This window comes from Scyliorhinus torazame, chromosome 10 (genome assembly GCF_047496885.1).
Source record: "Scyliorhinus torazame isolate Kashiwa2021f chromosome 10, sScyTor2.1, whole genome shotgun sequence".
NCBI lineage: Eukaryota > Metazoa > Chordata > Chondrichthyes > Carcharhiniformes > Scyliorhinidae > Scyliorhinus > Scyliorhinus torazame.
This window is the reverse complement of record NC_092716.1, coordinates 245129593-245706308: the sequence shown is the minus strand read 5'-3', so window position 1 is coordinate 245706308 and position 576716 is coordinate 245129593. Positions and strand designations below refer to the sequence as shown.

Below are 576716 nucleotides of genomic sequence, written 5' to 3'. Positions count from 1 at the left end.
AGGAAGTCAGGGCTGTCACCAGAGACTGCCAGGTCTGCGCGGAGTGTGAACCGCACTTCTACCGGCCAGACTGTGCGGGCCTGGTGAAGGCCTCCCGCCCCTTTGAACGCCTCAGTGTGGACTTCAAAGGGCCCCTCCCCTCCACCAACCGCAACACATTCTTTCTTAATATGGTCGACGAATATTCATCATTTCCCTTCACCATCCCATGCCCCGATATGACGTCTGCCACCGTCATCAAAGCCCTCAACACCATCTTCGCTCTGTTCGGTTTCCCCGCCTACATCCACAGTGACTGGGGATCCTCATTTATGAGTGATGAGCTGCGCCAGTACCTGCTCAACAGGGGCATCGCCTCGAGCAGGACGACCAACTACAACCCCCGGGGAAACGGGCAGGTGGAGCGGGAGAATGGGACGGTCTGGAAGGCCGTCCAGCTGGCCCTACTGTCCAGAAATCTCCTGGCCTCCTGCTGGCAGGAGGTCCTCCCCAACGCCCTTCACTCCATTCGGTCGCTCCTGTGCACCGCGACTAACGAAACCCCCCATGAACGTCTCTTTGTCTTCCCCAGGAAGTCCACCTCCGGGGTTTCGCTCCCAACGTGGCTGACAGCTCCAGGACCCGTCCTCCTCCGCAAGCACGTGCGGCTACACAAGGCAGACCCGTTGGTTGAGAGGGTACAGCTACTCCACCCGATCCCGCAGTACGTCTACGTAGCGTATCCCTACGGCCGCCAAGACACAGTCTCCCTCAGGGACATGGCACCAGCTGGGTTCCCCCCCCCTTGCACCGGCGCCACCCTCCCTCCCCCTGGCGCACCCCACCACAGCCCCCGCTCCAGGACGATCCGTCCTCCCCTTGGTCCCACCCGGGGATGAAGATGAAATCGACACGCTCCTGGAGTCACCGATGACGGAACCTACTCCTGAATCGCCACCAGAACTGCGGCGCTCGCAACGACGGATCAAGGCGCCCGACAGTCTGAATTTGTAACCTCTTTCTTAAATTTTAAACAATCTGTATGTAAATAGTTTTCCACCACCCCCGCTGGACTCTTTTTTTAACAGGGGGTGAATGTGGTAGTCACCACTGTTGGATTGGATTTGCTTATTGTCACGAGTACCGAGGTACAGTGAAAAGTATTTTTCGGCGAGCAGCTCAACAGATCATTAAGTACATGAGAAGAAAAGGAAATAAAAGAATATACATAATAGGGCAACACAACATATCATGTTGTGCTATATTGTATATACTGCACTGCATACAAGGGGTATTACGATAAGGCCTCTACTACTGGTACGGGTGAGCACAGTAAGATGTCTTACCAGGTTAAAGTCCAACAGGTTTGTTTCGAATCACTAGCTTTCGTAGCTAGTGGTACGGGGGTAGATCCCTGCCTGCTGGCTCCGCCCAGTAGGCGGAGTATAAATGTGTGGGCTCTCCGAGCTACAGCCATTTCGGCAGCAGGTGCGGGAGGCTACACATCTCTACGTAATAAAGCCTCGATTACTCTCTACTCTCGTCTCGTCGTAATTGATAGTGCATCAGTAAGGCAGTCATCTTTTTGTCAGCCATTAAAATGCAGCGAGGAGTTGGTTGCTGACAGTTCCACCAAATCCATTGAATCAACAGTGCAGTGGTTAGAAAAGCAGACGGTGAACTAGCTGCAAGTCACCAAGCAGCCGAGGTAATAAACAGCAAAACCTGGAAAACAGGAGAGCCCAACAGAGAAGGGGACTCTCCCAACTGGAACTGGGACCTGTTCCAACTTCAAGATCACCTGAGAACCAACCTCCTCAAAATTCGATTACAAGAAACCTCACAGTCTGCTGAGAAATCCCCTGGAGGTCGGCCCCCATGCAGGGTGGCACCCGGGCACCTTGGTATCGCCTGCCTGGCACTCTGGCAGTGCCACCTGCACACCCTGGCAGTGCCACCTGGGTGCCAGCCTAGCATTCCTAGGGTTCCCAGGTGGCACCACCAGGCTGACAGGGGCACTGCTATGCTGGCAGATGGGCAGTGCAAAGGTGCCAAGCTGGCATTGTGCCTGTACCAGGGATCACCCCCGGGGGAGCCCTGCCTGCATATGGTGGGGTGCGGAGGGGCTGAGGACTTCCCAACAGGGGAGTTGGGGCATTGAGGGGGGGTCTGGGAGTTGTGTCGGGGGGGTCATGAGATTGGGGCATCATTTAAAAATGGCGTCCAGATCCCTTCCTGGACCGAGGAGCTCCGCTTGTTGAAGATCCTCAGTGCAGGAAATGCAGCTAAGTGTGGCCTCAAGAGTATTCCATTACACTCCTGATTTGTGGCTTGTAGGTGGTGAACACGCTTTGGGGAGGCAGGAGGTAGTCAAGAAGGCATACAGCATGCTTGCCTTCATTGGCCGGAGCATTGAGTATAAGAATTTGCAAGTCATGCTGCAGCTGTATAGCACCTTTGTTGGGTGTCATTTGGAATATAGTCCAAATTCAATTCTGGTCACCACACTACCAGAAGGATGTGGAGGTTTTGGAGAGGGTACAGAAGAGATTTACCAGGATGCTGCCTGGTATGGAGGGTATTAGCTTTACTCTCACTGGAACGACGGAGGTTGAAGGGCGACCTGATAGAGGTCTACAAAATTATGAGGGGCATAGACAGAGTGGATAGTCAGAAGCTTTTTCCGAGGGTGGAAGAGTCAATTATTAGGGGATATAGGTTTAAGGTGCGAGGGGCAAAGTTTAGAGGAGATGTGCGAGGGAGGTTTTTCACATAGAGGGTAGTGGGTGCCTGGAACTCCAGGCACTGGAGGAGATGGTGGAAGCAGGGACGACCTGACAAATACATGAATAGGCTGGGAATGGAGGGATACGGACCCCGGAGGTGTACAAAGTTTTCGGTTAGACAGGCAGTATGGTTGGCGCAGGCTGGGAGGGCCAAAGGGCCTGTTCCTGTGCTGTACTTTTCTTTGTTCTTTTCTGTGTCAGTTACCCACCGCAGGATTCCCAGCTTCTGACCTGCTCTTGCAGCCATGGTATTAACCTGGTTAATCCAGTTCAGTTTCTGGTCAATGGTAACCCTCAGGACGTTGATAGTGGGGGATTCAGCGATGGTAATGTAAAGGGGCAATGGTCAGATTATCTTTTGTTAGAAATGGCCAATGCCAGGCGTTTATGTGGTGTGAATGTTGTTTGCTACTCATCAGCCCGATCCAGGTCTTGCTACATTTGGACATGGACTACTTCACTACCTGCGGAGTCGTGAATGGTGCTGAACATTGTGCACTCATCCGCGAACATCCCCACTTCTGACCTTATGTTGGAAGGAAAGTCATTGATGAAGCTGCTTAAGATGTTTGGACCTAGGACACCCTGAGGAACTGCTGAAGTGACGTTGTGGAGCAGAGATGATGAACCTCCAACTACTACAACCATCTTCCTTTGTCCCTCCAATGGAAGATTTTCCCACAATTCCCATCGACTCCAGTTTTGACAGGCCTCCTTGATGCCAAACTTGGTTGAATGTTGCCTTTATGTCAGGGGCAGTCACTCTCACCTCACTCTGGAATTCAGCTCTTTGGCCCATGTTTGAACCAAGGTTGTAATCAGGTCAGAAGCTAAGCGACCTTTGTGGAACGCAAACTGGAATTAGGTGAGCAGGTTATTGCTGAGTCAGAGCCGCTTACATCACTTTTCTGATGATCGAGAGTCGACTGATGGTGCGGGTTGGATTTGTCTTGCTTTTTGTGTACAGGTCATATCTGGACAATCTTCTACATTGAGGAGAAGTTTCTTCACTCAAAGAGTTGTGGGTCTTTAAAATTCTCTGCCCCAGAGGGTTAAAGAACAATACTTCACAGGATCAGGCCCTACGGCCCTCCAAGTCTGTACCAGTCATGATATCAACCTTTGCCAAAACCCTCAGCACTTCCTTGTGCCGTATCCCCGATACCCATCCTATCCATGTGTTTGTCAAGATGCCTTTTGAACGCCGTTAATGTATCTGCTTCCACAACCTCCCCTGGCAACGCGTTCCAGGCACTCACTACCCTCTGTTAAAAAACCTGCCTCGACCTCCGGGTGTGGCGATGACCAGCTAAGTCGCATGTTTCGGCACTTCCCGTTTTAACGGACTTTTGGGCTCTTATCGGGAACCCCAACAGCAATTTTCGAAGGCTAAACCCACTGTGAGGCGACATAGAAGGGAGTTCCCCCCGGATGTGAATGGACAGAAGAGATAATAGTGGCCAGATTGCGGAGGATCCTCTGGAGCAGCGGCAAAGAAGGGAAGTGAGAAGCAAGATGGCGGCGGAGGGAGGCCAGTTGGTATGGGGCCTGGAACAGCAGGAGTTCCTCCGGCGATGTGTGGAGGAGCTCAAGAAGGAGGTGCTGGCGCCGATGCTGCAGGCGATTGAGGGGTTAAAGGAGGCGTAGAAGACCCAAGAGATGGAGCTCCGTGGAGTGAAGGCAAAAGCTGCCGAAAATGCGGACGAGATACAGGGCTTGGTGGTGAAGACGGAGACGCACGAGGCACTGCATAAGAGGTGTATGGAGAGACTGGAAGCCCTGGAAAATAGCTCGAGAAGGAAGAACTTAAGAATCTTGGGTCTTCCCGAAGGGGCAGCGGGAGCGGACGTTGGGGCGTATGTGAGCACGATGCTCCATACCTTAATGGGAGCTGAGGCCCCGACGGGCCCCCTGGAAGTGGAGGGAGCGTATCGAGTCCTCGTGAGAAGACCAAAGGCAGGAGAAATACCTCGAGCAATAGTGGTGAGGTTCCACCGCTACAAGGACAGGGAGATGGTCCTGAGATGGGCGAAAAAGACACGGAGCAGCAGGTGGGAGAACGCGGTGATCCGCGTGTATCAGGATTGGAGTGCGGAGGTGGCGAGAAGGAGGGCGAGTTTCAATCGGGCCAAGGCGGTGCTCCACAAGAGGAAAGTGAAGTTCGGAATGTTGCAGCCGGCAAGACTGTAGGTTACACACCAGGGTAAATACCACTACTTCGAGACGGCAGAAGAGGCGTGGCCATTTATTGAAGAGGAGAAGTTGGACTAGATTGGAGAAAGAGTGTTTGAAATGAAGTAGTGAGGTGGTGGCAAGGGACTGTGAATCAGATGGGGGAAAATGTTCTTTCCCCTCGAAGGGGGGGACACACGAAGAAATGTGGGGAAGGGGAGGGGGAAGGAGAGAGGGAGCTGCGCCATCAGGGGCGGGGCCGAGAGGGAAGCGCGGGCTTTGTTTAGGGGAGGGGGCCTCACATGATGTGAGGCTAAGGATAAACGGGGGAAGCCGAGGTCAGCCAGAGTTTGCTGACTTCCGGAAGCAATATGGGGGGGAGCAACTAAGCTAGAGAGGGATCTAGCCGGGGGGGGGGTTAACTGGGTTGCTGCTGCTAAGGGGAAGGGGGAGCTGTTACGGGATGGGATGGTCGGGACGGGAGGGCGCCGTCGGGGGGATAAGCGGGTGCGTGGGAACCGGGTGAGGAGCTGGTCTAAAAAAGGGGATGGCTAGTTGACGAGGGGGGGGGGGGTAAAGAGCCCCCCAACCCGGTTGATCACGTGGAACGTGAGAGGGTTGAATGGGCCGATTAAGAGGGCAAGGGTACTTGCGCACCTAAAGAAGCTAAAGGCAGACGTGGTCATGCTTCAGGAGACGCACCTGAAACTGGCGGATCAGGTCAGATGAAGAAAAGGATGGGTGGGACAGGTATTCCACTCGGGCTTGGATGCGAAAAATAGAGGGGTGGCAATACTGGTGGGGAAACGGGTATTGTTCGAGGCGAAGACCATAAAGGCGGACAGTGGTGAGGCGGTGGTGCTGGTGAATGTATATGCCCCGAACTGGGATGATGCGAACTTTATGAAGCGTATGTTGGGGCGCATCCCGGACCTGGAGATGGGAAAGTTGGTAATGGGGGGGGACTTCAACACGGTGCTGGACCCAGGGCTGGACCGGTCCAGATCTAGGACCGGGAGGAGGCCGGCAGCGGCCAAGGTGCTTAAGGGCTTTATGGAGCAGATGGGAGGAGTGGATCCCTGGAGATTTACTAGGCCAAGGAGTAAAGAGTTTTCCTTCTTCTCCCATGTCCACAAAGTGTACTCCCAGATAGACTTCTTTGTCCTGGGAAGGGCGCTGATCCCGAAGGTGGCAGGAACGGAGTATTCGGCTATAGCCATTTCGGATCATGCCCCACATTGGGTAGATCTGGAAGTAGGAGAGGAGGGGGAACAGCGCCCACTCTGGTGATTGGATATGGGACTGTTGGCGGACGAGGGGGTATGTGTAAGGGTGAGGGGATGTATTGAAAGGTACCTAGAGATTAATGAAGATGGAGAGGTCCAGGTGGGAGTGGTCTGGGAGGCGCTGAAGGCGGTGGTTAGAGGGGAGCTGATCTCCATAAGGGCCCATAAGGGGAAACAAGAGGGTAAAGAAAGGGAGAGATTGTTGAGGGAGATTTTGAGGGTGGATAGGCAATATGCGGAGGCTCCAGATGAAGGGCTATACAGGGAAAGACGGAGATTGCACACGGACTTTGACTTGTTGACCATGGGTAAGGCGGAGGCACAATGGAGGAAGGCACAGGGAGTGCAGTATGAATATGGAGAGAAGGTGAGCCGGCTGCTGGCCCAACAACTTAGGAAGAGGGGGGCGGCGAGAGAGATCGGAGGGGTTAGAGACGAGGAGGGAAAGATGGAACGGGGAGCGGAGAGGGTGAACGGGGTGTTTAAGGTATTTTACGAGAGGCTATATAAGGCTCAACCCCCGGAAGGGAAAGAGGGAATGATGCGTTTCCTAGACCAGCTGGAGTTCCCGAAGGTTGAGGAACAGGAGATGACAGGACTGGGAGCGCAGATTGAGGTGGAGGAGGTGGTAAAAGGAATTGGGAACATGCAGGCAGGGAAGGCCCCGGGACCAGATGGGTTCCCGGTGGAGTTCTATAGGAAATACGTGGACCTGCTGGCCCCACTTCTGACGAGTACCTTTAATGAGGCTAGGGAAAGGGGGACACTAGCCCCGACGATGTCGGAGGAGACGATATCGCTGATCCTGAAAAGAGACAAAGACACACTGCAGTGTGGGTCATACAGGCCTATTTCCCTTTTGAACGTAGATGCCAAGCTTTTGGCCAAGGTGATGGCGACGAGGATAGAGGACTGTGTCCCTGGGGTGGTGCATGATGATCAAACGGGGTTTGTTAAAGGGAGGCAATTGAATGCTAATATACGGAGGCTGCTGGGGGTGATGATGATGTCCCCACCGGAGGGGGAGGTGGAGATAGTGGTGGCGATGGATGCAGAGAAAGCATTTGATAGAGTGGAGTGGGACTACCTGTGGGAAGCACTGAGGAGATTTGGATTTGGAGACGGGTTCATTAGATGGGTTCAGCTCCTGTACAGGGCCCCGGTGGCAAGTGTGATTACAAATAGGCAACGATCTGACCACTTCCGACTATATAGGGGTACAAGACAGGGATGTCCCCTGTCCCCGTTACTGTTTGCGTTGGCAATTGAGCCACTGGCCATAGCGCTGAGGGGCTCTAGGAAGTGGAGGGGGGTACTTAGAGGAGGAGAAGAGCATCGGGTGTCATTATACGCGGATGATATGTTGTTGTATGTCGCGGACCCAGTGGAGGGGATGCCTGAGATAATGCAGACACTCAGGGAGTTTGGAGAATTTTCAGGATATAAATTGAATATGGGGAAGAGTGAACTGTTTGTGATGCACCCCGGGGAACAGGGCAGGGGAATAGACGATTTACCGTTGAGGAGGGTAACAAGGGATTTCCGGTACTTAGGGATCCAGGTGGCCAGGAACTGGGGAACCTTGCATAAGCTTAACTTGGCACGACTGGTAGAGCAGATGGAAGAGGACTTTAGGAGGTGGGACATGGCGCCCCTGTCATTGGCGGGCAGGGTGCAGGCGGTTAAAATGGTGGTCCTTCCGAGGTTTCTTTTTGTGTTCCAGTGCCTCCCTGTACTGATTACAAAGACCTTTTTTAAGAAGGTGGACAAGAGTATTATGAGCTTTGTGTGGGCTGGAAAGACCCCAAGAGTAAAGAGGGGGTTCCTTCAGCGCAGTAGGGACAGAGGGGGACTGGCACTGCCGAGTCTAAGTGATTATTATTGGGCCACCAACGTGTCAATGATATGTAAGTGGATGAGGGAAGGGGAAGGAGTGGCGTGGAAAAGACTGGAGATGGCGTCCTGTAGGGGAACTAGCCTAAAAGCACTGGCGACGGCGCCGTTGCCGTTCTCCCCGAAAAAATACACCACAAACCCAGTGGTGGTGGCAACTCTGAAAATTTGGGTGCAGTGGAGACGACATGAGGGAGTGACGGGTGCCTCAGTGTGGTCCCCGATAAGGAACAACCATAGGTTCGTCCCGGGAAGGATAGATGGGGGATTTAAATCTTGGCAGCGAGCAGGAATTGCGAAATTGAAGGACTTGTTCTTAGACGGGACGTTCGCGAGTCTGGGAGCACTGACAGAAAAATATGGGTTGCCACCTGGGAATGCATTTCGCTATATGCAAGTGAGGGCATTTGTGAGTCAACAGGTGAGGGAATTTCCGCAGCTCCCGGCGCAAGAGATCCAGGACAGAGTGATATCGGGGGCATGGGTGGGTGATGGCAGGGTGTCAGATATATATAGGGAAATGAGAGACGAGGGGGAGACGATGGTAGAGGAGCTGAAGGGAAAATGGGAGGAGGAGCTGGGGGAAGAGATTGAGGAGGGGCTGTGGGCAGATGCCCTAAGTAGGGTAAACTCTTAGTCCTCGTGTGCCAGGCTCAGCCTAATACAATTCAAGGTTCTACACAGGGCGCATATGACTGGAGCAAGGCTGAGTAGATTTTTTGGAGTGGAGGATAGGTGCGGGAGATGCGCGGGAAGCCCGGCGAACCACACCCACATGTTTTGGTCATGTCCGGTATTGCATGGGCTCTGGGTGGGTGTGGCAAAAGTGATTTCAAAGGTGGTGGGGGTCCGGGTCGAACCAGGCTGGGGGTTGGCTATATTTGGGGTTGCAGATGAGCCGGGAGTGCAGGAGGCGAGAGAGGCCGATGTTTTGGCCTTTGCGTCCCTAGTAGCCCGGCGAAGGATTCTACTTATGTGGAAAGAAGCTAAACCCCCGGGTGTGGAGGCCTGGATAAACAACATGGCAGGGTTCATAAAATTGGAGCGGATAAAGTACGCACTAAGAGGTTCGGCTCAAGGGTTCACCAGGCGGTGGCAACCGTTCCTCGACTATCTCGCAGAGCGATAAGGGAAAATAGGAAAGGTAGCAGCAGCAACCCAGGGGGGAGGGGCGGGGGGGGAGTGGGGGGGGGGGGGAGTGGGGGGGAGGGGGGCGGACTCATTTGGGTCCTCAGGGGTTTTTATGTGTGTGTTTATATATTAGTTATTTATATTAGATTTTACGAAGTTACTATTTGAGTTACTATTTCTGTTGTTTCTTATTTTGTTATTGGCAGTTGCCGTTAGTTAGCATATTATTTATTTCAAAAACGATCAATGTATATATTATTACAAAGTTGTAAAATGGGAAATTTTTGTTTTTGTTTGATCGAAAAACTTTAATAAAATATATATTTTTAAAAAACCTGCCTCGTACATTCCTCTAAACTTTGCCCCACGGACCTTAAACCTCTGCCCCCTGGTGACTGACCCACCCACCATGGGAAAGGGTGCCTGCCCATCCACTCTATCCATGCCCCATATAATCTTGTAGACCTCTATCAGGTCACCCTCAATCTCTATCTGTCTAATGAAAACAGTCCGAGTCTATTCAGCCTGTCCACATAGCTAACACCCTCCAGACCAGGCAACATCCTGATAAACCTCCCCTGCACCCTCGCCAAAGCCTCCACATCCTTCTGGTAGTTTGGCGACCAGAATTGTGCGTAATATTCCAAGTGCGGCCTTACCAAGGTTTTATACAACTGCAGCACAACTTGCCAGTTTTTATACTTGGTGCCCGGTCCAATGAAGGCAAGCATTGCGTATGCTTTCTTGGCTACCTTGTCCACTTGTGTTGCCACCTTCAAAGATCTGTGGACCTGTACGCCCAGATCTCTCTGACTTTCTATATTCCTAAGTGTTATAACCTGCCTACTGACGATTGGCTGGGGACTAATGACTATCCCACAATCCTATGGGAGTATGAACTTCCCCAATGAGGGGGGCGGAGAAACTCCTACTATAAATAAGCTGGCCAGTCCAGGAACCAGGAGGAAGGAGAAGGTAGCAAGGGAAGTTACTGCTACGTATATATTGTTATAGTAAATAAACTTTATTATTTTGTATCCTTAAAACTCGTGCTGGATTCTTCGGGGCCCTTACAAAACTGGCGACGAAGGTAAAAGTGAATAGCTGTCTACACTGCTGAAGCCACCTCCCTGGATTTTTGTTGGATACAGGTTGGAAGTTGTTTTCTATTATACCATGCCTCTGTACGGACGTTTGGATGTTTTTGATGCTGCGCTGGAAAGCTGGAACCAGTACACGCAACGGATGCGTTACTATTTCCGGGCAAACAATATCACTGAAAACGAGCGCCAGGTGGTCATATTGCTCACTGCCTGCGGGCCGCATACATTTGGGGTGATTAGGAGCCTTACGTACCCAGCTGCGCCGGACACCAAAACGTTTGACGAACTTGTGAATATAGTGGGGCAACACTTTAACCCAACCCCGTCCACGATAGTCCAGCGTTACCGGTTTAATACCGCTGAGAGGACCCCTGGAGAATCCCTTGCCGATTTTTTATCCAGGCTACGCGGGATTGCGGAATACTGTGACTATGGTGAGACCTTGTCAGAAATGTTACGCGACCGTTTGGTTTGCGGTATTAACAATGCGGCCACCCAGAGAAAGTTGTTAGCGGAGCCAACATTGACTTTTCAACAGGCAATACAAATAGTCTTGTCCCGAGAGAGCGCAGAGCGAGGAGTACAGGAGCTACAGGGAATGGAAGTGCATGCCTTGGGGCGAAACCCTTTCCGCCCAAAAACGTCCCCCCGCACTCCTGCGGTACCTTGGACGAGGCAACGACCAGACCGACGCCAGTGGCCATCGGACATTCCTCCCCGAAGGGAGCCTTCTCCAGAGCCAATGGATGAGGAGCCATGTCCGTGTCAGACTTGTAGGCGCCGACCCCGTCGCGGACGGCGGTCCTGGGGACGCCAGAGGCGCCGTCGTTCCGACCGAAACTGGGACCAGCCCAGGGGCCGTAACTGGGACCAGCCCAGAGGCCGTACCTTCCATGTGGATGAACCTGCGGCAACCACTCCTGAGGACGTGGAGACGGAGGACGACTGCCTGCAGCTGCATTGTGTGGCAGCTCCCCGTGTGGCCCCCATTAAGGTGACAGTACGGGTCAATGGCCACCCGCTGGAGATGGAGTTGGATACTGGCGCAGCGGTTTCCGTGATCGCCCAGAGGACATTCGACCGCATCAAGCAGGGTATACAGACCCTTACACTAACTGACTCACAGGCCAGGTTGGCCACCTACACGGGGGAACCACTGGACATTGCAGGAACTACAATGACCCCTGTTGTCTATGGACGCCAGGAGGGGCGTTTCCCACTTATCGTAGTGCGTGGCCATGGGCCCAGCCTGTTGGGTCGGGACTGGTTGCGCCATTTGCGGTTGCAATGGCAGCACATCCTCCAAACAGTTTCTGGAAGGTTGACTGAGGTGCTAGGACGATACCCAGAGGTATTCCAGCCTGGTCTGGGGAAAATAAAAGGGGCCGTAGCCCGTATCCAAATTGAACCAGGAGCCACACCGCGCTATTTCCGGGCGCGCCCAGTGCCTTACACTTTGCTCGAGAAGGTAGAAGGGGAGCTCACTCGTTTGGAGAGTTTGGGTATTATCAGGCCCGTCCGTTTTGCTGACTGGGCAGCACCAATTGTGCCAGTAATGAAGCCAGATGCCACAGTTCGCTTGTGTGGCGACTATAAACTTACAGTGAATACAGTTTCCCGACTCGACCGATACCCAATGCCTCGCATAGAGGATCTCTACGCGGAACTTGCAGGCGGACTCTCATTCACAAAATTAGATATGAGTCACGCCTACCTGCAGTTGGATCTGGACCCTGCCTCCCGACCATATGTAACAATTAACACACACCGGGGCCTGTATGAATATACACGGTTGCCCTTTGGAGTATCCTCTGCCTGCGCAATTTTTCAACGTGTTATGGAGGGCATTTTGAGAGGTTTACCACGTGTGGCTGTCTACCTAGATGACGTGTTGATTACAGGGACGTCGGAGCAAGAGCATTTGGAAAATCTGGAGGCTGTCCTTAAACACCTTTCGGAGGCTGGAGTCCGTTTACGTCACACAAAGTGCGTATTTCAGGCAAAAGAAGTAGTCTACCTAGGTTATCGGGTGGACCGCGAGGGTCTGCACCCCGTCGCAGAGAAGGTGCGTGCAATTCAACATGCCCCCACCCCGACTGACACTTCGCATCTTCGTTCTTTTCTCGGTCTCGTAAACTATTACGGGAAGTTCCTCCCCAATCTGGCAACTACGCTGGCCCCCTTACACCTGCTGCTAAAGAAAAATCACACCTGGGTTTGGGGTCAGCCGCAAGAAACCGCTTTTCGGCGGGTAAAGCAACAATTGTCGTTGTCTGGGTTACTAACCCACTATGATCCGGGAAAGCCTTTGCTCGTCACATGTGATGCATCCCCGTATGGTATTGGGGCTGTCCTGTCCCACAAGATGGAGAACGGGGCCGAGCGACCGATAGCTTTCGCCTCCCGCACATTGACTGCAGCGGAGAAGAAGTACGCGCAGATCGAGAAGGAGGGCCTGGCAGTGGTTTTCGCGGTGAAACGCTTCCACCAGTATGTGTACGGCCGCCATTTCACTATCGTGACTGATCATAAGCCCCTGCTGGGACTCTTCAAAGAGGATAAGCCGATACCGCCCATTGCTTCTGCACGGATCCAGCGCTGGGCTTTGTTGCTTGCTGCATATGAGTATTCTCTGGAGCACAAACCAGGTACGCAGATAGCAAATGCCGACGCACTGAGCCGATTGCCTTTATCGACCGGCCCCATGTCGACCCCCACGACCGGTGAGGTGGTCGCAACCCTAAATTTTATGGACACCTTGCCTGTCACGGCATCACAGATCCGTGAGTGGACCCAGACGGAGCCAGTCCTGTCAAAGGTTCGGCACATAGTCCTGTATGGTGGGCAGCATAGACAGCTCCCAGGCGAGTTAAGGGCATTTTCCTCCAAGCTGTCAGAGTTCAGCGTGGAAGACGGCATCCTCTTGTGGGGGACGCGTGTGGTTGTCCCGGAAAAAGGCCAGGAGCTGATATTATCAGACTTGCACAATGGGCATCCGGGTGTGACCAAGATGAAAATGTTGGCCCGGAGTTATGTCTGGTGGCCAGGCCTCGACACCGACATTGAGAAGGTGGCCCAAAACTGCTCCATTTGCCAGGAGCATCAGAAGCTTCCAGCCGGCCGCGCCCCTACATCACTGGGAATGGCCAGGGCGGCCTTGGGCACGCTTACATGCAGATTTCGCAGGCCCTTTTCAGGGATCCATGTTCCTTCTACTAATTGACGCCCAGTCCAAATGGCTGGAGGTGCATAAGATGCAGGGGACAACGTCCTGTGCAACAATTGAAAAAATGCGTTTATCATTTAGCACGCATGGCCTCCCCGAGGTGCTGGTCACGGATAATGGCACTCCATTCACGAGTGAGGAGTTTGCTAGGTTTACAAAGATGAACGGCATCCGCCATATCCGCACTGCCCCTTACCACCCGGCTTCAAATGGGTTGGCAGAGCGTGCAGTGCAAACATTCAAAAGAGGCCTAAAGAAGCAGTCTTCCGGATCAATGGACACGAGACTGGCTCGGTTTTTGTTTACGTACAGGACCACACCCCATACAGTGACTGGGGTAGCTCCCGCAGAACTCCTAATGGGCCGGAGACTTCGCACCCGCCTTAGTATGGTCTTCCCGGACATTGGCGCAAAAGTACGCCGCACACAAGAACGGCAGGGACCGGGATTGTCTCAGCATCGTCCGATTCGGCAGTTTGCGCCCGGTGACCCAGTATTCGTGCGGAATTTTGCTGGTGGTGCCCAATGGGTTCCTGGTGTAATCTTTCGCCAAACGGGCCCTATATCGTACCAAGTGCAAGCCCAGGGTCGTCTCCAGCGAAAACATGTAGACCACGTCCGGTCCAGAAGATCATCCCCGCAAAAGATTCCCCGCCCCCGGAGTTCAGTTCAACAGCGGCAAAGACCAGAAACAAGGGAAGGTAGTCCTCCAAATCTTCCACTGGTGCCTCACTCAAAGCCTGCGCAGGTCATGACTGGACCGAATGGGGACAGAGACGCTGACATGACGGAGGCAGCAGACTCTGACTCCGAGATGGAGACACAGGATGAATCAGAGGGGGAATCCTCGGGTCCACAGGCCGTGGATGTACAACCGCGCCGTTCATCACGGAAACGCCGATCTCCGTCTCGTTATACGCCGCCTGATCCAGCGCCGCGTGCAAATGGCGTCCGGCCTGCGGCCAAACGAGTTTGACGCCTTCCTTCGCCAGGGCCTACGGTGGATTCCTTGGACTTTGGGGGGGAGGGATGTTATAACCTGCCTACTGACGATTGGCTGGGGACTAATGACTATCCCACAATCCTATGGGAGTATGAACCTCCCCAATGAGGGGGGCGGAGAAACTCCTACTATAAATAAGCTGGCCAGTCCAGGAACCAGGAGGAAGGAGAAGGTAGCAAGGGAAGTTACTGCTACTGCTATGTATATATTGTTATAGTAAATAAACTTTATTATTTTGTATCCTTAAAACTCGTGCTGGATTCTTCGGGGCCCTTACAAAACTAAGGGTTTTGTCATTTACGGTATATTTCACCTCTATGTTAGACCTACCAAAATGCATTACCTCACATTTTTCCGAATTAAGCTCCATTTGCCAATTCTCTGCCCAAGTTTCCAACCTATCTATGTCCTGCTGTATCTTCTGACAATCCTCAACCCTATCTGCCACTCCACCACCTTGATGTCACCTGCAAACTTACTAATCAGAACGGCTACATTTTCCTCCAAATCGTTTATGTACACCACAAACAACAGAGGCCCCAGCACCGATCCCTGTGGAACGCCACCAGTCACAGCCTTCCATTCAGAAAAACACCTTTCTACTGCTACCCTTTGCCTTCTGTGACCGAGCCAGTTCTGTTTCCATCTTACCACCTCACCTCTGATCCCATGTGACTTCATCTTTTGTACCAGGCTGCCATGAGGCACCTTGTCAAAGGCATAATTGAAGTCCATGTAAACAACATCCACAACCCTCTCCTCATCAATCATAGAACATAGAACTGTACAGCACAGTACAGGCCCTTCGGCCCACGGTGTGGCCTGGCCCGCGATCGGGGCCCACCGATCCGCGGGCAGGCCTGTGCCATGGGGGCACTCTTTCCCTTCCGCCTCCGCCACGGTCTCCACCATGGCCAGGCCACCGTGGAGGCACCCCCCCGGGGCCAGATCGCCCGCGCCCCCCCCAGGACACCGGAGCCCGCCCGCGCCACCTTGTCCCACCGGTAAGGTAGGTGGTTTAATTTACGCCGGCGGGACAGGCATTTTAGCGGCGGGACTTCGGCCCATCCGGGCTGGAGAATCGAGCGGGGGGACCCGCCAACCGGCGCGGCGCGATTCCCGCCCCCGCCGAATCTCTGGTGCCGGAGACTTCGGCAACTGGCGGGGCGGGATTCACGCCAGCCCCCGGCGATTCTCCGACCCGGCGGGTGGTCGGAGAATCTCGCCCCTGATTCCTGATGCTCCTCACATTGAAGTAGACACACTTCAAACCACCTTCATGCCTGCAGGTCCACTCTTGTGACCTTGGTACCTTCCTCAGTACTGCACTACCCTCAACCTCCTGAATTCCAGCAACGCTATCTCCTGGACTACAAATCAGTTTCCCATCCCCCTGCCAAATTAGTTTAAACCCCCCGAAGAGCTGCAGCAAATTTCCCTCCCAAGATATTGGTGCCCCTGTGGTTCAGGTGTAACCCGTCCTGTTTGTACAGGTCCAATCTTCCCCAGAATGTGCTCCAATTATCCAAGTAACTGAAACCCTCCCTCCTACACCATCCCTGTAGCCATGTGTTTAACTGTGCTCTCTCCCTGTTCCTCACCTCGCTAGCATGTGGCACTGGCAGCAAGCCAGAGATGACAAAACGGTCTGTCCTGGCTCTCAGCTTCCACCCTAGCTCCCTGAATTCCTGTTTTACATCCCTGTCCCTTTTCCTACCTATGTCGTTGGTACCGATGTGTACCACGACTTGTGGCTGCGCCCCCTCCCCCTTAAGGATCCTGAAAACACGATCAGAGACGTCACGGACCTTGGCACCCAGAAGGCAACACGTGAGCCTCTATCGTCGCCACAGAACCGCCTATCTGTACCTCTAACTATAGAGTCTCCAATAACTAATGCTCTCCTGCTCTCCCCCCTTCCCTTCTGAGCCACAGGGACAGACTCAGTGCCAGAGACCTGGTCACCGTGGCTTACCTCTGGTAGGTCCCCCCCACCCCCCAATAGTATCCAAAACGGTATACCGTTATCGAGGGGAACAACTGCAGGGGATCCCTGCACTGACTGCTTCTTCCCCCTCCTTTTAAACGTCACCCAGCTACCTTCATTCTTAGGAGTAACTGCATCGCTGTAGCTTCTATCTATAATCGACTCTGCCTCCCGAATGATCCTCAGTTCATCCAGCTCCAGCTCCAGTTCCCTAACACGATCATTGAGGAGCTGGAGATGGGTGCACTCCCCGCAGGTGAACCCAGCAAGACCACTGACGGCGTCCCTCACCTCGAACATCCTGCAGGAGGAGCATTGCACTGCCCTCTCTGCCACCCCTTCCATTCATCCACTTGACAATTACAGAGAGAAAAAAAAAAGCTGACCAGATTTTCACACTCCCCGCAGGTTGGAGGTGGTGGAAGGGTGGAGAGAGGAAAAGGAAAGAAAAGCTTAACTCACCAACTCACCACACAGTCTTTTTTTTTTGGTTACCTCATCTTTGTCACCTCCTCAAAAAACACGATCAAGTTAGCGAGGCACGACCTCCCCTTCACAAAACCATGCTGCCTATCGCTTCTGAGTCCATTTGTTTCCAAATGGGTAGACATCCTGTCCCTGAGAATTCTCTCCAATAATTTACCTACTACCGACGTGAGACTCAGCGGCCTATAGTTTCCAGGATTATCCTTGCTACCTTCCTTAAACAGCGGTACCACATTAGCTATTCCCCAATCCTCTGGAATCTCACCTGTAGCCAATGAGGATACAAAGATGCCACTCAAGGCCCCAGCAATTTCCTCCCTTGCTTCCCTCAGTATTCTGGGATCAATCCTATCTGGCCCTGTCTATCTTAATATCTTTTTAAAGACCCAATACCTCCTCCTTTTCAATGTTAACATGATCCAGACTGTCCACACACCCTACCCAAGAATCATCTTCCACAAAATCCCTTTCTTTAGTCAACACTGATGCAAAGTACTCATTTAGTACCTCACCCATTTCCCCTGGCTCAACACATATATTCTCTCCACTGTCCTTCAGTGGTCCAATCCTTTCCCTGGCCACCCTCTTGCTTTTCACATATGAATAAAAAGGGATTCGCCTGAATCCTACTTGCCAAGGACTTTGTGGATTCTCTATCAGTGAATGCAGTTAAGACTGGGGTAGACAGATGTTTGGTGTCTCAGGGAATCTAGAGATAGGAGAATGGGCGGGAAAGTGGAGTTGAAGCTGAAGACCAGCCTGATCGGATTGAATGGTGGAGTAGGTTTGACTGGTCTTGTCCTGCTTCTATTTCCTTTGCTCTCATGTTATGTTTTTATGAGGTTTACCAGATTGATTCCAGGGATGGAGGTTTACCACATTGATTCCAGGGATGGCGGGACTGTCATATGAGGAGAGATTGACTAGGTTGGGATTGTTCTCGCTGGAGTTCAGAAGAATGAGGGGGGATCTCAGAGAGACTTATACAATTCTAACAGGACTAGACAGGGCAGATGCAGGGAAGATGTTACCAATGATGGGTGTGTCCAGAACCAGGGGTCACAGCCTGAGGATTCAGGGTAAACTATTTCGGACAGAGATAAGGGGACATTTCTCCACACAAAGAGTGGTGAGCCTGTGGAATTCATTGCCACAGGAAGTAGTTGATGCTAAAACTTTGAATATATTGACGAGGCGGCTGGATATAGCACTTGGGGAGAATGGGATCAAAGGCTATGGGGAGGAAGCAGGATTAGGCTTGAAGGGCCAAAGTTGGATGATCAGCCATGATGGTGATGAATGGTGGAGCAGGCTCGAAGGGCCAAAAGACCTCCTCCTGCCCCTATCTGCTATGTATCTATGTACGTATTAACCAGTCTGCTCATCGCTTCTGCCCTATTTCACCATGTACTCAGCTTCTGGCTCTGCATCACAAAGACGGCCTACTTCCAATGCTGTTACCCTGCACTCATCTACCTCTGACACCCTTATCCATGCCTTTGTATCCTCCAGGTGTTACTCATGTTCTCTGGCCACACTGCTTAAATTGCGCCGCTGTAAAACTGGGTTACCTCTATCCCACCCTGCAGCACGTTCTGCTTACCGATCACTCTTATCCTTGTGGATCCATAATGCCTCACGGTTTCACCACACCCTCAAACTTAAAATTCTCATTCACTTGTTTCAATCCATTTGGGACCTGCCGCTCCCTATCTCTGCCGCCTCCTCCAGCCTACGACACTTCCCCCGGTCCATCCATTCACCTGACTCTGACGTCCTAAATGCCCACCCCCCTGTCTCCGTGCCCCTGGGAGCTGTGCCTCCAGCTGTTTAACCCGCACACTCTGAAATCCCACCTATAAATAATTCTGTCTCTCCTCCTTCTTTAAAGTCCTCCTCAAAACCAATGCTTTGACCACAGCTGCGAATATGTCCTTCCGTGTCTCATATGGGTCAGTTGTTGTTGTCACAGAACTGGACTTTGTGGAGGTTGCTGAGGAACGAGGGCTATTTGTGTGGAGTTTGATTGACAACCTTCAGTACCCTCATGGAAGGAGCAACGAGCAGTTTCTCCTGAATTTTGGAAAGTTTTGTTCTTAACCCCCCCACATGTCGTTATCCAAAATGACCTTGTTGAAAGATTGCAAAATCAATCATTCTCCCATCTGTCATAATATCCATGCATGTATATAATGAGATGCAGACATGCAGTGATTGACACACAGGATGACCAGTAAGCACACAGCACAGTGCAGCCAATCACCAGACAGGACACCACCACTATAAAGCCAGAGGGCACTAGGTTTCCCGCTCTCTCGGGACCCAGCCACTGAGACAGTCAGAGTCCACGAGCTAGCACAGTGCAAAGACCATGCGGTAGCTAGTAAGTCTGGTCAGGCTAGTACAAGGTCTCCAGTCAGTTCAGTATAGTATACAGTAAAATATGTATGTTAGTTCTATCGTTCAATAAAACCGAGTTGGATCTTCGACAGTGTTAGAGGTCTGTTTCTCGCATCCCTGCATCAAGTGCAGTCCACACAGAACCGACCTGCCTAACACATCATGGTACTACGGAGTGAAACTGAAAATTGACGGACCTACCTCGAGTGAATCAGCACTGACCAGCAAGCAGCCATCCGGTGACATGGAAAACATCCAGCCTCCTCCGCATCACCGCATCTCCGGCAACCTCGGCGCAAATTGGAAGCTCTTCAAACAAAAGTTCCTCTTGTACATCGAGGCCTCCGACCTCGAAGCAGCATCGGATGCCAGGAAAATTGCGCTCCACCGCGGGGGACCACGCCATCCACATCTACAACTCCCTCATGTTCGCTGACGGCGAAGACAAAACAAAATTCAAAACAGTCCTGCTGAAGTTTGACAGTCACTGCGACATTGAGGTGAATGAGAGCTTTGAACGGTACGTTTTCCAGCAGAGGCTTCAAGGTAAGGATGAACCTTTTCAGTCCTTCTTCCCCCACCTCCGCATCCTCGCGCAGTCACGTAACTATGACTCGACGGCTGATTCCATGATCCGGGATCAGATTGTTTTCGGGGTCCACTCCGACTCCCTTCGGCAGCAGCTCCTGAAAGTTAAACAGTTGACCCTCTCTGTCGCTATCGAGACGTGCGTTGTCCATGAGCATGCTAAGAATTGTTACTCCCATATCAGGGTGGCAGAAACTGCAAAGCTGGCCTCCCACGAGGCGGAACAGGTGCAGGCCATTGCATAAATGCAGGGCCTGAGCATCGAGGAGAGTGGCCGTTTCGCGCACTTTTCCAGGGTCCCTGTGCATGCGCGCCACGACCGAGTGGACGACGAGCCCGACAACCCGACTGCCCAGGTTCGTACGTCGACCGACCGCACTGCACGTGCGCGATGGAGCACGGAATGTGCTGACGTCAGCGTCATGACGTGTCCGAATTGTGGCTCTGCCCACTTAAAATGGCAATGTCCGGCAAAAGGACGCCGGTGTCTAAAGTGTGGCAAGCTTGGCCACTATGCAGACCTTTGCAGATCTGCTCCACCGCTCAGCAGCCAGGGATCCCAGCTGCGGCACAGAGTGTCCGCTCAATACAACAAGGCATGCCAGATTACGGTCCTGACAGCCCAACGGACCCTGATACTGAGTGCCTCAAGTCCCCATACCGGGTGGGCATCATAACTACACATGCACAAGGATCCCCTGCTGCAGCGTGTGATGCAGCACCTCAGCAATGGCTGGCAGAAGGGACAATGTCCCCAGTTCTATAACGTAAAAGACGACCTGACGGTGGTGGAAGGAATCCTTCTGAAACTCGACAGAATCGTAATTCCTCAGAGTATGCGTACTATGGTGCTGGGCCAACTCCATGAGGGTCACCTTGGGGTCGAGAAATGCCGACGCAGAGCTCGGGAGGCGGTCTATTGGCTGACACAGTCCTCAATTGCCCTACCTGTCAGAAGTTTCAGCCAGCTCAACCCAAAGAAACGTTGCAGCAGCACGAGATTGTGACCTCTCCGAGGTCCAAAGTAGGTGTAGACCTTTTCCACGCCAAGGGGCGTGACTATGTACTCCTGGTCGACTACTTCTCCAGTTACCCAGAAGTAGTGAAACTGTCCGATCTCACGTCGAAGGCGGTAATCAAAGAAACGTTCGCCAGGCATGGGATACCGCTCACGGTAATGAGCGACAATTGTCCTTGCTTTTACAGCCAGGAATGACCTGACTTTGCACAGTCCTATAACTTCCGTCATGTTACCTCCAGTCCCCATTACCCGCAGTCAAACGGGAAGGCCGAAAAAGGGGTCCACATTGCGGTTGCTGTGCAAAGCTGCAGATTCAGGCTCCGATTTTTAATGTGGCGATGCTGGCATACAGGGCAACCCCACTGTCCACTGGATTGTCTCCAGCCCAGATGCTCATGAATCGCACTCTGAGGACCACAGATCCAGCCATCCACGTTCCCGACCTTGACCACCTCACGGTCCTACAGAAAGTGCAGCAGTCACGGGCCCAACAGAAAGCCACGTACGATGCCCATGCCACGGATCTGCCCGAGCTGGCCCCAACTGATCATGTTCGCGTACAGTTGCCTGAGGGCGGCTGGTCAGCCACAGCTGCTGTGCTCAAACAAGTGGCCCCAAGATCATTCCTTGTCCGCATGGCTGATGGCTCCCTGCTACGGCGCAACAGACGGCCACTGCGAAGAGCTCCACGCCCGCTACCTGACCGGTGTGCCCCGCCGCCTACGAGGCCTCCTCCGGACGTACCTGACCACGAGGCCACCAATCTACCAGCAATCCTGCCAGTCCACGCGCCCACCGCGATGCCAGCGATCCCGCCTCTCCAAGCGCAGGCGGCTCCTAATCAGCCCTGCAGTGATCAATAAGAATTCATCGCCCACCACAAGGACTAAATCTATAGACTGAGCTTTTGTACATTTTTGTGACTTCACCAATTGGACCTCTGTAAATATCGTTTTGTTTGCCATGTATCTGCGCTATCGCAACCTTCCTATGTATATACGTTCGTTTAGACTCTTTCTGTATATAGTCAGGCACATATATATATATATATATATATATATGTGTGTTTATAAGCATCCACACCTTAGTATTTTTTTTTTAAAAGGGGGAGATGTCATGATATCCATGCATGTATATAATGAAATGCAGACAGGCAGTGATTGACACACAGGATGACCAGTAAGCACACAGCACAGTGCAGCCAATCACCAGACAGGACACCACCACTATAAAGCCAGAGGGCACTAGGTTTCCCACTCTCTCTGGACCCAGCCACTCAGACAGTCAGAGTCCATGACCTAGCACAGTGCAAACACCATGCGGTAGCTAGTAAGTCTGGTCAGGCTACTACAAGGTCTCCAGTCTGTTCAGTATAGTGTCGACCCACAGTTAAATATGTATGTTAGTTCTATCGTTCAATAAAACCGTGCTGGATTTTCTACAGTGTTAGAGGTCTGTTTCTCGCATCCCTGCATCAAGTGCAGTCAACACCGAACCGACCTGCCTAACACATCACCATCCACCCATAATCATCCATAGTCCATGAGAGGCCACTGGTATCTCCCTCTGTACACTGCAGTTCTACGTGTTGCTGTTATTCCTTCCTCTGGCAAGCTTCTGATATTGTCCACCAATCCTGGCCTGCCCTTTCCTGATGTCTCACCTTCTATTGCCCCCAACACCAGACGCTAACCCCTCCTTTTCCACTGGTCGTACTTTCTTAACCTCTACTTCTTCTTCACTTCAGCTGAAAAGCTCATGAGGTGCTGGGACTCTTCGATTTTCTTGCGGACAAATTCAATGTTTCTTTGCTCCGGCTGATTCTGAGGAAAGTCTGAGGACAGTTCTCCCAGATTAATGAAAAAAAGGACCCGGGAGCCTGAGGAGAATTTTTTTCCTCAGGTTAGTCTGTGGATTCTCCTCTTCAGAGAGCAGTGAAGACAGGGTCATGGACTACATTCCAGGCTGAACTAGCTAGATCTTTCTTATGAGGGGGAGGGGGGAAAGGTAGAAAAGTGGGATTAAGGCCATAATCAGATAAACCAATATCTTATTGAATGTCAGGGTGGGCTCGAAGGGCCGAATGGCCTGCTCCTGGTGTGTTCGGCCAGGTTATCAAAGTAAATTTGCCATGTGGGCAGCACATAGCACAGTGGTTAGCACTCTGGCTTCACAGCGCCTGGGTCCCAGGTTCGATTCCCGGCTCGGGTCCCTGTCTGTGCGTAGTCTGCCCATTCTCCGTGTCTGCATGGGTTTCTTCCAGGTGCTCCGGTCTCCGCCGACAAGCCCCGAAAAACGTGCTTGTGGGCAGCACGGTGGCTCAGTGGGTTAGCCCTGCTGCCTCACGGCGCCGAGGTCCCAGGTTCGATCCCGGCTCTGGGTCACTGTCCGTGTGGAGTTTGCACATTCTCCCCGTGTCTGCGTGGGTTTCGCCCCCACAACCCAAAGATGTGCAGGGTAGGTGGATTGGCCACGCTAAATTGCTCCTTAATTGGAAAAAATGAATTGGGTACCCTAAATTTATAGAGAAAAAAACAAAAAACGGCTTGTTAGGTCATTTGGAATTCTGAATTCTACCTCAGTGTACCTGAACAGGTGCCGGAGTGTGGCGACGAGGGGCTTTTCACAGTAACTTCATTGCAGTGTTAATGTAAACCTCCTTGTGCCAATAAAGATTATTATTAGTCCCAGATGACCATGGGCTGCTTTCCCCTTTGAGGGGGGAGAGCTGACTGGTGGCTATTTAACCTGAGGATCACCACACCTCAGGTAAGAGGCAAGGTTGAGAAGGTGTGAACCTTCATGGATAACCTCACTCTGTGCAGGAATGGAACCTGCGCTGTTGGCCTTGTTGTGCATCACGAACCAGCTGTCCAGCGAACTGAGCTAAACCAGGTTATCACAGCCATGGTGGAACTCAAAGAGGATTAACAGTGAAAAATGGATCTTGCAGTGTCAGCTTCAGAATCGAGGAAGGACTACTTGCAATCTTTGCTCATAGTACTGATCAGCAAGATTTCAGTTTCTTCAACATGTTTAAATTATTTGGATTTCTGGAGCATGTAAATTATTCAAAATGGTTAGTTTGCTTCATTATTATTTATTTACATGATTCGCATAGTTTAGGCTTTTAGATGGGATGTTTAGATGTCCTTGGACTCTCCATTGCGGCCTGCATTTCCATGTGCACCGTTGTTATTTAGGATTAACATGCTCTGCACATACCTTTCCCCCATGGCTGGCTGATCGCAGTACCAGAGAATAAGTTCCTGCCGATGGGGGAGACGTGCCAGAACACCTTCTCTGGATGGGAATAAATGTGGATTTAGTAACACGGCCATGCAATCTGGGAGTAGCTTCCTGAAAACACTTGTGCCAATAGTAATAAAATGTTTGTTTCGAAAGACAGGAGTTGGCTTTTCATCATTTCCTATCCCAAAAGATTTTTTTTTTTTTACAGCAAACTAACTGCCTCTGAAGTGAAACAAGTAATCCTGTTTACTTTGAATAATTGCATTTTGAATAAGGATTTCCGCTACATGACGAGCATGTCTCCAACTCATGCAGCAACATTGTCATCTCTGTGCACTGACCCCTCCATGGTGAGCAATGCAATTGTTTGCTCTGTACATCTTTAGGTAATTGGGACGACCGGAGCAAATGAGGCCCTGGGCTTTAAGTGGTATGATTTCAAAACAAAAATCCTGGTTTTGAGAAAGCGCTGCTTCATGAGAAATAGGAGCAGGCGTGGGCCATTTGGCTCCTCGAGCCTTCAACATGATCGTGGCTGACATGATTATGGACTCAACTCCACTTTCCTGCCGACCACAACCCCCCAATACCATTGCCTCCCTTGTCGATCAATAATCTGTTGAAATTAGCCTTGAGTATATTCAATGACCCCAGCCACCCCTGCTTTCTGGGGTAAAGGATTGCAATGGTTATGATACTGTTATGTATCAGAGCAACACCATTGGCTGGTGTAATGTCATGTGTTATGCAGTGAAGTCATTGGACTGTTTCGCGGGATTTTGTGGCATTCACCATTGTGCCTTGTTTGAGCAACATCTTGTAAATAAACCCCTGGCACTATGCTATACAAACTCAGCGTGCGCCACCTCGGAATCTTTCTCTTTGTGGCTACAACAAAGTGTTAGCTTCTGGCTGCTGTTGAGTAAAGAGTCAAGAGTTCTGCTCCTTTCCCAAACACCTTTATTTTCCTTGAACACGCTTTATACAAAACTCTATCACCACACCACAAGGTCCACCTGCAACCGCTTTACATATCAGTGTCAATTATTGGATACTTAACATCAATTTGACATGTAATTGGAATGTCTCTTAACCCATTCCTAACACAAAGAACACATCAAATACCCTCTGAGAGAAGACATTCCTCCTAATTTCCACCTTAAATGGGAGACTGCTTAATGCTAAACTGTGCCCCTGGTTCTAGATTCCTTTTCTTGCAAGACAACCTGTTTGTGCCAGGAATCAATTTAATGACCCCCCTCTGGGATGCCTCAAATGCAATTCCCTCCTTAATTGAGGGGAACAAATCTGTGTGTAATACTCTTAAGTGCGGCCTAACCAATGCGATTTGCATGTGTAGCAAGGTATCTCTACTTTTGTACTCCATCCCTCTTGCAATAAAGGCTAACCTTCCATTTACCTTCCCTAATCACTTGCTGTACTTGCATGCTAACTTTTTGTGATTCATGCACTATGACACCCGGCTCCCTCTGCACCACATCATTCTGCAGTTTCCCTCCACTTAAATAATATTTGGCTTTTCTATTTTACCCGTTAAATGGACATCCTCACATTACCCCACATTGTACTCCATCTGCCAGGTTTTTGGCTGCTTAGAGGCTCTTGGTGTCCTTCTCACAACTTGTTTCCTTACCTGCATTTATGTCATCAGCAAATCTGGCCACAATACACACCGTCTGAGGAAGTAATCATTAAATGGATTGTAAACAGTGGAGGGCCGCAGCACCGATCCCACAAGTAACAGTTTGCCAACCTGAAAATGACCCATATAACAACATTAGCTCTGATCTTGGGCTGCATCTTTATGTGGCACTTTATCAAATTATTTTTGAAAATCCAAATGCACTACATCTACTGGTTGCCCTTTATCCACCTTGTTCATTGTATTCCCAAAAAACTCGAATAAATTTGTCAAACATGATTTCCCTTTCACAAAACCATGGTGACTCTGCCTGATTGTATTATGATTTTCTAAATGTCCTGCTGCTATCTACGCAAAAATGGATTCCAGGATTTTACCAGTGACACATATACAACTCTCTGATCTTATTTATCCTACGTAAATGCGCTCACGGCTTAGGTAGCATAGAATCCATAGAACCCCGACAGTGCAGAAGGAGACCATTCGGCCCATCGAGTTTGCACCGGCCCTCTGAAAGAATACCCGATGCAGGCCCACTCCCCCTCACTATCCCTGTAACCACACCTAACCATTACACAATTGGACACTAAGGGGCAATTTGACTTAGCCAACCCACCTAACCTGCACATCTTTGGACTGTGGGAGGAAACCGGAGCACCCGGAGGAAACCCACGCAGACATGGGGAGAGAAGGTGCAAACTCCACACAGACAGTCATCCAAGGCCCGAATCGAACTCGGGTCCCTGGCCCTGTGATGCAGCAGTGCTAACCATTGTGCGACAGAGATTATTGCCATAGTGATTACCAGCCCATTGGTGGGGGGGTGGGGGGGTGGGGGGGGGGGGGGGCTGCACAACCAGCCTACTGGACAAACATGGTGTACAGCATTTTGATATGCCCGAACATTACCTATTGTTCTCCTCATTGGTTTTGTCCTGTTTTGTCGTGAAGTATTCCTTCCTCAAATTTTAATGAAGTTCCTCAAACTGAAACGTTAACTTGCTCTTGCTTCACACCTTTGTGTGTGAAATGTTTGCCAGGCTGAGTTATATTCCGTTCTTGGGGGGCGGGGATTGAGTACCCGAGAAGATGTGCTGGGGTCCCACGGTGCATCGCTAGCAGGGCAGCCTCTTATTCGTCGACCCAGTCATCATCGTTGAAGCGTGAGGCTCGGACGCCATTTTTAAAGGCTGCCCCAGCAGAGAGTGAGCCCCCCCCCCAACCCGGGGAACTGTCCCCAGCACTGTCCCCTGGCAATGCCACGGGGAGTGTACCCGGATGGTGCCCGGACAGTGCTGTGTCGTTGACGTGGGGGGTTGGGGAGAGGGGGGGGGGGAGGAGGGTGCCTGGGCATGACCCTCTCTCCAGAGCACTGCAGTGGAGAGATCTGCTCACCTGGTGCAGAGGCCCGTCGTGTTTCATGCCGTTTTGCTGTCACGCCGCCATTGGTTGGATTTTTTGACTGGGGTGGTTGGGAAATGATGATTCAGGCATACGGGCCAATAATGAGATGTTAGGGACATCACAGTGGTGCAATGGTTAGCACTGCTGCCACATGGCGCCAAGGTCCCAGGTTCGATCCCGTCTCTGGGTCACTGTCCGTGTGGAGTTTGCACATTCTCCCCATGTTTGCGTGGGTTACGACCCAAAACCCAAAGATGTGCAGGATAGGTGGATTGGCCATGCTGAATTGCCTCTTAATTGGAAAAAATGAATTGCTGGGTTCTCTAATTTTATATTTTAAAAAAATGAGATGTTAATTTATTAAATTACCTCGGCATCGGACCGGTCTCAAACAGGGAGGGGGGACAATCACATCACGCATTTACACTGATATAAAATGTCACTTTGCGCTCCTTACGATATTTTCTGATCCCGTCGCCAAACCCACCAGATGCAAACAGGAACAGAAACATCTGTCTGTGACTTTGGATGGTTCTGACTCTCTGAGCAGGATAGCTACTCAAGAAAAGTTAGAAGAATTAAAACCACTTTTAACGATGGTACTGACCCCTCACAGTCCCCCTCTGGACCCCATGACTCCTCTTTACCACCCAACCTCCCTACCCTCAACCCTCCTTGACACTTGACTGCCATTACCCCCTTGACTGATACCCCCACCCCCATCCACCAACCGTCCCCATCCACCGACTACACCCTGTTGTGTTGGATGTTCTGGTGTACAAACGATCCAACACGGCTGGAGATGGTGTAACTCAATTTTATTAACTACTTAACTGTAACAGCACACTGCTAACTTGGGTACGTGCATTACCAGCTAATCTGTGGACCCTGTCCTATCACTATCTGGGTGAGGCACTCAGCACATGGTGAATGTCTGAGTGGCAGGGTCTGAGCTTGGTGCTCTGAGCTGGCTGCTGCTGGAATGAGCGGGAACTGTAGTGTCCCCTGTGTTTATAGTGCGTGTGCTCTCACTGGTGATTGGCTGCGATGTTGTGTGTGTGTTGGTTGGTCCTACTGCATGTCCGTCAGTGTGTGTGTGATTGCACCATGATATGCTGATCTAAATATCATGACACACCCAACCCCCTCCACGCTGACTATCCTCCCACCTCAACCGCCCCCCCCCCCCCCTCCCCGCAACTACACCCCTGACCATCTGAACACCCCAAGCCCGTCCTACCCACTTACCTCAAAATGGCATTTAACCAAAGGATTAAACTTACTGGTTTATGACCAGCTACTGTCCTAAATAGGGGGTGTGGGTGGCTTCCCTCCCCCCCGACTTTGCTGCCCTTCACAGACAGGACTCCAAGAGCTGCTGTGCTGCTCATGTCTCACTCGGCCCAGGTTGGAAGCTTGGCCGAGAAACATGCAACTCCGATTGGGTAAGTAGAAAGGAACAGAGTGCCCGCCCAATGGTGATTGCCAATCCACGGAAGATTCGGCTCAATATAAATCGCGAGGAATTGTTGTTTGTGGTGAGGGGGGGGGGGGGTGGTGATGATTGAACATATGCACAGTTCTCTTTGAAGTCAGTGGCATGTTACAGATCACTCAGGGAGCGCGGGTTGCTGTGACAACAGGCGCGTTTCTATGTTGTAATCTGGAGCTATGCAGAGTGATGGTCAAGATGTCAACTTTCCATCAGCTTCTGACCAGGAGCCTCTGCTGCACTTACCACCGGCCACCGCGTGTGTCAACCACTCGACCTGTTTGGCCCTGTTATGAACGAGAATTAATAATAGCTTCATTGAGAATTAATAATAGCTTCATTGAGAATTTGGAGGCAGTTTCGCCAACACTTCAGGTTGGGGGCAGGGTCAAGGTAAATGCCGATTTGAGGGAATCACAGATTTCAGCCAGGGAAGTGGGATGGTAATTTTTGGAAATGGGAGGAGAAGGGGATTAAGACACTAAAAGATTTGTTTCTTACGGGTCGGTTTGCAGGATTGAAGGAGCTGGAAGCCAAGTATGGGCTGGAGCAGGGGGAAATGTTTACATACATGCAGGTTCGAGATTTTGCCAGAAAGGAGACACAGAGCTTCCCGGTGGAGCCGGCCTCCACATTGCTGGAGGAGGTGCTGATGACAGGGGGACTGGAGAAGGGGATAGTGTCAGCGGTTTACGGAGCTATTTTGGAGGAGGAGAAGGCACCACTGGAAGGGATCAAAGCAAAGTGGGAGGAAGAGTTGGGAGAGGATATGGAGGAGTGGTTCTGGTGAGAGATGCTCCGGAGAATGAATGCCTCCACCTCGTGCGCGAGGTTGGGGCTGATACAGCTGAAGGTGCATTGAGAGATACTTGGAGGCCAATGATAATGGAGAGGTGCAGGTGGGGGTAGTCTGGGAGGCGTTGAAGGCGGTGGTCAGGGGAGAGTTAATCTCCATTAGGGCCCACAGGGAGAAGAGAGAGGGCAGGGAGAGGGAGAGGTTGGTGCGGGAGATCTTAAGGGTGGACAGGAGATATGCAGAGGCCCCCGAGTAGAGGCTTCTTAGGGAGCGGCGAAGCCTCCAGACGGAGTTTGTCCTGTTAACCACAGGGAAAGTAGAGGCACAGTGGAGAAAAGCACAGGGGGCGACGTATGAGTATGGGGAGAAGGCGAGCCGGATGCTGGCACACCAGCTCCGTAAGAGGGTGGCAGCGAGGGAGATAGGTGGAGTTAAGGATAGCAGGGGGAATACGGTGCGGAGTGCGGAGAGAGTAAATGAGGTATTTAAGGACTTCTGTGAGGAGCTGTACAGATCTGAGCCATCAGCGGGGGAAGAGGGGATGAGATGATTTTTCGATCAACAGAGGTTCCCAAGGGTGGAGGAGCAGGAGGTGGCTGGTTTAGGGGCGCCAATTGGGTTGGAGGAGCTGGTTAAAGGATTGGGGAACATGCAGGCGGGGAAGGCCCCGGGGCCAGATGGGTTCCCGATCGAGTTTTATAGGAAATATGTGGACCTGCTAGGCCCGTTGTTAGTGAGGATTTTCAATGAGGCAAGGGAGGGGGGGGACCCTGCCCCCGACAATGTCCAGGGCGCTGATCTCTCTGATCCTGAAGCGGGATAAGGACCCACTGCAATGTGGGTCGTATAGACTGATCTTGCTTCTCAATGTGGATGCTAAGTTGCTGGCAAAAGTGCTGGCTACGAGAATTGAGGACTGTGTCCCTGGGGTGATTCATGAGGACCAGACGGGATTTGTAAAGGGCAGGCAGCTAAACACTAATGTGCGGAGGCTCCTCAACATGATTATGCTGCCATCGGTGGAGGGAGAGGCGGAGGTAGTGGCAGCTATGGACGCGGAGAAGGCCTTCGGGTGGAGTGGGAGTATCTTTGGGAAGTGTTGCAGAGGTTTGGGTTCAGGGAGGGGTTTATCAGTTGGGTCAGGCTGCTATATAGAGTCCCGGGGGCGAGTGTGGCTACGAATCGGCGGAGGTCGGAGTACTTTCGGCTGTACCGAGGGACGAGGCAGGGGTGCCCCCTGTCCTCCTTGTTGTTTGCATTGGCAATCGAGCCTTTGGCCATGGCACTGAGGGAGTCCAGGAAGTGGAGGGGGGGTGGTCCGAGGGGAAGAGGAGCATCGGGTGTCGCTGTATGCTGACGACCTGTGGCTGTATGTGGCAGATCCAGTGGAGGGGATGGCGGAGGTCATGCGGATCCTAAGGGAGTTTGGAGACTTCTCGGGCTATAAGCTCAACGTAAGAAAAAGTGAGCTCTTTGTGGTGCATCCAGGGGACCAGGGAAGGGGGATAGATGACCTACCTTTGAAGAGGGCGGAAAGGAACTTTCGGTACTTGGGGATCCAGGTGGCTGGGAGTTGGGGGGCCCCGCACAAGCTCAATTTGACGCGGTTGGTGGAGCAGATGGAGGAGGATTTCAAAAGATGGGATGTGCTGCCACTCTCGCTAGCGGGTAGGGTGCAGTCGGTCAAAATGACGGTCCTCCCGAGGTTTCTCTTTGTGTTCCAGTGCCTTCCCATTATGATTACCAAGGCCTTTTTTAAAAGGGTAGGTAGGAGCATCATGGGTTTCGTGTGGGCAAATAAGACCCCGAGGGTGAAGAGTGTTTCTGGAGCGTAGCAGGGACAGGGGGGGGGGCTGGCGCTGCCAAATCTGTGCGGCTACTATTGGGCAGCCAACGTGGCGATGATCCGTAAGTGGGTAATAGAGGGAGAGGGGGTGGCATGGAAGAGGTTGGAGGTGGCGTCCTGCAGGGGCACGAGCCTGAGGGCGCTGGTGACGGCACTGCTGCCGCTCTCGCCGATAAGGTACACCACGAGTCCGGTGGTGGCGGCAACATTGAAGATCTGGGGGCAGTGGAGATGGCATAGGGGCGAGGCGGGAGCCTTGGTTTGGTCTCCGATTCGGGAGAACCATCGGTTCGTCCTGGGAACGATGGATGGGGGGTTTCGGAGCTGGCATCGGGTAGGGATCAGAAGAATGGGGGACCTGTTTATAGATGGGACGTTTGCGAGCCTAGGGGCGCTGGAGGAGAAGTTTGGGTTACCCCGGGAAATGCGTTCAGGTATATGCAAGTGAGGGCGTTTGTGAGGTGGCAGGTGAGGGAATTCCCGTGCTCCCGGCACGTGGGATTCAGGACAGGGTGATTTCGGGTGTATGGGTCGGAGAAGGCAAGGTTTCGGCGATCTATCAAGAGATGAAAGTAGAGGAGGAGGTTTCGGTAGAGGAGCTAAAGGGCAAGTGGGAGGAGGAGCTTGGGAGGAGATTGATGAGGGTCTGTGGGCTGATGCCCTGAGTAGGGTTAACTCCTCTTCCTCTTGCGCCAGGCTCAGCCCAATACAATTCAAGGTTACTCACAGAGCGCATATGACAGGGGCGAGGTTGAGTAGGTTCTTTGGGGTGGAGGACAGATGTGGGAGGTGCTCGGGAAGCCCGGCGAATTGCGTCCACATGTTCTGGTCGTGCCTGGCACTGTAGGGGTTTTGGAGGGGTTTCGCGAGGACTATGTCCAAGGTGAAAGTCCAGGTCAAGCCGAGTTGGGGGTTGGCACTATTTGGGGTAACGGACGAGGCGGGAGTGCAGGAGGAGAAAGAGACCGGTATTCTGGCCTTTGCGTCCCTGGTAGCCCGGCGGAGGATCTTGCTATTATGGAAGGACGCGAAGCCCCCCAGTGTGGAAACCTGGATAAATGACATGGCAGGGTTCATTAAGTTGGAGAGGATAATGTTTGCCTTGAGAGGGTCTGTGCAGGGGTTCTTCAGGCGGTGGCAACCGTTCCTAGACTATCTCGCGGAGCGCTAGGAGGAGGTCAGCAGCAGCAGCAACCCGGTTGGGGGGGGGGGAGGTGTCTCTGTTGGGGGGTTATCTGGGCGGGAGGGGGGTGGGTTCCCCAAGGGTACTTTTGAATGTTATATGGGGGAGGTTAATATATGTGGGAGAAACCCAATGTATAAGTAGTTTATTATTTTTGATTGTGATGTTTGTGTTCTTTCTTCTTTTTGTTATGGGGGGGGTTTGTTTGTTATAAAAATTTTGTTGGAAAAATTTGAATAAACATACTTTAAAAAAAAAGATACAGCTGAAGGTGGTATACAGAGCACACCTCACGAGGGCGAGGATGAGCCGATTCTTTGAACGTTGCGGGGCGGGGGGGGGGGGGTGGTGTGAACATTGCGGGGGGGGTGGGGGGGCAGGCTAATCACGTTCATATGTTTTAGTCCTGTCCAAAGCCAGAGGATTGCTGGAAGGAGGTTTTTAGGGTAATTTCTAAAGTGGTGCACGTGAAACTGGACCCGAGCCCCCGGGAGGCCATATTCGAGGTGTCTGACCATGAATGAATGAATATCATTTATTGTCACAAGTAGGCTTCAAATGAAGTCACTGTGAAAAGCCCCTAGTCGCCACATTCCGGCACCTGTTCGGGGAGGCTGGTACGGGAATTGAACCGTGCTGCTGGCCTGCCTTGGTCTGCTTTCAAAGCCAGCGATTTAGCCCTGTGCTAAACAGCCCCATTCAGGGTTGGAAACGGGTGGAGAGGCAGTGATGCTCGATCAATAACTCCAGAAGCGAGAATGGAGACAATTGAAGGCTTTATGACACTAGATATTTCCCCCAGCAGCGCAGTACAGAAGGCAGCTGCTGGGGAGACACGGGTTCTTATACTCCGCCTTACTGGGCAGAACCAGCAGGCAGACTTAAACAATGAAAACAGTACCTCCTACATCAATGGTCATAACATTACAGGGTACCGTAATACCTCTAATACCGACTACCACAGGCAGATGTTGTAGCCTTCGCCTCATTGATCGCCCAAAGGCAGATCCTGATAGGTTGGAGAGCAACCTCCCCACCCTGTGCCCTGGCGCGGCGGGGGGACCTGTTGGAATTCTTCACTCTTGAGAAGGTTAAGTTTGAACTGAGGGGAAGGATAGAGGGGTTCTACAATTCATGGGCATTATTCATTATGCACTTTAAAAACTGGATAACATCGAACATTAGTTGGGGCGTGTGGGTAGGAGGCTTGGGGGGAGGGGGGCTGTATGTGTTAATGGCGACTATGGGTGATCCCTAATTCCTTTTTGTCATTTGTTTGTGTGAACATGCGGGTTAATGTTTGGGGTTTGGTGGGAGGATGGGATCATTGTTATTGATATGGGGATTGACATATTTGTTACTGATTATTGTTTATTGTTGGTGGGTGTAAATTTGGGAGAAAATGTGAAAAAGGAGGAGAATAAAAAATATTTTGTTTAAAAAATGGGCGAGCCTTCCTTGACCACCAAGTCCTGGAGTGGGACTCGAATCTCTGATCTCCTGGCTCAGCGGCAGGCAGGAATGCTATCCACAGGACCATAAAACTTCCCTCTGAAGAACATAAGAACATAAGAACTAGGAGCAGGAGTAGGCCATCTGGCCCCTCGAGCCTGCTCCGCCATTCAATGAGATCATGGCTGATCTTTTGTGGACTCAGCTCCACTTTCCCGCCCGAACACCATAACCCTTAATCCCTTTTCTCTTCAAAAAACTATCTATCTTTATCTTAAAAACATTTAATGAAGGAGCCTCAATTGCTTCACTGGGCAAGGAATTCCATAGATTCACAACCCTTTGGCTGAAGAAGTTCCTCCTAAGCTCAGTCCTAAATCTACTTCCCCTTATTTTGAGGCTATGCCCCCTAGTTCTGCTTTCACCCGCCAGTGGAAACAACCTGCCTGCATCTATCCTGTCTATTCCCTTCATAATTTTATATGTTTCTATAAGATTTCCCCGCATCCTTCTAAATTCCAACGAGTACAGTCCCAGCCTACTCAACCTCTCCTCGTAATCCAACCCCCTCAACTCTGGGATTAACCTAGTGAATCTCCTCTGCACACCCTCCAGCGCCAGTACGTCCTTTCTCAGGTAAGGAGACCAAAACTGAACACAATACTCCAGGTGTGGCCTCACCAACACCTTATACAATTGCAGCATAACCTCCTTAGTCTTAAACTCCATCCCTCCAGCAATGAAGGACAAAACTCCATTTGAGTTACCACGCACAAAATTGAAACAGAAATTCTCCTGGCTGGCATTCCTGGCATGCCTCTGTAGCTTTAGAACTGCAGCTATTCAAAGTATGAATGATTGAATTGACAGATCGGACAGCCAATTCGGCATTGAGAGCTGGAGGAGGGTCAGAAGGCAAACTTTTGGTTTCCTGTCCAGCCAAGTAAGGACATCAATGTTGTCTATGTCATGATATCCACATCAGCATATCATGGTGCAATCACACACACACTGATGGACAGGTAGTTTGATCAACCAACACACACACAACATCATAGTCAATCACCAGTGAGAGCACATGCACTATAAAACAGGGAACACCACAGTTCCTGCTCATTCTACCAGGAGACAGCTCAGAGCACAGAGCTCACAGCGTGCCACTCAGACATAGACCATGTGCTGAGTGCCTCACCAAGATAGTGATAGGGCTCGGTCCACAGGTTAGCTGGTGAAGCGCGAACCTCAGCCAGCAGTTAGTAGTTGTTATTGTTTAAGACAATAAAACAGAGTTGTACCATCTACAGCCGTGTTGGATCATTTGTGCATTGGAACACCCAACAAAACAGTCTAAAGATTGACGTGAGTTTCTTTGAGAGAAAGGAAAAGCTTAAAATTCAAGCGTGCAGGATAACAATAACTAGTTCACATCACAATGGTATTTTTTATCATTACAATCCTGGGTCATGCTAGTGTTTCACCAGACAAACTAGAGGGGGTTGGGGTGGGGGGAGGGGGGGGGGGTGCAGTGGGAGATGGCAAAGGGAATTTCCTAATTGTCAGGGTCATGTGCTCATAATCATCTAATTCTCCCTCGAACGCCTCGATTGAACCCCCCTCCAACACGGTGGTTCATTCTCGGCCCTAATCACCCGTGAAAACATTTTCTCTCATCTCTTGCTTTGCTACTTTTACCATTTGCCTTAAAATCTCTGCCATCTGATTCTCAATCTTTTTTGTGCCAACCAGAACAGTTTCCCCCGCCCTACTTTGTCCAGGCTGCTCGTGATTTTGAAGCCCTCTGTCTCAGCTTTCTCCAATCAGCCCCAAATTCTCCAATCTGTTTTCTTATTATGGAACAGAACCTTAAACTGGAGAGACGAGCTTGTGTCGACTTCAGATGAGGAACACATGTCCCAGGTAGGAACATAGGAACTGAAGTAGGCCGTCCGGCCCTCAGGCCTGTCCCACCACTCTATTAGATCATGGCTCATCAGTCCCTTCACTTATACGCCTTTGCTCTGTATTACTCAATAAACTGAACTAACAAAGATGCGTTCTGATAATTGACCCAGCAGCTACCGCATTTTGCAAGAGAATGTTCCAGATTTTTAAAGGTCTTTGTGTGATTCCTGATCCCACATCTTAATGACCGCGCTCTCATTAATACGTGCTTTTGTGTGATTTTTCCAGCATTTTCAGATTTGCTGCTATATGCTGAGCGCAGGGAAATGTAATCTATGGCAGGAGAACTGCAAATGGATTTTTAGATCTCATCAATAAATGCCGACTCATAAGTACAAAGGAGGTATCACAATGATGCACACTGCCACTCCGATGTAACATCCTGGCTCTACTACCTTGATGTAAAATTATAATTTGTTGTTGCACACTTGCCACTTCCACCATTGAGAAGTTTGCCATTTATCTTTGACCCGTATGAAAAGGGAATTCAAAATGGCAATGGCTATGTGGGCAATGGCTAAAATGATACCTTCCGAAGAATTGGAAATTCCCCACTTAAGTTTTCTCCATGGGCCCAACAAGAACTGGGTAACTATTAGGATCATATTCCTCCTCAACGTGCTCCTGGCACTAACATGCTTCTTCGCAGTTTACAGCTGGGTAAGAAGCACCTGAATGATGACATTGACTCAGCTGGTACTTGCTCTATATGCATTGTGCATTGTGGACGCTCGTCTTCTGGTCGAAATGGGGTCGCCTTGAAGTGCAGCGGGACCTACAATTTTTCAGTTTTAGAGGTAGCCGCTCATCCATAGATCTTTGCTTGGCCATTATGAATAATTCATCTACTTTTCTGTCATTTAGTTATTTTAAGGAAAACCGGAGCCCTTTAATTACTGTTCCTTCCGCAGAATTTTACAGAAACGTACAGCACACAAGGAGGCAGTTCTCACAGCCCAGTCCATCACGTGTGTACAAGACTCTGTCTACACCTCCTTTGCCTTGGGAAAGCGGGCAGCATAATCAAAGACCCCTCCCACCCGGATTATTCTCTCTTCCAATCTCTTCCATCGGGCAGGAGATACAAAAGTCTGAGAACGGGCACTGACAGATTCAAAAACAGCTTCTTCCCCGCTGATAACAGACTCCTGAATGACTCTCTTATGGTCTGATCTGATCTCTTCACACATCTTCTCTACTGAGTAGTACTACACTCCTGTCTGCTTCACCCGATGCCAGTGTCTATGTATTTACATTGTGTATTTATGTATGTTTTCTTTCCATGTATGGAACGATCTGTACAGATTGTATGCAGAACAATACTTTTCACTGTACTTCGATACACGTGACAATAAATAAATAAAATAAAATCAGTCAGGTGTTTTACAGGCCAAACTCTCTGGGCAGGTTTTACCTGTGCAGTTAGCCAATTTGATACAGAAGCTGGGACTGTGTAAATTGCCATCTGCAGCCTTCTAAATTATGGACATTTGAGCTTCTGCAGACTGGGTCAACCCAACCCATTTTTTTCAGGGTCACAAAATCAAAGCAGCAATGGCTTACAACTCAGTGCTAACATCATAGAAATCAGAGAGAACATAAAGCATTTAGCCCACTGTGTGACAAAGAGCTATCTAGCCCCCCCCCCCCCCCCCACCCCCCAACCCACTTGGTTCATTGGCCTGCAGGTCATCCCCTCTTGAGTAGACATTTTATAAAGAGATTCACCTTTTTCCTGATTAGGCAGGGAGCAGGATTGCAAGGCTGCTGCTGGGAAGAAGAGCGATGCAAAAGGGTCTCTGAATGTCCTGAATGAGTGGAAATATGAAAGAATAGTTTTAACCACTATTCCTAACTTGGGGGAGGGTGGATTGAACTATAGTTTAAGTTGAGTCTGGCACGATTCCGTATCTTACTAACATGGTGGTTTTAACTTCCAATTTAGGCATCTCTGAATTACTCTTGTAATTGTTCCTTTCGGCTTTGGGACTTTGACTAGTGTTTTCACAATGTTGGCTTGTGTTCAGGCTGGTGATGCATGTTCCCCCGCGATAGAGACAAATAACTTTAAAAATGAAATTTAAACTTTCAGCTAATGACTGACAGAATGACACAATTTTCCATTTTAAGACATTTACTGTAACAAGAAAACTAGGAACAACGGGCATGGAATCCCTTCAATGCAGAAGGAAGCCATTCAGCCCATTAAGTCTGCACCAAACTTCCAAAGAACACTCTACCTTGGCCCACTCCCATGCATTGAACATGGCCAATCCACCTAACCGGCACATCTTTGGACAGTGGGAGGAAATCGTTGCACTCGGAGGAAACGCCCTCAGACACGGGAAACATACAAACTCCACACACAGACAGTGATCCAAGGCCGGAATTGAACCCAGGTCCCTGGGGCAGTGAGGCAGCAGTGCTAACCACCGTGCTGTCCTAAACACTATTTGTGCAGGCAATTTATGCTTTAAACTACAGAACAAAACTTTCCCTTTCAACTTTCAACACAACTGAAAATCCTGCTTCACAATTATACTTTACACTGTCCTTTAGGCAGTCATTCAATTCTCCCAGAATCATCCCAAAGTGATACTTAGCTCTGAAGAGTTTATGCCTATTCTTTTCCTTTTCCAACCTGGCAATTTTAAATCTCAGAACTGTCTTTTAGGGTGAAGTTTTTTCCTGGAAATTCTCCCTCCAGCACAAGCTAGGTGAATCTTCCAGCCTTGTTTTAAATCCTCAAAAATGCTTTTTTTTTTTCAATCTGAGTCTGGGCTCCCACCTGCAGACCTGCATGGTGAACCAGAGAGACCTTTGGCCTCAAGCTCCTCTCTCACTTTGGGATGCTGTCTGAGTAATTAGGGATAGCTTTCTCTCCCAAAACCAATCTCCATGGCAATATGAATCACGTAGGTATCCAGCTAGAAATGTTGATTATCGATCCTTGAGACCCCAATTTCTTTTATCTTGGAAGTGAATGGACAGTTTAAAACAGAACTGTTTACAACCCGACGTTCCCAACATCCTCCTGAGACTTTGGAGACTGGCAGTCTAATCATTATTAGTACAGATGCCGCCGCCATTGTCTCCAAGTATGAACTGCTCACGTTTAATTCCTGCAGAACAACCCCGGCCTCCTTTTAATCTTTAACAACCACGTCACCCAGGCTTGTTGTTAGGCAGACTCCAGAACAGGTCACATGGCCCACTTCATTTTATCCTAAATTAAAGACACAGTCCTGAAACATAGCAGCCTTATAGACTGCACAGTTGTGAGATACTGCACAGAATAATGTTATAACATTTAAGGGAGATGTACCCAGGCAAAAGCCTTAACCCGACAAAAAGCATTGTTTAAGAACGGAACAGAACTACTGGATACTCAGCAAGTTCTAGCTCTTTTGCTTACTCTCAGCAAGATTAGCCACTGGTATGTGAATTGAAATGGAAATATTTTAAATACCTTATTTCGGATGCCAAGTAGCATATTCTAACCCAGCACAAAGGTGTCTGAACATTTTCATGACCTGTTGGAGAACAATCCCTGCAAAATTTACAGAGAGGTCACTTATTCAGTGGTGACATTAAGGTACTGTGCATCATTCAAAGCTCGCAAAGTACAGGCTGACTGATGATTTAATCTACATCTATTATATACAATGCAAAAGGTAGCTGAACATGCCAAGGGAAATAATACATTGACTGCCAAGTTTTTGAGCGCAGTTTAAAATGTGCTTTTTCCAGACTACCAAAAAGTTTGGTTTGTTATTGTAACCCACTGATAAATGCATGTGGACCCAGCTTGTAAAACTGTCCAAATAAAATACATCTGTTTTCAGATGCTGCCACCAGATTCCTGGCGCTGCTATTGCAATCTTACTTAGGTTTTCAAACCTCACTTGCAAAACACTAACAGACACATTGCTGATTTGCTAAACTACTGTTCCTTCCCTAAATCTCTCTGCCTCTCTGCCCCTTTCCTCTTAAGATGCCCCGTAAAATCTACCTCTTTGACCCCCCCCCCCCCCCCCCCCCCCTCTTTCCATGATTACTGCTTTTCATTAAATGTAAATGGATAGTCTGGGAAACTGTAGAGTTTAAGAGCGGGGAGGTTATGCTGGAACTGTATAAAACTTTGGTTAGGCCACAGCTAGAGTATTGTGTGCAGTTCTGGAATCCACATAATAGCAGGGATGTGATAACACTGGAAAGGGTGCAGAGGAGATTTACCAGCACGTTGCCTGGGCTGGTGACTGAGGGGAGTCATGATTGAGATGTATAAAATTATGAGGGGCATAGATAGAGTGGACAGGAAGAAACCTTTCCCCTTGGTGGAGGGGTCAGTGACCAGGGGCATAGATTTACTGTAAGGGGCAGGAGATTCAGAGGGGATGTGAGGAAAATGTTTTCACTCAGAGGGTGGTGGGAGTTTGGAACTCGCTGCCTGAAAGTTGGAGGGTGGAGGCAGAGCCCCTCCCCCCCATAACATTTAAGACAAACTTAGGTGTGCACTAGCGATGCCAAGGCATACAAGGCTTTGGGCCAAGTGCTGGGAAATGGGATTAGAATACTGAGGTGGCTGTTTTTTACCGGCGCACTCACGATGTGCCGAAGGGCCTTTTCCATGCTGTTGACCTGTATGACTCTATGTCTAAAGGATACCTGCTGAGGTTATGGATGATGAAGCCAGTGCGGAGGGCTCGGACTGAGGCGGATTCCCAATACAATGAGGCTCACGTTGGCACTGATGCTGTAACTGAGCGGTGCGTTGGGCTGTTCAAAATGCGTTTCCGTTGCCTGGACCGCTCAAGCCGTGCGTTGCAGCACATCCCCCAGAGGGTCTCCCGCTTTGTGGTGGTCTGCTGTGCCCTCCACAATCTGGAACAGCAGCAGAGAATGGAGGACAGGCGGCAAGAGTCCGACATGCCAGGAGGCCCAGGGAGACCCTCATAACCTCCAGCATGACAGGAGGCTGTGTGTCCATCAGCTCATCACCTCCATTAGCGGTGGTCCTCAGTGACTGGGCCGTGCTCTGGAGTGCCTCAGCAATGCCCACCTATGTCTGGGACATGTTGCTCAGCGAATGAGATATGATGTCAATCCCCTTAGCCATGGGCGTCACAGACAGAGCTATGCCTTGGGCACCACCACTCATGCCTTGGATATCGTGTCCAGGCTTTCCACTGCAGTGTTGGCCTGGATGCCACACATTGTTGGCCCCATCTCTTGTGCCTGAAGTCTATGGGACTCCTCCAATTGGCCTTGCAGTTGCAGGAATGTTGCTGACTCCCCCTCCGGAATCTCACGGCCCTGGCTTACCATCTCTAGCAGCTCAGGGAGAGCCTTGTTGAGAGGCTCAGCATCTGGCCGGGGCTGAGTCCTGGGATCCAGCAGACTTCTGATTGCTGGCTCTCTTGGAAGGTCCTGCCTCCATCTGAGGTGCATCAGCACCTGTGTGGTGCTCACCATTTGGTGACCCAGAACTCTGTTTGCCAATCCTGCCCTCCGAGGTGTGTGTCTCTGCGATGGTGGGAGGTGCCACTGATAGCTGTGATACATTGTCGCCGTTCCCCTCAAATCTATCCTCCGTGGTGGGCTCTTGCGTGGCAGGGGGACCTCGACTCCGGGTGGCCCGGCCTCGTCAGATGGTGATCCTGGAAGACAATGGACATGGGTTCAGTGAAAGGGAAGGACAAGGGTCTAGGACATCAACAACTCACTTGAGACATGTCAACTGGATGATGATGCAGTGGATCCTCACTTCCCTGGCACAGGCCCGTCTTCTCCCTTTCCTGCTTATTATGGGCTATCATCCTGTGAGGACAAAGGCTTGAGGCATTGTGAGCCGCACACCTGATGGGTCAGGGTGTTTATAGCAGGTGGCATGTGTGGGCGCCGCACCTAGACATTAAGGGATTGTGATGGTGGGTGCCAGGGGGGTTTTGAGGAACAGCCTGGAATCCATGTGTAGAGGGTGTGAGGTGTCAGCCTGCGGTTTGGAAAGGGGGTTTGGGAATTGAAGGGTGACAGGCAGGACTGATGCTAGGAGGAGAGAGGTGGTCACTTACGCTTGCAGCTGGTAGACCGTTGCCAGCAGTCTTCCTTGTCACGCTGCTGGCACTCACTGCAACTTCCGCTGCTTCCCAAGTGGGATTTATCACACTGCTTTGGGGTACAATATGTGTGTCCTTCAGAAGCCGGGCCAGGCCTGAGTCCAGGAATCGAGGAGGAGGTCCCCACATTGCCAACCTCCTGGCTTGACCAGGACCCAGTGCTGAGGGAGCGTTTAAATGCTGCTCCCCCTTGTTAACTGTGAACAGCTGAGCCCCGAATCGGGCGAATCGCACGCTTGGGGACTCCGGCTCGGCCAGTTTCACTTGGGGGCTCGATTTTTGCACTTAGTGTGACTAAATTGTGATCTGGATCGCGTCCATCCATCCGGTGGAAATAACCCTGCGATTCCGGCCCAAAAATCATTTCTCGTTAGAATCCCGCCCAATAGCTTTTACTGTTCACAGATTGAGATTGTTCCAGTGACTGCAGCCCAAGTATAGAGGCACAGCAGCAATGACCCAGTGATGGTGAAGGTGCTGGAAATGGTATTAAAGGGGAGGATAGCAGGAAAGCATCCTGAATTAAAACCGTATACTTCCAGGAGACTGGAATTAACAACATAGGGCGGATGTCTGTTGTGGAGGATGAGAGTAATTGTTCCACCAAATTTATGACAAAATGTTTCAGAGCAGTTGCATGAAGAACAATCAGGTGTAGTGAGAATGAGAGAACTGGCCCAAATAGATGAAAAAGCAGGACTGTGCCAGTCATGTGCGTGGGTAAGGGACGCACCACCTTTGCCCCAATTGCATCCATGGAAGTTTGGCTAAAATGCCGTGGCAATGTCTGCACGTTGACATCGCTGGTCCAGTTGAGGGGCACATGTTGGGGGCGGCATGGTAGCACAGTGGTTATCACTGTTGCTTCGCAGCTCCAGGGACCCAGGTTCGATTCCCGGCTGGGTCACTGTCTGTGCGGAGTCTGCACGTTCTCCCCGTGTCTGCGTGGGTTTCCTCCGGGTGCTCCGGTTTCCTCCCACAGTCCAAAGATGTGCGGGTTAGGTGGATTGGCCATGCTAAATTGCCCTTAGTGTCCAAAAAATGTTAAGTGGGGATTCCTGGGTTACGGGGATAGGGTAGATACGTGGGCTTCAGTAGGGTGCTCTTTGTAAGGGCCGGTGTAGACTCGATGGGCTGAATGGCCTCCTTCTGCACTGTAAATTCTATGATTCTATGTTCATGGTCACTGTGGACGCTCACTCAAAGTGACATGAGGTGGTCATAATGAAGTCAACTACTGCAGGACAGACCATTGAGAAACTCAATCAGTTCTTTACGAGAGTCGGAAAAGCAGAGCAGATTGTGAGCGGCAATGGGCCACAGTGTACAGGCCAAGAGTTCGAACACTACTTGAAGATGTGCAGAGTTCAACATGTCCAGTCAGCACCTTATCATCCATCCACGAATGTTTTAGTTGAAAGGTTTCTCCAGTCCTTGAAACAAGCACTGAAGGTTTCAAAAGACCAAGGTTCACTTCAACGCCGTGCCAACATGTTTCCAGCAAGATACCGAAATACGACATGAGCAACCACATACAAATCACCAGCTTTACTATTGATGAAAAGGAAGCTGAGGACTACATTTAATTTACTCTTGCCAGAAGAGGCACCTGAGATAATAGAGTTAAACCAACAGTCACAGATCTTCAGACGAGAAAGTAACTCCAGGAAGCCCTTGTTTCAACAAGGAGAGCGGGTGTTAGTGAGCAGCGACACCACTCGTGAGACGTGGGTCACCACGAGTGTGTTGGCTCAGATTGGTTCAATACCCTACACGGTCCAAACGACAGATTAACTCATGTGGATCAATTATTGTCAACACGTGTTTGTGTGCCACTAGTTTATCTTTACCGAGTCTGACAGCAATGGGATCTTCCCCGAGGGTGGGATTCTCCAAAAACGGAGCTATGTCCCCACGCCTGCGGGAAAAACTGATGCCAATGACTCCGGCGTCACCGGCCCCCCAAAGTGAGGAATTCCACCTTTCTAGGGGGCTAGGTTGCCGCCGGAGTTGTCCCCGCTGCTCCAGCCGGCGTGAGTCTGCGCATGCACAGAATGGCCGGCGTATTTCCGCACATGCACGGGGGTTCCCTTCTCCACACCGGCCCCCGGGCAATATGGCGGAGCCCTACAGGGCCCGGCACGGAGGAAAGAAGGCCCCCCACGGAACCAGCCCGCTCGCAGATCGGTAGGCCCCGATCACGTGCCAGGCTACCGTGGGGGCTCCCCCTGGGGTCCGATCACCCCGCCACCCCCCTCAGGACCGCCCCCACACACTTACCTGCCAAGTCCCGCCGTGTGTGAGGTGAGTAATTCACGCCGGCGGGACTGGGCAAAACTTTACGGCTACTCGGCCCATCGGGGCCCGGAGAATCGCCGGGGGGGGGGGGGCAGCTGTCAATGGATCCAACAAGGGTGGCAGGAATCCCGCCGGCCCCCGACAAACGGCACCGGAGAATAGGGAAGCCGGCGTCGGGTCGGGATTCGCGCCTCTCCCCGGGGATTCTCTGACCGGGTGCAGGGTCGGAGATTCTAGGCCCTGATTACCGTGAAAAAGGCAGCATTGCTAACTCCATCCATCCTACACTCCTCCCATCTCTGTGGGTCACTGAACAGCGAAAAAAATCCAGTGGACACAAGCCGAACCTTTGCAACCTTTCCTCAGAAGACAACCTGCCCATTCCTGGAATTCGTCTAGTAAACCTTCTCTGAACGGCTTCAAATGCATTTACATCTTTCCTTAGATCAGGTGACCAATATTGTACAGTTCTCAGATGTGCTCTCACCAATGCCCTGTACAACTGAAGCATAACCTCCCTATTTTTGTATTCAATTCCCCTCACAATAAATTATAACATTCTATTAACTTTCCTAATTACTTGCTCTATCTGTATATTAGCCTTCTGTGATTCTTGCATGAGGACAACCACATCCCTCTACCTCAGCGGCTGGATTCTCAGTTTCAGGGACTTTGTTCCCACACCGTCGTGAAAACTGTGGTATTTTTTGACAGAAAACTGGCGTCAAAAGGCCTCAGATTCACAGCCCTGCAGGGGACTAACAGGCAGCCGTCGTGAAGCTCCCAGCTCCAGCTGCAGTTATGACCTCTTGTATTTCCGGGTCAGAGGCCACGCATTCGCATGGCGGGGGCCTCCAGCGGCCGTGCCGTGCTCCATGGCGGACTCAGACCGTGGAGCTGGATCGCAGAAATAGTGTTCCCGATCGGCCGCGCGCCCGACCCGAACTGCCCACACAATAAAGGCACAGTACTCCCCCGCCCTCCGATTGGCCCGACCCCGAACATGGCGGCTGCGGACTGGTGGGTACGGCTGGTACCACGTTAGAAATATGGCATCGGGGCTTCGGCTGGTCGGTGGCGGAGAATAGTAGGGCAGGCCTCAAGCAATGGGTGCAGATGGGGGATACGCGGCGTACTTCCCGGGTACGCCGCTTTTTGGGGGCTGGAGAATCGAGGAACCGCCGTCGGTCCCAATTCTATTTGTGGAAATTAATTCTCCACCCCGGCGCCGGAAGTGATTTCGGCCTGGAGATACGGAAAATCCATCCCCAGAGCTCTGCAAACTCTCACCATTTAGATAATCATTCTTCCTGCTCACTCACTTAACCCTTTGTAGCCTCCTTACGCCCTCTTCACAATTTACTTTCCTACCAATCTTTGTGTCATCAACGTATTTCTCAATCATACCTTCAGTCCCTTCGTCTGAGTCATTTATATAAATTGTAAAAAGTCGAGGCCCCAGCACTGAATCCTGTGGCACACCACCCATCACACCCTGTCAACCAGAAAGATATCCATTGATGGCAAAGCTCTGTTTCCTGTTATCTAGCCAATCTTCAACCCATGCCAATATGTTACCCCCCATAGCATGAGCTTTTATTTTCCATAATAACCTTTGAAGTGGCACCTTATCAAATGCATTCTGGAAATCTAAGTAGACCACATCCACTGGTTCCCCATTATCCGCAGCATGTGGCTCTTTCCAAGAACTCCAATAAATTGGCTAAACATGATTTCCCTTTCACAAAACCATGTTGACTCTGCCCTGCTATAAAATCTTTAATAATGACTTCTAACATTTTCCTTGGCCTCCGGTTTCCTGCTTTCTGCCTCCTTCCCTTTTGGAATAAGGCAGCTACATTCCACCAGGTTGGCACTTCATTTTTTGGTATGTCTGTTGCTGCTTCTGGCACGTCCTCCTGCACTCTTTGTTGAACCAGGGTAGGTCCCTGGCTTGGTGATAATGGTAGAATGGTGATATACTGATTGGGGTTGCTGCTGATGGCACATCACCTCATGGATGCCCAACTTGAATTGCCAGATCTGTTCATAGTCTATCTCATTTAGCATGGTGGTGGTGCCACACACCAGGATGGAGGGTGTCCTCAATGTGAAGATAGGACTTTGTCTCCCTGAAGATTGTGCAGTAGTCACTAATCTATCATGGGAAGATACATCGGCAGCAGACAGGTTGGTGAGGATGAGGTCAAGTATGCTATTCCTTGTTGGTTCCCTCACCACCTGCCACAGGCCCAGTCTAGGAGCCATGTCCTTTAGGACCTGGCCAGCTCGGTCTTTGGTGGTGCTACTGAGCCAATCTTAGTGATGGGCATTGACGTCCCCCACCCAGAGTACATTTGTTGCCCTTGTACCCTTTGTGCTTCCTTCAAATGGTGTTCAACATGGAGGAGTACTGATACATCGTCTGAGTGGGTGGGGACGGTGGGGGGGGGGGGGGGGGGGGGGGGACAGTATGTGGTGAGCAGCAGGAGGTATCTTTGCCCACACTTAACCTGATGCCATGTGGCTTCATAGGGTCAAAAGCCAATTTTGAGGGCTCCCAGGGTAACTACCAACTGTACAACACTCTGCCGCCGACACTCCTGCTGGTCCTGTCCTGCTGGTCGGACAGGACATACCCAGGGATGGTGATGGTGGCTGGGGGCATTATCTGTAAGGTAAGGTATGATACCGGCAAGAAATAGAATTTTGGCCGCACTCCGAATTTTCCGGTTCAACCTGCCTCTTGCAGGAGAGGAATATCCCATCCAGTGTTTAGTCAATGGTGCTTTTAGACTTTTGTTACAGTGAATGTCTGAACATGTGAAATCTTTCAGCTGTCAACTGGAAGTTCAGTGAGGATTCTTCAGTCTGATTGGTTGAATGGCCATGCTATTCCCTCCCTTACTCGCAGGTGCCTTGTCGATGGGGCCACGACGCGCCTGACAGTCAATGCCAGTGCCTGCTTAAAATCTTCCAGAACATCTGTGAACAGCCATCAGTATAGTAAACCTAGTTCCCCCACTGCTGACCTACAAAATCCAGCACATTATCTACCCCACCATAAAGTACCATTCCATTCTGGTAGAGGGAGCTCAACTTACTCATTGACGCATTTAAAAAAAAAAGATAACCCATGATAATTCTATATTGTAATTCCAGGTATATTGTGGTTTTCGTAGATTAGCGACATATGGTTATTGGTGCAAAGGACTTTCCTCATCTTCTCAGAGCTCTTTAAACTGCCTATCTGCAACAACTACTTGCATTCGTATAGTGGTTTTGAAGCACTGAGGCGTTTCACTCAGCTTTAACATTGAATAGACCCGCTTATCCGCACATTGAGTGACACCTGCATATCTCTTTACTTCATTCATGAAATAAACCTGGGCAGCACGGTGGCGCAGTGGTTAGCAATGCTGCCTTAGAGGCGCCGAGGTCCCAGGTTCGATCCCGGCTCCGGGTCACTGTCCGTGTGGAGTTTGCACATTCTCCCCGTGTTTGCGTGGGTTTCGCTCCCTCAACCCAAAGATGTGCAGGGTAGGTGGATTGGCCACGCTAAATTGCCCCTTTGTTGGGAAAAAACTAATTGGGTACTCTAAAATAAAAAAATAAAAAATCATGAAATAAACCTGATTTCATACCACGCATCTGATCCAATGGCTCGGGTATTCCAACGTACAGGATTCAGGTTTGATTGTGAAAGCGGAGCCACGTGAAACGCAGCAGGGCCGCTCAGTGTTATTTAAGCCCTTTCTCTGGGATCATATTTCGGCTGCAATAAAACAATGGCCGTGATTACAGGTGGGGAGTGAATTGGTGCGCACCTGTGTCTACAGAAATTCCTGGGTCCATGAAAGAGTGTCGCGGTCAACTGTTTGAAGCCAGTGTAATTGAGCCGGTGCAAGACTTTTAAAGACAATTGCCGGATATGAAAGTAGGGAACCAGTAGTAGGCCATAAATGTTGGCGGGAGCGCTGGTATTCTTGGCATTAGACCCTGCTGTGATATTAGTTGAAGGCTATTTTAGTTGTAACTAGGCATTTTCAAATGCAGCAGCGGATTTCAAACTTCTCCGCAAATATTGACACGCCCAAAGGCTCTCGTGCCTTAACAGCCCAAAGATGATGAAGGTGGCCAAAGTAAAATAATGTTGCCGCAGCAACAATTGTTTCAGTTAGTATGAATAAAGACAAAAACATACATATAAATAATCAAATGCACAAATCCTCCCAGGATTTCCCTCACCTCCTTTTCAAACGCATATCAGAGATTTTGTTTTGTCTAAAGGCCAGAGGATCATGGAAATGAAAGAATGGAACGGGCCATTTGGCCCATCATGGCTATGCTAGCCGAAAAAGAACCTCAAACCTAATCCTACTCTCCAGCCCTTGGTCTGTGGCCCTGGACGTTACGGAAAGGGAGGTGGGTTTAGCTCAGTTGGCTGGGTGGCCGGTGTGTAGATGTGGAACAAGGCCAACAGAGCGGGTTGAATTCCTGCACTGGCCGAGGTTATCCACGCAGGCCCCGCCTTCTCAGGCCCCTCCCATCCCCCGCCTGAGGTGCGGTGACCCTCGGGTTCAATCACCACCAATCAGCTCTCTCTCAAAAGGGGAGCAGAGCCTCTGTCCCTCAGGGACTATGGCAACTTGCATTTCAGGTTATGGCAATTCCATATCCAAGCACCTTTTAAATTAGTTTTTGGCTTCTGCCTCTACCATCGTTTCAAACCAGCACCCTCCCCACACCTTCTGAATGAAGCAATATCTACTCGGATCCCTCTAACACTTTTACCAGTTACTAAAATATATGCCCGTGGATATTGACCATTCTGCGAAGAGAAATATGCCAATCCTGTCCACATTATCCAAATCCCTGGCAATTTTATACACATTAACAAATCTCCCCTCATCTTCTTTTCCATTAAAATCAAACAAACCTGGCCTATCCGATATTTTCTTGTGGATAAAATGATCCAGACCAGGCAATCCTTGCCAATCTCCCATGTATCTTCCCCAGTACAATCATATCGTTCTCGCAATGTGCCCAGGCTGTACTCGGTATTCCAACTGTGGTCTGTGTTTAACATAGTTCGAGAATAACATCCCTCACTGTTTTATTGTGTTAGTGTGTGAGGATAGGTCAGTGTGTGTTAGTGTGTGTTGGTGTGTGAGGATAGGTCAGTGTGGGGTGTGTGTTAGTGTGTGAGGATAGGTCAGTGTGGGGTGTGTGAGAGTGTGTGTTAGTGTGTGAGGATAGGTCAGTGTGGGGTGTGTGTTAGTGTGTGAGGATAGGTCAGTGTGGAGTGTGTGAGAGTGTGTGTTAGTGTGTAAGGATAGGTCAGTATGGAGTGTGTTTTAGTGTGTGAGGATAGGTCAGTGTGGAGTGTGTTTGACTGTGTGTTAGTGTGCAAGGATAGGTCAGTGTGGAGTGTGTTTGAGTGTGTGAGGATAGGTCAGTGTGGAGTGTGTGGGAGTGTGTGTTAGTGTGTGAGGATAGGTCAGTGTGGAGTGTGTTTGACTGTGTGTTAGTGTGTAAGATAGGTCAGTGTGTGGTGTGTTTGAGTGTGTGTTAGTGTGTAAGGATAGGTCAGTGTGGGTTGTGTGTGTGTGAGTGTGTAAGGATGGGTCAGCGTGGTGTGTGTGTGTGTTAGTGAGTAAGAAAGGTCAGTGTGGGGTGTGTTTGAGTGTGTAAGGATCTGTTAGTGTGGGGTATGTTTGAGTGAGTGTTAGTGTGTAGATATAGGTCAGTGTTGGGTGTGTTTGAGTGTGTGTTAGAGTGTGAGGATAGGTCAGTGTGGAGTGTGTTTGACTGTGTATTAGTGTGTAAGGATAGGTCAGTGTGGAGTGTGTTTGAGTGTGTGTTAGTGTGTAAGGATAGGTCAGTGCAGGGTGTGTGTTAGTGTGTAAGGATGGGTCAGCATGGTGTGTGTGTGTGTGTGTTAGTGAGTAAGAAAGGTCAGTGTGGGGTGTGTTTGAGTGTGTGTTAGTGTGTAAGGATAGGTCAGTGCGGGGTGTGTGTTAGTGTGTAAGGATAGGGCAGTGTGTGATGTGTGTGTGTTAGTGTGTGTTAGTGTGTAAGGATGGGTCAGCGTGGTGTGTGTGTTAGTGTGTAAGGATAGGTCAGTGTGGGGTGTGTGTTATTGTGTAAGGATGGGTCAGCATGGGGTGTGTGTGTGTGTTAGTGTGTAAGGATAGGTCAGTGTGAGGTGTGTTTGAGTGTAATTTAGTGTGTAAGGATAGGTCAGTGTGAGGCGTGTGTGAGTGTGTTTTAGTGTGTAAGCATAGGTCAGTGATGGCTGTGTTTGAATGTGTGTTAGTGTGTAAGGAAAGTGCAGTGTGGGGTGTGTTTGAGTGTGTGTTAGTGTGTAAGGATAGTGCTGTGTGGGATGTGTTTGAGTGTGCATTAGTGTGTATGAATAGGTCGGCGTGGGGTATGTTTGAGCGTGTGTTGGTGTGTAAGGATATCTCAGTGTGTGATGTGTTTGAGTGTGTGTTAGTGTGTATGAATAGGTCGGTGTGGGGTGTGTTTGAGTGTGTGTTAGCGTGTAAGGATAGTGCAGTGTGGGGTGTGTTTGTGTGTATGTTAGTGTTTAAGGATAGTGCTGTGTGGGATATGTTTGAGTGTGTGTTAGTGTGTAAGAATGGGTCAGTGTGGGATGTATTTGAGCGTGTGTTAGTGTGTTAGGATAAATCAGTGTGGGGTGAGTTTGAGTGTGTGTTAGTGTGTAAGAATAGGTCAGTATGGGGTATGGTTGAGTGTGTGGTGGTGTGTACGAATATGTCAGTGTGGGGTATGTTTGAGTTTGGGTTAGTGTGTAAGAATAGTGCAGTGTGGGGTGTATTTGAGTGTGTGTTAGTGTGTAAGAATAGGTCGGTGTGGGGTGTGTTTGAGTGTGTGTTGGTGTGTAAGGATATGTCACTGTGGGTTGTGTTTGAGTGTGTGTTAGTGTGTAAGGATATGTCAGTGTGGGGTATGTTTGAGGTGGTGTTGGTGTGTACGGATATGTCAGTGTGAGGTGTGTTTGAGTGTGTGTTAGTGTGTAAGGATATGTCAGTGTGGGGTATGTTTGAGTGTGTGTTGGTGTGTAAGGATATGTCAGTGTGGGGTGTGTTTGAGTGTGTTAGTGTGTAAGGATATGTCAGTGTGGGGTGTGTTTGAGTGTGTGTTAGGATATGTTCATGTGGGGTGTGTTTGAGTGTGTGTTCGTGTGTAAGGATAGTGCAGTGTGGGGTGTGTTTGAGTGTTTGTTGGTGTGTAAGGCTAGTGCTGTGTGGGGTGTGTTTGAGTGTGTGTTGGTGTGTACGTATAGTGTTATGTGGTGTGTGTTTGAGTGTGCATTGGTGTGTAAGGATATGTCAGTCTGGGGTGTGTTTGAGTGTGTGTTGGTGTGTAAGGATATGTCAGTCTGGGGCGTGTTTGAGTGTGTGTTGGTGTGTAAGGATATGTCAGTCTGGGTGTGTTTGAGTGTGTGTTGGTGTGTAAGGATATGTCAGTGTGGGGTGTGTTTGAGTGTGTGTTGGTGTGTAAGGATATGTAATTATTGGGTGTGACAGACAAGGGACCGGAACACATTCCTCAATCAGATCTGCCATGATCTTCCTGCCTGTCACACCAGGCGTGATGGGCTGAATGTCCTTCGCCTGTTCCTATTTGTTATGATCTTATGGTCCCGTGACACTTCATTAAAACCAGGAAGCAACGTACAGTCAAAAGGTGAAATGCACCTGGCAAGAGAAAACTGGCAAACTGGGAAAAGAAAGGCAAGCAGAGAAGAGCAAACGACACAAATAGAGAGACTCCTGCAAAATACAGTAGGCCTGTCAGTCACAACGAGAAAAAAAAAAGTTGTTCCCAAATATTAACAATTAATGTTATATAATTAAAATCATAGTCTTGTCCTGTATCGGAACAATAAATATTTGACAACAATTGGGATAATGTCAGGTTAATCTGTTTTATATTGTGGTCTTAGAACAGTTAAATAGTCTGAATATTAATAATATAAGTTTAGTTATTCCATATGTGATTGGTTCTCTTGCTTTGTGGTTTTATACCCCCATGCAATCAGCTTCCTCAAATTGGCACAAATTTCGGGGAAATTCAAACAAGTTCATAAGTTCACTTGCACTCTGTGAAAGAATCACTGTGTTCAAAATGGTGATTAATTAGACCCAGGCTGCTTACTTTTCTGCTCTTTTGGGAACCAAACGCAAACGATGTTAACACGGAGATGAACAGAGAATCATTTTGCGGTCCAACATGGATGAATACGCGCACAAGGAATTGACACCTTAAAGTGTGCTGCGTCCCCATTAAAGCTGCAATTTAATTTTGCGGGAAAAAAAACCCACAGGCCAACTCGATCACTCAATGTCTGCTTGAGATGATTGGAAGGGATCATCAGAAGAAAGTACACATTTTGCAATAAAATAGAAATCAAGTTTTAAAATAAAAACATTTACGTTACGAACTTTAAACAACAAGTGGTCTTTTCAGCATAAACATTAGATACCAAGAAAAATGAGCTGATGTTTGTTTTCTCATAGTTACACACAGAACGTACTTTCACAAAGATTCAGTCTAGGTCATGCTCTGTATCCTGTATGGTGAGCAATCTGTAGCTTTCCATTAATACACCATAGTCTTAATGGCAGTAACAGATTTTATTTGGCAACCTTACAATTTGGGACTTTACCCAACTATTTTTTCTTGTTCTGACTTAAAGGACGGTATTTAAAGCAAGAGATGGAGGGTCTCACCTACCATCTGCAGAGTCAGAGAGTGAGCACAGTTTTGTCTCCTTTGAGGCAGGCCAACTGAATAACGTGCCTTTAGGTCAGCAGGGGGCCTTCTCTGGGGATGAACACCATGTGGGTAGAAAGCCTGCCCCTCAGACTGCTTTCCGTTCATTTCCCTTCACATTTGAGTGACTTTGAAGTGGTCAGCTGTGACACGAACAGCACTTAACTCTGTTTGAAGTGGTCCAGGAGGTGTCGATCAAAGATTGATGTTTAGCAACATTGGGGTTTGTTTCACAGCTGACCACTCCAAAGCTACTCTAACATGAAGGGAGATGAATGGAACAATGCTGGCATCTGAGGGAGGGGATGTGGAAGCTGCCACTCACAGCCTAGTAAAATCAATAACAAGGAGGAGTGAATGAATGAATTGCAGATCAAAGATCTGAGGGGGTTTAAACCCAGCTGACTGGTTTTCTCTTTCCAGGAATTGACGGATGTTGCTTCTTCTGCCTGAGCCAGCAGGAGTATTGCACAGCTGAGTGTTAAAGCAGTGATTTTGTTTCCAGTCCCTCTGTCTGGACTGCTCTCTAGCTTCCAGACAGGGATCTTTCTTCTGGGGTGCTTTCTGACAGGGGTCTCTTTTGCGGGGTCAGTGGAGGGATCTCTTTAATGAGGGAGTCTCTGTGGGGGTCTCTTTATTTAAGGGGTCTCTGGGGTGGGGGTCTCTTTAATTATTGGATCTCTTATGGGAAGTCGTGGGGGGGGGGGGGTCTGGGGGGGGGGGGTGGGCAGGTCTTGTATTGTGGGGGTAGGGTGACCTCCGTGGTGTTTGGAGACAAATCCTTTAAAAATAAACCCCCTTGCCCCCCCCCCCCCCCCCACGAGGTCCACCGCATCAGTACACGCTCGTCAAATCTGCACCATTCTCGCCCACCTGATTCCCAGCCCAGAGGTCCAGAGAATCACAAAGTCCCAGAATAAATGATGCCAGGCCCATTAAGACCCATTTTCATCCTCCCACGGGCACGGGGCATGAACCTCGATCCCGATGCCAGCGGGGTACAGGAGCATTGGAAACGGGTGCTGATCCTGCTTTTCTCCCCACGCATCGGGACCTCCGCTACCGGCGACAGAGAATCCAGCCCCATGTCTTCATGCTGTGAGTAGGATAGTTTCAAAAATAACTTCTGAATTCTAGCACAATACTCTGAACAATTTGTATTGATGTGAATCTTGTGTGTGATGTGCTCCTGAATTTTTTCCAAAAGGCCAATACGTTCAGGCTAAAATGAAGATTCAGATTTATTTCCAACTAAGACAGATAGAAGGAGTTCATGTAAACAATGAAGGTAGAGTTGGTCAGTCAGCATGGCAGTGAAATCCTGGAAGGGATCTAACTCTGATGCAATCCCCGAAGATATACAATAGATGGTTTAAATTATGTTGCTGGGAGAAGTTTAGCAAGAAACCTACAGGGCCCCTGATAATAATAATCATCTTTATTAGTGCCACAAGTAGGCTTACATTAACTATGAAAATTCCCTATCTTTGTGTAAAAATATAATTCATTTCTTGATAAGAGTCATGAATGAAGCACTTTTCACCATTCAAAAGTAAATGGAATTGGAATGAACCCAATCAAAGACCCCTGGGGACACAAGTGGGTGAAGGATACAATGGAGAGCCTTTGGTGGTGGAATGACTTGAACAGATGTTCTTGCGTTCTAAAGGTCGTGTGTATTTAATAATGCTTCGGCCATGTATGATTAGATTAGAACAAAGCCCCTGCTACTTTAGCAATTAAAGCATTTGGCCTAACCCCATCAAAGTTGGTAAGAGAAGTCAGCTTCCATCTTGGTTTAAACTATTTTAAAAATTGCCTGATCTAATATAGAGACATTTTCCCTTTGATGCAAGATGGAACCTATTATTTATAACATATATGTCTTCTGAACTAAGTTATTAGTGAAACTGTTTTCTTGTCGTCATTGCGTTTTGAAAGCATGGTAGCACAGTGGTTAGCACTGTTGCTTCACAGCTCCAGGGTCCCAGGTTCGATTCCCGCTTGGGTCGCTGTCTGTGTGGAGTCTGCACGTTCTCCCCAGATCTGCGTGGGCTTCCTCCAGGTGCTCCGGTTTCCTCCCACAAGTCCCGAAAGACGTGCTGCTAGGTAATTTTTATGCTCTGGATATTTTTAGCTCTGTGTAGCCAGGCTAGCCAGCACTATGATGCCACGCTCCAGCAGAGTGATGGCACTAAACACCCCCAGTAATTTATTTTCTGATGAAATATCAGAAGATCAAAACAAAGGCCGTCATGGTGGCACAGTGGTTAGCACTGCTGCCTCACAGCGCCAGCGATCCGGGTTCAAGTCTGGCCTTGGGTCACTGTCTGTGCGTAGTGTGCACGTTCTCCCCCTGTCTGCGTGGGTTTCCTCCGGGTGCTCCGGTTTCCTCTCACAGTCCAAAAATGTGCAGGTTAGGTGGATTGGCCATGATCGGAGATAGGCTGGGGGGAGTGGGTCTAAGTAGGGTGCTCTTTTGGAGGGTGAGTACAGACTCGATGGTCCGAATGGCCTCCTCCTGCACTGTGAGGATTCTATGATCCTGTGGGAAAACCTAGTTTGTTTTCCATACAAGTGTCTGAACCTGGCATTTGTATGGAAAATCCCGCCCAGACTTTCAGAATACAAACATCAATATTTTTTCTTCATAGAAATTAATTTTTATAGGAAGATTTAAAAAATATATGTTTACACTAAATTCCGGGACAAAGAAAACATTTCAAAGACAGCCTGAAGCAGCATTGACATTAATGACTTTGAGGAATCTGGTACCAATTGTTCAGAATGGTGGTGACTTGTCGATCAAGATTTCAGTCACTATGTCTCGATGATGAGACAGCGAGGCAGCAGAGAAGGGAAGCAAATCCTGCTCTCCGTTATGCTTCTTCATGTAGCATAAGCTGCTTCCTTGATGTACACTCTGACAAAGGAAGGTTCAGACTTGGAGATAGGTTTAACACATTTATTGAACAGTTAACAATTCTCCTACTTGAGTTCGACTCTCCTGCTAATCTTGCTATAGTAACTCAATCTAATTAACCAGTCTGCTCTAAGCCATGCGGTGGGTGTGATGCTTCCGATCTGCCCCGTCCTTCTCTCTTGGTGTCGCCTGTGAAAAAGAGAAAGAGCATGTGTTCCCTGTCCTTTTATATGGGTTGCCCCCTTGTGGTAGTGTCACCTCTGGATGTATTGACTGCCCATTGGTCGTGTCCTATCGTACTGACCTATTGGTTGAATGTCTGTGTGTCATGATGTCTCTGGTGCTCCCTCTAGTGTTTACTTAGTCTTAGTGTATTTACATTAACCCCTTGTGTATTTACAGTGTATTTACATATCACCACATCCCCCTTTTTTCGTGTTACATATTTTCTGTACAGTGTTAAAGAAAATTGAACAAATTAGGTAGATAAGTGATGACATGTACAAATCATGATGACAGTGATGATTATACAATACCAAATAATATGTATGAGTCCAAAGTTCATGAATTCATATGGTCGAGTGGATTTCTTGTTTTGCTGTTGAAGTGTCGACGTTGATGTTGTCATTTGCTTGTGAACGCCGTCAGTGTCCCTGTGCGTAAGGAACCAAGAAGTCATCAGGATGTGTGCAAATGGTCAGATCACTTCATTGTCTGATTTGGACTCTTTTTTTTTTCTATGCTTGTGGTAGCGATGCAGTATGTCATCTACCTTGAAAATTGGTTTGCTTGTTTGTAGTGGAGCAAACTTGAATCAGTGAGTTTTGCTGTCATGCCATGGTATGGCTGTACTCTTGCCAGTGTTAGGAGCTGTGCTGTTACATTGTCTGCATTTGCAGAGTTGCACCATGTCATACCAGTCGTTGTTCCAGTGTTGTTGTTTTTGTCATGCTTGTTGTTGACATTGGTGCCTTTGGTACGCTTCTTGTTGTTGTCTTTGGTGTTGTTTTCGTAGGTCTTGTTGTTGTGTTTGTGGCGCTCACTGACCACACCGAGTGGAGAATTCGAGTCCTTCACAAAGTTACTTGTGTCAGTCTCCTTTGTGGCATCTGCTGTTTCATTGAGCGTGCCGTCTCTGATTCCTCGGTGCTCCCTGTCTGGAGTCATGTCCGGTTCACTTGAATCATCCTTGGCTTGTTGATGCTCCCAGTCTGGAGTCCTTTCTGGTTCACCTGAATCAGCTTTGGTTTTTTGACACTCCCCGTCCGGAATCATTGGTGCTCCCTCTAGTGTTTACTTAGTCTTAGTGTATTTACATTAACCCCTTGTGTATTTACAGTGATGCACATCACCACAACTACCTCATGGACCATCCTGCCTCGAGAGCCCAGAGATCTGTGGGCCACGAATTGGCCTGCTCAATCACATGAAGGCCCATGGGAGAAGGTCACCACCCAGGATGGGCATCACCCTGAAATCGAGGTCAGCCGATAATGATTGACTTCTACAGTAGTTCCACAACATTGTCCTCAAAAAGTGTTGCTTTTAATTAGTAAGCTTGATTGTTTATGTCACATACATACAACAATGTTTCATGGGGTTGATGAGGGTGGTGGGCGAGGCCAAAATTTATTGCCCACCTCAATTGCCCTCCAGAACGTAGTGGTGAACTGCTTTCACATGGAGCATGAGTTAACAGGGAAGTGCAAAGACCATGCAAGATGTATATTTATGTTGGAAAATGATAGCAGACCAAGGTATTCGAGCTCTGAATTTAACCAGGTTTTCAGGGAAGTGAGGTCACCTGTCACAGACAAATGCGGGCCTACAAATGTTACAATGCTGGGGCCCAGTGACATAATTCAGACTACATATAAGATTGCGGCTGTGTCACCTAATCATGAAGCTGGCGAGGACAGTTTAGGGAAGACAGGATTAAGGGCCTGCAGATGACCAGGCCATTTATTTTAAATGTTGTCCCCCTCTGGACCCATCCAGGAATGCTTTGGCCTCCTTTGATTTGGGTGTCCCTCCCTTTCCCTTGGCAATTGGAAACCAAGCCAGATGATGAAGTATAAAACTAAACACAAATCCTTTTCTTGATAGTTGGTTTATTTACAGGATGCAGCATTGCACATGTGCCTAACACCCGGTGCCCCAGAAGTCTTTCTTTATTCTCTTATGAGTAAAACCCTGGAACAGGAATAAACTAATTAACAAATGAACTAACTAAATGGAGAGCCCTTAAAGGGGAAAGTCTTTCTTTATATGTGCTCAAGTCACTTAATCAATTAATGGCTTTCACCTGTGTATGCGTAAACTTGATAATACATTAACATGCTATTAATATTTCTGTTGCAGTGATCACCTCAAACAGTCCCCTTATAGTTTACCTTCGATACACATCAGCAGCCTGGAGCTGTGAGGATTCCTATTCCCTCCCAGTGAGCAACGTGCCTATCCCACAGACTTCAACTGAGAGTCCAAGTCTTTCTGATATTTAAATGTGGACTAGCCTCATATTGCTGCCATTATGGGTACTTCCCTACCCCCCCCCCCTCTCTCCCGCTCCCCCCCCCCCCCTCCTGCACACCGCACTCCTTGCCCCAGCTTAAGATCGGGGCTTCTGACAAACTAGTCTTTTACATTGACACGTGTTTCCTTCTACGCAGCAATGCCCATAGTTAAAACCATCTTTTCCTCACTTTATTGAGATTGGCAGTCATAGTAGTTTCAAAGTTGCACGTTCAATAAGGATTAACAGCATCAGCGCGCAATGAGTGCAATTTCTGCCAAGAGCGAATACAGTTTGGCGTTTCACAAAAACTGGAAACATCTATAGCTTAAAGATGTTTTGGCGCAGATCCAATTTCATGAACTGTCACACAAATATGATAATTACTCACCGCTCCCCAGATAAGTCATCACTCGGTACCGGCACAAGGTTTTTCTACTCTCTAGTGGGGCTGAATTACGATAGTTATAAAATATCCATACAAATGATATTTGGGGACATGATGTTAATGACAGACAACTGGGTGGAGTTTATTTGGCCTAGACATGCAGCTATTTGAAAAGGTTTGCACAGATGGTTAATTACCTCTTAAGTCAGTCAGTGTTCTAATGTAGTTCCAACAAATTTTTGATGATAGATCGTTTTAACTTTAACTTTCAGCTTGTTAACAATATTTCACAAGACTGAAAAAATATTCCAACATTCACATGGCAGATAATGTGCTGTCGGATCAGATTGGATATACGTTGATGGCAATGAGGGCGATGGGAAAGGAATGGGAATGGGAATAGTTTGTTCCCATTGTCATCTGGCGGAGAATTGGCTTTGGGTGAAGTCAGGTGCCAGCCGGCGAGGCTCGAATGTTGGGAATCCGACAGGCCGAGGAGGAGATGCCATGGAGGCATTTGCATACCATCGGCGCCTGTCCTTTGAGGAGGTGCCGGACCGCTTGCGCCGCCAAAGAATTTGGTGAACCAGGCAGACCATGTGCCAGCTGCACGTCTGTGCCCGGTACTAAGGCAGCGCACATGATACTTATATCCTGACAAACTGGGGAGTTGCTGGCATCTTCAGGTGCTCCTTCGGGCAACAAGGGTTGACTAATTATAATGACGCCTGTCCGGAGGCCCCAGACCAACGCAGAGACTCGTTATAACGACGCCAACCAGGCTCATTGAATGGTGCATTGGCATCCTCAAGATGCGTTTCCGATGTCTGGACTGCTCTGGTGGGGTGCTCAAACATAGCCCCAGGAGGATCTCTAACCATGTGCAGGCCTGCTGCATCCTGCACGAAATCGCACAGCAGAGGGGAGGAACATGTTGGAGGAGGAGGAAGAATGGCAGGCCTCATCTGACGAGGAGGATGAGCAGGAACAGACAGGCATGGTGCCCGGGCTGGCATGGCAGGCTGCCCAACGTGTCCTCTGGGGACGTCGCACAATGGACACCCTCATCACCGATCTTCCAACTAGGAAGCCTGGCCATCAACAGCGCGACCATCCTGCTTATCTCTCCAACCATCCTCCTTCCAAATATAGCCCCATTCTCTGTAGCTGCTCATCTCCTCCCCCGTCCCTCCTCATTCACTCCACCTTCCCCTGTCCCTCCTCATACACTCCACCTTCCCCGTCCCTCCTCATTCACTCCACCTTCCCTGTCCCTCCTCATACACTCCACCTTCCCCGTCCCTCCTCATTCACTCCACCTTCCCCGTCCCTCCTCATTCACTCCACCTTCCCCTGTCCCTCCTCATACACTCCACCTTCCCCGTCCCTCCTCATACACTCCACCTTCCCCGTCCCTCCTCATTCACTCCACCTTCCCCGTCCCTCCTCATTCACTCCACCTTCCCTGTCCCTCCTCATTCACTCCACCTTCCCTGTCCCTCCTCATACACTCCACCTTCCCTGTCCCTCCTCCCTTCACCTTCCCTGTCCCTCCTCATTCACTCCACCTTCCCTGTCCCTCCTCATACACTCCACCTTCCCTGTCCCTCCTCCCTTCACCTTCCCTGTCCCTCCTCATACACTCCACCTTCCCCGTCCCTCCTCATACACTCCACCTTCCCTGTCCCTCCTCCCTTCACCTTCCCCGTCCCTCCTCATACACTCCACCTACCCTGTCCCTCCTCATACACTCGACCTTCCCTGTCCCTCCTCCCTTCACCTTCCCCTGTCCCTCCTCATTCACTCCACCTTCCCCGTCCCTCCTCATACACTCGACCTTCCCTGTCCCTCCTCCCTTCACCTTCCCCGTCCCTCCTCATTCACTCCACCTCCCCTGTCCCTCCTCCCTTCACCTTCCCCGTCCCTCCTCATTCACTCCACCTCCCCGTCCCTCCTCATACACTCCACCTCCCCGTCCCTCCTCATACACTCCACCTTCCCCGTCCCTCCTCATACACTCCACCTCCCCGTCCCTCCTCATACACTCCACCTCCCCGTCCCTCCTCATACACTCCACCTTCCCTGTCCCTCCTCATACACTCCACCTTCCCCGTCCCTCCTCATTCACTCCACCTTCCCCGTCCCTCCTCATACACTCCACCTCCCCGTCCCTCCTCATACACTCCACCTCCCCGTCCCTCCTCATACACTCCACCTTCCCTGTCCCTCCTCATACACTCCACCTTCCCCGTCCCTCCTCATTCACTCCACCTTCCCCGTCCCTCCTCATTCACTCCACCTTCCCTGTCCCTCCTCATTCACTCCACCTTCCCTGTCCCTCCTCCCTTCACCTTCTCTGTCCCTCCTCATTCACTCCATCTTCCCTCACCCTCCTCATACACTCCACCTACCCTGTCCCTCCTCATACACTCGACCTTCCCTGTCCCTCCTCCCTTCACCTTCCCCTGTCCCTCCTCATTCACTCCACCTTCCCTGTCCCTCCTCATTCACTCCACCTTCCCCGTCCCTCCTCATTCACTCCACCTTCCCCATCCCTCCTCATTCACTCCACCTTCCCTGTCCCTCCTCATTCACTCCACCTTCCCCGTCCCTCCTCATTCACTCCACCTTCCCCATCCCTCCTCATTCACTCCACCTTCCCCTGTCCCTCCTCATTCACTCCACCTTCCCTGTCCCTCCTCATTCACTCCACCTTCCCCGTCCCTCCTCATTCACTCCACCTTCCCCTGTCCCTCCTCATACACTCCACCTTCCCTGTCCCTCCTCATTCACTCCACCTTCCCCATCCCTCCTCATTCACTCCACCTTCCCCTGTCCCTCCTCATTCACTCCACCTTCCCCTGTCCCTCCTCATACATTCCACCTTCCCCATCCCTCCTCATTCACTCCACCTTCCCCGTCCCTCCTCATACACTCCACCTTCCCCTGTCCCTCCTCATTCACTCCACCTTCCCTGTCCCTCCTCATTCACTCCACCTTCCCCGTCCCTCCTCATTCACTTCACCTTCCCTGTCCCTCCTCATTCACTCCACCTTCCCTGTCCCTCCTCCCTTCACCTTCCCCGTCCCTCCTCATTCACTCCACCTTCCCCTGTCCCTCCTTACTTCACTCCACCTTCCCCGTCCCTCCTCATTCACTTCATCTCCCCTGTCCCTCCTCCCTTCACCTTCCCCTGTCCCTCCTCATTCACTCCACCTTCCCTGTCCCTCCTCATTCACTCCACCTCCCCCGTCCCTCCTCATTCACTCCACCTTCCCCGTCCCTCCTCATTCACTCCACCTCCCCCGTCCCTCCTCCCTTCACCTTCCCCTGTCCCTTCTCATTCACTCCACCTTCCCTGTCCCTTCTCATTCACTCCACCTTCCCTGTCCCTCCACATTCACTCCACCTTCCCTGTCCCTCCTCATTCACTCCACCTTCCCTGTCCCTCCTCATTCACTCCACCTTCCCCGTCCCTCCTCATTCACTTCATCTCCCCTGTCCCTCCTCCCTTCACCTTCCCCTGTCCCTCCTCATTCACTCCACCTTCCCCTGTCCCTCCTCATTCACTCCACCTTCCCTGTCCCTCCTCATTCACTCCACCTTCCCCGTCCCTCCTCATACACTCCACCTTCCCTGTCCCTCCTCCCTTCACCTTCCCCTGTCCCTCCTCATTCACTCCACCTTCCCCGACCCTCCTCATTCACTCCACCTTCCCTGTCCCTCCTCATTCACTCCATCTCCCCTGTCCCTCCTCATTCACTCCACCTTCCCTGTCCCTCCTCATACACTCCACCTTCCCTGTCCCTCCTCATTCACTCCACCTTCCCTGTCCCTCCTCCCTTCACCTTCCCCTGTCCCTCCTCATTCACTCCACCTTCCCCGTCCCTCCTCATACACTCCACCTTCCCTGTCCCTCCTCCCTTCACCTTCCCCTGTCCCTCCTCATACACTCCACCTTCCCTGTCCCTCCTCCCTTCACCTTCCCCATCCCTCCTCATTCACTCCACCTTCCCCTGTCCCTCCTCATTCACTCCACCTTCCCCGACCCTCCTCATTCACTCCACCTTCCCCGTCCCTCCTCATACACTCTACCTTCCCTGTCCCTCCTCATACACTCCACCTTCCCCGACCCTCCTCATTCACTCCACCTTCCCCGTCCCTCCTCCCTTCACCTTCCCCTGTCCCTCCTCATTCACTCCACCTTCCCCGACCCTCCTCATTCACTCCACCTTCCCTGTCCCTCCTCATACACTCCACCTTCCCTGTCCCTCTTCCCTTCACCTTCCCCTGTCCCTCCTCATTCACTCCACCTTCCCCGTCCCTCCTCATTCACTCCACCATCCCTGTCCCTCCTCATTCACTCCACCTTCCCCGTCCCTCCTCATTCACTCCACCTTCCCCGTCCCTCCTCATTCACTCCACCTTCCCTGTCCCTCCTCATTCACTCCACCTTCCCTGTCCCTCCTCCCGTCACCTTCCCCTGTCCCTCCTCATTCACTCCACCTTCCCCTGTCCCTCCTCATTCACTCCACCTTCCCTGTCCCTCCTCATTCACTTCACCTTCCCCATCCCTCCTCATTCACTCCACCTTCCCTGTCCCTCCTCATTCACTCCACCATCCCCGTCCCTCCTCATTCACTCCACCTTCCCTGTCCCTCCTCATTCACTTCACCTTCCCCATCCCTCCTCATTCACTCCACCTTCCCCTGTCCCTCTTCATTCACTCCACCTTCCCTGTCCCTCCTCATTCACTCCACCTTCCCCGTCCCTCCTCATTCACTCCACCTTCCCTGTCCCTCCTCCCTTCACCTTCCCCATCCCTCCTCATTCACTCCACCTTCCCCTGTCCCTCCTCATTCACTCCACCTTTCCCTGTCCCTCCTCATTCACTCCACCTTCCCCTGTCCCTCCTCATTCACTCCACCTTCCCCTGTCCCTCCTCATTCACTCCACCTTCCCTGTCCCTCCTCATTCACTCCACCATCCCCGTCCCTCCTCATTCACTCCACCTTCCCTGTCCCTCCTCATTCACTTCACCTTCCCCATCCCTCCTCATTCACTCCACCTTCCCTGTCCCTCCTCATTCACTCCACCTTCCCCGTCCCTCCTCATTCACTCCACCTTCCCTGTCCCTCCTCCCTTCACCTTCCCCATCCCTCCTCATTCACTCCACCTTCCCCTGTCCCTCCTCATTCACTCCACCTTTCCCTGTCCCTCCACATTCACTCCACCTTCCCCTGTCCCTCCTCATTCACTCCACCTTCCCCTGTCCCTCCTCATTCACTCCACCTTCCCTGTCCCTCCTCATTCACTCCACCTTCCCTGTCCCTCCTCACTTCACTCCACCTTCCCTGTCCCTCCTCCCTGCCCTCCATTCTACCACCCCAGCTCCCCCACCCTTCTCCAAGTGTCCTACCAGCATCATTCCAAGTTGTTGGCCCTGAACAGGCAGTATTAGCGGGTCTTGTCCATGGGATGCAGGATGATGACGACTCACTGTGAGATGAGCTCTGGTGCTCCTCATCGTTTGACAATGTCTGACCCTGAAATGTTGTTGAAAAGTTGTTTAACCGTGACTAAATGGAATTGTTGTGCCCTGACCCCTACCTCTAAATTATGTGCTTCACCCGTGCCAACTTAACTGGTGTTTACTTTTCTTATCTTACACCCTGTACCGCTCTTTCTTGGTGTAACCCAGACAACACATCAGATGTGGAGGCGGCCTGCTGCGTATTTCGCCCTCTGACCTGAGGTGCCTTTGGTGACCGTTCTCTGGAGGGCCTGGACCTGGATGTGCCTGGCAAACCTTTGAGTGTCAGAGGTGATGAGGTGAAACCCTGGCCAGCCCGCTGTCCATCAGATGTGCCAGTGTCAGATGGGGAGTTTTCAGAAGCACTGAGGTGTTCCAGCACCTCCCCGACGGGAGGCATCGGCATGGACCCCACCACGTCCTCCTCCCTCGGGGTGATCGATGGCCCCTTGGCAACTCCATGGGAAGGAGCTGAGGCTGAAGTGAGCTCCAGAGGCTCCACCGTCACCTGGTGCTGCCAGTCCTGGAGGCCCGATCTCGGCTGTACCAGGGTCTCGATGCCCTCAACCATGGAGCACTGAGACTGACCCACGTCCCTCAGCGAGTGAGTCGTGTCCCTCACTGCCTCACCAGTCCCTCTGGCACTGCGATGCCCCTCTGGAACTATGCCACATCCCACTGTGATTGGCCCAGGTCAGTCAACACCCAGCCATTGGTCTCAACGCCCTCAGCCTTGACCCTTTGTGAATGGGTCAAACTCCAGAGCACCACAGTAATGTCCATGTGGGCCCCATACATGGCTGCTTGTGGCTGGGCCCCTTGTCCTGTGCCTCAGAAATCGACCTCACAGTGTGCTCCAAGCCTTGGACGTCTTGACCCATGACTCTGATGTTTTGACTCATAGCTTCCACCACGGACGCCACCCGTTCAGTGTTGGTCTGGGTACCTCGCATTGTCGTCACCATCTCCTTCACATTAATGTGGTTGGGCTCCGCCGGCTGCAGGCTTTGGAAAGTCGCTGACACCTCCTCCTGTAAACACTGGCTCTGCGTCTTCACCCCCAGCAGTGGCGGGAAAATTCTTTCCAGAAGCACGATACCTGTCCGGACTACAGGTGTTTCCTAGGATCGGGCAGCCCTCCAACTTTCCCCTCCCTTGGGTGTCGCTGCTTTCACCTGATGTGCTGCAGCATTTTGTGACGTGGGCACCAGAAGGTGACCCAAGAGCCTCCTCACTAAAATGCCCCACCGAGGTGGTAGTCTCTGCGGTGGTGGAGGGTGCTGGTGAAAGCAGTGACGGGAAATCGGTGTCATCCACGGGCTGGTCCTCCGGGGTGGCCTGGAGATCTGGGTGGGGCCGGCATGGTTTGATGGTGGTCCTGCAAAACAAGAGCCGGTGAGATCGTGGGAAGGAGTGGTGTGTGGGAGCGGGGTGACTCATTTTCCATATAGACATCATTTTGCATTGGGAGCTCACTTGGTCGTCGGACACGTACCTCCACCTCGGCCGTCTCCGACACCATCCCGGCTAACTCCAACACCCCCCTACCCCCGGGGGTGAGAGCCCTGAGGTCCTGGACACCCTCTCTGGTCTTCTCCCATTCTCGCCTATTATGGGCTGCCTTTTCCTGGAAGGCAAATAAAGGAAATGGTGAGATGCATGGGGGAAAATGACACAGCCGGGGGGAGGGGGAGCGGAGGGGGGGATCTGTAGCTGGTAGCATGTGTCTGCAAGGCACCTGGCCAAAGAGGATAATATAGGTGTTGGGATGTGAGGGAGATGCAGGCAGGTGGGTTTTGATTAGCCTCTTGGAGTGGGGTGATGGGAGGAGTGAGGGACAGGAGTGATGCCCGGGGCACAGAGGTGGTGACTCGCCCGAGCTGCTCTAAGGAGGTCTTCCTCCGGCATTGTGTGCCGGCCATCCTGGTGTGCCTGGCAGCACTGGCCGCCTGGGACACCTCCACCCAGGCCTGGTTAATCGCGGGCTGGAAGAGGGGCATCCCGCCTCTCCTCCGCTGCACCCAGCACTCTCTCAAGGTCCGGGTCCAGGAACTGGAGCTTGGTCTCCCAGCACCAATTCCGGCCTCAGCGAATCAGGCGTTGGCTGGACTGAGAATTGTCCTAGAGTCACGTGGACAGAGTGCTGTTCATGACCTCGCTCTGAATTGCACCACAAATAGCGCCCCCAATGGGAACGTGGACTGCACGCAATTCAGTCCATGTGTCAACACATTTAGGGTGGGATTCTCCATCCCGAAATGCCGGATCGCATTCCCCAATGGAATGGAGAATCGGGCATCAGGGGAAAATCGGGATCTGCGCCAGCTGTCGATCTTAACGTGATGCTCTGACGCACACCCCGCTGGCAGCGTGAACAAGGTCCACGATGTGCGCCAGACCCGTTAAATAGATGCAAATGGGTCATTACGAACCAGCTGCATTTATTTACACCCCCATGCTGGCGCACATCATGGACCTCGCTCACCCTGCCAGCGGGGAAGTAAATAAAGGCAAATGGATCATTTGCATCTATTTAGCGGGCCCGGCATCCTCTGTTCCGGCATCGCTTGACTCTCCAGTCCCCCGCAATCTGTTTTTTGTGATGTTGATTGAGGGATAAATATTGTCCGGAACCCCAGGAAGAAATAACTCCCCTTCTCTTCTTCGAAATGGCGCCATGGGATATTTTACATTCGCCCGAGCAACCAGAGGAGACCTCGGTTTAACACCTCTTCCAGAAGACAGCACCTCCAACAGTGCAGTGTTCCCTCGGTGCTGCATTGGAGCATCAGCTTGACCTTTCCCTCAAGCTCTGGAGTGGGATTAAACCTTGCGATTCAGAGATGAAAGTGCTGCCAACTGAGCTCGAGCTGACACAGAAGCATATCCAAAGAAAATATTAAAGATGTCAATGGTGCACGGGCAATGGATTTAATACGAGTTGCAAAACATGATGCTCGCAAAGGTTCTAGTATTACAATGTCGAACAGGGTAATTGGGAATGTAACTCAAGCCCTAAGGAAGAAATATTTCCAACTGGTGACTTCCCATTGCAGAACTTCGACCTGAAACGTCGGGTGGGGTTTTCCAGCCTGGCGCTGGGATTGTCTGGTCTCGCCTCCTGGCCGCTTCTCACTCCACCGGGGCTGCCAGAGCTGCTGAGCATTTCCAGCATTTTCATCTCAAACTAATCTCTGTCTGGCCCTTCTGAACAATTTTAAACAGAAGTGACTGAGCTCAGATTCCGACATCAGCCTCGTTCCACTGCAACGCTGCGCGGTTCACCTTTTAAAAACAAAGTCTCTTTGTTGACATTTTCAAAATTGTGGACATTGCCGTTTGTTTTCTTTTATTGCGCAGTGTAAAAAAGGCTTTTGTCTTAAGTTTCTTTATTTTCAAATTATTACCGTCTAGTTTGGCGTGTTCCCCCCCCCCCCCCCCCCCCCCCAGCCCCCCTTTCTCTAATCCCTCCCCCTCTCCCCCGCCCATCCCCCTTGATGTCCTCCCTGGTAGATCTGGGGGGGTGCTCCCTCTTCTCCTTGTCCCCCCCCCCGCCCCCCCCACTTTCCTTTCTCCCTTCGTTGGCTTTGTGGTAATACCAGGTATTGCAGTACCTGAGAGTGGATGACCATTGGCTAGACCTAGGAGTCTACCATTGGCTAATGTGCATAGCTCCGCCCTGAGAGGCGGGGTATAAGAACCAATGCCGTTCCAGCAGCCTTCACTTTCTGTATCAAAGCTGCTGGGTACAGTTCTAGCTGATTAAAGCCTATTAGTTATGACTCACCTTGTCTCGAGAGTAATTGATTGTGCATCAGGCTTCAGCCGTGTTCTTTTTGTGGATGGAGGGGTGGTTGTCCCCCTCCCCCTCCACCTTCCTCCCCCAGTGTTGTCCCTCTTCATCCGTCTCAGACCTCCTGCCTCCTTCCCCCACTCCCTCCCCCCTCGGTTGTGGGTCCCTGGCGTCCCTCCTTGTCTTTTGTTCTTTCCTTTCCCTTTCTAATGCACTTCACCTTGTACAGGCTGGAGGTTGGAATGATTCAAGTTGATGCAGTGTATGATTGGGGTCAACTTGCGTATGTTCCTTTTTATACTTGATTGGTCAGATATTCAAACTCCACGAAGCTCCAGTCACCTGTTTCCAGCGTTTCAACTTGGAGCCTTGTTGGAATTAAGGAAGTGGTTCTTTTAAAGAAACAGTTCAGGGTGTAATAGACTCTTACAGTCATCGGAAATTCGGAAAGAAGGAACATTAAATATTTGAAAGTTATTCTTAAAGCAATAACTAGCTCCTGGAGTTCCAACTTTGAAGGTTTTTCAGATAATCAATGTAATAGTTGCAGAAAATCTTCATGATAACAACTAATATCATTGCTCCATATTTACAGCAGAAAGTGTATTGGACGCTTCAAGTAAACAAAACAATTAAATAACTAGGGGAGCCAGCAGATATTGCTAAACAACACGGTTTGGACACAGATTAAGCAAATGATTCCATTGTGAAACAGCAGCCAATTTGCACACAGCAACACATCACAAATTAAGACAAATTACTAGATCACCTTAAGGTTCGGAGACCAGGACACTGGGAGAAATCCATGCTTTTAATAATGTCAAGTATTTTTATGCATTCACCTGAGCATTCAGGTCGAACCTCGATTTAACACCCACAGGACAGCACCTCCTGAGGCTGTAGCCTCCCCTCAGTCATTCACTGACGTATCAGATGGATTGGGTGCCTACGTTTTTGGGATTGGCGTTGAATCCACGCCCTTCGGAATTCGGAGCAGTAACCCGAGAGCCTTATACCTGAACTGCAACAAACAACGAAGCGATTTTGAATAAACAGATTGGTTTTAAAACCTAACACATTGTTAATTTCAATTCAACAGTGTGCAAACCGAACGGCGCCATCAAGTGTGCATGTCACAGTTTGAAGTTTTGAGTTGTCATTATGTGCAGAGCAAATTCCATTGACTTAACTAAGTTCAAAGGAAATGTATAGGGTCAATGATCCAACAACGAGTGTTTACATTGTGCCTTTAATGTGATAGAACATTGCAAGGCACTGTTCTGAAGGCAGCTTTTGTGAGTGATGCTGACACAGGGAACATTGCCCATTGGCTGTATGTACCAATAAACCACAATTTGTCAGTATGTACAACCACCAGACGAGCTTCCCTGCTATTAGCATGTGCTCAGAACATTGGCCCTCTGGTGTCATTTATAACTCCGAGACTGAAGCCAAAGATTTACATCTAGTCAGACTCCACAGGCGGACTGGAGCTCCAGTGTGATGCCAGTGGGGATATATCCTCGTTAGCAGCACAGAAGGATCAGGGCAATAGCTTAGGAACTACACTGAGCAACTGGCATTTGTTCAGGCATTAAACACCCTCAGCCTCCATTATGGTGGGAAAGGAAAGTACGCTCATTCTGTGCTTGAACTGCGTTAGGTCCTGTAAATTATCTTGGAATGGTTTACTGAGATAAGGGCACTATATAAGTGTAAGTTTTTGTTGTATCACAGACAATGGCGTCAGCCAATTCTCAGGTTTATGCTCCTGGTCTCTATTGCTGACCGCTGCATCCTCAGCAGTTTCCCCTCACAAATAGTGGGAGAAATGTAAAACACACGGTTTCCAAATGCACATTGATGACACCCAACTCCATCGCACCACCCCCTCTCCCAACACTCGCGCTGTTGATCTGAAAAGTTACTGAGCCACATCCTGAGATCGACAATCAGGGCCCTGTACTGTCACACGCACCACGCCCTCTACCTCTGCCTTCAATAATACTGACGGACCCCATTTCGAAGTTGTGATGGTCCGTGGTTTCATTCCATCCTTCGACTCATCCGTGCTTTAAGAATAGACGTTTTTTTCCCCTACTTTTGGTTTCTCATCTTGTGTTTGATCAGGTATCTACCAAAAGTCACTTTCACAGAGACATCTCCTTCCGAAGCAATTCTCTCTCGCTCCAACTTATTCCACATGGATCCCAACTGAAATTCTGTCCTCCATCTTTCAGATCTATTGACGATTGCAGATACCTCCAAGATATTAAGCGTCCCTCGAACCACTGCTCTCGCCTTCATCCTTTTAACGCAATTAAAAAATACATTTTTCTTTCTTTCAGGAGTCAAGGATCACCAGCTTCATCAACTCATTGATTCCAATTCCCCAATGGATCCTTCTCGCCCCGCTTCACTTTCCTCCGAGCCACCGAGATACCGGCCTTGTTCTAATGTTGGCCTCTTGAGTATCCTGATGTTAACTGTTCCGCCAATGGTGGCCGTGCTGTCAATTGTCAGGGTCCATGATCTGGAATTTCCTCCCTAAACCCCTTGACCCCATTATGGGCGCGATTCTCCGAGCCCCGCGCGGGGCCAGAGAATCGCCGCAACCGCGCCACGACGCCCCGACGCTGGCGCGCGATTCTCCGAGGTGCGGAGAATCGGTGCCATTTGTGGCGGCGCGTTTGACGATTCAGGTCGCCGATTCTCCGCCGTTCACCCCTGGTCGCTGCCGGCGGGAACTCTGCGCGAAGGTTCGGGGGGGGCGGCCTGTGGGGTGGGGAAAAGCGCTCCTTCTCCGGGGGGGGGGGGGCCTCCGATGGGGGTCTGGCCCCCGCGCATGCGCGGATTGGCGCGGCGCCCATTTGGCGCCGGGAAGGGAGGCTGGAGCGGCGTGAACCGCTCCAGCGCCGTGCTGGCCCCCTGTGGGGGACAGAATCGGTCGTCCCCGTGCCCACGACGGCGCGAACACTTTGTCTCCATTTTGGTGAATCGCTTTCCTCTTTCAAGACTCCTCCTTAAAACCTATGTTTTGGTCTTCTGCTCGAAGATCGACCATGCGCTCCAGTGGCGAAACATGCTGCATAACGCTCTTGTGAATCACTTTGAGGTGTTCCTTTATATTAAAGGCAGTACATAACTAAACCTGTTGTTCTTGCCATAATCCAGAATTCAGTCAACCACAAAGGGCATTATGTTCAATGTTGTTTGAATTGAGGAGTGTACACTTTTACTAAGAATCTGTAATCTGGTGGATTATTTTCCATATCTTTCTTTCTCTGAAGTTTGGAAATAAGTATGAATTTCCTCAGCATTGTTCCATACAGCACGTTCTCCCTTGTTTGAACATGCAATCTACTGGCTTCTAATATCCATCCCAATTTAATTTGGTTGTCAAGCCCAGCGCTTCATCACATTCTCACAATTCCTTTCAGTTGAGCGGCAGCTCCTACATTTCGCTACACTCCTAAATGTCAAAAAGTGTTTAAAACCAATTGCTGCTTCAATCACATCTCCAGCTGCTAATTTAATCCTGTTGTTGAGACAACCCAATTGCATGTCATTTGGGTATTCACCTCAAGGATGTCGAATCATTTATGACTTCCCACCTGGCATGGTACTAGAACTCGCAGACGTGGCTGAACCATTCTACAGGTATACATCACTGAAGCCTAACGACGTATTCAGGCAACCTCTGTGCGATGTCCATTTATTATCCGGATTTTCTACAAGCCCAAGGCATGCAGTGAGGATCGTTCACTGAAGGAGACCATTCAGCCCCTTGAGCCTGTGCTGTGTCTCTCTGCAAGTGACAATTTACTGGACTGTTTTTCCCCTGCCCTCCAATCGGGTGCTTCCTTTTTGAAAGACATGATTGACTTTGCCTCCATCAGCCTTTTAACTCCTTCTCACTCAGGAGTGAGTATCCAGCTCTCTCAATCCTTAGTCAGAATTTTACATTGTCCCCTAACATTTTTTTAAAAATGTCTTTGCTCAGGGGATAAGAACATAAGAACTAGGAGCAGGAGTAGGCCATCTGGCCCCTCGAGCCTGCTCCGCCATTCAATGAGATCATGGCTGATCTTTTTTGTACTCAGCTCCACTTTCCGGCCCGAACACCATAACCCTTAATCCCTCTATTCTTCAAAAAACTATCTATCTTTATCTTGAAAACATTTAATGAAGGAGCCTCAATTGCTTCACTGGGCAGGGAATTCCATAGATTCACAACCCTTTGGGTGAAGAGGTTCCTCCTAAACTCAGTCCTAAATCTACTTCCCCTTATTTTGAGGCTATGCCCCCTAGTTCTGATTTCACCCGCCAGTGGAAACAACCTGCCCGCATCTATCCTATCTATTCCCTTCATAATTTTATATGTTTCTATAAGATCCCCCCCCGCATCCTTCTAAATTCCAATGAGTACAGTCCCAGTCTACTCAACCTCTCCTCGTAATCCAACCCCTTCAGCTCTGGGATTAACCTAGTGAATCTCCTCTGCACACCCTCCAGCGCCAGTACGTCCTTTCTCAGGTAAGGAGACCAAAACTGAACACAGTCCTCCAGGTGTGGCCTCACTAACAGGGATGTGGGACCAGCATTTATTGCCCAGCCCTGAGGGCATTTTCAGTGTCAATCTGGAGTCACATGTAGGCCAGACCAGGTAAGGATGGCAGATTTCCTTCCCTAAAGGACATTAGCGAACCAAATGTTTTTTTTTACAACAATTGACAATGGTTTCATGGTCATCCTTTGACTTTTCATTCCAGATTTCTATTGAATTCAAACTTCACCTGGTGTGGTGGGATTCGAACCAGGGTCCCCAGAGCATTACCCTTGGTCTTTGTATTACTAGTCCAGCGACAATACCACTAAACCACTGCCTCCTCTGTCATCTCTAATTTTTAAATAGGCATTTGTGAGATATGATTGTTGGTGTCCACAAAAGTGGATGACATTTTAGTCTATGGAGCACAATCCTGTCCATGACTCAATTAAACAGCAACAACTTTCCTGCATTTAAAACTGTCAAGAGTTGCATGTCGAGGCATGAGTTTAAAGGCAGGTAGCTGCCCTGGAGATATTTGTTTGTTCATAATATTTTATTTTTGTGGACTTGCATGACGGACCACTGGCTGTGTTTTATACTCAAGTTAATCATTTGCTTTTTGTTTTTACTGCACACAGTGTGTTAACTTGATTTCATTGTCTTTCCTTGCTGTTTCCTGATGGTTTATTGTGAATTTTACTGTAAACACAGAATATAACTGGTCAGGATCTTCAAAGTAAGGACCTCCACATTAGACAGGAAATAATATATTGCTAGACTGTTAATTATGCACAGCACTGGAACACATTACTTAGCCTATAGACTATTTTGTATGTTATACTCTGCAATGAATCACTATTAACTCATGATGAATTATTTTGCATACTCTGTATACTGTTTCTGTAACAGTTTTGTTTTTAACATTCCAAATAAATAGTTTGGTACCAGATTGTGCACATACACTTGAATCGTATTTATATAAACGTGTTTACTCTGTTTTATAAACCTGACTCCCATCAACCTCGCATACATTACACTCCTAACCCTATCCAACATTATAATGGAAGCCATATTGGAAAATTAACCATGATGCAAAATGCAATCAATTTAATGAAGGCCCTAACTCTACATGAGCACAGAAAGTCAGCCACTGTTTTGGCATAGAGCGCTCCAAGGTCAGGTCAACAGCAGGTAATCAGTCACTCAGTGTAAGACAGGTAAAGAGCAACTCCCTGCTTTGTTTCATCAACTGGCCAAAGAAGCTTACCACCTTCATTTATCGAAGTCTCTTACACATTCTCAAATTCCTTCCAGTCGAATCCACATCACCCCATCAGCCAAAAGAAAGCTCTTCACCTTAAGCCACAAAGTGTCTGCACCAACTATTCACACAATGTTAAGTCTGGTCTTGGTAGGCTAACCTTGCTTAATTTTACATTGGCAACTGCAATGTGGTGAAGTAATCCTCCGGCGGGCAGCTTCCAGGGAGGTGTGGAACTTGAGTGAAGTTGTCATCCTCCCACTTCTTGACTTGCCTTCATTCATTTACAAGCCAAGCCAGAACATGAACTTTAATCCAAAGGAGAAGATTACCAAAAGGGATTTTTCCACGAGGTACTAGATGGGGAATCAGTTTCCTCGGGTTGGGGGGGGGGGTAAGGATGGAAATGTTAGTTCTTCACAAACCAATGAACTACTTTCATGTACTTTAACATTGATAGAGCCTAACTGTGACCACAGGAATGTCTTGTTGAAGTCTGATTACACTGTATGAACAAGCTCAAAATGGTATCCCTGGATATTTAGCAAGAACAGCTTCCAAGTCAAAGGGTTTCTTTTTACACAAAGTGCTGAGTGTTTAGTGTCGGGTCACTGCAAATCCCATTTAGCAGAAAGCTATCCGAAAACAAATGTACCAACCAGAGATCTGAAATCATTGGACCCGATTAATAACTGCAAGAAGGAAAAATATTGGCACGACGACAAAGATATTATTTCAAAGTTAAGTTCCTACATCTCTTTTTTTTTTAGGCCATTTGACATTTCAGCAATCAAAGCTGAGAGAAATGGCAACAAATAAAATTCCTGGCTGACAAAGCTTCAGGCAGAACTAACGATAGTTACTGCTTTTAATATCAAATCTGAGACAGCAGAATGTCTAAGAGTATTACAGAATGGGTGGCCGTTTCGTAACTTCATAAGCAATGCCTCCAGGTCTCTAAACGTTTTAGAGGTTGGTCAAGCAATTTTGAAAAGGCTGCGTCTCAGTTGACTCACTTGGAAGCTGAACTCAAAGACAAACTGTGTGCCAGTGTAAGATGGTGGATTCTCTACATATGACAATGAACCCCTCACTCCAGACCATTGACGTTAATCTTGACGTCACTAGCTTTCGGAGCGCTGCTCCTTCCTCAGGTGAATGAAGGGGTATGTTCCAGAAACATATATATCGACAGATTCAAAGATGCCAGACAATGCTTGGAATGCGAGCATTAGCAGGTGATTAAATCTTTACAGATCCATAGATGGGGTAACCCCAGGTTAAAGAGGTGTGAATTGTGTCAAGCCAGGACAGTTGGTAGGATTTCGCAGGCCAGATGGTGGGGGATGAATGTAATGCAACATGAATCCCAGGTCCCGGTTGAGGCCGCACTCATGTGTGCGGAACTTGGCTATAAGCTTCTGCTCAGTCTCAGATGGCAGAAATTGGGGTTCATCATAGAATCATAGAATTTACAGTGCAGAAGAAGGCCATTTGGGCCATCGAGTCTGTACCGGCCCTTGGAAAGACCTTGACAGACCTCTTCATTCACCTGAGGAAGGGGCAGCGTTCCGAAAGCTAGTGACATCGAAACAAACCTGTTGGACTTTAACCTGGCGTTGTAAGACTTCTTACTGTGCTCACCCCAGTCCAACGCCGGCATCTCCACATCATGGTTAATCTTGACGGAATTAGAAGTTTAAAGCTACTACATCCGCTGATTTCTAAAGAAAACTGAGTGCCAGGCAATGGAGACAATTTGAATTGCATACCTTAGTCATTTGCCTTACATTTTAATGTTGCTGCCAAGTCAAGCATTTCAAACACCATCAAACAGATCCAGTGTCAGGATGCTGATCGCTCGTCTTACGCTTGCCAAGTCTGTTCCAATGTGCCAACTATTTCCACATCTGTTTCCAAGCCCTACAGATACTGCAGAAATAACTCATTCGAGAAAACGTGTAGTGCCAGAGGACTGGCAGATAGCTAACGCAATTCCTATATTTAAGAAAGGGGGCATCAAACAATGTCCAGGAAATTAGAGACCAGTCAGCTCAACAACAGTGGCGGGAAAAGTGATGAAACCCTTACTGAAGGAGAACCTCTCGAAATGAGAAATATAATAATGAATAGTCAGCATGTGTTTCAAAAGGGAATAACTTGCTTGAACATTATTATTTTTGGGAATGTAAGAGTGAGGGTAAACAATAGTAAGGGAGTAGTTGTAATTTATCTGGATCTTCAAAAGGCTTTTGATAGAGGGCTCCATAATCGAGCACCGAATAATTTCAGAGAATATGAAGCCAGGGGACTGGATTGCCAACTGGTTCAAGACACAATGCCGAGAGCGGGAGTAGAGGGTAGAGGGAGCCACACTGTGGCAAAGTAGTTGGCGTTGCTGCCTCACAGCGTCAGAGACCCGGGTTTGATTCCCACCTTGGGTGACTGTGTGGAGTTTGCACATTCTCCCTGTTTCTGCTTGGGTTTCCTCCAGGTGCTTTAAAGATGTGCAGGTTAGGCAGATTGGCCGTGCTAAATTGTCCCTTAGTGTCCAAAGGTTAGGTGGGGTTATGGGGCTAGGGCGGGGGAGTGGGTCTAGGCGGGATGCTCTTTCGGAGGGTCAGGGCAGACTCGAAAGGATAATGGCCTTCATGTGTACTGTAGCAATTCTACGATTCTATGATTCAGAATGTCAGAGGGTGGGAAATGGTGTACCACAGGGATCAGTGCTGGGGCTACGACTGTGTACTATTTCCATTAATGATTTGGACTTTGGCATTCAATGCACAAGTTTTAAATTTGCAGATGGCAGAAATTGGGGTTCATCATAGAATCATAGAATTTACAGTGCAGAAGAAGGCCATTTGGCCCACTGTGTCTACACCGGCCCTTGGATAAAGCACCCCACCCAAGTTCACACCTCCACCCTATCCCCACACCTTCACCCCATCCCCGTAAACCCACGCAACCTTTTTGGACACTAAGGGCAATTTAGTATAGCCAATCCACCTAACCTGCACATCTTTGGACTGTGGGAGGAAACCGGAGTACCCGGAGGAAACCCACGCAGACACGGGGAGAACGTGCAGACTCGGCACAGACAGTGACCCAGCCGGGAATCGAACCTGGGAACCTGGTGCTGTGAAGCAACTGTACTAACCACTGTACCACTGTGCTACCGTGCTGCCCAAATAAACTTATATAAAGGGCAAATAATTAACAAATGAAGTTCAACACAGATAAATGTGAGGTTATACATTTTGGTAGGAATAATAAGCAGGTCAGTTATTGCTTAGATTTAGATTTACATTTATTGTCACGTGTACTGAGGTACAGTGAAAAGTATTGTTCTGCGTACAGTCCAGGCAGATCGTTCCATACGTGAAAAACATAGGACAGATATAAATACACAATGTAAATGCTTGCCATAGACATCGGGTGAAGCATACAAGTGTCGTGCTACAACAGTAGAGAAGATGCGTAGAGAGATCAGTTCAGTCCATAAGAGGGTCATTCAGGAATCTGGTAACAGTGGGGAAGAAGCTGTTTTTGTGTCTGTTCGTGCGTGTTCTCAGACTTCTGTATCTCCTGCCCGATGGAAGAAGTTGGAAGAGAGAATAACCCGGGTGGGAGGGATCTTTGATTATGCTGCCCACTTTCCCCAGGCAGCGGGAGGTGTAGATGGAGTCAACGGATGGGAGGCGGGTTTGTGTGATGGACTAGGCTGTGTTCACGACTCTCTGTAGTTTCTTACGGGTTTGGGCCGAGCAGTTGCCGTACCAGGCTGTGATGCAGCCAGGTAGGATGTTTTCGATGGTGATTCTGTAAAAACTGCTAAGAGTCGTGCTGAATTTCTTCAGTTTCCTGAGGACAGATAGGCACTGTTGTGCTTTCTTGGTGGTAGCGTCGACGTGGGTGGACCAGGACAGATTGTTGGCGATGTGCACACCTAGGAATTTGAAGCTGTCAACCATCTCCACCTCGGCCCCATTGATGCAGACAGGGGTGTGTACGATACTTCACTTCCTGAAATCTGTGGGAGGTGCAAAGCTAGGTGGAACAGAGGAACAAAAGGTTCTTGGAGTACAAATATGTCAATTGCTAAAAGTTGCACGGTAGGTTAGCAAGGGCATTGTAAAGCATACCAAACGCTAGTTTTTATTTGCAGAGGGATAGAATTGAAAAATCGGGAAATCATGCTAAATCTGAATCGAACATTGGTTAGACCAGACGTAGAGTACATTACACAGTTCCAGTCACCATATTATAAAAAGGACATAGAGGCACTGGAGAGCCTGCAGAGATTTACCAGGATGTTACCAGAAATGCATGGGTATTGTTAAAAATCAGTTAACATTTTTGTTAAAGTAGACAATCTTTGAAATTCCAGGTACTTACTAAAAGAAAGAAGCCAGAAGATTTCATTGCTTGAAACAATCAGTAGAAACTTTGCTATACAAGAATTAACAAAGCAAACAGTCAATACAATCTATCCTGTACTGTTAACAAATCAAACATGAATTAACAGGAAAACTCTGGTTGAACACAAACAACAGGTTGCACACCAAAGGGCAGACAAAATGAAGGCAAATCCCAGAAAGCTTCCCATTAGGTATCGGTGATCACTGAGTATTGAATAAGAGCAAACAATGTGAAGTTAGGCGATAAATGACAGAATGGATTACCAGCTAGCTTCAAGTCACACAAGGGCTTCAGCTCCTCTCCTTTGAGGATTTAGCTTCTCCTTTCCCTTCAACAGCAACTCCAAATTAACCTGGAGGCCACCTTGCTTCTTCTAACAGCAATGAATTCCCAGGCAACAGGAATCCAGCTCTAATTGCCCCACTGATTGATCACCTCCAAGTTACTCAATCTCTTCTCCTGAGACTGTGTCCCATTATGTTTACAAAGCCGCACCTCGGCATCTACTCACCGGTCACAGCTCCTTACCAATGATGGGTGTGTCCAGAGCCAGGGGTCACAGTTTGAGGATTCAGGGTAAACCATGTTGGATAGAGATAAGGAGACATTTCTTCACCCCAAGAATGATGAGTCTGTGGAATTCATTACCACATTACGGTAAAATGATATAGTGTAGATTTATTTGTTCTTAAGGGCAGCACGGTAGCATTGTGGATAGCACAATTGCTTCACAGCTCCAGGGTCCCAGGTTCGATTCCGGCTTGGGTCACTGTCTGTGCGGAGTCTGCACATCCTCCCCGTGTCTGCGTGGGTTTCCTCCGGGTGCTCCGGTTTCCTCCCACAGTCCAAAGATGTGCAAGTTAGGTGGATTGGCCATGATAAATTGCCCTTAGTGTCCCAAATTGCCCTTACTGTTGGGTGGGGTTGCTGGGTTATGGGGATAGGGTGGAGGTGTTGACTTTGGGTAGGGTGCTCTTTCCAAGAGCCGGTACAGACTCAATGGGCCGAATGGCCTCCTTCTGCACTGTAAATTCAATGATAATCTATGATTAATCTAGGACAAATGTTCGGCACAACATCGTGGGCCGAAGGGCCTGTTCTGTGCTGTATTTTTCTATGTTCTATGTTTTTTCTATGTTCTATGTACCACAGGACATAGTTGATGCTAAAACTTTGAATATATTCAACAGGTGGCTCGCTATAGAACTTGGGGAGAATAGGATCAAAGGCTATGGGGAGAAAGCAGGATTAGGCTATTGAGTTGGATGATCAGCCATGATCGTGATGTATGGCGGAGCAGGCTCGAAGGGCCAAAAGGCCTCCTCCTACTCCTATCTTCTATGTATCTACGCATGTATCTTTTACAACCTCTTAATTACAGCCTTAGCAGACACAGAGTCGGGATATCTATTTTAAAATAAATATTTTTATTCCCCTCCTTTTTCACATTTACATCCAAATTTTGAATGTGGTACACGTGAGGCTTAAGGGCAAAGAGGTGAGGTGCTGACCTTGGGTCGGGTGCTCTTTCTAAGAGCCGGTGCAGACTCGATGGGCCGAATGGCCTCCTTCTGCACTGTAAATTCTATGATAATCTATGAAATTTAACAAATACAATGTCAATCCCCTGACCAACAATTCCTCCCTCCCACCAGCCCCAAACAACCCTCAACATTTTAAATACAAACACCAAAGAAAAGGATTCAGGAAACCTCCCATACATAGTCACCAACAGCATCCACAGTCCAACTGCCTCCCCCCCCCCAACCCACCCCACCACCCCAACACCCCCCTAATGTTCGATGTCATCCAATTCTTGAAAGTGGGTAATAAACAAAGCCCATGAATTATAGAAGCCTCCCATCCCTCCTCTCAACTCAAACGTCACCTTCTCGAGTGTTAAAAACTCCAACAGTTCCCCCCGCCACGCCAGGGCACAGGGTGGAGAAACTGCCTTCCACCCCAACAGGGTCCGCCTTCGGGCGATCAGCGAGGTGAAGGCTAAAACATCTGCCCCCCGCAGCCGCTTCCAACCCCGGCCAATCCAACCCCGAATATGGCCTCAGAGACTCAAGCCTCACGTGTACCACGTTCAAAATTACCTTGAACGCCTCCCTCCAATCCCCCCTCCAGCTTTGGACAGGACCAAAACATATGAATGTAGTTGCGGGGCCTCTTCCGCAATGTTCACAAACATCCCCTACCCCCTCAAAGAGTTGGCTCATCCTCGCCTTTGTGAGGTGCGCCCTATACACCACCTTCAGCTGTATCAGCCCCAACCTTGCGCGCAAAGTTGAGGCATTTATCCTCCGGAGCACCTCACACTACAACCCCATCTCCATGCCCTCTCCCAACTCTTCCTCCCACCTTGCCTTAATTCCCTCCAGCGGTGCGTTCTCTTCTCCCAGAATGGCCCCAGAAATCGCCGACACCACCCCCTTCTCCATTCCCCCTGTCAGAGTCTGGATATCTTAGCCTAGGTTCTTTAATAACATTACTGCAACAGATATATATAATATGTAATAAAAATTTCCTACATTCATCACAGTACCCACAATGCTCAGTATTCTGGTCTCCGTCGCTATGAGAGATACCCTCAAAAAATGAAATCCTGCACCATCAGCTTGTTTTACATAGGGCCTGTGTATACTTTTCCATTAATATCAGGTGAAGCCTGAAAGAAATTGTCACCAAGCTATCAGTATTTTATGTAATCATTCAAAATGAATTTTGCCCTTGTGACATCACGTGTCTGTGTGGTAGTCACCACTGTTGTATTATATTGTATATATGGGTATTACGGTAAGGCCCCTGTACTACATGTACGGGGGTAGATCCCTGCCTGCTGGCTCCGCCCAGTAGGCGGAGCATAAATGTGTGCGCTCTCCGAACAGCAGCCATTTCGGCAGCAGCTATAGGAGGCTACACATCTCTGTGTAATAAAGCCTCGATTACTCTCTACTCTCGTCTCGTCGTAATTGATAGTGCATCAATTTATTACACAAAGATTTTACAAAGGTGGATCTCCGCCTCAAGCCGGATCGCCTGCAGCTGCATCCTCAAGCAGACAACGCCAAAAGGACTTTGCACATTGGCTAGCTTGCTTTGAAGCATACATCAGATCTGCGACAGACCCAATCGCAGAAGCACAGAAGCTCTAGATTCTGTACACTCGGCTGAGCTCCGATGTCTTTCCTCTCATCCAGGATGCGCCTACCTACGCAGAGGCCATGGTGCTACTGAAGGAGAATTACGCTCAGCAGACCAACAAGATCTACGCCAGGCACCTCCTGTCCACGCGGCACCAACTTCCCGGTGAGTCTGTGGAAGATTTCTGGCGTGCCCTGCTCGCCCTGGTGAGAGACTGTGATTGCCAGGCCATTTCGGCCACTAAACATTCTAAAGTGCTAATGAGAGACGCGTTTATTGCGGGCATAGGGCTGGCCTACATCCGCCAGCGCCTCTTAGAAGGGGTTACGCTTGACCTCGCGGTGACCAAGAAACTAGCGCTCTCACTCACAGTCGCCTCATGCAATGTACAGGCGTATGCCCCCGACCGCACGGCCCACCCCTCCTGGGCATCGTGGACCCCGCCAGCGGCCACCCCATCGTGGACCCCATCAGCGACTGCCCCCAACCAACCCCACGCCTGCGCCGTACGGCAGCCAACCAACCCCGGGGGACCCAAGTGCTATTTCTGCGGACAGACAAAACACCCCCGGCAGCGCTGCCCGGCGTGGAGTGCGCTCAGCAAGGCCTGCAGTGTGCCACGCCCCCTCAATCGCCGCTATTGTCCCTGCACCCCCAGCGTGCGGCCAGTGGGCGCCGCCATTTTCCTCGCCTCAGACCACGTGTGGCCCGTGGGCGCCGCCATCTTGCTCCCCTTACAATACATGCGGCTCGTGGGCGCCGCCATCTTGTCTGCCCCAGGACACGTGCGGCCCATGAGCGCCGCCATCTTCCCCGCCTCAGGACCCCTGCCCGTCAGGCACCTCATCGGGCCGCTCATCGCCTGCAACCGCCGACGACCAGCCGCGTCTCCCCTCTGTCACGATCGACCAGTCCCGACCGCACAACCTCGCGACCGCGCCAACAAAGGTGAAGGTCGACGGGCATGCGATATCCTGCCTTCTGGACTCCGGGAGCACTGAGAGCTTCATCCATCCCGATACGGTAAGGCGCTACTCCCTCGCGGTATACCCCATGAACCAAAGAATCTCCCTGGGCTCCGGATCCCACTCCGTGGCGATCTGGGGGTACTGCATCGCCACCCTCACCATCCAGGGCGTAGAGTTCAGCAGCTTCCGGCTCTACACCTTCCCCAACCTCTGCGTTGCCTTGCTACTCAGCCTGGACTTCCAGTGCAACCTCCAGGGCCTAACCCTGAAATTTGGCGGGCCCCTACCACCCCTTACTGTATGCGGCCTCACGACCCTTAAAGTCGACCCGCCTTCTCTGTTTGAAAACCTCACCCCGGATTGCAAACCCGTCGCCACCAGCAGCAGACTATACAGCGCCCAGGACTTGACCTTCATCAGGTCTGAGGTCCAGCGGCTGCTACGGGACGGTATCATCGAGGCCAGCAACAGCCCCTGGAGAGCCCAAATGGTAGTGGTGAAAACGGGGGAGAAAAACAGGATGGTCGTTGACTACAGTCAGACCATCAATCGGTACACGCAGCTCGACGCCTACCCCCTCCCACGCATATCTGATATGGTCAATCAGATTGCACAGTACCAGGTCTTCTCGACAGTGGACCTGAAATCTGCCTACCACCAGCTCCCCATTCACAAGGCGGACCACCCATACACTGTGTTTGAAGAAGACGGTAGCCTATATCACTTCCTTAGGATTCCCTTCGGCGTCACTAACGGGGTCTCGGTCTTCCAACAGGAGATGGACAGAATGGTTGACCAGTACGGACTGCGGGCCACTTTCCCGTACCTAGATAATGTCACCATCTGCGGCCATGACCAGCAGGACCACAACGCTAACCTTTCAAAATTTCTCCACACCGCCAAACTCCTCAACCTAACCAACAACAAGGAGAAGTGTGTGTTCAGCACAAACCGATTAACCATCCTCGGCTATGTGATTCAGAACGGAGTTCTAGGGCCCGACCCCAATCGCATGCGCCCCCTCATGGATCTCCCCCTTCTCCACTGTCCCAAGGCCATCAAAGGATGCCTGGGGTTCTTTTTGTACTACGCCCAGTGGGTCCCTAACTACGCGGACAAGGCCCGCCCACTCATCCACTCCACCGGTTTCCCACTGACGGCCGAGGCTCACCAGACCTTCGACCGTATCAAGGACGACATCGCCAAGGCCGCGATGCACGCGGTCGACGAGACGCTCCACTTCCAAGTTGAGAGCGATACATCAGACGTCACTCTGGCCGCCACCCTCAACCAGGCAGGCAGGCCTGTGGCATTCTTTTCCTGCATCCTCCATGCCTCCGAAATCCGGCACTCCTCCGTCGAAAGGAGGCCCAAGCTATCGTTGAAGCTGTGAGATATTGGAGACATTACCTGGCCGGCAGGAGATTCACTCTCCTCACAGACCAACGGTCGGTTCCCTTCATGTTTAACAACACACAGCGGGGCAAGATCAAAAATGATAAGATCTGGAGGTGGAGGATCGAGCTCTCCACCTACGTTACGAGATTTTGAATCGCCCCGGTAAGCTCAACGAGCCGCCCGATGCCCTGTCCCGAGGTACAAGTGCCAGCGCACAAGTGGACCGACTCCGGACCCTGCACAACGATCTCTGTCACCCAGGGGTCACCCGTTTTTATCACTTCATTAAGGCCCACAATCTGCCCTACTCCATCGAGGAAGTCAGGGCTGTCACCAGAGACTGCCAGGTCTGCGCGGAGTGTGAACCGCACTTCTACCGGCCAGACCACGCGCGCCTGGTGAAGGCCACCCGCCCCTTTGAACGCTTCAGCGTGGACTTCAAAGGGCCCCTCCCCTCCACCAACCGCAACACGTATTTTCTCAATGTGGTTGCCAAATATTCCAGATTCCCCTTCGCCATCCCATGCCCCGATATGACGTCTGCCACCGTCATCAAGGCCCTCAACACCATCTTCGCTCTGTTCGGTTTCCCCGCCTACATCCACAGCGACCGGGGATCCTCATTTATGAGCGATGAGCTGCGCCAGTACCTGCTCAACAGGGGCATTGCCTCGAGCAGGACGACCAACTACAACCCCCGGGGAAACGGGCAGGTGGAGCGGGAGAATGGGACGGTCTGGAAGGCCGTCCAGCTGGCCCTACGGTCCAGAAATCTCCCGGCCTCCCGCTGGGAGGAGGTCCTCGACGCACTTCACTCCATTCGGTCGCTTCTGTGCACGGCGACTAATGAAACCCCCCAAGAACGTCTCTTTACCTTCCCCAGGAAGTCCACCTCCGGGGTTTCGCTCCCAACGTGGCTGGCAGCTCCAGGACCCGTCCTCCTCCGCAAGCACGTGCAGCTCCACAAGGCGGACCCGTTGGTTGAGAGGGTACAGCTACTCCACGCAAATCCGCAGTACGCCTACGTAGCGTACCCCCATGGCCGCCAAGACACAGTCTCCCTCAGGGACCTGGCACCAGCTGGGTGCCCCCCCACCACCCCCACCCCCCCCCGCCCCGGTCCCACCCTCCTTTCCTCCAGCGCACCCCACCACAGCTCCCGCTCCAGGACAGTCCATCCTCCCCTTGGTCCCACCCGGGGATGATGAGGATGTCGACATGCTCCCGGAGTCACCGACGACCGAGCCGACGCCTGACTCGCCACCAGCACTGCGGCGCTCGCAACGGCGGATCAAGGCGCCCGACCGTCTAAATTTGTAACCTTCTCTGAAATTTTAATGAATGAATGTATGTAAATAGTTTTCCACCCGCCCCCCCCCCCCCCCCCCCCCCAGACATCTGTCCTATATCTATCTCCCCTCAATTTAAAGCTATGTCTCCTCGTGCGAGACATCACCATCCGAGGAAAAAGGCTCTCACTGTCCACCCTATCCAATCCTTATATACAGGGACTGAAATTCAGAGCTGAATTTTACGTAGAAACTTCCATCTCCACTGGCCCCGGAAGGCAGGATGCAACTTTGAGTCGCTCAGGCAGTTGATTGCAGGCGGGAGGCTATTTCCCCAGTGGCAGCAGTGCTGTCGGAGATGGTGGCCGTCGCTGGGACTGCGCTCTATCTGTGAGCCGCGGTGTCACTGGGGGCTGGGGTTTGAGATAATTGGGGTCCTTACCAGGGCCCACTCAGGCAGGCTCTGGTGAAGGGTTCAGGGAGGGAGGCGATCGGGAAGCCGGGGGAGGGCGTTCAAATGGTGTCAACCACTCTGTGGAACAGAGGGTGCCAAAATATCTCTGTGCCTGATGGCGGGTCGCCTGTGTATACCTGCAGATGGTGTGTTAATGCCACCCCGCTGCAGCTAGAATGCCAGCAGCAGTGGGAGGAGGCCATTAAATGGCCGTTACCTGTTCATTTAAGCACCTCAATTGGGCCAAGGGCAGGCTGATGGTCCAACACCCACCCCACTGCAGGTAAAGTACCAGCAGAGGGTGTGCAGGCATTGGATTGACTCCCCCCCAGCGCCCACCTGGCCCAATTTCATGCCTCCTAACATTTGGGTTGTTGTGCGAAATTCCAGTCACAATGTGGAACTAAAAGAGTAGAAATTAAATATTTGCCTTTATAAATTTGTGTGTTGAACGGTATTATGTTTTCAGCTATCTGCGAGTGTGGTGCGACTTTGATTGTTTAGGCCTTGTGTGTGTATGTGTGTGTGGCCTTAGCAGATGTGTAAATATTCTGAGGGGTTAATCAGCATGGAGACGGGCAGCAATCTGATTGACTGCACGATGGACCTGCTGTCCTTCCCAGTTTGACCAGGAGAACTCCAGTGCTCGGAATACACACACATGCCAAACAGCTGCACACTGACAATTCTCAGGGGCACTGTCTAATTTGTTGAATTACAGAGGTTGTGCTTGGCAATAAGGAAGGCCTATTATAGCAGCCCATGTTGAAAATTATGAGACTGATGCGTTCCACATGTTGTTTTTGCTTCAGTTCACCCTGTCTACACAACTGAACTTGTAGCTCTGCCAAAAAGTATGAGATGGGGAGATGGGGGTGGGTGGGTGGGAGGGGTGGGGGGGGGGGGGGGGGGGGGGGGTTACCTGAAGCTCCCTGATTAGTTTATTTTTAGTGAGAAATGTGGAAGTGATTGGTGCCAGTATGGGTCAGAGTGGCAGGGAAGCCAGGCAGCGTCGTCTAAATCAGGAGCTATACTTCGGAAATATCACCGGCTGGGTTACATAGAAGTTGAGTATTGACTGGGTGGTCAGATTAAAAGCTGAATTTGGGTGGTGACAAAAAAAAAAAAAACAGTCCACGTTAGACTTTGCGTTTGCGCTATTTCACAGATTAAACTCGGAGCAACCTTCCATATCCTACATGTGTACTGTGTCCGTTCCCTTGGCAGCAGAAATATACTTTTCACTGTACTTCGGTACATGTGACAAGAAATCAAAATCAAATCAAAACAAATCAAATCAAACCTCAGGTTTTATGCCAGCCACGCATGGCTGCCCCTTGATTGGTAGGTGACATTTCACCAGCAGTCAAAGCAACTCCAAAATGTACGGCAGACTTGAAACGGCCTTTTATTTCCGACTGGAGACAGCTGTTTAACGAGTGAAAGCCCGTCACCTTTTTAGAAGTCTCCAAGTTGCTGAGAGAGCTGTATCAGTGCTTTCCATTTGCCTAATGGGGTGCGCACACTGTCTCCCTGCAAGATTTCACCCCGATGATTGAGAACGTGGGCATAGAATTGGCAAGGGCCAAGACTTTGGGACAGTCAAGCGCACGGCGAGCCGAAAGTGCGTAGTTAACCCCGGAGGTTTTCAGAATTATTGTCAAGTTAGTTCTCCTTTTGAAGTCGCAGATGTCCTTCCTGACTTCCGCAATGGGAGCCAACAATAAGAGCCATTGAAGAGTGGCTGCCAAAGAGAAACAAAGGAGCAGAGGCTGAGCCAGAGAAGCGAAAGAAAAGAGTGAAACAAAGGCAACAAAAAAAAGGAGAAATGAAGGGCAGCCAGCCGGCGGCGGTTTTGGTGGTGGGTGGGTGGGCGCGGGTGAACCTCGCAGGAGCCAAAATGTCGGACACCCATCGGTGTGAAATCCCGTTGCAATTCTCCCAATGGCAGGTCAATGGCAGATCAAAGACAGGTCAATGGTGGGTCAATGGCAGATCAAAGACAGGTCAATGGCGGGTCAATGGTAGGTCAATGGCAGGTCAATGGTAGGTCAATGGCGGGTCAGTGGTGGGTCAACGGTAGGTCAATGGCAGGTCAATGGTGGGTCAATGGCAGGTTAATGATGGGTCAATATCAGGTCAATGGCGGGTCAACGGGAGGTCAATGGCAAGTCAATGAAGGGTCAATGGCAGGTCAGTGGCCGGTCAATGGAGGGTCAATGGCAGGTCAATGCTGGGTCAATGGCGGGTCAATGATGGGTCAATGGCAGGTCAATGGCGGGTCAATGGAGGGTCAATGGCAGGTCAATGCTGGGTCAATGGCGGGTCAATGATGGGTCAATGGCAGGTCAATGCGGGTCAATGGCAGATCAATGGCAGGTCGGCCATCCTGCTGGCAGGTGACACAACCATTATTTCCATTCAAGAGTTTGCATTAAAATGGCTGCCCGCTGGCAGCCTGGCAGGTCTTTCAATCCAGTATCAGGCCAGCAGGAATTTGCATCGGCATCAAACCCGATTGTTAATGAGTGGCATGCACAAGGCAGTCCTCGCTCCTGCCTCCATCTCCGAGTGGGTCTTCCTGGACAGCACCATACTGCTCGATCCATGGACCCTCCTGTGTGACTGAGTCGGATCAGTACAGTGCCTGGAGTTGGGGAGTACAGGGGTCTCCTGGCCCCTGGAGTCAAACAGCAGTGTGTATCTGGACCGCATTGTGCTGCAGGAATCAGGCTGCCACCAGAACAACGGTCTGAAATTCCACCAGGGACGGAGTGCGGGGTGGGCCAAATTGGGGGAGGGTTGGCCGAATGAAGACAAGGGGGGAAATGTGGAAAGGGGTTGTGGAAGGGGGGGGGAATGGGCAAGGGATCATGAGGCAGACAGAGGGGCAAGGAAATGGATGAAGAAGATGAACAATGGAAGGCAGAGGGCAGACTGAGGGGAGAGGGTCTGGACGCTGACATCGTTGCATGAAAACCTCACAAACCAGGGGATGTCAATGGCATACCAGATCATCTAGTGGACAGGGATGCACAAATACTCCAGATGTGGTGGGTAGAGGTCCCAATGGGCCAAGGGAGCCATTGCAGGGGGGGGATGGTTGAATCAAGGGACAGAATTCTTCTTGAGGCTGCTGGCTCCTGACATCCTGAAGGGTCTGGGGAAGAGAGGTGAGTTGGAGAGAGTGATGTGAGTGGACTGGACTGCTAACTATGGCACAGGGAACTTCGAACCTGTCAGCTGAGGGTGGGCGTACTAATCAGATTCTGTCCTGCCGGCAGTCGGAGGGGAAGCCGCCTGGACATAATTAATGAGCTTGCAAGCCCAGAATCTGGTGCGGGATCCTGCCACTCTGGTCAGTGGGACAGGCATCGCCGGATCCTCAAAATGGATAAATCCTGCCCAAAGAGAGAATAGAGAGGAGGAGGGAGGGAAAAGAACAAAGGAGAAGACACGATGCAGCAGAGAAAAAGGGAAGAAAGAGAAACAGGAGACGAGTGAGAAAGTCAACAATGTAAGTTTCAGTGAGATTTCTTGCAGGCTTTCCGCATTCATAGCTGGTTGTGTGGGACAGGAGATGAGGACTGTTCTTGATAGAGCCCGGGCCAAAAATGGTTGAGGTGGTGAAGCCAATGACATTGAATTGTCCGTGTGCGATAGGGATTTGCCGAGGCCAATGGGAGGAATCCCAGTCCCAGGTTCTCTTAATAAGCCAATCAGTCAAGCATAAACACCGGCCGAGAGTTCTGGGAACCTAGCTTGTTCAAATAACTCTTCACAGGGGATTAGTGTGAAATCGCACAGAGAAAATTCCCTCTGTGTTCCCACCAGTCCCAACCTGGTAGCGATCTTAACTGGGGCGGGCAGGGCCTTTAGAGGAGAAGCCTTGTTCCAGAGAAGGTCGTTAAGTGGCCACTTAATGGCCAGTTACGTGCCTTTTCCCGCCCAGCCTCAATTTTTAGGGAGGCAGGATAGAGCTCGGGAAGAAAACGTATAAATTAACATAGTTAGATCTCAGATGGGAAGCATTCCCTACGCTCCCCACTCTGGGACTGTAAGCCAAGTGATCACATGAGAATGTGATGACATGACTAGAAAAGAGATCACATGGTGGGACTGCCGGAGTTATCCCTAGGGAGCACAGGCAGAGCACAAGTGTTGTTTATAGCTTTTACCAACTTATTCCATCGGGCAGGAGATACAAAAGTCTGGGAACACGCACAAACTGAGTCAAAAACAGCTTCTTCCCCGCCGTTACCAGACTACTAAACGACCCTCTTATGGATTGACCTGATTAACACTGCACCCCTATGTGCTTCATCCGATGCCGTGTTTATGTAGTTACATTGTGTACCTTGTGTTGCCCTATTATGTATTTTCTTTTATTTCCTTTTCTTTTCATGTACTTAATGATCTGTTAAGCTGCTCGCAGAAACATACTTTTCACTGTACCTCGGTACACGTGCCAATAAACAAAATCCAATCCAATTCATTGTTGGAAGTCCTTGTTGTCCGTGATTTAGGGAACCCACAGCTTTTTATAGGACAGGACTACCTGTCCTCCGGTTCCTGTGACTTAGTGCCAGGCAGCTCTTTACAGTTCCTCTTCCGGCCACTGCAGTGCTGTTGCTGGAGGGACTGGAAAATTGCCAGCCAATCGGATTGGTCTCCAAGGCGGGATTTATTCCTGAGTGGGGGGTGGAAGAAGTCCCACATAAAATGACATTGGGACTGCTGGAGTCGGCGAGGCAAAGTCCAATCCTTCCTGAACATTCAAGCCCATGTGTTTTTCTCTGGCTAATTGTATTGACTTTCCACAACTTTACATATCATCAACAAACATTTTTGAGCAGCAATTCTATCTTTTCCTGTTGAGACTGATGGACAGGCACCAGAAAATGGTTGAAGGGGATAAATCAACCATGGTTAACCAAGGAAGTGTAGGATAGCCTTAGACGGAAAGAAAAAAAACATATAATGTGGCAAATGTTAGTGGTAAGCCGGAGGATTGGGAATGTTTTAAAAAAACAACAAAAAATGACCAAAAAAAAGATGGAGAAGGGTAAACTGGCAAGTGATTTAATAATGGACCACAAGAGTTAATTTAAATATATAAAAAGGAAGAGAGAAAGGCCAAAGTGAACTTAGGCCCCTTAGAGAATGAGACTGGGGAAATAATAATGGGGAACCAGGAAATGTCAGAGGAGTGAAGCAAATACTTTGTGTCAGTCTTCATGGTAGAAGACAATGATAACATCCGCTAAACATTAAAGAATCAAGGGGCAGGAGGGGGTGAAGAAATAAATACAATAACAATTACTAGGGAAAAAGTACTTGGGAAACAAATGGGGCTCATGGCCGATAGAGCCCCTGGATCTGATGGGCTGCATTCTAGGATATTAAAGGAAGCAGCCACAGAGATAGTGGATGCATCTAGTCTTCCTAGAATCCTTAAATTTTGGAAAAGTTCCAGAGGATTGGAAAACTGCCAATGCAACACCTCTATTCAAACAAGGAGGGAGACAGAAATCAGTAACTGTAGGCCAGTTAGCCTAACATCTGTCATTGGGAAAATGTTAGAGTACATTATAAAGGATGTAATAGCACGGTACAGTAGCACAGTGGTTAGTGCTGTTGCATCACAGTGCCAGGGTCCCAGGTTCGATTCCCGGCTTGGGTCACTGGCTGTGTGTAGTCTGCATGTTCCCCCCGTGTCTGCGTGGGTTTCCTCCGGGTGCTCCGCTTTCCTCCCACAAGTCCCGAAAGACGGGCTGTTAGGTAATTTGGACATTCTGAATTCTCCCTCCGTGTACCCGAACAGGCGCTGGAATGTGGCGACTGGGAAATTTTCACAGTAACTTCATTGCAGTCTTAATGTAAGCCCACTTGTGACAATAAAGATTATTATTATAGTAGAGCATTTAGAAATGGATAATATAGTCAAGTAGAGTCAGCATGGCTTCATGAAGGGGAAATCATGCCTGACGCATTTATTAGAATTCTTTAAGGTTGTAATGAGCAGGATAGATAAAGGGAAACCAGTAGATGTACAAACTTGGATTTCTAAAAAGCATTTGATGAGGTACCACACAAAAAGCTATTTAATACGATAAAAGAGTCCATGGTGTTAGGTCGAGTATATTAACTTGCATAGAGGATTGGCTAACTGCTAGAAGACAGAGAATTGGGATAAGAAGGGCATTTTCAGGAGGGCAATCTATAACAAGTGCAGTGCCACAGGGAACAGTGCTGGGGCCACAATTATTTGCAATACATGTTAATGTCTTAGGCGAGGTAAGTGAATGCACTATTGTCAAATTTACGGATGACACAAAAATAGTTGGGAAGGCAAGAGCCGAAGATGATGCAAAGAGTCGACAGAGGGATACGGACGGGTTAAGTGAGTGGGCAGATGGAATATAAAGTAGGAAAATATGAAGTTATGCACTTTGGTAGGAAGAATAAAGGAGCTGAATATTACTTAAATAGCGAAAAGGCTGCAGAAAACTGCAGCACAGAAGGATTTTTGGGTCCTCGTGCATAAATCGCAAAAGCTAGCCTGCAAGTTCAGTAGATAATAGTGAAGGCAAATGGAATGTTGGCCTTTATTTCAAAGTGAATGAATATAAAGATAGGGGAATCCTGCTAAAACTACATAAGGCACTAGTTAGACCATGGGGAGGCAATGGTGAAATGATATTGTCACTGGACGAGTAACCCAGAGACCCAGGGTAATGCCTCTGCATTTCAATCTTGCCAGTGTAGATGGCGAAATTTGAATCCAATAAAAATCTGGAATTAAAAATCCAATGATGACCATGTTACCTTTGCCGACTGTCGTCAAAATCCACTTGGTTCACTAATGTGCTTACCCAGCCTGGCCTACACGTGACTCCAGACCCACACAGCGATGCGGTTGACTCTTAACTACCCCCCTCCGAAATTGTCTAGCAAGCCACTCGGTTCAAGGGCAATTAGGGATGGGGATCAAATGCGGACCCAGCCCAGCGACGCCCACATCCCAAGAACGAATTTTAAAAAAACACCTGGAATACTGTCAACAGTTTTGTTCCGTTTTTCTCAGGAATGATAGATGGACATTGAGGTAGTCCAGAGAAGGATTCACTAGGTTGATCCTGGATATGAGGAGAGATTGAATAGATTGGGCCTGTACTCATTGGGGTTTAGAAGAATAAGAGCTTATTGAGACTTATAGGCTTCTCAGAGCGTTTGACAGGGTAGATGCTGAGAGGATGTTTTCTCTTGTGGGAGAGTCTAGGACCAGAGGGCATAATCAAAGAGTAAGGGGGTCGCCCATTTAATATGGAGATTAGGAGGAGTTTCTTCTGTCAGAGGGTAGTGAATCTGTGGAATTCTTTACCACAGAGGGCTGTAGAGGCTGGGTCGTTAAGTATGTTCAAGGCTGCGATAGGCAGATTTTTAATCAGTGAGAGAATCGAGGGTCATGGAGATAAGGCGGGAAAGTGGTGGTGAGGGTTATATCAGATCAGCCATGATCTCATTGAATGGTGGAGCAGACTCGATGGGCTGAATGGCCTACTTCTGCTCCTGCGTCTTATATTTCAACAAGGTTATTCAGCTGGGTAACTGAGCCAGTGAGGCAGAAAAGGACTCAGTTTGGGGCGGCACGGTGGCACAGTGGTTAGCACTGCTGCCTCACAACTCCAGATGTGCAGGTTAGGTAGATTGACCATGATAAATTGCCCTTAGTGTCCAAAAAGGTTAGGTGGAGTTACTGAGTTACGGGGACAGGGTGGCGGCGTGAGGCTCTCTCTAAGGTCCGGTGCAGACTTGATGGGCTGAATGGCCTCCTCCTGCACTGTAAATTCTATGTTTCTATGATCCTCAATCTGCTCTCATGAACACAATAGTAGGGATGTTAAAAACTGGTTTGAAGAGCTGTGAGTTAAGTTGATGGAAAGCATTAAAGTTGTCCTTCTTCAAATTGATATCTGGTGTCCGCTGTGGGAAGCACTTGAATGTCGTTGGTAGAAGAGAATAGGATATTGGATGGGAGTTACGCCCCAATGGTTGAATAACCTCCATCTCCACCCATTATGAAAGTCCACCGATCAAAAGCTGAAGGTGGACAATTATCAGGAGTTACAGCCTGTAACTATGACATAGAAAGACTGACAATTCAGTTTGGGGATGTTTATTTCCCTGAGCTGACCCATTTTTATTGGATATTATGCTTCAAAGTTGCACATTTGCAAGAGCGAGTCAGTGGATCCCGTGGCTTTGATCTCGCAAAATGTCGGCATTGAGACAATGGGCTGAAAGGCCTCCTTCTGTCTTCTATGATTCAGTCTAGAATCATAGAATTTACATTGCAGAAGGAGGCCATTCAGCCCATCGAGTCTGCACCGGCTCTTGGAAAGAGCACCCTACCCAAGTCCACACCTCCACCCTATCCCCATAACCCAGCAACCCCACCCAACACTAAGGACAAATTTGGACACTAAGGGCAATTTATCATGGCCAATCCACCTAACCTGCACATCTTTGGACTGTGGGAGGAAACCGGAGCACCCGGAGGAAACACACGCACACACGGGGAGAACGTGCAGACTCCGCACAGACAGTGGGCCAAGCCGGGAATCGAACCTGGGACCCTGGAGCTGTGAAGCAATTGTGCTAACCACTATGCTGCCGTGCTGCCCTATGATCATTATGATTTAAATAACGTGATAATTTCATATAAGGGGCTGGTTAAGCACAGTGGGCTAAACAGCTGGCTTGTAACGTAGAACAAGACCAGCAGCGCGGGTTTAATTCCCATGCCGGCCTCCCCGAACAGGCGCCGGAATGTGGCGACTAGGGGCTTTTCACAGTAACTTCATTTGAAGCCTACTTGTGACAATAAGCAATTTTAGGGGCTGTTTAGCACAGGGCTAAATCGCTGGCTTTGAAAGCAGACCAAGGCAGGCCAACAGCACGGTTCGATTCCTGTAACAGGCGCCGGAATGTGGCGACTAGGGGCTTTTCGCAGTAACTTAATTGAAGCCTACTTGTGACAATAAGCTATTATTATTATTATATTGCAAGTGGGGCAGCAGGGAAGCGTTTGGCTACTTCACAGAAATGTTCTGAGATAAATTGAACTGACCCCTAAAACAACTAAAATAAGCATAATATTTAAAAATTGGGATTTTTTTATAATTGAGGTGTATTACAAAAATATATTTGATTGTGCACAAATAGTCTGACTGCTCCTTGAAATTGAAGAGGTTTGGTAAGGTATTAATGACAATCTTTGAAATTATAGAACTTCGGCCCATTTGAATTGGCAAGAGCAATAATAAAATGTTGCTCACGATGATTGCTCTGAATGGAAATGTGAAATAGTGAAATCTCTTTTAGTCTGCGGTAATTACTAATTCAAACCAATGGGTTTCTATCAAACACTTCCTCTGATGAGTTGAAATATCCTCTGGAGGTTTTCCTAGTTTGGGAATCACCAGGGATGGGGGGGGGTCTTCCGATATATGTTTCCAATCATATTACCCAGACTGTCTTTGTTTTGCTTCAGCGCCGCAACAAGGGGCAAAATACATCCCAGGAACGATAGCTTTATTTTGTCAAGCAAGTAGCATCATTATGGACGCGATTCAGCGACCGCTTTGCGCCTGCCGCTGGTCGGGACGGATTGCAGGAGAGGGCAGGTGCACGATCAATGACCACTAAAGCGAGGTTGTAGTCCAACTGAAGGCTTTAATAAGCTAGATGTTTCCCCCAGCAGCTCAGGTACAGAAAGAAGGCTGCTGGGGCGGCACATGCTCTTATACCCCGCCTTGCAGGGTGGAGCTACCATGCAGTTTGACCAATAGGAAACATACAATATCTACCAATGGTGTTCCAGCATTATCAGGTACCGTAATACCTCTACACAGACTACCACAAGGGCAAAATCGATTTTGCGGTCGTGAAAGTCCACACATGCTGCGCTGGTGTCAACACCTAGTTTCCCAAATGGAGAATCCAGCCCCATGTGCCGCAGAAGACAAGAATTCAGCAGAGAACCAGTGCAGTACCTGTGCCATGAACGTGACACCCCTGGAGGAGGAGGAGGTAGTGGGTGCCTGGAACTCACTACCGGAGGAGGTAGTGGAGGCAGGGACGATAGGGACATTTAAGGGGCATCTTGACAAATATATGAATAGGATGGGAATAGAAGGATACGGACCCAGGAAGTGTAGAAGATTGTAGTTTAGTCGGGCAGTATGGTCGGCACGGGCTTGGAGGGCCGAAGGGCCTGTTCCTGTGCTGTACATTTCTTTGTTCTTTGTTGTTCTTTGACACCTGCTCCTGGTGGCCGTGAAGGTCACTGCCGTTCTCAATCTCTGTGCCACCGGGTCATTCCAGGGCTCGAGCGGGAACCTGTGTGGCATATCCCAATCTCCCACCCACAGGTGCATCCGGGAGGTGACGGACGCTCTGCATGCCTGGGCATCAGACTATCACACCTTTGAGCAGGACCAGATCCACCAAGATGCCCGGGCTGCAGGGTTTGCTGCCATCGCCGGGGTGTCCCAGGTCCAGGGGGCAATTGATGACATGCATGTTGCCCTGCGAGTACTGGGGCATCAAGGAGTGCCCTATATTAACAGGAAGGGTTTCCACTCCCTGAATGTTCACATCATGTGCGACCACCACCTCAGAATCATGCACCTGTGTTCCTGCTACCCTGGGTGATTGCATGATGGCGACATCCTGGGGCACTGCGGGGGGCGGGGGGGGCCTGAGACCGAGGTGGAGATCTGAAACAATGATTCCAAGTTGCCACCCGTGCTGCCGCTGAGTGGTGCATCGGACTGCTGAAAATGCGGTACGAAGTCGGACTCCTGTCATTCTGCTCACAGCGCGCTCACATCCGTCCTCTGAATGGGGTCTGCATCGTGGGCTCTTGATCTTGGACCACTGTGTCCGGGAGGTGGGGAGAACAGGGGGTGGGTGTGCAGACAGGCCCACTGTGAAGATTAATGTGACAGAGACTTCACATGAATAAGGTGTGACATGTTTCAATAGTGAACATTTTGCTCTGACAGATTTCCATTCCCCCTGGCGATGGACAGTGACCACACCAGTGCCCACTCAGTGCTCCTCACTCTTCTTGATCTATCCTGATCTAGGTGTGTCCCCAGGGTGCACATCAGAGGTGGAAGCAGCCTGCTTTCTGCACCCTGTATCCTTTGATGCCCTTGGCGGACGTCTTCTGGCGGGCCAGGAATCCGGAGCCCTGGCCGACGTACCGATTTGACTGGCCTCACCATGCCGCCCTGTTCTGCCCGCTTGCATTTGAGATGTGTCAGGATGGGGCAAATCGGGAGAACTGGAGACTCCTGTAATCTCCTTGGTGGCATGCCCCAGGTTGGCCTCCAGCGCTTCCTCCTCCCTGACGGTGCCCTTAGGGCCCTGAGGGTCTCCATGGGATGGAGGGGCAGCTGGAGTGAGCTCCGGGGGCCTCTGAGTCATCTGCCGCTGCCAGTCCTGGAGGCTCCCCATTGTCAGCGATGGTCCTCAGTGACTGGGCCATGCTCTGCAGTGCCTCGGCAATGTCCACCTGTGTCTGGGCCACATCCCTCAGTGACTGGAGAATGATGTTGTGGCCCTCAGCCATGGTGGTCACAGACTGAGCGATGCCTTGGACACCACCACTCAAAACACAGACGTCGTGCACCAGGCTCTCCACTGTGGTCGCCACCCCAGCAGTGTTGGCCTCAGTGCCACATATTGTCGGCAACATCTTCTGCACCTGAAGCCTTTGGGACTCCTCCAATCAGCCTTGCAGTCGCTGCGATGGCGTTGACATCCCCTCCTGAATCTCACGGCTGTGCCCTGTCATCTGCATCAACTCTGGGAGAACCTTGCCCAGAGGCTCGGCATCGGACTGGGACCCAGCTGGGTCCTGGGATCCAGCAGACCTCCGACTGCCGACTCCTTTGGGTGTTCCTGCCTCCACCTGTTGTGCATTAGCAACTGTGCGGTGCTCACCAGATTGTGCCCCAGAAGCTTGTCCACTAATGTTGTCCATTGGAGTGTGTGTCTCTGCGCTGGTGGAAGGTGGGCGTGAGAGCTGTGATGCCTTGGCAGTGTTCTCTTCTGAGCTCTCCTCCAAGGTGCTCTCTTGGGTGGCAGGTGGATGGCCCGGCCTGATCAGATGGAGATCCTGTGAGACAATGGACATGTGGTCAGTGAGAGGGAAGGATAATTTTGTCTGACATGAAGACAAAATTGAGACGGGTGAACTGGGTGAAGGGGCAGTGGGTCCGCACCTCTGTGGCACAGGCCGACCTCACTGTCAGTGACTGCTCTCTTCTCAAGCACAATTTCCAGGGCCCATTCCTCATAGCGGGTGAGGACTCGAATATCTGGTCTTCGCCATTTCCTGTTTATTATGGGCTGTCTTCTCTGCAGAGACAAAGAGAGGGCGTAGTCGCACACCTGAGGAGTCAGGGAGTCTATGGCAGGTGGCATGTGTGGGCACCGCACCTGGACATGAAGGGGTTATGTTGGTGGGTGCCAGGGGGTTCTGAGGAACAGGCACAAAGAAGGCGATGGGGGAAGAGTGTGACATGTCTGTTAGCTGATGGAGTGGGGAGGAGGGGGTTTTGGGAATTTGACAAGTGGCAGGCGGAACCGATGGCAGGACAGAGGTGGTAATTTACCCTTGCAGCTCGGTAGAGATCGTTGGCCTTCTTCCAACATTGGATGGCAGTCCTGGCCATGTTTTCCACACTGACTGCCGCTGCCACTGACCCCCAGGCGGCATTGCCCACCCTGCTGTTGGTCCTCCGACCCCTTCAGAGGAGCAGAGTGCCCTGCCTCTCATCCACAGCGTCGAGAAGCCTTGTGAGGTCGCCACCCCCAAAGTGAGGAGCAGGTCTGTGCACGGCCATGCTCGTGCGTTGAGTGAATGCTGAGGCAGCGTTTAACAGCAGCTCCCCCTTGTTGGTGGCGAGCAGCTGAGGAATCAGACTGCGAGACAGCCAGTAATGGTGAGAATCCCGTGGGGGCTCATTTGTGGCACTGAATATGGGCCGTGATCTCGCCAACGCAGCTATCGCGAAACACCTCGCCAATCACGGCCAAAACCGGACTTTAACTTTGGTCCGCTGAATTGCTGAGTCAGAAGTGTACACCTATACACTACAATATTGTTAGTTGGCCTGTTCTTCTTATGGATTGCTTCGCCTGATATCTCACCGGATGAATGGATTTGACACTTTGCAGTGTGTGGGCTGAAGGGGTTTTCATTATTCAACAGCCACAGAATGATTGCTATGCACAGATCCCCTGGAATTGTTGTGAATATTCTTCATTGAGATACTGTTTCGACTCTGGTGCTCAGGCACAATCCCTTGAAATTGCCCTTGAAGTGAGTGGCTTGGTCGGCCACTGCAGAGGGTCTTCAAGAGTCAACCACTTTGCTGTGGGTCTGGAGTCACATGTAGGGCTAACCAGGAGGGAAGGCAAATTTCCTTCCCTCAGGGAAAGGAAATTCGTCACCCAGATGGGTTTTTACATCAATCGCGTCATCATTACCCTTTCAATTCCAGATTATTAATCTAATCCAAATTCCGCCATCTGCCATGGTGGGATTTAAACCGGTCCCCAGATAATGACCCGAGGCCTCTGTATTACTAGTCCAGTGACAATACCACCGCACCCTATGTTCAAGGCATTCATTTTCATTGACGCGTTATGGTTGAGTGCTATACAGAGTTTATGGAAATTGGCAAATGCCGAATCTCGATCAGCACAGACAGGTCACATGATATACTCAAATCCAAATTTCCGATGTGCATAGTTAGACCTGTTTCAGAAGGACCACACTCGATATACAGTGGACTGGGTGGAGGAACAAAAATTGTTCACATTAAACGCTCCTGGTTGTATCTGAATTCAGTCATAGACATGCTACTTTGTTACATCAGTTCACACCATGGAACTTGTTATCAGCCAATATCTTCAAACCTGTCTCAAATCTCACATAATGGTGAGATTTTCCCAGCCCCTCCTGTCAATGGGATCTTCGGGTCCCACCATTGCCAATGCACATTTGAATGGCTCATCGCACCCCCCCCACCCACCACCGCCCCCCCGCCCCCCCCCCCCCCCCCCCCCCCCCACACTCACACACACACACACAACACGGTGGAGCTGGAGAATCCTGCACAATATTCTCATCGTACCTGGTCATGTGAGAGAGAGGAAACACAACTCAGGAGTAGAATCCCTACCGTGCCGAAGGAGGCCATTCGGCCCATCAAGTCAGCACCGACCCTCTGAAAGAGCTCCCTCCCCCACCCTACCCCTGTAACCCCATTACCTCCACCTAACCTGTGGGAGGAAACCGGAGCACCCGGAGGAAACCCACGCAGGCACGGGGAGAAGCTGGAGCTGAATCCGGCTCCCTGGCGCTGTGAGGCAGCAGTGCTAACCACTGTGCCACCAGGACTGAGTTGGCCCTGAGAGCCGCCATTCAAACTAGTAAGATAGCTCCTGTAAAAATGATTTCCTTGGCCGAGCCTCACAATCCATGACAATGCTAATGGTTAGTCGGATTGCTGTTTGCTGGTTAAAGCAGTCGAACCATTTTTCTGCCATTTTGGTGCTCTTACTTAAAATCTAAAACCCATTCCTTTTTCATCAAGGCTTACAATAGAACAACATTTTGAAACAAACACTGATTGAAAACCAATTTACCTTCGTACAGAATGTGCTAGATTCTCAATTGCTCAATGTGGTATTTGAGGCCATGCCAATTAAATTAGAGGCACAGGAAGGCACGCGAGAAATGCTAAACAATTTGACAGCCAAGCACCTCGATTTTAACAAGCAGCAGAAGGTTTAGTGTGTGCATTCAGAATTATTAGACCTACGTTAAAGAAACATAGACAAGTTAAAACATATGTGAATATATCTGATGGGTCAGCGTGATACTTTTCCATTGTTACCATTGAAAATAGTGTGATTTTTATAAAGGCAGGCCAATTGTGTACAGGTTATTGCCTCGATAGTGCAGGCAAAATCTCTCTCAATATATCCTGTGGGCTTGGGCTCACCAAATGAATGGCATACTGAGGACAAACTAACTAATGAAGGTTTTGTGTGAACACAGGAACAGGAGCAGGCCATTCAACCCCTCGAGCCTGTCCCACCGTTCAATGAGATCATGGCTGATCTGTGACCTAACTCCACATACCTGCCTTGGGCCCATATCCCTTAATACATAGAACATACGGTGCAGAAGGAGGCCATTCGGCCCATCAAGTCTGCACCGACACACTTAAGCTCTCACTTCCACCCTATCCCCGTAACCCAATAACCCCTCCTAACCTTTTTGGACACTAAGGGCAATTTATCATGGCCAATCCACCTAACCTGCACGTCTTTGGACTGTGGGAGCAAACCGGAGCACCTGGACGAAACCCACGCAGACAGGGGGAGAACGTGCAGACTCCGCACAGACAGTGACCCAAGCCGGGAATCGAACCTGGGACCCTGGAGCTATGAAGCCACAGTGCTATCCACTTGTGCTACCGTGCTACCTTTGCTTAACAAAAATCTATCTGTCTCAGATTTAAAATTAACTGTTCCGGCTTCAATTGCTGTTTGTGGAAGAAAGTTCCAAACCTCACTGCCCTCTGAGTGAAGAGGTACTTACTAACATCTCTCCTGAACTGTTTAACCCCTACTTTTTAGACTATGCCCCCTAATTTTAGAATCTCCAACCAATGGAAATAGTTTATCTTTCTCTACCCTGTCTTTCCCTGTTAATATCTTGAAGACTTCGATCAGATCACCCCTTAACTGTCTAAATTCTAGTGAAAACAGGTCTAATTTGTGTCATCTCTCCTCGTAACTCAACCCCTCTAGTCCAGGTATCATTTTTGTAAACCCACGTTGCACTCCCTCCAAGGCCAAAATATCCTTCCTAAGGTGTGGTGCCCAGAACTGCTCACAGTGACTCCAGTGGGATCTAACCAGGGATATTGCTGGTCCACGGCTCACTGACGTAACTGGATGGCATGGAAGAGGCGGAGGAGACCTGTGCGATCCCGGTTTTAGGAGCAATGTTAGAATATTTTAACTTCCTGTTTTCACTCCTACCAATGCTGCTTATTGCTGCTGAACAACCTCGAGCTCAGGCACCCCGTCAGAGTGACCTCCCTTCACAGGCAGGCTTGTTGACCGCGTGACGCATGGCAAATGCGGACCGTTCCACTTCTAAGGGGTCTGTGCGCAGGGAGCCCTGGCTTATTTTCTTCTCTGTTCCTTGTCAGGAGTTGATGAAACCAGTTTGGCATCTCTGTCACCAAAAGCAGCTGAGATCACGCATGCAACTCTTTTATAAAATAAGATTTATACACTCCTTTGTTCTCTTGTGAGAAAAATCTGAGATCAATTTGGTGATTTCACAGAATACGTGCGAGAACAAATTGCAGGTACTAACGATATTTTCATCCGCAATTTGGCAAATACAATTGAAATGTCTGCCAGCACTTCATTCTCCCCACCCTCCTATCACTCTCCTCTCCTTGCCCTGGTATTTTAATATGGATTTACAGCAGGGCGTGTCAAGATTCAATAAAACTTGCCATAACCGGTCTGTCAGACATTTTGCGATTGCCATGACTGTATAAGCCCTTAATTATAGCCTGCTGCACAATGCAATCCAAAAAGAAAATAAAACAACAGCATTACATGCGAGATAACAACATTTGTGCTTAATCACTGCTGTTAAAATGGTCGTAAGTTGCTTTGAAAGGACGGTGTGGCTAACAGCAGAGAGAGGCTCGAAAGCTGAACCAGGTTACTTTTATTCTGAGGCATGTGCGAAGCTAGATGATGAAGAACTGATTCTCACTTCACAAGTGCCAAGAGACATGACTCAAGAGCAAGTCGTGATTGTAGAACCTTCACTTGAATCCAGAGGACCTGAATGCTCGCCCAAACAGAGCCTGGGATCGTAAGCAGTCGTTTGTCAATGGTGGTGCGAGATTTTGGCAGCTATATAATCTATCATGTTCAATCAGTTATATGAGGTCACTCTCTTTTTTTTTCCCTCACTACAATGAACTTTAGAGGTTTACAGCACAGAAGGAAACCATCTGGCTTTTTGCTTGAGCAATCCAAAACTAACCTCAATGCCTCATGCTCCCACCGTAGTCTATAACCCTCTGCTGCAGATGCTTATCCGACTTTCCTTTGAAGGATACAAATGGCCCCTGCTAAAAAACGCTCCTCGCTCCCACAGCTCCTGCATTAAGGCTCTTCCTCAAAACTTTCTTCCCAATCTCCGAGTGAACATTTTAAATTAATGGCCCTCGTTTCTGAATCAGAAAGTTGCCACTTTCTAGTTAAATGAAGGAAGTGTTTGGGCTCGCTGAATGGGAGCAAATTGTGGAAGGTTTGTAAAACTGAAAATTAAGGGTTTATATTAACCACTTCAACATTGTGACAAAGCAGCTTCAGGTGCACATTGACATAAAGGTGGAACTACAATTTGGCAGGTTAGGTGTGATTTAACCACCGCATTGCGCCCGGCGTGAATCTGGGCCTGTCGGTTAAATAGCGGGAAAGATCAAAGTCGAGATTCACGCAGGGAGGGGGGGGAATCAGTTTATCCAACCGGCCCGCTCCTGATGGCAAGTTCCAGATCACACCCAAATATGACGAGCATATAATTCATCCAAATTTGCCTTAGTTTCCATCTCATTAGCGAGATTGAACTGGAATGTAACGGCCTCCTGGGAATTAACCGGATCCCCAGCGAGAAATCACGTGGGCATCATTCCGTCCTCCTTTTTAAAACGTGAAGCTGGTGCAATGGCGGACGCAGCTCAAGGGACCGGAGCCGCAGGCCCAGTGCTCAGGAGCGGGGGAGCCATTAGGAGGGTTGTGCTTAGTTGGGGGACTGAAGCGTTCCAGGGGGGTGAGCTGCAGCCTGTCTGTCCTACCAAACACTTCCAGGACAGAGCCCTGTTCTTGGTTCTATGCTGAAGGTCACTTTAACTCCCTTTGACTGTGAACTGCCTCCAGCTTCACAGCTGAAGGCTATTACTCATAAGGTATTGACCTTGTTAGTTGTAAGAGCAGTTGCAGGTTGTGTTTGCTGCTTGCTCCTGCTGGTGGCTGCTAATGCCTGGAGGCTGCTGTCGCTGTTTCCTTCCTTTTCTGTAGTGAGAAAGAAGAACAGTTTTTCTAAGATTCCTGGGTCCTGGAATACCGGGCTCAGCGTCCAGAAGGCAATTTTGTTCGAAGCAAGAAGACGCTGCGGGACCTGGTGTGCAACATTGATCCAAATGGGCCACCTGCTAACGCTGTTGAAGAAATGCTTTTGCAGATTGCTGATGCTTTTGTTGCTGGTGTGGTGAGTGCTGCGTGTAACTGGCACGTCACCGCGGGTTAAACACGCTGGAAGTCAAGGATGTTCAACTGCACCTTGAGCGCCTCAGAAATATATGGATGCCAGGATTTGATTCCGGTGAGATTGAGCCGTGTGGGAATGGCCTGCCCACCCGCGGCTCCTGGACAGAGAATGGCATTGATACGTGGAACAAGTAACACATTGATGAACCGATAATTTCTACGACAAAGTTCTGGACATGATAACACATTCTTAGGCTTATCCTCCATTTCAGGTGAGGAACCTGTGAGGGGTGAGGCTGTGTGTTTGTTTTTTTGTGTGAAATGAGCTGATATAGCTTTGTACTGGCACCAATATGGAATGGTGACGTTTCCTTTTTAAAAAAAATATTTCTTTATTCTCCTTTTTCACATTTTCTCCCAAATTTACACCCACCAACAATAAACAATAATCAGTAACACATATGTCAATCCCCATATCAATAACAACGATCCCATCCTCCCACCAAACCCCAAACATTCGCCCGCATGTTCACACAAACAAATGACACAAAGGAATTAGGAATCACCCATAGTCGTCTTTAACACACACAGCCCCCCTCCCCCCAATCCTCCCACCCACCCCCCCCCAACTAATGTTCGATGTTATCCAGTTCTTGAAAGTGCATAATGAATAATGCCCATGAATTGTAGAACCCTTCTGTCCTTCCCCTCAGTTCAAACTTAACCTTCTCAAGAGTCAAGAATTCCAACAGGTCCCCCCCGCTACGCCAGGGCACAGGGTGGAGAGGCTGCTCTCCAACCCATCAGGATCCACCTTCGGGCGATCAACGAGGCGAAGGCTACAACATCTGCCTCCGCACCCGTTTCCAACCCTGGCTGGTCCGACACCCCGAATATGGCCTCCCGGGGGCCTGGGTCCAGTTTCACGTGCACCACTTTAGAAATTACCCTAAAAACCTCCTTCCAGTAATCCTCCAGCTTCGGACAGGACCAAAACGTATGAACGTGATTGGCCGGGCCTTCCCCGCAACGTTCACACACATCTTCTACTCCTTCAAAGAATCGGCTCATCCTCGCCCTCGTGAGGTGTGCTCTGTATACCATCTTCAGCTGTATCAGCCCCAACCTCGCACACGAGGTGGAGGCATTCACTCTCCGGAGCACCTCACACCAGAACCCCTCCTCCATATCCTCTCCCAACTCTTCCTCCCACTTTGCTTTGATCCCTTCCAGCGGTGCCTTCTCCTCCTCCAAAATAGCTCCGTAAACCGCTGACACTATCCCCTTCTCCAGTCCCCCTGTCGTCAGCACCTCCTCCAACAATGTGGAGGCCGGCTCCACTGGGAAGCTCTATCTCCTTTCTGGCAAAATCTCGAACCTGCATGTATCTAAATATTTTCCCCTGCTCCAGCCCATACTTCGCTTCCAGCTCCTTTAATCCTGCAAACCAACCCCTAAGAAACAAATCTTTTAGTGTCTTAATCCCCTTCTCCTCCCATTTCTGAAAATTTCCATCCCACCTCCCTGGCTCAAATCTGTGGTTCCCCCGAATCGGCATTTCCCTTGACCCTGCCCCCAACCGGAAGTGTTTGCGAAACTGCCTGAGTACTTCCCCGGGGCTATCGGGAGCGGCGCTGTTGCTAGTGCTTTCAATCCTGACCCCCTGCACAAACTCTCCTCCATTCTGACCCACTGGGAATCAACCCCTCTGACCCAGCTCCGCACCTTCTCCACATTCGCCGCCCAGCAGTAATACATCAGGTTCGGAAGACCCAAACCACCTGCCTGCCTTCCCCTCTGTAGCAGCACCTTTCTAACTCAGGCCACCTTCCCTCCCCATTTGAACGATGTAATCCTTCCCTCAATCTCTCTGAAAAAAGCCTTTGGCAGGAAAATCGGCAGGCATTGAAAAATAAACAGAAATCGCGGCAACATTTTAATCGCCTGTACCCGACCCGCCAGTGACAGAGGGAGACTATCCCACCTTGCCAGATCAGCTTTCACTCTCCCCACCAAACTAGAAATGTTGTACCTGCGGAGCACCCCGCCCTACTCCTGGGCAACCTGCATCCCCAGGTACCTAAAGTGAGTCCCTGCCCTACGGAATGGCAGCCCCCCCACCCCTGCCCCCACACCCGGCCAAGATACCACAAAATACTCACTCTTGTCTAGATTTAGTTTGTACCCCGAGAAAGACCCAAACACTCGAAGCAGCTCCAATATTCCCCCTATCGACACACTCGGTTCAGACATGTATAACAGCAAATCATCGGCATATAAGAATACCCTGTGCTCTATGTTCCCCCACACTATTCCTTTCCATACCCCCGAACCTCTTAATGCGATGGCCAACGGCTCAATCGTGAGTGCGAACAGCAGGGGGGACATTGGACATCCCTGCCTAGTCCCACAGTGGAGAGAAACATATCTCGAGCTGATGTTGTTTGTGCGGACACTCGCCCTCGGCTCCTTACATAGAAGCTTTACCCAGTTCACAAATCTTGGTCCAATCCCAAACCGCTCCAGAACTGCCATCAGGTACCCCCATTCTACCCGGTCGAACACCTTCTCAGCGTCCAATGCCACAAACATCTCTGTTTCCTTCCCCTCTGCCGGTGCCATAACGACATTCAATACCCTGCTAATGTTTGTAAAGAGCTGCCTCCCTTTCATGAACCCCGTCTGATCTTCACCTATCACCTTCGGGAGGCACTCCTCCAGCCTACCCGCCAGTACCTTCGTCAACACTTTTGCGTCCACATTCAGAAGTGATATGGGCCTATACGACCCACACTCCGTTGGATCCTTATCTTTTTTTAGCAACAGGGAAATCGATGCCTGCCCCAAAGTTTGTGGAACACCCCTTCCCTATCGCCTCTTCAAACATCCCCACCATCAGGGGTGCCAGCTTATCCTTGAATTTTTTATAATATTCCACCGGAAACCCATCCGGCCCTGCCACCTTCCCCGACTGCATCCTCCCAATCACATCCTTTATCTCCTGCTCCACTATCGCTCCTTCTAATGTAGCCCTGTCCCCCTCCCCTAACCTCGGGTACTCCAACCCATCTAGAAATTCCTGCATCTCACGGTTTCCCCCAGGTGGCTCTGATCTGTACAACCTCATAAAATTCCTCAAAAACCTTGTTAATCAGATCCGGAGCCACCACCAACTTCCCTGCCCTATCCTTCACCTGAAGAATTTCCCTTGCCGCTGCCTCCCTCCGGAGCTGACCTTCTAACATGCCCCACCTTATCTCCATGTTCTTAAACTGCACCCCTTGCTCGTCTCAGTTGACGCACCACCTTCCTGGTAGCTAGTCGGTCGAAGCTCGCCTGCCTTTTCCTTCCTCTTTTCCAACTTTGCTGGGTCCCCATCGTCTGCATACCTCCTATCTACCTCCAACATCTCATCTATTACCCTCTGCCGCTCCAACCTCTCCTCTTTGTCCACCCTGGCCTTAAACAAAATCACCTCCCCCCTCGCCACCGCCTTTAGAGCCTCCCAGACAACTGCCTTCAACACCTCACCCGTACAGTTGAAACCTACATATTCCTTAATTACCTTTTCAATTTTGTCACAGAACACTTGGTCCCACAAAAGTCCCACATCTAATTTCCACCCCGGCCTCTGCGCTACCCCCTTCTCCAGCACCATATCCACACAATGTGGAGCATGATCTGACACTGCAATTGCCGAGTATTCCGACCCCTTAACCCCAGCCAGCAAAGCCTTCCCCACCACGAAAAGGTCGATCCGCCAGTATACCTTATGGACTGCTGAGAAAAACGAGTACTCCCGCTCCCTCGGGTGCAGAAGCCTCCAAGGATCCACCCCTCCCATTTCCACCATTAGCCCCCCCCTGATGGGACCAGCGAGCGCGGCCGTGACCTGTCCAACCTTGGCTCTTGCACCAAGTTCCAATCCCCCCCCATAATCAGTTCGTGTGTGTCCAAGTCGGGGATGGCCCCAAACACCTTCCTTGCGAATCCCACATCGTCCCAATTGGGGCCGTATACACTTAACAGCACCACTAATCTCCTCTCCAGCGCCCCTGTCACAATCACATATCTACTCCCCGATCTGCCACCACCTTCTCCATCTGGAAGCGTACTCTTTTGCTGACCATTACTGCTGCCCCTCGAGCCCTTCTGTAAAGTCCAGAGTGAAACACCTGACTAACCCAGCCCTTTTTAAGTCTCACCTAGTCCTTCACCCTCAAGTGAGTCTACTGCAGCATTGCTACATCGGCTTTCAAACTTTAAGATGCGCAAGCACCCTTGACCGGACCTCCTAAACCCCTCACGTTCCACGTGACTATCCTAACTGGGGGTCTCTCACCCTCCCCACCCTTCTTATCCACCATCATCATACCACTGGGTCCTGCCCCATGAGCCTGACCCGCCCCCATTCATTATTAACATCGAACACCTTCCCTCCCAAAACCCCCCACTACATTTCCTCTCGGAAAAACATCTCCCAGCATCAATCCCCCCCCCCCCTCGCTTGCTTCGTAGGCCCATCGAAACCTGTTAACCAGGCTCCAATGTCCGCAGCCCTCCTCTCACCTCACCTCCGTTCACTAGCCGACTTTAGTTAGCTAGCGCGGACGGCTCCCTCCGCCAAGATATATCATCCCCTCCCACCCAGTCCCAGAGAAAGAAAAAACAAAAACAACAATCCAACCCATACAATTCACTAAACTAAGATATAACCGTCGCAACACAGAATGCCAATCAACCCAACTAATAACTTGAAGAGAAGTAAATTACAATACATGTCAGAAAAAAGAAAGTTATCGCATTTATACATTTTCCAGTTCCCCAATCACAGTCCACAGTCTCTCTTCCAGCTTCGCTCCTCACGTCTCTCCCAAGCCTTCTGCCCTCACGAACGCCTCAGCCGCCTCCGCTTTCTCGAAATAAAAGTCTTTGGCATCATGCGTCACCCTCAGCTTCGCCGGGTAGACCATACCAAATCGCACCCCCTTTTTGTACAGTGCCGCCTTCACTCGCCCGAACGCCGCTCGTCTTTTTGCCAACTCCACCGTCAAGTCCTGGTAGGTCCGAACTCCAGCACCATCCCACTGCACCTCGCGCTTCTACTTCGCCCAGCTTAACACCTTCTCCTTCATGCAGTACTTATGGAAGCAGATGATTACTGCTCTTGGCGGCTCATTCACTTTGGGCTTCGGCCTTAACGACCGATGTGCTCGGTCCAGCTCATACCAGGAGCGGTTCTCCCCCTCCCCCACCAACTCCGCCAACCTCTTAGTGAAGTACTCTGTTGGCCTTGGACCCTCTATCCCTTCGGGCAAGCCCACAATTCTCAGATTGTGCCGCCTCGAGCGGTTCTCCAAGTCCTCGAGCTTTGCTCGGATTCCTCTGTTGACCTTCACCACCCTCCGCAGCTCGTCCCCCATCGAGGTAAGCTGGTCGCTGTGCTGCGACACGGCCTCCTCCACTTCCTTCATCTTCTCGCCCTGCTTTCCCACCGCGGCCGATGTCTTTGCCACAGCTACTCTCACCGGGGCGATTGCCTCCTCCACCAATGACTTCAATGCGACCGCCCTCTCCTTCCTCAAAGCCTCTGTGTGCCTCGCAAACTGTTTTTCCAGCTCCACCGCCATCACCTCGGTCATCTTCTCCACCGTAAGTAGTGCGGCCTCACCATGCAGTCCGGCTTCCGCCATCTTGTCAGCAGTTTTGCTCGTCCTCTCATTCAACAGCGAGCCCGCGTTTCCTCGACGCTGCTTTTCGTATCCTTTAACGACTTACTATTTTCCCTTTCTCTCACCCTCAATCTCAAATTTCTTCAAAACTTTTTTCTCTTCTTTTTTTTTGTATACCTCCAGAATTTCCCTGGGACCGGGCTTCAGTCTTCTTACCACATTCTAGGCGGGAGCCACACGATGTGGGACATCTCACCTACTTCTTCCAAAAAATCAGCGGGGATACCCCCCGAAAAAGACCGCGATATCGCGGACCGGCGGGAGCTTCTCCTAAACGGGGCCGCTCCGCTCGCGGACGCCACCAGAAGTCATGGTGACGTTTCCTTATTGTCTAATGGTGAACGTGATATGTGGAAGGTGCGTAGTTGATTTTCTAGTCGTTGTTACTGTTGACCGTTTAATAGACAAAATATTCACAAGTGGCTTCTTGTGTGTAAACATGCCATGTCTCAGACAATGATTATTGGATCGCATTTCAATCAAACTTTGAAGCCTGAATAGTTTGCCTGAATGTTGTGGATGGCACTCTGAGAGAAGGTGGGACACATAAGGGTGGGGGAGACTTGGGGGATTTGAGGGTTACGGAGTGGGAGCCCTAACTGACTGTTGGTCTATCTCTTTCTCCAATTCCTTACAGATACCAAAATAGATGGTGGCGTCAATGCAGGCTTGAACCAGCACCCCATGTGCAGGGGGCTGCCGCACACCCTGAAGACCCAACCGCCCATTAGGTCAAGGATGAACCCAGAGGAGATGCCCCAAGATGGGCAGGGCGTCATTGGTCTTTCGAGGGGATTACGGGCAGCAGGTGCCGCAGGAGACTCCTTCGCAACAAAGGGACAGGGCGGCACCTGTACCATGTCCACTTGGCACCCCGTGGAGGAGGAAGATGCCCGCTCCTGGTGGCTGTGAAGTCCACCGCAGCCCTGAACCTTTATCCACCGGTTCACGCCGAGCCGGAGAATCCCGACCGTAGAAATTGTTCGGTAAAATCGCACCCGTAGTGACCGACTTTCCGAGCATACTAAACTCAGGAGGTGTGTGACAGACTATCTTAGGTAGGATTGACGTAGTCTTTGCTTCACATCTTACTGTGCAAACACCAATCAGAAGTTCACAGTGAAATGTAATGAGTCGTTATTGCATTCTTCAACTCTCTTTGAAAATTAAAGACAAACAATTTTCTATTGCTATTAGTTACTCTTTTCAACCATGAATTATTAATCTGATTGGAAGTCAAGTCTAATTATTAGATGAAGTGGAGGATCAAACTTGTGAATATTGGAATTTGGCATCCAACTTTACCACTGCAATTATTGGATTAGACTCATCAATTATAATAAGCAGACTTTAATGAGTGCTTTTAACTGTTTAAAGTGTGTATTTTCTTTGCAGGTCTATATTCATTTAAACAAAGGGCTTAATTAAACAAGTAAAATGTATCATTTACAAGTTTCACAACTACTTGTTCCAGTTTAAAAGATCCTATCAAACTCCCAAGGCAAAAAGTAACATTTTTACAGAAGAGTTAGGCTGAATTGTCTGTACCTGTGCTGTAAGTTCAGCCTCGTGTGCAACTATGTGCTGTCATTAATGATTCAAGGATCTTAACTGGGGATGTTAAGGGACCTTTTGGTAGTAAACATGTTTGCTGGAGGGCCATGATAATATTTTCCTCATGGTAGATTATCACTGATGATAAACCAAGGCAGCAGATCAGAGTAAAGTTTCACTCATTGTTTGAAGCAGCTGCAATGCTATTGCTAGAAAGAATAGGGATTCCAGCTGTTTATTGAGCATGTGGGCATGCTGGTAAGGGCATTACTAGTGAGACTGAATTGCCACACACCTTGCTGCTCAGTCAAGTCACTTTTAATTAGCTCTCAGCCTGTGTATCTTCTGTAACGGATGAATTCTTATCTTTCTTCTTACTGTTGCTTTGATGTGATCAAAATGAAGCGTTAACTCAGAAAACTTTTCAGCCCTCTCAGATGTAGAAAAGCCAGTGAGATCTGAACAATGGAATGTAACCTTACTTTATCTGTAATAGAAAATGCCACTTGGGGCTTGGTGTCCTTTAATGTACAAGTTTACAACCGAGAGGTTTATAGGATTGCTGCGTTTTGGGACTCTGTCTCTAATTTAAGGGAAAGTGAGGGGGGTCATGTGACCTGTTCTGAAGTCTGCCTGTCAGCAAGCCTGGGTGAATTAATTGTTGGAGATTAAAGGGAGCCCAGATTGTTTTACTGGAAAGAAGGTGCAAGGTTTTTACCCTTGGAGACAATGGCAGCAGCCTGTGTCCTACTTAAAGGACAGTGTAACATATACCTGTACAGTATGTTTTCTTGGTTGCACTAAAATAAAAAGGTCTATTCTGTTCTGTGGTTTAAAGTATAAATTGCCTACAAAGGTAGTGTTTAGTCATTTGTGCCTTTAGTCTTTTGGTGCAGTGAACATCTTAAAACACTAAAGCTTTGGTCCATGTTTAGACAAAGGCTGTAATGAGGTCAGGAGCTGAGTGGCCCTGACAGAACCCAAACCAAGCATCAGTGAGTAGGTTATTGCTGAGTAAGTGCCATTTGACAGCGCTGTTGATGACACCTTCCATCACTTTGCTGATGATGGAAAGTAGGCTGAATGTTGGGAAAATCACATGCTGGGAAATGCATACAGCAGTAATCAAGTTGTTTGTATTAACACTTGGGACCAGTGATGATTCCAAAACACTCAACTTGCAAGTTGCTCCATTCCGCACATCAATTTCAAGAGAATTTTCCCTTCCGTAACAATGACCTGACCAATGTAGAACCTTGAATATCGCAAGCAGATTTAAGGAGGTTCAGGAAGACTCCGAACTGAGTCTGTCAGGGTTTGTGATCAGGGGCGAAATTCTCCCCCAACGGCGGGATGTCCGCCGACTGGCGCCAAAGCCGGCGCCAATCAGACAGGCATCGCGCCGGCCCAAAGGTGCGGAATGCTCCGCATCTTTGGCGGCCTAGCCCCAACATTGAGGGGCTAGGCCGACGCTGGAGGGATTTCCGCCCTGCCAGCTGGCGGAAATGGCGTTTGTTTCCCCGCCAGCTGGCGCGGAAATGCGGCGCATGCGCGGGAGCGTCAGCGGCCGCTGTCAGTTTCCCGCGCATGCGCAGTGGGGAGAGTCTCTTCCGCCTCCGCCATGGTGGAGGCGGAAGGGAAAGAGTGCCCCCACGGCACAGGCCCGCCCGCGGATCGGTGGGCCCCGATCACGGGCCAGGCCACCGTGGGGGCACCCCCCGGGGTCAGATCGCCCCGCGCCCCCCCCAGGACCCCGGAGCCCGCCCACGCCGCCTGGTCCCGCCGGTAAATACCAGGTTTGATTTACGTCGGCGGGACAGGCAATTTCTGGGCGGGACTTCGGCCCATCCGGGCCGGAGAATCCAGCGGGGGGTCCCGCCAACCGGCGCGGCTGGATTCCCGCCCCCGCCCAATCTCCGGGAGCGGAGACTCCGGCGGGGGCGGGATTCACGGCGGCCAACGGCCATTCTCCGACCCGGCGGGGGGTCGGAGAATGACGCCCAAGAAGTCTGACAACACCAGGTTAAAGCCCAACAGGTTTATTTGGAATCACTAGCTTTCGGAGCGCAGCTCCTTCATCAGGTGAGTGATTGAGGTCAAATAAACCTGCGGGACTTTAACCTGGTGTCGTAAGACTTTCTTACTGTACCCATCCCAGTCCAACGCCGGCATCTCCACATCGAGGTTTCTTGATGTCTGTGCTCTGCCAGTTGCACCGTTTGGCGTCTTCTGTCGTGAACTTGAGGAGCACCTGCCGTGGGAGAAAGAAAATGGAAGCTGGCTTCTCCGTCTCTCTCCACAGTGAACAAAAGTTCTGGATTTTGAAAGTCGCGCACATGCATTCCTGGTGCCATCAACACACCCGTGCGCAATGATGCCATCGGCGCACTCGCAAAGTGATCCTGGCACATTGCGCGCAGCACAGTGACAACACTGGATTCGTACACATGCGTGGAGCTGTGCGCCTGCACAGAGGTGTTGTCAGAGGCCACCGTGCGATTTATTTCGAGTCGGAGGAGGTGAAGACAAAAGGTGGGCCAGGAAGCCTTTTCAACGGAGGAATAGGAATTTTAAATCTGAGGCATTGGGAGAGTGGAAGCTAATGTTGGTCAACGAGGACAGGGATAGTGAGCGGGGCCTGTCGCAGGATAGAACACAGGTGGGGTTTTGGAGAACTGAAGCTTAAGGAAGGGACAATTGGGAAACAGGCCAGGAAAGCTTGGGAATAGTGATGTCTGGAGCGAATAAGAGGGGCTTGAGATAGGGGCAGGTACTGATAATGTTTTGGAGGTGAAAGTAGACATTCTTTGTGACAGAGAAGCTAGCAGATCAGGAGGCCAGTTCAAGATTAGGTAGGACACTGATGTTGCCAGCAGTCTGGTTTGGCCTGCTGTAGGGGCTGGGAAGGGAAATTGAATCGTTGACAAGGACATTGTGTATCTGGCAGGAATTCAGTCTTCTCGCAATCTTGTGGGGAAAATTATAGCTCTTTCCAGAGAGGTGGTGGAGACAGAGTGGTGGATATAATCAGTGTATATGTTGAAGCTAACCCGATGCTACAGGTAAAATTACCAAGGGGTAACATTTGACGCTGGCCAGCCATCCCCCTCTGAAATGACGTCATCACCTCGCACGCCGTTGGAACGGCGTTGCCGCATCATCGACAGGCCCTCCCACGATGCTCCGCCCTGATGGGCCGAGTTCCCGACAGCGCGGGCCACGTGTGGTCTTAGCGGGGGGGGGGGGAACCCGGTGTGGCGGCTGCGGACTGTGTCCAGCGCCACCAAACTCAGCCAAGATCCGTGCCGTTGGCCGGTGGGGGGGGGGGGGGCTCCGTGAAGGCTGGGGGATTGGTGGGGGTGGCCAAGGGGTGGGGGTCACAGATGGCGGGTCGGGTCTGCGCACGGCCGGCGCCACGTTGGGTGGCGCGACCGCGTGCCCGGCCACGGACCCGGCCATTCTCCGGCCGTTTTTGGCCCGGGAGCCGGGAATCTCACCCGGCGCCACTGCTAGCCTCTCACTGGTCCCGGAATCGGTGAGGGCTCGTGCCGATTTGTTCCGTCGTAGAACTCCCGCGAATTCTCCGTTTGAGCCGGCCAAGGCCGCCGAAATGGAGAATCCAGTCCAGGGTTTTTGTGGGCGAGATGGGAAAAATTGGGAGGTGACAATTTACTCCAGGACATAAATCTATCGTCCATTGGGCACGCACGAGGCAGGCCTGGGAGCGGGTACAAAACGCACTTGCGGCTGCAGTCAGCCGCAGAACGTGCTATCACACTGTCTGGCCGATAAACAGGCAGCCAGTGTGAAACACGCACTGGGGAAGGGTCAGCACTGACAGGGAGGGCGGGGATAGGCCGGGCGCCAAGGGGATGGTGCGGGCTGGCGCTGCTGATGTGCCCCCTCAGGGGCACGGCCGCTGCGTAGCTGTCACAGTGAGCTGCAGGCCCGTTAAAAACTAAATAGCAATGGAAAAGCTGCACAAATTGTGTGTAGGCTACGCATTCAAACACAAACCTTTTAAAATTTGATCTCAGCCCAGACAGTTCACCCTGCCCTGGACCGAGGTCGCAGTTGAAGGATAAAAGCTGGCTGACCAATCGGCATGCTCGGTAATCGTAAAAACCGACAGGCCGTGTAAAATTGCATCCAATTGGTCCCTCGATTGTCGGTGAGCGTGCCTCCGACTCCCCCGGGTGCCCGCCGATCAAAATATTGCGAGAGGTGATGTCGGGACGTCATCATCTGCTCCTGGGTCAGGTGCCCACCCGCCTGAACAAAGTAAAATTCGGGCCCAGGACTTTGGAGGGATAAGTGGCTGATGATAGGGTGACAGTTCACGAGGATAGCAACACATTACCCTTACCCTGTCTGCCCAGCTGAAACCTGATGGATGAGCTGTTACCATTCCCTTTGGGATTTGTCTGTGGATGTCCTATTGTCCTCTTGCAGGTCGTGTTTTTGAGGAGGGCGCCTGTCAGGAAACTGTGGGGTCCATTCTTAAGTATCAGACTCCGAAGATGCTGTCCGACTGCTATTTTAACCTGAGGCCGGAGCAGGGAAGTGCAAGTGCTTCCAGGGACCCCGCAAAGAACATTTAGACCTTCCTGCTCAGGACTCTCCACATACCCCTCCGCTCCCGTGACTGAACTGAAATATGTCGGCCATTCCTCCAGCCTCTTGTCACTCAATAGAGATAGTGGTAATGTCACTGGGCTAGTTATGAGGCCCAGGCTAATGCTGTGGAGATATGGGGTTCAAATCCCACCATGGCAGCTCGTTGAATTTAAATCCAATTGAAGTTAATCCGTGTATTGGTGACCATGGAGCTATCATCGATGGTTATAAAAACTAATCTTCTTCCCTCATGCCATTTAGGGAAGGAAATCTGCCATCCTGACCTGGTCTGGCCTATGTGTGACTTTAGGCCCACAGCCTCTGAAAAGGCCGAGCAAGTCCCTCACATCAAGGTCAATTAGGGATGGGCAACAATTCTGGACCTGCCAGTGATGCCCACGTCCCATCGAACGGCGGAGCAGACTCGATGGGCCAAGTGGCCTAATTCTGCTCCTACATTTTACATTCGGCTCGTCCCGTTGATTTTCGGCAGGGAGCTGACTCTTGGGATTGCCGAAGTCAGGATTGTTTGCAATCTCCTCCTTGGGCCCCACTTGCTGAACTCTCAACTTGGGGCGATTTTCCATACTGAGGCTGGTCTGCCTTACATGGCTTAGCCTGGATGAGGGCGGCCATTTCTCGCGCTTTTCACGGCCTCCCCGCGCTTGTACGCGCCAAACGAGGGGACGGTGACATGGAGGAACGTGATGCGCAGGCGCGCACCACGCAGGACCGCACCGCGCATGCGCGGTGGCGCAACGAGTGTACTGACGTCACGACGTGCGGCAACTGTGGCTCCGCCCATTTAAAGCGGCAAAGTCCTGCAAAATCGCGACAATGCCTACGGTGTGGCAGACTTGGCCACTATGCTGCCTGCTGTCGAGCAGCTCAGCCTGCCAATTCGCATCACTTCAGCCAGCCTCGCAGGACCGTTCGGGCAATTCAACCCACGTTCACCGAGTCCGATTCCGACTTCCCCACAGACCAGTGACACCGAGGACCCGAGGGAGCCTTTTCGAGTCGCTGTTGTAACAAAGAACAGGTTGTCCCCGAATCAAAACCACCAGCCGCTGTCGGTGCACAGCATTGATCCAGACGATGAGTGGTGTGCCACCCTGACGGTCAACCGATCCCAGATACGATTCTGCCTGGACACTGGTGCTTCCGCTAATCTCCTAGCGTGGTCAGCCTTTCAGACCCTTGGGGTTAAACCAACCATTCTTCCGTCGACCTGACAACTAGTGAACTACAATGGCAACGTCATTACTGCTACCGGTTCATACCAACTCCTTGGCAGGACTGCGCAAGGATGCGGAGGTGTGTTAAAAAGGATTGGAAAGGCTCGTCCTTACCCTGCAGGCGCTGCTGGAACAGGTATCTTTTGAAGCTTTCATTGACCTCTATGCTGAAGTGGGTATCGAATTTGAGGAGAACCGTCTTGTACTTTGTCTTGTCCTCGTCGTCTGCGAATGTGAGGGAGTTGAAGATGTGGATGGCATGTTGCCCGGCAGTGGAGAGGAGCAGAGCAATCTTCCTGGTGTCCGAGGCATTCTCCCTGTCCGTGGCTTCGAGGAAGAGTTGGAAGCGCTGTTTAAAAATCTTCCAATTGACCTCGGGATTGCCGGCGATGCGCAGCGGCGGCGGCGGGTTGATGTTCTCCATACGTCAGGATGCCGGAATGCTGATTAGTTGCAGGTAGGTCTCAGAAGTGCTAGTATGCAACCACTCCTGGTACCATGATGTGTTGGGTGTTCTGGATCACAAACAGGTCACCAACACTGGAAGTAGTGCAACTCTATTTTATTATAATGTTAACTATATTAACATACTTTAACTGTGGGTAAATGCAATACCAGCTTTAACTGTCGACCCTTGCCTAATCCTAACCAGGTGATGCACTCAGCACATGGTGAATGTCTGTGTTGCAGGCTGTGAGCTCTGTGCTCCGAGCTGGCTGCTACTAGAATGAGCGGGAACTCTCCCGTCCCCTGTCTTTATAGTGCGTGTGCTCTCACTGGTGATTGGCTGCGGAGTTGTGTATGCTGATTGGTCCCACTGCATGTCCATCAGTGTGTGTGTGTGTGTGTCTGCACCATGATATACTGGTGTATATTATGACATAACCTTTAGCATGGGAAGGCCATTGGCCCCCTGTCGAATTATTTAGTGGTATAAAAATGGCATCAAATTATTTGAACCAGTTTATTGGAATATCTGACACGAAAAACTTTCAATTTGGACTTTTGTTTGACGTGGATTAGCCTTGCTGTCAAAACAATCGCACATTTGTCTTATCCATCGTTTCTGACAGTGAAAAAGGGCCACGGGTGTCAGTGCCCGATGATCACAACTGACCCGAATGTTCAATCTTTCCTAAGCTTCACCAGAGTAGAACATTTGCACAAATACTTTTAAACTTTGTCAGTTGTGACTCTGTTGAAGTTTAAAAAAAATAATTTTTATTCAAAATCTTTCAGATTATCACAACAGAAAAATAGAACCCCCCCTTTACACAAACAATAAAACAATAAGAACAAAATTGCATAAATAAACAAATAAACGTTAAACAGAGAACATTAGTGCATCCCCTACCAGACACAAACTTACCCCCGCCCCCCCCCCGGGTTGCTGCTGCTGCTGACCATCTCCGAACGCTCCGCTAGGAAGTCTAGGAACGGCTGCCACCGCCTGAAGAACCCTTGCACAGATCCCCTTCAGGCAAATTTTACCTTCTCCAATGTAATAAACCCTGCCATGACGTTAATCCAGGATTCCACATTTGGGGGCCTCGCATCCTTCCACTGAAGAAGAATCCTCCGCCGGGCTACCAGGGACGCAAAGGCCAGAATACCGGCCTCTTTCGCCTCCTGCACTCCCGGCTCGTCCGACACCCCAAATTCTGCGAGTCCCCAGCTAGGCCTAACCCTGGATTTCACTACCCTTGACACCGTCCTCGCTACGCCCCTCCAGAACTCCTCCAATGCTGGACACGCTCAGAACATGTGGGTGTGGTTTGCTGGGCTCCCCGAACACCTCGCACATCTGTCCTCACTCCCAAAAAACCGGCTTAGCCTTGCCCTGGTCATGTGCGACTTTGTTGAAGTTAGCTCACGTTTGGACCTCGTCTGTGTTTGTCCTGTGCTGTTGAATGTATCAGATTTTCACGGAGGGATATTTCATTCAGTTGCTCCAATAGAGCAAATTCCAAATTGAAAGTTAAATAAACCATCACCACAACCAATTTTATGAACCCCATTCATGTCAGGAAACATCCCATGGCACTTTACCGAAGTGTTGTCAAACAAGATTCATAACTGAACCACGTGAGGGGATGACTGGGGTAAGAGAACCAAAAACCCGGTCAAAGGGATGCACTTTAAGGACTTAAAGGTAAGAGCGACAGGGGCAGAGAGGTTTAGGAAGGGGGCCCAGAGATTAGGGCCGAGAGAAGGCACGCAGGGCAGTGGTGGAATGATTAAAATCCGGGAAGAGACCAGGATTGAAGGAGCACAGAGGGGTGAGAAGGTTGTAGGAGGAGGTTACAGAGATAGGGTGGGGTGAGACCACGGAGGGATTTGCAAACCGGGACGTGAATTTTAAAAATGCCCCGGGGCGTTGGGCAGGAAACCGAAGGGTAGCTGGCCGGCCACATTAGCGAGTTGTTCCACCATATTTGTAAACTGATGGGCAAAAGGAATTGTCAGGGGGGGGTTCCCACGACATCATGCGGATCAGGATTTGGTAGCACGGTAGCATAGTGGTTAGCACAATTGCTTCACAGCTCCAGGGTCCCAGGTTCGATTCCCCGCTGTCTGTGCGGAGTCTGCACGCCCTCCCCGTGTGTGCGTGGGTTTCCTCCGGGTGCTCCGGTTTCCTCCCACAGTCCAAAGACGTGAAGGTTAGGTGAATTGGCCATGCTAAATTGCCCTTAGTGTCCAAAATTGCCCTTCGTGTTGGTTGAGTGGGGTTATTGGGTTATGGGGATAGCGTGGTGTGGGCTTGGGTAGGGTGCTCTTTCCAAGAGCCGGTGCAGACTCAATGGGCCGAATGGCCTCCTTCTGCACTGTAAATTCTATGGGAAGCTGCCCTCCCAGCACCTTAGGTTTAGGGAAGAAGGCTGCCCTGAATATAAATTGAACCCCCCCTCCCACCCCACTCCATGCACCTCTCCTCCCCCTCCCACTATAGAACTCTTCCCCCACCATGGAACCCCCACCCCTCCCCCACCTCGGAAAACTCCGCCGCGCCGGGGCTGGAATTTCCCAGCTAAAAATTCCTTATTGTCTCCATCTTAAAAGGGAGACCTCATATCTTGAAACTGTTTCCCACAATTCTAGACCCCCCCTCCCGAGACGAAACGTCCTCCCAGCATCCACCCTGTCAAGTCCCCTCGCAACACGGCGGCCCCGCGCAACATGGCGGACACACATAGCGGGGACCCTGGCGCTGTGAAGCAATAGTACTAACCGCTATGTTACCGTGCCGCCCAATGGTGGGGGGGTGGCTGGGAGAATTGTTGCCTCCAGCTTTCCGCCGCCACCCTCCGACGACTCCTATCCTGCCCTCCTTCCCCTGTGGCCTGGGTCCCTCAGCAACCCTGGATCCATCCCTGTGCGGTCACTGAATCATAATCTAGCCAATAGGTCCTCGCTCTGCCTAAGATTTACACTCATTTTGAGCCAATTATAAGAAAGCTTGGTTGCACAGCTTTCTAGCTTTGGGGGTGGTATAGGAATGTAAATAAAGGCGTTCCAGATGACCATAGGCTGCTTTTCCTTTTGAGGGGTGGAGAGCTGACTGGTGGTGCTTCAACCTGAGGGTCACCACACCTCAGGCGAGGTGAAAGGGTGAGAAGGCAGAATAACCTCGGCTGGTACAGGAACTGAACCCGCGCTGCCGGCCTTGTCCTGCTTCAATAAACCAGCCAACTCAGCTAAACTGAGCTAAACTGAGCTAAACTTGTAACGGACCAAAATGAAGGCCAGGCATTGATAGAGGGCCACACAGGGGTGAGGAAATGACACGAGTCAGGTACTTACACCCGAGATTCCTCAAGCTTGTTAACAGGTGTTGACTTTATGTCCTGATGGCCTATGTCTCTGATCGGGAGCCCGCAGGGAATTCTACCCCACATATGTCGAAGCAGTACTCAAATAGGTACAAACAGGGCAAGAAGGCAGAAAGTTGAAACCACCCGTTCTTGGCGCTAATTATATGGGCTCAACATTTAGTCGAACTTTAACCTTCTAAGACAAATGGAGACGACAAATAAACCTAATCCATCCAGCCTCCCAATATAGATTCAGTTACATGCAGACATTTAGGTTACAGTTTATTTAGATTAACTTTCCCATTCTTTTCTTGTGGTATTTTCCCTTAACAAAGAAAGCAGTTGTTTAGAATTCCAGATGGATTAGTCTTCCGCCAATCTTACGCATGCACATAGGTTGTGTGGTAAATTAGAATTAATTGTGTTAAGGCTCCAGTCTTGGTATTTGTTGGAAATTAAATTTAAGTACTTAAATTCTCTTTAAGGGAGAAGACTAGTGCAGCTGGCAAAATATAGTATCATTAAACAAAATTTAATGTGAGTTCTAAACAATGCCCATAGGCTTAGAGAAAGAACAAAGCTATTAACATGATAAAGAACCCTAGAATTCACAACAAATGAAAGCTCGGCGAACAAATTAGTCCACGCTTGATGCCAAATTACAAAACAAACTAAATGACAGTTTCTTAACATGAAGATTATTGGCCTCAGGTGTATATGTGTAAAAGACCAGGCAAGAGTAAAAAAAGCAAAGGTTCTAAGGGGAGTTTATTCAATTTTAGAGCAGAAGAATTTGTAGCAGTACGTCTAATTATGTCACCAAGGCGCATAAGGATCTCTCGAGAAATAGGCCCATGACAAGAGGATCGAGATAAGATTCTCTTTTACTAATACACGCTGACACACACTTTTATTTTGCTGTTGGATTCCACAGCATACCCAATGGCTTCAAAGTTAAGATCTCGTTTTGTGTGCTGTGCGTTGTTCAAAGAGACTTGGTGGCAGAACATGCTGGTATAACATAGGAACATAGGAATTAGGAGCAGGAGTCGGCAATTCAGCCCTTGGAGCCTGCTTCACCATTCAATCAGATCATGGCTGATCTCTTCCTGGTCTCAAAGCCACCTCCCTACCTGTTCCTCATATCCCTTTAACCCGTTTTTAAAATCAGAAATATATCTATCTCCCTTGTGAAACCATTTAATGATTCGGACTCCACCGCACTATGCGGCAGCAAGTTCCACAAATACACCACCCTCTGCGAGAAGTAGTGCCTCCCTATCCCAGTTTTAAATCTACCGCCTCTCAACCTATATCTGTGACCTCTTGTCCTAGATTGCCCCACAAGGGGGAACATTTGGTGTACATTTACTTTATCAATCCCTTTTACTATTTTATATACCTCGATCAGACCCTCTCTCATCCTCCAGTGAGATAAGCCCAAACTGTTTAATCTCTCCTCATATGTCAAGCCCTTCATCCACGGAATTAATCTGGCAAATTTCCTCTGAACTGCCTCCAATGCCACCACATCCTTCCTCAGACAAGGAGACCAAAACTGGACACAATACTCCAGAAGTGGTCTCACCAACACCCTATACAATTACAACAACTCTACTTTAATACTCCAGTCCTTTTGTAATAAATGCTAACATTCCATTTGCCTTTCTTAATATATTTTGTACCTGCATATCGACTTTCTGTGATTCATGGACAAAGACACGCAGATCCCTCTGCCCAGATACATTTTGAATCTGCTTTCCATTTAGATAATAATTTGCCTGAATATTGTTTTCAGCCAAAATGGATAACCTCACACTTATCCACATTAAACTCCATCTGCCAAATTTTGGTCCAATCTCCTAGCCTATCTATATCCGTTTGTAAAATCTGTATCTCCTCTTCATTGCCTGCTTTCCCACCTCTTTTAGTATCATCTGCACATTTTGCTACGTTATACTCTGTCCCTGCTTGCAGATCATTTATATAGATTGTAAACAGTTGAACTCTGAGGACTGACTCCTGCGGCACCCTATTTGTTACAGTTCACTGGCCAGAGAAGGAACCATTTATCCCGACCCTCTGCTTTCTGTCAGTCAGCCAATCCTCAATCCAATCTAGTATTCTACCCCCCAACCCTCTGCGTTCTCACCTTCTGGCTCAATTTTTTATGTGGCACCCTGTCAAATGCCTTCTGGAAGTCTAGATATACCACATCCACAGGTTCCCCATTATCCACCTTGCTGGTTACGCCCTCAAAGAACTCAAGCAAGTTTGTCAAGCATGACTTACCCTTTATAAAACCAAGCTGACAATGGTGGATCGAGCTTTGTCTTTCCAAATGTTCAGTCATCTCCTCCTTAATGATTGATTCCAGAAAATTCCCCATCACAGAGATCAAGCTAACCGGTCTATAGTTTCCGACTTTTTGCCTCTCTCCCTTTTTGAATAGATTACATTAGCATCCTTCCAATCCACCGGGACCTTTTCAGAATCCAGGGAATTTTGAAATGTCATAACCAACGCATCCACTATCCATTGCCACCTCCCTTCTTAATACCCTGGGATGGAGGCCATCAGGTCCCAGAGACTTATCTGCCTTTAGTCCCATTAATTTATTCAATACCTTCTCTCTCAGGTTCCTCTGCATTAACTGCAGCTCTTGGAAAAAAATTATTATCCTCTATCGTGAAGACAGAGGCAAAATATTGGATGCCTCTGCCATCTCTCTGTTCCCCATTATGACCTCACCCGTATCGTCCTCTAAAGGGCAAACATTTACTTTATCTATCCTCCTCCTTGTTTTATCCTTACAGAAGCTCTTGGTATCATGTTTTATGTTTTCTGCTCGTGCCCGCATTGGTCTTATGGGGTAGGGGTGATTAACGACCTCGTGCATCATGCAGAATATGAGCTCCCCTGATAATGGGGGCGGGGAACTGTTAACAATCTTTGGTGATGTATAAATAGAGTCGTCCAGTCAGGCCCCGATTAGCGAAGACCCAGTCGGGAACTATTGTATTTAATAGTTATTGTAAAATAAAGTAAGTTTTTGTTATGACAAACTCGGTGAGGATTCTTTGTGCTCATTACAAAAATGCCTTTAGTTGAATTGGTTACTGATTATCTCCCCCTTTTGAAAGTGCAAATAAGTGTTACCTAATAGTCTATGGTTGCTGTTGTAGATTTATGGTTTAGAGATGAGGATACAACCCTATCAAAGGGAGCAGCACAGGAACAGGAGTAGTCCATTCAGCCCATCAAGCCTCCTGCGCCATAGAATTTACCATGGCTGATCATCTCCCTCAATGTCACGTTCCTGCACTATCTCCATACCCCTCGATGTCATTCATTTCCAGAAATCTATCGATTCCTGTTTTCAACATACTCAATGAAAACTCCTGGAAAATCCTGCCTAAAGAGTACACAATTCTACTAAAGGCATGTTCTGCATCAGCGAAACATAGTTCACTTCGTACTAAGGAAAATGAACTTTGTTCAATTGATTGTGCTGTCATTGTTTAATTCTTGTGTTGTTTGAATCTTGCTGTTGTATCCTTGTTCATTTGAATTATGTGAAAATAAAGCAACGGATGTGATCCAGGACTGTCACTTTCTGCATCACATACAAATGCAATGTAGTTTTAAATCAGTTCATTTGACGCAGCAAAATATATCTATGCTCCTCATCAAGAGGAAACATCGGAATAAACAATGTGTTCCTATAACTTCTCATTGCCAAAACTTCCTGATTGCTTGTGTCAACCTACGAAAAATGTGAAGTAAGTATTTGTGCCAGAGGTAGAGAGGGGGGACATGTTGAGTTCTGTTCGTCAATAAAAGCACAGTTCATACGTCAGAATGTGATTTCACAGACTGAAGGTATCACATTTTAAGGACAGCCTTTGAAGTATATTTTAGCAAACTTGTTATTGTTCCCCAGAGAAACTGGGTCCTAAGTGAATCCATTACCTCCTTTTTGCAAGCGGTGTCTGGATGTCGGGATTATTTTGGTACTTTTTGATCAATTTAATCAGGCAATTATACTTCCACCTTTGATTTAGGAATCGTTTTCTGATCTATGGTTGTCGGTCTCTGTCTCTACCTGCTAATGGTATTTCCACAGAGCTGGCTGGCACTTTTAACAGCCCTGTGAGCACTTTGCGAGAGACCGAATTCCTTCAGATTGTAGTTTTAGATTAATACCTCTCGTGCAGTGAGGCAGTTGTTTCACGGTACGCTCGCTGACCTGCTGGCGGGGCTACATTGGGCTATCGTGATTACTTTTCTATCCAACATTCATTGTGGGGGTGAGCAGTACATCTGCAGGCTCCGGCGGCACTAATATTTGCATCTGTTGGAAACAGCTTCCTGCAATAACTCCTGAGTGAGCATTGGCAGTAGATATGCATGTGGTAATAACAGGGGATGAGACAGCAGGAGAAATTTACTGACTGAAGCTGGTGGCTGTGAAAAGATTTAAGTCTAAAGTAGAAGTTGATGGCTGCAAGTCGGTTTCCAGAAAGAAAAATTCTACCTTTGTGGGGATGTGGAAACTGGAATGAACATTTGAAGTGAACAGACTTCAGCGCATACTGTCAGACAGACAAGAATTCTGTCTGAAAAGCACCAGGCTGCCTTTCGCCTGAGGAGCTGCATGTGCAGGCAAAACATCCCGTGAGGTTTAAAGGCACCACTCCTCAATTTGTGTACAAAACCGCACTTAAAGGCTTAATTACTGAATCTAGTAGGTTGTGAAGTACTCAAGCCTCTTATTCCTTCACATTTTCTGAATTTGCCATAGTTGCTCACGTGGAGTGAGTGCTGATTATATTCTGGACTGTTAACAGTTGGAATGCGCCCCAGCCTTTGATGCCCCCGACTCACCACTCCGAGGTACAGACTGGTGAATTCCTCCTGGTTGAGACTGTGATAACATTGAGAAATTGGAGGTTGACAGTGAGCTGCGGGAATGTGAATTTCAATGAGTTATAATCCAGGATGATGTAAACATCGGTATCTAGAATTTGTTTGGAAGGAACCGCCCAGTCCATCACACGAACCTGCCTCCCATCATTGACTCCATCTACACCTCCCGCTGCCTGGGGAAAGCGGGCAGCATAATCAAAGATCCCTCCCACCCGGCTTACTCACTCTTCCAACTTCTTCCATCGGGCAGGAGATACAGAAGTCTGAGAACACGCACGGACAGACTCAAAAACAGCTTCTTCCCCGCTGTTACCAGACTCCTAAACGACCCTCTTATGGACTGACCTGATTAACACTACACCCCTGTATGCTTCACCCGATGCCGGTGTTATGTAGTTACATTGTGTACCTTGTGTTGCCCTATTATGTATTTTCTTTCATTTCCTTTTCATGTACTTAATGAGCGGGGCTGGTTTAGCACACTGGGCTAAATCGCTGGCTTTGAAAGCAGACCAAGCAGGCCAGCAGCACGGTTCAATTCCCGTACCAGCCTCCCCAAACAGGCGCCGGAATGTGGCGACTAGGGGCTTTTCACAGTAACTTCATTTGAAGCCTACTTGTGACAATAAGCGATTTTCATTTCATTTCATTTCATCTGTTGAGCTGCTCGCAGAAAAATACTTTTCCCTGTACCTCGATACGGGACGCGGGGGGAGGGGGGAACAGGGACCCATCCGATCCATGGCACTAGGTTCACAGTGGGCATTCAGCGGCGTAGAATCACGCTCCTGATTTTCGTTCTTAATTAAGCAACTTATTTGACCCAGAAAAAGCAATTATTTCCAATAATTAATCCAAGATTTCTCTCTCTAGGTGGCATGCTGATGGTTTGGTCGTTTTTCACCCGACCCATTGGCCAGTGAGATACTCTTTCCCTCACCTGATGTAAAACAGCCAAATGGGTCACCGGCAGTCGTGTAGTATGTCCAACCTTCACACAGACAGGTGATGCCCAGTCGGAATAATCAGTTTGGACCAGTATATCTCGCCCTCGCAGTGGAGAATCCGGCCTCTCTTTCTCCTGATCAGTGAAGAGCCCTTTTGTTGTGCAGTTTTTAACCTAAAACAAAGTCTGTGTGATATATTTTAGGAACATTGGGGGATAAGGAAATGATGGTGGCAGCTTTAAAGGGCCCGCACAGGCAGCTATTATTAAACTGTTCTCGGCCATTTATTTCCCCCTTGCTGTAGTTCAGCAGTTTCTCTATTTTTATCTGCCATGGGACTCCGCTTTTCTCTCTCTCTGCCTCCAACACAAAGGGGCCATGGGTCTTCACATTGAGACAATCCTTTTGTATCTTTGGAGAAAGAGGACGAACACCACGGGAAGGGCAGGCTGGGGGCTAACGCAAGAGGCACCAGCTCCCACCTACGTTATTCCAGGGCGCGATGCACTGTTGAAGGTTGGCCCCGTGCAGATCTGCACTTCATAACAAAGACATCAATAAATTCTGACACTTGCAAATACAGCAAACCTCCAGTGAAAACACTGGTGCACTGGATAATCTCAGTCTGCCACTGAGATCAGTAACATTAGGTTATTGGCGATGCACAGACGCATAAGTAAGTCGCACACACTGGGCTTGATTCTCCGGAAAGGTTTCTGAGTGTGCTAGTGAGAGGGAGCTGCCGTCAGCTTCCCGGCAATCGGCCCAATGAGGCCAGGGACGCTATTCAATGTTAATTGGTCCACTTAACGAGAACCCATGCCGTCCATGCCACAAATGAAGGCTCGCCAGCCGATTCGCCGGGCCCGGACTCACCAACCCCTCCCCCCCCCACGTCGCTGAGAAGACCAGCTACAAGGTTTGGAGGTGCGGACCTGCAGAGTTTCCTAGACGCAGTTGAGGACAGGAGAGATGTCCTGTTCCCCTGAGGGTCCCAGAGGGTGAGCCACAGGACAACCGGTGCCACCTGGGACCGGTCTTCAGTGCTGCAAGAAGGCGACACGGCAGCACAGTGGGTTAGCACCACCGCTTCACAGCCCCGGGGTCCCAGGTTCGATTCCCGGCTGGGTCACTGTCTGTGCGGAGTCTTACGTTCTCCCCGTGTGTGCGTGGGTTTCCTCCGGGTGCTCCGGTTTCCTCCCACAGTCCAAAGATGTGCGGGTTGTGTGGATTAGGATAAATTGGGTTTACGAGGGTATGGGGATAGTGTGGAGGCGTGGGCTTAAATAGGGTGCTCTTTCCAAGGGCTGGTGCAGACTCGATGGGTCGAATGGCCTCCTTCTGCACTGTAAATTTTATGATTCTATGATCCACACTGGGAAGTTTGGATGAGTTGACAACAACGCGCAACCCCCCCCCCCCCCCCCCCCCCCCCCCCCCCACCCCCAAGACCTTTCCGCCCCCGGGCAAGCATCCACCCAAACCCTCCATGTGGCCCAACCCTCCCCAAGCCCAACTCTCTTCAGCCACCCCTCAACACTTCCTCCACCCCCCCCCCCACCCCACCACCACTGTGAAGCCCGCATGCGGCTAATGCTGCCCTCTCTGTGTCTCCACAGGAGGAGATCTCCCACAATCGCCTGGGGACAGCCTATACTGTGGAGTGGTATCAGACATAAGAATCCTCATGACCTTCGAGGAATGGGCCTTGGAGGGGATGGAGTTGGCCAAGGACAGAGTGGTCACCAATGCGGACGTTGGCGCAAGCCGCAGAGGTGAGGATCCACCGGGCCCCACCTGGAGGACCTGTCACACGTGAGTTGTTATTGCCTCACTGACTGACCCATCCCTCCCACTGACCATATATCCATACTCTTGCAGATCCTCTAGCCGACAGGGCCGACCCTTCCCAGGTGGCTCCCAGTCCAGCCTCCCAGCAGACAGGTGGAGAGCTCTGAGGATGCTACGATCGATGCGTCACATCTATCATCCCCACCCTCCACCAACGAAGGGACACACGCCTCGGTGGGCAACTTTAGTGGTCGGGCTTCTGGGGCACAATCTGGTGAGCACCTCACTGCTAATGATACACATCAGGTGGAGGCAGGAACTCCCAGGCGAGACAGCAGGCGGCGGGGTTGCTGGATCCCAGGACGCAGCTGGGTCCCAGCCTGATGCTGAGCCTGTGGAACAGAGTTACCCGGAGCTGATGGAGTTGATAGGGAGCGGCCAGGACATTCAGAGGGGATGTCAGTGTCACTCCAGCACGTCCATACTCGATTGGAGGATTGCCAGAGGCTATGGGCACAGGCAATATCGGCAGCAATGCATGAGGCCAACACTGCTAGGGTGGCGACCACAGTGGAGAGCTTGGTGCGCGACGTCGGCACCATCTGTGAAGGTGTCCGAGGCGTCGCGCAGTCGGTGACGGCCATGGCTGAGGGTCTCGGCAGAATGTCCGACTCACTGGGGACATGACCCAGTACCAGGCTGACCTTGATGAGGTTCTGCGGGATATGTCCCGCTCTCAGACGGGAATGGCCGTGGCGCTGCAGGGCACGTCCCAGTCACTGGGCGATGTGTCCCAGTCACTGAGCAGCATCGCTAAGGGCATCGACACGATGGTGCAGACATCAGGGAGCCACCAGGGCTGGCAGAGCCAGATGATGCTGGGGCAGCCGGGGCTCAAACCAGCTGCCCCTCCGCCCCTAGGTGAACCCCAGGGCCCTGTGGGCAATGAGCGGGATGAGAGGGCTCTGCCAACCGAGGCCCCTCTGATGAGGCCGCGTCTCACAGCCAGCGCATGGTTCAGGACGGCACAGCTGTTCTTGTGCCACGCAAAGAGCGCTGGTGTCCCTCTGGCCCCAGTCCCCCCCCCACAGGGCACCCGCCAGGGGCATTGACGGCCACGGGACGTGGTAAGCAGCTGCTGCCTCCGCCTCTGATGGACATCCTGTGGACACACCTAGACGTAGCATTAGAGCTAGGAAATCGAAGCAGGTTGAGGATCACTGAGAGCATCGGGGGAGGGGAGGGTAAAGAGGAGGGTAGGTAGGGGGTGAGGGGGGCTGAGGGGGTGATGGGGAGAGTGGGGCAGCACCATCGGGAGAGTGGGGCATTGTTGGGCACCTGTGAAACACCACAACCAGTATGACCCCCCTGTCACTTTCCTCCGGAGCGCGGGGCGACCGTGAGGAGTTCGATGCCACCGTTCAATGACAGCCAGCGTGGCCACATGGGCCTCATTGTATCGGGTCTCCTCTGCGGCCTCCAGTTCACATACTGGTGGCATTAGCCAGGTCCTCAGCGGATACTCCCTCTCCCCCAAGATCCAGCCGCACATACTGGGGTGGTCCTCAAGAGGCCGGGCATGTCGGACTGCCCCAGGATGTGCCTGTTGTGCACACCCTTTGGGTGTCTGTCATTTGTTCAAAGGACCAGCGAATCCTGTACATCCGGGCCGTCGCGGGACTCCCCCTCTGGGTCCCTTCCTGGCCTGATGGATGGGCGGGTCTTCAGGGAATGGGGTGGGGTCCAGCACATGGCCTGCCGGCTCGGGCCTCTGCCGTCGTCTCTGCCGCCCGGCTGCCCAGTCTACCTGCAGCACTACTATGGCCTGTACTGCGGGGTCCAAAATACTGTCCATACCGTTCAATATCTGTTAGGAATTGGGAGAGGGTGTCAGACTGACAAACAGCAGTGACTCCCACCCTGGGACCCTCCATTTCCCCATTGGTCCCCCACCCCACCTTCCCTCGCCCCTACCCGTAAATCCCTGGCCATGCACTTCCGGCCGCAACGGTCCCCCCTCAATGGACCCCAGATCCAGTACCCCAGACACCTGCACATAACTTCAGCTGGACCGGGCTCTGGGCCCCTCCCTCCCCATGGTGCTTACCCACCCTCCGGCCATTGACATGTCCCCGTAGCTGTGTCCCATCCCCTGGACGTTCAGCTGCTGCTTGTGTGGAGTTGCCTCCCGCAGTGGTCAAGCACAGTGGCCAGGCATCAAGGTGTGAATGGGATGCTAGGCAATGACTATGGGTGCACTGCAATATCTACGTGTGCACTGCACTTTCTATCAGGCACTGCAATTTCTATGGGGCACTGCGATCTCAATGGTGCACTGCAATCTCTATGTGTGCACAGCAATATTTATTTGTACACTGCAATATTTATGTGTGCACTACAATATCTACGTGTGCACTGGAATCTGTATATGAGCACTACAATATCCATGTGCGCGCTGCAATATCTATGTGTGCACTGCAATATCTATGTGCGCACTGCAATATCTATGTGCGCACTGCAATATCTATGGGTCACTGCAATATCTATGTGCGCACTGCAATATCTATGGGTGCACTGCAATATCTATGGGTCACTGCAATATCTATGTGTGCACTGCAATATCTATGTGTGCACTGCAATATCTATGTGTGCACTGCAATATCTATGTGCGCACTGCAATATCTATGTGCGCACTGCAATATCTATGTGTGCACTGAAATATCTATGTGCGCACTGCAATATCTATGGGTCACTGCAATATCTATGTGCGCACTGCAATATCTATGTGTGCACTGCAATATCTATGTGCGCACTGCAATATCTATGGGTCACTGCAATATCTATGGGTCACTGCAATATCTATGTGTGCACTGCAATATCTATGGGTCACTGCAATATCTATGGGTCACTGCAATATCTATGTGCGCACTGCAATATCTATGGGTCACTGCAATATCTATGTGCGCACTGCAATATCTATGGGTCACTGCAATATCTATGTGCGCACTGCAATATCTATGTGTGCACTGCAATATCTATGTGCGCACTGCAATATCTATGGGTCACTGCAATATCTATGTGCGCACTGCAATATCTATGTGCGCACTGCAATATCTATGTGTGCACTGCAATATCTATGTGCGCACTGCAATATCTATGTGCGCACTGCAATATCTGTGGGTCACTGCAATATCTATGAGTGCACTGCAATATCTATGTGTGCACTGCAATATCTATGTGTGCACTGCAATATCTATGTGTGCACTGCAATATCCATGGGTGCACTGCAATATCTATGTGCGCACTGCAATATCTATGGGTGCACTGCAATATCTATGTGCGCACTGCAATATCTATGTGTGCACTGCAATATCTATGGGTCACTGCAATATCTATGGGTGCACTGCAATATCTATGTGTGCACTGCAATATCTATGTGTGCACTGGAATCTGTATATGCGCACTGCAATACCGATGTGCACTGCAATATCTATGTGTGCACTGCAATATCTATGGGTCACTGCAATATCTATGTGTGCACTGCAATATCTATGTGTGCACTGGAATCTGTATATGCGCACTGCAATACCGATGTGCACTGCAATATCGATGTGCACTGCAATATCTATGGATGCACTGCAATATCTATGTGCGCACTGCAATATCTATGGGTCACTGCAATATCTATGTGCGCACTGCAATATCTATGGGTGCACTGCAATATCTATGGGTCACTGCAATATCTATGTGTGCACTGCAATATCTATGTGTGCACTGCAATATCTATGTGTGCACTGCAATATCTATGTGCGCACTGCAATATCTATGTGCGCACTGCAATATCTATGTGTGCACTGAAATATCTATGTGCGCACTGCAATATCTATGGGTCACTGCAATATCTATGTGCGCACTGCAATATCTATGTGTGCACTGCAATATCTATGTGCGCACTGCAATATCTATGGGTCACTGCAATATCTATGGGTCACTGCAATATCTATGTGTGCACTGCAATATCTATGGGTCACTGCAATATCTATGGGTCACTGCAATATCTATGTGCGCACTGCAATATCTATGGGTCACTGCAATATCTATGTGCGCACTGCAATATCTATGGGTCACTGCAATATCTATGTGCGCACTGCAATATCTATGTGTGCACTGCAATATCTATGTGCGCACTGCAATATCTATGGGTCACTGCAATATCTATGTGCGCACTGCAATATCTATGTGCGCACTGCAATATCTATGTGTGCACTGCAATATCTATGTGCGCACTGCAATATCTATGTGCGCACTGCAATATCTGTGGGTCACTGCAATATCTATGAGTGCACTGCAATATCTATGTGTGCACTGCAATATCTATGTGTGCACTGCAATATCTATGTGTGCACTGCAATATCCATGGGTGCACTGCAATATCTATGTGCGCACTGCAATATCTATGGGTGCACTGCAATATCTATGTGCGCACTGCAATATCTATGTGTGCACTGCAATATCTATGGGTCACTGCAATATCTATGGGTGCACTGCAATATCTATGTGTGCACTGCAATATCTATGTGTGCACTGGAATCTGTATATGCGCACTGCAATACCGATGTGCACTGCAATATCTATGTGTGCACTGCAATATCTATGGGTCACTGCAATATCTATGTGTGCACTGCAATATCTATGTGTGCACTGGAATCTGTATATGCGCACTGCAATACCGATGTGCACTGCAATATCGATGTGCACTGCAATATCTATGGATGCACTGCAATATCTATGTGCGCACTGCAATATCTATGGGTCACTGCAATATCTATGTGCGCACTGCAATATCTATGGGTGCACTGCAATATCTATGGGTCACTGCAATATCTATGTGTGCACTGCAATATCTATGTGTGCACTGCAATATCTATGTGTGCACTGCAATATCTATGTGCGCACTGCAATATCTATGTGCGCACTGCAATATCTATGTGTGCACTGAAATATCTATGTGCGCACTGCAATATCTATGGGTCACTGCAATATCTATGTGCGCACTGCAATATCTATGTGTGCACTGCAATATCTATGTGCGCACTGCAATATCTATGGGTCACTGCAATATCTATGGGTCACTGCAATATCTATGTGTGCACTGCAATATCTATGGGTCACTGCAATATCTATGGGTCACTGCAATATCTATGTGCGCACTGCAATATCTATGGGTCACTGCAATATCTATGTGCGCACTGCAATATCTATGGGTCACTGCAATATCTATGTGCGCACTGCAATATCTATGTGTGCACTGCAATATCTATGTGCGCACTGCAATATCTATGGGTCACTGCAATATCTATGTGCGCACTGCAATATCTATGTGCGCACTGCAATATCTATGTGTGCACTGCAATATCTATGTGCGCACTGCAATATCTATGTGCGCACTGCAATATCTGTGGGTCACTGCAATATCTATGAGTGCACTGCAATATCTATGTGTGCACTGCAATATCTATGTGTGCACTGCAATATCTATGTGTGCACTGCAATATCCATGGGTGCACTGCAATATCTATGTGCGCACTGCAATATCTATGGGTGCACTGCAATATCTATGTGCGCACTGCAATATCTATGTGTGCACTGCAATATCTATGGGTCACTGCAATATCTATGGGTGCACTGCAATATCTATGTGTGCACTGCAATATCTATGTGTGCACTGGAATCTGTATATGCGCACTGCAATACCGATGTGCACTGCAATATCTATGTGTGCACTGCAATATCTATGGGTCACTGCAATATCTATGTGTGCACTGCAATATCTATGTGTGCACTGGAATCTGTATATGCGCACTGCAATACCGATGTGCACTGCAATATCGATGTGCACTGCAATATCTATGGATGCACTGCAATATCTATGGATGCACTGCAATATCTATGTGTGCACTGCAATATCTATGTGTGCACTCCAATATCTATGTGTGCACTGTGATCTCTATGTGTGCACTGCAATATCGATGTGCACTGCAATATCTATGTGTGCACTGCAATATCTGTGGATGCACTGTGATCTCTATGGGTGCACTGCAATATCTATGGGTGCACTGCGATATCTATGGGTGCACTGCAATATCTATGTGTGCACTGCAATATCTATGGGTGCACTGTGATCTCTATGGGTGCACTTTGATCTCGATGTGTGCACTGCAATCTCTTTTTTTATTCTAAAAGCATTTTATTCAAACTTGTATCAAAGTAGGTTACAGCAAATAAACACACCGGGAAACATTCTTCCCAACAGTCAACTATACAGTTTGTACAGATCTTTCTCCTTTTTCACCCCCCTCCCCATCCCCCTTCCCCCCCCACCCCTCCTGCGACAAACAGCTCCTCAAACACGGTCACAAACATCCCCCACCTTTTCTCAAACTCCCCTGCTGAGCCCTTAACTCATACTTATCTTCTCTAACCGCAGGAAGTCATACAGATCACCCAACCACGCTGCTACCCCCGGTGGCGATGCTGACCGCCACTCCAGCAAAATTTGTCGCCGTGCAATCAGAGAGGCGAAGGCCAAGGCATCGGCCTTCCTCCTCTCCATGAGCTCCGGCTTCTCTGAAACCCTAAATATCGCCACCAAAGGGTCCGGGTCCACTCCCTCCTCCACTACCCTGGCTAAGACTGGGAACACTCCTGCCCAGAATCTTACCAATTTTTCACAACCCCAAAACATGTGCGCATGATTCGCTGGCCCCCGCCCACACCTCTCACACTCATCTGCTACCCCCTGAAAGAACCCACTCATTCTCGCCCGAGTCATATGCACCCTGTGCACCACCTTCAACTGTACCAGGCTCATCCTTGCACAAGAGGAGGTCCCGTTTACCCTTCGCAGTGCCTCACTGCATACTCCCCAATTGATCTCCATTCCCAACTCTGCTTACCATTTCTCCTTGATCTTCACCACCCGCTCGCCTCCCTGCTCCCCCAGCCACTTATATATATCCCCAATTCTTCTCTCCCCTTCCACATCCTGAAGCAGCAGCCGCTCCAGCAGGGTGTATCCCAGCAATCTAGGGAACCCCTTTTGTGCAAAGTCCCTAACCTGTAGATACCTGAACTCACTACCCGTCGGCATCTCTACCCTCCCCCTTAGCTCCTCCAGACTAGCGAACCCTTCCTCCAAATACAAATCCCTCACCTTGACCAGCCCCACTTCCCTCCACCTCCTCTATACACTATCCACCCCCCCGGCTCAAACCCATGATTTGCATTGATAATAAATCCACACGTAGCGTATACTTGAATGGAAGTGCCCCTGGCACGCGCTGCATATTTAACACCCTGCGTCCCCTGGGTTAACCTGCTCCTTCTTAACCAGCAGCTCAGGTACAGAATGAGGGCTGCTGGGATGGCACTGATTCTTATACCCCGCCTATCAGGGCGGAGCTACATACTATACAGCCAATGGTAAAACCCCAGGTTTAACCAATGGAACATCAGCCTCTCGGGTACTGCAATACCTGATAATACCACATTCACCCCCTGTTAAAAAGGAGTCCGGCGGGGGTGGTGGCCAGCGGCAACAACTGTATTCAACATGGTATGATCAGATATGGAGGTACCGTGATACCTCCTTACAGTGTTTAGAGGATATTTACAGTCATGGCAGATATATACAGTCAGTGTTTATTATTTACAGTTACAGATCGGTTAAAATGAAACAATCTGTCGGTCGGGTGCCCTGGTCGTCCTCTGGGATCGTCTGAGCCTCGGTGGTGATCCGGTCGGGGGGTCCAGGCGTCTGCGACTCTGGGAGCGTGGCTTCGACCTCCATGGCAGCTTCGTCACCCCTAGACGGCGCTGGTGGGGAAAGCGGTTGGCCTGGGAGGGGGCGCCTGTAGGGGGCGTCAGTGGGTGGGAGGGCCCAGGCAGGGGCGGCGGAGGACTGACCCTCCTGTGAGGTGCTGTGGGGAGGGGGGGGGGGGGGGGGGGGGGTGGTGGGGGGGGTTGGGGTGCGCGTGAGGTTCCAGCGGGGGTTGTAATTGGTCGTCCTGCTGGAGGCGATGCCCTTGCTGAGCAGGAATTGACGCAGTTTGTTGCTCATAAAAGAGGACCCCTTATCACTGTGTATGTAAGCGGGGAATCCGAACAGTGCAAAGATACCATGGAGGGCCTTGATGACGGTGGTTGCGGTCATGTCGGGGCAGGGGATGACGAATGGGAACCGGGAATACTCGTCAATCACGTTCAGGAAGTACGTGTTGCGGTCGGTGGAGGGGAGGGGGCCTTTGAAGTCCATGCTGAGGCGTTCAAAGGGACGGGAAGCCTTTATCAGGTGCGCCCTCTCTGGCCGGTAGAAGTGCGGTTTGCACTCCGCGCAGATGTGGCTGAAGGCCTGGCGGGCCTCCATCGACAGGGGGAAGGTTGTGGACTGGATCAGGGGACGGGCTTTGTCTGCGTAGTTAGGGACCCACTGGGCGTAGTAGCTAAAAAACCCGAGGCAGCGCTTCAAGGCCTTAGGGCAGTGAGGGAGGGGGAAATCCATGAGGGGGCGCATGCGTTCAGGGTCGGGGCCTATAACTCCATTTCGCACTACGTAGCCAAGAATGGCTAGACGGTCGGTGCTAAACACGCATTTATCCTCATTGTACGTTAAGTTAAGGATTTTAGCGGTCTGGAGAAATTTTCGGAGATCGGTGTCGTTGTCCTGCTGGTCATGGCCGCAGATGGTGACGTTATCGAGATACAGAAACGTTGCGCGTAAGCCGTACCGGTTAACCATTCGGTCCATCTTGCGTTGGAAGACCGAGACCCCGTTAGTGACACTGAACGGAACCCTTAAAAAATGATAGAGCCACCCATCTGCTTCGAAGGCAGTGTATTTGCGGTCACTAGAGCGGAGGGGTAGCTGGTGGTAGGCGGACTTGAGAACCACCGTGGAGGAGACCTTATAATGCGTGATCCTGTTTACCAGATCGGATATGCAGGGGAGAGGGTACGCATCCAGCTGCGTAAACCTGTTGATGGTCTGACTGTAGTCGATGACCATCCTATGTTTCTCCCCAGTCTTTACCACCACTACTTGAGCTCTCCAGGGACTGTTGCTAGCTTCAATGCCTCCTTCCCTCAGTAGCCTTTGGACCTCCGACCTAATGAAGGTCCGGTCCTGGGCACTGTACCGTCTGCTCCTGGTGGCGACGGGTTTGCAATCCGGGGTGAGGTTCGCAAACAGGGAAGACGGGTCGACCTTAAGGGTCGCAAGGCCGCAGACAGTAAGGGGGAGTATAGGGCCACCGAATTGGAAGGTCAGACTTTGCAGGTTACACTGGCATTCCAACCCCAGGAGTGTGGCCGCACAGAGGTGCGACAGGACATAAAGGCGGAAATTGTTGAATTTCCTTCCTTGGACTGTGAGGTTTGCGAGGCAGAACCCCTTTATCTCCACTGAGTGGGAGGCCAGGGAGATTCTTTGATTTACAGGGTGGGTAAAAAGTGAACAGCGCCTTGCCGTGTCGGGGCGTATAAAGCTCTCCGTGCTCCCAGAGTCGATCAGGCAGGACGTCTCGTGGCCGTTGATGTAGACCGTCGTCGTTGCTGTTGAGAGTGTTCAATGTCGAGTTTGGTCCAGTCACCGAGGCCAAACGCAGTTGTTGTGAATTTTGATCGGGCAGTGTGTAGTCGGCCGGGCTGGGGTCCTGGGGCCCCATCCAAGATGGTGTCTCCCATGGGTCGCACATGGTGGTCGTAGATGGATAAAATGGCGGCGCCTATCCGTCCAGCGCGGTGTCCGGGGAACAAGATGGCGGCGCCCGTGGCCCTAGAATACAGGGGTGGTGGTGACTGCTGGCCGCCTGGGGCCCGAGGAGAAGTTCGCTGTGGCAGTCCGGAGTCGCCGCTGGAGATCGCGGCCACCGCTCGTGCCTGGCAGAACGAGGCCAGACGCAGTAGTTGTGAATTTTGATCGGGCAGTGTGTAGTCGGCCGGGCTGGGGTCCTGGGGCCCCATCCAAGATGGCGTCTCCCGTGGGTCGCACATGGTGGTCGGAGATGGACAAAATGGCGGCGCCCATCCGTCCAGCGCGGTGTCCGGGGAACAAGATGGCGGCGCCCGTGGCCCTAGGATACGGGGGTGGCGGTGACTGCTGGCCGCCTGGGGCCCGAGGAGAAGTTCGCCGTGGCAGTCCAGAGTCGCTGCTGGAGACCGCGGCCACCGCTCGTGCCTGGCAGACCCCCACAAAATGGCCCTTCTTGCCGCACCCTTTGCAGGTGGATGTGCGGGCCGGGCAGCGCTGGCGGGGGTGCTTTTCCTGCCCGCAGAAGAAACAGCGGGGCCCATCGGAGTTGCCGGGCTGCCTTACAGCGCAGGTCTGCGGGGACACGGCGAAGGTCTGTGGGGCTGCCACTGCGGGATTCCACGCTGCCCAGGGGGCCGCTGCGCGGTCGGGCACGTAGGATTGTGCGTTCCTGGAGGCAACGTCCATGGACCCTGCCAGGGCCCGTGCCTCCCTAAGTCCCAGGGTGTCTTTCTCTAAATGACGCTGGCGGATCTCGGAGGAGCTCATACCTGCTACAAAGGCATCCCGGACTAGGAGTTCCGTGTGGTCGCTCGCCGAAACTTGCGAGCAGCCACAGTTTCTGCCCAGCACCAGTGGCGCGCGGTAGAACCCCTCCAACGATTCCCCGGGGCTTTGTCGTCTCATTGCAAGCAGGTGACGTGCGTAGACCTGGTTTACTTGGCGGATATAATGTCCTTTTAATAGTTCGATTGCTGCATCAAAGTCTTCTGCCTCCTCGATGAGGGTGTAGATCCCAGGGCTTACCCTTGAGTGCAGGAGATGCAGGTTCTGCTCCCCCGAGGGTGTGCCTGCAGCCATCTCAAGGTAGCCTTTGAAACACGCCAGCCAGTGCTTGAAAATCGCCGCTGAGTTCTCCGCGTGGGGACTGAGTTGCAAACACTCCGGCTTGATTTGGAGCTCCATCCTTTCTACTTAAGTTCTAGTCTATTAAATGGATGCACGATCAATAACTACTAAAACGAGGTTGTCGCACAACTGAAGGCTTTAATAGGCTAGAACTGTTCTCCAGCAGCTCAGGTAGAGAATGAGGGCTGCTGGGATGGCACTGATTCTTATACCCCGCCTATCAGGACGGAGCTACATACTATACACCCAATGGTAAACCCCCAGGTTTAACCAATGGAACTTCAGCCTCTCGGGTACTGCAATACCTGATAATACCACAAACAGGAAACTGCCCAAATAAATGATTGACAAACCTGGGCAGATGTGACTGTAAATCTCACAAAACTAGTTGAAAAGACTGTACTTAGTGTTATTTTTGAATTGAATTTTATATCATGACTTTATTTTACAAGCTCAAATAGATTGTCTTTCCTTCTCAATAACCTGATTTTATACACATGAGCCTGGATTTTATGGCCTCCCAGCGTGTGTTCCATCTGCGTTAGGGGGCAAAAGGCAATGGTTGGCTGTCCCGCCACATTGCCACCCACCTCTGAGCAGTCCCCTCAGCGGCCCACCCACCATATATGTCAATAAATAATTAAGGATTAATGGCCTTGTAAAGAAGCTCGATATTATAATGCTGCCCACACCATGACGTGGTTGGCAAAAGCAGGTGGGCAGGAGTGGGCAGCCTGTTCCTTTCAAAAAGGTTTTTAATAGGGGGGGTTACTACCTGTGTGACCTTCGCGCATAAGTACCACCACCTCCCTTCTCTCCACCCTGCCTGCACTTTAGCCCACTCACTTCCCTGAAGTGCCTGGTCCCATCCCGTCTTGCCTTCCTGAGTCCGAGATCATTTGGGATTCTTCCCCCTGGGCCTGCTTGCAATGCTGGCAGCTCCCACTACTGAACTCTGGGACTGAAAGAGATGCTGGACCCTCACGCCGATGGCGTCTTCCAGTCCCACCAAAATTAGTGGCCGTTTGAATGTCTCTGCCCACGGCGGGGCTGGATGATTCCGACCTCGGTGACGCCGCCCACCCTGAGTTATTGCTGTGGGCCAGACTTTTATTGTTGGTTAAGTCGGTATGCACCACTCACTCTCTCCCCCCCTCCCACCGCCAGCCCTCCCGCCCCCCCCCCCCCCGCCACCCTTTCAAGTTCCAGCCCAACACGTTTAAATAAAGGACCCCAACAAAGCATGGCCTTTGAGGAATTTTACAATGAGATTGTAGATGTGGGTGACAGCCGCAGAAACCAGCCACAATGAACTGAGCTGAACTAGGGGGACTTTTCACGCAACATTTGTTTTTAATGTTTGGTAAAACAATGCATTGATTTGGGGCTGTTGTCCATGAGAGATAATGGGCCCTCAGCAAGCGATTCATTTTGGTGGCGCACCTCCATGTGCTGCGGGAACAGGCACGCCCTGTCCTGGGTTCCGCACGTGAAACTGGCCACGCGATGTTGTGGGCTATTGTTTACGCCGTTGGTGCTGGTTGCTGAGCTGCGGTAGCCACCGGTCGTGGTGGTGCTATCGGTGCACCAGGAAGTGTCGCCATTTTCCTCCTTCGCCAGCCAGTGGCTCCCAGCTGTGGCAATCAACGCTTCGGGCCTTCAAATCCCGTTTTCTTGTCAGAGGATTATGTTACATGGTCAGTCGGAGGGCACACTGCACATTGCATCGCATAAAACAACACATCATCAGGACAATCTAATTAATGGTAGTTCGGTAAATCAAATTGCGTTTTTATTCAGAATATTATGAAGTCTTTGATAGTTTTGGCTTCAATGAGTTTTGCATCTGTTTGTGCAGACAATGTAAATTGGAGATTTTCACTTGTATTACCCTGGCTATGAAACTAACTTTGTGAATTAGTTGCTAGCGGTAGGAAGGCTCCCACACCCACAGTTTCCACTTTCATAAAAGGCAGTTAATCAGCAATGCTAGTTTTGTGTACGATATGTAAGAAAACCAACCCCTTAGTTTCCTTGGCTACCGTGAAAAGCTAAAACAAAACCACATTTGTTTAAACAGTAACTTCAGTTTACAGCAGGAGGAGTAATGGCAATATCCCGCTGAGCGGGAGATGGTGGTTTGGTAATAGTCACTGGCCTAGCAATCCAGAAGACTTGGCTAACGTTCTGGGGGACATGACAGCCGGTGGAGTTTAACGTCAAATTGAAAAACAAAATCTTGAATTGAAAAGCTGGTCTCGGTAATGGTGACAATGAAATCATTCTCGCTCGTCGTAAAAACCCATCTGGTTCACTAATGCCCTGTAGGGAAGGAAATCTGCCGTCCTTACCTAGTCTGGCCTACATGTAACTCCAGACCCACAGCAATGTGGTTGACTCTTAGCTGCCCCTCTGGAATGGTCTAGCAAGCCACTCAGTTCAAGGGCAATTAGGGATGGGCAATAAATGCTGGCCTTGCCAGTGCAACCCACACCCCATGAATGACTGAGTAAAAGAACTGCAGCCTTTGCGGTACATGTCGCTGAAGAGCTAGGATTCAATGGATTTTATGAATCGTTAGGGAAGGTGGTGATTGATGAGCTGATCGCTGGTGGGAACGTAACGAGGGACGGAGAGAGTTTATGGATGAGGGATCACTGGGAGGAGGACAAGCGGTGGTTTTTCGGGGAGAGCTACAATGGAGCTGGGAGGGATTCCAGATTGCGGGAGCATTAGCAGAGAGCTGGTTGCAATACGCTGGAGTTTAACCTGGGATCTAGCAGAATTTGAAATTGCTCAGTGTGCTGCCTGAGATACTGGATCGGCTGGAGAATGATCCCAGTGTTTCTTTCAGCTGTTTAGATTTTTGTTAAAAACTATAATAAAAAATAGCAATAGAAAAACTGCAAAAAATAGCCGCAAGTCAGGCCTCACTAATTGGTTTATAATATGACAGAACAGATCGATTTTATTGTGACTCTCTAATAACGCTGCTAATGATAGTTGAAATATAAACTATTTTAAAATGTCAGGAATATTCAACAACATTATCTAAAGGAGCACATTATGCTGCTGAAAGCTAAAATTCTGCCCCATTTTATACACAGAAATAATTCCCTGGAAAATATTTCACTAAAAACACAACCCCTGACACTTTGTGGCAATGTTATGCTACTGCAAGTAACATGTCAAAATGCAATTTACAAGAAATAATTCTAAAAGCAGCTGTTGAATTGGCAGTATAAATTATATTAAGTGAACTTCCAAATTGCTCCTACATAATTGCATATTAGCCAATGTTGTTCACGGTTCCCTCTCTTCAGGGTTGTCCGTTTGAATCTGCTGTTGTAGGCTAACGCCAGGAAGCATGACTGGGGCATGCCAGATCACATGATTGAGAAGAAAGGATGATTTGGAACAAGAAGCTCCACACCTGTGGAGAAGTCCAATTGTTTAAACACTTGCAGTAAATAAGGGGTGGTGGTTTTCAGATGCGACGGACCCCAACAACATACTCTTGGGAAGATAGACAATCCCCATATTCCGTGTATAAGACTCCGACTGCACAATAAAATATTGTGGCAGCGAGCAGGGGAGCCAGTGAATCTTTAAAAAAACAGGGCTGGCAGGATCCTTGAAGGAAGGACAACTTCCAGAAAGAGATTAGGGAGATTAGTAAATTCATTAGTTCATTAAAACGACGGAGGTTGAGGGGTGACCTGATAGAATGTCTACAAGATTATGAGGGGCATGGATAGAGTGGATGGGCAGGCACTCTTTCCCAGGGTGGAGGGGTCAGTCACCAGGGGGCAGAGGTTTAAGGTCCGTGGGGCAAAGTTTAGAGGGGATGTGCGAGGCAGGTGTTTTTACGCAGAGGGTGGTGAGTACCTGGAACGCGTTACCAGGGGAGGTTGTGGAAGCAGATACATTAACGGCGTTCAAAAGGCATCTTGACAAACACATGGATAGGACGGGTATAGAGGGATACGGCACAAGGGAGTGCTGAGAGTTTTGGCTAAGGTTGGTATCATGACCGGTACAGGTTTGGAGGGCCGAAGGGCCTGATCCTGTGCTGTATTGTTCTTTGTTCACCTCAGGCTAACTGCGAAATCTGAGATTTTGTGGGGAGATGTGGGAGGATATAAATTAGGAGAGGGATAAAGAGTTGAGTAGGGAGGGGACGAAATGTAGAGTGACATATTAACATTAGAAGCATACATGATATGATGTAATAATATCTGGTCACATGATTGAGAATTAAGAGATCTAAAATGAGAAATTCCAACCTTGGGTTAAGTGTGATAACTTGCTGTTAATAAAGAATATTGGTTCTAAGAAACTAGACTCAAGCAGCATACTTTGGGAGTGTGGTATTATAGGTATTACGGTACCTGTTAGGCTGGAGCACCATTGGTGGAAACTGTATGCTTTCTATTGGTTAGGATGTATGGTAGCTCCGCCCTGCTAGGTGGGGTATAAGAGCCCGTGCTGCCCCAGCAGCCTTCATTCTGTACCTGAGCTGCTGGGGGAAACATCTAGCTTATTAAAGCCTTCAGTTGGACTACAACCTCGCTTTAGTGGTCATTGATCGTGCATCAATTTAATCAGCTAGATTTAAAAGGATGGAGCTCCGAATCAAGCCGGAGTGTCTGCAACTCAGCCCCCACGCAGCGAACTCAGCGGCAATCTTCAAGCACTGGCTGGCGTGCTTTAAAGGGCATCTCTGGACGGCCGAAAACACACCCACGGGAGACAGAAAATGCAAGTCTTGCACTCAAGGGTGAGCCCGGAGATTTACACCCTCATCGAGGAAGCGGAAGACTTTGATGCAGCAATAGAGCTGCTAAAAGGACACTATATTCTCCTGGTAAACCAGGTCTACACCCGGCACCTGCTTGCAACAAGGCGACAAACCCCTGGGGGTTTGGAAGAATTCTAGCGTGCACTCCTGGTGTTGGGGAGAAGCTGCAGCTGCCCGCAAGTTTCGACGAGCGAACACACTGAACTCTTAGTCCGGGACGCTTTCGTGGCAGGTATGCTATCTTCACAAATCCGCCATAGACTATTAGAAAAAGACACTCTGGGTCTCAGGGAGGCACGGGCCCGTGCAGGCTCCCTGGACGTGGCCTCCAGGAACGCCCGCGCTTACATTCCCGACCGCGCGGCAGCCCCCTGGGCAGCGTGGAACCCCTCCATGGCCGACCTCGAGACTTCCCCCATCCCCCACAGGCATGCGCTGCAAGACGGCCTGGCAACTCCGGGTGGCCCCGCTGTTAATTTTGCGGGCAGGCCAAGCACCCCCTACAGCGCTGCCCAGCCCGCGCATCCACCTGCAAGGGCTGCGGCAAAAAGGGCCATTTCGTGGGGGGTATGTCAGGCCTGTGCGTTTGCCGCGGTCTCCGGTGGTGAATGCGGACCGCAACCACAAACTTCTCCATGGTCCCCATGCGGCCAGCGGTCGCCACCATCTTCCCATTCCAGGGCCACGTGCGGACCCCGGGCGCCGCCATCTTGTACCGGGGACACCACGTTGGAGGGATGGGCGCCGCCATTTTGTGCACCTCCAGCGATGTGCGACCAATGGGAGCTGCCATCTTGCATGAACCCCCAGGACCCCAGATCGGCTGACCACGCACTGCCCGAAGAGAACTCTCAAGCTGTGATTAGCCTCGGTGACCCTGGATCAGTCCTGGCCTCTCAACTGCTACAACGACCGTATTCATCAACGGGCATGAGACGTCCTGCCTAATCGACTCTGGGAGCACGGAGAGCTTCATACACCCCGACACGGTAAGGCACTGTTCTCTCCTCATCCACCCCGCTAATCAAAATATCTCCCTGGCCTCCGGTTCACCCTCAGTGGAGATAAAGGGGTTTTGTGTAGCATACCTCACAGTCCAGGGAAGGGAGTTCAAAAATTTCCATCTCTACGTCCTTCCCCACCTCTGCGCGGCTACACTCCTGGGTTTAGACTTCCAGTGTAACCTCCTAAGTCTAACCTTCAAATTTGGCGGCCCTGTACCCCCCCTTACTGTCTGCGGCCTCGCGACCCTTAAGGTCGACCCGCCTTCCCTGTTTGCGAACCTCACCCCGGATTGCAAACCCCTCGCCACCAGGGGCAGACGTTACAGTGCCCAGGACCGGATCTTTATTAGATCAGAGGTCCAAAGGCTACTGAGGGAAGGGGTCATTGAAGCCAGTAACAGCCCCTAGAGAGCTCACGTAGTGGTGGTAAAGACCGGGGAGAAGCATAGGATGGTCATCGACTACAGTCAGACCATCAACAGGTTTACGCAGCTGGACGCGTACCCTCTCCCCGCATATCCGACCTGGTAAACAGGATTGCGCATTATAAGGTCTTTTCCACGGTGGATCTCAAGTCTGCCTACCACCAGCTCCCCATTCACACTAGTGACCGCAAATACACTGCCTTCGAGGCACTACCACTTCTTAAGAGTTCCCTTCGGTGTCACCAACGGGGTCTCGGTCTTCCAGCGCGAGATGGACTGAATGGTTGACCGGTACGGTTTACGGGCAACATTCCCGTATCTCGATAATGTCACCATCTGCGGCCATGACCAGCAGGACCACGACACCAACCTCCGAAAATTCCTGCAGACCGCAAACATCCTTAACCTTACATACAACAAGGATAAATACGTGTTTAGCACAGACCGCCTAGCCATCCTCGGCTACGTAGTGCAAAATGGAGTTATCGGCCCCGACCCTGAGCGCATGCGCCCCCTTATGAAGTTCCCTCTCCCTCACTGCTCCAAGGCCCTGAAGCGTTGCCTCGGGGTTTTCAGCTACTACGCCCAGTGGGTCCCCAACTATGCGGGCAAGGCCCGTCCCCTGATCCAATCCACAGATTTTCCCCTGTCGATAGAGGCCCGCCAGGCCTTCCGCCGCATCAAAGCAGACATTGCAAAGGCCACGATGCGTGCCATTGACGAGTCCCTCCCCTTCCAGGTCGAGAGCGATGCGTCCGACGTAGCTCTGGCGGCCACCCTCAACCAAGCGGACAGACCGGTGGCCTTCTTCTCTCGTACCCCCCATGCTTCCGAAATCCGCCACTCCTCAGTCGAAAAGGAGGCCCAGGCCATAGTAGAAGCTGTGCGACATTGGAAGCATTACCTGGCCGACATAAGATTCACTCTCCTCACGGACCAACGGTCGGTGGCTTTCATGTTTGATAATGCGCAGTGGGGCAAGATAAAAAAACGACAAGACCTTGCGGTGGAGGATCGAACTCTCTACCTACAACTACGAGATCTTGTATCGTCCCGGGAAGCTAAACGAGCCTCCTGGCGCCCTGTCCCACGGCACATGTGCCACTGCACAAATGGACCGCCTCTGAGCCCTCCACGAGGACCTCTGCCACCTGGGGGTCACTCGCTTTTTCTACTTTATCAAGACACGCAACCTGCCCTACTCCATCGAGGAGGTCAGGCCAGCCACCAGGGACTGCCAAATCTGCGCAGAGTGCAAACCGCACTTCTCCCAACCAGAGAAAGCGCATCTGATAAAGTCTTCCCGTCCCTTTGAACGCCTCAGCATGGACTTCAAAGGCCCCCTCCCCTCCACCGACCGCAATACGTACTTCCTTAAAGTGATTGATGAGTACTCCCGGTTCCCATTCGCCATCCCCTGCCCCGACATTACCGCAACCTCCGTCATCAAGACCCGGCATAGCATCTTTGCACTATTCGGTTTCCCCGCTAACATACACAGTGATAGGGGGTCCTCTTTTATGAGCGATGAACTGCGTCAATTCCTGCTCAGCAAGGGCATCGCCTTGAGCAGGACGACCAGTTACAACCCCCGGGATAACGGACAGGTAGAGAGGGAGAACGGAACGGTCTGGAAGACCGTCCTACTGGCCCTACGGTCCAGCAACCTCCCAGTCTCCCGCTGGCAGGAAGTCCTCCCGGATGCCCTCCACTCCATCCGGTCACTGCTTTGTACGACCACCAACCAGACACCTCACGAACGTCTCCTTGTCTTCCCCAGGAAGTTCTCCTCTGGGACCGCGCTCCCGACCTGGCTGGCAGCATCCGAACCTATCCTGTTCCGAAAACACGTACGGGTGCACAAGTCGGACCCGTTGGTCGAGAGGGTCCATCTGCTCCATGCTAACCCCCAGTATGCCTACGTGGCGTACCCCGACGGCCGACAAGATACGGTCTCCCTACGGGACCTGGCGCCCGCCGGAACCCCCGCACACCCCAGCCACCAGTCCCACCCTCCCCTCCACCGGGGCACCTTACTGGAGAATCGGTCCTTCTGCCGGCCTCATCTAGGCCCCCCCACCCACGGACGCTCCCCGCAGGCGCTCCCTTCCAAGGGCAACCGTTTTCCCCACCAGCACCGCCTAGGGCTGCTGAAGCTGCCATGGAGATCAAAGCCACGCTCCCGGAGTCACAGACGCCCGAGCCTCCACCGGAGTCACCACCGAAGCTCCGACGATCACAGAGGACGACCAGGGCCCCCGATCGACTGATTGCTTCATTTTAAATTGTAGACTGTAAACTGTAAACTGTTTGCTCCACTTTGAATTATAAACTGTAAACTGTTAATGTAAATCATCAAATGTACATAGCTATCAGAATTGTAAATAGTTACAAAACGCTGTACGGAGGTATTACGGTACCTCCATAACTAATTCTACCACGTTGCCATGTTTGTGGTATCAGGCCACCACCTCCGCCGGACTCTTTTTTAACAGGGGGTGAATGTGGTATTATAGGTATTACGGTACCTGATAGGCAGGAGCACCATTGGTGGAAACTGTATGCTTTCTATTGGTTTGGATGTATGGTAGCTCCGCCCTGCTAGGCGGGGTATAAGAGCCCGTGCCGCCCCAGCAGCCTTCATTCCGTACCTGAGCTGCTGGTGGAAACATCTAGCTTATTAAAGCCTTCAGTTGGACTACAACCTCGCTTTAGTGGTCACTGATCGTGCATCAGGGAGCATAAACATACCCCCAAAATACCCATCTCGATCTACCCATCACAACCAAACTGCTGTCATCACATAACCCAACCCTTACACTAGAGTCCCACCACTAACCTTCCTTTCCAGAGGATGTAATGTGCTGTCAGCTTCTGAATAAGTGGGCACCTTTCCATGTTTTAATGCCTCTATGCAACAAGTACCTGTCCCTGCCACGGTATTGAAATGGCTCACTCTTATCAAAGTCGCAAATAACAGCCTATCTGACTGCACCACAGAATCTCAGAATTGTTACAGCGCCGAAGGAGGCCACTTTGGCCCATCATGTCTGCACCAGCTCTCCAAACGAGCATTATCACTTAGTGCCATTCCTCCTGCACATTGCTTCTATTCAAATAATCATCTATTGCCCTCGTGAATGCCTCGATTGAGCCTGCCTCCATCACACCTCCTGGCAGGGCATTCCAGGCCCCAACCACTCGTTGTGTGAAACAGCTTTCTTCTTACATCGCATTTGCTTCTTTTGCAAATCACTCTAACTCTGTGCCCTCTCATTCTTGATCCTTTTACGAGTGGGAGCAGCTTCTCCCTGTCTACTCTGTCCGGCCCCCACATGATCCTTTTCGCCTTCTTCGCAATCTCTCCAATCTATCCACATAACTGAAGTTTCTCATCCCAGGAACCATTCCTGTCAACCTCTTCTGCACTTTCTCCAAAGCGTTCACATCCTTCCTATAGTGTGACGCCCAGAACTGTATACAGGTACCAATGTAGGTCAACGAGCACAGGGTGACGGGTACCATTCCCGTACCAGCCTCCCCGAACAGGCGCCGGAATGTGGCGACTAGGGGCTTTTCACAACTTCATTGAAGCCTACTCGTGACAATAAGCGATTTTCATTCATTTCAGTAACTGTGACAAAGGTAAACCATCCTTCTTTATCTTTTTCAGCCTCCCTGCAGACTTTGACACAATTCACCCCACCTACCACATCCAAAGCCTCCCCACTGTCATCCAGCCAGGTGGATCTGCTCGCCTTGGGTTAATTCTCATAGCTAGAGTATCACTTGCAATGTCTTCTTTTCCTGCTCCCCCACCATTGCCTGCGGTCTACTCCAAGGATCTAACTTTCCGGCTCCTCCTATCACACATTTACGCAACGCCCCTTGTTGACAACAGTTGTCACAGACCTTTAGTTTTCATGTTTACATTGATGACACCCAGCTCTACCTCACCGCCACCTCTTCCGACTCCTCCGATGTCTCTAGGTTAACAGACTGTTTATCTGACTCCAGTGCCGGGTAAGGAGGAACGTCCTCTAATTTACTATCGGGAATACTGAAGCCATTATTTGTGGCTCCTGCTCCAAATGTCCTCTCCGCCCCCACCCCCACCCCACCATTTACCACCAACTCCATTCCATTCCCTGGCAACAGACCGTATACTTGCACCATCACTAAGACTATTTCCACCTCTGTAAATCAGCCTGACTTCACCCTTGTCTTATTTGGTGCATTTGTGTCTCCTGAAGCGATGGCCTCTTGGCTGATCTCCCACACTCTACTCTCTGGGAAATTGTGCTCCCCCCCCCCCCACCCCCCCCCCCCGTCTCTCTCTCTCTCTTCCAGGTCACAACACACAGACATCTGCGCTCTTCCAATTCTGGCCTAATGATCATCCTCAATTATTAATTATTCTACCATTGGTGGCTGCACCTTCAGTTAGGCCTCGAGCTTTAAAACTCCCGCCCTCTGTATCTCCCTTTCCTTCCTGTTAAGGGGCTACTGATCATCTGTCTCCTTGACCAACATTTTGGTCATCTGGCCTAATATCATTAATGTAACACAGTGTCAAAGTTTTATGATGCTTCTGCGAAGCACCTCAGGACATTTTATTACGTTAAAGGTACTATATAAAGATAAGTTGTTGTTGGATGAAGAATGGCATGCCTAAGGCACCTTGTATCGTGAATCGCACTCATAATATTTTATTCTTTTGCATTATACGGCTTTGTTTTATTAACAAAGAAATATGGGAATGCACATAATAGAAGTCTGGCTGTTGGAAGGGGAAATATTATTGGGGTATGGAATGACTGAGCATGAAATAATTCCCCAGGCTACATCAGTTGTCAGTCTGGCTAATGAGGAGGATCAGGTTTCCTCTCCGGATTGGGGTGGAACATACTGAACATTTCAGAAGGCAGGTTTCGACCAACTTTGAAGCCAAACTGACCTCCATAAACAAATATAATGGAGGCAGCAGACTCATAAATATATTGGTTTTACGTTCTGCTGGGTATGTCAGCACAGACTGGATGGAGTCAAACAGGCTCGGACTGGATTCATTCATCCCTAACCTGCTCACAGCTCACAGGCACCAACTTTATCTTGCATCATCTTGCTTGGATAAGTAATTGGTTAATGTGTGTCGGTGGGGAGGTAGTCGCTTACTTTCAACCTAATTGTAAGACGGCTTATCGAAATAAAGTGGATTTGCTCCACCAGATATTTTGTATAATGTCTTAACCACACGTTATCTTTTTCTAACAAAGCGCAGGCCTGTAGTTTTCATTCTCTGAAAGCTGAATATATGTGGGAACGATGACTTCATATTGTGATAAGGCAATTGTAAAGAATCTAATCAAGAGTTAGTAAACTGAGGTCATCGTTTTAGAGCAAATGTAAGTTTTTATATTTAATACACAGAGATTTCATGATAAAATATCTTTTATGATTTACAGTCATAAGTTCAATGAAGGTCAATAAAAAGCCCTACATTTTTATTCTTCAACAAGAAATGAAAATGAAATGAAAATCACTTATTGTCACAAGTAGGCTTCAAATGAAGTTACTGTGAAAAGCCCCTAGTCGCCGCATTCCAGCACCTGTTCGGGGAGGCTGTACGCGCTGCTGGCCTTGGTCTGCTTTACAAGCCAGCTATTTAGCTCAGAGTGCTAAACCCATTCTATTTGCAAAAATATACTTTGGGCAGAATCTTACCATGGGCGGGATTCTCCACTCCCGCGCTGAAGTGCCCACGCCATCGTGAACGCCGTCGAGGTTCACGACAGCGCGAAACGGCCCCGATCCCGACCGATTCAGGCCCTGACAATGGGCTAGGATCGGAGCCGCGTCATCTACACGCGCCAGGCCTTGTCGCCCGCGTAAAGGTGCCGCCGCATAGATGACGCGGCCAGCGCCGCATTACTGACGTAATCCGCGCATGCGTGGGTTGGCCGGCACCAACCCACGCATGCGTGGTTGCCGTCCTCTCTAAGTCCGCCCCGCAAGAAGATGGCGGACAGATCTTGTGGGGCCGCGGAAGGAAGGAGGTCCTCCTTCAGAGAGGACGGCCCGACGATCGGTGGGCACCGATCGCGGGCCACCCCACATTTCAGGTACCCCCCGGTGCAGGATCCCCCCTCGCCCCCCCGCAGGCCGCCCCTCCAGCGTTCACGAACCGTTCACGACGGCAGCGACCAGGTGTGGACGGCGCCGGGGGGAACCCGCCATTTTGGCCTGGCCGCTCGGCCCATCCAGGCCTGAGAATAGCTGGGGGGCCGGAGAATCGCCATTTTGGGTGTCTCCGGCGATTCTCCGGCCTGCGGCCCGCGGAACCCGACCGGGCCGTTCCCGCCACTTGGGAGAATCGCGGGAGGGCGTCGGACCGGAGTCCCGGGACATTTTGGCAGCCCAGACAATTCTCCCAACCGGCGCGGGAGTGGGGAATCTCGCCCCATGTCTTTTCAAAGTGTTTGTTCCGGTGAGAAAACCGAGGAGAATCCCTGGGATGGCTGCCAGAAAGAATTCACCATGTTTTACAGAGGGAGCCCTCAGCAAACCTCCGGACGGGGCCAGGCAGAGGCAGAAAACCCTCCCCTCGATCGGGCAGACGTCCATCCAGCAAAGTGACCAACCCCGCCTGGGAGGCTGTGGCCGTGATTGACGGCGCCGGCTCACTCCAAAAGAGTATGGGGCTGCAACGTCGTTAGAAGAGGGACTGTAGCACCGTCAATATGACGCGAGGCAGGTTGAGGTAATGTCAATTGAAGGCTTTATTAAGCAGAACTTTATCCCCAGCAGCGTGGTTACAGAATGCAACTGCTGAGGGAAATGGAGGGAAAAACTGGGTTCTTATACCGGCATTTCTGGGTGGAGTCCAGTGGGTGGCAGATCCTATCAGGACCTGGCATCCCTCCACCAATAGCCTGTCGACACGTGGTGTACCGTATTACCCCTAATACATACCACCACAGGGACGCCCTTCTTCATGCAGCCAGGGTAAGTCCACCTCCTCGTGTCTCCCTCAGCACATAACACCCGTAACACATCCCTCACACCTCCATGGTGATCTCACACCCACCCATCTCACGGGGTCACAGAACTTGCCATGCACCGTATTACGATCCCAACAATGGCTAGGATACGAAACCGGAACCCCAATATTTTAGCTAATTTTAAGACTGTGCAGAAACAATGATTCGCTCCCGAAGGGTCATGTGAGAAAGGCTGCCATTGGCTGAAAATCTGAGCGCCTTTCCACCTTGTTAAGAGATGGAGGAAAACGCTGGGACTCCTGATCTCGGAGGAGGCAGTAGCAGGTGAAAAGTGTCATTCAGCCTTTCTGAGCCCCAAGATCACCCCGTTCAGTGACAGGTCACGTTCAGCTCTCTGGCAGGCAGGGGTCAGGCATTGCACAGAGGTTAAGAGGAGCATCGCTGCAAAGTCATCATCAGTCTCCTGCAGCGTCTGGTCAATCATTTTAGCGCCCTGCCCATGAATGAAGCGATCATATCGACAACCTCCTGCAGGCCCCACAGTAGTGAGAAGAAGTGAGACCCCAGAAGTGAGACCCCATTTTGGGAGAGGTCTTCACACCCTAATCCTGGTTGTCACTAAAGCGAGAGTCAATGAGTGCAACCCTAGCCCTCTGCCCCAAGTGAGCCCTGGCAATCGCCCAAGGCCTTCCTCCCCCTCCTCCAAGGATCTCTCATCGCCACCCTCCTCGATCCTGAGAGACAGGATCCACAAGCATTTAGAGAGGCAAGGACTGATTCGGGGCAGTCAGCATGGCTTTGTGCGTGGAAAATCATGTCTCACAAATTTGATTGAGTTTTTTGAGGGGGTGACCAAGAAGGTAGATGAGGGCAGTGCAGTAGACGTTGTCTACATGGACTTTAGCAAAGCCTTTGACAAGGTACCGCATGGTAGGTTGTTGCAGAAGGTTAAAGCTCACGGGATCCAGGGTGAGGTTGCCAATTGGATTCAAAATTGGCTGGACGACAGAAGGCAGAGGGTGGTTGTAGAGGGTTGTTTTTCAAATTGGAGGCCTGTGACCAGTGGTGTGCCTCAGGGATCGGTGCTGGGTCCACTGTTATTTGTGATTTATATTAATGATTTGGATGAGAATTTAGGAGGCATGGTTAGTAAATTTGCAGATGACACCAAGATTGGTGGCACAGTGGATAGTGAAGAAGGTTATCTAGGATTGCAATGGGATCTTGATCAATTAGGCCAGTGGGCCGACGAATGGCAGATGGAGTTTAATTTAGATAAATGTGAGGTGATGCATTTTGGCAGATCGAATCAGGCCAGGACCTACTCAGTTAATGGTATGGCGTTGGGGAGAGTTATAGAACAAAGAGATCTGGGAGTACAGGTTCATAGCTCCTTGAAGGTGGAGTCGCAGGTGGACAGGGTGGTGAAGAAGGCATTCGGCATGCTTGGTTTCATTGGTCAGAACATTGAATACAGGAGTTGGGACGTCTTGTTGAAGTTGTACAAGACATTGGTACGGCCACACTTGGAATACTGTGTGCAGTTCTGGTCACCCTATTATAGAAAGGATATTATTAAACTAGAAAGAGTGCAGAAAAGATTTACTAGGATGTTGCCGGGACTTGATGGTTTGAGTTATAAGGAGAGGCTGGATAGACTGGGACTTTTTTCCCTGGAGCGTAGGAGGCTTAGGGGTGATCTTATAGAGGTCTATAAAATAATGAGGGGCATAGATAAGGTAGATAGTCAACATCTTTTCCCAAAGGTAGGGGAGTCTAAAACTAGAGGGCATAGGTTTAAGGTGAGAGGGGAGAGATTCAGAAGGGCCCAGAGGGGCAATTTCTTCACTCAGAGGGTAGTGAGTGTCTGGAATGGGCTGCCAGAGGTAGTAGTAGAAGCGGGTACAATTGTGTCTTTTAAAAAGCATTTAGGTAGTTACATGGGTATAGAGGGTTATGGGCCAAGTGCGGGCAACTGGGACTAGCTTAATGGTAAAAACTGGGCGGCATGGACTGGTTGGGCCGAAGGGCCTGTTTCCATGCTGTAAACTTCTATGATTCTTCTATGATTCTATGATAGGGTAAATGCGAGGATGTTTCCCCCTTATAGGAGAGTCTAGGAGCAGAGGGCACAGTCTCAGAATAAAGGGGTGTCTGAGATGTGGGTTGTAGATCTTTGGAACTCCTTGCCACAGAGAGCTGTAGGGGGGAGTCCTTGTATGTATTTCAGGCTGAGTTGGATTCTTAATCAGCGAGGGAATCAAGGATTACGGGAAAAGGACAGGAAAATGGATGTGAGGAATATCAGATTAGCCATGATCCTATTGAATTGCGAAGCAGGCTCGAGGGGGCCGACACCTTACTCCTGTTCCTATTTCTTGTGGCATTATGGTCTTAAGAGGTGAGTTTAATCTGGAGAGATAGGATTTGGGCAACACGGTAGCACAAATGGCTAGCACTGTGGCTTCACAGCGTCAGGGTCCCAGGTTCAATTCCCCGCTGGGTCACTGTGTGTGAGGAGTCTGCACATTCTCCCCATGTCTGCGTGGGTTTCCACCGGGTGCTCCGATTTCCTCCCAGTCGGAAGACGTGCAGGTTAGGTGGATTGGCCATGATAAATTGCCCTTAGTGTCCAAAAAGGTTAGGAGGGGTTATTGGGTTACGGGGATAGAGTGGAAGTGAGGGCTTAAGTGGGTCGGTGCAGACTCAATGGGCCGAATGGCCTCCTTCTGCGCTGTATGTTCTATGTTAATATAATTTGTACCTATTTGCTAAAAGCCTGGTCCGTGGTGTTATTGGGATAGCATAACATCAAAGGGAAATACTGGCTCAGGTCTTTCTTGTTGTGTGTGTTTGTTTTAAGTGAATAAATATTCCTTATTAATTGGTTACAACACGAGTGGGATGTTCCCCTCTGGTTTGCATATCTCTCAGTCTACCAAATTGAAAATATACACCACTGAGAACCAGTGTTCCAAGTTACTATTTGTATAAACCTGAATGGCCTACTCCTGGCCAAAACCTCGTCTCACTGTTGATTGGACATGGTTTCAGCTGTGTTACATCACGTTGATGTTCGAGCTGGCCGGTGTTAACCGTTGTCAATCGGGACTGCTTGCTGTACTGTGTAGTGTGCCTCTTTCCGCTGTGTAGAGTCGATTCTGGGATTGGACCATCTGCAACCATCTGCATCTAGCACGAGATCAGCGGCTGGATTTTGAGGCTATGCCCGAAGAATATGCCTAGTCTTACGATGAAAACGTCGGCGCCGCCGCCGCACCGATGCTCCGCCGGTGAGGGGCTAGCAGCAATAAAACCCTCCGCAATCCCGACAGAAACCGCCAGAGAATTAGCAGGTCCGTAGTCGCGCATGCGCACGGCGACGACCATACTACATGGCGTTGGCCACGTGCGGACCCGGCCTGCCAGATAGTGCCGCCCTGTAAACCCCCTCGCCACACCCGGACCACCCCCCGCCAGTATCCCCAGCCCCCGCCAAAGCCCCCCCCCCTCCCGGTCAGCGGAACGGCCCCCTTCCTCCCCCGACTCTGGCGGCGCTGAACACAATCCGCATCCGCCACACGAGGTTGACGAAAACTAAGGCACAAGCGATCCACGTCATCGGGAAACTGGCCCACCTGGGATGGAGCATCGAGGGAGGGCCTTCAGGTGATGCCCTGAGGCCGACCCAACGGCGTGCGGTGTACTCACCGATGACGCCATTTTGGAGGGGGTGGAGCATCCGAAAGCAGGCGCCGGCTCCGCTGCCGTGGGGCCAATCTCGCAGGAATGTGGGGGGGGGGGGGGGGGGAGGGGGGGGGGGGGGCGAGAGTTGGAAAAACAGAGTAAGGTTACTGACTTTGACTAACCTGTCCAGGTTCAGGAAAAGTATTTATTTTGTTTATAAGACAGTAATGGAGTGCCGCTATTCTAACCGCGGCCCACCTAGCGAAGCTGAGGTGCCGGTGAACGATGATCACAGATTCCGTACTGGACTACCTGCTCCTGTCTGCAGGCCAGCTGCTGTTGTCTCCAGCTTCAGCAAATCAGCCGCGAGAGTTAAATTCAGATTAGCTGAAGTCTATTTGGAGCAGGCCAGTAGATTTATGAGACTTCCGAAACCAGGCTGACAGTTCTTTCAGGTAGGATCTCATAAAATGTTCCTGAACACTTTCCTCTTTTCTAAGTCTACTTTTGAATAACATGATTTCAGCTAAAGCACAGATCTTGCATTTAGAGAGCTCCAAAAATTACCACCCATGAAATCAATCTTGTTCTTTATGGATTCTATAGTGTATGCCATCTGCTCCAAATAAGTCTGTTTTTCATACTGTTATGGACAGGAGTGGAAGGAATCTTAAACAGCCCCGATGTCTCCTCTCTCTACTCATCCATAAACAAAGGCCTTTTTTGTTTTTTTGATTTCTTGCCCCTTTACAAGTGGTGGTGTATTCTCCCCAACCCTTAACTGTGGAGCGTTTCCAATCCGCTGTGAATAATTTGCATACCAAACTCGAAATAAAAGTAAAGGGGTTGGTTTATTTCACACGCACACAAAACATGGAAAGGGATTCTGCAATCTCTTCCCCTCTTGCACTCAGGCTGTAGAAAGAGGGGTCAGAGTGATGCACGATCAATGACCACTAAAGCGAGGTTGTAGTCCAACTGAAGACTTTAATAAGCTAGATGCTTCCCCCAGCAGCTCAGGTACAGAATGAAGGCTGCAGGGGCAGCACGGGCTCTTATACCCCGCCTTGCAGGGCGGAGCTGCCATACAGCTTGACCAATAGGAAGCATACAATTTCTACCAATGGTGTTCCATCATTACCAGGTACCGTAATACCTCTACTACCACATTCACCCCCTGTTAAAAAAGAGTCCGGTGGGGGTGGTGGCCTGATACTGCAAACATGGCAACATGGTAGAATTAGTTATGGAGGTACCGTAATACCTCCGTACAGCGTTTTGTAACTATTTACAATTCTAGTAACTATTTACAATTTATGATTTAAATTTACAATTTAAAACGAAGCAATCAGCCAATCGGGGGCCCTGGTCGTCCTCTGTGATCGTCGGAGCTTCGGTGGTGACTCTGGTGGAGGCTCGGGCGTCTGTGACTCCGGGAGCGTGGCCTCAATCTCTGTGGCAGCTTCGACATCCCTAGACGGCGCTGGTGGGGAAAACGGTTGACCAGGGAAGGGAGCGCCTGCGGGGTGCGTCGGTGGGTGGGGGGGCCTAGACGGGGCCGGCGGAAGGACCGATCCTCCTGTAAGGTGCCCTGGTGGAGGGGAGGGTGGGACTGGTGGCTGGGGTGTGCGTGGGGCTCCGGCGGGCGCCAGGTCTAGTAGGGAGACCGTATCTTGTCGGCCGTCGGGGTATGCCACGTAGGTGTACTGGGGGTTAGCGTGGAGAAGATGGACCCTCTCGACCAACGAGTCTGACTTGTGCGCCCGCACGTGTTTTCGGAGCAGAATGGGTCTGGGAGCTGCCAGCCAGGTCGGGTGCGAGGTCCCAGAGGAGGACTTCCTGGGGAAGACAAGGAGACGTTCGTGAGGTGTCTGGTTGGTGGTCGTATAAAGCAGTGACCGGATGGAGTGGAGGGCATCCGGGAGGACTTCCTGCCAGCGGGAGACTGGAAGATTCCTGGACCTTAGGACCCGTAGGACGGTCTTCCAGACCGTTCCGTTCTCCCTCTCCACCTGTCCGTTACCCCGGGGGTTGTAACTGGTCGTCCTGCTCGAGGCGATGCCCTTGCTGAACAGGAATTGACGCAGTTCGTCGCTCATAAAGGAGGACCCCCTATCACTGTGTATGTAAGCGGGGAACCCGAACAGTGCAAAGATGCTATGGAGGGCCTTGATGACGGTGGTTGCGGTCATGTCGGGGCAGGGGATGGCGAATGGGAACCAGGAGTACTCGTCAACCACGTTCAGGAAATACGTGTTGCGGTCGGTGGAGGGGAGGGGGCCTTTGAAGTCCATGCTGCGGCGTTCAAAGGGACGGGAAGCCTTTATCAGATGCGCTTTCTCTGGCCGGTAGAAGTGCGGTTTGCACTCCATGCAGATTTGGCAGTCCCTGGTGGCTGTCCTGACCTCCTCGATGGAGTAGGGCAGGTTGCGGGTCTTGATAAAGTAGAAAAAGCGAGTGACCCCCGGGTGGCAGAGGTCCTCGTGGAGGGATCGGAGGCGGTCCACTTGTGCGGTGGCACATGTGCCGTGGGACAGGGCATAAGGAGGTTCGTTTAGCTTCCCGGGACGATACAAGATCTCGTAGTTGTAGGTGGAGAGTTCTATCCTCCACCGCAAGATCTTATCGTTTTTTATCTTGCCCCGCTGTGCATTATCGAACATGAAAGCAACCGACCATTGGTCAGTGAGGTGAGTGAATATCCTGCCGGCCAGGTAATGCCTCCAATGTTGCACAGCTTCTACTATGGCCTGGGCCTCCTTTTCGACTGAGGAGTGGCGAATTTCGGAAGCATGGAGGGTACGGGAGAAGAAGGCCACGGGTCTGCCCGCTGGTTGAGGGTGGCTGCCAGAGCTATGTCAGACACGTCGTTCTCGACCTGGAAGGGGAGGGACTCGTAGATGGCATGCATCGCGGCCTTTGCAATGTCCGTTTTGATGCGGCTGAAGGCCTGGCGGGCCTCTATCGACAGGGGAGTAGCTGTGGATTGGATCAGGGGACAGGTCTTGCCCGCATAGTTGGGGACCTGTGGTATTATCAGGTATTGCAGTACCTAAGAGGCTGATGACCATTGGTTAAACCTAGGAGTTTACCATTGGCTGTTGATATGTAGCTCCACCCTGACAGGCGGAGTATAAGAACCGGTGCCGTCCCAGCAGCCTTCACTTTCTGTACCGAAGCTGCTGGGGAACAAGTTCTAGTCGATTAAAGCCTTCAGTTATGAAATCACTTAGTCTTGTGTGTAATTGATCGTGCATCAATTTAATCGACTAGATTTAAGCTGGAAGGATGGATCTCCGAATCAAACTGGAGTGCCTTCAACTCAGCCCCCACGCGGAGAACTCAGCGGCGATATTTAAAGACTACCTCGAGACGGCCGGAGGCACCCTCTCAGAAGGACAGAAAATGCATCTCCTGCGTTCAAGGGTCAGCCCTGGGATCTATACCCTTATCGAGGAGGCGGAGGACTATGATGCCGCGATCAAACTGTTAAAATGACATTATATCCGCCCTGTAAATCAGGTCTATGCACGTCACCTGCTTGCAACTTGACGGCAAAGCCCCGGGGAATCGTTGGAGGCTTTATACCGAGCGGTACTGGTGCTGGGCCGAAACTGTGGCTGCTCGCAAGTTTCGGGGAGCGAGCACACGGAACTTTTAATCAGGGATGCCTTCGTAGCAGGTATGAGCTCCTAAGTGATCCGCCAAAGACTCCTAGAAAAGGACACCCTGGGACTTAGAGAGGCACGGGCCCTGGCAGGGTCCATGGACGTAGCCTCCCAAAACGCGCAGTCCTATGCGCCCGACCGCGCGGCGGCCCCCTGGGCTGCGTGGTACCCCGCAGCGGCAGCCCCACAGGCCTTCCCCCTGACCCCGCAGGCCTGCGCGGCGAGATGGCCCGCTAATGCCGCCGGACCCCGCTGTTTCTTCTGCGGGCAGGCAAATCATCCCCGCCCGCGCTGCCCAGCCCGCACCGCCACCTGCAAAGGGTGCGACAAGAAGGACCACTTTGTGGGGGTTTGCCAGGCCTGTGCCATGGCTGCGGTCTCCAGCGACTCCGGACCGCTGCGGCAACCCCGCCGTTAGGCCCCGACCGACCAGCGCTCACCCCCACCCCCTTATCCTAGGGCCACGTGCGACCCATGGGCGTGGCCATCTTGCCCCCCCCCGGACACCACGCTGGACTGGTGGGCGCCGCCATTTTGTCCATCCCCGCCGCAATCTTATCCATCCCCGGCCACTATGTGCGACCCATGGGAGGCGCCATCTTGGATGGAGCCCCAGACCCCCAGCACCAGGTCGGATATGCGGGGGAGAGGGTACGCGTCCAGCTGCGTAAGCCTGTTGATGGTCTGGCTGTGGTTGATGACCATCCTATGCTTCTCCCCCGTCTTTACCACCACTACCTGAGCTCTCCAGGGGCTGTTACTGGCTTCAATGACTCCTTCCCTCAGTCGCCTTTGGACCTCTGACCCGATGAAGGTCCGGTCCTGGGCACTATACCGTCTGCTCCTGGTGGCGACGGGTTTGCAATCCGGGGTGAGGTTCGCAAACAGGGAAGGCGGGTCGACCTTAAGGGTTGCGAGGCCGCAGACAGTGAGGGGGGGTATAGGGTCGCCGAATTTGAAAGTTAGACTTTGGAGATTACACTAGAAGTCTAAACCTAGGAGTGTGGCCGCGCAGAGGTGGGGAAGGACGTAGAGCCGGTAATTTTTAAACTCCCTTCCCTGGACTGTGAGGTTTGCTACACAAAACCCCTTCATCTCCACTGAGTGGGAACCGGAGGCCAGGGAGATTTTTTGATTCACGGGGTGGACGGGGAGAGAACAGCGCCTTACCATGTCGGGATGTATGAAGCTCTCCGTGCTCCCAGAGTCGATTAGGCAGGACGTCTCGTGCCCGTTGATGCATACAGTCGCTGTAGCAGTTGAGAGTGTTCGAGGCCGGGACTGATCCAGATCACCGAGGCTAATTGCAGCAGTTAAGTGTTCTCTTCGGGCAGTGTGTGGTCAGCCGAGCTGGGGTCCTGGGGGTCCATCCAAGATGGCAGCTCCCATTAGTCGCACATGGCTGGGGGTGCACAAAATTGCGGCGCCCATCCATCTATAGTGGCGTCCGCGGGACAAGATGGCGGCGCCCGGGCGCCGCACATGGCCCTGGAGTAGGAAGATGGCGGCACCCGCTGGCCGCACGGGGACCGTGGAGAGATTTGTGGTGGCGGTCCGCATTCGCCGCCAGAGACCGTGGCAACCGCACGGGCCTGACCATACCATCACGAAATGGCCCTTTTTACCGCATCCCTTGCAGGTGGATGCGCGGGCCGGGCAGCGCTGGCGGGGGTGCTTGGCCTGCCCGCAAAAGTAGCAGCGGGGTCCCCCGGGTTTGCCAGGCCGCCTTGCAGCACAAGCTTGTGGGAGGATGGGGGATGTCTCGGGGTAGGCTGCGGAGGGGTTCAACGCTGCCCAGGGGGCTGCCGCGCAGTCTGGAACGAAAGCGTGGGCGTTTCTGGAGGCCACACCAAGGGAGCCTGCAAGGGCCCGTGCCTCCTTGAGACCTAGAGTGTCGTTTTCCAGCAATCGCTGGCGGATTTGGGAGGACAGCATACCTGCCACGAAAGCGTCCCGGACCAAGAGTTCAGTGTGTTCGCTTGCCGAAACTTGCGGGCAGCTGCAGTTTCTCCCCAACACCAGGAGTGCACGCTAGAATCTTTCAGCGATTCCCCAGGGATTTGTCGCCTCGTTGCTAGCAGATGTCGGGCGTAGACCTGGTTTACCGGGCGAATATAATGTCCTTTTAGCAGCTCCATTGCTGCATCGAAGTCTTCCGCTTCCTCGATGAGGGTGTAGATTTCCGGGCTCACCCTCGAGTGCAGGACTTGCATTTTCTGTTCTCCTGTGGGTGTGTTTTCGGCCTTCCCGAGATATCCTTTAAAACACGCCAGCCAGTGCTTGAAGATCGCTGCTGAGTTCGCCGCGTGGGGGCTGAGTTGCAAACACTCCGGCTTGATTCGGAGCTCCATCCTTTTAAATCTAGCTTATTAAATTGATGCACGATCAATGACCACTAAAGCGAGGTTGTAGTCCAACTGAAGGCTTTAATAAGCTAGATGTTTCCCCCAGCAGCTCAGGTACAGAATGAAGGCTGCGGGGGCGGCACGGGCTCTTATACCCCGCCTAGCAGGGCGGAGCTACCATACAGCTTGACCAATAGGAAGCATACCATTTCTAGCAATGGTGTCCCAGCATTACCAGGTACCGTAATACCTCTACTACCACACAGAGCAAGACCACAGTAAAAATACAAGCTAGGGTTTTGCCTGCATTGAGATTCTGGAGTAAAAAGCTTAACATCCCTTCAGAGAGCAAGTTGACTGTTGCAGGTTGATCCGTCTCTCCAGAAGCGAGACCAGAAGTGATGGGAAAAGGCACACAGAGCTGGGATAGTCTTGAAGGTACAAGTTGCAATGGTCCAATAGTTCCCAGTGTGGATGAGGTACAGAGTTCTTTCAGCTGTCACCTGCTTCGTGGTCAGGTGGTAGACAGTGACGGACTGATGGCCTGGAGTTACTGTTCTTTTCAGAGGTCAAGCAGAAAGCTGCCTGCGTTCTGGTCCACAGGGCACTATTACAGTTTCTAGCGACTTGGGGGAGGTCATCTGACAGCATCATTTCAGGTAACTAATGAGGCCTCCTGGTTGACACCCATTGTTTAGGAGCAGGTAATGTTTGGGCCAGTAACACCATGTTGGGATATTAGGAGTCACAATTAGCTGCCTTTGTCCATAGCTGGCCAGGGCAGACATGCCAACTCAAGATCTGGAACTCTGTGTTGGAAATGCAAAAATCTTTGATGTATTTCTCTGGAATTTGATTGTCAGCGGTTACAGAGGGCATTAGCACCTCCTTACAGGTATAGGGCGCGATTCAGCGGCCTCGTCTTGTTGTCGGGACAAGACTGTTGAATCTCGTGAGAGAGGCCACTGGAGAGATTTGCGACGCTTGAAATATTGAATTAAATATGCGCTCACCCAATTCAACCGGGGGCTGGGATTCACCAGCCCCGCCAGCGAGACCTCAATCAGGTGCCGTTTAGTACTGGTTCACAAAGCCGTAAACCAGTCACGATGGCACCTGGGGGGGGGGGTGGGGGTCTTGTTGGGGAATTGAGGTCCCCGGGTAGTCAGGCACTGGGCAGAGTGGTACCCTGGCATTCCCATGGCAGCTGGGCACTGCCATTCTGGTACTCTGGCAGTGCCACCCTAACATTGACAGGGTGCCCAGGTGGCACTGCCAGACCAGAGGGGGGCGCCGCCAGGGTGCCAAGGTACCCAAGTGTCAAATAGCCCGTGCCAGGGCTTGGACCCGCGGGGGCCTTGGCCATAAGAGGTGGGGTGAGGGGAGGGCTCAAGGACCCCGGAAGAGGTAAGTTGGGTGAAGTGGGAGGGGTCGGAGGCTGCGGTGGAGGTCGAAAGATCGGGGCTGCCTTTAAAAATGGCGCCCCGATCTGCGAATAGTCTTCCTGCATCGGTGAGCTAGACTCGCAATGCAGCAAATGACTTTAAAAAAAACATTTTGAGTACTCAATTCATTTTTCCAATTAAGGGGCAATTTAGGGTGGCCAATCCACCTCACCTACACATCTTTGGCTTGTGGGAGTGACACCCACGCAGACACGGGGAGAATGTGCATACTCCACTCGGACCAAGTGACCAAGGGCCGGGATCGAACCTGGGACCTTGGCGCTGTGAGGCAGCAGTGCTAACCACTGTGCAGCAAATGACTTAAAGAGTGGCCTTGACGGAGAGTTTCTCACTGAGGCCAAAAAAACTGGCAAAGTGCCGTTGAATACGGGGCCGTTCTCGGAGGGGCCGAGAAACGCCCTCCTAAACGTGCCGTTTAGCGGACTTTATCTACTGTCCGTTGAATCGCGCCCATTGAGTCTGTGATGGTTTTAATTCCTGCGCTGTGAGTCATGGCTCGCCGTTGAGCCCTGTACATTTAAAACAAAAATAGAAATGATAACTTTTTACAAAGTAGTCCAGGTGACGTAGGTATGTATTTATTTTCAGTCCTGTCCCAGCCAGGACAATACCAACAGTGGTTATGTTGATAAAAGATTTGTGGCCCAGATTGACTTAATCTGAAATGTATCTTTAGTCTTTCCTCACAAAACTATTGGAAAAAAATGATAGATTTATTGTACATAACGTTTTTACTTTGTGTATCCTCTGCCCGTCATATAAAAATAATGAGGGCCTGTGTGAGAAACAGATAGTGAGAGGGAACGTGTTTTTTCTGCCATTGGGGCTGATTTAAAAGAGTTCAATTAATCTGTTACTCTCGACCTAATCCAATCGCAGCTGGTGTCGCTGAGTTTCCATATGTCAGCTCTCGGATGACACAAGAAACTAAAGAATTTTGAGCCCCTCAGCATATAGATCTTGGATTAATCATGAGTCTAGGCGTGTGTTGGTGATTCTGTCGGTGGAAGGAGAAAGAGGACCACGGCTATCACGAAGGTCCTTCTCTTCATGGGTAAATCTCGGTGAAATTCAGAAAATCTGTTTTCCTGACCATGACTGTGAGGGGTCCTGAATCTTAGTAAGTTCAATACATCTTTGAGGCTTGTGGTCTCTGCCTACAGAATCCCACCAACACATCAGGGATCAGATGGATTTGTCAAAGAATTTGACTTTCAAAGGTTTGGGACACTGTTGCTGTTGAGTCAGACAGCAGCGGTGATGATGTTGTCCTTGCAACCATGAAAGTAGGGAGGGCGGGCATTGGAAGATGTTACCCTGAGCAAGGTATGTGTTGACCAGCTGCTATCAACTCATTGTTTTTCATTGCTGTAGTTAGCATCGTATTCTGAAAGGCCTGCCGAATGTACCTCATTGCAAATAGTGCACAGAACTTGTAAAGTTGAAGTAAAGTCACCATAGCCCCAGATGACTGTAGGCTGCTTTCCTACAGGGGGAGAGCTGACTGGTGGTGATTTAACCTGAGGATCACCACATCTCAGGCAAGAGGTCTTCATCACAGCTCATGAATAACCTCAGCCGATACAGGAATTGAATCGGCTGTCCAGCTAACTGAGCTAAACCACAACCTGTATAGTTGGTGATATCATCAATTCCAGCAAACTTTTTAATATCTCAATTTTCCTTTCCTGAGAAAGGAGCAGTCTGCCCGTACACAGACCAGCTGACTAGAGTGGCTGAATGCTACCATGGACAGATGGCTGACAGGAATGCTGGCAATCAAACTGATGAGAAGGGCGGACACACCTGTCGTGTTGGGTGCTCTGCTACACAGACGAACCAACACAGTTGCGGAAGGTACAACTCAGTTTTATTACTAACAATTATTAACATTTGTAAACTGGTTGCTGTGGTTTGTTCATTACCCTCTAATCTGTGGATCCAGCCCTAACACTATCTTGGAGAGGCACGCAGTACATGGTGAATGTCTGAGTGGCTTGCTGTGAGCTATGTGCCCTGAGCTGTCTCCTGCTGGAATGAATCGGAAGTGTCGTGTTCCCCGTTTTATAGTGTGTCTGCTCTTGCTTGTGATTGGCTGTGATGTTGCATGTGTATTGATTGGTCCGTTGATCTGTCCATCAGTGTGTATGTGTGTTTCCACCATGATGTTTATCTGAACATCATGACATCCCCCTTTTTTTACAAGAATATGTGCCTATGTGGTAATAAATATAGATGTGTACTGAGTGCAGCTGAATGTGTGTGTGTGCAATATCTACAACATGTACACGAGGCTAAACTGTATACATAGGAAGGTGTCAGGTGCAACGTAGCAACGAGGTTGTACCAGCAACAAAACAAGTGTAAACATCAAGCATCAAAACAAACTCCTGTAACGACAAAAGAGAAACTTATTAACATAGCGGCATAAAACTTTTAGTTAGTCCAATGTTCAAACAGGCTCATAAGTCCAGCCTAGTAGGTGTGTGACGAATTCGGGTTGACCGCCTCAAGGGTGGGTGAGGAACCATCGGCTGAGGAATGGGCCTGGCCACAGGCAGCAGAGGAATGGGCATGGTGGCAGGAAGCTCCACGATGGGCAGCACGGTAGCATAGTGGATAGCACAATTGCTTCACAGCTCCAGGGTCCCAGGTTCGATTCCTGGCTTGGGTCACTGTCTGTGCGGAGTCTGCACGTCCTCCCCGTGTATGCGTGGGTTTCCTCCGGGTGCTCCGGTTTCCTCCCACAGTCCAAAGATGTGCAGGTTAGGTGGATTGGTCATGTTAAATTGTCCTTAGTGTCCAAAATTGCCCTTAGTGTTGGGTGGGGTTACTGGGTTAAGGGGTTATGGGGATAGGGTGGCGGTGTGGGCTTCGGTAGGGTGCTCTTTCCAAGAGCCGGTGCAGACTCGATGGGCCGAATGGCCTCCTTCTGCACTGTAAATTCTATGAAATTCTATGAATTTGACATCAGGAACAACTGGAGGGCGTGGCACCGGCGTATGATCACATAGTGAGCGCGGAAGCAGGTGAAGAGCCGGCGAATGGAGCCATCAGGCATGCGAACCAGGAACGAGCGGGGAGCCACGCGTCGGAGAACTTCGGCAGTTGCCGACCAGCCACCCTCTGGTAGGTGAGACGTTGTCTCCAGGCGCCAAGGCAGGAAGATCAGTTGCCTGAGTATCATGTGCCACCTTCTGCTGAGCACGCTGCTGTCGCAACCTTTGCAGTACTGGAATGTGGTCGAGTGTAGGGACAAGAATGGATGGCACAGTGGTCATGAGGGCGCGACCCATCAACAGCTGGGCTGGTGAGAGACCAGTGGCTAGTGGGGCCAAGCGATAGGCCAGCAGGGCTAAGCATAAATCCGATCCGGCATCAGCAGCCTTGCAGAGGAGCCGCTTGACGATATGAACGCCCTTTTCCGCCTTGCCATTTGACTGGGGATGCAGAGGGCTGGACGTCACGTGTGTGAAGCCATACGAAGCAGCAAAAGAAGACCATTCTTGGCTTGCAAAACAGGGCCCATTGTCCGACATGACAGTAATCGGAATGCCATGTCGAGCGAAGTTGTCTTTGCAGGCCCTTATGACAGCGGACAATGTTAAATCGTGCAGGCGTATGACCTCTGGATAATTTGAAAAGTAATGTATGATGATTACGTAGTCCCTGCCAAGCGCATGAAAAGAGGTCGACACCCACCTTCGCCCAGGGGGACGTCACCAGCTCATGGGGCCGAAGCGTCTCAGGAGGTTGCGCCGACTGAAACCTTTGGCAGGTGGGGCAGTTGAGCACCATATTGGCGATGTCATCACTGATGCCCGGCCAGTATACAGCTTCTCGGGCCCTCCTTCTGCACTTCTCGACCCCCAGATGGTCGAGGACCAGCTTGTGCATGCAGTGCGGAATCACAATTCGGTCCAGCTTTAGGAGGACACCGTCAATGACGGCCAAGTCGTCCCGGACATCGTAGAACTGCGGGCACTGTCCTTTAACCCACCCTCCCGTCATGTGGTGCATCACACGTTGTAGAAGGGGGTCAGCCGCAGTCTCCCGGCGAATACGGGCCAGACTTGAATCGTCAGTTGGCAGATTGGCCGATGTGAAGGCCACATGCGCTTCGACTTGACAGACGAACCCCTCCGAATCGGGCAGTGTGCTCACTGCTCTGGATAGGGCATCCGCGATGATGAGGTCCTTTCCCAAGGTGTAGACCAGTTGGAAGTCGTACCTCCGGAGCTTGAGCAGGATGTGCTGGAGGTGAGGGGTCATCTCGTTCAGGTCTTTATGTATAATGCTGACCAGGGGAAGATGGTCGGTTTCCACGGTAAACTGGGGGAGACCGTACACGTAATCGTGGAACTTATCTATTCCGGTCAACAAACCCAGGCACTCCTTCTCGATCTGCACATAGCGCTGTTCTGTGGGGGTCATGGCCTGCGAGGCATAGGCGACCGGGGCCCATGATACAGTGTCGTCCCGTTGCAGGAGTACCGCCCCAATGCCGGACTGGCTGGCATCAGTCGAGATCTTCGTATCCCGAGAGGTGTCGAAGAACGCCAATACCGGGGCTGTGGTGAGCTTAATTTTGAGCTCTTCCCATTCCTTCTGGTGTGCGGGCAGCCACTGGAACTCCATGGACTTCTTAACTAGGTGGCGAAGAGCCGTTGTGTGGGAGGCAAGGTGGGGAATGAACTTCCCCAGGAAGTTGACCATGCCTAGGAAGCATAGCGCTGCTTTCTTGTCTGCCGGCTGCGGCATGGCTGTAATGGCGCTCACTTTGTCTGCATCTGGACGCACTCCCGACCGGAATATATGGTCCCCCAGAAACTTTAGCTCAGTTTGGCCAAAGGAGCACTTTGCTCGATTGAGGCGCAGGCTGTGTTCCCGTATCTGCGCGAAGACACGCTGGAGACGACTGATGAGCTCCTGTGGTGTGGTGGACCAGATGATGACGTCGTCAACATAGACGCGTACCCCTTCGATGCCCTCCATCATCTGTTCCATGATTCTGTGGAATACCTCGGATGCCGAGATGATGCCAAACGGCATTCTGTTGTAGCAATACCTGCCGAAAGGAGTGTTGAAGGTGCACAGCTTCCTGCTGGACTGATCCAGTTGGATCTGCCAAAAACCCTTTGAGGCATCAAGCTTTGTGAAAATTTTAGCCTGGGCCATTTCGCTCGTGATCGCCTCCCGTTTGGGTATGGGGTCGTGTTCCCTCATGATGTTGTTGTTCTGGTCTTTTGGGTCGATGCAGATCCGGAGTTCGCCAGAGGGCTTTTTAACGCACACCATGGAGCTGACCCATGGCGTGGGCTCCGTGACCCGGGATAGCACCCCTTGGCCCTGGAGATCCTGCAGCTGCTGCTTGAGGCGGTCTTTGGATGGTGCTGGGACTCTACGAGGTGCGTGAATGACCGGGGTGGCATCCGGTTTGAGCCGTATTCTGTAAGTGTAGGGCAGTGTGCCCATGCCCTCGGAAGCCTCCTGGTTGTGAGCGAGGAGCGAGTGGAGCTGTGCCCTAAATTCAGCATCCGGGAAGTCTGACGTGCCTTCTGGAGACAGAGCGTGTACCAGCTGAACGAGGTGGAGAACCTTGCATGCCTGTGCGCCTAGCAGGGAGTCCTTTGATGAACCAACAATCTCGAAGGACAGTGTGGCCTTATACACATTGTGCGTCACCTGGAGCTGGCAGGATCCCATGGCCGGTATAACGTTTCCGTTATAGTCGACCATCTTACAACGGGATGGCTGAATTGGTGGTCTGACCTTCAAGATGTAGAAGGCTGACCATGCTACCAGGTTGGCGGAGGTACCAGTGTCCAGACGGAATGTGATTGGTGATCGGTTGACCATTAGGGTGGCACACCATTCATCAACCGGATTGACACTGTTCACTGGCATCGGCTGGTGGGTCCTGCTTGGAGACATCCGGTTCCTGTTGATGACCGCAACGCGGAAGGCTTCCCGGTCGTCTGTATCGCCGGTCTGTATAGCGTCCGGGTATGATTCGGAGTATGGAGGCTGAATGGTCCGCACGTCCCTGCGAGGCTGTCGGAATTGGGGAGCGTTGGCAGGTTGAGCTGCTCGACAGCAGGCAGCGTAGTGGCCCATCTTGCCACAGCGGAGGCATTGTTGATTCTTTGCTGGACATTGCCGCTTTAAATGTGCGGATCCACAGTTGCCGCATGTCGTGACATCATGGCGTTCGTTGCGCCATCGCGCATGCGCAGTTCGGTCCTGCGTAGAGCACGCCTGCGCGTCACGTGCCTCTGCGTCGACGTCTCTTTTGGTGCATTCAAGCGCGGGAGGCCGCGGAAAGTGCGCGAAATGGCCGCCCTCGTCCGGGCCGCAGGCCGGGAGGAACTCGATGGACTGGACCCGCTCGGCCTCGTAGGACCCTTGTCCTGCCGATTCGGCCGCTTGGAATTGGGAGTAGCGGCTGGTCGCGTTTTCATGGAGGACGCAGGCTTCGATGGCGGTGGCTAGGGTGAGACTTTTTATCTTGAAGAGCTGCTGGCGTAGGGTGCCCGAGGTGACCCCAAAAACTATCTGGTCCCGAATCATGGAATCGGAGGTGGCCTCGTAAGCGCAGGACTGCGCGAGGATACGGAGGTGTGTTAGGAAAGATTGAAAAGGCTCATCCTTATCCTGCAGGCACTGCTGGAAGAGGTACCTCTCGAAGCTCTCGTTCACCTCGACGCTGAAGTGTTGCTCAAGTTTGAGAAGGACTGTCTTGTACTTCGTCTTGTCCTCATCTTCCGCGAACACCAGGGAGTTGTAGATGTGGATGGCGTGTTGCCCTGCCGTGGAGAGGAGGAGGGCGATCCTCCTGGTGTCTGAAGCAGTCTCCCTTTCTGTGGCTTCTAGGAAGAACTGGAAGCGCTGTTTGAACAACTTCCAGATAACGCCGAGGTTTCCAGCGATTTGGAGCGGCTGCGGCGGGCTGATGGTGTCCATGGCGCAGGATGGCGGATTCCTTAAGATGCGTAGGTAGGTCTCACAGGTACTGGGTTCCAAACCTGGTACTATGTCGTGTTGGGTGCTCTGCTACACAGACGAACCGACACGGTTGCGGAAGGTACAACTCAGTTTTATTACTAACAATTATTAACATTTGTAAACTGGTTGCTGTGGTTCGTTCATTACCCTCTAACCTGTGGACCCAGCCCTAACACTATCTTGGAGAGGCACTCAGCACATGGTGAATGTCTGAGTGACATGCTGTGAGCTCTATGCCCTGAGCTGTCTCCTGCTGGAATGAATCGGAAGTGTCGTGTTCCCCGTTTTATAGTGTGTCTGCTCTTGCTTGTGATTGGCTGTGATGTTGCATGTGTATTGATTGGTCCGTTGATCTGTCCATCAGTGTGTATGTGTGTTTGCACCATGATGTTTATCTGAATATCATGACAACACCCTTGGTTCACATGCAGCTGAAGCCATTGCATTTCACCGTAGGGCGGCACGGTGGCACAGTGGTTAGCACTGTTGCCTCACAGCTCCAGAGTCCCAGGTTCAATTCTGGCCTCGGGTGACTGTCTGTGTGGAGTTTGCACTTTTTCCCCATGTCTGCGTGGGTTCCTCTGGGTGCTCTGGTTTCCTCCCATAGTCCAAAGATGTGCAGGTTAGGGCCAGGGCAGACTCGATGGGCCAAATTGCCTCCTTCTGCACTGCAAATGTTATGGTTCCATGATTCAGAGCCTCCGTCTCCTCAATACCTCAATGGAAATCGCGGAGCACCTCACGTTCCTCAAGACAGGTGGTGGACCCTGCCCAATACCAGGAACAGCAGCTGGGTAAAAATGAAAGGTTGAAGGCAGGCAAGCCTGCGCTCCAGGAGAAGGTATAGTCCAACCCTAACTGCCCCCCATTTCAGTGGGCATTTGAGAGTCAATTGCTGTGAGTCTGTGGGCCAGACCAAGTAAGAAAGGCAGATTTCCTTCCCTAAAGGACATTAGTGAACCAGACAGTTTTCACGACAAGGTCCTCATTAGATTTTAATTGCAGATGTTTCTGAATTCAAATCTCACCATCTGCCGTGGCGGGATTTGAACCCAGGTCCCCAGATCTTGCCCTGGGTCTCTGGATTACTAGCCTAATGACCAGTGTGTCATCCCCAAAGATAAGTGGGAGTAAAGAAGTATTGTAATATAGCCAAAGTTTTCATGTTTAATAAATATTTTTTCTTGTTGCTGTGGTCCTGTGACTTTGTTCCTCAATGTTTTATTGGAAAAAAGTGAAAGTTCCGTCTTTTGAGCCAGAGTTCCAGTCTGGGATCTTCCTGTCCAGTTATAATACCAACTGGGATTATAATGCCGGATATAGATGTTCTTCCCTACATGGCGTGATCGAGATCACCGAGTAGCAGCGTACCTCTCACTGACCAGTGGACTCAATGGTTATTTTTCAAGTCCCTGTATGGGGGTGCGCTGGTCAGGGACAGCTGCATCTATGGGAAAATGTATTGATGCTTCATGAAGGACAATAATAATAATCGCTTATTGTCACAAGTAGGCTTCAATGAAGTTACTGTGAAAAGCCCCTAGTCGCCACATTCCGGCGCCTGTTCGGGGAGGCCGGTAAGGGAAATGAACCCATGCTGCTGGCCTTGTTTTGCATGATAAGCCAGCTGTTTAGCCCACTGTGCTAAACCAGCTCCGAGAGTATAAACTCTCAGGGCAAAACCCCCACCCTCACCGAGGAATCTCAAAGGTCACCCATGACAGCACTATTTTAAAAAATGCATTCACTTTAGACATTCTAGCCGGATTTTCCGACCCAGCGCAGGGTCGGAGAAGCCCCGGAGGGACGCGAGAATCGGGCCCTGATACCAGCTTACCAATTCTCCGGCACCGATTCTCGGGCACCCACGGGATCGCTGCCGTGTTGGTCGGGGGCCGTTGAAAGCGGTCCCTCCGGCGATTCTCCGGGCCCCGGCGGGCCGAGTGGGACGAGTTCGGCCGAGTCCCACCGGCGTGCGTTACTCAGGTAACGGGGGCCATCCTGGAGGGGGGGGGAATGGGGGATGTGACCCCAGGGGGTCTCCATGGTGGCCTGGCCCGCGATCGGGGCCTACCAATCGGCGGGCAGGCTGGTTCCGTGGGGGCCTATGTTCCTCCGAGCCGGGCCCTGTAGTGCTCCGCCATATTGCCCGGGGGCCGGCGCGGAGACTGGCACCCACGCGCATGCGCGGAATCATGCCGGCCGTAGCGCGTATGCACGAACTCGCGACGACCGTTCCGCGCCGGCTGGAGCTGCGGGGACCACTCCGGCGCCGACCTGGCCCCCTAGGAAGGGGAGCATTCCTGATTATCGGGGACCGTTGATGCCGGAGAGATTGGCGCGCTTTTCATGCCGGCGTCAGAACTTGGCCGCGGGATTGGAGAATCCCGGCCTTTGTTTTCTTCATCACATTTTTTGTTTAAATCTTTCCATCTTCGATGTCTCCTACCTATTAGTTGTGACTTTAGTTGCAACTTTAAAAGGTTCAATCAGTAGCTGCTTATCTTTCTTCACTCTTCTCTCCCCATTTGCAGCATGTTTCAACCATCAACCCCACCCACGGGGGCTGAGCAAGGAAGCCGTCTTCAAACAGCTAACGAGGCTGGACAATTATATAAAAGAAAAGATCAGGAACCTAAACAAAATATCAAAAGCCACTCAAAATCGATTGCAAGCAGTGCAAATAGTGGCCGGAATTCTCCGGCCATTGGGATTCTCTAGTCCCGCTGGCAGCGCACACTCGCCCGCGGGAATTCCCATTGATAATCAGCGGGAGTAGACAATCCTGCTGCAAGAAACTGGCGTGGCGCTGAGAGACACAAGGCTGGGGGACCGGAGAATTCCACCCTTTGTGTTAATTATGTGTTTGTCCCCCATTTTCTATGATTGAAATTTGCACAGCAAACATTAGTCTTGAGTGTTTTCTCTTATATTAACGACAAGCAGTGTGAAGTGTCTGGATTTTAGATGTGTCTTTGGCTCTTTTTTATTCTCCACAAACCTTGCACAGCCTTTACTGAAACTTTTTTCTGTGTATTTTGTTTGGACATATGAAGATGTCGGGCGGGGCTTTCTGACCATTCAAGTTGGCAGGATCTTACGGTCCCACCGGAGGTACGCACCCCCCCTCCGCCATGGGTTTCACGGCGGCGAGGGGTGCATTCAATGCTAAACTCCGTTGACAACGGTCAGACCAGAAGATCCTGCCGCTGGCAAGCTTCCCTCCACCGGTGCCCCCCCACCCCGCAGAGAGGGGGAGAAGAAAATCTCCTCCGTAACCCGGAATTCTGCTTTTTAATTCACGGCACCTTCACACAAGGGTGCACACATACCTGCCAACACAGTTTCAGTTAATTATTGACATCAGTTGATCCTCATTCAAGCCTGAAGTGCAGCAATAAATTCAGCTCGTGACTGGGAAAATTCACCGACTCAAATCAGCTCTACTGGCACCGACGCCTGGGCCAATACAACTGGCAATATCTCCAGCTTTACTGGAACGCTGTATGGTGCCCTCAATTCAGAACTGGATCAACCTCCATTTGGGCATGAAGCACAGGATGAACTGTCGATTCAGCTCAAGGTCAGTCTTTGCACTTCTTGGAGATGCTTTAATGCTTGAAGGGGCCATTGGAAGTTTCCCCCTCGGCCTAAACATTTTACATAAATGTGTATTTCACCAGTTCATCACATGTTTCATTTGGTTGAATCAGCTACTGATCTTTCAAATATTAAATTTGACTTCTGCAAACAGATTGGAAAATAAGAGCATTTTTTATTCATAGGTTTGTGATTTCTTTTTCATTTTCAACAGATGTTTGATTCCGTATTCCTATTTATTGTCACACATAATTCTGTATTTTTCCTATGCAGCCTTGTCACCATTTACAGCATTTAGAAAAAGTACTTTCATTTTACATTGTGCTTTAGTTACCATAGATTGCAGTGTATACCTTGACTTCTTTAGCCCCTAAATATCGGCATATGAGTGAAACCACCCCCCTCCAACATGCTATACTCTCATTCATAGTGATCAATTTTTCATTCCACAAATGGATGCTTTATGTACTGGTACCTTATAACTGGGTGCAAGGGATCAAGAAGGTGATACGGCTATTGTCACAAAGATACGCGGGGGTTTAAGACACACCCATACAGAGTAGAACCCACAGAGTGAATGACAAAGGTGAAAACCATCCACACCAGCAGTTCACATTTACTGTGGGCCCTGGTTTTTGGCGTGATTTATTGAGGTTTCTCAAGTCGACTTACTATATATCCTGAACCGCTTCACACAGTGGAGTACAGCACTGTTGTGTAAAACAATATCACAGCCATCCTACATTACAATAAGGTAAATAACCAATTAATCTGTTGATCTGGAAAGATGCCCAATGTTCTCCAAATAGCAGTTCACATTGCAGTTTTCCAAACTGGTTCAGTGAACTAACCAATAATCAAGTGTTAAAACATTCCTCTGAGAATTATCAAAATAGGAATGCTTGGCCCCAATATTCCCTACAATGTTCTTCCATCCATGTGTGGAATAAATGTTGTGGTTGCACCAATATCAAAACAATGAGTGGATATGAAGTTAAGTCGGCATAGTCCAGGTGACCATCGGCTGCTTTCCCCATTGAGGGGGTGAGCTGACTGGTGGTGTTTTAACCAAAGGACCACCTGAGGTGAGGGGCGAGGTTGAGAAGGTTCATGAATAACCTCAGCCGGTACGGATTGAACCTGTGCTGCTGGCCTTGTTCTGCATCATGCACCAGCTGTCCAGCCAACTGAGCTAAACTGGCTTCCAAATGTGTGGATATACGCCAGCAGTAGAAACAAACAAATGCCATATATTAATCTTTAAAAAATGATACTAATCTTTGAAAATGTACCATAGGTATGAAAGAGTGTCACTCGGCTTGCGAGTTACCAGATTTACTTCATACATTTTAAATTTACCATGGTGGCATCTGAAGTCATGACTTCCAAGTCCTAAGTTCAGTATCATAAATATGACATTACCATACATGGAGGAGGCATTTGTTTGGCTTTTTAAAAACATTTGTCACAGTATTACAATTATTTGATGGAACAAAAGGTGAATTGGTAGCAATGGCTCAAGATCAGACAAGAATCTTCTGTTTCAATGAGCCAAGCTCAAAATAGGAAGAGTTAAGGAGACTTGCCTTTTTAAATGATAGAAAATGTGCAAATTGGCAATTTTTATTTTATCAGCTTATTGAGTGTTTCCTTTTCTTAGAGCTGCTATGAATAGCAAGGGAAATAGTTTTCCCTTTTTGAAGTAACTATCTCTCATAGTGCATTCAAAAGTGAATTTATTATTTGGAAAAATGCAGTTTAAAATGTCCCATGAAATAACCTCTCAAGATCCTTTGCATTATTAGTTGGATGGCTATGAATCTAAAATGTTTTTTGGCAAACTCCCTAGACTGCCCTTGTGTTTTTAGTTTGCTGAATGTCTTTTGGGTCAATCTCCCTTTAATAATTCTGCAAAACTAGCTGCAGCAAAATGAGTAGATTAGCAGTATAACAAGCCCCAAAAATCCTTTAAATACCTTACAATATGTGGGATTATATGGTCCTGCTGAAGTCAATGGGATTTTGAATTGTTCCCTGCATTTTACCACCCCACCCCCGTCGCGATGGGGCGAGAAGTTTATGCCCAATTTACCCCAGCTCGACACCTCTCCTGAATGGTCATTTCCTGAATTGCTACCTCCCTCCCGCTCATCCTCTCCCAACCCTCGCTGTGAGCAAAGGCACAAGAGAGGGAGGGAGATAGGGAGGCCACAAGCTGTACGGTTGGGCAGGAGGGAAGTGGTGGGCAGAGGAGTCAGCGCACAGGTTGCAGAAAAGGCAAGTGCTGACATAGTGGCCTCCAAGAACTGACAGGAGTGAATTTTAACTGTTAATTCCACCCTGATTAAGCACATCAAGCTTGGCTCTTGTCCATTGATCACCAATCGTGAGGCAGTCTACCAGTTATTTGCTCTATGGGATAAAGTGGGAATAAACTTTACTTAACTATCAGGATGTGCACGGCAGTAAGAATCAATGTGCGACATTTGATGGACTGTTGTTTTGCTGTGCAGGTGTGCATCTTAAAGGGAAAAAACACTGCTCAGCACCTACTTCCCAGTCATATCCCACTCCCAGTCAAATGCTAGAATTTCCTTGCTCCTGGTGGCAAATAACTATTAACCCAAAAATCATGTTTCTCCCATATCTGTGGCATGTGTTCGCAAGAATTACTGTTTAATGCTGAAAATCACTTTCCTATTACCGATCAACAGGCAGTTCTGTTAAAACCTCTTTAACATCTAAAGTACTTATTCGTTGCCATACAGTGCTTGCTCTAGACAACGAAGCCTTGACATAGCCTCATCCCAGTCTGCATATGCCCCTTCCAGATGACGAGCAGAACCAGCAGCAGAAATATAGGCCCGACGACCATGTAATATCCTCCAGTTATCGAAGGTTAGTATATCACCTGGAATCATAAAACAGAGCTTTGTTTCTTTAAGTGCAAACCTATATAGGAAGATTCTAGTTCCTAATCTGTTGGTCAACGTACAAAAACAATCCAGGCTTCAAGATTCTTTTTCATCCCCCCCCCCCTCATCCCATGTATAAAACACCACCTTCACCTCAACTTGAGTATTATTTCCAATTCTGGGAGCCGGCATCAGGAGGGATGTGAAGACATTACAGAGTATGCAGAGAGAATGTTTCCAGGGATGAGGGACTTCAGTTGCATTGCCAGGTTGGAGGAGCTGGGGCTGTTCTCCCCAGAAGAGAAGGATGAGTGGCAATTTGACAGACATGTTCAAAATCATGAGTGATCGAGAAGAGCAGATGGAGAGAAACAGTTCCTATCGGTGGAAGGATCGATAACCACAGGACACCGATTTAAAGCAATTGGCAAACAAACCAAAGGCGAATGAGGAAAATGGGTGACATATTCATAGAAAAGTACTTTGCTGTTTGCAAACACACTCACAAAAACACATCAGTTGAAGCAATTCATTGTTCATCTCACAAATAATGCAGACTGAAATATAGGTGGCTCTCCTCTTTAGTCAAAAGTTTAGGTTAAATGGTTTTGAGTGAAGAGGTGTTATTCATAGTAGTATTTTAGTAAAAGGGGTAAAATAACATATCAAAGAGTAATAGGACGAGTTGCTGACAGAAGAGGTGATATTTCAGCAGAAATATGGGTAACAGGTCGCTGCTCTGTCTGGCAGTTCAATGTGTCCAAGGCTACTCTCAGGTCCTGTGAACTGAGCTCATGTTGAAGAAGTGATCTCTTTGGACATGGTGTGATCTCCAGTACCAAAAGGAGGGAGTGACTATGGCATCTAGTTCCAAGAAGAGTGGGTTACCCCTGGTGCCCTAGCTAATATCTATCCCTGAACAAACATCATTAAAACAGATTTTATCTGTTCATTATCACATTGTTTGCGGCATCTTGCTTTGCACAAATCTGTTGCTCTATTTTCTACCTTACAACAGTGGCACTTACAATACTTCAGGGGATCGACGTCACATGCAGAGCAGTCCAGATACTGGTGGCATGAGTTAGCCAGCTCTGGCAGATTTCATGGGCACTCTCTGGGGATATTCAACTAATGACTACATCTGAATTCAATTCACAACTTCCAATCGTGGTGTTTGAACTCTGACCTCTGCACAAGTCTGTGGCTCATGAGTGATCACAAACATGAGTGATCGAGAAGAGTAGATGGAGAGATACTGTTCCCATTGCTGGAAGGATCGAGAACCAGAGGACACTGATTTAACGCGATTGGCAGAAGAATCAGGGGCGGGATTCTCCCATCCCTGGGCCGGGCAAGAGAATCCCCGCGAACGGGTCACAGAGCGGAGAATTGGCGCCGGCGTGGTTGGCACGGCGCTGGTCACGGGCCGCTCTGCACTGCTGGCCCGCCGATTCTCTGGCCCGGATGGGCTGAGCGGCTGTAGGAAAAGAGCCAAGTCCCAGCAGTGCCGTTCTAACCTGCTCTAGGCCGGCGGGACCTCGGCGTGAAAGGGTCGGGTGGCAGCCTTTGGGGGGGGGGGGGGGGGGGGGGGGGTCCGACCCCGGGGGGGGGGGGGGGCTCCGGTGTGGCCTGGCCCGCAATCGGGGCTCACCAATCGGCGGGCCGTCCTCTGTGGCTGGGGGCCTCCTATCCTACGCGCCGGCCCCTGTAGTCCTGCGCCATGTTGCGTCGGGGCCGGCGCGTTGAAGGAGGCCCTGTAGTCCTGCGCCATGTTGGCGCCGGCACCACTGCGCATGTCCTCGTTGGCGCTGGCGCAACTGCGCATGCGCGGATCTCACAGCGCACAGTTCCTGCCGGGATCGGCAGCTGGAGCGGCGCGAACCGCTCCAGCGCCGTGCTGGCCCCCTGTAGGGGCCAGAATTAGTCGTGGGAGCAGCCCGTTCACGCCATCGTAAAACACAATGGCGTTTACGACAGCGTGGACACTCTGCCGCGAGATCGGAGAATCCCGCCCCCGATGTGAGATAAGGAAAATGGATGACATATTCATAGAAATGTACTTTGCAGACAGGCATGCAGAAACACAGTTGAAGCAATTTCATACTAAAATATAGATGGCTCTCCTCTTTAGTAAATGATTTGAGGTTAAATGAAGAGGAGTTAAATGAAGAGGAGTTAAGTGAAGAGGTGTTACGCAGAGGAGTAAGCCACTTCGTTACAATACTCCTTGATAAAAACAGAAAATGCTGGATAAACTCAGCAGGTTTGGAAGCACCTGTGGAGAGAAACAGAGTCAACATTTCGGATCTTGGGCGGCACGGTGGCACAGTGGTTAGCACTGCTGCTCATGGCGCCGTGGACCCGTGTTCGATCCTAGCTCCGGGTCACTGTCTGTGTGGAGTTTGCACATTCTCCCCGTGTCTGCGTGGGTTTCACCCCCACAACCCAAAAAGATGTGCAGGTTAGGTGGATTGGCCACGCTAAATTGCCCCTTAATTGGAAAGAAAAAGAATTGGGTACTAAAAATTAAAAAAAAAACATTTCGGACCTTATTGACCCTTCGTTGTAGAAGGATCATTTGGGCTCAAAACGTTAACTCTGTTTTTATCTCCATAGATGCTGCCAGACCTGCTGAATCTATCCAGCATTTTCTGTTTTTATTACACTTGTCCATTGTCCGCAGTATTCTGCTTTTACAATAAGCATTAAAGCTGTCTCTGTCTACAGTTGATCCTATTGTGTAAAGGTGTCTCTGCATCAGATCTTATTTGAAACGGGGAGATTAATGAGAGGGTTGCATCGTTGAGTGGAAGGCCCCAGATGAAGGTGCAGCTGCAGGTTCAGAACTAAGTGAGGTCTGGCTGACTTTAAATATCTGGAAATTCTCCCAACCAGTAGTTCGGGCCAGCGGGTATGACGGAGGGCTGGGGCAGGAGGGGTCCAAGGATTAGAGCTTTGTGATCCAGCAGAGCTTTCCTGCTCCTCACATTCCCTCAAGGTATTCACCAGAGGAATTTAAATAAAAGTTTCCTTTGGCATCTTGTTTTATTTATTCAAGGATGTGGGCTTCACTGGCTAGGCAACGAAGGATGGACAATAAATGCAGGCCCAGCCAGTGATGACCAAATCCTGTAAATACATTTTTAAAAATGTATTGTCCATTCCTATTTGCCCTTGGGAAGGTGGTGGTGAGCTGCCTTCTTGAACAGATGCAGGCCATGTGGTGTATGTACATCCACAGTGCTATTAGGGAGGGAATTCCAGGATTTTGACTCAGCGACAGTGAAGGAACGGCGATTTATTTCCAAGTCAGGATGGTGAGTGACTCGGAGGGAACTTTCAGGTGGTGGTGTTCCCAGGTATCTGCTGCCCTTGTCCTGCTAGAAGGTAGTGATCGTTTGTTTGGAAGGCGCTATCTGAGGAGCCTTGGTGAGTTCCTGCAGTGCATCTTGTAGATGGTACACACGGCTGCCACTGTTTGTCAGTGTGGAGGGAGTGAATGTTTGTGGATGGAATGCCAATCAAGTGGGCAGCTTTGTCCTGGATGGTGTCGAGCTTCTTGAGTGATGTTGGAGCTGTGCTCATCCAGGCAAATGCAGAGAATTCCATCACACTCCTGACCTGTGCCTTGTAGATTGTGGACACGATTTGAAGAGTCAGGAGGTGAGTTACTCGCTGCAGGATTCCTTTTTTAAAAATAAATTTAGAATATCCAATTCATTTTTTCCAATTAAGGGGCAATTTAGCATGGTCAATCCACCTACCCTGCACATCTTTTGGGTTGTGGGGGCGAAACCCACGCAAACACGGGGAGAATGTGCAAATTCCACACGGACAGTGACCCAGAGCCGGGATCGAACTACTTGCGCCACCGTGCTGCCCTTGCTGCAGGATTCCTAGCCTTTGACCTGCTCTTGTAGCCACAGCACTAGTCCAGTTAAGTTTCCGATCAATGGTAACCCCGAGTATGTTGATAGATTTCAGTGATGGTAATGCATTTGAATGTCAAAGGGCGATGGTTTGATTATTTCTTGTTGGAGATGGTTATTGCCTGGCACTTGTGTGGAGTGAATGGGCAGCACGGTAGCATAGTGGTTAGCACAATTGCTTCACAGCTGCAGGGTCCCAGGTTCGATTCCGGCTTGGGTCACTGTCTGTGCGGAGTCTGCATGTCCTCCCCGTGTGTGCGTGGGTTTCCTCCGGGTGCTCCGGTTTCCTCCCACAGTCCAAAGATGTGCAAGTTAGGTGGACTGGCCGTGATAAATTGCCCTTAGTGTCCAAAATTGCCCTTATTGTTGGGTGGGGTTGCTGGGTTGTGGGGATAGGGTGGAGGTGTTGACCTTGGGTAGAATGCTCTTTCCAAGAGCTGGTGCAGACTCGATGGGCCGAATGGGCTCCTTCTGCACTGTAAATTCTATGATAATCTATGAAGAATGTTACTTGACACTTGTCAGCCACAGACTGGATATTGTCCAGGTCTTGCTGCATTTGGGGTTGGACTGCTTCAGTATCTGAGGAGTCGTGAATGGTGCTGAACACTGTGCAATCATCTGTGAACATCCCCACATCTGATCTTATGATGGAAGGAAGGTCATTGATGAAGCAGTTGAAAATGTGCAGGTTAGGCGAATTGACCATGCCAAAATTGCCCCTTAGTGTCCAAAGATGTGAAGGTTAGGTGGGATTATAGGGTAGGGCAGGGGAGTGGGTCTAGGTAGGGTGCTCTTGCAGTTGGTCGGTGCAGACCAAATGGGCCAAATCGCCTTCTTCTGTGCTGTAGGGATTCTATGGTTGGTCCTAGGACACTACCTGAGGAACTCCTGCAGTGATGTCATGGAGTTGTGATGACTGACCTCCGACAACCACTACCACCTTTCTTTGTGCCAGGTATGACTTCAACCAATGGATCCCCATTGACTCCAGTTGAGCTGGGGCTCCTTGACCCCATACTCGATCGAGCACCACCTTGATATCTTCAAATTATTCTACTGTTCCAGCTCGGTTTGATAATGTGCAAACTCCGAAAAGGGTTTGTTCAATTCCTGTTACGCCGTCAATGATCTCAAAGGGCCTTGAGTTTTAGATTTAGGTTTGATGCGGAGATGCCGGCGTTGGACTGGGGTGGGCACAGTAAGAAGTCTTATAACACCAGGTTAAAGTCCGACAGGTTTATTTGGAATCACCAGCTTTTGGACCGTTGTTCCTTCATCACTCACCTGATGAAGGAGCTGCGCTCTGAAAGCTAGTGATTCCAAATAAACCTGTTGGACTTTAACCTGGTGTTGGAAGACTTCTTTCTAGATTTAGGTTCACATCTTTGACAACAGCAGGAACCTTGGACAACTTCAAAGTCTGTGAAGATCAAATACTAATCCCGCTATGTAGGATTAGCGTGACATTTTCTGTGGGCAAGGCGTTAAAATTGACTGTCATGTTTCTCCAAAGAAACTGCAATTCTTCAACTGTGCCCTGCAGCTAAATTGTTGTTAACATTTTTCAAAATTGTGATTAAATATTGGAATCCATGCAAACAACAGGGTTGTGTGCTTCATGGTTTGAAGGCACTGCTCTTGAGGGGCATATGTATTGCTTATTGAACAGTATGCTGGACATACAGCATTGATATTAAAGATTGCAGCACTTAAAATGATACCGTCCGGGTAAACTCACCTGCTTCCATCTTGAAGCTAACTATGTTTTCGGGCTTGTACATAAGATCCACGTAGTCCTTGAGAGCAGAAAGGAATGGGTGCACCAGCTCCACAGGGATATCAAAGACTGAGTCCCGAGTAGCATTGTTAAAGTTAATTTGAACAACCTTTCCATTATGATCCAGACTGTACAAAGAGGGGGGAAAAGAACGTTTTAGAACCGCTGCACTGGAATCTCTTCAAATACACCATTTCATTTTACTTTTGTGAACTACGTTCTTAGCCCATAATTCTGGAGTTGTCTGTTAACATTTTGCCACAGAAATGAAATGAAAATCGCTTATTGTCACAAGTAGGCTTCAAATGAAGTTACTGTGAAAAGCCCCTAGTCGCCACATTCCAGCGCCTGTTCGGGGAGGCTGGTACAGGAATTGAACCGTGCTGCTGGCCTGCCTTGGTCTGCTTTACAAGCCAGCTATTTAGCCCACTGTGCTAAACCAGCCCCAGGCATAAGCACACTCAGTTTAGACAAAGTATTAATGGCCCAAGTGTGAAACAGCTCGAGGATGAAACGGGGCAACATCTAAAGTAAATTTAGTTCTATTTTCTTGAGAGATTTAAACGAGTGTTTACTGATTATGGTAAATTCTTATCATTGAAGTAAGACTGGATATCTGAAATAAATATTTAATTCACATATACCGATAGATTGACCTGCCAATTACAGCATCAGCATTTTACTCCAAGAGCAAAACTTTGATGGCACGACTGTAGATAGTGGACGGGATTATCCAGTTCCCCAGCTGCCGGTGGTGTGCTGTCCGCTGGCAGTGGGATTCTATCTTCTGACCGCTTGTCAATGGGATTTCCCATTTTAACCGCGCCGCTGACGGGAACCTCTGGGGCCGGGGGGGGGATGCACATGCGGGCGGGAAAAGCAAATTCCAATGAACGGAGAATTCCGGCCAATCTTTTTTAAATCCTGAAGAATAATTTTGCTACTTTTTCTTTTGAGAATGTAGTTATAAAGGTAACACATGTTGCAAAATGAGATAAACAATGCAACAGTAGACTAATTAAAGAACACCGCTTGAAATGGAGTTGTGTTCACTTGAGTTTAGAAGATTGAGATGCGTAACCCTTGGGCAATTGAGTTGTTTAAAAGGATAAAAGGAATCTGATAGCGTGACGATGTATTCCTGGAGGCTTCTTAAGTTGAACAAACTACCTTTATTTCTAAGGTTGTTTCAATAGCTGCATGCTTCGAGCTAGCCCATAGCACAGTCTTTTTAACGAGGAAAACCCCTCCCCTTAGAGAGATTTCTCACGTTAGGTGTTGACTGGTGGTTCACACCACGTGACCCTTAATCAGTCGGGCTGGACTTAAAGTGACAATCACCACAGGCGAGGATGTACCGAGAAACTTTTTCTTCTCACCGAGGAATCCAGAACAAGAGGACATGGTCTTAAAATTAGAGCTAGACCATTTCAGGGGTGAAATCGGGAAGCACCTTTGCATACAAAGGGTAGTGAAAGTCTTTAATGTCTTGTGGGAAGATGGTGGTGATGTCACTGGATGAATCATTCAAAGATCAAGGCTGATATTTTGGGGATATGGGTTTATATCCCACCAAGATAGTTGTCAGAATTTTAATTAAAATATGGAAGTGACAGCAAGTCTCTGTAATGATGACCATGAAAATATCATCGATTGTCATAAAAACCCAACTAATGTCCTTGACGGAAGGAAATCTACCATCTTTACCTGGCCTACATGTGACTCCAGACTGTTAACTGCCTTCTGAAATGGCCTAATATATCACTCAGTTCAATTCGGGATGGGCAACAAATGCTGTCCTTATCAGCTACATCCACAACATGAAACATAGAAGATAGGAGCAGGAGGAGGCCATTCGGCCCTTCGAGCCTGCTCCGCCATTCATCACGATCATGGCTGATCGTCCAACTCAATAGCCTAATCCTGCTTTCCCCCATAACCCTTGATCCCATTCACCTCAAGTGCCATATCTAGCCACCTCTTGAATGTATTCAATGTCTTAGCCTCAACTGCTTCCTGTGGTAATGAATTCCACCAGCTCACCACTCTTTGGATGAAGAGATGTCTCCTCATCTCTATCCTAAATGGTCTACTCCGAATCCTCAGGCTTTGACCCCTGGTTTTGGACACACCCACCATCGGGAACATCCTCCCTGCATCAACCTTACCTATCTAGGCCTGTTAGAATTTTATCAGTCTCTATAAAATCCCCCCTCATTCATCTGATCTCCTGCGAATACAATCCTAACCTCGTCAATCTCTCCTCAGACATCAGTCCCAGCAGCCCCGGAATTGGCCTGGGAAACCTTTGCTGCACACTCTTGAGAGCAAGAACATCGTTCCTCAGAAAAGGAGACCAGAACTGCACACAATATTCTAGGTGTGGCCTCACCTCGGCCCTCTATAATTGCAACAACACATCCCTGCTCCTGTACTCACAACCTGTCGCAATGAAAGTCAACATTCCATTTGCCTTCTTTACCGCCTGCTGCACCTGCCCGCTTAAAGATTTAAAAAAACTTAAACTTCAATCAAATCACCCCTTAAGTTAATACAACTGATGTGTTATATATGTTGGATTAACACGGACTGCAACTCGATGCAATATCACTTGAAAACAGGCTTCCAACGCTGTAGATGATTCAACACTGCTTTATTGAACTTGCCAAGAAATGTACACAGTTCGCTGAGGGTCGACTCTATTAATCTAAGCTTGCTCACCTTGGTGTGGCTAGCCCAGACTTGCTCTGTGCCATGTGTAGTAGGTGCTGACTGTACATTGCACCCTGACTGTTGCTACAGCTATCACCAGTACGAAGAGGCCGAGCCTTCCTGCCACGTGTGTTTTATACTGGTTATGTACCCTGTAGTGTCCTGCCTGGTGATTGGTTGTTCTGTATTCTGTGTGGTGATTGGTTCCTGTGTGTGTCCATCATTGCCTGTCTGTATCTCATTATGAACATGAGTGCATGTTATGACATCTCCCCTTTTAAAATAAATTTTGGATGCTTGTGGCTGTGTGCTTGTATTTACATGTGTGACTATGTGCAAAATGGTGAGTGAGTGAACATATATACATGGGAAGGTGTCTAGCGTGCATATACAGAACAAGGTGATCAAAATTAACACAGTTAAGGTCTATAAGTCCAGTCTTTGTGGTGGGCGACGGATTCTTGTCGACCGCCTCAGAGGTAGCGGGGGGGGGGGGCCGCCGGCGTCTCGACAGGTGGGATTGCTGCCAGATTGGCGGGCTCATGGTTTGAAATGTCCAGAGGAGGCGCCTCGACATGCGGAGAAGTGCGGCCAGGCGGTGGGCAGGCAACTTTGCGCAGTGCCCTTCTGTTGCGCCTGAGAATGGAGCCGTCAGCCATGCGAACAACGAAAGACCTGGGGGCAGCCTGTCGTACAACAACAGCTGGGGCTGACCAACCACCCTCAGGCAGCTTGATGTGAACAACATCTTCTGGAGCCAGCACAGGCAAATCAGTGGCATGAGCATCATACGTGATCTTCTGCTGGTCCCTGAGGCGCTGCACTTTTCTTAGCACCGTGAGGTGATCAAGGTCTGGAACGTGGATGGCTGGAACAGTTGTCCGCAGGTTGCGATTCATGAGTAGTTGAGCCGGAGACAGACCAGTCGACAGAGGGGTTGCCCTGTATGCCAACAGTGCAAGGTTAAAATCAGATGCAGAGTCTACAGCCTTGCAGAGCAGCTGCTTGACAATGTGGACCCCTTTTTCCACCTTCCTGTTTGACTGCGGGTAATGGGGACTGGATGTGACATGTTTGAAGTGGTAGGATTGTGCAAAGTTGGACCACTCTTGGCTGTAGAAACATGGACCGTTGTCGCTCATCACTGTGAGTGGTATACCGTGCCTGGCAAATGTCTCCTTGCAGGCCTTGATGACTGATTTTGACGTGAGGTCCGACAGCTTCACAACTTCTGGGTAGTTCAAAAAGTAATCGATCAGAAGTACATAGTCACGCCCATTTGCATGAAAGAGGTCTGTTCCCACCTTGGACCACGGACAGGTCACGAGCTCATGTTGTTGGAACGTCTCCTTGGGCTGAGATGGCTGGAATCTCTGGGATGTGGTGCAATTGAGGACCATGTCGGAGATGTCCTGGCTGATCCCAGGCCAGTAAACTGCCTGTCGAGCTCTGCGTCGACATTTCTCGACTCCAAGGTGACCCTCATGGATCTGCTTGAGCGCCATGGCCTGCATGCTGTGGGGGATAGCAAATCGATCCAGTTTCAGAATGATCTCTTCAACAACCGTCAAATCATCCTTGACATTAAAAAACTGGGGGCATTGCCCCTTGCGCCACCCATTTGCGAGGTGGTGCATTAACCTTTGCAGCAGAGGGTCTTTGGCAGCTTCTGCTCGTATCTGGACGACACGTAAATCAGTGACCGGGAGGTTGCTGGCGCACATCTGCACCTGTGCGTCAATTTGGCGAATGAAGTCTACATGTTCGCAGGGCATGGTGATGGATCTGGATAGGGCACCGCGATTATCAGCTCCTTGCTCGGTGTGTAGACGAGGTCGAAATCATATCGGCGGAGTCGCAGAAGAATGTGCTATAGCCGGGGCGTCATGTCATTTAAACCCTTCTGGATGATGTGGACTATGGGTCTGTGGTCATTTTCCACCGTGAACTTTGGTGGACTGTATACGTAATCGTGGAATTTAACGATTCCTGTTAAGAGACCCAGGCACTCCTTTTCAATCTGTGCGTACCTTTGCTCGGTCGGCGTCACGGCCCTGGATGCGTATGCCACTGGAGCCCAGGACGAGGAGTCATCTTTCTGGAGGAGCACCGCACAAATGCCGTCCTGGCTTGCGTCCGTGGATATTTTTGTTTCCATAGTTGGGTCAAAGAACGCCAGGACTGGGGCCGTGGTGAGCTTTGCCTTGAGCTCCATCCACTCCGCTTGATGTGTTGATGTCCACTGGAATACTGTGGTCTTTTTTATTAGATGCCGGAGGGCTGTGGTGTGGGATGCCATGTTAGGAATGAATTTTCCCAGAAAATTCACCATCCCCAGGAAGTGTAGTACTGCCTTTTTGTCCTCTGGGGTCTTCATGGCATTGATTGCCATTACTTTTTCGGAATCAGGTTGCACACCCTGCTGGGATATTTGGTCACCCAGAAATTTGATTGATGACAGACCAAATGAGCATTTGGCCCTGTTTAGCTTGAGGCCATTCGCGTGGACCCTTTTAAAGACCTGTTTGAGCCAATCTATGTGCTCCTCGGGGGTCGTGGACCAGGTTATCACGTCATCCACATAGACTCGCACACCCTCGATGCCCTCCATCATTTGCTCCATTATGCGGTGAAAGACTTCGGAGGCTGAAATGATACCGAAAGGCATGCGGTTGTAACTGTACCTGCCGAGCGGAGTGTTAAACGTGCAGAGCTTCCTACTGGAGTCGTCCAGTTGTATCTGCCAGAAACCACGTGAGGCGTCCAGCTTGGTGAAGAATTTGGCGTGTGCCATCTCAGAGGTTAATTCTTCCCGCTTCGGGATCGGGTAGTGCTCCCTCGTGATGTTGCAATTGAGGTCTTTGGGATCGATACAGATTCGTATTTCGCCTGAGGGCTTCTTCACGCAGACCATGGAGCTGACCCAGTCTGTTGGTTCCGTGGCCCTTGAAATGATGCCCTGGCTTTGGAGCTCTTGCAGCTGCGCTTTTAAACGATCCTTCAGAGGAGCCGGCACCCGGCGTGGTGCATGAATGACTGGGGTGGCATCCGGCTTGAGTAGTATTTTGTAGCGATACGGGAGGGTGCCCATCCCATCGAACACATCGGGATATTGCGTGAGGATGTCGTCTATGTCAGCCTGTCGATTCACATGAGATGAGGCAGTCGGAGGGCAGAGGACATGGCATGGATTCGCTGTACCAGATTAAGGAGTTTACATGCACGGGCACCGAGCAGGGATGCCTTGTCAGGCCTGACAATCTCGAATCAAAACGTCGCCATAATTGCCTTGTGGGATACAACTAGATGACACGATCCACTAGCAGCTATGGCATTGCCATTGTAATCACGGAGCTGGCAGGCTGGTGGAAGAATTTTGGGTTGGTCTCGGATGCTGTCGAGGTCTGCCCGGGATATGAGGTTTGCAGACGCGCCAGTGTCCAGTTTGAATGAATTCTGCACTGATTCACTTTAACGACAGCGCACCATTCATCACCAGAATCCACACTTAGGATTGAGAGGCGCTTTGCATGAGTGGAGGAGACATTCTCACGTGTGGTGATAATGCCCACCTGATATGGAGACTCGAGGCAGTCACCGTTTGGGTCCGTTGGGCTTTCGGGATCGGAATCCTGCATGCCTTGCTGTATGCAGTGGACAGGTCTACGTTGCAGCTGGGATCGCTGGCTTTTGACCGGTGGAGCGGACCTGCATAAGGCCACATAATGCCCAGGCTTTCCACATTGTAGATATCACCTTCCTTTGGATGTGCATTTTTTGCACGTCATGACGCTGACGTCAGTGCGTTCTGTGCGCCTTCGCGCCTGCGCAGTGCGGTCGGCCGACGTTCGCACATGCGCAGTAGTGTTTTTGGCCGCATTGTCCTCCCAGTCGCGGTGCGCCTGCGCGGGGCCCCGTGGAAAGCCCGCGAAACGGCCACTGAAACCCACGAAACGGCCACTCTCCTCAATGCTCAGGCCCTGCAGCCTAGCGATGGCCTGTACACTTTCTGCCTCGTGGGAGGCTAGTTTTGCCGTTTCTGCCGCCTTGATGTGGGAGTAGCGATTTCTGGCATGTTTATGGGCAACGCACGTTTCGATGGCGATCGGGAGGGTCATATGTTTGATTTTAAGGAGCTGCTCCCGCAGGGAGTCGGAATGGACCCCGAAAACGATCTGATCCCGTATCATGGAATCAGCAGTCGAGTCATAATTACATGACTGCGCTAAGATGCGGAGATGGGTCAAAAAGGAGTGAAAAGATTCGTCCTTACCCTGAAGCCTCTGTTGGAAGATGTACCGTTCAAAGCTCTCATTTAGCTCGACTTCACAGTGGCTGCCGAATTTTTGCAGAATGGTCTGGAACTTTGCTTTATCGTCTCCTTGGGCAAACATGAGCGAGTTAAAGATGTGGATGGCGTGATCGCCCGCCATCGACAGGAGCAGCGCGGTTTTCCTGCCATCTGATGCTTCCTCGAGGTCGGATGCCGCGAGGTGTAGGAGGAAGTTCTGTCTGAAGACCCTCCAGTTGTCGCCGAGGTTGCCGGAGATCCGGAGCTGCAGAGGGGCCTGGATCCTTTCCATACCGCTGGCTGTTTGCTACTTGCTTTCTGGTCGTTTCAGATTTACTCGAGTTAGGTCCGTTAGAGTTAATAGATTCCTGGTACCATGATGTGTTACATATGTTGGATTAACACGGACTGCAACTCGATGCAGCATCACTTGAAAACAGGCTTCCAACGCTGTAGATGATTCAACACTGCTTTATTGAACTTGCCAAGAAATGTACACAGTTCGCTGAGGGTCGACACTCTATTAATCTAAGCTTTCTAACCTTGGTGTGGCTTGCCCAGACTTGCTCTGTGCCATGTGTAGTAGGTGCTGACTGTACATTGCACCCTGACTGTTGCTACAGCTATCACCAGTACGAAGAGGCCGAGCCTTCCTGCCTCGTGTGTTTTATACTGGTAATGTACCCTGTAGTGTCCTGCCTGGTGATTGGTTGTTCTGTATTCTGTGTGGTGATTGGTTCCTGTGTGTGTCCATCACTGCCTGTCTGGATCTCATTATGAACATGAGTGCATGTTATGACAACAACCACAGCTGATGTAATCCGTTCTCATAACTTATCTTTTGGAGTCCATGTCACATTCTGGTAAATCTACGTGCCTCCCCATCCAAGGTTAATATATGCTTCCTAAGGTATGCTGCCCAGGACTGTTCACAGTAAGACCATCCAAGGCTCTGTTCCTGTGTAGCACATCATAACCCATTTATCTTGTAGTAAGTCACTGTGCACATCGTTTTTCTCTTCTACGAGGATAAATATGAAAATGGAAGCTAATCCACACTGGCCACTCCCTAACTTATTATACCATTAGTATATTTGCATTTCTCTGCTCCAGTAAATCACAATGAAACCACCAAAAGCTAAGTGCACGTCCAGAAGCTGCTGCTTTCCTATTAAGAAATCTATTTTTCCTCAGAGGTACTCACAGCTGAAACCAGAGTATGTATATTGTGGTGATGCGTTGCTTTGTAATCAAAGGCATAGACAAAAGAACAAAGAACAAAGAAAAGTACAGCACAGGAACAGGCCCTTTGGCCCTCCAAGCCTGTGCCGACCATGCTGCCCGTCTAAACTAAAATCTTCAACACCTCCGGGGTCCGTATCCCTCTATTCCCATTTTATTCATGTATTTGTCAAGATGCCCCTTAAATGTCCCTGCTTCCACCACCTCCTCCGGCAGCGAGTTCCAGGCACCCACTACCCTCTGCGTAAAAAACCTGCCTCGTACATCTACTCTAAACCTTGCCCCTCTCACCTTAAACCTATGCCCCCTAGTAATTGACCCCTCTACCCTGGGGAAAAGTCTCTGACTATCCACCCTGTCTATGCCCCTCATAATTCTGTAGACCTCTATCAGGTCGCCCCTAAACCTCCATCTTAAAATGTGGGGTGTGATTTAGCGGGACAAAAACAGAGTCCCATTTTGGGCACATCTAGCCTGCAGCGCCAAGAACAATACCTTTATTTAATGGTACTTAGCCGTTTATTTTTGGCCTCGGAGTGTCCCGTCAAGGACGCACTTACAATAATTTCCTGCACTGGCAAGCTTAGCTCATGTGGTTGTGCGTCTTCTCCACTTCTGAATGGGAATATTTGGGAGAGTGTCATTGCATATTATTTGTGTCGAGTCAAAGTTGCATTGTTCCTTGTGGTCCAGTAATACAGTAAATTTAAAGCTTCTTTATTGGGGCTTCATCAACTGTGCTGCTCGCTCTGCTTGGTTGAAATCCAAGTCGTATGTGTGTGCCAGGCCACACCTTTCATCATAGAATCATAGAATCTCTACAGAGCAGAAGGAGGCCATTCAGCCGACTGAACCTGCACTGACCCTCTGAAGGAGCACCCAGGCAACCCCTATCCCTGTAACCTCACCTAATCTTTGGACACGAAGGGACAATTTACCGTGGCCAATTCACCTAACCTACACATCTTTGGACTGTGGGAGGAAACCGGAACATCCGGAGGAAACCCACGCAGACACAGCGGAGAACGTGCAAACTCCACACAGGCAGTCACCCAAGGCTGGAATTGAACCCGGGTTCTTGGCGCTATGCGGCACCAGTGCTAACCACTGTGCCACCCTGCCGCCCCCTTTAAAGGGCTTAATGGTTGATAGTAAGTTTTTTGAGAAAGACAGCAGCCTGGGGAGTGGAGTAAAATGCGCTGTGAGCCATTAGGCGGCACGGTAGCACAGTGGTTAGCACTGTTGCTTCACATCGCCAGGGACCCAGGCTCGATTCCCGGATTGAGTCACTGTCTGTGCAGACTCCGGTTTCCTCCCACAAGTCCCAAAAAATGTGCTTGTTAGTTGAATTGGACATTCTGAATTCTCCCTCAGTGTACCCGAACAGGCGCCAGAGTGTGGCGACTAGGGGACTTTCACAGTAACTTAATTGCAGTGTTAATGTAAACCTACTTGTGACATTAATAAAGGTAATTTTTTTACATCAAGCGTCCCCAATTAAAATCAGCTGCACTGTCTCACCTCTACCACTAGGTGGCAATAATAAGTGCCATATTTGCAGTAATACGTTATACCAATAGATGGCAGAAACACTGAATTTTTGAAGGTCTCAGTGCCTCAATTGACAGTTGGATACTTTTCTGATCACTATGTCATTTACCAGTCTTTCATGCAACTTTAGCCCCTTTCCTCGTATACTATATGAGTTTATTTCAAACTAGAATGAATTGTCTGAATTTTGTAAATGGTTGATTGAGGAAAATGTGACAGTGCTGAACCTGAAGGATTATACTCTCCATATATTAATTCATAGATTTTATAGAATTTACAGTGCAGAAGGAGACCATTCGGCCCACCGAGTCTGCACCAGCTCTTGGAAAGTCAACTCCTCCACCCTATCCCCGTAACTCTAGCTAACCTTTTTTGGACACTAAGGACAACTTATCATGGCCGATCCACCTAACCTGCACATCTTTGGACTGTGGGAGGAAACTGGAGCACCCGGAGGAAACCCACACACACACGGGGAGAACGTGCAGACTCCGCACAGACAGTGACCCAAGCCGGGAATTGAACCTGGGACCCTGGAGCTGTGAGGCAATTGTGCTATCCACAATGCTACCATGTTGCCCTGTCCACATATTAACACTTGCATCTATTCCATTACGGGAACTACAAGGAGATCATGAAACTTTCCAACACTGAACTGATTTTTTAAATCATAAAACAGCTATCAAAATAATTTAAACCATACCTAGGAAAACATTTTTGAAGTTTAATGGCACAACTGTATGGACCTACAACAACCTGCATTTAGATAACACCTTCACTGTAATGAAATGCCCAAGATGCTTCACAGGAGAATAATGAAACAAAAATGTCACGGAGCCATGAAGTAGATAGTAGGGAAAATTACCAAAAGCTTGGCTTCAAGCAATGTCTTAAAGGAAGGGAGGTCTAGTGTTGTAAAGATTTAGGGAGAGAATTGGGCAGTGTGCTACCCTTGCACTCCCGCTGACAGAGTGCCCATGAGGCAATGAAAGGCTGGCAAAGGCACTGTCAGGGCGCCAGGCTTGGAGGGCCGAAGGGCCTGTTCCTGTGCTGTACTTTGTTCTTTGTCTGTTCAGGCTGGTGGTGCCAAGGTGCCTGGGGGCTAGGTTAGCTGTGCCATGGATGGGGCCTGGGGTTGTCTTGTCCTTAAGAGGTGGGGTGAGAGGGGTCTCGAGGACCATGTAAGAGGTAAGTTGGGGGAGAGTGGAGGGGGGGGGGGGGGCCGGAGGCCACGGTGGGGTGTCTGAGGGGGGGTTGAAAGATCGGGGTGGCATTTACAAATGACGTCCCGATCCACGAATGCTCTTCCTGCACTGGTGAGCTAAGCTGGCCAGTGCAGGAAATTATTGTAAGTGCGGCCTTGGCGGGACGCTCCAAGGCCAAAAATAACCGGCTAAGTATCATTAAATAGTGGTGTTGTTCTTGGCGCTGGAGGCGAGACGTGCCCAAAATGGGACTCTGTTTCTGTCCTGCTAAATCAGACCCCACATTTTAAGATTTTTACTGTCACAAACTAAAATCAACATTAATTGAACATTATTTAGTAGGAAACTAATACAATGAACTATAGAAAAAGTACTTTCCCCATGAACTAATTAAAACAATCGAGATACAATTTCAGATCAAAACCACTGCTGTCATTTTCTCAGAGAGCAAGTTGTTTTTTATATATTTATTTGTTCGTGGTATGTGTACTTCATTGGCTTGGCCAGCATTTATTGCTCATCCCTAATTGTCCATGAGGAGGTGGTGGTGAGCTGTCTTCTTGAACTGTTGCAGTCCATGTGGTGTAGGTATACTCACAGTGCTATTAGGGAAGGAGTTCCAAGATTTTGACCCAGCAATAGTGAAGGAACTGCAATATAGTGCCGAGTCAGGATAGCGTGTGGCTTCTTTCAGCAACCGCTCCCTTTCCCTACCCTCCTGCTTTCCTTTATGTGCCCTAATAGATATCAGCTCCCCTCTAACCACTGCCTTCAACGCCTCCCAGACCACTCCCACCTGAACCTCCCCAGAAGAGGTGGTGGTGTTCATATTCATTTGCTGCCCTTGTCCTCAGGTTTGGAAAGTGCTATTGAAGGATCTTGTACCTTAGTGAGTTCCAGCAGTGCATCTTGTCGATGGTAAACATGGCTGTCATTGTGTGCCAATGGTGGAGGAGGTGAATGTTGAAAGTGGTGAATTTGGTAACAATCAATGCCAGTCAAGAGCTGTTAATTTAAAAGCAAATTACTGTGGATGCTGGAATCTGAAACATAAACAGAAAATGCTGGAAAATCTCAGCAGGTCTGACAGCATGTGTGGAGAGAGAACAGAGTTAACGTTTCGAGTCTGGATGACAATTCGTCCGACGAGTTATCCAGACTCGAAACGTTAGCTCTGTTCTCTCTCCACAGATGTTGTCAGAAGTGATCTCAATTGTCCGTCTGTTGCCATGTTCATGTTTCCTTTGGTTTTATCTTTTGTTTCCTTATTGTCCTAATACCTCTTTTTGCCTTGTACTGCTATTCCTTTAGTCATTTAATCAGCTCTTACACCATTCCCCGCACCCCCCCACTCTATCATGGGCTTTCCCTGTTGTTGTGTAATCCTATCGACTCCACCACCAACTGCCCCACCACCATGCACCAGGTTTCAGGCTCTTGACGGAACACAGGAAATTGGAACAAGAGAAGGACATTTTGCCCCTTGAGCCTGCTCTGCTTTTCAATTACATCATGGCCAAACTATTTCTCCGCACTATTCCCATATCTCTTGATATCTTTAATATGTAGAAATATGTTGAACTCTTTCTTAAATATACTCAATGACTGAGCCTCCACACTGCTCTGGCAAAGATCCATCACCTTCTGAGTGAAGAAATTCCTCCTCATCTCTGCCCTAAATGACCTGCCCTTATTCTGACACTGTGTCCCCTGTTTCTCGATCCCCAGACAGGGGAAGCACCCTTCCGCCACCGACCTGTCAAGCCCTGGAAGAATGTTATATGCCTCAATGAGATCACATCTCATTCTTCTAAACTCTGGAGACTAAAGGCCCAGTTTCCAATCTGTCCTAGTTTATAGGACAATCATGCCATCCCAGGCATTATTCTGGTGAACCTCATTGCACTCCTTCTATGGAAAGTATATCCTTCCTCTGGTAAGGAGACCAAAACTCGACACAAGACTCCAGGTGTAGTCTCACTAAGGTTCTGTACAATTGCAGCAAGACCTTTTTATTCCTGCACTCAAATCCTCTTGTAATAAAGTACTAATTTATACATTGTTAAACCTCTAACTTCTCCCCGTTCGAATAAAAGGACATTGACTTGAAACATTAAGTTTGATTCTCCACAGATGCTGCCTGATGTGCTTGAGTGTTTCCAGTATTTTGTTTCTAAATGTCATTAATGTTATGCTGAGCTGTGTATTCTCGTGTCACAGTTCTTTCCCTGTCCCATCTTGCAATTTCTGAAGGCTTATGACACACTCTCCAACCTGAACAGGACAAGATGAGAAATGATTCCCAGAAAATGCACAAACAAATTTCAAGAACACTTTTGAAAGCGCTTTTGCCAATAACATATCCCTCGAGATGTTTGTGTTTGAATATAATAGCTTGACTCTTCCCTTGTAAAATTGGCTGAAGCAAAGTAACTTTATGCTGCCACAGAAATATTAGAGGTTTGACACAGGCATGTTTTTTTTCCCTCAGTGATGTTGGTTTTTATCTACATTAAGAGTTTTAAGAAGCCAAATCCAGGCTAGATCTTAGAAAAAAATGCTACATTTTCATCATGATTAGTTGACACGGCAGTGCAAAAGTCTCAATGTCCTCTCACCAGCCACTGAGTAGGGGTGAGTTTGGAAAGAGGATGAAACAAAGAAGTCACTTTTTCTCGAAGCTTTTTCTTCAGGATAAATATTGTTAACACCAGCCTTTTGAACCACAGGTACAACAAATTAAAGAAATCCTTATTTACCTGTCCTCTTCTGGCCCATGAGCTCCTTCCTGCCAGACTTACCCTGACAGGGAAACTGTCGTTGCCGAGACCTCCAACAAAATCTGCATATTTAACCAAGACCCCGCCAACATGGATCCAGTATCCGGCCTACGAAGCCAGCCGGATCACAAGGGAAAGTTGCTGTCCTCGTTTTAAAACCCCCTGATTTGATTTTCCATCAGACAGAGTTGAAATCAAGGTCCGTGCCTGCATTTCAGCAAATTATAATAGTACATCGCCACTGCTGAACTTTGGTCTAGACACATTCCTTCCCCACTCCCCTGGAAGCGAGACGTTCTACTACCACAAGACATAGAAACTGGGAGGTGAGCCAAAAAGAAGGAAACCTCAGCACATTAGCTGAACTTGGCAGGTTTGCTGAGCAGACAGCCCTGCTGTCTGATTTATCAATGGAATATTTTTATTTATGCTGCCTGGTTAGGAGAGAGATAGTGGCTCATATTTCCTTCCAGGCTACAGCCAACTGGTGTCACGACATAAGAAAGAGCATAAGAAGTAGCAGCAGGAGGGGACCATTTTGCCCCTCGAGTCTGCTCCCCCATTAATGTGATCATGGCTTATCTGATTGTGGCCTTAACTTCAGTTTCCCGCCTGCCTCCCATAACCATCGACTCCCTTGTACATTAAAAATCTGTCCCACTCAGCGTTGAATATATTCAGTGATGCAGTCTCCACTGCTCGCTGCGATAGCAAATTTCACAGATTAATGACTCTATGAGGGAAGGGTCCTTCCCGTTGATTCCCTTATTTCCTCTTTCTTTATTTTTTTGCTGTTACCATTTTGATCCATGGATGTTTAATGGACATGTATCTTTAAGTCAAGCAGCAGAGAGAATGAGGAATTCAAGAACTTTCAACATAGTCTCTGATGCTAGAGTTCGAACAGCAGAACTCAGACTTTGTGGCACCCGAGAGATGGGGTGGGACTCGGTTCGATTGGTTGGTTGATGGCCAATGAATTGATCAAAAGGCCGGTGTGATTGGATCCTGCCTGAGTGGGATGATTTCCAGCGATCTAAGGAAAGCAGAAACGGGTCCCTGGACTCTCAGGGAAAGGACCTGCTCTTTCTTTCGCATATTTTCTCCAGAAAAGATGCTTTATTTCTGAAATTGCAGAGACCTGAAGGAATCTACAGTGAAAACCTTTACAGATTGTAAAGCAGAAATATCGCCCTGAAAGTCTGGTTTGGAAGAAGGTGTGCTAGAAACGACCATCTGAAACAAAGACTCTTATCTCTACTTTTGCATATTAATTTACCCCTCTCATTCCCTCTGTGTTTGTTTGTCTTGTGTGTGTGTAGACGGTGGGAGGCAAGTTAAAGTGGGGGATAATAGTTAGCCAGTTATACTTGCTGCATATTTTAGTTCAGTTCTTGTTATGAATAAAAAGTAACTGGATTCTCCGTAGCCCTTCATCTAAATCGCGATCGGCGACGGGAGGAAAATGGATTCAAACGCGCCATTTCAACGCTGTTGACGTGTCATCGGTCGGCCCACCTGCGTTGCTCCACCCCCGATGTGCCGAGTGTGGTCAGGCGTGTCGGCTGCGGACAAATTCCAGCGCCGCCACACTCAGCTGGGATCTATGCCGCTAGCTGGGGAGGCTTCTGCTAGGGCGGGGTGACTGGTGGTGGGTGGCCAGGGGATGGGCTGTGTGGTCGGGGTTGGCGGGTTAGGGTTCGAGCACAGTCAGCGCCATGTTTTTCAGCGTGACTGGTGCAGGTCATCAGCCCTGTGCATGAACAGCCTGATACCCGGCCATTCTCCGCCCATTTGCGGCACGATCCGTGGGAGTTTCACACGGTGCCGGTGCTAGCCCCTCACTGGTATTGGAATCGGTACCAATTTTCCTGTCATGAACCACTTAGTCTCAAAAAACGGAGGATCCAGCCCATTGTGTTTACATTTACAAACCTGGTGACTGTAATTATTGGGCATTTAAGGGTCAAAGACTTTGGGTATTTGCTCTCAGAATTATTGGTTAATTCAATTGTGTTATGCTTCCGGGTCAAGGGGGGGGGGGCTGGAATCTACCACACTGTAGCCCAGGATGTTGTGACATCATTTGGGGGTGCGGGTCCGTGCTCTTTGAAATGGTAGATGGCGACGTTTGGGTTACAGTATAAAGTAAAAAGAGAACCAGGTTTATAGCAATATAACAGGATGGCTCTGGAAGCTGCAAAGGTTTTTCTTCAGATTTGTGACATCTTTGGTTTATTTAAAATGGCGTTGAAAAGACAAGTTAGTTGAACTGGCAGGTGAATTAAAAATAGAGGTACCAGCTAAAGCTAGGAAGGTAGAGATAACTGAAGCGATTGCGCAGCATTTAAATTTGAAAGAAATACCAGAAACGCAGCCTGGGTCATGGCAACCATCAGTGGAATGAGCTAAAATCTAGTTACGAATGAAACAATGAAAGATGCAGCAAAAAGAAAGAGAAATGGAAGAGGCAGCAAAAAGAAGAAGCTTTTCAATTGGAAATTAAAATGAGATGGTTGGGATTAGAGAGAGAGAGAGGAAAAAAACAATAGAGAGACGGGAAAAAGTAAAAGGGAGAGAGTTCCAGCTTAAGGCCCAGGAAATTAGAGGGGAGCTGCCAGGAACTGGAGGGGAGCTTCATCTTAGAACGGAACCCAGCGGTGATATATTTATATTGGCCCTCTGAAAATTCAAAGGAAAGGAGGTGGAAACTCTTTAAGGCTTTTGAAAAAATGGCAACTCAAATAGAGCAGCCAAAAGGAAAGTGGACATTACCCATCCAAAGTAAATTGACGAGATGGCGGGGGGGGGGGTCACGTTTATACTTCCCTGTTAGTAGGTGTCTAAGAATTATGATGAGGTTAAAAAAAAACTAATGTAATTTTGTTTAGGGAAAGAAGGTTCCCTGGGGAGTAGCTAATTGGCGACATTGTGTTTCGCCTTAGTGAAATCATAAACCAGTTAGTGGGATCGAGATGATGTAGTTAATGGGAGGAGCCAGAGGATCAAGCAGTCATAGAATCACAGAATCCGACCGTACGAAGCCCAATCCCCCACCCTTTCCCCATAACCCCACCCAGGGGCTGTTTAGCACAGGGCTAAATTGCTGGCTTTGAAAGCAGAGGGGCTGGTTTAGCACATTGGGCTAAATCGCTGGCTTTTAAAGCAGACCACGGCAGGCCAGCAGCACGGTTCAATTCCCGTACCAGCCTCCCCGAACAGGCGCCGGAATGTGGCGACTAGGGGCTTTTCGCAGTAACTTCATTTGAAGCCTACTTGTGACAATAAGCAATTTTCATTTTCATAACATTCTGGACACACTTAGGGGCAATTTATCATGGCCAATCCACCTAACTTGCACATTTTTGGACCTGTTGGAGGAAGCCGGAGCACCCGGGGGAAACCCATCCAGACATGGGGAGAAAGTGCAAACTCCACACAGACAGTCATCCAAACCTGGATCCCTGGCGCTGTGAGGCAGCAGTGCTAACCACTGTGCCACCGTGCCGCCTGTCAGGTGTTGAGTGTTCAGTTTAGATTTTGCTGTGAACAGAACAGGAGCTTTTTGCCAAATACTGGGAAGTTAAGTAATAGTTTGATCAGGCAAGAATCTGCAGGCTGCATCCTGAAGGATCTCTGTAAGTGCGGCCTTGGCGGGGCGCTCCGAGGCCAAAGATAACCGGCTAAGTACCATTAAATAGAGGTGTCGATCTTGGCGCTGCAGGCGAGACGTGTCCTGAAGGATCCAAGACATCTCTATGCAGCAAGGATCTTTGGGTATGGTAATTGTACTTAAAAGTAGGGTTTGAGTGGAGATGAGTTTGCTTGATTGGATATACAGAAATAACAGTTAGGAGTTTCCTTTTGTTATTAAGCATTTGGCAAAATTCTCCGTTTGGGAGGCTAAGTGCTGACGCTGGGACTGAATTGCATGTGGTTCACGTTCCCATTGGGGTGCTATTTGTGGAGCAATTCAGGAAATGCTAATTGGCCAGTACTCTGCCCAGAATCTAGAGCAATTCTTATTCCCGTCGGCATTGAGGCTCTCGGCCCTAATGTGGCAGCTTTTAATATTATTCCTTCCCACCCAGTACAGTAATGTAAATAAATATTGGCAATTATTTAATGGCTGGTCTGCACCTTGAGGTATTGCTGCCAATTCTATGCTGCCGTAGTACCAGACTTGTCTCTTCTGTGGTCCCTCAACCACAGAGGCTGTCTCCTTACAGATGGCCCCAACTGCACTAGGATCTGGCTGTGAATATTTAATTGATGTGCGTCAAGGTCTTGGCAGGTGGACATGTTAGGTCTGACACCTCTTCAGCAGTGAACTAGCTGAGGATAAAAACGACTAATTCTAACCTCGGCCTTTTTACTTTTTGCAGAAACATTGGCACCCTCGAAATCTGGGTGCAATTATGTCATCTGCATCTCTTTTGTACTCACTCGATAATTCTTTGCTTGGATTGAAGTGAGAAATCGTAGCTGTCAACTCCCATGTCTGTATAATCGACCAAAACTGAGGTGAGGAGTCGGAAAGCTTCGGGATTCACTTGTCTGAGTTGATTGGCAACATGGAATCCATCCACTATTATTGTTTCACCTCCAACGTCTGCCGGTTTTATGCAGTGAAGGAGCTGAAGCTTGAACAAAAGAGGCAAGTAAATGTTTACCATCATGGCACATTTAAGTGAGAACACATTTATATTGCCATAGTTCACTTTGGATTTAAATAATGGCATGTTGGATATTTTGCTTGCATATAATTTGCAGGAATAAAAGGTGGGACATGCTCCCGCTATCTTTAGCGGGGAAGGTGCAGACCGTTAAGATGACGGTTCTCCCCAGATTCCTGTTCGTCTTCCAGTGCCTTCCCATCTTCATCCCTAAGTCCTTCTTTAAGCGGGTGAACAAGATCATCTCAGGATTTGTATGCGCAAATAAGACCCCGTGAGTAAAGAGACTGTACTGAGAGCGCAGTCTGGTGGGGGGGGGGGGGGGGGGGGGGGGCTGGCGCTGCCGAACGTTTGCAGCTACTATTGGGCGGTTAACATAGCCATGATTAGGAAATGGGTATGGGAGGGGGGGGGGTTGGCGTGGGATTGGTTAGAGGCGGCCTCAAGCAAAGGTACCAGCCTAGGGGCACTTGTAACGGCACCTCTGCCGTTCTCGTCGGCCCGCTACTCCTACAATCCGGTGGTGGCGGCGGCATTAACGATCTGGGGTCAGTGGAGAAGGCACGGGGGGTGGAGGGAGCCTCAGTTTGGACCCCGATACGCAATCACAGATTTGTCCCGGGCAAGATAGACGGAGGGTTTCAAAGCTGGCATAGGGCAGGCATTAAAAGGATGGGGGACCTGTTCATAGACGGGACCTTCCCCAGCCTGAAAGCGCTGGAGGAGAAATTCAGTTTGCCCCCTGGAGATGCTTTCAGATACCTTCGAGTATGCGCCTTTCTCAAAAAACAGGTGGTATCATTTCTGCTGCTACCACCACGCAGGATACAGGATAGGGTGGTCTCAGGCACCTGGGTAGGGAAGGGGAGGGTGTCGGACATTTACCAGGAACTTCAGGAGGCAGAGGAATCCCCAGTGGAGGAACTTAAGGGCAGATGGGAAGAGGAGCTAGGCGGGGAGCTGGATGCGGGCCTGTGGGTGGACGCCCTCAACAGGGTCAATTCCTCTTCATCATGTGCCAGGCTTAGCTTAATCCAGTTTAAGGTGGTCCACCGGGCACACATGACGGCAACCAGAATGAGCAAGCTCTTTGGGGTTGAGGATAAATGTGCGAGGTGTGCCGGAAGTCCTGCAAATCATGTCCATATGTTTTGGGCATGCCCGGCTCTTAAGGGATTTTGGCCGGGATTTGCTCAGGCAATGTCCAAGATTTTAGACACGCGGGTGGTGCCGAGTCCAGAGATAGCGCTCTTTGGTGTGTCAGACGATCCGGGAGTTCAGGAAGCGAAAGAGGCCGACGTATTGGCCTTTGCCTCCCTGGTAGCCCGGAGACGGATCCTTTTAATGTGGAGGGACTCAAAGCCCCCGAGTGTGGAGACCTGGGTTAGTGACATGGCTGGGTTTCTCAGTCTCGAGAAAATAAAGTTTGTCTTGAGAGGGTCCATGACGGGGTTCTCTCGGCAGTCGTTGGCAGTTGGCAGCCATTCGGCGACTTTCTAGGAGAGCAGTAAAGGTCAGCAGCAGCATCCCCGGGGGGGGGAGGGGGGAGGGGGGGGAGAATTGTTACGTAGCATTGTTCTTTTCTCTGTATATATGGTTAACATTTGTTTTGTAATGTTGATTGTTGCGAACGGTTATGCAAACATTACTTTTTATAAAAAAATATAATTTGCAGGAATGTAAAAGGCAATAAAATATCCCAGTGTAGTAGTTCAACATGCTTCAGATCATAGAACACAGAACAGTATAGCACAGAACAGGCCCTTTGGCCCTTGATGTTGTGCCGAGCCATGATCAGGAAGCTGAGTTAGAGGTGGCCTTAGGGAGGTGGGTGAAAGGCAATAATAATAATCTTTATTAGTGTCACAAATCAGCTCACATTAACACTGCAATGAAGTTACTGTGAAAATCGCCTAGTCGCCACATTCCGGCGCCTGTTCGGGCACACTGAGGGAGAATTCAGAATGTCTCATTCACCTAACAAGCACATCTTTCGGGACTTGTGGGAGGAATCTGGACTGCCCTGAGGAAGCCCACATAGACACGGGGAGCAGGGAGAACGTGCAGACTCCGCACAGACAGTGACCCGAGCCGGGAATCGAACCCGGGTCCTTGGCACTGTGAAGCATCAGTGCTACCGTGCCACCCCTGTTTATGGATAATTAATTTCTTGAAAGGTTACCTTCTTGCATAAAACTATTGATAGCACTTAAAATGAGTAGGTTCACGGGACGGAGATGAGCACTCCTGCCTAGGAAATTTAAAAGAAAACATTTTTTACATGCTTCTGAGCCTAGCTCCTGTTACTGGCAGTTGAACTGGCAGAGACGGCAACAGCCCTCCCACTTTTGGGCTTAGTTAAAATAGTAGACTGATCCCTGACTGTGGACCGGTGGCCTTGCCTCCTCAGCTCAAACTATGGTGTCTCAGATTGGGGTGGGAAAAGAGCGTGTGAGATAACCCCCCGATTCCCGCCTTCGTTTTTCAATTGCACGTTTGTCTGGTTTCTACCAGGTAGGGGGGGGATAAAATCAACCTTTGTGGCAACAGCTCCCAATGTGCTACCGTGCCGCCTAATGGCTCACAGCGCATTTTACATCACTCCCCAGGCTGCTGTCTTTCTCAAAAAGCTTTCTACCAAGCACAGGCCTGTTTCAACCATTAAGCCCTTTAAAGGGGGCGGCAGGGTGGCACAGTGGTTAGCGCTGGTGCCGCATAGCGCCAGGGACTCGGGTTCAATTCCAGCCTTGGGTGACTGCCTATCAAATATCCAGCAGCCCGAGATATGCTGAAGGAATTTTGGTTAGACAAAATTGTGAATTTTAACAAAGTCAGATACTATGTGCTTCCAGGAGAATCACAGGCAAAAGTCTCATAATTTGTCCTTAACTAAAGCTTAACTAAGTTCTCCTGATACACTTAGTTGAAGTTGTATTGTCCCCATGTGCATGAGTTCATTTTTTTGTTAATGATTTAAAAAAAAGCAAATCTCATGCATAAAAAGTTACCAATTTTAACAGATTAATAATATTATTTTAATGCTCTCATTAGTAATTATTCAAGGCATGGCACATCTTTTATAAATTTGGCGCAATGCAAGTTGTGTTGCAACATCATTTGAAAAATTACAAATTATTGCTTTTTTAAAACCCTAGTCCCAATATTTTGATGATACTCCTCCAGTTTACGTATTGGGTACAGTACTATGCATAGAGTGCTGCCAGCATAAACCAAAATATGCGGTGCGCTATGTAGTATCACAAGTGGATTCAGAATGGACGTTTTCATTAGATGGCAGGCTGGAGTTCAATGTGGGACAAGGGATGCATTAGAAATTTATTTGGAGGTTAAATATCAGGGGTATTTTTGTAATGTTAGGAATGCTTGTATAGATGTACAAGGACAGTACACAGTGGCAGAAAAGATCTTTCAGGAAGCGAAGGTTTTACATACTTCAACAAATGTAAACAGCTAATATTTTTTGATTTATTTTTTAACACGTTTTTATGACCTGTTAGATTTTCCTTATTGCAACAGTTTGCCGCCAAGCTTCCTCCTCTTTACCTAGGAGAGTTAGACTGTCTGGGCCACAACATTTTCTGGCTGGTGTCACTGCCGCTCTGTAATAGACCAATTATTTTTTTGGGGGGTAGCTAGGTGTCTGGCATGTATGGAAACCTATCAACATACTTAAAAGACTCTAAACCAAACCAGGAAGGAATAAACAAGTAGAGTTTCCATTTGTCTGATACAAACACTCATCTGATGGAAGACAACCTATTTACCCAAGCCCATAAAAGAAAGGTGCAGGTTACGAACACCAGAGGCTGAGGTAACCCATATACTTCAGGAGTTTAACCTAAGACTGCTAAAGTGGCCAAATCTACCCATTGGAGAATTGGCTTTCACAACCATCTTGAGTTGAATAGCATGAATGCCAGTCCTCTATCAGCAATACTCTTACAAATCTCATTAATGAACCTGTTTTGTTGGTCAACCACCAACTTTTAGCTTTGATTGGTTCAGATATCTAACTAGCAAGATTGCTATTGGGGATGGGTGGCACGGTGGCACAGTGGTTAGCACTGCAGCCTCACAGCTCCAGGGTCCCAAGTTCAATTCCGGTCTCAGGTGACTACCTACCTGGAGTTTGCACTTCCTCCCCCTGTCTGCGTGGGTTTCCTCCGGGTGCTCCGGTTTCCTCCCACAATCCAAAGTTGTGTAGGTTAGATGGATTGGCCATGCTAAATTATCTCTTAGTGTCCAAATATGTGCAGGCTAGGTGGGGTTACGGGGATAGTGCAGGTGAGATGACCTAGGTAGGGTGCTCTTTCAGAGAGTCGGTGCAGCCTTGATGGGCTGGTTTAGCACAGTGGGCTAAACAGCTGGGTTGTAATGCAGAACAAGACCAGCAGCGCGGGTTCAATTCCCGTATCGGCCTCCCCGAACTGGCGCCGGATTTTGGCGACTAGTTACTTTTCACAGTAACTTCATTGAAACCTACTTGTGACAATAAGCGATTATTATTATTATTAATGGCCTCTTTCTGCACTGTAGGAATTCTATGGTTCTAATCCTCAGAGAAGGGTTACCCAGCCTAGCTCAAAGTGATCACTGTCACAGAAAAGATATCCAGAGCAACAACCCGACCACCGCAATAGCCCTTGGGAGGAACACCAACAGATACCCAAACAATGGACAGGAAAAATTCAACCGCGAGAAAGAGACAGAAGGAACCCAGTCCTCCCCAGGATACAAACTCTGCCCAGGCCATGGATTCTTAACCCGAAATATATTTGAAAATCCTGAAATGGAGTAGCTGTAACGGAGGGGGAAAGAGTAAAACTGTGCACAAATCACACTTCCCATAATTGACTCAGAATAATAACAGAATAAGGATAATCAACGGCACAAATTCACACTCCCCTACAGGAAAAAAGGCAGCAATAAAAAGTCAACAACATTATCAACAGGGAGTATCGATCAAGATTATCGAAGAAGCGCAGGGTAAATTGCAGGATGAAGACGTCTTCCACGTCACACGAGAAGGCAAAGCATAAGGCAGGATCAATAAGTACTTTCCAAAAACTCTCAAGGATTCTATCAATCGATGCACGAGACACTATCTCTTCCTCCACACCGTCTCTGTGAGGCACAAACGGCCCACAACCTCAGCCCCAGGAGCAGACGGTACAGTGCCCAGGACCGGACTTTCATTAGGTCGGACGTCCAACGGTTACTAAAGGAAGGCATTATCGAGGCCAGCAACAGCCCCTGAAGAGCTCAGGTGGTGGTTGTAAAGACCGAGGAGAAACATAGGATGGTCATAGACTACAGTCAGACCATCAACAGCTCGACGCGTACCCTCTCTCCCGCATATCTGAAATGGTCAACCAGATAGTGCAATACAAGGTTTTCTCCACAGTAGACCTTAAATCAGCCTACCACCAGCTCCCCATTCGCCCGGACGACCGCAAGTACACTGCATTCGAAGCAGATGGGGGGCTCTACCACTTTCTAAAGGTTCCCTTTGGTGTCACAAATGGGGTCTCGGTCTTCCAACGGGAGATGGACCGAATGGTTGACCGAATGGAGAGGTTACTGATCGAGGTGTTAAGATTCAAAACAGAGGTAAAAAAGCCAACATAAGTGTACTTTACCTGAATGCTCGTAGTATTCGGAATAAGGTAAATGAGTTGATGTCGCAAATCATCGTGAATGACTTTGATTTAGTAGCCATTACTGAAACATGGTTAAAGGATGGTCACGACTGGGAGTTAAATATCCGAGGGTACCAAACTATTCAGAAGGACAGAGTGGATGTTAGGAGAGGTGGTGTAGCTCTGTTATTTAAGGATGACAACCGGGCAATAGTAAGGGATGACATCAATGCTATGGAGGATAAGGTTGAATCCATTTGGGTGGAAATCAGGAATAGTAAGGCGAAAAAGTCACTGATAGGAGTAGTCTATAGGCCACCAAATAGTAACATTATGGTGTGGCAGGCAATAAACAAAGAAATAACGGATGCATGTAGAAATGGTACAGCAGTTATCATGGGGGATTTTAATCTAGATGTCGATTGCTTTAACCAGGTCGGTCAAGGCAGCCTTGAGGAGGAGTTTATAGAATGTATCCGCGATAGTTTCCTAGAACAGTATGTAATGGAACCTACGAGGGAACAAGCGGTCCTAGATCTGGTCCTGTGTAATAAGACGGGATTGATTCATGATCTCATAGTTCAGGATCCTCTCGGAAGGAGCGATCACAATATGGTGGAATTTAAAATACAGATGGAGGGTGAGAAGGTAAAATCGAACAGTAGTGTTTTGTGCTTAAACAAAGGAGATTACAATGGGATGAGAGAAGAACTAGCTAAGGTAGACTGGGAGCAAAGACTTTATGGTGAAACAGTTGAGGAACAGTGGAGAACCTTCCAAGCGATTTTTCAGTGCTCAGCAAAGGTTTATACCAACAAAAAGGAAGGAGGGTAGAAAGAGGGAAAATCGACCGTGGATATCTAAGGAAATAAGGGAAAGTATCAACAAACAAAGAACAAAGAACAAAGAAATGTACAGCACAGGAACAGGCCCTTCGGCCCTCCAAGCCCGTGCCGACCATACTGCCCGACTAAACTACAATCTTCTACACTTCCTGGGTCCGTATCCTTCTATTCCCATCCTATTCATATATTTGTCAAGATGCCCCTTAAATGTCCCTATCGTCCCTGCCTCCACTACCTCCTCCGGTAGTGAGTTCCAGGCACCCACTACCCTCTGCGTAAAAAACTTGCCTCGTACATCTACTCTAAACTTTGCCCCTCTCACCTTAAACCTATGCCCCCTAGTAATTGACCCCTCTACCCTGGGGAAAAGCCTCTGACTATCCACTCTGTCTATGCCCCTCATAATTTTGTATACCTCTATCAGGTCGCCCCTCAACCTCCTTCGTTCCAGTGAGAACAAACCGAGTTTATTCAATCGCTCCTCATAGCTTATGCCCTCCATACCAGGCAACATTCTGGTAAATCTCTTCTGCACCCTCTCTAAAGCCTCCACATCCTTCTGGTAGTGTGGCGACCAGAATTGAACACTATACTCCAAGTGTGGCCTAACTAAGGTTCTATACAGCTGCAACATGACTTGCCAATTCTTATACTCAAATTGAAGGAAAAAGCATACAAAGTGGCAAAAATTAGTGGGAGACTAGAGGACTGGGAAATCTTTAGGGGGCAACAGAAAGCTACTAAAAAAGCTATAAAGAACAGTAAGATAGATTATGAGAGTAAACTTGCTCAGAATATAAAAACAGATAGTAAAAGTTTCTACAAATATATAAAACAAAAAAGAGTGGCTAAGGTAAATATTGGTCCTTTAGAGACTGAGAAGGGAGATTTAATAATGGGAGATGAGGAAATGGCTGAGGAACTGAACAAGGGTTAGATAGGGTGGACAGTGAGAGCCTTCTCCCGCGGATGGAAATGGCTAGCACGAGGGGACATAGCCTTAAACTGAGGGGTAATAGATATAGGACAGAGGTCAGGGGTAGGTTCTTTACGCAAAGAGTAGTGAGGCCGTGGAATGCCCTACCTGCTACAGTAGTGAACTCGCCAACATTGAGGGCATTTAAAAGTTTATTGGATAAACATATGGATGATAATGGTATAGTGTAGGTTAGATGGCTTTTGTTTCGGTGCAACATCGTGGGCCGAAGGGCCTGTACTGCGCTGTATTGTTCTATGTTCTATGTCCTAAGTATTTTGGGTCGGTCTTCACAGTGGAAGACACAAATAACATGCCAGTGACTGATAGAAATGAGGCTATGACAGGTGAGGACCTTGTCAGGATTGTTATCACTAAGAAGGTAGTGATGGGCAAGCTAATGGGGCTAAAGGTAGACAAGTCTCCTGGCCCTGATGGAATGCATCCCAGAGTGCTAAAAGAGATGGCTAGGGAAATTGCAAATGCACTAGTGATAATTTACCAAAATTCACTAAACTCTGGGGTGGTCCCGGCGGATTGGAAATTAGCAAATGTGACACCACTGTTTTAAAAAGGAGGTAGGCAGAAAGCGGTTAATTATAGGCCAGTGAGCTTAACTTCGGTAGTAGGGAAGATGCTGGAATCTATCATCAAGGAAGAAATAATGAGGCATCTGGATGGAAATTGTCCCATTGGGCAGACGCAGCATGAGTTCATAAAGTGCAGGTCGTGCCTAACTAATTTAGTGGAATTGTTTGAGGACATTACCAGTGCAGTAGATAACGGGGAGCCAATGGATGTGGTATATCTGGATTTCCAGAAAGCCTTTGACAAGGTGCCACACAAAAGGTTGCTGCATAAGATAAAGATGCATGGCATTAAGGGGAAAGTAGTAGCATGGATACAGGATTGGTTAATTAATAGAAAGCAAAGAGTGGGGATTAATGGGTGTTTCTCTACTTGGCAATCAGTAGCTAGTGGTGTCCCTCAGGGATCAGTGATGGGCCCACAATTGTTCACAATTTACATAGATGATTTGGAGTTTGGGACCAAGGGCAATGTGTCCAAGTTTGCAGACGACACTAAGATGAGTGGTAAAGCAAAAAGTGCAGAGGATACTGGAAGTCTGCGGAGGGATTTGGATAGGCTAAGTGAATGGGCTAGGGTCTGGCAGATGGAATACAATGTTGACAAATGTGAGGTTATCCATTTTGGTAGGAATAACAGCAAAAGGGATTATTATTTAAATGATAAAATATTAAAACATGCTGCTGTGCAGAGAGACCTGGGTGTGCTAGTGCATGAGTCGCAAAAAGTTGGTTTACAGGTGCAACAGGTGATTAAGAAGGCGAATGGAATTTTGTCCTTTTTGTCCTTCATTGCTAGAGGGATGGTGTTTAAGACGAGGGAGGTTATGCTGCAATTGTATAAGGTGTTAGGTGAGGCCACACCTGGAGTATTGTGTTCAGTTTTGGTCTCCTTACTTGAGAAAGGACGTACTGGCACTGGAGGGTGTGCAGAGGAGATTCACTTGGTTAATCCCAGAGCTGAAGGGGTTGGAATACGAGGAGAGGTTGAGTAGACTGGGACTGTACTCGTTGGGATTTAGAACGATGAGGGGGGATCTTATAGAAACATACAAAATTATGAAGGAATAGATAGGATAGATCCGGGCAGGTTGCTTCCACTGGCGGGTGAAAGCAGAACTAGGGGGCCTAGCCTCAAAATAAGGGGAAGTAGATTTAGGACTGAGTTTAGGAGGAACTTCTTCACCCAAAGGGTTGTGAATCTATGGAATTCCTTGCCCAGTGAAGCAGTAGAGGCTCCTTCATTAAATGTTTTTAAGATAAAGATAGATAGTTTTTTGAAGAATAAAGGGATTAAGGGTTATGGTGTTCGGGCCAGAAAGTGGAGCTGAGTCCACAAAAGATCAGCCATGATCTCATTGAATGACAGAGCAGGCTCGAGGGGCCAGATGGCCTACTCCTGCTCCTAGTTCTTATGTTCTTTTCGTCGAAGCTGTGCAGCATTGGAGACATTAGCTGGCCGGCAGGAGATTCACTCTCCTCACTGACCAACAGTCGGTAGCCTTTCATGTTTGACAATGCACAGCGGGGCAAAATTAAAAATGATAAGATCTTATGGTGGAGGATCGAGCTCTCCACCTATAATTACGAGATCTTGTATCGTCCCGGTAAGCTCAACGAGCCTCCTGATGCCCTGTCCTGCGGCACTTGTGCCAGTGTACAAGTAGACCGACTCCGGACCCTCCACGACAACCTCTGCCACCCGGGGGTCACCCATTTCTTCCACTTGGTTAAAACCCGCAATCTGCCCTACTCCATCGAGGAGGTCAGGGCCGTGACCAGAAACTGCCAAATCTGCGCGGAGTGCAAGCCTCACTTCTACAGGCCAGAGAAAGCACACCTGGTGAAGGCGTCCTGCCCCTTTGAACGCCTCAGCATGGATTTCAAAGGGCCCCTTCCCTCCACCAACCGCAACACGTATTTCTTAAACGTGATTGATGAGTACTCCCGGTTCCCTTTCGCCATCCCCAATCCCGACATGACGGCTGCTACCGTCATTAAAGCCCTCCACAGCATCTTTACCCTGTTCGGTTTCCCCGTCTACATCCATAGCGAGAGGGGGTCCTCCTTCATGAGTGATGAGCTGAGTCAATTCCTGCTCAGCAAGGGCATTGCCTCCAGCAGGACGACCAGTTACAACCCCTGGTGAACCGGCAGGTAGAGAGGGAGAACGGGACAGTTTGGAAGGCTGTCCTACTGGCCCTACAGTCCAAGAATCTCCCAGTGTCCCGATGGCAGGAGGTCCCCCCCGATGCACTTCACTCCATCCGATCACTACTGTGCACTACTACCAACAAAACACCTCATGAACGTCTCCTTGCCTTCCCTAGGAAGTCCTCCTTGGGGACTTCGCTCCCAACATGGTTGGCAGCCCCCAGACCCGTCCTACTCCGCAAACACGTACGGGCCCACAAGTCGGATCCACTGGTCAAGAGGGTACATCTCCTCCATGCTAACCCCCAGTATGCCTATGTGGCGCACCTCAATGGCCGACAAGACACGGTCTCCCTCCGGAATCTGGCCCCTTCTGGATCCCCCCCCCTCCCCCCCCACCCCACCAACCCCAATCATTTTTTCACCGGCGCACATCACCGCAGCCCCCTTCCCAGGAGGATCCGTCCTCCCTCTGGCCCCATCTGGATGCGATGAAGCTGAAGATGACATGCTCCCAGAGCCATGGATGCCCAAGCCGACGCCAGCATCACCGCCGGGACTGCGACGATCGCAGAGGACGACCAGGGCCTCCGACCGGCTGATAGTTTCATTGTAAAATGAACTTGTAAATAATTGTCGGTAAATATGTGTCTTGCATGTAAAGGCACCGAAGGGTACCGCTATAACCTCTACCACTGTAAAAGCAAGGCCACCACCCCCGCCGGACTCTTTTTTAAACAGGGGGTGAATGTGGTAGGCTTTATTAGGGGTATCGCGGTACCTAGGTGGGATGTACCTTATACTGTAGTATGAGTGGTGGAACCTGCCTGCTGGTTCCGCCCAGCAGACAGAGCATAAGAGTGTGTGTTTCACCCACAGCAGTCATTCTGTACCGGAGCTGCTGGGGTAACTACTTGTTCATTAAAGCCTTCAATTGGACTACAATCTCGCTACAGTAGTCATTGATCGTGCATCACCCGCCATCCCTCGAAGTGAGCTCTAACGACCTGCACTGTCGAGCAAAATTCTCAGTCAAAGCAACATCTTCGCCTGGGGCCATTATCTGATGCACACAACACTGCCAAAAGTGTTGTCAAAAGTGAAGGATAATGTTACATCGGTCTCTGAAACCATTAGAATCACTTAACCTCTGATCAACGTTGTACCTGTTTTAACGCACAACATTCTGTTCCTTTCCAGTGAAAATACCAGACTGTCCCTGCACTCCTGAAACAACTCTCTTCCTCTCTTGTCGAAGAGTGCTTAAAGCATAACAGAAATGCCCAGTGTCTCAGTGCATTTTCACAAAACGTTAGCTCAGATAGTTGGGTGACTGACTGGTTCACGATGCGGAATAATGCCAATCTCGTGGGTTCAATTCCCGGATCGGCTGAGGTTATTCATGAAGGCCCCGCCTTCTCAACCTCGCCCCTTACCTGAAATGTGGTAACCCTCAGGTTAAATCACCACCAGTTAGCTCTCTCAAAGGGGAGAGCAGCCTCTGGGACTGAGGTGCCATTTACATGTCACAAATACTCGATGGCCGCACCTTGGTTATTTTTTTCTTTCCAACAATTGTGACCTTTGTGTGAGAAGATATATGTTCTGCAAAACAGTCACGTTAGACAATGCATATGCAACAGTGGACAAATGTTTTTAATTAAATCAAACATGGACTTGAATCCAATCCACTCAATTTTTTTTTGCTTTATGTTTTATTTTCTTGGGGTTTTTTTGGAAGGAAAAAGCAGTTTAATGGGTTTTAGGCAAGAGCAAGTCATCTTACCCCAGGGGGATGTTGCAGTGCAGAGTAGTCGGTATGAAAGCTCAGCTTCCCAGATGTGTAAGCAACATTGCTAGCATCAATCTTATCCTCCACTTGCCAAGTAAGCCTTTTAAAAAGAAGACAGGCAGATAAAATGAAGTTAGGCTGTAACATGCTCTTGCTAAACAAACTCTGAAATTTATTTGTGTTACTTCATTTGGACAAGAATAATATGATTAAACTTGTATACTTTGTTCCTTGCCTTTAGCAGTTTAACTGATTTCCATTGGTATTATGTAAAAGTGTTTTTAAAAATCTTGATACATTAATATACATCCATCTACAGCATATGAATTCATGATGACTTACTACTGGGCCCAGGTATTATTGAAAAGGAGACCACATCACTGAGGACCAGGTGACTATTTGTTTAATTAATAGTTTTACAATTTTTCAACACTGCTGTGAAGTTTATGGGCATGATCTAATGGCCGCATCGCGCCCGACAAGGGACGCAACTCAGCCAATAAATCTCATGAGAGGCCTCCCCTTAAGTGGTCCTGCCCTTATGAGGTGGGGTGCAGGGGGCTTGAGGACCCCCCAACAGGTAGGTTGGGGCGTTGGGGGAATCTGTGGGTCGTGCTGGGGATCACGTGATTGGGGCGCCATTTTATCTCTTTCTGCACTGACGAGTGATGCTCCTCAGTGCAGGAAATGAAGGTAAGGGCAGCCTTGGCAGGTCTTCCCCACCAAAGCCTGAAAAAATAACAGCGTCCCATTCGATAGCAGGGCCGTTCCCGGTGGTTTTTCCTAAACCAGCCCACGACGGACTCTGTTTTTTTTGTTAAATTGTGCCCTATATTACTTGAAATTGTTGGCAAAAAATATTGGGCCAGAAAGCGGGGGTGGGGGGGGGGGGTGGGAAGGGGGTGGGAAGGGGGGGGGGAGATGACTGAATGGGCCGGTTTGAAGGTCGCAGGTGTTCACGCACCTCAAAAGCTTGAAAGCAATTCCGGATTTGGCCACGTACCAGTTGATCATGGGAGGAGATTTTAACTGTGTCCTGGAGCCGAGGGTGGATAGATCAAGCTCCAGGTCGATGGTTAGGGTACGAATGGCAAGGGAGCTGGGGGGGTTTATGGAGAGGATGGGTATGGTGGATCCATGGCACTTTCAGAACCCAGGGGGAAGGGAGTATCCCTTCTTTTCACATGTCTATAAGGTATATTCGAGGATTGATTACTTTGTAGTGAGTCAGGAGATTTTGATTGGGGTGGAGGGGGCAGAGTATGCGGGGATAGTTATCTCGGACCATGCACCCCACTGGCTGGATATTCGGTTCAGTACGGGACGAGAGCAGAGGCCGGGGTGGAGGTTTGACTCGGGGTTGTTGGCGGATGGAGGTTTTTGTGTAAGGTGCGGTTGGAGGTTAGGGATTATGTGGAGATCAATCAGAATGGGGAGGTATCGGTGGGGATTTTTTGGGAAGCACTGAAGGCTGTGGTCCGGGGAGAAATGATCTAATTTGCGGTTTGTGCGAATAAGGAAAAGAGGGCGGAACATGACCGTCTAGTGAGCGAGATAGTGGAGGTGGACAGGGAATATTCGAGGGTGCCCACCGTGGAGGGATTGGCGAGGAGGAAAAAGTTGCAGGGGCAATTTGACAGGCTGACAACGAGGAGGGCGGTAGGGCAACTGCATAAGGCAAGAGGGGTGCAATACGAGGATGGGGAGAAGGCGAGCCGCATGCTGGCGCACCAGCTGCGGAGGCAGGCTGCGTCCAGGGAAATATTAAAGATCCGGACTGGGGTGGGGATGTGGTGTCAGAGCCAGGGAAGATAAATAAGGCATTCAGAGAGTATTACCAAGGACTTTATGAGGCAGACCCAGTAGGAGAGGAGGGGGACATGGGGTGGTTTCTGGACAAGCTGGAATTTCCCCAGGTGGAGGAAGCAAAGAGGCCCCTGGGGCTGAGGGAGCTGCCGGATAGTATCAGGGGTATGAAGTCGGGGAAGGCCCCTGGGCCGGATGGGTACCCGACAGAATTTTATAAGGAATTTGCGGCAGACCTGGCACCACATCTGTTGGGGGCGTTTCATGAAGCACTGGAGAAGGGGGAGTTGCCGGAGACGATGAAGCAGGCAGTAATCACACTAATCCCCAAAAAAGGCAAGATCCGGTGGAATGAGGGTTATATAGATCCATATCGCTATTGAACACGGATGTGAAAGTATTGGCTAAGTTTTTAGAACATAGAACAGTACAGCACAGAACAGGCCCTTCGGCCCTCGATGTTGTGCCGAGCATTGTAAGAGCACTGTTGGCGGGGAGGATGGAGGATTGTGTCCCGGGGGTGGTTGCAGAAGATCAAACAGGCTTCGTGAAGGGCAGGCAGCTCGCGAGTAATATAAGACGGCTGTTGAATGTGGTGATTAATCCGTCGAGAGCTCTGGTACCGGAGGTGGTGGTGTCCATGGACGCGGATGGAGTGGGGTACTTGTTCGAAATTTTGGGAAGGTTTGGGTTTGGGACGAGATTTGTGGCATGGGTGCGGTTGCTGTATGTGGCGCCAAGAGCGAGGGTGAGGACGAATGATATGAGCTCACGAAGCTTTGACATACACAGGGGTACGAGGCAGGGGTGCCCGCTGTCGCCGCTGCTGTTTGTACTGGCCATACAGCCATTGGCGATGGCTCTCAGGGGGTCGGCAGAGTGGCAGGGGATAATGAGGGGGCAGAGGGAGCATCAGATGTCGCTATATGCCGATGACCTCTTGCTGTATGTTTCGGATCCGTTGGAGAGTATGGGAAGGATTATGGGCATGTTGCGGAGGTTTGGAGGGTTCTCGGGATACAAGCTGAATGTAGGGAAAAGCGAGGTATTCCCGGTGAATGAGCTAGCATAGCGGGCTAGTTTAGGGGGGTTGCCATTTACGGTAGCGAGGGATAGGTTTAGGTACTTGGGGATTCAGGTAGCAAGGGAATGGACGGGGCTCCATAAGTGGAACTTAATGAAGCTGGTGGAGGAGGCCAGGGAGGATCTTAAGAGGTGGGATACACTGCACTTAACGTTGGCGGGGAGGGTCCAAGTGGTGAAAATGAATATTATGCCGAGGTTCTTGTTTATCTTTCAGGCTCTCCCGATCTTTATACCAAGGCAGCAGAGGTGGTTGGCGTTGCCAAACTTGCTTCATTATTATTGGGCAGCGAATGTGGACAAGGTGCGGCGGTGGTGGGAAGGAGAAGGGGTAGAGTGGGTTAGGGTGGAGGGGGAATCTTGTAAGGGGTCTAGTCTGAGGGCTATGGTGACGGCAGCATTGCCAATGGTTCCGAGTAGGTATTCAGGGAGCCCAGTGGTGCAGTCCACGGTGAAGATATGGAATCAGCTGAGGAGGCATTTAAGGGTGGAAGGGATGTCGGTGCTAACACCGCTGTGCGAGAATCATGGGTTTGAGCCAGGTGGGGATGGATAGTGTATACAGGAGGTGGAGGGAAGTGGGGCTGGTGAGGGATTTGTATTTGGAGGAAGGGTTTGTCAGTCTGGAGGAGCTAAGGGAAAGGGTAGAGCTGCCGAGGGGTAGTGAGTTCAGGTATCTACAGGTTAGGGACTTTGCACGAAAGGTCTGGAAGGGGTTACCTAGATTGCCGGGATACACCCTGCTGGAGCGACTGCTGCTTCCGGATGTGGAAGGGGAGGGAAGAATTGGGGATATATATAAGTGGCTGGGGGAGCAGGGAGGCGAGCGGGTGGTGAAGATCAAGGAGGAATGGGAAGTGGAGTCGGGAATGGAGATCAATTGGGGAGTATGGAGTGAGGCACTGCGAAGGGTAAACAGGACCTCCTCTTGTGCAAGGATGAGCCTGATACAGCTTAAGGCGGTGCACAGGGTGCATATGACTCAGGCGAGAATGAGTGGGTTCTTTCAGGGGGCAGCAGATGAGTGTGAGAGGTGTGGGCGGGGGTCAGTGAATCATGCGCACATGTTTTGGGGTTGTGAAAAATTGGGAAGATTCTGGGCGGGAGTGTTCACGGTCTTAGCCAGGGTAGTGGAGGAGGGAGTGGACCGGACCCTTTGGTGGCGATATTTGGGGTTTCAGAGAAGCCGGAGTTCATGGAGAGGAGGAAGGCCGATGTCTTGGCCTTCGCCTCTCTGATTGCATGGCGACAAATTTTGCTGGAGTGGCGGTCGGCATCGCCACCGGGGGTAGCAGCGTGGTTGGGTGACCTGTATGACTTCCTGCGGTTAGAGAAGATAAAGTATGAGTTAAGGGGCTCAGCAGGGGAGTTTGAGAAAAGGTGGGGGATGTTTGTGACCGTGTTTGAGGAGCTGTTCGTCGCAGGGGTGGGTGGGGGTGGTGGTGGGGGGGGGGGGGGGGGGGGGGGTGATGGGGAGGGGGCTGAAAAAGGAGAAAAATCTGTACAAACTGTAGAGTTGATTGTTGGGAAGAATGTTTCCCGGGGTGTTTATTTGCTGTAACCTACTTTGATACAAGTTTGAATAAAATGCGTTTAAAAAAAAAAATATTGGGCCAGAACCTACTGCAAAAATAAGTGATACCAACTGCACTCTTGCTATTTATGCATAAATTAGACAGCAACTTCACGTGAATGCAGATGTGCTGTTAAACATGAAAACCTGAATATTTCTGTCATGGATGGATGAAGAGGATATCTCGCTGATTGGCTCTCCATTCAAATGTGCTGAACAGCATGAAATTCCATGATGGTAGAAATGGATTAAAATCACCAAAGAACCTTAGAAGTTGTCCATTTCAGACAAAACACCTTTGTTAATGGAATTATAAGTCTTAATTACTTCCAATCGCCATTTTGGCACTGAAAATTAACTTTCACAAGTGCGGAGCCTCATAACTTCAGACTTTAATTCATGTTGGGAGATGCAAAATTTTAAAACTATTTTTCCTTTTAACATTTTCCTTGGCTTTTTCCATTAATTTTCTTTGGCTTTTTCTCTCTCAATCCAATCTCTCCCTCGCTTTATTTTGCTTTCTCTATCTGTCTTGACATTGACTTCACCGTTGTAACACATCCTGGTTTTGAATGACCTGTTCATCAGCAATTCTTTAAATTTGTTTTGCTTAAGGAGACACAAAGTTGCCTGCACCATTCCATTCACTAGGTCCCAGGTGCCATGTCGAAGATGCCATGCGTTTGAATCTAAAACTTGCAGAAATTTCCCCCAGAGGGAAATATGGAGGCGGGTGGGAGGGGGTTGGGGGGGGTGGGGGTGGGGAGCATTTGTTCGTACAGGAGGGGGTGGGTCGGGAGCCTGCTACTTCCCTGTCACTTTCTGATTCAGCCAGGAGATCTTGTCAGTGTGGATGTCACCAGTGTTTGTGGCAGAAGTGAGGCCCCGCCACATCCCTCATTAAATTCCTCCCTTCCAGTGTAAAAAGGTTGTAGATTAGCAAGATTACTAAACAGCAAACGCTATGCGTTCAGCAACCACTATAACAAGAACAATAACTTGAAATTATACTTATACAGTAAAGTAAAGCTAAGGGCTATGGTTAGTTCTGTCTCATTATTTAACCTTCCATAGCCTTGTGTTTTCATGCTGGTCTGTTTTTACCTTTCCCATAAATGTGTGGTAATTCAAGGAAATCTACTTTCATTTTTGTTTTCTGACCGTCTCTTTCCAGTTGCTAATCTATACGTTTTCAACTTTGCTCAGCAGAGGGCACTACACAACTATAACTGTAAGATGGAAAGCAACAGAGTTTAATGTCAGGGCTACAACTTCTAACTGTATAGTTAGTAATCCGCCAACATTTAATCACAAAATAAATAATTTATAAGTTGATTCTGTATAAATTATATTTCATTGCCTATGCTGAGTCAACTAAACTGGGCAACTGTAAGCTGAATTATTACCAGAAAACAGACATTTTCCAAATATATACATTTTCACTGGGTTCCTCCAATGCGATTCCCACCATTCGTAGTTCATTGGCTTGAGGGTTTTTTGGTGAATTAGACTACGTGGAAACACAAATTGATGCACTGAGAGTAGGGCACAGAATCTAATCAATGGCAATATAAAGATTGATGTGGAGAAGCCGGCGTTGGACTGGGGTGAGCACAGTAAGAAGTCTTACAACACCCCTCCTTCCCCCCAGCCAGGTGGCATGGATCGCATGGGTCCAACTGTTGGAGGCTGGCACCTGGCCAGGTGGACCAACTCACTTGTCCCCCCATCCCCCTCCCCGGCACGGCCCCCCCCCCCATCCTCCTCCCCGGCACGGACCCCCCCTCCATCCTCCTCCCCGGCACGGACCCCCCATCCCCTCCCCGGCACGGACCCCCCATCCCCCTCCCCGGCACGGACCCCCATCCTCCTCCCCGGCACGGACCCCCCATCCTCCTCCCCGGCACGGACCCCCCATCCTCCTCCCCGGCACGGACCCCCCATCCCCCTCCCCGGCACGGACCCCCCATCCCCCTCCCCGGCACGGGCCCCCCCCATCCCACCCCCCCCATCCCCCTCCCCGGCATGGACCCCCCATCCTCCTCCCCAGCACGGACCCCCCATCCCCCTCCCCGGCACGGACCCCCCATCCCCCTCCCCGGCACGGGCCCCCCCCATCCTCCTCCCCGGCACGGGCCCCCCCCCATCCTCCTCCCTGGCACGGACCCCCATCCCACTCCCCGGCACGGACCCCCCATCCCCCTCCCCGGCACGGGCCCCCCCCCCCATCCCCCTCACGTGCCCCCCATCCCCCTCCCCGGCACGGGCCCCCCCCCCAACCTCCTCCCCGGCACGGGCCTCCATCCCCCTCCCCGGCACAGGCCCCCCCCCCATCCCCCCCCCCATCCCCCTCCCCGGCACGGACCCCCCATCCCCCTCCCCGGCACGGACCCCCCATCCTCCTCCCCGGCACGGACCCCCCTCCCGGCACTCCCCCGGAGCACAGCCCACTCTAACCACCTCCCCCGCCGCACACACACACACACAACCCGAGACACACCTCTCCCCACACATTCAGACTGCGGCCACGCCATCGCCTGCCCAGCGGCCAACCCCCCAGGCCGTCACTCACCTCCACGCTGGTCGGCGTGAACCTGGAGCACAGGGTCACGCCGATGAAAAGGAGGTTTGATTTACGTCGATGTGACCGGTCATCACGTCGACGGGACTTCGGCCCATCCGGAAGGCAGAATATCGGTAGGCCCAAAATCGGCTGCCTTGCGCAGACCGGTGCCATTCTCCGACGTCTGCGGCGCCATTAACGCCCAGCCGACTTTTCTCCCTTTGGAGACTTCGGCAACCGGCGGGGGCGGGATTCACGGCGGCCAACGGCCATTCTCCGACCCGCTGGGGGGTCGGAGAATGACGCCCAAGGTAGCAATTAAGGTATCAAGGGAAGGAAGCCACGTTGTGCTTTCTCGATGGCATCAGCCCACTGAAGCTCACCATCATCAACTTTTTCTGGATCCTGGATCCTTGTAGCGCACAAAGACTTCATGAGACGAATAGAGTGAAGTCGATGAGGCTTTATTAAGCGTGTCTGTTCCCCCGCAGCTCGATAGTAAACTGGCCTGCGGGGGAAGACTCCGGCTTCTTATACTCCGCCTTCAGGGCAGAGCTAGAGGTCGACGGCCAACCAGGACCCGGGATCTGTCAGCCAATGACATTAGGGCTTCCAGTCCCACATGACCCCCAATACATACTACCACATTCACCCCTTGTCAAAAATGAACCCGGCGGGGTGATGCTTCGAATGGTGGTAAGGGTTTACGGGGCTGGTCCTGGGAGGAAAAAACATTCACAAGGCAATACAGTATTGTACAATTTTGTCCTGTTGCAACTATTTACAGAGGGTATGGGAAGAAAAGCAAAATGTTCTTGCGAAAAGTCCATATTTAGTTTTAGATCGACGCCACGAGTCGGTCGGGTGGTCTGGTCGTCCGTGTCGATCGCCTCGGCCCCGGTGGTGGTGGTGCTTGTACCAGTGTTGTCGCCTCCAGGAGCCTTACGGTTTCAGCTTGGGCTTTATTCTTGGTCGGTGCTGAGGGGAGGGGAACCGATCCTCCTGGGAAGGGGGCGGTCGCGGGGTGCGGCGGTGGCAGGAAGGGGGGGGTTGGGTTGATGGTGTCGGGGGGGTGTGCGTGTTGCCGGCGGGCGCCAGATCCCGCAGGGAGACTGTGTCCTGTCGGCCGTCGGGGTACTCCACGTAGGCGTACTGGGGGTTTGCGTGGAGGAGGTGAACCCTTTCGACCAACGGGTCTGCCTAATGTGCCTGCACATGCTTTCGGAGCAGGATGGGTCCTGGGGCCGCCAGCCAGGTCGGCAGCGACGTTTCAGAGGAGGACCTCCTAGGGAAAACAAGGAGACGCTCATGAGGCGTTTGATTAGTGCTCGTACATAATAACGACCGGATGGAGTGGAGAGCGTCCGGGAGGACCTCCTGCCACCATGAAACTGGGAGGTCCCTGGACCGTAGGGCCAGTAGGACGGCCTTCCAGACCGTGCCGTTCTCCCTCTCTACTTGCCCGTTCCCCCGGGGGTTGTAGCTGGTCGTCCTGCTTGAGGCTATGCCCTTGCTGAGCAGGAACTGGCGCAGCTCGTCACTCATGAAAGAGGACCCCCTGTCGCTGTGGACGTATGCGGGGTAACCGAACAGTGTGAAGATGCTGTTCAGGGCTTTAATGACTGTGGCCGCGGTCATGTCAGAACAGGAAATGGCAAAAGGGAAGCGGGAGTATTCGTCCACCACATTAAGAAAATATGCGTTGCGGTCGGTGGAGGGGAGGGGCCCTTTGAAATCGAGACTGAGGCGTTCAAAGGGGCGGGAAGCCTTAATCAGGTGCGCTCCATCCGGCCTGAAAAAATGCGGCTTGCATTCCGCGCAGATGTGGCAGTCCCTTGTGACTGTACGGACCTCCTCTAAAGAGTATGGGAGAGTGCGGGACTTGATAAAGTGGTAAAACCGAGTGACCCCCGGGTGGCAGAGGTCCTCGTGGAGGGTTTGGAGGCGGTTAATTTGTGCGTTGGCACATGTGCCGCGGGATAGGGCATCGGACGGCTCGTTCAGCTTTCCGGGACGATACAAAATCTCATAGTTGAAGGTGGAGAGCTCGATCCTCCACCTTAAGATCTTGTCGTTTTTAATTTTGCCCCGCTGTGCATTATCGAACATGAAGGCTACCGACCGTTGGTCCGTGAGGAGAGTGAATCTCCTGCCGGCCAGGTAATGCCTCCAATGTTGCACAGCTTCCACTATGGCTTGGACTTCCTTTTCTACTGAAGAGTGGCGGATTTCTGAGGCGTGGAGGGTCCGGGAGAAAAAGGCCACGGGTCTGCCCGCTTGGTTAAGGGTGGCCGCTAGAGCTACGTCGGAGGCGTCGCTCTCGACCTGGAAGGGGAGGGACTCGTCGATGGCGCGCATCGTGGCCTTTGCGATATCCGCTTTGATGCGGCTGAAGGCCTGGCAAGCCTCTGTCGACAGAGGGAAGGTCGTGGTCTGTATTAGGGGGCGGGCCTTGTCTGCGTACTGGGGGACCCACTGGGCGTAGTATGAAAAGAACCCCAGGCAGCGTTTCAGGGCTTTTGGGCAGTGCGGGAGGAGAAATTCCATGAGTGCGCGCATACGTTCGGGGTCGGGGCCTATTATCCCATTGCGCACTACGTAGCCCAGAATGGCTAGCCGATCGGTGCTAAAAACGCACTTGTCCTCGTTGTACGTGAGGTTCAAGGCTTTGGCGGTCTGGAGGAACTTTTGGAGGTTGGCGTCGTGGTCCTGCTGATCGTGGCCGCAGATGGTTACATTGTCGAGATACGGGAACGTGGCCCGCAACCCATGTTGATCAACCATTTGGTCCATCTCCCGTTGGAAGACCGAGACCCCGTTTGTGACGCCAAAAGGGACCCGTAGGAAATGGTATAATCGCCCGTCTGCCTCGAAGGCTGTGTACTTGCGGTCACTTGGGCGGATGGGGAGCTGATGGTAGGCGGACTTGAGGTCCACGGTGGAGAAGACTTTATATTGGGCAATCCGGTTGACCATGTCGGATATGCTGGGGCGAGGGTACGCGTCTAGTTGTGTGTACCTGTTGATGGTCTGGCTATAGTCAATGACCATCCTTTGTTTCTCCCCTGTCTTCACTACTACCACCTGCACTCTCCAGGGACTACTGCTGGCCTGGATTATGCCCTCCTTTAGTAGCCGCTGGACTTCGGACCGAATGAAGGTCCGGTCCTGGGCGCTGTACCGTCTGCTCCTAGTGGCGACGGGTTTGCAATCCGGGGTGAGGTTCGCAAACAAGGACGGGGGTTGCACCTTGAGGGTTGCGAGGCCGCAGATAGTGAGTGGGGGTATTGGGCCGCCGAATTTGAACGTAAGGCTCTGTAGATTGCATTGGAAATCTAATCCCAGCAAGGTGGGGGCACAGAGTTGGGGAAGGACATTTAGTTTGTAGTTTTTGAACTCCCTCCCCAACACCGTTAGGGTAACTATGCAGAATCCCTGGATCTGTACGGAGTGGGATCCTGCAGCTAGGGAAATCTTTTGTGCGCTGGGATAGGAGTCAAGGAACAGCGTCTTACCGTGTCGGGGTGTATAAAGCTCTCCGTGCTCCCGGAGTCGACTAGGCATGGCGTCTCGTGGCCGTTTATTAGCACCGTTGTCGTCGTCGTCTGGAGTGTCCGGGGCCGAGCTTGATCGAGCGTAATTGAAGCGAGACGTGGTTGTAGTAGTGAGTGGGGTCCGTTGTTGCCGTCCAAGATGGCGTCGGGGATGGACAAAATGGCCGCCCCCATACATCGCACGTGGCTGGGGGGTCACAAGATGGCGGCGGGGGTGGACAAAATGGCCGCCCCCACGCGTCGTACAGGTCTGGGCGGTCCAAGATGGCGGCGCCCCTCCTCCCCTCGTGGTGGCCGGGACCCAAAATGGCGGCGTCTGCGGGTCGCACATGGTGAGCTGGGGGGGCTGGGGAGCGCTAGGACCGCGAGCGCTAGGACCGCGAGCGCTAGGACCGCGCGGAGCTCCCTCACCGGGGACAGCGGTGGTCGGGGCCCAAGTAGGTGGCGCCGGCGGGTCAGGCGTGGGGCGCGGGGTGGGGGTTAGGGGGGCGTTAGGGACGCGCAAAACTCCCTCCTCTCCATGGAGAGTGTTGGCCGGGACCCAAAGCGGTAGCGCCGGCGGCGAGTCATACATGGGCTGCGGGGAGGGGGGTTGGGGAGCGTAAGCGGCGTGCAGGGCTCCCTGTTCTCCCGGGACCGCGGTGGTCGGGACCCAGAGCGGCTGCGCCTGCGGGTCGTACATTGCGTGCTGGGGGGGTTGGGGCGCGTAAACAGCTTGCAGGGCTCCCTGTTCTCCCGGGACAGCGGCGACCTCGCGGGACCGGCACACAACCGCATAATGGCCCTTTTTCCCGCAGCTTTTGCAGATAGCTGCGCGGGCCGGGCAGCGCTGTCGGGGGTGTTTCGCCTGGCCGCAGAAATAACAGCGGACGCCCCCGGTGCGACTCGGCGTTTGGACCGCGCAAGCCTGTGGGGTGTCCGGGGGGGAGGTAGGGGGTTTGCCGCGACGGGTACATACGGGGCCCAATGGGCTGCCGCGCGGTCGTGGCCGTAGGCGCGGGTATTACGCGCGGCCACGTCTAGGGAGGCTGCTAGGGCCCGTGCCTCTGAGAGTCCTAGCGACTCTTTTTCTAGAAGTCTTTGGCGGATTTGGGAGGATTGCATACCTGCCACAAAAGCATCGCGCATTAACATGTCCGTGTGTTTGTTTGCGTTCACCGACGGGCAGCTGCAGGCTCGTCCCAAAATCAGCAGCGCGGCGTAGAATTTGTCCATCGATTCTCCGGGAGCTTGCCGTCTCGTCGCGAGGTGGTAGCAAGCGTAGATTTGGTTAACTGGGCGGACATAGAGACTTTTCAGTGCTGCGAACGCCGTCTGGAAATCCTCCGCGTCTTCGATGAGGGAGAAAATCTCCGTGCTCACCCTCGAGTGCAGGACCTGCAGTTTTTGGTCTTCTGTGACCCGGCCGGTGGTCGTTCTGAGGTAGGCCTCAAAGCAAGTCTGCCAGTGCTTGAAGGCTGCTGCCGCGTTCACTGCGTGGGGGCTGATCCTCAGGCATTCCGGAATGATCCTGAGCTCCATAGTCCTTTTTAGGCACGCTTAATAAATTGTAGCGCACAAAGACTCCGTGAGACGAATAGAGTGAAGTCGATGAGGCTTTATTAAGCGTGTCTGTTCCCCCGCAGCTCGATAGTAAACTGGCCTGCGGGGGAAGACTCCGGCTTCTTATACTCCGCCTTCAGGGCGGAGCTAGAGGTCAACGGCCAACCAGGACCCGGGATCTGTCAGCCAATGACATTAGGGCTTCCAGTCCCACATGACCCTCAATACATACTACCACAGTCCTATGACATGCTTAAGGTTTCATTAATGTCCCATGACTTGCTTAAGCCCAGTTTATGATATTAACAGTTGCCTGCATTCCCAAATTTTACATTCTTATGTGTTAATATTAAAATGCAGCATCTGCGATGTTAAACTAATGACTCTTCCTCTTTAACAGCGAGACACAAGGCATAAATTCCAACGGCTAACTTCTTAAGGAAGTGTCCTTCCTTTCTCTTTCTCCGACACCATTTGAATCTTGCAGCACTGACATGTTAGTCGGTGTCCCTGAAAGGGCCCTTTAGTGCGCTCCTCCCATGCTGTCTCAGACTCCTCCCATGCAGGTTTGCTTCTATTTTCGATTTGTATCTGCACCATGAGTTCTATAGTGCAAAATGGTGGTCCACTATTACCTTGAGGCCAGCTTTGATGCTCCCTCTCTCACTGCCCACATCCCAGATATTCACCTGGAACTTTAAGGTGTGAAGTTAGAGCTCCTTCCTGTTATTCTCCAGCCTACCCAGTGTTACCAGGGACGAGATTCTCCGCCCCTCCCCCGCTGGGTTGGAGAATCGCCGGGGGCTGGCGTGAATCCCGCCCCCATCGGTTGCCGAATTCTCCGGCACCGGAGATTCGGCGGGGGCGGGAATCGCGCCGCGCCGGTTGGCGGGCCCCCCCCCCGCGATTCTCCGGCCCGGATGGGCCGAAGTCCCGCTGCTAGAATGCCTGTCCTGCCGGCGTGGATTAAACCACCTCTCTTACCGGCGGGACAAGGCGGCGCGGGCGGGCTCCGGGGTCCTGGGGGGGGCGCGGGGCGATCTGGCCCCGGGGGATGCCCCCACGATGGCCTGGCCCGCGATTGGGGCCCACCGATCCGCGGGCGGGCCTGTGTCGTGGGGACACTCTTCCTTCCGTCTTCGCCACGGTCTCCACCATGGCGGAGGTGGAAGAGACTTCCTCCACTGCGCATGCGCGGGGATGCCGTGAGCGGCCGCTGACGCTCCTGCGCATGCGTCACCCGGCAATGTCATTTCCGCGCCAGCTGGCGGGGCGCCAAAGGCCTTTCCCGCCAGCTGGCGGGGCGGAAATCAGTCTGGCGCGGGCCTAGCCCCTCAACGTTAGAGCTCGGCCGGTCAAGATGCGGAGGATTCCGCACCTTTGAGGCGGCGCGATGCCGGACTGATTTGCGCCGTTTTTGGCGCCGGTCGGCGGACATTGCGCTGATTACGGAGAATTTCGCCCCAGATCTCATTGTTGTTGTGGACAACATTTCCATCCTCTCCTGTGAGCCCATCACTGTTGATATCCCCAGGCCTCATATGGACCTCTACCCACCCCAACTAGAACCGGGCGGCACGGTAGCACAGTGGTTAGCACTGTTGTTTCACAGCGCCAGGGACCCGGGTTCAATTCCTGGCTTAGGTCACTGTCTGTGCGGAGTCTGCACTTTCTCCCTGTGTCTGGTTGGGTTTCCTGCGGGTGCTCCGGTGTCCTCGGTGGATTGGTCATGCTAAATTGCCCCGTAGTGTCCAAAACGTTAGGTGGGGTTGCTGGGTTACGGGGAAAGGATGGAGGTGTGGGCTTAAGTGAGGTGCTCTTTCAGGGGCCGGTGTAGCCCCAATGGGCCAAATGGCCTTCTTCTGCATAGTAAACTCTATGATTCTATGAGTAATGCATAAGGAAATGAACCTTTCGAAGGGAGCCTGCGTTATTTGTGGGAGAAAGAAAAAATGATTCTATAATTCTGTATGCATGGTTACCTATGGAGGAGACCTCCCCAAGAAAGCCCCTTTTTTATCCATTCAATAGATGTGGGCATTGTTGGCTAGATCAGCATTTATTGCCCATCCCTAATTGCCCTTGCGAAGATAGTGATGACCTGCCTTCTTGAACTGCGGCAATCCATGTGGTGCAGGTACAGCTGTGGCGATATGCCTGTAAGCAATATCATAAATGGCAGGTGGTGCGACCTCCAACCAGCAAGTGGCGGTACAGGTACACCCTGTGGTCTCAAGGCAGTGGTCATGTGACAAGGCATGCCAATATAAATGGAGCACATCCGGCCATCGTCAGATGGTTATAAGACGTACATGAGGACAGATGTGAACTTGGGGTGGTTCCAGAGGGGTACAAAGAAACGCCATGATAACTTGCTCTGTAACAGATCATTATCTTACCACGTGTAATTTAGTGAAGATCCTGGTTTGGACAAGTCACAAGTCGTTTGGTAGATTCCTTGCGAGGCATCGAACACCAAACACGACAGCCACGTAGGAGTTCAGGATTTTGACCCAGTGACAGTGAACAAACAATGATCTATTTCCAAGTCACCACCCAGTAACAACTTAACAGGCTGGGCAGCGCCAACCCTCCTGTCTGCCTATCCCTCTCCAAAATCACCCTCCTAACCCACGGTGCCTTATCCGCGCAGATAAGCTCTGAAATCATCCTATTCATCCTTCCAAAGAAAGACTTGGGCACAAATATTGGGAGATTCTGGAAAATAAACAGAAATTTCAGCAGAACTGTCATCTTTCCTGTCTGGACTCTTCCAGCCAGCGAAAGCGATAGCACATTCCTCCTCTTGAAATCCTCTTTCACCCCCTCCACCAAGTTCGCCAAATTCAACTTATGCAATTGGGCCCTCCAATGTGCCATCTTTATACCCAAATATCGAAAACTCAACTTGACCAGCCAAAACAGCAACTTCTTCAACCCCTCCCCTGCATCTGAGCATTTAGCGGGAACACTTTGCTGTTTCTCACACTGAGCTTATATCCCGGACAAGACTCAAACTCCATCAATATCCCCATAATCCTATACATATATGCTCCACCGGATCCGTGACGTACAACAGATCGTCCACCTACAGATCTGGTGCTCCATCACCCACCTCTCAAAAGCCCTCCACCCCCTCAAAGCCGGAAGCACCATTGCCAAAGGCAAAAAGCAACGGACATCCCCGGTGCAGCTGGAAATACCCAGAGCTAACATTATTCATGCAAACACTCACCATGGGGGCTCAGTACAACAACCAAATCCAATCCACAAATCCAAACTGTCCCAGCACCTCAAACAAATGATCCCACTCAGCCCGGTCAAATGCCCTCTCCATATCCATAGACACTATCACCTCTGACTCCTGACCCACCGACAGCACCATGAGCACATTTAACAACCTTCTAATGTTAGCTGACAGCTGCCGCTCCTTCGCAAACCCCGTTTGGTCCTCATCTATCACCCCCGGCACACAGTCCTCCATACACATTGCCAGCACCTTAGCCAATAGCTTCTCAACCATATTCAACAACGATATCAGACCATACGATCGAGACACCTCTGCATCCTCACCCGTCTTCAAAATGAGTGAAATTGATACCTGTATCAATATGGGTGGAAGCTCCCCCTTACCAACACCTCCACTAAAAGGGGCCCCAATTCTGTGGCATACTTTTATAGATTTCTGCTGGGAACCCATCCAGACCTGGGGCCTTTCCAGACTGCACCAAAGCCACGCAACCCATCTCTTCCCCAGCCCAATCTGGGCGTACAACGCATGCACCCACCCCTCCTCCGCCACCGGAAAGTCCAGGCCATTCAAGAACCGCCCCATGTCCACGGGGGGTCGACCTGTACAGCCCCCTGATAGAAAGCCTCAAATACCCCATTCACCTTCCCTGACTCAGTGACCACGCAACCCCCCTGAGTCCTCCGTCCGCCCAATCTCCCTCGCCACTGCCTGCCACCTGAACTGGTGCATAGACAACCTGCTGGCCTTCTCCCCATACTCATACAATGCCCCCCTAGCCTGACGCAGCTGCCCCGCCGCCTTTCCCATTGACATAAATTTGAATGCCACCGAGAACTTCTTCCTCTCCTTCAATGACCCTTCCTCAAGAGCTGGCGAATATCTCTGATCCACCGCCGGAATGGCCTTCACCAATCTCTGCCTCTCCAAACGTTCCACCTTATACCTATGTGCTGAATGGAAATAAACTCCCCCCTAATCACCCCCTTCAACACCTCCCATAGCATGGTGGCAGAGACCTCCTCAATTTTATTGAGCTCTTAATAAGTGCATATAGCCACCTCTACATTCTCACAAATCTCCTTATCGGCCAACAACCCAACATACAACGGCCGCTGTGTACCCCTCCTCTTCACACACGGGTCCACAAGATGTGGCGCATGGTCCAACACCACAATCGCCGTGGACTCCATCCTAATCACCCCCGCCAACAACTTCTTGTCCGTGACAAAAAAATCAATCCGCGAATACACCCGATGAACATGAGAAAAGAACGAAAATGTCTTCACCTTCGGCCTACCAAACTGCCATGAGCCCTCTCCCCCATTCGCTCAGAAACCCCAACAATTCCTTCTCCATTGCCGATACCTTAAAGGACTAGGGACACGACCGATCCAGCCTAGGATCCAGAACAGTATTAAAATCTATCCCCCATAATCAACCGGAGCCTATCAAGGTCGGGAGCCTTCACAAACACCCTCTTCATAAAATCTGCATCATCCCAGTTGGGGGCATAGATGTTCACCAACACCACCGGCGTCCCCTCCAGCCTCCCACTCATCATCACATACCTAACCCCATCCCCAGGATCACTCACTATACTGCTAGCCGAAAAGGCCATCTTCTTACTAATCAGAACCCATCATCCCCTCTGGTTCATATCTAACCCTTAATGAAACACCTGTCCTACCCACCCTTTCCTCAATCGCATCTGATCCTCAACCATCAGCTAAGACTTTTGCAGAAACACCACATCTGCCTTCAAACTCTTTAAGTGGGCAAAATCACAAAACCTCTTGATTGGCCCATCCAGTCTCCTGATGTTCCAAGAGACCAGTCTGGTCAGAGGGCTCCACGCCCACCTTGATCAACCATATCCAGATTTCAATGGACTCCTCCAGGCCCATGTCCCACCCACCGCCAGTGTAGCCTCAAGATAGCCACCATCATCCCCACTAGCCAACTGCTCCAGCACAATCACTGCATCGTCAGCAACTCACCCCTACCCCCCAACCCCCTCTCATCCCAAACACAAAAATTCCCACCTCCCCAGGCCCACCTACGACTCTTCCCCGCACAACATGTCTATTAACTAGACTAGTTCCTCGCCAGATGGCCCCACCCGAGGCAAAAGGCGAACTTCCTTTGTGTCAACGGGTCCTTTCATACCCCCCCACCCCACCCAATCCTCACGCCGCACCAAGCCCCTCCACTTTCACCCTTCCATAGAAACATAGACAATAGGTGCAGGAGCCTGCACCACCATTCAATATGATCATGGCTGATCATGCAAATTCAGTATCCCACTCCCACTTTCTCTCCATAACCCTTGATCCCTTTAGTCCTCATCTCAGTCCTGAATGGCTTACCCCTTATTCTTAGGCTATGACCCCTAGTTCTGGACGTCCCCAACATTGGGAACATTCTTCCCACATCGAGTCTGTCCAATCCCATCAGGATTTTATATGTTTCTATGAGATCCCCTCTCATTCTTCTAAATTCCACTGAGTACAAGCCCAGTCGATCCAGTCTTTCTCCATATGTCAGTCCTGCCATCCCGAGAATTAGTCTGGCGAACCTTCTCTAGACACCCTCAACAGCAAGAATGTCTTTCCTCAAACTAGGAGACCAAAACGGCACACAATATTCAAGGTGTGGCCTCACTAAAGCTCTGTATGACTGCAGCAAGACATCCCTACTCCTGTACTCAAATCCTCTTGCTATGAAGGCCAGTATGCCATTAGCTTTCCTCACCGCCTGCTGTACCTGCATGCCAACCTTCAGTGACTATTCCACCATGATATCCAGTTATCGATGCACTTCCCCTTTTCCTAAACTGCCACCATTCAGATAATAATCTGCCTTCCTGTTTTTGCCACCAAAGTGGATAACCTCACATTTACCCACATTATATTGCATTTGTCAAGTATTTGCCCACTCAGTCAGCCTGTCCACCTCACCCTGCAGCCTCTTTGCATCCTCCTCACAGCACACACTGCCATCCAGCTTAGTGTCGTCTGCAAATTTGGAGATATTGCATGCAATTCCTTCGTCCAAATTATTAATGTATATTGTGAACAGCTGTGGTCCCAGCATTGAACCCTTCGGTACCTCACTAGTCACTGCCTGCCACTCTGAAAAGGACCTGTTTATTGCCACTCTTTCCAGCCAGTTCTCTATCCACGTCAATCCATTACCCCTAATACCATGAGCTTTAATTTTGCTCACTAATCTCTTGTGTGGGACCTTGTCAAAAGCCTTTTGAAAATCCAGATACACAACATCCACTGGTTCACCCTTGTCCACTCTACTGGTCACATCCTCAAAAATGTCCACAAGATTTGTCAAGCATGACTTCCCTTTAGTGAATCCATGCTGACTTGCACCTATCCTGACCCCACTTTCCAAATGCTCAGTTATTTCATTCTTAATAATTGATTCCAGCATTTTCCCCACCCACTGATGTCAGGCGAACCGGTCTATAATTCCCCGTTTTCTCTCGTCCTCCTGTTTTAAAAAGTGGGGTTACATTAGCTACTCTCCAATCCATGAGAACTCTTCCAGAGTCTAGAGAATGCTGGGAAATGATCACCAATGCATCTACTATTTCTAGGGCCATTTCCTTAAGTACTCTGGGATGCAGAGCATCAGGCCTTGGGGACTTATCGGGTTTTAATCCTATCAATTTCCTCAACTAATTTCCTGACTAATGAGGTTTTCCTTCAGTTCCTCCTTCATGCTAGACCCTCGGCCCCCTAGTATTTCCGGAAGGTTATTTGTGTCCTCCTTAGTGAAGACAGATCCAAAGTAATTATTCAACTGGTCTGCCATCTCTTTGTTGCCCATTATGAATTCACCCGATTCTAACTATTGTCTTCACCAGTCTTTTTCTCTTCACATATCTATAGAAGCTCCTACGGTCAGTTTTTATGTGTGTTTTCTGCAATCTTACTCTCATATTCTATTTTCCCTTCCAAATTAAACCCTTTGACCTCCTCTGCTGAATTTTACATTTCGCCCAGTCCTCAGGCGTGCTGCTGTTTCTGGCCAATTTATAGGCCTCCTCTTTGGCTTTAACACAAGCCATGATTTTCCTTGTTAGCCATGGTTCTCCGTCTTACCCTTGTGCCAGACAGGGATATCGCGTGTTGTTCAGCAAGCCCCACACATTGTTATATTACAAAAATCACTATCCCCAACATGGGGAGGCAAAAAAGTTACAAAACTCTACACTCACACAATTAATTATGCGGAGTGGGTTGTAAAAACACAGCCAAACTTGGCAACTCTGTCCGAATACGTACAGATCTCCCCCTCCCTGAGTTCAATGCCTCCAGTCCATTACGCAGGTGAACCCAACCAAAATCCAATATTCTCAAACGTGCCCCAATCCATGGTCTCTTAAAGGTTTGCACGCTCCTCCAGTGTGTCGAAATAATGTTCCTGCCCCCATAAATGACCCACAGACGAGCAGGGTGCAGCATCCCAAATCACACCTTATTCCTGAATCGGGCCGCCTTGACCCTATTGGCCAGCTCCGCTCCCAGGTCTTGGTAGGTACGGACCATGTAGCCTTCCCAAATCTACTCATGCGTCTCCTTCGTCCACTTCAGAATCCTCTCCTTATCCAAGTACCGATGTAGCCTCACAGTGACAGCCCTCGGCCACTCTCCCGCTTTTGACTTCCTCAATTACCTATATGCCCGATCCACTTCAGAAAGACGGTTGACGATCCCCTCCCCCACCAGGTGCTCAAGTCTTGGCCCCATACTTCATGGCCTGCATTCCCTCGATCCCTTCAGGCAGCCCCACGATCCTCAGGCTCTGCCTCCTCGAACAATTCTCCAGGTCGTCAGCCTTCTCCCTCAACTTTTTCTGGCCCGCCGACATTATCAATGTTTCAGCATCCAAACAAGGCAATACGATCCTCATGGTCAGCCACCACCTCCTCCACCTCCTGGATCGACGCACTTTGCGCCTCCAGCTTCTGCTTCACTCCCTCCAGGGCAGCCTGAATTGGCTCTGCCACCTTGGCCAAATCCTCTGAAGCCATCTTCCTTTACTGCATAAACTCAGTCGCCAGGAATTCCACCAACTGCTCTGTTGACCATTTTGCGGCCAACGGCAACAGAGGTCCCTCCACCATTTCTTCCCCTGTTGCGCCACGCAAGTCCTCCTGATCCAAATGATGCTCCTTATTCATCACACTCCTTTTTGGTAATTCTTCAACATTACCCACCTAAGGTGAATACCTTGGTCTTTGGTATTTGCACCTTTTCCATCTGCCAGAGCCCAGCAAAACGAGCCAAAAGGGCCAAAGAATCCGGCCTCAGGCAGGAGCCACTTTATGTGCAGCCACTCACTCCATGGCCACCACCGGAAGTCCAGTGCACCTTGTTGATGGTACACATGGCTTCTACTGTGTGTTGGTGGTGGAGGGAGTGAATGTTTGTGGATGGGGTGCCAATCAAGTGGCTGTTTTGTCCTGGATGGTGTCAAGCTTCTTGAGTGTTGTCTGTGTGGCACTCATCCATGCAAGGGAAAAATATCCCATCACACTCCTGTCTTGTGCTTTGGAGATAGATGGTGGACAGGCTTTGGGGAGTCAGGAGGTGAGTTAGTCAACGCAGGGTTCCCAGCCTCTGATCTGCTGTAGCAGCTACAGTATTTATATGGTTAGTCCAGTTTGTCTCTGGTCAATGGTAACATCCAGGATGTTGATTGTGGGGGATTCAGCGATGGTAATGCCACTGAATGTCAAAGGGCGATGGTTTGGTTCTCTCTTGTTGGAGAAGGTCATTGCCTTGCACTTGTGTGGCACGAATGTTACTTGCCACTTGTCAGCACAAGCCTGGATATTGTCCAGATTTTGCTGCCTTTGGACAAGGACTGCTTCAGTATCTGAGGAGTCATGAATGCTGCTGAACATTGTGCAGTCATTAGCAAACATGCCCACTTCTGACCCTTTTGATAGAAAGAATGTCATTCATGAAGCAGCTGAAGATGGTTGGGTCTAGGACACTTCCCTGAGGAACTCCTGCAATGGCAATGATGTCCTGGAGCTGAGATGATGGACCTCCAATCACCACAAACATCCTCCTTCGTGCCAGATATGAATCCAACCTGATTCTCATTGACTGCAGTTTTGCTAGGGCTACTTTGATGCCATTCTCGGTCAAATGCTGCCTTGATGTCAAGGGCAGTCACCCTCAGCTCATCTCTGGAATTGAGATATTTTTTCTATGTTTGAACCAAAGCTGTAATGAAGTCAGAAGCTGAGAATCCCTGAGGGAACCCGAACTGAGCATCAGTGAGTAGCTATTGCTAAGCAAGTGCCCCGTGCTTGCACTGTTGACACGCCCTTCCATCACTTTACTGATGATCGAGAGTAGACTGATCGGGCGGTAATTGGCTGGGTTGGATTTGTCCTGCTTTTTTGTGTTCAGGTCATACCTGGGCCATTTTTTACATTGGCAGGTAGATGCCAGTGTTGTAGAGGTACTGTTGCAGCTTGGATAGAGGCGTGGCAAGTTCTGGAGCACAAATCTTCAGTAATATTGTCGGAGTATTGTCAGTGTCCATAGCCTTTGCAGTATCCAGTGCCTTGAGTCATTTCTTGATATCACTTGGAGTTAATTGACTTGGCTGAAGACTGACATCTGTGATTCAGGGAACCTCTGGAGGAGACCGAGATGTATCATCCACTCGGCATTTCTGGCTGAATGCTTTCTTGCAGGCTCCAGATGTCTCCCATAACTTTTGTCATCCCATCCACAGATCACTCTTAACTTGAGGTCCACATACTCACGGAGAATCTGTGCTCTTTCAGTCCTGACTGTGACTCCAAAAACAGTCTGTACTCTCTGACTGCTAACTGTGTGCCTAAGGACTGTCTGTACTCTGTCACGCCTGACTGTGAGACTCTCTGATTCTTACTTGTTGGCCCCAGATCAAGGACTTTGTCTGTCAACGAGCTCCCCACTGCCCTCATGACGTAACACTGCAGTCTCCCTCTCAACTCCTTCCCCCTCATGAGCCTCAGTGCGGCCCATTCCTCGTGTGCCACACTAACAGACCACCTCCCACCCCTTTTCCTGTTCTGCAGTCTGTATGTATCACCCCCTGCATTCATACTACTTATTGTCTCCCATCTATTCCTTTGTTTGTCAGTGTCTCAGTTTCCCTTGTTGGGCTCCAGCTTCCCACCCCTCTGCCTTTCCTCTGCCTTCCATTGTTCTCCCTCCTCCTCTGCCTCTTTAAAATGTCCTCCTGCTCCACCACCTTCCATTGTTCCCCCTTCATCAACCCCTTTCAATGCCTTTCAGCCCCTTTGCTCCTCCTGCGTCCATTATCCTTTTCTACAGACACCCCCCCCCCCCCCCCCACCCCCTCCCCGGTCTCTGTTTTAATGTTTACCCCTGTCTGAGATTGTAACAGCGCTGTCCATCTGGACTACGGAGGCACCCACCAGGAGCAGACTAACCTTATACCCCAAGAAGTGTGACTTTCTACTGACCTTGCAACGAGATTCAGACCGGTGTGCTTTCCCGTCGGTGTGATGTAAGATTGGAAAGCAACATGTGATTCCAGCAAGCATCTGGTTTAATGAGCATTCACGAGATGGTAATGAATTCAAATGGCAGTCACACCACTAGTCAGAGAGTTACCTGACCCACCATTAACCTACCAGCCGGAGAATTGCAAACTGTTTCATGCTGCCGGAATTCAGATTACTTTGGCTCCAGCTAGACTCCCCACTCCCACCCGCCATGGAACCCGTCACGGGCAGAATGGGAAAATTCTACCAAAAGGCTGGGCATTTCGACAATTTTGAACAATTTGAACAAGAGCACAAATTTATAAGGGATTAGTCATGTCTTCTAATAAACCTAACTACAGAGGGGAAGCGATGGTGCAGTGGACTAGTAATCCAGAGACCCAGGGTGATGCTCGTGGCAGGTATTGAAAATTCAATCCAATAAAAAATAAATCTGGAATTACAAGTCTAATAATAACTAATGATCAACATAAAAACTCATCTGGTACACTAATGCCCTTGAGGGAAGGAAATCTGTTGTCCTTACCTGCTCTGGCCTACATGCGACTCCAGGTCCAGAGCAAAGTGGTTGGCTCTTAAATGCCCTCTAATTGCTCCCTTAAATGGCCTACCACAGTTCAAAGGCAATTAGGGATAGGTAACAAGTGTTGGGTAGCCATCGATGCCTACATCCCATGATCGAATAAAAAAGAACATTTTTTTGAGGAAGTACTAGAGTAGTAGACTGGAACTACTACTGTCTACAGATGTAGTTTATGTGGACTTCAGGAAGGCATTTGGATAAAAGGCAGCTCGCTAAAATTGAAGCTCATGGCATTGGAGGTAAATTATTGGCCTGGCTAGGCAGTGGAAGACAGAGTAGGGATAATCAGTATGTACTCTAATTGGAAAGAAGGGACTAGTTTTTCACAAGGACACCACTATTCACTATATTCATTGATTATTCAGTTCACATAATGGAGAGCCAAAAATCCAATTCACCAATGTGGCACAATAAATAGTTTAAACGGGAGCATAAAATTACAAAGCGGTATTGATAGATTAGAGCTGGAATTCTCCGGCTGTTGGGATTCCCTGTTCCTGCTGGCAGCGCACTTCGCCCACGGCTTTCCCGGCAGCATGGGGTGGCTTCAATGGGAAACCCCAATGAGAAGCAGTGGGAGTAGAGAATCCCGCCGCAAACTAACCGCGTGCCACCGAGAAACACAAGGCTGGGGGACCGGGGAATCCAGTTCCGAGTGGGAAAAACTGTGGCTGATGGATTTCAAAGCAATTAAGTGTGAGTTTATTCATTTTCAACCAAATGAAATATAGATCTAAGTATTTTGTAAATGGTGAAAAGCTGGAAATAGTAGGGTTCCGAAGAGGTTTAGGCTCCTTGTTCACTGATGGTTGAAATAGTGGTCAGATCGAAACAAAAATCAATTGTATCTCGCAATCGTTACATTCCCAACATATTATTTTGTATATGAATCTTTCAAGTAAGCACATTTAATTAAAATTAAGTGCAGTTTGTAATTTATGAAAGAAAACATTTGAATTCTGACATGCAATTTGAATTATATGAAAATAATCTCAAAGTGAACAGAAATAACTAGGAGGGATGCATGCATCTCAGCTCTGAGCCAGAACATCAGGGTTCCAGCCCAATTTTAGAGTTTGGTATATAATCTACAATGACACTTTAGTGCAATGCTTGGCTGAGGGAAACTGGAGTGTCAAGATGCCAACTTTCAAAGGGTTGTTAAATGGAACTTCTCTCTGCCCACATTAGGTGGATCAAAAGAGGAGGGAAATTATCTTAGAGTGCTGTGGCCAACAGTTACTCCTTAACCACCATCACAAAACATTCAGAGAGCCAGTGAAGACACAGTGGGCTGAATTGTCTTCTTCTGCTCTGCAGTAACTCTGTGATTCTGTGAAAAACTGATTATCAGCTGTTTATTTCACTGTGGGATTTTGCTCTGTGTAAATAGACTGTTAGGTTTCCCAAAATATAATAGTAGCCACACTTCAAAAGTTCTTCAATGACTGGAAAGTGCTTTGGGACATCTTAAGGTCATGAAAGGCGCAACATAAAAGCAATGTTGTCCATTCATTTTTGCCAACAGAATTTTATCTGTATCAGATCAGATCTACCAAATTAAATTATTTCATTATATATTTATAAACAAAGTATGCACATCTTCCATACTATTATGTCCATCACTTCATTCTATGATGAATATGTCTTCAAGTAATGAGAATAAGGCTGAGATTTTCCATCGATCCTGCCAGGAGGAGGGGCTGGAAAATCTAGCCAGTATATTTTTTTAATGCACTTAAATAGAAAGAAAGGAAAGACCGGCATTTATATAGTGACTTAAACAAAGTGCTTTGCCACCAGTGAAGTACCTTAAAAAAAAAAGACTGTGTGGTGAGTTGGTGAGGAAAGCTTTTCTTTCCTTTTCCTCTCTCCACCCTTCCACCACCTCCAACCTGCAGGGAGTGTGAAAATCAGGTAAGCTTTTTTTTTTCTCTCTGTAATTGTCAAGTGGATAAATGGAAGGGATGGCAGAGAGGGCAGTGCAATGTTCCTCCTGCAGGATGTTCGAGGTGAGGGACACAGTGGCCCTGCTGAGTTCATCAGTGGGAAGTGCACCCATCTCCAGCTCTTCAAAGACCGTGTTAGGGAAATGGAGCTGGAGCTGGATGAACTGAGGATCATTCAGGAGGCAGAGTCGGTTATAGATAGAAGCTACAGGGATGTAGTTACTCCTAAGAATGAGATAGCTGGGTGATGTTTAAAAGGAGGGGGAAGAAGAAGTCAGTGCAGGGATCCCCTGCGGTTGTTCCCCTCAATAACAGGTATACCGTTTTGGATACTGTTGGGGGGAGGACCTACCAGAGGTAAGCCATGGTGACCAGGGGCGAAATTCTCCTACCCGCCCCGCCACATTTCTGCGCCGACCGGCCGGCGGGAGTCTCCGTAACACCGGCCGGTCAATGGGGTTTCCCATTATGGGGCACCCCCACGCCGTCGGGAAACCCCCGAGCGCCGGCAGAACGGAGACTCCCGCCGGCGGAGAATGACGCCCATGATCTCTGGCACTGAGTCTGTCCCTGTGGCTCAGAAGGGAAGGGGGGAGAGCAGGAGAGCATTAGTTATTGGAGACTCTATAGTTAGAGGTACAGATAGGCGGTTCTGTGGTAACGATAGAGGCTCACGGTTGGTGTATTGCCTCCTGGGTGTCAAGGTCCGTGATGTCTCGGATCGTGTTTTCAGGATCCTTAAGGGGGAGGGGGAGCAGCCACAAGTCGTGGTACACATCAGTACCAATGACATAGGTAGGAAAAGGGACGGGGATGTAAAACAGGAATTCAGGGAGCTAGGGTGGAAGCTGAGAGCCAGGACAGACCGTTTTGTCATCTCTGGCTTGCTGCCAGTGCCACGTGCTAGCGAGGTGAGGAACAGGGAGAGAGTGCAGTTAAACACATGGCTACAGGGATGGTGTAGGAGGGAGGGTTTCAGTTAGTTGGATAATTGGAGCACATTCTGGGGAAGGTGGGACCTGTACAAACAGGACGGGTTACACCTGAACCAGAGGGGCACCAATATCTTGGGAGGGAAATTTGCTACAGCTCTTCGGGGGGTTTAAACTAATTTGGCAGGGAGATGGGAAACTGATTTGTAGTCCAGGAGATAGTGTTGCTGGAGTTCATGAAGTTGAGGGTAGTGCAGTACTGAGGAAGGTACCAAGGTCACAAGAGTGGACCTGCAGGCATGAAGGTGGTTTGAAGTGTGTCTACTTCAATGTGAGGAGCATCAGGAATAAGGTTGGTGAGATTGAAGCATGGATTGGTACCTGGGACTTCGATGTTGTGGTCATTACGGAGATGTGGATAGAACAGGGGCAGGAGGTTCCGGGGTTTAGATGTTTCAGTAAGATTAGGGAAGGTTGTAAAAGAGGTGGAGGAGTAGCATTGTTAATCAAGGATAGTATAATGGCTGCAGAAAGGCAGTTTGAGGATGATCTGTCTACTGAGGTAGTGTGGGCTGAAGTTAGAAATAGGAAAGGAGCGGTCACTTTGTTAGGAGTTTTCTATAGGCCCCCAAACAGTAACAGAGATGTGGAGGAAAAGATTGCAATGCAGATTTTGGATAGGTGTGGTAGTCACAGGGTAGTTGTCATGGGTGACTTTAACTTTCCAAATATTGATTGGAACCTCTATAATTTGAATAGTTTGGATGGGGCTGTTTTTATCCAGTGTGTGCAGGAGGGTTTCCTCACAAAATATGTGGATAGACCGACAAGAGGCGGAGCCACATTGGATTTGGTACTGGGTAATGAACTAAGCCAAGTGTTAGATTTGGTTGTGGGATAGCACTTTGGAGATAGTGACCACAATTCGGTGACTTTCACCATAGCAATGGAGAGGGATAGGAACATACGGCAGGGCAAGGTTTATAACTGGGGGCAGGGTAATTACGATGCGATTAGGCAAGAATTGGGGAGCATAAGATGGAAACAGGAACTGTCAGGGATAGGCACAATTGAGATGTGGAGCTTGTTCAAGGAGCAAATACTGCGTGTCCTTGACATGTATGTTACTGTCAGGCAGGGAGGAAATGGTCGAGTGAGGGAACCATGGTTTACAAAAGAGGTTGAATGTCTTGTCGAGAGGAAAAAGGAGGCTTATGTAAGGATGAGAAAACAAGGTTCAGTTAGGGCACTTGAGGGATACAAGATAGCTAGGAAGGAGCTCAAAAAAGGGCTTAGGAGAGCTAGGAGGGGGCATGAGAAGTCCTTGGCGGGTAGGATCAAGGAAAACCCCAAGGCTTTTTACACTTATGTGAGGAATAAAAGAATGACCAAGGTGAAGTTAGGGCCGGTCAAGGACAGTAGTGGGAACATGTGCATGGAGTCTGAAGATATAGGAGAGGCCCTAAATGAATACCTTTCTTCAGTGCTCACAAAGGAGAGGGGCCATGTTGTTGAGGAGGATAGTGTGATACAGGCTGGTAGGCTGGAGGAGGTAGATATTTGGAAGGAAGATGTGTTAGAAATTTTGAGAAGCCTGAGGATAGATAGGTCCCCTGGGCCTGATGGGATACATCCTAGGATTCTTTGGGAGGCGAGGGATGAGATTGCAGAGCCTTTGGTTTTGATCTTTATGTCCTCACTGTCTACAGGAATAGTGCCAGAAGACTGGAGAAAGGCGAATGTTGTCCCCTTGTTCAAGAAAGGGAATAGATATAACCCTGGTAATTATAGGCTGGTTAGTCTCACTTCAGTCATAGGTAAATTATTGGAAAGGCTCCTGAGGGATCGGATTTATGATCATTTGGAAAGATACAGCTTAATCCAGGATAGTCAGCACGGATTTGTGAGGGGTAAGTCTTGCCTCACAAGTTTGATTGTATTCTTTGAGGAGGTAACTAAGTACACAGATGAAGGTAGAGCAGTTGATACCGTATACATGGATTTTAGTAAGGCGTTTGATAAGGTGCCGCATGGTCGGTTCATGCAGAAAGTAAGGAGGCATGGCATAGAGGGAAATTTGGCCGATTGGATCAGTAACTGGCTATCACATAGAAGACAGAGGGTGGTGGTAGATGGTAAATTTTTATCCTGGGACCCAGTCATCAGCGGTGTACCACAGGGATCAGTGCTGGGTCCTCTGCTATTTGTGATTTTTATCAATGACTTGGATGATGGAGTTGAAGGTTGGGTTAGTAAATTTGCTGATGACACCAAGATTGGTGGAATAGTGGATAATGTGGAGGGCTGTTGTAGGCTGCAAAGAGACATTGATAGGATGCAGAGCTGGGCTGAAAAGTGGCAGATGGAGTTAAACCCTGATAAGTGTGAGGTTGTCCATTTTGGTCGGACAAATTTGAATGCGGATTACAGGGTTAACGGCAGGATTCTGAAGAATGTGGAGGAGCAGAGAGATCTCGGAGTTCATGTCTATAGATCTCTGAAAGTTGCCACCCAAGTGAATAGAGCCGTGAAGAAAGCCTATAGTGTGTTAGCATTTATTAACAGGGGGATTGAGTTTAAGAGCCGTGAGGTTATGCTGCAACTGTACAAGACCTTGGTTAGACCACATTTGGAGTATTGTGTGCAGTTCTGGTCACCTCATTATAGAAAGGATGTGGAAGCATTGGAAAGGGTGCAAAGGAGATTTACTAGGATGCTGCCTGGATTGGAGGGTAGGTCTTATCAGTAAAGGTTGAGGGAGCTAGGGCTTTTCTCATTGGAGCGAAAGAGGATGAGAGGTGACTTAATTGAGGTGTATAAGATGGTGAGAGGGACAGATAAAGTGGACGTTCAGTGACTTTTTCCTCGGGTGGATGTAGCTGTTACAAGGGGGCATAACTATAAGGTTCATGGTGGAAGATATAGGAGGGATGTTAGAGGTAGGTTCTTTACTCAGAGAGTGGTTGGGGCATGGAACGCACTCCCAGCTATGGTAGTGGAGTCGGACACTTTAGGAACTTTCAAGCAGTTATTGGATAAGCATATGGAGTGGACTAGAATGATTAGGACTAGGTTGATTTGATTTTAGTTTCAGACTAGTTTGGCACAACATTGTGGGCCGAAAGGGGGAGGGTAGAGCTGCCGACGGGGAGTGAGTTCAGGTATCTACAGGTTAGGGACTTTGCACAAAAGGGGTTCCCTGGATTGTCGGGGTACACCCTGCTGGAGCGACTGCTGCTTCCAGATGTGGAAGGGGAGGGAAGAATTGGGGAGATATATAAGTGGCTGGGGGGGCAGGGTGGCGAGCGGGTGGTGAAGATCAAGGAGAAATGGGAAGCAGAGTTGGGAATGGAGATCAATTGGGGAGTATGGAGTGAGGCACTGCAAAGGGTAAACAGGACCTCCTCTTGTGCAAGGATGAGCCTGATACAGTTTAAGGTGGTGCATAGGGTGCATGTGACTCGGGCGAGAATGAGTGGGTTCTTTCAGTGGGTAGCAGATGAGTGTGTGAGGTGTGGCCGCCGGGGGCCAGCAAATCACACGCACATGTTTTGGGGTTGTTAAAAATTGGGAAGATTCTGGGCGGAGGTGTTCGCGGTCTTAGCCAGGATAGTGGAGGAGGGAGTGGATCCGGATCCTTTGGTGGCGATATTTGGGGTTTCAGAGAAGCTGGAGCTCATGGAGAGGAGGAAGGCCGATGTCTTGGCCTTCGCCTCTCTGATTGCACGGCGACAAATTTTGCTGGAGTGGCGGTCGGCATCGCCACCGGGGGTAGCAGCATGGTTGGGGACCTGTACGGCTTCCTGCGGTTAGAGAAGATAAAGTATGAGTTAAGGGGCTCAGCAGGGGAGTTTTAGAAAAGGTGGGGGATGTTTGTGACCGTGTTTGAGGAGCTGTTCCTCGCGGGTGGGGGGGGGGGGTGAAAAAAGAGGAAAATCTGTACAAACTGTACAGTTGATTGTTGGGAAGAATGTTTCCCGGCGTGTTTATTTGCTGTAACCTACTTTGATACAAGCTTGAATAAAATGCGTTTTAAAAAAAAACCATCATGGGCCGAAGGGCCTGTACTATGCAGTACAGTTCTATGTTCTTACCTTTGAAGTGTAGTCACTTTGTAATTTAGGAAACACGGTAGATAGTTTGCACAGCAAGGCTTAGCAAACAGTAATGTGATGACAGGCTGGTTTAGCACAGTGGGCTAAATAGCTGGCTTGTAATGCAGAATAATGCCAGCTGCGCGGGTTCAATTCCTGTACCGGCCTCCCTGAACAGGTGCTGGAATGTGGTGACTAGGGGCTTTTCACAGTAACTTCATTGAAGCCTACTTGTGACAATAAGCGATTATTATTATGACCAGATCATCTGTTTTGAAAGATAAATATCGGTCAGGACACCTTGGGCAACTCAAAATTCTAAGAAAGGATTACTGCTGGAAATCTGGAATAAAAACAGAAAATGTTGGAAACATTCAGCAGGTTTGGCAGCATCAGTGCTGGGAGAAACTGAGTTAATGTTTCAGGTCTGTGACCCTTCCTCAGGGATGACTCTTCAGCTCTTCAAAATACTGCTGTGAGACATTTTCCATCCATCTGAGAAGGCAGACTTGATTTTGAAAGACGGCACTTCTGCCACTATCGCACTCCTCAGTACTGCACTGGGCCTAGACTCTTGTGCTCAAGTCTCACAACCTCTGGTTCAGGCAAGAGTGATACCAGCTGACAGGCTGAAATGAGTTAATGCATTGTTCTGAATGATACTGAAGTATCAGTTTGCTTCCTGAGATCCAAACTGTTTTTTTTACACATCAGCATATTTTTTCAATCAATGCCATATTTGGCATATCAACTGTATTACACAAGTAAAACTGGCTCATTTGCTGACAAATGTGGCATACTGTATTAAGACTAGAAGCCTCCATTTCTACGTACTAAGCTGGAAAGAATGCATTCTTGCGCCAAAACTTTGTATTTTCTTAAGCAATAGACAAAAAAAAGGGTTATTATTGTCCATATAATGAACTTTTTAAATGAAGTGCCATAGTAAATCAGCCTGTTTAAACAAATTATCTCCGGCATAAAAGTGCAGTGACAAAAGTTTAGTCGTGGTGGTCCAAGAAGTTTTGATTCCACAGCCTGGAATACATCACTCATCACACAGAAGGCTTTATTCAAACAAAGGAAATCCAGTGGAGAAGACAGGAGGAAAGTTCCAACTTTTTGACCTGCTGAAAAAACTTTATGCTACATTGTGTTGCCAATGTCCAAAGCTCCAAAGGAAACTTATGGTTCGTAAAGAATGGATTGTAATCAAGGCTTGAGGAAAGAAAATTATCAACAGCACCCTCCTAAAAAATTGAAGCAATACAAAAATAAAGTTATTCATTTTAAACTGCTTGTCTTTTTCTGAGGCTCCTCTTTTAATATTTGATATGGGTTGCAAATTATGAGCACTGATCAAATAGTTGAGGAACTGACTGAGGGGTTTCAGGTTATTGATGGCATCAAAGAGCAACATTTCCGAGGACAGTAAGATCTGCATTCATGCATTTCTGCCCTGTTCAGAAACTTCTTGCAGCCTGCGGCTGTAAAGCTATCTGTAATAATTGTGCAGAAGGGAAGAAGTTCCACACTTCATTTCAAAATACTGTACTTATTCCTAGATACACTTGAAGAATCTGTGCAAATAAGTATAATCCATTCCTAAAAATAATATTTTTTAGGAATTTAGCCATTAATTATGTTGACATGCCCTTGCGACAGGAGTCAAGGGAGACACCCCTAACCCCCCTCCCCCCCACCACCTTTCCTTCCCAGCCACAGTGGAAACAGTTCACATCCCAGCACTGGCGTCAGTATGTTTGGATTGGTTCCAAGTCTTTTTTTTCAAACTTTGCCTCTGCCAAGTGTTTGCTATGACTTAGTTCACTTTTTGCGAATGTGCAATAAGACTGGAAAAAAAAAGCCAATCTTTCTCTTGCAAGCAGAAGGCTGCTACTGGCTTTGAGCAATATAGTCGAAAAATATTCTCTCAAGTCTGCCAACTCAATCAGTCTTTGATTTTAAAACAAGATGCAAGCCTACTTATGGTTCACAGGTTGAACTTGGAAAATGTGGATAACATTTTATTGTTGCATTCTGACTCCATTTATGTCTCCACTTCAGTTAATTCCACCAGGGGCTGGTTTAGCACACTGGGCTAAATCACTGGCTTTTAAAGCAGACCAAGGCAGGCCAGCAGCATGGTTCAATTCCCGTACCAGCCTCCCCGAACAGGTGCCGGAATGTGGCGACTAGGGGCTTTTCACAGGAACTTCATTGAAGCCTACTCGTGACAATAAGTGATTTTCATTTCATTTTCATATATTTTTATCTCTTCCGTCCATTAGTACCTCTGGCGTATTGTCAAGTGGCTGTTTCAGTGTAATTTTACTTTTGGTGCACTTCGTTTAATGCAAGTATTTTATTTTCGAACATCAGGCACGGTAAAACAATTTTCTTTTTACAACTTAATCACCGCAGCCTGCATTTCAGAGTGCCTTAAAAGACAGCAAGGTGCCTCACAGAGATAACTGAAGTCTGAGGAGTAGGAGGAAATGACAAAAAATAAGCACAAGAAATTTTGTAACGAAGCGACTTTTAAAGGCAGGGAGGGCAGTAACAAGGCAATGGGATTTAGTGAGGGAGTTCCAGGCTTTTCAGACCATCATAACTTACTGCATAACATGTGTTTTCACATGTTACAGTCCCTTTTGCCACGAGAAACAATCTCCTATTTACTCAAACGGAACCTTCGGTAATTATAAATGATTTGCTGGGTGCATGGAAGGGTGATGTCCTTAAACATTCAAAATTCGACATCTCGACAGACAACACTGGATAAACTGGGGTCCCTGATCCTCCATTAGGTGCAGGAAACTCTAACTAAGTAATCGCCCATTCGAGGAACCTTTCTCCTTGGAAATCGGTAGTTTACTTTTGCTATCCAATATATAGATATGCAATAGAAGGTCAGTGTCTGCACATATAGTGGTAAAATATCACAGAATATAATAGAGGGGCTTGTTTGCAAGGGAAACGAAGAGATGGGTTCAACAGAACACAAGAGCAATGTGAGATAAACTGCAAAAAGGAACAGGAAGGAGGCTGGGAATGTGGGTTGGACAGTATATGCAACAGCAGAGGAGAAAGCTGGTAATGATCGAAATGCTGCTTTAGGAGATCCGGTGGGGGACACCACCATGTGTAATTGCTGGTTCAGAGCAGATGGAAGCCATGGGGATTTTCCAGCAGTAACTTCAGCCTGGGACTTCGGCAGAAAAGGAGATTAGCAAATGTGGTGCAGTGAATGGTCAAGGGAATGAAATAGTAAGATACTGGAGCTTTTCTTTTCCCCTGTATAAGAATAATTAACAGCGTGCCTGGATAGTGGGTGCAGATCTGGGGCTGGATTTTCCAGTTCCCCAGCAGCTTGTTTCTCGGTGACACGTCGTTCGTTGGTGCTGGGATTCTGTACTCCCCTTGCTTGTCAATGGGAAGCCACCCCAGACGCTGGGAAACCAGCAGGGGTGCGCTGCCGGCGGGAGAGGTGAATTGCAACAGCCGGAGAATTTCAGCCCTGATCACCTCCCCTGCTTACAAATTCTTAGTTACAGTGGCATCAACTGGTAATTTAAGTAGTCTGAACATATTAATTTTATGGGACTTCATGCTCGCTGCCCTGTATCTACTTGTGGTGTAGCATAACCCAGGTATCAGGAGTGATGTGTTGGGTGCTCTGGATCCGTGGAACACATGCAGGCCACCAACACTTAAAATAGTGCAACACTATTTTATTAAGTTAGAAACTGTTGAACATACTTTCACTGTGGGTTAACACAATGTTAAATTAAACTAAAGACCCATGCCTGTCCAAACCAGTCTATGCACTCAGCACATGGTGAGGATGTGTGCTGTAAGCTGCAAGCTCTGTCCTTGTAGGAGGCTGCATCCCGAATGAGCGGGAACTCTGATGCCCCCTGTCTTTATAGTGAGTGTGCTCTCACTGGTGGTTGGCTGCGGTGTTGTGTGTGTCGATTGGTCTTGCTGTGTGTCCATCAGTGTGTGTGTATCTGCACCATGATATACTGGTGTATATTATGACAATGAGCATACCCATGTGATCTAGACCATATACTTTGCATGTATATTTTTACAATCTTTCCAAAGATGGACTGAATGGAACACTTGGCGAAACAATACATGATATTGATTAACTGAAGAAAGAAAAAACGTCACTTATTTAATGGCTTTTATTACTCAAGAATGTCCTGAAGTAAATAAAGAACAAAGAAAAATTACAGCACAGGAACAGGCCCTTCGGCCCTCCAAGCCTGCACTGATCCAGATGTGTATTTTGATGTGTATTCATGCCTGTGATATAGAGATTGTAAAGTTTGTTGCTTTATTTCCCAAAAGGCAAGCAAAACGATTCACTGTTTCAATAACTTGCATTTATATAGCACCCTTAACATAATAAAAAGCCACAAGGTGCTTTATAGGAGCATTTCAGAATAATATTTGACACCAAGTCACATACGGAGATATTAGGGAAAGTGACCAAAGCTTTTAAATAAATAGGTTTTAAGTAAATCATTCCGGAGTTTAGAGCCTAGGCATCTGAAGGCACTGCCATCAATGATGGAATAATTAAAATTGTGAATGCTCAAGATTTTGACCATTATAGCTGTCCTTATATAATAGTATAAAACAAATAAAGATCCTATGCTCTCCCACTTTATTGGGATATCCAGCTTGACTTAAAATTGGTTTTCTAACTCCTCCCTTGTATTCCGAATTTCTCTCAGTCCTTTGTTGCTTGCACGATGTCCCACTTCCAAATCCCAGCCTGCGCTTAATGGTGTCAGGGTCTATGGCCGGGATTCTTGGTTCGGACCTCTAAGTGCTCTCGCTATCGGACAATCGCGTGATGTTTGCGCTGCCGCTGGGAGTGGCACCCAGGTGCCAGTCTCGCTCCTAAACCATGCAAGTATATGCACGGTGGAGAGCTATTCAGATTGGGCAGCACGGTAGCATAGTGGTTAACTCAGTTGCTTCACAGCTCCAGGGCCCCAGGTTCGATTCCCAGTTTGGGTCACTGTCTGTGTGGAGTCTGCATGTTCTCCCCGTGTGTGCATGGGTTTCCTCCGGGTGCTCCAGTTTCCTCCCACAGTCCAAAGATGTGTAGGTTAGGTGGATTGGCCATGCTAAATTGCCCTTAGTGTCCAAAAGGATAGGTGGGGTTACTGGGTTATGGGGATAAATGCGATAGGATGGAGGTGTGGGGCTTGGGTGGGGTGCTCTTTCCCAGGGCCGGTGCAGACTCGATGGGCTGAATGGCCTCATAGAATTCTGTAAATTTTATGATTCTATGATTCCCTCAGAATCCAGTATCTGGCCGCCATTTTGAGACCGATCACGAACTCCACCGCCAGGCCCTCCTCCACCCTGCAACACAAATCTGCCCCTCCCTCATCAGCACCCTCATCAGCCACCCCATCAAGCACCCCCCCATCAGCACCCCCATCAACCATCCTATCAGCTCCTCCCATCAGTCACCCCATCAGCCACTGCCCTCATCAGTCCCCCTTTGGTCAGCCATCCACTTCAGTCCGCACCCACTGGCATTGCCGATGCTGCACTGTCTCCTGGCACCATGGCACCTACACCCTAGCAGTGAAATCCATGCTTGGCATGATGGACCCCAAAGGGATCAGGACATTGATACTTTGCCCCTCTGCTGCTGTAATGCTGCAGAGGGAGGAGGGTTGACCCAAGATTCCTGAGGGTGTGCTCGGACTGAGGTTGAGAGGTTGGCCCCTGCACCACCCCCACCCCAGGATTGGGTGTCCCATGTCTAGTCTACCCTTCCAGCCTTGGGCAACCTGAGGATCACCCTTGGCATGATGATCTGAGGGAGCCCTCTGTTGAACAGCATCATTCTGGTCTGACTGGCGAGGCTGTGGCGCAGTGGTATTGTCACTGGACTAGTAATTAACCCAGGGTAATACTCTGGGGACCCAGGCTCGAATCCCACCACTGCAGATGGTGAAATTTGAATTCAAAAAAATCTGGAATTAAAAGTCTAATGATGATCATGAAACCATTGCTAATTGTCATTAAAACCTATCTGGTTCATTAATGTCCTTTAGGGAAGGAAATCTGCCATCCTTACCCAGTCTGGCCTACATGGGACTCCAGACCTACAGCAATGTGATTGACTCTTAACTACCCCCCTCAAGGGAAATTATGGATGGGCAATAAATGCTGGCCCAACCAGCGATGCCCATGTTCCATGAACGAATTTTTTAAAATCTAAAGAGGTCTCTCAGCCTGAACTGCTCATTTGCTGCCTGGAACTCATAGCTAGAGTGCTTATAAACATTGTGGTTAACCTCAAAGCAGAGTACTTGAGATGCATTCAAGCATGAAGGGAAAGATCAATGAACAATACATCAGCTGTGGCTGACCCATTAAATCATCAGCGGCAGGGCAACAGAGCATGGGAACAGGTCTGGCTCCCGGTGCCATACCCGATTTTCTGGGGACGCTCAGAATCCCAATCTATGGGCAGCATTCTCCCGTCCCGCCCGCCAAGAATGCCATGGGTGAGCCACATACAATGGAGAATTCTACTGACCTTGGGCAGGATTCGCGGGTCGTCGGGCAGACGCGGCCGGAGAATCCCAACCCTTCCCTATGTGTCTGATTTTAACTCTACGAGTGAATGAGCTTTGAAAAAACTAGGCAGCTAAGAACTAAGCATGGGATACCCAGGCGAGTTCAGGAGAATATCTGAGCTACCAACAAATCCCAGTATGCTCAGCAGCTGGTCAGCACAGTGGCACTGTTACCTTACAACACCAGAGACCTGGGTTCAATTCCGGCCTTGGGTGACTGTCTGTGTGGAGTCTGCACAATCTCTCCGAATCTGCATGGGTTTCCTCCGGATGCTCCGCTTTCCTCCCAAGTCCAAAGATGTGCAAGTTAGGTGGATTGGCCAAGATAAAAATACCCCTTAGAGTCCAAAGATGAGCTGGTTAGGTGGGGTTACATGGACAGAGCAGAAGCGTGGGTCTATTTGAACTTAAGTTGGATCCGAGTTAAGAATGAATGACCGTTGTCAAGAGTCATTGTATCAAGGTGGTCTGGACGGCCAAAGTGCAGTCTTGTGACTGAAACTGCTTTCTGGGGCAGCAACTCTGGAGGAGAAATATCTGAAACAACTGAACTATCATAGCTGAAAGTCTAATGCAGTCAAAGTACGGTATTTGTTCCTGATTTCAAGTCCACCTGTGAACCAATCTCTTGGCTATTCATCTACAAGGGGCCTCACAGATTCATGAGAATCCTTTGTTTCTAACCTTCACCCCAACTGAAGTAACAACTCAATTAAGAAGGCACGATGAGGCTTGCATTGTTATAGAGACTGAGTTATAAATTCCATTTTTATAATCATGGCTTTAACTTTATTATTATCTAATCTTTGCACATGTGATAGTGTGAGTGAAACGAGTGAATGAGGCGTTACATTTTAAACATCTGAGGCAAGTGTACGATGATAAATAACTTTATGTATTTTTAAAATCACCAAAAACCCAGCTGTTGGAATTAATTTAAATTAGGAAGAATTTTATTTTTATTCGTTCGTGGGAGTTGCTGGCTGGGCCAGCTGGACATATTTCCTTCTCTAACTGACTTTAGTGAGCAGGTGGGTTTTTATGTCAATCAACAATCAACAGTCATCATTAGACTTTTAATTCCAGATTTTTATTGAATTCAAATTTCCTCATCTGCCGTGGTGGGATTCAAACCTGGGTCCCCAGAGTATGACTTTGAGTCACTGGATTACTGGTCCAGCAATAATACCACTGCCTCCCCATCACTCTGTGGCTAAGGAAATGGAAAGACCTTACATACAAGCATCCTGATTATGGACCGGCAGGGACGACATGTGTCCAGAACCGAACATCCGTACTAAGCCAATGCAAAACATTGGAGCTTATCCATTCCAGTATAAGTATCCTCTTAACGGTATTATAAGTCTTAAGTTCTGCCGAAAAACCTCTATGCCACTAAAGATTTGGAGTCTCATTCATTCAGATTTTAATTATTGTTGGAGATTTGTAAAGGTTTGATTTTAACATTTCTTCCTGCCTCTTTTTACTCTCTCTCTTTCTCTTAACCCCATCTTCCTTTCCCTCTTAATTTTTCTTTCTCTGCCTGAGTTGACATTGGATTCTAATATATTCTAACTGACACATCCTGGTTCAGACTCTGCACATATCATGAACAATTCTTCAAATCTAACTGATTAAAGAGTTACACAGTTGCTTGCCCTGTTCACACACGGCCCAGATGTTCTGTCGATGGACCAACTACTTACAAAGTTGGTTGACCGTACCTTCTAGTGCAACAGGCCATAGAAGGTTAGATGTTATAACCCTACAGGAGGCCCAGTGATCTGCAACAGCAGAGTTCCTGAGGTCTCACCTGAATATGATCTACCCAGATGAGGGGGCAGGGTAACCCCTCTGTTCAAAGGATTGCTGGGATATAAAGGCCCCTGCCCAGATGAGAGAGACCTTTGGGTAGTAGGAGAAGTGTATAGTAACCTGAATAAAACCAATTTCTTTTGCTGCAGACATCGCTTCCGAGTGGTCGCGTGCCTGAGACTTTACACCAATGTCCTTAGGGAAGGAAATCTCCTTTCCTTGCCTATGTGACTCCAGACCTACAGCAATATGATTGATTCTTAACTGCCCTCTGAAATGGGCCTAGTAGATCCACTCAGTTACCTCAAACTGCTGCAGAAAAGTTGAAGAATAAAACTGGATGAAACTCGGCACCACCCGGCACCAGTAACGACAACGGCACAGACTGCCCAGTCAATCGTACAAAGGTCTCTGCACTAACCACTTATGCTGAAATTGGGAGAGCTGTGCTACAGTCTCAAGCAGCAATATGACACAGACATACTCATTGAAACATATTTTACAGCTAATTTCCCAGACTCCCTCATCACCAGCCATGTATTTAAGGTCCCACTAGCAGGGAAAACTCACCAGCGATGGCAGCGCATGATTCACAGTCAGCGGGTAGTGGTAGAGATTCCTCAATATTGAACATGCGCATCATGAAGCCTCACGCCTTCATGTCAAACATGAGAAAGGAAATTGCCTGCTGATTATCACCCACTACCCTCTCTTAGCTGATGAATTGGTGCTCTTCCACGTTGAGCACAATAAGAAGTCTTACAACACCAGGTTAAAGTCCAACAGGTTTGTTTCAAATCACTAGCTTTCAGAGCACTGCTCCTTCCTCAGGCGAACGAAGAGGTAGGTTCCAGAAACATATATATAGACAAAGTCAAAGATGCAAGATGATATTTTGAATGCAAGTCTTTGCAGGTAATTAAGTCTTTACAGGACCTGTAAGGGAGGCAGAGAGCAGGTTACACCTCCTGAACATTGACATCACGTGCTTTGGGCGCGATTGCGATTCCTCCATTTTGTCAGCAGCAAACAAGGTAAGAGAAAATGGTGGGTCGCAAAGGTCAGCCGGCGTGGGCCACAAAGGTCGGCCGGTGTGGGTCGCGAATGCCGGCCGCCGTGGGTCGCGAACGTCGGCCGCCGTGGGTTGTGAAGGTCGACTGGGTTGGGTCCCGAAGGTTGGCCAGTTGGTAAAAATGGGTCCCCGGAAACAAAGTTTGAAAAACACTGGGCTAGTGGGCAAGTGTAATGTGAAAATCGTGCCATGCGTTTAAGTCGGGAAAATCACAGGCCCGGAATTTCCAGTCCTGTCATGGGGCGGCACGGTGGCATAATGTTTAGCACTGCTGCCTCACAGCACCAGGGTTCAATTCTGGCCTTGAGGACTGTCTGTGTGGAGTTGGCACTTTCTTCTTGTGTCTCCGTGGATTTCCTCCGGGTGCTCTGGTTTCCTCCCACAGTCCAAAGATACATACATACATAGATACATAGAAGATAGGAGCAGGAGGAGGCCTTTTGGCCCTTCGAGCCTGCCCCGCCATTCATCACGATCATGGCTGATCATCCAACTCAAAAGCCTAATCCTGCTTTCTCCCTATAGCCTTTGATCCCATTCTCCCCAAGTGCTATATCTAGCCGCCTCTTGAATATATTCAATGTTTTAGCATCAACTACTTCCTCTGGTAATGAATTCCACAGGCTCACCACTCTTTGTGGTGAAGAAATGTCTCCTTATATCTTTCCGAAATGGTTTACCCTGAATCCTCAGACTGTGACCCTTGGTTCTGGACAGACCCATCATTAGTAACATCTTACCTGCATCTACCCTGTCTAGTCCCATTAAAATTTTCTAAGTCTTTATGACATTCCACCCTCATTCTTCTGAACTCCAGCGAGAACAATCCCAACCTAGTCAATCTCTCCTCATATGACAGTCCCGCCCCATTCCTGGAATCCACCTGGTAAACCTTTGCTGCACTCCCTCGAGAGAAAGAACATTCTTCCTCAGAGAAGGAGACCAAAACTGAACACAATACTCCAGGTGTGGCCTCACCAAGGCCCTGTATAATTGCAGCAACACATCTCTGCTTCTATACTCAAAACCTCTCGCAATGAAGGCCAACATACCATTACCCTTCTTTACCATCTGCTGCACCTGCATACGTACCTTCAGCGGCTAGTGCACAAAGACACCCAGGTCCCGCTGCACACTCCCCTCTCCCAATTTACAACCATTCACGTTGTAGTCTGCCTCCCTGTTCTTGCTTCCAAAGTGAATAACCTCACACTTATCTAAATTATACTGCATTTGTCATTGCTTTGCCCACTTGCCCAGCCTGTCCAGCTCATGCTGTAGGATCCTTGCATCCTCGTCACATTTCAGCCTCCCACCTAACTTGGTATTTTTCAAACTTTGAGATGTTACATTTTGTACCCTCATCCAAATCATTAATATATATTATGAATAGTTTGGGTCCCAGCACCGATCCCTGTGTTACCCCACTTGTTACTGCCTGCCAATCTGAAAAGGACTCATTAATCCCTACTCTTTGTTTCCTCTCTGCCAACCAGTTTTATATCCACCTCAGTACATTTCCCCCAATCCCATGCGCTTTAATTTTGCACAATAATCTCTTACGCGGGACTTTGTCAAACGGTCTTCTGAAAGTCCAAATGTACCACCTCGACTGGCTCCCCCTTGTCAACTGTACTGGTTACATCTTCAAAGAATTCCAACAGATTTGTCAAGCGTGATTTTCCTTTCATAAATCCATGCTGACTCTGACTGATCCTGCCACTGCTTTCTAAATGTTCCGTTATAAAGTCCTTGATAATGGATTCAAGCATTTTCCCCACTACCGATGTTAGGCTTACTGGTCTATAATTCCCTGCTTTCTCTCTACCTCCCTTTTTGAATATCGGAGTGACGTGAGCTACCCTCCAATCTGCAGGGACAGTTCCAGAGTCTATAGAATCCCGGAAGATGACCACCAATACATCCACTATTTCCAGAGCCACCTCCTTAAGCACTCTGGGATGCAGATTCTCAGGCCCTGGGGATTTATCTGCCTTCAATCCCAACAATTTTCCCAGCACTATTTCTCTACTAATGTTGATCTCCCTCAGTTCTTTGCTCTCACTAAACCTTTCATTCTCCAACATTTCCGGGATCTGATTTGTGTCCTCTGTTGTGAAGACAGAACCAAAGTATGTATTCAATTGCTCAGCCATTTTGTTGTACCATATTATGCATTCTCCTGTTACTGTCTATAGGGGGCCTATATTTCTCTTTACCAATCTCTTTCTCTTCACATATCTATAAAAACTCTTAGCGTCAGTCTTTATGTTACCTGCAAGCTTCCTTTGGTACTGTACTTTCCCCTTCTTAATCAATCCCTTTGTCCTTCTTTGCTGAATTCTAAACTGCTCCCAATCCTCAGACCTATTATTTTTCTTGGCCAATATATATGCTTCTTCCTTGGATCGGATACTATTTCAAATTTCCTTTGTGAGCCATGGATTGGCCCGCTTACCCCCTTTGCTTTTGTGCCGGACAGGAATGAACAGTTGCTGTAGTTCCTCCATGCATTCCTTGAATGTTTGCCATTGTCTATCCACTGTCATCCCTTTAAGTAACTCTCCCCAATCTATCAAGGCCAACTCACGCCTCATATCCTCTTAGTTTCCTTTATTAAGGTTCAGCACCCTAGTCTCCGAATCAATTACTTCACTCTCCAGCTTGATAAAAAATTCTACCATGTTCTGGTTGCTCATCCCCAAGGGGTCTCGTACAGCCAGATTGGCAATGATTCCCTTCTCATTACACAGTACCTAGACTAAGATGGCCTGCTCTCTAGTTGGTTCCTCCACATATTGGTCAAGAAAACTATCCCGTATACACTCCAGGAATTCCTCCCCGACAGCACTGTGGCTAATTTGATTTGCCCAATCTATATGAAGATTAAAATCGCCCATGATCACCGATATTCCCTTATTACATGTATGGTAGTCACCACTGTTGTATAATATTGTGTATATGGGTATTACGGTAAGGCCCCTGTACTACAGGTATGGGGGTAGATCCCTGCCTACTGGCTCCGCCCAGTAGGCGGAGTATAAATGTGTGTGCTCTCCGAACAGCAACCATTTCATAAGCTGCTGTAGGAGGCCACACATCTCTGTGTAATAAAGTCTCGATTACATTCTATTCTCGTCTCGTCGTAATTGATAGTGCATCAACATGCATCTCTAATTTTGTGTTTAATATCATTCCCAATGTCACCACTGCAGTTTGGGGTCTATATATGACACCACTAATGTTTTTGCCCCTTGGTATTTCTCAACTCTAGCCATACAGATTCCACATTGTCAGAGCTAATATCCTTTCTCACTACTGTGTTAATTTCCTTTTTAACCAGCAGTGCCACGCCACCACTTCTTCTTTTATGCCTGTCCTTCCTAAATACTGAGAACCCTGGGACGTTCAGTTCCCATCCCAGGTGCCATGACTCTGTAATCCCAATTATATCATACCCATTTATATCTATCTGCGCAATTAGTTCATCAAGATGTGCTGGTTCGGTAGATTGGTTATGCTAAATCGCCCCTAGGTGGAGTTACAGGGATAGTGTGGGGTTTGGGCCTAGGCAGGGTGCTCTTTCAGAGGGGCGGTGTTGACTTGATGGGCCGAATGGCTTCCTTCTGCATTGTCGGGATTCTATGATTCTATTCATTGTGGGACCCACCGGAGGAAATTGTCGGCCCAGCTAAAAGTCCATTGACTTTTGGCAGATCGGATGATCCCGATGGCAGAAAATCCCACAACCAGTCTTTTGTTTTTTAAGTTTATTACAGTTTAAGTTTTCAGCTACAGTTACAGATGATAGCAGATGCTGAGAAAATACTGCAGTCTTGACATTCATTCAAGTGCTTCTTGGAAAATAGAAATAATCGTTTATTTTTTGTCGAGAGAATGACAGTTTTTAGAAACTTTTCAAAATAACCTGGTGCAGTCACCTTAATTAAAACCTAGTGCCTAAATTAAGAAAGGGGTACACATTTACAGAAAGCTAGTTAACATATATCAGTGTGGTGATAGCTATAGGGCTATAGAGCAATAGAACATTCATGTAACTAATTGTACAGTAGATCTAAAAATGTATTGCATGGCATCAATTTTATGGTGCAAAAATTGAGTTGTTATCCTGACTTTTGATAGATTAACCTAATTTAATTGGAAATCTCATATGTGCTGAACTATTAAATGTGTGGCTCCATCAATTTGACGAGCTTGAGAGATCTAAATATCAAATTGTTATGTTTAGGTTATTTTAACAATGTGAATGCAGCAGTCAAGGATGTATATTCCTGTTAGGTTTCATACATTTGCTAGCAATTTGGTGGCTGTCATGCACAGATGTTTATTCTCTACATTGTGGTTAACTTCTCATTTCAAGAACGACCAGTGATTGCATCACTGCATGAAGACATAAATAGAATTGGAAAAATGGTCATTTCAGCATTTGAAGTGAAATCAGTATCTTGGCAAACAATGCAGCATCTTTCCTTGATATTATATTCATCTATTTTCAACTGTAGTCATTCAGATTCCTGAGTTGGTAATTGCACCCAAATTATGCTGGAGAAAAAAGACCGATAAAGGTGGAGAAAAATCAGGAAAAAGTAGAATCTGTCACGAAAGAATACTTGGCCTACTTGATACAGTCCGCAACTGCAGTGTTACTGCAAAAGCTGTCTTCTCAGGAGTGCGTTACTGTGGCTTTCTTTGGTAGGCTGGGGAGAAAACCCAGGATTCCGCAGGAGACAATATGGTCCAAATCAATTAACACTTGAATGTGTAAGACTGTTGTGTGCCAAAAAATGATTTTTTTTTTTACAACCTTTGAGAATTGTTGTCAGTCTGTCATATTTGCACAAGATTATGACCAAATAACTCCTTGTCTGCGTTCGGGATGTCCATATTCATACCAGCTGCAGCTGAAAATTCTGTGTCAATACAAAACATCTGCTCACTACATTAATGGCGGAGCATCGCACACTATTTTGCTAATGGAATTTTGCTCCATACAGCATTTTCCCTTGGAATTCTTTCCATTTTTCACAAAGTTCAGATGCACACTTAATCAGCACCCACTGAACTTGAACAGGTGGAGCGTGCACAAGGCCCAAGAAAGTTTAAGAATACTTATCTCCTGTAAGCTTAGCACTCGCACAATTTCTCCAGTAACCTTAGTGCCCGTCTGGGTCAATACCATCAGGGATCTAACTTTTCCAAAGCTATGTCCAGTTGTTACACTAATACAGTGTCGTCAATACACAGTACCTATTATAGCCAACTGTTGTAAGAAACTTTACGTTTCGAACTTAACACCATAATTATTTGTCAAAATAATGATGAGATTATTCACTGTTAGTGATGTAGCAAAAGCTACAACAGCATCAGGCAAATGGCAGATTCATTGTTAAATAGGATTATCCAATTGTTGCTATCCAAGATGCTATGCAAAAATGACATCTTGATATCTACCTCAGCACTGAAGTCTATTGAATGGCATGAATTTGTATTTGCCATATTTGTGCATGAGGTGTAAACTAAACTCACCACAGAAAGTCAAGTCTTAGCTATTTCAGCCTGAGACTCTTCAACAATGTAACAAATAATAATTACTACCAGTCAACCTTTCTGGCAGGTAAAATGTACCATGAGTGTGGAGTCTCATTCCCTCAGGTTTTAATTGTTGTTGGAGATTTAAATTGTTTAACTCTTTCTTTTCTGTTTCTTTTAAAAAATATATTTTTTATTCTCCTTTTACACATTTTCTTCAAAACTTGCACCCACCAACAAACAGTAAATGGTAGCGAATACAATGTCAATTCCCTTATTAACAACAACGATCCCATCCTCCCACCAACCCCCAAACAACATAAACATCGAATAAAAAACAAAAAGCAATCAGGAATCGCCCATAGTCTTCATTAATATATATAGTCCCCCCCCCCACCCCCCTGCTAATATTCAAGACCACCCAATCCCCAAAAGTGTACAATGAATGACACCCATGAATTATAGAACCACCACCCCCCCCAGACTCCTCCCCTCCACTTCCTCTCGAAAACACCTCACCCAGTATCGGTCCCCTCTCCCAACTTTTCACCCCTCCTAGGCTCATCGAAACCTGTTCTACCAGGCTCTGATGACCGCAGTCCCTCCCCCCACCACACTCCTGTTCACTGGCCAGCTTAAAGCAGCCAGTGTGGAAGCCCCGGCCCCGGCCTCACTCCCCTCCAAACCCCTTCCCCCTGCCCGGTCCCAGGAAAACAAAGAAATCCCCTTTAACACACAGCTCCAGTGTAAACACATAAACCCCAAAGAACCATCATTGCAAAAGAAAATCTCAACTCTTACCTTGTCCAAATAGACAATGTCGACTGATTTAGCACATATACCAACATGCAGTGAAAAAATAAAGCTACACCCTCTACCCTCAGTACAAGACTAATCCTCAGTCCCATTTCTCAATTCTGCCCCAGTCCTTTTGCCTTCACAAACACCTCCGCTGCTTCCACCATCTCAAAATAAGAGTCTTTGGATTTGTAGGTCACCCTCAACTTAGCTGGGTACACTATGCCGCACCGCACCCTGCTGTTATACGCTACCGTCTTCACTCAGCCGAAGGCCGCCCGCCTCCTCGCCAACTCCACAGTAAAGTCCTGGTATACGTATACCAGCTCCAGCCCACTGCACCTCTCGCTTCTGCTTTGCCCAACACAGGACCGTCTCCTTCGCGCGGTACCTACGGAAACAAATAGTCACTGCTCTTGGCGGCTCATTCACCTTTGCTATAGGCCTCCACGTCCTATGAGCCCAATCCAGTTTGTACCGAGAGGGATCTTCCCCCTCCCCCAACAGCTCCGCCAACAACTTGGCAAAATACTCCGTCGGCCTCGGGCCCTCTACCATTTCGGGCAGACCCACGATCCTCAGATTTTGCCGCCTAGATCTGTTTTGCAAGTCCTCCATTTTGGCTCGCAGACCCTTGTTGGCCTCCACCACCTTCTGCAGCTCCTGACCCATCGAGGTGAGTTGATCACCTGTTGCGACAATGCCTCTTCCACTTCCTTCAGTGTCTCACCCTGCTCCTGCACCTCGGCCGATGCTCTCGATACCGCCGCCCTCACCGAGGCAATCACCTCCTCCACCAGCACCTTCAATACCACCACCATCTCCTTCCTCATCATCTCCATGTGCTTTGTGAACTGTTTTGTCAAGTTCCACGACCATTACCTCGGTCATCTTTTCTGCCGTGAGCAGTGCGTCCTCACCCGGCAACCCAGCCTCCGCCTTCCTTCCAGTTCCTGAGCTTACCCTTCCACTCGACAGTGAATCTTCATTAGCCCCCTTCTTCACGGCCGTTTTCCTTTGGGTTTTGGACATCTTTCTTCCTTATGTCTTCCTGCACTTATTCAACCAAAAATTGCCCCTGAGACCAGGCATTAAATTCTAAAAAATGAAGACTCGAGCAGGAGCCCTCCAATGTGCAACCTCCTCGTACATGCCGCCACCGGAAGTCCCTCTTTTTTCTTTCTTCACACAATCTTCTTTGCCCCCTCTTTCTGTACCTGATTTATTCACTCACACTAATTAACACTGCCTTGTTAGTCTTTGTGCTGTTAATTTCATGATCCTTTAACCTGAGTGGTTGGTTAAGGAGATACACAATTGATTACATTGTTCAGTCAGAATCCCGGGGCGAGATTCTCCACTCCCGCGCCAGTTGTGAGAATCGCCTGGGCCGCCAAAATTTCCCGGGACGCTGGTCCGACGCCCTCCCGCGATTCTCCCAAGCGGCGGGAATGGCCCCGTCGAGTTCCGCGGGCCGCAGGCCGGAGAATCGCCGGAGACACCCAAAATGGCGATTCTCCGGCACCCCCGCTATTCTCAGGCCCGGATGGGCCGAGCGGCCAGGCCAAAATGGTGGGTTCCCCCCGGTGCCGTCCACACCTGGTCGCTGCCGTCGGGAACAGCGCGGGAACGCTGGGGGGGGGGGGGGGCGGCCTGTGGGGGGGGGGAGGGGGGATCCTGCACCGGGGGGTACCTCAAATGTGGCATGGCCCGCAATCGGTGCCCACCGATCGTCGGGCTGTCCTTTCTGAAGGAGGACCTCCTTCCTTCCGCGGCCCCGCAAGATCCATCCGCCATCTTCTTGCGGGGAGGACCTAGAGAGGACGGCAACCACGCATGCGCGGGTGATGCCAGTTATGCGGCGTCGGCCGCGCCATCTAAGCGGCGCCGCCTTTACGCGGCGACAAGGCCTGGCGCATGTAGGTGACGCGGCCCCGATCCTAGCCCATTGTCGGGGCCTGAATCGGTCGGGATAGAGGCCGTTTTGCGGCGTTGTGAACCTCGACGGCGTTCACGACGGCGTGGGCACTTCGGCGCGGGAGTGGAGAATCCCGCCCCCGATGCCTAAAAATAGAAACTTAGAAAAGAGCAGGAGTAGGCCAATCGGCCTCTTGAGCTTGCTCCACCATTCAATATGACCATGGTGATTCATTACTCCCAACGCCATACTCCCGCTCACTCCCCAGATTCCTTTAGTGTCTAGAAATTGATCCATTTCCTTCTTAAACATATTCAGTGACTTGGTGTCCACAGCCTTCTGTTGCAGAGAATTCCACGAGTTTACCATCCTCGGAATGAAGACATTTCCGCAGTCCTAAATAGCCTATCCCGTGTCCTGAGACTGTGATCACCTGTTCCAGCCAGGGGAAACATCATTTCTGCATCCAGTCTGTTCAGCTCTGTCAAAACTTTATACATTTCAATTAGATCCCATCTCCTTCTTCTAAAAAACCAGTGAAGATAGGCCTAGTTGACTCAATCTCTTCTCATTCACCAAACCTGCCATCCAAGGATTCAGTCTGGTGAAAATGAAGTGAAATGAAAATCACTTATTGTCACAAGTAGTCTTCAAATGAAGTTCCTGTGAAAAGCCCATAGTCGCCACATTCCAGCACCTGTTCAGGGAGGCTGGTACAGGAATCGAACCGTGCTGCTGGCCTGCCTTGGTCTGCTTTAAAAGCCAGCGATTTAGCCCAGTGTGCTAAACCAGCCCCTAACATTCACTGCACTCCCTCTGTGGCAAGTGTGTCCTTTGTTAGGTGAGGAGACCAAAACTGCACACAATACTCCAGGTGTGGTCTCACCAAGGGCCTGTACAGCTGCAGAAAGACATTCTAACTCCTGTACTCAAATTATCTTGCCATTTGCCTTCCTAACTGCTTGATATACCTGTATGCTTGCTTCCAATGACTGGTGTACAAGGACACCCAGGCTTTCCTCTCTGCAATTCTATCAGCTCATATCTTCAGCAACTTGCCAAGCAAACAAATTTTAAAACTTAAACATACAAAGACAAATTTATTAATCGTAGGTGCTGATAGATGTTCTGCTGCAGCAAACTCTGGCACATTTTTTGATGGAAATTCTCTGCTATGTTAGGCTACTTGCCTTGATCTATACAGATATTCAAAACAGACTGTATTTATAATATTGAAACCATATTTCTAAGCAATAATCACCACAGGAAGGTTATTTCTAACAAATTCCTATGAAAAATCTGCAAAAATACTTTTGAAACTACTTGTGAGCTGATGAAGTGTGAAATGAAGTCATTTTTATTATTACTCCCAAAAGATTTAATGGTGTGGGCAAGGACTCTTGTTAATATATTCCCCATATTAATATATATTTATATTAGAACAGTTATTGAATAAGAAATCATAGAATCATAGACTCCCTACGGTGCAGAAGGAGGCCATTCAGCCCAATGAATCTGCAGCGATCCTTGGAAAGAGCACCCTGACTAGGCCCATGCCCCCACACTGTCTCTGTTACCCCACCTAACATACAAGGGGCAAATTAGCATGTACAATCTGCCTAATCTGCACATTTTTGGATTGTGGGAGGAAACCGGAGTACCCGGAAGAATCTCACACAGACAAGGGGAGAAAGTGCAAACCCCACACAGCCACCTGAGGCTGGATCCGTGGCGCTGTGAGGCAGCAGTGCTAACCTCTCTGCCACAGTGCAGAATCATTTCCCATATTTGTTCAATAACGATGATAAAAGAAAACATTTGTTGCTATATGCTATATTTAAAACATAACCAATAGGATTTTAAGAAAAGAAGAACATATGAGTTTCATGGGATTTCCATGAAATTCACTCTGGAATTTAAATGGAGATAGGTTGCAGAACTATGTGGTACAGAGGGATCTGGGTGTCCTGGTACGCAAATCAGATAGTATGCAGGTACTGCAAGTAATTAGGAAGGAAAATGGAATGTAATTTGTTACGAGGGGAATGGAATATAAAAGCAGGGATTTTGGTTGTTCATGGAATGTGGCTGGCTAGCCATGCATTTATTACCAAACTCCAATTGGCCATGAGAAAGGTGGTGGTGAACTGCCTTCTAGAACTGTTGTAGTCCCTGTGGTGTAGGTGCACCCACAGTGCTGTGAGGGACAGAGTTCCAGGATTTTGACACTGCGACAGCCACAATTGTACAGGGTGATGGTGAGACCACATCTAGTGTTTTGGTCTCCTCATTTAAGAAAGGATCTAAAGGAGCAATTCAGAGAAAGTTCAGTAGACTGATAACTGCGATGGAGGGTCTGTTATTTTACGAGGAAAAGTTGGGCAAGCTGGGCCTGTATCCATTGGCATTTAGAAGATTGAAAGCTGATGTTATTGAAACATATGAGATCCTGAGGGAACCTAACAGGGTGCATGCTGAAAGGACTTGTGGGAGAGACTAGAACTAGGGGACCCAGTTTAAATATAAGGTGCCGGATTCTCTGTCCCACCAGCCCCTTTTTCCGGTGCGGAATAAATTCCACATCATATAATTCTCTAAATCTGAAAATTCAAGTTACACCTGAATGTCATTCATGCATAATTAGCACATGTGCAATCATGGCAGCTTTTCGATTTATTACTGTTACAATGAAAATGGATTCACAGAAATAGAAGAAGATACAGAATGCGTTTTAAGTGAGCGTACAGTTTAAAAGAAGAATCACTCAATACATTCCCAATAAACACAGTTCTGCACCTAACTTTGTGGTCAAGTTTACACCAGATTTGAATCAGCATAATTGCAGGAAATTTAGACTGGGGGATGGAGCCAACATGAGTTGAGATGTGTTTGGGAACGATTATGAAAGAGTCAGGTGGGCGTGTGTTACTCATAGGGGGCAGCACGGTAGCACAGTGGATAGCACAGTTGCTTCACAGCTCCAGGGTCCAGGTTCGATTCCCGGCTTGGGGTCACTGTCTGTGCGGAGTCTGCATGTTCTCCCCGTGTGTGCGTGGGTTTCCTCCGGGTGCTCCGGTTTCCTCCCACAGTCCAAAGATGTGCAAGTTAGGTGGATTGACCATTCTAAATTGCCCTTAGTGTCCAAAAGGTTTGGGTGGGGTTACTGGGTTGTGGTGATAGGGTGGAGATGTGGGTTTGGGTAGGCCGCTCTTTCCAAGGGCCGGTGCAGACTCGATGGGCCGAATGGCCCCCTTCTGCACTGTATATTCTATGATATCTATGATTTGTACCTGATTTTTAAAATCTTTTATGCCAGATATTTGCCTAATGCTTTGATTACACATGTGTCCACAACAACAACATATATAGAGTTAGGTGTCGTCAGTGTACACGTGGAAACTAACACAGCGCTCTGGGAGCGAATGCACAGGAAATTCCACCTCTGTGAATTTTCTGCATTTTTAATTTTGTAATTACAAGATTGAAGGCTTTTTTGTGCTTAGTTGGAAGACAAAAGCTGCCTGTGGTAAATTGGCAGTGGAATTAGTCAAAAACTGGCAAATGCCAACAGGGAATGCAGCCAGAGTCAGGAACACCCTTGGCCAGAGTTTCTGCTTCCCTGGCTCGCCAGGGACTTTGCATTGTTCTGGAGATTAAAGCCAAAGGAGGTGAGATGTACAGCCGTCCCGATGGAAGGAGCAATTAAAATAAAAATAAATTGTAACCTCCTTACATGGGCTGGTTGGGAAGTTTACTGGGATGAAGGTGGGCAGAAAGGTATGCTTGAACACTGAGGGAGGCAATACCACACATGCAGCAGCCAACATCCGAACACCCAGGGGATGGGGACATGTCCACGGCCGGAGGGTGGGTGAGTGCCACGAGGAGGGGGGGATGCCAGGAGAGATGGGCCAAGGGTTCGGAAGTCAGCCCGCATTGAGGAAGAAAGTGACAGAGGCATCATACTGGTTGTGCACAAGGGCGTTTATTGTGTGTAACAACTCTCACGATGGTGGCACCCCTCCCAACCCCCCCTCACCCTCTACCTACCCCCCCTCACCCTCTACCTACCTGTCCCCCCTCCGCCGGTGCCCTCGGTGATCCTCGATGTGCTTGGCCCTCCTAGCTCTACCACTACGTTTGGGTGTGTGCCCAGGATGCACATCTGATGTGGAGGCAGCCAAGCTGCTTACCATGTCCCGTGGTCTTCGATGTCCCTGGCGGGTGTCCTCTGAGGACTCCGAGGTCAGAGGGTCCCAGCTCACTTGTCAGCGGCACATACACAGCCGTGCCACCCTGTTCCTTTCGCTGGCTGTGAGACGCGGCCTCATCAGAGGGGTGGAACTCGGGGAAGCTGGTGGAAACTGTCACCCCTCCATAGGACAGGTCCGGGTTGGCACCCAGTGCCCTCTCCTCCCACTCAGTGTCCATAGGGCCCTGGGATTCACCTTGGAACGAGGTCAACTGATTCGAGCCCCGGCTGCCCCTGCATCATCCGGCTCTGCCAGCCCTGGTGGTTCCCCGATGTCTGCATCATCGTGTTGATGCTCTCGGCAATGCTCCTCAATGACTGGGCCATGCTCTGCAGTGCCTCGGCAATGCCCACCTGCGACTGGGACAAACTCTGCAGCGCTCAGCCATTCCCCATCTGAGAGCGGGACATGTCCTGCAGAATCTCAACAAGATCAGCCTGTTACTGGGTCAATTCCCCCATCGAGTCAGACAGCTATGACGTCACCGACTTCACCACGCCATGGACACCTTCACTAATGGTGCCAACGTCGTGCACCAGGCCCTCCCCTTGTCCGGCACCCTAGCAGTGTTGGCCTCAGTGCCACGCATTGCCGGTGACATCCCTCTGCGCTCATAGCCTGTGGGATTCCTCCAAGTGGCTATGGACCTGCTAGATTGTCACTGACATCTCCCTCGGGATGTCCCAGCCGCTCCCTAACATCTCCATCAGCTGCAGGATAGCCTGTTCCACAGCTCATCATCAGACTGCGACACAGCTGGATCCTGGGATCCAGCAGACATCTGACTGCTGTCTTGCCTGGTGGTTCCTGCCTCCATCTGCTGTACATCAACAGCAGTATGCGGTTCACCAGATTATTCCCCAGAAGCCTGACCACTAACATTTCCCACCAAGGTGCGTGTACCTGCGCTGGAGGAGGATGGGGATGACAGCTGTGACGCCTCAATCGCGTCTTCCTCGGAGCTCCCCTCCAAGGTAGTCTCCTGGGAGGCTGGAGAAGGTGCCACCTGGGATGGAGCAGCACCATCAGCTGGAGTACCTGCGGGAGAATGGACATGTGGTCAGTGGGAGGGATGGGTCATTCAAGTAAGGCAATAACAACTCACGTTTGACAGGTCCTGTGGGTGGGGCCCAGTGGTTCCTCATCTCTGAGGCGTCCACCAGCCTCCACGTTGGTGACCACTCTGTCCTCGGCCACCCCTGTCACCTCCAGGGCAAGCTCCTCGAAGGAGGTGAGGATTCTTATGTCCGGCTCACCACCGCCAGTCTGGGCCTCTCCCAAAGGTTGTGGGAGAGCTTTTACTGAGAAGACACTGAGAGGGCATCATTAGCCACACACGTGGTTCACAGTGGTGGAAGGGAGTGTGAGAAGGAAGAATTGCGGGGGTGAAGGGAGAGGGAGGGTGGAGGGAGGGTTTGGGGTTGGAGAGGAGGGTGTGTGTGGGGGGGTTGGAGGTCTCGTGGGGGAGGAAGGACTCGGTGGTTCGGGGGTCGGGGGGGGGGGGGGGGGGGGGGGGTTGGTGTCTAACTCACCTGTGATACCCGGTGTAGATCGTTGACCTTTTCCCAGCACTGCAGGCTAGTCCTCCAGGTTACACTCCAGGCGTTGACAGCTGCCGCCACTAGGCAGCACTGGCTGCTCTATGGCTGACCCTCCAGAGCTCTCGGGGGGGAACAGGACACCCCTGCTGGATGCCACTGTATCCAGGAGCCTCCGCAGGTCTGCAACCCCGAATCTTGGGACCAGTCTCCTGGGCGCCATTGTTGCGAGCTGGCTGTGGTTGGCTCGGCAAATGCTTCTCGACCTTGTTAGCAGAGGGCTGGCGAGCACGGTGCCGGTGAATCAGCTGGAGAGCATTCATTTGCGGCGAAAAACACATGGGGCTTCATTAAATGGACCGATTAACGTTGAATAGCGCTGCCGGCCTCACTGGGCCGAGCGCTGGGAAGCACACAGCACTTCCGGCTGGGAAGCACACGGCAGCTCCTACACCGTACAAACCTGAGACGATGTAATATGGAGAATGTTTGCAGATTAACTTTTGGCAACAAGAACCAATCCACCAGAGGCAGAACCGACGGAGAATCCAAATCCAGCTGGGCCAAGAGACAAACTGGACCATCCCGAGAACCTAACATGAAGCGAACCAATTGGGGAATACAGCACCTCAACTGTGAATCAAACACCCGAGTCAACCTCAGGTCACTACGTCGACTCTGGTTAAGATAAGCACTGACGACGCTCACACCAAGCCAAAGACACCAGAGGTTGCCGCCAGTACTGGAAACGGGGGCGAGATTCTCCGACCCCCCGCCGGGTCGGAGAATCGCCGGGGGCTGGCGTGAATTCCGCCCCCGCCGGTTGTCAAATTCTCTGGCACCGGATATTCGGTTGGCGGGCCCCACCCCGCAATTCTCCGGCCCGGATGGGCCGAAGTCCCGCTGCTAGGATGCCTGTCCCGCCGGCGTGGATTAAACCACCTCTCTTACCGGCGGGACAAGGCGGCGCAGGTGGGCTCCGGGGTCCTGGGGGGGGCGGGGGGTGATCTGGCCCCGGGGGGTGCCCCCACGGTGGCCTGGCCCGCGATCGGGGCCCACCGATCCGCGGGCGGGCCTGTGCCGTGGGGGCACTCTTTTCCTTCCGCCTTCGCCACGGTCTCCACCATGGCGGAGGCGGAAGAGACTCCCTCCACTGCGCATGCGCGGGGTGCCGTGAGCGGCTGCTAACGCTCCCGCGCATGCGCCACCCGGCAATGTGATTTCCGCGCCAGCTGGCGGGGCACTTCCGCCAGCTGGCAGGGTGGAAATCAGTCCGGCGCGGGCCTAGCCCCGTTAGGGCTCAGCCCCCAAGATGCAGAGGATTCCGCACCTTTGGGGTGGCGCGATGCCCGACTGATTTGCGCCATTTTTGGCACCTGTCGGCGGACATCGCGCCGATAGCGGAGAATTGCGCCCCAGATTCCTAAACAGAAATCAGAGAAAATTATGACCTCCGAAACATCTGACGTACTGAGTGATGTTGTTGATTGATTGTTCATGTTGCTAATTGATTGTTAACGTTATACCGTTTATTGTGTCTGGGACCTTTGATTTAAAGGGGGTGGACATGTTGTGTATTCACAATGTTTTAATGTTTCCTCACAAGCTGCCTTGTAGCTGAACAGCAGCACCATAAGAGAACGATTGTGTGATGTCATCATCATTGGCCGTTTGGACGGTTAATCGGGCAGTCTAACATCACAGCCTGTCGTGTTAATATCTTCTAAATAAAGCTCTATGTTTTGGCTGAACCTCCAAGGCCTTCAGACTCAATCTTGAATCCACCACAGTGCCAATGGTACAAATGGTAGGCAATGTTTCACTCATCAGATAATGGCAGAACAATTTGTTCTACATGTCTAACTATTATAAGACAAAATCAGGCTTCCCAGTACACCTGAGATTGTAGTATCCTGGTACAGAGTGAATAAAACCACGAATCATATAGCAGCCAGAGAAAGTTGCATTTCCAGATTAAGGGTAATTTTATTTCAACTGGAAGAACAAAAATATTCATGTGTTTTCCAACGTAATAACTGCTGGTATCAGGATATACTATTTTCATTGTTGCTATGGTAAACAAGTTTTATTTACTGTCAATATCGCAATGAATTGCTCTTTAGTCAAGCAATCTAAAAGGATTACTCCAGCATACAGGCAAAAGTTTTACCGTGTAGTTTTATGTTTGTATTTATGCAACTCAAAAAATAACAGTTTCTCAGAATTTCATAGTCATCTAGCAAGTGTCTGGAAACGTAATGAAAGCCTGGGTCTTGTGAATAACATTTTTTTTCTTCATAAAGAAAACATGGATACCTGACCAGTTGTCAAATACGAGTAGGCAGTCATTTTCAAGGAATCTCTAATTTGGGGCTTCAACTGAGAAGTAGCTTTTCAGTACATTTTAGTTACTGTAATAAACTCTGATGCAGCTGGCTGAGATGATACCATGTACAGAATGCAAGTAGTAAGTACAGTGGGGATCAGGGACAAAGGATATCCTAGATGGTGATCCTAACCACTGTGCCTCAAAGCGCCAGGGACCCGAGATCGATTCCAGCCTTGGGTCCCTGTCTGTGTGGAGTTTGCACATTCTCCCCATGTCTGTCTGAGTGGGTTTCCTCCGGGTACTCCGGTTTCCTCCCATGGTCCAAAGATATGGAGGTTATGTGGGGTTATGCTAAATTGTCCCTTAGTGACCAAATATGTATAGGTTAGGTGGGGTTACAGGGATAGGGCGGAGGATTGGGCCTCAGTCATGTGCTTGTGCAGAGGGTTTGGTGCAGACTTGATGGGCCGAATGGCCTCCTTCTGCACTGTAGGGATTATATGGTTGTGAAAAAAGATACTGGCTCAGATTTTACTGTCAAAATAGCATTGAGGCTAATGAAGCTCATGGTTATTAATGGCCATTAGCAGACCTGTGATATTAGTGTGGTTCAATAGAAACAACCTTCATTCCAACAACAAAGGGTATATTGAAGTCAGAGGGTGAATCAACTCTTTAGTGAATAACACCATTAACACATTCCAAGGTTTTCATCACCAGATTCATAATTGAGCAAGCTCAGGACAAAATAGCCACTAGGGACTGCTGTTGGATACAAACCATGTTGAACACAACTGCTTGTTCCTCTGGAAATGTCGTGGCACAGAAATTAATATGTGCATATGTGGGGCTGCGGGAAAGAGAGGTTGTGGAATTGCAGGCACCTCGTACAAATAGAGCTTATTTCTTTGACCATATTCTAAAATGGAGTGGCCGTGGCTCTTTTATATGACATCGAACTGCAAAAATCCATCATTTTTGTTCAGTACAAAATTGTTTATTCCAAAAAACAATTTACACCTTTTTAGCTTACTCTTAAAAATTATTTTCAATATTGCTGAGTAGCCTTTTGCCTTGCTCTAAAAAGGAAACACTGGCAAGAATACCAAATCTCAAAGGGAAAAATAATATATACTGCATGAAGAAGGTGCTGATTGGTTGGCAAGTGGAGGCATTACCACGGAGAATGCACCAGGAACAGTTAACTGCCAAGCTTTTGTTTAAATAAGCAAAATATTGCGGATGCTGGAATCTGAAACAGGACCAGAGGCTACTGGAAAAACTCAGCAGGTCTGCCAGCATCTATCAGGAGAGAGACAGAGTTAACATTTTGATTCCATAGACCCTTAGTCGGAACTGAAAGGAGGGAGAATGTTACAGCTACAGAACTGCAACACAAAGTAGCAACTTCAAGAACAAACTGCAGGTGGCTTGGTTTGAGAGTGTGTGTGTGTGTGTGGGGGGGGGTTGCGGTTGCATTGTATGAGATATTAAGAAAAAAGAGACGGAAGGGGGGGTTTAAGATCGAGGGGAAAGGTCAAACTCTAAAGTTCCTGAACTCATTGTTGAGTCCCGAGGGCTGCAACATGCCCAACCGGAGGATGAAATGATGCTCTGAATGGAACCATGCAACAGTTCACCTCCAGTTGAGAAGTGAGCCAATTAGGATGTATGGCCAGGTCAGGAGGGGTATAGGATGACCTATGGGAATCGTGTATGTGAAACTTGATGCCATTTCAATGTGATGGTGAGATTTCTTTGTTCTACAGAATCACTCGATTCTGGAGAGCTAGGAGACTAGTTGTGTCCTGGGTTTTTGTGAAACGAGTCAGACTTGCAAGTCGAATAAAAATAACTAATGCTATGCCTACAAATCCATCTCGAGTTTTATTGAGGCCAGATGACGGGTAAAGAATTTAGGAATTCTCACAGTCATGGTTTCTATTCCCTCACCTGCAATATCCATTTCTATGACTCTTCAGGATCCATCCTTGTCTTCCTTACCATGGCCCATTGTGTCTTCACTCTAACTGAACAAATCGCCTAGTCCCACTCCCTTCTCCCCGTATCCCTGCACATTATTCCTTTTCAGATAACAGTTCAGTTCCTATTTGAATGCCTCAATTAAACCTACTTCCGCCACACTCTCAGTCTATTCTAAACCCCAATCACTCGCTGTGTAAACACATTTCTCCTCATATCATTTTTCTTCCTTTACTAATTGCTTTCAATCTAAGCCCTCTCATTCGTCAAGCTTTCATGAGTGGAATGGTTTCTCCCTATGTTCTCATCCAGCCCCCTCATGATTTTGAAAACCTCTATCCAATCTCCTCCCAGCCTTCTTTTCTCCAAGGAAAACAGTCCGAGCTTCTCCAATCTGTCTCCATAACTGAAGTTTCTCAGTCATGTAACAATTCTCATGAATCCTTTCTACATCCTTTCTGATGCCCTCACATCCTTTCTAAAGAGCTGCTCCCAGAATTGGACAAAATGGGTGGAATTTTCCCAAATTTTGGCCATGTCACTTTAAGTGCAAAAACCAGAGCAAATCCTGCTGGCTCTAAAGGAACAGTCTGGACCGCTATTGCTAGGAAATTTGATGGAAAAAAATTGCCCACATGAAAAGTGCTGCGCAGACTGTCTGATTCACCTGTTCTGGGGGCTATCTGAGCACTTCAATCAAGGGACTGCTGCATTTAAACGGCTTCACAACAATTGCTCTCATTCAATCCAGGAGGTTGGCATTGAGGAAGCCAGCTCCACATTTTACGGCGAGGACCCTAGCTGGAGCTTTGCATGCTGTGGAGGAAAGGGGAACAATCTACCCTCAAGCTGTAGGAGACCCTCCAGCAAGATCACTAACCTCGCCTGGGAGATGGTGGCAGCACGGGTGAGTGCCAGCGCCTTCCACAAGGGGACGGTGTGGCAATGCCACAAAAAGATGAATGACCTCCTCCACTCTGCCGAGGTCAGTGTTCCCTGTATCCTCTCTACACTCCATCTTGCTGTCACCCCTCGGAATGCGACCTTGACGCCACCTGCTGCCACCTAGAAGGGACTCCCGAACTGCCAAAAGCTTCCTCACACCGCCTGGTAGTTCTTTCCTCACAGCCCCTCCCTGCTCAGGCGCCGGACCCACACATGCTGGGTTTCATCAACATCTGACCCACTAGGCGGCCAGCTAATGTCATCCCCATTTATTTCCCTGCAGGATAAGCTTGCTCACAACCGCGGTGACCGAGCGAAGACATCTGGTGGGATTCCGGAATTGAGATCCTGACTGTATTTGAGGAGGGAGCCCCTGGAGCTCGCAGCAGATGAGCAGGAGCGGGCCTGTGCTGAGAGCAAGGTGGGCCTGCGGGGAAAAAGTGAGGAATCTCTGCACATTCTTCCAGATGGCCAAACTCAAGTAACTTGTAAAAATTCAAAATAACCTCCTTACTCTTGTTCTCTATGACCCTAGGAATGAAGTCCAGGATTCGGTATGATGTCTCAAACTGTCACTTCCAGGTTTTCAATACCCACCACTCTTGCTAACCACATTCTTGAGATGAATCACAAACTCAAAATCTTGCGGGCCATTTTAACATAACGCTGTGGCTTAAATTCCACATCTTATCAAGGCTGTTTGTGTTAGATTCTCCCTTAGGGAGACTAAAGGCACGATTCTCCGCCTCGTTAATAATAATAATCTTTATTGTCACAAGTAGGCTTACATTAACACTGCAATGAAGTTACTATGAAAAGCCCCTAGTCGCCACATTCTGCCACCCGTTCGGGGCAGCACAGTAGCACAATGGTTAGCACGGTTGCGTCACAGCTCCAGGGTCCCAGGTTTGATTCCCAACTTGGGCCACTGTCTGTGAGGAGTCTGCACGTTCTCCCCGTGTCTTCGTGGGTTTCCTCCGGGTGTTCCGGTTTCCTCCCACAGTCCAAAGATGTGCAGGTTAGGTGGATTGGCCAAGATAAATTGCCCTTAGTGTACAAAAGGTTAGGTGGGGTTACTGGGTTAGTGGGGTAAGGTGGAGACGTGGGCTTAAGTAGGGTGCTCTTTCCAAGAGCCGGTGCAGACTCGATGGGTTGAATGGCCTCCTTCTGTACTGTGGATTCTATGATTCTATACACAGAGGGAGAATACAGAATGTCCAATTCACCTAACAGCACATCTTTCGGGACTTGCGGAAGGAAACCGGAGCATCCGGATGCAACCGGTCCGCCCCTGTAGGTGAAATCGGGATCTCGCCGTCGCGTGACGAGAAACTAATTCTCACCACTTAAACCCCAGTTGCATACAGTTAACGGGAGCCACCCATATCCAACGGCCCCCAGTTATTCATCGGCCTCCCCAGCAAGTGGTCACGCTGGCGCCGATTAGTAGTCCTTTTTAAAAACGTGAACCTGGCGGAAAAGATTCAGTGGGGAGCTGAGGAGGTGAGTAGCCATCATTGTTCACAGGCAAAGAGCCGGGGGGAGCTGGGCCTGCCGCCCCATTGCTCAGCGGGGGGTGGCGGACCCTTGGCTGGGGGGGGTGCAGGGAGGGAGAGACAGCGCCGGCTGGGGTGGGCCGCCATGGGGGAGGATGGGGGGAGAGGCGCTGTGGGGGCAACTGGGGGGCAACTGCTCGCAACACCACCATGCCAGCCCCTGGATTGTGTTTACCCGTTCCTGCGCAATCCTTGTCCCGCCTGTCTGCCCCACCGACCACCCATAACCCCCACCGACTGCCAGGCATCTGCCCCGCGGCTGAAGGCTATTGTTAATAGGGAATTGGCAACCGTGGTTCAGTTAATACTTCACACAACCCAAGTGGATTCCTGTGGGTGGGCAAGCCATGTAGCATGTGGGAGTCATTGCCTAGCATCCCAATCAAACCGTGATGCCTGGACACTGTACCTGAACGCTGCAGGAGGCAAAACCACACACGCAGCAGCCAACATCAGAACACCCAGGGGATGGGAAACAGCTCCGGGGACATGTCCACAGCTGGAGGGTGGTTGAATGGCATGTGGAGGGGACCAGCGCCTGGTCCAGGTGACGTTGTGAGCGGGTGTCCGAGGTAGAGGGTCTGGGATCCCGTGAGGTGGCCTGCTGTGGCCTGGTGTGCGAGGGCAGGACATTCTGGGTTGGGCAGGGGGAGTGGATAAATGGGGGAATGGGGTGGAAGCCACCATTGTTTGTCAGTCTTTCCCAATTCCTTAAAGATATTGAACGCTATGGCAGGCAGATGGGACCCAGAGCTTGCCCCAGTTATGCTGTTGGTAATCTATGCGGCCAGATGCCAAAGATGGCAGTAGCAGCAGTGTCTGCGGATGCTCCAGGGGGCGGCCCATGTGCTGGACCCCACCCTACATCCTGAGGGGGAGGAAGAGGACAGGATGATGAGGTGGCACCGGACTAGCAGTGGCTGGAGGACGAGGCCAGGGAGGAACCTGAGGACCAGGAGGAGGGGTAGGACAGGCGGCAGCGGCGAGGGACCGGCAAGCTCGGAGGGCGAGGCAACATTCTGTCGAGACCCTCAGCCATGACCGTCACTGACCGTGCACGCCTTGGACACCCTCATGAATAGTACAACCGACGTCACCACCCTAGCACTGTTGGCCTCAGTGCCACACCTTGCCGCCGACATGTCCAGCACCTGTTGCATCTGGGACTCCTCCAAGCGGCAATGGACCTGCTGGAATGTCGCTGACATCTCCCTGGCTGCATCCTAATGTCTCCATCAGCTCCGGGAATACCTCTTCCACTGGCTCAGCATCAGGCTGGGACCCAGTTGGGTCCTGGGATCCAGCAGCCCTCCCACTGATGTCTACCTTGGGGTTCCTGCCTCCACCTGATGTGCATCATCAGCAGTGTGGTGCTCACCAGATTGTGCCCCAGAAACCTGACCACTAATATTTCCCACCGAGGTGTATGTATCTGCGCTGGTGGAGGGTGGGGACGATGGCTGTGACGTGACTATTACGGTGGCAGCCTTGGAGTTTTCCTCTGAGGTGGTCTCATGGGAGACTGGAGAGAGTGCCACCCGGGATGGGCCAGCTCCGTCGGGAGACCTATGGGAGAATGGACATACCGGGCGACACGGTAGCACAGTGGTTAGCACTGTTGCTTCACAACGCCAGGGTCCCAGGTTTGATTCACGGATTGGGTCACTGTCTGTGCGGAGTCTGCACGTTCTCCCCGTGTCTGCATGGGTTTCCTCCGGGTGTTCCGGTTTCCTCCCACAGTCCAAAGATGTGCAGGTTAGGTGGATTGGATATGCTAAATTACCCTTAGTGTCCAAAAAAGGATGGGTGGGGTTACTGGGTTATGGGGATAGGGTGGAGGTGTGGGCTTAAGTGGGGTGCTCTTTCCAAGGGCCGGTGCAGACTCGATGGGCCGAAGGGCCTCCTTCAGCACTCTACATTCTACACAAGAATCATAGAATTTACAGTGCAAAAGGAGGCCATTCGGCCCATCGAGTCTGCACCGGCTCTTTGCAAGAGCACCCTACCCAAGCCCACACCTCCACCCTATCCCCATAACCCAGCAACCCCACCCAACACTAAGGGCAATTTTGGACACTAAGGGCAATTTAGCATGGCCAATCCACCTAACCTGCACATCTTTGGACTGTGGGAGGAAACCGGAGCACCTGGAGGAAACCCACACAGACACGGGGAGAACGGGCAGGCTCCACACAGACAGTGACCCAAGCCGGGAATCGAACCTGGGACCCTGGAGCTGTGAAGCAATTGTGCTAACCACAATGCTGCCATGCTCTTTCCAAGGGCCGGTGCAGACTGGATGGCCGAACGGCCTCCTTCAGCACTATAAATTCTACACAAGACTCTATACAAGAATCCTTAACGACAAGACTATTTATCAACCCTTGCCAATTTTATTAAACCAGTCAATATGCATATTAAAATGACCCATGATTACCGTTAGGCCCTTCTCACAAACCCTCATTATTTCTTGGTTTATACTATCCTCCACATTGGAAGTAAATACAATGGACTAAACTGAAAGACTTTTCTCTCCAGCCTAATGTCCCTCTTAAACATTCTGCACCACTGTTCATGATCTCTTTGATCCATCATTACTTTACAGATGTGAATAACTATTCATTGATTGCAGGATATGTTTGAATGGATTCACAGTTGTATATTCATGATAAGCAGGAGAACGGCATTTTGTTGCAACATTTTATAATAGTTTGAATTATTTGTTTTACCTACCCGTAAAATGTCAACCTCAGGTAGCCAATCCTCTTTCCCAGCTTGGCCACTTGTCCTTTCTCTGCGGGAGCGTGCTTTAGTCGCACAATTCCTGTTTGACGGAGATTTCTCAGCCATTGATAGGCAACTTCATCATTGTCCAGCACCTCCTCAAAGTTGACAGTAGGGATCTGAAGCTGTGAGCCCCAATTCTGTTGATCTGTTTTAAGGAAAATTTAGAATCATTGTTCGGAGTTGTATTCACAAAAATGGTTTACAGTAAACAGTTGTACAAGGGGCTGGTTTAGCACAGGGCTAAATCGCTGGCTTTTAAAGCAGACCCAGGCAGGCCAGCAGCACGGTTCAACCAGCCTCCCCGAACAGGCGCTGGAGTGTGGCGACTAGGGGCTTTTCAGAGAAACTTCTTTTGAAGCTTACTTGTGACAATACGCGATTTTCATTTCATTTCAAGGTGGAAGACCATGAACAATAAAATGCTGTTAAAAGGATCAGTTGAATTTATCATCACACTTTTTCACGTCCCACAGAATGTTCTAAACCACTACTTAATCTCCTAATTACTGTAGGTACTGTTACTTTAGGAAGAAATCATGACAACCAGATTGCACACAGCAAGATTTTGAAACAACATATGACATAAACAGCAAGTCATTTGTGCGATATTGCGAATGAAGGAATGTTGGCCAGGAAACCAGGAGAAGCTTTGGGTCGGAATCTTCAGGTCACATCAGCAGTGGGAATCGTGGCCCGAAAAATTCAAACTGTTAGAATTTTGTTCTCCTGACTTTGATGGAGGACTAAAGTTGGATTGAGCTTTCCAGTGAACAATGTTAGGAACCATATTTGCATTCATTAGCATCTCATGCATGCTTATTAAAAGGCCAACTGACAAGAATTTAGTTTGCCCTCCAAATCAAGTTGCCCATTATTGAGAATTTAGAATGTTCAGTTTTACGATTGTCTTTAAGTGGCATCCGCCTGACGAGCTTCACTTCTTCCAAGACTTTGAGGCCAGTAAATTCTGATTGTGGCTTTACTCATATCGAGTGCTGGTTCAGAAGCTGCACCAAGGCTGGACATAGGAGGTGGGCTATGCGGGAGAATGTGGCTGGGGTGCGGGGGGTGGGGGGGGGTGGGAAGAGTGTCCAGGGCAGGGTGGGTGGGTGAATGGCTAGAGAAAGGGTGGGGAGAGTATCCGGGGAAGTGTGGGGGTAGTGTATCCGGAGAAGGGGGGAAAGTGTGCCTGGAAAAATGGGTGGAGAGAATGTCTATGGAAGAGGAGGGAGAGAGTGTCTTAGAGAGTGGGGTCAATGGTGTCACTGGTGGGGTCCTGTGGGGGTGATCAGCCATGATCTGATAAAATGGCGGTGCAGGCTCGAAGGGTTGAATGGTCTCCTCCTGCTCATATTTCTTATGCTCTCATAGTGAACTCAGGGTACTGATGCAAAGAGAGAAATGCCACAATCAGAGGAAGCGGAGTGGGATGTGGTAGAATGGCAGGGGCAGGATGAGATTTTGGTACATGAAGGTCTCGCGGGGAGGGTGGCAAGAAGGTGCTCGGGAAACAGGAGGGGCTGGTTCAGGGTCAGGATGGGCATAGGGACGGTAAAGGGTGTTGGCTCGGAGGGGAAGGAAGGAATGTGGACGTGGATTATAATCGGGTCCAGGACATTGGGAGAGAGGAAAGGAGGTATTGAATGGGTCAAAGGTGATGTCGGGAGGTCAATCACAGAGAGAGGTGATTGGAGCTGGGGCTGGTTTAGCACACTGGGCTAAATCGCTGGCTTTTAAAGCAGACCAAGGCAGGCCAGCAGCACGGTTCAATTCCCGTACCAGCCTCCCCGAACAGGCGCCGGAATGTGGCGACTAGGGGCTTTTCACAGTAACTTCATTTGAAGCCTACTTGTGACAATAAGCAATTTTCATTTCATTTTCATTTCATTTCATTTCATTTCATTTTCAGAGGTGGTGGAGCAAGAGTAGAATATTATGCAGACCATTTGTCAAATCTGACCATGCAGTTAGTCAGTAAGTGTGATCCTTTGAAGTGAGTGGAGGGTGTTTTTGGGTGGGTGGAGTTTAAGATCAGCACAATTGGTCGACAAAAGGGACACCCTGATAATTATGAGGCAACTGGTTGATAACGATGCTCAATAGTCTTCTCATCTGTTATGGTAAAGCTCACACAGAAGCAGGATTGTTCCCCTCATGGCTCTCATAACATTGAGATCCCAGCAAGTGTGGATCTGCTGTTCATTATGTATCATTTGCCATCTGTAGTAAGAGGCAGGGATGGAGCAAGGGAGTTGGATGCCTCAAAGGGTCACGGCTGGTGGGTGGCAGCCATGGTTGATAAGGGCTCATGCAGTTAGTCTTTCTGTTCTGCCAAGGCAATATAGCCTTTCGTTTTTTTATAAATTTAAAGTACCCAATTAATTTTTTTCAATTAAGTGTCAATTTAGCGTGGCCAATCCACCTAACCTGCACATCTTTAGGTTGTGGGGGTGAAACCCACGCAGACATGGGGAGAATGTGCAAACTCCACACGGACAGTGACCCAGGGCCGGGATCCGAACCCGGGTGCTCAGCGCCACAGTCCCAGTGCTAACCACTGCGCCACATTCACCCCTGGCAATGGCCTTTCTATTGAATCTGCAGAATGTTATGATTCCAGTTGGTGTGATTGCAGAATGGAACCATGGCTCAAAAGACCGTAACTTTGACTTTGCTTAAAAAATGTGGATATACAGTCACAGGACTGCCAATTAGCTTTTAACAACAGAAAAAAAACATATTAAACATGAAAAGTTTGACCATAATACAATATTCCTTCACTCCCACTTATCTTTACAAATATTTCAAATCTTCAGTCTCTGCATCTCTGGAACTAACTCATACGCACTTAGGATAGCTTTCCTTACTACATCCTAATCTACAGATACCTCTTCTGACAACGACGCATACACCTCACTAGCCCTACCTACCAGTTTACTTTGCAAAAGTAATGGCCAAATTTATTTTGGTCATTGTTCAGCTACCTTTTCAAAAAAAGTAAAGAATGCTTCCAAGTCCTTTCCTCAAATTTTGGAAGAGCTTGCATAAATTTTAACATTTCCCCACTGGGTAGGTATCTAGAAATAAGTCCTTCCTGACATCTCTATTTTGACGGCCAGCTGTTTAAACTACAATTCTCTACCTCTCTCCTTTTCTCTTTCTGCCATTGCTAATTTCTCAATTTCAATTCCCTTTCCTGTCTTCTTTCTTTCTCCTGCATTTTAGGTTTCTTTGTTTCTGTTTCCTTTTGAAAAGCTCTCTCTTTTTCTTTTTTCATAGTATGAATAGAAACCCTACAGTGCACCAATCGTCCTAGAGCCACACCCCTACCCGATCCCACCAGTCCCACATATTGATCATGGCCAATCTACCTAACCTGCGCATCTTTGGACTGTGGGAGGAAACTGGAGCACCCGGAGGAAACATACACAGACATGGGAAGAAAGTTCAAACGCCACACAGACAGGCTGCTGTCCGACCAGGGTCCCTCATTCCAATTCTGCCGCCAATGGTACACTGAGGCTGTTTAGCACAGGGCTAAATCGCTGGCTTTGAAAGCAGACCAAGGCTGGCCAGCAGCACGGTTCAATTCCCGTACCAGCCTCCCCGAACAGGCGCTGGAATGTGGCGACTAGGGGCTTTTCACAGTAACTTCATTTGAAGCCTACTTATGACAATAAGCGATTTTCATTTTTTTTCATGCATTCAATTCAAGTTTTTTCATTTGTAATTTAGTTTTTGTCAATTTAATTGCCTCACCTTTCAGGTATACCCTGCAATGTTAAATGCTGAGGTATACTTTCAATTATGTCAGCTTTCCTTACCTGTCTGGATAATCCCAATTGCAATTTGTCTGTTAGTTCAGTTAACTGACTCTTGATTGCTTTTTATAAACCAGTCAGAGTTACATCTCCTACCTTTAGAAAAGTCTTAGAATTTTCCGATGCAATTTTGGATTCCAACCTCACAGCAACTCCAATTCTTATTTCCAGTACCTTCACTTAAATTTTTCTTAAAAGATTCACAGATTCCACCTTTTAACAATAAATCCCAAATTAAATTTATTATTCTGCATCCAAAAGCCCTTTCTCTTTCTCGCACTTCATTTGTTCTGCTCTTACTGGACAGCGAGGTCCCAGGCTGGAATCCTGGCTCAAAAGACTTATGTAGAAAACATGGATAAACAGTCACAGGAATGCCAATTAGCTTTTAACAACATTGACTTAATATGAAAAATTTGACGGTAACACAATACTCTTTTACTCCCACTTATCTTCACAAATATACACATATTTTAAAGATAATACAGTCTACAACATATATCTTACACTATAGTGTTCTCAGTAAATACACAGCCCCTGTGATCAGACACACCCCACCCTTAAACCAAGTGGCAGATGCCACCCAATTGATGTTCTATGGATTTCTCCTTAGCAATCTGGCCCGGATGATTATTATACCGGGGGCCAACTGACCTCACTCCACTCTGGCTCTCACATGTGCTTCAAAACTCCACTCTCGAAAAGATACACCTTGGAATCTTATTTCAAACAATGCTTTCCTTCAGCTGTTTTCAGCATGTATCCGCTTCCAGGTCTTCCAACTCTCCTTTCAGTATTCCTTTGCCTTGAGTAGCCATGTGCATTCAAACTTCCATAAATTGCTCAGGTATACAGCCACCAATTGCATGCCAATTGCTTTGCATCTGTAGTAAGATATCACAAACGTTTGGCTGGATTCTCCATCTCTGAGACTAAGTGCTGACGCCAGGACAGGTTTTGTGGACTTCTACGACAGCAAAACTGGCACCACCTGGACTGATTCAGCGAGCGTTGAGGGGCTAGCACCAGCGCCGCGTGGAACACCATTGATTCCAATGAGAAGCATTGCCGGATTCACCGGATTCACAATTGGCACTCAGGAGGCTGACTAGCTGCAGCCGCGTATACACACTTCACTCCCCACACACACCATCCCAGCCAACAAGGTGGCAGTGAGGAGGGCGGCATTCCGTTTCACCGACGCCAAGCTGGAGACCCTCCTGGACGCGGTGGAGAGAGGTGGGCCACCCTGTACCCCGGCCCAGGAAGGAGGCTGCCGACCCCCGCCGTACGCCGTGCCTGAACGCAGGTGGCAGAGGCCATCAGCACCACCAGCAATACCATCCGGACCGGCTTGCAGTGCCGTAAAATACTACAAGACCTCCTCAGGGCAGCTAGGGTGAGTAGGCAACACTGTGCCTCTGGCACCAACCCTTGTCCCACACCCATAACCCTAACCCCCCCCCCCCCACCCGGAGGGCGGCCAAACCCTCACTCTGAACCATATGTTGGCACCCATACCGTTCGCCATGGCCGGGTACCCTGACCACTGAAGCCACCAGCTGCCCACCCCCCAGGAGCTGCTGCTGAACATGCATGCCACCCACACCAACACCACACGGGTGGCATCCCTGGTAAAGGCATTCGGGACAAGGGTTTGGGCTATGGATCAGCACGTTCAAGGCCTGGGGCATTCTGTACAGGTGCTGGCTGAGGCCCAGAACAGGATTGCCTCCTCACAGGCAGCCATAAGCGAGAGCCACCTGGAAATTGCAGTGGCGCTCCTGAGCGGAGCCCAGTCACAGCGGGACATGGCTGAGAATGTCGGTGTCATTGCCCAAGCGCTGGCCAACATGCCGCAGACACAGTGGGAGGTGGTCCAGTCCCAGATGGAATTGGCACAGTCACTGGCTGATGTGTCACAGATCCAGAAGGTGATGGCACTATCAATGGGTGATGTGGCGTAGTCCCAGGCGGAGATAGTCCACTCCCTGTGCTCCATGGCCACGAGCATGCAGACCCTGGGCGAGACCAGAGTGGGCCTCCAGGACTGACAGAGCCAGATGGCAGGGGGGCCTCAGGGGCTAGCTTCGCTTGCACCCCTGTCCCATGGAGTAGCCCGGAGGCCACGGGGCACCCCGAGGGAGGAGGTGATGACTCCCGCAGGGGAGGTGCCAGAACACTGCAGCACCTCGGATTACCCCCTCCTGTCCCTGGCGCATCTGTGAGTAGCGGCCAAAACAGGGCAGTGCTACGCCACCTGGGACACCTGAGCAGCAGCCGGGCCAATTCAGGCCCGGTCGCCCCAGAAGACGGCCGCCAACCGGGACCCAGGTCGCAGGGCGGGAATCACGGCAGGCCACCTCCATTCCTGATGTACTGTCTGGGGATCCACCTCGACATAGCGTTAGGGCCCATAGGCCAGGAAGTTAGTTAAGTCGGCACGGGTGCAGGGCACAGTTTAGATATAGGGGCTAGGGCACGAATCTGTAAATATTTGTGCACATTAAACACCAGTAAACACTGTGGCAACCTGCCTCGGTGCTCTGTCAGATGGATTTGAGGGATGGCTGGTCTGGGCTAGCCAGAGAGGGGGGAGGAGAATGGGTGGATGTTATGGGTGATCTGGGCTCACCACCCTCCTCCACCCAACTGTCCCCACCACTGTCAACCCATGGATCTGATGCAGTGTCCGTGCTGGCCAGTCTGCCCCTCGTCCGGCCCCCATCCTCTGCCGACCCTCCAGTCGGTGGTTGAAGGTGTCGTGCAGACTGCCCGAGTATCGGGTGCAGACGTGCATGATGCGCATCTGATGGTCAAATATCGGCTGCACATTTATCGAGTGGAACCTCTTTTTTTTGTACAGAGCGGCCTATCATTTAGAGCTGCTCATGGGGCAACATGCATCCCGTCGACCACTCCCTGGACTCGGGGCATCCTGTCGATGGCGACGAACCCCGCTGCCCGGGCATCCTGGTGGGCTTGGTTCACATTGAAATGGATGTATTGTGCCTACTCGGCATATGGGGCAACCGTGGCGGCGCGGATGCACCTGTGCATCGAGCTCTGTGAGATCCCGGATAGGTTCCACCTGGTGCCTGGAAGAAGCCCGTGGCGCAAAGGTTCAGGCGACCGTCGCTCCACTCCCCCGTGGTGCTAGGTGTGCCATGAGCTGGCAGGTATGTTGCACTATCTCCCTGAAAAGCCGGAATCTTCTACGGCATGCTCGGTCTGGCAGGTCCTCCAACAGCAGGCATTCGGTACACACGAGGCCTCATGCAACGTCTCCTATGAACCTCCTCCTCCTCGGCCTCCTGAGCGGCTGTCTCCTGTTCCTCTGGAGAAGGCTCCGCTGCTGCAGCTTCCTCCTCCTCGAGCAGCGCCCGCTCGGACAGATGCAGGGCATCCCCAAAGGCTGCGGCGACTAGCAGGAAGGGCATCATTGCTGATTGTATTCAACTATCCATTGTCTGCGCGGGATGAAAAGCTGACATGTTAGCTTGGTGCGTACCGCCATGCCCACCCACGTCTACAGGGCTACATGGTGGCCCCGGGCGGCACTGGGGCTCTGCCCCGCATGACTCCCTCCCCTATCCACGCACCCTTGGCCCTGCCAGTGCCGGCACCGTGGACATTAATACTAAATATTTTGTTGTCTGTGAAGCATTTTGAATGGTGAAAGGTGCGAAATAACTGCAAGTTCTTATTTAACAGGCTGCCATTTTGCAAATCTCTTGAAGTGGGATGAAGTACAACATTTATGAGACTTTTGCAGGCAATGATTACTGCAACTTCCCCAGTGAATTAGAGAGCCAATATGAACAATTAATTGGTAACTTGATATAAACATTAAAAAAGAATTCAGCTGCTGCTTTAGATTTGCTCTTTGCTCCTGAAAAATCTCTTATGCAATTTCTTCCCCATACAATAGGCGATAAATACACTATGACTGCCCTAATGCACTTACCTGTGCTGATTTTATGGCAGTTATGGTGAGGTAGACCTGTCTCTAGGTCAGGTGTATGTAATCATAATAACAAGTGTAAGGAACCTCTTGTTAAATCCTTGCGTCCCTTTCAAGTATTGTTTTGCTCGCTGCTGCAACATTGCAGATTCTGTTTTTAATACTACAGACTTTTGGTTTGACCTGAACACCCTCTCCGGTTCACAGAGATCGGACGGTGCCCCCATCTCAAATTTAATTTAAAGACCCTCCACAGACATTAATCCAGATCTCGGGATCATTAGTACAGCAACATAATCAGTATGATCATTTTAAAAGAGACGTCACTTGTAACTAACATGTCATAATCAAACCAATAATCAATTGACAGTTCTCAAGGTGCTGTGCTTGATAAAGTTCCCTTTGAACAAAATCTGACATGTCTCAGCAAAATTTTGTCTTTTATTCCTTAAAAGTATACTTCTATTTTAAAATTTCACATGGACCTGTAACATCAATATTTATGGTGGGCAATAGCTAGTGCCAAGCAAGGATGATCTGTGGCTCTCAAAATTTGGATTTTGGATTTGTTTTATTGTCACCTGTTCCGAGGTACAGTGAAACGTATTGTTCTGCGTACAGTCCAGGCAGATCATTCCATACATGAAAAAAAAACATCGGGCATATTTAATATACAAAAAAAACATAGGGCATACATAATATACAAAAAAACATAGGGCATACATAAATACACAATGTAAATACATAGACACATGCATTGGGTGAAGCATATGGGAGTGCAGTACTACTCAGTAGGGAGGTTGTGTGAAGAGATCAGTTCAGTCCATAAGATGGTCATTCAGGAGTCTGGTAACAGCAGGGAAGAAGCTGTTTTTGAATCTGTTAGCGGGTGTTCTCAGACTTTTGTATCTTCTGCACATGGAAGAAGTTGGAAGAGTGAATAACGTGGGTGAGAAGGGTCTTTCATTATGCTGCCCGCTTTCCCAAAGCAGCGGGAGGTGTAGACAGAGGAAACGCTATAGTTCGAGTATTTTAGATGGGTCCGTTTTTGTCCAATGTGTGCAGGAGGGTTTCCTGACACAGTATGTAGATAGGCCATATTGGATACGAGAGGCAAGGCCATATTGGATTTGGTACTGGGTAATGAACCAGGGCAGGTGTTAGATTTGGAGGTAGGTGAGCACTTTGGTGATAGTGACCACAAATCGATTACGTTTACTTTAGTGATGGAAAGGAATAGGTATATACCGCAGGGCAAGAGTTATATCTGGGGGAAAGGCAATTATGATGCGATGAAGCAAGACTTAGGATGCATCGGATGGAGAGGAAAACTGCAGGGGATGGGCACAATGGAAATGTGGAGCTTGTTGAAGGAACAGCTACTGCATGTCCTTGATAAGTATGTACCTGTTAGGCAGGGGGGAAGTGGTCGAGCAAGGGAACTGTGGTTTACTAAAGCAGTCGAAACACTTGTCAAGAGGAAGAAGGAGGCTTATGTAAAGATGAGATATGAAGGTTCAGTTAGGGCGCTCGAGAGTTACAAGTTAGCTTGGAAGGACCTAAAGAGAGAGCTAAAAAGAGCCAGGAGGGGACATGAGAAGTCTTTGGCAGGTAGGATCAAGGATAACCATAAAGCTTTCTATAGATATGTCAGGAATAAAAGAATGACTAGGGTAAGAGTAGGGCCAGTCAAGGACAGTAGTGGGAAGTTGTGCGTGGAGTCCGAGGACATAGGAGAGGTGCTAACTGAATATTTTTCGTCAGTATTCACACAGGAAAAAGACAATATTGTCGAGGAGAATACTGAGATTCAGGCTACTAGACTAGAAGGGCTTGAGGTTCATAAGGAGGAGGTGTTAGCAATTCTGGAAAGTGTGAAAATAGATAAGTCCCCTGGGCCGGATGGGATTTATCCTAGGATTTTCTGGGAAGCTAGGGAGGAGATTGCTGAGCCTTTGGCTTTGATCTTTAAGTCATCTTTGTCTACAGGAATAGTGCCAGAAGACTGGAGGATAGCAAATGTTGTCCCCTTGTTCAAGAAGGGGAGTAGAGACAACCCCAGTAACTATAGACCAGTGAGCCTTACGTCTGTTGTGGGCAAAGTCTTGGAAAGGTTTATAAGAGATAGGATATATAATCATCTGGAAAGGAAACATTTGATTAGAGATAGTCAACACGGTTTTGTGAAGGGTAGGTCATGCCTCACAAACCTTATTGAGTTATTTGAGAAGGTGACCAAACAGGTGGATGAGGGTAAAGCAGTTGATGTGGTGTATATGGATTTCAGCAAAGCGTTTGATAAGGTTCCCCACGGTAGGCTACTGCAGAAAATACGGAGGCATGGAATTCAGGGCGATTTAGCAGTTTGGATCAGAAATTGGCCAGCTGGAAGAAGACAAAGGGTGGTGCTTGATGGGAAATGTTCAGGCTGGAGTCCAATTACTAGTGGTGTACCACAAGGATCTGTTTTGGGGCCACTGCTGTTTGTCATTTTTATAAATGACCTGGAGGAGGGCGTAGAAGGATGGGTGAGTAAATTTGCAGATGACACTGAAGTCAGTGGAGTTGTGGACAGTGCGAAAGGATGTGACAAGTTACAGAGGGACATAGATAAGCTGCAGTGCTGGGCTGAGAGGTGGCAAATGGAGTTTAATGCAGAAAAGTGTGAGGTGATTCATTTTGGAAGAAATAGCAGGAAGACAGAGTACTGGGCTGATGGTAAGATTCTTGGTAGTGTGGATGAGCAGAGAGATCTCGGTGTCCATGTACATAGATCCCTGAAAGTTGCCACCCAGGTTGAGAGGGTTGTTAAGAAGGCGTACAGTGTGTTAACTTTTATTGGTAGAGGGATTGAGTTTCGGAGCCATGAGGTCATGTTGCAGCTGTACAAAACTCTGGTGCTGCCGCATTTGGAGTATTGCGTGCAATTCTGGTCGCCGCATTATAGGAAGGATGTGGAAGCATTGGAAAGGGTGCAGACGAGATTTACCAGAATGTTGCCTGGTATGGAGGGAAGATCTTATGAGGGAAGGCTGAGGGACTTAAGGCTGTTTTCGTTAGAGAGAAGAAAGTTAAGAGGTGACTTAATTGAGGCATGCACGATGATCAGAGGATTAGATAGGGTGGACAGTGAGAGCCTTTTTCCTTGGATGGTGATGTCTAGCACGAGGGGACATAACTTTAAATTGAGGGGAGATAGATATAGGACAGATGTCAGAGGTAGGTTCTTTACTCAGAGAGTAATAAGGGCGTGGAATGCCCTGCCTGCAACAATAGTGGACTCGCCAACACTAAGGGCATTCAAATGGTCATTGGATAGACATATGGACGATAAGGGAATAGTGTAGATGGGCTTTAGAGTGGTTTCACAGGTCGGCGCAACATCGCGGGTGGAAGGGCCTGTACTGCGCTGTAATGTTCTATGTTCTATGTTCTAGAGACAATGGATGGGAGATGAGTTTGCGTGATGGACTAGGCTTTGTTCATGACTGTGTTGTTTCTTGTGGTCTTGGGCTGAGAAGTTGCCATACCAGGCTGTGATGCAGCCAGATAGGATGTTTTCTGTGGTGCATCTGTAAAAATTGATAAGAGTCAAAGTGGACATGCCGAATTTCCTTAGTTTCCTGAGAAACTATAGGCTCCGTTGTGCTTTCTTGGTCGTAGCGTCGACATGGGTGGACCAGGGCAGATTGTTGGTGATGTGCACACCTAGGAGTTTGAAGCTGTCAACCATCTCCACCTCAGACCCATTGATGCAGACAGGGGTGTGTACGATACTTTGCTTCCTGAAGTCAATGACCAGCTCTTTAGTTTTGCTGACTTTGAAGGAAAGATTGTTGTCGTTACACCATGCCACTATGTTCTCTATCTCTCTCCTGTACTCTGACTCATCGTTGTTCGAGATCCAACCCACTACAGTCTTGCGATCATCAAACTTGTGGATGGAGTTGGAGCCAAATTTTGCCACACAGTCGTGTGAGTATGGGGAGTATAAGAACATAAGAACTAGGAACAGGAGTAGGCCATCTGGCCCCTCGAGCCTGCTCCCCCATTCAATGAGATCATGGCTGATCTTTTGTGGACTCCGCTCCACTTTCCGGCCCGAACACCATAACCCTTAATCCCTTTATTCTTCAAAGAACTATCTATCTTTATCTTAAAAACATTTAATGAAGGAGCCTCTACTGCTTCACTGGGCAAGGAATTCCATAGATTCACAACCCTTTGGGTGAAGAAGTTCCTCTTAAACTCAGTCCTAAATCTACTTCCCCTTATTTTGAGGCTATGCCCCCTAGTTCTGCTTTCACCCGCCAGTGGAAACAACCTGCCCGCATCTATCCTATCTATTCCCTTCATAATCTTATATGTTTGTATAAGATCCCCCCTCATCCTTCTAAATTCCAACGAGTACAGTCCCAGTCTACTCAACCTCTCCTCGTAATCCAACCCCCTCAGCTCTGGGATTAACCCTCTGCACACCCTCCAGTGCCAGTACATCCTTTCTCAAGTAAGGAGACCAAAACTGAACACAATACTCCAGGTGTGGCCTCACTAACACCTTATACAATTGCAGCATAACCTCCCTAGTCTTAAACTCCATCCCTCTAGCAATGAACGACAAAATTCAATTTGCCTTCTTAATCACCTGTTGCACCTGTAAACCAACGTTTTGCGACTCATGCACTAGCACACCCAGGTCTCTCTGCACAGCAGCATGTTTTAATATTTTATCATTTAAATAATAATCCCTTTTGCTGTTATTCCTACCAAAATGGATAATCTCACATTTGTCAACATTGTATTCCATCTGCCAGACCCTAGCCCATTCACTTTGCCTATCCAAATCCCTCTGCAGACTTCCAGTATCCTCTGCACTTTTTACTTTATAGTCGGGGATTAAGTACGCAGTCTCGCGGGGCTCCGGTATTGAGGACTATCGTGGAGGAGGTGTTGTTGTTTATCCTTACTGATTGTGGTCTATGGGTCAGGAAGTCGAGGATCCAGTTGCAGAGGGAGGAACCAAGTCCTCAGTTTTGTTATAACAAGGCCACAGAAAGTGTCACAATTGTATTTACTGTGTTGGTCGAAAGTATTCTTCTTGAAATGAAAATCGCTTATTGTCACAAGTAGGCTTCAAATGAAGTTACTGTGAAAAGCCCCTAGTCGCCACATTCCGGCGCCTGTTCGGGGTGGCTGTTACGGGAATCGAACCATGCTGCTGGCCTGCCTTGGTCTGCTTTCAAAGCAGCGATTTTATGTCCATTTTAGTTACAATACTTCCATCATTTATTTTGATCTACAAGTAAGACGAATTATGTCCTGTAACTCAGGGTTAATTGAATGGCTTTGACTTTGAACAAGAGGAGCTTGACTCAGGGATTGTACCTTACTGTTTTGGTATCAATTCAGCAATGTTTTGTTTGTTCTCGAGAGCCAAAGAAAATATTATTAGGGACCAAAACTGGCTGCACATCTCCAGTTCGTTCACTCAAGAAGGTATGTTTCACATTCGGAAGGTACAAGGTTAAATGGGATTCTGTGTTTTGCAAAAATTGCAGTGTGCCTGACAGTAGAAGACACAAAGACCATTTATCATCTTGCATAATCGAGCAGCATGTCCAAGACGTGGGATTTTCCGTATCCCTCAGCTGCATTTCCAAACACTGCCTCAAGCCAAAGCAATACACACAGTTAAAAGAGCCAAGTTTGGAAGAAAGGAAGAAGCGTTGACCAATTCAGCCCCTCAATTAGATCATGGCTGTTCTGTGCCTCAACCTCATTTACCTGCCTTTCACCCATATAGTTTATAGAACTTTACTTAACAAAAATCATCAATCTCAAGAGCTCCAAAAGCCACGTTTTGGAAACTGGCCTCATAATATAATACTTTAAACTGGTATTATTCTTGTCAGTGTGTTCAGTGCTATGTTGAAGACCAATATATCTTTAGAGATGCAGTACCCAGGTATAACCAACAGAAGCACATCTTCCTCCCCATTGAACTTGAGTCCCATTAAAATAAAATATATCATTCTCTTTGCCTTTTTGACATTTCATACTTTGCGTACATGGACGTCCAAATTACTTTCCTCCTCCACAATTTCAGTAATTATAAATTATTTTCTCCTGGAGGAAGATTGAGTATTTTAATTTTCTATACACTCTGCAAATCTTTCTCTTTATTTATCATCAACATTCAAATATTGCAAGGGATTTGATAATACCAGTAGCTATATGAGAGCTCTAAATTGAAGATTACATTTTACAAAATAAGCCTACTTGGGAGGGAAGTTAATTGGAGGGATCCAGGTGATAGGCAAACTGCAACTGGAAAGTTATTGATTAATGTGACACCCCCAAATGGCAGATTCTTGACAATTCAGACAAGGGGAGTTTTTTTTCTCACTGTGCCTTTCTGCCAGGCAGGTCCCTTTGTTGACCTTTGTCAGATCATTAAACTCTGATATTGGAGGGGCATCCTTTGGTTCGAGAGGCCCCGCTCAATGCCAACACTACTCCTTCTCATATTACATGAGCTTCAGAGGTCTTTCCCACTTATCCAAACAATTACATCTAACCTCCCAGTTAAGAGAAGCTTCAGGTCACTTCCAGTGAAATTCTCTGCTCTTCCCCCTCCTCTTGTTTTCATGCCTGATGCTATCTCCATTTCCTTTTTAATGTTAAATCCCTTCTGAAGTACATTCTGCCTTTGAACGCTGTACGTTTTGTTCACACTCTCCAACCTCCACCATTTGGTTTTCCGGGTATAACGTCTATATAGGTTTCTTGCCTTTAGCTGGTGGGACTCCAATCACTGACTTGCCCCAAATTGTGCAAAGTAGCTGAAGATGGGACTTCTGACAATGACAACCAACTGTTTTGAATGTGGCGACTAGGGAGACATAGGAGCAGAATTAGGCCACTCGGCCCATCAAGTCTGCTCCGCCATTCAATCATGGCTGATATTTTCTCATCCCCTTCTCCTGCCTTCTCCCCATAACCCCTGATACCCTTATTAATCAAGAACCTATCTATCCCTGTCTTAAAGACACTCAGTGATTTAGCCTCCACAGCCTTCTGCGGCAAAGATTTCCACAGATTCACCGCCCTCTGGCTAAAGAAATTCCTCCTCATCTCTGTTTTAAAGGATCGTCCCTTTAGTCTGAGATTGTGTCCTCTGCTTCTAGTTTCTCCTACAAGTGGAAACATCCTCTCCACATCCACTCTACCCAGGCCTCGCAGTATCCTGTAAGTTTCAATAAGTTTCAAACGAAGGAGATTATCATCGACTTCAGGAAGCGTAGTGGAGAACATGCCCCTGTCTACAGCAATGGGAACGAAGTAGAAAAGGTCGAGAGCTTCAAATTTTTAGGTGTACAGATCACCAACAGCCTGTCTTGGTCCCCCCATGCCGACACTATAGTTAAGAAAGCCCACCAACGACTCTACTTTCTCAGAAGACTGAGGAAATTTGACATGTCAGCTACGACCCTCACCAACTTCTACAGATGCTCCATAGAAAGCATTCTTTCTGGTTGTATCACAGCTTGGTATGGAGCCTGCTCTGCCCAAGACCGCAGGAAACTACAAAAGGTCGTGAATGTAGCCCAGTCCATCACGCAAACCAGCCTCCCATCCACTGACTCTGTCTATAATTCCCGCTGCCTCAGAAAGGCAGCCAGCATAATTAAGGACCCCACGCACCCTGGATATACTCTCTTCCACCTCCTTCCGTCAGGAAAAAGATACCAAAGTTTGAGGTCACGTACCAACCAACTCAAGAACAGCTTCTTCCCTACTGCCATCAGACTTTTGAATGGACCTACTTCGTATTAAGTTGATCTTTTCTCTACACCTTGCTATAACTGTAACATTATATTCTGCAGTCTCTCCTTCCTTCCTTATGTACGGTATGCATTGTTTGTCCAGCATGCAAGAAACAATACTTTTCACTGTATACTAATACATGTGACAATAATAAATCAAATCAAATCAAAAAGATCTCCCTCATCCTTCTAAACTCCAATGAGTACAGACCCAGAGTCCTCAACCGTTCCTCATATGACAAGTTCTTCATTCCATGGAACGTTCTTGTGAACCTCGTCTGGACCCTTTCCAAGGCCAGCACATCCTTCCTAGATACGGGGCCCAAAACTGCTCACATTACTTCAAATGGGGTCTGACCAGCACTATTAATACTATTAACACAATTTCTTCACTCACCCTGACCATGGTGGTAAAGTTTATATCCAATGCTAATTTATCTTGCTTTGCTTTGCTTTTTTTCCTGGAGACTCATGATTTCATTGCTTCTCCGTCAGGTTTACATTTAGACTACCTATTCTGAGTTTAGTCACTTTTTCAGCTCCCCTTCAGGCTTTCCTCTTCAGCCATTTATGTCTATTGGATAGTAACATTTCTCACAGAGTTGGCTTAGGGACCGCCCACATCATTTGTTTGGTGAGCCCTAATTTGGTGTCATTTCCATTTATATTAGCCATGATCTTCTTGCTGCTAACCATCCTAATTTATTAAGGCTTGAGACCAGCGCTGGTACACAGCAGATTGCACCAGCAGCTCTGAGAGTCATTAAATGACTTAAAACGCAGGCGTACAAATTAACTCAAGTCTACAGATCTCAGATAAGTACTTCTAATTACCATGTTTTTAAACACATATAATTACTTTAAATGTCATAAATTGTAGTTTCTGATATTCAGCCAACAAATAAATCTGATATTTGTATGCTCTGCATCATTCAGACTGACTAAATGCATACAATATCCAATATAAACCCAGCATATAGCCACCAACTGTATTTTATTATAGAAAACTTGTGTCAGAACACACTTCCATTGTAAATGTCAAATTGTAATGTATAAACATGTGCATTGCAATTGCCTACCCATTCCCACTCCTGCCCAAGTTGTAATGCCCTCCTAGCACCTTGGGTTTGGTCACAACACAGAATTACAACACAGAAACAGGTGGTCTGGCCTCGTCAGTCAGTTCTTTTACTTCCCCTTCATATGAGATCTAGTCCTAATCTAGTCTGCCTGCTAAACTCCTCGTCCCTCTATGTGCTTTTTCTTCAACCATCATTCACACTGCCAATTCCTCAGCCTGCACTGCCAGAAACCCCTGTTGCTCCAACTATCTTTACTTCTTTACATCAAATTGGTGTCAGTTTTACAATTGAAGTGTAAGGAATATGAAATCAAGTTGTTCCATAATGATAAAGGACTGGTTTCTATCTTGTGTGCTGTCCGTCGCCTGGTTGCAAATTGCAAAATTGCACTGATTTTGAAAAGTATTTCTTCCTCAGATTTCCACTCAAGCTCATTTGCATGTTACCAAATGTGAAATCCATCATGAGCCAGCAGAACCAGGCAGTGCTTACAATGGAACTTCTTTTACAAAACGTTTGCTCCTTTTAAATAATCTTTGATATGTTTGACCTGGTTCAGTTTTATTAATACAGCTTTATCTCTAAAACATAGCACCCTCCCACTCATTAGCTATATTAATGAGCCTCCGACTCCTCACTGGACCTAAAACTACACCCCCTGACTACCAAACTACCATCCTCACCCTCTGGAGTGCCACACCCACCCCCCCATTATGAAAATCTGACTATACCCCCAACCACCAAGCCATTCTTTGATTAACACCTGACCCCCAACTTCACCCCCCTCTCCGCCGAACTGATTACCATACGCTGACCACCCGGTTTTAAACTCAACAATTTACAATTGTCTACATTTTAAGATATTTTTGACTAAATTATTTTATTGTTTTATGATTTTCACTGTATGTAATAATGAATAAAAGAAAAATTCCCATTTGTATAGGTCTGTTTAAGACCATCGGACATCTCAAATTCTTAACAGCCAATGAAGAACTTCTGAAGTGTTGTACAGCTTGGAATGTAGGAAATGCAGGAACCAAGTTTCACGCAGCAAGCTCTCACAAATAGCAATGTGTTAACTACTAGATAATCTGGTTTTGTGATATTAATTGAGGGATAAATATTGGCCTGGGACCAGGGATAACTCCCCTTCACTGCTTTGAAATTAGTGCCACAGGATCTTTAACATCCATCCAAGGAGTCAAATGGGGCCTTAGTTTGACATCTCATCTGAGAAATGGTGCATCTGACTGTACAGCACTCCCTCAGTATTACACTGGAATGTCAGTCTTGATTATCATGTTCAAGCCTTGCAGAGTATGACTTGAACCAAGAACTGTCCCCTGTCTTTGTAGCGCTTGTGCTCTCACTGGTGATTGGCTGTGGTGTTACGTATGCTGGTTGGTCCGACTGCATGTCCATCAATGTGTGTATGTGATTGCACCATAATGTACTGATGTATATTATGACAATTGCATGGAGAAATAGGGCCTGGGTTATTTTAAAACAAAACTTTATAACTACAATCTTAAACTTTTTAACTTAAAACCCGAAACGAACCGCTTACACGTACACCTTAAAACTATTCAATTTCCCATTAACCAACAAGAAAATACATTTACAGCTCTTAATCTATCTTAAATAAGCAACGCCTAAAGTGATACATGCATTACAGTACAGATTCCGTCTCTGAGTACCCTTTCTTACTCTATCTGAAGGTCTTAAATAGCTGCTTCACTTGATTTGTTTCAGTCTTTCCCTTGTCTTCAGACAAGGCTGCTCTGCCTTTAAAATAGTATCACTTTGTAAACTACCTTTCTTGGAAACGAATTGTGGACTCAGGCAGGCAGATTCTCTTTCTCTCACGGTAGCACAGTGGTTAGCACTGTGGCTTCATAGCGCCAGGGTCCCAGGTTCGATTCCTGGCTTGGGTCACTGTCTGTGCGGAGTCTGCACGTTCTCCCCGTGTCTGCGTGGGTTTCCTCCGGGTGCTCCGGTTTCCTCCCACAAGTCCCGAAAGACGTGCTGTTAGTTAATTTGGACATTCTGAATTCTCCCTCTGTGTACCCGAACAGGCGCCGGAATGTGGCGACGAGGGGCTTTTCACAGTAACTTCATTGCTGTGTTAATGTAAGCCTACTTGTGACAATAAAGATTATTATGAAATTATCATCAAAACTTCTCCATATTCTCTGCCTCTCTGCTTTTACTTGTGGTCTCAATAAAAACAAGGGTTGCCAGATCAGGGACGAAATTCTCCGTTATCGGCGGAAAGTCCGCCGATCGGCGCAAAAAACGGCGCAAATCCCACTTGCGTCACGTCATAAAAATGGGCCGATAGTCTCCAGCCCGAAATGCGACGTGACGGGATCCGCGCTTGCGCAGTGGTTCACGCCGTGCAGCGTCATACGCGCTGCACGGCGTACCGGCTCATAAGACCGCGCAGCTCCCCCCCACCCGACCGCAACACCCGACCGCAACACCCGACTGGATGGCTGGCCGTCGCTCAGCCCCGAGGTTCGAGTCACGCGATGTGGAGGCGCTCCTGGACGCGGTGGAGCAGAGGAGGGACGCCCTGTATCCTGGGCACGGCCGCAGAGTTGCCCCACGCCACAGCCGGCGTCTGTGGAGGGAAGTGGCAGAGGCCGTCACCGCTGTGGCCCTAACACCACGGACAGGCACCCAGTGCCACAAGAAGGTGAACGACCTCGTCAGAGCAGGCAGGGTGAGCCTCCCCATATCCCCCATATCCCCCCCCTCCCCATATCCCCCTCCCCCATATCCCCCATATCCCCCCCTCCCCCATATCCCCCCTCCCCCATATCCCCCATATCTCCCCCTCCCCCATATCCCCCCTCCCCCATATCCCCCCCTCCCCCATATCCCCCCTCCCCCATATCCCCCATATCCCGCCTCCCCCATATCCCCCCTCCCCCATATCCCCCCCTCCCCCATATCCCCCCTCCCCCATATCCCCCATATCCCCCCTCCCCCATATCCCCTCATCCCCCATATCCCCCTCCCCCATATCCCCCATATCTCCCCTTCCCCATATCCCCCCTCCCCCATATCCCCCCTCCCCCATATCCCCCTCCCCATATCCCCCTCCCCCATATCCCCCCTCCCCCATATCCCCCCTCCCCCATACCCCCTCCCCATATCCCCCCTCCCCCATATCCCCCATATCCCCCCCTCCCCCATATCCCCCATATCCCCCCTCCCCCATACCCCCTCCCCCATATCCCCCCTCCCCCATATCCCCCCTCCCCCATATCCCCATATCCCCCCTCCCCCATATCCCCCCTCCCCCATATCCCCCCTCCCCCATATCCCCCATATCCCCCCTCCCCATATCCCCCATATCTCCCCCTCCCCCATATCCCCCCTCCCCCATATCCCCCCTCCCCCATATCCCCATATCCCCCCTCCCCCATATCCCCCCTCCCCCATATCCCCCCTCCCCCATATCCCCCATATCTCCCCCTCCCCCATATCCCCCCTCCCCCATATCCCCCATATCCCCCCTCCCCCATATCCCCCCTCCCCCATATCCCCCCTCCCCCATACCCCCCTCCCCCATATCCCCCCTCCCCCATATCCCCCTCCCCCATATCCCCCATATCCCCCCTCCCCCATATCCCCCCTCCCCCATATCCCCCCCTCCCCCATATCCCCCCTCCCCCATATCCCCCATATCCCCCCTCCCCCATATCCCCCCCTCCCCCATATCCCCCCTCCCCCATATCCCCCTGTTATAACCTGCCTACTGACGATTGGCTGGGGACTAATGATTATCCCACAATCCTATGGGAGTATGAACTTCCCCAATGAGGGGGGCGGAGAAGCTCCTACTATAAATAAGCTGGCCAGTCCAGGAACCAGGCGGAAGGAGAAGGTAGCAAGGGAAGTTACTGCTACTGCTATGTATATATTGTTATAGTAAATAAACGTTATTATTTTGTATCCTTAAAACTCATGCTGGATTCTTCGGGGCCCTTACAAAACTGGCGACGAAGGTAAAAGTGAATAGCTGTCTACACTGCTGAAGCCACCTCCCTGGATTTTTGTTGGATACAGGTTGGAAGTTGTTTTCTATTGTACCATGCCTCTGTACGGACGTTTGGATGTTTTTGATTCTGCACTGGAAAGCTGGAACCAGTACACGCAACGGATGCGTTACTATTTCCGGGCAAACAATATCACTGAAAACGAGCGCCAGGTGGTCATATTGCTCACCGCCTGCGGACCGCATACGTTTGGGGTGATTAGGAGCCTTACGTACCCAGCTGTGCCGGACACCAAAACGTTTGACGAACTTGTGAATATAGTGGGGCAACACTTTAACCCAACCCCGTCCACGATAGTCCAGCGTTACCGGTTTAATACCGCTGAGAGGACCCCTGGAGAATCCCTTGCTGATTTTTTATCCAGGCTACGCGGGATTGCGGAATACTGTGACTATGGTGAGGTGGTCGCAACCCTAAATTTTATGGACACCTTGCCTGTCACGGCATCACAGATCCGTGAGTGGACCCAGACGGAGCCAGTCCTGTCAAAGGTTCGGCACATAGTCCTGTATGGTGGGCAGCATAGACAGCTCCCAGGCGAGTTACGGGCATTTTCCTCCAAGCTGTCAGAGTTCAGCGTGGAAGACGGCATCCTCTTGTGGGGGACGCGTGTGGTTGTCCCGGAAAAAGACCAGGAGCTGATATTATCAGACTTGCACAATGGGCACCCGGGCGTGACCAAGATGAAAATGTTGGCCCGGAGTTATGTCTGGTGGCCAGGCCTTGACACCGACATTGAGAAGGTGGCCCAAAACTGCTCCATTTGCCAGGAGCATCAGAAGCTTCCGCCGGCCGCGCCCCTACATCACTGGGAATAGCCAGGGCGGCCTTGGGCACGCTTACATGCGGTTTTTGCAGGCCCTTTTCAGGGATCCATGTTCCTTCTACTAATTGACGCCCAGTCCAAATGGCTGGAGGTGCATAAGATGCAGGGGACAACGTCCTGCGCAACAATTGAAAAAATGCGTTTATCATTTAGCACGCATGGCCTCCCCGAGGTGCTGGTCACGGATAATGGCACTCCATTCACGAGTGAGGAGTTTGCTAGGTTTACAAAGATGAACGGCATCCGCCATATCCGCACTGCCCCTTACCACCCTGCTTCAAATGGGTTGGCAGAGCGTGCAGTGCAAACATTCAAAAGAGGCCTAAAGAAGCAGTCTTCCGGATCAATGGACACGAGACTGGCTCGGTTTTTGCTTACGTACAGGACCACCCCCCATACAGTGACTGGGGTAGCTCCCGCAGAACTCCTAATGGGCCGGAGACTTCGCACCCGCCTTAGTATGGTCTTCCCGGACATTGGCGCAAAAGTACGCCGCACACAAGAACGGCAGGGACCGGGATTGTCTCAGCATCGTCCGATTCGGCAGTTTGCGCCCGGTGACCCAGTATTCATGCGGAATTTTGCTGGTGGTGCCCAATGGGTTCCTGGGGTAATCTTTCGCCAAACGGGCCCTATATCGTACCAAGTGCAAGCCCAGGGTCGTCTCCAGCGAAAACATGTAGACCACGTCCGGTCCAGAAGATCATCCCCGCAAAAGATTCCCCGCCCCCGGAGCTCAGTTCAACAGCGGCAAAGACCAGAAACAAGGGAAGGTAGTCCTCCAAATCTTCCACTGGTGCCTCACTCAAAGCCTGCGCAGGTCATGACTGGACCGAATGGGGACAGAGACGCTGACATGACGGAGGCAGCAGACTCTGACTCCGAGATGGAGACACAGGATGAATCAGAGGGGGAATCCTCGGGTCCACAGGCCGTGGGTGTACAACCGCGCCGTTCATCACGGAAGCGCCGGTCTCCGTCTCGTTATACGCCGCCTGATCCAGCGCCGCGTGCAAATGGCGTTCGGCCTGCGGCCAAACGAGTTCGACACCTCCCTTCGCCAGGGCCTACGGTGGATTCCTTGGACTTTGGGGGGGAGGGATGTTATAACCTGCCTACTGACGATTGGCTGGGGACTAATGATTATCCCACAATCCTATGGGAGTATGAACTTCCCCAATGAGGGGGGCGGAGAAGCTCCTACTATAAATAAGCTGGCCAGTCCAGGAACCAGGCGGAAGGAGAAGGTAGCAAGGGAAGTTACTGCTACTGCTATGTATATATTGTTATAGTAAATAAACTTTATTATTTTGTATCCTTAAAACTCGTGCTGGATTCTTCGGGGCCCTTACAAAACCCCCATATCCCCCCCTCCCCCATATCCCCAAGTGAATCCAGCCCTAACCTTAACCTCTGCAATGCACGCGCAACCGATGGCGTGCATTCATATACCTGCCTAACACTGTTGCCTTTTACCCTTGCCACCACCCCCCCCCCCCCCCCCCCCCACAGGAGAAGCGCGCACACAACAATAGGGAGCATGTGAGGACTGGAGGAGGGCCCGCTGATGAGAGGCCACTGACCGTACACGAGGAAAGGGCCCTGGAACTGGCTGGCAGACCTGAGGACCGGGAGGTTGCTGATGCAGAGGTCGGGGCCCCACGAGCAAGTGAGCCACCAACAGCCCGTCCCCATATCCCCCCTCCCCTATATCCCCCTCCCCCGTATCACCTGATCACTGCCTAATGTCTAACCATGCATGCTTCATTGTGTATCGCAGGACCAAACGTCCAGGCACCCATCCCCGCAGATGCACACCGCCCGCAGGATGCCCCTCGGAGACCACAGGAGACGGAGAGACCCGCACCCTCCAGCATGCGACGCCCGCAGGATGCCCCTCGGAGACCACGGGAGACGGAGAGACCCGGACCCTCCAGCATGCGACGCCCGCAGGATGCCCCTCGGAGACCACGGGAGACGGAGAGACCCGGACCCTCCAGCATGCGACGCCCGCAGGATGCCCCTCGGAGACCACGGGAGACGGAGAGACCCGGACCCTCCAGCATGCGACGCCCGCAGGATGCCCCTCGCACACCACGGGAGACGGAGAGACCTGGAGCAACAGGGAGATGACACCCCCGTCACGTGCGGGAGCGACCACCCAGCGATGAGGGGGGCAGCCATAGGCCCCCGTCACATCCGAGCCGGGACAGCACTACCCGGGACAGCACTACCCGGGACAGCACTACCCGGGACAGCACTACCCGGGACAGCACTACCCGGGACAGCATTACCCGGGACAGCACTACCCAGGACACCCCTACCCGGGAAGACGAAATACCGGACGGTGACTCAGAGTGGATGGGTGGAGACGAACCCCCACCCCAAAGTGCCATGGACTCAGAGTGGGACGAAGAGCACGACACAACGCCACTGCTGTCACCAACACCCTCCACCATCGCAGAAACACTCACCACGGTTGGGCACTTTAGTGATGAGGTGTCTGGTACACTCACTGGTGCACACAACACAGCCGTCCCGGTACAGCAGGTGGAGGTAGGAGCAGCAGAGGGACCGGGCGGTCGGAGGGCAGCCCAGGCCAAGCGAACATCTGCCGCCCAGATGGATCCCGGGTTCCTGCAGTTACCACACCCACACATAGATCCAATGCAACCACCGACACGGAGACGAGCGAATAGGGTGACGGGTGGCTTGCGGCGGCTGCGGTCGCAGGTGGAGGAGTCCACCCGCGTCCAGGAGCTGGGAGTGGTCCCGGTCATGCGTGCCACCCAGGCTGACACCGCACGGGTGGCGTCCGCGGTGGAGGCAATGGGTGCGACGGTGTCAGACATGGGGAACGGTTTGCGAGGCCTGGGGCCTTCCGTGCAGGCGGCGTCTGTGGCCCAGGAAATGGCTGCCCTCTCACAGGAGGCCATGAGCCAGTGCCAGCGCCAGATGGCAGAGGCGCTCAACGCCATAGCCCAGTCTCAGCAGGCCATGGCCCAGTCTCAGCAGGCCATAGCCCAGTCTCTGCAGGCCATGGCCCAGTCTCTGCAGGCCATGGCCCAGTCTCTGCAGGCCATGGCCCAGTCAAGCAGGCCATGGCCCAGTCTCTGCAGGCCATGGCCCAGTCTCTGCAGGCCATGGCCCAGTCTCAGCAGGCCATCGCTGAGGGCATCGGCGCCAGTGGCCATGTGCGAGCCGGCGTCGCACTGTCACAGACAGGGTTCGACAACCCCCTGGGCTCCATGGCTGCAAACCTGCAGACCCCTGTCGATACCAGCACGGGCCTCCAGGACTGGCAGCACCAGATGTCGGGGGCGCGTCGGATGGCCAGTCCGTTCGCATCCCCCACCCATGTAGAGGCCTGGGGGCCATCGGGCACCCCGAGGGAGGAGGAGGTGGTGTGGTCCGTCCCGGCTCCCTCTGTAGGGGAGGTCCCGGTACACCGCGACACCTCGGACTCCCCCCCCCTTCCGTCCCAGGTGCATCGGGTGGGCAACGGGCAGGACAGGCTGGCAGCTCGCCATCCCAGTCGCCCGGGCCGCAGCCTGGCCCATCTAGGCCAGGACGCCCCAGGAAACGGCCGCCAAAGGGATCCAGTGTCAGAGGGCAGGAATCACAGGAGTCCACCTCCAGTTCTGCTGTACCGTCTGGGGAACCACGTAGATGTAGTCAAAGGGCCCGTAAGGCCAAACAATTAGACACTGAGTAAGTTGGCACGGGTGCAGGGCACAGATGAGTTTTAGGGGCTAGGGCACGTGCATGAACTCCTTTCGTTATTAAAGTCAATGTTACACCTACCGAAGCTGCCTTTGTGCTCTGTCCAAAGTGTGCGGGCGTGTCATGTACGTTGAGCGCAAGTGTATGTGTGACGGGTGGTCTTACCTCAGCCCCAGGTGAGTCTGCCCCCTTCCCCCTGGGCCGCCATCAACATCCCCCCGGGCAGAGGATGGTGTCCTGGGTAGTGGTTTCGTGGCTCGGCTGTGACAGGGGCCTGTGGCTGCCCCTCTCGTCGCTGGGTGGCACACGCCTGCGTCGTCACACCCGCACGAGACAGGGGCTTCGTCTCCCTGTTGCTCCAGGTCTCTCCATCTCCAGTGGTCTCCGAGGGACATCGTGCGGGCGTCGCATGCCAGAGGGTCCGGGTCTCGCCACCTCCAGTGGTCTCCAAGGGGCATCCTGCGGGCGTCGCATGCCAGAGGGTCCGGGTCTCTCCAGCCCCCGTGGTCTCCGAGGGGCATCATGCGGACAGTCTGCATCTGCGGGGATGGGTGCCTCGACGTTTGCTCCTGCGATACAAAATGAAGCATGCATGGTTAGACACGCAGGCAGTGATCAGGTGATATGGGGAGGGGGATATAGGGGAGGGGGGATATGGGGGAGGGGGATATGGGGGAGGGGGGATATGGGGATGGGCTGTTGGTGGCTCACTTGCTGGTGGGCCCCCGACCTCTGCATCAGCAACCTCCCGGTCCTCAGGTCCGCCAGCCAGTTCCAGGGCCCTTCCCTCATGTTCGGTCAGTGGCCTCTCATCAGCGGGGCCTCCTCCAGTCCTCACATGCTCCCTGGTGTTGTGTGCGCGTTTCTCCTGTGGGGGGGGGGGGGGGGTGGTGGCAGGGGTAAAAGGCAACAGTGTTAGACAGGTATATGAATGCACGCCATTGGTTGCGCGTGTATTGCAGAGGTTAAGGTTAGGGCTGGATTCACTTGGGGAAATGGGGGAAGGCGGATATGGGGGAGGGGGGATATGGGGGATATGGGGGATGGGGGATATGGGGGAGGGGGCATATGGGGGAGGGGGCATATGGGGGAGGGGGCATATGGGGGAGGGGGCATATGGGGGAGGGGGAAATGGGGGAGGGGAAATGGGGTGGAGGGGGGTATGGGGGGATATGGGGGAGGGGGGTATGGGGGATATGGGGAGGGGGATATGGGTGAGGGGGGATATGGGGAGGAGGGATATGGGGGATATGGATATCGGGCAGGGCGGGAGGCTCACCCTGGCTGCTCTGACAAGGTCGTTCACCTTCTTGTGGCACTGGGTGCCTGTCCGTGGTGTCAGGGCCACAGCGGTGACGGCCTCTGCCACCTCCCTCCACAGACGCCGGCTGTGGCGTGGGGCAACTCTGCGGCCGTGCCCGGGATACAGGGCCTCCCTCCTCTGCTCCACTGCGTCCAGGAGCGCCTCAATGTCACGAGACTGGAACCTCGGGGCTGAGCGGCGGGCGGCCATCCGGTCGGGTGTTCTGGTCAGGTGGGGGGGAGCAGCGCGTCCTTAATGAGCCGTCACGCCGCACGGCGTGAACCACGTGAGCCAGCGCGGATAGCGTCACATCGCTGCTAGCCCATTCCGGGCCGGAGACTTTGCGACGTTTTTGGCGGCGTGATGCAGGTGGGATTTGCGCCGTTTTTGCCACCGGTCGGCAGACTTTGCGCCGATAACGGAGAATTTCGCCCCAGAGACTCCTATCTATACAGGAACTTTACACCTCTCCCCTGTAAACTGAAGTTGATACCACTGTTGTACTTTGTTACCCTTTGGAGCATATTATCATTTTATATTATGCAATGTGGAGGTGATGAATACATTTTCAGACAAACATGTGAGAGGAAAAGATTCTGTTTGTTCCTTTCTTTGTAGCAAAAAGATAAAATGTGTTCCTTAGACTCTGATACAAGATTTTTCTCCAAATAATGGATCAGAGATATTTTGCCATACATTGCTGTTTTCATGCCAAATGAAATACATATGCACAGAAATAGATGTGTATACTTACACATTATTTTAACGGCAGTTTTCCAAATTGTGAAGCAATTTTTATCTTTTTCCAATTTCTTTCAACTTTGCTACAAATAATTGATATCATGTGATTCATTAAAAGAACCATAATTTCAATCTAAAAATTATTCTAAACTTACCCAATTAAGCTTTCCATACACTGAAAATTTTCTGACCTGTTGCAATTTTAATGTATGGCACATGTTATTTATATTGCTAGACCAATTCAGCTGCTGAATCTTTTACTCTTAACTTAGCTTGGGGAGAAGCGGGATCTTTTTATAGTTTTGAAACTTTTATTAAAAATACAAAAGTAATTGCAGTTCCTATCAGATAGCAAGAAAGTTTAGGAGTCCTTTTAAACTACCTAAGTATCTGACCTGCATTTCAATATAACCTGTTCTGAAAATAGGTAGTGCCAAGGTCTCTGAATGGAAGTATCCATTCACTTCTGTTATTGCTACTTTCTGTACGCTTAACTATTGTCAATGGGTCCGCTTCTTCCTTAATTACAAGGTACATGGATTCACCCTGCTCCCAGCCTATTTTCGAAACACTATCCCTTAATGTACTGAACATTTGGAGCCTTTGAAGGGCTTTTAGACATTTGGCTGCTGACTTCAAGGATTCATGTTGCTGAGCATGAGTGCAAATGCAGGGCATTTTTGCAGGAACTTTAAACCAGTTTGTTGACAGATTATTTGCACTGACAAGTATAAATACTAACAGACAGGGCAGCACGGTGGCGCAGTGGGTTAGCCCTGCTGCCTCAAGGCGCCGAGGTCCCAGGTTCGATCCTGGCTCTGGGTCACTGTCCATATGGAGTTTGCACATTCTCCCCGTGTTTGCGTGGGTTTTGCCCCCACAACCCAAAGATGTGCAGGGTAGGTGGATTGGCCACTCTAAATTGAACCTTAATTGGAAAAAATGAATTGGGTACTCTAAAAAAATTTTTTTTAAATAAAATAAATACTAACAGATCATAGTATAAAATAGAATGCACAGTCTCTAAATCTCAATAATATAAAGGTACAATCAAAAAACTATAGTCTAAAATGAAGTCTTAATTGCTTAATCCAATCATTGGCAGGAATCGGCCTTCATCAGTTTTTTAGACAGTGCCATTTAAAACAGCAGCAATATGCCGTGAACAGAATTTGATTTAAATACATTTAACATTCTCATGGGGGTACAATGCAGGAAGTACTCTGAGGTGAAGCGTACAAAACAGTTGACTAAATAAAAGACCTCATTGAGGAAAATGTTGTCTTCGAAGTTAAAAGCAGGAGAAACAGCACTCCATGTGTTTCAGTAAGAAAGGTTTAATTTACGGAACGTTGCCTTAATGGGTCTAAAAATAATAAACCTTGGTTAAACAAACTGCCCAGGTTAACACATCAAAATGCTTCTGAGGAGAGTGTTGCCGTTCCTCAAATTATCAAGTAAATTGGCTTTATTCCTGCAATGTATTTTATGTGTATGAAATGGCAGTAAGTGCAGATCCAGTTTTAGATATAATTTGACACAGAATTAGATAATTTAGGTAACAATAATGCCAGCTGCTATTAGCATTACAGCAACAAAAATAAAACAATAACATGCAATATATAATAGAATAGAATAATTGTTCAAAACTTGGAGTCTTTTTCACTTGAATTATCTTATTTTTCCACTTCAGAGTGGCACAGTGGGGCATGTGCTACATGCGAGTGAGGCCGGGGCCCAGCAGCCCCAGGGCCCCCAGAGGACACTCGCCAAGGGCTTCGAAGGCCAAAGGAAGCGGCAGGCATAAGGCTGCCTCCACCTCTGATGCTGGGGATGCTGGTCACCGGACCCCACACCCTGTACCCCAGACCACCACATGTAACATTACCTAGGCCGGCGCTGGTCCCCTCACCAGGCACACACCCGCTTCTGGTGTGAGTCGCTAGGCCTCTCAGAGCAGCCTCCCTAGACGTGGCCACGCGTAATACCCGCGCCTACGGCCCCGACCGCGCGGCAACCCATTGGGCCCGTACGTACCCGTCGCGGAAAACCCCCTACCCCCCCCCCCGGACACCCCACAGGCTTGCGCGGTCCAAACGCCGAGTCGCACCGTGGTCGCCCGCTGTTATTTCTGCGGCCAGGCGAAACACCCCCGACAGCGCTGCCCGGCCCGCGCAGCTATCTGCAAAAGCTGCGGGAAAAAGGGCCATTATGCGGTTGTGTGCCGGTCCCGCGAGGTCGCCGCCGTCCCGGGAGCACAGGGAGACCTGCAAGCAGTTTACGCGCCCCAACCCCCCCAGCACGCCATGTACGACCCGCAGGCGCAGCCGCTCTGGGTCCCGACCACCGCGGTCCCGGGAGAACTGGGAGCCCTGCACGCCGCCTACGCTCCCCAACCCCCCTCCCCGCAGCCCATGTATGACCCGCCGCCGGCGCTACCGCTTTGGGTCCCGGCCAACACTCTCCACGGAGAGGAGGGAGTTTTCCGCGTCCCTAACGCCACCCTAACCCCCACCCCGCGCCCCACGCCTGACCCGCCGGCGCCACCTACTTGGGCCCCGACCACCGCTGTCCCCGGTGAGGGAGCTCCGCGCGGTCCTAGCGCTCGCGGTCCTAGCGCTCGCGGTCCTAGCGCTCCCCAGCACCCCCAGCACACCATGTGCGACCCGCAGACGCCGCCATTTTGGGTCCCGGCCACCACGAGGGTAGGAGGGGCGCCGATGTGCGATCCGCAGACGCCGCCATTTTGGGTCCCGGCCACCACGAGGGGAGGAGGGGCGCCGCCATCTTGGACCGCCCCAGACCTGTACGACGCATGGGGGCAGCCATTTTGTCCACCCCGCCGCCATCTTGTGACCCCCCAGCCACGTGCGATGTATGGGGGTGGCCATTTTGTTCATCCCCGACGCCATCTTGGACGGCAACAACGGACCCCACTCCACTACTACAACCACGGCTCGCTTCGATTACGCTCGATCAAGCTCGGCCCCGGACACTCCAGACGACGACGACAACGGTACTAATAAACGGCCACGAGACGCCATGCCTAGTCGACTCCGGGAGCACGGAAAGCTTTATACACCCCGACACAGTAAGACGCTGTTCCTTGACCACCTATCCCAGCGCACAAAAGATTTGCCTAGCTTCAGGATCCCACTCCGTACAGATCCAGGGATTCTGCATAGTTACCCTAACGGTGCAGGGGAGGGAGGTCAAAAACTACAAACTAAACGTCCTTCCCCAACTCTGTGCCCCCACCTTGCTGGGATTAGATTTCCAATGCAATCTACAGAGCCTTACGTTCAAATTCGGCGGCCCCATACCCCCACTCACTATCTGCGGCCTCGCAACCCTCAAGGTGCAACCCCCGTCCTTGTTTGCGAACCTCACCCCGGATTGCAAACCCGTCGCCACTAGGAGCAGACGGTACAGCGCCCAGGACCGGACCTTCATTCGGTCCGAAGTCCAGCGGCTACTAAAGGAGGGCATAATCAAGGCCAGCAATAGTCCCTGGAGAGCGCAGGTGGTAGTAGTGAAGACAGGGGAGAAACAAAGGATGGTCATTGACTATAGCCAGACCATCAACAGGTACACACAACTAGACGCGTACCCTCTCCCCCGCATATCCGACATGGTCAATCGGATTGCCCAATATAAAGTCTTCTCCACCGTGGACCTCAAGTCCGCCTACCATCAGCTCCCCATCCGCCCAAGTGACCGCAAGTACACAGCCTTCGAGGCAGACGGGCGATTATACCATTTCCTACGGGTCCCTTTTGGCGTCACAAACGGGGTCTCGGTCTTCCAACGGGAGATGGACCGAATGGTTGATCAACATGGGTTGCGGGCCACGTTCCCGTATCTCGACAATGTAACCATCTGCGGCCACGATCAGCAGGACCACGACGCCAACCTCCAAAAATTCCTCCAGACCGCCAAAGCCTTGAACCTCACGTACAACGAGGACAAGTGCGTTTTTAGCACCGACCGGCTAGCCATTCTGGGCTACGTAGTGCGCAATGGGATAATAGGCCCCGACCCCGAACGTATGCGCGCACTCATGGAATTTCCCCTCCCGCACTGCCCAAAAGCCCAGAAACGCTGCTTGGGGTTCTTTTCGTACTACGCCCAGTGGGTCCCCCAGTACGCAGACAAGGCCCGCCCCCTAATACAGACCACGACCTTCCCCCTGTCGACAGAGGCTCGCCAGGCCTTCAGCCGCATCAAACCGGATACCGCAAAGGCCACGATGCGCGCCATCGACGAGTCCCTCTCCTTCCAGGTCGAGAGCGATGCCTCCGACGTAGCTCTAGCGGCCACCCTTAACCAAGCGGGCAGACCCGTGGCCTTTTTCTCCCGGACCCTCCACGACTCAGAAAACCGCCACTCTTCAGTAGAAAAGGAAGCCCAAGCCATAGTGGAAGCTGTGCGACATTGGAGGCATTACCTGGCCGGCAGGAGATTCACTCTCCTCACGGACCAACGGTCGGTAGCCTTCATGTTCGATAGTGCACAGTGGGGCAAAATCAAAAACGACAAAATCTTAAGGTGGAGGATCGAGCTCTCCACCTTCAACTATGAGATTTTGTTTCGTCCCGGAAAGCTGAACGAGCCGTCCGATGCCCAACCCGCGGCACATGTGCCAACGCACAAATTAACCGCCTCCAAACCCTCCACGAGGACCTCTGCCACCCGGGGGTCACTCGGTTTTACCACTTCATCAAGTCCCGCAACCTCCCATACTCCTTAGAGGAGGTCCGTACAGTCACTAGGGACTGCCACATCTGAGCGGAATGCAAGCCGCATTTTTTCAGGCCAGATGGAGCGCACCTGATTAAGGCTTCCCGCCCCTTTGAACACCTCAGTCTCGATTTCAAAGGGCCCCTCCCCTCCACCGACCGCAACGCATATTTTCTTATTGTAGTGGACGAATACTCCCGCTTCCCTTTTGCCATTCCCTGTTCTGACATGACCGCGGCCACAGTCATTAAAGCCCTGAACAGCATCTTCACACTGTTCGATTACCCCGCATACGTCCACAGCGACAATGGGTCCTCTTTCATGAGTGACGAGCTGCGCCAGTTCCTGCTCAGCAAGGGCATAGCCTCAAGCAGGACGACCAGCTACAACCCCCGGGGGAACGGGCAAGTAGAAAGGGAGAACGGCACGGTCTGGAAGGCCGTTCTACTGGCCCTACGGTCCAGGGACCTCCCAGTTTCACGGTGGCAGGAGGTCCTCCCGGACGCTCTCCATTCCATCCGGTCGTTATTATGTACGAGCACTAATCAAACGCCTCATGAGCGTCTCCATGTCTTCCCTAGGAGGTCCTCCTCTGGAACGTCGCTGCCGACCTGGCTGGCGGCCCCAGGACCCATCCTGCTCCGAAAGCATGTGCGGGCACATAAGGCGGACCCGTTGGTCGAAAGGGTTCACCTCCTCCACGCGAACCCCCAGTACGCCTACGTGGAGTACCCCGACAGCCGACAGGACACGGTCTCCCTGCGGGATCTGGCGCCCGCCGGCAACACGCACACACCCCCGACACCATCAACCCAACCCCCCCCCCTTCCTGCCACCGCCGCACCCCGCGACCGCCCCCTTCCCAGGAGGATCGGTTCCCCTCCCCTCAGCACCGACCAAGAATCAAGCCCGAGCTGAAACCGTACGGCTCCTGGAGGCGACAACACTGGTACAAGCACCACCGCCGGGGCCGAGGCGATCGACACGGACGACCAGACCGCCCGACCGACTCGTGGCGTCGATGTAAAACAAATATGGACTGTTTACAAGAACATTTTGCTTTTCTTCCTATACCCTCTGTAAACAGTTGCAACAGGACGAAATTGTCCAATACTGTATTGCCATGTGAATGTTTTGTCCTCCCAGGACCAGCCCTGTAAATCCTTACCACCATACGAAGCATCACCCCGCCAGGTTCATTTTTGACAAGGGGTGAATGTGGTAGTATGTATTGGGGGTCATGTGGGACTGGAAGCCCTAATGTCATTGGCTGACAGATCCCGGGTCCTGGTTGGCCGTTGACCTCAAGCTCCGCCCTGAAGGCGGAGTATAAGAAGCCGGAGTCTTCCCCCGCAGGCCAGTTTACTATCGAGCTGCGGGGGAACAGACACGCTTAATAAAGCCTCATCGACTTCACTCTATTCGTCTCACGGAGTCTTTGTGCGCTACAATTTATTAAGCGTGCCTAAAAAAAAAAGGACTATGGAGCTCAGGATCATTCTGGAATGCCTGAGGATCAGCCCCCACGCAGTGAACACGGCAGCAGCCTTCAAGCACTGGCAGACTTGCTTCGAGGCCTCGTAACGACCACCGGCCGAGTCTCAGAAGACCAAAAACTGCAGGTCCTGCACTCGAGGGTGAGCACGGAGATTTTCTCCCTCATCGAAGACTCGGACGATTTCCAGACGGCGTTCGCAGCACTGAAAAGTCTCTATGTCCGCCCTGTTAACCAAATCTACGCTCGCTACCAGCTCGCGACGAGACGGCAAGCTCCCGGAGAATCGATGGACGAGTTCGACGCCGCGCTGCTGATTTTGGGACGAGCCTGCAGCAGCCCGTCGGTGAACGCAAACGAACACACGGACAAGTTAATGCGCGATGCTTTTGTGGCAGGTATGCAATCCTCCCAAATCCGCCAAAGACTTCTAGAAAAAGAGTCGCTAGGACTCTCAGAGGTATGGGCCCTAGCAGCCTCCCTAGACGTGGCCACGCGTAATACCCGCGCCTACGGCCCCAACCGCGCGGCAACCCATTGGGCCCGTATGTACCCGTCGCGGCAAACCCCCTACCCCCCCCCGGACACCCCACAGGCTTGCGTGGTTCAAACGCCGAGTCGCACCGTGGTCGCCCGCTGTTATTTCTGCGGCCAGGCGAAACACCCCCGACAGCGCTGCCCGGCCCGCGCAGCTATCTGCAAAAGCTGCGGGAAAAAGGGCCATTATGCGGTTGTGTGCCGGTCCCGCGAGGTCGCCGCCGTCCCGGGAGCACAGGGAGCCCTGCAAGCAGTTTACGCGCCCCAACCCCCCCAGCACGCCATGTACGACCCGCAGGCGCAGCCGCTCTGGGTCCCGACCACCGCGGTCCCGGGAGAACTGGGAGCCCTGCACGCCGCCTACGCTCCCCAACCCCCCTCCCCGCAGCCCATGTATGACCAATCGCCCGACCGACTCGTGGCGTCGATGTAAAACAAATATGGACTGTTCACAAGAACATTTTGCTTTTCTTCCTATACCCTCTGTAAACAGTTGCAACAGGACAAAATTGTCCAATACTGTATTGCCATGTGAATGTTTTGTCCTCCCAGGACCAGCCCTGTAAATCTTTACCACCATACGAAGCATCACCCCGCCGGGTTCATTTTTGACAAGGGGTGAATGTGGTAGTATGTATTGGGGGTCATGTGGGACTGGAAGCCCTAATGTCATTGGCTGACAGATCCCGGGTCCTGGTTGGCCGTTGACCTCAAGCTCCGCCCTGAAGGCGGAGTGTAAGAAGCCGGAGTCTTCCCCCGCAGGCCAGTTTACTATCGAGCTGCGGGGGAACAGACACGCTTAATAAAGCCTCATCGACTTCACTCCATTCATCTCACGGAGTCTTTGTGCGCTACACGGTGTCAGTGACCGGAGAACCCTGCCCTAAGTATTGACGCCGGGCAGGCTTCGTGGACTTTCATGATAGCAAAATTGAGGCTGAACCTGGACCGATTCAGCGATTGTGGAGGGGCTGGCACCAGCGCCACGTGGAACACAATCGATCCCAATGAAATATGGTGCGGGGTTCGCTGGATCCGTGCTTGACACTTGGGAGGCTGACACACTGTAGCCGCATATACACATTACAATCTCCACACACACTCATCCCAGCCAACAAGGTGGCACTGGTTGTGCTGGTGCGCGCCCATATTGCTGATAGGTCAACTCGGGCCAGAGGGCAGCTAGGGGTGTGCCTGTGGGGGGGGACATCTATACGACCTGTGGCTTTACGTTCACGCTGGGCTGTCAGTGGCGTGGGCAGCTGTATGGCTGCCTTGTTGGCTGCAGCAACGGTATTCCACCCCGACCCCACAGCCCAGTCCTGGCCACCCCCCCCGCTACTCCCCCCAGCCCTGGCAGAAGCCCCCCGGCCAGCGGTGCAACTGTCAGCAAACTATGGCGATGTTGGACATTTCCCATGCCCTGCCTCTCTCTCCCTCGGCAGCCACGATGTCGGTTTCACACTTTTAAAAAGCACAAGTGAACCGCGCCATTGGGAACTTGCCATCGTAGGCAGAGAATCGCGGCAGCTCCGGAGAATACCGGGTCAGGACCGCTAATGACATGCAAACGGTGTTTACTCGACTTCTGTTCCGGACCGCATTGATGCCGCTGTCGAGGGGATGGAAAATTGCGATTTGCCGTCAAATCGGCACTCACCACGATTTTGGCATCGGAACCTAATCTCCGCCCAATCGCGTTTCCCAATTTCGGCATCAGCCAATGGAGAATCCCGCCCAATCAGTTTTGATGGCTCTCCTTTTGTTATAGTCCAGGCTAGGGAGACGGGTTTTCTGCTGGTCCATGGTTTCGTTGACTATAATAATTATAATAATCTTTATTGTCACAAGTAGGCTTACATTAACACTGCAATGATGGTACTGTGAAAAGCCCCCAATCGTCACATTTTGGCGCCTGTTAGGGTACACGGAGGGCGAATTCAGAATGTCCAAATTACTGACAGCATGGGCGTCATTCTCCGCCGGCGGGAGTCTCCGTTTTGCCGGCGCCCGGTGGTTTCCCGACGGCGTGGGGCTGCCCCACAATGGGAAACCCCATTGACCGACCGGTGTTACGGAGACTCCCGCCGGCCGGTCGGGGCAGAAATGTGGCGGGGCGGGTAGGAGAATTTCGCCCCATGTCTTTCGGGACTTATTAGGTAATAATGTGGCCTCACAATGAGAGGTGCGATTTCACAAGGGTGAGGGTTCAGTTTTTTGTCCTGTAACTGCTGTTCGGGAATTTTCAGAAACTGCAGCCAACTTGTAACCTGTAGCAGCCATCTATTTGGTTCAGCAAAATCCACTTTTGAAATAACAAAAAGGGAAGATTTGATTTAAGTTTATGCTTATCTTTCTTATCTTCAGGACATGACATTGTTTATATTTTTGAGTATTGTTGATTGAATTATGAATGCTATTATCATAGAGCGAACCTAGAACCAGCACCATCTTGGAAACCTGAAAAAGCAAGTGAGCAGTAGTACCCCTTAGTTAATGACTATCTGCACTGACACAAACTGAAATATTTTACACTGTTTCTTGCCTCCAACATTGATGAAAATGTCACAGCATAGGTCAAGACAATAATTTATAAATTATTCACGCTAATTCATCAAATAAATTCTTAATTCCTGTCACGTTTAGCAAAATTGCTTCTCTAATGAAGCAATCAGTTGACAAACAGTAACTATTTCTGAACAGTCTAGACCACTTACATAAATTGTAGACAAGCGTGTTATCTTTAAAGTGTTTTATACCAAAGTAGAGAATCTTTTTAATAACAGTAGGTTCAGAAACTAAGCACGTTTGTCTGAAATTCCTCTTCTGTTCCTTTGGCAGTGAAGTGTGGCCATTTGTTTGAAACAACTGAGTTATTTTGCTGAAAGAAGAGAGTATTTTGGAATGAATTAGTTAAGCAATCAAAACACCATGGGCGGAATTTTGCGATTCTTTTTCGAAATGTTGTCTCCAGCAGGAAAAGCGGTGGGTAGCCCACAAGCTGCCTTGACTGTTGATCTGGAAGCCACTGGCCATCACCGAACAAGCAGACCAAGTCTCTGAATATCAACCTCATCTCACTGCATCACCATCAGCTTTCAAGGAATTCTGCATTCAGTCAGGAAACTGTCTGAACTGAAACTTCTCCGTGGGGGAACCCATTTGATCTGGACTCTCTGGACTCTGGCAATCACATGAACTGACACCCATTCATGTGATTACTTTTTCTGTTAAGTTATTCATCGTTGTAAAACCCCTCTTTCCTATCCTCTTACAGTCTACTTGTATGTGTCTGAAGTTACCCTCATCCCCCAGGTTGATTTGTGAATAAACTGAAGTTCCAAATTTTGATATCTCACTTCAAAAATTGACTACACAAAGAGTTTTTGGAATAAGTGTCACAGTCTTTTCAAAAGACAGTTCTGCATATGGGCAGACGGTGAGGGAAAAGCATTCAGTTTTGCCTCTCTCCTGTCTATAACAGTCTCTCTGAACCTAATAAACTTACAAACACGGTCTATGTCAAAAACAACAGATTCAAATGCTAAATGAAAACATAGTAAACCTGTAAATCCATGAAAACTCTATTTGCTCACAACTTACAAAGACCCTGAACTTGCAAAACGTCAAGGTTTTGCATTGAAAAGGCTTGGATTGAGCTCTGGAAAAACTCCATCGGCATTTTCTGTTTAGTGTGCTGTTTTCAGATATGGGACATACAGTCCTTCTTGTCTTCAATGTGCTGCATCATCCACCTCCACGTAAGTTTCCATGCTTGTCTGCTGGAATTTCCATGTCGGTAGCCCACAGCCAAGCAGAAACGTCCTCATCCTCGGCATGGTTGGCCTCGCCCCGCTCCTCATCATTCTTGATGTCTTGTTTGAACCTGGTTGAACTCAGGGTGGTGGCAGCAACTGGCTTCTGTTACCATCTTCCATGCCTTTTTCATCATGAACATGGCCTCCAGTACAGTTGAGTTATACTCCTGCTTCTTAGCAATGACTGCGACAACCTGCGAGATCAGCTGCCGCTGGGAGTGGGATTTCAGGTTCTTCGCCATCCTCTGGTCCATTGGTTGGAGCTTGCCGATGTTTGAGACAAGAACAACATTTTCATGTTATTCAGCCTGGGGTGCATGGGGCAATAGTCCAGAATAATGATAATCCTTTGGTTTTTTATTGTTGATACAATTAATTGTCCACTTCCCTGATGCATGCCACAAAATTGCTGGACATCATCCAGGTAGGTTTTTTAGCCTCTTACTGCATGGGTAGTATCTTGAAATTTGCAAAGCAGTTTGGCTTCTTGGACTTTCCTATCACAAGCAGCAGCGGTCGGTGCCATCCATATTGGCACAGACCATAGCAGTGATACATTCCTTGCTCCGCTATCCATCATCACATGTTTCACCAAGATCAAAACAGCGATCTGGCAAAAGACAGTAAAACAAACATGTTTCGTCATGTAAAAAATGTCTCGTGGGGCAAACTTGCTCAAGTCGTGGGTGAGACCACATTGGAGTCAATTACCTGTCTTGCTGCCGTAGCTGCCGCAACTTCACTGCTTACAGGACAGAAGATAATGTCATGCCATATCTTGAATTGGTTCAGCCATACATTGCTGCAGGTGAACTCCATGTGGCCCAGCTACTTTGTCAGGGCGACTCTCCTTTCCTGCTCGATTGGGATGGAGATGGGAACATTCTCTACTCGGGCTGCCATGATCTATGTTAGCCGAGTTTCTTCAACGTCGGGATAGGCAGTTATTCTCATTCTTTGCCTTGCTGGAAAGAATGTCTCTTGCTGAACTGTTCCAAGAAGTTCACCTTGGGCGGGATTTTCTGATCCTGAGGCTAAGTGTTGACGCCGTCGTAAACGCTGTTGCGTTTCTCGACGGCGTCAACATGGCCTCAGGAGCAGCGATTCTGACCCTCACAGGGGGCCAGCATGGCACTGGAGCGACCCACACCGCTCCAGCTGCCGATCCCCAGCGTCAGATGGACGCCGCGGGTCTGCGTATGCGCAGTGGGACCGGCGCCAATGTGCGCATGCACAGTGGGACCGGCGCCAATGTGCGCATGCACAGTGGGACTGGCGCCAATGCGTGCATGCACAGTGGGACCGGCACCAATGCGCGCATGCACAGTGGGACTGGCGCCAATGCGTGCATGAATGCCCTCCCCTGATGCTCCACCCCCGATGGGCCAAGTTCCCGAGCGCGCGGTTGACTCATGGTCTCAGCGGTCAGGAACCCGGCGTGGCAGCTGCAGACTGTGTCCAGCGCTGCAACAGTCAGGCGGGAGCCGTGCTGCTGGCCGGGGGGGGGGCTTCCGCGAGGGCTAGGGGGACTGGTGGCGGTGGCGAGGGGGTGTCCAGGGGGGCACTATCTGTCAGGTCGGGTCCACCCTTGGCCGGCGCCATGTTGTACGGTGCGACTGCTGCAGGTCATCGGCATATGCATGTGTGGCCCGGACCCGGCGATTCTCAAGCCATTTTTGTCGTAGAGGCCGGGCGTTTTACGTGGCGCGGCTGTTAGCCCCTCACCAGTCAGAGGATCGGTGCTGGGGTGCCCCCGATGCTTTTGACGTAAAATGCCACAGATCCTCTGGACATAGCCTGAAAATTGGAGAATCCAACCCAGGGAATTCAGAAGCATCTTCTTTCTCTAAAGAGTGGTGAGCATGTGGAATTTCCTACCATAGGGGTTGTTGAGGAAAATACTGTAGATTCATTTAAAGCGAAGCTATACAAATATATGAGGGATATGAGAATGCAGGGTTACATTGATAGTGTTAGGTGAGGAAGTACAGGAGGAGTCACGAGTGGAGCATATATGTTTGCATGGACTGGTTGGACCAAAAGGCCTTTTGTGGTCTATATATCCAACTAATTCTATGTTAATCATTAAATTTTATTGAAAGATTAGTTGAAGAGATGTGTCTTCAATAAGGCTTTTAAAACAAGGACGGGAAATGGAGAGGAGGGGGGGATGGGGGTTTCAAGGAATAGTGCCAAGCAATTGAAGACTGTGCCACCAAAGGTGGAGAAGAAAGGGTGGGGAGGTGCTGTATAGCAGGCCAAATTTAAAGGGCCAAAAGCCATGGCAGAGTATAAAGCTGCAGAGGGACAGTGGGGACCGGCCATGGAGAGATCTATAGTGATGTTAAGTTAATCTCTGATTTATATGGTCATGGTAATTTTGTGCAGTGACCATAAGTGAACAGGGCTGATGAGCAAGCAGATCATGGTGCACAAAAGGATATGGAATAATCCCAATTAAAGTTTTAGTTGAGGTCTTGAGTCTAGTTTGGCTGATGTCATGATAAATATAATCGTTTAAGCACAGCTTCAATATTTCCACAATTACATCAACCATCCTGATCTTTAAACCCATGGTTTAATGAAAGCCCTTCTGTTTGATTTTGGACACAGGAGTATAAGTGAATATTTTAACAGCAGTGCCCATAACCATTAAAATTAACTTTCCCAGTAAAAGAATGCTGTGTAATGTTAGTACGTGGCTGGATCACACTTCTGTGGAAGAATATATCCTTAAAATCTTTAAATGACATCTATCTTTTTTAATCTCAATGCAATCAAAGGCTTGTTTAATGTTAGTGCTTTGCTGGGTGTCTTTATAAAAACACATTAATTCTTGGAAAGTGGGCATTTCTGGCAAGGCTGGTACTTATCATACATCCTTATTTGCCTTGAGAAGTTGGTGGATGGCATTCTGCTTGAGCGCTGCAGTTCATGTGCTGAAGGGACAATGCATTTAGGTGTGGACTTCATGTTCATCATTTGGATCTTTTTGAATCTGTTCAAAACAGCAGGACTTTTCACCGTTCTTTAAATGTGAAATACTCTCTTAAATATAGAGTTAAAATAATTTCTCTACTGCAAAGTATTATGGGCCAGGGTTTGAGAACACCAAGGTATATCATGGAGTTCACCCTACCCACTACTTTTAATAGATTTTGGTTATGGGGAGCACAAGGGCCCACTTTACAGGTGTGATGCAACAGAGATCTAAAGTATTTTTAAACAAAAACAATGTTTATTCTATATATCCAGTTAACATTTTATAAACAAACATCTTATCAACGACCAACACTGATACCCCCCTCCCCCAAAGATGCAGTACTTTATAGGTAACTTTCCTAACAACATCCATAAGTCAAAGACCCTTTTTAACAAAGACAGTAGGTTTGCATTCCTTACAGAAACAGGTGTTACTTTGAAATCATTAGGTGATCTGGAGACATTCTTTAGCATGCAGAGAGAGAGAGGCCAAAATACACCTCCTTAGTTTGAACGCAGCTCTCCAACTGAAAACGAAACTAAAACTCAGAGCCAAAAATAGCTTCGAACTCAAAACAAAAGTAAAACACAGAGCCAGTGCCCAGCTCCACCCACACACTGACATCACTGCAGCCACTTGAGAAGACAAACAATTCTTAAAGTGACATTCCCATGACAAAAGCTACAATGGAAAATTCTTCCTAATGCAAAGAGAGATAAGGAGAATTGGTGAATCCAACCTTGCTCAGGGACAAACACATTGGAAGGAGCTTTTACAAAGATTGTGGAAAATCTAACACCAGAACTAATACAGTACAGGTGATGCTCCAACATTCGAAGAATTCAGCATCCAATAAAATTAATATGGTCATGACAAGTCAGGGAGTTATGATCTGATATGCAATGAATTAAAGGGTGATGGAAGCAGATTCATTAGTAACATTCAAAAGCAAACTGGATGTATTGTGAGTTAGACATATTTTTGATCTACAATGGAGTCAAATGCGGCTCGGTGGTTAGCACTGCTGCCTTACAGCTTCAGGGACCCAGCTCGGATAACTGTGTGGAGTTTGTACTTTCTCCCTAATTTCCTCCGGGTGCTCCGGTTTCCTCCCACAGTCCAAAGATGTGCAGGTCAGGTGGATTGGTCATGCTAAATTGCCCCTTAGTGTCCAAAAGATTAGGTGGGGATAGGTTGGGAGTGTGGGCCTAGGTAGGGTGCTATTTTCAAGGATCGGTGCAGACTCGATGGGGCGAATGTCCTCTTTTGCACTGTAGAGATTCTACGATTCTAAAGGTTACGGTGGGCAGGCAGGAAAATGAAGCTAAGGCCAGAAACAGATCGACAGGTCTTATTGAATGACGGCTCAAAGAGGTGAACAGCCTCCAACTGCTCCTATTTCTTTTGATCGTATTAGTGAAAAATAGCATGTGGGTGACTTGAGCCCACAAGCATTGAACTCTAATTCCCCAATACAAGGCATTATGGTGGATTCGCTCAGCAGTCACCCCGTTCAAGGGATGATGGGGGCAGCATCTTGTTTCCCCATGAGGTTAGACACAATTGAATGCGCTCAACTGCCCTCACTCCTCATACATGGGGGGGCACACAGTCCACTGAGGCCCTCAAGGGTTGTTGTGCTTAATTCAGGTGGAGTCGAAAGGGGCAACTGTGGGGAATTGGCTATTGTGTGACAGAGGAGGAAATGAGGCTCACTGGAATGGAGCTCACAGAGGGGGATGTGCATGGTTGGATGTCCCAGATCCTGAGTGGGTTGAGGGTAAAAACATTGTCAGGAATCCTCATCGTTCACTTTGATGTTCCCTTCATTTTAGTTTTTGAACCTAGAGATTCATGGAGACAGTCAAGTTGCCAATTCTTTAGATAGCGATCATCCAGCAGCAGCGACACCGATGTGCCACTGTATGTGGCCAGGACCAGTGCCCTGCAGAGGAGGGGGGAGACAGACCTGTTGCTCCTCCAGGAGCACAGCAACAGGTGGCGCAGCCTCAGCGAAGACACTACCAGCCACGGGTGTTCTGGCGTAGAACCTCCTACCTTCAGGTGTTAGTGGTCCAGTGCCAGAGAAGATTGCATCTGTCTGGCGGGACGGTGGACCAGATGCGACATTTCCAAGTCAGCAGCGCACAAATGCATAAGGGGGGTCACAGGTGCACTATTTGCGAGGGCCCATATGCATATCAAATTGGACCGAGACCTGGCAAGCCCGAACACCACGGGCATGAACTTCCTCCACATAGCAGGCCTGCCCCAGATTAGACGACTTCTGGTGGCAGCTATGGAGTGAGTGGTCGCACACAAGGGAGCTCCAGCTCAATGGAGATGATTTGAGCAGTTTTTACCCAAAAGTGGGGGAATTTCAACAGGAAAGTGCAGCTGAAGGAGAAGTTCCCCTCGGAAGTAGCAAGTCTGCTGGTTATCAGACCCAGCAGAAGAAGGTTAAAGCTAGTCAGAGTAGGAATGGCAGGATAGACAGGGTGAATGCGTGACTTGAGAGATGGTGCAGAAGGGAGGGATTCACATTTTTGTGACATTGGAACCGGTTCCGGGGGAGGTGGGAATATTACAAATCGGACGGTCTACACCTGGGCAGGACTGGAACCAATGTCCTAGGGGGGTTGTTTGCTAGCACTGTTGGGGAGGTTTTAAACTAAAGTGGCAGGGGGATGGGAACCAATGCAGGAAGTCGGAGGGTAATAAAGAGGGGATAGAAACAATACTCAGGAAGGAGGAAAGTGGAAGGCAGAGAACAGGATTGAACTGTGTTTATTTCATTGCAAGAGGCCTAATGGACAAGGCAGATGAACTCAGGGCATGGATAGGTACATGGGACTGGGATATTATAGCTATTACTGAAACTTGGCTAAAGGAGGGGCAGGACTGGCAGCTCAATGTTCCGGGATACAGATGTTATAGGAAAGATATGATGTGGAGATGCCGGCGTTGGACTGGGGTGAGCACAGTACGAAGTCTTACAACACCAGGTTAAAGTCCAACAGGTTTGTTTCGATGTCACTAGCTTTCGGAGCGCTGCTCCTTCCTCAGGTGAATGAAGAGGTCTGTTCCAGAAACACATATATAGACAAATTCAAAGATGCCAAACAATGCTTGGAATGCGAGCATTAGCAGGTGATTAAATCTTTACAGATCCAGAGATGGGGTAACCCCAGGTTAAAGAGGTGTGAATTGTACCAAGCCAGGACAGTTGGTAGGATTTCGCAGGCCAGATGGTGGGGGATGAATGTAATGCGACATGAATCCCAGGTCCCGGTTGAGGCCGCACTCATGTGTGCGGAACTTGGCTATAAGTTTCTGCTCGGCGATTCTGCGTTGTCGCGGATCCTGAAGGCCGCCTTGGAGAACGCTTACCCGGAGATCAGAGGCTGAATGCCCTTGACTGCTGAAGTGTTCCCCGACTGGAAGGGAACATTCCTGCCTGGTGATTGTTGCGCGATGTCCGTTCATTCGTTGTCGCAGCGTCTGCATGGTCTCGCCAATGTACCACGCTTCGGGACATCCTTTCCTGCAGCGTATGAGGTAGACAACGTTGGCCGAGTCGCACGAGTATGTACCGCGTACCTGGTGGGTGGTGTTCTCACGTGTAATAGTGGTATCCATGTCGATGATCTGGCACGTCTTGCAGAGATTGCCATGACAGGGTTGTGTGGTGTCGTGGTCACTGTTCTGAAGACTGGGTAGTTTGCTGCAAACAATGGTTCGTTTGAGGTTGCGCGGTTGTTTGAAGGCAAGTAGTGGGGGTGTGGGGATGACCTTGGCAAGATGTTCATCATCATCAATGACGTGTTGAAGGCTGTGAAGAAGATGACGTAGTTTCTCCGCTCCGGGGAAGTACTGGACGACGAAGGGTATTCTGTCGGTTGTGTCCCATGTTTGTCTTCTGAGGAGGTCGGTCCGGTTTTTCGCTGTGGCGCGTTGGAACTGTCGATCGATGAGTCGAGTGCCATATCCCGTTCGTACGAGGGCATCTTTCAACGTCTGTAGATATTTAATCACCTGCTAATGCTCGCATTCCAAGCATTGTTTGGCATCTTTGAATTTGTCTATATATGTGTTTCTGGAACAGACCTCTTCATTCACCTGAGGAAGGAGCAGCGCTCCGAAAGCTAGTGACATCGAAACAAACCTGTTGGACTTTAACCTGGTGTTGTAAGACTTCGTACATAGGAAAGATAGACCAGGAGATAGGAGAGGAGGGGGAGTTGCGTTTTTGATTAGGGACAGTGTCACGGCAGTACAGAGAGAGGATATATCCGAGGATTCGTCCACTGAGTCTATATGGGTAGAACTGAAAAATAAGAAGGGTGAGATCACTTTGATAGGACTGTACTCTAGGCCCCCAAATAGTCAACGGGATATTGAGGAGCAAATATGTAAAGAGATTAGAGATAACTGTCGTAAAAATAGGGTGGTGATAGTTGGGGACCTTAACTTTCCCAACATTAACTGGGACAGCCATAGCAATAGGGGTTTGGATGGAGAGACATTTGTCGAGTGTATTCAGGAAGAATTCCTCATTCAATATGTGGATGGCCCGACCAGAGAGGGGGCAAAAGTTGACCTCCTCTTGGGGAATAAGGAAGGGCAGGTGACGGAAGTGTTAGTGAGGGATCACTTTGGGACCAGTGACCATAATTCCATTAGTTTTAAGATAGCCATGGAGAATGACAGGTCTGGCCCAAAAGTTGAAATTTTAAATTGGGGCAAGGCCAATTTCGAGGGTATTAGGCGGGAACATTCAAAAGTTGATTGGGGGTGCCTATTTGCAGGCAAGGGGACAGCTGGTAAGTGGGAATCTTTCAAAAGGGTGTTAATTAGGGTTCAGGGTGAGCACATTCCTCTTAGAGTGAAGGGTAAGGCTCGTAGAAGGAGGGAACCCTGGATGACTTGGGATATTGAGGCCATGGTCAAAAGGAAGAAGGAGGCATATGACCTGCATACGCAGCTGGGATCAAATGGATCCCTTGAAGAGTATAGGGCTTGTCAGAGTAGAGTTAAGTGAAAAATCAGGAGGGCAAAAAGGGGACATGAGATTGTCTTGGCAGATAAGACAAAGGAAAATCCAAAAAGCTTTTATAGATACATAAAGCGTAAAAGGATGACTAGGGAGAGGGTAGGGCCTCTTAAGGATAAACAAGGTTATCTATGTGCAGATCCGCAAGGGATGGGAGAGGTCCTAAATGAATATTTCTTGTCAGTATTCACTGTTAAGAAATGCAGGAATGTTAGGGAAATTGTGGAAATAAAAGTGTACCTATTACAGAGAAGGAGGTGCTGGAGGTATTAAAACACAGCAAGGTAGATAAATCCCCGGGACCTGATGAAATGTATCCCAGGACGTTGTGGGAGGCTAGGGAGGAAATTACCAAAACCCAAGCTGAGATATTTGAATCATTGACAGTGACAGAAGAGGTACCTGAAGATTGGGAGGTAGCAAATGTTGTACCCTTGATTAAGAAGGGCTGTAGGGATAAGCCTGGGAACTACAGACCGGTTAGCCGGACTTCTGTAGTGGGTAAATTGTTAGAAGGTATTCTGAGGGACAGGGTCAACAGGCATTTAGACAGGCAAGGGCTAATTAGGGAAAGTCAACATTGTTTTGTAAGGGGAAAGTCATGTCTCACGAATTTGATTGAGTTTTTTGAAGGGGTACCAAGAGGGTAGATGAGGGCAATGCAGTTGTCTGCATGGACCTTAGCAAGGCCTTTGACAAGGCACCGTATGGTAGATTGTTGCAAAAAGTTAAACCTCACAGAATCCGGGATGAGGTAACCAATTGGATAGAAAATTGGCTTGGCGACCGAAGCCAAAGGGTGGTTGTGGAGGATTGTTTTTCAAACTGGAGGCCTGTGACCAGCGGTGTGCCTCAGGGATCGGTGCTGGATCCACTGTTATTTGTGATATATATTGATGATTTGGATGAGAATGTAGGAGGCATGATCAGTATGTTTGCAGATGACACCAAGATTGGTGGCATAGTGGACAGTGAAGAAGGTTATATAAGATTGCAACAGGATCTTGACCAATTGGGCCAGTGGGCCGATGAATGGCAGATGGAGTTTAATTTGGATTAATGTGAGGTGATGCATTTTGGCAGATGAAATCAGGGCAGGACCTACTCAGTTAATGGTAGGGAGTTGGGAAGGGTTACAGATCAAAGAGATCTAAGGGTACAGGTTCATAGCTCCTTGGAGGTGGAGTCGCAGGTGGACAGTGTGATGAAGAAGACATTCAGCATGCTAGGTTTTATTGGTCGGAATATTGAAGACAGGAGTTGGGACGTCTTGTTGAAGTTGTACAAGACATTAGTAAGACCACACATGGAATACTATGTTCAGTTCTGGTCACCCTATTATAGGAAGGATATTGTTAAACTAGAAAGAGTGCAGAAGAGATTTATGAGGATTCTACCAGGGCTTGATGGTCTGAGCTACAAGGAGAGGCTGGGTCTTTTTTCTCCTGGAGCGTAGGAGGCTTCGGGGTAGTCTTATAGAGGTCTATAAAATAATGAGAGGCATAGATAAGGTAGATAGTCAACATCTTTTCCCAAAGGTTGAGGAGTCTAGAACTAGAGGCCATAGGTTTAAGGTGAGAGGGGAGAGATACAGAAGAGACCAGAGGGGAAATTTCTTCACACAGAGGGTGTTGAGCATCTGGAACGGGCTGCCAGAGGCAGTGGTAGAGGCGAGTACAATTTTTTCCTTTAAAAAGCAGTTAGACAGTTACATGGGCAGGGTGGGTATAGAGGATATGGGCCAAATGCGGGTAAGTGGGACTAGCTTAGTGATAGAAACTGGGCGGCATGGACAAGCTGGGCCGAAGGGCCTGTTTCCATGCTGTAAACATCTATGACTCTATGACCTGACCAAGGAACTAGAGGAGACTTGTGGCACAGCAGCGTTTGGAAAGATGACAGAGGGGGAAGGGTTGTCGCAAGTTGGAAAACTCCAGACGGAGTGAGATGCAGGGAGAATGGTCGAAGGCCATCGAAGGAGAGGTAGCATCCTTGAAAGGATCGATGGAGAGAGCCGAGAAGTGCCTGGTGGCACAGGGGTCACAGATCCGGGGGATGGAGAAGCTGATGTCCGACCACAGTGATCAGGTGGTGGCACTGGAGGCGGAGTTGGGGCTCCTGGGGGACCTTTGCAAGTCGCTAAGGGCAAAGATAGAGGAGCAGGAGAACAGATCCAGAAGGAAGAACCTGCGTTTCGTTGGCTTGCCTGAGGGTGTGGAAAGCACGAGTGCAACGGGATATGTCAGGGTGGTGGCAGAGAGGGTGCTAGGCAAGGCCCCGGAGGTGGATAGGGCGCACATGTCCTTAAGCCAAGAGCTGGGGAGAACCACGGGCGGTGATTCTGAGGCTCCATATGTTTGTGGAGTAGGAGAAGATCCTGCGGAAGGCCAGGGAGAAGTGAACTGCGAATGGGAGGAGAACAGGGTTCGAATCTATCAGGACATTGGAATGGAGTTGGCGAAAAGCCTCACCGGGTTCAACAAGGCCAAAGTGGTTCTATACCGAAGGCTGATCCAGTTTGGGGGTACTGTACCCAGCGGAAATCTGGGTGACTTTTGAAGGCCGGGAGTAATATTTTGAAACCCCAGAGGAAACCCTGACTGCATCAGAGACCATAAAGTGGGGGAAGAACTGAACATTGATGGGAGACGGAGCAGCTGGAACAACAGAGTTCGGAATATGCGGGTAGTGTGGGCTGGAGGGTGGGTTTTTTTTCTTCTCGGGTGGGGTGATTTTGTTGTTGTGATTGTTTGCTAAGGGGGCAACTGTCCCCCCACCTCCCTCCTGCCGTTTGTGGTGTTTTTGGTGGCGACCTGTGGTTTTGGATGTGCCTTTGATTGTGAGGGGGAGGGTGGGGTCCACAAGGAGCCATTTGCATAGGCCAAGGAGGAAAAGTGGAAGGAGGGGTGGATAGGAGGAACTTTCGGGCAAGAGTTGCCACGCTGGTGGGGACACACACGCAACGTGGCAGTGCTGGAGTAGGAGCGGGGTCATGGATAAGAGTTGCCACGCGGGTGGGGGGGGCGGGGGTGGGGGTGGGGGGTGGGAGGGGTAGCAGGGAGGTGGGATGCAACGTGGCAGTGCTGGAGTAGGAGCGGGGTCATGGACAGAGCTATGGACCATCTTGGTTTGGCCCAGTTTAGGGCAAAACTAAAGGGGGTAAAATTGGAAGGGGAGGGTGGGAATGGAGATATAAGCCTCCGGTAAGGTTCGTACCATGGGATGTACAGGGACTGAACAGGCCGGTGAAGAGATTTTGGGTCTTCGCACACTTGAAGGCGGGGTGGTCTTTCTGCAGGAGACGCATCTCCGGGTGAAGGATCAGGTTAGGTTAAGAAAAGGATGGGTGGGTCAGGTATTTTGGGTTTGATTCAAAGTCGCGGGGGATGGCCATCCTGCTGAGCAAAAGGTCGGGTTTGTAGATGCCAAGAAATTGCAGGACCCGGTGGGGGAGATAGTGATAGTGAGCGGGGTGTTGGAGGGGACGCCGGTGGTGCTAGTGAACATTGATGCGCCAAATTGGGACAACGTGTGTTTGTGACGGGGTTGCTGGGTATGATTCCAGACCTGGACACTCTTCAGTTGATTATGGGGGGTGATTTCAATTGCGTGCTGGAACCGAGGGTGGACAGGCTGAGCCCTAAATCAATGGGAAGGTTGAGGATGGCGAAGGAGCTGGGTGGGTTTATGGAAAGGATGGGAATGGTGGACCCATGGATGTTTAGGAACCCTGCCGGGAGATGGTGTACTCCTACTCGCACGTATACTCCAGAATTGACTTTATTGTAGTGAGCCGAGTGGTGTCGGTGGGGGAATCGTGATCTGACGATGCACCGCCCTGGTTGGAGGTTTGACTTAGCTCGAGGCAGGAGCAGAGGCCGGGAAGGAGGTTAGACTCAGGGCTTCTAGCGGACAAGGGGTTCTGTGAGAAGATGCGGTCGGTGATCAGAGACAATGTGGGGTTGACTCAGAATGGCGAGGTATCAGCCACCATGTCTTGGCAGGCTTGAAGGCAGTGGTTCAGGGGAGGTTACCTCGTTCAAGGCACACAGAGATAGGAGGACGTGGGAGGAGTATGGACAGTTGTTGGACAGTTAGTTGTCAGGTGGACAATAAATATTCAAGTGCCCCCACCAAGGATGAGTTGGAGGGGAGAAAGAAGTTACAGGGGCAGTTCGATAGGTGAGGACGGGGGCGGCAGTGAGGCAGCTATGCAGGGCGAGGGGGGTGCAGTGTAAATATGGAGAAAATGCGAGCCGTATGCTAGCCCATCAGCTATGGAAGCCGGTTGCATCTAGGGAAATCCTGAGAGTACGGACAAGGAAAGGGGAGGTATTGTGGGAGCCAGGGAAGATTAACAAAGCGTTCAGGGAGTACTATGAAAAGTTATATAGGGTCGACCAGGGTGATGAGGAAGAGGACATGGGGCGGGTGTTGGACGAGCTGGAATTCCCAAGGCTAGATGAAGAGAGGAGACAGGCGCTGGAGGAGCCATTTTAGTTGAGAGAGGTGATGGATAGCATAAAAGCGATGAAGTCGGGGAAGGCCCCAGGGCCGGACGGATACCCAGTGGAGTTCTGCATGGAATTTGCGACGGAGCTGGCACCACATCTATTGGGGATGCTTAGCAAGGCGCTGGAGAAGGGGGAGCTTCCGGAGACACTGACCCAGGCTAACCCCGAAGAAGGGGAAGGTCCCGTTGGAGTGTGGGTCATACAGGCCCGCATCATTGTAAAATACGGATGTGAAAGTGTTGGCTACGTTAATAGTGGGGAGGATGGAAGGGTACATTCCGGGGGTGGTTGCAGAGGACCAACTGGGTTTCGTGAAGGGCAGACAACTTTCCATTAATATTAGGTGGTTATTAAATGTGATCATGATCCCGAAGGGACGGGGAACCGGAGGTAGTCGGCTCTATTGACGCAGAGAGGCTTTCGACTGGGTGGAGTGGCGGTACCAGTTTGAGATTTTGGGAAGGTTTATGTTTGGGCCGAAGTTTGTGGAGTGGGTGTGTCTGCTGTACATGGCCCCGGTGGCGAGGGTATGGACAAACGAGATGAGTTCACGGAGCATCGGGCTGCATAGGGGAACGAGGCAGGAGTGTCTGCTGTCGCCGCTGCTGTTCGTGTTGGCGATAGAGCCCTTGGCGACGGGCCTTAGGGAATCAGTAGAGTGGCAGGGGATTGTGAGGGGGAGTAGGGAACACCAGATGTTGCTGTACGTAGACGACTTACTGCTGTTCGTATCGGACCCATTGGAGTGTATGGAGAGAATTATAGGCATATTCGAGAGGTTCGGGACCTTCTCCGACTACAAGCTGAATGTCGGAAAGAGTGAGGTGTTTCCGGTGAAAGCGACGGGTCAGGGAGCCAATCTGGGGGTGTTGCCATTTGGGGTTGCCAGGGACAGGTTCAGGTATTTGGAGGTTCAGGTGGCGGGGAGTGGGCGATGATGCACAAATGGAACCTAACAAAGTTGGAAGAAAAGGTTAAGGAAGAGTTTAGGAGATGGGATACGTTACACCTGACACTGGCGGGGAAGGTCCAGGTGGCAAAAATGAATGTTCTGCCAAGGTTCCTGTTTGTATTCCAGACCCTTCCGATCTTCATTCCGAAGGCCTTTTTCCGGAAACTGGATGCAGCGATTTCGGAATTTATATGGGCGGGGAAGGTCAAGAGGGCCCTGCTACAGAGGCAGAGGCAAAAAGCGGGGTTGGCGTTACCAAATCTGCTGCACTACTATTGGGCGGGGAACTTGGAGAAGGTGAGGCGGTGGTGGGAAGGAGAGGAATTAGAATGGGTTAGGATGGAGGAGGAGTCCTGTAGGGAGTCCAGCCTGAGGGCCATGGTGACGGCGCCGCTTCCGCTGACACGGAGAGCCTGGTGGTACAGTCCGAGATTAGGGTGTGGAACCAGTTGAGGAGACACTTTAGGATGGAGGGGATGTCGGTGTTCACACCGCTGTATGGGAACCACAGGTATAAGCTGGGGGAGACGGATGGCATGTCTCGGAGATGGAGAGGTGGGGCTGGTGAGGGCGAGGGATCTATATCTGGAGGAGATGTTTGCAAGTCTGAAGAGCTGCGAGGGAGGGTAGAACTTCCAAAGGGAAGCAAATTCAGGTGAGGGACTTTGCGCGGAAGAAATGGAAAGGGTTTCCCAAGCTGCCGGAGTATACCTTATTGGAATGGTTGCTGCTCCCGGATGTGGAAGGGGAGGGTAGGATTGGGGATATATACAGGTGGCTGAGGAGCAGGGGGGAACGCAAGTGGTGAGGATTAAGAAGAAATGGGAGGAGGAGCTCGGGGGAAGATAAATGTGCGCAAGGACCAACAAGTCATGCAGACATGTTCTGGGGCTATGAGAAGTTGGAGAGGTACTGGGAGGGGGTGTTTGCAACCTTATCGAAGATTGTGGGGCTAGAGGTCGGGCCGGACCCTATGGTGACGATTTTTGGGGTATTTGAAATGCCGGGATTGATGAGAGGGAGGAAGGCCGACATTGTGGACTTCGCCTCTCTAATTGCCCAGCGAAGGATTCTGCTGGGCTAATGTCTGCTCAGGAGGTGGCTGATGATGCCAGTGCGGAGGCCACTGACACCTGTTGAGAGTCGCTACTACGAGGCTCATGTGTCAATGTGTGCACTGGTCAGGCAGGTGATTGCAATGCTAAAGACCGATTCTGGTACCTTGCCCGGTCAGAGAGAGCCCTCCAATACAGCCCCCTGCATTATAGTGTTCTCCAGCTAGCTGTGCCTGCTGATGCCTGTTGTGATTGGGTTTGTCCTGCAGTGAGACAGATGAGAAGAGTGCAGGGGGTAGTTGTACCATGTCAGATGGGGACGAAGTGTGGGATGGGTGGGAGTGGGCATTTGCGAGGCACCAGAGATACTGGGCGATTATGGAGGGACGGTGGAACATGACAAATGTTGTGAGGAGTGGGAGTGAGATCACTGTGGAGGTGTGATAGCTGTGCTAAGGAGTGTTGCAGGAGACATGAGGAGATGGACTAAGAAGATAATTTATCTTCTTACGCCACCATAGCCCTGCCCTCTTTGGAGTGAGCTGGCACTGACAATCGTAGCCTACCAGGAGCAGTTGGTCACTTTGCTGGATGGATGTCTGCCCGATCATGGGTACAGGGTTTTCCAACTTTGCTTGGCCCCAAAGAACAAAGAACAAAGAACAAAGAAAAGTATAGCACAGGAACAGGCTCTTCGGCCCTCCAAGCCTGTGCCGACCATTCTTCCCATCTAAACTAAAATGTTCTACACTTCCTGGGGCCCTATCCCTCTATTTCCAACCTATTCATGTATTTGTCAAGATGCCCCTTAAATGTCACTATCGTCCCTGCTTCCACCACCTCCTCCGGCAGCAAGTTCCAGGCACCCACTACCCTCTGTGTAAAAAACTTGCCTCGTACATCTCCTCTAAACTTTGCCCCTCTCACCTTAAACCTATGCCCCCTAGTAATTGACCCCTCTACCCTGGGAAAAAGCCTCTGACTATCCACTCTGTCTATGCCCCTCATAATTTTGTAGACCTCTATCAGGTCGCCCCTCAACCTCCGTCATTCCAGTGAGAACAAACAAGTTTATTCAACCTCCCCTCATAGCTAATGCCCTCCATACCAGGCAACATTCTGGTAAATCTCTTCTGCACCCTCTCGAAAGCCTCCACATCCTTCTGGTAATGTGGCAACCAGAATTGAACACTATACTCCAAGTGTGGCCTAACTAAGGTTCTATACAGCTGCAACGTGATTTGCCAATTCTTATTCTCAATGCCCCGGCCAATGAAGGCAAGCATGCCGTATGCCTTCTTGACTACCTTCTCCACCTGTGTTGCCCCTTTCAGTGACCTGTGGACCTGTACACCTAGATGTCTCTGACTGTCAATACTCTTGAGGGTTCTACCATTCATTGTATATTCCCTACCTGCATTAGACCTTCCAAAATGCATCACCTCACATTTGTCCGGATGAAACTCCATCTGCCATCTCTCCGCCCAAGTCTCCAAACAATCTAAATCCTGCTGTATCCTCTGACAGTTCTCATCGCTATCTGCAATTCCACCAACCTTTGTGCCGTCTCCAAACTTACTAATCAGACCAGTTACATTTTCCTCCAAAACATTTATATATACTATGAATAGCAAAGGTCCCAGCACTGATCCCTGCGGAACACCACTAGTCACAGCCCTCCAATCAGAAAAGCACCCTTCCATTGCTACTCTCTGCCTTCTATGACCTAGCCAGTTCTGTATCCATCTTGCCAGCTCACCCCTGATCCCGTGTGACTTCACCTTTTGTCCCAGTCTGCCATGAGGGACCTTGTCAAAGGCCGTACTGAAGTCCAGATAGACAACATCCACTGCCCTACCTGCATCAATCATCTTTGTGACCTCTTCGAAAAACTCTATCAAGTTAGTGAGACACGACCTCCCCTTCACAAAACCGTGCTGCCTCTCGCTAATACGTCCATTTGCTTCCAAATGGGAGTAGATCTTGTCTTGAAGAATTCTCTCCAGTAATTTCCCTACCACTGACGTAAGGCTCACTGGCCTGTAGTTCCCTGGATTATCCTTGCTACCCTTCTTAAACAAAGGAACAACATTGGCTATTCTCCAGTCCTGCGGGACATCACCTGAAGACAGTGAGGATCCAAAGATTTCTGTGAAGGCCTCAGCAATTTCCTCTCTAGCCTCCTTCAGTATTCTGGGGTAGATCCCATCAGGCCCTGCGGACTTATCTACCTTAATATTTTTCAAGACGCCCAACACCTCGTCTTTTTGGATCTTAATGTGACCCAGGCTATCTGCACACCCTTCTCCAGACTCAACATCCACCAATTCCTTCTCTTTGGTGAATACTGATGCAAAATATTCATTTAGTACCTCGTCCATTTCCTCTGGCTCCACACATAGATTCCCTTGCCTGTCCTTCAGTGGACCAACCCTTTCCCTGGCTACCCTCTTGCTTTTTATGTGCGTGTAAAAAGCCTTGGGATTTTCCTTAACCCTATTTGCCAATGACTTTTCGTGACCCCTTCTAGCCCTCTTGACTCCGTGCTTAAGTTCCTTCCTACTTTCCTTATATTCCACACAGGCTTCGTCTGTTCCCAGCCTTCTAGCCCTGACAAATGCCTCCTTTTTCTTTTTGATGAGGCCTACAATATCTCTCGTTTTCCAACGTTCCTGAAATTTCCGTATTTATCCTCCTTCCGCACAGGAACATGCCGGTCCTGAATTCCTTTCAGCTGTCATTTGAAAGCCTCCCACATGTCAGATGTTGATTTACCCTCAAACATCCGCCCGCAATCTAGGTTCTCCAGTTCCCACCTAATATTGTTATAATTAGCCTTCCCGCAATTTAGCACATTCACCATTGGACCACTCTTATCCTTGTCCGCCAGCACTTTAAAACTTACTGAATTGTGGTCACTGTTCCCGAAATGCTCCCCTACTGAAACTTCTACCACCTGACCGGGCTCATTCCCCAATACCAGGTCCAGTACAGCCCCTTCCCTAGTTGGACTATCTAAATATTGTTTTAAGAAGCCCTCCTAGATGCTCCTTACAAACTCTGCCCCGTCTAAGCTCCTAGCACTAAGTGGGTCCCAGTCAATAGTGGGGAAGTTGAAGTCTCCCATCACAACAACCCTGTTGCTTTTACTCCTTTCCAAAATCTGTCTATCTACCTGCTTCTCTATCTCCGGCTGGCTGTTGGGAGGCCTGTAGTAAACCCCCAACATTGTGACTGCACCCTTCTTATTCCTGATCTCTACCCATATAGCCTCGTTGCACTCTGAGGTGTCCTCCCGTAGTACAGCTGTGATATTCTCCCTAACCAATAGCGCAACTCCGCCACCCCTTTTACAATCCCGTCTAACCCGCCTGATACATCTAAATCCTGGAACGTTTAGCTGCCAATCCTGTCCTTCCCTCAACCAGGTCTCTGTAATGGCAACAACATCATAGTTCCAAATACTAATCCAAGCTCTAAGTTCCTCTGCCTTACCCGTTATACTTCTTGCATTAAAACATATGCGCTTCAGGCCACCAGACCTGCTGTTTTCAGCATCATCTCCCTGTCTGCTCTTCCTCAGAGCCATACTGGCCCTATTCCCTAGTCCTCCCTCAATGTTTTCACCTTCTGACCTATTGCTCCGGTATCCACCCCCCTGCCATACTAGTTTAAACCCTCCCGTGTGACACTAGCAAACCTCACGGCCAGGATATTTATGCCTCTCCAGTTTAGATGCAACCCGTCCTTCTTATACAGGTCATACCTGCCCCGGAAGAGCTCCCAGTGGTCCAGATAATGGAAACCCTCCCTCCTACACCAGCTGTTTAGCCACGTGTTCAGCTGCTCTATCTTCCTATTTCTAGCCTCACTGGCACGTGGCACAGGGAGTAATCCCGAGATTACAACTCCAGAGGTCCTGTTTTTTAACTTTCTGCCTAGCTCCCTGAGCTCCTGCTGCAGGACCTCATGCCCCTTCCTGCCTATGTCATTAGTACCAATATGTACAACGACCTCTGCCTGTTTGCCCTCCCCCTTCAGGATGCCCGCTACCGATTCTGAGACATCCTGGACCCTGGCACCAGGAAGGCAACATACCATCCTGGAGTCTCTTTCGCATCCACAGAAGCGCCTATCTGTGCCCCTGACTATAGAGTCCCCTATGACTATTGCTCTTCTGCGCTTTGACCCTCCCTGCTGAACATCAGAGCATTATACAGTGAATGGTAGAACCCTCAAGAGTATTGAAAGTCAAAGAGATCTAGGAGTACAGGTCCACAGGTCATTGAAAGGGGCAACACAGGTGGAGAAGGTAGTCAAGAAGGCATACGGCATGCTTGCCTTCATTGGACGGGGCATTGAGTATAAGAATTGGCAAGTCATGTTGCAGCTGTATAGAACCTTAGTTAGGCCACACTTGGAGTATAGTGTTCAATTCTGGTCGCCACACTACCAGAAGGATGTGGAGGCTTTAGAGAGGGTGCAGAAGAGATTTACCAGAATGTTGCCTGGTATGGAGGGCATAAGCTATGAGGAGCGATTGAATAAACTCGGTTTGTTCTCTCTGGAACGAAGGAGGTTGAGGGGCGACCTGATAGAGGTCTACAAAATTATGAGGGGCATAGACAGAGTGGATAGTCAGAGGCTTTTCCCCAGGGTAGAGGGGTCAAATACTAGGGGGCATAGGTTTAAGGTGAGAGGGGCAAGGTTTAGAGTAGATGTACGAGGCAAGTTTTTTACGCAGAGGGTAGTGGGTGCCTGGAACTCGCTACCGGAGGAGGTAGTGGAAGCAGGGACGATAGGGACATTTAAGGGGCATCTTGACAAATATATGAATAGGATGGGAATAGAAGGATACGGACCCAGGAAGTGTAGAAGATTGTAGTTTAGTCGGGCAGTATGGTCGGCGCGGGCTTGGAGGGCCGAAGGGCCTGTTCCTGTGCTGTACATTTCTTTGTTCTTTGTTCTTTGAGCCGTGGTGCCACTGCTCTGGCTGCTGCTGTTTTCCCCTGATAGGCTATCCCCCCTGACAGTATCCAAAGTGGCATACCTGTTCGAGAGGGGGACAACCACAGGGGATTCCTGCAGTGAGAAGTTTGCTGAGGGCTCCCTCGGTGAAGTGTGGTGCAGTCTTTCTGACAGCCATTCCCCCCCGATGGACTTGGAACAAGTGCTGGGGAAATGTTTAAAAGAAGCGCCCCACTGATTAGAGAGATTAAGTTTTCCTGGGACAAGCATATCAGAGGCAAGCCGCCATGAGCACGGCGTGATTCACATGGAGAAATAAAAGTTTGTTAAAGAGGCTGAAGATAAGGTGAATTTTCCCACCCGCAGCGGCCAGCGGAATTCTCCCCGGTTTTCTCACTGGAACCGACACTTTGGCAAAAAATGTGGTAAGATTCCACCCACAGTGTTTTGCATGTGATAGTCTCACTCCCATCTCTTGACTTACACAAAGTCCGCTTCCATCTGCCGCTCACTCAGTTATTCCTGAAAACGGTGCTTTAGGTGGTCACATTGGCCTCCCATTCGGCTGGCCCTCCTCAGTAAGTGCTCAGTAAGCACTTTCACATAATTTTGCAGACCCCCTGGAGTGTCCATGGACTCAGTTTGAGAACCACTGTTTATTGGGCAACTAGGTTGTTTGTTCCCCTCCTTTTTGGAAATTGAACCTTATTGTAACAAAAGCTTTCCACCAGCTGCTTTAACGCTAAATCTGATAGCATTCATCCTCAGTGTTGTCAAGAAATGGTTTAAGTCAGAAGTAGTCCTTGATTCTAATATTGACTGAGAAGAACAATTACAGTACTCACCTGAGCCACAAGGGAATAACAAAATTAGATGAAGTCACAAGTAGGCTATCTAACTGTGATGCGCTTATCACAGTTGCGCTTCTTTGACCATGCAGATGTTTCTGTCACCGGGACACAACTCATGCAAGTGCCTGACTCATGACTGAAAATCTGACATTTAGGATTTATCTAGTTTACAATCAGAGCGATGCTGACAAATTACAGCAACAACTTGCATTGATCTAGTTATTTTAGTGTAGTTAAAAAGCCATAAGTTGCTTCAGAGGTGTCTTGTTAAACAACATATGATTCTGTGCCATACAAGGAGATATTAGGAGAGCTGTAAATAAAGCTTGGTCAAAGTGGTAAGTTTTAAAAGAAAGACTTGTATTTCTATAGTGCCTTTCATGATCAGCAGATGTCAAAAAGTGCTTTGCAGCCAGTGAAGTACTTTTTGCCACATAGTCACTATTGTATTGGCAGCCAATTTGTGCATAGCAAGCTCCGACACGCAACAATTTAATAATGGCCAGATAATGTTTTTGTGATGATGATTGAGGGATAAATTGGCTTGGATACAAAGGACAACAATCCTACTCTTCTTCGTTGGTTGACTCTTAACTGCCCTCGGTACTGGCCTAAGAAGCTACTCCGTTCAAGGGCCATTGGGGATGGACAACAAATGCTGGCTTTGCCCGTCGGCCCATCGAGTCTGCACCGACAATAACTACCCCTAATCTTGGGCTAATCCCACTTACCAGCACTTGTCCCATATCCTTGAATGTGATGGTATTTAAAGTGCACATCCAAGTGCTTTTTAAAGGTTGTGAGGTTTCCTGCCTCCACTACCTTCCCAGGCCGTGCAGTCCAGTGTGACATTTCCAGCCTCCACTACCTTCCCAGGCAGTGCAGTCCAGTGTGACATTTCCAGCCTCCACTACCTTCCCAGGCCGTGCAGTCCAGTGTGACGTTTCCAGCCTCCACTACCTTCCCAGGCAGTGCAGTCCAGTGTGACGTATCCAGCCTCCACTACCTTCCCAGGCAGTGCAGTCCAGTGTGACGTTTCCAGCCTCCACTACCTTCCCAGGCCGTGCAGTCCAGTGTGACATTTCCAGCCTCCACTACCTTCCCAGGCAGTGCAGTCCAGTGTGACGTTTCCAGCCTCCACTACCTTCCCAGGCAGTGCAGTCCAGTGTGACGTTTCCAGCCTCCACTACCTTCCCAGGCCGTGCAGTCCAGTGTGACGTTTCCAGCCTCCACTACCTTCCCAGGCAGTGCAGTCCAGTGTGACGTTTCCAGCCTCCACTACCTTCCCAGGCCGTGCAGTCCAGTGTGACGTTTCCAGCCTCCACTACCTTCCCAGGCAGTGCAGTCCAGGTTCTCACCACTGTCTGAGTGAATTTTTTTCCTCAAATCCCCTCAGAATCTTCTGCCACTCACCCTAAAACGATGTCCCCTTGTGATTGACCCCACAACCAAGGGGAACAGATGGTTCCTATTTACCCTGTCTAAACACCTCATAATCTTGTACACCTCAATCATATCCCCACTCAGCCTTCTTGGAGCCAGCGTGAGCACTTGCTGGGGAGGCCGGTGAATGACAGGAGGCCAATGGATGATGGGTGGCTCTCGTTAATTGCACAGAAATGGCCTTAAGTGGTGATAACTGGTTTCTCGCCATGCTACAGCGCGATTCCGAAGTCGCCTACGGGAGCGGGCCAGTTGCATTGCAAACAGTTTGCCGCCTGGCACGGTTCCCGTTTTTGGCCTCTCCCGCTATTCACCAGCCTTGTTACACTTGAGCGAGAGTGTAACGAAGCCGGAAGATTGCGTCCCCTGTCTACGTATTGGTATTCACAAATTTTAATTTTACCATTTTTCACTTTTTTTGACATTTTATTTTCAGTGTGGACAACAAGATAATCAGTTATAATCAGAAATTCACCAACGATACCAGAAAACCCAGGTTCAGTGCAGTGTGTCCTTCGGCTGAATTGATACACTATGGGCTTGAAAAACAGGCGCAACACATGCTAATTTCCACCAAAATATACTTCAATTTTATTACAATATATATTCAAACATCATAGTCTTTGATAAAGGTTGAAACTTTATTACGAGTTAAATTTTAATTGACATTCAGACTTTGAACCTTTGCCCATTACCTAAGTGTCTCAATTTATTTAGTTCCTGGCCAGAATTTAAACCAGAAGCACACTTCTTTCTCCCAGCTGATGAATTTCTATTCTGTACAAATACTGACTTAGAATAAGTCCTAAGTTCCACGAATATGTTGTTTGTGTCAGGAAATGCCAGTACGGTGACAAATAGTGTGTTGGATTAAAAGGCTCTGGACCGTTCTTTGTACAGAGTGCTTGCAGAGCCATATTTTACAGGTTTCAGGACTGGTGCTCTGAAAACTCAGTGGACCATGTCCCATAAAAAGAACAAAGTTGAGTACAGTACCAAGAAAAGTGGTTATATGATACTTAGAAACATTTACAGCAACTAAAAGCTTAGCATTGTAGTATTCCGCTGGCTATTTAATTGCTTAGAATGTGTTCCAGCTGCTTTTACTCCTCTAGTTAAGAGATCTATGTGATCTTAAAGCTGCTCTATTTTCGAGAACTAGAGCTAATAACAGTGGCCCTGCTGCCTCAAGAGGTGCCAGGATTCTCCTGATCTTGCTTTTGAAGGAGAGATGTCATCGCAACATATATAAATGCTGTTACTCCCACAGGAGGCTGCCATCTTTTTTAACCACAGATAGATCGAGCATATAGCCTGTTATATGTGGGCAACAATTTGGTTTCACAATCACCAGAAATAACCACAAACCATTGCTTTCAAACAATTGCACATGAAAATGGATGTAATGTGTATAGAATTCTATAAATTATTTGAATTCGAAAAATATAATTTCATTAAACAAACGTGTAATTACTTTTTTATGATAGTCTGTGTATAGTCAAACTGTTCTTTGTTACAAATAATAGAATCATAGATTCACTACACTGCAGAAGGAGGCCATTCAGCCCATCAGGTCTGCACCAACCCTCTGCAAGAGCACCCTACCTAGACCCACACCCCTCCCCTATCCCCGTAACCCCACCTAAACCTTTGGACAATAAGGGGCTAGTTAGCATGGCCAATCTAACCTAACCTGCACATCCTTGGACTGTGGGAAGAATCCGGAGCACCTGGAGGAAATCCACGCAGACTTGGGTAGAACGTACAAACTCCACACAGACAGTGACCCAAGGCTAGAATTGAACCTGGGTCCCTGGTGTTGTGAGGCCGCAGTGCTAATTGAGTTGGGTAATTCTTCAAAGACGATGTCTTAATAATTAATGGCACATTTCAGGGATTTTAAAACTCTAGACCAGAAATTTTCCATTTTGCAAAATCTGTGCATTGCAATTTCCTAACAGTTGCATATGACTCAAGTCATAATGTTATTTTATTGCAGCTGATAGGAAGGACTGGTATTTCAGAGACAGCTGCCTTTAGTTAAGCGTAAGCCAACAAAACCAGTGGCTCATTTTGTAAGCTGACTACAGTCCCTTTCTTTAAAAAAAATTGGAACCTAAACTCAAAATTACAATAAAAATAATAAAAATAGCTATCAGACATATTAATCATAAACTAAATATTGTTTCATGACAAAGTTAATATAAACCAGGCAAATGCCCAATGTGCTTTCTCAACAGTAAATGCTTATGTAATTCAGCCAACCACAAATATTCCCACAAACACCAAATAACTTGGCCATTCATCGCTTCGTAAAAAAGAACAATGATGGAAACAATCTCGCAATTACAGTGACTAAAGTTGGACAAATTTATCTTTTGGCACTTTCAGAAGATTGACACCAAACAGATTATTAGACTCATGCAACAAAAATGACAAATGGTAAGGTACAAGAAATAACCATGAACAAACTAACATACAAATCCACAGGGGGTTTACAGATTCAAAACAACTGCTCAAAACCGATGTCACATAGATTTTTACAGAGGATGAGATTCAACCGAAAAAAGTCTCTGTCCAGTTTTGGGTGCGTTTAGCGGGATGTTTCCCTGTGGCTGCAGCACCGCGAAACACTCCGCTATTAAATAGCACATTGCATTTATTTTGGCTTCGGGGAGTTTCTCTTCACCGAGGCCTCACTTAGAGTGATTTCCTGCTGACGCTTGCCAGCAAGAAAGGCTCCTCACAGATCGGAGCACCATTATGGAAGGCTGCCCCGATTTCCACCCCCCCCCCCACCCCCCCGCCCCTTTCAGCGCCCCCCCCCCCCCCCCCTCCTCCATTTACGATTCTCCTCCCACAATCTTGGTAGGCCCTCAGGAACACCCCCTCCACCTGTTTTGCCACATGCTTCCTGAGCCATCGATTTAGAGATCCTCACATTGCATCAGTCGTATCAGGAAGTTTATAGACGAATCTTACTAAACCTTTACTTCCTTTATGGTTCCTTAACTCTTTTCTCCACTGCTTGATCATCCTTACTGAAATGCTTCCACCCTACTGTGGTAAGGTTGTGTCTTTTACAAATATTTGGGCACTTTGGCACTGCCGAGCTGGCACCTTAGCGCTGCCACCCTGGCCCTGCCAAGGTGCCTGGATGGCATTGCCAAGCCAGCAGGAGCACTGACTGGGTGCCAGTGCAACGGTGTCCGAGTGGCATTGCCAAGGGCCGGGGGGCCATGCACATGAAATGAGGGTGGAGGTGGAATTTGAAGGGTGGGGAAGTGCCATGCAGTTAAGTAGGGGCTTCCGGGAGGTTGGGTGGGTGATACGTGGGGGTCCTAGAAGGGAAGGGGTTGTGTAAGGGGGCTTGGGAGGGCCTGAAGAGGGGGATCCCCAGGGACCCAATAGCAGGGTGTCCTCACTTGGGGGCTGTGGAGTCGTGTCCATGTCGGTGGGGGATAATTATGTCCATTAAGGAGAATTGGTTTGGCTGCTGAAGACCTGCAATAACTGGGAAGAACCTGCAACATGCAAGCTCTGCCTAGTGGATGGTCAATTTTAATCGGGATTCTACGACCAGCAAAAGGCACTGACTTGTCTGCAATGAGTGCCTCATGCCTGTTTCAATTCACCAGCCACTTCTTGGGCACAGCAGGACCAAGAGCCATTGACTTGAAATTCATCCAAAAACGGGGCGAAAAAATTTGGGATTTCTCCCATTGCTTTCCAAACCCCTAATTTGTACAGTACACACTACATGCACAATGTGTGCTTTGTATTGGAACGGCATGTTTTTTGAAGAAAATAAATCTATCCTCATAACAAAAAGCCACGTTTGATTCCAGGAACAGCGCAGAATGTTAAAAACAAGTTTCCCACAAAGCTGAATTTCAGAGCCATTAAGCCAAGTTATTTCACATACCCTTGAATTATTATATTTTATGGGAACAAAGAGAGGGAAGAAGTCTATTTCATCCAAGTATTCATTAGCCTGATCTATGTAATTAATTAGTTTAAATTTAAAATTTCCTGTGAAGTTATTGTTATTCTCAGCGAGTGCAAAGTAAACACCGTGGGGGCGATTCTCCAATATGGAGACCAAGTGTTCGCGCCGTTGTGAACGCCGTCGCGTTTCACGACGGCGCGAACCGGGCCCGGGTACGCCGGATTCTGGCCAACACAGGCTCGGAGAATCGCCCCCTATATTATCATGGGATTTTCCATGCAACCTGCCACATGTTTTGCGATGGTTGAGGGCGGCCCACCATTGGCCGATGGCGGGATGTTCTGGTCCTGCCATTGCAAATGGGGTTTCCCGTTAAACGCACCCCTTGCTACCATTAAACCCGCAACACGGGTGCATCATCGGCGGCGCGTGAATGGCTGGAAGGTCCTGGCCTCAATCTTGAAAATGTTTATAAAAAAGAACAGTTTTCTGTCTAATCATAATACCAATGCAAGTCTCTGAGCAGCATTTGATAACATTCCTGAATCAAACTGTTCCAATGTAAATTACAGACTTACCTCAGTGACAAGCTTAAATTGATATGATTTATACTGTGGTGACATCTTGTTTTTATGCTACAGAATGGAAAAGGACTGGAACAAAGTGATTAATATTCCAACATAAACATTTCCAAAAATAATTCTCTGCATCTACTGCAGATGTTAAAAACTTTAAAACTGTTAAACATAGCTAATTATTTTTCCAATATTAAACCAAATATGCTCCCTGACCACTTTAGCTATTAATTACGGTGATATGTGTCTAAGCAATCAAAAACATTTTTTAAAAAATGAAATGAACCCTTTTGACTCGAACTATAATTACAAAGTACACTTTCCACCACATCATCTGAGATAATATTTTCTTTGATATTGTGAAATGTAGGAAATTGTTATATATTTTAGTGTAATGTTATCAAAAACCCTGGGTTGTATTTTACATAGCTGTGATTAAGGCATTGTAAAGGTGAGGAAATCTTTGATTTTAGTCGTTTACTTTTTTACAGGGAGATGGCTTTTGAAACATTGTTTTGATTTTGGCGGTTCCTGAGGTGTAGGGGCATCTTAGTGAGAGGAGACTAGGAGAATGCCTTGTGCTTGGGATACAGAAGATGTAATTAATGGGAGGGGGCAAGTCTGTCTGTAGTTATGCAGTCTGCTATATGAAATGTCTGACAAGACAGAAGGATTTTCAGGTTGTTCCTGAAAGTGTCTCTCTCCAAATGTCTGCTCAGAGAAGCAAGTAACCCTAACTGTTAACTTTATTTATAAGTGGCATTTGAATGGTGTTGAGTTGCTTAATTGCAATTACAGTGGTAGGTGTAGATACTGAGTTCTAATTTTTTAACCTTTTATTTAATAACTGTTCCAACTGTTAATTGTTAAGCTATTTCTTTGTTACTAATGTGGTTAATTCTGTGTTTAGATTCCAGTTTGTTTTACCCGAAAAGAAGTCTATTGGTCAGTGTTTCACTCCTTTGGTTTAGTAGCATTCCCTCACAGTCTTGCAAATTTCAAATTGTTGTGATTCCCGTACAGTGCAACCAATATGTGTCGTTTAACCCTTTGCCCATCAAAATTCTTCTTTAATTTCATAATAAGGTTGCTTTTTCTGTTAAATATCTTTAAAGTTTCAATTTAAGTCTATCTTAATTTGTAAAAATGTTTATATTTTCTGGAGTTTTTATGGGGAGGTTATGTTATATATTACACTGAGTCAAGGAGCATTTCCAAATTGTATTATACTTGAAATAAAATTGAAAAATTGGAACTAGTTATATTTTATATTGCTGCTGTGCCAAAGAATTATATAACATAACCTCCACATAAAAATCTCAGAAAAGATAAACACTTTTACACCAGATCATATCCATAAGGCCATAAGGTGTGGGAGCAGAAGTAGGCCATTCAGCTCATCTCACCTACTCCTCCATTCAATGAGATCATGACTGATCTGATGTCATAATCCTCAACTCAATTTCCCCATTTTATCTCAATAAACTTTGATTACCTTACTGATTAAAAATCGGTCTATCTCAACTTACATAGAACATACATAGAACATAGAACATACAGTGCAGAAGGAGACCATTCGGCCCATCGAGTCTGCACCAACCCACTTAAGCCCTCACTTTCACCCTAGCCCCGTAACCCAATAACCCCTTCTAACCTTGTTTCGGTCATGATGCACGATCAATGACTACTAAAGCGAGGTTGTAGTCCAACTGAAGGCTTCAATAAGCTAGATGTTTCCCCCAGCAGCTCAGGTACAGAAAGAAGGCTGCTGGGGTGGCACGGGCTCTTATACCCCGCCTTGCAGGGCGGAGCTACCATACAGCTTGACCAATGGGAAACATACAATATCTACCAATGGTGTTCCAGCATTACTAGGTACCGTAATACCTCTACATAGACTACCACATTCACCCCCTGTTAAAAATGAGTCCGGCAGGGGTGGTGGCTTGGTATTACAACATGGTAACGTGGTAAAAGTTATAGTTATGGAGGTACCGTAATACCTCCGTACAGCGTTTTGTCTTATTGTTGTAACTATTTACAATTTCACAATTAACTATATCCACTTTAAGATGAAGCAATCAGTCGATCGGGGGCCCTGGTCATCCTCTGTGATCGTCGAAGCTTTGGTGGTGACGCTGGTGGAGGCTCGGGCGTCTGTGACTCCGGGAGTGTGGCCTCGATCTCTGTGGCAGCTTCAACACCCCTAGGCGGTGCTGGTGGGGAAGCTGACTGACCTGGGAAGGGAGCGTCTGTGGGGTGCGTCGGTGGGCGGAGGGGTCTAGACGGGGCCGGCGGAAGAACCGATCCTCCTGGGAAGGGGGCTGCTGTAAGGTGCACCGGTGGGAGGGAGGGTGGGACTGGTGGCTGGGGTGTGCTTGGGGATCCAGCGGGCACCAGGTCTCGTAGGGAGACCGTATCTTGTCGGCCGTCGGGGTACACCACGTAGGCGTACTGGGGGTTAGCGTGGAGAAGATGGACCCTCTCGACCAATGGGTCCGACTTGTGTGCCCGCACGTGTTTTCGGAGCAGGATGGGTCCCGGAGCTGCCAGCCAGGTCGGGAGCGAGGTCCCAGAGGAGGACTTCCTGGGGAAGACAAGGAGACGTTCGGGAGGTGTTTGGTTGGTCGTGGTACAAAGCAGTGACCGGATGGAGTGGAGGGCATCCGGGAGGACTTCCTGCCAGCGGGAGACAAGGAGATTCATGGACCATAGGGCCAGTAGGACGGTCTTCCAGACCGTTCTGTTCTCCCTCTCTACCTGTCCGTTACCCCGGGGGTTGTAACTGGTCATCCTGCTCGAGGCAATGCCCTTGCTGAGCAGGAATTGACGCAGTTCGTCGCTCATAAAGGAGGATCCCCTATCACTATGTATGTAAGCAGGGAACCCGAACAGCGTAAAGATGCTATGGAGGGCCTTGATGGCGGTGGTTGCGGTCATGTCGGGGCAGGGGATGGCGAATGGGAACCGGGAGTACTCGTCAATCACATTCAGGAATTACGTGTTGCGGTCGGTGGAGGGGAGGGGGCCTTTGAAGTCCATACTGAGGCGTTCAAAGGGACGGGAAGCCTTTATCAGATGCGCTTTCTCTGGCCTGTAGAAGTGCGGTTTGCACTCCGCGCAGATTTGGCAGTCCCTGGTGGCTGTCCGGACCTCCTCGATGGAGTAGGGCAGGTTGCGGGTCTTGATAAAGTGGAAGAAGCGAGTGACCCCCGGGTGGCAGAGGTCCTCGTGGAGGGCTCGGAGCCGGTCCACTTGTGCGTTGGCACATGTGCCGTGGGACAGGGCATCAGGAGGCTCGTTTAGCTTCCCGGGACGATACAAGATCTCGTAGTTATTGGTGGCGAGTTCGATCCTCCACCATAAGATCTTATCGTTTTTTATCTTGCCCCGCTGTGCATTATCGAACATGAAGGAGACTGACTGTTGGTCAGTGAGGAGAATGAATCTCCTACCGGCCAGGTAATGCCTCCAATGTCGCACATTGCTTCTACTATGGCCTGGGCCTCCTTTTCGATGAGGAGTGGCGGTTTTCGGAAGCATGGAGCGAGAAGAAGGCCACGGGTCTACCCGCTTGGCTGAGGGTGGCCGACAGAGCCACGTCGGATGCTTCGCTCTCGACCTGGAAGGGGAGGGCCTCATCGATGGCATGCATCGTGGCCTTTGCAATGTCTGCTTTGATGTGGCTGAAGGCCTGGCGGGCCTCTATCGACAGGGGAAAAACTGTGGATTGGATCAGGGGATGGGCTTTGTCCGCATAGTTGGGGACTCACTGGGCATCGTAAGAAAGAAAGCCTAGGCAGCGCTTCAGGGCCTTGGAGCAGTGAGGGAGGGGGAACTCCATAAGGGGGCGCATGCGTTCAGGGTCGGGGCCTATAACTCCATTTCGCAGTACGTAGCCGAGGATGGCTAGGCGGTCAGTGCTAAATACGCATTTATGCATGTTTTGCGGTTTGGAGGAATTTTCGGAGGTTGGTGTCATGGTCCTGCTGGTCGTGGCCACAGATGGTGACATTATCGAGATACGGGAATGTTGCCCGTAAATCGGTCAACCATTCGGTCCTTCTCACGCTGGAAGACCGAGACCCCGTTAGTGACACCGAAGCAAACCCTTAAGAAGTGGTAGAGGCACTCGAAGGCAGTGTACTTGCGGTCACTAGTGCGGATGGGGAGCTGGTGGTAGGCTAACTTAAGATCCACCGTGAAGAAGACCTTGTAATGCGCGATCCTGTTTACCAGGTCGGATATGCGGGGGAGAAGGTACGCGTCCAGCTGCGTAAATCTGTTGATGGTCTGACTGTAGTCGATGACCATCCTATGCTTCTCCCCGGTCTTTACCACCACTACTTGAGCTCTCCAGGGACTGTTACTGGCTTCAATGACTCCTTCCCTCAGTAGCCGTTGGACCTCTGACCTAATAAAGATCCGATCCTGCGCACTGTACCGTCTGCTCCTGGTGGCGACGGGTTTGCAATCCGGAGTGAGGTTCACAAACAGGGAAGGGTCGCGAGGCTGCAGACAGTGAGAGGGCCGCCGAATTTGAAAGTTAGACTTTGGAGGTTGCACTGGAAGTGCACCCTAGGAGTGTGGCCACGCAGAGGTGGGGAATAACGTAGAGCCGGTAATTTTTAAACTCCCTTCCCTGGACCGTGAGGTTTGCTACATAAAATCCCTTTATCTCTACTGAGTGGGAACCGGAGGCCAGGGAGATTTTTTGATTCACGGGGTGGACGGGGAGAGAACAGCGCCTTACCGTGTCGGGGTGCATGAAGCTCTCCGTGCTCCCAGAGTTGATTAAGCAGGACGTCTCGTGCCCGTTGATTAGTACTGTTGTTGTAGCAGTTGAGAGTGTTCGAGGCCGGGACTGGTCCGGGGTCACCGAGGCTAATCGCGGTAGCAGTTGAATGTTCTCTTCAGGCGGTGTGTGGTCAGCCGAGCTGGGGTCCTGGGAGACCATCCAAGATGGCGGCACCCATTGGTCGCACATGGCTGGGGGTGCACAAAATGGCGGCACCCATCCATTGTATGTGGCGTCCGCGGGACAAGATGGCGGCGCCCGGAGGAGGCACGTGGCCCTGGAGGAGGAAGATGGCGGTGCCCGCTGGCCACACGGGGACCATGGAGAGGATTGTGGTGGCGGTCCGCATTCGCCACCGGAGACCGCAGCGACTGCCCGGGTCTGGCATACCACCACGAAGTGGCCCTTTTTACCGCATCCCTTGCATGTGGATACACGGGCCGGACAGCGCTGTCAGGGATGCTTGGCCTGCCCGCAAAAATAGCAGCGGGGCCTCCCGGGCTTGCCAGGCCATCTTGCAGCACAAGCTTGTAGGGGGGTGGGAGATGTCTCGGGGTCGGCCGCGGGGGGGGGGGGGTTCCACGCTGTCCAGGGGGCTGCCGCGCGGTCGGGGGTGTAAGCACGGGCATTTCGGGAGGCCACCTCGGGGCCACGGGGGGCTGTTTAGCACAGGGCTAAATTGCTGGCTTTGAAAGCAGACCAAGGCAGGCCAGCAGCACGGTTCGATTCCCGTAACAGCCTCCCCGAACAGGCGCCGGAATATGGCGGCTAGGGGCTTTTCACAGTAACTTCATTTGAAGCCTACTTGTGACAATAAGCGATTTTCATTTTCATTTCATTTCACATCCAGGGAACCGGCAAGGGCCCGTGCCTCCTTGAGGCCTAGGGTGTCTTTCTCCCGCAACCGCTGGCGGATTTGGGAGGACAGCATACCTGCAACGAAAGCGTCCCGGTTCAAAAGTTCTGTGTGGTCGCTCGCCAAAACTTGCGGGCAGCTGCAGTTTCTCCCCAACACCAGGAGCGCACGGTAGAATTCTTCCAGCGATTCCCCAGGGATTTGTTGCCTCGTCGCTAGCATATGTCGGGCATAGACCTGGTTTACCGGGTGAATATAATGTCCTTTTAGCAGCTCCATTGCTGCATCGAAGTCATCCGCGTCCTCGATGAGGGTGTAGATTTCTGGGCTCACCCTCGAGTGCAGGAATTGCAATTTCTGTTCTCCCGTGGGTGTGTTTTCAGCCGTTCCGAGATATCCGTTAAAACACGCCAGCCAGTGCTTGAAGGTTGCCGTTGAGTTTGCTGCGTGGGGGCTGAGTTGCAGACACTCCAGCTTGATTCAGAACTCCACCCTTTTAAATCTAGCTTATTAAATTGATGCACAGTCAATGACTACTAAAGCGAGGTTGTAGTCCAGCTGAAGGCTTTAATAAGCTAGGTGTTTCCCCCAGCAGCTCAGGTACAGAAAGAAGGCTGCTGGGGTGACACGGGCTCTTATACCCCGCCTTGCAGGGCGGAGCTACCATACAGCTTGACCAATGGGAAACATACAATATTTGCCAATGGTATTCCAGCATTACTAGGTACCGTAATACCTCTACACAGACTACCACAGGTCACTAAGGACAATTTTTCATGGCCAATCCACCTAACCTGCACGTCTTTGGGCTGTGGGAGGGAACCGGAGCACCTGGAGGAAACCCACGCAGACACGGGGAGAACGTGCAGACTCCGCACAGACAGTTCTCCCGTGGATGTGGGACCTTGGCGCTGTGAAGCCACAGTGCTATCCATTTGCGCTACCGTGCTGCCCCAAACGTCTACAGCAATGGTGGGCAGCCTGCATCTGGGGGTGCAGCATGGTGGCACAGTGGTTAGCACTGTTGCTTCACAGTCCCAATGTCCCAGGTTCGATTCCTGGCTTGGATCACTGTCTGTGTGGAGTCTGCACGTCTTCCCTGTGTCTCCGTGGGTTTCCTACGGGTGGTCCAGTTTCCACGCACAATTTGCGAAAGATGTACTGTTAGGGGAATTGGATATTCTGAATTCTCCCTCTGTGTACCTGAACAGGCGCTGGACTGTGGCCACTAGGGGCTTTTCATAGTAACTTTGTTGCAGTGTTAATGTAAGACTATTTGTGAGAATAAAGATTATTTAAAAAAAGAGGGACCACTCATGCGGCCCACTTACTAGCCAAGGTGTCCAATACTGCTGCTGTAAAGCCCTCTGCGGTAAAGAATTCCACAGATTCACTACCCGTTGAGGAAATTCCATTAATAATATGAATATGACACTGTGTACCTTGTGTTGCCCTTTTACATGTTTTCTTTTCATCTAATAAATGATCTGTTTGAGCTGCACTCAGAAAAATACTTTTCACTGTACCTTGATACACGTGACAATAAACAAATTCAAATCCAAGAAATTCCTCCTCATCTCTGATTTGAATGGGCGACCCCTTACTCTCAGGTTATGTGCTCTGGTCCTGGACATTTCCACAGGGAGAAACAACCTCTTATCATTGACTATGTCAAGCCCCCTGAGAATCCTATATGTCTAAATAAGGTTGATTCTCATTCCTTCTAAATTCCAGTGGGTACAAGCCTAACTTACTCAACCTCTCCTCATAAGAAGATCCCTCCGTATCCGGGATCAACCTAGTGAACCTTCTGTGAACTACCTCCAAATCCAATATATCTTTCTTTAGAAAAAGGGACCAAAACTGTTCCCTTACATATTCCAGAAGAATGAATCAACAAGTTTTGTGGTTCAGATTTGTGTTGAGCTGGAACAATTTCCAAATTGGAATATTTTCTACTGGTTATATATATTTTTGAAAATGTGAGTCGCTTAACATAGGAACAGTTTGCCCATGTTAATGAAACCAGCGTGTTTTATGTTTCGATGTCACTGCAAACAGATGTTTACCTAAGGCAAGTTGGTAACAATGGGGGACAGAACATGAAGTGCTTCGAATAAGGTGTCAAAAGTTCAAAGGGTCATAAAGTGTACTTTGCAATTACACTCTAAAAGCTAGATTCAACAAACGAGGGTAATTATCATAGAATTTACAGTGCAGAAGGAAGCCATTTGGCCCATCAAGTCTTCACCGGCCCTTGGAAAGAGCACCCTACTTAAGCCTATACCTCCATCCTATCCCCATAACCCAGTAGCCACACCTAACCTTTTTGAGGACTAAGGGCAATTCAGCATGGCCAATCCACCTAGCCTGCACACCTTTGGACTGTGGGAAGAAACAGGAGCACCCTGAGGAAACCCACGGACGACACAGGGAGAATGTGCAGACCCTGCACAGACAGTGACCCAAGCCGGGAATCGAACCAGGAATCCTGGAGCTGTGATGCTAACCACTGTGCAACCGTGCCACCCAAGCTTTGACTTCTGAAGAAGTTAACTTAGATAAGGGAAGATTAAAGGGAAAAACTGTATATAAGTGTATTAAACCTATGCAAGGGAGCTGCTTAGAGACCTCAGTTAACAGCAGGACTAGCTGTTTACTGCCAGCAAGCAGTGTTTTTAAGAAAGTCTGTCTTGAAAAGCCAGCTGTTTGTTCTGTTGCTAACTTTGCCTTAGTTCAATTGCTCTGTTTTATTACCTTTGCCCTTGAGTCGCCAGGTATCTTTATGATACCGCCACGTGGTTCAAGTCCAGGTAATGATCAATAGTCCAATACACCGCTTAGTAAGATTTAAATCAAAGCACATTTATTATCCACAGTAATCACTACTCATGCACAAATTCTACGTTTAAGCTACTTCTACAACAGGCCTATACTTAACTTGGAACTGGCCCACCAGGTCAGGGAAACAAATGGCCTTTTGTTCGGGTTCTGAGCCTGCGGGATTCGAAGTTGGTACAGATTGGTAGCTAGGAGCGCCTATCTCGTAGCGAGCGTTGAAGTAAGACTTACAGTTTCGACCAGCTGCTGAAGAGTGAAGAGCTGGAGAAGCGGTGGAGAAGAGAGCGATTTGAACTTGGGGCTCAATTTTTATAGTTCCCAGGGGATTCCCGCCTTTCGGGGCGGACCCTGTACCTGGTCCCAAGTGATTGAGCTTTGTCCCAATCACTTGGTTCGATTTTCTCCAGTGCTGGAGCGGTTCCCTGATCGATGGGCGGTCTTGAGGTGCTCGTTCATCTCTTTTTGTGTAGGCTCCTGCTGGCGCCGAAGAGTCTGGTTTTGCTTTATGTGTCTAAATGTTGCTTATTGTTCCCGGGGATTGCTCATTAGTATGCAGATGGCTGGTGTTTTGTTATGCTGATGGTTGCTGGTATCGATCTTGTCTGGCCTTTCCAGAGGTAAATACACAGCCAACCTGCAGCTGCTCGTTTTTGTCTTGTTGGCTGACTTTCCCATCAGCCTTTGCCGTTCGCCATTTTGAATCGGGAGTTGGCCATTTTAAGTGGCTACAGTTCTACCTCAGAAGCAACCCCAAAGAGTTATGACTGCCTAATATGGTACCTGGTCGCTGGATTATTATAGTTTTCAAAATCTATAAGATGTTGATCTATAAGATCGAAAGATCCATAAGAAACCTTTGAGGAGAGTTAACTCTGGAGGTAATGAAGTACAGATTATTTGGAACAGTATAAAATGAGTGATACTGTGTCTTAGTTAAGTACACAACAAGTTTATTTTATTGCTGTTCATGTTATTGCTTAATAAACATTTATGTTATTTAAAACCATCACAAATATCTGAGACATCATCCTCTAGATTTCAATCTTTCCTCACACCATCACAAAAATATTCTGGGATTTGGAATAACATGGCATTTACCATCAGCTATGTCCTTAACAAAATGGCAAGTATGGAACTGTTGAGAGAGAAAAAAACACTCTCAATTCTTCTGAAAAAACCCACTGCTTCGTCAGCCGTATAAATGTGTTAATGAGACAAACCATTAAAGCATCAATAACAGAAGCTTCAGGCACTTCACACCTCTTAATCTTGTCCAAATAAACATTGAGACGTGGAAAAAAGAGATCACAGAAAAACTTCTAATAACCTCCCAAAGATATCAATCCAGAAATGTCAACGATTCACGTCTCTTGTTAAATCAGAACCCCCGACTCAGCTAATGCATTTATTGGTCTGAGCTCACAGCTGAAGAGGAATGAAGGTATAGTTATATCAACTGATTTTTAAATTTTTTTAAGTTTAAGGCTTGACCGGGGTCTATAAAATAGGAATATTAGAGCTGAAGTGGAGTTTGAATAGGTATGCGCAACTTACCACCCTGGTTTCTTCCCAGGCCCCCGCCTGAATTGGTGGGAGCCTCATTATTGGTGGAAAATTGGGGCCCTAAGATGCTACATTGAGTATTTCTGCAACTTAGGGGGACAATTAGATGCAGTGTGCAATTTGCATTCTTCTTCAAATTGAACTGCGTGATGAAGGAAGAGGCTCCAAACGTATAAGTAAATAATTATTTTTGGGAGGTTAGAATAAGCAGGCATGCTCAACGCCACTGGTCCCCAGGCTGCCCCGACCTCCCAAATCTACCTTGGTGCAAATCAGGTCAGCCTCCTCTGCTGTCTTGTTATTGTCAAGCTCCAGTATCGACACCCAGTCAATACGTGTAACTGGACGACAGCATGACAATAAGGACTAGCCTCGAAATTGACCAGGTGTCACACCAGCAGGAAAAGGTAGGAATCCTGCTGCCCATTTCATTTTGAACTCAAAATGTACATGAACCATCTCTCATCTATTAACAATAATAACAAGCTCCCTTTGGCCTAGGCAGAGAATTTACTCCAAATATGGGCCTCTTGCTCTCATTTTCCTTCCAAAGTGATTAGCTTGTCCGGCTGCTGCTATGCATCAGCTTTTAAAGCCCCTTATGATTGTTACAAATTCAGCGATAGTGAAGGAGACAAAAATGAAAATGTGTGTAACGTGAATTGAATAAAGAACTTTTAAACTTGTTAAATAATAATGAACAGAGGGAATGTTGTAATTCAATAGTTGTTATCTATCTACTCTAGTTTATGAGCAAGTTCATAAAAGGTTCAGTCCTTAAAGCCACCATTCACATCCTTTGTCTTATGTCCGTGACATCTTTTTCAAATAAGGCTCACTTCAAAACTTATTTTAAAGTACAACACTAATGTTCCATGGCTATTTCTCCAGATTGGTTGTGAACTTAGCAGAAGCAGGAAAAGTTAGCTTCTTTCGGGTGCATTTGCATTTCCATCATTATCGAAGTTCTAGATAGATAAAGAAACAAAATTGAATATGAAGTAAAAAGAGAAAATGCAGTTGTTTCGGGCGAAGTCACCTGAAACACCTGTAACCTCTTCTGCATCTGATAGGTCTACGATGCTTCCAGCATTTGCCCTTATGTCATTTTCAATATTAAAGTTAATCTTTTATTAATTTTCCTCAAAAGTATTGGCTTGCCTTGTGCAGCACGAATACTGCTGAAACGATCACTATTCCCCATTATTAAGGAGTAAAACGAAGAACAACTTTTGGTATCTGCTCATGCGTGGCTAAACATCAAGAGGTTGCTTTCTCTCATCTTCCGCAATCTTTGCTTGGACAGTTCCTCACCAAGAGACTAAAGTGCATATGCAGAAGAACATGAATTTGTAGTACCTGGCTCCTCGATGGGAGGGGATTTTCTAGCGACCCCCCCCCCCCCCCCCCCCCCCCCCGCATGCTTTCCAGCACCTATTGTCTACCGGTGAGTACTTCCGGTCTCACTGATGTCTACGACAGTTTGCATGGCTCAGCCGACGCTGAAATAACTGCCGCACAGTGTGGGGGGAATGTGCTGGCACCTTTGGTGGGGCCTGAAGATCTTGCCGGCAGGAAGAATTGGAAAATCCTGCCCATTTCAAATAAACGTGCCAAAACACTGAAAACTTGAAAATTCAAATGTAAATGATTTTTTAATGCATATTAAGTTTTAATTACGAACGAAAGATCTCTTTGGCACCAGAAATTTGTACTTTTGCAAGTGTTGAATCTATCTCAACCCATCAGATTTTAATTATTGTTGGAGATTTGCACTGGTGCCTCACGGTGCCGAGTTCCCAGGTTCGATCCCGGCTCTGGGTCACTGAAATGTGTGTGAGTTTGCACATTCTCCCCGTGTTTACACGGGTTTCGCTCCCACAACCCAAAGATGTGCAGGCTGGGTGGATTGGCCACGCTAAATTGCCCCTTAATTGGAAAAAATGAATTGGGTACGCTAAATTTATTTAAAAAAGAACAAAGAACAAAGAACAAAGAAATGTACAGCACAGGAACAGGCCCTTCGGCCCTCCAAGCCCGTGCCGACCATACTGCCCGACTAAACTACAATCTTCTACACTTCCTGAAAGAACAAAGAAAAAATTCAAACTTCCCCATCTGCTGTGGTGGGGTTTGAACCTGGGACCCCAGAGCAGTACCCAGGGCCTCTGGATTACTGGCTCAGTGACTATACCGCTGTGCCATCCCCTCCCCCAAACAATTTTATCACATTTGCCTCTTTTGCAAATCACTTTAAATCTGTGCCCCCTCGTTCTTGATCCTTTTAGGAATGGGAGCAGTTTCTCCCCATATACTCTGGCCAGCCCCTTCATGATCTTGAACATCTCTATTAAATTTCCTCTTAGCCTTCTCCTCTCCTGTCCCAACCTCTGCAATCCATCCTCATAACTGAAGCCTCTCATATAATAATCACTTATTGTCGCAAGTAGGCTTCAATGAAGTTACTGTGAAAAGCCCCTGGTCGCCACATTCCGGCGCCTGTTCGGGGAGGTTGGTACGGGAATTGAACCCGCACTGCTGGCCTTGTTCTGCATTGCAAGCCAGCTATTTAGCCCGTGCTCCCCCTGTCTCCTCATTATCCCCTGCCACTCTGCCGACCCCCTGAGAGCCATCGCCAATGGCTCTATGGCCAGCGCAAACAGCAGCGGCGACAGCGGGCACCCCTGCCTCGTACCCATGTGTCCGTCAAAGCTTTGTGAGCTCATATCATTCGTCCTCACCCTCACTCTTGGCGCCACATACAGCAACTGCACTCATTTACCAGGATGTTGCCTGGAATGGAGAGTAGGTCTTACGAGGAAAGGTTGAGGGTGCTAGGCCTTTTCTCATTAGAGCGGAGAAGGATGAGGGGCGACTTGATAGAGGTTTATAAGATGATCAGGGGAATAGATAGAGTAGACAGTCAGAGACTTTTTCCCCGGGTGGAACACACCATTACAAGGGGACATAAATTTAAGGTGAAAGGTGGAAGATATAGGAGGGATATCAGAGGTAGGTTCTTTACCCAGAGAGTAGTGGGGGCATGGAATGCACTGCCTGTGGAAGTAGTTGAGTCGGAAACATTAGGGACCTTCAAGCAGCTATTGGATAGGCACATGGATGACGGTAAAATGATATAGTGTAGATTTATTTGTTCTTAAGGGCAGCACGGTAGCATTGTGGATAGCGCAATTGCTTCACAGCTCCATGGTCCCAAGTTCGATTCCGGCTTGGGTCATTGTCTGTGCGGAGTCTGCACGTCCTCCCCGTGTCTGCGTGGGTTTCCTCCGGGTGCTCCGGTTTCCTCCCACAGTCCAAAGATGTGCGGGTTAGGTGAATTGGCCATGATAAATTGCCCTTAATGTCCAAATTGCCCTTGGTGTTGGGTGGAGGTGTTGAGTTTGGGTATGGTGCTCTTTCCAAGAGCCGGTGCAGACTCAAAGGGCCGAATGGCCTCCTTCTGCACTGTAAATTCAATGATAATCTATGATTAATCTAGGACAAAGGTTCGGCACAACATCGTGGGCCGAAGGGCCTGTTCTGTGCTGTATTTTTCTATGTTCTATGTTCTATGTTCTATGCCACAAATCTCAGCCCAAACCCAAACCTTCCCAAAACTTCGAATAAGTCCCGCCACTCCACCCGATCAAATGCTTTCTCCGTGACCATGGACACCACCACCTCCGGTACCAGAGCTCTCGACGGATTCATCACCACATTCAACAGCCGTCTTATATTACTCGCGAGCTGCCTGCCCTTCACGAAGCCTGTTTGATCTTCTGCAACCACCCCTGGGACACAATCCTCTATCCTTCCCGCCAACAACTTAGCCAATACTTTCACATCCGTGTTCAATGGTGATATGGGTCTATACGACCCACATTCCACCGGATCCTTCTCTTTGTTTGGGATTAGTGTGATTACTGCCTGCTTCATCGTCTCTGGCAACTCCCCCTTCTCCAGTGCTCCATTAAATGCCCCAACAGATGTGGTGCCAGATCTGCCGCAAATTCCTTATAAAATTCTCCCGGGCACCCATCCGGCCCAGGAGCCTTCCCCAACTTCATACCCCTGATACTATCCATGACAAAATAATCCTTAACTGCTATCTTTACTTTCATTCAAACGGCAGAACCATCTCAGGTCAACATCCACTGTTACATACAGTCAGCTTACATTAACAGTGGCGTTTTACGCCAGAAAAAACGGCACAAAAGCTGCACTGATCCTCCGGATCAACTGGTGGGGGGGCAAGCAGGCATGCAGCGTAACAACACCAGCTTTACCTACGGAAACGGCCAGAGAATTGCTGGGTCCGTGGCCGCGCATGCAACACGACACCGGCCGCACACAGACCCAGCCTGCCACATACAGTCCCCCAGTAACCCCCCTCGCCACCCCCGGACCAACCCCACCTGTGCTTCCAGCCCCCACCAAAGCACTCCTGCCCGCGGAACGGCTCTCCCCCGACTGTGGCGGCGCTGGACTCAATCCACAGCCGCCATGCTAGGTTGACGAAAAATAATAGTGACCCACGCCGTCAGGAATTAGGCCCAACGGGTGCGGAGCATTGGGGGAGGGCCTTAGGTGACGTCCTGAGGCCACCCCGACCGCGTGCGGCATACTCAAAGAGTACGCCATTTTTGAGGGAGCGGAGCATCGCAAAAGCGGCGCCGCCCCCGATTTCGTCGCAAACGGGGATTCTCCGGCTGATCGGCGAACGTGGAAGTATTCAGAAACTGTCTTCATGGTTTGACTTCCAGGAACCAACTGATTCTCTGAACTGTTTGGAAAGAAACTGCTAATCTGTCGACAGACAGATTTTTAACTGAACTCCACCGAGAGCAGATGCTTGATTTCTGTTCACATCACAATCTAAAACTAAACTGCTTTTCTGCAAAATATCTGGTACTCTAGCTCATCCCATTAGTTACATAATCTTACCAAGCTGAAACCACAATGGGCGAAAGTCTCCATTTGGGAGACTAGGGCGCAATTTACCGGCTGTGTTTTGCCGGAATCGGAGCAGGATGCGGTCGGCAGCTCCTAGGAGAGGCCTTCACAGAATTCCCGAAGGAAATGGGCGGGGCAAATGGGGGCCAGGCGTACTTGCACTTGGGGGTATCTCCCAGTTGATAGGAGGCCCCCTGGGGTTGACATCCGGGCAGGGTGGCACCTTGGCACTGCCAGCCTGGCACCATGGCAGTACCACCCTGATTTCTTTTCATTTAGATCGTGCCCTAAGCATTGACTCCGGGACTGAAATGAGTGCGATTCGCATTCTCATTGGGGGCGCTATTCGGTCAGCGAATCCGGACATGCAAATGATCCAGCACTCTGCAGGCACGGATTCCGAGCAATTCCCAGCAGGCGTCCTAACTATTGGGGTTGGAGTTAGTGCCAAAGAGCTGGCAGCTGGAGCTGTTTTCAAGTACTCCACTTATCACACACTCACTGCAGCCACCAAGATGGCTCAGAGAAGACCTGCCCCGTTCCCCCCTCCCTCCCCCTGAGGTCAGGAGTCCGAGGTAGACACATACCTCCATGCCAGTGAGGAACGGTGGGACACCCATGGGCCGCAGACTCAAGTCTGCCCATCTGAACACTGCATGGGAGGTAGTGGCAGAGGCAGTCACCAGGGCCAGTCTCACCAGGTGGAGACAGCTGGTGATCCGGAGGGATGGAGGTCATTGGTGAGTCCTCTGTCCTGAGAGGGTCAGAGAACAAGCAGTGTTCCAAAGGCCGCGGTGCAGGTGCCCTTTGCTTGGGGTGAGCTCTGCTGATCCCAAACTTCCTGTGCAATGGAGCAGCATTTCTGAGGAGGGCCAATGCTGGTGGGCTCCTGATTGACCTTGGCCCTTGATGATACAGCTGGGGTATGAGGGTGTCCTTAGGGACAGCCTGGGTGGGTTCCCAGATAACCAGAAGCTTTGTGAGTATTTTGTGAGCAGCCAGAAACCTGTAAGTAGCACCAAACGGGTTTGCTTAAAAGACAGACTACAGCAATGGGGGTCTAAACCAGGCCACCCCAATCCCAAGGGGGACATCCTAAGTCCACAGACTTGGCTCCAAGTCACTATCTGCTACTGCCCCTACAGCCATTCCCCAGCAAGTCCAACAGTTTTTAATGGTTTATCAGTGTATTTTTTAGCCTGCTGTTCGCTTTCTGTAGCCATGGCGCCGAGTCCACATTTGTAAAGTGCAGTAATTCACGCCCGTGAGAGTTCCGCCTGAGAGGAGCAGAGCATCGCAGGATTGGATTGGATTGGATTTGTTTATTGTCACGTGTACCGAGGTACAGTGAAAAGAATTTTTCTGCGAGCAGCTCAACAGATCATTAAGTACATGAGAAGAAAAGGGAATAAAAGAAAATACATAATAGGGCAACACAACATATACAATGTAACTACATAAGCACTGGCATCGGATGAAGCATACAGGGTGTAGTGTTAATGAGGTCAGTCCATAAGAGGGTCATTTAGGAGTCTGGTGACAGTGGGGAAGAAGTTGTTTTTGAGTCTGTTCGTGCGTGTTCTCAGACTTCTGTACCTCCTGCCCGATGGAAGAAGTTGGAAGAGTGAGTAAGCCGGGTGGGAGGGATCTTTGATTATGCTGCCCACTTTCCCCAGGCAGCGGAAGGTGTAGATGGAGTCAATGGATGGGAGGCAGGTTTGTGTGATGGACTGGGCGGTGTTCACGACTCTCTGAAGTTTCTTGCGGCCCTGGGCCGAGCAGTTGCCATACCAGGCTGCGATGCAGCCCTATAGGATGCTTTCTGTGGTGCATCTGTAAAAGTTGGTAAGGGTCAATGTGGACATGCCGAATTTCCTTAGTTTCCTGAGGAAGTATGGGCGCTGTTGTGCTTTCTTGGTGGTAGCGTCGACGTGGGTGGACCAGGACAGATTTTTTGAGATGTGCACCCCTCGGAATCTGAAACTGCTAACATTCTCCACCTCGGCCCCGTTGATGCTGACGGGTGTGTACAGTACTTTGCTTCCTGAAGTCAATTACCAGCTCTTTAGTTTTGCTGGCATTGAGGGAAAGATTGTTGTCGCTACACCACTCCACTAGATTCTCTATCTCTCTCCTGTATTCGGACTCGGCGTTATTCGAGATCCGGCCCACTATGGTCGTATCGTCATCAAACTTGTAGATGGAGTTGGAACCAAGTTTTGCCACGCAGTCGTGTGTGTAGAGGGAGTAGAGTAGGGGGCTAGGTACGCAGCCTTGCGGGGCGCCGGTGTTGAGGACTATTGTGGAGGAGGTGTTGTTGTTCATTCTTACTGATTGTGGTCTGTGGGTCAGAAAATCGAGGATCCAGTTGCAGAGTGGGGAGCCAAGTCCTAGGTTTTGGAGCTTTGATATGAGCTTGGCTGGGATTATGGTGTTGAAAGCAGAGCAGTAGTCAATAAATAGGAGTTTAATGTAGGAGTCCTTGTTTTCGAGATGCTCTAGGGATGAGTGTAGGGCTCATAGGGATGGTGTCTGATGTGGACCGGTTGCAGCGGTATGCAAATTGCAGTGGATCAAGGCGTTCTGGGAGTATGGAGGTGATGCGCTTCATGATCAACCTCTCGAAGCACTTCATTACGACTGAAGTCAGGGCCACTGGTCGGTAGTCATTGAGGCACGTTGCCTGGTTCTTCCTTGACCGGTATGATGGTGGTCTTCTTGAAGCAGGTGGGGACCTCGGAGTGGAGTAGGGACAGGTTAAAGATCTCCGCGAATACCTCTGCCAGCTGGTCCGCGCAGGCTCAGAGTGCACGACCAGGGATCCCGTCCAGGTCCGTCGCCTTCCGAGGGTTCACTTTCAGGAAGGCCAATCTGACTTCGGAAGCTGTGATGGTGGGTATGGGTGAATTATGGGCTGCTGGGGCACTCGACAGCGGATTGTTGGTTACCTGCTCGAACCAAGCATAGAATGCATTGAGTTCATCGGGGAGGGGTGCGCTGCTGCCAGAGATACTGTTCGGCTTCGCTTTGTAGCCCGTTATGTTGTTTAGTCCTTGCCACAACCGCCGAGAGTCTGTCTGTGACTCTAGCTTGGTTTGATATTCTCTCTTGGCATCTCTGATGGCTTTGCGGAGGTCGTACCTGGATTTCTTGTATAGGTCAGGGTTGTCTGCCTTGAACGCCTCAGATCTGTCCTTCAGTAGGGAGTCAATCTCGCGATTGAGCCATGGTTTCCGGTTGGGGAACGTACGTACTGCTTTCTTTGGCATGCCGTCGTCCACACATTTGCTGATGAAGTCTGTGACGGTGGTGGCATACTCATTTAAGTTAGTCGCTGAGTGCGGAGCATACTGTGTCCAACTCGCAACTCACATTTAAATTCATGCAAATGCCAGTTTTGCATGTCCCAACCAGCGCGGAGCACAAACTCCATTTTCGCCACCAGCATGGCGCCCGAATTGGCGTCGGGCATAGACCTCGATTCGGATTTTCTGTCCAATCGCGATTCACATTTTCTGCGAGGTGGAGAATTCAGTCCAATGTCTCTAATTAAATACTCCACAGGGAACCCTCTCAATCCAAACAAAAATCCATTAGCCCAAACCTTTATGATGCTTTAATTGCACCTCTGACTCCCAAAAGGTCTAGCTGTCTTGCAAACCAGGGTTTTTAAAAACACTACTGCAGGGGTCAGATACACACTAACTCAGATTTTTTAACCCTCACTGCATCAAATTGATATAATACAATATATCTGAAATTCCTACATTCATCACACAGAGAGACGCTATTCAGTCCATTATGTCTGCTGCGGATAAAAATAAATTAGCTGCCCATTCTAATCCCACCTTCCAGCACCCAGTCCTATGTAGGTTATAGCACTTCAGGTATGGATCCAGGTACCTTTTAAATGAGTTCAGGATTTCTGCCTCAAATACCAATGCAGCAGCAAATTCCAGATTCCTACTGCCCTTTGGGTGGAAAAGCTTTTCTTAATATCCTTCTACTAATCAACTAAACCAGTGCCCCCTGGTTATTGACTTCTCCCCTTAGTCTTCCCTGTCTACTCTGTCGAGGTCCCTCATAGTTCTATGCACCTCAATCAAGTCAGCCCTTGGCCTCCTCTGCTTTAAGGGAAACAACTCTAGCCTACACATTCCTTACTCATTGTTGTAATTTTCCAGCTCTGGTCACATTCTCTTCTATACTCTCTCCAGCGCAATTATGTCATTCCTGTAATGGGGTGACTAAAACTATCGGCAAAATGCCAGCTGTGGCCTAACCAGTGTTTTATACAGTTCCAGCATTACATTCCTGCTTTTGTGATTGTAGAATCCCTGCAGTGAGAAGGGCCCATTCGACCCAATGAGAGGAGATGCATTTCTCGACCTAGTCTTGGGGAACAAAGAAGGGCAAGTGGGTGAAATGACATTTGGCAACCTTATCGGGGATAATGATCACAATTCAGTTCGATTCAGTATTGCTATGGAAAAGGACCAAGATAAAGCAGGAGTAAAAATTTTGAACTGGGTGGAAGGCACATTTTGTAGAAATGAGAAGGGACTTGGCTTAGGTGGACCAGGATACATCAGTGGAAAACCATTGGGAAGCACTAAAAGGGGAGATTCTAAAGGTGCAAAATAGACATGTCCCCTCCAAAAATAAGAGTGGGCCTGCCAAATCTTTCAACCCCCTGGTTGTCTAGAGGAATACAGGGGAAGATCAAACAGAAAAAGAAAGCATACGATCGGCATAAAGAACTAAACACTGCAGATAGCCTGGACGAGTATAGAAAATGCAGAGACAAAGTCAAAAAGGAAATAAGGAAATCAAAGAAAGGGTAGGAATAAAGCTTAGCTAGTAAAGTTAAAGAAAACTCAAAGATATTTTACCAATATATTAATGGTAAAAGGTTAGTTAAGTGGGACCTATCAGGGACGAAGAGAAGACCTTGCATTTAGATGCAGAGGCTGTGGGAAGGGTTTTAAATTAATATTTTGTCTCCGTGTTTACAAAAGAAATGGATGATGCAAATATAGTAGTCCAGGAGGAACATTGTGAGATACTGGATGGGATAATCATAAAGAGAGAGGAAGTACGCAAAGGATTGAAATCCTTGAAAGTTGATACGTCGCCAGGGCCAGATGGATTGTTTCCGAGGCTACTAAACGAGGTCAGGGAGGAGATAGCAGATGCTCTGAGGATGTTTTTCCAATCCTCATTATACACAGGGGAGGTACCGGAGTACTGGAAAAATGCACACGTGGTTCCATTGTTTAAAAAGGGATCAAAATAAATGCCAGTTTACTTATAGACCAGTTAGTCTTATGTCAGTGGTGGGCAAATTTGTATAATCAGTCCTGAGAGATAGGATTAACTGTCACATAGAAAGGCATGGACTCATCAGGGATAGTCAGCATGGATTTGTTAAAGGAAGGTCTTGCCTCACAAATTTGATTGAATTCTTTGAGAAAGTGACAAGAAGGGTTGATGGAGGTAGTGCAGTGGATGTTGTGTACATGGATTTTAGCAAGGCATTTGACAAAGTCCCACCTGGCAGATTGATTAAGAAAACAGGATAAAAAGTTGGATTAGTACTGGGAACAAAGGGTTATGGTTGATGGCTGGCCTTGCAATTGGAAAGTTGTTTCAAGTGCTGTTCTACAGGGCTCGGTGTTGGGACCGTTACTGTTTGTGTTATAGATTGACGATTTGGACGAGAACTTGGGGAGCATGATTGGGAAATTTTCAGATGACACAAAAATTGGCCAAGTAGTGGACACTGTAGAGGATAGCTATAACTTTAAAAACAATATTGATAGATTGGTGGAATGGGCGATGAAGTGACAGATGGAATTTAACACAGAGAAGTGTAAGGTCATGCAATTAGGGAAGTCGAACAGTTGCAGGGAAAGTTCACAATAAATGGGAATATACTAAGAGAGGAAGATGAAGTGTGAGATCCTGGCGTAAAGGTACACAGGTCCCTAAAGGCAACAGTTCAAATATCATAGAATTTACAGTGCAGAAGGAGGCCATTCGGCCCACCGAGTCTGCACCAGCTCTTGGTAAGAGCACCCTACCCAAGATCCACCCTATCCCCATAACCCAGTAACCCCACCCAACACTAAGGGCAATTTTGGACACTAAGGGCAATTTATCATGGCCAATCCACCTAACCTGCACATCTTTGGACTGTGGGAGGAAACCGGAGCACCCGGAGGAAACCCACGCACACACGGGGAGGATGTGCAGACTCCGCACAGACAGTGACCCAGCGGGGAATTGAACCTGGGACCCTGGAGCTGTGAAGCAATTGTGCTATCCACAATGCTACCGTGCTGCCCAGGGTTAGCAGACATGAGGGAGAACTTATTTATGCGGAGGATAGTGGGAGTCTGGAATTCATTGCTCGAGTTGGTGGTGGAGGCAGAGACCTGAAACTCTTTTAAAAGGTACCCGGACCTGCACCTTAAATGCTCGAAGCTAAAGGGCCATGGACCGGGTGCAGTAAGATGGGGTTAGAAAGGGCACCTTAACTGTATGAGACCTCCTCATGGGAGTGGTCGTATTATGCCTCGCTTTACACCATGTGCACGTGATTCTAATACAATGAGAACTTGGGTTTAAAAACCCTCGTTGAACCTCTTAGATACCAAGGGCAGCACGGTAGCACAAGGGCAGCACGGTAGCACAAGGGCAGCACGGTAGCATTGTGGATAGCACAATTGCTTCACAGCTCCAGGGTCCCAGGTTCGATTCCGGCTTGGGTCACTGACTGTGCGGAGTCTGCACGTCCTCCCCGTGTCTGCGTGGGTTTCCTCCGGGTGCTCCGGTTTCCTCCCACAATCCAAAGATGTGCGGGTTAGGTGAATTGGCCAATGATAAATTGCCCTTAATGTCCAAATTGCCCTGGTGTTGGGTGAAGGTGTTGAGTTTGGGTAGGGTGCTCTTTCCAAGAGCCGGTGCAGACTCAAAGGGCCGAATGGCCTCCTTCTGCACTGTAAATTCAATGATAATCTATGATTAATCTAGGACAAAGGTTCGGCACAAAATCGTGGGCCGAAGGGCCTGTTCTGTGCTGTATTTTCTATGTTCTATGTTCTATGATACTTTAATTAGAAGAATGTTAGAGTCTCACAGTTCAGAAACAGGCCTTTCAGCCCACCATGTCTATGCCGACCATCAATACCAATCTATACTAATTTACCAGCACTTGGTCCATAGCCCACTATGCCTTGTGCTCCTCGAGATGCTTCGTAAATGTTGCAGGAGGGCCGATCGCCACCACCCTCTCAAGCAGCGTGTTCCATATTTCCACCACACTCAGGGTGAAAAAAATGTTTCCTCAGGTCCCCTTATTATGATCCCCAACCAGACCCCAACAGTGGCTAGGATACTGGACCGAAAACCCAATACTTTTCTTAAGACTGTGTGGAAAGATCGATTCACACCAGGGGTGATTGCTGTCCGGTTGGGTGTTCTGGTTCACAAACAAGCCAACAATGCTGGAAGTGGTGTAACGCTATTTTATTAACTGTTCAACTATGCTAACATACTGTAAACATGGGTATAAGCAATACCAGCTTAACTGTGGACCCTCTCCTATCACTAGCTATGGTGAGGCACTCAGCACATGGTGAATGTCTGTGTTGCAGGCTGTGAGCCCTGTGCTCTGAGCTGGCTGCTGCTAGAATGAGCGGGAACTCTCCTGTCCCCTGTCTTTATAGTGCTTGTGCTCTCACTGGTGATTGGCTGCGGTGTTATGTATGCTGGTTGGTCCTACTGCATGTCCATCAGTGTGTGTATGTGATTGCACCATAATGTACTGATGTATATTATGACATCCCCCTTTTTTACAAAGAACATGTGCCTATGTGAGAATAAATAACGTGTAATGAGTGTATCTGACCATGTGCGTGCAGTATTTACATAACTATGTACATGAGGCTAGTCTATATGCACGGGAAGGTGCCTGCGGCAGAGAAAAGAAAAACAAGGTGTTACACCAACAACAAAACTAATAACGAATGCTATAAACAAACTAGTGAAATGCTGAAACAGGATGAAAGAACAAAGCATTGAGTCCAACATTGTAAGGCTCATAAATCAAGTCTCTGAGGTGGGCGACAAATTTGGGTTGACCGTTAGGGTGGCACACCACTCGTCGTCCGGATCAATGCTGTGCACCAACAGCGGCTGGTGCTTTTGATTCGGGGACAGTCTGTTCTTGGTTATGACAGCGACTCGAAAAGGCTCCCTGTCCTCGCTGTCACTGGTCTGCATGAAGTCAGGATCGGACTCGGTGAAGGTGGGTTGGACTGCCCGAACATTCCTGCGAGGTTGGTTAAATCGTTGCGAGTTGGCAGGCTGGGCTGCTCGACAGCAGGCAGCATAGTGGCCAAGCTTGCGTAGGCACTGTCACAATTTTGCAGGGCATTGCTGCTTTAAGTGGGCAGAGCCACAGTTGCCGCACATCGTGACGTCAGTGCATTCTTTGCGCCACCGCGCATGCGCGGTATGGTCTTGCGTGGTGCGGGCCTGCGTATCGCGTTCCTCCACGTCACCGTCCCCTTGTTTGGTGCGTACAAGTGCGGGAGGCCTCGGAAAGCGCGTGAAATGGCCGCCCTCCTCCAGACTGCGGCCCGGGAGGTGTTCGATCATTTGGACCCGTTCCGCCTCATGGGGCCCTTACCGCGCTGTTCAGCTGCCTGTATGTAGGAGTACCGGCTGGTGGCATTCTCATGCAGGACGCAGGTCTCGATGGCAGTCGCTAGGGTTAGTTGCTTAACTTTAAGGAGCTGCTGACGCAGGGTGTCCGACATGACCCCAAAAACAATCTGGTCACGTATCATGGAGTCGGAGGTGGGCCCGTAGCCGCAGGATTGCACGAGGATGCGGAGGTGTGTTAAATAGGATTGGAAAGGCTCGTCCTTACCCTGCAAGGGCTGCTGGAACAGGGACGTTTCAAAGCTTTCGTTGACTTCAACACTGAAGTGTGTGTCGAATTTGAAGAGCATCATCTTGTACTTGGTCTTGTCCTCGTCGTCCGCGAATGTCAGGGAGTTAAAGATGTGGATGGCATGTTGCCCAGCCGTGGAGAGAAGAAGGGCCATCTTCCTGGTGTCCGATGCAGTCTCCCTGTCGGTGGCCTCGAGGAAGAGCTGGAAGTGCTGTTTAAATATCTTCCAATTTATCCCGAGATTGCCAGCGATGCGGAGCGGCAGCGGCGGGTTGATGTTCTCCATGCTGTAGGATGCCGGAATGCTGAGACGTTGCAGGTGGGTCTCACAAGTTCTAGATTGCGGCCACTCCTTGTACCATGTCGTGTTGGGTGTTCTGGTTCACAAACAAGCCAACAATGCTGGAAGTGGTGTAACGCTATTTTGTTAACTGTTCAACTATGCTAACATACTGTAAACGTGGGTATAACTGTGGACTTAACTGTGGACCCTTTCCTATCACTAGCTATGCTGAGGCACTCAGAACATGGTGAATGTCTGTGATGCAGGCTGTGAGCTCTGTGCTTTGAGCTGGCTGCTGCTAGAATGAGCGGGAACTCTCCTGTCCCCTGTCTTTATAGTGCTTGTGCTCTCACTGGTGATTGGCTGCGGTGTTATGTATGCTGGTTGGTCCTACAGTGTGGCATGTCCATCAATGTGTGTATGTGATTGCACCATAATGTATTGATGTATATTATGACAATTGCATGGAGAAATAGAGCTTGAGTTATTTTAAAACAAAACTTTATAACTACAATCTTAAACTTTTTAAACTTAAAACCCGAAAAGAACCGCTTACACGTACACCTTAAAACTATTCAATTTCCCATTAAACAACAAGAAAATACATTTACAGCTCTCAATCTATCTTAAACAAGCAACGCCTAAAGTGATACATGCATTACAATTCAGATTCCGGCTCTGAGTACCCTTTCTTACTCTATCTGAAGGTCTTAAATAGCTGCTTCACTTGATTTGTTTCAGTCTTTCCCTTGTCTTTAGACAAGGCTGCTCTGCCTTTAAAATAGTATCACTTTGTAAACTACCTTTCTTGGAAACGAATTGTGGACTCAGGCAGGCAGATTCTCTTTCTCTCACGAGAGCACAGTGGTTAGCACTGTAGCTTCATAGCGCCAGGGTCCCAGGTTCGATTCCCGGCTTGGGTCACTGTCTGTGCGGAGTCTGCACGTTCTCCCCGTGTCTGCGTGGGTTTCCTCCGAGTGCTCCGGTTTCCTCCCACAAGTCCCGAAAGACGTGCTGTTAGTTAATTTGAACATTCTGAATTCTCCCTCCGTGTGGCCGAACAGGTGCCGGAATGTGGCGACTAGGGGCTTTTCACAGTAACTTAATTGCTGTGTTAATGTAAGCCTACTTGTGACAATAAAGATTATTATGAAATTATCATCAAAGCTTCTCCATATTCTCTGCCTCTCTGCTTTTACTTGAGGTCTCAATAAAAACAAGGGTTGCCAGATCAGGGACGAAATTCTCCGTTATCGGCGGAAAGTCCGCCGATCGGCGCAAAAAACGGCGCAAATCCCACTTGCGTCACGTCATAAAAATGGGCCAATAGTCTGCGGCCCGAAATGGGCTAGCAGCGACGTAACGGGATCCGCGCTTGCGCAGTGGTTCACGCCGTGCAGCGTCATACGCGCTGCACGGCGTGACGGCTCATAAGGCCGCGCAGCTCCCCCCCACCCGACCGGAACACCCGACCGCAACACCCGACTGGATGGCTGGCCGTCGCTCAGCCCCGAGGTTCGAGACACGCGATGTGGAGGCGCTCCTGGACGCGGTGGAGCAGAGGAGGGACGCCCTGTATCCCGGGCACGGCCGCAGAGTTGCCCCACACCACAGCCGGCGTCAGTGGAGGGAGGCGGCAGAGGCCGTCACCGCTGCGGCCCTAACACCACGGACAGGTACCCAGTGCCACAAGAAGGTGAACGACCTCGTCAGAGCAGGCAGGGTGAGCCTCCCCCATATCCCCCATATCCCCCCTCCCCATATCCCCCCTCCCCCATATCCCCTCTCCCCCATATCCCCCATATCCCCCCTCCCCCATATCCCCCCTCCCCCATATCCCCCCTCCCCCATAGCCCCCATATCCCCCCTCCCCCATATCCCCCATATCCCCCCTCCCCCATATCCCCCCTCCCCCATATCCCCCATATTCCCCCTCCCCCATATCCCCCCTCCCCCATATCCCCCATATCCCCCCTCCCCCATATACCCCCTCCCCCATATCCCCCCTCCCCCATACCCCCCTCCCCCATATCCCCCTCCCCCATATCCCCCCCTCCCCCATATCCCCCCTCCCCCATATCCCCCCTCCCCATATCCCCCCTCCCCCATATCCCCCCTCCCCATATCCCCCATACCCCCCTCCCCATATCCCCCCTCCGCCATATCCCCCCTCCCCCATATCCCCCATATCCCCCTCCCCCATATCCCCCCTCCCCCATATCCCCCATATCCCCCCTCCCCCATATCCCCCCTCCCCCCCATATCCCCCATATCCCCCCTCCCCCATATCCCCCCTCCCCCATATCCCCCATATTCCCCCCTCCCCCATATCCCCCCTCCCCCATATCCCCCCTCCCCCATATCCCCCCTCCCCCATATCCCCCATATCCCCCCTCCCCCATATCCCCCATCCACCATATCCCCCCTCCCCCATATCCCCCCTCCCCCATATCCCCCATATCCCCCCTCCCCCATATCCCCTCTCCCCCATATCCCCCCTCCCCCATATCCCCCCCTCCCCCATATCCCCCCTCCCCCATATCCCCCATATCCCCAAGTGAATCCAGCCCTAACCTTAACCTCTGCAATGCACGCGCAACCGATGGCGTGCATTCATATACCTGCCTAACACTGTTGCCTTTTACCCCTGCCACCACCCCCCCCCCCACAGGAGAAGCGCGCACACAACAATAGGGAGCATGTCAGGACTGGAGGAGGGCCCGCTGATGAGAGGCCACTGACCGTACACGAGGAAAGGGCCCTGGAACTGGCTGGCGGACCTGAGGACCGGGAGGTTGCTGATGCAGAGGTCGGGGCCCCACGAGCAAGTGAGCCACCAACAGCCCGTCCCCATATCCCCCCTCCCCTATATCCCCCTCCCCCGTATCACCTGATCACTGCCTGATGTCTAACCATGCATGCTTCATTGTGTATCGCAGGACCAAACGTCCAGGCACCCATCCCCGCAGATGCAGACCGCCCGCAGTATGCCCCTCGGAGACCACAGGAGACGGAGAGACCCGCACCCTCCAGCATGCGACGCCCGCAGGATGTCCCTCGGAGACCACGGGAGACGGAGAGACCCGCACCCTCCAGCATGCGACGCCCGCAGGATGCCCCTCGGAGACCACAGGAGACGGAGAGACCCGCACCCTCCAGCATGCGACGCCCGCAGGATGCCCCTCGGACACCACGGGAGACGGAGAGATCTGGAGCAACAGGGAGACGACACCCCCGTCACGTGCGGGAGCGACCACCCAGTGATGAGGGGGGGCAGCCACAGGCCCCCGTCACATCCGAGCCAGGACACCACTACCCAGGACACCACTATCCAGGACACCCCTACCCGGGACACCACTACCCAGGACACCCCTACCCGGGACACCCCTACCCGGGACAGCACTACCCGGGACAGCACTACCCAGGACACCCTACCCGGGAAGACGAAATACCGGACAGTGACTCAGAGTGGATGGGTGGAGACGAACCCCCACCCCAAAGTGCCATGGACTCAGAGTGGGACGAAGAGCACGACACAACGCCACTGCTGTCACCAACACCCTCCACCATCGCAGAAACACTCACCACGGTTGGGCACTTTAGTGATGAGGCATCTGGTACACTCACTGGTGCGCACAACACAGCCGTCCCGGTACAGCAGGTGGAGGTAGGAGCAGCAGAGGGACCGGGCGGTCGGAGGGCAGCCCAGGCCAAGCGAACATCTGCCGCCCAGATGGATCCCGGGTTCCTGCAGTTACCACACCCACACATAGATCCGATGCAACCACCGACACGGAGACGAGCGAATAGGGTGACGGGTGGCTTGCGGCGGCTGCGGTCGCAGGTGGAGGAGTCCACCCGCGTCCAGGAGCTGGGAGTGGTCCCGGTCATGCGTGCCACCCAGGCTGACACCGCACGGGTGGCGTCCGCGGTGGAGGCAATGGGTGCGACGGTGTCAGACATGGGGAACGGTTTGCGAGGCCTGGGGCCTTCCGTGCAGGCGGCGTCTGTGGCCCAGGAAATGGCTGCCCTCTCACAGGAGGCCATGAGCCAGTGCCAGCGCCAGATGGCAGAGGCGCTCAACGCCATAGCCCAGTCTCAGCAGGCCATGGCCCAGTCTCAGCAGGCCATGGCCCAGTCTCAGCAGGCCATAGCCCAGTCTCTGCAGGCCATGGCCCAGTCTCTGCAGGCCATGGCCCAGTCTCAGCAGGCCATCACTGAGGGCATCGGCGCCAGTGGCCATGTGCGAGCTGGCGTCGCACTGTCGCAGACAGGGTTCGACAACCCCCTGGGCTCCATGGCTGCAAACCTGCAGACCCCTGTCGATACCAGCACGGGCCTCCAGGACTGGCAGCGCCAGATGTCGGGGGCGCGTCGGATGGCCAGTCCGTTCGCATCCCCCACCTATGTAGAGGCCTGGGGGCCATCGGGCACCCCGAGGGAGGAGGAGGTGGTGTGGTCCGTCCCGGCTCCCTCTGTAGGGGAGGTCCCGGTACACCGCGACACCTCGGACTCCCCCCCTTCCGTCCCAGGTGCATCGGGTGGGCAACGGGCAGGACAGGCTGGCAGCTCGCCATCCCAGTCGCCCGGGCCGCAGCCTGGCCCATCTAGGCCAGGACGCCTCAGGAAACGGCCGCCAAAGGGATCCGGTGTCAGAGGGCAGGAATCACAGGAGTCCACCTCCAGTTCTGCTGTACCGTCTGGGGAACCACGTAGACGTAGTCAAAGGGCCCGTAAGGCCAAACAATTAGACACTGAGTAAGTTGGCACGGGTGCAGGGCACAGATGAGTTTTAGGGGCTAGGGCACGTGCATGAACTCCTTTGGTTATTAAAGTCAATGTTACACCTACCGAAGCTGCCTTTGTGCTCTGTCCAAAGTGTGCGGGCGTGTCATGTACGTTGAGCGCAAGTGTGTGTGTGACGGGTGGTCTTACCTCAGCCCCAGGTGAGTCTGCCCCCTTCCCCCTGGGCTGCCATCAACATCCCCCGGGCAGAGGACGGGACCGTGCGCTGCAGTGTCACAGCCGCATGCAGGGATGGTCCGGGTGGATGGTGGTACTGTGGCCATGGGTCAGACATAGTCCAACGATGTAGAGCCAGGAGCTCATCGGAGGCGGGTTGTCATCATCCTCCATGGCCTGCGATAGACACGCGTCCACCCGCAACTGGGTGAGCCCGGCCCGTTGTGCCGCCGGTGGATCGGCAATTGGGGGTGGGGGGGTGGTGTGCATGCGGGTGGGGTGTGTGGGGTTGGGGAGGGGGGTGAGGGTGCTGGGTGGGTGGATGGGTGGGGGGTGTGGGTGGTCGGCTGTTGTCATGGTGTGCGGTCTGTGGCCATACTACCCGATTCCCACGCCCATCTAGTCAGTGAAGCGGGCGTCTATCAGTCTGTCCCGTGCCCGCTGGGCCAGCCGGTAACGGTGGACAGCCACCCGCCTGTGTCTACCCCGTCTGCCCTGACCATTGCCCCCATCCCCCTCATCTGGGGAGGACTGGGCCTCTTCCTGCTGCTCCTCCACTCCGCCCTCCTCTGCCTGCGGCACATCGCCCCTCTGCTGGGCTATGTTGTGCAGGACGCAGCACACCACAATGATGCGGCCGACCCTATCTGACCGATACTGGAGGGCGCCCCCAGAGAGGTCCAGGCACCTGAAACGCATCTTCAGCACGCCAAAGCACCTCTCGATCACTCCCCTTGTCGCTACATGGGCATCATTGTAGCGGTTCTCCGCCTCATTGCGTGGCCTCCGTATAGGCGTCATCAGCCACGATCGCAATGGGTAGCCCCTGTCGCCCAGCAACCAGCCCCTCAGCCGGGGATGGCGTCCCTCGTACATGCCGGGGATGGATGACCGCGACAACACGAATGAGTCGTGTACACTGCCTGGGTGACGGGCGCAGACGTGCAGGATCATCATGCGGTGGTCGCAGACCACCTGTACGTTCATCGAATAGGTCCCCTTCCTATTAGTGAACACGGCCCTGTTCTCTGCAGGTGGCCGCATGGCGACGTGCATCCCATCGATCGCGCCCTGGACCATGGGGAACCCGGCAACGGCAGAGAAGCCCACGGCCCGGGCATCTTGGCTGGCCCGGTCCACGGGGAAGCGGATGTAGCGGTGCGCCATGGCATAAAGGGCATCTGTCACTGCCCGGATGCACCGATGCACCGATGTCTGCGATATGCCGGACAGGTCCCCACTCGGTGCCTGGAATGACCCCGTTGCATAAAAGTTCAGGGCCACCGTAACCTTGACGGACACGGGGAGAGGGTGTCCCCCGCCAGTGCCACGCGGTGACAGGTGTGTCAGCAGGTGGCAGATGTGTGCCACGGTTTCCCGGCTCATCCGGAGTCTCCTCCTGCATTCCCGGTCCGTGAGGTCCTGGTATGACTGCCGGGGCCGGTACACACGGGGCGCCCTCGGGTGCCTCCGTTGCCGTGGGGCCACGACGTCCTCCTCCCCCTCCTCGTCCTGTCGGTCAGGTGTCCCTCCAGCCTGGGCGGCTGCCGCCTGCCCCTCTGCGGCAGCCTGCGCCGCCTCTCTGGCACGCTCCTCCTCCTCCTCCTCATCCAGGGCAACATAGACATGAGCGGCTGCCACCACGGCGGCCAACATCGCTGGATGGTCTGAAAACATGACGGCCTGGTGGGGGGGAGGGGAACGACGACATGTCATCATTGCCCATATCCCCTCCTCCCCCCAGCCAGGTGGCATGGACCGCATGGGTCCAACTGTTGGAGGCTGGCACCTGGCCAGGTGGACCAACTCATTTGCCCTCCCATCACCCACCCCGGCACGGACCCCCTCCCCAACCCCCAACCTCCACCCCAGCACGGACCCCCCCCCCAACCTCCACCCCGGCACGGACCCCCTCCCCAACCCCCAACCTCCACCCCAGCACGGACCCCCCCCCAACCTCCACCCCGGCACGGACCCCCTCCCCAACCTCCACCCCGGCACGGACCCCCCCCCCAACCTCCACCCCGGCACGGACCCCCTCCCCAACCCCCAACCTCCACCCCAGCACGGACCCCCCCCCCAACCTCCACCCCGGCACGGATCCCCTCCCCAACCTCCACCCCGGCACGGACCCCCTCCCCAACCTCCACCCCAGCACGGACCCCCCCCCCCCAACCTCCACCCCGGCACGGACCCCCTCCCCAACCTCCACCCCAGCACGGACCCCCCCCCCAACCTCCACCCCGGCACGGACCCCCTCCCGGCACTCCCCCGGAGCCCAGCCTACTCTAACCACCCCCCCCCCCCCCCGCCGCACACACACACAAGCCGAGACACACCTCTCCTCACGCAATCAGTCTGCGGCCACGCCATTTCCTGCCCAGAGCCAACCCCCCAGGCCGTCACTCACCTCCTCGCTGGTCGGCGTGAGCCTGGAGCACCGGGTCACGCCGATGAAAAGGAGGTTTGATTGACGTCGACGTGAACGGTCATCACGTCGACGGGACTTCGGCCCATCCGGAAGGGAGAATATCGGCAGGCCGAAAATCGGCTGCCTTGCGCAGACCCGTGACATTCTCCGCGGCAGCGGCGCCATTAACGCCCCACCGACCTTTCTCCCTTCGGAGACTTCGGCGGGGGCGGGATTCACGGCGGCCAACGGCCATTCTCCGACCCGGCGGGGGGTCGGAGAATGACGCCCCAGAGATCTGCAGCAAAATTCTCCTACACGCCCCGCCACATTTCTGCCCCGACCGGCCGGCGGGAGTCTCCGTAACACCGGCCGGTCAATGGGGTTTCCCATTGTGGGGCAGCCCCACGCCGTCGGGAAACCCCCGGGCGCCGGCAAAACGGAGACTCCCGCCGGCGGAGAATGACGCCCCAGACTTCACTCCCAAAAGCCTTTCTCCAAAACCCTGTCTCTCTAACAGTTTTCTCCAAACTGCTTCTCTCCACAGCTTCTCACAAAATGACCCTGTGTCTCTCTGAGCTCTGCCCAGCACTGACATCACCTCTTCAAGATAAAAAAAGCAGTACATCTCTGCAGGCAGGCTGGAAATCATTAACTCTGCAGGGACTTTACCCAGTCAAACTGCATTAGCCCCAGGTTTATAACCCTTAAATTGCCCACTCATTTATAATCCAATTTCCCCAAATCCTCCAGCCGTCACACCCTCTAAACCACTTATTCCTCACCTTAAGCCTATGCCCTCTGGTCTTAGACACCTCTACCATGGGGAAAGGATTCTTATGAACAAGCCTATTTATGCCTCCTATAATTTTGTATACCACTATCAGATCTCCCCTCAGCTCCTATGCTCCAGGAAAAAGAAACCCAGCCGATCCAGTCTCTCCTCATGGCTGAAACTTTCCATCCCAAGCAGCATTCTGGGGAATCTCCACTTCGGAGCAATCGCATCCTTCCAACGGTGTTGTGATCAGAACTCCACACAATATTCCATCTGTGGCCTAAAAAATGTTTTCTAAAGTTGTACCAAGATCTCCCTATTCCTCTATTCTATTCCCAGGCTAATGAAGGCAAGCATTCCATATGCCTTCTACACCACCCTGTCCACCTTCAAGGAGCCATGGACTTGTACACCAAGGTCCCTTTGTTTTCAATATTCCCTTGGGACCTACTACTCATTGTCTGTATCCTACCCTTATTAGATCTCCCAAAATGCACGTTCAAAAGATATTTTTGCAAAAGCATGTGGTCTGATTGATGCCTTCAGAATATTATCTTTTTTACTGACTGGCCAGCTAGGTTCTCTGTGTTTGTTATCCCACATATCCAACAGAACCAACAAAAGCAATGGCAAAAAGCTAAGAGGCTCTGTACAAAGACTAGCCAAATCCAACGCAGAACCACCAATTACAGGCATTATCCATAGAATCCCTACAGTACAGAAGGAGGCTATTCGACCCAGAGGGTCTGCGCCGACCCTCCAAAAGAGCACCCTACGTAGGCCCACTCCCCCGCCGTATCCTCGTAGCCCACCTAACCTTCACATCTTTGAACACTAAGGGGCAATTTAGCATGGTTACTCCACCTAACGTACACATCTTTGGACTGTGGGAGGAAACCGTGCACCCGAAGGAAACGGACATGGGGAGAATGTACAAACTTCACAGTCACCCAAGGCCGCTATCTAAACCAGGTCCCTGGTGCTATGAGGCAGCAGTGCTAACCACTGTGCCACCATGCCGCTCCGTGTATGTTAATCTCAAGGGAAAATGATCAATAGAAGTCTTATAGTCTAATTAATATCCATTAACCTATAACATATGTACAATAAAGCAGATGTCATGGTTCTGGCATGAGCATGAACACATTACACAGGAATGTTAATGTGATGTTGGAGACTATTAAATGCTTATCTGAATCCAGCAGTTTTATTGAATTCTAGCAGAGATCTGACAAAATGACTCAAAGGAGTAAATCAAAACATTTTGAAAGTAGGAGTACTAAAAATAATAATAATTTTTATTAGTGTCCCAAATAGCTTACATTAACACTGCAATTAAGTTATTGTGAAAATCCCCAAGTCGCCACAGTCTGGCACCTGTTCGGGTACACTGAGGGAGAATTTAGAATGCCCAATTCACCTAACAGCACGTCCTTCGGGACTTGCAAGGACAACACAGAAATTAAATGGAAAATGACTGCAGAATTCCGAGGTGCAGAGGGATCTAGGTGTTCTCATGCATGAGTCACAAAAAGTTAATATGCAGATGCAGCCAGCAATTAAGAAGGATAATGGAATGCTACCCTTTATTACAAGAGGAACTAAACATAAAAGTAAGGATGTTATGCTTCAGTTTTACAGAGCATTGGTAAGACCGCCTTTCAAATACTATTTGCAGTTTTAATCTTTTTAATTAATGAAGGATGTAAATGCATTGGAGATAGTTCAGAAGAGGTTTACCAGATTAATATCTGGAATGAGGAGGTTGTCTTAAGAGGGTAGGTTGGACAGATTGGGCTTGTAGAGTTTAAAATAGTGACGAGTGATTTGATTGAAGTACGTAAGATACTGAACTGTATTGACAAGGTGGAGGTTGAAAGGACATTACCTCCTGTGGATGAGTCCAGAATTAGGGGGCACTTTTTTGAAATTAGGGGTCACTTTTATAGGACAGAGATGAGGAGAATTTATTTCTCTCAGAGGGCTGTGCAACTTTGGAATTCTCTGCGTCAGAAAGTGGCGGAAGCCGGATAACTGAATATTTGTCAAATAAATTTTGAGTACCCAATTATTCTTTCTTCCAATTAAGGGGCAATTTAGCGTGGCCGATCCACCTAACCTGCACATCTTTGGGTTGTGGGCGTGAAACCCACGCAGAGACTGGGAGGATGTGCAAATAACTGAATATTTTTAAGGTGGAGGTAGGTAGATTCTTCTTAGGTCGGGGAATCAAAGGTTATTGGAGGTAGATGGGAATGTGGAACTCATTGCAAATAGATCAGCCATGATCTTAATGAATGACGGAGCAAGTTCGCTGGGCAGAAAGGCCTACTTCTGCTCCTATTTTGTATCTACATTTGTGGGTAAAATAAAATATCTTTTAAGTGTGGATTATAAATTAGATTCTCTATCTTTCTCTTCTGGTGGCTATGGGTGTGATTAAATGGGCATGTAGCGCTTAAACGAGAGTGCGGCGAGGTCGCTGGATCACGGGCGGCCAAAAACATGAACCGTGTCGATCGGGGGCCAATCGGTTTGCAATCTAACCGGCCCGCTCCCTTTGGTGAAATCAGCAACCTGCCGTAACTTGGCGAGGATCCAATAATCACCACTTAAGGCATTCAATTAATGGAAGCAACCCCCTATCTAATGATTTATCGCCTCCCCAGCAAGTGGTCAAGTGGCCGCCAGTTAGTACACCTTTATAAAAACTTGATCTGCCGAAAGAGCTGCTGTGGGGTCCCGAAGAGGTGAGTAGTCTTTTTCGCTCCTGGGCAATGTGCTCGGAAGAACTGGGGTTGCTGCCCTGGTGCTCGGGGGGGGGGGTGGGCGGGGGCTGGTCTCGGTCGGGGTGTACCGCCATTGGAATTCGGATGTGTGCGGAGCTGGGGGGGGGACGATGGGGAAGTGCACACCCATGGCCTGGGAGGTGGAAGATGAGTGTCTCAGCACCCGCAGAACCGCCATGGTGGACCCTGTGTTCCCATTCCGGGGGCAACACCAGCCTCTGCCTATCTAGCCCACCAACCACCCACAACTCACACTGACCGCGGAAGTCTCTGACCACGCGGCACAAGGCTATTGCTAATAGAGAATTGGCAATCGTAGCTGAGTGATCTCTTCACAGCTTCCAAGTGGATTCCCATGGGTAGACGTGCCATGTAGCAGGTGGGAATTATTGCCTAACTTCTCATTCGGACCATGATACCTGGACACTGTGCCTGAACACTGCAGGAGGCAACCCCACAGATGCAGCAGCCAACATATGAACACCCATGAGCTGGGCCTCTGCACCGTGGACATCTTGGTGACTAGAGGGTGGGTGTGTGCACCGGGGAGGGAACCATTGCCAGGTCCTCGTCACATTATGTGCGGGTGTCTGGGGTACAGAGTCCGAGGTTTGGTGACCAGGCGCCCCCGCTACGGACGGGGGGTGCACGGGCTGGGCATGTCGGGTGGCAGGGGGTGGGAGGGGGAGGGGCTGGGTGGGCAGGGGAAGGGGGGTAATGAAGGAATGGAGGGTCCCAGGGTGGAAGATGCTGCTGTTTGTCAGTCTCACACCCTCTCCTAATGCTAACGGATATTACACAGAATGGATGATGCCTTGAAACCTGCGGAAGCTGCCCTCGTGGTGCTGCTGACAGGCCAGGCGGCCAGATGCCAGAGAGGACGGCGGCAGCAGTATTGACAGTCTCGATGCGGTGACCCATGTTCAGGGGCCTGCCCAATATCCTGATGGCCTGGTCACTCATCAGCTCAGGGAGGGACCCAGAGGTGGAGGCCAGTGTCAGCCCAAAGCGTTGATGGTCTTTTGAACAGATGACAGACAGCATGTGCCACAGGAGGCTCCACCTGCTGCTCTCCCCTGTTAACAGGGGGAATGTGAGCGCAGTCCTGGCGAATCAGTCGGCGGGTCAGTTGTTTGTGACGTGAAGCCCGTGGGGCCTCGTCAACTGGACCAATTAACGGTTTAAAGCAGTGATGGCCTCTCTGAGCCATAGAACATAGAACATAGAACATTACAGCGCAGTACAGGCCCTTCGGCCCCCGATGTTGCGCCGACCTGTGAAACCACTCTAAAGACACTATTCCCTTATTGTCCATATGTCTATCCAATGACCATTTGAATGCCCTTAGTGTTGACGAGTCCACTACTGTTGCAGGCAGGGCACTCCACGCCCTTACTACTCTCTGAGTAAAGAACCTACCTCTGACATCTGTCTTATATCTATCTCCCCTCAATTTAAAGGTATGTCCCCTCGTGCTAGACATCACCATCCGAGGAAAAAGGCTCTCACTGTCCACCCTATCCAATCCTCTGATCACCTTGTATGCCAAGCGTCAGGAAGCTAATAGCAGTTCCCACTCGTTACCACAGTTAGAAACTTTTTTCATTAAATCGTGCCCTATTTTTGTGATGAAGTGAGGGATGTAGCAGTTAACTGACTCCTGATTATAATCCAAACCCAGTGTGTTATTGGTTATCTGGACCATATCCACAATGAACAAACATAAGCTGCAGATAAGTGTCTCCTTATCTGACTGCTCATTCTATTGCTTCCATCAGTTGGCCTGTTGAAGAAGATGATGTTACAGCCTCGCTTGAAAAAAAGTTGCATCGATTATCTGCCCATGAATAGGTCCTTAAAATTGGCTGGAAACTGGAAGATATTTTCACATAGAGTCTGTGATCTAAAATTTATAAATAGACTTGGACACGTATTTCTTGGGAATAAATGCCTGCTGCTTTCAATAGAGATCCTCCACTACTTTGCTGATGGTAGCACAGTGGTTAGCTGTAGCTTCACAGCGCCAGGGTCCCAGGTTCGATTCCCGGCTTGGGTCACTGTCTGTGCGGAGACTGCACGTTCTCCCCGTGTCTGCGTGGGTTTCCTCCGGGTGCTCTGGTTTCCTCCCACAAGTCCCGAAAGACATGCTGTTGAATTGGACACTCTGAATTCTCCCTCTGTGTACCCGAACAGGCGCCAGAATGTGGCGACTAGGAGCTTTTCACAGTAACTTCATTCAGTGTTAATGTAAGCCTACTTGTGACAATAAAGATTTTTTTAAAAAGAAAGGTTTGAGCAGAGGCTTACAAGTCCCAAGATAGAAATATTTTTGTGTCACAACATGGGAGAGTGTTTCAGAGGTAGTCTCCTCATCCTAGCATCCCATTTGAACCTTGAGCTCATTTCCCATATTTCTGTTAGTGTAAATTCAAATGGAGAACTGTGTCCAATTTTTTCTTGTTGGTTCATCGAGCTAAAGTTCACTTTTCATGTCCTAATCCAGTGTGCAAGCACTGGTCTCTGTCTGAGTGAAATCAGGTAGTTCTGGAATCCTTCACCACCACTTATTTTGCATCTGGCATATGCATGCTGTGTCCCAATTGCTCAAGGCAGGTGAGACATGGGCAGTTTTCTCTGTAGTATTAACAGCACTAAATCAGTCTCTGTTCTAACAAAGGAAGCTGAACAAAACTTTCCACAGAAGTAAGCTAAAATCATTTGCTTAAGGAAAACTTTCAGCTCAGACTTTCTATTAAATATACTAAGTGCTTTGGCACATGGTGCATCATTCTATATTCAACTGTGTGGTATGTATTTTTGTAACTGGCCATGGTATATTAGACATGATTAATGCATTAAAACCCTCAAGTGTTTGCAGTTCTAACATGAAACGAATCACAATTCAGGATTCAATTATCTTCCCTAAGTAGGGTCATGTGTACATCTTGACAGAGAAATTTTCTGAGAAACATAATCAAGTCTCATCCTATCCTCTTCCAAACACGCATTTTCAGCAGAGATAACTGGATAGTGATCAAGAGCAGAAAATTGGTGGCCAGTTTTTAACTCTTTAATAGTCGGTTCCAGAGAATGTAGACTTCAGAGTCTGTATGTGGCATGAATTTCCCAAACCAAACAGCTGAGATGGTTGTTGCAATGATACAAAATCCCATACTCCACGATTTGTAAATTAAGCTGTTCCAGGACATTCACTTCAATTGACAACACCGGGTAGTAGGGTGGCACGGATGTACAGTGGTCAGCATTACTGCCTCAGCACCAGAGACCCGGGTTCAATTCTGGTCTTGGGTGACTGTCTGTGTGGAGTTTGCACTTTCTCCCCCCTTGCAACGATGAATGTCCTCTTGAAGGTTAAGCTGTTTAGAGTGTACATGACATTTTCAATCTTACTAATGATTTAAAAGGCTTGAATAACTGTTTTCAACAGATATTTAAATGCATTCCTTGCGATCAACATTGACCAGATACAGATAATAGGTGTTATCAACACGTATGTTTTTCCATTTTCAAACAGAAAGCTCAATGACCTGAAATATTGGGCGCGATTCAACTAAAACATTCCGACGCTCAGACTGGTGAGGCCGTCGCTGCTATAAAACATTAATTGGCCCACTTAACTAGGCCTCGCAGGCTTCACGCCTCAAATGATGGTCCGCTGGCTGATTCGCCAGGACCATGCTCGCCAGCCCCTCACTAACAAAGGAGAGCAGCATTTAAACCGATCCTGCACAGCCAAGCCCAATCAACGCACAGCCATGCCTCTGAGAAGACTAGCACCATGATTCCCACGATGATGCCGACCTAGGCAGATTATTGGACGGGTTCGAGGCCAGACGGTATGCCCTGTTACCATGATGGACGGTCAGCCACAGGGCAGCCAGTCCCGCCCGGGAGGAAGTGGCAGCGGCCATCAGCTTGGGGAGTGTGACCAGGAGGACGGGCACCCAGTGCCGGAAGAAGGTCAATTACCTCCACCCGGCCACACGGGTGAATTGGCACTGGGCCCCAGGCACTCCCACCCCCACCACGAGTTTGCAACTGGCACAGCCCCTGCCCAGTATCGTTCCGTGTCCCGACCCACCCATGTCCAGTAGTGCCGTCCACATCACTGCCCCCCCCCACACATATTACCCTCTTTCTAACCCCCCCTCATTAGAGGCCGTCTGCCCAAATCCCCCCCTCCCTTCCATTCAGATTCAGTAGATTCATATCTACTAGTGTGACAAGAAAATTGTAAAGTGTTTAAAAATGCATAATTTTGTTCCCTGCACACTTTTGAATCTTCCCTTTATCCATACTTGCTAAGCCACTGGAAATTCCATTTGAGCTATGTGCTATGACAGAGTACTCATTATCTTGGAAATCATGACTATGAACCTGTATTCAATCACTAACTAGCACATGTGTGCCAGTGAGTTATTCATAAAGACTTTGCAGTTTTTAATGAGGTTAAATAGCAGAGAACAGTTGATCTGTTCTATCCTGGGCAGATACATCGATCTTTGTCTTACTAACGCTTTCGTCAGCTTTGCCAACATAAAGCAATTCTATGTTATCCACTGCAAAATTAAGTCAATTAATACAGAAACTTACATTTAAATTGCATCTTTATTGTACTAAAACATCACAGGAGTGCTTCACAGGAGGAATATAAAACAAAATATGCCACCAAGCCCCATAAGAGGTATGATGCCAGGGCCGCATTGTCTGTTAGCCGACGCCGAAATCGGCAAAGACTATTGGGCAGAGAATCGATTCCGACACCAAAATCGCAGCAGGCGCCGATTTGATGCCACATCGCAATGCTCCAGCACTCCGACAGCGGCATCAATGCGTTCTGGAACACATGCACAGGAGACACCGTTTGCATATTATTAGCGGCTCCGACCCGGTGTTCTCCAGGGCATTCTCGATTCTCCGCCTCCGATGGGCCGAGTTCCCGACGGCGCGGTTCACTTGTGCTTTTAAAACCCGTAAAACCAGTGTGGCGGCTGCTGAGGGAGAGAGAGGGGGCATGGGAAGTGTCCAACATCGCCATAGTTTGCAGACAGTTGTGCCGCTGGCCGGGGGCTTCTGCCAGGGCTGGGGGGAGTAGTGTGGGGTGGCCAGGAGGTGGGCTGGGGGTCGTGGTAGACGGGCACGGAACACCATTGCCGCAGCCGGCAAGGCAGCCATGCAGCTGCGCACACCGCTAACAGCCCACTTTCAACTTAATGCCACGGGTCGTATCGGTGTCCCCCCCAGGGCATTCCCCCGAGGTGCCCTCTGGCCCCGGCCGACCCATGAGCTGTATGGGTGTGCTCCAGCACAACCAGTGCCAGCTTGTTGGCTGGGTTGATGTGTGTGGGGAATTAAGTGTGTTTGTGCGGCTGCAGCTTGTCAGCCTCCCGAGTGTCAATCGCGGACCCGGCAAATCCCGTACTGTTTTTCATTGGAATCGATTGTGTTCCACACGGCACCGGTGCCATCCCCTCGATAGTAGCGGAATCCGTCAGGCTCGGCACCTATTTTTCTGTCGTGAACGTCCACGAGTTCTGCTTTGGCGTCAACACTTAGTCTCAGAAATGGAGAATCCCGCCCGTAGACTTTAAGGAATGTCGTAGAGGATAAAGCCAGGTAGAGAGGCAGAGAAGTGTAGCGAGTGAATTCCGGAGCTTTGGGCCTGGGCAACTGAAGACACAGCCACCAATGGTGGAGCGATTAAAATCAGGGATGCTCAAGAAACCAGTATTGGATGAGCGCAAATATCTCAGAGATTTGAGAGGCTGGAGGAGGTTATTAAATTGGAGAAACAACTACGGGCACGATTCATCGAAAAAAAGAGACCCATCGTGGGCGGGTTTAGCGGGCCTACAAGCGCCGGGAACGACCCCCCTATCGAATGGGACTGTTATCTTTTCAGCTCCGAGGCTGCACTTATCTTAATTTCCTGTTCTGAGGAGCCCTGATATCGCAACCCTCTAATGTGACCCTTGGACATCCAAATGCACCAACGTACCTGTTGGGGGGGTCCTCGAGCTCCTCCACTTCATAAGGGCAGGTCCCTCCTCGGCCTGATCCCTGGTGCAGGAAAGATGCCACCTTGGCACCATGGTACTGCCAGCTTGGCAGTTCTACCTAGACACCCTGGCGGTGCCAGACTAGCACCTGAGTGGCACTGCCAAGGTGTCAAGCAAGAAGTGTCAAGTTGCCCAGGTGGCATCAGTGCCAGGGTGCCACCCTGCCCAGATGCTGACCACCCGGGACCTCCAATCGCCTGGTAGACTCCCCAAGTGCCATTCTGCCCTGCCCCCGTTTGTGGAGACCAGTGCTAAAAGACTCCTGGCTGGGGTCTCCTCGGGGAGGAGATTTGATCACAGGCACTGGTTAGATCCGGCGACTGCATAGCCAACTTTGCCTAATTGCCCATTTAATATGCAAATTTTGGTCTTGCCCATTGTGGCCGGGATGCAGATCGCAACGTCTTGCAAGATCTAACGGAATGTTGTGAGACGTCTCAAGCCGGATAAATCTCACAAGAGGCCTCTCAGGAGATTTACCGGTCGGGTCTAGACCCGAGTCGGGCGCGATGCAGCTATTAAAGCTGCATCGCGGGATTGACCAAGGAACCCGCCGCATATTTTTCAGCCGTGGAAGCAGCCCGCCAGTAGGATCTTCTGGTCCCACCCTTGTCAATGATATTACCCGTTGATTGCACCCCTTGTCTCAGGATACCCGAAATGGGGGTACACCGTCGGTGGGACCAGAGGATCCCGCCGGCGTGAATAGCGGTAAGTTCCAGCCTAGATCTTTACAAGAAAAAGTGACAATAAGTGTCATCAGCATTATCGGCGTTTTCTTTTCTAAAAGCTGCTGCCTAACTCACTCCACCTCAGATATAACGGGGTAAGAGAGAATATTGATGAACTTCTCCTTTCAACTGTTTACAATGTATGGCATATAAGGAAAGTAGGAAGGAACTTAAGCAGGGAGTCAGGAGGGCTAGAAGGGGTCATGAAAAGTCATTGGCAAATAGGGTTAAGGAAAATCCCAAGGCTTTTTACACTTACATAAAAAGCAAGAGGGTAGCCAGGGAAAGGGTTGGCCCACTGAAGGATAGGCAAGGGAATCTATGTGTGGAGCCAGAGGAAATGGGCGAGGTACTAAATGAATACTTTGCATCAGTATTCACCAAAGAGAAGGAATTGGTAGATGTTGAGTCTGGAGAAGGGGGTGTAGATAGCCTGGGTCACATTGTGATCCAAAAAGACGAGGTGTTGGGTGTCTTAAAAAATATTAAGGTAGATAAGTCCCCAGGGCCGGATGGGATCTACCCCAGAATACTGAAGGAGGCTGGAGAGGAAATTGCTGAGGCCTTGACAGAAATCTTTGGATCCTCGCTGTCTTCAGGGGATGTCCCGGAGGACTGGAGAATAGCCAATGTTGTTCCTCTGTTTAAGAAGGGTGGCAGGGATAATCCCGGGAACTACAGGCCGGTGAGCCTTACTTCAGTGGTAGGGAAATTACTGGAGAGAATTCTTCGAGACAGGATCTACTCCCATTTGGAAGCAAATGGACGTATTAGTGAGAGGCAGCACGGTTTTGTGAAGGGGAGGTCGTGTCTCACTAACTTGATAGAGTTTTTCGAGGAGGTCACTAAGATGATTGATGCAGGTAGGGCAGTAGATGTTGTCTATATGGACTTCAGTAAGGCCTTTGACAAGGTCCCTCATGGTAGACTAGTACAAAAGGTGAAGTCACACGGGATCAGGGGTGAACTGGCAAGGTGGATACAGAACTGGCTAGGCCATAGAAGGCAGAGGGTAGCAATGGAGGGATGCTTTTCTAATTGGAGGGCTGTGACCAGTGGTGTTCCACAGGGATCAGTGCTGGGACCTTTGCTCTTTGTAGTATATATAAATGATTTGGAGGAAAATGTAACTGGTCTGATTAGTAAGTTTGCAGACGACACAAAGGTTGGTGGAATTGCGGATAGCGATGAGGACTGTCTGAGGATACAGCAGGATTTAGATTGTCTGGAGACTTGGGCGGAGAGATGGCAGATGGAGTTTAACCTGGACAAATGTGAGGTAATGCATTTTGGAAGGGCTAATGCAGGTAGGGAATATACAGTGAATGGTAGAACCCTCAAGAGTATTGAAAGTCAAAGAGATCTAGGAGTACAGGTCCACAGATCACTGAAAGGGGCTACACAGGTGGAGAAGGTAGTCAAGAAGGCATACGGCATGCTTGCCTTCATTGGCCGGGGCATTGAGTATAAGAATTGGCAAGTCATGTTGCAGCTGTATAGAACCTTAGTTAGGCCACACTTGGAGTATAGTGTTCAATTCTGGTCGCCACACTACCAGAAGGATGTGGAGGCTTTAGAGAGGGTGCAGAAGAGATTTACCAGAATGTTGCCTGGTATGGAGGGCATAAGCTATGAGGAGCGATTGAATAAACTCGGTTTGTTCTCACTGGAACGAAGGAGGTTGAGGGGCGACCTGATAGAGGTATACAAAATTATGAGGGGCATAGACAGAGTGGATAGTCAGAGGCTTTTCCCCAGGGTAGAGGGGTCAATTACTAGGGGGCATAGGTTTAAGGTGAGAGGGGCAAAGTTTAGAGTAGATGTACGAGGCAAGTTTTTTACGCAGAGGGTAGTGGGTGCCTGGAACTCACTACCGGAGGAGGTAGTGGAGGCAGGGACGATAGGGACATTTAAGGGGCATCTTGACAAATATATGAATAGGATGGGAATAGAAGGATACGGACCCAGGAAGTGTAGAAGATTGTAGTTTAGTCGGGCAGTATGGTCGGCACGGGCTTGGAGGGCCGAAGGGCCTGTTCCTGTGCTGTACATTTCTTTGTTCTTTGTTCTTTGTATTACTGTTAAATTTGTACTTACTCGCTCCAGTTCTGTGCCGATGGTCCAAGTTAAATAATACGCTGCATTTTTGCATTTCATCCAGTTTCCATGATAATATGAAGCTACAAAACCACAACCTTCCTTAAAAAAATGTTTGACTCCGTTTAACTAGTGCATTACTTGTCCAATTTTACTTTGCAAAATTAACTTGATTTCACCAAATATACTTTTACCAACAGCAATTTGAAAAATTGTCTATAATAATAATAAAATGAAATTGAACATTTCTAATAATTTTCCGAACAGTTGACTATGGTTTCGGAGTTTTCCCAGCAGCTGTCTGTATTTCAATTCATGTACTTTGCTAAATCCAAGGTACCTTCTCCTGTATTTGTTGATTTAAGTTAAACTGTACAAGCTTTTCATTTCAACATTATCGAAAATAGGTCCTTCAAACCGTTCCAGATTTAGCTTTTAATTTGTTTGAACAAATCCAACAGTACATAAATGCTGTTTACCTTTTGACCCAATTTAGCTTCACTTACAGAACTTTTCATTTTCAGTTTTAACTGAAGTTCACTTGATAAAACAGAGAGAAAAAATCCCTTCTGTTTACTTGTTCAGTTTAATTTCCAGTAATCTTTCTGGATGTCCCATTGGTTTTTACAGGAAAGGTTGGCAACGAGAAAAGGGTTTGGGCAGGAGGGTTTAATATTTATTGAAAATTGGTCCATATAGCTACCTTGCAGATATCCTTATCAGAGGCTATTTTACGGTATTCAAAGGAGGTGATGTTGACACAGCAGAATGCCTCTGGTTTTTAACTCCACAAAACACGTACAACTACCTTTGTTGTTGGCTCCCATGTTCTCTGTGGGAGATCACCTCGTGGCAGAAAAACAGAGTGGCAGGGGAGAGAGGGAGAGTGAAAGGTCATCGGGGGTTAGAGTGGAGGTCATCGATCACAGCAGGGATTACAGATCGGCTATGATCACCTGAAGGCGAGCTGAAAGTTTCCTTGCAGAATGATGTGGGGGTGTAGTGGAGCAGGGGCAGCTCTTCCTGGCCCACAAGGGCGTTTATAAGGGCCAGCGCCTCCTGCCTCCATTTCCCTGCTGGATTTCCCAAGTCTTGGGAGAAACCTGTGTGCAGCACTTAAACTTGAATGAGGCTTTTAATTGCGCTGCGATAGCCTGATTTCAATCCTGATTTAAATCTGTTAAGGAATGTCCCACCTCTCCAAGACAGGACATTGCAACTTTGATACTAATGTCTCCTCTAAATTATATCCATCATACATGGCCTGTTCATTTCCGCGTGCAGCATTCATCATAGCTTGCAAACAGCCCGAATGGTATCTTCTGGGATGCTGCATGGCTGCACATTTACACAGCTTACAGGGATCATTGTTCACTACCCACTGTCATAATATTGGCAATGTGTGCATATGTGTCAGATTGGGATAGCGTCTCTCAATTTTTAGGGTTTAATTTTCCTGACTTATTCTCACCTACTTTGGGGTATTAATATCAAGACTATTATCTCTCTTTGAACTATATGGCTGGATTTGATATCCCCCTCTGTTCCCATGCCATAATATGGTTGGCATGGGCAGAACAGAGGAAATGGGAAAGCCGTTCTTTGAACACAAGTTGTTAAAAGGTGGGAAGGAAGGGGATACAGCCCTTTGCTCATCAGGCACCCCCCCCCCCCAAGGTGTTACATCCTCCTTTGTTCCTTCCCACCTGGCCTCCAAAACTAGCGTCCACCCCCTTGCCCCCTCCCTAGACTGCCTGATCCCCCTCCCCCCCCACTAAAAGCCCAGCACTTACCTCTCTCCGGGATCCACAGCTGGGAGTCAAGGACGGGGATTCCTCCCACTGAGGGTAGGAAGTCCTACTCTCTGCCCGTTTAACCTGCCAATGTGGAGATGACGGTGTTGGCACAGTAAGAAGTCTTACGACAACCAGGTTAAAGTCCTAACCTGCCAGCGGTTTGCTGTGGCTTTATTCAGGTGCGATGACTGCAAGCTGAACTTCCTTCTGGGTGGGTGAAGGTGAGCAGTCCACCCCAGCTCAAAGAGTATGATTATAGCAGAAAGGAAGTATTTCAGCCCGTTCTGCACATGCTGGATCTTTGCAATTGCAATTCCGCTAGACTCGCATCCCTGCCCTTTCCTTGCGTCCAGAAAATATTTTCTCTTCTGGTGTATTGGGTTTCTCTAAAATTCTGTTTTTCTTTAAAAAGAATGCTGTAAGATGAAATCAATTGGCATGCATTAATTGGTTACAATATAACTAAATGCGCAGTTCCAGGAAACTTACCTTGCGTTATTTTTCTCTTTCAAGTGTCAATTGACTTGCTGAATATTCCATGTATATCTGTTCTTATATTAATGTAAACAGGATTTTGGGGCATTCTGTAACTTGGAACCACTATAAGCTTTCTACCTAGATTCTTTAATATTGCAAGATGATTATCTTTTCAAACACCATTGGCGGGATTCTCCGACCCCGCAGAGCGGCGCCGCGCCGACCACGCCGGCCCCAATGGCGCCAATTCTCACGTCCCGGCATTGGGGTGGTGTGGCGCGACTCACGTGGCCCCCCCGGCGATTCTCCGACCCGGCGCGAGGTTGGAGAATCCCGCCCCATGTTTCGAAACCAGACTATGACTGAAATTCTGAAAAACTTTGCAACATTGCTGTTTTTCTGTAGTCGTCCTGCCATTATACTAACTGCCTTCATCTCCAACGTTTCCAACAATCCTGCTGCCTCAAAACATATGTTTCAATAGATGCTTTTCCAACCTTTCCTCTACTCGCACTCATTTCCAATGAAGTGCACTGCTGTTATGAAGTATGTCATTTATTGGCTGACTAAGAATTAAGAAATACATCTATTTGAATGTAGCAACACTGGAATAGCTGTCACAATAGACTCTGAATAGCAGTGTAACATCAGAACTCTCGTAATTGCTGTGCCATATCATATTAAGCAATTTAAAAACAAAATCTACCAGCACACACATAAATAAAAACTGCTTAGTTCAAAGTTTGCATCGATCCTTTATGGCTTGATAGATAAGTAGAATAATTTCAGACAGCAATTGGCATTTCTTTGCATGTAAATAGAACTATTTGACTTATGGGAGTTATTTCACAGAATATGGCCATCCTGATTTAACACGCACAGGCAAAGTACAAAAATGTCTGTAATGTCTGTAAAATATGAGGTCCAAAAATTTGTAATTTAACAATGTTGCCAGGCACCATGGTCTAGGATTTGTCACTTCGTTCATCAACAGTAGCTGAGTCAGAACCATAAGTTGTTGCAATTGGTAAATGACAACTTCAACTTGAATTTCACAAACACGAGACATCTTAAAATGCTTTACATTGAGGGAAAAAACTATGAGAAAAAGCAAAAAAGAAAAGAGCCTTAACAGCGATGGTTGAGGACTGAAGGCACAGCCCAAGAGAAAGATCCGAGGAGGTTTTTGAAAGCAGGAGAGGAGGAATTAATGATGTCCAGTAACCTGCATAGGCAATTCCATTTTGAGGCCATGGAGAGGATAGAGGTTAGAGGATATGTTAATGGCTCGCAATAGTTTGAGTTGGAGAGGTGACAATGAATATAGCATGCAATGATCCAGTTTGAATGAGTAGTGAACACAAAGGCCTGGTGTTCAAGCCTAGATTCATGGATTTATCAATGGAGAGATGGTTGTTGCCCAGGGTGGGAGTGGATAGCAACCTGGGATTTGAAGGGAGGAAATACATCAAAAGTAGGAATGAGACAACCGTTGAAGAAATCAATTTCATTGCAACTGTTTCGTAGAGAGGGGACAGGTTTGATTGGGAATTTGAGGAGCAGTCAGAGGGAAGACATCATCTAGCTTCTGATTTTTCCAAGTTTAGAGACTGAATTTTAAAGAGTTTGGAGCATGGAGAGGGATGTGCAGAAGAATAGAAATGAGGAATTGGATAAAGGGTTTTGTCACCAATAGAACTGTGGAATCCCGAGAGTGCAGAAGGAGGCTATTCGGCCCTCCGAGTCCTCACCAACTCTTCGAAAGACCACCCTACCTAGGCCCTATTCCCCACCCGAGTCCTGTAGCCCCTCCGTAAGGGGCAATGTAGCATGGCCGATCCACCTAAACTGCACATCTTTGGATTGTTGGCCATGCGAAATTGCCCTTGGTGTCCAAAATTGCCCTTAGTGTTGGGTGGGGTTACTGGGTTATGGGGATAGGGTGGAGGTGTGGGCTTGGGTAGGGTGCTCTTTCCAAGGGCCAATGTTGACTCGATGGGCCAAATGGCCTCCTTCTGCACTGTAAATTCTATGAATTCTATGATCTATGATTTCTCACACAAGGCGAAACCAGCATCCTCCCAGCATCCACTCTGTCAATTCGCCTCAGGATCTTATATGTTTATGTTACAACCCTTGGCCAGACCCCACGTTCGGAACCAATAACGTTTTGGACAAAGTAGACAAGATGAAATTCAAAACACCTGCTGCTAGAAAAAGGCCACAAAATTCCCAGGGATTTGAACAAACATAATTAAACTTTACAAGTTCAGAAAGATAAACACTTTACAATGCGGGTGGGGGGGTGGGGGGGGGGGGGGGTGAATTTTCTAGCCATTCTAGCCAGTGGGATCTTCCGGTCCTGCCAACGGCACACCCCTGCCATGGGTCCCCCAGCGGCGGGGAGGGCAGGGGGGCTGAAATCCCATTGACAGTCGCCAGACCAGAAGATCCCGCCACCGCCCAATGGCGGGCCACCTCCCGCTGCTGAGAAACGCGCCATGGCGGTATGGAAAATGTATCTATTTTATAGTGCAACATTCCACACAATCTACAGGAACTATATTCTTGTGTTAATACTTTTGATTTATTTGCTAAAAGATAATGTTACCCATATAAAAGGCATTTTTGCAACATTTTATGCTATATTAGAAATTAACTCCATGCCAATAATTCAAAATGTAATGCTTTTTAATGTAATAAACCTCTCAGACGCACTCAATTCACATAATTTCCTTGTCTGGGTGCAATGACACGAGGTTTAAGGAATAATGTTCTTACCTCTTAAGAAAAGCTGTTCTTGTTTTTCCTTTCTTGCTGATTGGGCAAAACGTCTTATTTTCAACCAATTAGAATCAAATTCACTAAGGTGCTGGTCAGGCCACACAACAGAAATCTAGAGGAAGACATTGATAATTATAGAATGGAATTTGAAAGCAAATCAGCACTGTTATCGATCATTGTATTAAGATCTGTACCAATAGCACTTAATGTTTAAATTATTGAGACCATAAGACAGAGGTGCAAAAGTAGGCTATTTGGCCCATCGACTCTGTTCCGTCATTCAACGAGATAATGACTGATCTGATATGATAATCCTCAGCTCTACTTTCCTGCTTATCCCCAGAATACCCGATTCCCTTACTGATTAAAAATCTGTCCATCTGTCTTGAACATACATAATGACCCAGCCTCCACAGCTCTTTGTGGTAAGGAATTCCACAAATTCACTACCTTCTGAGAGAAATTCCTCCTCATCTCTGTCTTAAATGAGCGACCCCTTACTCTGAGATTATGCCCTCTGATCCTGTACTCTCCCACAGGGGGAAACATCCTCTCATCATCCACCCTGTCAAGCCCCCTGAGAATCTTATATGTCTCAATAAGGTCACCCTCTCATTCTTCCAATCTCCAATGACTACATCCCCAACCTACTCAATCTCTCCTCATACCCGGGATCAAGCTTGTAAACCTTCTCTGGACTGGCTCCAATGTCAGTATATCTTTTATCAGATAAGGGGACGCAATCTGTATTCTAGCTGTGATCTAACTGGTGCCCTTGTATAGTTTTAGCGAGAATTCCTTATTTTTATACTCTACTCCCTTTGAAATGAAGGCCACCATTCCATTTGTCTTCCCTGTTACCTGCTGAATTTGCATGCTAGCTTTTAATGATTTTTGCACAAGGACCCTCGAGTCCCTCTGTGCTGCAGCTGAGAGCAATCTTTCTCTTCCTTTATTCTGGCTACCATAGTGCATGACTGCACATGTTCCTACATTATATTCCATCTGCCATGTTTTTGCCTGCTCACTTAACCTGTTTATATCCCTCTGTAGACTCTTCTGTCATCCTCACCCCTTACCCTCCCACCTATTTTTTGTGTCATCCACAAATTTGGCATTAGTATATTCACTTCCCTTGTCCAAGTCATTAATATATTTTGTAAATAATTGTGACCCCAGCACTGATCCATGTGACACTCCACTAGTCACAGGTTGCCATCCTGAAAATGCCCCTCTCATCCCAACTCTGTCTTCTATTTGTCAGCCAATCCTCTATCCATGTTAATACACAGCCCCAAACACCATGGACTCTTATCTTATTAAGGAGCCTTTTTTGCAGTAATTTATTGAACACTTTTTGGAAATCCAAGCATATTGGGCTGGATTCTCTATTTCTGAGACTAAGTGTTGACGCCGGCGGAGGATTTGTGGAGTTCCACAACAGCAAAACCGCCGCCCCACCTGGGCCGAATCAGCTACAGTTAAGGGGCTAGCACCTGTGCCAAATGGAACATGATCGATTCCAGAGAGAAACTGTGCGGGACTCGCCAGTTTCGCGATTGACACCCAGAAGCCTGATAGGCTGCAGCCGCATATACACACTTCTATCCCCAAACACACCATCCCAGCCAACACAATGGCAGCAAGATGCGTGGCACCACGTTTCACCGACGCCGAGCTGGAGACCTTCCTGGACACAGTGGAGGAGAGGTAGGCCACCCTGTACCACAGCCCGGGAAGGAGGCTGCCAGCTGTCACCATTCGTTGTGCCTGGGTGCAGGTGGCAGAGGCGGTCAGCGCCACCAATTACACTGTCCGAACCAGCCAGTAGTGTCAGAAAAAACTGCATGACCTCCTCAGGGTGGCCAGGGTGAGTAGGCAGCACTGTGCCCTTGGTACTACAGCGTCCCACACACAGGTAACCCCACACACCCACTCCCCCACCCCCAACAACCCGGAGGGTGGCCGAACCACATGCCGGCACCTATTCCAGTAGCCATGGCCGGGTGCCCTGGCCACTGAGGCCTCCAGCTACCCACCCCCTATTTTGCATGCGTCGGACTGTCTAACAGCGTTGTTTTCTGTTTGCACCTCCCCAGCAGAAGGCTGCCCATAACTGTCCGGTGCGGGAAAAAACTGGAGAGGGGCCGCCGGACCTGCGGCCCCTAACTGTGGCAGAGCAAAGGGCCCTGGACTTGGTCGGCGACCCGGAGGAAAGGGAGGTCACTGGGGTGGATTTGGCTGCGGGCAAGGAAGTGAGACCTTGCTGAGTTGCGGTTCCCCGTGACACGTATGCCAACACCACCCTGCGGTCTAATCATGCGTCTCCAGCTGGAGATGGGGTGGCATGCCCAGCCACCAGTGCCACAGCCGGAGACCCCCTGTGAGCCGAGCATTGATGACGAGAGCAACTCAGACGACAGCCCTCGATCTGAGACGCAGGACACCCCGGAGCTCTGAGAATGTCACAGATTTCCCATCAATGCTGTCTCCAACACCCTCCACCATCCCAGAGACACTCACATCAGTTGGACACTTTAGTGAAAAGGCTTCTGAGACACTATCTGGTGCGCACCACACAGCTGATCCGGTACATCAGGTGGAGGTAGGAATACCCAAGGTAGCGGACGGTTGGAAAGCAGCCGCCCCAGGAACTAGCTGCAATCCAGGTGGGTTTCAGGCTTCTGGAACAGACATTCCCATTGATTGTGGCGATGCAGTCGCAGAGCCAAGGACTGCATGAGGAGTTGTCGGCGAGCATTCAGTGCCTGCAGGCACATTTGGAGAAATCCAACCACGTGCAGGAGCAGGAGGTGGTGCCGACCACGTGTGCCACCCAGGCCGACGCCGCACGGGTGGCGTCCACAATGGAGGCATTGGGTGCGGCAGTTTTGGCTATGGATTAGCATGTCCAAGATCTGGGGCATTCTGTGCAGGCTCTGGCCGAGGCCAAGGACAGGGTTTCCGCCTCACAGGTAACCATGTGTGAGATCCACCTGGACATCGCAGCGGCACTTCTGAGCATGGCGCAGTCACAGCGGGCCATGGCTGGGAACATCGGCGGCATTGACCAGGCACTGGCTGACATGGCACAGACACAGAGGGAGGTGGCCCAGTCCCAGAAGGAGATGGCGCAGTCAATGGGTGATGTGGTGCAATCCCAGATGGACATGATGCACTCCCTGTGTTCCATGGCTGCGTGCATGCAGATTCCTGGTCCAGCCCAGAGCAGGCCTCCAGGACTCCCAACGCCAGGTGGCAGGGGAGCCTGAGGGAATAGCTCTGCCTGCACCATTGTCCCACGGAGTAGCCCTGGAGCCATTGGGCACCCCAAGGGAGGAGGAGGTGCAGGGGCCCATGCGGGGGAGTCCCGCGGGGGAGGTGCCGGAACACCGCAGCACCTAGGACTCCCCCCCACTCCTGTCCCTGACGCATCAGGTTGGCAGCGGGCAGAACAGGGCAGCACCACGCCACCTGGGACACCTGAGCAGCAGCCACGCCCATTCAGGCCCGTTCGCCAAGAAGATGGCCGCCAACGGAGACCCAGGTCGCAGGGCGGGAATCACAGCATGCCACCTCTATTCCGTCTGTACCATCTGGGGATACACCAAGACGTAGCATTAGGGCCCGTTAGGACAGAAAGTTAGACACCAGTTAGTTGGCAAGGGTGCAGGGCACATTTTAGATACAGGGACGAGGGCACAAATCTGTATATACGTTTTCACATTAAACACCAGGGGCGGGAATCGGCGGTGTGGGCAACTCCGGCGTGAAGGAGTGGCATGAACCACTCCGGCGTCGGGCCGCCCCAAAGGTGTGGAATCCTCTGCACCTTCAGGGGCTAGGCCGGCGCCGGATTGGTTTGCGCCGCGCTGGCCGGCGGGGAAGGGGTTTGGCCCAAAGTTTTTATACTACTTGCTAGTTTATCCTCATAGTTAATTTTTATTGAGAAAATAGAAAATGAAAAAAAATATGTGATGCATGTTGCACTGGTGTATCAATGGCTTGCCGCATTGATTTGGAAGATGTGAGCAAATGGAAATTATAATAATCTTTATTGTCACAAGTAGGCTTGCATTAATACTGCAATGAAGTTACTGTGAAAAGCCCCTCGTCACCACATTCCGGCACCTGTTAAGGACAGTTAGGGAGAATTCAGAATGTCCAAATTAACAAACAGCACATCTTTTGGGACTTGTGGGAGGAAACCGGAGCACCCGGAGGAAACCCACGCAGACACGGGGAGAACGTGCTGACTCCACACAAGACAGTGACCCAGCGGGGAATCGAACCTGGGACCCTGGTGCTGTGAAGTGACAGTGCTAACCACTGTGCTACCGTGCTGCCCGGTAACTAAACCTCTTTGTAAAGGGCTTCAATGGAGGAAAACTGAATCTAGAAAAGGGAATCACGCCTGATGTTTTGGATAAGAATTTTATTGGTGAACACTTGGGAGTAGGTTATGTGATCTGCTAACTCAGGAAACACTGCGCGGTATAAGAAGTCTTAAGAGGATAAGCAATTAAAAATTGAATAGGGTAATGAATATGGAATGAATATACTAATGAAATAGAGCAGACAGAATTTATTGCCATCCACTGTTATGTGTTTAATTATGCATGGCATTAAATCCGGTGGGTGGGTGGCCACCATGCCTTGACACTGTAGAATACCAGAGGCATTGCTTGGGGGCAGTGCCAAGTGGCAGTGCCGGGGCTGGTTCCTATGGTGAGTTCCAGAGGGTGTATGTTCCCCATGTCCATGGCGGGGGGGGGGGGGGGGGGAGGGGGCGGGTGTTCCTGGTGTCTGTGGAGGTTGGGGGGCCGGGGGGAAGATTCTCACTGTTTGTGTGTGGGGGGGGGGGGGGGGGGGGGGGGGGGGGGGGGGGGATTTCCCCATGTCTATGGGAGGAGTTCTGAATGTTGATTTTTATTGTTGGGGATCAGGGTACCCTTTAAAAATGGTGCTCTGGGGCGGGATTCTACAACCCCTGCCGGGTCGGGGAATCGCTGGGGGTCGGCGTGAATCCCGTCCCCACCGTCCTCCAAATTCTCCGGCCCCCCAAAAATCGCCCTGGCGTGAATCGCGCCGTCTGCCTCGGAGAATGGCGGGGACCGGCGCAACTCAATGGACCCCAGGGCCGCCTGAATTCTCCGGCCAGCGATGGGCTGAAGTCCCGCCCGTTTTTTGCCAGTCCCACCGGCGTAAATTTGAGTAGGTCCTTACTAGCGGGACCTGGCGGCGCGGGCGGCCTCCGGGGTTCTTGGGGGGTGTGGGGGGATCTGGCCCTGGGAGGTGCCCCCACGGTGGCCTGGCCCGCAAGGGGGGCCTGACGCCGGAGTGGTTCACGCCACTCCTCGGCGCCGGGACCCCCCGCCCCGCCGGGTAGGTGAGAATCCCGCCTTTGATCTCTGGAAATCTGACGTTCTTTTGTCTAAGTGTTGGAAAATATGGCGAGGAAAGCCTGCTGCGCATCCAGCTTCCTGCAACACCGCTTTTCTCACCTGAACCAGCACTTTGTCAAGAAAACATCAACCCATGGTTCTAATGGTGAAAAAAAATAATACTTATACAACAGTGTGCAAGGGCTTCAGCAGATAAATCTCATGGTGCCAACAAGCCTCAAGGAAAGGAAGTAAGTTATACAGTGTCCAGCTGGATTGTACTTTCTGCAGTTGTTGAGTACCTTGACCTTAAAAAATCTGCTGTTGGCTAGTTAGATTTGATGGAGGTTTGAGATAAACTTGAAAACAAAGAAGGATGGTGGGGTACTGAAGACTGATACTGGAACAGATTATCTACCTTTATTTGGACAAACTCATCAAAAACGTTACATGGCAAGCAACAGGTTGACAAATGCCAACTAAAAGAGTATTGAAACGTATCAGCGTTTTAAGACATATCTTCTGCTGAGAAGCCCAAAGTGCCCAGAATTGTTCCCATTCTCCAGTATTAATATTTATATCCTGAGCGGGATTCTCTCAGCCCGGGGCCGGGCCAGAGAATCCCCGCGACCGGCGCCAATCGCGCCACGCCACCTCGGCGCCGGCACGTGATTCTCCGCAGAACGGGGCCCTCCCGCCGATTCTTGGCCCGGGATGGGACGAGCGGCCGTCGTAAAAAACCCGAGTCCACACCCGCTCTCAGCCGGCGGGAACTCGGGGCCAGAATTGCTGATCCTGAGGCCGTGTCGACGCCATCGAGAAACGCGACGGCGTTTCCGATGGCGTCAACACTTAGCCTCAGGATCACAGAATCCCACCAGTATCTTCCAGGACAGAGCCTCACTGTGACTTCTCTCCTTAAAGTCAGTTTCACCCCCTTTGACTGTGAGCAGCATCTAGCTTGATAGATGAAGGCTATATCAAATAATTGGATTGGATTGGATTGGATTTGTTTATTGTCACGTGTACCGAGGTACAGTGAAAAGTATTTTTCTGTGAGCAGCTCAACAGATCATTAAGTACATGGGAAGAAAAGGGAATAAAAGAAAATACATAATCGGGCAACACAACATATACAATGTAACTACATAAGCACTGGCATCGGATGAAACATACAGGGTGTAGTGTTAATGAAGTCAGTCCATAAGAGGGTCATTTAGGAGTCTGGTAACAGCGGGGAAGAAGCTGTTTTTGAGTCTGTTCGTGCGTGTTCTCAGACTTCTGTATCTCCTGCCCGATGGAAGAAGTTGGAAGAGTGAGTAAGCCGGGTGGGAGGGATCTTTGATTATGCTGCCCGCTTTCCCCAGGCAGCGGGAGGTGTAGATGGAGTCAATGGATGGGATGGGAGGCAGGTTCGTGTGATGGACTGGGCGGTGTTCACGACTCTCTGAAGTTTCTTGCGGTCCTGGGCCGAGCAGTTGCCATACCAGGCTGTGATGCAGCCCAATAGGATGCTTTCTATGGTACATCTGTAAAAGTTGGCAAGAGTCAATGTGGACATGCCGAATTTCCTTAGTTTCCTGAGGAAGTAGAGGCACTGTTGTGCTTTCTTGGTGGTAGCGTCGACGTGGGTGGACCAGGACAGATTTTTGGAGATGTCCACCCCACGAATTAACCTTGTTAGCTGTGAGAGAGGTACATGCTCCTGAACTATCAAGTGCCTCCTCGAAGGCACAGGTGCCATGTCTCAGAGAATGATTAGCACACAGCATGTCTAGCAATCTTTGATGCCGTACTCCAGTCTGCGCATGCGCGGAACCATGCCAGCATTACCGCGCATGCGAGAGATCACTCCGGCCCTTCGGCGCATATGCGAACTCGCGCCGTCCCTTCGCCGCCGGCTGGAGCGGCACCAACCCCTTCGGCGTCCACCTAGCCCCGAAAGTGCAGAGAATTCCACACTGTCGGGGGCTGTTGACGCCGGAGTGGTTGGCGCCAGTTCTCCCGCCGGCGTGGGGACTTGGTCCCCAGAAGGGAGAATCCCGCTGCAGGAGTGTAAGCACCATTGTGGCAGCTGGCAACAATCATAAGACCATAAGACGTAGAGGCAGAATTAGGCCATTCGGCCCATCGAGTCTGCTCTGCCATTCAATCATTGCTGATATGTTTCTCATCCCCATTCTCCTGCCTTCTCCCTACCCATGATCCCTTATTAATCAAGAACCTATCTACCTCCGTCTTAAAGACACTCAGTGATTTGGCCTTCTCAGCATTATGTGGCAAAGCGTTCCACAGATTCACCACCCTCTGGCTGAAGAGATTCCTCCTCATCTCAGTTTTAAAGGATCATCCATGCAGCCTGCGGCTGTGCCCTCGGGTTCTAGCTTTTCCTACTAGTGGAAACATCTCCGTCAACTGCATCTGAGCCTTTCAGTATCCTGTGCCATAGAAGGCAGCAGCGACAATGCAGACTGGAAATGGCCATCTACAGATGGCCGCTGCACACCCTGAAAACCTTGCCGCCCATCTGGCTGGGGAGGGATCCAGAAGGGGAGCTAACAATGGCCAAAACGTGTTATTGGTCATTCAATGAGCTGATGGACACCATGTGCCGCAGAAGATTGCATCTCAGCAGAGAGACAGTGTGGCACCTGTGCCACATCCTCACAGAGAGGGTACTCTGTGTAGGAGGAGGGAACCCCTCCTGGTAGTCATGAAGGTCACTGTAGACCCAAACTTTTACACCGCTGGAGAATTCCAGGGCTTGAGCAAGGAACTGTGTGGCATATCCCAATCTTCCACTCGCAGGTGCATCCAGGAGGTGACAGATGCCCTGTATGCCCGGGCATCAGACTATTATCACCTGTGAGCAGGACCAGGCCCACCAAGATGCCCGGGCTGCAAGATTTGCTGCCATTGCTGGGATTCCCCAGGCGCAGCGGGCGGCAGATACCATGCATGTCGCCTTATGAGCACCGGGGCATCAAGGGGTGCCCTTTATTAATAAGAAAGGGTTCCACTCCCTGAATGTTCGGATCGTGTGTAACCACTGCCTCAGAATCATGCACGTGTTCATAAGATATAGGAGCAGAGTTAGACCATTAAACCCATTGAGTCTGCTCTGCCATTCGATCATGGCTGTAATGTTCCTCATCTGTTACCTACAATGCTACCGACCAAGAACTGGATCGTGAAATCAGCCAATAGCATCTCCTCTCTAGAGCACATGAACTAGGAGCAGGAAAAGGCAATTTAGCCTCCTGAGCCTAACTCCGTCAAAGTGATCATGGCTGATCCCATCATGGCCTCAACTTCACTGTCCTGCCCATTCTCCATAATCCTTCAACCCATTACCAATTCAAAATCTGTACAACTCCTCCTTAAATTGACTCACTGTCCCAGCATCCACCGCCCTCTGGGGTAGCGATTTCCACATTTACAATATTTGGGAGAAGTAGTTTCTCCTCAAATCTGGTTTAAATTTGCTGCCTCTTATTCTAAGATAATGATCTCTTGTTTTAGAATGCCCCACAAGAGGAAGCACCTGCCCCATGTCTACTTTATCCATGCTGTCATGTGAGGGTACCTTTAAGACATGGATGTTTAAGCAATGTACCTTTAAGAAAACAGTGATGTCAGAGAGTGGGTGGAGCTGAAGTCAGGTCAGCCATTTTGCAGTTTAGTTTTGCAGGTTTAGTTTTAACAACAGCTTGTGTGTGTCTGTGTTTGCAGTGAGCTGTGATGTCTGCCATGAAAGACTATCTCTGGATCATTTGGGCGATTTAAACTCATAATAGTAAAGCCTTTAACCTGATGTGATTCTGTTTAAAGGTGTTAAGTCTCTTGGAAGTTTGAAGGAACATTTTGAGGAATTATTTACTGTTGCAATATTTTCTGAGTTATCTTTGAAGTAAGGGGTGTTAAGAGAGCCAATGTTTATTTAAGATGTTAAGTTGAGTTCATGGAATAAACATTGTTTTGTGTTTAAAAACCCACGTGTCCATAATTGTAATCCCACACCTAGGGAACAAGCCGTGTGCTAGGAAAAGCAACAAATCCATTAAAGGGATTCCATGATACATTTTGGGGTTCTGAAAACACCTTGCTCATAACAATACCTTTTAACATCTTGTATACCTCAATTTGATCTCCCCTCATTCTTCTAAACTCTCGAGAACCTCGGCCTAAACTGTTCAATCTCTCCTCATATGACAAACACGTCATCTCAGCTATCAATCCAGTGAACCTCCTCTGAACTGCCTCCAATGCCACTACATCCTTTCTCAAATAAGGGGACCAAAACTGTGCACAATACTCCAGATGCAGTTTCACCAATGCCTTGTGTAGTTGCAACACAACTTGCTTACCTTTATACTCAATTCCTTTTGCTACAAATGCCAATATGACATTTGTTTTCCTTATTACCTGCTGTACCTGCATGCTAGTTTCCTGTGTTTCATGCACAAGGACACCCAGATCCCTCTGCATCGGAATACCCTGAAGTCTGTCCCCATTGAGATGATGGGCGGGATTCTCCAACCCCCCGCCGGGTCGGAGAATCCCGGGGGGGCGGCACGAATCCTGCCCCGCCGCCCCGCCGCCGGCTGCCGTATTCTCCGGCGCTGTTTTTTGGGCGGGGCCGAGGTTCACACCACGCCGGTCGGGGGACCTTGGCAGCGGCCCCCCCACAATTCTTCGGGCCCCGATGGGCCGATCGGCCATCTGTTTTTGGCCAGTCCCGCCTGCGTCGGTTAAGCATGGTCCCACACGGCTGAACCTGGCAGGTAAGTTGGCTTTGTGGGTCCTCGGGGGGGTGCGGGGGGATCCAGCCCCGGGGGGGGGGACCCCACGGTGGCCTGGCCTTCGATCGGGGCCCACCGATCTGTGAGCAGGCCTGTACCGTGGGGGCGCTCCTTTCTTCCGCACCGGCCACTGTAGGGCTCCGCCATGGCTGGCGCGGAGAAGAGAACCCCCCGTGTATGCACCAAAACACGGCGGCAGTTCCATGCATGCACGGGATCACACCGACCCTTTGGCGCATGCGAGAACTCGCTGGAGCGGCGCCAACCCCTCCGGCGTCCACCTAACCACCGAAGGTGAGGAAAATTCCTCACCTTGGGGGCCCGTTGACGCCGGAGTCATTGGCACTGGTTTTCCCCCCGGAAAGGTGAATCGCATCAAATAAGTTGCCTTCTCATTATTTCAACCAAAATGCGTGGCCTTACACTTACCCATGTTAACATTTTGGCCCACTCTCCGAACCTATCTATATCCATTTGGAAGGTTCTTATTTCCTCATTGCTGTCCCATCTATTTTTGTGTCATCTGCGAATTTGGTTATAAAAGCTTCTATACCTTCTGTCCAAGTCATTAATATAGATTCTAAATAGCTGGGGCTCCATACCAAACCCTGTGGCACCCCACTAGTTACTTCTTGTCATCCAGAAATTACCCATTTATCACTTCCACCCAAGCTAATAAATTACTCCTAATCCCATGTGATCTTGCCTTGTGAATTAACCTTCTGTCTGGCACCTTATCAAACGCCTTCCGGAAGTCCAGATACACAGGATTCCCATTGTTCACTTTGTTTGTTACATCTTCGAAGAACTCTAGCAAATTCGTCAAACATGATTTGTCCTTCATAAAACCATGCTGATTCTGATGGATAGTGCTTTAGCTTTCCAAATGTTCTGATATTACGTCCTTGATAATTGATTCTAACAATTTTCCAACAACAGATGTTAAACTAACTGGTCTGTAATTTCTGACATTCTGCCTCCCTCCCTTTTTGAATAAGGGCGTTACGCTAGCTTTTTTCCAACTCACTGGAACTTTTCCCTTTTCCAGGGAATTTTGGAATATTATAACCAATGGATCCACTTTCTCCACTGCCACTTATTTTAACACGCTAGGATGTAGGCCATCAGGCCTGGGGGACTTGACTGTCCTCAATCCCAAGAGTTTGTTGAGCACCGTTTGCCTATTGATGCTGATTGTTCCAAGTTCCTTTCTATTACCTCTGAATTGCCCATTCCGATAAGAATGGTACTAGTGTCCTCCACCATGAAAACTAAGGCAAAGTATTGATTTAGCAACTTTTCCATTTCCGTGTTCCCCACTATTAACTCACCTGTTTCATCTTCCAAGGGACCAATATTCACCTTATCGATTCTCTTCCCTTTTATGTACCTGTAGAAGTTTTTGTTACCCTTTCTGATATTCTGCGCTAGTTTTATTCGTAATTTACTTTAGCTCTTTTTATTACTTTTTAGCATCCCTTTTGAAAGTTTCCTAATCTTCCAGCCTGCCACTGACATTTGCAATATGATAAAGCTTAGTTTTTGTCTTTACAATGTCCTTGACATCCTTGTTTAGCGATGGATGATTTTTATTCCTCTTACTGTCTTTCTTCCTCACTGGAATATATTTTAGTTGTGAGACCAGACGACATAGAAGCAGATTTAGGCCACTTGGCCCATCGAGTCTGCTCCGTCATTCAATCATGGCTGATATTTTTCTCATCCCCATTCTCCTGCCTTCTCCCCATAACCCCTGCTCCCCTTATTAATCAAGAATAGAGTATCTGCTTAAACAACTGCCATTGCTCATCAGCTGTCCTAACTTTCAGCCTTCCTGCCCACTCTACTAGGGCCAAATCTGTCCTCATGCCTATGTAATTACCTTTGTTTAATTCCAGAACACTAGTGTGCAACTCCACTTTCTTGCCCAAACTGAATTTTGAATTCTACCATACTCTGTGTGGTAGTCGGTATTAGGGGTATTACGGTGCACAGGTTGATGCTGTAAGACCATTGGTGTGGGAGGTACCTGAGACGGCAATATCATTGGTGAAGCCTGCCTGCTGGTTCCGCCCAGTAAGGCAGAGTATAAGAGCCTAGTCCAATAAAGCCTTCAATTGTCATCCAATCTCGCTTCTGGAGTTATTGATCGAGCATCAATTTATAGGACTAGATTTTAAAGAATGGAGCTCTGAATCAAGCCGGAGTGTCTGCAACTCAGCCCCCACATGGCAAACTCAGCGGCAACCTTCATACACTGGCTGGCGTGCTTCAAAGGGTACCTCAGGACGGCCACGACTGCACCTACGGAGGACCAGAAACTGCAAGTTCTCCACTCGAGGGTGAGCCCAGAGATCTACACCCTCAATCGAGGATGCAGACGATTTTGAGGCCGCAATGACCCTGCTGAAAGGACACTATATTCGCCCAGTAAACCAGGTCTACGCCCGACATCTGCTCGTGACGAGGCGACAAATCCCCGGGGAATCGCTGGAGGAATTCTACCGTGCGCTCCTGGTGTTAGGTAGAAACTGTGACTGCCCACAAGTTTCAGCCAGCGACCACACAGAACTTGTGATCCGGGACGCATTCGTTGCAGGGATGCTGTCCTCCCAAATCGGCCAGCGGCTGCTAGAAAAAGAGACACTAGGCCTCAAGGAGGCACGGGCCCTTGCTAACTCCCTGGATGTGGCCTCCCGAAACGCCCGTGCTTACGTACCCGACCGCGCGGCAGCCCCTTGGGCAGTGTGGAACCCCCCCGCAGCCGACTCCAATGCATCCTCCATCCCCCCACAAGCTTGTGCTGCGAGACTACCAGGCAACCCCGGGGGGCACCGCTGCTATTTTTGCGGGCAAGCCAAGCACACCCGGCAGCGCTGCCTGGCCCGCTCCGCCACGTGCAAAGGGTGCGGCAAAAAGGGCCATTTCGTGGTGGTATGCCAGGCCCAGGCGGTTGCCGCGGTGTCCAGGGGCGAACCAGGACCGCCACCCCAACTCTCTCCACGAGCCACGTGCGACCAGCGGGCGCTGCCATCTTCCTGTTCCAGAGCCACGTGCGGGCCCAGGGCGCCGCCATCTTGTTCCCCAGGGACCACGTGCGACGGATGGGTGCCGCCATCTTGCACACCCCCAGCCATGTGCGACCAGTGGGCACCGCCATCTTGGCTGGAGTCTTAGGACCCCGATTCGGATGACCACACACCGCCCGAGGAAAACCTCCAACTTTTGCCATGACTTGTCTCGGTGACCCTGGACCAGTCTCGGCCCTGAACGCTCTTGACCGCGACAACGACCGTGCTCATCAATGGACACAAAACATCCAGCCTGATCGACTCCGGGAACACAGAGAGCTTCATACACCCCAACATGGTAAGGCGCTGTTCTCTTCCCATCCACCCAGTTAATCAAAAAATCTCCCTGGCCTCTGGGTCTCACTCTGTAGAGATCAAAGGTTTCTGCGTAGTGAACCTCACGGTCCAGGCAAGGGAATTAAAAAATTTCCGCCTCTACGTCCTTGTGGTGAATGTATAATTACTGATAATTCACCAGTGCACTGTGTTATGTTATTAACCCTGTGGGCTCTACCTATGGGCCATTGGGTGGCTTCACCCGCAGGGGATATGTTGGGGCATGTACGGGCTCCGCCCATGGCTCCACCCCCTTTACAGGAAGTATAAGAGTTGCTGACCTGCGGGGCCGCCTTCAGTGTTGTACCGGTCACAGGCAGGCTCAGTTCTAAGCTGATTAAAACCACGGTTTACTTCTCCACGTGTCTTCGAGCGAATTGATGGTTGCATCAGTCCTCCCTCACCTCTGCGCTGCCACGCTCCTCGGATTAGATTTCCAATGTAAACTCCAGAGTTTAACTTTTAAATTTGGCGGCCCTATACCTCCCCTCACTGTCTGCAGCTTTGCGACCCTCAAGGTCGATCCGCCTTCCCATTTTGCAAACCTCACCCCGGATTGCAAACCCGTCGCCACCAGGAGCAGACGGTACAGTGCCCAGGACCGGACCTTCATTAGGTCGGAAGTCCAGTGGTTACTGAAGGAAGGTATTATTGAGGCTAGCAACAGTCCCTGGAGAGCTCAAGTAGTGGTTGTAAAGACCGGGGAGAAGCATAGGATGGTCATCGATTATAGTCAGACCATCAACAGGTATACGCTGCTCGACGCGTACCCTCTCCCCCGCATATCTGATCTGGTCAATCAGATTGCACAATATAAGGTCTTTTCCACGGTGGATCGAAAATCCGCCTACCACCAGCTCCCCATCCGCCCTAGCGACCGCAAATACACTGCATTTGAAGCAGATGGGCGGCTCTACCACTTCCTAAGGGTTCCCTTCGGTGTCAGAAATAGAGTCTCGGTCTTCCAACGGGAGATGGACCGAATGGTTGACCAGTACGGTTTGCAGGCCACGTTTCCGTACCTCGATAACGTCACCATCTGCGGCCACGACCAGCAGGACCACGACACCAACCTCCGGAAATTCCTCCATACCGCAAAAATCCTCAATCTAACCGACAACAAGGACAAATGCGTGTTCAGCACCGAACGTCTAGCCATCCTCGGCTACGTAGTGTATGATGGAGTTATAGGCCCAGATACCGAACGCATGCGCCCCCTCATGGAGTTTCCCCTCCCCCACTGCTCCAAGGCCCTGAAACGCTGCCTGGGATTTTTTTCATATTATGCCCAGTGGGTCCCCAACTATGCGGACAAGGCTCACCCACTAATTCAATCCACGTTTTTTCACCTGTCGGCAGAGACCCGCCAGGCCTTCAGCCGCATCAAAGCGGACATTGCAAAGGCCACGATGCGCGCAATCAATGAATCCCTTCCCTTCGAAGTCGAGAGCGAAGTGTCCGACGTAGCTCTGGCGGCCACCCTCAACCAAGTGGGCAGACCCGTGGCCTTCTTCTCACACACCCTCCACGCTTCAGAAATCCACCATTCCTCAGTTGAAAAGGAGGCCCAGGCCATAGTAGAAGCTGTGCAGCACTGGAGGCATTACCTGGCCGGCAGGAGATTCACTCTCCTCACTGACCAACGGTCGGTTGCTTTCATGTTCGATAATGCACAGCGGGGCAAAATAAAGAACGATAAGATCTTACGGTAGAGGATTGAGCTCTCCACCTTCAACTATGAGGTTAGAAATAGGAAGATAGAGCAGATAAACACGTGGCTAAACAGCTCTCCACCTACAACTATGAGGCTAGAAATAGGAAGATAGAGCAGATAAACACGTGGCTAAACAGCTGGTGTAGGAGGGAGGGTTTCCATTATCTGGACCACTGGGAGCTCTTCCGGGGCAGGTGTGACCTGTATAAGAAGGACGGGTTGCATCTAAACCGGAGAGGCATAAATATCCTGGCCGCGAGGTTTGCTAGTGTCACACGGGAGGGTTTAAACTAGTATGGCAGGGGGGTGGGCATGGGAGCAATAGGTCAGAAGGTGAGAGCATTGAGGGAGAACTAGGGAATAGGGACAGTGTGGCTCTGAGGCAGAGCAGACAGGGAGAAGTTGCTGAACACAGCGGGTCTGGTGGCCTGAAGTGCATATGTTTTAATGCAAGGAGCATTACGGGTAAGGCAGATGAACTTAGAGCTTGGATTAGTACTTGGAACTATGATGTTGTTGCCATTACAGAGACCTGGTTGAGGGAAGGGCAGGATTGGCAGCTAAACGTTCCAGGATTTAGATGTTTCAGGTGGGATAGAGGGGGATGTAAAAGGGGAGGTGGAGTTGCGCTACTTGTTCGGGAGAATATCACAGCTGTACTGCGAGAGGACACCTCAGAGGGCAGTGAGGCGATATGGGTAGAGATCAGGAATAAGAAGGGTGCAGTCACAATGTTGGGGGTATACTACAGGCCTCCCAACAGCCAGCGGGAGATAGAGGAGCAGATAGGTAGACAGATTTTGGAAAAGAGTAAAAACAACAGGGTTGTGGTGATGGGAGACTTCAACTTCCCCAATATTGACTGGGACTCACTTAGTGCCAGGGGCTTAGACGGGGCGGAGTTTGTAAGGAGCATCCAGGAGGGCTTCTTAAAACAATATGTAGACAGTCCAACTAGGGAAGGGGCGGTACTGGACCTGGTATTGGGGAATGAGCCCGGCCAGGTGGTAGATGTTTCAGTAGGGGAGCATTTCGGTAACAGTGACCACAATTCAGTAAGTTTTAAAGTACTGGTGGACAAGGATAAGAGTGGTCCGAGGATGAATGTGCTAAATTGGGGGAAGGCTAATTATAACAATATTAGGCGGGAACTGAAGAACATAGATTGGGGGCGGATGTTTGAGGGCAAATCAACATCTGACATGTGGGAGGCTTTCAAGTGGCAGTTGAAAGGAATACAGGACCGGCATGTTCCTGTGAGGAAGAAAGATAAATACGGCAATTTTCGGGAACCTTGGATGACGAGTGATATTGTAGGCCTCGTCAAAAAGAAAAAGGAGGCATTTGTCAGGGCTACAAGGCTGGGAACAGACGAAGCCTGCGTGGAATATAAGGAAAGTAAGAAGGAACTTAAGCAAGGAGTCAGGAGGGCTAGAAGGGGTCACGAAAAGTCATTGGCAAATAGGGTTAAGGAAAATCCCAAGGCTTTTTACACGTACATAAAAAGCAAGAGGGTAGCCAGGGAAAGGGTTAGCCCACTGAAGGCTAGGCAAGGGAATCTATGTGTGGAGCCAGAGGAAATGGGCGAGGTACTAAATGAATACTTTGCATCAGTATTCACCAAAGAGAAGGAATTGGTAGATGTTGAGTCTGGAGAAGGGGGTGTAGATAGCCTGGGTCACATTGTGATCCAAAAAGACGAGGTGTTGGGTGTCTTAAAAAATATTAAGGTAGATAAGTCCCCAGGGCCTGATGGTATCTACCCCAGAATACTGAAGGAGGCTGGAGAGGAAATTGCTGAGGCCTTGACAGAAATCTTTGGATCCTTGCTGTCTTCAGGGGATGTCCCGGAGGACTGGAGAATGGCCAATGTTGTTCCTCTGTTTAAGAAGGGTGGCAGGGATAATCCCGGGAACTACAGGCCGGTGAGCCTTACTTCAGTGGTAGGGAAATTACTGGAGAGAATTCTTCGAGACAGGATCTACTCCCATTTGGAAGCAAATGGACGTATTAGTGAGAGGCAGCACGGTTTTGTGAAGGGGAGGTCGTGTCTCACTAACTTGATAGAGTTTTTCGAGGAGGTCACTAAGATGATTGATGCAGGTAGGGCAGTAGATGTTGTCTATATGGACTTCAGTAAGGCCTTTGACAAGGTCCATCATGGTAGACTAGTACAAAAGGTGAAGTTACACGGGATCAGGGGTGAGCTGGCAAGGTGGATACAGAACTGGCTAGGCCATAGAAGGCAGAGAGTAGCAATGGAGGGATGCTTTTCTAATTGGAGGGCTGTGACCAGTGGTGTTCCACAGGGATCAGTGCTGGGACCTTTGCTCTTTGTAGTATATATAAATGATTTGGAGGAAAATGTAACTGGTCTGATTAGTAAGTTTGCAGACGACACAAAGGTTGGTGGAATTGCGGATAGCGATGAGGACTGTCGGAGGATACAGCAGGATTTGGATTGTCTGGAGACTTGGGCGGAGAGATGGCAGATGGAGTTTAATCCGGACAAATGTGAGGTAATGCATTTTGGAAGGTCTAATGCAGGTAGGGAATATACAGTGAATGGTAGAACCCTCAAGAGTATTGAAAGTCAAAGAGATCTAGGAGTACAGGTCCACAGGTGGAGAAGGTAGTCAAGAAGGCATACGGCATGCTTGCCTTCATTGGCCGGGGCATTGAGTATAAGAATTGGCAAGTCATGTTGCAGCTGTATAGAACCTTAGTTAGGCCACACTTGGAGTATAGTGTTCAATTCTGGTCGCCACACTACCAGAAGGATGTGGAGGCTTTAGAGAGGGTGCAGAAGAGATTTACCAGAATGTTGCCTGGTATGGAGGGCATTAGCTATGAGGAGCGGTTGAATAAACTCGGTTTGTTCTCACTGGAACGAAGGAGGTTGAGGGGAGACCTGATAGAGGTATACAAAATTATGAGGGGCATAGACAGAGTGGATAGTCAGAGGCTTTTCCCCAGGGTAGAGGGGTCAATTACTAGGGGGCATAGGTTTAAGGTGAGAGGGGCAAGGTTTAGAGTAGATGTACGAGGCAAGTTTTTTACGCAGAGGGTAGTGGGTGCCTGGAACTCGCTACCGGAGGAGGTAGTGGAAGCAGGGACGATAGGGACATTTAAGGGGCATCTTGACAAATATATGAATAGGATGGGAATAGAAGGATACGGACCCAGGAAGTGTAGAAGATTGTAGTTTAGTCGGGCAGCATGGTCGGCACGGGCTTGGAGGGCCGAAGGGCCTGTTCCTGTGCTGTACATTTCTTTGTTCTTTGTTCTTTGTATGAGATCTGTATCGTCCCGGGAAGCTAAACGAGCCTCCTGATGCCCGATCCCGTGCCACATGAGCCAACGCACAAGTGGACCGACTCCGGGCCCTCCACGAGGACCTCTGCCTCCCGGGGGTCACTCGATTCTTCCATTTCATTAAGACCCACAACCTGCCCTACTCCATCGAGGAGGTCAGGACCGCCACCAGGAACTGCCAAATCTGCGCGGAGTGCAAGCCACACCTCTACAGGCCAGAGAAAGCTCACCTGATAAAGGCTTCCCGTCCCTTTGAACGCCTCAGTATGGACTTCAAAGGGACCCTTCCCTTCACCGACCGTAACACATATTTCCTGAACGTGATTGAAGAGTACTCCCGGTTCCCATTCGCCATACCCTGCCCAGACATGACCGCAACCACCGTCATCAAGGCCCTCCATGGTATCTTTGCACTATTCGGTTTCCCCGCTTACATACACAGTGATAGGGAGTCCTCCTTTATGATCGACGAACTGCGTCAATTCCTGCTCAGCAAGGGCATTGCCTCGAGCAGGACGACCAGTTATAACCCCCGGGGAAACGGACAGGTAGAGAGGGAGAACAGAACGGTCTGGAAGACCGTTCTACTGGCCCTATGGTCCAGGAATCTCCCAGTCTCCCGCTGGCAGGAGGTCCTTCGGGATGCTCTCCACTCCATCCGATCACTGCTGTGTACCACGACCAACCAGATACCTCACAAATGTCTCCTTGTCTTCCCTAGGAAGTCCTCCTCCGGGACCTCGCTCCCGACCTGGCTGGCAGTTCCTGGACCCATCCTGCTCCGCAAACACGTGCGTACGCACAAGTCGGACCCATTGGTCGAGAGGGTCCACCTCCTTCGCGCTAACCCTCAATACGCCTACGTGGTGTACCCCGATGGCCGACAGGATACGGTCTCCCTACGGGACCTGGCGCCCGGTGGGTCCCCACCCACCCCCACCACCAACCCCACCCTCCCTCCCACCGGCGCACCCCACAGCCACCCCCTTCCCAGGTGGATCGGTTTTCCCACTCGTCCCATCTAGGGGTGATAAAGCTGCCGAAGAAGCCGACGCCACGCTCCCAGAGCCACGGATGCCCGAGCCGGCGCCTGCATCATTGCCGAAACTGTGACGATCGCAGAAGACAACCAGAGCCCCCGACCGACTAATTGCTTCATTTTGAACGTAAATAAATACAGTAAATAGTTGCGACATGTAACGAGGCAAAACACTGTACTAATGTATACCGGGTACCACCATAACCTCAACCTCTACCACTATATAACACGAGACCACCACCCCCGCCGGACTCTTTTTTAACAGGGGGTGAATGTGGTAGTCGGTATTAGGGGTATTACGGTACCTAGGTTGATGCTGTAAGACCATTGGTGTGGGAAGTACCTGAGACAGCAATATCATTGGTGAAGCCTGCCTGCAGGTTCCGCCCAGTAAGACGGAGTATAAGAGCCTGTGTCTCCCTAGCAGCTGCATTCTGTACCTGCCCTGCTGGGGGAAACATCTAGTCCAATAAAGCCTTCAATTGTCATCCAATCTCGCTTCTGGAGTTATTGATCGAGCATCACTATGTTCACTAATCCCTAGTGAATCCATAACTGTGAGGTCATTAATTAATCCCTCTTCATTACTCAATACCAAATCCAGATCAGCCTGCTCTCTGGTTAGTTGCCCAAAATACTTTTCCAGGAAACAATCTCTAATGCATTCAATGAATTCTGCCTCCAGGCTACCCTTGCCAATTTGATTCCTCCAGTCTATGTGCATATTTAAAATTGCCCATTATTATTGCCGTACCTTTCTTGCAAGCCCCCAGTATTTCCTGGTTTATACTGTGCCCCACTGTGGAACTACTAATTGGGGACCGATAGATTACTCTTACCAAGGAGTTCTTCCCTTTGTTATTTCTTATTTCTACCCAGACTGATTCCACATCTTGATCTCCAGTGTTTATGTTATTTCTCAGTACAGCACTGATTTCTTTCCTCATCAGCAGGGCTATTAAACCTCCTTTTCCTTTTAGCCTATCTTTCTGAAATACTGCGTATACTTGGATATTCAATACCCAGACCTGGGGCGGGATTCTACGGGAATCGGCGGGGCGGGCAACTCCGGCGCGAAGGAGTGATGTGAACCACACCGGTGTCGGGCCGCCCCAAAGGTGTGGAATGCTCTGCACCTTCAGGGGCTTGGCCGGCGCTGGAGTGGTTTGCCCCGCGCCAGCCGGCGCGGAATGGGCTTGGCGCCACGCCAACCAGCGCCGAAGGGCGTCCGCGAGTTGGCGCATGCACGGGAGCGCCAGCGTGTGCGGGCGTCATCCCAGCGCACGCGCAGGGGGGGCTCATCTCTGCGTCGGCCATCGCGGAGGCCCACAGCAGCCGACACGGAAGAACAGAGTGCCCCCACGGCACAGACTCGCCCACGGATCAGTTTGCGCCCCGCCGGCCGGTGGGAAAGGGGCTTGGCGCCACGTCAAATGGCGCCAAAGGGCCTCTGCCGGCCGGTGCTAGTTGGCGCATGCACGGGAGCGCCAGCGTGTGCTGGTGTCATCCCCGCACATGCGCAGGTGGCTTCGTTTCCGCACCGGCAATGGCGGCCGCTACAGCCGCCGGTGCGGATGAATAGAGTGCCCCCATGGCACAGGCCTGCCCGCAGATTGGTGGGCCCCGATCACGGGCCAGGCTACCTTGGGGGCACCTCCTGGGGCCAGATACCCCCGCGCCCCCCCGAGGACCCCGGAGGCCGCCCGCGCCGCCAGGTCCCGCCGGTAAGTACCTGTTGTAATTTATGCCGACGGGACCGGCCTAAAACAGGCAGCCACTTGGCCCATCGCGGGTCGGAGAATTGCCAGGGGGCCCCTGCCAATGACCCCTGGCCGGCTCGGAGTGAATCACGCCCCCGCCAAATCCCCGGCGCCGGAGAATTCGGCAGCCGGTGGGGCGTGATTCATGCCACCTCCCGGCGATTCTCCGACCCGGCGGGGGGTCGGAGAATCCCGCCCCTAGTCTCCCTGTAACCACGTTTCAGTCATTCCCCACCAAATCGTCACCTTTTGTTTCTATTTGCGCCATTAACTCATTATGGTTGTTACAAATGCTTCTTGCATTTAGATATAAAGTTTTAAAATTTGTTTTAATGCTAAATTTCCGTACTCTTCCATAATTCCTTGGTGCATATGTTGGGGAAAAATATGGTGGGGAACTAACCAGGGAGGAGGCTAATCTGGATTTGGCACTGAGACTGGCTCTGTGGCTAGAAGGAAAGGGGGGAGAATAGAAAAGCGATAGTGATAGAACACTCAATGGTTAGGGGAACAGATAGGAGATTCTGTGGTCGCAAAGGTATGTTGCCTCCCGGGTGCCAGGGTCAGAGATGTCATGGATCGAGTCTACAAGATTCTTAATGGGGAGGGGGAACTACTAGATGTCGTGGTGCACCAACGATATAGCTCAGAAAAGGGACGAGGATCTAATAAGTGATTTTAGGGAGTTAGGTTGGAAGCTAAAGAACAGGACAAGCAGAGTAGTAATCTCAGGATTGCTACCGGAGCAATGTGCTAGTGAGGCAAGAAACAGAGAGCGAGTGCAGCTGAACACGTGGCTGTAGGGCTGGTGCAGGAGGGAAGGCTTCAGATATGTAGATTATTGGGATACCTTCTGGGGAAGGTGGGACCTGTACATGAAGGATGGGTTGCACCTAAACAGGAAGGGCATCAATATCCTGGGTGGGAGGTTTTCTGGAGCTCTTCGGGAGGGTTTAAACTAGTTTGGTAAGGGGATGAGAACCAGAGCTACGGATCAGAGGATAGGGTAGCCGTTGAACAGGCAAAAATATTATGCAGCGAGTCTGTAAGGAAGCATAGACAGTTGATAGGGCAAAGTTGCACTCAGTGGGATGGGTTAAAGTGTGTCTGTTTCAATGCAAGGAGTATCAGGAATAAGGGAGATGAACTTAGAGCATTAATCAGTTCTTGGAACTATGATGTTATGGCCAATACAGCTACATCCTGGGGCACTCGGAGATCCCTGGTGTCTTCAAGGACCACTCCAAGATGGCGAGTTGACTCGTGTGGACAAGGGATACCCACTGAGGTCAGTGGCGGACCTACACTTTTGGGGCCCTGAAGCTTGAACTGTTATGGGGGCCCCTTCGCAACCAGCAACGAGGTCTGGGTAACCACTGTTATCTTCTTCTCTGGGGTCGTTCCACGACAGATCACCACAAATTTTTTTTAAATTTAACCACTACATCTCAGATTTTGATTAAAATTGCTGTACTGGATTATCTCACATGTCACTAGTGTGAATAAGAATCTTCGTGGAGATCCAGAAAAGAAAATATACAGCTCCTGCAAAATGCCAAAATAGTCAACAACTTCAGGTACAGTAGACACTGCCTTTTCTCCAACAAGGTTAAGTGAATAGGCTGCACATGGTACATAGTCTGCGTACCTGTTAATGTTTTTAATAAACATTTCAGCCCTATCTCCGAGCCCTTCTGTTAGATGCATTATCTAGGTATACTTTCTGAGAAAGTGTTTTTTTAAAAACCCCTTCTCAGAAAGTAAAGCGCCATTCTTTAAGATTTATAATAAATAAGCTAAATAGGCTAAACTAGGCTATGTTCAAGCTAGCCGACGCTAGGCTAGACTAAGTTAGGCAAGACTAGGCTAAGGTAATGTAACATAATTTTACCATTATTTGAACATTTTTCATAATAAACACCTGCAATTTAACACAAATTCACCCTTTTATTACTTTTTCATAAATACTTGTAATAAGTATTAGCCTAGGCTATGCGGTCGTAGCCTACCTTCAATTCACCTCTTCATAAAAACAATAGGCTTAGGCTAATCTAACACTATTTCACCTTTATTACTTACCTTACTTTTCTAAATATAACATTTATTTTTGAGTAGGGGTAATTAAAATATTGTATCCTTATGAGCACTTTATTGAAAAAAATTCTTGTCTAGATCGCTATCGCGAGTGCTATCACGTTGAAAATTCACGTTCGCATTGTGATTGCCTTTTCAACGGCTCCCCTTTTTTGTTACAACACGTCAGCTACTGTTTGTATTTCTGTCATAAATGTTAATAGTGTTTGAAATTATTTATAATTATTTTATATTAAATATATTTAGAATGAAACATCCTTAATTTGAACGTTTTTTTGTTTACGGCTAGCCTACATGACACTTTAATAACCATTTAGTTTTTATTTTAACTATTATTTTGTATTGAATTACACTATATTATTAATATATATATTTTTTTAAACCCCTTCTCATACTGTAGACCCCAAATTTTTAAGCAATGTGGATTAAAGTCGCTTCTGGGGCCCTCCGGGATTAGGGGTCCTGAAGCTTAAGCTTCATTAGTTTCATAGAAGATCTGCCTCTGACTGAGGTCATGGCTGATGATGCCGGTGCAGATGTCTGAGACGGAGGTAACGACTCATTATAATGAGGCCAACATTGCTGTGCCCTCCACAATCTGGCACAGCAGCGGTGCAACATGCTGGAGGAGGATGAGGAGCAGGAGGAGGAGGCAGCCTCACCTGAGGAGGAAGATGAGGCTGTCCAGGAGGGGCTGGATGACGAGCTCATGGAGGAGCCAGACGATGGAGGACAGGCGACATGCCAGAAAGATCAGGAATTCTCATAAATCATGATCTCCAGATTCTCCTAGGACAAGGCTGTGTCCATTAGTTCAAGCCTTCCACCATTTTCCTCCTTCCCCCCCCCCATTTTCTGCCCTCCCCCAAATCACCCCCTTTCCCCCCATTTTGCTCCCTCTCCCCATTCCCCTCCCCCCTATTTCTTTGCCCTCCATTCCGACCACCCTGTTTTCCCATCCAAGGGCCTGTGTAACATCAATCCAACGTGAAGGGCCTGTGTCGGCTCTGTCAGTGGGTCATCAGACTGGGCAGGAGAGTGATGACAAGTCATTGTGAGGAAAGCTCTGGTGCACCTCAGTTTCTGCTAAGTCTGACTCCTGTCTTTCTGCTAACAGCGTACTCAAAGCCATCTTCTGAACAAGGTCTGCATCGGGAGCTTTGGATTTTGGACCACTGTGCCTGTGGAGCTGGGCTGGAGGGAGCGGAGGGCAACAGGAGGCAGGGGTGCGGGCAGGCTCATTGTGAAAATTGATATGTCAGAGGCTTCACATGTATGAGGTGTGACATGTTTTAATAGTGAACATTTCATTGTGACAGATTTCAATTTCCTCCAGTTACAGATAGCGACTCCACCCTCCCACTCCCACCCCCACCCCAATCCGGTACCTACTCAGTGCTCCTCACTCTACTGATCTTCCGTGGTCTAGTGCTACGTCTAGATGTATCCCCAGGATGTACATTAGAGGTGGAGGCAATCTGCTGCTCTTCGTACCCTGCGGTATTGAATTTCCTTGGCGGACGTCCTCTGGAGGGCATGGAGCCGGTCGCCAACTTACCAGTGCCATTGGCGTCGTCGTGCCACCCTTTTCTGCCCACTTACTTGGGGTGCACTGGTGTCAGGAGGGGGAGGGGGATTCGGAAGAAATGGACACCGCCGTAGTCTCCTTGGTGGCAAGTCCCGTGTTGGCCTCCAGTACTTCCTCCTGCCTGGCAGTGCCTGTTGGGCCCTGGGGATTCCATGGGATGGAGAGGCAGCTGGAGTGAGCTCCGGAGGCCTCTGAGTCATCCGGCATCTGGAGGCTCCCCATTGTCTGCACCATGGCGCCGACGCCCTCAGCAATGCTCCTCAGTGACTGGGCCACGCTCTGCAGTGTCCACCTGTGTCTGGGACACATCCCACAGCGAATGAGGAATGATGTCGTGGCCCTCAACTATGGTCATCACAGATTTAGCGATGCCTTGGACACCGCCACTCCATACGCGGACATCGTGCTCCCGTTTTTCCACCGCAGTTATCATGCTCCAGATTTTCCACTGCGGTCGCCAGCTTTGCAGTTTTGGCCTCGGTGCCATGCATTATCAGCACCATTAATCCAGGATAAAAGTATTAATCAGCATATTAATTCAGGATAAAAGTATTGAAATTTTGTAAAATAATCTCCCTTCCCCTTGGGAAAATTCTAAGCATACCCACTGTTTGGCATCCAAGGGCAGGAGAGATTTTCCACAGGTAGAGCTACCATCAGTCCTGTTAGAGGAACTGTTTCAGCTTACCGGTTAAGAAAATTGACAGGCAGATCAGTGGGAAACGTAGACTGCAATTTGTAAATAAGCCTAAGTATAATTGCACCTTTTTTTTCTTTTATATCCAATTTAGCAGTCAATGATTTGCAGCAAAACAACTTCAAGGGACACCTATATTAACACATTTCCTGGAGTCAATCACTATTTTAAAGAAGTTCAAACATCAAAACAACTTTGTTTCTCACTGCCTTCAAATTTTAGCTTGTAGCAGGGCTTAGAAATCATTCCTGCTGTAAAATTGTGAAAAATATAGTGCAAAAAAGATTATATGGACTACCTAAAATTATAGTTTACTCTATTCTACTTTATGGGGAAGAATGTGAATGAACCAGAGTTTGATGATAAGGCAGAACAAAAACAAGTGCTAATGGCATTGTGAGCTAACAGACAAATAATGGGGAAAATAAATAGCTGTAATTTGCTACTCAATAGTTTGGCTTCAAGAATTATCATCTTAAATGCTTGAACCATATACTTAAGCGAACCAGTTTCTACAAAAATAAATAGCGAGCCGCTTGTTTCTCAGACCATTAAACACTTAAGTGTAATGTACACATGAGGTGCCTTGTAGCTACCACATTATAATTTTCGAAAATCAGTAAATGAGACCAAAGTTTAAATCTTAGTCACAAATTCCATCAATGTAAATGGCCCTGATGTCCCTGCAATTAGGGCTGGTTTTATATCCTTGCTCAGTTCTTGCCAATTATTATGGTCTGAGAAAGATTTATGATTTTCTGCCTTTATTTTTGAAAACTTCAAAATATGCACACAATGCTCCTTTTTAAAAGGTATGGGTGGGATTCTCCATTGCCCAACGCCAATATCGTAATTGGCGATCGGGCGGAGAATCCCTTTTGATGCCGAAATCGGGGGCAGTGCCTGTTTTCGGACGCTCCGCCCCCTCCAAAATGGCACCATCGGGGACTACTCCGCACGCCGTTGGGACAGCCTCAGGACGTCACCTGAAGGCCCTCCCTTGATGCTCCACCCCTGATGGGCCGACTTCCCAACGGCGCGGGGCACGTGCGCTCTGAGTATTTGTCAACCTCGCATTACGGCTGCGGACTGTGTCCAGCGCCGCCACAGTTGGGGGAGAGCCGTTCCGCTGGCCGGGGGGGCTTGGGCGAGGGCTGGGGGTCTGGTGGTGGGGTGGTCCGAGGGTGGCGAGGGGGGGTACAAGTGGGCACTATCTGGCAGGTCGTCGCCGTGCACATGCGTGGCCACAGACCCGGCCATTCTCCGGCTGTTGTTTTACCTGGGAGTTTTACCTGGTGCCGCTGCTAGTCCCTCACTGGTACTGGAATCAGTGAGGGTTCAGCGTCGATTTTGGCGCAGAAAAACGGCAGTTTCCACGCTGGCGTCGGCACTTAGCCGCAAATCGAAGAATCCAGCCCTAAGTGTTGATGCCAGCACAGAATTCGTTGAGTTCCACAATAGCAAAACCGGTGCCGCACCTGGACCGATTCTGTTACTGGCATCACATGGAACTCAATTGATTTTAATGAGAAATGGTGCTGGATTCGCCGGTCGCGGTTGACATTCAGGAGGCTGACAAGCTGCAGCCGCATATACACACTGCACTCCCCACACCATCCCAGTCAACAAGATGGCATCAAGATGCGCAGCGCCACACTTCACAGATGCCAAGCTGGTGACCCTCCTGGACATGGTGGAGGAGAGGTGGATGAGCCTGTACCCTGGCCCGGGAAGGAGGCTGCCAGCTGCCGCCATTCACCACGCCTGGGCGAAGGTGGCAGAGGCAGTCAGCGCCGTGGGTAACACCATCCGGACCGGACATCTGTGCTGTGAAAAACTGCCCGATTTCCTCAGGGCGGCCAGGGTGAGTCCCCACACCGGTAACCCTACCCCCCAACCCGGAGTGCAGCAGAGCCCCCACCCTGCACCACATGCAGCCACCCATACCGGCCACCATGGCCGGGTGCCCTGGCCACTGAGGCCACCAGCTACCCACCCCCTGGTCTGCACACGTCTGACTATCTAACACTGTCCTTTTCTGTTTGCGTCGCCCCAGGAGAAGGCCGCCCACAACTGCCAGGTGCGGGTGAAGACTGGACGGGCATCGCATGACTTGCAGCCCCTCACCATGGAAGAACAGAGGGCCTGGATATGGTCGGTGAAACAGAGGAAAGGGAGGTTGCCAGGGTGGAGCACGACCGCTGGCGAGAAAGTGAGACCCTGCTGAGCTGTGGTTCCCTGTGACACGTGTGTCAACATCACCCTCCCCCCAACACCATCCCCACATCACCCTCACCATCATTCCCACCCTCATCCCCACACCACCCTCACCCCCACCAACCGCACTTCCCCCCCCACCAGCACGCAGTCTAATCATGCGTCTTCTCGTGTGTCTTACAGGACTTGCTGGAGATGGGGCAGGTCCATCTGGTGTCCCCCGCCCCGGCCAGGGTCACAGCCGGCGCCCCACCATGAGCTGAGCACTGATGCTGAGAGCAGCTCGGACGCCAGCCCTCCACCCGGGATGCAGGACACCTCAGAGCTCGAGTCTGAGGATGACACTGACTTCCCATCACAGCTGTCTCCAACACCCTCCACCATCCCAGGCGCTGACCGATGTGGCACAGAGTCACAGGGAGATGGCCCAATCCCAGAGGGAGATGGCACAGTCACTGGCTGAGGTAACACAAACCCAGAAGGCGGTGCCACAATCAATGGGTGATGTGGCGCAATCCCAGAAGGAGATGGTCCACTCCCTGTGCTCCATGGCCGCGAGTGTGCAGACCCTGGTCGAGACCAGAGCAGGTCTCCAGGATTGGCAGCGCCAGATGGTGAAGGAGTCTCAGTGGATGGCTCCACTCGCACTCCCGTCCCATGGTTTAGGCTGGAGGCCATTGGGCACCCCGAGGGAGGGGGAGGTGATGGGGCCCGTGCCAGTGATTCCCGCAGGGGAGGTGCCCGAACACTGCAGCACATCAGACTCCCCCCCTCTTGCCCTGTTGCATCTGGTGGGCAGCTGGCAGAACAGGCCGGCAACACGCCACCTGGGACACTCGCGCAGCAGCTGGGCCTATCCAGGCCCGGGCGCCCCAGAAGACGGGTACCAGCGGGGACGCAGGTCGCAGGGCGGGAACCAGAGCAGGCCCGCTTCCACTCCTGACTTACCATCTGGGGAACCACCAAGACGTATCGTTAGGGCCCATAAGGCCAGAAAGTTAGACACCAGTTAAGTTGGCATGAGTACAGGGCACAATTTGTTATAGGGGGCACAAATCTGTATGTATTTTGCCACATTAAACACCAGTTAACATTGTTACAACCTGCCTCGGTGCTCTGTCAGATGTGTGTGAGGGGTGGGCTGGTCAGGGGTGGCCAGGGAGCACCCCTGGTGCGTCCCCACCACAGTCACCCCAGGAATTTGATGGGACTGTGTGATGGAATGACCAGTTCGCATGCAGGGATCACCCGAGGATTCAGACGTTTCCAAACAATGTGGAACACTAAAGGTCATCGCAGAGCTGGTTGTCATCATCCTTCATCCCATTGACCAGACCCGGTGTTACTGCCACACTCAGTAGTGCGGCAGGTATGTATCACAGAGGGGGTTGCAGAGAAGGATGTGGTCGGGGGGCCGGCGGGTGGGTGGGGGGGGTGCGTCCCGAACATGTCAGGAACCGTCGAGTGTGCCAGGATGAAGGCATCATGCCCACTGCCCGGGTATCGGGCACAGACATGCATGATGCACATCTGATGGTCACTTATCAGCTGCACGCTGAGTGGAACACCTTTGGGTTGGCGTAGAGCGGCCTGTCACCTGCAGGTGCTCATAAGGAGACGTACATCCCGCCAATCACCCCCTGGGCCCGGGACATCCTGTCGATGGCGGCGAACCCCGCTGCTCAGGCATCCTGGTGGGCTCGGTCCACATTGAAGTCGATGTGTTGTGTCACCTAGGCATACAGGGCATCCGTGGATGCATCAGACAGGTCCCCACGTAGCGTCTGAAAGGACCCCGTGGCGTAAAGATTCAGGGAGACCGTCACCTTGACAGCCACTGGAGGTGGGTGTCCTCCCCCATACCCCCACGGTGCCATGTGTGCCATGATCTGGCAGGTCGCACTGTCTCCCTGCTCAGCCGGAGTCTTCATTGGCATGTCTGGTCCGGCAGGTCCCTGAATGACAGGCGCTGCCGGTACACAAGAGGCTCATGCGGTGCCTCCTTGGCACCTCCTCCTCCTCAGCCTGTTGGGCAGCTGCCTTTCCATCCTGGGCGGCTGCCTCCTGTCCCTCTGCTCCCTGCTGCGCTGCTGTAGCTTCCTCTTTCTCCTCAAGCAGCTCCAGCTCGTACCGCCGCAGGGCATCCCCGAGGGCTGCGGCGACTAGCAGGAAGGCCACCATTGCTGTTGAATCGCAATATCCATTGCCTGCAGGGGTGAAAGGCCGAATTTTTTTTTTTTAATTCTCACCTCGGGATACTTTCCAATCCCACGTGCCATAAAGCCCGCTGCTTTATTATTTAATATTGTCACGTGAGAGTACCTTTAAGAAATGGGTGTTTAAGAAATGTACCTTTAAGAAATAGATCATAGAATTTACAATGCAGGAGGCCATTCGGCCCGTCGAGTCTGCACCGGCTCTTGGGGAGCGCACCCTACCCAAGGTCAACACCCCCACCCTATCCCCATAACCCAGTAACCCCACCCAACACTAAGGGCAATTTTGGACACTAAGAGCAATTTATCATAGCCAATCCACCTAACCTGCACATCTTTGGACTGTGGGAGGAAACCGGAGCACCCGGAGGAAACCTACGCACACACGGGGAGGATGTGCAGACTCCACACAGACAGTGACCCAAGCCGGAATTGAACCTGGGACCCTGGAGCTGTGAAGCAATTGTGCTATCCACAATGCTACCGTGCTGCCTGTAAAATGGAGCTGCTCATGTTACTGGAGTGATGTCAGTGTGTGTGTGGAGCTGAACTCTCCTTCTGCTTGTTAGTTCCAGTTTGTGAAAAAGCTTGGGTGTGTCTGTGTTTTTCAGTGAGCTGTACTGTTGATCTCTGCCACCCAAAGACTATCTATGGATCATTTGGTGAACCCAGAATTGTAAAAGGTCTCAATATTGAATGTAAACCTAATGTGCTCCTGTTTGAAGGTTTGTTAAGTCTTTTGGATGTTAAAAGGACAGCTTAGGGTTGTAGTCTTTGGGGTTGTATTTGAATTAATGGTTGCTTAGACGTTCACTGTTTGTTTTAAAAAAGGTTAACTTGCGTGCATAGAATAAACATTGTTTTGTTTTTAAAAATACTTGTCCTTTTCTGCTGTACCACACCTGTAGAGTGAGCCGTGTGCTCCCCATACCATAATCTCTTAAAAGTTGTGGGTCAGGTGAACTCCAAGATACACTTTGAGGTTCTCTAAACCCTGACCCATAACAATATGGTTACAAAGTACTTCACAGTAAGAAAAAATAAAAATAGAGAACGGCAGAAAAAGTCAGCTGGCCTGGCAGGATATGGAGGGAGAAATAACTGAGCCAATATTTCAAGTCCAAATGGTTCTTCTTCAGAGCTTAAATGGGGGAGAAATGTGTTGGATTATTTACTGTGTAAGAGAGGGTGGAAAAGGTGGAATCGAGTAGAAGGTCAGTGATTCGTGAGAGCCAGGAGAGATTGCAATAAAGATGTGGCGAAACGTAAGAACACGTGACCAATGGCCCACTGGAGGAGGAGGGAGGATTTTTGTATGGGGACAAAAAATATTTGGGTATTAAAAAAAAGGTGAGGATGGAGGAGAACATTCACAGTTTAAATCTGTTGAACTCAATGTTGAATCCTGAGGGCTGTAATGTGCCTAATTGGAAGATTAGCACCTCCAGTTTGGGTTGGACTTCACTGAAGCATTGCAGCAGACCAAGGACAGGGACGTGGGTATGAAGAGCAAGATGTTGATTTGAAATAGCAGAAGGTTTCAGACTGCGCAAAGGTGTTCCAAAAAGAGGTCACCTATTCTGCATTTAGTTTCCCCAACATAGAGGAGAGTGCATTGGGTGCAACAAATATAGTAAACCAAATTGGAGGAGGTACAAGTGAAATGTTGCTTAACCTGAAAGGAGTGGTTGAGGGCTTGGACAGTGAGGAGGAAGGAGGTAAAGGGGCAGATGTTGCACCTTCTGCGATTGCAAGGGATGGTGCCATGGGAAGGGATGAGGGGTTACGGGTGATGGATGAGTGGACCAGGGTGTTACGGAGTGGGCAGTCCCTGAGGAATGCTGACAAGCGGGGTGAAGGGAAGATGTGTTTTGTGGCTGCATCGTGCTGGAGTTGGTGCAAATGGCGGAGGATGATCCTATGAATGCAGAGGCTGGTAGGGTGGAAAGTGAAGACAAGAGGGACCTTATCAGTTTTCTGGGAGGGAGGGGAAGGGGTGTGGACAGAGGTGCAGGAAATAGGTCAAACCCAGTTGAGTGCCCTGTCGACCACAGGGTTGGGGAAACTTCAGTTCAGGAAAAAGGCAGGCATGTCAGAAGTGCTATTTTCGAAGGTGGCATCATCAGAACAAATGCAACGCAGGGGGAGAAACTGGGAGAATGGGATTAGAGTCCTCACAGGGAGCAGGGTGTGAGGAGCTGTAGTCAAGGTACCTTACAGGGGGCAGGGTGTGAGTCAAGGTAAAGCGTGACAGTAAAAAGGGATGGGTACAGCTCAGTAGTCTTTTGCAGCACACTAAATGGTTTCAAATGAATATATAGACACAATTTAATATATGGTTGTATACACTCACTGTATTGATATTTTTTAGAATTAATACCTTTGAATCAGTCAAAGTGACTTTCTCTGCATAAATGTTGACATCCAAATCTTCTATGGATAACTTTCTTGCTTTAGCTGAAGACAAGAAGCACTGGGGGCATTGGCAGTTATCCCGTAACCAGACGTAAGGATATTGGCTGTGGCTTCCATCCTCCCAGTGTACAGTGATGCATCGCTGTTTATCAAAGGCCTCTACTTTTTGGATAGCTCGAATTGGCACACTTATATTAAAAGCTGCAGGTGTGTGTTGTCTATAATCTTGAAAAGGAACAACTTGTTTGGGATGGCACAGAGTGTTCCGTCCAGCCAGTAGTATTTTTATTCCATTTCGATTCATTCTGTTATTGAGCAAATATTTTTTAATTGAATGCCACATTTTCGTTTTCAAAGTGTTTCAGAAGATGACAGCTGCCTCTCACCCTGAATCTTCACTCCAAATGCTTAAAGCAGGATTCTCGCCGTCCACTCAAAATTCAGTGATGCTTCTATAAATCCAAACACAATCAAGAGAAGTAAATTGACATTGTTGTTAATGCTAAAGTAGTTCAGACACATTCATAAACTACAGAATTACTATGTGGTCAGAAAAGACATTTTAATTCTGGGGAATTATTCCGAATGAATACAAAGATCCCTGTAGAGAGAGAGACTTTGAAGAATAATATAATTATAGAAAACATCATTACTGACTATCATTACGCTGCGTTAAATATTCTTGTTAAAAATACAACTTTTCTATGAGTTACCAAGAATGAGAAATTAAAATCCACGTTTCTTTTCAAATTCAGAATTAATCACAGCAACCAACTGTAATGACTTATATTTTAAGAATCTATTTGAAATCATGACAAATTGCGCAGATATAACCAGGATTCAAAAATACCCAAATAATGTTCGCACCATATAGGGATTGGATGTTTTACAGGGGTCCAAAACATCCCCCACCTACTATTGGGCCAATAGCTGTCCTTCCACCATCCTCCTGGGATTTAGCAGAAGTTGCTTGTTTGTATTTCAGATTTCCAGTAGTTACAATATTTTTCTTTTAAGTTCTTAGACTAGATTGTTATGGAATATTCAAATCGGAAAGCGACAAAGTCTTGTGCATGTTATTAAAGATTTATCTTTTATATGATGAAAAGTCTTTGGACCTTTGTGATGGAGCGTGTACATTATTTTTTATTTGGTTGCTTGGCCACTTATCTGCACAGTGGGACTGCTGCCCTCTCTTCAGCAAGACAGCGGCAGGCTCCGTTATGGCTGCCATCTGCCTTTGCCGGTTGTGGTCTGCAGGCAGCTACTGTTTCCTGGAAACGCTCAATGTGAGTAATTGGGCACTGAGCTCACCACTGCACCAATTATGGAATTTGAAATGTGAATATTGTGTCGCAAAAGCAGCGTAGTTGCGATGCAGATTCAGGACATGGAAACTATCCAGGTGTTGGTCTACATGTACATAAGTCAATGAAGGTGACAAGGCATGTTGAGAAAGCAGTTAATAAAGCATAGTGTCTTAGGCTTCATTAATTCAAGAATAAGGAGGTCCTGTTGAACTTTATAAGACACTAGTTAGGCCTCATCTGGAGTGCTACATTCAGATCTAGATGCCATGCTTGAGGAAGGATGTGAAACTGTAGCTCTGAGGATAAATTGGAGAGGTTGAATTAGTTTTCCTTGAAGAAAAGAGGCTGATGGGAGACTAGTAGAGATATTCAAGATCCTGAGGGATCTGGACAGAGTATGAACGGTTTTGTTCCCAACATCAAGAATTAGAGGGCAAAGCTTCAAAATAAATGGCAAAATGAGTAAAACATGATGTGAGGAAAACTCTCACTGAGGGCCACCCTTGCCCTTCATGCCAACAAACCCTCCCCCTCCCCATGACTCCCACTCTGCAGACCCCTTCCTGTCATTATTATCCTCCTGTGTCTAGGTCCCTCAGCAACCTGGGGCCTCAGGTGGATGTCATACCTCTACCTCTCCAGTTGTGCTGCTAACTACATGATTGGCTAGCAGCTCAAAGTAGGCACAACTCCGTCACCCTTCCCCACCTCTCCCCAACCCAGGGCCTTGATCCCGCAAGTGCCTGAGTGGCACAAAATGCGGTGGGCCTTCCCGAAAAATGGTGACACAAGACTCTGACAAGCTCTCCACCCAGCAGCCAAAACTCCCATCTCCTCAAAAAGATTTCATCTGCAATCCCGAGCCAAGAACAAATGAGTGCATTGTAGTCTGTTTAAGCCCCTGATCAAACAATAATTAAGGACCAACAACCTGATCATCTATTTACTTAAAAACATTTACAGCAAAACGTTTGGATCAATCACACAATGGTTCGGACACTCCCGGTGCCGTTTGGTGTTCAGAATGGTGACAAAATTATGCACAAGCAGACTTTTGGACAGGCTCCGCAGGATGTCATGCTGGTGATGACTTAGTGAGCAGCGCAGATCATGATATCAATCAGTGTGCACAGCTGATTTGATGCCTGCAATTACATTTTGGAGCGCCATACTCCAAGTGACACCCTCTCTTAATCTTGTACTGTTGAACACATGTTCACGAGCAGGAAAGACCCCACCCTAACCCCCACCAATACTATTTTAAGGGGCCATCAACTGCTGACAGGTTAGTTTTTGATTGATTTCTTCTGGCTGTTGCTTCAAATCTACAAGTGTTTGGTCTTTAAAGTTACCGGCATCCACAGGAAATGGTGCTGAAGGGTTTTTTGCTGACTTCGGGGTTTCTGCACAAAGCAGTTACTCCCAGACAAGGGTACACTATTAGGCACCCTCTTGGAGTACAGTATGGTTTGGAGAATGAACAGAGGCCATGCAGAGTAGGACAAGCTGTAGGAAGAGATAGAAGAAGAAGGGGGAAGAAGAGAAAAGGTAAAGGAACCTTAGCAGGAAGTGATACCAATCCAAGATGTTCAGGGAACAGTTTCCCTCCTGAATCTCAGCGAGGACCAAATGTGTGATACATCTATGCACCGATATGGTGACTGAAATCAGCCACTTACGACAGTCACAGCTACAACTTCAGCGCAGAGCAAGACCAAATTGCCAGTGGATGTTAAGGCGTTTGCAGTGATAAACTTCTGTGCGTTCCTGGCTGGACCTGAAGATAGTTGGAACATCAGCAAGTTTGCCACACACTGTTGCTTGATTGAGATCACCGATGTTCTCTATTCATTGACAGCCACCAGTATTTCATTCCTTCTTGTCAGATATATGCAGATGGGTGAAGACATAGCTTTGCTAGGTTTGCAGGCTTACCCTATGTGCAGGGTGCTGTTGACTTCTATACCATGACCACCTGGGATTTCACTCCCTCTATTTCCAGCTGGCCTGTATTATACGCAGAAATACATGCATGAGGTCAATGATAAGTATCCAGATGACAGTCATTCTGTAGCAGTCTGTTATATTAGCTGTATTTCAACACCACAGTAAACCAAACTGGTAAGGGCAGTAAGGGCTATCCACTGACAACATGGCATTGCCTTATGTGCTCAACTAATGTACATGTGAGAGTGAAGCAACCCTTCCAGTACCTGGAATGCTTCAAAGGAGCCTTGCAATACTCTGCAGAGAGGGTATCAGATTTGTAATGGGCTGCTGCATACTGCACAACCATGTCATCATGATAGGACAGCTCATAGCACCAGCTACCATGATGAGTAGTTCAGGAGCAGGAGGGGAAAGAGAGCAAGGAGACAACCTAAACCCTGTTCCAGTTGAGTTGTCCATGATGAGCTCTTCCAAGTGCGATATAAGTAACTGCAACCCCAATTCCCCTTTCACCATCAGTCCCGCCTCTTTGCTAGTCACAGATCACATTCACTTGCCCACCACAATATAAACATTCCAAACTAAATTTAGAAATCAAACCAATCCATGCTGCATATGAAAATCAACTGAGCCCCTGTAAGCATTCCCTTAATGCTTAATCCCTTAAAAGGGGCTGGTTTAGCACAGGGCTAAATAGCTGGCTTTTAAAGCAGACCAAGGCAGGCCAGCAGCACCGTTCAATTCCCGTACCAGCCTCCCCGAACAGGCGCCAGAATGTGGCGACTAGGGGCTTTTCACAGTAACTTCATTTGAAGCCTACTTGTGACAATAAGCAATTTTCATTTCATTTCATTTCATGCTTGACTTCCATTTCTCTTTATCGCTCCAGTGGCTTGTGGAGGGCTGCTGACTTTCAGTGAAGGGAACTGTAGGAGGATAACATTGAACAGATTTGGGTCTAGAAGGCCCAGCTGAGGACAGCATCATTTTAATCTGCGCAGCAATCTGGGCTGGGTGACGGATAGTGGGAAAGGCACTAGCAGAGTGCCACAGATGCTAGGGGGAAAACTTTCTTCCTATGTGAGGGAAGCAAGGCTGTGTTCCATGGAGTCAATGCCAATTCCCAATTTGCAGGGCCTCAGCAATCTTAGTTACCTGTTGGAGGTCAGATTGCTGGACTGCTGTGACATCCTGAAAGCTCCTTTGCACTGTAATCCAGTCATGATGGTAGCAGTTCAAGCTTGCATGGTAGAAAGCTGACTTTGCATGACTTCAGTCTGAGCTTGCACTGCAGAGTTCTGGTGGAAGCTGCTTATGGTGCAATAGAGGCTGAGCCATCGGCTATCAGACAGTATTATAGTTGGATATAAATTGTTTTGGTCGAATTGGCCATAATTCCATGTTTGGAAGGATGGGCTCCAAGCTCTGTGAAAAGCCATGTGCCAAGTTGGTACTTGACAATAACCACATATTTTCTGGCATGCTTCCAAATATGCCAAGAATTCTTCTGTGCATTTCCATCTATCTTCTTTCGAATGCAGTAAGAAGTCTTACATCACCAGGTTAAAGTCCAACAAGTTTGTTTCGAATCACTAGCTTTTGGAGTGCAGCTCCTTACTCAGGTGAATGAAGAGGCCGGTTCCATAACCACATATATAGACAAATTCAATGATGCAAGATGATACTTTGAATGTGAGTCTTTGCAGGTAATTAAGTCTTTACAGGTCCAGACGGAACGACTGGAGAGAGGAATAATCACAGGTTAAAAAGGTAACTTTAACCTGGTGTTGTAAGACATCTTACTGTGCTCATCCCAGTCCAACGCCGGCATCCCTACAACATTCTTTTGAACGGTACTTCATACCATCTGAATGCAAAATCTGGGGCAAAATTCTCCCCCAACGGCACGATGTCCGCCGACTGGCGCCCAAAACAGCGCCAATCAGATGGGCATCGCGCCGCCCCAAAGGTGCGGAATGCCCCAACATTGAGGGGCTAGGCCGGCGCCGGAGGGATTTCCGCCCCGCCAGCTGGCGTGGAAATGACATCCCCGGGCGGCGCATGCGCGGGAGTGTCAGCGGCCGCTGACAGTTTCCCGCGCATGCGCAGTGGGGAGAGTCTCTTCTGCCTCTGCCAAGGTGGAGGCCGTTGCGGAGGCGGAAGGGAAAGAGTGCCCCCACGGCACAGGCCCGCCCGCGGATCGGTGGGCCCCGATCGCGGGCCAGGCCACCGTGGGGGCACCCCCGCGGGGTCAGATCGCCCCGCGCCCCCCCCCAGGACCCCGGAGCCCACCCACGCCGCCTTGTCCCGCCGGTAAATACCTATTTTAATTTACGCCGGCGCGACAGGCAATTTCTCGGCGGGACTGCCGGATAATTGAGCGGGGGGTCCCGCCAACCGGCGCGGCCCGATTCCCGCCCCCGCCCAATCTCCGGTACCGGAGACTTCGGCAACCGGCGGGGGCGGGATTCACGGCGGCCAACGGCCATTCTCCGACCTGGCGGGGGGGTCGGAGAATGACGCCCCTGGTGTGTCGTTCCAGTTTTGAGCAATGATAATGGATATTCACTCGTATTAACAAAACTCAATGGCCTGTCACAAATTTTAAAGTTATTCAACTCAGTGTTGTTCATTACAAATTCACCACTCTGGACTTCCGGTGGCGGCTATGAGGGAGTAAGTCGCATATTTGGTGGCTCTCGCTCCGGTCGGACGTTTGGACCTTTTCCCCGACTTTTTTGTACTTTTGAGCCATGGATCTGAAGGCATAGGCACTCAGGCACTGACTCCCGATTTAGGTGTGTGGAATTAAGAAGTAGAAAGAATCGTAAACAGTTGAAGAAGTGGACAAACAAGGGCGGTGTAGAAACTGAGGACAATATGGCTGATGTCCGGACCCCAGTGCAGACAGCACAGCCAACAACGGAGCATCTGCTGAAGGTCATCCAAGAGAGCCAGTTTAGACTCATTTCAGAAATCATTCGAACACCTGGAGTTTAGGCTGGATGCCCAGGATCGGTCGATCCAGAAGCTGGAGAAGGCGCTGGAGGAGCAGGTGGATCACCAAACGATGATGGAGGTGGAGATGGGGAGGTTGAAAGACCAACAAAAAAGGCTTCTGGAAAAGGTGGAGGACCTGGAAAATAGGTCCCGTCGGCAGAATTTAAGAATCGTTGGTCTCCCGGAGGGGACTGAGGGAGTGGTTGCCGCCACATATGTGGCAGACATGTTCCAGAAGCTGTTGGGGAATGATGCCTTCCCTCGCCCGTTGGAGGTGGACAGGGCGCACAGAGCGCTGGCGAGGCAGCCGCGAGCGCCCCCCCCTCCCCCGAGCGATGGTGGTCCGGTTCCACAGGTTCCTGGACAAGGAGCGGGTGCTACAGTGAGCCAAGCGCATGCGGAGCTGCAATTGGAACAACAGTGTCTTGCGCATCTACCAGGACCTGAGTATGGAGGTAGCCAGAAGGAGGGCAGGCTTCAGACATGTCAAAGAGATTTTGTGAAAGAAGCAGGTGAATTTTGGGCTGCTATACCCGGCGCACCTTTGGGTCACGCATGAGGGACAGCACCATTACTTTGAGGAGCCCGAGGACACGATGGACTTCGCCAAGAGAGAAGGGCTGGTGCCGAACTGAGGACTTTTGGACTTAAGTTAAAAAGTTACTAAACGGAGACGTCCAGTTGCGGCTATGCGGAGCTAAGTCGCACATTCGGCGGCTCCCGCAAAAACTGACTTTTGGGCTCTTTTCAGGGCCCCCAACGGCACTTTTTCAACCTACTCAACCTCGCCCCTGTCATATGCGCTCTGTGAACAACTTTGAACTGTATTAGGCTGAGCCTGGCGCAAGAGGAGGAAGAATTAACCCTACTCAGGGCATCAGCCCCCAGACCCTCATCTATCTCCTCCTCAAGCTTCTCCTCCCACTTGCCCTTTAACTCCACCACCGAGGCCTCCTCCTCTTCCTGCAGCTCCTGGTAAATCGCCGAAACCTTGCCTTCTCCAACCCATACACCCAAAATCACTCTGTCCTGAATACTACGTGCTGGAAGCAGCGGTAATTCCCTCACCTGTCGCCTCACGAACGCCCTCACTTGCATGTACCTGAAAGCGTTTCCCGGGGGTAGCCCAAATTTCTCCTCCAGCCCCCCTAGGCTCGCAAACGTCCCATCGATGAACAGGTCCCCCATTCTTTTAATCCCTGCCCGATGCCAGCTCCGAAACCCCCCATCCATCCTTCCCGGGATGAACCGATGATTCTCCCGAATCGGGGACCAAACCGAGGCTCCCACCTCGCCCCTGTGTTGCCTCCACTACCCCCAGATCTTCAGCGTCACCACTACCACCAGACTCGTGGTGTACCTTGTCGGCGGGAGCGGCAACGGTGCTGTCACCAGCGCCCTCAGGCTCGTGCCCACACAGGACGCCATCTCTAGCCTCTTCCACGCCACCCCCTCTCCCTCCATTACCCACTTATGGATCATCGCCACATTGGCTGCCCAATAATAGCCACATAGATTCGGCAGCGCCAGCCTCCCCTGTCCCTGCTACGCTCCAGAAACACCCTCTTCACCCTCAGGGTCTTATTCGCCCACACAAATCCCATGATGTTCCTGCTTACCCGTTTGAAAAAGGCCTTGATGATCAAAATGGGAAGGCACTGGAACACAAAGAGAAACCTCGGAAGGACCGTCATTTTGATCGACTGCACCCTACCCGCTAGTGAGAGTGGCAGCATATCCCATCTTTTAAAATCCTCTTCCATCTGCTCCACCAACTGCGTCAAATTGAGCTTGTGCAGGTCCCCCCAACTCCTAGCTACCTGGATCCCCAGGTACCGAAAGCTCCTTTCCACCCTCTTCAGCGGTAGTTCGTCTATCCCCCTTTCCTGGTCCCCTGGATGCACCACAAAGAGCTCACTCTTCCCTACATTTAATTTATACCCCAAAAAGTCCCCAAACTCCCTAAGGATCCGCATGACCTCCGCCATCCCCTCCACTGGGTCCGGAACATCCAACAACAGGTCATTGGCATACAACGACACCCGGTGTTCCTCTCCCCCTCCCCGAACCAATCCCCTCCATTTCCTGGACTCCCACAGTGCCATGGCCAGCGGCTCAATTGCCATTGCAAACAACAAGGGGGATAAGGGACACCCTGCCTCGTCCCCCAGTACAGCCAAAAGTACTCCGACCTCCGCCGGTTCGTAGCCACTCTCGCCACAGGGGCTCTATATAGTAGCCTGACCCAACTTATGAACCCCTCCCCGAACCCAAACCTCCGTAACACTTCCCAAAGATACTCCCACTCCACCCGATCAAAGGCCTTCTCCACGTCCATAGCTGCCACCACCTCCGCGTCCCCCTCCACCGGGGGCATCATAATCACATTGAGGAGCCTCCGCACATTAGTATTCAGCTGCCTCCCCTTCACAAATCCCCTCTGGCCCTCATGAATCACCCCGGGACACAGTCTCCAATTCTGGTAGCCAGAACCTTCGCCAGCAACTTAGCGTCAACATTGAGGAGTGAGATCGGTCTATATGACCTACATTGCAATGGATCCTTGTCCCCCTTCAAAATCAAAGAAAACAGCGCCCTGGACATTGTCGGGGGCAAGGTCCCCTCCTCCCTCATCTCATTAAAAGTTCTCACTAGCAACGAGCCCAGCAGGTCCACGTATTTCCTGTAAAATTCAACCGGGAACCCATCCGGCCCCGGGGCCTTCCCCGCCTGCATGCTCCCCAATCCTTTAACCAGCTCCTCCAGCCCAATCGGCGCCCCCAGCCCAACCACCTGCTCCTCCTCCACCCTCGGGAACCTAAGCTGATCTAGGAATCGTCGCATCCCCTCCTCCCCCGCCGGGGGCTCAGACCTGTACAGATTCCCATAGAAGTCCCTGAATGCCTCGTTTATTCTCACCGCACTCTGCACCGTATTCCTCCCTCTATCCCTAACTCCACCAATCTCCCTCGCTGCCTCCCTCTTACGAAGCTGATGTGCCAGCATCCGACTCGCCTTCTCCTCATACTCATACGCCGCCCCTTGCGCTTTCCTCCACTGTGCCTCTGCTTTCCCCGTCGTCATCAGGTCAAATTCCGTCTGGAGGTTCCGTCGCTCCCTAAGTAGCCCCTCCTCGGAGGCCTCTGCATAGCTCCTGTCCACCCTTAAAATCTCCCCCATCAACCACCAACCTCTCCCTCTTCCTCCTCTCTCTCTTCTCCCTAATGGAGATTAGCTCTGGTTAGGGTTTATAATGAGGCACGAGACAGAGGGGTTTGCCCCCGACGATGTCACAGGCCACCATCTCCCTGATATTAAAACGGGACAAAGACCCGGAGGCATGTGGGTCCTATAGGCCGATCTCTCTGCTCAATGTAGATGCAAAATTACTGGCCAAGCTCTTGGCTGCTAGGATTGAGGACCGAGTGCCGGATGTTATTTTGGAAGACCAAACTGGGTTTGTCAAGGGCAGGCAGTTGGTGGCCAACCTAAGAAGGCTGCTGAATGTGATCATGGTGCCCCCGGAGAGTAGGGAGGTAGAGGTAGTCATGGCAATGGATGCCGAAAAGGCTTTCGACCGGGTTGGGTGGGACTACTTATGGGAGGTGCTGGGACTATTTGGGTTCGGGGAGGGCTTTATCAACTGGGTTAGGCTGCTGTACCAGGCTCTGGTGGCTCGTGTAAGGACGAATAGGACAACATCTGACTATTTTAGACTGTACTGAGGGACAAGGCACGGGTGCCCCCTCTCCCCACTGCTGTTTGCGCTCGCAATAGAGCCACTGACAATTGCCCTGACAGCTGTTAGGGGCTGGAAGGGGCTGGTACGGGGGGGGGGGGGGGGGGGGGGGGGGGGGGACAGAGTTTTGTTGTACGCTGACGACCTGCTCTTATACATCACAGATCCAGTGGCTGGGATGGACAAAATCATGGGAATCCTGAGGGAATTCGGCCAGTTCTCGGGGTATAAACTGAACATGGCAAAACGTGAGTTGTTTGTAGTCCAGGCGGGGGGTCAGGAGGGTCAGCTGAGGGGGCTGCCGTTTAGGTTAGATGGGGACAGTTTTAGATACTTAGGGATACAGGTGGCGCGGGAATGGGGTCGGTTGCACAAGTTGAACTTATCTCGGTTGGTGGAGCAAATGAGCGTTGAGTTCCGGAGGTGGGATGCGCTCCCACTGACACTAGCGGGGAGTGCAGACGGTTAAAATGACGATCCTCCCGAGATTCCTGTTCGTATTCCAGTGTCTCCCATTTTCATTCCGCGGTCCTTTTTTAAGAAGGTCAATAGATTATGGGGTTTGTGTGGTCGGGAAAGTCCCCGTGGGTGAGGAGATTGGTGCTCGAGAGGAACCGAGGGGACGGGAGCTGCCGCTGCCAAACTTTAGTAATTACTGCTGGGCGGCCAACATAGCTATGATAAGGAAGTGGATGCGGGGTCGGTTTGGGGGTGGATGGAGGCCGCTTCGTGCAGGGGCACTAGCTTGGCAGCCCTGGTTACGGCGCCCCTTCCGCTCCCACTGGCACGGTACTCCCCCAGCCCTATAGTGGTGCGACTTTGCGGATCTGGGGCTAATGGAGAAGGCACGTGGGGAAAGTGAGAGCATCGGTTTGGTCCTCAATCTGCGACAATCACCGGTTTGCCCCGGGGAATATGGACGGTGGGTTTCGAGCATGGCGGAGGGCTGGGATTGAGAGGATGGGGGATCTGTTCTTAGACGGGAGCTTCCCGAGCATGGAGGAGAAATTTGGGCTAGCGAGAGGGAATGATTTCAAGTACTTGCAGGTGCGGGATTTTCTACGCAGACAGATTCCATCCTTCCCACGCCTGCCACTTAGGGGGAACAAGGACAGGGTAGTATCCAGTGGATGGGTAGGGGAGGGGAGGGTCTCGGATATATAGAAAGAACTTATGAGGGCTAAGCAGTCGCAGACCGAGGAACTGAAGCTTAAGTGGGAAGAGGAGCTTGGAGGTGAGATAGAAGAAGGCTTATGAGAGGAGGCGTGAGAAGGATAAACGCGACCGCAACATGCGCTAGGCTCAGCCTGATCCAATTCAAAGTCGTCCACCGGGTCCACATGACAGCGGCCCGGATGAGTAAATTCTTTGCACTGGAGGACAGGTGCGCCCTATGTGCGGGAGGACCAGCGAACCATGTCCACATGTTCTGGGCATGTCCAAAACTCAGGGGGTACTGGCAGGGATTCGCGGACGTTATGCCCCGGGTACTGAAAACAAGGGTGGCGATGAGTCCAGAGGTGGCAATTTTGGGGGTTTCGGAGGACCCAGGAGTCCTGGAGGAGAGAGAGGCTGACGTTTTGGCCTTTGCTTCCCTGGTAGCCCGGCGACAAATTCTGCTGGCGTGGAGGGACTCAATGCCTCCGAAGTCGGAGGCCTGACTGTCCGACATGGCGAACTTCCACGGGACAGAGATAATTAAGTTCGCTCAGTCACTGTCAGGGTTCGCCCGGCGGTGGCAACCATTTAGCGATTTCTTCGCGGAAAAATAATCGTCAGCCGGGGCGGGGGGAAGCGGGAGGAGGGTTAGGGTAACGTGAGATAGACTAGGGGGTTAGTTAGGCGGGTCCTTGTGGGAGAAGAGTTGTTTTTTTGCACTATGTTGATTGTTCTTTGCACACTGTTTTGAATTATTGTTGTCTGTTATGCCAAAATGCCTCAATAAAATTGTTTATCCAAAAAAACAAATTCACCACTCTGACCCTGCAATTCAATGCAGTGAGTTATACTAGCTTGTACCAATGCTACTGAATTGTGGCCACTGCTGCTCTACAAAATTAAATGCCAAAATTTCATGTGTCATGTTAATTGCCTGCACATTTGATGATCGTCAGCACAATCCTTATCCTGTCCTATAATCATGGGGCTAATTGGATAGCTCTTTCAAAGAATTGGCAGTAATATGATGGACCAAAAGGCTTTCTTCTGTGCTGTTCAATTTTACTGACAAATTAGAATGCATCCTTTATAAAGCCAGCTCTTGATGGAGGTCGCAACAGGAGGCTGAGGGGGCAGCTGGTCAGTTGGAGAGTGATTTGCTAGCTGGGTTCACTGTCAGGTGGTTGCACTAAATGGATTGCTTGTGAATGTGTCCTCATTTTCAGGAATGTTTTCACTGCAGAATCTGGCACAGAAAATGAAGGGGCAAAAGCATTGCAAGGGAGAACAAAGTAGCTCAACTTTAGTGAGATAAACCTCTAAATCAGCCTTGAGGATTGTGATCAAGAGAGAGAAAGGGACAAGGCCTTGATTTTACTGTGGCCTGTGCTCAGGATAGGTGGAGATGTGGGCAAGAGGAAAATCCCTAAAGAGAGCATGTGATCCGGATCATTTTAACTGACAGACCACATTAAAATATTCCAGAATTGTCCCCTGCCTAGAACCAGCACAGATGGTGTTAATTGAAATTGAGAGTCTTAGGATCCAGGAATGGTCTTAGGCATAACCTGAGTTGCAAGTAGCTGATATCAGTGGACTGGGGAAACAAAGTCAGGGCATAGGGTTCCAAGTCTCCTTCAACGGCAACGGCTATTGAAAGGCTTTCTCTTTTCATTTGCCTAATTCAGTTAACGTCTGACCACATTCTAATATGTGTGGAGAGTATTTAAAATGGAAATATGTCATCAATGTTCCTTTCTATGAACATAATAATTAGAGGCAGGAGTAGGCCCTTTGGACCATCGAGCCTGCTCTGCCATATAATAAGATCATGGCTGATCTGATAGTAACTCAAACTTGCATCCCGTCTACGCCTCGATAACCCATCACCCCCTTGCTTACCAAGAAGATATCCACCGCTGCCTTAAAAATATTCAAAGAATCTGCTTCCACCACCTTTTCAGGAAGAGTTTCAAAGACTCAAGACAACCCTCTGTAAGAAAAAATCCACCTAATCTCACTTTTAAATGGGGGATGCCTTATTTGTTAATAATGACCCCCTTGTTCTAGATTCTCTCACAAGAGGAAACATCCTCTCTGCATTCACCCTGTCAAGACCCCTCAGGATCTTATATGCTTCAATTAAGTTGCCTCTTGTAGCGCACAATGACTTACGAGAGAGACGAGTAGTGATGAAGTCGATGAGGCTTTATTAAGCGAGACTTGTCCCCAGCAGTTCAGCAACAGAATGAAGCGGCGGGGAGAAGCTCGGGTTCTTATACTCCGCCTTCAGGGCGGAGCCAGGAGTCAACAGCCAACCAGGACCCAGGATCTGTCAGCCAATAGCATCACGGCTTCACAGTCCCACATGACCCCTAATACATACCACCACATTCACCCCTTGTTAAAAAGGAACCCGGCGGGGTGGTGGTTCGCATGGTGGTAGGGGTTTACAAGGCTGGTCCTGGGAGGAAGATTTCTGGCATGTTACTACAGTTTTAGCCCTACACTGGGCTATGTACAAAGTTTGTGAAACTATTTACAATATTAGTAAGAGAAAAAAAAAATTTTTTGTTACAATCCAACAACATTCTTGGTGTCACGCCGATGCCACGAGTCGAGCGGGCGGTCTGGTCTTCCTCGTCGATCGCCTCAGCCCTGGTGGTGGTGCAGGTGCTTGTTCAGGCGTTGTCGTCTCCGGGAGCGTTTCGGTGTTCGTTCCTGTTTCACTCCTGGGCGGGCACGGGAGGAGGACCGATCCTCCCAGGAAGGGGGCGGTCGCGGGGTGCGCCGGTGGTAGGGAGGGGATGATCGGTGTCGGGGGGGGGGGTGTGTTGCCGGCGGGCGCCAGGTCCCGCAGGGAGACCGTGTCCTGTCGGCCGTCGGGGTACGCCACGTAGGCGTACTGTGGGTTCGCGTGGAGAAGGTGAACCCTCTCGACCAACGGGTCCGATTTGTGCGCTCGCACATGTTTCTGGAGCAAGATGGGTCCTGGGGCCGCCAGCCAGGTCGGCAGTGATGTTCCGGAGGAGGACTTCCTGGGGAAGACAAGGAGGCGCTCATGAGGCTTTTGGTTAGTGGTGGTACACAGCAGCGACCGGATGGAGTGGAGAGTGGAGATGGAGCATCCGGGAGTACCTCCTGCCACCGGGAAACTGGGAGATCCCTGGACCGTAGGGCCAGCAGGACGGTCTTCCAGACCGTGCCGTTCTCCCTCTCTACTTGCCCGTTCCCCCGGGGGTTGTAGCTGGTCGTCCTGCTCGAGGCTATGCCCTTGCTGAGCAGGAACTGGCGCAGCTCGTCACTCATGAAGGAGGACCCCCTGTCGCTATGGATATATGCGGGGCAACCGAACAGTGTGAATATGGTGCCAAGGGCTTTAATGACTGTGGCCGCTGTCATGTCGGGGCAGGGGATGGCGAAGGGGAAACGAGAGTACTCGTCCACCACGTTCAGGAAGTATGCGTTGCGGTCGGTGGAGGGGAGGGGCCCTTTGAAATCCAAACTGAGGCGTTCAAAGGGGCGGGAAGCCTTGATCAGGTGCGCTCTATCCGGCCTGAAAAAGTGCGGTTTGCACTCTGCGCAGATGTGGCAGTTCCTGGTGACTGTACGGACCTCCTCCACAGAGTAGGGGAGTTTGCGGGACTTTATGAAATGGTAGAACCGAGTGACCCCCGGGTGGCAGAGGTCCTCGTGGAGGGCTTGGAGACGGTCTATTTGTGCGTTGGCACATGTGCCGCGGGATAGGGCATCGGACGGCTCGTTCAGCTTTCAGGGACGGTACAAGATCTCATAGTTGAAGGTGGAGAGCTCGATCCTCCACCTTAAGATCTTGTCATTTTTAATTTTGCCCCGCTGTGCATTATCGAACATGAAGGCTACCGACCGTTGGTCGGTGAGGAGAGTGAATCTCCTGCCGGCCAGGTAATGCCTCCAATGTCGCACAGCTTCCACTATAACTTGGGCTTCCTTTTCCACTGAGGAGTGGCGGATTTCTGAGGCGTGGAGGGTTCGGGAGAAAAAGGCCACGGGTCTGCCCGCTTGGTTAAGGGTGGCCGCCAGAGCTACGTCGGATGCGTCGCTCTCGACCTGGAAGGGGAGGGACTCGTCGATGGTGCGCATCGTGGCCTTTGCGATATCCGCTTTGATGCGGCTGAAGGCCTGGCGAGCCACTGTCGTCAGGGGGAAGGTAGTGGTCTGTATTAGCGGGCGGGCCTTGTCTGCATACTGGGGGACCCACTGGGCGTAATATGAAAAGAACCCCAGGCAACGTTTCAGGGCTTTGGAGCAGTGGGGGAGGGGAAATTCCATAAGGGGACGCATGCGTTCGGGGTCGGGGCCTATTATCCCATTGCGCGCTACGTATCCCAGGATGGCCAACCGGTTTGTGCTAAAAACGCACTTTTCCTCGTTGTATGTGAGGTTCAAGGCGTTAGCGGTCTGGAGGAATTTTTGGAGGTTGGCGTTGTGGTCCTGCTGATCGTGGCCGCAGATGGTTACGTTGTTGAGATACGGGAACGTGGCCTGCAACCCGTGCTGGTCAACCATTCGGTCCATCTCCCGTTGGAAGACCGAGACCCCGTTCGTGACACCAAATGGGACCCTTAGGAAGTGGTATAGACGCCCGTCTGCCTCGAAGGCTGTGTACTTGCGGTCACCTGGGCGGATGGGGAGCTGGTGGTAGGCGGACTTGAGGTCCACGGTGGAGAAAACCTTATACTGGGCAATCCGATTTACCATGTCGGATATGCGGGGGAGAGGGTACGCATCTAGCTGTGTGTACCTGTTGATGGTCTGGCTATAGTCTATGACCATCCTTTGCTTCTCCCCGGTCTTTACTACTACCACCTGGGCTCTCCAGGGACTATTGCTGGCCTGGATTATGCCTTCCTTCAGCAACCGCTGGACTTCAGACCGAATAAATATCCGGTCCTGGGCGCTGTACCGTCTGCTCCTAGTGGCGACGGGTTTGCAATCCGGGGTGAGGTTTGCAAACAAGGACGGCGGTTCAACCTTGAGAGTTGCGAGGCCGCAGATAGTGAGTGGGGGTATTGGGCCGCCGAATTGAAATGTTAGGCTCTGCAAGTTACACTGGAAATCTAATCCCAGTAATGTGGGCGCGCAGAGTTGGGGAAGGACGTAGAGCCTGTAGTTTATAAACTCCCTCCCTTGCACCGTTAGGTTCGCAATGCAGAACCCTTTGATCTCTACGGAGTGGGATCCTGCAGCTAGGGAAATCTTTTGCGTACTTGGATGGATGGTCAGAAAACAGCGTCTTACCGTGTCTGGGTGAATGAAACTTTCGGTGCTCCCGGAGTCGATCAAGCATGATGTCTCGTGTCCGTTGATCAGCACCATTGTTGTCGTCGTCTGGAGCGTCCGGGGCCGTGATTGATCCAGAGTCACCGAAGCCAGTCGTGGTCGTATTGTCGCGGCGTCTTCTTCGGACCCTGTGGAGCCGTCGATGCTGGGGTCCTTTGTTGTCATCCAAGATGGCAGCGTCCATGAATCGCACGCGTCCGGGGGTGGACAAAATGGCCGCCCCCATGGATCGCACGTGGTCGGGGGTGGACAAAATGGCCGCCCCCATGAATCGTGGCTGGGGGGTCACAGATGGCGGCGCCCATCCTCCCCTCGTGGTGCCCGGGACCCAAAATGGCGGCGCCCGCGGTTCGCACATGGGGCGCTGGGGGGGGTTGGGGAGCGTTTGGGCTATGCTGGGCTCGTTCTTTTCCGGGGATTGCGGCGACCCCCGGGACCGGCACACAGCCGCGTAATGGCCCTTCTTGCCGCTTAATAAATTGTAGCGCACAATGACTTACGAGAGAGACGAGTAGTGATGAAGTCGATGAGGCTTTATTAAGCGAGACTTGTCCCCAGCAGTTCAGCAACAGAATGAAGCGGCGGGGAGAAGCTCGGGTTCTTATACTCCGCCTTCAGGGCGGAGCCAGGAGTCAATAGCCAACCAGGACCCGGGATCTGTCAGCCAATAGCATCACGGCTTCACAGTCCCACATGACCCCTAATACATACCACCACACCTCTTACTCTTCTAAATTACAGCAAATACAAACCCAGCCTGTCCAATCTTTCCTCATTAGACCCATTCCATGTATTAATCTGATAAACCTTCTCTGACCTGCTTCCAACGCATTTACATCCTTCCTTAAATAAGGTGACCAATATCGTACAGTTCTCCAAATTTATTTTATTTTATTTTTTTTTAAATGTGGTCTCACTGGTGCCCTGTACAACTGACGCATAACCTCCCTACTCTTGTATTCAATTCCCCTCACAATAAACGATAACATTCTATTAGCTTTCCTAATTACTTGCTGTACCTCCCTACTAGCATTCTGTGATTCTACTAGCCTTTTGTGATTCATTTGGTACATTGATAGGTTTATTGTGCACAGTCAGAAAAGGGAGACCAGAGTCCCTGAATATTTCTCTTAGTGACAGCGACGGGCAGAATGCAGAAGACGGCGTGGCACAAAATAATCACGCTACTCCAGCCTGTGGTTCCTACCAATAACATTAGTCCCGATGTAGCCATCTGGGATGGCCACTCACAAAGTAAACATGGATACTTGCAAAGATTCAAGGGAAATATGGCCAATACAGGATTCAGGCAAACTCAGAGCCTGAATATATATTTGTTGACAGAAAACCAGACAGTATCGAAACCCCGAGCCGATTTGCATTCTAATGACCCATTTCCCCAGGACAAAGGACTGGTACTCAGGTATCCGATACAATTCCAGACACATTGGCGCCACTCCCTTCACCCAGGAAGCCCAAACAGCCAAGGTCAATGACCGCTCAGGACACGCCCAGCCATCAAGGCACCCGCCCCTTTATTGGCTCAAATCGAAGGCAGTGATCGAAGCCTGCCGAATTATTGGGTCCAAAGCTCAGGACCGCCCAAAAGAGCACGAAACCCCAAAGGATTAAGAGAGACACTGCCATGTGTTCGATCTCTTTTGGTCCTGGCACACCGGCACTTTTTGGCCCGGCCTATACCTGAAACCAACTGCAGCACCACGACCAGAAGCAAGTTCAAGATCAACGATCGCTACCAGACGGATGAGCCCAGCAGAACCGAAGTTACTTCTCCAGACCCAGCCACTCCAGATCCGAACAATGGCCTTGTTCCTCTGCCAAAGCCGGGTGCCTGAAGTTAAGTACAGGTTGTTGTAGTGTTAGGTATTATTTAGCTTGTAGTGTTTTATGTTGCATGTGTGAGTTAATCTTGTGTGTAAATAAACCATTATTGAACTTGAACTAACTGACTGGTCGTTGGGTCTTTGATCAATATCCGTTTGAACCTTGTGGTGGTATCATCTGATACCTGGCGACTCTGAAAAGCAATCTTACTCAATATTAAGAAAGTCAACATTATTGCCGCCTCCGGTGCAGAATTGGCAACAGTTATTAGTGACGCTAGTGGGATAGTATGCCACTCATCAAAGTCGGCAACAGTAATTGGTGACATCTGACGGGACTCCACCTGGAAGTGATGTTGTCACTCCGAGAGAACCCACAAAACTTTGAATGAGAAACCCAATTGGAAAAGTGAAAGAAACCACAAATGTAAGACCCGTATTGATCAAACCTCCAAGATTCGGAAGTGTGTAGTAATTTGCATGCGTACTAACAGGGTTATAAGGTAAACCCGTTGGATTTTGTTGCGTAAAACTATCGGGAGTTTTGTGAACCGGAAAATAGCTTAGGCCATACCCGCTGTTTGCATCGCTGCCCTATTCCCCCCTGTCCCAAATTTAAGTAGGAAAAGAGATAATAGTAGAAATGGCAGCAAAGGCAATGTAACGTCTTATGAACCCGCAGGAACCCGAGGTTGCAGCGACCAACAGAGCAGAGCAGTGTCCCATATGGGAAGAAGAGTTGAGGAAATACTTAAAGGGGAAAGGATGGCCCCTTTGGTCTGAGTTTTGTGCGAATGAAGAGTCAGGTCCTGGTAGTACAGGACCAACTTGGTGGGACAATCTAACCGAGGTACACAAGAAGAATTTAGGGAAAGTTCGTAAGCCGATGGCAATCGTGTCCTGTGTGGCACAATTGTGAGGCACAGAGGAGGTCGTGAGGACGCTCCGCAGACAGCTTGTAGAGAAAGAGATGAGTGAGGGAAACGTTAGCAAGTATGAAAAGGATAATGAGCAACTCCGAGAGCAGCGAGCAGCAAAAGACAAGGAGATGGCTGATGTCAAACGGGCACACCAATCTTGTCTAGTTCACCTAAGCAGCTTTCAGACACAATATGATAAGGCCTACCAAGATACACAATGCGCAGTCGTGGTAAGAGAAGAGACGGAACAACAGGTAGAACAGTTAAAGAAGCAATACGCAGACTTAAAGGCAGCTTTACGAGCACTCCACAGTTCCACAACGGAGGAAAGGCAGAGTTCGGTAGACCATGCCAAATGCAGGCAGCAAATTTCACGGTTAGAGTCACTGCTCTCAGTGCAAAATGGTTTCAGAGACACCTTTGGACCAAATTTAGACCAGGAAGATGACCCCGATTGGCAGGAACTCAATGTAACTGCCTATAGGTACGTAGAAGATACCGAAAATCAGAATAGAGCCCCCCCAGGCCCCGAAAAGGAAAGCACCCGCACCACCGTCTGCACCCGCACCACCGACTGCACAGGCAGCACACAACCCCATGAATCCAGTCACCACGCAGCGCAAGTCACCGATTGACCACGAACCCGATTTCGTGTACACCACCCATTATCCATCACACAATTGAAAGATGCCTGCGCCAAAGTTGAACCATTCCAACACACAGCAGACCCATCAGCGAGTAAGACAACAGACAGTCATGTACGGTCTGGACGAACCGGAGGAAGTGAAACTTATAGTGATGAGCCTTGACCCATCCGTTAGTTCCGCACTACCCGATCCACAGAATGTAGGAGGAGGAAGCCTCCAGGAGATGAAGGCAGCTATTTAGATGCAATTGGATATAATAGAGGAGATCCCGTAGAAGGTCTAAATCGCTGCAGACAAAAGAAAAGAGAGCATCCGACTGCATATGCAGGTCGCCTTTGGATCCATTTTAAAGCGGTATTTGGAGATTTAGTCCGCGCACACTTAAATGTCAAAAACACAACTAAATGGACCCGTATTTTAGTCTTCCACGCCACAGACGCAGGACAAAAAGCATGTGCCAATTATGACCCTCAGACCCTGGACACAATGAAGTGTGGGTTCTGAAGAGACTCTCTAGAGCTTGGGAACAATCCCTACATAAAAAGGCAGAGCAGGAGACAGTAGATGCAAACATGAATCCAGTAAGGACGCATCAAGACCCCGCATGGGTAAACAAGGGTAGACATGACGGACAGCACCACACAGCACAGGGATGCTATAATTGCGGACAAAAGGGACATTACGCCCGCGAATGCAACGGCCCCCGAACCAGCAACGGAATCAGCAAGCGAACACCCAACATAGGAACAATGCCAGGCCTATACACAGTATTAGTGCCCGCTCAGACAATTCTGCCATAAATAGCACAGATTGACGGTGTTCGGACTCCCCAATGTGGCTCTGCGACACACTCTGAGACGAGTCAGGTAGACCAGTAGTCACAGGCACAGTCCGGGGACACCCTGTGGAGTTCCTTTGGGACACAGGAGGGTCCCGCACCACTTTAAACTCCTCCGCAATGTTTCACCGAGATAAATGGCCCACTACAGACACTATCACTCTTAGCGGTTTTACAGGACATATCCAGTAGGGATATATTACGGCCCCCGTCGATATCCAAATCGGAAACGTTAATGCCATGCACCCAGTTGTTTTAGTAGATTTGCCCCGAACAGCAGAACACATTTTAGGGATCAACTTCTTGAGTTCACACAACCTTTCCTTTGACCCCGTGAATAAGTGTGTGTGGAAAATGGCTAGAACAGCGAGAGCCCCCGCCACGCTCACAGTAGGAGACTACGAACACAGAATCTGCTCAGTCAGCGACTATTGGTTTGATCCGCAAGCCATTAGTACAGATAGGACAATTAGAGAGGTCCGAAGGAAACACAAAGTATCTTTCGCCAACACAAGCACGACTGTGGAAAAATTCCGGGAACAGTCGCCATTACAGGTCCCCATCCCAAGCCCCAGAAACAATACGGCTTCCCACAGCAAGCCGAGGGAGAAATTGCAAAGGTAATTCAAAGTTTTCTAGTCCAAGGTGTAATTCGGCCCGTAGCCTCAACAAAAAATGCCCCAATTTGGCCCGTAAGAAAACCAGACGGTTCATGGAGACTGACGATCGATTACAGGGAACTCAATAAAATAACTCCATTAGCAGCCCCCACCGTTGCCACGAGTCCCGAGACAATGCGAAAGCAGGGACTACAGTCACGGTATATTATGGTACAGGACATTAGCAATGGCTTCTAGTCCATTCCATTAGAAACAAATTGCCAGTATAAATTCGCCTTCATGTTCTAAGGACAGCAATATACGTGGAAATGCCTTCCGCAAGGTTTCCACAACTCCCCCTCCATTTTCCACCGACAATTGGCAAATGGATTATCCAAATTTTCCCGCCCCGAATGCCTCATTCAGTATGTGGACGACTTGCTCCTACAAACTGATACCAAGGAAGAGCACATTTCGCTTCTTTCCGAACTATTAGGTCTCTTACACTCAATTGGATGTAAAGTCAACCCAAAAAGGGCTCAAATCCTAAAAGAAAAGGTTTTTGATTTAGGCAGTCATCACGCACGGAAAAAGAGAGATAGAGCAAAAATGAATTGATTCGATTGTTAAATTGCCCTTGCCCCATAATGTCACTGCACTCCGGTCATTTTTAGGACTGGTTGGTTATGCAGGAACCATATAGACAGTTTTGCCACCAAAGCAGCCCCACTTTCCGAGCTCCTGAAAAAGAACGCCCCTTGGGAATGGCTTCCCGTGTAGCTTGCCGAGGAGGGGGCATGGCTAGTCGGCGGGGGAAGGGGGCGGATAGCCTCCTGATCCGGCTGATAACCTGGAATGTAAGGGGACTGAATGGGCCGGTTAAGCGAGCCCGCGTGTTCGCGCACCTGAAGGGGCTCAAGGCGGATGTGGTTATGCTCCAGGAGACACACCTGAAGGTGGCAGACCAGGTAAGACTGAGGAAAGGGTGGGTAGGTCAGGTGTTTCACTCGGGGCTAGATGCCAAAAATCGAGGGGTGGCGATCTTGGTGGGAAAGAAGGTGTCATTCGAGGCGTTGAGCATTGTGGCAGATAATGGCGGTCGGTACATAATGGTAAGTGGTAAGTTGCAGGGAGAGAGGGTGGTACTGGTCAATGTGTATGCTCCGAACTGGGACGATGCGGGCTTTATGCGGCGTATGTTGGGTTGGATCCCAGACTTGGAAGTGGGGGGCCTGATAATGGGGGAGACTTTAACACGGTGTTGGACCCGGCACTGGATCGCTCCAGGTCTAGGATGGGTAGGAAGCCGGTGGCGGCTAGAGTGTTGAGGGAATTTATGGACCAAATGGGAGGGGTGGACCCTTGGAGATTTGCAAGTCCGGGGTCTAGGGAATTTTCATTCTTCTCACATGTCCAAAAGGCTTATTCTCAAATCGACTTTTTCATTTTGAGTAGGGCGCTGATAGCGAGAGTAGAGGATACTGAGTATTCGGCAATAGCCATTTCGGACCACGCCCTGCATTGGGTGGACTTGGAGATGGGGGAGGAGAGGGACCAGCGCCTGTTGTGGCGCTTGGAGGTGGGGCTGTTGGCAAACGAGGAGGTGAGCGAGCGGGTCCGAGGAAGTATAGAGAGGTACTTGGAGACCAACGACAATGGTGAGGTCCGAGTGGGGATGGTATGGGAGGCACTGAAGGCGGTGGTGAGGGGAGAGCTGATCTCCATTAGGGCCCACAAGGAGCAGAGAGAGCGGGTGGAGAGGGAGAGGCTGGTGGGGGAGATGGTGAGGGTAGACAGGAGGTATGCGGAAGAGCCTGAGGAAGGATTGTTGAGGAAGAGGCACAGCCTCCAGGCCGAATTCGACCTGGTGACCACCAGGAAGGCGGAGGTGCAGTGGAGGAAGGCCCAGGGGGCGGTCTACGAGTATGGGGAAAAGGCAAGCCGGATGCTGGTGCATCAGCTTCGGAAGCGGGACGCAGCTAGGGCGATCGGGGGAGTTAAGGACAGGGGAGGGAGCGTGGTGCGGAGTGGGGTTGGCATCGATGGGGTCTTCAGGGACTTCTCCGAGGAATTGTACTGATCTGATCCCCCACGGGAGAAGGGAGGGATGGGCCGTTTCCTGGACCAATTGAGGTTTGCAAAGGTGGAAGAGGGACTGGTGGCGGGACTGGGGGCCCCGATTGGGCTGGAGGAGCTAATCAAAGGGATAGGAAGCATGCAGGCAGGGAAGGCACCGGGGCCGGACGGTTTCCCGGTCGAGTTCTATAAAAAATATATGGACCTGTTGGGCCCGCTGTTAGTTAGAGCCTTTAATGAGGCAAGGGAGGGGGGGGCTTTACCCCCGACGATGTCCCGGGCACTGATCTCTTTGATCCTGAAGCGGGACAAGGATCCCCTGCAATGTGGGTCTTACAGACCGATTTCCTTGCTAAATGTAGATGACAAAGTGCTGGCAAAGATTTTAGCCACGAGGATTGAGGATTGTGTGCCGCAGATCATCCATGAAGACCAGACGGGGTTTGTGAAGGGGAGACAGTTGAACGCGAATGTGCGGAGGCTTTTGAACGTTATCATGATGCCGGCGAGGGAGGGAGAGGCAGAGATAGTGGTGGCGATGGATGCTGAGAAAGCCTTCAATTGGGTAGAATGGGGGTACCTGTGGGAGGTGCTGAAGAGGTTCGGGTTTGGGGAGGGGTTTGTCAGGTGGGTTAGGCTGTTGTATGAGGTCCCGATGGCGAGTGTGGCCACAAATAGGAGGAGGTCCGAGTACTTTTGGTTGCACCGAGGGACGATACAGGGGTCCCCCCTGCTCTTCGCACTGGCGAATGAACCGTTGGCTATGGCACTGAGAGAGTCGAGGAACTGGAGGGGGTTGGTGTGGGGTGGGGAGGAGCATAGGGTGTCGCTTTATGCGGACAACCTGCTGCTGTATGTGGCGGACACGGTGGGAGGAATGCCAGAGGTAATGAGGATCCTTAGGGAATTCGGGGACTTTTCGGGGTACAAGCTCAATATGGGGAAGAGCGAGCTGTTCGTAGTTCAGCTAGGGGACCAGGAGAGGGGGATTGGCGAGCTCCCACTAAAAAGGGCGGAGAGGAGCTTCAGATATTTGGGGGTCCAGGTGGCCAGGAGCTGGGGAGCCCTGCATAGGCTTAACTTTACAAGGCTGGTGGAGCAAATGGAGGAGGAGTTCAAGAGGTGGGACGTGTTGCCGCTGTCCCTGGCGGGTAGGGTGCAGTCAATCAAAATGACGGTGCTCCCAAGGTTTTTGTTCCTGTTCCAGTGCCTCCCCGTGTTTATCCCGAAGGCTTTTTTCAGGCGGGTTAACAGGAGTATAATGGGGTTTGTGTGGGCCCGAGGGACTCTGAGGGTGAGAAGGGTGTTCCTGGAGCGGAGTAGAGATGGGGGGGGGGGGCTGGCGCTGCCCAACCTCTGTGGGTACTACTGGGCCGCCAATGCGACAATGGTGCGCAAGTGGGTGATGGAGGGGGAGGGGGCTGCATGGATGAGGCTGGAGACGGCGTCCTGTGTGGGTACGAGTCTGGGGGCGCTGGCAACGGCACTCCTGCCTCTCCCTCCAAGGAGGTATACCACGAGCCCGATGGTGGTGGCATCCCTCAAAATTTGGGGGCAGTGGAGGCGGCATAGGGGGGAAGTTGGGGCCTCGGCGTGGACCCCATTACGGGGGAACCACCGGTTCGCCCCAGAAAGAACAGGTGGAGGGTTTTCGGGGTGGCACAGGGCAGGGATACGAAAGTTGGGGGACCTGTTTGTATACGGGAAGTTCGCGAGCTTGGGTGAGCTGGAGGAGAAATACGGGCTCCCCCCCGGGGAACACCTTCAGGTACTTACAGGTAAGGGCGTTTGCCAGACGGCAGGTGGTGGAATTCCCGTGGCTACTGCCACACACAGTCCAGGACAGGGTGCTCTCGGGGGGGTGGGTGGGGGTGGGGAAGATCTCGGAAACTTACCTGGTGATGCAGGAATGAAAATGAAATGAAAATCGCTTATTGTCACAAGTAGGCTTCAATGAAGTTACTGTGAAAAGCCCCTAGTCGCCACATTCCGGCGCCTGTTCGGGGAGGCTGTTACGGGAATTGAACCGTGCTGCTGGCCTGCCTTGGTCTGCTTTCAATGCCAGCGATTTAGCCCTGTGCTAAACAGCTCCAGTAGGAGGAGGAGGTCTCGGTGGTGGAGGTAAAAGGTAAGTGGGAGGAGGAGTTGGGAGAGGAAATTGAGGAAGGGACGTGGGCAGATGCCCTGGGGAGGGTAAACTCTTCCTCATCATGCGCGAGGCTCAGCCTCATACAGTTTAACGTGCTGCACAGGGCACACATGACCGGGACAAGGATGAGCTGGTTCTTTGGGGGTGAGGACAGGTATGTTAGGTGCTCAGGGAGCCCAGCAAATCACACCCATATGTTCTGGGCATGCCCAGCGCTGCAGGAATTTTGGAAGGGCGTAGCGAGGACGATGTCGAGGGTGGTAGGATCCAGGGTCAGACCGGGCTGGGGGCTCACAATATTTGGGATGGCAGAGGAGCCGGGAGTGCAGGAGGCAAAAGAGGCCGGAATTCTGGCCTTTGCGTCCCTGGTAGCCCGGCGAAGGATTCTCCTTCAGTGGAAAGATGCGAGGCCCCCAAGCGTGGAATCCTGGATCAGCGATATGGCAGGGTTCATTAAATTGGAGAGGGTGAAATTCGCCTTGAGAGGGTCGGTACAAGGGTTCTTTAGGCGGTGGCAACCGTTCTTAGACTTTCTGGCAGAACGATAGACATTGGTCAATGGCAGCAGCAGCTCGGGGGGCGGGAGGGTTTACTTTATTTTTGTTTATGTTATTTACACTGGAGGGTCTGAGGGGGTGTATATACTTGTCTTAAGTCAGGGTGTTAATGTTAATTTATTATTTATGTACAGGGGGGAGGGGTTGCTTTTTTAGATTGTGTTTTGTACTTAACCCTGTTGGGTTATTTTTTCTTTCTCATTTTGTTATTGATATTTTATGAAAACCTTTAATAAAAATTATTTTTTAAAAAAGGGAATGGCTTCCACAGCATACGGATGCCATTGATACATTAAAACGCGCCCTGGGTACTGCCCCCGCTTTGCAGGTACCAGACTCCCACTCCCAAAATGCCATCAGTAGCGACCACCGACCAAACCCGACCAGCTGTACTACTCCAAGAAAGACACGATCGTTTAGGACCCGTAGCCTATGCCTCACGAGTTTTGGACCCCGTGGAGCAAGGATTTTCAGCCTGCGAAAGGCATTTGCTCGCAGTTTTTTTGGCTGTTCAGTACTTCGCATACATCACAGGCCTCAACCCCATAACGATTCTAACTGAGCACATCCAACGCTACTATTTGATGGTAGGTTAAAGGACGGTTCAGTTACTCAGATTAGAGCAGCGCGCTGGACCCTACTCTTACATGGACATGGACATGGATAGAGCAGGGACAGGAATGGATGTTGCAGGTTCCGGGGTTTAGGTGTTTTAGTAAGCTCAGAGAAGGAGGCAAAAGAGGGGGAGGTGTGGCGCTGCTCGTCAAGAGCAGTATTACGGTGGCGGAGAGGATGCTAGATGGGGACTCATCTTCCGAGGTAGTATGGGCTGAGGTTAGAAACATGAAAGGAGAGGTCACACTGTTGGGAGTCTTCTATAGGCCTCCAAATAGTTCTAGGGATGTAGAGGAAAGGATGGCGAGGATGATCCTGGATAAGAGCGAAAGTAACAGGGTAGTTATTATGGGAGACTTTAACTTTCCAAATATTGACTGGAAAAGATATAGTCCGAGTACATTAGATGGGTCGTTTTTTGTACAGTGTGTGCAGGAGGGTTTCCTGACACAATATGTTGACAGGCCAACAAGAAGCGAGGCCACGTTGGATTTGGTTTTGGGTAATGAACCAGGCCAGGTGTTGGATTTGGAGGTAGGAGAGCACTTTGGGGACAGTGACCACAATTCGGTGACGTTTACGTTAATGATGGAAAGGGATAAGTATACACCGCAGGGCAAGAGTTATAGCTGGGGGAAGGGCAATTATGATGCCATTAGACGTGACTTGGGGGGGATAAGGTGGAGAAGTAGGCTGCAAGTGTTGGGCACACTGGATAAGTGGAGCTTGTTCAAGGATCAGCTACTGCGTGTTCTTGATAAGTATGTACCGGTCAGGCAGGGAGGAAGGCGTCGAGCGAGGGAACCGTGGTTTACCAAAGAAGTGGAATCTCTTGTTAAAAGGAAGAAGGAGGCCTATGTGAAGATGAGGTGTGAAGTTTCAGTTGGGGCGATGGATAGTTACAAGGTAGCGAGGAAGGATCTAAAGAGAGAGCTAAGACGAGCAAGGAGGGGACATGAGAAGTATTTGGCAGGTAGGGTCAAGGAAAACCCAAAAGCTTTCTATAGGTATGTCAGGAATAAGCGAATGACTAGGGAAAGAGTAGGACCAGTCAAGGACAGGGATGGGAAGTTGTGTGTGGAGTCTGAAGAGATAGGCGAGATACTAAATGAATATTTTTCGTCAGTATTCACTCAGGAAAAAGATAATGTTGTGGAGGAGAATGCTGAGACCCAGGCTAATAGAATAGATGGCATTGAGGTACATAGGGAAGAGGTGTTGGCAATTCTGGACAGGCTGAAAATAGATAAGTCCCCGGGGCCTGATGGGATTTATCCTAGGATTCTCTGGGAGGCCAGGGAAGAGATTGCTGGACCTTTGGCTTTGATTTTTATGTCATCATTGGCTACAGGAATAGTGCCAGAGGACTGGAGGATAGCAAATGTGGTCCCTTTGTTCAAAAAGGGGAGCAGAGACAACCCCGGCAACTATAGACCGGTGAGCCTCACGTCTGTAGTGGGTAAAGTCTTGGAGGGGATTATAAGAGACAAGATTTATAATCATCTAGATAGGAATAATATGATCAGGGATAGTCAGCATGGCTTTGTGAAGGGTAGGTCATGCCTCACAAACCTTATCGAGTTCTTTGAGAAGGTGACTGAACAGGTAGACGAGGGTAGAGCAGTTGATGTGGTGTATATGGATTTCAGCAAAGCGTTTGATAAGGTTCCCCACGGTAGGCTATTGCAGAAAATACGGAGGCTGGGGATTGAGGGTGATTTAGAGATGTGGATCAGAAATTGGCTAGCTGAAAGAAGACAGAGGGTGGTGGTTGATGGGAAATGTTCAGAATGGAGTTCAGTTACAAGTGGAGTACCACAAGGATCTGTTCTGGGGCCGTTGCTGTTTGTCATTTTTATCAATGACCTAGAGGAAGGCGCAGAAGGGTGGGTGAGTAAATTTGCAGACGATACTAAAGTCGGTGGTGTTGTCGATAGTGTGGAAGGATGGAGCAGGTTACAGAGGGATATAGATAAGCTGCAGAGCTGGGCTGAGAGGTGGCAAATGGAGTTTAATGCAGAGAAGTGTGAGGTGATTCACTTTGGAAGGAATAACAGGAATGTGGAATATTTGGCTAATGGTAAAGTTCTTGGAAGTGTGGATGAGCAGAGGGATCTAGGTGTCCATGTACATAGATCCCTGAAAGTTGCCACCCAGGTTGACAGGGTTGTGAAGAAGGCCTATGGAGTGTTGGCCTTTATTGGTAGAGGGATTGAGTTCCGGAGTCAGGAGGTCATGTTGCAGCTGTACAGAACTCTGGTACGGCCGCATTTGGAGTATTGCGTACAGTTCTGGTCACCGCATTATAGGAAGGACGTGGAGGCTTTGGAGCGGGTGCAGAGGAGATTTACCAGGATGTTGCCTGGTATGGAGGGAAAATCTTATGAGGAAAGGCTGATGGACTTGAGGTTGTTTTCGTTGGAGAGAAGAAGGTTAAGAGGAGACTTAATAGAGGCATACAAAATGATCAGGGGGTTGGATAGGGTGGACAGTGAGAGCCTTCTCCCGCGGATGGAAATGGCTGGTACGAGGGGACATAGCTTTAAACTGAGGGGTAATAGATATACAAAGAACAACAAAGAACAAAGAAATGTACAGCACAGGAACAGGCCCTTCGGCCCTCCAAGCCCGTGCCGACCATACTGCCCGACTAAACTACAATCTTCTACACTTCCTGGGTCCGTATCCTTCTATTCCCATCCTATTCATATATTTGTCAAGATGCCCCTTGAATGTCCCTATCGTCCCTGCTTCCACTACCTCCTCCGGTAGCGAGTTCCAGGCACCCACTACCCTCTGCGTAAAAAACTTGCCTCGTACATCTACTCTAAACCTTGCCCCTCTCACCTTAAACCTATGCCCCCTAGTAATTGACCCCTCTACCCTGGGGAAAAGCCTCTGACTATCCACTCTGTCTATGCCCTTCATAATTTTGTATACCTCTATCAGGTCGCCCCTCAACCTCCTTCGTTCCAGTGAGAACAAACCGAGTTTATTCAATCGCTCCTCATAGCTTATGCCCTCCATACCAGGCAACATTCTGGTAAATCTCTTCTGCACCCTCTCTAAAGCCTCCACATCCTTCTGGTAGTGTGGCGACCAGAATTGAACACTATACTCCAAGTGTGGCCTAACTAAGGTTCTATACAGCTGCAACATGACTTGCCAATTCTTATACTCAATGCCCCGGCCAATGAAGGCAAGCATGCCGTATGCCTTCTTGACTACCTTCTCCACCTGTGTTGCCCCTTTCAATGACCTGTGGACCTGTACTCCTAGATCTCTTTGACTTTCAATACTCTTGAGGGTTCTACCATTCACTGTATATTCCCTACCTGCATTAGCCCTTCCAAAATGCATTACCTCACCTTTGTCCGGATTAAACTCCATCTGCCATCTCTCCGCCCAAGTCTCCAGACAATCTAAATCCTGCTGTATCCTCCGACAGTCCTCATCGCTATCCGCAATTCCACCAACCTTTGTGTCGTCTGCAAACTTACTAATCAGACCAGTTACATTTTCCTCCAAATCATTTATATATACTACAAAGAGCAAAGGTCCCAGCACTGATCCCTGTGGAACACCACTGGTCACAGCCCTCCAATTAGAAAAGCATCCCTCCATTGCTACCCTCTGCCTTCTATGGCCTAGCCAGTTCTGTATCCACCTTGCCAGTTCACCCCTGATCCCGTGTGACTTCACCTTTTGTACTAGTCTACCATGAGGGACCTTGTCAAAGGCCTTACTGAAGTCCATATAGACAACATCTACTGCCCTACCTGCATCAATCATCTTAGTGACCTCCTCGAAAAACTCTATCAAGTTAGTGAGACACGACCTCCCCTTCACAAAACCGTGCTGCCTCTCACTAATACGTCCATTTGCTTCCAAATGGGAGTAGATCCTGTCTCGAAGAATTCTCTCCAGTAATTTCCCTACCACTGAAGTAAGGCTCACCGGCCTGTAGTTCCCGGGATTATCCTTGCTACCCTTCTTAAACAGAGGAACAACATTGGCTATTCTCCAGTCCTCCGGGACATCCCCTGAAGACAGCGAGGATCCAAAGATTTCTGTCAAGGCCTCAGCAATTTCCTCTCCAGCCTCCTTCAGTATTCTGGGGTAGATCCCATCAGGCCCTGGGGACTTATCTACCTTAATATTTTTTAAGACACCCAACACCTCGTCTTTTTGGATCACAATGTGACCCAGGCTATCTACACCCCCTTCTCCAGACTCAACATCTACCAATTCCTTCTCTTTGGTGAATACTGATGCAAAGTATTCATTTAGTACCTCGCCCATTTCCTCTGGCTCCACACATAGATTCCCTTGCCTATCCTTCAGTGGGCCAACCCTTTCCCTGGCTACCCTCTTGCTTTTTATGTACGTGTAAAAAGCCTTGGGATTTTCCTTAACCCTATTTGCCAATGACTTTTCATGACCCCTTCTAGCCCTCCTGACTCCTTGCTTAAGTTCCTTCCTACTTTCCTTATATGCCACACAGGCTTCGTCTGTTCCCAACCTTTTAGCCCTGACAAATGCCTCCTTTTTCTTTTTGACGAGGCCTACAATATCACTCGTCATCCAAGGTTCCCGAAAATTGCCGTATTTATCTTTCTTCCTCACAGGAACATGCCTGTCCTGTATTCCTTTCAACTGACACTTGAAAGCCTCCCACATGTCAGATGTTGATTTGCCCTCAAACATCCACCCCCAATCTATGTTCTTCAGTTCCCGCCTAATATTGTTATAATTAGCCTTCCCCCAATTTAGCACATTCATCCTCGGACCACTCTTATCCTTGTCCACCAGTACTTTAAAACTTACTGAATTGTGGTCACTGTTACCAAAATGCTCCCCTACTGAAACATCTACCACCTGGCCGGGCTCATTCCCCAATACCAGGTCCAGTACCGCCCCTTCCCTAGTTGGACTGTTTACATATTGTTTTAAGAAGCCCTCCTGGATGCTCCTTACAAACTCCGCCCCGTCTAAGCCCCTGGCACTAAGTGAGTCCCAGTCAATATTGGGGAAGTTGAAGTCTCCCATCACCACAACCCTGTTGTTTTTACTCTTTTCCAAAATCTGTCTACCTATCTGCTCCTCTATCTCCCGCTGGCTGTTGGGAGGCCTGTAGTATACCCCCAACATTGTGACTGCACCCTTCTTATTCCTGATCTCTACCCATATAGTCTCACTGCCCTCTGAGGTGTCCTCTCGCAGTATAGCTGTGATATTCTCCCGAACAAGTAGCGCAAATCCGCCTCCCCTTTTACATCCCCCTCTATCCCGCCTGAAACATCTAAATCCTGGAACGTTTAGCTGCCAATCCTGCCCTTCCCTCAACCAGGTCTCTGTAATGGCAACAACATCATAGTTCCAAGTAGTAATCCAAGCTCTAAGTTCATCTGCCTTACCCGTAATGCTCCTTGCATTAAAACATATGCACTTCAGGCCACCATACCCGCTGTGTTCAGCAACTTCTCCCCGTCTGCTCTGCCTCAGAGCCACACTGTCCCTATTCCCTAGTTCTCCCTCAATGCTCTCACCTTCTGACCTATTGCTCCCGTGCCCACCCCCCTGCCATACTAGTTTAAACCCTCCCTATAGGACAGAGGTCAGAGGTAGGTTCTTTACGCAAAGAGTAGTGAGGCCGTGGAATGCCCTACCTGCTACAGTAGTGAACTCGCCAACATTGAGGGCATTTAAAAGTTTATTGGATAAACATATGGATGATAATGGCATAGTGTAGGTTAGATGGCTTTTGTTTCGGTGCAACATCGTGGGCCGAAGGGCCTGTACTGCGCTGTATCGTTCTATGTTCTATGTTCTTACAAGGAAGGGACATCACAGTAAAAAGGACAAAGACACACACATTCTTAGCAGATAATTTGCAGTATGCAGGAACCCCACACGAGTGTGAAATCATCGCAGCCAGGCGCAATATCAGACCCTTTATTCCTAAATCGCCAGCCACAAAAGCAGGCATCGGACCGCAGAGAACCCAGCCCACGTATAAATCTTTAAAAATTTATGTAGATGGCTCCTCCACCGTTGATAATGGAAAAAGGATTACAGGATGTGGCATATATGTGGAAGACGCGCAGGGGCGCGCATTAGAGGAGATATCACTAAAGTTACCAGGACATTTAGGATCACAGGCAGCCGAGTTAGCAGCCATCACCTTACATAGTGCAGCACCCAGATTCTTTCCCGGCCCCCGCAGATATATATTCGGACAGTTAATATGTCTGTAACAGTTTGACGGAATTCCTGCCCCTGTGGGAATTTAGAGGATTCATATCCGCCGACGATAAAACCCTACGCTCAGCGCCATTACTGAAGCACATTCTGGAAACAGCTAAAGACCGCAAATATGGCATAATAAAGGTTAGAAGCCATCATCGTTCGTCCCCACCCGGTAACGTAAAAGCAGACGCCCTAGCAAAAGCAGGATCACAACACGGTCACTTTTGGCAACCCCCCCGAGAGTGCCCCAGTACACGCAGTCCAGGTCTCAAAGATGAATATCCAAGATTTAGCACAAGCCCAAAATGCAGACTACACTCTTCAACAAATTTTAAACGGTAACTTCCCAGCCCTCGACGACAAATTCAAGGACACACTGATGGTACAGGACGGAATTGTATTAAAGAATGGAATTTAGGTGATCCCCACCCAGGACAGGAACCAGATTATTTGTCAATTTCATGATGGACACGGACAACAGGGGATAGAAACCATCATTGCCCACTTAAGACTTTTGTGCTGGTGGCCCGATTTAAAAGCAGACGTCATCCATTACATTGAAAACTGGTTAATTTGCGCTCAGAACAACCCAGACAGATACGCCAGGAAAGGTCAGCTAAGACACACTCGCCCTGTTAATGGCCCGTGGACGAATTTACAGCTAGACTATATTGCCCCCCTCCCCCCGCAGAAATGGTTTTAAATATGTGTTGGTGGTGATCGACACCTTCACAAAATGGGTGGAAGCATTTCCCTCCAGGACAAACACAGCTAAGGCAACAGCCAAGATTTTAACACAGCAAATATTTACACACTGCGGACTCCCCCGCAGCATTGAATCGGACCAAGGTTCGCATTTTACAGGAAGAGCGATGCAGAATGTTTTGACAATTTTGGGGATAAAACAAAACTTCCATATTGCCTATCACCCCCAATCCAGTGGCATTGTGGAACGTATGAACAGAACCCTAAAAGCGACTATCAGGAAAATGGTGCAACAGCACAACACTACATGGGACACAGTTCTCCCATTTGCACTTATGTTTATTAGGAACACGGTATCAAGTTCCACAGGTTTCACCCACTGATATGCCATCAATAAACACACGACGAGTGAGGAATGTAACTGAGCCTTTAATACATTAAACAGCAAGCCTCCTGGCCTCTGACCCGAACTGGGTCGGAGGCGGAGACTTGCCACCTTTATACATGAGCCCGAGGGGAGGAGCCACAGGCGGAGCCAGCCTGGACAAGCCCAGGCATGTACAACACAACACAATGCAATACAATGCAATACCGTGGTTTACCACACCCCCACACCCTTATGACCGGATGACCCATGAAAGGAACTGAATATTTATTTGGACTTGATTTGACAGCCCCACAGTCACAGCCCTCACCCACGAAAAAGCAGTCCAACAGGTAATGGAAAATGTTAAAGCAGCCCAGCTCGCTGCAGCTGTCTGACTAGGCGCTAGGAAAAAGCAGATTAAGGCCTGCTTTGATAAAACGGTACACCCAATAGAGTATACAGTCGGTCAGCAGGTGATGATTTCCCTATGTAACCCCAGTTCATTCCTCTCCCCTAAATTTGCAGGACCATACTCGATCTCAGATAAAGTAAGCCCCTCGGTATATAAAATAACGTATCCAAATGGAAAGTCAGGATGGTTTCATATCAACCAACTTAAGGTTTATGGAACCCAATGCAGCTACTCACACCACGTCTCCCTGGCAATAGCAGACGACTATGCCCCGCCCACTGACAACCTATCCCGACCCTCCTCCAGCCAGGACAGCACGTCCACAGACCCGACCTTGTCCCCGCCCCCAGGACCGACTTTCCACCTTAAACTTGATCCGGACAATAGCAACAGCGCTCCAGACCTGTTTGAAATCAATGACCAATGGCACAACCGCCCAGGCCCCAGTCGCTCCAGCCCCAGGAACCCCGACCAAGATATGTTTGGCCCCTCATACCCCCTTTCATTGCCACAACCAGAGTCACCGCCATGGCCCGACGATAGAAATTTGCCCTTTGCAGCTACCGCCCCACAGGACAAGAAACAATGGCACCGCGATAACTCTTGTCGATTGACAATGAATGATGATTTGGAACCCACGACGGCCCACGCGGCCACAGCACGAAAACGCCAGACACGAGTTTGGCAACCGGGAGATGGTGATGACTCAGATTCTGACTCCCGTTATGGTAACTCCTTTTCGACCCTTTTTGAAACGGAACCCTGAGGTGGCCAGTGATGAGGAAAATGTACCGATTGAGATTTACTGTGTCCTATTTTCTGATGGAGCCTGAGCGCCTTCATTTTCTTGAATTTCTTGATACAGTTTCTTCTTTCGGTCTCAGATCTTTTACTTAATGTCACCCTTCCGCTAAATTTCTTGCTGCAGTCATGATTACTCGTCTGCACATTCTCGAAGTCCATGGGCGGGATTCTCCACTCTCGCGCCGAAGTGGCCGCGCCGTCGTGAACGCCATCGAGGTTCACGACGGCGCGAAATGGCCCCGTTCCCGAACGATTCAGGCCCCGACAATGGGCTAGGATCGGGGCCGCGTCATCTACACGCGCCAGGTCTTGTCGCCGCTTAACGGCGGCGCCGTATAGATGACGCGGCCGGCGCCGCATAATTGGCATCACCCGCGCATGCGCGGTTGCCGTCCTCTCTAAGTCCGCCCCGCAAGAAGATGGCGGACGGATCTTGCGGGGCCGCGGAAGGAAGGAGGTCCTTCTTCAGAGAGGACGGCCTGACGATCGGTGGGCACCGATCGCAGGCCACCCCACATTTGTGGTACCCCCCGGTGCAGGATCCCCCCTCGCGCTGTTCCCGACGGCAGCGACCAGCTGTGGACGGCGCCAGGGGGAACCCGCCGTTTTGGCCTGGCCGCTCGGCCCATCCGGGCCTGAGAATAGCGGGGGGTGGCGGAGAATCGCCATTTTGGGTGTCTCTGGCGATTCTCCGGCCTGCGGCCCGCGGAACTCGACCGGGCCGTTCCCGCCGCTTGGGAGAATCGCGGGAGGGCGTCCGACCGGCGTCCCGGGAAATTTTGACGGCCCAGGCGATTCTCCCAACCGGCGCGGGAGTGGAGAATCTCGCCCCATATTTTACAAACTCTTCCCGCTCGTGTAAGGTCAACCAGGCAGTGGAGTAACAGCACTAATCCCCGCCCTGTCTGAGGACCTCCTTTTTTTTTGGTCAGCCAAGCTCGGGTAGTGGAGCAATGGCACTGGTCACCGCCCTACCCGGGGGTCCCACCCATTCTTGCCCTGCTGCGGTTCATACGCACCCCATGTTCCCATCACTGATTTGGAAACGTTTTTTGAAACTCTTTACTGTCTCTGGCAGGTCTTTGTTCCTCCTGACCTGTTCTTTTTCTGCGTGTTGTTTAAAGAATGCTCTTTGCCACAGTCCCTGCACCCAACTTTGGATTCCGGTGACCCTTCGGTCGCTAACCCAAACACACTTGGTTGAAACAAAGTTTGCTGGTATTACACAGCGCATCGACCACAAGCTGCATTTGAACAGAATGTTCTTTTCGGATGTGTTGTCTCCAAAATGGTTGGTTTAAAAAAAGAAAATGAGGGAGTCACACATGGTGATTATTCTAATGGGAAATTGATATTATGGAGAAACGGACAGACAAACGAGATATTAAACAAAGGTAATAACAGATATTAGCTTGCACCCCCAGGAATATACGAGGATACAAAGAACAAAAGATAAGATGAAGACAGAACTGATGACCTCCATCATGATCATCGTTGGATCACTACAGTTGCGCACGTCGACGGCCCCTGTAACCCACACCACACTGGCTCCAAACACAACCACACCACACGATGCCGCTAGCCCGGACACCTCACCTCACATTGAAATAAACATTGATACCCCCACATGGTGCGATAATATCGTAACATGGTATTCCCTCTCATACACGGTAGAAGCCCGATTAGTTATTGCAATACTCTGAGACTTCGGAAACGGCAAAGGAGAGCCTCCCACTCCCCGATATATACACTCCGAGCCCCCTTTGTTGGACTTCAACAGACCCCACACTCTTTCTGAACTCTTTCTGATGAATAAATTTTGCGTTTTCGGTAAATGTAATAAGTTAAGTAGGAATGTGATGCTGCTATCGTTTAAAATTTTTGTACTGTAATATATGTTCTTTTTGGTTATTAGCTAGCAGCATAAGTGTAGTTTAGGTAAGGACAGTTAGAGGTTCCCCTTTGTGTAAATAAGTTAAATGTGTCATGATTAGATGTTTGATAGTGCCCCTTTAGAATTTATGAATGTGTGACGTAAAAACTTAGGTAAATGCTCCAATATATAGGACAGATTAGTATAAAACCTGTCCTTGACCAAGGGTACCTGGCACCCCAAAGAACAGATGAAGGATCAGTATTGTGATCCACCACGCTTCGCGTTTAGGATCAAGAGGATGAACTGTAGCCATCTGGGATGGCCACTTACAAAGTAAACATGGATACTTGCAAAGATTCAAGGGAAAAATGGCCAATACAGGATTCAGGCAAAAATATATATTTGCTGACAGAAAACCAGACAGTATCGAAACCCCTAGCTAATTTGCATTCTAATGACCCATTTCCCCAGGACAAAGGACTGGTACTCAGGTATCTGATACAATTCCAGACACATCGGCGCCACTCCCTTCACCCAGGAAGCCCAAACAGCCAAGGTCAATGACAGCTAAGGACACGCCCAGCCATCAAGGCACCAGCCCCTTTATTGGCTCAAATCAAAGGCAGTGATTGAAGCCTGCCGAATTATTGGGTCCAAAGCTAAGGACCGCCCAAAAGAGCGCGAAACCCCAAAGGATTAAGAGAGACACTGCCATGTGTTCGATCTCTTTTGGCCCTGGCACACCGGCACTCTTCGGTCCGGCCTATACCTGAAACCAACTGCAGCACCACGACCAGAAGCAAGTTCAAGATCAACGATCGCTACCAGACGGATGAGCCCAGCAGAACCGAACTTACTTCTCCAGACCCAGCCACTCCAGATCCGAACAATGGCCTTGTTCCTCTGCCAAAGCCGGGTGCCTGAAAGTTAAGTACAGGTTGTTGTAGTGTTAAGTGTAGTTTAGCTTGTAATGGTTTTGTGTTGCATGTGTGAGTTAATCTTGTGTGTAAATAAACCATTATTGAACTTGAACTAACTGACTGGTCGTTGGATCTTTGATCAATATCCGGTTGAACCTTGTGGTGGTATCATCTGATACCTGGCGACTCTGAAAAGCAATCTTACTCAATATTAATTGGTCAACATTATTAGCGCCTCCGGTGCAAAACTGGCAACAGTTATTAGTGACGCTAGTGAGATAGTATTCCACTCTTCAAAATCGGCAACACCGAGACAAGGGGAAGGAGCAGATAATGGACAGATAGAATGATGATTCAGGATTGTTTCCTTCTATTTACACCATCTAATCTTTGTAATAGAATCTATGTAGATTTTTGTCACACAGTTAGAATCGTAGAGCCATTGAAAAGTCACAGCACAGGAGGCCATTCAACCCATCTTGTCCATGCCAGCCCTAGGACACCTAAGTGCCCTTTCTAATCCCACTTTCCTGCACCCAGTCCATAGCCCTGTAGCTTAGAGCACTTAAGGTGCAGATCCAGGTAGTTTTTTAAAGAGTTTAGGCTCTCTGCCTCCACCACCAACTCGTGCACACTCCCACACCCCTCTGCGTAAAAAGATTCTTCCTCATATCCCCCGTTACACCTTCTGCCACTTGTCTTGAATCTATGTCCCCTGGTTCTAGAATTCTCCACCAAGAGAAACAACTTTATCCTGTCCACTCTATCTCTTCCCCTTATAATTTTGTACTCCACAATTAAGTCACTCCTCGGCCTTTTTTATTCCAAGGAAAATAACCCAAATAACCTCTCTAAGAGAAATAATACATCATTTTGCTGGATGCAAATCAGGGAGATTTCGATGAATTGATATGAAGACAATTTGGGAATATGATTAAGTAATTAAAGGAATTGCATAAAGAAATAAATTAGCAGATATTATATCAGAAGGAGAGTCTCTGATTTTAATAAAGGAACTGGCAGAACAATATGGGCAAGTTAAGGATAAGGCTTATACTGCAATCTTTTGTAAATAGCAAAGGCTGTAAAGGACAACTGATCTCAAAGGCACGTGGTTTAATCCATAAAGTGTTGCGTGTTATAGAAATAAATAAATCTCAAATTTTTTATGACACAGAAAAATGAGAATCTGTAAGTCAGATAAAAAGGCACATTGGTGTAAGGGGTGCAAATATGAATCAGTGTACTGTGATTGGTAATCTTGCAAGCAGAGTGACACTGGGCTGAATGTTCACTCTCCAGGTGGGAGTGCAGTCAGGAAAATTTCTGAATCCACAAACTAGACCAGGGAGAAAGTGTCCCAGATATTCTATTCTCATTTTCATTTTGGGGAGGGTAGGTGGAGATGTTATCGGAAGGTAGGCCGTTCCTCTCGAGAAATAGTTTGGAGGCAGCCACAAGCCTGCCAGATGCATAAGGCCAGCCTCAGTGCATGGGATTTGTAAAGGAAATAATAAAACAAAAACGCGAGCCCTCACCCCCACATGTTCCCAGTGCCCCGTCTAAGCCAACTTGTACCTCCCCACCCACATTCTCTGCCTCTCATACCCCCCATGCCAATGTGGGTCATACCACCCGATTTTGCTGTTGAATGTAGATGCAAAGCTGTTGCCGAAGGTACTGGCGACGTGGATAGAGGATTGTGTGCCGGGCGGGATAGGCGAGGACCAGCCTGGATTTGTGAAGGGATGGCAGCTGTCGACTAATGTCCAAGGTTACTGGATGTAATTATGATGTCCTCGGAGGGCCGAAAGGTGGAAGTGGATGTGGCGATGGACGTGGAGAAAACTTTCGATCGGGTTGAATGGGCGTACTTATTCGAGGTTCTGGGGTGGTTTGGGTTTGGGCAGGGATTTGTGGGCTGGGTTCGGCTGTTGTATAAGACACCTGGGCAGCATGGTGGAGCAAGTGGTTAGCACAGTTGCCTCACGGCGCTGAGGTCCCAGGTTCGATCCCAACTCTGGGTCACTGTCCGTGTTGAGTTTGCACATTCTCCCCGTGTTTGAGTGGGTTTTGCCCCTACAACCCAAAGATGTGCAGGGTAGGTGAATTGACCACGTTAAATTGCCCCTTAATTGGAAAAAAATGAATTGGATACTCGATATGTATTTTTTTTTTTAATTTAATTTTTTTAAACGTATAAGGCCCCCTCAGGCGAGTGTTCGGACTAACAAGGTCAGCTCTGAGTTTTTGGGTTGCACCAGGGTGACGAGTCAGGGGTGTCCATAGGGTCGAGTTTTCATTATCTTGCGATATAAAGTGGTGAGGAGTTGGGCCCAGCTGCATAAGTTGAATTCGGCGCTGTTGGTGGAGGGAATGAAGGCGGACATTAAGAGGTGACATGTGTTGCCCTTGTCAGGTCCAGACGATAAAGATGACAGCGTTGCCGAAGTTTTTGTTTGTGTTTTAGAACCTCCAAATCTTTGTGCTCAAATCCTTTCTTAGGAAGATTATTGGGATGATTTTTAGATTTGTGTGGGTGGTTAAGGCTCCGTGGGCTAGGAGGGTGATCTTGGAGAGAGGTAGACGGGGAAGATGGTTAGCGCCGCCGAACTTGCAAAACTATGATTGGGCAGCAAGCATTGCAATGGTTAGGAAATGGACGGTGGAGGAGCGGTCGGTGCAGAGGCGGATGTAGGCGGCCTCATGTGAAGGGGCTAGTTTGAGAGCACTATTGCTGGCATCCTTGCATTCTCGCCAGCCAGGTCCTCCAGGAGCCCAGTAGTAGTGTCAGCGTTGAGGGTGTAGAACCAGTGCCGACAGCATTTTAGAATGGAGGGCATGTCTCTGTGGGCACCAATTTGTGACAATCCAGCAGGATTGGATGCAAGGTTGCGTGGGTGACGGCAGGTGGGTTAGAATACTTTAGGGATTTGTTTGTTGGAAGGAAGTTTGCAACCTGCAGGGACTGGAGGGGACGTATCAGTTGCCGAGGAGGAATAGGTTCAGGATATGCAGGTTAGGAACGTCAAGCAGCTGGACATTAACGGGCAGCACGGTAGCGCAGGTAGCTAGCACCATGGCTTCACAGCGGCAGGGTCCCAAGTTCGATTCCCTGCTGGGTCGCTGTCTGTGCGGAGTCTGCACGTACTCCCCGTGTCCGCATGGATTACCTCCGGGTGCTCCGGTTTCCTCCCACAGTCCAAAGACGTGCAGGTTATGTGGATTGGCCATGATAAATTGTCCTTCGTGACCAAAATGGTTAGATGGTGTTATTGGGTTCCAGGGATAGGGTGGAAGTGAGGGCTTAAGTGGGTCGGTGCAGACTCGATGGGCCGAATGGCCTCCTTTTGAACTGTATGTTCTATGTTCTATGAGAAAGGTGCCTTTGTTTCCGGCGCTGCCACCCCCGGTGCTGCAGGAAAACCTCCTGTCCAAGGAGAACATAAGAGAGGGCAATGTCTCAGATATATATGGGGAGCTGTTGAAGAGAGTGAGTGCCTGGCGGCAGAGTTTAGGGGTAAATGAGAGGACGAGCTAGGTGGGGCGTCGGGGGCTGGAGTCTGGAGTGAGGCTTTGCGGAGGGTTAATGCGTGCTCGTTGTGTGCAAGACTAAGTCTCATCCAGTTCAGAGTGGTACACAGGGTCCACACTGTACTGTATTTGTTTTATTGTCACATGTACCGAGGTACAGTGAAAAGTATTGTTCTGCATTCAGTCCAGACAGATCATTCCATACATGAAAAAGAACACATAGGGCATATTTAATACACAATGTAAATACATAGATACAGGCATCAGGTAAAGCATACAGGAGTGCAGTCCTACTCAGTAGAGAAGCTGTATGAAGAGATCAGATCAGTCCATAAGGCGGTCAATCAGGAGTCTTGTATCGGCAGGGAAGAAGCTGTTTTTGAATCTTAGTGCGTGTTCTCAGACTTTTGTATCTTCTGCCCGATGGAAGAAGTTGGAAGAGTGAATAACCCGGGTGGGAGGGGTCTTTGCTTATGCTGCCCACTTTCCCAAGGCAGCGGGAGGTGTAAACAGAGTCAATGGATGGGAGGCGGGTTTGCGTGATGGACTGGGCTGTGTTCACGACTCTGTAGTTTCTTACGGTCTTGGGCCGAGCAGTTGCCATACCAGGCTGTGAAGCAGCCAGATAGGATGCCTTCAATGGTGCATCTGTAAAAATTGGTAAGCGTCAAGGTGGACATGCCGAATTTCCTCAGTTTCCTGAGAAAGTATAGGCGCTGCTGTGCTTTCTTGGTCGTAGCATCAATGTGGGTGGACGAGGACAGATTGTTGGTGATGTGCACACCTAGGAATTTGAAGTTGTCAACCATCTCCACCTCAGCCCCATTGATGGAGACAGGGGTGTGTACGATACTTTGCTTCCTGAAATCAATGACCAGCTCTTTAGTTTTGCTGACATTGAGGGAGAGTTGACAGTGTCCAGGATGAGTTGGTTCTTTCCAGGGGTGGAGGATAGGTTGTGTGGTGTGCGGGAAACCATGTCCTGATGTTTCGGGTGTGTCCAGGTTTGGGGGAGGTTTGCAGATTAAATGACAAAGGTTTTGGGGGTAACAGTAGCTCCGAGTCCAGAGGTGGCAATATTCGGACTGTTGGAAGATCTAGGAGTGCAGGTGGGGAGAGAGGATGTGTTGGCCTTTGCCCCCCTGATAGCCCGGAGACTGATTTTATTGTGCTGGCAGGTCTTGGAGCACAGTGTAGGGGAATGGGTGAGCGATCTGGCACAGTTGCTGCACTTAGCGAAAATCAAGTTCGCCAGCAGAAGTGCAGAGGAGTGGTTCATCTTGAGGTGGAAGCTGTTCATCGCCTTCTTTAAGTGTTGAGTCGTCAGCAGGGTGGGGGGTTGAGATTTATTTTTCTGCTTGGGCTGGGGGTCTAGGTTAAAAAAAAGGGGGCCAGGTGCTAGGGTGGGGAGATTTGGTGGGGGGGGGGGTGGGGGGGAGGAGGTGTCAGGATGTTTTAGGTGTTTGTTATTGCCGCTGTTGTTTTTTTCATTTTCTTCTTTGTTATGTATATATTTGAAAATGCCTTCAATAAAATATTTTTTTTAAAAGTATTTAGATGTGCACTTGCGAACCTAAGGCATACAAGACTATGGGCCAAGTGCTTGAAAATGGGATTAGAATAGTTAAATGGCTGTTTTTGACCGGCGCCGACGTGATGGGCCTTTTGTGTGCTGTATGACTCCATGACACCCTCCTGCATTCTTCATTGAACCATTGTTATCTTGATCACAATGATAATGCAGAATGCTTGATATTCTCCAAGGCTTCATGTATTCATCAATCATTATGATGGTCTAAGGGTTCATATCTGAGAGGGTGCATCCCCCTTAAAATCGGCCTTTTTTTCCCTTTTCTCCATTTTCCTGCTGCCCCTCTTCAATACCAAACAAAGCCATGTCCTTAGGGAATGACATACATGGTCCTGGACAGCCATACAGTGGATGGAGAGGAGGGAAGATCTCTGGGTGGTCTTGCATTCTTTGTTTTATTCTTTAATGGGGTGTGGGCATCGTTGGCTCGGTCAGCATTTTTATTGTCATCCTAATTGCGCTCGAGAAGGTTGTGATGAGCTGAATCATAGAACCATAGGCCGGAATTCTCCAACCTTTGTGATTCTCTTTTCCGTCAGCAGTGCACATCTGTCCACGGGTTCCCTGGCAGTGTGGGGTGGCTTGAATGGGAAATCCCATTGACAAGCAGCAGGAGTAGAAAATCCCGCCGCCAGCAAACGGTGCGCCGCCGAGAAACATGTTGCTGGGGTACCGGAGAATCCAGCCCATAGAATCACAATGCAGAAGGAGGTTATTCGCCTCGTGTCTGCACCGACCCTCCGAAAGAGCACACTTTCCACATCCACTGCCTGCCACACCCGCCCTATCCCCATAACCTAACCTGCACATTCCTGGACACTAAGGGGCAATTTAGAATGACCAATCCACCTAACCTGCACATCTCTGGGCTGTGGGAGGAAACTGGAGTAATTGTAGGAAACACACAGACACAAAGAGAATGTGCAAACTCCACAGTCACCCAAGGTCAGAATTGAACCTGGGTCCCTGGTACTGTGGGGCAGCAGTGCTAACCACTGTACCACTGTGCCGCCCTTGAATTGCTGCAGTCAATGTTGGGCCGGAATTCTCCGGTCATTGCGATTCATTTTTCTTGTCGGCATTTTTCTTGTCACCCCCACCCATGGGTTTGCCATCGGCGTAGGGTGGTTACAATGGTGGGAAAGAATCCCACCTCCAGCGAACGGCACATGGCCGAGAAACAGGCAGCTGGGGAAACGGCAAATCCAGTCAATGGTGTATGTAAACCAATAGTGTTGTTTGGGAGGAAGTTCTAGGATTTTGACTCCTCGGCAACAAAGGGATGTCCATAGTCAGGATGATATGTGGCTTGGAGGGGAATTTGCAAGTGGTGGTGTTTTCATGTGTCTGCTGCCCTTGTCCTTCCAAGTGATAGAGGTCAAAGGGTTGGAAGGTATTGTCTAAGGAGAATAGTGCTGTTGAAGGACAATTGTTTTATTTTTTTAAATTTAAAGCATCCAATTCTTTTTTTCCAATTAAGGGGCAATTTAGCATGGCCAATCCACCTACCTGCACATCTTTGGGCGTGGGGGTGAGACCCATGCAGACACGGGGAGAACGTGCAAACTCCACCCGGGTCCTCGGCGCTGTGAGGCATCACTGCTAACCACTGTGCAACCCTAGTCGAAGGTCAATTAAGAGAAAAATCCAAGAAGTTATTCTCAGCTGCAATGATCACGGCTCAGAATTTCAAAGCTCCTTAATTCTACCCTTGGAACTATGATTTTTGTTTCTCATTCTATTCGAACCTTTACTTGCTGTAGAGCAAGTGTTTGGAATTCTGTAGGTGCATCTTGGAAAGAGGCAAAGGAATCAAGGACAACTGATGACATCGATTTTTGAGGTGTAAACCTGGTGCAATGGTTCCCTCATACCTATTTTACTAAGTGAAATAACTATACGCTAAACACAGTGTGGAATTTCAGGTCCCATTCCTTCGACTGGAGGGCAAAATATTGTTGTCACAATCAGAAAAGCTTAATAGTTTTTAAATAATTAATATATTAAAATACATAATATGATATTTTGGGATTATTTAGAACAGCAAGAAATTTACTTTGTTTTGGCCTGTCATGAAAGCATGAAAAATAATCAAGCTTCCTCGTTTAACAGAAACATTGGAAACTTTTCCATAACTGCTATTTAATCAGAGGCTTGGCCGCTAGCTGCTGAGGGTCTGGCCAAATGTACACAGTAATTAACGGCTTTCATAAAGAACAAAACAAGCCAGTCCTGGTAATGTTATTTTCCACTGTTCTACGACATCATTGCAGTTGATCAATTATATTCCGAACTGTATACCCATATCTGGCATCTATTATTATTTCTGTTTCTGGAATATTTTAAAAGTTGAATTGCTCAGATCTAACAAACTTTTGTACAGTTATAGTTAATTAAAGTTTACTACATGAGACAAGTTTAAATATAACATACAGTGCACTAAAAAGATTGGAATCGAGGATGTGTCAGAATAAAAGGAGTGCAGATACCTTCAAGGATTGCAGGGCTGCAAGGAGGTTACAGAGATAGGGAGGAATGAGGCTATCAAACAACTTAAAACACAGGATGAGAATTTTAAAATTGAGTTGTGGCCCTACCGGGTGCCAAAGTAGGTCAGCAAGCACAGGAGGATGGATGAGTTAGATCTGGTGCAAGTTGGGTAATGAGCAGCAGAGTGTCAGCTCAGGTTTACAAGGGTGGTTGAGCATCCAAGGAGAGCATTGGTATAGTAAAGTATGGAAGTAACCCAAGTACGGATGAGAATTTCAGCAGCAATATAATAAATTATATATATATATTTTTTTTTTTAAATTTAGAATACCCAATTCATTTTTTCCAATTAAGGGGCAATTTAGCGTGGTCAATCCACCTATCCTGCACATCTTTGGGTTGTGGGGGCGAAACCCACGCAAACACGAGGAGAATGTGCAAACTCCTCATGGACAGTGACCCAGAGCCGGAATCGAACCTGGGACCTCGGCGCCATGAGGCAGCAGTGCTACTCACTGCGCCACCGTGCTGCCGTAGCATAATAAATTATATGATGGGTGCAAAAACAACTTGCATCTATAAGGCACCTTTAACATAATCAAACGTCACAAGGCACTTTTACAACCTCCTCTATCCATATTTACAATGGAAACTGTCAAGTCAGCAAGGCCAGTGTAAGACCCAAACTTGTAATTGCTGACATAGTTAGAGGTGATATCGAGCTAGGGGGGGTGGGTCTGTCCTGGCAATGAGACAAGACATACCCAAGGATAGTGATAGAGAAGTTGGGAACATTGGCCGGAGGCTGCTTATAGGAAATTGTCAATGTGAACTTGTGATGCTTTACTTCTGTTACCATTGATGGCATTGCAGCGCCATAGGTTTTCACCTCCCAGCTTCTTACCCAATATTGTAGATAAGTGTCTCTACCCCAAACAACTGTTTTCTCTGAGACTTGATGAGCCCACATCTGGAGTACTGTTGAAGATCAGTTTTGCTCCCCTTATTTTAAAACTCATACAACTGCTTTGGAAGCAGTTCAGAGAAGGTTTACTCAATGCATTCCTGGGAGGAACGGCTTATCCTAGGAAGAAAGGTTAACAGGTTGGGCCTATACCCGTTGAAATTTAGAATAAGGAGAGGTGATCTTATTGAAACATATAAGATCTTGAGGGGACTTGATAGGATGGATACCAGGAAGATGTTTCCTCATGTAGGGACGGCTAAAACTGGGGGACATAGTTTAAGAATAAGTTGTCCTAAAACCTTTTCAGACAGGAATGAGGAGAATTCTTTTCTCTCAGAGTTGTTGGTCTGTGTATTCTCTTCCCCAGAAAATAGCAGAGGCTGAGTCTTTAAACTTATTCAATCCTGAATTCAATAGATTTTTGAGAGACAAGGGAATCAACGGTCATGGACGACAGACAGGAAAGTGGAGCTGAGGTCACAAACATCAGCCATGATCCTACTGAATAGCAGAGCAGGCTAGAAGGGCTGAATGGCCCACTCCCAAATCCAATAATCCTACAGACCAAATTTTCTATTGTTTTACTATAGGAATATTTTAAAATTCATTCAGACAAAATGTATGACTTAATAAATGGGGATTGAATATATTTTATATTTGCTTAATTCTATTTCAATACAAATTGTACATCTGCATGATGGTCACAGGAATATTCCAAAACTAAATTTGACCTAAGTAACATAAGGAGACAATATGGGATTGGAAGCAAAGCGGTAATGCTACTGGGGCAGTGATCCAGAGACATGAATACAAATCCCACCATGGCAGCTGAGAAATTTCAATTCATTCAATTAATAAAACTAGGATAAAATGCTAGCCTCAGTAATAACAACTATAAAATGATTGTTGATTGTTGTAAAGACTCATGTGGTTCACGAATCTCCTTTAGGGATGGAAATCTGCCATCCTTACTTCCAGACCCGCTGTAATTCAAAGCAATGTGATTGACTCTTAACTGCCCTCTGAAATGGCCGAGCAAGTCACTCAGTTGTACAAAACCCTCTGCAGAGAAGTTGAAAAATGGAGGCGGTTTCACTCGTGGCTTTCAAAAGAGAATTAATCATTATCTGAACAGTAAAAAGTTGCAGGACTAAGGGGAAAAGGCACGTGAGTAGGACTAGCTAAGTTGCTCTTGCTGAGAGCCACAGAGGGACGACAGGCATAATGGCCTCCTTCTATGGCAAGACGGTAGCACGGTGATTAACACAATTGCTTCACAGCTCTACGGTCCCACGTTCGATTCCCGGCTTGGGTCACTGTCTGTGTGGAGTCTGCACGTTCTCCCCGTCTCTGTGTGGGTTTCCTCCGGGTGGTCCGGTTTCCTCCCAGAGTCCAAAGATGTGCAGGTTAGGTGGATTGGCCATGATAAATTGCCCTTAGTGTCCAAAAAGGTTAGGTAGGGTTACTGGGATAGAGTGGAGGCGTGGAGATAGGGTGGTGGTGTGGGCTTGGGTGGGGTGCTCTTTCCAAGAGAAGGTGCAGACTCGATGGGCCGAATGGCCTCCTTCTGCAATGTAAATTCTATGATACATATGATAAAATCATCCCATGATTCCAAAAAAGCAGATGGACCAGCTGGCATTAATCTCGGCACCAGAAACAACAAAGGCTACACTGCCCAGTTGGTTCTGCAGAGTTCTCATCACTAACATCTGGAAATGAAAGCCAAAATTGGGAGAGCTGTCCTGCAGATTAAACAAAAAACAGCCTGACATTGTTATCCTCACCAAATCATACCGACAGCCAATGTTCCCAACTTTTCCATCACCATCCTCGGGTATGTCATGTCTCATTGCCAGGACAGACGTCACCACCTGCCCCCCACCCCCGCCCCGCAACACCCAGCCGAAAGTGATAGCAGAGTGGGAAGAAGTGACTCTGTGAGTTCTCCCCGTCTCAATGTACTCACATGGTATCATGTCATCCATATTGAGCACCGCTTGGAAGAAGCACTAAGGGTAACAAGGGCATGGAACGTGCTCTCGGTGGAGGGGTGAACATCCATCAGATAGAGTAGCTCGGTATCACCATTACTAGCTCAGTTCTGCAAGGCATATATGCCAGACAAGGTCTGCGGCAGATGATGAGAGAACCAACATGGGGGAAGAACCTACTTGACTTCAGCCTCACCCATCAAGTTGTTCCAGATGCATCTCTCCATGACACTGGTAACAGTGCTAATGGGACAGTCATTCTGGAGCTGAAGTCCTGTCTTCACTCTGAGGACATAGTCCATTGTGTTGTGTGGCAATACCACCATGCTAAATTGGATAGATCTGACCATCAGCAACAGCCGGGTTAGGTATTAGGTCCATATATCACCCTTGTGGCACTGAAAAGCCCCATTCTTGTCAAAGAGGAGTTGCAGCTCCTTAGCCTTCTCAGTTCACCATTCGTTCTTGATTTCTTAATTGATGCGCTCTTCTCTTTGCCTTGCTGGTTATATTGTTTTACCAGGCGCTTAAGAGTTTTCCTCTTCTTGTTGATGAGGTCTTAGATAGTGTGGTCATTCTCGTTGAACCAGTCTCGGTAGCCAATGGTTTTTTTCACAGCTTGAGACGATGGTGTCTTCAGCTCCTTCCAGTCTTCCTCCACTCCATTAGAATGGACACTTTTAGAGATTTTGGAGATTACATTGTTGGAAGTTCACAAGCATGCTTGGCTCTTGAAGCCACTCAACATTGATCTTTTTCCTGAACGGTTTCTTCATCTTCTGCTGCTTCTAGTGGAATTTGATGGACACAGAGGAGCGGATGAGCCGGTGGTCCGTCCAGTAGTCATCTGCACTGGTATCGCTTTGGTGATGAGGGTATCCTTTTGTTCTCAGAAGTGGACAATGTCGAAGTTGATCATGTGCCAATGCTTTGATCGTGGATGTCTCTAGGAAGTCTTGAACTTGTCTTTTTAGCAGAACAGTGTGTTAGCGATGACAAGCTGGTGTTCCACCCATTTAGCAAGCAGGAGAATCCCATTGGAATTGCAATTCCCAACTCCTTCCTTTCCGATGGTTCCTTTCCAGATTTGGAAGTCCTTTCCAATCCTGCCACTAAAGTCCTCAAGGAGAATGATCTTATCTTCCCTTAGGAATATTTAAGAGTATGGTGTCTAGGGTGGAGTAGAAGCCTTCTCTGGATTCATCATTGGCATCAAGGGTTAGGATGTTGCCTGCTGGTTCTTGACAAGTTGTTGATGGAGAGTCATGAGACGCTCATTGATGCCAATAGGGAGCTCCGAGAGTCGTTTGACAAGTTCGCTTTTAATGGTGAAACCAATTCCATGCATCCTGGGCTGATCCTGGTGTTTTCCTCTCCAGAAGATGTAACCACTGCCATCTTCCCTCAGCTGCCCTTCACCTGTTCATCGGGTCTCTTGCAGGGCAGCGACATCAATGCTGAAATGCCCGAGTTCACAGGCAACAAGGGCAGTTTGCCGTTCCAGTCTGTTTTGCTCATTGTCCACGAGTCCAAAGTTGTGCAGGTTAGGTGGATTGGCCATGTTAAATTGGTTAGGTAGGGTAGGACATGGGGCCGGGGAATGGGGCCAGGGTGAAGTGCTCTTTAGGAGGATTGGTGCATAACTGATGGACCAAATGGCCTCCTTCTATACTGTAGGGATTCCATGAAAATGAGGGCTCGGACATTCCAGGTTCTGAAATTCAGTTCAACTTTAATTTTATGACTTCAGGTAGATGAGCCTGTTGGATGAGTTTTTCCAGCTAGGTTGATGATGGAACAGACTATTTTTAGGGCACCTTTTCTAGCCCTTTCCCCATGCTGGGTGAGCAGTCGATCCTGAAGAGGGACACTCAGATGTGAAGAAAGCTGCCAAACACTGTCCTGTTCCTATTCCGCGAGCGAGACAAATGAATCAAACTCCACCGCCTATGTGCCTGTCCGAAGCTAGGGGTTTCCAAACCTCACGGTCCTGTCCCCATCAACCCTCGCCGCAGGGTTTGTCTGGGTGGTTTCCTCTCAGTGCCTGCTGCGGGACTTATTTTAATGTGGGTATGCCACTGTACATCAGCAAACATACGGTCCTTGATAGAAGGTAATACCAGTTCCAGTGGCAAGGGACCCTCGACGACTTGGGGATCTCCCTACTGCTGCAGTTTTTATCCGCCATCACAGCTGTTGATACCAAATGAGCATCTTCCACCTGATCCCGTTGAAGACTTATTTTGGATTGTGCATTGTCTAGTTCCTCCCCTTCGACCTTAACATCATGGGTGGCCCTGCAGGAGCTTAATACTCCCAACAGCATCGTTTTTGGGATCAAGCTTCTCCACCACGGCAAGATGGCAACCCAAGGAAAGGAACAGCAGAACTATATTTAATCATAATCTGTAAACACGGCCCAGCATAACCTGAAAGTTAGATTTAACAATTAATATTCTTGTTTAGTAACCTTTTACTCTTACGGGTGACCTGCCATCAATGACCTGTCATTGCTTGATATAGTTTGAATTGGGTTCCCCGAAATCTTATTTCACCTCTGGTCCATGCCTGCAACTAACTTCACGCCCTTATCAACAACAGAATACAAAAACAATTTGACCTGAAGCCATTTGCTCTTCCCTCAGACTGACTGGAAAACTGATTAAGTCACTGAGGAGCAGTCGGTATTCTGAAGTGGTTCGTATTCCACGTGAAACATCAGCTCTGCTTTTTTTTCCACAGGGCCAGGCCAGCATCTGTCGCCCATCCCTAATTGCCCTTGAGAAGATGGCAGTGAGCCATCTTCTTGAACCATTGCAGTTCACGTGGTGTAGGTACACCCACAGTGCTGTTAGAGAGGGTGTTCCAGGATTTTGACCCAGCGACTGTGAACGACAAAATAGTTCCGAGTCGGGCTGGTGAGTGACTTGGAGGGGAACTTGTTGGAGCTGGCGGTCCCATGCAGCCATTGCCCTTGTCCTGGATGGTAATGGTTGTGGGTTTGAAAGGTGTTGTCGAAGGACCCTTGGCGAGTCCCTATGTAGTCACCTGGGTTGGCCACTTCACGACTTTAAAATGGTGACCCGCAAAGACTACAGGGAAATTCAGTCAACACAGGCAAAACAAGCCGGTGCAAAGTTTCCTGTGTATTAGAACTTGCAGAAACCCAGACAGCACTGAAGCTCACAACCATCTGCATATTAATGAGCGAACCCGGGTACAATTGGAAACATTTAAGGTAAACAAGGCCAAGCCAGACTCCTTGGCGCCAGCAGGAGCCAAGACAAAGAAAGGCCAACGGCCACTTAGGGACCGCCCAGCGATCAGGGAACAGCTCCAGTATTGGAGAAATCGATCCAAGTGATCAGAACGTAGTCCAATCACTTGGAACCAGATACGGGGTCCGCCCAAAAGGGCATGAAGCCCCTGGGGACTATAAAATAGAGTCCCCAAGTTCAATTTGTCCTTCTTGGCAGGGTCACTCAGCAGCTCGAACCAACCCTTGAGAGTGACCTGCCTAGCTGCTACATCAACCAAGTAAGTCTCCAGTCAACGCACGCTACGAGATAGGCGCTCCTAGCTACCAGTCCATACCAGCTTTGAAGCCTGCAGATTCAGAATCCGAACGAAAGGCCATTTGTTCCCCTGACCTGGTGGGCCAGTTCCAAAGCTAAGTATAGGCCTATAGTATAGAGATAGTCTAGAAAGTAGAGTTTTATGCATGAGTAGTGATTTACTGTGTAGAATAAATGTGTTTTGATTTGAAACTTACTAACTGGTGTAGAGTTATTGATCAGTACTTGAACCTCGTGGCGTTATCATAAAGATACGTGGTGACTCTAGAGCAAAGGTTATAGAAACAGAGCAAATTAAGTAAAGATACAACGGGCAACATTTACTGCTGTGTCTGAGCCAAATTAAGAACCGACCAAAAGTTAGCAACACCTGCAGTGGACCCCATCGATGGTACAGGCGGCTGGGACTGTGCGCCGGTGGTGGGAGTGTATGTTCAAGGTGCAGGGAGGGGGAGCAATCAAGCAGGCTGCTTTGTCCTGGCTGGTGTGGGGCTTCTTGGGTGTTGTTGGGAGCTGCGCTCATCCAAGGCAAGTGAGTTTGGGGGTGGGGGTCAGGAGGTGAGACACTCTGTCGTGGAGGACACTCTGTCATCCAGTTGGAGGCAGCTCTGTAAATCCGTCCCCAGATGTGAGCGGGCCCGACTGAATATATCCGGCACTTGACGTTTCCATTGCCCATTTTCAGCACCGGCAGCGCTTTGCTCGATCTCCTCGGCAGCGTTATATTCCGGCATCTAACACCACCGCCCCCTCCCCCACCCCCAAGGCAGTTAGCCGCCCGTTCAACCGTCACCGCGCGCGCTCCGCTCCCTCCCCCTCGCAACACGTCAGGTGATTGATAGTACCGACTCGCCAATGGCATTGAGAGAGATGGACTCCAGCTCGCGGGGTCCCACCAATCGACGGCCGAGAGATTGAGCGGGCGACCCCGCCCCCTCAGCTGTCAACTGTCAGCGGAAAGCCGCGGGCTTCTTTTCCACAGGCGGGCGGTCAGTCGGTATTTCTTTAGCTGCTCTGCGAAAGCGTGTGTCATTCAACATTTCCGGCACCAGTCCCGCCTGCCTCCTGCTTCCCTCACCTCCCTTTTCGTTTCTTTGACCTCCTCCCTGGGAGCTGGTGTGGGTGGGTGAGGGAAATTTCACACACACACAAATCTGGATACCTGCTCTTGGAATGTCAAATGCATCGTTTAAAATCGTCTCCTACCTGCTGCCCACAGCTTCCTGGGTCTGTGCTCAACACAACATCCTGGTGCAACCAGCTAATGTTTGGAGGAGGAGCCCTGTGTGGTTTTATGCTTGCATGGTTAAAAATACCGTACCAATGGGATCCTGGTGATTGTCACTTATTCACTAAAGTGACCAGAGGGGTGTGACTTGGCCACAAAAATAGTCCATTGCGTACCAGGTTGCCCCTGTTTCGCCAAGCCCAGAACCGGCGATGCAGAGTTATTTTCTGTCTCCACTCCATAAGAAAGAATCTTGATAAAGGTGGACAAAAGAAGATTTGCAAGGGTTTTGTCAGAACTGAGCGGTTAATGATAATAAGAATCTTTATTAGTGTCACAATTAGGCTTACATGAACACTGCAATGAAGTTACTGTGAAAAGCCCTTAGTCGCGACATTCTGGCGCCTGTTCGGGTACACTGAGGGAGAATTCAGAATGTCCAACCCACCTAACGGCACGTCGTTCGGGGCTTGTGGGAGGAACCAGAGCACCCGGAAGAAACCCACGCAGACACTGGGAGAATGTGCAGACGCGGCACAGACAGTGACCCAAGCAGGAATCGAACCCGGGTCCCTGGCGCTGTGAAGCAGCAGTGCAAACCACTGTGCTACCATCAGGGGAGATTGTAGGGCAGAACCAAGAACGATTGTGTTTAGCATTTTTCTTCTGTCGATTTATTGAGGTGAAATGTCCTTTGGTAGTACAGAACTTGTGTGTTGTTGAAAGATTATGTTTCGTCGAATCTTTTCATCTTGTACTCATCAGGACTGCAAGGAGTGTTGTGATGAGACAATGACTTTTGACAAAGTGTCTTTTTTCAGCCGTACTCCGGTAAAATATGACTCTATGCCTCTAAAATGCTCAACGATGGGCCTAACATTCAAACATCAAAGGGAAGGCACATTTATACTGTCTCTCTGAACATAATCAGAAACACTGCAGAAGCAGAAACACTGCAGATGCTGAAATCTGGAACAGAAATTTAAAAAGGAAAATATATCAAGTCTATACAGGAAAAGCCCATTAAGTCCAGCTGGGGTGTGCTGGCATTTTTGCTCCACACAAGCTCCCTGTTCCTCTTCATCTAACCCTGCCAGTATATCAAAACAAAAGTAAAATACTGTGGATGGTGAAGACTTTGGTCTTACAGTATCTGTGGAGATAGAAAAAGAGTTAACATTGGAGATCAAGGACCTTTCTTTAAATGGGTTTGAAAGAGAACACCCACTCTTTTGTAGAGCCTGTTTAATCTTTCCTGACAGATATAACCTCTCAGTTCTGGTGTAATCCTTGCAAATCTGTTTTGCATCTTTACCAATTCAGCCAAATCCTTTTTATAATGTGGAGACGAGAACTCCACAATACTCCAAGTGTTGTAACTAAGAGTTGCCACATAAAACCTAATGTTACATTGCCACTATTCAAGTCTGAAGCACTAGAAATAAATCACACTGCTTGACTTGCAATTTTGACTTTCACCACTATGTTTTATCATTTGCGTATCATACGCTTGGATCCCTTTTGCTCCGCTACCGCATTTGGAATATTTCTAACCAAGCAATGTGTGATGGTTTGTCCATTCCAAAATGCTGTAGGCTTACCTTAAGGATTTATTTACTTCAGTGTTTTTCAAACTTTTTTTCCAGGGACCCATTTTTGCCAACTGGCCAACCTTCGGGACCCAACCCAGCCGGTCTTCGCAGCCCTCGCTGGCCGACTTTCACGACCCACACCGGCTTACCTTCGCGACCCACGCCGGCCGACGTTCGCGACCCACGCCGGCTGACCTTCGCGACCCACCATTTTCTCTTACCTTGTTTGCTGCTGCCAAAATGGAGGAATCGCAATCGCGCCCAAAGCACGTGATGTCAATGTTTGGGGGGGGGGGGGCGTGACCTGCTCTCTGCCTCCCTTACTGATCCTGTAAAGACTTAATTACCTGCAAAGACTCCCATTCAAAATATCATCTTGCATCTTTGACTTTGTCTATATATATGTTTCTGGAACCTACCTCTTCATTCACCTGAGGAAGGAGCAGTGCTCTGAAAGCTAGTGATTTGAAACAAACCTGTTGGACTTTAACCTGGTGTTGTAAGACTTCTTATTGTGCTCAACCTGGAAGAGCACCAATTCATCAGCTAAGAGAGGGTAGTGGGTGATAATCAGCAGGCAATTTCCTTTCTCATGTTTGACATGAAGGCGTGAGGCTTCATGATGCGCATGTTCAATATTGAGGAATCTCTACCACTACCCCCTGACTGTGAATCATGCGCTGCCATCGCTGGTGAGTTTTCCCTGCTAGTGGGACCTTAAATACATGGCTGGTGATGAGGGAGTCTGGGAAATTAGCTGTAAAATATGTTTCAATGAGTATGTCTGTGTCATATTGCTGCTTGAGGCTGTAGCACAGCTCTCCCAATTTCAGCATAAGTGGTTAGTGCAGAGACCTTTGTACGATTGACTGGGCAGTCTGTGCCGTTGTCGTTACTGGTGCCGGGTGGTGCCGAGTTTCATCCAGTTTTATTCTTCAACTTTTCTGCAGCAGTTTGAGGTAACTGAGTGGATCTACTAGGCCCATTTCAGAGGGCAGTTAAGAATCAATCATATTGCTGTAGGTCTGGAGTCACATAGGCAAGGAAAGGAGATTTCCTTCCCTAAGGACATTGGTGTAAAGTCTCAGGCACGCGACCACGCGGAAGCGATGTCTGTAGCAAAAGAAATTAGTTTTATTCAGGTTACTATACACTTCTCCTACTACCCAAAGGTCTCTCTCATCTGGGCAGGGGCCTTTATATCCCAGCAATCCTTTGAACAGAGGGGTTATCCTGCCCCCTCATCTGGGTAGATCATATTCAGGTGAGGCCTCAGGAACTCCGATGTTGCAGATCCCTGGGCCTCCTGTAGGTTTATAACATCTAGTAAAGCAAATAGCTTTTTACAACAATCAATGATAGTTGAATGGTAAAATTATGGAAACAGGATCAGAATCCCTGGATAGAGTGATGGCCAAATGGGAAGAGGAGTTGGGTTAGACATTGGAGGAAGGACTGTGGTGCGAAATTTTAGGGAGGGTAAATGCATCGACCTCCTGCGTGAGGTTGGCACTAATACATTTGAAGGTAGTTCACAGAACACATTTGACGAGGTTGAGAATGAGTCACCTGTTCGAAGGGGTTGAGAACATTTGTGAAAGGTGCAGGAGGGGGCCGACCAATCATGTACACATATTTTGATCGTGCCTAAAACTGAGGAGGTTCTGGAGCACCTTCCTTAGCACCATGTTGACAGTGATACAGTTGGACCTAGACCCAGTCCCCTCGGGTCATTATTCGGGGTGTCGTACTTTCTGAAGCTCCAGACAGGGGCAGGAGCAGAGGCTGTTGCCTCGCTAGTGGCGGAGAGGCGCTTCCTATTGGGTTGGAGGTCAGTTGCTTCACCTGTGCATCAGTATGGTTGGGAGATTTAATGGAGTTTGTAAACCTAGAGAAGGTTACATTTAGCTGAAGAGGGAACGAGGAGTGGTTTCACAAGAGATGGTATCCATTCATATCTCACTTTAAGGAATTAGCCTCAGTCAGCAGCTGAGGAGGGCGGTAGTTAGTTGATTAATTGTTTTCCAGTTGAGGGAGGGATTGTTAAATGTTAGTTAAATGTATGCAATGTGGGCAGCACGGTGGCACAGTGGTTATCATTGCTGCCTACGGCGCTGAGGGCCCGGGTTCAAATCCCGGCCCTGGGTCACTGTCCGTGTGGAGTTTGCACGTTCTCCCCGTGTCTGCGTGGGTTTCACCCCCACAACCCAAAGATGTGCAACTTAGGTGGATTGGCCATACTAAATTGCCCCTTAATTGGAAAAAACAATTGGGTACTCTAAATTTTTATTTTTTTAAATGTATGCAATTTAAATTATGTTTTAAAAAATTGAAAAAGCTAATATAAAGGTTGATTAAAAAAAATGATAGTTGCATGGTTACCATTACTGTGACTAGCTTTCAATTCCAGATTTATTAATTGAATTTAAATTCCACCAGATCCCTGTCACCAGGGCATTAGTCTGGACCTCTGGATTATTAGTCCAGCGTTTCCTCCACAAGTTAGTTCCATGATAATCATTGCTGAAAGCAGCGTTTTATTCAAGTTTTATCAATTAATTTAATTTAAATTGCCACAGCTGCCATGATGGAAGTTGTACTCATAGGTTCATGTTAGGTTGGAACCAATTGCATTCAATGATTCATTTTGCTTTTATTATGAAAATCAATAGTTACCATCATTAAATGGACACTTGAAAATGATTAACTATTTGCCTGGCCCAGTCCTGCAATCTTTTACATTTTCTTCTCACTTGTGTGATTCACCACTGAAAATACAACTATTGGTTATCTTCCAATATAATCACATTAGTAACATATTAATAACTTTTAGTATTTCAGTGATTGCATTCATTAATTGCATAGCCATGAGGACCATTATGAATCACCATTTTCCATCTTAACCTTCAGAACCTATATAGACTTTGTTTGAAATTATGATACATTTATGGTGGATAAGGCAAACCTAGGGATGGGAAATAAATGTTAGCCTGGCCAGCTGTGAAAGTGTACAAACTCAGCAATAGCATGATGGGAAAAATAGCCAATTTATGTAACCAAGTGTGAGACAGCTGTGTCTGCTAAGTGCCAAGATCAGACCCTGACAAACTAGACAAAGCTAAGAATCCACATAATTGTATCATACAAGGCCAGAAGAGGGAAAATAGTGCCTGACCTTATTAAAACCTGATAACAAAGCAACGATCTAGGAATGTCCTAATAAGACAACCTCCTCATGACCTAGGTCCATCTGCGTCAAGGCATCATGAGGGCAGAGGTAAAAACAAAATAGGACCACGTCTTAAACCCTCTAAAGACAAAATACTGCAAATAAGCCGAGTCAGGGTCTTTCCATGACAACATGTTTGATCAGAAGTTATGACTGTATTGACATTTTTGAACAAGGTCTGTTTTTGTAAAATGATACAGCTTTTGTATAAATATTGAACGTTTTCTCCATGTCTTTGCGAGCTTGAGAAAGAATGAGCAGGTTTACCTTAACAGCTCTCTCTCTCTCTAACCTGTAGCCATCTGCATGCAGACTTTGGTCAATAAAGACAAAGTTATTTATTTCAAAACAGAGTTGTAAAGTTGTTTTCTTCACAGTCTTGAAGTAGGAAAAATTATAAAAGACGACACAGCGATGCCTACATTCCATGAATTTCTTTTTAAATGTCTCCACCTCAACTCGTGAGAAGTGGTTGTCAATTGAAAATCGGCACTTGTGAACCACATTGCACTGTGTTATAAGAACAAAGAATACTTTTCCACGGGGAATAATTGAGGTGGAGATTGTTGCATCTTTAGGTTGAATATTGTCTAAATATTAGAAGCAGAGGAAGTTACAGGACAGTTGAGATTAATTTTGGATTACTCTGCCAGAGAACTAACACAGACATGCTGATTCAATTATCCAGCTACTATACCACAAATGATAGGATCTCGATGGGATCCACTAGCGCTTGGCACAGTTGCTGATTGGTATTTCTTCAATTTGCATCAAGTGGTTGAGAAAGAATATTGGCTTCCATACATTCACACATTTATTTAGGCGGCACAACAAGTGATAGTACTTATATCAATGAATTAGAAGATCATATGTTCAAAATCCCCACACCCCGCACCCATCCTTCCCCACCCTCTCAACTCAATTTCTTGAGCACCTAATCTTGGTTGATACTTCAATGCAATATTGAGGGAGTTCTACATTGTCAAGATGAGATGTTAAACAAAGGTCCTACCTGACGTCGTTATGTGGACATAAAGGAGATCCTTGTACTACTTAAAGAATTAGGTGTCCTGCACAAGCCATTGATTCCTCATTCAACATCATGGAAAAAGTTTAATTTAACATTCATCTCATTACCTGTGCAATGCTGCTGTGTAAACTGATGGCCACATTTCCCTCGGTTATAACAGTGACTGCACTTCAAATTTATTTAATTGGTTTTGAAACACTTCCACATGCCCTGATATTGTGGATGCTCCTGCCTAAAGAAAGTTTTTTTTAGGCTACCGGCTTTGCTTCATATGGACTTGTTGGATCCTTACTCCAGATTTGTATTGGTTTACATAGTGTTTGTTGTCAATGAGAGGTCAAATCCTCATCTTTCAGCAGTATTATAGTCATAGAGTAAATGAAATATCTTATCGAAGGTGGGTGTTCTTTTTCTATAGGAGACTCATTTGAAAATCAAGGGTCAAATAAGGTTGCGTAAGGGTTGGTTGGGACAGGTACATCCCTCAGGTTTTGATTGTAAGGTGTGGGGTGCTGCTGTGTTGATAAGACGGATTTTTCTGTGGTTAATATATTAGCAGACCCAGGTAGGAGGTATGTAATGGGCGGCACAGTGGTTAGCACTGCTACTTCACAACGCCAGGGTCCCGGGTTCAATTCCCGGCTTGGGTCGCTATCTGTGTGGAGTCTGCGCATTCTCCCTGTGTCTACGGGGGTTTCCTCCAGGTGCTCCAGTTTCCTCCCACATGTCCCGAAAGACGTGCTGTTAGGTAACTTGGACATTCTGAATTCTCCCTCTGTGTACCCGAACAGGCGCCGGAATGTGGCGACTAGGGGCTTTTCACAGTAACTTAATTGCAGTGTTAATGTAAGCCTACTTGTGACAATAAAGATTATTATTAAAGAAAGATTCACAGAGCTGACTGGGTTATGCTACTTTGACAGGTGTCATAAAATATCCTGCAAATATGTGATACAACTGAGAAACTAATGTCAGTTGATTTTCTTCATCATTCCAATGGGCAATGTATTATTGCCACCATTTCTTTAAAATCGCTCGTCAATCTGAGCAGATTTGCAATTGGTAATCAAGGCTGGGCCTTCACATCAGACCGATTTAGATGGCAGAGGAGGAGGAAGGGGGAGAGTGAGGGGGGTAAGATGGGAGGGAAGTAGGGACTAGGGATGGGAATGGCAGGGAAGAAATAGAAAAATGTCTTCACTTGGAGGCGGTTAGGGAAATGTGGCTTAGCAGGTATTTGGAAAAGTACTTCAGGGGATTTGGGGGAATAATATTCAGTGGAACGTGGAAGGAATCTGCCTGGAGGGAATGGGACATTCGGTGGAAATGGGTTCTGTGAGGTACATCAAGAAAATGGGAGAGGTTGAAAAAATACCTCATTGGGTTGGGAGAGACTACCAATTAATTAAATGGGGATTTGGCGTGAGAAAAGCACTTTGATGTTAACTTTGTCTCATTCTCCACAGGTGCAGCATGGTAGCACAAGTGATTAGCACTGTGGCTTCACAGCGCCAGGGTCCCAGGTTCGATTCCCTGCTGGGTCACTGTCTGTGCAGAGGCTGCACACTCTCCCTGTGTCTGTGGCTTTCCTCTGGGTGCTCCGGTTTTCTCCTACAGTCCAAAGACGTGCAGGTTGTGGTGAACCACTGTATTAGGGGATGTAAGGTAGGATCTACACTACAGGTTCGCCGGTAGCACCTGCCGGCTGGCTCCGCCCATGGAGAACTGTATAAATATGCCATTTCGCCAGCTGCAGCAGGAGGCCACGCATCTGACTGTAATAAAGCCACAGTTGTACCCAACTTTAGTCTTTGTGCAATTGATCGTGCATCACAGGTTAGGTGGATTGGCCACGATAAATTGCCCTTAGTGACCAAAAAAGGTTAGGAGGGGTTATTGGGTTACGGGGATATGGAGGAAGTGAGGGCTTAAGTGTTTCGGTGCAGACTCGATGGGCCGAATGGCCTCCTTCAGCACTGTATGTTCTATGCTGCCAGACCTGCTGAATTTTTCCAGCGTTTTGTGTTTTTATTTCCGTTTTGTAACATTCACAGTCTTTTGCTTTCACTTTTCTTTTTATCCGTATTATTTGATTCAACGGAACATTTACTGATACACAGATTCAATCTGAATGCGTTCTAGTGGAAAATTATAAGACTGTTAAGAGTACAGTTAGCCTGGGCAGCAAGTCAATTGCAGTAACTAATAAATGTTTAAAGTTTACATAAATGTCCTCCACCAAGCTTTGCGATTCTCAGCATGAATGGTTTTTAAGTATACAGCAGTTTGACTTGTTTAATGAGGGAGTCAGGGCTCCTTTTTAATTTTTCACAGGAGGAAAGTTAAATACTATTTTTTTTAGGACATGGGTGTCACTGACAAGACCGGTAATTATTACTCGTCCTGAGCTTCCTTTGAGAAAGTAGTGGCGAGCTACCTTCTTGAGCTGCTTCAGTTCATGTGATGAATGTTCGCCCATCGTGGTGTTAGGTAGAGAGTTCCAGGACTCTCATGCAGCGCTGCTGAAGGAACTGTGATATTTGTTGACAGTGTAATGGATGGGAGGAGGCTTGCATGGTGCATAAGCACTAGCATGATACTGTTAAGCCAAAGGCCCTGTTTCTGTGTGCCAGAGAAGCCTTGGCAAGTTACCGCAGCACATCGCACAGATAGTGTCCACAGATATTGCAACCACTGTACAATGGTAGTGGAGGTTTCTAACTGTGGTCCCTTTTAGGACCTCTGCATATCCAAGCTAGAGTTGTCGGGAAACCGGCAGCAAATTAACGCACAACAGAATCCCACAAAGAGCAATGGCAGGAACGACCAATTGAATTGTCTTAACTGTTGTATTTTTGTTGACTGAGGGATCGACATCGACCAGGTTATGAGGAGAACTTCAAATCACACATCAGGGGGCTGACAAGGCCTCGTTTTAACATCTTATGCAAAAGATGGCACCTCCAACAATGTAACACAGGGCTAAATCGCTGGCTTTGAATGCAGGCCAAGGCAGGCCAGCAGCACGGTTCGATTCTCGTAACAGCCTCCCCGAACAGGCGCCGGAATGTGGCGACTAGGGGCTTTTCACAGTAACTTCATTTGAAGCCTACTTGTGACAATAAGCGATTTTCATTTCATTTCATTTTTCACATTGCCTCTGTACTGCCATGAGGTGTCAGCAAAATTATGCAGTTCAGTCTCTGGAGCCAGGTTTGAACCCATGACCTGACTCTAAAGGCGAAACATCATGGCTGACAATTAAAATTCTATAGAATTGTGATTATCTTAAAATGTATTTTTTTTAAATATAGGAGAGCAGCTTCTGATAACATAATTGGAGAACGAACAAAATATTATTTTAGTGATTCAAGCTACAATTACTTGGAAATTCATTTTGTGATCAATGTACCTGAAATTAGGAACCGATAAGGGAGTGGTTCAAGACAAATGAACAGCAATCTACATTTGTGTTTAAACAAATTGTATTTTTGTGCTTTGCTGTTCATGGAGGAGGGTGCAATTCTTTTATTAACTTTTGAATATGTTCAAAATAGCATAGTCTTTGTTTAAAAATAATTAAAGTCAAGATATGACCATCATAAAAATATTATGATGAAGTTGACTAGTACAGAATTCTGGCCTGTAACCGTTGTAAACACAGTTAGATAAATGGAAGCTATCTCGTGAATGAGAGTTGCTTATGTTCGTTTATTGTTATTAAAGATTTATAACATTAACGCCACGAATGTTGACTGATTTATGAAGTCTTGTAAGCATGAAGCTGCATAGAAAACCCTTTCATTCGTGAGGCACTGTAGTCTGATTATTCTGTGGATTTCAGTTATAGTGGGAGGTCAAATTTGCCAGCATGTGGTTAAAATGTTTGGGAACATTTTGTGCAGCTGGCGGCTGATGTTAGGATTGGTCATTTTACCCACAAGTGCCAAAGATGTATGATTCCCTAGATACGTTATAGACGTAAGCCGTATTGCCATTTATTTTTTAAAAATCTTTCCAATACAAGCTAGCAAGTTTTAAAAAAACAACATTGAGATTGAGGTTATGGTAATGAATCTAATTCACTTGAGAAAGTGAAAAAGTGTCAATTCACTGGAATTCTTAGCATGTCATCAAATTATCACTGCATTGTGATGACATAGCCTACAGCATATCATTTTCCTTATACTAAACAATTAAATGTTTCTATTTGCAATAAATTAGAATTATAAAAAATACACCATGGGCGAGCTATTAATCCCATTGCGCTTTTACCAGTGCTTGTTCCTCAACTGGAGCAGGGGTGGACAATTATTTGAACAGAAGAGTTACTTAACAAATTCTGGTGAGCCATTGAGGACTTCATGCATAAAATGAATTGTGTTTGCAGCTAGCATTAAAAACTGTTAAGTCATTTATTATATGAAGAACCTTCATCATATTTTCACATTTAAGAAAAATGATACTTATTAACTTGTGAATCTTATCTTAGCTATTAATAAGCTATTATTAGCTATTATTTAAACTGGACATCTGGTGACTTTACAACTGTTGTAAAATATGGTTAAAAAAAACTTCAACAGTTAAAAAACTTTCGTAAGACATAATTTTCACAATCATAGATAAGCAAATCACATGTCAGCAAATCACATCTGTTCCAAGAACTTTTAACAGAATATTATGTGTGTTGTTAGATGAATGAAAATATTCGATAGGTCAACTAACTGGTCAATAATCTACCTACCCTAAACTCACTGACAATTTAAAACTCTTCAGTTAAATCTCTTCCAGTGCTCAATGTAAGTCAGAGAGACAATCTGAGGGTTCCTCACATTGTAAATCTTCATTCTGTTCTCAATATTCCCCCACGTACGCTCCCCACTTCTCACGCTGCAGCTGCACCTCAATTGTAGCTTGCAAAAAGCTGGCCTCCAGCTACTTGGTTTACTTTGGATTACTTCCCATGGTTATTCATTCCTCTATACAGTGTGATGGACAGGGATGAGAGAGAACTGAGACCCCTGCTTTCTTCCCTTACTGCCTGTAATTGGTGTGTTTTTTGAAAAGGAAGATATGTGTGTACCTTAACCCTTGAGGATTCTGTCAGTTTGAATAACCAGCAGCGTGCTTTTCATGGTTATTTGTTTACATGTTCATCCTGCCATTCACACACACAAACACTCAAACCTGCGAGAAGGAAAATACAGTTAAGGAATTTTGTGCACTTTTACAAGTTACAAGGGAATGGTAAGTCACGTGTTTTGCTCATCTCGGTGGGCAGGCCGGTTGAAGAAGAAGTTCTTTTCCACTTGGAACTGCAGCAAGGTGAATTAAAAAACCAAAGTCTAATATCAAAATCATTGTCGAATGCGCTCAAGCGGTGAATTTTCAGCAGGTCACAAAGTTAGTTCCTTGTATTCTTAATACTAAGGGCAGAATCATCTTAGAAATTGAAACGGTCGATTTCAGGCAGGGAAAGCAACGTTTAGCCTGCTGACGGAAATGGCGACTTTTACCACCATATCGTGAGACACTTGGTGAAAAACTTTTCCAGGCACGGAAAAGGCAACACGGTAGCATGGTGGTTAGCACAATTGCTTCACAGCTCCAGGGTCCCAGGTTCAATTCCCGGCTTGGGTCACTGTCTGTCCAGAGTCTGCACGTTCTCCCCGTGTGTGCGTGGGTTTCCTCCGGGTGCTCCGGTTTCCTCCCACAGTCCAAAGATGTGCAGGTTAGGTGGATTGGCCATGCTAAATTGCCCTTTGTGTCCAAAATTGCTCTTAGTGTTGGGTGGGGTTACTGTGTTATGGGGATAGTGTGGAGGTGTGGGCTTGGGTAGGGTGCTCTTTCAAAGAGCCGGTGCAGACTCGATGGGCCGAATGGCCTCCTTCTGCACTGTAAATTCTATGATTCTACACTGTATCGCTCTGATTTACCCGCCCTGCCATCACCTCAGCACTTCAATGATCTAGGCGCCATATTTAACGGTCGACCCTGCACAAAACTAGCACACTTCGGAGTTCATTAGGGAGTCATGGCTCCCAGACCCAGGCGACATTCTGCAACCAAGTTTACTGACGCCTCCCTCGAGCATCTGCTGGATGCAGTGGATGCCCACCGTAATGTACTGTACCCACAGTCTTGGTGAAGACCTACAACCAAGGTAACAAATCCAGTTCGAGAGACGGTGGCAGTGGTGGTCAACGCTAATGCCCTGCAGAAGAGGACAGCCATCCAGTGCCGCAAGAGGATGAATGATCTGCTCCATTCAGTCAGGGCAAATCGCTCTTCTCATCACTCTCAACTCACACAACCATTACATATCTGCAGGGATCTCACTCAATGCCGGCTCAAGGGACACCACCACTCTCCCACACACACCTTCAGCTCCCCCGCAGGTCATGTCCTCATAACCTCCCTGGTCCCACTCACCATCCACACATGCCTGGCATCCTTATCATCTGCCCTGGCACACATCCTGCTTACATTCCTTCCATCTGTCTTCATGGAGGACAAGCGGGTACACAGTAAGAAGTAGAGATCCCAAATGGGTGAAGGGATGCCAGAACTGAAGGTCCTCATGGACTTTGTGGAGAGAGTCATTCAGCTAGCCAGTGAGGATGGCAAAGTCAGCAGCACGGAACCAAGAGAGGACCCAGCAGAGCAGCTTCTCGGCCTTTTGGCTAAGATCAAGTGTGGTGTGTAGTGTAGCACCATGCTATGACTGATATCTGCTGCTTCTCAGGCCCTTGCCTCGCCCTAATGAACTCTCCTTTCTCTTCAGGCACATCTGGAAAGCAGCCAAGGGTGTTCACGAGCCAGGTCCTCGTCTTCAGCCCGATAGCAGCACGGAGCATGAAGTCACAGACCCCAAAATAGAGAACCATCACAGCACTCACCCACACCCTTCACCAGCACAGAGACACACACCGCGGTGGGACGTGGTTCCAGAGCAGCCTCGGGGTCACAATCTGGTGAGCACATTGCACTGACTGATCCACAGCAGGCGGAGAGAGGAGCATCCAAAGGTGCCAGCACTGGGAGGATTGCTGGAGACTGGAATGTGCTGAGTCCCAGTCAGATGACAAGCCTCTGGACTCGATCATACTTCACTTGCTGGAGCTCTAAAGGCACAATAGGGAAAATCAGGAAGAGATGTCTGCTGAACTCCTCAGATTGCAAATCACCATGGAGGAGACCACCCGACTTCACACTGTGGTGATAGCATCGACAGGCCAATGCAACGAGGTCAACACTGGTAGGTTGGCGGCCGCCATAAACCTTGGTCAAAGATTTCTGCCCTGTGCTACTGCAGGAGCTGCACTCCATGGCAGAAGCACTTGCTGGCATCCAACAGTATCAACGCCAGAGAATGACGGGCTTCTAGAGCATGCTCTAGCTGCCCCTTTATCCCAATTAGGTGTAGCAGTCAACAAGCTGCCTCCACCTCCACTTATGGATGTTGGGTATGCACCAAGACTTAGCAGCAGGGTAAGGAAGGTTAAGAAATTTTAGTTGGACAGTGTGGGCACGGGTGTTCAACACTACTACATTACATTCACATAGATAAATACGCTCTCACTAATTTCACCCTTTCTATGGCTCCTTGTTATGATGAGCTGTGTTCCTGTCAGACTGAAGTAAATTTTTTATTCCTGCACAAGATAAAGGCAGGGTTCTCGGTCCAAGGCTTCCTCCCTATGCTTTGTTCAGTCATCCCAGTACATTGATGGCGTTCCTTCGCAGTGACTGAACACATCTGTCATGCCAGAATGTACTGGGCTGACATCACAGAGTCCTGTGTACTCTCTGCATCTTGGGCTGACATCACAGAGTCCTGTATACTCTCTGCATCTTGGGCTGACATCACATAGTCCTGTATACTCTCTGCATCTTGGGCTGACATCATAGAGTCCTGTGTACGCTCTGCATCTTGGGCTGACATCACAGAGTCCTGTGTACTCTCTGCATCTTTGAGGTGGCACTGATGTCCCATCCCATCAGCCTCTCTGGTGATACAGTGGCCGTCAAGGGTTCAGCTCACAATGGATACTGTAGGATCAAGAGAGGTTAAACTGTCCCTGCTGCTTTGCCATGATTTGACCCTGGTCAATGAGAACAAGTGAGCTTCCATCAACCAGACAGGAATCAGACATCCACAGAAGATCTGTGAGGATCTGTGCACCGTTCCCTCTGCAAGTCGTCATCATCCTCCTGGAATGCAGGGAAACTGCTGTGTCCCCAGGACAGGAGCTTTATCACAGAGTGTGTGCACTGCCATCAGTCAGACATGAGTGCAATGCTTACAGAAGCCATGTGAAGATAATGGGGTGTCTTCATTGGATGTGTCATGTGAGAGTACCTTTAAGAAATGGACGTTTAAGCAATGTACCTTTAAGAAATGGAGCTGATCATATTACTGAAGTGATGTCAGAGGGTGGGGGGAGCTGAGCTCACTTCTGCTTTTTGAGTTTCAGTTTGAGAACGCAGCTGGGTGTGTCTGTGTGTTTTGCTGAGAGCTGCAGGAAGAAACACAGAGCTGGTCTGTTGATTTCTGCAATCCAAAGACTGTAAATATATTGAATGTAAGCTAATGTGCTCCTGTTTTTGAAGCTTTGAAGTCTTTTGGATGTTTAAAGGAACAGTTTGAAGGATTATTTAGTGTTGTAGTCTTTTAGGGTTATCTTTGAAGTAATGGGTGTTAAGATATTCAATGTTTGTTTTAAAAGGTTAACTTGAGTTCATAGAATAAACATTGCTTTGTTTTAAAAACCACTTGTCCATTTCTGCTGTATCACACCTGGAGAGTACGCCGTGTGCTTCCCACACCATAATCTATTAAAGGTTGTGGGTCGGTTGAACTCCATGAAATACTTTGGGGTTCTATAAACCCAGACCCATAACAGATGCCCTCATCATCCTCCATGAATCTAGCAGCGATAAGCGCATCTCGAGCTCAGCTGCCTCGTCTGGACATTGCCGTGGCCTCATGACGGACATGCACGCCCTTGAGAACCTTCTCAGCTTCGTCCCCTTCAAAGTCCTCCTCATTGGAGGAGACGTGACATACCTCCATCTCATCCTCAAGCAGTTCTACACTCTGTTGCCGTGGCAGGTTGTGTAGAGCGCAGCAGGTGACAATGACGCGTGATCCGCCCCCTCTGCGGATTAAATTGCAGGAATCCACCAAACCAGTACAGGCACTGGAACCTCATCTTCAGAATCCCAATGGTCTGCTCCACCAAAATGCTAGTTGCATCATGGGACTTCTTTGTATCGTATCCCGGCTGCACTCTGAGTCTTCTGCATAGGCGTCATCAGCCACATCCCCAGTGGGTAGCCCTTGACACCGAGGAGCCAACTCTGCAGCTCCTGTAGACGGTGAAACATATCAGGGATCTGAGAGCAGCTGAGAATGTAGGAGTCATGCACAATCCCTGGGAATCAAACTTCCTGGGGTTTATCATCTGGTGCAAAATAGGCTCTGCCACCCCGTCCTCTTGACAGTTTTGCTCCTGCCTTTGGCGAACCGAATGCTGTATTCTTCTCTCCTGTCTATGAGCAGGAAGAATGACAGCGAGATCACCAGACTCCGTGTTACTGATGGTTTCCACACTGCAATACCAAAGAGGGAGACTTGATGGTTCGCTAAGGACCACTCTTTGTCCAGCAATCGTCAGCAGCTGCCTCTCAAAGCCCATTGACTCATGTAATGGGCACAACCTTGATGCCCAATCCTTAGTTTGCATGCTGGTTCGGCAAGACCCCACACAACTCCACCCCACGCCATACGGAAGAGAGGCACCAGCTTTGGCCACTCTACTGCATCCTGAGCTCTCATTCAGGCCCAGGCATTGCCCAAGCCTTCACTTCAAGGCCTTGTGCTCAGCTTGGCACATGGGCGGGAGTGTCGATAGGTACTTCAACACAGAGCCAATGATTAGGAACGCTATCCTCGGGCAATGCACCATAGCCACCATTCTGAGGAGGCATGATACCCTGTCAGGAAATGGAACAGTCATTGAATTTGGAAGTCCATGCGGCAAGGGTTTAATGGTGATCAGCAATCATTGACACTCTCACACATAAGTGCTGTTTGAGTGGGTACAATTGCATAACTAGTCTGATTCCAAGCATGTCAATGGAGCTCAAGCTGAATGGTCTCAGCAGCAAAGGGGTGCTGATAACTAATATTTATTCCATTGCTAAGCCTTGCACTTGTTTACATTTTGACTCCATAAGACCACACGCATCCCCCCCATCCACCAGTGATTGCATGGAACATTCATTCCATGCTGACCCCCCCCCCCCCCTCCCACTGCACAGAAGCCCATGTCCCCCTCTTCCTACCCCTTCCCTTCCTCTCTCCAGCCCTTCAAAAAACCCATGTCCAGGCGCCCCTTCCATCTTAACCCTTCAAAGAAGCCCATGCCCTGCACCAGAAGGCAACCTCAAATATGTGTTGTTCAGATATGCCTGTGACCCTCCTCATCCTCCCCCCTTTCTCCACCCCTCACCCTCCACCCTGAAGATGGGGAGTGCTCGGAAAGCGCTGCGTTAGCTTGAGCGCGCTCACCTCTGAGCTCCCCTCGGATTTCTCCTCACCAGGTGCACACCTTTTGATACCAGTCCTACATTGCGTTGTTCTGACATTACACCACCTTGAATGCTTTATTTGATGTGGGGGTATGATTCCAGTATATGGGCCTGTTAATGATATGCAAATGTATTATAATGCCATTCTCGATGTTGAATGGTGGGAAACACAACACGCCACTGATGGGGGACGGGACGTCGCACCCTGCATTTACGTCATCAGGAAACGCACGGAACGCCTTCTCACGATATTTTCTGCTTGCGCAGACAAACCCACCTGATGCAAATGGAAGCAGAAAATCCTGACCTAAGAGGTTGGTTTTCTGTACTGGTGGACTTGAAAAGGACAGGCTTGGAGACCATACGATGTTGCGCACCCCAGTTTTAAGACATAGATGTTGCCATCGTTGCTACCACCATTGTTTCTGCTGCTCTTTCTTGCTGTTTTGTTTGCAGCTGACTGCTTTCTTCCTGGTGCTTAGAATAAGTAAGATTGGTTATCTGAAGATAGTTTTGATCAGGTGACCACCTGCTCATTCGGTTGTAGTTTTGCTTACAGTTTTGGCTACTCTATTTTAGCACATAAAAGCAATAGAAAAAATAGAATTTACAGGCAAGTTACTGAGGATGGGTTACAAAGAGAGCTTTGAAAGGTTGAGCTATTTTCACCATCTGGAAAGGTTAAGAGCAACCTGATGGATGCCTTCAAGATTATTAAGGGTTAAATAAATAATGATATATTATTCCTCCAGTGAGATGGTGTCAGGAGGAAACATATTAAAATACTCATAAAAACATACAAACGTGGGCGGTTAGCCCTGCTGCCTCACGGTGCCAAGGTCTCAGGTTCAATCCCGGCTCTGGGTCACTGTCCGTGTGGAGTTTGCACATTCTCCCCGTGTTTGCGTGGGTTTTGCCCCCACAAGTCAAGATGTGCAGGGTAGTTGGATTGGCCATGCTAAATTGCCCCTTGATTGGAAAAAATCAATTGGGTATTCTAAATTTTTTTCTTTTAAACATACAAATGTACAAACATGAACAAGGAGAAGCCCTTGGGCCAGTTTTGCCATTTAACAAGGTCATGATTGATACGATAGGAACCTCAAATCTTCATCCCACCTACCCCAATAACCTTGAACCCCTTTGCTTCCCATTAATCTATCCACCTCTGCCGTAAAGCTATCTCAAAAGTCCGTGCCCACTACCTTTTCAGGAAGTATTCCAAAGACTCACGGCCCTATCAATGAAAATATTTTGCCTCATCCAGTTTTAACTTGATGGCCCCTTAATTTTAAACAATTTTTAAACTAGTTCTTCCACAAGAGGGAACATCCTCTCCACACCCTGTCACCTTTTATGATTCAATCAAGTCACCTCTTACTCTTCTACTATATTCCAGCAAATACAAGCCTAGCCTGGCCTTTTTTTATTCGTTCTGGGATGTGGGCATCCCTGAGTCCAAGAGTCAACCATATTGCTGTGGATTTCGGGTCACATATAGGTCAGACCATGTAAGGATGACAGATTCCCTTCCCTAAAGGATATTAGTGAACCAGAGGGGTTTTTACGACAATGGATGGTCATCATTAGACTTTTAAATTCCAGATTTTTATTGAATTCAAATTCAATGGGATTCAGACATGGGTCCCCAGTGCATTACCCTGGGTCTCAGGATTACTAGTCCAGCAGCAATACCATTATGTTACTCCCTCCCCGAGGCAACCTTCCTTCATCGGACAACTCACCCATTCCAGGTGGTGGCATGGTAGCACAGTGGTTAGCACGGTTACTTCACAGCGCCAGGGTCCCCGGATCGATTCCCGGCTTGGGTCACTGTCTGTGCGGAGTCTGCCCATTCTCCCGTGTCTGCGTGGGTTTCCTCCACCCTAACCACCACACCACCCTCACCCCCACACCACACTCACCCCACTCTCACCCCCACACCACCCTCAACACCAAACCACCCCCAACACCATCCTCACCACCCTCACCCCAACACCACCACTCTCACCCCCTCACCGGCCTCACCCCAACACCACGCTCACCACCCTCACCCCCACACCACCCTCACCCCAACACCACCACCCTCACCCCCTCACCACCCTCACCCCCTCACCACCCTCACACCCTCACCACAACACCACCCTCACAGCCTCACGACCCTCACTCCCACACCACCCCCACACCACCCTTAACACCAAACCACCCTCACCCCCTCACCACCCTCACCCCCACACCACCCTCAACCCACTCTCACCCCAACACCACCCTCATCACCAAAACACCCCAACACCACCCTAACCACCACACCACCCTCACCCCCACACCACACTCACCCCACTCTCACCCCCACACCACCCTCAACACCAAAACACCCCAACACCACCCTAACCACCACACCACCCTCACCCCCACACCACACTCACCCCACTCTCACCCCCACACCACCCTCAACACCAAACCACCCCCACACCACCCTCACCCACTCACCGGCCTCACCCCTACACCACCCTCACCCCCACACCACCCTCAACACCAAACCACCCTCACCCCCACACTACCCTCACCCCCTCACCGCCCTCACCCCCACACCACCCTCACCCCCTCACCACTCTCACCCCCACACCACCCTCATCAGCACCCCCACACCACACTCACCCACACACCACTCTCACCCCAACACCACCCTCACCCCCACATCACCCTCACCCCCACACAACCCTCATCCCCACATCACTCTCACCCCCACACCACCCTCACCCCTACATCACCCTCAACCCCACACCAACCTCACTCCCACACCACCTTCACCCCCACACCACCCTCACTCCCACACCACCCTCACCCCCACCCTCACCCATAGACCACCCTCACCACCACACCACCATCATCAGCACCCTCCACACCACCCTCACCCCCACACCACCCACACCCCACTCTCACACCCTCACCCCCACACCACCCTCACCCCCACACCACTTTCACTCCCACACCACCCTCACCCTCACACCACTCTCACTCCCACATCACCCTCACCCCCACACCATCCCCACACCGCCTTCACCCTCACACCACTCTCACTCCAACACCACCCTTACCCTCACCCCACTCTCACCCCCACACCACCCTCACCCCCACACCATCCCCACACCGCCTTCACCCTCACACCACTCTCACTCCAACACCACCCTCACACCCACCCCACACTCACCCCCACCCCACACTCACCCCCACACCACCCTCACCCTCACACCACCCTCACCCCCACACCACTCCCACACCACCCTCACATCACTCTCACCCCCACACCACCCTCACCCTCACACCACCCTCACCCCCACACCGCCCCCACACCACCCTCACACCAGCCTCACCCCCACACTACCCTCACCCCCACACCACCCTCACCCTCACACCGCCCTCAGCCCCACACCACCCTCACCCCCACACCACCCTCACCCCCACACCACCCTCAGCCCCACACCACACTCACCCCCACACCACCCCCACACCACCCTCACCCCCACATCCCCACACCACCCTCAGCCCCACACCACACTCACCCCCAGACCACCCCCACACCACCCTCACCCTCACACCACCCTCACCCCCACACCACCCTCACCCTCACACCACCCTCACCCCCACACCACCCCCACACCACCCTCACCACCACACCCCCTCACCCCCACCACACCCTCGCCCCCACACCACCCTCACCCTCACACCACCCTCAGCCCCACACCACCCTCACCCCCACACCACCCCCACACCACCCTCACCCCCACACCACCCTCACCCGCATGCCACCCTCACCCCCACACCACCCTCACCACCCTCACCCCCACACCACCATCACCCCCACACCACCCTCACCCCCACACCACCCTCACACCACCCTCACCCCCACACCACCCTCACCCTCACACCACCCTCACCCCCACACCACCCCCACACCACCCTCACCACCACACCCCCTCACCCCCACCACACCCTCGCCCCCACACCACCCTCACCCTCACACCACCCTCAGCCCCACACCACCCTCACCCCCACACCACCCCCACACCACCCTCACCCCCACACCACCCTCACCCGCATGCCACCCTCACCCCCACACCACCCTCACCACCCTCACCCCCACACCACCATCACCCCCACACCACCCTCACCCCCACACCACCCTCAGCCCCACACCACCCTCACCCCAACACCACCCCCACACCACACTCTCCCCCACACCACCCGCATCCCCACACCACCCTCACCCCCACACCACCCTCACCCTCACCCCCATAACACCCTCACCCCCACACCACCCTCACCCCCACACCACTCCCACACCACCCTAACCCTCACAACACCCTCACACCCACACCACCCTCATCAGCACCCCCACACCACCCTCACCCCCACACCACCCTCAGCAGCATCCCCACATCATCCTCACCCCCACACCACCCTCACCCCCACACCGCCCTTATCAGCACCCCCACAGCACCCTCACCCCCACACCACCCTCTTCAGCACCCGCACACCACCCTCACCCCCACACGACAGCAAGCTCACACAACCCTCACACCACACCACCCTCACACCACCCTCTGGCATGCGGTCTGATCATGCGTCTTGTGCCTGGCAGGAGTTGCTTTTGATGGGATGGGTTCTTCTGATGTCCCTTGTCCCCAGCCACAGCCAGATCCCTCACCCCCTGGGTGCTGAGCATGATGATGACACCGACACGGTGGGAATTCATATACCTGAGACCCAGGACACCCTGGAGCTTGAATCCAATGTTGTCACAGATTCTCGTCACAGCTGTCTCCAACACCCTCCACAATCCCAGAGACACTCACCTCAGTTTGACACTTTAGTGAAGAGGCACCTGGGCACTCTCTGGTGTACACCACACAGGTGCTCTGCTACGTCAGGTGAAGATAAGAACTCCCGAGGGGGCGGACGGCCAGAGGGCAAGTCGACCCCAGGGACTAGCTGCCGTCCAGATGGGTTTCAGGTTTACGGAATGGACATTCCCATCTATTATGGCAATGCAGTCACAGAGCCAGGGACGACATGAGGGGCTGTCGGCGAGCATCCAGCACCTTCAAGTGCAGTTGGAGGAATCCAACCACGTGCGGGGGCAGGAGGTGCTGCCGACCATGCTGGGAGTGTTGGCAGCATTGCCCAGGCGCTGGCTGAGATGGCACAGATGCAGAGGGAGATGGCGCAGTCACTTGTTGATGTGGCACAGTCCCAGAAGATGGTGGCACACTCGCAGCGTGATGTGTCACAGTCCCAGACAGAGGTAGTCCACTCCCTCTGCTCCATGGCCATGGACATGCAGACCCTGCCTGAGACGAGAGTGGGCCTAAAGGACTGGCAATGCCAGGTGGCAGGGGAGCCTCAAGGGACGGCTCCGCTCACACCCCCATCCCATGGAGTAGCTCGGGGGCATTGGGCACCCTGAGGGAGAAGGAGGTGATCGGGCCCGTGCCGGTCATTCCCGCAGGGGAGGTGCCAGAACACCGCAGCACCTCGGACTCCCCCACTCCTGTCCCTGCTGCATTTCGTGGGCAGCGGGCAGAACAGGATGGCACCACGCTACCTGGGACACCCGAGTGGCAGCTGCGCCCATCCAGGCCCGGTCGCCCCAGAAGACGGCCACCAGGCCAGAGGACACAGGTCGCTGTGCGGGAATCACAGCAGGGCATCTCCACTCGTTATGTGCCCTCTGGGGATCTACCTAGATGTAGCGTTAGGGCCCGTAAGGCCAAAAAGCTAGACACCAGCTAAGTTGGCGCAGGGACAGGGCACAGTTTAGTGATAGGGGTGAGGGCACAACTCTGTACATATTTGTTCACATTAAACATCTGTTCACAATGTTACAACTTGCCTCGGTGCTCTGTCAGATGGGTGTGAGAGGTGGCCTAGTCTAGGCTAGCCCAAGAGGGCGTGCGCGGGGGGGAGGGCGGTGTACGTTGAAGGTGGACTGGGCTCAGGAACCTCAGTTCAGCCATCGCTCACTGCTCCGATGACCCACCCTCCGCCCGACTGTCCCCCACCTCCGCCATCTCAGGGATTCGATGCAGCCATGTGATGGAATGGTCAGCTCACATGCAGGGATCACCCAGGTGGACAGTGGGAAGTGATACCGTGGGCAGGAGTCAGACATTGTCGAACGTTGCGGCGCACCAGAGCTCGTCGCAGATTAGGTTGCCATCATCCACCATCCCATGGGCCACACCCTCTGTTACTGTCAGCCCACGGGAGGGGGTGGGCCTTGTAGGGATGGGATGGCAGTTTGACCCCACTCTGTGAACCTGGAGCGGCGAATCCCACTGCTGACGACACACCACCGAGGCCGGGGAGGCGGAGAATTCACCTCCATTGGGATGGAACTTTTTCACTCAGGCAACTCGTGTCATGCAATTTCCAGATTCAGCAGAGCAGCCTTACTTTAAAGAGGCCCTGTACACTTAATGTTCACTCTGGGGAGACAGGGGCAGGATAGATTTAGGCCCATGGTCCCTGGAAACAGATTGTATCCACTGGGGGAAAACCGCAGGAGTCAAGTGCAAATAAGAAAAATTAACTTATAACAATCTTAACAAACTCGCTCATGCACAAATGATACTGGGGGAAAAAAACTAATTCATGAAACCCATTGAAATATTTCAAATCCTGTCATGTACTCAATTCTACTCAGTCACCACATCAAAGGTAGCTAATGCTTTAATAGTCTCTGTGAACTGTCAATCAAAATGACTATTCAGCCACCCCCCCCCCCCCACCCCCCCACCCCCAGCTGAAATAAGTGCTTTTGTAGATTTTGAAGATCAGCCAAGCATTTTTAATGACCTCAGCTGGAATAGCAGCCCTTGGGAAATGTCAACAAAGAACCCCACTGAACCTGCAGGAACAGACTTTTTTTTCTAACTTACATCAGATGATCTATCAATCAAAGTAGCCCAGTAGACTTTTTTTTAATCCTTAACTGACAGATTCAATCTGTTATAATTTCATGTTGAAAGGGCTGTGGATTTAAAACAATTAAGAGTGTGACACCTAAACAGAATGTATCCACTTTTCACAAGCTTTCATTCCTACTCCATAAATCTGTAGGGATCTCACACCGTAGGGTAAAGCCCTTGGAACAGAGGAAATGGGATATGTTTGCACTCAGCAGTAATTTGATATGGCCTTGCGGAGTTTGGGTTTCCCTCCTCTGAAATCCCTGCCCCTCCCCCTCAGCCCTGCTGACAGAAATGGGATCTGTCTGAAATGGGGGCAGGAATTCCAAATCTTGCTCCTGTCTCTCTTTAAAGGTCTCCAGTGTTGACCGACTGTTAACACTTCGCAAGGGCTGTTATTCCAGCTGAGGTCATTAAAAATACTTGGCTGATCTTCAAAATCTCCAAAAGCACTTACCTCAGCTGGGGGGCTGAATTGACATTTTGATTGACAGTTTACAGAGACTATTAAAGGATTAGCTGTCATTGATGTGGTGACAGAGTAGAATTTTGTTTTTAGCACTGATTGCCTGAGAAAATCCATCCCAAGATGCATGCTTTGCTCACTTGCTAAACTCGTTGAGGAATGTCCTTTCAAAAGCATTTGGTTTCATTTATTTTGTCTACTTGCTGTTGATCCTGTCCTGGAAAACCTGGCACATCTTTTCAGAATTTGGCAAGATGAAACACACAACTTGTGAAAGGCAAAAAAGCAGCGATCATGAAGATTAACTATCAAAGGCTGCTGCATTTTATCTAAGTGCAAGAACCTTTAATTTTTAAATACACTGCTGGAGAACAGATGTTGAAGAAAGTGAATTAAAATGTATAAATAGAACATAATTTATTTTTGCATAATTGTGATGCAGTATTCTAAATAACTGACATTTTGAAACTAAATTGCTAAACTTTATCAAATGCCAGACAGACCACGGGACAAAAATAATTTGTGACTGGAGTATTTGTATTAAAAAAAAGCAAGGCAAATTTAATCATCACCTGGGAATTTCTTATTTGGTAACCGGGATCCATTTTAGTAGCAAGTTTGACTGAGACCTCTGATTGTAAACATAGTGAGCAGTGCAGTGTTAATATCAAAGATGAATCTCTTGTCCTGAGCTGGTATCCTATCCAGTACACAGTAATATGATTGCTTTGATTAGGTGGCCGGTCACTTTTCCTTAGAAATACCATTCTTCTTAATTGTTCTTTGCATGATGGTATTTTATATTTTCTTTCCAATTTTCTTCTGCTCAATCCACCACTCCTGAAGGTAGTGACTTCACCCGTGTTGTTGCCCAAGTTCACATTGATCATGAGTTGATTGACAATGGATTATGATGCAACTGTGAAGGACATCAATGTGTGTTTTGTCTTCCCAGACGCATTAAGACTAATTGTGACATCCTAACCAGTTGAGATCATGCACAGTGACCTGGTACCTCCCTGACCTGCATGGCTGAGGAGTCCTTTTATTCAATAATCCATAGGAGAGGCTTAACCTGATTATGTTTGTTAATTTTTCACTTCCCTTCCTTGGAAGACATTGGTACCTAGCTGAGGAATATTTCCTCAGATGCTGCTCACCAGCTGGTATCTTGATAAAGTGACCAGTGTTCATTTCTGTGCCTTGACAATGAGTGCCTACTACAGGCCATTCAACTGCATGATGCATCACAGCCAAGCTGCATTCTGCCCTTACCTGATATACAAATGCATATACTTATAAGGGTGGAATTTCCAGCTGTTTATTCGCCCTCGCTAATGCAAAGATGCTGTAACTAATTTTGATTCTGCCTCCACTGGCATGGAAGAAACCAACAAAGATTTGAAATGTAATTCTTGGATCTTTTTGGAGTCTATGGCTCAGCTGCTCACTAAATAACTGACAAAGGCCATTGACCTGCAACATCAACTCTGTTTCTCTCTCCCCAGACGCCGCCAGACCCGCTGAGTATTTTCATAGAAACATACATAGAAACATAGCAGATAGGAGCAGGAGGAGGCCATTCGGCCCTTCGAGCCTGCTCTGCCATTCATCACGATCATGGCTGATCTTCTAACTCAATAGCATAATCTGGCTTTCTCCCCAGAACGCTTGATCCCGTACTCCTCAAGTGCCATATCTAGCCACCTCTTGAATGTATTCAATGTCTTAGCCTCAACTATTTCCTGTGGTAATGAATTCCAGCAGGCTCACCACTCTTTGGGTGAAGAAATGTCTCCTCATCTCTGTCCTAAATGGTTTATCTGAATCGTCAGACTGAATTCTCCGCTGTTGGGATTCCCTGTTCCCATCGGCAATGCACCCCCACCTGTGGTCTTCCCGGCAGTGTAGGATGGCTTCAGTGGGAAATCTCATAGACAGGCAGTGGGGAAAAAAAATGAAAAAAATCGAAATTGCTTATTGTCACAAGTAGGCTTCAAATGAAGTTACTGTGAAAACCCCCTAGTCGCCACATTCCGGCGCCTGTTCAGGGAGGCTGGTACAGAAATTGAACCGTGCTGCTGGCCTGCCTTGGCCTGCTTTCAAAGCCAGCGATTTAGCCCTGTGCTAAAGCAGCTCCAGCAGAGTATCTCGCTGCAGGTGAACAGAGCTCCGACAAGAAACAAGCGGCTGGGGGGCCAGAGAATCCAGACCATCATTTTCTGTTTCTAATTCAGTTTTACAGCATCCACTATACCTTGTTCTGCTGCTCAATAATTAGGTTACTTATTGTAGTGGATGGTGATTGGGGGCATTGAACCTACTGTTGCCTTTTTTTGTCCTGTTCTGACTGTAATGGTTTTTAAACATTTGTCAGTATGTTTTTCAACCCAAGAAAATTATTCTGACACCATTCACTCATCCAACAATGTGATTAACACATTATTTATATTTCACTTGATAAACGGCTCAGAAATTGGGGAAAATGCCTCATTAATAGAAATGATGACACTCCTTTGTTCCGTTGTTTTCTATTGCCTGTCTGTTGATTTAAATTTAAATAAGTCATCCTAATGGTGGGATGAAACGTTGCAAATGCATTTTCTGATTTTTAAAAACTCCCAAGATTATATTTTCTGTATAATGTTCTACCAGACGCGCACTGAATCATGATTTACCTGATAAATGTGAATTTTATAACCATGAAAATTGGGTTCATAATAAAAATGATTTACGCTCAGTAACTGCTTGATGATATTTTGCCGAAATATCGATGGTGTTCAAAACTTTCTGTGCTGCAACATTGTAAGATGTATAAACATTGTTTCTAAAATATACATGCTTCATAATTCAGAGGGAAACACTGGGATGACAGGAACCCCAGATTTTTAAAAATAAATTTAGAATACCCAATTAATTTTTTTCCAATTAAGGGGCAATCGAGTGTGGCCAATCCATCTACCCTGTACATCTTTGGGTTGTGGGGGCGAAACCCCAGAAAACACGGGGAGAATGTGTAAACTCCACACAGACATTGACCCAGAGCCAGAACCTGGGACCTCAGCGCCATGAGGCAGCAATGCGCAACTGCGCCACCGTGCTGCACTGAAACGCCCGATATAAACTTATTCAGGTGGCATGGTAGCACAGTGGTTGGCACTGTTGCTTCACAGCGGCCGATCCCGGGTACGATTCCCACTTGGGTCACTGTCTGTGCGGAGTCTGCACGTTCTCCCTGTGTCTGCGTGGGTTTCCTCCGGGTGCTCCGGTTTCCTCGCACAAGTCCCGAAAGACGTGCTGTTAGGTGAATTGGACATTCTGAATTCTCCCTCTGTGTACCCGAACAGGCACCGGAGTGTGGCGACTAGGGGATTTTCACAGTAACTTCATTGCAGTGTTAATGTAAGTCTACTTGTGACAACAATAATTATTGTTAGTACTGGTATATATACAATGTTGAATGCTGATCATATTTTGATAATTTATTTTTTTAATTTTGCAATAATTGGAGAACTCCCCCTTTTTTCCCTCTAGCTTTCTGCAATTGCACCCTTCCTGAAGGTGTTAATTTCCTTACTGGTGTGGTGCCAGATACTCACGGCTGCCCTCTGATACCTCTCCTGAACTGCCATTATCCATTTGTCAGTCAACAATTTGACCTTAGGTTCACCATAGCCAAGCTTGAGACTGTTCTCACCCTTTGTCCAAACGCATTTTCTTTTCCGACACAAGTTATGTTGATCAGGAGAGAACCCGGTAGATTTTCCCTTCCTCTAACGCAGTATCAGAGGAACAGAAGAGTTCAAATAATCATATGAGAGATCAAAGTTCAAATTTCAGACGCCCTGAGGCCTCTTTATTTAACACTGTTTAAAAGCTTGAATTCCTTGTTGCCGTGATCCAGCAAAAAATGTTACTCTGCAAATTTATGTTGCTGTCTGTGGATTTGAACAGGGTTGCTGACCTGTTGGACTGGAAGAATAAGTGTCCATTTCTACACTAACTTTCACATCCCACACAGCGGGTGAATAACTTTTGAGATTTAATCATATAATGCAAAGCAGCAGCCAGTTTTACGCAAGCAACCGTGAGCTAAATGTCCAGTTAGTCTGTTTTGCTAGCGTCATAATGTGGCGATCACCTGATGAAGGGCTGCGCTCTGAAAGCTAGTGATTCCAAATAAACCTGTTGGACTTTAATCTGGTGTTGTAAGACTTCTTACTGTTGCTGGAGTCAGTTTAGGAATCATTTTATCAGGAATGATAAGACAGTGGTTATGATACAGGATTGGTCATCCAGATTCATCTTGGGCTGATAAATGGGATGTAACAGTTGTGTGACTGAAGTGCTGGACAATGACAATGACTATCACCAACAACAAAGTGACTAATCACCATCACCTAGACATCCAATGGTATTACCATCACTGAATCCCCCACCATCTAGTCACCATTGACTAGAATTGACTGGACCAGCAATGTGGCTACAAGAGCTGGTTCAGTGACTGGGCATTCTGCAGCGAATAGCTCACCTCTTGACTCTCTGAAGCTTTTTCACTATCCAGAAGGCACAGGTCAGGAGTGAGATACAATACTCTTCACTTGCCTAGATGAGTGCAGACAAAGCAGTCAATTTGATCGGCGCCCAGATCTCTGAATATTCATTCCTTCCACAACCTGTGCACAGTGGCAGAAGTGCGTACTATCTGTAAGATGCCAACTCTCCGTCAATAGCACCTTCCAAACCGGCAACCTCTATCCCTCACAAGGACAAGGACAGTAAGTGCATAGGAATTCCACCAACAACAAATTCCCTCCAAGTCACACACCATTCTGACTTGAAACATACTGTCATTTCTTCACTGCTCCTGGGTAAAACTCTGCAACTTCCTGAGTAATAGCACTGTGGGTGTACCTACACCACAGACTTTGGTGGTTCAAGAAGTTGGCTCATCACCTTCTCAAGGGCACTTAGGGATGGGCAACAAATGCTGGCCTAGCTGGCGATGCACACATCCCATGAAGGTTTGTGCCATGGGTTATTTTTGCATCTGCCATTGATTTAATGTTTCAACCTAAAAACGAAATTTCTTAGAGTGCAGCACTCCTTTGTGCGAACCTCGACTGAATGATCAAGTCCTGCTCCGATCAATGACCAAGAGCAAGAATAATAGCAACTGAGCCATGCTGACAAGTAGAAGGGTTTCCTCATGAGTGAAATTTAATGCACTGATGGTCTTCAACAAATCCAACAGAACAGCAATATTTATTTGAAAATAAAGTAGCAATTCGAACAATACACTGATGCTTGCTATATTCACTATAATTACCTTGCCTATTGCAATACCATGTCTTCTGATCTATATTCCATTCTATTCATAATGATCCCTTGGCTTGGCAGTTCAAAATAGCAGTGTAACCTAACATCATGAGAGTACATTTGACAAAGATTTTAAACTTAGTTTAAATTAAGATACTGATAGTTTGGGGATTTAAATCGCCCAATCTAACTTTTTTAAAACATTTTTCAACAGACAAAATAATATTCTGCAAATGCATCTAACACTGCAATCGGTTGGCGGGAGTGTACAGCGGGGTGATAGAAATAAACTAAAAGGCGTTTAAGAATGGTCCCTATGTGTTACATTTGGTACCATATACAGGTAATGCACTGAACATGTGAACTTAGTACAGCGGTGTCAGACATGCATGTACATCTACCATTAAAACCTTTATATTTACTAATTAAATACAGAATAAAAAAATAACCTTTTTTACACAAGTGTTCCATTATTGATCCCAAATTTGGGACACGTCCTATGATATAACATTTACAAAGCAAGACTTCACACACTGTTGAACAGGGACACACCCTCATCTGCCCAATAATCAAACAATTTGGACAGTGGAGGGCAGGGGGAAGAAACACATCACAAGTGGTCTCAATTAGCATGTTGAGGTGTAAACTGCTTTGCCAGCGATGCATCTTTGGGATCGGAATTCTGTTCCTTAGTCGCCAAGCTTTCTGCTTATCAACTAAAAATTGAGCAAGGCATGAAACAATTAAACAAAATTAAATAGGCGGAGGGACAAATTAAAAGGGGTAACCCATTAAAGGGATACTGCCTGAAACAAAAACAATTCACAAATGAAGCTTAAAACATCAAATTGAAATGTGATTAAAAGGGTCAATAAGGCACCCCAATCCCCGCGGAGCCCCGTGTGCATGGAAGGTCTTGATGGTGCCCATGGACACCACATGCTCCTTCTCCAAGGTTACCCAGCCTCGAATGTAGCCACAGTAGGGGGTCAGTCAGTCGGGTCGGATGACCCATCGGTCGCCCGCTACCTGGGTCTGTTTATGGCAAGTTTGGGCAAACCCAGGAGCGGGTTCACGAGGTCATCCTCCTTCCCCTCCCCTCTTGGCACTGGGTTAGAAATCGTCTTTACTCTTCCTGAACTACCTGGAATCTTGAAACACTTGTGGGTTCAGGAATGTATTGTCGAGTTTTGAAATCAGGTTGGTTAGTGTTGTGTAAAATGACATGCAGAACAGTTATCTGTGTTTTCCATGCAATGCACAGAAAACATTGATACCCTGCTGTGCAGCATATGTGTTCGCTGGCTTAGCTTTGGTGGGCATTTCCATTCTCCACTTGAAACCCATTTCTTGTCCATAATTGAAGATGGAGCCATGTGATTGGGGAGGGCCTCAGCCTCTACCACCGCCCCCTTGGACGTATCTTGACTTATCCCTGTATATTTCTTTAGGTTTCCTCCCAAAATATTTCAAAAAAATGAAGCGACAAAACCTGAAACTGACACAGATCTTTTTAGAGTCATCGACCTTTCTGGTGCTCTGCATCCACACTGACCATGAGAATAGTGCGCATTTGGATGTGCATCAGGAAATGAAACCAGGGGCTGGATTCTTCGGTCCCCCAGCCGCATGTTCCTCGGTGGAGCGTCGTTTGCTAGCGACAGGGTTCTATCTTACGGCCGCTTGTCATTGGGATTTCCCATTGAAATCACCCCACACCGCTGGGAAACCCGCTGGCAGGGGGGCACTGCTGGCAGGAAAAGTGATTCGTAATGGGCCCTGGTGGCGAAGGGGAAGCTTAATCTGTTTGGAGTAGGGGTGGAGGGGGTGGGAAGAGAAAGAAAATGAAGGGCTTAAATGCACTACTTTAACAAGAAATTTGGGAGATGTTCATAGGACAGTTAGAAGTGTCTGACCCCACCAGGAGGGTACTACACTTGGACATGTGATTTGGGTAGAGGAGCCAGGCCATGTTTTACTAAAGACAAACAAAACACAGGTTAGCAATGAAATGAAAATCGCTTATTGTCACAAGTAGGCTTCAAATGAAGTTACTGTGAAAAGCCCCTAGTCACCTGTTCGGGGAGGCTGGTACAGGAATTGAACCGTGCTGCTGGCTCCCTTGGTCTGCTTTCAAAGCCAGCGATTTAGCCCTGTGCTAAACAGCCCCTTCATTTTCATGCTGTTTGCTGCTTCCCTTTAGATGGGTGAAGAACCGGTAAGGAAGCCCGGTTGGAAATGAGAACTGAACATGGCTATTGACATCTGGGCTGCTGTTTCACCCTCACTTTCACATGTGGAACTGTTTGAAATACGTATTGATGCCAAAATGACGACATCCCTAAATTCAGGCTCCAAAAACAGACTAAACGGAAGGGACTTTGTGGGAAGCACTATCACAGGTGAATGTGACAAAACACTCGGGGTTCACTGCTTTAGTTTCATTGTGGAGAAACCCTGTCTTTGCGAAGTACGCTGCTGAATATATTGGCACTTCATAAACTTAGTATTTACCTTTTTGATGTTATAAAACCAAAAAGAAGCGGGCGATTCCCGCAGGGAGTGATGGACAGAGGATATTCTCGCTGCTGTAATATGGAGTGTGGTGCAGGCAGGTTCAATCATAGAATGAGAGAGCCGCGACAGCGCAGAAGGAGGCCATTCGGCCCATCGATGATTACTTGAATAGAAACAATGTGGGGGAGGGGGGTATGAGGAAAAGGCAGGGGGATGGCGCCAAGCCTTTTGATGTGGCCTCACTGTGTCCTCTGACCGTACTGGTGGCGGGGGGCGGGGGCACATTAAAACCAGACTCCAAAGCTATCCGGCACTTTTGTGTGTTGATCTGCACAGGAAACCATTTCACATCCTGCCAAAAATAACCACTTTAACTGCAGCCCTAGTGGAACTGGTGGAAAAAAAACCTAAACTTGCTGCCTGCATTTCAGCCTCCACACAGGCTCTGCTGTGAATACTCCCAACGCCCGGGGAACAGCTGAGGTTAACATTCATGGTTAACGAAGCCAGGCAGGATTTATGATTTAGCAATTCCCCTTTTCATCCAGGACGCGTGGGTTTAAAAAAAAAGGTATAACGGACCCGAGTGTGGAAGGAGGGCAGATGCTGATAGTGTGGAATCAAAAGCAGCATTCACCCGGATTGCTGTACAAATGTCTCAATTCGGTCCCGCCTCACTTTCTGGTTCAAATGTTTTTCAAAAGTCAGTTTCCCTGAAATGACGCTGTGAGATTCTGTGTGTGGAGAGGGGGGGGGGGGGGGGGCTGAGGGAGAGGGGGAAGATGTCACTGGCGCTGCTTCTTGCAATCTGACCCCCCCCTTTTTAAATAAAAAGACACAGATTGTGAGAAGCCCTCTCTCTCTCTCTCCCCCCGGCAGCAGCCCCCGCCCCCGGGGAGGCTGGTCTGCACAGGGCGAGAGAGCCCCCGCCCGTCTGTCCCCCTCAAGACCCCTGTGTGAGGGGCTCAGCTCCCAGCATCTTCTCTCCAAATTCCCCCCCTCTGAGCCATTCGGCAGGAGCACGTATTCACCAGAAACGGGGGGTTGCTGTGTGTTAACCTGGTCTGCCAAATGCAGACTTTACCGAGAAGGTTCATCAATCAAACCTGTCAAATTGTTGTAATGGAGCAGTGCCGTTTGTTATGGTCTGTGCTGTCCCAAGATGGGAGATTAAATAACCATGTTAATAAAATTTAATGCCTGGATCCTGTCCTTATTATTCCTTGCACCGTCGGTTTTTAATTTCCTTCCAGCGGGATTAAGGTTCCAAAGATCTACATACACATTCAGACACATTCCAAACCCACCCTTTGTACTCTCAATCGAGGTTAAACAAAACAAAACACCCTTTATTTATTTTTTTTCCAACCAAAATATTTTGGACCTGCCTGCGTTATTTTGGGGTGAAAGAAATCAGCATATATTTAAAGAGCGCGAAACATGTACAAACAATGAACGTGTGACAAGACACAACATCGACAACAGGGAGGCACACTGCCAATCTCCGGGGCCCCGAGAGCGGTTTGAGAAGCGAAAAAGTAGTTTTATATTCAATATAAAATGGGTGTGGAGGAGAGGGGATGGGAGAGGGGGGGGGGGGGGGGATCATATACACACGTTGCCCGTCAAAATCTCACATTAGGGTCAATAGACGTTGATAAATATGTTGCAGGAAAGTTATTACTGGAGAAGTGTGGGGGTAGGCTGGAGAGCGATCCAAGTCCCTTCCATTGAGGTTGAGTCGAATCTTAACCTCTCATGAAATCATTCTTCAGCCTGCTGAGCCTTGTGCCGTGACTTCTGACGATGAGGGTGAGGAGTTCGTGTTTATCCTTTAGCCCAGACGAGATGTCCACTGCCTCCCTCAGAATCTGTCTGGTGTGGTACAGCATGTGCACCACCTCGTCGTTAATCTTGCCCACATCCCTCGCCTCGCTCTCCTGGCTCTGGCGGAACTTCAGCTCCAGCTCCACCAGCGAGCGGTCCGAGTGCGAGAAAGCCTCGGCGATCTGCGTGGCCTCGCGGCTCAGGTAGTTGCCGTAGCTGTCCTCGCCCTCCAGGTCGTGGGCCATGGTCTTGCCCACCCCCTCCAGCACCCTGGCCGCGTCCTCCACTTGCCTCTTGAGGCTGACCATCTCCTCCCGCAGCAGCGTCTCCAGGTCGGCTGCCAGCCCGCAGCGCCGCTGGTCCGACACCTGGAAGAGCATCTGGCACTTCTCCGGGTCGTCGTTCTCCTCGTAGTCGCCGTCGGGCACGAAGTAGTGGTGGAAGGTGCCATTAGACATTTCCGGGTGCAGGGGCCCAGTGAACAAGCCCTGTGCCAGCGAGCACAGGACAGCACACACCACACTCAGCCCCAGCATCTTTCATCCACGCCGCTCCTCACAAGCAGCCACTCTGCAAGACCTTTCCGAAAGGAATCTTTTCCTTCCCCATTGTGGGACCCCCCAGTGCAACTTCCCCGTCAACTCTCTCCTCCCGTCTCCGACCAATGACTCCTCAGCAGTCCTGCCCCAAGGTGTAATTTGAGTTCAGTGTGTTCCTCTCTCTCTCTCTCCACGTCTCTGTGTGGTGTTTTTTTTTTCCCCAGCAAGTGTTTCTGTTCACTCGTCAGTGCGATGTGAGGCAGAATGTGCGGAGCACGGATGACGCCCCCTTGGCTCATTCCCCAGGCTGACAGACCCACATCTGGCTTGGAGAGGACAATCTGGCGACGTGTAGTAACTCTCTCAACCCGAGCTGGCAAACTTCCGCACACTCCGCCGTGCCATCTCCAACCGTGGCCCCCCAACTGCAACCCAAACCCTGCTCGCAATGAATCCTCTTTAAATACTTTTGTTTTCAAATCAGAGTTCAGCCCCCCCATCCACCACCCCTCGCCAAAATGAGAAGTTCCCGGGACTGATAGGGACGAAAGGATCCCACTGTGTTTCTAGTTTACTGAGTTTTATTCCGACCTCCTCTCTCTCACTAACCCACTCGAACAGGCGCCGGAATGTGGCGATTAGGGGCTCTCCACAGTAACTTCATTTGAAGACTACTTGCGACAATAAGCGATTTTCATTTTATTTCTTCCTGCAACACTGGAATATTATTTGGCTGTTCTTGCACAAGGTGCTGTTTCACACTAGATGGGGGTCACTTAAACCAAGTGATACTGACACACACGCACAAAAACAAAGTCTTATTTAATTTCTTCGTTAATTACTTTCAACAAGAGCTCAACGTGATCAATGGGTCAACATCTGCAACGGGATATGGTTTCGGTGCAAACTCTTTTGATCTTTTTCAGACGGAGCTTAGACTCAAAGCATAATACATCCTTTGGGTTTGCAGATGCTGACGGATCATCTGCCGTCAACTTACTCATTTAAAAGGATTGTTTGCGTCAAACTGTAGAACCGGCACCAAAGACACGGGGTTATTCCTGTATTACACCGACGTTGTCACAACATGTACTTAATGATTTGATTTGATTTATTATTGTCACATGTATTAGTATACAGTGAAAAGTATTGTTTCTTGCATGCTATACAGACATACCGTACATAGGGAAGGAAGGAGAGACTACAGAATGTAATGTTACAGTCAATGCATATTGAAGAGTGGGTTTAGATAACTCTTACGCCCCCAAAAAACAAAAACAGGCCGTGAATTGATAAGGCTGAAGTCCAACATTTAATATGCTCATGGATACATTTGATTTTAGAACATAGAACAGTACAGCACAGTACAGGCCCTTCGGCCCACGATGTTGTGCCGACCATTTATCCTAATCTAAGATCAGCCTAACCTACACCCCTTCAATTTACTGCTGTCCATGTGCCTGTCTAAGAGTCGCTTAAATGTCCCTAATGACTCTGACTCCACCACCTCTGCTGGCAGTGCATTCCACACACCCACCACTATCTGTGTAAAGAACCTACCTCTGACATCTCCCCGATACCTTCCTCCAATCACCTTAAAATTATGTCCCCTCGTGACAGCCATTTCCACCCTGGGGAAAGGTCTCTGGCTATCCACTCTATCCATGCCTTTCATCACCTTGTACACCTCTATCAAGTCACCTCTCTGCCTTCTTCGCTCCAGTGAGAAAAGCCCTAGCTCCCTCAACCTTTCTTCATAAGACATGCCCTCCAGTCCAGGCAGCATCCTGGTAAATCTCCTCTCTACCCTCTCCAAAGCATCCACATCCTTCTTATAATGAGGCGACCAGAACTGGACACAATATTCCAAGTCTGGTTGAACTAGGGTTTTATAAAGCTGCATCAAAATCTCACGGCTCTTAAACTCAATCCCCCTGTTAATGAAAGCCAACACACCATATGCCTTCTTAACAACCCTATTAACCTGGGTGGCAACTTTGAGGGATCTATGTACGTGGACCCCAAGATCCCTCTGTTCCTGCACACTTCCAAGAATCCTGCCTTTAACCCTGTATTCAGCATTCAAATTCGACCTTCCAAAATGAATCACTGCACATTTATCAAGGTTGAACTCCATCTGCCACTTCTCAGCCCAGCTCTGCATCCTGTCAATGTCCTGTTGTAACCTGCAACAACCCTCAACACTATCTACAACTCCCCCAACCTTCGTGTCATCAGCAAACTTACTAACCCACCCTTCCACTTCCTCATCCAAGACATTTATAAAAACCACAAAGAGTAGAGGTCCCCGAACAGATCCTTGCGGGACACTACTGGTCACCGACCTCCAGGCGGAATACATTCCATCCACTACCACTTACTGTCTTCTTTTGGCCAGCCAATTCTGTATCCAGACAGCCAAATTTCCCTGTATCCCATGCCCCCTAACTTTCTGAATGAGCCTACCATGGGGAACCTTACCAAATGCCTTACTGAAATCCATATACACCACATCCACTGCCCGACCTTCATCAATGTGTCTCATCACATCCTCAAAGAATTCAATGAGGCTTGTGAGGCATGACCTGCCCCTCACAAAGCCATGCTGACTATCTTATCGATTTTTTAAAAAAATCAAAATAATTTTTATTAAAGGTTTTCATAAAATATCAATAACAAAATGAAAAAGGAACCCAACAGGGTTAAATACAAAACACAGTCCAGAAAAACAACCCTCCATACCCTCCTTCCCCCCCTGTACATAAATAATAAATTGACATTAACACCCCGACTTAATACAAGTATATACACCCCCTCGGACCCTCCAGTGTAAATAACAAAAACAAAAAATAATAAAGTGACCCCCCCCCCCGAGTTGCTGCTGCCATCGACCAATGTCTACCGCTCTGCCAGGAAGTCTAAGAACGGTTGCCACCGCCTAAAGAACCCTTGTATCGACCCTCTCAAGGCGAATTTCACCCTCTCCAACTTAATAAACCCCGCCATATCGTTGATCCAGGATTCCACACTTGGGGGCCTCACGTCCTTCCACTGAAGAAGAATCCTTCGCCGGGCTACCAGGGACGCAAAGGCCAGAATTCCAGCCTCTTTCGCCTCCTGCACTCCCGGCTCCTCTGCCACCCCAAATACCCCAGCCCAGCTTGACCCTGGATCCTACCACCCTTGACACCGTCCTTGCTACGCCCTTCCAAAATTCCTCCAGCGCTGGGCATGCCCAGAACATATAGGTGTGATTTTCTGGGCTCCCTGAGCACCTAACAGACCTGTCCTCACCCCCAAAAAAACAACTCATCCTTGTCCACGTCATGTGTGCCCTGTGCAGCACCTTAAACTGTATGAGGCTGAGCCTCGCGCATGAAGAGGAAGAGTTCACCCTCCCCAGGGCATCAGCCCACGTCCCTTCCTCAATTTCCTCTCCCAACTCCTCCTCCCACTTACCTTTTACCTCCACCAACAAAGGCCTCCTCCTGCATCACCTGGTAAGTTTGCGAGATCTTCCCCACTCCCACCCACCCCCCCCGAGAGCACCCTGTCCTGTACTGTGTGTGGCCGTAGCCGTGGGAATTCACCACCTGCCGTCTGACAAACGCCCTTACCTGTAAATACCTGAAAGTGTTCCCGGGGGGGAGCCCGTACTTCTCCTCCAGCTCACCCAGGCTCGCAAACGTCCCGTCCACAAACAGGTCCCACAACCTTCGAATCCCTGCCCTGTGCCACCCCGCAAACCCTCCACCTGTTCTTCCTAGGGCGAACCAGTGGTTCCCAGTAATGGGGTCCCTGCCGAGGCCCCCACTTCCCCCCTGTGCCACCTCCACTGCTCCCAAATTTTGAGGGCAGCCACCACCACCGGGCTCGTGGTATACCTCCTTGGAGGGAGCGGCAGCGGCGCCGTTGCCAGCGCCCACAGACTCGTATCCACACAAGACGCCATCTCCAGCCTCTTCCATGCAGCCCCCTCCCCCTCCATCACCCACTTGCGCACCATCGTCGCATTGGCGGCCCAGTAGTATCCACAGAGGTTGGACAGCACCAGTCCCCCCCTATCTCTACTCCGCTCCAGGAACACCCTTCTCACTCTCGGAGTCCTTCGTGCCCACACAAACCCCATTATACTCCTGTTAACCCGCCTGAAAAAAGCCTTCGGGATAAACACGGGGAGGCACTGGAACAGGAACAAAAACCTTGGGAGCACCGTCATTTTGATTGACTGCACCCTACCCGCCAAGGACAGCGGCAACGCATCCCACCTCTTGAACTCCTCCTCCATTTGCTCCACCAGCCTTGTAAAATTAAGCCTATGCAGGGCCCCCCAGCTCCTGGCCACCTGGACTCCCAGATACCTGAATCTCCTCTCAGACTTTTTTAGTGGGAGCTCGCCAATCCCCCTCTCCTGGTCCCCTGGATGAACTATGAACAGTTCGCTCTTCCCCATGTTGAGCTTGTACCCTGAAAAGTCCCCGAATTCCCTAAGGATCCTCATTACCTCCGGAATTCCTCCTACCGGGTCCGCCACATACAGCAGCAAGTCGTCCGCGTAAAGTGACACCCTGTGCTACTCCCCACCACGCACCAACCCCCTCCAGTTCCTTGACTCCCTCAGTGCCATAGCCAGGGGTTCAATCGCCAGTGCGAAGAGCAGGGGGGGACAAGGGACACCCCTGTCTCGTCCCTCGGTGCAACCAAAAGTACTCAGACCTCCTCCTGTTTGTGGCCACACTCGCCATCGGGACTCATACAACAGCCTAACCCACCTGACAAACCCCTCCCCAAACCCAAACGTCTTCAGCACCTCCCACAGGTACCCCTATCTTATCGATTTTATCGATTGTCCAGTCCCTTATTTTCAACCGAAAAGATTCAGATTAACGTTCAACAATTTGCTTGCTTTTAGCAAACAATTCAATTCACAAAATGTGAAATAAATCAGAGACTCAAACCAAGTGTTTACTATCGATCTGGTAATATTTTACTTTCATGATTTCATTATCATTACTTTTGCTGGTGCTCCGGACCAAAATGCAGCATCAGAGGCTTCCACCCAATCCCAGTTTCAGACTCCCCCCTCACGGTCTTAGTCCAAACAAGTGCTGAATTCTAAAGACCAAATTTGATTGAATGTGGCATTTGAATGAGTTTGGCATCAAGGAGCCCTAGCTAAACTGGAGTCAATGGGAATCAGAGGGAAAACTCTCTGCTGGTTGGAGTCATACCTGGCACAAAAGAAGATGGTTGTGGTGCTTGGAGGTCAATCATCTCAGCTCCAGGACATCACTGCAGGGGTTCCTCAGGGTAGTGTCCTCGGCCCAACCATCTTCAGCTGCTTCATCAACGACCTGCCTTTCATCATAAGGTCAGAAGTGGGGATGTTTGCGGATGGCTGCACAATGTTCAGCACTATTTGCGACTCCTCAGACAATAAGCAGTCCATGTCCAAATGCAGCAAGACCTGGACAATATCCAGGCTTGAGCTGACAAGTGGCAAGTTACATTCGCTCCACACAAGTGCCGGGCAATGACCATCTCCTACAAGAGAGGATCTAACCATCGCCCCTTGACATTCAGTTACATTACAATTGCTGAATCCCACACAATCAACATCCTGGGGGTTACCATTGATCAGAAACTGAACTGGGCTAGCCACATTAATACTGTGGCTACCAGGGCAGGTCAAAGGCTAGGAATCCTATGGTGAGTAACAAGCGAGGAGTGTAATGGAATACTCTCCACTTGCCTGGATGAGTACAGCTCCAACAACAAAACTCAAGAAGCTCGACATCATCCAAGACAAAGCAGCCCGCTTGGTTGCTCCTCCTTCCACAAACATTCAAACCCTCCAGTGGCAGCCTTGTTTACCATCTACAAGATGCACTGCAGTAATTGACCAAGGCTCCTTAGGCAGCACCTTCGAAACCCACGACCACTACCACCTAGAGGGACAAGAGCAGCAGATATCTGGGAACCCCATCACTTGGAGGTTCACCGCCCTGACTTGGAAATATATCGCCGCTCCTTCACTGTCGCTGGGGCAACATCCTAGAACTCCCTCTCTAACAGCACAGTGGGTGTACCTGGCGGTTCAAGAAGGCAGCTCACCGCCACCTTCTGAAGAGCAACTAGGGATGGGCAATAAATGCTGGCTTAACCAGCGACACCCACATCCCATAAATGCATTTTCAAAAGAATCTGGACCTTGGTGTACAGGGAGCAATTAAAAATATTTGTGAACGATACAAAACTTGGAAGTATTGTAAACTGTGAAGAGGCAGTGTAGACCTTCAAAGGATATAGACAATTTGGTTGAATGGGTGGATAGGTGGCAGATGAAGTTCAATGCAGAGAACTATGAAATGAGACATTTTGGTTGTAAAAACATAAATAAAGGATGCCACTTGTAAAGCGGGTGCAGGAGCAGAGGAACCTTGTTGTATATATGTATAAGTCATTAAAGTTGACAAGGCAGGCGGAGAGAGCAGTTAATGAAGTGGAACAATATCTTGTGCTTTATTACTGATTGGTATTACAAGGTTGTATTGAATTTGTATAAAACACTATTGTGCACAGATCTGGGAATTGTCTTTTAGGAAGGATGTGAACACATTGAAAGAAGTACTTAAGGGTTTTTTACAAGAATGGTTCCAGGTTGAGAAACTTCAGTCATGAGGATAGATTGGAGAAGTTGGGACTGTTTTCCTTGGAGAAGAGAGTTGATAGAAGCATTCAAAATCATGAGTGGCCTGGACAGAGTAGACAGGGGGGAATTGTTTCTGTTTGTGAAAAGATCGAAAGGGTATTTAAAATAATTGGTAAATGAAGCAAAGGCAATGTGGAAAAACCTATTTCACACAGTGAGTGGCCAGTTTGTGGAATACACTGTCTTACAATGGAGTGGAGGCAGGTTGAATCAAGTGAAGAGGAACTTAAATGATTATTTGAAAATGAAACATCGATAGGGTTAGGGTGAGATGGCAGTAGATTGGCACTGAGTGAAATGCTCAATCAGAGAGCTGGTGCAGACTTGATGGCCTGAAAGGTTTTCTTCTGCACTGTAAGAATTCCGTAAGAGTGTTAGGAAAATAAAATAAGGAGTCTTACAACACCAGGTTAAAGTCCAACAGGTATATTTGGAATCACTAGCTTTTGGAGCGCAGCTCTTTCATCAGATGAGTGAAGAGGTAGGTTACATCATAGGAAAACAAAGGTAGTTTTAAGGGATGTATACCTGTATTGATAAACATTAGAAATAAGGTATAGTATTAGGTGGGTTTAATTTAATGTTTCTGTGCCTGAAGGGATTTATAATTAAATTTATGCTGGATAAGGTGTTTATAGGTGTGGGGGGTTGGTTTAGCTCCAACAGTGATAGAGAGAGCTATGGCATGAAGAGTAAATATAGTTGCTTAGCAACTAAAGGCTCTGGTGAGGAAAAAAACATTCCTTTGTTCTTTAGTTTTAACTGGAAGTCAGGACAGTTAGTGCAGATAGACCACCAGAGATGGAACATCTCCAACAACTCTGCTAACAGCACTTGGATACAGGAAGATAACAAGAAGGCATCTCTCATAACTCTGCTCAAAGCAGCAAAATGCAAGCAAGCAAGCTCCAGAGGAACTAAAGGGTGGTTGGTTCTAGAAACCTGGAAATAAAACAGGATAATGTTCAAGGACAGACTGACAGAGCTGAGAAGGGATTGGGGGATCGGCTGGTGTGAATATAAGTTTCTAAAGGTTTCTAAAGTAATCTTAAAGGTTTCTAAAGTAATCAAAGTTTGGAAGGCCTTACTACAGTCTTCAAAACACATTTTAAAGTAATTGGGAAGACAGTACAACTTGAATATCAGAGTTTATGTTCACAGTTAAAGTCAGTCGAGACAAACAAATCCTAAATGGGTTGGTGTAAAATCATGGAGTGGATTCACCAGTAGAAGTGAGCAGAAGCTCTGTTCAAAAGAGTCCTTTGGAATATGTGGCAAGGATTTCAGATTGCAACTTACTAATGAAAAGTCTTATTATGAGAAAAGGTTTTACAGCATGTTTCTGGGAGTGGAGTTTGGAAACTCTCAAATGACAATCATCTGGGGGAAATCTGGGGAGTAATCCACAGACACTAATTTGGGTTCAGAGTGGAGTTTGTGTTTGACCACAGCCAATCTGTCTGTTTGTTGAAAATGACTTTGTGTACTTATGAGACCATTGTAGCTTCAAATGTGTTGTGTCATCCATGATAGTCTTGGGATAGATAACCTGTGGGAAATTGTTAACCTATAGGAAGAGTAAAGGAGTATTGTATCTCTACGTTTTCATGTTTAATGAATGTTTTTTTTCTTGTTGATAAAACTAATTAGTGGTCTTGATATTACCGTCCAGTTATAACATCAACTGGGAGCGTAACAGAGAGGATTTATTTTTAATTCTTCCATTGGATGTGAACATGGCCAGAATCTGTTGCCCATCCTGAATTGTCATTGAACTGAGTGCCTCTTAGGCCATTTCAGAGGGCATTTAAGAGTCAACCACTTTGCTGTGGACCTGGAGTCACATATATGCTGGACCAGGTAAGGACTGCAGATTTATGACCATGAAGGACATTAGTGACCCAGATAGGCTTTTATGATAATCAATGATAGTTTCATGGTCACCATTACTGAGACTAGTTTTCAATTACAAACGTATTGACTAATTGCGTTAAAATCTTCAGCTGGCATGGTAGGATTTGAACCCATGTTCTCAGAGCATTAGTCTGGGCCTCTGGATTACTGTAGTGACATTGCCAGTACATAATTTTGTATTCCCTGCTTGAGTGGATGGGTGGGTGGGGGCACCTCCCAGGGATGGGATGAGAGGGAGTGATGACTGGCCAGAGTGATTAAACTATAGTCAGGAAGAGAATAGACCGCTGTGTAGCCATTTGTGAAAATCTGGCTGGAAATTGGGACACGTGGTTTAGGGCACGACCTTCTCTTTCAAATTGAAATTGAATTCTCAGCAGCTACAGTGCACAATTTGCTGTATATTTCAGTAAATGATTGCTTAAAGGTTTAGACGCTCAACCTACGAATGTAATGCTGGAAAAAGCAACAAGAACAGGATTTGAAGAAGTAGTGTGACAGAGTGAATTGAAATTAGAAGCAATAATGAGCGGTGATAGAGGCCAAGGCCCAAAGTGTGGCCAAAGTCCAGATAAAAAGCATCCAGAGAATAAAACTATTTGGAAGAGATCGCATGCTGGAGGACATCACAGCTTAAGGCCTTCCAAAATACATGGAAAAATGCATAGGCAATGAGGAGCAAGAAGCAGCAGGAACATATCCAGGAATACTTGGGAAACAGAGACTGGCTGAATGCAGGGTATGGGATAACCGCAGTTAGTAAAATAGAAACATTTTCTGATACCTTTCAAATCCTCGGAATATCCCAAATCACTTGAGAGCCTATTAATTACCTTTGAAGCGTGGTCATGGTTGTTTTGCAACAACAACCAAAATGCACACAGCAAGATCCCACAAATGGCTAACAGGGGAAATGACTCTCTGATATGTTTTAATGGTGCTACAGGAGGCCTTGGCCTGACTGTGAGGGAAACTCTCCAGATGTGCTTTGAAGAGTGCCACAAGATACTTTCCGTTCATCTGAGAGGGAGACAGGACTTCAGTTTAAATGTCTCATTTGAAAGAAAGGTTAGCGTTTGGATTCTACAGATGTATAATGTGTCAACAGAACAACAACAAGTCGAATTTGCATAGTACCTTTAACATGGGAAAACCACTCAAGATGCAATACAGGGCCATTCTGAAACAAGACACTGAGCCACACAAAGAGATATTAGGGAGGATGACTAAAAGCTTGGTTAAAGAGATACGTTTTAAGGAGCATCTAAAAGGAGGTAAGAGAGGGTGGGAGAGAGAAAGGTGTAGGGAAGGAATTCCAGAACTAAAGGCAGCTGCTACCAATGGTGGAGAAAATAAATTCAGAGCTGCACAGAGGTCAGAATTGAAAGAGCGCAGATATCTCAGAGGACTGCGAAATAGGAGTCGGTTACAAAGATAGGGAGGGACAAGATCATAGAGGGATTTGAAAACAAAGATGAGAATCTCTAAATCCAGACCTTGGGTGATTGTCTGTGTGGAGTTTTCACGTTCTCCCCGTGTCTGCGTGGGCTTCCTCCCATAGTCCAAAGAGATGTAGGTTAGGTGGATTGGCCAGGATTAATTGCCAATGGTGTCCAAAGATGTGTAGGTTAGGTGGGGTTATGGGGATAAGGCCTAGGTAGGGTATTCTTTCGAAGAGTCAGTGCAGACTCAATGGGCCGGATGGCCTCCTTCTGCATGGTAGGGATTCTATGTCTATGTTAGTCATTGCTTAACTGCAGCCAGTATAGGACACTGTAACAGAGGTGATGGGTCAATGGGACATGGTACGAATTAGAATATGAGTTGCCCGGGTTTGGATGATCTCAGGTTTATGGAGGGTGGAAGAGTCAAGTCCGCAGAGAGAAAAGACACGGATAAGGGTTTCAGCAGCAGATGGATGAGGCAAGGGTGAATTGGGCGCTGTGACAGTGGTATGCAGATAGGAGGTGAAGTTCATCTCAGAGTTAAATATAACTCAAAGCTCGTTAATAGTCGGATTAACCTTAGACAGTTGCGACAGAGATGGATGACGTGAGTAGCTAGGGAAAAGAGTTTGCGATGCGGACTAAAGACAGTCGCTTCAATCTTTCCAATATTCAGTTTGGAAATTTCTGATCATTCTGGATATCAGACAACATAGAGACAGCATAGGGATGATGACTGGAAGTGATGAGGTAGAGCTGGATATTATCAGCATACATGTGGAAACTGTCTTTGGATGACATTGCCAAGGGGTAACTTCTAGATGAGAAATAGGAGGGGAGCACTGATAGATTCTCCAGGAATACCAAAGCTGATGGCGTGGGAGTGGAAGGGAAGCCATTGCAGGTGATTCTCTGGCTATGTCTGGACCATGAAAGAGGCAAGTGAAGTCCAACCTAACTGGTTGATGGTGAAGAGGCATTGGGGAAGGAGGGTGTGACTAGCTGAGATGAATGAGGAATGGTTTATCAAGGTCACAGTCACAAAGGATGTAACTTTCATAATAGACACTTCAATACTGTGGTGAGGGCAAACATCAGATTGGAGTTGTGTTGCGGGAACACGGATTTTGGAGGTGTCAGCATGAGCAAGGGCTTTGGAGAGGAAAGGGAGGCTGGAGATGGGTTGGTACTTTGTAAGGACCGATGAGTCAAGAGATGTTTTTGAGGAGAAGTTGCCACTAAAGGGATATTGTAAGAGTTAGTCATTATATTAAGGTATGGGTTCCTGAGGGTAGTGATCTCAGTATTACACCCTGCTCTCTGCTAGTTGGCAATGAGATAAGAAAAGTAGATCTATAGGTTGAGAGATAGTATAGTATAGAAAGCAAGGGTACAGGATCTTGGGACAATGGGACCAACTCCAGACAGGAATAGGTTTATACACTCATGGGATGTCGGCTTCACTGGTAATGAGCCACCTTTTTGAACTGCTATAGTGCAAGTAGTATAGGCACATCCACAGTGCTGGAGGTAGAGAGTTCCAGGATTTTGACCCAGCAACACAGAAATGGCGATATATTTCCCAGTCAGGATGTTGTGTGGTTTGGAGGGGAACGTACAGGTGGTGGTGTTTCTATGCATCTGCTACATTTAGTCTTCTGATGATAGATGTCATGGGTTTGGAAAGTGCTGTTGAAGGCGCTTTGGTGAGTTTAAGCAGTTGTTATGGGCCAGGGTTTAGAGAACCCCAAAGTGTATCATGGAGTTCACCTGACCCACAACTTTAATAGATTGTGGTATGGGGAGCACGCGGCTTACTCTACAGGTATGGTACAGCAGAAACGGAAAAGTATTTTTCAAAGCAAAACAGTGTTTATTCTATGAACTCAAGTTAACCTTTTTAAAACATACAGTGAACATCTTAGCAACTATCAATTCAAATATAACCCCCAAAGAATACAACACTAAGTAATTCATAAGCTGGTCCTTTAACATCCATAAGACTTTGAAAAAACCTTTAAACAGAAGCACATCAGGTTAAAGTCACTACTGAGAGCAGTTATTAGTTTTAAATCACCAAAGGATCAATTTACAGTCTTTAGATTACAGAGAGAGAGGCTCATACACCTTTTGGCTGTGACAGCAGCTATCCAGCTCTGAAAACGAAACTAAAACACACCCTGCAGCAAACAGCCTAAAACAAAAGTAAAAAGCTGACAAACAGCCAGCTCCACCCACATTCTGACATCACTGATAAACACCCATTTCTTAAAGGTACATTTCTTAAACACTCATTTCTTAAAGGTACTCTCACATGACACAGTGCATCTCATAGATGGTACACACTACTGTTATGGTAGTGGTGCCAATCCAGCAGGTTACTTTGACCGGGAAGGCGTCGAGTTCTTTGAGTGTTGTTGGAGCTGCACTCATCCAAGCGAATGGTGAATATTCCATTACACTCCTGATTTGTGCCCAGGAAATGGCGGACAGCGGGTAAGAAAAATGTAATGTGATGTTTATATACAATTGTTTGTAAATATGAGAAATGCAAATAAAAAGATTTCCAAAAAAAGGAAATGGTGGACATGCTTTGGGGAATTGGGAGGTGAATTGCCAGCCACAAATTTCCCAGCTTCTGACCTACTGGATAGTCAGAGACATTTTCCCAGGGTAGAGGGGTCAATTACTAGGGGGCATAAGTTTAAGGTGCGAGGGGCAAGGTCTAGAGTAGATGTACGAGGCAAGTGTTTTATACAGAGGGTACTGGGTGCCTGGAACTCACTGCCAGAGGAGGTGGTGGAAGCAGGGACGATAGTGACGTTTAAGGAGCATCTTGACAAATACATGGATAGGATGGGAATAGAGGGATATGGACCCCGGAAGAGTAGAAGATTTTTAGTTTAGACGGGCAGCATGGTCGGCGCAGGCTTGGAGGGCCGAAGGGCCTGTTCCTGTGCTATACGTTTCTTTGTTCTTTGTTCTCTTAACATAGAACATAGAACAGTACAGCACAGAACAGGACCTTCGGCCCTCGATGTTGTGCCGAGCATTGTCCGAAACTTAGATCAAGCTATCCCACCCCTTGTCATTCTGGTGTGCTCCATGTGCCTATCCAATAACCACTTGAAAGTTTCTAAAGTGTCCGACTCCATTATCATAGCAGGCAGTCCATTCCACACCCTAATCACTCTCTGAGTAAAGAACCTACCTCTGACATCCCTCCTATATCTCCCACCCTGAATCTAATAGTTATGCCCCCTTGTAACAGCTACATCCACCCGAGGAAATAGTCTCTGAACGTCCACTCTATCTATACCCCTCATTATCTTATAAACCTTTATTAAGTTGCCTCTCATCCTCCTCCGCTCCAAAGAGAAAAGCCCTAGCTCCCTCAACCTTTCCTCATAAGACCTATCCTGCAAACCAGGCAGCATCCTGGTAAATCGCCTTTGCACCCTTTCCAATGCTTCCACATGCTTCCAAAAATGAGGTGACCAGAACTGCGCACAATACTCCAAATGTGGTCTCACCAGGGTCATGTATAGTTGCAGCATAACCCCGCGGCTCTTTAACTCAAGCCCCCTGTTAATAAACGCTAACACACTATAAGCCTTCTTCACGGCTCTATCCACTTGAGTGGCAACCTTCAGAGATCTGTGGACATGAACCCCAAGATCTCTCTGTTCCTCCACATTCCTCAGAACCCTGCCGTTGACCCTGTAATCCGCATTCAAATTTTTTCTACCAAAATGAATCACCTCGCACTTATCAGGGTTAAACTCCATCTGCCATTTTTTGGCCCAGCTCTGCATCCTATCAATGTCTTTTTGCAGCGTATAACAGCCCTCCACCTCATCCACTACTCCACCAATCTTGGTGTCATCAGCAAATTTACTGACCCACCCTTCAGCCCCCTCCTCCAAGGCATTGTTCAAAATCACAAACAGCAGAGGACCCAGCACTGATCCCTGTGGTACACCGCTGGTCAATGGTCTCCAGTCTGAAAATTTTCCATCCACCACCATCTTCTATATGATAGCCAGTTACTTATCCAATTGGCCAAATTTCCCTCTATCCCATACTTCCTTACTTTCTTCATGAGCCGACCATGGGGAACCTTATCAAGCGCCTTACTGAAATCCATGTATACGACATCAACTGCTCTACCTTCATCGACACACTTAGTTAACTCCTCAAAGAATTCAATCAAATTTGTGAGGCAAGACCTACCCTTCACGAATCCGTGTTGATTATCCCGGATTAAGCTACATCTTTCCAAATGGTCATAAATCCTATCCTTCAGGACCTTTTTCATTATCTTACCGACCACCGAAGTAAGACTAACTGGCCTATAATTACCAAGGTCATTCCTATTCTCTTTCTTGAACAGAGGAACAACATTCGCCACTCTCCAGTCCTCTGGCACTATCCCCGTGGACAGTGAGGACCCAAAGATCAAAGCCAAAGGCTCTGCAATCTCATCCCTTGCCTCCCAAAGAATCCTTGGATATATCCCATCTGGCCCAGGGGACTTGTCGACCCTCAGGTTTTTCAAAATTGCTAATATATCCTTCCTCAGAACATCTACCTCCTCCAGCCTACCCGCCTGAATCACACTCTCATCCTCAAAAACATGGCCCCTCTCCTTTGTGAACACAGAAGAAAAGTATTCATTCAACGCCTCTCCTATTTCTTCTGGCTCCATGCACAAGTTCCCACTACTGTCCTTGACCAGCCCTACCCTCACCCTGGTCATTCTTTTATTTCTCACATAAGAGTAAAAAGCCTTGGGGTTTTCCTTGATCCGACCCGCCAAGGACTTCTCATGCCCCCTCCTAGCTCTCCTAAGCCCTTTTTTCAGCTCATTCCTTGCTACCTTGTAACCCTCAAGCGACCCTACTGAACCTTGTTTTCTCATCCTTACATACTCTTCCTTTTTCCTCTTGACAAGACATTCAACCTCTTTTGTGAACCATGGTTCCCTCACACGGCCATTTCCTCCCTGCCTGACAGGGACATACCTATCAAGGACACGCAGTATTTGTTCCTTGAACAAGTTCCACTTTTCATTTGTGCCTTTCCCTGACAGTGTCTGTTCCCATCTTATGCTCCCTAATTCTTGCCTAATCGCATCATAATTACCCCTCCCCCAATTATAAACCTTGCCCTGCCGTATGGCCCTATCCCACTCCATTGCACTAGTGAAAGACACCAAATTGTGGTCACTATCTCCAAAGTGCTCTCCCACAAATAAATCTAACACTTGGACCGGTTCATTACCCAGTACCAAATCCAATGTGGCCCCCTCTTGTCGGCCTATCCACATATTGTGTCAGGAAACCCTCCTGCTCACACTGTACAAAAACTGCCCCATTCGAAGTGTTCGACCTATAGAGGTTCCAATCAATATTTGGAAAGTTAAAGTCACCCATGACAACTACCCTGAGACCTCCACACCTATCCATAATCTGGTTTGCAATTTCTTCCTCCACATCTCTATTACACTTTGGGGGCCTGTAGAAAACTCCTAACAATGTGACCGCTCCTTTCCTATTTCTAACTTCAGCCATATTACCTCAGTAGGCAGATTCCCTTCAAACTGCCTTTCTGCAGCCGTTAAACTATCCTTGATTACCAATGCTACCCTCCTCAGTACCTCACTACTCTCAACACTGGCTTCTGAACTACAGCTCGTTTTCCCAGCCCCCTGACAAATTAGTTTAAACCCCCCCGAAGAGCCGTAGCAAATTTCCCTCCCAGGATATTGGTGCCCCTCTGGTTCAGGTGTAACCCGTCCTGGCTGTACAGGTCCCACCTTCCCCAGAATGTGCTCCAATTATCCACGTACCTGAAACCCTCCCTCCTACACCATCCCTGCAGCCACGTGTTTATCTGCACTCTCTTCCTGTTCCTCACCTCACTAGCACGTGGCACCGGTAACAAACCAGAGATGGAAACATGGTTTGTCCTGGCTCTCAGCTTCCACCCTCGCTCCCTAAATTCCTGTTTTAAATCCTTGTCCCTTTTCTTACCTATGTCGTTGGTACCGATGTGTACCACGACTTGTGACTGCTCCCCCTCCCCTTTAAGGATTCTGAAAACACAGTCCGAGACGTCACGGACCCTGGCATCCGGGAGGCAACATACCATCCGTGAGTCTCTTTCACTGCCACAGAACCGTCTATCTGTCCCTCTAACTATCGAGTCCCCAATAACTATTGCTCTCCTGCTCTCCCTCCTTCCCTTCTGAGCCACAGGGATGGACTCAGTGCTGGAGATCCGTTTACCGTGGCTTACTCCTGGTAGGTCGCTCCCCTCAACAGTATCCAAAACGGTATACTTCTAACTGAGGGGAAAGACCACAGAGGATCCCTGCACTGACTGCTTCCTCCCAGCCCCTCTCACCGTCATCCATCTATCTTGATTTTTCGGAGTAACTACATCCCTGAAGCTACTATCTATGGCCACCTCTGCCTCCCGAATGATCCGAGGTTCATCCAGCTCCAGCTCCAGTTCCCTAACGCAGTTTCTGAGGAGCTGGAGATGGTTACACCTCCCACAGATGAAATCAGCAGGGACACTGACGGCGTCCCTCACCTCAAACATTCTGCAGGAGGAACATTGCACTGCCTTCCCTGCCATCCCCTCCAGATAAAAAAAGAAAAAGAAAGAAAGAGCTTACCTGTTATTCATTCTACCCCTTAGGTTAAAGGAGGTGGAAGGGTGGGGGACACTAGAAGTGTAGTATCTAGGGTTTAGAAACTGCCCAACTTAAATAAAGGTAAAAATAAAACACTTAACCAGCAACCGCTACGCCCCACACGAGAAGAGCAATCAGCTGTTATGGGCCTCCGCAAACAATTTAAATCTTTACTATTTACCCAGTAGTCACTCTGTCCTCACTCCGACCGGATTCAGCTGGAAACTCCCAACATTAAGTTTTTTAAAAATGTACTCCCCTTCTCAGCAAGCACTCACTCAGCAACCACTGCGCCCCGCACGATAACACCTCAGGGAAAAGGAAAACTACTTACCAGTCACCAGCCAATCACTAGCCTGCAGGCTGTGACATCATGGTTCAACTTCTTTCTACTTCTACCTGCCCTCGAGTCTCCCTCTTGATCTTTACTCGGCTGGGATCCTTAAAGTGATTGTCTTTTTTTTTTTGGTTAGAGGAGGAGGTAGGGAGGGAAACACTGAAGAAGTGTTTGGGGTTTAACTGTCACTTGACAACAGCTCCTCCACAAACCACCTTCAAGATACGGTGACCGCAATGCACTGATGCAAATCTTCCCCACAACAGCCAATCAGCAGCTCCGCTCTTGTAGCCACAGTATGCGTACGGCTGGCCCAGTTAAGATTCTGATTAGTGTAACACCCAAGTTTGCAGAATAGGCTCCGATTGAATGAGGTTGTGATTCAATGTTGTTACTGGAAGAATAACTGGTGCAGTGGAGAAAAGTTTAACTGTTGCTTCACAGCTCCAGGGTCCCAGGTTTGATTCCCGCTTGGGTCACCGTCTGTGCGGACTCTGCACGTCCTCCCTGTGTCTGCGTGGGTTTCCTCCGGGTGCTCTGGTTTCCCCCCACAAGTCCCGAAAGACATGCTGTTAGGTGAATTTGACATTCTGAATTCTCCCTCAGTGTACCCAAACAGGCGCCTGAGTGCGGCGACTGGGGGATTTTCACAGTAATCTCATGGGAGTGTTAACATAAGGCTACTTGTAACAATAATAAAGATTATATATTATTATAAAACAAGTTGAGGAGTGAAAAAGGATCGCTGAAAATACAAAACGTTTGGCAAATTTAAAACAAAGTAATAATTCAGAAAATCTTTTACACCAAGGGTCATTGTGACCTGGAATTTCCTGCATAATAATGGAAACACAATACATTGGAAGATATAAAAAGGATGTAAATAGTTAGTAGGAAATATCCACATAGGAAACAGTAGTGGAATGAGTCTGAGTGAAGACTTCTGTAAGAGAGTACATTTGGCTGAATTACTCCTGACTATTCTGTAGAATCCATCAGGGTAATTAAAAAAACCAATTTTATTAAATGTTTTCATAAAATATCAATAACAAAATGAGAAAGAAAAAAGAACCCAACAGGGTTAAGTAGAAAACACAATCTAAAAAAAGCAACCCCCCAAACCCCTCCCCCCTGTACATAAATAATAAATTAACATTAACACCCCGACTTAACACAACAGGTGCATACACCCCTTCAGACCCTCCAGTGTAAATAACATAAACAAAAATAAAGTAAACCCCCCCCCCCCCAATCCGAGCTGCTGCTGCCATTGACCAATGTCTATCGTTCTGCCAGAAAGTCTAAGAATGGTTGCCACCGCCTAAAGAACCCTTGTAACGACCCTCTCAAGGCGAATTTCACCCTCTCCAATTTAATGAACCCCGCCATATCGCTGATCCTGGATTCCATGCTTGGGGGCCTTGCATCTTTCCACTGAAGAAGAATCCTTCGCCGGGCGACCAGGAACGCAAAGGCCAGAATTCCGGCCTCTTTCGCCTCCTGCACCCCCGGCTCCTCTGCCACCCCAAATATTGCGAGCCCCCAGCCCGATTTGACGCTGGATCCTACCACCCTCGACACCGTCCTCGCTACGCCCTTCCAAAATTCCTCCAGCGCTGGGCATGCCCAGAACATATGGGTGTGATTCCATCAGGGTAATTTTTACCTTCACAATGTTGTAAAGTGAAAGGAGGGTAAATGTACCCCAACTAACCTCGACCAGTTTGCAGTAACCCTTTTCAACTCAGGCGTGTTACGCGGTGAGATAGACAAAAGAGAGAAGAGCCGGGTGAAGGTCAACACAACTTTATTGAACATTTTTGCAAGGGAAAACCATATTTATTGGAATCTACTTTTGTACTTTAATTAAACTTGATCAAACTCTCTCCATCTCTTCACGGGATGCTTCAATAAACAGTCCTAAATCTCTAAGTAAACAGTCTCAAATCTACACTAGCTATTTACTTCTAACACGCTGTTCCGAGGATTCGCTACACCTTATCCACAGACCCCTATCACTGCATTTCAAATGCTTTCTCAAAAGACTGGTAATACCCATGCAAAATGGCTGGGACAGGCTGTTGCTAGGTGTTTGAGAGTTGGCTGATGTTTTAGGATCTGCAGTCGTCGATTTGGCCTTTCCCTCTCATCTAGGGCTGGCCCTGGTCTTCAGGTTGTCTCACCAGGGTGACCCTCTGGGTCTGGTCAGGCTGATGGTGGTTGCCACGAAGTATAAGGAACTGGCGATGCTGTGTTGCTCAGCTGCCAGTCGAAGGTTCTCTCTGGAGATGCCTTTGAAGAAGATGAAAAAGCAGAGAGCGCTGGGGCTACAAGTTGTCTCTTTTATCCCCCTCTTCGCACCCTTTTCAAAAATTGTGTGGCCTGTGTCCAATACTAGCATCGGGCAGGGGCAGGAAGATCCAATGAGGTGACTACTTGCCATATTTGGAGGTCGCAGAACATAGTTTTGAACCCTCAATGGTCAAGTGCTGTCTTTGTCACGCTCTGTCTCTGGCCTCCCACTGGGCTGGGTGCTACCAAGTCTGCGGAGCATTCTTCTAACAAAGCAGATTTACTGGAGGGTTCCAGGCCTGTCTGGTTTTGATGGGAAGTTGATTGTCCAAGGCCTGAGCTGCATGAATACTGTCTGCTCCAACTCTGCAGTTTGCAAATTGCAGAGGCCGGTTCGGTTTAAACGTGGCTTCAGCATTTTGAGTTTTTATCCATGCTCATGAAAAAAATGTCAATATTTCTGTAGCAATCCTGGAGGTCATGGGTCACCTGACCTCAACTATTTGGGTGGTAACCAACAGCGTATACCGCCCAGCCATTATAGAAACAACACCATTCCCAATTCTATTGATTTAGATAAAAATGGAAGTCAGACGGATAATACAATGGGGCTGGTTAAGCACAGTGTAGCGCACAAAGACTCCGTGAGACGAATAGAGTGAAGTCGATGAGGCTTTATTAAGCGTGTCTGTTCCCCCGCAGCTCGATAGTAAACTGGCCTGCGGGGGAAGACTCCGGCTTCTTATACTCCGCCTTCAGGGCGGTGCTTGAGGTCAACGGCCAACCAGGACCCGGGATCTGTCAGCCAATGACATTAGGGCTTCCAGTCCCACATGACCCCCAATACATACTACCACATTCACCCCTTGTCAAAAATGAACCCGGCGGGGTGATGCTTCGTATGGTGGTAAGGGTTTACAGGGCTGGTCCTGGGAGGACAAAACATTCACATGGCAATACAGTATTGGACAATTTCGTCCTGTTGCAACTATTTACAGAGGGTATAGGAAGAAAAGCAAAATGTTCTTGTGAACAGTCCATATTTGTTTTACATCGATGCCACGAGTCGGTCGGGCGGTCTGGTCGTCCGTGTCGATCGCCTCGGCCCCGGCGGTGGTGGTGGTGCTTGTACCAGTGTTGTCGCCTCCAGGAGCCGTACGGTTTAAGCTCGGGCTTGATTCTTGATCGGTGCTGAGGGGAGGGGAACCGATCCTCCTGGGAAGGGGGCGGTCGCGGGGTGCGGCGGTGGCAGGAAGGGGGGGGTTGGGTTGATGGTGTCGGGGGGGGTGTGCGTGTTGCCGGCGGGCGCCAGATCCCGCAGGGAGACCGTGTCCTGTCGACCGTCGGGGTACTCCACGTAGGCGTACTGGGGGTTCGCGTGGAGGAGGTGAACCCTTTCGACCAACGGGTCCGCCTTATGGACCCGCACATGCTTTTGGAGCAGGATGGGTCCTGGGGCCGCCAGCCAGGTCGGCAGCGACGTTCCAGAGGAGGACCTCCTAGGGAAGACAAGGAGACGCTCATGAGGCGTTTGATTAGTGCTCGTACATAATAACGACCGGATGGAATGGAGAGCGTCCGGGAGGACCTCCTGCCACCGTGAAACTGGGAGGTCCCTGGACCGTAGGGCCAGTAGGACGGCCTTCCAGACCGTGCCGTTCTCCCTTTCTACTTGCCCGTTCCCCCGGGGGTTGTAGCTGGTCGTCCTGCTTGAGGCTATGCACTTGCTGAGCAGGAGCTGGCGCAGCTCGTCACTCATGGAAGAGGACCCCCTGTCGCTGTGGACGTATGCGGGGTAACCGAACAGTGTGAAGGTTCTGTTCAGGGCTTTAATGACTGTGGCCGCGGTCATGTCAGAACAGGGAATGGCAAAAGGGAAGCGGGAGTATTCGTCCACTACATTAAGAAAATACGCGTTGCGGTCGGTGGAGGGGAGGGGCCCTTTGAAATCGAGACTGAGGCGTTCAAAGGGGCGGGAAGCCTTAATCAGGTGCACTCCATCTGGCCTGAAAAAATGCGGCTTGCATTCCGCGCAGATGTGGCAGTCCCTTGTGACTGTACGGACCTCCTCTAAAGAGTATGGGAGATTGCGGGACTTGATGAAGTGGTAAAACCGAGTGACCCCCGGGTGGCAGAGATCCTCATGGAGGGTTTGGAGGCGGTTAATTTGTGCGTTGGCACATGTGCCGCGGGATAGGGCATCGGACGGCTCGTTCAGCTTTCCGGGACGATACAAAATCTCATAGTTGAAGGTGGAGAGCTCGATCCTCCACCTTAAGATTTTGTCGTTTTTGATTTTGCCCCGCTGTGCACTATCGAACATGAAGGCTACCGACCATTGGTCCGTGAGGAGAGTGAATCTCCTGCCGGCCAGGTAATGCCTCCAATGTTGCACAGCTTCCACTATGGCTTGGGCTTCCTTTTCTACTGAAGAGTGGCGGATTTCTGAGGCGTGGAGGGTCCGGGAGAAAAAGGCCACGGGTCTGCCCGCTTGGTTAAGGGTGGCCGCTAGAGCTACGTCGGAGGCGTCGCTCTCGACCTGGAAGGGGAGGGACTCGTCGATGGCGCGCATCGTGGCCTTTGCGATATCCGCTTTGATGCGGCTGAAGGCCTGGCAAGCCTCTGTCGACAGAGGGAAGGTCGTGGTCTGTATTAGGGGGCGGGCCTTGTCTGCGTACTGGGGGACCCACTGGGCGTAGTACGAAAAGAACCCCAAGCAGCGTTTCAGGGCTTTTGGGCAGTGCGGGAGGGGAAATTCCATGAGTGCGCGCATACGTTCGGGGTCGGGGCCTATTATCCCATTGCGCACTACGTAGCCCAGAATGGCTAGCCGGCCGGTGCTAAAAACGCACTTGTCCTCGTTGTACGTGAGGTTCAAGGCTTTGGTGGTCTGGAGGAATTTTTGGAGGTTGGCGTCGTGGTCCTGCTGATCGTGGCCGCAGATGGTTACATTGTCGAGATACGGGAACGTGGCCCGCAACCCATGTTGATCAACCATTCGGTCCATCTCCCGTTGGAAGACCGAGACCCCGTTTGTGACGCCAAAAGGGACCCGTAGGAAATGGTATAATCGCCCGTCTGCCTCGAAGGCTGTGTACTTGCGGTCACTTGGGCGGATGGGGAGCTGATGGTAGGCGGACTTGAGGTCCACGGTGGAGAAGACTTTATATTGGGCAATCCGATTGACCATGTCGGATATGCGGGGGAGAGGGTACGCGTCTAGTTGTGTGTACCTGTTGATGGTCTGGCTATAGTCAATGACCATCCTTTGTTTCTCCCCTGTCTTCACTACTACCACCTGCGCTCTCCAGGGACTATTGCTGGCCTGGATTATGCCCTCCTTTAGTAGCCGCTGGACTTCGGACCGAATGAAGGTCCGGTCCTGGGCGCTGTACCGTCTGCTCCTAGTGGCGACGGGTTTGCAATCCGGGGTGAGGTTCGCAAACAAGGACGGGGGTTGCACCTTGAGGGTTGCGAGGCCGCAGATAGTGAGTGGGGGTATGGGGCCGCCGAATTTGAACGTAAGGCTCTGTAGATTGCATTGGAAATCTAATCCCAGCAAGGTGGGGGCACAGAGTTGGGGAAGGACGTTTAGTTTGTAGTTTTTGAACTCCCTCCCCTGCACCTTTAGGGTAACAATGCAGAATCCCTGGATCTGTACGGAGTGGGATCCTGCAGCTAGGCAAATCTTTTGTGCGCTGGGATAGGTGGTCAAGGAACAGCGTCTTACCGTGTCGGGGTGTATAAAGCTTTCCGTGCTCCCGGAGTCGACTAGGCATGGCGTCTCGTGGCCGTTTATTAGGATCGTTGTCGTCGTCGTCTGGAGTGTCCGGGGCCGAGCTTGATCGAGCGTAATCGAAGCAAGCCGTGGTTGTAGTAGTGGAGTGGGGTCCGTTGTTGCCGTCCAAGATGGCGTCGGGGATGAACAAAATGGCCGCCCCCATACATCGCACGTGGCTGGGGGGTCACAAGATGGCGGCGGGGCTGGACAAAATGGCCGCCCCAATGCGTCGTACAGGTCTGGGGCGGTCCAAGATGGCGGCGCCCCTCCTCCCCTCGTGGTGGCCGGGACCCAAAATGGCGGCGTCTGCGGGTCGCACATCGGCGCCCCTCCTCCCCTCGTGGTGGCCGGGACCCAAAATGGCGGCGTCTGCGGGTCGCACATGGTGTGCTGGGGGGCTGGGGAGCGCTAGGACCGCGAGCGCTAGGACCGCGAGCGCTAGGACCGCGCGGAGCTCCCTCACCGGGGACAGCGGTGGTCGGGGCCCAAGTCGTCGGCGCCGGCGGGTCAGGCGTGGGGCCGCGAGCGCTAGGACCGTGCGGAGCTCCCTCACCGGGGACAGCGGTGGTCGGGGCCCAAGTAGGTGGCACCGGCGGGTCAGGCGTGGGGCGCGGGGTGGGTGTTAGGGTGGCGTTAGGGACGCGGAAAACTCCCTCCTCTCCGTGGAGAGTGTTGGCCGGGACCCAAAGCGGTAGCGCCGGCGGCGGGTCATACATGGGCTGCGGGGAGGGGGGTTGGGGAGCGTAGGCGGCGTGCAGGGCTCCCAGTTCTCCCGGGACCGCGGTGGTCAGGACCCAGAGCGGCTGCGCCTGCGGGTCGTACATGGCTTGCTGGGGGGGTTGGGGCGCGTAAACTGCTTGCAGGGCTCCCTGTGCTCCCGGGACGGCGGCGACCTCGCGGGACCGGCACACAACCGCGTAATGGCCCTTTTTCCCGTAGCTTTTGCAGATAGCTGCGCGGGCCGGGCAGCGCTGTCGGGGGTGTTTCGCCTGGCCGCAGAAATAACAGCGGGCGCCCCCGGTGCGACTCGGCGATTGGACCGCGCAAGCCTGTGGGGTGTCCGGGGGGGGGGTAGGGTGTTTGCCGCGACGGGTACGTATGGAGCCCAATGGGCTGCCGCGCGGTCGGGGCCATAGGCGCGGGTATTACGCGCGGCCACGTCTAGGGAGGCTGCCAGGGCCCGTGCCTCTGAGAGTCCTAGCGACTCTTTTTCTAGAAGTCTTTGGCGGATTTGGGAGGATTGCATACCTGCCACAAAAGCATCGCGCATTAACATGTCCGTGTGTTCGTTTGCGTTCACCGACGGGCAGCTGCAGGCTCGTCCCAAAATCAGCAGCGCGGCGTAGAACTCGTCCATCGATTCTCCAGGAGCTTGCCGTCTCGTCGCGAGCTGGTAGCGAGCGTAGATTTGGTTAACTGGGCGAACGTAGAGACTTTTCAGTGCTGCGAACGCCGTCTGGAAATCGTCCGAGTCTTCGATGAGGGAGAAAATCTCCGTGCTCACCCTCGAGTGCAGGACCTGCAGTTTTTGGTCTTCTAAGACTCGGCCGGTGGTCGTTCTGAGGTAGGCCTCGAAGCAAGTCTGCCAGTGCTTGAAGGCTGCTGCCGCGTTCACTGCGTGGGGGCTGATCCTCAGGCATTCCGGAATGATCCTGAGCTCCATAGTCCTTTTTAGGCACGCTTAATAAATTGTAGCGCACAAAGACTCCGTGAGACGAATAGAGTGAAGTCGATGAGGCTTTATTAAGCGTGTCTGTTCCCCCGCAGCTCGATAGTAAACTGGCCTGCGGGGGAAGACTCCGTCTTCATATACTCCGCCTTCAGGGCGGAGCTTGAGGTCAACGGCCAACCAGGACCCGGGATCTGTCAGCCAATGACATTAGGGCTTCCAGTCCCACATGACCCCCAATACATACTACCACGCACAGTGGGCTAAAAAGTTGGCTTGTAAAGCAGACCAAGGCCAGCAGAGCGGGTTCAATTCCCGTACCAGCCAGAATGTGGTGACTAGGGGCTTTTCACAGTAACTTCATTTGAAGCCTACTTGTGACAATAAGCGATTTTCATTTAATTTCATTTTCATTTCACAACATTTGCAGCACGTTTTGCCAGTTTACTGCTCATGCATGCGGTGATGGTGAAAATATCTTCCTATAATTCCAAGAAGCTTCTTGAGTGTCAAACAATTAATAAAATCAAACATCTAATTGGAAGCTCACTTTTGGATTATGAGAATATTATCCGGATGATAGTAAGAACAGATTTGCTCAACTTGCTTGCTATAACTTGCAATTGTGTGGTGCCCTCAATGTAGAAAAATGATCCATATATATGCAGAAGCATACAAAGATCTACAGGCATGAGCTAATTTGCTGCAATCGTTATTTATGAGCTATAATGATTCTTCTGTGAGGGCAGCACGGTAGCACAGTGGTAGCACAGAGCACATCTCTTGCTTCCTCCTTCCATTTCTCCTTTTTCCCCTGACTCTCTTTCCTCCCTTCCTCCCCTCTCCTCCCCTCTCCCTTCCTCTACCCCTCTACCCCTCCTCTCCTCTTTCCCCTTTGTTAATGCGAGCAATTACTGGCAATGCTCTACATTTGCCTGGACGAGGGCCTGTAAAGAGTTAATTACCTGCAAAGATTTGCATTCATACATAGATTACATAGAACATACAGTGCAGAAGGAGGCCATTCGGCCCATCGAGTCTGCACCGACCCACATTAATCCCTCACTTCCACCCTATCCCCGCAACCCAATAACCCCTCCCAACCCTTATGGACACTACGGGCAATTTTTTTTTTTTTTAGCATGGCCAATCCACCTAACCTGCACGTCTTTGGACTGTGGGAGGAAACCGGAGCACCCGGAGGAAACCCACGCAGACACGGGGAGAACGTGCAGACTCCGCACAGACAGTGACCCAGCGGGGAATCGAACCTGGGACCCTGGCGCTGTGAAGCCACAGTGCTATCCACTTGTGCTACCGTGCTGCCCATCCTCTTGCATCATTGGCTTTGTCTATATATGCTGTGTTTGTGTAACCTACCTCTTCACTCACCTGATGAAGAAGCTACGCTCCGAATGCTCGTGATTCCAAAGAAACCTGTTGGGCTTTAACCTGGTGTTGTCAGACTTCTTACTGTACAAGTTACACTGCAGAGACCACCATGGCTTGCCTTGATGGCACCTTCCAAACCCGTGACCGCTACAATCTAGAAGAACAAGGGCAGGATATGCAGAGGGACACCCCCACCTGCGAGTTGCTTTTCAAGTCATACGTCCTCTTGTCTTGGAAAGATATCGCCGTCCCTCCACAGTCGCTGGGTTAAATATCCTGAAGCACCCTCCCTAACAGCACTGTGGGTGTACCTGCAGGCCAGTTATACCACACAGTTAATACCGGTGCAAAGTGGTTCAGATTTTATATGAATGCTAACACCAACAACATTTATTTATTTAGCACCTTTATTGTAACAAAACACGCCAAGACACTTCACAGGTGGATAATAAAACCATGTTTAACACCAAACTATGTGAGCAAATATTAGGGCAGGTGACCAACAGCTTGGTCAAAGAGGTAGGTTTTAAAGGAGTAAAGTGAGATGGAGAGGGTTAGGGAGGGAATTTCAGAGCTTTGGACCAAACCAACTGAAGGCACAACTACCAATGATGGAGCAATTATAATTGGGAATGCACAAGCTACCAGGGATAGAGGAGCACAAATATCTTGGAGGGTTATGGGGTTGGTGATGATTACAGAGATAGAGAGGGGTGAATGGAGGGATTTGAAAACAGAGATGAGAAGTTTGAGTGACTGGCAGCCAATGTAAGTCAGCGAGCAGAGGGAGGTTGTGGGAACGGGATTTCCTGTAAGGTGAGATGTGGTTCTGGATAATGTCAAGTTCCCGGAGGGTAGAACGTGGGAGACCAGCCCGGAGTGGGCTGGAATAGTCCACTCTCGAGGAAGCAAAGGTGTGAATGAGGGTTTCAGCAGATGACGAGCTGAGACAGGGGCAATGTTCAGGAGGTGGAGATAGGTGGTCTTAGTGATGGCATGGGTGCTTGATGGAATAATAATCCTGTCTCAAAGTATACCTCACTGTCAAGAAGCATGCAGGAGTCTGGCTCCAGCTTGGCAGAGGACTGCAAGCAGAACTCTGAGCCCATATTTTCCAACGTGTAAGTGGTGCCCTGCTCCATGAGAACACATGTGTGTCCAATCAGATGGCTGATATCTCAGCGTCAAACAGCAGAAGAAGCAGAACCAGCCAACACCTGTGTGCTGCAGTGTTCAAAGCTCAGACTGAGATCAGCTTGTTACCAGGCAACCCCAGCTTGTTACCAGGCAAACCCAGCTTGTTACCAGGCAACCCCAGCTTGTTACCAGGCAAACGTAAACCCAACTTGTTACCAGGTAAACCCAGCTTGTTACCAGGCAACCCCAGCTTGTTACCAGGTAAACGTAAACCCAACTTGTTACCAGGCAGACCCAGCTTGTTACCAGGAAAACCCAGCTTGTTACCAGGTAAACGTAAACCCAGCTTGTTACCAGGTAAACGTAAACCCAGCTTGTTACCAGGCAAACCCAGCTTGTTACCAGGCAAACGTAAACCCAGCTTATTACCAGGCAAATCCAGCTTGTTACCAGGTAAACATAAACCCAGCTTGTTACCAGGTAAACGTAAACCCAGCTTGTTACCAGTCAAACGTAATCCCAGCTTATTACCAGGCAAATCCAGCTTGTTACCAGGTAAACGTAAACCCAGCTTGTTATCAGGCAAACCCAGCTTGTTACCCAGTAAACGTAAACCAAGCTTGTTACCAGGTAAACCCAGCTTGTTACCAGGCAAACGTAAACCCAACTTGTTACCAGGTAAACCCAGCTTGTTACCAGGCAAACCCAGCTTGTTACCAGGCAAACGTAAACCCAGCTTGTTACCAGGCGGACCCAGCTTGTTACCAGGTAAACGTAAACCCAGCTTGTTACCAGGCAAACCCAGCTTGTTACCAGGCAAACGTAAACCCAACTTGTTACCAGGCAAACCCAGCTTGTTACCAGGCAAACCCAGCTTGTTACCAGGTAAACGTAAACCCAACTTGTTACCAGGCAAACCCAGCTTGTTACCAGGAAAACCCAGCTTGTTACCAGGTAAACATAAACCCATCTTGTTACCAGGCAAACCCAGCTTGTTACCAGGTAAACGTAAACCCAGCTTGTTACCAGGCAAACCCAGCTTGTTACCAGGTAAACGTAAACCCAGCTTGTTACCAGGCAAACCCAGCTTGTTACCAGGTAAACGTAAACCCAGCTTGTTACCAGGCAAACCCAGCTTGTTACCAGGCAAACGTAAACCCAGCTTATTACCAGGCAAATCCAGCTTGTTACCAGGTAAACATAAACCCAGCTTGTTACCAGTCAAACGTAATCCCAGCTTATTACCAGGCAAATCCAGCTTGTTACCAGGTAAACGTAAACCCAGCTTGTTACCAGGCAAACGTAAACCCAGCTTGTTACCAGGCAAACGTAAACCCAACTTGTTACCAGGTAAACCCAGCTTGTTACCAGGTAAACATAAACCCAGCTTGTTACCAGTCAAACGTAATCCCAGCTTATTACCAGGCAATTCCAGCTTGTTACCAGGTAAACGTAAACCCAGCTTGTTACCAGGCAAACGTAAACCCAGCTTGTTACCAGGTAAACCCAGCTTGTTACCAGGCAAACGTAAACCCAACTTGTTACCAGGTAAACCCAGCTTGTTACCAGGCAAACCCAGCTTGTTACCAGGCAAACGTAAACCCAGCTTGTTACCAGGCAAACCCAGCTTGTTACCAGGGGAACACAGCTTGTTACCAGGTAAACCCAGCTTGTTACCAGGCAAACCCAGCTTGTTACCAGGCAGACCCAGCTTGTTACCAGGGAAACACAGCTTGTTACCAGGCAGACTCAGCTTGTTACTAGGCAAAACCAGTGTGTTACCAGGCAAACCCAGCTTGTTGCCAGGCAGACACAGCTTGTTACCAGGCAGACACAGCTTGTTACCAGTGAAACACAGCTTGTTACCAGTCAAACCCAACTTGTAACCAGGGAAACCCAGCTTGTTACCAGGCAAACCCAGCTTGTTACCAGGCAAATCCAGCTTGTTACCAGGCAGATCCAGCTTGTTACCAGGCAGATCCAGCTTGTTACCGGCAAACCCAGCTTGTTCTGTTGTTTGCACTGAGTGCTGAATTTGGGTGCATTTGAGTGCTATAGTGAGAATTTGGTGACTGAGGAAGTTAGGTGAGGAGGGAGTAAGGTGCTCCTTTCATTTCATTTCCTACATTTCCTCAAAGAGCGTGAAGGGAGCCGGGAGTTTGCAGAGAGTGAAATGAAATGAAATGAAAATCGCTTATTGTCACAAGTAGGCTTCAAATGAAGTTACTGTGAAAAGCCCCTAGTCGCCACAGCAGCTGACTGGGAGCAGAGTCGAAGGGCGGAGTTCAAGTTGTTCCACAGGGCAGCTATATTCTGTAAGGTAAGAGGGGACGGAGGCTAAGCCAGTTGCATGCTCCTCTTGTAGGATGTGGGTGGTGAGAATTACCACCGGTGTCCCTGCTGACTATACCTACAGGAAGTGCACTCAACTCCAGCTCCTCAAAGACCGTGTTAGGGAACTGGAGCTGGAGCTGGATGAACTTCGGATCATCCGGGAGGCAGAGGTGGTAATAGACAAGAGTTACAGGGAGGTAACCACACCCAAGATATAGGACAAGAGTAGCTGGGTTACAGTCAGGGGAAAGAAAACGAACGGGCAGACAGTGCAGGGATCCCTCGTGGCCGTTCCCCTTCAAAACAAGTATACCGTTTTGGATGCTGTTTGGGGGGGAATGGCCTACCGGGGGAAGGCCCTAGCGGCCAGGTCTCTCGCACTGAGTCTGGCTCTAGGGCTCAGAAGGGAAGGGGGGAGAATGGAAAAGCAATAGTGATGGGAGACTCAATGATTAGGGGAATAGATAGGAGATTCTGTGGTCGCTAGCGAGACTCCTGGAAGGTATGTTGCCTCCCGGGTGCCAGGGCCAGGGATGTCTCGGATCGTGTCTTCAGGATCCTTAAGGGAGAGGGGGAGCAGCCAGAAGTCGTGGTGCACATTGGTACCAACGACATAGGTAGGAAAAGGGGTGTGGAGGTAATAAACGAGTTTAGGGAGTTAGGCTGGAAGTTCAAAGCCAGGACAGACAGAGTTGTCATCTCTGGTTTGTTGCCGGTGCCACGTGATAGCGAGGCTAGGAATAGGGAGAGAATGCAGTTGAACACGTGGCTGCAGGAATGGTGTAGGAGGGAGGGCTTCAGGAATTTGGATAATTGGAGCACATTCTGGGGAAGGTGGGACCTGTACAAGAAGGACGGGTTGCATCCGAACCAGAGGGGCACCAATATCTTGGGAGGGAGGTTTTCTAGTACTCTTAGGGAGTGTTTAAACTAATTTGGCAGGGGAATGGGAACTGGATTTGTAGTCCAGCAACTAAGGTAGCCGATGTTCAGGACGTCAAAGCGTGTAGTGAGGCAGTGGGGAAGGGAACACTGACAAAGGAGAGTACTTGCAGGGACGGAGATGGGTTGAAGTGTGTATACTTCAACGAAGAAGCATCAGGAATAAGGTGGGTGAACTTAAGGCATGGATCCGTACTTGGGACTACGATGTGGTGGCCATCACGGAAACTTGGATAGAAGAGGGACATAAATGGTTGTTGGAGGTTCCTGGTTATGGATGTTTCAAGCTGGGGCAGCACGATTGCTTCACAGCTCCAGGGTCACAGGTTCGATTCCCGGCTTGGGTCACTGTCTGTGTGGAGTCTGCACATTCTCCCCGTGTGTGCGTGGGTTTCCTCCGGGTGCTCCGGTTTCCTCCGACACTCCAACGATGTGCAGGTTAGGTGGATTGGCCATGCTAAATTGCCATTCATGTCCAAAATTGCCTTTAGTGTTGGGTGGGGTTGCTGGGCTATGGGGATAGGGTGGAGGTGTGGACCTTGGGTAGGGTGCTCTTTCCAAGAGCCGGTGCAGACTCGATGGGCTGAATGGCCTCCTTCTGCACTGTAAATTCTATGAAATAAGGGAGGGTGGTAAAAGAGGTGGGGGCGGGGGTTGCATTCTTAATTAGAGATAGTGTAACAGCTGCAGAAAGACAGTTCGATGAGGATCTGCCGACTGAGGTAGTATGGGTTGAAGTCAGAAATAGGAAAGGAGCAGTCACCTTGTTGGGAGTTTTCTGTAGGCCCCCCAATAGTAGCAGGGATGTGGAGGAACAGATTGGCAAACAGACTTTGGAAAGGTGCAGAAGTCACAGGGTAGTAGTCATGGGTGACTTCAACTTCCCAAATATTGAGTGGAAACTCTTTAGATCAAATAGTTTGGATGGGGTGGTGTTTGTGCAGTGTGTCCAGGAAGCTTCTCTAACACAGTATGTAGATTGTCCGACCAGAGGAGAGGCCATATTGGATTTGGCACTTGGTAATGACCCAGGGCAAGTGAAAGATTTGTTAGTGGGGGAGCATTTTGGAGATAGTGACCACAATTCTGTGACTTTCATAGAATCATAGAATTATAGAAGTTTACAGCATGGAAACAGGCCCTTCGGCCCAACCTTTCGTAATGGAGAGGGATAGGTGCGTGCAACAGGGCAAGGTTTACAATTTTGGGAAGGGTAAATACGATGCTGTCAGACAAGAACTGAAGTGCATAAGTTGGGAACATAGGCTGGCAGGGAAGGACACAATTGAAATGTGGAACTTGTTCAAGGAACAAATACTCGTGTCCTTGATATGTATGTCCCTGTCAGGCAGGGAAGAGATGGTCGAGTGAGGCAACCATGGTTGACAAGAGAGGTTGAATGTCTTGTTAAGAGGAAGAAGGATACTTATGTAAGGCTGAGGAAACAAGGTTCAGACAGGGCGCTGGAGGGATACAAGATAGCCAGGAGGGAACTGAAGAAAGGGATTAGGAGAGCTAAGAGAGGGCATGAAAAATCTTTGGCGGGTAGGATCAAGGAAAACCCCAAGGCCTTTTACACATATGTGAGAAATATGAGAATGACAAGAGCGAGGGTAGGTCCGATCAAGGACAGTAGCGGGAGATTGTGTATTGAGTCTGAAGAGATAGGAGAGGTCTTGAACAAGTTCTTTTCTTCAGTATTTACGAATGAGAGGGGCCATATTTTTCAAGAGGACAGTGTGAAACAGACTGGTAAGCCTTAGGAGATACTTGTTAGGAAGGAAGATGTGTTGGGCATTTTGAAAAACTTGAGGATAGACAAGTCCCCCGGGCCTGACGGGATATATCCAAGGATTCTATGGGAAGCAAGAGATGAAATTGCAGAGCCGTTGGCAATGATCTTTTCATCCTCACTGTCAACAGGGGTGGTACCAGGGGATTGGAGAGTGGCGAATATCGTGCCCCTGTTCAAAAAAGGGAATAGGGATAACCCTGGGAATTACAGGCCAGTTAGTCTTACTTCGGTGGTAGGCAAAGTAATGGAAAGGGTACTGAGGGATAGGATTTCTGAGCATCTGGAAAGACACTGCTTGATTAGGGATAGTCAGCACGGATTTGTGAGGGGTAGGGCTTGCCTCACAAGTCTTATTGAATTCTTTGAGGAGGTGACCAAGCAGGGGATGAAGGTATAGCAGTGGATGTAGTGTACATGGATTTTAGTAATGGCATTTGATAAGGTTCCCTGTGGTAGGCTTATGCAGAAAGTAAGGAGGCATCGGATTGTGGGAAAATTGGCCAGTTGGATAACGAACTGGCTAACCGATGGAAGTCAGAGAGTGGTGGTGGATGGCAAATATTCAGCCTGGAGCCCAGTTACCAGTGGCGTACCGCAGGGATCAGTTCTGGGTCCTTTGCTGTTTGTGATTTTCATTAATGACTTGGATGAGGGAGTTGAAGGGTGGGTCAGTAAATTTGCAGACGATACGAAGATTGGTGGAGTTGTGGATAGTGAGGAGAGCTGTTGTCGGCTGCAAAGAGACATAGATAGGATGCAGAGCTGGGCTGAGAAGTGGCAGATGGAGTTTAACCTTGAAAAGTGTGAGGTTGTCCATTTTGGAAGGACAAATATGAATGCGGAATACAGGGTTAATGGTAGGGTTCTTGGCAATGTGGAGGAGCAGAGAGATCTTGGGATCTATGTTCACAGATCTTTGAAAGTTACCACTCAAGTGGATAGAGCTGTGAAGAAGGCCTATGGTGTGCTCGCGTTCATGAGCAGAGGGATTGAATTTAAGAGCCGTGAGGTGATGATGCAGCTGTACAAAACCTTGGTAAGGCCATATTTGGAGTACTGTGTGTAGTTCTGGTCGCCTCATTTTAGGAAGGATGTGGAACCTTTGTAAAAGGTGCAAAGGAGATTTACCAGGATGTTGCCTGGAATGGAGAGTAGGCCTTATGAGGAAAGGTTGAGGGTACTAGGCCTTTTCTCATTAGAACGGAGAAGGATGAGGGGCGACTTGATAGAGGTTTATAAGATGATCAGGGGAATAGATAGAGTAGACAGTCAGAGACTTTTTCCCCAGGTGGAACAAACCATTACAAGGGGACATAAATTTAAGGTGAATGGTGGAAGATATAGGGGGGATGTCAGAGGTAGGTTCTTTACCCAGAGAGTAGTGGGGGCATGGAATACACTGCCTGTGGAAGTAGTTGAGTCGGAAACATTAAGGACCTTCAAGGGGCTATTGGATAGGTACATGGATTACGGTAAAATGATGGGGTGTAGATTTATTTGTTCTTAATCTAGGACAAAAGTTCGGCACAACATCGTGGGCCGAAGGGCCTGTTCTGTGCTGTATTTTTCTATGTTCTATGTACTATGTTACCATATAAACCCAGTTTGTTACCAGGCAAACCCAACTTGTTATCAGGCAGATCCAACTTGTTACCAGGGAAACACAACTTGTTACCAGGCAGACCCAGCTTGTTACCAGGCAGACCCAGCTTGTTACCAGGCAGACCCAGCTTATTACCAGGTAAACCCAACTTGTTACCAGGCAAACCCAGCTTGTTAACAGGTAAACCCAGCTTGTTACCAGGCAGACCCAGCTTGTTACCAGGCAGACCCAGCTTGTCACCGGGCAATCTGAGGCCGTTGCCACCACGGCTGTCAATACCGCTGCCTAAAGGGGCTTGCAGGCTCTCACAGCAGATCTAGAAATCTGTGCTCCAGCGGATCACTAGGACTGTTGAGGAATATCCCCGGGGGTGTGGGAGTAGCTCAGTGGAGCACGACCCTGTTGTCCTGTCTTAGGAAGATGCCATTTATGCCCCCATCACCGTCTCAGTGCTAACGACCCCGGTGGCGCCCCTCAACCAGTCAGCCCAGGCTGCTGCTGCCCATGCCAAGATGCCACAGCCCAAAGCCAACCTTTTAGGCCCAGAGCCTCTCAAGGGTGGATGGCATCGCCATCACTGAATGCCAGTAACCTTCATTCAGCTTGCCGAGAGCACTTTCTGTCTCTCCTTCCTCTCTCTCTGTCCTCTTTACTGCCTCTGCTCCACCCCTGACTCATGCTGCAGCCCACGGGGGAATGATATAACTGCTACACACAAAACTGGGAGCAATTAGTCTGACCAGGAATAAAAACGGAAAGTTCTGGAACTACTCAACAGGACTGGCAGCATCTGTGGAGAGAGAAAACGTACAGTTAATGTTTCAGGTCGATAGCCTCACGGCAGAACTGAGAGGCTGAGTCTGACAGGAGTGCTGGAATTAAGAACCAATGCCTTTGCCACATTTTGTATTCATTCAGGGGACATGGGCGTAACTGTCTGGGCCAGCATGCATTGCCTGTCCTGAAAGGACATTACAACAACCAGATTTACAACAGTCCACAATCTGCCACGGTGGGATTCAAACCCCAGTTCGATGGTTGGCGGTTGGGGGGTGGGGGGGGGGGGGGGGTGCAGTTTCACTCCAGCATATGTGTTCAAGAAGCATTAGCCTCTTAAAAATGGCAGGGATGGCACTGAATCAGCATTCCACGTTGACTGCATTCACAATATGCATATTCTGCATATTTCTGGTGCACACTCCCAGCACCATTGCCAAGATGGTATTAGCTGCACAAGCCGTGTATGCAGGCTGCATGGGCTCAATTTCGGGATCAAAATGGAACCCATTATGCCAAAGCTATGGATTCTGCACAGCCCAATTCTGCAACTGACAACTTTGTAGGAAATGGGAAACTATGAATAGTTTTGGGTGTCCATTGATTTATCCCTTCACATGCGCTGAATTCTGCACCAGTTGGATGACCATTTTTGCTTGCATTTTACCTTGAAGGTCAGTGCCAATTTTACTATATGAAACATTACATTGGCTTTATTACTTATTTTTGGACACAAATCCTTTTAAAGTAGATGTGACATCTGAGCCTTTAAACTTTGGGTTTTTACTTGGCAAGAAGGCCATGTTGTAATGATCAGTAGCTGGTGTTTCATTTGTACAAAAGTTTCTCCAATGCAATAAGCTGACCAATTGCACAAGTAAAGACAATTCCTCAAATATGTCTTGAAGCTGCACCGTCACATTAACATTCAATCGCCTAATGTGTTTGTCTGAAATGCCTCCCTCCTCTATCTTAGTGAATGCAGCAGCTGATTATTATTAAACCGGATACTGCCACCTCTAAAATACTAGAGGGAAGAATTTCAGATGAGCACTCACGCTTGTATTCCGCATTTTAAGTATTTTGGGAACAGACTGCAGTAACGAATAACATTCTATACACAGCAGATGTTTCTTTCATTAAACTGCTGTATCGGAGTTGTTTCAGCATCAGACTAATGTCTGACTTTGATAGTCATTCACCGAACATGTTCACTCTGTATTTTTTTTCAATGATAATCAACGTCCTGCTGAGAAAGGGGAAAGCAATATCTGGCAAAAAAGCTCCCAAGTCCTCATCTAAGAATGACTTGATTTTGCCAGATATTCTGAGGAAAATACATGACGGCAGCTAAAAGGTATTTACAGTAATCAATGCCAACAACTACCAGTTTAAAAAGGATCACAAAACATTATTGAAAGGCTGAGGCTTACATTTTACAGCCACTGTTCTGTAGGGCTTTCGAACTGTAGGCCCCTGGCTCTGGGGGTCCATGTAGGATTCTCAGGAGATCCATGAGCTCATCAAATTTCTGTCTGTTTGCCAACTGGATGATGTATTTTTTGACCTACTGCCACATTGTTCCGGCACATAATCCACAAAATGTTTCCTGCAAAAATTGCGCTTTTTGTTCTTTGGTTAACTTGCATTGTCTTTCACAGGTCAAGTGGTGCATCAATGAGCCCAGATACTCCCCCACACAAAAAGACTTGAAAAAGAATAATGACTCGACTGAATCCAGTGAGAGTGAGAATAGAAATCTAATTCAGGTTAACTTGTGACAGCTGTTGAGTTCGGTTTTTATAATGGAAAATTATGACAAACAATTGTTTTAAAATTCTTTCACGGGATGTGGGCCTCTCTGGCTGGGCCTCCATTTATTGTCCATCCCTAATTGCCCTTGGATTTGCTCATTGAGTGGGCATTTTAGCAGGGGCAGGGGCTGTTTAGCACAGGGCTAAATCGCTGGCTTTGAAAGCAGACCAAGGCAGGCCAGCAGCATGGTTCAATTCCCGTAACAGCCTCCCCGAACAAGCGCCGGAATGTGGCGACTAGGGGCTTTTCACAGTAACTTCATTTGAAGCCTACTTATGACAATAAGCAATTTTCATTTCATCGGAGAATCAACCACATTGCTGTGGATCTGGAGACACATGTAGGCCAGACCAAGTAAGGAGAGCAGATTACCTGCCTTAAAGTGCATGACTGAACCAGAATGGTTTTACAACAATGACGTTTAATTCCTGATTTTTATTGAATTCAAATACGACCATCTGCCATGGTGAGATTCGAACGCAGGTCCCCAGAGCATTACCCTGGGTCTCTGGATTACAAGTCCAGCAACAATACCACTATTGCCACCGCCCTCCCCAATTAGTTGATGACTAACCTCCTAAATTGCACTTTACTGAGCTGTTTTTTGGTATCACGTGGAGTGAATGAAATTGTCAGAAGATTGACATCTGTGATGGTGTGAACCTCGGGAGGAGGCTGAGAGAGACCATCCATTTGGCCCTTTTGGGTGAAGGTGTACTTAGCCAGGATTAAGGATGGGGATTGTCAGGGAGCCTCCTCCTCCCATTAGCTGTTCAACTAACCACCGCCATTCTGGACAGGATTGCTTAGGACTGCAGAGCTTTGACCGTATATGTTGAGTGAGGTACTATCTACCTCTGCCTTAACATGCATGTACTCTTCTGTTGTACTTTTACCATATTGGCTTCTTATTTTCACATTCGGTGCCACATTCCAGTATCTGCTCTAAACCCCTCACCAAACCAGGGTTCTCTTGTCACTTTGACAACGTTAGCTCCTTTCTCTCTCCACGGATGCTATTAGACCTGCTGAGATTGTCCAGCGTTTTCTGTTTTTCTTTCAGATTCCAGCATCCGTGGTAATTTGCTTTTATTCCCTCGTAACTTGGCTTGATAGCGATGGAGTAATGAACATAGAACATAGAACAGTACAGCACAGAACAGGCCCTTCGGCCCTCGATGTTGTGCCGAGCCTTGTCCGAAACCAGTGTCCGACTCCACTTTCACAGCAGGCAGTCCATTCCACATCCTAACCACTCTCTGAGTAAAGAACCTACCTCGGACATCCCTCCTATATCTCCCACCCTGAATCTTATAGTTATGCCCCCTTGTAACAGCTACACCCACCCGAGGAAATAGTCTCTGAACATCCACTCTATCTATCCCCCTCACCATCTTATAAACCTCTATTAAATCGCCTCTCATCCTCCTCCGCTCCAAAGAGAAAAGCCCTAGCTCCCTCAACCTTTCCTCATAAGACCTATCCTCCAAACCAGGAGGGCATGAGGTTACAGACTGTGATGGAATATAATTCTTCTGCAGATGGGTCGCCTTTTGAGCTGCTTGATCTATTCTTAATCTACACCATCTGACTCAATCAGCCCATTGTCATCAACTTCAAGTGATAAAAACAAAATAAATATTTATGCTTGAATGGACGCAGAGGGAGTGCACGGCTCTCACAGTCAATGTTGTGCGCAATCAGCACGCACCTCACTTCACTCACCCTTGCTTTACATATGTATCACTCCAGTATGCTGGTGGGAAGAAAGCTACGCAGGTGGAATGTGGAAATTCTGTGCACGGGCAACAGTCAGCAATATGTCTCCTGGGCCGCACTCAGAACCCAGATGGGCTGCAGGCTAATCATTTGCTGGTGATGAGATACTTTTTCTTTTATTATTTATATATGGGACGGGAGTGTCGCTGATAGGGCCAGCATTTATTGACCACCCCTAATCGCTCTTGAGGAAGTGGTGATGAGTTCACCTGAGGCAGAGATGAGGAGGAATTTCTTCCCTCAGAGGATAGTGAATCTGTGGAACCCTTTATCGCAGAGGGCTGTAGAAGCTGGGCTGTTAAAGTATGTCTGACATGTACGGCAAAATTCAACTACATCTTTATTCAGTCCAGGCTAATAAAAATGATTTTGTATTTGTGCTTGAGTTTTCGTTACTCTTAGGTGGAAATGTACTATTATTTAAATGGTAAAAAAATTGTAGCATGCTGCTGTGCAGAGGGACCTGGGTGTCCTTGTGATGAATCGTAAAAAGTTGGTTTGCAGGTGCAGCAGGTAATGAAGAAGGCAAATGGAATTTTGTCCTTCATTGCTAGAGGAATGGAGTTTAAAACAGGGAGGTTATGTTACAGCTGTAGAGGGTGCTAGTGAGGCCACACCTGGAGTACTGTGTACAGTTTTGGTCTCCTTACTTGAGAAAGGATGTACTGGGATTGGAGGGGATGCAAAGAAGATTCACTAGGTTGATTCCAGAGTTGAGAAGATTGGCTTATGAAAAGAGACTGACTAGACTGGAACTATACTCATTGCAATTTCGAAGAATGAAGGGGGATCTTATAGAAACATATAAAATTATAAGGGAATAGATAGGATGGAAGCAGGGAGGTTGTTTCCACTGGTGGGTGAAATTAGAACTAGGGGACACAGCCTCAAAATAAGGGGGCAGATTTAGGACTGAGTTGAGGAGGAACATCTCCACCCAAAGTGTTGTGAATCTGTGGAATTCCCTGCCCAGTGAAACAGTTGAGGCTACCTCGTTGAATGTTTTTAAGGCAAAGATGGTTAGATTTTTGAACAGTAAAGGAATTAAGGACTATGGAGGGCAGGCGGATAAATGGAACTGAGTCCACAAAAAAATCAGCCATGATCTTATTGAATGGTGGAGCAGGCTCGAGGGGACAGAAAGCCTACTCTTGTTCCTAATCCTTATGTTCTTACGGAAGCTTATGCGCTACCTGCAAAACCTCCTTTCTGTAACCAACCGGTATTACCACTCTATGAACTTCTGCCCATTTCTCATCTGCCTGAATATGTAATGGTCTCTACTTAATCCATAGTTTCTAATGTAATAATACTTGAGTATACACTCAGATTCTACTTCTGTATATGCTTTCTGATATAAATGCTTTATCTCTGAATCCTTCTGTTGTAATTCGACCAACTCGCCTGAACTAAAGATATCCACTTCATGGTCCACCTGCTTTTATTCTTTATCAACCATATGGTCAAACTTTGGCAGTGCTTGAATATATTTAAACTATCCCCACTAGGATTTGAACTAGTAAGGGTTACTCTTTCCTCTGGACTTCCCTCAATGTCTGCTTTTAACTCCAAGTTGGGATTCTCTTTTCCTTTCCAACTTCATTTCTTTCATTTTCATTTTGTGAAGTTCAAATTCGCTCTCTTTACTCTTGACATTTCCTCTCTCTCTCTCTCTCTCTGCTTTTGCCATTGCTTTCCTCTCTTTTTCTTTTTCTTCTAATTCAAGTTGTCTCATATGTCATTGAATTTTAACCAATTCCAATGATGCGGACCGTGTCTCTGGCAAATTTAAATACTGAGCTATTGCTGTAATTACCTCTATCTTCCTCGCCTCTCTAAGTACAGCCAAGTGCAGCTTGTTCAACAAATCCAAATGCTTTGTTTTAACCACCATTTGTGAACCGCTCCAAGTGACCTCTTCCACACCGAGGAAATTCTTATCCATGGAAAGAGACATTTTGTTTTACTAGTGACTCCCTATTTCAACTGACAGAATTCAACACCTGAAAGAAAGCACCAGTTTCTCACATTCACTGTCTTTAAATTTAATAATCCCAAACCAACCTGGGAATTATACTTTCAATCCTGGACCAGCCTCCTTTTTTTTTACAGTATCCAGACCAGACCCCAATTTATATTATGACACCGGACTAGACCCCAACAATTTTTCAATTTGTAAGCTGTTAGGAAATGATACTTCACTCCAGGAGTGATTCCACTGACAACTAGAGATATTTTATGTAAAAATTAACTTTATTATTAATTCAGGTTTAACCCCATTAACAGCCAAGGGAAAATAGCTTTTCAATTAATAGTTAAACAGTTCTTACAAAAATATATATGTCTTTGAGTTACTTTCCCATCTACTTCTAAAATTTCAATTAAGCAAAATCCACACACATACAGGTCAAATGCCACTTATTAATAAAGTTAGCACTCAGTGGCTTCCAGATTTATTCACAAAGTCCTTGGAAAAGAAGCTTTCAGAAGTTTGAGGAATACACCTCCTTTCCTCAGAATTCAGAGCAGAACTCTAAAAATGAACCTTAAAAATAAAAGTTACAGGGCAAGGCTGAAAATGGAACTCAAAACAGACCCAGCCCCTCTCATGAGTGACATCATAGCACTTAGCACAGTGGGTTAAACAGCTGGCTTGTAATGCAGAAGAAGGCCAGCAGCGCAAGTTCAATTCCCGTACCGGCCTCCCCGAACAGGCACCGGAATGTGGCGACGAGGGGCTTTCACAGTAACTTCATTGAAGCCTACTTGTGACAATAAGCGATTATTATTATATTATTGTTACATAAGAACATAAGAACATAAGAACTAGGAGCAGGAGTAGGCCATCTGGCCCCTCGAGCCTGCTCCACCATTCAATGAGATCATGGCTGATCTTTTGTGGACTCAGCTCCACTTTCCGGCCCGAACACCATAACCCTTAATCCCTTTATTCTTCAAAAAACTATCTATACCATGGGTTATGGGGATAAGGTGGGAAAGTGGAGTCGAGGATCAGATCAGCCATGATCTCATTGAATCCATAAAATCCCTACAGTGCAGAAGGTGGCCACTCGGCCCATCGAGTCTGCACCAACCCTCTGAAAGAGTGCCCACTCACCCAACCTATCCCCGTAATTCTGTATCCTTACCTGCACATCTTTGGACACTAAGGGTCAATCGAGCATGGCCAGTCCACCTAACCTGCGCATCTTTGGACACTAAGCGGCAATTTAACATGGCCAATCCACCCAACGTGCACATGTTTGGACTGTGGGAGGAAACTGGAGCACCCGGAGGAAACCCACGCAGACACGGAGAGAAAGTGCAAACTCCACACAGACAGTCACCCAAGGCCGGAATCGAACCGGAGTCCCTGGCGTGTGAGGCAGTAGTGCTAACCACTGTGCCGTCCAATGAGACTTTATTTTAACGTGTCATAGGAAAGTGACAGGAGAATAGGTAGACTGAAGCAGGCAGGTAATCAGCTTTTACACTTCCTTCTCTAAGGCCAGGCTTTCAACCAATGTCAGGTAAATATAATTAGGATCAATTGATAAAGTGAGCTATCTGTATGATCAAATACCTGACCTACAGGACCTCTGTTGGGCCCTTGTAGGCATACCCAGCCTTGTGCTCTTTGTATGGCCATGTATATATCAACCCCAGATGCCATTCAAAATATCCTGTACCAGGCCCGGTGAATTATACCCCAAAGAATAGTCCTTGCACAGTTTAACTTCAACCACTTTTCACACATGTATGTTTTTAAAACTATCTAAGCCCACCAGAATGCTACCACCCTGGTGGCCCACCCAGACTTCAACTTCACTATGGAAGCACACATCAGCCTTCAGCTTCCAGAGCGATCATAACAAAACAATCCATCAGAGAGTAAAATAAAATGGTCACCTGTTGATGGAGCACAGCCCAAGTGGGAAATGGTTCCAAAAATACTGTACCTCTGTATTTATCAACTGAGGCATCAGCGTCCAATTACAACCAGACTTTGTTGTCTGTAGTATGTTATGAGTTGTTCAATGTCCCCGTGAGTATGGTTCTCAGCTGACTGTTTTAACATCTGTTATATTTGATATTGTGCAAATTTGGCGCAGAAATGTAGGAGGAAATTTTAACTCAGTTCAGAAGGCAAGAAACTCATAGGATTGGAGGGAACGCTGGTTTTAATATTGCTCCGTAATACTGAACTGGGTGTATAGAATCATAGAACCTCCACAATTCAGAAGGAGGTCATTCAGCCCATCGGGTCTGCACTGACCCTCCGAACGTTCACCCTACCTATGCCCACTCCCCTACCCTATCCCTGTAACCCCACCTAACCTACACACCATTGGACTGTGGGAGGAAACCAGAGAACCCAGAGGAAACCCACCCAGAAACAGGGAGAAAGTGCAAACTCCACACAGACAGTCACCCAAGGCCGGAATCGAACCTGGATCCCTGGCGCTGTGAGGCAGCAGTGCTAACTACTGTGCCGCCGTGTAAAAGGGATAATGTTTATGGGGCAAAGATGGGTTTGCGGTTACGTCACAGATCAGCTACAATCACATTGAAGAGCAGAAAAGGTTCAAGGGGCTAAATGGCCTTCTTATAGTCCTATGTTCCTTAGGAACACAGGAACAGAAGTAGACCATTCAGCCCCTCGAGACTGCTCTGCCTTTCAATTAGATCATGGCTGATCAGTGGTCTAACTCCACATACCTGCCTTTGGCCCATTTCCCTTAATACTGTTGCCTAACAAAAATGTATCTATCTCAAATTTAAAATTAACAACTGATCTAGCATCAATTGCCTTGTGTGGAAGACAGTTCGGGACTTCTACCACCCTTTCCGTGTAAAAGCGCTTCCTAATATCTGTCCTGATTGATCCAGCCCGAATTTCCAGACTATGCCTTTGTACCGGAATTTCACCCAATCCAGTTGGTTCCTGATGAGCAGTTCCTGAGTGGCCCCAAAGGCATTATTAGTATCTACTCCACTCACCAAAGAAAGATATGGGGACCAGGGATGACTCACTCAGGTGTGATAGAATTAAGACTTTTGAATGGCTCCTCAGTTATGTCCTTCCTGTAATGCGGTGACTAGAACTGTACACTGTACACTGTATTCAATACCTTGCACAATAAAGGAAGGCACTCCATAATCACACAAGATTAAAGTTGCACAGTTAAAACTGTCTTACAAAACTTCCCCATTCAATCAGAACAAACATGTAAACACCTTCTTGGAAACGCACCCTTTAGATGTTTAATTCTAAAAATTCAGTATTATTACCCAAGGCAAAAACTTCTGTCACATTAGTAAAGGTACACCACTGAGCTAGTCTCTCTCTTCCACTCTGTTGTGGAAATCCAAGAAAATTCAGAAAAAAGATTGCTTTCTGAAATAAAGGGCATGATTCATCTACCGCTTTGCGCCTGGCGCAGATCCTGATTCGCGCGTGAGACCCTAATCAGGCAACTCGCAGGGCACTAAACCTTGCTCGAGTCATTATTGCTGGACGAGAACCAGATCTGAATATTAAAATGAGCCTTACTTATCCTTTTTTCCTTTCATCTTTTTGCACATCCTCAGCACCTCTTTGATCTCAACTTTTCCAAAACATAAAAGTCTTTCATGTTTTCTTACTACCTCCTTTTTTTTTCCGGGAGCGGGAGAAAGAGAGGGAGCCGGAGGGCAGCGAGTGCAGCTTGGGATTCAGGTAGGTGTTTAAACTTGCCCCCAGGTTCCAGCGGCCTTCATTTCCGGGAGCGGGAGAGAGAGAGGGAGCCGGAGTGCAGCAAGTGCAGCTTAGGATTCAGGTAGGTGTTTAAACTTGCCCCCAGGTTCCAGCGGCCTTCATTTTCGGGAGCGGGGGAGAGAGAGGGAGCCGGAGCGCAGCGAGTACAGCTTGGGATTCAGGTAGGTGTCTAAACTTGCCCCCAGGTTCCAGCGGCCTTCATTTCCGGGAGCAAGAGAGGGAGCCAGAGCGCAGCGAGTGCAGCTTGGGATTCAGGTAGGTGTTTAAACTTGCCCCCAGGTTCCAGCGACCTTCATTTCCGGGAGCGGGAGAGAGAGAGGGAGCCGGAGTGCTGCTTGGGTATCAGGTAGGTGCTTAAGTGTTTGATTTTTACCTCTATTTAAGTTGGGCGGTTGCTAAACCCGAGACACTACACTTGTAGTGTCTCCCACCCTTCCACCTTCTCTAACCTAAGGGGGTGAGTGAATATCAGGTAAGCTCTCTCTTTTCTTTTTCTTTTATCCGCAAGTTATAGCTTCAGATTTTCGGAGGGAGCAGTGGCCAGGGGTCTGTCAGGAAGGTAAGTAGCTGGGAGAAATTTAACTCTTCGTGGGTCGGTAAGTATTGTGATTGGCAAGTAAAATCCTTATTCCTTTCACTTATTCATTATTTGATATTATATTTGTAATCAGTTAATGTAAAGTGTAAAAAGGGCAGGAGATCCCAGTCCCGTGTTATGCTCCTTGTGCTCAATGTGGGAGTTCAGGGACATGGCCGATGCCCCCGACTCCTTCATGTGCGGGAAGTGTGTCTGGCTCCTGTTAGACCGCATGACGGCTCTGGAGCTGCGGATGGACTCACTTTGTAGCATCTGCGATGCTGAGGAGGTCGTGGATAGCACGTTCAGTGAGTTGGTCACACCGCAGATTAGGATTGGTGAGGGAGACAGGGAATGGGTGACCAAAAGGCAGAGAAAGAGCAGGAAGGCAGTGCAGGTGTCCCCTGCGGTCATCTCCCTCCAAAACAGGTATACCATTTTGGATACTGTTGGGGGAGATGACTCACCAGGGGAAGGCAGTAGTAGCCAGGCTCATGGCACTGTGGCTGGCTCTGCTGCGCAGAAGGGTGAGAAAAAGACTGGCAGGGCTGTAGACATAGGGGATTCAATCGTAAGGGGAGTAGACAGGCATTTCTGTGGTCGAAAACGAGACTCCCGAATGGTATGTTGCCTCCCGATTGCACGGGTCAGGGATGTCTCAGATCGGCTGCAGGACATACTGAAGGGGGAGGGTGAACAGCCAGTTGTCATGGTGCATATAGGCACCAACAATGTAGGTAAAAAACGGGATGAGGTCCTACAATCAGAATTTAGGGAGTTAGGAGATAAGTTAAAAAGTAGGACCTCAAAGTTAGTAATCTCAGGATTGCTACCAGTGCCACGGGACAGTCAGAGTAGAAATTCAAGAATAGTCAGAATGAATACGTGGCTTGAGAGATGGTGCAGGAGGGAGGGGTTCAGATTTTTGGGACATTGGAACCGGTTCTGGGGGCAGTGGGACCATTACAAATCGGATGGTCTACACCTGGGCAGGACTGGAACCAATGTCCGAGGGGGTGCTTTTGCTAACACTGTTGGGGAGGTTTTAAACTAATGTGGCAGGGGGATGGGAACCAGATTAGGAAGTTAGAGGTCAGTAAAGAGGCAGCAACTAAAGCCAGTAAGGTACTAGATAATAAACTCAATGTGACTAAGGGGAAGAGTAGACAGGGAAGAGATGATGAACGCAAAGGGACAGGTGGTCTGAGGTGCATTTGTTTCAATGCAAGAAGTGTAGCAGGTAAGGCAGATGAATTTAGGGCTTGGATTAGTACCTGGGAATATGGGGCGAAATTCTCCGGTATCGGCGCGATGTCCGCCCACTGGTGCCCAAAACGGCGCAAATCAGTTGGGCATCGCGCCGCCCCAAAGGTGCGGAATGCTCCGCATTTTGGGGGGCCGAGCCCCAACCTTAAGGGACTAGGCCTGCGCCGGACAAATTTCCGCCCCGCCAGCTGGCGGAAAAGGCCTTTGGTGCCCCGCCAGCTGGTGCTGAAATGACATCTACGGGCGGCGCATGCACGGGAGCGTTAGCGGCCGCTGACGGCATTCCCGCGCATGCGCAGTGGAGGGAGTCTCTTCCGCCTCCGCCATGGTGGAGACCGTGGCGAAGGCGGAAGGAAAAGAGTGCCCCCACGGCACAGGCCCGCCCGTGGATCGGTGGGCCCCGATTGCGGGCCAGGCCACCGTGGGGGCACCCAACGGGGCCAGATCGCCCCGCGCCCCCCAGGGCCCCGGAGCCCGCCCGCGCCATCTTGTCCCGCCGGTAAGGTAGGTGGTTTAATCTACGCCGGCGGGACAGGCATTTTAGCAGCGGGACTTCGGCCCATCCGGGCCGGAGAATCGCGGGGGGGGGGCCCGCCAACCGGCGCGGCGCGATTCCTGCCCCCGCCGAATATCCGCTGCCGGAGAATTCGGCAACCGGCGGGGGCGGGATTCACACCAGCCCCCGGCGATTCTCCAACCCGGCGGGGGGTCTGAGAATCTCGCCCATGATGTTATTGGTATTACGGAGACTTGGTTGAGGGAAGGGCAAGACTGGCAACTAAATATCCCAGGGTATAGATATTTCAGGAGGGACAGAGAGGGAGGTAAAAGGGGTGGAGGAGTTGCATTACTGGTCAGAGATGATATCACAGCTATGATTAAGGAGGGTACGATGGAGGATTCGAGCACTGAGGCAATATGGGTAGAGCTAAGAAATAGGAAGGGTGCACTAACATAGTTGGGACTTTACTACGGGCCTCCCAAAAGCGAGCGTGAAGTAGAGGTACAAATATGTAGACAGATTATAGAAAAATGTAGGAGCAATAGGATGGTCTTGATGGGAGATTTTAACTTCCCCAACATTGAATGTAGTGTTGGAGGCGTAGATGGGGCAGAATTTGTAAGGAGCACCCAGGAGAGTTTTTTTAGAGCAGTATGTAAATAGTCCAACTCGGGAAGGGGCCATACTGGACCTGGTATTGGGGAATGATCCCGGCCAGGTGGTTAAAGTTTCAGTCGGTGATTACTTTGAGAATAGCGATCACAATTCCGTAAGTTTTAGAATACACATGGACAAAGATGAGAGTGGTCCTAAAGAAAGAGTGCTGAATTGGGGAAAGGCCAAGTATAATAAAATTCGGCAGGAGCTAGGGAGTGTGGATTGGGAGCAGCTCTTAAAGGGTAAATCCACATTTGAATTGTAGGAGTCTTTTAAGGAAAGGTTGATTAGAGTGCAGGACAGACATGTCCCTGTGAAAATGAGGGATAGAAATGGCAAGATTAGGGAACAATGGATGACGGGTGGAATTGTGAGACTAGCTAAGATGAAAAAGAAAGCATACATAAGATCTAGGCGACTTAAATCTGATGAAGCTTTGGAGGAATATCGGGAAAGTAGGACAAATCTCAAACGCTCAATAAAGAGGGCTAAAAGGGGTCATGAAATATCTTTGGCTAACAGGGTTAAGGAAAAATCCCAAAGCCTTTTTTTTGTATATAGGGAGCAAGAGGGTAACTAGAGAAAGGATTGGCCCACTCAAAGACAAAAGAGGGAATTTATGCGTGGAGTCAGAGGAAATGAATGAGTTTCTTAATGAGTACTTTGCATCGGTATTCACCAAGGAGAGGGACATGACGGATGTTGAGGCTAAGGATGGATGTTTAAATACTCTAGGTCAAGTCGGCATAAGGAAGGGGGATGTTTTGGGTATTCTAAAAGGCATTAAGGTGGACAAGTCCCCAGGTCCGGATGGGATCTATCCAGGCTACTGAGGGAAACGAGGGAAGAAATAGCTGGGGCCTTAACAGATATCTTTGCAGCATCCTTGAGCACGGGCGAGGTCACGGAGGACTGGAGAATTGCTAATGTTGTCCCTTTGTTTAAGCAGGGTAGCAGGGATAATCCAGGGAATTATAGACCTGTGAGCTTGACATCAGTGGTAGGCAAACTGTTGGAGAAGATACTGAGGGATAGGATCTATTCACATTTGGAATAAAATAGACTTATCAGTGATAGGCAGCATGGTTTTGTGCAGGGAAGGTCATGTCTTACAAACCTAATAATTAATTGATGAAGGAAGGGCTGTAGATGTCATATACATGGACTTCAGTAAGGTGTATGATAAAGTTTCCCATGGCAGGTTGATGGAAAAAGTGAAGTTGTATGGGGTTCAGGGTGTACTGGCTAGATGGATAAAGAACTGGCTGGGCAACAGGAGACAGAGAGTAGTGGTGGAAGGGAATGTCTCAAAATGGAGAAAAGTGACTAGTGGTGTTCCACAGGGATCCGTGCTCGGACCACTGTTGTTTGTGATATACATAAATGATCTGGACGAAGGTATAGATGGTCTGATTAGCAAGTTTGCAGATGATACTAAGATTGGTGGAGTTGCAGATAGCGAGGAGGACTGTCAGAGAATACAGCAAAATATAGATAGATTGGAGAGTTGGGCAGAGAAATGGCAGATGGAGCTCAATCCAGGCAAATGAGAGGTGATGCATTTTGGAAGATCTAATTCAAGAGCGGACTATACAGTCAATGGAAGAGTCCTGGGGAAAATTGATGTACAGAGAGATCTGGGAGTTCAGATCCATTGTACCCTGAAGGTGGCAACGTAGGTCGATAGAGTGGTCAAGAAGGCAGACAGCATGCTTGCCTTCATCGGACGGGATATTGAGTACAAGAGTCAGCAGGTCATATTACAGTTGTATAGGACTTTGGTTAGGCCACATTTGGAATACTGCGTGCAGTTCTGGTCGCCACATTACCAGAAGGATGTGGATGCTTTAGAGAGGTGCAGAGGAGGGTCACCAGGATGTTGCCTGGTATGGAGGGTGCTAGCTGTGAAGAAAGGTTGAGTAGATTAGGATTGTTTTCGTTGGAAAGACGGAGGTTGAGGGGGGCCCTGATTGAGGTCTACAAAATTATGGGAGGTATGGACAGGGTGGATAGAAACAAGCTTTTTCCAAGAGTGGGGGTGTCAATTACAAGGTGTCACGATTTCAAGGTGAGAGGGGGAAAGTTTAAGGGAGATGTGCGTGGAAAGTTTTTCACGCAGAGGGTGGTGGGTGCCTGGAACGCTTTGCCAGCGGAGGTGGTAGAGGCGGGCACAATAGCATCATTTAAGATGCATCTAGACAGATATATGAACGGGCGGGGAACAGAGGGAAGTAGATCCTTGGAAAATAGGTGACAGGTTTAGATAAAGGATCTATCTGGATCGGCGCAGGCTGGGAGGGCCGAAGGGCCTGTTCCTGTGCTGTAAATTTCTTTGTTCTTTGTTCCACTTTCGGGTCAAATAAAGTTTAATAACATTCCTTGTTTATTAATGAAACCATGGTAAGTTGTAAAAGTTAATTTCTTTCCACTGGAAATTAACAGCTAAAAAGCCAAGTCTGTATCTATCTCCTAATGCAAATTTATAAACCCACCTATTTACTTGTAAATTCACTTCACCATGGCCTCTCATTACAAATGTATGCATTTAGCATCTGTACCCCTTTTATCTCTCAACTCTCCCAGATATGTTGGGCGGGATTCTCCGTCCCGTCAGCCCTGTTTTCCGGTGCGCTCGCCCCCGGCAGCAGCCAGATTCTCCGTTTCCGCAACCGGCCAATGGGGTTTCCCATTGTGCCCCCTCCCCTCCACACCGTCGGTAAACCCGCGGGCGTGGGTGCGCTGCAGGCAAAGCAGAGGATCCCACCGAGGTCGAATCCCACAGGTTGTCTCACACACACACATACGTGCGCGCACAAGCACACACTTCTTTACAGAATAACACAATATTCCCCCCAAAATATGCTTTTAAAAATCCATCCTTACAAAAACAGTATTACTCACATTATGCTCTGGCCTATCATCGCTAAACGGATTTAAGCCATCCAGAGACACAAACTAAAAAAGCAAACAAAAGGTGCAATTATTCGTTCACTTTGCCACTTTTAAAGTGCTGCAAATCAGGGGGCGGGATTCTCCCATCTCACGGCAGAGTGACCCCGCCGTCGTAAACGTGAACGGGACGCTGCCAGGAGTAATTCTGGCCCCTACAGTTCACGCTGCACCAGCTGCTGATCCAGGCCGCATCGGAGACCCCCCGCGCGGGATCGGCGCGCCCCCCCCCCCCCCCCCCCCACAGGCCGCCACCCGACCCTTCCACGCAGAGTTCCCGCCGGCTGCGAGCAGGTATGGCCGGCGCCGGCGGGACTCAGCTTTTTCACTACGGCCGCTCGGCCCATCCCGGGCCGAGAATCGGCGGGCGGGCCGGGTAGAGCCGCCCGCGACCGACGCCGCGCCAAACACGCCGGCGCCGATTCTCCGGCCCGGCCCCGGGCTGAGAGAATCCCGCCCCAGGCATCTACATGTGTAAAGCTAATTGAAATGAGGAAATACGTCTGATCCATCAACCAGGTGTACTGAAGCCAAATAATGTTGAATCCTTGGAGAACCCATTTTCCATCACTTCACTTGTAAAGCTACATTATAAACATGCCTTGGTGGTGCAAGGGATCTGCTGGGGTGTTGCAAAATGTAATAAAATCTTTATTGTGCAAGCTAAACTTGCCTGCTGTATTCGCTTACTATTAAAATGATCTGACTGGTGCAGTATAGGTTTGTGCATTATTTAGTGCAGACATGCATAGAGCTTCCTTGTCACTACACCATCTAACAGAGATCGATCTGACTACAACAAAAATCTATTGACCGTATTGATAATGCAACCACCAGTTTTAGATTGCTAGCAGCATATGACAATTCTAGGTCAGGTTACCGTGAAAAGCTTGAGTTTTTTATTCTTTGGCCGGATAGATTATGTTGTTTTCAATATCACCTTGTGTCAACCAACAAAACAGAGTGAAATGAACAAAATCAGCCCTCGATCACAGGGACGTAGGAGCGGGTTTAGGCCATTCAGCCCCTCGATTCTCCTCTGCCATTCAACCAGATCTTGGCTGATCACCTGCCTTAATGCAGTTTTCCTACACTATCCCCATTTCCCTTGATGTCAGTAGTATCTAGAAAACTATTGATTGCTGTCTTGAACAGGCTAATTGACTGAGTTTCCACAGTCAGCTAGGGTAGAGAATATTAACGATTCACTACCCTCTGAGTGAAGAAATTCATCTTTATCTCAATCCTAAATGACTTTCCCCTTATTTGCAGACTGTGTCCTCTTGTTCTAGACACCCCACCCCCCAGCCCCCACACCTCCCGCCAGGGGAAACATCTTTTCTGCATCCAGCCTGTCACATCCTGTAAGAATTTTGTAAGTTTCAACTAAATGAACCCTCATTCTTTGAAAATGTAGAGACTACAGGCCCAGTTTCCTGATTCTCTCTCATTAAACAATCCTGCCTTCCCAAGAATCAACCTGTTGAACCTCCGCTGCACTCTCTGTATGGAATGTATATCCTTTGTGGGGAGACGGAGTTCGACTGGTAATGTCATTGGACTTGTAACCTAGAGCCAATGCTCTGGGGACGTGGGTTCACCATGGCAGCTGGTGGAATTCTGTCATATAAAGCTAGTCTCAGTAACAGTGCTCATGAAACTAACATCGATTGTTGCAAAAATCCATCTGATTTACCAAGGGAGTCTGCCATCCTTACCTGGCCTGGCCAACACGTGACTCCAGACCCACAGCAACGTGGTTGATTCTCAATTGCCCTCTGAAAGCGGTGGTTTCAAACTACTTCGTTCAAGGGCAATTAAGGATGGACAACAGATGCTGGCCTTGCCAGCGACGCTCACATCCCACAAAAGAGCAAAGAAGTCCTTCCACTATACTCCAGACGTGGTCTCACCAAGGTTCCTTATAGTTGCATCAAGATATCTTTCCTCCTGTTCTCAAATCCACTTGCAAAACAGGCCCTTCTAATCATTTGCTGCACCTGCATATCAGCTTCCAGTGACGTATGAACAATGACACCCAGGTCCCGCTGGACAACAACACTTCTCAACCTCTCACTGTTTGCAAAATATGATGCATTTCTGTTTCTTTTCTCCCAAAGTGGCTAACCTCACACTTATCCACATTATATTACATCTACCTTGTGCTCATTAGATTTACCCGGTCTAGATGTAGATTAGCATCTCTCATGAATACAGTATTGTCTTTGTTACACACACATCCAATTTACAGATTTATACCTTAATCCTGATGATCTTGTCAGAATTCTTGGTGGGCGGGTGGCACAGTGGCGCAGTGGTTAGCACTGCTGCCTCATGGCGGCGAGGACCTGGGTTCGATCCCTGCCCCCGGATCACTATCCATGTGGAGTTTGTACATTCTCCTCCTGTCTGTGTGGGTCTCAACCTTACAAACCCAATTTTAGCGTGGCCAATCCACCTAGCCTGCACATTTTTGGGTTGTGGGGGCGAAACCCACGCAAACACGGGGAGAATGTGCAAACTCCACACGGACTGTGACCCAGAGCCGGGATCGAACCTGGGACCTCGGCGCCGTGAGGCTGCAGGGCTAACCCACTGCGCCACCGTGCTGCCCTTGAATTGGATATTCTAAATGTATTTTAAAAAATAATTCTTGGTGGGGACTGAGTGGTGGGATACCCAGAAGGTCTTTGAGTCTGTAACTGCTTCATTTAGATCAGAGAAGTTGAAGGGGCAAGAAAGAATATCCCCCACCTACTTGTCAATTTAAATATATCCTGCAAATGCATACTGAATATAACTGGTGAAACTTTGTCGACAATATGGGGAATAAGGTTGTGTAAAAGACGGTAAATCTTCACTTGAATTTCCCACGTAAGCAGCATGATTTGACCTTAGTTAGAAACGTGTTATAATTTACTGATAGTCTCAAGCTGCTAATGGATGGATTTTAACAGGATTATGATGGAGGCAGATTTTTGTCTTCACCTGGGCACTCCTCTGGCAGAGAGGATTGCCCAGCTTTTATGGAACTTTGCCACTTCCATTTAGGTGAATGAAGCGAAAACTGTGTGGGTTCTAGAAAGGCTGGGCAAGACATGTTGTCAAAGCTTTTCATCTTGCACTCATTAGGACAAATGCAAGACTGTCAAATTTCAAACAATCACAATTTCTAGCACACCATTTATACTATACAATGTTGTAATCATTTGAAATTTGGCATTTTTGTATTTGTCCTGATGAGTGCAAGACAAAAAACTTTGACAATATGTCTTTGTTTTCACAAATATTCAACCTCTGTACCGCCCCCAAGCAAACATTTGAAGAAAATATCTACCTCAACATTTCTCTTAGACTTGGTGTATCGTGCCACTATTATTAGCATGTAAAACATTAGCAATAAAGTGTCCATATCGAAATACTATTTTTAAACATGTCTTTCTGCCATAAACCTTACTTCTTCTAGCTACACTTTTTTGTCAACAATTTCTTTGTATATTGCTGATTGGTAGAGTGGCAGATTGCACTGATGCCAGAGAATCAGAAAAATTATGGGCGAGATCTACCTGCCATGTTACGCCCGAAAAAGAGCGCGGCCGGTAGATGCAAGGAGATCCGGGGTCTACCCGGCTACCGGTGAGTGGAGCGCCTCAATGCAGAAAATGTGACTAAATGTGGCCTCGGCCGTGTGTTCCCCACGGGGGCCCCTATCTCCCGAATAGCCTTTTGATAGCGTGGTGATTCATGGCAGTCTGAGCGCTGGGAAATGCCAGGCCAATCACGTGCCATAGGACTCAGAGTATACAAAAAGAGTATACAAGTCCTTGGCTAGTCTGAGAGGCATAGACGATGGTGCGCGGCAGCTGTTAAGTTGGGCGATTCCGATAAAGCTGTCTTTGGCCGTTCAGCAGTTAGTTTGGAGACACTGGATTCTGTATGGTGGTTGAAACGCTATCCTATTTCGTTTATATTGTGGCTTTTGCCAAGTCTTGCCCACTGCAACACAGAGAGAGATTTTTTCGGCTGCTTGTCTTTCCAGTGGTGACTGACTGCTGTTTCTCATACGCCGGCACACCAGTACACCCAGATCAGGTCTGCAGTTAGGTTTTTAACCTATTTATGCGTGCTCTTGAAAGGGAAGACTGTGACTTGCAGTCAGAGTCCATGTTCTTTTCAACTCAGGCCATTTCCACATTCTGAGAATTAAATTAACAGGAGATGGGTGTTCAGACGATTAGTAGAAGTGAACAGTGGTTTTAATAAGCTAGATCTGTGCATGCCTGTGACTGCTCTGTACTGAGTGCCGCCTACAGGCTGCAGATCTATATACCACCCCTGAGGGGCGGATCCACAGGCGGAGCCCACAAGGGCATCAACATAATACAACACAATACAGTGGCGAATTGTAGCAGCAATACATTCACCACATTCACCCCCCGTTAAAAAATTGAAGTCCAGCGGGGGTGAAGTGAGCTCACAGATCGAGTCTGTCCGGCGCCTTGATCGTTCTCCGTGATCGCCTCAGCTCTGGCTTTGCTGCGTGCACGGGTGTTGAACTTGTCACTGCGGGCACAGGTGTTGGGCACGTTGACTCCGGGAGTGTGGCGTCTGGAGCTTCATCACGGTGGGTTGGCGATGTCAGCCAGGGCGGAAGCGAGACCCCGGAAGTGGATTTTCTGGGGAAGATAAATAGACGGTCGTGAGGGGTCTCGTTCGTGGCTATGCAGAGGTGCGACCGAATGGAACGTGTCGGGGAGGATCTCCTACCAGTGGGAAACCAGGAGACTTCTAGACAGTAGGGCCAGAAGGATGGCCTTCTATACCGTCGCGTTCTCCCTCTCCACCTGTCCGTTTTCCCGGGGGTTGCATCTGGTCGTCCTGCTCGTACTCGTCAACGACGTTGTGAAAATACACGTTGTGGTCAGTGGAAGGGAGGGGCCCTTTGAAATCGACACTGAGGCGCTCAAAGGGGCGGGATGCCTTCAGCAGGTTGGCCTTGTCTGGCCAATAGAAGTGCGGCTTGCACTCCGCACAGACTTGGCAGTCACTGGTCATGGCCCTGACCTCCTTGGTGGAGTAGGGGCGGGTTGCGGGCCTTGATGAAGTGGGAGGAGCCGGGTGACCCCCGGGTGACAGAGGTCATTGTGGATGGCCCGAAGTCGGTCATCTTGCGCGCTGGCGCATGTGCCGCGGGACAGGGCATCTGGGGGCTCATTGAGCTTCCCCGAACAATACACAGCATCGTAATTATAGGTGGAGAGTTCGATTCTTCACCTCAAGATTTTATCATTCTTGATCTTGCCCCGCTGTGTGTTGTTGAACATAAAGGCTACCGACCGTTGGTCGGTGACGAGGGTGAACCTCCTACCGGCTAGGTAGTGCCTCCAATGCCGCACAGCTTCCACAATGGCTTGAGCTTCCTTCTCAACAGAGGAGTGACGAATCTGGAAGGCGTTGAGGGTACGGGAAAACAAGGCCATGGCCTGCCTGCCTGTTTAAGGGTAGCGGCCAGGGCGACATCCGACGCGCCGCTCTCCACCTGGAAGGAGATAGACTCGTCCACCGCGTGCATCGTGGCCTTGGTAATGTCTGCCTTGATGTGGCTGAAGGCCGGGCGGGCCCAGGCATCAGGGGAAAGGTGGTGGCTTTGATAAATAGGCGGGCTAAATGTCCGCATAGTTGGGGACCCACTGGGCATAATATGAAAAGAACCCCTGGCATCTCTTCAGGGCCTTGGGACAGTGGGGGACGGGGAGTTGCAGGAGGGGGCGCATGCGGTCAGGGTCGAGCCCGAGTACTCCGTTTTCCACGACACAGTGAGGATGGCTAGTCGGGTTGTGCAGAAAGCGCATTTCTCCTTTGAGGGCTTGGCCGCTTTGGAGGAGCTTCTGAAGGTTGGCGTCGTGGTCCTGCTGATCATGGCCGCAGATGGCGACGTTATCCAAGTACGGAAACGTGGCCCGCAGCCCGTACTGGTCAACCATTCGGTCCATCGTTCTTTGGAATACCGAGACCCCATTGGTGACGCCGAAGAGGACCCTGAAGAAGTGGAAGAGGCGGCCGTCTGCCTCAAAGGCAGTGTAGTGGCGGTCTTCCGGGCGGATAGGAAGCTGTTGGTATGCGGACTTCAGATCTACCGTGGAGAAAACCCAGTAGTGTGCAATCTGATTAACCATGTCCGCTCTGCGGGGAAGGGGGTACGCATCGAATTGCGTGTACCGATTTATGGTTTGGCTGTAGTCTACAACCATCTGGTTCTTTTCCCCGGTCCTGACGACCACCGCTTGGGCTCTCCAGGGGCTGTTACTGGCCTCGATGACCCCCTCCCTCAAGAGCCGCTGGACCTCCGACTTGATAAAAGTCCTGTCCTGGGCACTGTACCGCCTGCTCCTGGTGGCGACGGGTTTACAGTCGGAGGTGAGGTTCGCGAAGAGCAAGGGGGGGGCGGGCAACCTTAAGGGTCGCGAGGCTACATACGGTGAGAGCGGGTAGGGGTCCACCGAATTTCAGGGTCAGGCTCCTGAGGTTGCACTGGAAATCCAGTCCTAACAGGAGAGGAGCGCAGAGATGGGTGAGGACATAGAGTTTAGAATTGGCGTACTCAGCGCCCTGTATCGCGAGGTTCGTGACACAGTACCTCCGGATCTGCACTGAATGTGATCCGGAAGCAAGGGAGATTGTTTGGGATGCAGGGGAAATCTGGAGGGAACAGCATCTTACCGTGTCCGGATGGATGAAGCTCTCCATGCTCCCAGAATCAAAGAGACAGGGTGTTTCATGCCCATTGACCCGGACGTCATCATGGAGTTCTTGAGGTGCTTGGGCAGTGACTGGTCGAGAGTGACAGTGCCAAGCTGCGGGTAGCCGGCGTGGTCGGTGGTAGCGGGATGGTCCCAAGATGGCGGCCGCCATCGGTTGCACGTGTCAGGCGGCATTGAAGATGGCGGCCAAGATGGCAGCCCCCATGAGTCGCACGTGTCGGGTAGGGTTAAAGATGGTGGCCCCCACGGATAGCACGAGGCAGATGACACATCAGCAGGAGGCGTTACCGGCAGGCACGCAGCCACGCTGCGGGGTCTGTGAGTCGTGCCTGCGATTTTGGAACTTTGGGTCGGGCCAAGCAGACTTTGGCAAAATGTTCTTTCTTGCCGCAGTCGCTGCAGGTCGCGTTCCGAGCTGGGCAACGCTGCCTGGGGTGCTGATTCTGACCGCAGAAATAGCAAGACTGCCCCTTGGGTTGGGCGGGCAGCCGCGCGGCACAGGCCTGGGACACCCTCGGGTCGGGTGATGGTCGTGCCTCCGGCGCCCACGAGGAAGTCGCGTGGTCGGAGGGGAAAGCATTTAGACTCTGGAAGGCTACCTCTAATGAGGTGGATAGTTTCACTGTCTCTTCTAGGTCGAGGGCGCCCTTTCCGAGCAGGTGCTGTCTGACATAGTTGGACCGGACTCCAGCCACATAGGTGCTGTTTAGCACAGGGCTACATCGCTGGCTTTGAAAGCAGACCAAGACAGGCCAGCAGCACGGTTTGATTCCCGTAACAGCATCCCCGAACAGGCGCCGGAATGTGGCAACGATGGGCTTTTCACAGTAACTTCATTTGAAGCCTACTTGTGACAATAAGCGATTTTCAGGTGTCCTGGATGGAGAGTTCCATGTGCTGCGAGGCCGTGACGTCCTTGTAGTTGCAGTTTCGAGCGAGTACCCTCAGGTCGCGCAGATATTCCTCCAGCAATTCCCCGTGGCATTGACGCCGTGTGGTGAGGCGATGCCGCGTGAACACTTCGTTCACCGGCCTTACGTAATGTCTTTTCAGGATCGCGACCGCGTCTGCGTATGTGGTCGCATCTTCGATTAGTACAGAGATTCTGTGGCTCACCCGGGCGTGGAGGAGACTCAGCTTCTGTGCCTCGGTGACGGCGGGCGAGGAGGCGACGACGAGATAGGCCTCAAAGCAGCGGAGCCAGTGTGAAAAGATTCCTTTGGCTTCAGCTGCCTGTGGGGCGAGTTCCAGTCGATCAGGTTTGAGGGCGGCTTCCATTGCGATATCTTAGCTTATTAAATTGATGCCACCATCAATTCACACGAGACGATTAGTAGAAGTGAACAGTGGTTTTAATAAGCTAGATCTGTGCCTGCCTGCGACTGCTCTATACTGAGTGCCGCCTACAGGCTGCAGATCTGTATACCACCCCCAAGGGGGCGGAGCCACAGGCGGAGCCCACAATGGCATAAACATAATACAACACAATACAGTGGTAAATTGTAACAGCAATACGTTCACCACACTGGAGAAGTTTAAAATTATAGATGTTTTTTCTTCTTTCCTGGAACATTGATGTGGGAACTGGAGTCTTTGTTAGGATTTCTCTGTCTGCTGCTCTCAGTCTGATACAAGCAGAGTTCAATCTTAATTGAGAGGAAGCGAAGACTTCTTTGAATAATCCTTGACATTAGCAGGCGGAAAATTCTTCAGAAGGGTTGTCGAGGCCTGACCAATTGTAATCCACTTTGGAAGCTTCCAGAAGCTTGACCAATGAGCAGTTGCAGAATGGCCAGGTGACCTCTGGTGGCCATCTTAAGTCAGTGTCTTTGTTCCAACATTTGAAACAACCATTTGAAAATGTTCCATCTGTGAGTCCAGCCAACAAAGTTTCAATTTAATATTTCACATCAACATCCCTCAGTAAAACATAATCCATATCTTTAATGTCGAATCTGCTCTTGGTCCGTGGAGTACACTTAATCGTTTTTGCTCAGCACAATAGTAGCTATGGACACTGACCTAAACAACTGTGGCATAAACAATAACAGAAAATGCTGGAAATACTCAGCAGGTCTGGCAGCATCTGTGGAGAGCTAAACTGAGTTAGGTTTCAGATTGATGCGCTTTCATAATGAAAGGTCGTTGACCCAAAATGCTGCCTGATTTTAACTCTGTACAAATGAACGTTTTTTGAGTGAGATAATATTCGGTCCAATCTCAGTTGAACTCCAAAATTTCATTTCTTTATTTTGCTGATCTCAACCAGATGTTTGCACTGTTGTACGCTGTCCTCTGTTGCCTTGGAAACCAGGAGGCTGCCTTTAACTCTTATCTATTGATAGAGATCCGGCTTCATGGATAGGTTTATAACTGAATTATTGGCAAAATATTCTGAGTTAGCTTTGGATAAGTCGGTTTAGCTCAGGGGGCTGGACCGCTGTAATGTGACACCGAGCGAGGCCAGCAACGTGGGTTCAGTTCCCGTACCGGCCGAGGTTATCCAAGACGGCCCCGCCTTCCCAGCCTTCCCCTCGCCTGAGGTGTGGTGGCCCTCAGGTTAAATCACCACCAGTCAGCTCTTCCCCCTCAGAGGGGAATGCAGCCCATGGTATCTGGGACTATAACCTTTATTTGTAGGAATACTGCCCTTGATAACCTTCAGTGACACAACCTCGTGACAGAGGGATGAAAGGCTTGGGGCGATTTCTCCGTTGTTTGACGGGGAAATTGCGGAATGCGATTGGGCGGAGAATAGGTTCCGATGCTAAAATCGCAGCAGGGGCCGGGTTGGCGCTAAATCGCTATTCCGCGTCACCTCGATAACAGCACCGGTGCAGTCGGAACACACGCGCAGTAAACGCCGTTTGCATGTTATTAGCGGGCCTGACCCGGTATTCTGCGGAGCCTCCGCGATTCCCCGCCTCCGATGGGCCGAGTCCCCAATGCTGTGGCTCACTGGTGCTTGTAGAAATCTGCCAGGACCAGGGGGAGTAGCGGGAGGTGGACTGTGGGGTCGGGGTGGACGGGCACAGAGCACCATGCAGCTGCACACGCCGATAACAGCCCACTTTGAACTTAGTGCCACGGGTCGTATAGGTGTCCCCCCAGGCACCTCCCCTCCCCTCCCACCCCCACCCCACAGGTGCCCTCTGGCCCCGGCCGACCCATGAGCTGTATGGGTGTGCTCCAGCACAACCAGTGCCATCTTGTTGGCTGGGATGAGTGTGTGTGGGGAGTGTAATGTGCGGCTGCAGCTTGTCAGCCTCCCGAGTGTCAATCACGAACCCGGCGAATCCCGCACCCTTTCTCATTGGAATCGATTGTGTTCTTATACTCTGCCTCTCAGGACGGAGCTATGGACATCAGCCAATGGTAGACTCCTGGGTCTAACCAATGGTCATCCACCTCTCAGATACCGCAATACCTGTTATTACCACATTCACCCCCTGTTAAAAAAGAGCCCGGCGCGGTGATGGCCAGCGTTAATGGTCGCCTTTCGCATGGTATGACCAGGTATGGAGGTGCCGTGATGTCGAGGGTAATAACAAAGTGTTCATGGTGCAGCAATCAGTCGATCGGGTGGCCTGGTCATCCTTCTGGAGCGTCTGGGCTTCGGCGGTGTTTCTGATGGGGGTCCCGGCGGTTGCGACTCCGGGAACGTGGTGTCGTCTTCCCAGGCACCTTTGTCACCCCTAGGCGGCGCTGTTGGGGCGAAAAGTGGGCAGGGGGGGAAAGGCGCCTGTAGGGGGCGTCGGTGTTTATTCGGGCCTAGGCAGGGGCAGCGGGAGTACTGACCCTCCAGTTAGGTGCTGTGGGGAGAGTGGAGATGGGGCACTGGTGCGGGTGCGCGTGGGGCTCCGGCAGGCGCCAGGTCCCGAAGGGAGACCGTGTCTTGGCGGCCATCAGGGAACGCTACATCGGCGTACTGGGGGGTTGGCGTGCAGCAGGTGGACCCTCTCGACCAACGGGTCCGACTTGTGCGCCCTCACATGTTTCCGAAGCAGGTTGGGTCCGGGTGTCGCTAGCCAGGTTGGGAGCGAGGTCCCGGAGGAGGACATCCTGGGGAAAACAAGGAGACATTCATGAGGTGTCTGATTTGTGGTAGTACAGAGCAGTGACCAGATGGAGTGAAGGGCCACCGGGAGGACTTCCTGCCAGCGGGAGACTGGGAGATTCCTGGACTGTAGGGCCAGCAGGACGGTCTTCCAGACCGTTCCCTTCTCCTTCTCTACCTGCCTGTTTCCCCGGGGGTTGTAACTTGTCGTCCTGCTGGAGGCGATGCCTTTGCTGAGCAGGAATTGACTCAGTTCGTCACTCATAAAGAAGGACCCCCTATCACAGTGAATGTATGCGGGGAAACCGAACAGTGTAAAGACACCCTGGAGAGTCTTGATGACGGTGGTTGTGGTCATATCTGGGCAGGGGATGGCGAATGGGAACCGGGAGTACTCGTCAATCACGTTAAGGAAGTACGTGCTGCGGTCGGTGGAGGGGAGGGGGCCTTTGAAGTCCATGCTGAGGCGTTCAAAGGGACGGGGAGCCTTTATCAGGTGCGCCCTCTCTGGCCGGTAGGAGTGCGGTTTGCACTCCGCGCAGATTTGGCAGTCCCTGGTGACGGTCCTGACCTCCTCGATGGAGTAGGGCAGGTTGCGGGTCTTGATAAAATGAAAGAAACGAGTGACCCCCGGGTGGCAGAGGTCCTCGTGGAGGGATCGGAGGCGGTCCACTTGTGCAGTGGCACAAGTGCCGCGGGACAGGGCATCAGGAGGCTCGTTCAGCTTCCCGGGACGATACAAGATCTCGTAATTGTAGGTGGAGAGTTCTATCCTCCACCGCAGGATCTTGTCGTTCTTAATCTTGCCCCGCTGTGCATTATTGAACATGAAGGCAACCGTCCGTTGGTCCGTGAGGAGAGTGAACCTTCTGCCGGCCAGGTAATGCCTCCAGTGTCGCACAGCTTCTACTATGGCCTGGGCCTCCTTTTCGACTGAGGAGTGGCGAATTTCAGAAGCATGGAGGGTACGGGAGAAGAAAGCCACAGGCCTGCCTGCTTGGTTGAGGGTGGCTGCCAGAGCTACGTCGGACGCATCGCTCTCGACCTGGAAGGGGAGGGACTCGTCGATGGCGCGCATCGTGGCTTTTGCAATGTCTGCTTTGATGCGGCTGAAGGCCTGACGTGCCTCCGTCGACAGGGGGAAGGCTGTGGACTGGATCAGGGGTCGAGCCTTGTCTGCGTAATTGGGGACCCACTGCGTAATAGCTGAAGAACCCGAGGCAGCGCTTCAGGGCCTTGGGGCAGTGAGGGAGGGGGAACTCCATGAGGGGGTGCATGCGCTCAGGGTCAGGGCCTATGACTCCACTTCGCACTACGTAGCCTAGAATGACTAGACGGTTGGTGCTAAACACGCATTTATCCGTATTGTATGTCAGATTAAGGATTTTCACGGTCTGGAGAAATTTGCGGAGGTTGGTGTCGTGGTCCTGCTGGTCATGGCCGCAGATGGTGACGTTATCCAGATACGGGAACATTGCGTCTAAGCCGTACCGGTCCACCATTCGGTCCATCACTCGTTGGAAGACCGAGACCCCATTCGTGACACCGAAGGGAACCCTTAAAAAGTGATAGAGCCGCCCGTCTGCTTCGAAGGCAGTGTACTGGCGGTCACCATTACGGAGGGGTAGCTGGCGGTAGGCAGACTTATGATCCACCGTGGAGAAGACCTTGTATTGCACAATCCTGTTTACCAGGTCGGCTATACGGGGGAGAAGGTATGCATCCAGTTGCGTAAACCTGTTGATGGTCTGGCTGTAGTCAATGACCATCCTATGTTTCTCCCCGGTCTTTACCACCACTATTTGAGCTCTCCAGGGACTGTTGCTCGCTTCGATGACCCCTTCCCTCAGCAGCCTCTGGACCTCTGACCTGATAAAGGTCCAGTCCTGGGCACTGTACCGTCTGCTCCTGGTGGCGACGGGTTTGCAATCCGGGGTGAGGTTCGCAAACAGGGAAGGCGGGTCGACCTTACGGGTCGCGAGGCCGCAGACAGTAAGGGGGGGGATAGGGCCGCCGAATTTAAAGGTCAGGCTTTGCAGATGGCACTGGAAATCCAGCCCAAGGAGGGTGGCTGCGCAGAGGTGTGGCAGGACGTACAGGCGGAAATTGTGGAATTCCCTGCCTTGGACAGTGAGGTTCGCTAGGCAGAACCCCTTTATCTCCACCACGTGTGACCCGGAGGCCAGGGAGATCCTTTGATTTACGGGATGGGTGACAAGAGAACAGCGCCTTACCGTGTCAGGGTGAACAAAGCTTTCCGTGCTCCCAGAGTCAATCAGGCACGACGTCACATGGCCGTTGATGGAGATTGTCGTTGTAGCTTTCGCAAGCGTCCGGGGCCGACTCTGGTCCAGCGTCACCGAGGCCAGTTGCAGTAATGGAGAGTTCTGGTCGGGCAGCATGTAGTCGGCTGTGCTGGGGGCCTGGGGCCCCATCCAAGATGGCGTCAGCCATGGGTTGCACATGGAGTCCGGGGATAAAGAAGATGGCAGCGGTGAGGGACAAAGTCGCGGCGCCCACCCGTCCAGCGTGGTGTCCGGGGGGCAAAATGGCCATGCCTGCGGGTAGCACGTGGCCTTAGGATAGGGGGGTGTCGGTGAGCGCTGGGTGGTCGGGGTCTGAAAGGGGGGTTGCCGATAGTCGCTGGAGACCGCGGCCACAGTATGGGCCTGGCAGACCCCCACATAGTGGCCCTTCTTGCCGCACCCTTTGCAGGTGGCGGTGCGGGCCGGGCAGCGCTGGCGGGGATGATTCGCCTGCCCGCAGAAGAAACAGCATTGTCCGGCGGCGCTAGCGGGCCGTCTCGCCGCGCAGGCTTGCGGGGTCAGGGGAAAAGTCTGAGGGGCTGCGGCTATGGGCAGCCACGCAGCCCAGGGGGCCGCCGCGCGTTCGGGAGCAAAGGACAGCGCATTTTTATAGGCAACGTCCATGGACCCCGCCAGGGCCTGTGCCTCAGTAAGTCCCAGAGTGTCCATTTCTAGGAGCCTTCGGCGGATATCGGGGGAGGTCATACCTGCCACGAAAGCATCCCTGATCAAAAGTTCCGTGTGCTCGTTCCCTCAAACTGGCGGGCAGCTACAGTTTCGGCCCAGCACCAGCAGCGCCCGGTAGAAGTCTTCCAACGTTTCCTCGGGGCTTTGCCTCCTAGTCGCCAGCAGGTGACAAGCGTAGACCTGGTTCACAGGGCGGATATAATGTCCTTCTAGCAGCTCAATCGCAGCAGCATAATTCTCCGCCTCCTCGATAAGAGGGTAGGTCCCAGGGCTGACCCGTGAGCGTAGAAAGTGCATCTTTTGTCCTTCCGTGGGGGTGCCGGCGGCCGTGTCGAGGTAGCCCTTAAAGCACGCCAGCCAATGTTTGAAGATAGCAGCAGAGTTGTCCACGTGGGGGCTGAGCTGAAGGCACTCCAGTTTGATACGGAGATCCATCCTTTCAACTGAAGTTGTAGCAGATTAAATTGATGCGCAATCAATTACTCTCGAGACAAGGTGAGGCATAACTAATAGGCTTTAATCTGCTAGAACTGTTCCCCAGCAGCTTCGATACAGAAAGTGAAGGCTGCTGGGACAGCATCGGTCCTTATACTCCGCATCTCAGGGCGGAGCTATGTACATCAGCCAATGGTAGACTCCTGGGTCTAACCAATGGTCATCCACCTCTCAGGTACCACAATACCTGGTATTACCACAGGGGGTTCTGCCAGGGCCGGGGGAGTAGCGGGAGGTGACCAGGAGGTGGGGTCGGGGTGGACGGGCACGGAGCACCATGCCACCATGCAGCTGCACACGCCGTTAACAGCCCACTTTGAACTTAGTGCCACGGGTCGTATCGGTGTCCCCCCAGGCACCTCCCCCTCCCCTCCCACCCCCACCCCACAGGTGCCCTCTGGCCCTGGCCGACCCATGAGCTGTATGGGTGTGCTCCAGCACAACCAGTGCCATCTTGTTGGCTGGGATGAGTGTGTGTGGGGAGTGAAGTGTGTATGTGCGGCTGCAGCTTGTCAGCCTCCCGCGTGTCAATCACGGACCCGGCGAATCCCGCACCCTGTCTCATTGAAATTGATTGCGTTCCACGCGGAGCCGGTGCGAGCCCCTCCACTGTTGCTGAATCGGTCCAGGTTCGGCACCAGCTTTGCTGTTTTGAAAGTCCATGAATCCTGCATCAACACTTGGTCTCAGTCACGGAGAATCCCGCCCTAGATATTTCCAACTGAATATTATATTGTCCCTGCTGTTAGCGACAACAGAAAAACAGCTGGGCAGAAAATAAGCAAATTTCAGGTCGCAGGTATTTGTGTTGGAAGAATTAAACTTACAAGAGCCAGTGTGTGGCTTTTAAATGATGCCTCAAATCTGGGGGGGTAAGGTGAAGCTGGGAGGCGTGCTGCATCGAGGAGGCCAATCACCAAAAAGGAAAATGTGACACTTTGACAGACAAGAGGGTTGCTGTCTTGCTCAG

At 49.4% G+C, this 576716-nt stretch overlaps 2 protein-coding genes across 3 annotated transcripts; both read right to left on the bottom strand.

The window, feature by feature from the left end:
* Positions 1–175094: 175094 nt before the first annotated feature.
* On the bottom strand, positions 175095–477288 carry bbox1 (butyrobetaine (gamma), 2-oxoglutarate dioxygenase (gamma-butyrobetaine hydroxylase) 1). 2 transcript variants are annotated; one of them, XM_072466642.1, is made up of 9 exons: positions 477197–477241; positions 476188–476254; positions 423748–424234; positions 391132–391246; positions 277635–277833; positions 214032–214137; positions 201794–201990; positions 183528–183694; positions 175095–177850 (listed from the first exon to the last, which is right to left on the bottom strand). In XM_072466642.1, the coding sequence occupies exons 3-9, from the start codon at positions 424123–424125 to the stop codon at positions 177690–177692; spliced, it is 1323 nt and encodes a 440-aa protein (XP_072322743.1). In that variant the 5' UTR covers positions 424126–424234; positions 476188–476254; positions 477197–477241; the 3' UTR covers positions 175095–177689. The 2 variants fall into 2 exon arrangements, with proteins under 2 accessions (XP_072322743.1, XP_072322742.1); XM_072466641.1 differs by lacking the exon at positions 476188–476254 and having other exon boundaries at positions 477197–477288.
* A 29013-nt stretch (positions 477289–506301) lies between these two features.
* fibinb (fin bud initiation factor b) lies at positions 506302–511671 on the bottom strand. The gene has a single exon (XM_072466640.1). The coding sequence runs from the start codon at positions 511299–511301 to the stop codon at positions 510687–510689; it is 615 nt and encodes a 204-aa protein (XP_072322741.1). The 5' UTR covers positions 511302–511671; the 3' UTR covers positions 506302–510686.
* Positions 511672–576716: the final 65045 nt, after the last annotated feature.

Coding starts and splice junctions, on each gene's coding strand:
- bbox1 (XM_072466641.1), bottom strand. CDS start 424,125: ATGTGGCATTCAATTAAAAAATATTTGCTCAATAACAGAATGAATCGA. Junction 391,247..423,747: donor TCACTTTGACTGATTCAAAG/GTATTAATTCTA, acceptor GTCTTCCTCTAG/ATTTCTGTTGTGTGGCCTGA. Junction 214,138..277,634: donor CTGAGGTTGACATTTTACGG/GTAGGTAAAACA, acceptor TCTTTTTAAAAG/GCTTACTTGGCAAGTGGAGG.
- fibinb (XM_072466640.1), bottom strand. CDS start 511,301: ATGCTGGGGCTGAGTGTGGTGTGTGCTGTCCTGTGCTCGCTGGCACAG.